We start from the raw sequence: 504657 nt of genomic DNA, 5'->3' as shown, positions 1-504657 counted from the left end.
CGGATCAGTTTTCAATTGCACCATATTGTCTCAGTGAAAAACGGATCCGTCCCCATTGACTTACATTGTAAGTCTAGACAGATCCGTTAGGCTCCGCATAGTCAGGCGGACACCAAAACGATGCAAGCTGCGTTTTAGTGACAGACTAAAAAACTTAAAGGAGACCAAACGCAGCCAAATTGATGCATTCTAAACGGATCCTTACCCATTCAGAATGCATTGGGGCTGAATTGATCCGTTTTGGGTCGCTTGTGAGAGCCCTGGAACGGATCTCACAAGCGGACCCAGAAACGCCAGTGTGAAAGTAGCCTTAGGTGTGTTCGTTGGCTATACAGGCAGTAGGCTAGGGGGAACACCTAAGGCTACTTTCACACTAGCGTTGTTTGAATCTGACGTGCAATTCCATCACCAGAACTGCCCGCCGAATCCGGAAAAACTTGTGAAAACGCATTTGAATCCTGATCAGGATTTTGATCACAATGAAAAAACGCATTGGAAAAAACGGATCCGCCATTTAACGACTAACTTTTTTTTCACATTTTTCGGGTTTAACATGCAAAAGCCGGATCCAGTTTGATGGAACACACGGAGCCGTATCTGGCATTAATGCAAGTCAATGGGAAAGGCGAGGTCCGGCGTTCAGTCAAAGTGTTCCAGATTTTTGGCCGGAGGTAAAAATACAACATGCTACGGTTTTCTGAAAAGCCTGATCAGTCAAAAAGACTGAACTGAAGACATCCTGAACGGATTACTCTCCATTCAGAACGCATTAGGATAAAACTTTTCAGTTCTTTTCCGGATTTGCGCCTTTAGGACGGAACTCCGCGCCAGAAAAGAAAAACGCTAGTGTGAAAGTACCCTTAAAATGGTACTACAAGGCTGGGTCCATAAATTACAGAAGTAAATCATAGCCAAGTCCTGATGCGCAAGGGTGTCAGGTTGTGTCAGAAGGGCATGGTGGGGGTTGTAGTTCTACAACAGCTGGAGGGCCGCAGGTTTAGCATCCCTGCTCTAGGTGCTTCAACAACGCCCTCATAGCACCTAGAGGCTCATTAGCATATTATAAACATCTTTATCTTAAGAGAACGGCGGCAGGCAGGGAGCTATAAAGCATACTGTTATGTACTGCTGACATTAGCACATCGCTACATAACGATTTTTCCCATGACAGAAACCCTTTAATCATATTCAAGTGCATGGGGCTGTGCTGCAATACTAGACCAAGCCAGTGGATGGTGCTGCTAATGGAACAAAAAAAAAAAAGAAAACACACCCTTTTTCAAATCACAAGCACCACTTATAAATTTATGGTATCACATTAAAGGGGTTGTGCCACAAAATCAATTCTAAATTTTTCAAACCAGCACATAGATATTAATACTTTTGTAATACATGTAGGGCTGCAGCTAACGATTATTTGAATATCGATTAGTTGTCGATAATTTAATCGATTAATTGGGAAAAAACACTAAAATTACAAAACAAAGCGGTTTATACGATTTTACTTGAAAAATTATGTTCAAAGGTTGTTCATATTAAAACAAATTGTGGATGGCACTGTTATGGGGGGGGGGGGAATCTGTGGATGGCGCTGTTATGGGGAGGGGGGGGGATCTGTGTATGGAACTGTTATGGGGAGGGGGGGGGATCTGTGTATGGAACTGTTATGGGGAGGGGGGATCTATAGATGACACTATATAGCATCTTATGCTATATGTGTCATGCACAGATCCCCCTCCCCATAACAGTTCCATACACAGATCCCCCTCCCCATAACAGTTCCATACACAGATCCCCCCTCCCCATAACAGCACCATACACAGATCTCCATCCCCATAACAGCACCATACACAGATCTCCATCCCCATAACAGCACCATACACAGATCTCCATCCCCATAACAGCACCATACACAGATCTCCCTCCCCATAACAGCACCATACACAGATCTCCCTCCCCATAACAGCACCATACACAGATCTCCCTCCCCATAACAGCACCATACACAGATCCCCCCTCCCCATAACAGCACCATACACAGATCTCCATCCCCATAACAGCACCATACACAGATCCCCCCTCCCCATAACAGCACCTTACACAGATCCCCCCTCCCCATAACAGCACCATACACAGATCTCCATCCCCATAACAGCACCATACACAGATCTCCCTCCCCATAACAGCACCATACACAGATCCCCCATCCCCATAACAGCACCATACACAGATCTCCCTCCCCATAACAGCCCCGGCCCCGCCGCTCACAGCAGACTATTCTGGCAGTAACTTTTACTCAGCACATCTTTATTACCTTACAATGAAGCTCAGGTAACAGGCAGAGCAGGCGGTGGCGTAACGTCACTTACTCACGTGACGCACCTGCTCCGCCCACTTTATGAATGAAGGAGGTGGAGCAGGCACGTCACGTAAGTGACGTTATGCCGCCGTTCGTTCTGCCTGTAACCTGAGCTTCATTGTAAGGTAATAAAGATGCGCTGAGTAAAAGTAAACCGCCCGCATAGCAACGAATCGGCGATTATTCGATAACTGGATTAGTCGACAACGAATCCAGTTATTGAATATTATCGATAGTCAATTAATCGTTGCAGCCCTAAAAAAAAAATGTAATTAAAAATTTTGTCTAGCTAGTGAGTTAATCAATAAAATTTATCGGTATAGTGCCACCTGCTGTTTGTCGTTTTCCTTATTTACTGGTCCACCTTGGTGAGGTGGTTGCATGTGTTCAGTTTAAATGTTCAACTGCCACCAGCCATATGTTCTGTTAGAGGCTGTGGCACTTAGAGGTCAAGTGTAACAGCAGAAAGGACACGCCCGTGAGCTGCCGGGCTGAAGAAGAGCATTCAGCAGAGCAGTTGAATGGTGAGATCTCTGAATCCAGAGACCCGTACAGGGCTGGCTCTTGCTTTGTTATATATATGTACTATATGATGTCTGATTTTCATTTTTTACATTAATCACATGATTACCCCTTTAAGGGGTTGTCTCACTTCAGCAAATGGCATTTATCATGTAGAGAAGGTTAAAGAGGTTTTGCCATCACATATAATGGGGGCATATCGCTAGGACATGCCCCCATTACCAACCAAACAAGGTGGTTGTGACCATGGAAAAGAAAAGTGTGTAAATATGATGGAAAAATTTGTCTAGCCAGTACAGGAGGCAATATGGACAATCACTATACACTAGTAAGAGCCTTGTATTAAAGGGGTATTCACATACAATGGGGGGGGAATTATCGCTAGGATATGCCCCCACTGTCTGATAGGTGCGGGTCCCTCTCCTAAAAGGAGAATAGAGCGGGGAGAGCTGTGGCTGGAGGACCCCCGAAGTGAATGGGAGTGCACCGCGCACGCATGGCCCCTGCTCCCATTCATTTCTATGGGGCAGACGGAAATAGCAGTCTGCCCCATAGAATATTTTCGGCAACCACGTTGAAATGAATGGAGGGCGGCTGTGCATGCGCAGTGCGTCCTCCATTCATTTCTCTGCTCCGTTCTTGTTGACCCGCACCTATCAGACAATGGGGGCATGTCCTAGCGATATGCCCCCATTGTATGTGATGGGAATAACCCTTTAATACAAGGCTCTTACTAGTGTATAGTGATTGTCCATATTGCCTCCTGTACTGGCTAGACTCATTTTTCCATCACATTTATACACTTCTCGTTTCCATGGTGACAACCACATTGTAATCCCGCAGCGGTGGCCGTGCTTAAAGTGCCAGCCTCTCTGGTGGCTGGGACCATACAGTTCTTTTTCCTATAGTGCACAAGCACGGCCACCAAGGCTGGATTGCAGGGTGGTCGTAAGCATTGCATAATGTGATGGAAAAATGAATCCAGCCAGGAAAGGAGGCAATATGGATAACAACAATACATTAGTAAGTGTCCTGTATTAACTTTCTCTACATGATAAATGACACTTGCTGAAGTGACACAACCCCTTTACCTACTATAGCCATGAGAGAAATTAAACTGAACAATGCATGAAATGACAAACCTTCTCCCCCACAGCCATTTCTGTTTAGAGACCACGGTGTGCGGTTGTGTTTCCCATGAATAGTACTGTGTTCTCAGTTATATATAGCAGATACGAGTACTAGGGGATGACCGAGAGATAAACCCCCTGACACTGGCGAGGATATTCATAGTAGTGACGCAATGTACACAGTGAAATCATACACCAGCACTTATTATAGGGCTTCATACACATTTATGCCAGAGGGGCTTTGAAACATTTTAGGTATACACCAAGTAAGAGGATCTCCTTCACACCAGACTGGAGGAGAGAAAAGAAGGTCGCGTCATGTTCATTTGGGGTTTTACGAGACTTTTACACGGATGACCTATCCTCAGGGTAGGTCATCAGTATCTGATCAGTGGGGGTCCGAGTCTGACACATGGGACACCCGCTGATCTAGCCTCGCTCGCAGTCGCTCCACAGCTTTTCCTAGACCAGTGACAACATGTCTAGAGAAGTGAATGGGGCTGAGCGCCATACCAAGCACAGTCGCTATACAATGTACGGCACTGTGCTTGGCGAGCACGGAGAAGGGCGTACCACTCACAGGAGTGCCAGTGCCTTCTCAAACAGCTGATCAGCAGGGTCCCGGGTGTCTGACCCCCACCGATCAGAGGATAGGTCATCAGTTATAACATCTCAGAAAACCCTTTTAAACACCGACTTATGGGAGTCCAAACCCTGAAATCCACCAGTCAGTACAATGAAGGGGAAGCCGCACTCACTGGTCTCCTTCAGGGTATACACGCCCTAGTATAGGTCTCAGGCACATGACTGCATCCGTTTTGTGGATCTCCTGGCTGTGTGCATGCCACCATTTTAGTTTTTTTTTCCAACTCTTGTAGAAATGTCCTAGCCTGGTCTGCAAAATGGACAAGAATCGGACATGTTCTATCTTTTTTGCAGGGCCGACGAACAAACAAACGGATGCCGACAGTGTGCTGTCTGCATCTTTTACAGCTCCACTGATGTGAATAGGTCCACATCTGATCCGCAAAAAAAAAAAAAATGCGAATTGGGCGAGAACCAAACATACGATCATGTTCAGGAGCAGCCAAGTAAATGAGATACTCCAAGTCTCATGTACACGGTACAGAATATGGCCTGTGGTGCAGGTACGGAGGTCTACAGCAGGGCCATTGTTCGTGTGGATTTTCAGTGCAGATGTCGCACTTTACAAAGCTGAGGATCTGGTGCAAATCCGTAAGAAAATGTACTAGTAACACATGCAGACTGTGTGGAGAAACAGCAAAAACCGCACGAAAACACAGAAAATCCAAATAAAGTACACTTCCGGGCTTTGCATTTCTGGGGCCCCCAAGCAAAGTTTGGGGTACCAGAAAATGACGATTTCCGACACCCACCCCAAATATGGAGGTTATTTTCAAGACACTAAGGGGGTCATTTACTATATTGAAATACGCAAAGTCTAAAATTGTGGGCGTGGCGTGGGCAGGGAAGGGGGCGGGACAGCTGACCCTGTTCAGTCATCATTCTCTACGCCTGTTTTAGGAGTAGAACATGGTCCAAATATAAAACTGCTAGGAAGCAGTCTTACACCAAAGTTATGGAGAGGCCGGCGCCCCTTCATAACTCTGGTGGTACCACCGCCAGTTATGGACCTTTATTAAGACCGGCGTCTAAAACGCAAGTCTTAATAAATGTGCCCCTAAATACCTGAGATTTTTATTTTTTGTAATCTCATCCACTTTGCTGGCACGTCAGGGGCTGTGACAGGTCCACTTTAAGTGAAGGACATACAGGCTTTATTGTCGTGGTGTTTTTTTCCACCTTGAAGGGGAATTTTTTAATGGCAATATGCTTTGGGTATGGTGGGGTTTTTCCCCCCCCAGAAGGAAAAAAAAAAAAAAAAAAAAAACGGCAGCACCCTAAGGCTACATTCACATGTGAAAAAAATGGCCATGAAAACAGATGGGTTTTTTTTATGACCTTTTTTCAAATATTTTTACCTCCATTTTCGGGCCGTCTGGCTGTTCTTTATAGCTGTTTTGCACCAGTTTTTAATCGGCATCATAAATGGCCATTAAAAATTTATGATTTTCTTTGTTTGTTTTTTTTATTCCCAACCCCTGCAGTATACCTAGTGTCCACCTACAGTAGCCCCAGCATGGGCGCAGCATCTGTCTGCATCAAGAGAGGAGATGCTGCCTTTGCGTGTGCAAGTGGATGAGGTTTTTTTCATTATTTTTATTTTTTTTAACCCTAATAAGGCACCTTTCACACTAGCGTGACGGATTGGCTCCGGATGCGTTCAGGATGCATTCGGTAAAACTCACACCATTTTGCAAGCAAGTTCAGTCAGTTTTGTCTGCGATTGTGTTCAGTTGTTTCCACGCGAGAGCAATGCATTTGATGCGTTTTTCACGCGCATGATAAAAAAACGGAAGGTTTACAAACATTTAGCAACCATCAGTGAAAAACACATTGCATCCGCACTTGCTTCCGGATGCAATGAGTTTTTCACTGAAGCCCCTTTCACTTCTATGGGGCCAGGATTGCGTGAAAAACGCAGAATATACAACATGCTGCGTTTTTCACACAACGCAGAACTGATGCGTGAAAAAAATATAAATAAAATACACGCTCATGTACACTGACCCATTGAAATGAATAGGTCGAGATTCAGTGCGGGTGCTATGCGTTCACGTAACGCATTTCACCCATGCAGAAAACTCGCTCGTGTGAAAGGGGCCTAAAAGAGGTTTAGTCCATCTCAGATCACGCCTGATCTACACAACTGTACAGAAAAAACTATTGTTTCATACACTTACAGCTGATGGAAACTAAGTGCATCTTATCCTTCTTAAGAGCAAAATAATTGCTGAAAGAACTAAGGCCTCATGCACACGACCGTTGTGTGCATCCGTGGCCGTTGTGCCGTTTTCCCTTTTTTTATTTCGCGAACCCATTGACTTTCAATGGGTCCGTGGAAAAATCGGAAAATGCACAGTTTTGCAGCCGAGACCGTGGTCCGTGTATCCTGTCCATCTAAAAAATAGGACCTGTCCTATTTTTTTGACGGACAACAGTTCACGGACCCATTCAAGTCAATGGGTCCGTGAAAGAACACGGATGCACACAAGATTGGCATCCGTGTCAGTGATCCGTAGGTTACTTTTATACAGACGGATCCGAAGATCCGTCTGCATAAAAGCTTTTTCAGAGCCGAGTTTTCACTTCGTGGCCACCACTTCGTGAAAACTCAGAACCGACAGTATATTCTAACACAGAGGCGTTCCCATGGTGATGGGGACGCTTCAGGTTAGAATATACTAAAATAACTGTGTACATGACTGCCCCCTGCTGCCTGGCAGGTGCTGCCAGGCAGCAGGGGGCAGCCCCCCCCCCCCCCTGTAGTTAACTCGTTGGTGGCCAGTGCAGCCGGCCCCCCTCCCTCCCCTGTAGTTAACTCGTTGGTGGCCAGTGCAGCCGGCCCCCCTCCCTCCCCTGTAGTTAACTCGTTGGTGGCCAGTGGGCCCTCTCCCCTCCTAATTAAAATCTCCCCCCCATCATTGGTGGCAGCGGAGAGTACCGATCGGAGTCCCAGTTTAATCGCTGGGGCTCCGATCGGTAACCATGGCAACCATGACGCTACTGCAGTCCTGGTTGCCATGGTTACTTAGCAATTTGTAGAAGCATTATACTTACCTGCGAGCTCCGATGTCTGCGTCCGGCCAGGAGCTCCTCCTACTGGTAAGTGACAGGTCATTAAGCAATGCGCCGCACAGACCTGTCACTTACCAGTAGGAGGAGCTCCCGGCCGGACGCAGACATCGGAGCTCGCAGGTAAGTATAATGCTTCTACAAATTGCTAAGTAACCATGGCAACCGGGACTGCAGTAGCGTCCTGGTTACCGATCGGAGCCCCAGCGATTAAACTGGGACTCCGATCGGTACTCTCCGCTGCCACCAATGATAGGAGGGGAGATTTTAATTAGGAGGGGGAGGGAGGGGAGAGGGCCCACTGGCCACCAATGTGTTAACTACAGGGGGGGGGGGGCTGCCCCCTGCTGCCTGGCAGCACCTACCAGGCAGCAGGGGGCAGTCATGTACACAGTTCTTTTAGTGTATTCTAACCTGAAGCGTCCCCATCACCATGGGAACGCCTCTGTGTTAGAATATACTGTCGGATTTGAGTTTCAGATCTAACTCATATCCGACAGTATATTCTAACGTAGAGGCGTTCCCATGGTGATGGGGACGCTTCAAGTTAAAATATACCATCGGATTGGAGAAAACTCCGATCCGATGGTATATTAACTCCTGACTTTACATTGAAAGTCAATGGGGGACGGATCCGTTTGAAATTGCACCATATTGTGTCAACGTCAAACGGATCCGTCCCCATTGACTTGCATTGTAATTCAGGACGGATCCGTTTGGCTCCGCACGGCCAGGCGGACACCAAAACAATTTTTTCTTTCATGTCCGTGGATCCTCCAAAAATCAAGGAAGACCCACGGACGAAAAAACGGTCACGGATCACGGAAAAACGGAACCCGTTTTTGCGGACCGCAAAAAAATACAGTCGTGTGCATGAGGCCTAAGTCCTTTAAAAGTGAATCTGTTAACAGTTCTATGCTGCTCCGTGCCAACAGCTCCAGCCCATGCCAACCAGTCCTTATATACATGAGCTTCGGGTTTTCTCTGCCCCCCTTACTCTGACAGTTTTTACCCCCCAACTTCCCCCAGTTCATTAGGTCATCCTGTCGGTACCCAAAAAAATATCATTTTTTTCCCCAATTGTGCTGCTTCCCAGAAACAATTTATATCTACTTGACGTATACTACTGCAAAATGCTCAGACTACATGAATTGACTCTTAGGCCTCATGACTGTGCCGTTTTTTGTGGACCGTAAAAAACGGAAGCCGCCCGTGTGCTTTCCGCAATTCGCAGAACAGAACGGGAGGCCGTCAATATAATGCCTATTCTTGTCCGCAAAGCCTGGACAAGAATAGGACAGGTTATATTTTTTCTAGCGGGGCCGCGTAACGGAGCAATGGATGCGGACAACACACGGAGTGCTGTCCGCATCTTTAGCAGCCCCATTGAAGTGAATGGGTCCGCATCCGAGCCGCCAAAACCGCGGCTAGGATGCGGACCCAAACAACGGTCGTGTGCGTGAGGCCTTACACTGACAAGCAGTTTTTAAAGGTAGGTTCACACATGACTGAAATGCTGCAGATTTGCAATCGTGGAATTTCAAGCTGCAAATCCACAGCGTTGGACAGAACAAGCAAAGCTGAGGAGAAATCTCAACCGCACGTTGCCTAAAAAAAAAAAAAACAAAAAAAAAAAACGCTGTCTAAATTGACCTGCGGTGCGGATTTCAAATCTGCACCATGTCAATTTATGCTGTGGATTTCACCCTTTGCAATGGAGAATGAAACCTGCCAATTCTGTGGCAAAAAAAATGCGGCAAAAAAATATATTTTGATTCGGTTTTTGATGTGGAACCATGACAGAAACCACAGCACCACTAGCAGCTGAATATTCAGGCACATGTGGCAGTACCATAAGGCTTGTCTTAGGCAGGACCTAACTGATTCAAGATCTGTGGACCCTGCAGGGGTTAATCGTCTAGGACCGGCGGTCTCTATACACAACAGTGTTAGAAAGGGTTAAGGACAGGCTATCAATGGTACGGTATTGCAACACGGTCAGATCTGTCAGGCGCTGGTCCTGTGGCACTGAAGCCTACAGCAATTCCACAGTGACAGCCACACAGGTGCGAACAAGCCTTTTAGGAGAAAGTGAATGAACAGCCTGGAGTCAAGTCAAGTGTGGAAAGGCAAATGCAGATTTTACTAAATGATCAAAACCTATGGAGCTTTTCACGTGAGAAGACATGACGTGCTCTACAGTCAATTGGCAGCAATAAAAGACAGGTCCAAGGCATGCGGGGAGCAGCAAAAAGATAGAGAATCCACTTGGCATTAAGGAATCTTCTTTTGTATTAATGGGGCTTCTTGCCTCACAAATAGCATGAAAGATTCAACAACTTTCCACAATATATTCACTGCTGGCAGTGGATGAACACACATGTTTATATCCTGAGGACTGAACTCTAGTGTTGAGAGAACCTGTGTTTTCAAGTTCAGCGTACAAGGTTCGGGTTATCTAAGAATTCAGCTATGAACTCCGCTACCACGGACCATAAGTTATGTTCTGTGGTAGCAGAATCCATAACGGAAGTCTTAGATAACCTGAACCTTGTACTCCGAACTTGAAAACACAAGTTCACTCATCCCTACTGAAATCCTATATGGGCCTAGTCCTCCTCACAGTTGATAAGTGGATACAACAGGACCCAGTGGAGGCACTGCTCTGAGCTAAAGGCCCTCTCCAGTCCCAGCAGTGTAATCCACTCGCCCCCTGTCCTGGACCAAAATTAGATCACCATAGCAGGGTACATGCTTCGGTTCCTCCAGGTCTGCATTTCATCAGTTACTGGTAGGACATGTTTGTGTAGACAATTTCATCTTGAACTCACCAAAAGCCAAGCTGCATTACAAAACAGCAGACCTGAATGTGGTCCTACTCTAGTGACAGAGCACCCTGACCCTACAAGCCAGCTTCTATTTCGATCCACTGGTGCCCGATGCAGACGACAGACAGATTATACATTACGCTGACCTTATGGCATGTCCTAGAGCATTCCTCTACCAACAGCAATTCTTGTCTAGGACGGAGCTTGGCTGCTGAAATCCTATACATGAGGAATGCATTCAGAAACCTCTGCATCCTGTAACTTGACCTCTATTTAAATATTAAGTCAGGTCTGGAAAGTGATCTGGCACTCAGGGAGATGGGGAAGGATATTAGCGAAACACTGGACATGTACATAGCATGACCTAAAGTGGTGCCTCTATGTATATAAAAAGGGTCAGTTGGAAAGGGTGCTGTAAATTTGTCATCAATGCTTTACTGTGCACTATTTCTATTCAGAAAGTAAAGTCGGTCATGGACTAATTTCACACAAGTGTGTCCAGCCTGGGAAACGTGCTCCGTGTGATGGCTAGATTTCGTGGACTGAACACTGGTCCTCTAACCTAAACTAACAGCCTCCTAAATGAGCTAAGATACAGTGAGTTTGTGCCCATCTACTGTACCCACATAATGCCATGAGTACAGTATAGTAGAGCCATGGTCAGACAGGAACTCACAACATCTTAAGTCATTATAAGGGTCCATTCACACGTCCGTTTTTTCTTTCCTGATCTGTTCCGTTTTTTCAGGAACAGATCTGGACCAGATCTGGACCCATTCATTTTCAATGGGTCCTGGAAAAAAAACGGACAGCTCAATGTCTGATTTTTTTCAGGACCCATTGAAAATGAATGGGTCCAGATCTGGTCCAGATCTGTTCCTGAAAAAACGGAACAGATCAGGAAAGAAAAAACGGACGTGTGAATGGACCCTGACACAAAGTTCGGGTTAGAGGAGCAGTGTTCAGTGAAGAAAAGGAAGCCATCACACGGAGAGCGTTTCCCAAACTGAACACGCTCGAGTGAAATTAGCCAAACAAGATTTTTCTAATCAGGACCCTTCATGTGTGTGTGTGTAGACAAACCAACAGTTTCCAAGATCTCGTTCCCGAGAAAGAAACTAAAAAAAAATAAAAAAAATTAAAAAAAAGTGTGGTCAGTACTGATGTCCTTCAGCGCGGGGGTCCTGGGTTCACATCTGGTCCTGGGGCATCCATGCAATGGCCAGGATCAGAGTTATCTCCAATCCTGACCATTTAACCCCTTAGACTATGTCAACAGTGGCCATCGAATCTGTGCGGTTTGATAGAGGGAGGGGGTCACTGTTCATCAGCTCAACACGATCCCAGGATACTAATGTTGCCATGGCAGTCAGGAGGTCTAGCAAATGCTCTCAGGCCTGCAGTGAATGTATGTATTAGGCTAAGGCGAAAGTAAGGTTTTATTGAAAAGCATTATTGAAGCAATCAAATAACTATTGTGAAGTCCCCCAGTGGGACTAAAAAAAAAACAAAAAAAAAACATTCACATAAAAAGTGGTTTTAATTTAGTAAAAAGTGTAAAATGAAAAACACATACAGAACATATACGTATAGAAGTTAACATGTTCGTTAAACCACACAGTGAAAATAATGAAACATTCCACAAATGTAATAAAAGCTAATCAATACAGTATATTGCCCTCATTAAGCTATGCCCATGGATAAAGAAACACAGTCTACTTTCATACTAGTGTTTTGGCTTTCCGTTTCTGAGATTCATCATGGCCTCACAAGCGGTCCAAAAAGGAATAGTTTTGCCCTAATGCATTCTGAAAGGAAAAGGATCCGCTCAGAATGCATCAGTTTGCCTCCGATCAGTCTCCATTCCGCTCTGGAGGTGGACACCAAAACGCTAACTGCAGCATTTTGCTGTCCGCTTGATGAAACCGAGCCAAATGGATCCGTCCTGGCACACAATGTAAGTCAACGGGGACGGATCAGTTTTCTCTTACACAATCTGGCACAAAAGAAAATGGATCCGTCTCCCTTTGACTTTCAATGGAGTTCATGACGGATCAGTCTTGGCTATGTTACAGATTAGGGATCGACCGATTATCAGTTTGGCCGATATTGAGGATTTTGAACGTTATCGCCATCTATTTTGCCGATATACCGATAACGTATTGGGAACACAGAACGCGCTGCTCTCAGCGCGTTCTGTGTTCCCTCCGCAGCACAGGGGAGAAGGAAGCAGTGTCTCCTCCCCCTGTGATGCTGCTGCCGCTGCCTCCAATGACAGGACGGAAGACAAGAGGAGGGGAGGGGCTGTGGCCGCTGCGCCACCAATGAAGATGAGTCTTTCATTAATTCATATACAGGAGGCGGGAGCTGGCTGCAGAATCACATAGCCGGCTGCCGACCTCTATGAACGGCAGCTGCGGTCCGCGGTAGTTAACCTCTTAGGTGCCGCGGATCGCAGCTACCGCTCATAGAGGTCGGGAGCCGGCTATGTGATTCTGCAGCCAGCTCCCGCCTCCTGTATGTGAAAGAGAGGTATCTTCATTGGTGGCGCAGTGCGCCCCCCCCCCCCTCAAGCAGTGCGCCCCCCACCTTAATAGTAAAAACATTGGTGGCGCAGTGCGCCCCCCCCCCCCCCTCAAGCCCCCTAGTATTAGTCATTGGTGGCGCAGTGCGCCCCCCACCCCCAACCCAATAGTAAAAACATTGGTGGCGCAGTGCGCGCCCCCCCCCCCCCCCAGTTCTAATCATTGGTGGCAGTGGCCACAGGATCCCCTCACCCTGCTCCTCCGATCGGAGCCCCAGCAGTGTAAGCCTGGGGCTCCGATCGGTTACCATGGCAGCCAGGACGCTATTGAAGCCCTGGCTGCCATAGTCAGCTCCATGCTGCTGTGTGCACAGAGCACAGGGCAGCAGGGAGAGTGCGAGATCCTATTCACTCTGATAGAGATCTATCAGGGTGAATGGGACAAGGGTTCTAGTCCCTAAGGGGGCTAAAAGTTAGTAAAAAAAAAACAAAAAAAAAAACACAAAAATATTAAAGGGTTTCTATCACTTGGTATGACATAATTAGCTGTCAGACACTAGCGATCTGCTAGTGTCTGCTCTGGCCAACCATCCTACTATAATCACTTGTGGGGCAGCGGTTTTGCTAAAAAACTAACTTTTATAAATATGCTAATGAGCCTCTAGGTGCTATGTGGGCGTCATTAGCACCTAGAGGCTCCGTCTACCTTCATACACAGCCGCCGCCCAGCGCGTCCCTCCAGCCCGCCCATGTCCTCCTCCGTGTGACGCAGCGGACGAGTTCTCGCGCATGCGCCTTGCGCGGCTGTATTCGGCGCATTTGAGATGTCTGAGCTCGGAGCGGTCAGACATTCAATGCGCATGCGCGGCTGTATTCGGCGCATGCGCATTGAATGTCTGACCGCTCCGAGCTCAGACATCTCAAATGCGCCGAATACAGCCGCGCAAGGCGCATGCGCGAGAACTCGTCCACTGCGTCACACGGAGGAGGACATGGGCGGGCTGGAGGGACGCACTGGGCGGCGGCTGTGTATGAAGGTAGACGGAGCCTCTAGGTGCTAATGACGCCCACATAGCACCTAGAGGCTCATTAGCATATTTATAAAAGTTTGTTTTTTAGCAAAACCGCTGCCCCACAAGTGATTATAGTAGGATGGTTGGCCAGAGCAGACACTAGCAGATCGCTAGTGTCTGACAGCTAATTATGTCATACCAAGTGATAGAAACCCTTTAAGTATAAATGAAAAAGATTTACAAAAAAAATAAAATAATAATACACGTTAATAATAAACATTAATTTTCAGCAGATTTGTGTAGGAAATTTATTTTTTTTTCCTCAAAAATAAAAATACCCAGAATATCGGTATAAATTATCGGCTATCGGCCTGAAAGTTGACAAATTATCGGTATCGGTCCTAAAAAATCAATATCGGTCGATCCCTATTACAGATAATACAAACGGATCCGTTCATGACGGATGCATGCCGTTGTATTATTGTAACAGAGCCGTTTTTGCAGAACCACGACGGATCCGCCTAAAACGCGAGTGTGAAAGTAGCCTTATGGCTCTCAGATGGTGGGATGAAAAAAAAATATATAAAATACGTAGAGCCAGCGAGATACGATATAGTCACTGGTTACCAAGGTGTGACATTAAGCCGTCCCTGAGGAGCAGATAAGGTCAGCTTGGTACAGGGTTCACCCGACTCCTGTCTGCACAGGCACATAGAGGCAACAAGCTGAGAGAGCCTTTTCACTGCCCCAGTAAAACAGCGCGTCCTCAGCCCAGGAAGGCTGCCACCAGCTTCTCATTTGATATAAGCCCAGTCCGCTAACGGGATTATATAGGGTGAGAAACCAACCCGCAGTAGCGTAGAACTAGGCCGAAACACGGATGTGGGGGATTCGTGATCGAGATACAAGATAGCACAAAATGAAATTATATATTGAATCGCCTTAAGGGCTCACTAGAAATAACACTATACACAAAAAGAACATACAGTGGTCTGAGGTTGCAAATACAGGTAGTATGGTACAAACCGGATTAAACAGAGAAAAAACTGTTTAACAGAGGGATGAGTCCTTTGGGTTGTGATGAGTTCTTAGCTGTAGTCACATGGGAGGCAGTGATGTCAGCAGTTTGCACTGTAGTCACATGGCACGATGTGACCCCCTTCAGAGAAAAAGACACGCCAACTTGCTGGCACAAGCCTTCTGACCTGTAGCCGGCCCCTCCCGGCCTCTGGGAGCAGTCCACTCTACCTCGTCTGAGGCTGGCAGAAAATGAGCCACAAAACCAATTAGGGATCATGGCTCCAGACCATAGTGTCGCAGGGAGGTTGTTCTGGGACCAATGGATCCGCCTGGGTTCCGGCTAACAGTAGAGTCCAAGCATGGTACCGTTATTTGGTTTCTGTGGGGAGATATGTATATCTCCCTTCCCTGGCATCCCACCACCAAGCTATGACCACGGGCCTGTTCACCACAGGTACACAAATATTTATCTGGTTTAGGTCTGTGATGGACAGGCAAGTCATAATTCCTTATGAATCGCCGGTTCCATGAGGTCTGATAATGTTCACTGAACTGGGGAATGGCCTAGATCCCCTGCAGGGAAGCTTTTCTGCAAGATACGTGGGGTCTGAATGGAGGTGTAAGATGTAAACAAAAAGGTACTCCACAGGAGGTCCTGGCTTTCTTTGACCTCCGCTATCTGGCTGTGCTTTGAAGACCTCCGCTATCTGGAGCTTGATTTCCTCTGCCCACTCCTGGAGCATATGGCAGTAATGAAAAAAAATAAATATAATATACGTATATACACACATACATACACACACACACACACTGCTCAAAAAAATAAAGGGAAAACTTAAACACAATGTAACTCCAAGTCAATCACACTTCTGTGAAATCAAACTGTCCACTTAGGAAGCAACACTGAGTGACAATCAATTTCACATGCTGTTGTGCAAATGGGATAGACAACAGGTGGAAATTATAGGCAACTAGCAAGACACCTCCAATAAAAGAGTGGTTCTGCAGGTGGTAACCACAGACCACTTCTCAATTCCTATGCTTCCTGGCTGATGTTTTGGTCACTTTTGAATGCTGGCGGCGCTTTCACTCTAGTGGTAGTATGAGACGGAGTCTACAACCCACACAAGTGGCTCAGGTAGTGCAGCTTATCCAGGATGGCACATCAATGCGAGCTGTGGCAAGAAGGTTTGCTGTGTCTGTCAGCGTAGTGGCCAGAGCATGGAGGCGCTACCAGGAGACAGGCCAGTACATCAGGAGACGTGGAGGAGGCCGTAGGAGGGCAACAAGCCAGCAGCAGGACCGCTACCTCCGCCTTTGTGCAAGGAGGAACAGGAGGAGCACTGCCAGAGCCCTGCAAAATTACCTCCAGCAGGCCACAAATGTGCATGTGTCTGCTCAAACTGTCAGAAACAGACTCCATGAGGGTGATATGAGGGCCCGACGTCCACAGGTGGGGGTTGCGCTTACAACCCAACACCGTGCAGGACATTTGGCATTTGCCAGAGAACACCAAGATTGGCAAATTCTCTACTGGCGCCCTGTGCTCTTCACATGTGACAGATGTGACAGAGTCTGGAGACGCCGTGGAGAACGTTCTGCTGCCTGCAACATCCTCCAGCATGACCGGTTTGGCATTGGGTCAGTAATGGTGTGGGGTGGCATTTCTTTGGAGGGCCGCACAGCCCTCCATGTGCTCGCCAGAGGTAGCCTGACTGCCATTAGGTACAGAGATGAGATCCTCAGACCCCTTGTGAGACCATATGCTGGTGCGGTTGGCCCTGGGTTCCTCCTAATGCAAGACAATGCTAGACCTCATGTGGCTGGAGTGTGTCAGCAGTTCCTGCAAGACGAAGGCATTGATGCTATGGACTAGCCCGCCCGTTCCCCAGACCTGAATCCAATTGAGCACATCTGGGACATCATGTCTCGCTATATCCACCGTCACGTTGCACCACAGACTGTCCAGGAGTTGGCAGATGCTTTAGTCCAGGTCTGGGAGGAGATCCCTCAGGAGACCGACCGCCACCTCATCAGGAGCATGCACAGGCGTTGTAGGGAGGTCATACATGCACGTGGAGGCCACACACACTACTGAGCCTCATTTTGACTTGTTTTAAGGACATTACATCAAAGTTGGATCAGCCTGTAGTGTGTTTTTCCAGTTTAAATTTTGAGTGTGACTCCAAATCCAGACCTCCATGGGTTGAAAAATTTGATTTCCATTTTTAAATTTGTGTGTGATTTTGTTGTCAGCACATTCAACTATGTAAAGAACAAAGTATTTCAGAAGAATATTTAATTAATTCAGATCTAGGATGTGTTATTTTTGTGTTCCCTTTATTTTTTTGAGCAGTGTATATACATACATACATACATACATACATACACACCCCTCTACAGAAACTATCTAGGGTCAGAAATTAACCGGGTGCTGTCATAGGCTCAAAGAAAACCGATTACTGGTAAATGTAATCCAATCAATCATTCTCTCTCGCCTATGACAGCACCCCGGGAGAATGGGCAAGAGATTTTTTTTATAATTTTTTTTTAGGGTGGGACCACAGCCTGAAGTACTTTACAACCAAATGAAAGACCTTCATTAGAAGGTATTTTTAGTCTATAATGCCTAAAAAAAAAAAAATTAAAAGGATTTGGAGAGCTCCAAGTAGCTGCCTTACAAATCTGCTCTATAGAGGCTGAAGACCTTTCTGCCCATGATGTGGAGACTGATCTCGTAGAATGAGCCCCAACCACGAGGGCAGAATAACTCCCTTAGAAGAGTAGGCTAAGGAAATGGCCTGTCTAATCCACCTAGCAATAGTCTGAGAGGAGGCTGCCAATCCTTTCCTTGCTCCCTGAAACAAAATTAACAGACATGAGGAGGATCTCCAAGGCTGAGTGCCCTGTAGATATTGTAAGATACACCTCCTAACATCCAAACAGTGGTATTCAGACTAATTCTTTGGGGAAGCACAGAAGGAAGGTAACACCATCCCCCGAGAACGATGAAAACGTGAAGAGACTTTTGGAAAAGAAGGATCAGGCAAAATCACTACCTGATCCTCCAGGATAACCAAATAGGGAGGGTCAACCGAGAGGACAGCAATCTCACTGACCCTTCTAGCCGAGCAACTTCGGGGAGATTTTATCGATAGGCTCGAAAGGGTCAGAAGAGCAGAAAGGACCAAGTTTAAATCCCAGGGGAGAACTTTTTACATACCGGAGATAATTTAGACACTGCTGTTACAAATTCAGGGGTGATCTGCCAACTTAAATTCAAACAAGGTGCAAATCTTGACCTTCAAAGTGCTAGGCCTAAGTTTTTTCTTCCACCCCTCTTGTAGGAAATCTAACACAAGCAGGATGTCAGGTGTTTCTAGCACATCCACAGGTTTTTGGGCAAATCTGAAAAGAGGACCTCCAAACCCTACGAGGTAGATCTTGGAAGTGACCCTTTTCGGACAGGCCAACAGAGTGTCCACTACTTCTTCAGAGACCCCTTTTCTTTAATAATTTCCCTTTCAATAACCAGGCAGTCAGGTGCAAATTTCTCACCTCTGGGTGAAAAACTGGGCCCTGAGATAGAAGCTTCCGGGATTCTGGAAGTACTCAAGGTGTTGCCATTGACATTTTGCGGAGCCAGGAAAACCACACCCTTCTCGGCCAAAAGGGAGCTATCACTATTACCGTGGCCTCCTCCTCTCTGATCTTCTTGAGGACCTTTGGAAGGAGCTTTAGTGGGGGAAAAGCATACAAAACACCCTGGCTCCAAGACTAGGCCAGAGCCTCCACGGCTTTCGGATTTTCCTCTGGATAAAGAGAAAAGAAGACCTACTTTTCTGTTTAACCTGGTGGCAAAGAGATCCATCTCCGGAGTACCCCACAAAGCTGCTATGTTGAAAATCCCCCGATCTAGTCTGCTTTCACATTGTCTGAACCTTTTAGATGAACTGCAGAAAGAGATAATAGAGAAGCTTCTGCTAGGCTGAAAATATGATGAGCGAGACATTAAGCCCTGAGCTCTCGTCCCTGCCTGTTGGTTGATATAGGCCACTGCTGTCGTGTTGTCCGAATAAACCTTTACGTTTCTGCCCCTGATGACCGGAAGACTCTATCAAGGCTATCCTGATTGCATCCAACTCCATGAAATTATGCGACTGGGAAAGATCCATCTGGATATCGTAGGTTTGCTAGCCCCGCGACCTTTGTTGGGCCCTTGGTACTGTAGGAACAGTTGGTCCGAGTGCCTGAAGGATGAGGTTCTGTTGAGGTAGCAGATTACAATCCTTCTTACATACAGGTTGTGATATTTCTTCTCTTTTTCCTAAGTTGGTTAAGGACAGAACGAGGGCAGCGATACTTCTTGTTCGCAGTGAAATCTAGACACTACCTTAGGTAGGAAGGCTGGGCAATGTTTTTGAATTATGTGGTCATCAAGGATAGTCAGATAAGGAGGTTTATATGAAAAAGCTTGGATCTCCCCAACTCTTCTGGCAGTTGTAATGGCCGTAAGGAACACAGTCTTCAACGTGAGAAGTCTCAAGGATATTTCTTCTATTGGCTCAAATGAAGGAGACATTAAGACAGACAGCACTAAGTTAAAGGTCCAAGGGAGCAACAGTAGGGCAGGCTACAGGGGTCTTTCTCACAGCACCTTTAAGAAAACGCTTTACTAGAGGACTCTTACAACTTGATGTCCAAAAACACACTTAGGGCAGACACCTGCACTCTAAGGGTTGCTGGTCTGAGGCCTTTGTCAAGTCCAGCTTGAAGGAACTGCAGAATTTGAGGAATGTCTGGCAGAATTACGTCACCCGTGAATTTCTGAAAAGCTTTCCAGGTCCGCAGATAAATTCTGGATGTTATGGGTTTTCGGCTGAGAATAAGAGTGGAGATAACTGAATCCGAGAGTCCCTTCTTTTTTAAAGGTGCTGCGTTCAGTCTCCAGGCCGTCAAGTTCAAGTGTTTGACGTTTGGGTGATTTACTTGGCCTTGATGAAGGAGATCCGGTATGGATGGGAGAATCCAGGATTCCCCTGCCGAAAGATGAAGTAGCAGGGGGAACCAGGATCTTCTCGGCCAGTGAGGGGCTATAAAAATTACCTAGGCCTTTTCTTCCTGCACCTTTATCAGAGTCTTTGATATTAGGCTGAAGGGAGGGAAGGCGGAAAGAAGACAGTTTGGCCATGGTCGGGATAGGGTATCTATCCATAGTGGCTGGTCCCTTTGGGAGAGGGAACAGAACCGTTTGGTCTGTTTGTTGGTCTTTGTCGCAAACAGATCTACTTTTGGAGTCCCCCACTTGAGACACAACTGATGAAATATTTGAGGATTTAGGGACCACTCTCCCTCTTTCAGAGTCTGACGGCTGAGGAAGTCGGCCAAAGAATTTTCTTCTCCTCTGACATGTAAGGCTGTAAGGGAAATTAGGTTGCTCTCTGCCCAGGAGAAGATCTTGTCGCTTACAGCTGCTAGGGAGCGACTCCTGGTTCCTCCCTGTTTGTTTAAATAGGTGAACGTAGTAGTATTGTCTGAGAAAACTTTTATACTTTTTGGTGATGTAGGTGTAAAGAGAGCGACCATGGCGTTGTATACCGCTGAGAGTTCCCTTAAGTTGGAGAAGGCTTGTAGCAGATCTGTTCCCCAAATGCCTTGGACCACTCTTCCGTCTGAGTGACCTCCCCAGCCGATGCTGCTGGCATCTGTGGTTATGATCATTTGATCTCCTTGTCTCCAGGAAACTCCCGTCTGAAGGCGTCTTCTGATTCTCCACCACTTAAGAGATATTTTTACCGACCTCAGGATCATCACTCGCTTTTCCAGGGCCGAAGAGGTGCCATCCCAGGAGGATCGGAGGAACACCTGAAGCGGTCTTGTGTGGTATTGGGCCCACCTTACTGACTGGATCGTTGACGTATGGATACCTAGAATGGTCATGAGGTTTCTTACAGTTGTAAATTTTTGACTGCAGAATAGCGAGACTTTTTCCTGGAGCTCGATCTGTTTGTTCTGTGGAAGAAAGAACATTAATTGATGGGAATCTAATGTTACCCCCAAAGAGGTCTTCCTTTGTGCCGGATTTAAGTATGATTTTTTGAAATTTATGATCCACCCTAGAGTGGTAAAAAAATTCCTGAACGTCTGCTAGGTGGGACAGAAGGGTCTCTGCACAGGGAGCGACTACCAGAAAATCGTCCAGGTAAGGTATAATTTGAATGCCTCTTAGGTGAAGGGCTTTGACGACCTCTGCCATGATCTTTGAAAATACCCTTGGGGATGAGGAGAGCCAGAAGGGAGGGCTGTGAATTGAAAGTGACAGAGCCGTTTTTTTTATAAAGACAGCAATTCTTAAGTACTTTTGATGGGTCATAACAATTGAGACGTGGTAATAGGCGTCCTGAAGGTCCATGGTCGCCATGAAGCAGTTTTGAGGCAGGACAGTTATGGCGGATCTCACTGACTCCATCTTGAAGCACTTGTAAACGATAAACTTGTTTAGGCCTTTTAAATTTATAAAAAGTCGATAGGTTCTGTTGGGTTTCTGGATTAAGAAGACAGGGGAGTTAAACCCCTTGCCCTGTTCTTCCCCAGGAACCTGACGAATTACGCCTTTCTTAATCAGAGACATAACTGACTCTAGGCAAGATTGTTTCTCTCGATGAGGCAGAATTTTGTTGATCATGAAACGATCTGTTGGTACTGAAAGAAACTCTAAACTTAGGCCTTGCCTTAAGGTGTCTACCATTAGTCTGCCCCCCCACTTGACCTCTGAAGCATTTTCGGGGTTAAAGAGAAACATCTTCAAACTCTCTTTTTACTTAGGATCCCCTTTGGGCTTTCTTTGATTTTGAAAGGCACACCTCTGATGAAAATAGCAGTTCTCCATAGGGAAGCCCTTCTTTTTGTCCGCAGCTTTGTCTAGAATATCATCTAAAGTGGAACCAAATCATCTATCGCCTTCACACGGGATGGAGCAGAGGCGGTTCTTTGAGCTCGAGTCCCCTGACCAGGTGCGGAGCCAGACAGCTCTTCTTGTGGCATTTGAGAAGGCTGCTGATCTGGCAGAGAGTTTCACTAAGTCCGCTGATGCATCAGCAAGAAAATTAGACGCTTTCTTGAAAGTTGGTAGGGAAGCCAGGATTTCTTCTCGTGGGGTACCAGCCGCCAAGTGATTTTCTAGCTGGTTCAGCCAAACTGGGAGTGTTCTTGCAGTACAGGTAGAAGCTATACTTGGCCGCAGCATAGCTGTGTTAGTCTCCCATGATTTCTTTAAAAGGCTTTCGCACTATTTGTCCATGGGGTCCCTGAGGAGGCCAGTATCCTCAAAAGGTAGCGAGGTTCTTTTAGAGATCCGGGCTACTGGTGCATCTACCTTTGGGTTTTTTTCCCACAAGTTTGAGTCAGTCTTCAAAGGGGTATTTGCGTTTAAAGGCGCCTGATATAGCAACCCTTTTTTCTGGATCTTTCCACTCCCTAGCAATAAGATACTTGACACTATTTCTTTTCTTCCTTTCCCCTAACCCTTGGTACATCTGGTCTTGTACGGAATGAGCCTCCTTCACCTCCTCAATATTCATAGTTGCTCTGATGATTTTTAAGAGCCCATCTGTCTCTTCCGGCTGAAAGAGGGGTTTCCCCGAGCCATCTTCACAAGAGGAGGAGTCTGACCCGGAAAAGACTTCCCCTTCATCCAAATCAAACCCAGCGTCAGAGGTTAGAGATCTTTGAGAGGTGGATGGTCTTGGGGATGACGGCATTCTTAGGTCTACTGCCGCATTAACTTCTTTAATTATTGACGTCAGACTCGAGAAGGGACGGAGATTCCTTTGATACAATTTTTTCTGTGCACTTGGGGCACAGATGTTTTTTTTATTTGGAGGAGAGTGCTTTGCGACAAAAGGCACATTTTTTCTGTGCCAGATCTCCAGCAGGCGGTTTCCGGGTCGCGGTCTCTCTGGCATAAGATCAACACAGAAAAAACACAATGGGGAGCACATTTAGAGACCAGCAAAAAAACTATTTGAGAGGCCAGACCCTTCAACGGTGGTGGAAAGCAGCAGGCACCAAGTGCACAATATAAGGTATAGTACAGTATAGCATAAATAGCTTTAAGCATATCTCTCCTCTTGCGAGGAGGCTTACCGGGCAGAGGGATCCACGGGCTTTCTTGCGGTGTCCATGTCTCCAGGGCCCAGCATGGTCAAGCGTAGCACGAGGACGCAGTACTGCTTGAGAGGAACTTGTAAATTCCCCGCCGCTGGAGCTCCGCCTTCACGCGAGATCCTCTTGCCCAAGGAGAATCTCACCCGCTGACGTCAGATCCCACGATAGTTCCCGGAAACTATTGCACGTGCGCCCGGGGATGCCTGCAAGCAGGACTTACTCCCAGCAACAGGAAGGGAGGCCAGGCGTCCCCGAGGACCCGTTCCCTGCTCCAGCCCTCCCACATAATTGTGGGGAAGGACCCCAGGAACCAAGGTGAGGCTGGGCGGAAAAAGAGAGTTTCTCCTGGACTCCAGGAGCGGCTTCCACATACGTCCGCCGGACAGGAAACAACGACTGACTAGGTAAGGGGGAGGAGGCTCTTAAATCTTCTGCTTCTACGTCGTTGTCTCCTGTCCAGGGCGGGGGCATCCCTCCTGTAAGTGCCGTTGTGGAGGCGTTAGTGAAAAAGATTGTTCACTACAGATTTGATAGACTCCATACGAAATCTCTCGTACTGCAAAAACTGGTTTAAACACTTCAAGTTTATTATGGCCCAAAACAAGCTATTTTTATTTATTTTTTACCAGAAAAAGTTGAATAAAACCCCTCTGTCAAGTCCTGCTCTGGGACTCTTACTAGCACCTTTTTCTCTATCAGGTAAAAAACCTCTGATACAATGGCAGAATGTTTTGCGGTATCTGACCGGAAATCTGTAATTATAAAATTTTCCTACTGGAACACTTTGGAATTTTAGTTTTAGGCCCTCTCCTATCACTGACTTTATCCAGGGGCTGTTGGAGATCCTCTGCCATTGATGTACAAAGAGAGAAAGACGACCCCCAACCGATGCCCTGGCGTCATTGGGACTGCTTTTTTGAGGCATCCGACCCATAAAAAAAAGAAAACCCTTATTCTTCTTGCTCGGACCTGTAAACTGTCTTGCTCTTTCTTTCCCCTTAAAGGACCCTTTGTTAAATCTGGGACGGAAAGATCTTTTGGGTGGCTGACTATCAGAGGGAAAGCCCTTCTTGTCGGAGGCCTTTTCTAATAAATCATCAAGAACAGGCTCAAACAAGAATTCTCCATGGAGAAGGAGCAGACAATTCCTCCTCGAACGGATACTTCCCCTTCACTGAAGAGGGAACGAAGAATTTTCTATCCGGTCTTTTCCGTTCTCTGGCAATAACCTCTTGAATGTTCTTATGACATCAAACACCTTCCTCTTCTTGGAGCCTAACCCTTCAAACATTGAATCCTAGACTGAATGCTGTAGCTTCTGATCCTCCAACCCCATCGTAGCCCTAAAAGTGGTCTCCCTGCGGCCTCGTCTTCAGAAAAATCGTGTGATGACCTCCACTCTCCTTCCTCCAGACCCGAAAGTATCCGACTGTCACTGGAGGGGGAAGTCCTTAGCAGCAGCAGAAGTACTGGGACGGTGCTTTATCAAACCGCTAACCGACTCTCTGACTTATTCACGTATCATTTGTTTAATGCTACCTATTAAAGATGGAGTTACCTCCTCCATTAACTTGCTGATACATGCTTGACATAGGGGTTTTGCCCAGGCAGAACGGAGCCTCTTCGTAAATATACCACATCCCCGTTACTTTACTCTGGAGGTCTTCCTAGAAAACTCCTATAATACCTATAATACCTAAGCAACAAAAATGACCCCATGAGCATATAAATAAATTATATTCATGCTGGGGTAAAACCCCTCTTACTCCACCCCCCCTGGTACCGATGTATCATTGGTGGTCTCAGTGGGTTCTGCGCGCTGAGCCTGCTCCATGTATCAAACAGCCAACACAGCCTGAATGGAGGTACTGCACACGCTCTTCTCACCCAGCGTGTCAGTGAGCTGGCTGGGCTTTTCTCCTCGGTGCGCACAGCCGGCATTCCTCCCCTTCCGGTCCAAAGCATAGCTTCCTCCCACCACCGAAACCCGGAAGTAAAGGCTGAAGCACCTGCCAGTGAACGGGCGTGCCAGCAGCCGAACACAGCCGCAGAGCTTCGCAGGAGCCCAGGAACCGGGAAGAAGGACGGAAGGGGAAAGGATAGAGAAGGGGAAAGGATAGAGAAGGGAGCCTAGACTTCTGCAGCGGCTCCCGGAGGAAAACTTATGGCGCACAGGGTAAACCTCCACACACTTTTTCAGTAGCTGGGGCCCCAGCAGCTCTCGCTGTTAACTCTTCTTCCAGTGGATCCGAATCCCTCCTGCCCCTTATGACAAGAAAAGGCAGTTCTGGTTCCCGTTTCCTGTCCTGAGGAGGCAGTTTCTCCAGAAATTTGAGGCATTTCTCACAGAAAAGTATTGCAGTAAGGGTACAGTACTTTTTTACACTTGCAGCAGGATGGATCCGACAGGCTGTTCACCCTGTCGGATCCGTCCTGCCGCTAGTGTGAAAGTAGCCTTACACATGTTTTGCTATACACATGTTTATTCCCTTTGTGTGTATTGGAACAAAGCCAAAAAAAGGGAGGAAAAAAAGCAAATTGGAAATAATGTCACACCAAACTCCAAAAATGGGCTGGACAAAATTATTGGCACCCTTTCAAAATTGTGGATAAATAAGATTTATCACCTGGGGCAAGTAACAGGTGTGGGCAATATAAAAATCACACATGAAAGCAGATAAAAAGGAAAGAAGTTCACTTAGTCTTTGCACCGTCCAGGATGGCGACTACCCAGACACACAATTCGGCGTGCATTCATCCAGGAGTGGCATCATCACTGCAAAACCATACTTATACAGATCTTCACCAGTCCTTAAAGGGGATGTCTCACTTCAGCAAATAGCATTTATTATGTAGAGAAAGGCACTTACTAATGTATTGCGATTGCCCATATCACCTCCTTTGCTGGCTGGATTCATTTTGCCACCACATTATCCTTTGACCGTTCCCATGGTTACGACCACCTTGCAATCCAGCAGCGGTGGCTATGCTTGCACATTATAGGAAAAAGCATACAGCCTATGTGCACTCCCACAGTCCGGGCCACCAGAGACGCCGACACTTTTTCCTTTAGTGTGCAAGCACGAGTACCACTGCTGGATTACAGGGTGGTCATAACCATGGAAACAAGCAGTGAATAATATGATGGAAAAAATGAATAAAGCCAGCAAAGGAAGCAATATGGATAAATCACAATACATTAGTAAGTGCCTTTGTATTAACTTTCTCTAAAGGATAGATGCCATTAGCTGAAGTGAAACAACAACCTTAAGAGACAAATAATTTGCCCATTAAAGGCCATCTGTCAGCAGAGTTGTACCTATGACACTGGCTGACCTGTTACACGTGCTCTTGGCAGCTGAAGACATCTGTGTTAGTCCCATGTTCATTGCTGAGAAAAATGAAGTTTTATTGTATGGAAATCAGCCTCTAGGAGCAACGGGGGCGTTACCATTACATAGGTACAAATCTGCTAAGTCCACAACTGACTGCGGTGGCAAGGGGTTAATTGAACCTCCTATCAGGGGTCAGCAACCTCTGGCACTCCAGCTGTTGTGAAACTACAACTCCCAGCATACTCCATTCTCTTCTATGGGAGTTCTGAGAACAACCAAGCAAGTGTGCATGCTGGGAGTCGTAGTTTTACCACAGCTGGAGTGCCAAAGGTTGCCGATCCCTGTCCTATATAGATAGGTAATCCGGTCAGTTTACTGCTGCTGTGAGAGGAAAATCCTCGTGATAATAGATGTACAACTGGGATAACAGCATGACCACGCTATTGTTCTCTTGATAGGCCTACATAAAGATGCTCACAGAACAGCATTGATGCAGGATGCCCAACCTGCGGCCCTCTAGCTATTGCAAAACTAAAACCCCCAGCAGGCCCAGAAAAGCCTATAGCTACAGCCGAGCCTTATGGGAGTTGTAGTTTAACAACAGCTGGAGGGCCGCAGGTTGAGCAGCCCTAGATTAAGGTAATGCTCTAATTTAGTCACCACAGGGTCCTCTCTCTGGTCACAGTGATGGCCTGACTGAGAACGTTGAAGGGGTTCTTCAGGATTTACATATTGATGACCCATCCCCAGGATAGGATTTCAAGCTGTATGAAGAGGCTGCGGGGCTCCATGAGCGCAAAGGCCGCTTCACAGGCAACGACGGGAATGAGCCTCCCGAGCATCGCGGGTGACGCTAGGGAGCCTTGTTCCAGTCACTGCCTGCTATTGGCTGGAGCCGCCACCCGACGTTTTCATCCATGCGACGGGGAGAAGCGGCCGTGTGGGCATCAAAATCGACACGGGTGCCGGGGAGCAAGGTAGGAACATTTTGTGTGAGGAGGCCCAGGACCCCTTTAATATCTCAGAAAACCCATTTTAAAAGGGATAGTTTCTTAAGAGTGCTCAAGGTCTAGAAAAATATGTCTGCTTTCTACCAAATACAGCATCACACTTGTCCACAGCTTGTGTGGGATATTCCAGTTCATTTCACTTAAATGGAGCTGCAGTACCAAACAATTCACGGACAGGTATGAATACGGATGTAAACAGTCCAGCATACGGATGTCATCATGAACATGACCTATTCTTGTCCGTTCTGCAGACTAGAAAAGTAATTTCTAAGGTCTCAGGCAAATGACCGTTTTTCACTGAAGCCCCTTCACTTCTATGGGGCCAGGGCTGCGTGAAAAACACAGAATATAGAACATGCTGCGTTTTTCACACGGCTCATGTACACAGACCCATTAAAATGGATGCGTCAGGATTCAGTGCGGGTGCTATGCGTTCACGTCACACATTGCACCCACGCGAAAAACTCGCTCATGTGAAAGAGGCTTAAAAGTCAGGTAGTCTATAGAAAGCGTCTTTTCTATACACTACGCCTATATCACGGTAACCTCGACCACATACTATATTTCCTATGTAATCTTACCTTTTTCCAGACATCATGTCTTCCCCTGTCACCCAGCGGACAAAGGTCAAACCCCGGAGCACGGCGCATGCCGTGTCCACATACCCCGGAGCACGGTCAGCGGTAATCATTTACTGCAGCATATGTCAAATTACAATAGAATACCAACAAGTCAGTGATACCGTTATAATGGTGCCAACTGCCAGCTACCCAAAACAGGGAAAACATCTGCAACACTGAAGCCAATAGGTATTCCTAATAAAGCAGAATCCAGACATATGTACAGTCACCAGTAGCATATGTCCCTGTTCACACAGCAGCCACTGAACGCAGGGACACCCCCACTGTCTCCAGTGCAGCATGTGCCATACAGGGTCCTGATTGGGGGATCATTAGGAGTGACTGCAGCACAATGCACACTATCTGCAGATGTGTCACACGCACAACACCCCCTCCATACACCACAGGGGGGTCTCTCGCTGCACCTGCCTGCTCCTGGCGTCCCCGGGGGATCCCGACCACTCACACGTGTGTAGTGCTGACCTCAGCTTCCTGCCGCCCCGCTCCCTGCAGAGGAGAAGACGTCCTTTAAATCACTTCTCCCGCTGCTGCTGCTCTGTCGCCTCCTGCCGGCCGCGCGGAGGAAGACAGCCTGAGCACGGGAATGCTGAGATGACGGAGCTGCTCTCACAGATCACTGAAGTAATAAACGATCGGTGAATGTGGGCTGGGATCATCTCTGGTGTGCTGCCCTTGTCAGATTGCCAAATACATATCCTAGAGTGCATCACAGGTTGTCTCTGCAGGTGATTTACATCCATTGTGATGATCCCCCAGAGCACAAGCGATCAGTAGTGCAAGGGTCACTTACTGGGGAGGAAAACTTCATAAAAGAGTCATCGTCACACCATATCGTACCATGACTCCCAAGTAGCCCTCTTTTTGACCCAAGTCCCTCTGTCTCTCTCTGATCCTTAAAGGGGTTGTCTCATCTCAGACAATGGGGGCCTATCGCTAGGATATGCCCCCATTGTCTTATAGGTGCGGGTCCCAGGCACCTATATCGAGAACGCAGCCCTGAAAGTGAAGGAGAGCACACTGCGCAGCCGCGGCACACTCCCATTCACTTCTATAGGAGAGGCGAGGATTAGCGCTTGGTGGTGGACTTACCTCGGGAAATCTGGGGTCCTCCAGCCACAGCGATCCCCGCTCCGTTCTCGATATAGGTGCAGGTCCCAGCGGTGGGACCCGCACCTATCAGACAATGGGGGCATATCCTAGCGATATGCCCCCATTGTCTAAGATGGGAATACCCATTTAAATGTCCCTCATTGACCCTTGACCTGGGGAATTAATGCATAAATGGGCATTTATAAATGTACTAAATAACTCCTTACTAAACTATCTGTATGGTTCCTACCTGTATATCAGACTATAACTCCATTGTTTGGGATTTAAAATATCTGATGATTTATGTGGTAATATTTAGGCCTCATGCTCACAAACGTATTTTGTTTCCATGTCCGTTCAGTTTTTTTTGCGGATAGGATGCAGACTCAATCTCAATGGGTCCTGTCCGCATCAGTATGTCCGTTCTGTAGCCCCGCCCAAAAAATATAACGTCCTATTCTTGTCCGTTTTAGGCATTGTTACAATGGATCCGCAAAAAAAAAACGGATGTCATACGGATGGCATCCGTTTTTTTTTTTTTGGCAGACCGCAAAACACATACAGTCGTGTGCATGTAGCCTTAAACCACCAGATTTTGAGATTTTTTTTTTCTACCACCAGATTGTGAGATTTTTCGCTGACTGACACTAGCGATCTGCTAGTGTCTGCTGGACCTAACCATGTTCATGTATTACCTTTGTCTGGAGCGGTTAAGCATAAAAACGTAGTTTTATTGATATGCAAATGCGCCTCTAGGTGCTATGGGGGCGTCTTTTCAGCACCTAGAGGCTCCGTCTACTCACTATTTCATCCGCCCACCGCGTCCCTCCAGCCCGCCCCGCTCCTCTTGATTGACAGCCAACCTCGCTCAATCTCGAATTCCAGCACCTGCGCCATGCGCTTCTGTATTCGCAGATCGCTAGTGTCAGTCAGCGAAAAATCTCAAAATCTGGTGGTAGAAACCCTTTAAATGGATAGTGAAGTGCAAGAAAAAAAAATTGTCCCAGGGGCTCCACATGCTTTAGAAAAATAAAGGAGCTTCCACTGACCTAACCTTCAGAACTGCAGCAGCTGGGGATCGGAGTCAGTAATTATACTGGAGTTAGCGGTGTGACCAAATATGAAAAAAATTGCCGCGATGCGTGTCGACTTATATTGTCCCTCTTTGCAATTTTCAAAAGTTGGGAGGTATGTAGTACTACTGGACGATGCACTACTCCATGCACCGTGGCGCCCTCTACTGTACCCACATATGGGGGATATTTATGCCAGTAAACTGCTGTCAAAAAGTTGCAAAGTTTGGCACATGCTCTGCTTGCGCAACATTTGGCAACTTTTTGGAGGTTTTGCACCCCCGCTTACCAGCTTCCTTGCTGGCATGGGTTTCCCAAGGACCTGGCTTGTAATAATTGTGGCACATCTGATGTCAGCGGGCAATAGATGTTTAATACTGATGGTCTATCCTCAGGATGGGTCACCAATATCTGATTGGTGGGATCTGACTTTTGGCACCATGCTGATCATCTGTTTGAAGAGACTGTGGCGCTCCATTTATCCCCGCGGCTTCTTCCTAGGACATTCATCAGTCACATGGCCTAGGCACAGCTCAGTCCTATTCAAGTGAGGAATAGCCTGCTGGAGTTCGCCATGTACAGCATACCCGGATAGGGCCGAGCACCGCCAGGTCCCCATTGATTACAATTGAATGCATCCACTTTCCGGCATAAATACTGTCTTTCTGCCAGACAAAAAGTCATGCATCAACAACTTTTTGCATGTTTTTTTAAAATTTTTTATTCAGAAACCAAAAAAAATATTCCTGGACGTCCTACAGCAGTATACAATGGGTTAATTTGTTAGCCCCTCCCCATCTTACTTAAAAACAGAACACATGTTAATAGCAATAGCAATTATGCACATCAACAGTAATGACATCCTGGCCCCATAAAAGCACTAAATGAGAATTGCACATGTATTTCTTTTTCTACTACTAAGGCTACTTTCACACTTGCGGCAGGCGATTCCGGCAGGCAGTTGAAATGCCAGATCCGTCTCTCCGGTGTCATCTGGAAAAATGGATCCGGGATAAAAAAAAATAGTATTTTTTGCCGGATTCATTTTCCCGGAACACTTAATGACAGATCCGGCACTAATACACTTCAATGTAAATTAATGACGGATCCGGCATTCCGGCAAGTGTTCAGTCTTTTTGGCCGGAGAGAAAACCGTAGCATGCTGCGGTATTTTCTCTGTCCTGAAATGGGAAAAAGACTGAACTCAAGACATCCTGATGCATCCTGAACAGATTGCTCTCCATTCAGAATGCATTAGGATAAAACTGATCAGTTCTTTTCCGGTATTGAGCCCCTAGGACGGAACTCAATACCGGAAAAGAATAACGCTAGTGTGAAAGTAGCCTAAACTGAAGGCTCCTCCATTTTTAAATTTTTCGAGTGCTAGTATACCTGGGGTGTCCTGGTCCCTCACGGCATCTAGTGTTTCTTTGTTCCTCAACCCCTATTATATCTGCCTCCATATGTCCCTTGTTTTGGGACTCTGTATACCCTGGGTCCCTCGCGTGTCCATTCCCATGTACCTGTGCACATTGGGGACATTTACTAAACACTTTGCTCCAGAATTATGTAATAAAATGCACTAAAAAAAAAGATGTTTTAATTTGCACCAAATATATCAACAGTTTTCTCCAGAATTTTCACCATAAAGAATGCATTGCGCCATAAATGAGTTATAAATGTCAAAGTGGGTGGGGCTATTATCGGCAGAAATTGAGGACAATTAAGGCTAGTTTCACACTAGCGGCAAGGAACTCTGGCAGGCTGTTCCGGCGGGTGAACAGCCTGTCGGATCCATGCTGCCGCTAGTGCACGCGTTTCCCCGGACTACCACTCCAGCCCCATTGACTATAATGGGGCGGGCCGGAGTTACAGCGGCGCCGAGAGGCGGTCGGAATAAAACTACGACATGTCACTAGCGGCAGCAAGGATCCGACAGGCTTACATGGTGGTGTTATGTGTAAAAAGCCACATTTATGGCAGAAAGATGCCACATTTTGTCAAAAAGTGTCATTTATGAAAATACTGTAAAAACCAACTTGTGGGAACAAGAGACAGGTAAGTAATAAAACTGGAGGCATTTTTCATCCAATATAAATGAGCTAAACAGCAGGGTTCTGTCAGTAAATTGTCATTCAACAAAAAGAAAACAATGACAACAGCGTCCCAAGTCTGAGACAAAAGCAGCAATTTAAGAATATTCACTAATATTCTTCAAAAGTCACAAATATGTTTCAAAAGTCGTAAGTGCGGTCTGGCAGGGTTGACTAAAATGACGTATTTCAGTTTATAAAGGTCTCATTTTAGTTCTATTAGTGTTAAAATGTCGCGAATCGAGAAAAATAGGCGGATAATCAAGTTTACATGAAAAAAAAGTCATATGTTACAAGTGGCGTGAACAGGGGCGTAGCTAAAGGCTCATGGGCCCTGGTGCAAGAGTTCAGCTTGGGCCCTCCCCCCCCCCCCCCCCCCCCTTCACTCAGCGCTGGTGCACCTAGCTTTTCTGCTGCCCGAGGCAAAAATTGAAACGCCCCCCCCATGCCAAATTCTCAACCAAACCCCTTCCTTCCAGTCGTAGGTCATCAATATCAGATCGGCAGGGTCTCCCAGCACCCCCCACGATCAGCTGTTTGAAGAGAGGGCAGCGCTCATACGAGAGCTGCTTTCTCTGCTCTGTTCACCTGCCCGCCATAGCATTTGCAGTGATGAGCAGGTAAACAGAGCAGAGAAGGCAGCGCTCATACAAAAAAAAAGCGGACAACACCTTTAAAGACATACTTGGAAAACATTACATACAGCGCTACAGAACATACAGGGTAACACAGCGCCACATATGTACCTCTTACATCCAGTGACTTCTCTTCTCTGATGTAGATATTCTCTTTCCTCTTCTTCTCCTGTCAGACCAGACCGCCATGGTGACTTCTTTCAGCCGCGCCTCATCTCTGCAGAGTTTAACAAACAGACATCTTACTTTCCTACTTTACCATCATCCTCCTCACCTTCTCAACACCCCATCCTGCCACCTCCAATACTGTGTCCACTGTGCTCCCCAATACTTTCCTGCAGAAACAGTCCCCCTGAAAATACTGGTACCACACAGAGCATTAGTACAAAAACACCCCTTTATATTGTGAGCCAGTACAAAAAATACCCCTTTCAGATCAGACCCCCATATAAAACCCTAAATGAGACCCCCCATCTCAGACCAAACCCCCTTTAGACTTCTATGTCAGACCCCAGTTTTAGACCTCAGATCAGACCCCCCCCATTAGACCTCCATGTAAGACCCCGACCCAATATCAGACCTCAGATAAGACCCCCATTAGACCTCTAGAACCCCATTAGACCTCCAGACCCCCAATCAGACATCTATACCCCCATTAGACCTCTCCAGACCCCCAGTCAGACCTCCAGACCCCCTATTAGACCTCTCCAGACCCCCAATCAGATGTCTATACCCCCATTAGACCTCTCTAGACCCCCAGTCAGACCTCCAGACCCCCCATTAGACCTCTCCAGACCCCCAGTCAGACCTCCAGACCCCCCAGTGAGACCACTCCAGACCCCCAATGAGACCTCCAGAACCCCCATTAGACCTCTCCAGATCCCCAGTCAGACCACTTCAGACCCCCAGTAAGACCTCCAGACTCCCCATTAAACCTCTCTAGACCCCCAATAAGACCTTCATATCAGACTTCAAATCAGACTGTAAAATAATAAAATAACTAACCTCTCCTGTCTCCTGCTGTCACTCTCCCTGTCCTGGTTCTCTTCTCAGGTCCCGCGCTGTCACCTGACCTCCTGCAGCGTCAGGTCAGAGTGCGCTCTGTACGTCCTGACGCTGCAGGCAGCCAGGACACAGCAGCGTGGGCCCTGAGAAGAGTAAGCAGGAGGAGGGGTAAGTACAGCACTCAAAGCTCTTCACCCCACCTCCTCCTCCTGCATACTAATGAGCGCTTCCATTATGGAAGCGTTTACTAGTATTCCATTTATAAGATGCACTGCATCTTATAAAGGGAAAAGTACAGTACAACTGGCTTAGGGGACCGGTTGCAACTGCGACCGTTGCGACCCTGATAGCTACGCCACTGGGCGTGCACCTTGTGTTATATGCGGTGAAACAAATCACTCCTTTTGATTTGTAATGTTAGTATTTTTTTGGCGCAAATTAGGCCATTATTGATAAATGTCCCCCAAGGAGCGTTTCCTTGTCCCTCAGGATGCTGCCACTTCTGTGTCCGCATGGTGTTGTGCGAGGTAGATGGGCTGTACTCATGTTAAGTGACAGGAAAATGCACTGGCATCGGTTTCGGTGGGAACGCTCCCACTAGATGCTATTGCATTAGCAGCATCCTGCCTATAGGGCTGATGCAGGAGCCTGACGTGTTCATGTGAGGTCTGCGCCGCTCCTGGTTAGCGCTCTCTCAGCAGTTGAGTATATAAAGGATTCAGTGTAGGAGCATGTTGTACCCCTGCTGGACAGCTGAACCCTCTGTGTTTTCTGTGGGGTTGTTTGTGTGGCAGGCGCAGCACTATGAAGTGCCTTTTGCGCTGTGGCATTAGAAGAATTTTAATATCTCTGACTTTTAGTCTAACCAGACTGTCTATTACTCTGTAATACCTCTAGTGCCATTCTATGGAAACAGTAGATTTAAAGAGCACACCAAATGCTTCAAATAACTTCTTTATTAACTTTTCTTCATATATAACACTGCCGCCTCCGCAGAAGATAGTCCATGTACAAAACACGTGTTCAAGTGTCATGCCTTGCCCTGTGAATGTGCGGAGGTCTGTCAGACTGGCTGCACATGTCTGACTTCTCTGTTTGTTTTGGTTTGGGTTTGAGCTGGATCCACCTTCCCTCAGGTGTACTGGGTTTGGTTGTTAGTGAGGCTATTTATCCCTCCTTCCCCCCAGTGGCCTGTGCGGGTTATAGTACTTTCCTGTGAGCTCTGGATGTGTGGTGGATTGTCTGCTCCAGCTCTGCTCTAAGATAAGTCCTCTCCGTTATTTCCCATTGTGTGTTTTATCTAGGCCTCTAGGGAGATGCTTGCTTCCTCCTGGTTTGAAGAAGCAGGTTGCCTCTTCCCTTTTCCCTACAGCTTAGGGTTTGCCCAGGGTGTATAGGTTTAGGCACAAGGGCATGAGTATATGTAAAAAGACACCCCAAAACACATTGCCCAACTTCTCCTGAATACGGCGATACCACATGTGTGACACTTTTTTGCAGCCTAGGTGGGCAAAGGGGCCCACATTCCAAAGAGCACCTTTCGGATTTCACCGGCCATTTTTTACAGATTTTGATTTCAAACTACTTACCACACATTAGGGCCCCTAGAATCCCAGGGCAGTATAACTACCCCACAAGTGACCCCATTTTGGAAAGCAGACACCCCAAGGTATTCGCTGATGGGCATAGTGAGTTCATGGAAGTTTTTATTTTTTGTCACAAGTTAGTGGAATATGAGACTTTGTAAGAAAAAAATCATCATTTTCCGCTAACTTGTGACAAAAAATAAAAAATACTAGGAACTTGCCATGCCCCTCACAGAATACCTTGGGGTGTCTTCTTTCCAAAATGGGGTCACTTGTGGGGTAGTTATACTGCCCTGGCATTCTAGGGGCCCAAATGTGTGGGAAGTATTTTGAAATCAAAATGTGTAAAAAATGGCCGGTGAAATCCGAAAGGTGCTCTTTGGAATGTGGGCCCCTTTGCCCACGTAGGCTGCAAAAAAGTGTCACACATGTGGTATCTCCGTACTCAGGAGAAGTTGGGCAATGTGTTTTGGGGTGTCATTTTCCATATACCCATGCTGGGTGAGATAAATATCTTGCTCAAATGCCAACTTTGTATAAAAAAATTGGAAAAGTTGTCTTTTGCCAAGATATTTCTCTCACCCAGCATGGGTATATGTAAAATGACACGCCAAAACACATTGCCCAACTTCTCCTGAGTACGGAGATACCACATGTGTGACACTTTTTTGCAGCCTAGGTGGGCAAAGGGGCCCACATTCCAAAGAGCACCTTTCGGATTTCACCGGCCATTTTTTACAGATTTTGATTTCAAACTACTTACCACACATTTGGGCCCCTAGAATGCCAGGGCAGTATAACTACCCAAAAAGTGACCCCATTTTGGAAAGAAGACACCCCAAGGTATTTGCTGATGGGCATAGTGAGTTCATAGAAGTTTTTATTTTTTGTCACAAGTTAGTGGAATATGAGACTTTGTAAGAAAAAATAAAATAAAATAAAAAATCATCATTTTCCGCTAACTTGTGACAAAAAATTAAAAGTTCTATGAACTCACTATGCCCATCAGCGAATACCTTAGGGTGTCTACTTTCCGAAATGGGGTCATTTGTGGGGTGTTTGTACTGTCTGGGCATTGTAGAACCTCAGGAAACATGACAGGTGCTCAGAAAGTCAGAGCTGCTTCAAAAAGCGGAAATTCACATTTTTGTACCATAGTTTGTAAACGCTATAACTTTTACCCAAACCATTTTTTTTTTTATCCAAACATTTTTTTTTTATCAAAGACATGTAGAACAATAAATTTAGAGCAAAATTTATATATGGATGTCGTTTTTTTTGCAAAATTTTACAACTGAAAGTGAAAGATTTCATTTTTTTGCAAAAAAATCGTTAAATTTCGATTAATTACAAAAAAAGTAAAAATGTCAGCAGCAATGAAATACCACCAAATGAAAGCTCTATTAGTGAGAAGAAAAGGAGCTAAAATTCATTTGGGTGGTAAGTTGCATGACCGAGCAATAAACGGTTAAAGTAGTGTAGGTCAGAAGTGTAAAAAGTGGCCTGGTCATTAAGGGTGTTTAAGCTAAGGGGGCTGAGGTGGCTAAAGGGGAAGCCACACCAGCCACAACGTTGCCACCGGCAACAGCATGCATGGCAACCATGTCACGGCGCACACAGCCAAAGCCGAGACACTGCCACCACCAGGGCTGGGACAAGGCCATTTGGTGCCCAGGGCGAAGATGGCAAACTGCGCCCCCCCCCCCCCCCGTTTTTAAGAAAGAATCAATGTTGTTTCAAAACAAGAATATACTTAAAGCAATAGAACAAAGGACTGTGGGACTTTGAAAGTCACAGACACTATAAAGTTCCCCCCCATCATAATGTGCCAGTATAAAGTCCCCCCCATCATCATGTGCCAGTTTTGTAATAAGCCCCCCCAATGTGCCAGTAACACTATTGTAAAAAAAAACAAAAAAAAAACACTTATACTTACCTAAGTGTCAGCGATGCGATGCAGCCTCTTCCTGTGTCCCACGCTGTAATGTAAGGCTCAGGCGGCACGATGACGTCATTGCGCCGGCCTCTGATAGGCTGCCGGCCTAGTGCCTGCAGCCAGGGGCGTACATAAAAATCACTGGGCCCCATAGCAGGAATCTAAATTGGGCCCCCATTCCCCTTTTATAGCCCCTCCCTTTGTTCCATGAACTATTCTTGCTGCTGCGTTTTATAATTTATGCCTTTAGGGCCGGAATGGGATTACAAAACAGCCCTGGCACACAAAAGAGGTATAATAGATGCAGATGTATATTATATACAGCAGTGTACAGTTATGTGAGGTACGCGGTATAATAGATGCAGTGTGTACAGGTATATAGTATATTCCCTAGTGTTCTGATATGTGAGGTACAGGGTATAATAGATGCAGTGTGTACAGGTATATAGTATATACAGCAGTGTACTGATAAGGTATATAGTATATACAGCAGTGTACTGATATGTGAGGTACGGGGTATAATATATGCAGTGTATACAGTATATACAGTAGTGTAATATGTGAGGTACGAGGTATAATAGATGCAGTGTGTACAGGTATATAGTAAATACAGCAGTGTATTGACACCTCGTACCTCACATATCAGTACACTGCTGTATATACTATATATCTGTACACACTGCATCTATTATACCTCGTACCTCACATATATAGTATATACAGAAGTGTACTGATATCTGTACACACAGCATCTATTATACCTCATACCTCACATATCAGTGCACTGCGGTATATACTATATATCTGTACATATTGCATGTATAATACTGTGTAATATATGCAGTGTGTGTGCATGTATGTGTGTGTATATATATATATATATATACAGAGCAGTGTATTGATGTGACACATAGAAGGTATAATACTGTAGATGCAGTGTTTATAGAAATATGTGGTCAGTTATGCATTATAGTCACTGTGAGGTACATGAGGTAGTGGTAACTGTCTGAAGTAGTATACATGAGTGAGCAATGAGTAAAAACAGGGCATGGAGGGGGGGGGGGGGTAAATGATGAAAAGTGGAGGACCTCCTCTTACCTCTCCATTCCAGTCTGTATGGATCAATACAGAGCTGCTTGTGAACTTTTAATACTTGCTGTTAGGGGTTGAAGGACCTGTGATGATGTCATCACAGGTCCTGGCAGATGTACCTTTGAAACCTAGGAACTACACCATTTTTGGTGCAGTTCCTTTGCTAGATTCTGCAGGACCTGTGATGTTGAAGATGATGTCATCACAGGTCCTGGCAGATGCACTGTTCTAACCTGGGAACTACACTTTACACTGTGCAGTTCCCTTACAGGACCTGTGATGACATCATCAAAGGTCCTTTAGCTTTAGAAAGGTAAACAGGAGTAATTAGGGGGCGGGGCCTCTCCTCCACTTCGGTGCCTGCCTGCAGCCTATCAGAGGAAAGGGAAGGGACACGCCTCTCCCTCCCCTGCACCTCCGCTGGCACAGACAGTTTACAATGGAGATGAGCGCAATGGAAGCGCTCATCTCCCTGTGCCCGGCGGCGGCTGCTCACTTGGGGGGGGGGGGTCATTTTAGTTGGGGGGGCACAGCATGATGTAGGGGGGGCCGTGGCCCCCTCTGGCCCCCCCCTGGCGACGCCACTGCTGCTGGCACTTCACCTGCGCCCCCCTCCTGTCCGCAAATGGTAGCGCCCAGGGCACCCGCTCCTTCGGCCCCTGCCTTGTACCGGCCCTGGCCACCACATGCCATAACAGCAACACGTTGCCACTGGCAACAGCATGCGTGGCAACCATCTCACGGCGCACACAGCCAAAGCCGAGACACTGCCACCACATACCATAACAGCAACACATTGCCACCGGCAACCGCAAGCATGGCACAAGTGTCACGGCGCACACAGCAAAGGCCGTGACAGGTCCTCTTTAATATTTATTGCTTTCCATGTCCCATTGTGTGCCACTGTAGTACGCCCAAGAAAGAATAAAATATCTTTACCTGAAGTTTTCATTTCCTGGAGTCCTTAGGCAGCACAAATTTCCCACACTTAATAAACGTTTGTATTACTGCATTATACAGATGTAGCAGCGTTAACAGTCACAGTCATAATGCGTTAACTAAATGCGATAACTCTCCAAGTGTGTATTAACTCTGCTACATCTGTGTACATGGTGTGATTCTCATTTAGCACTTTTACGGCGCCACAATGTCATAATTGTTGATTTATATAATTGGCATTGCTTGTTAACATGTCTTCTGTTCTAAGTAGGATGGCTAACAATTTAACCCATTTTGTGCTGCCTATGGGCTGCAGGAAATTAAAATCTCAGGTAAGCAAATGTTATTCTTTTTTTCTTGTCTGTTAAGAAAGCAGATGGCCAAAACATCTTTGATGTTGCTTAGCCACAGACGATGCTGGCAACTGGTAATATGACTGAATCTCCATGATCTACTGTGTAGAGAACCAGAAGTATCACTCACTACCATGAATAATGGTCGTTGGTAAAAAAAAATGAACCATGGAAGAAGAGAAATTAAGGTGGTGGTCCTCAACCAATCCTCTTGTCTTCTGAGTATGGGGTCTGCAAAAGAGCAAGGGAGATGCAGTAGCAGACTTCATGCAAACAATATAACCTGTAGTTTACCATATCCATTCATGAGAACATTGAGAGTATGAAGGCATTTACAGGTTACCTGTCTTTGTCCAGAACCGGGACAACTTCTATATGTTCCATAATATACTTGGACAATTCACATTCCGAGTGTTTGTAAGGTTTCGAAGACTTATTGGTCATGTGTTTCAATTAGTTCATCCTTTGTCAAATGTTCTCATGGCAGGAAGGATACTCTAAAGGGTATTGTATGTTATTTCCCTTAAAGAGGTTGTCCGGGTTCAGAGCTGAACCCGGACATAACCTCATTTTCACCCAGGCAGACCCCCCGATGTTGTCATCGGAGCATCTCGTGCTCCGATGCGCTCCCTTGCCCTGTGCTAGATAGCGCAGAGCACGGACCCTTTTGTTTACAATAACACACTGCCGGGCGGAAGCTTCCTCCCAGCAGTGTGTTCGGTGACGTCACCGGCTCTGATGGATGTGCTTTAGCGCTGCCCTAGCTGTTTTACTGGCTAGGGCAGCGCTAAAGCCCGCCCATTAGAGCCGGTGACGTCACCGGGCTTCCTGGCATCCCCATGGAGAGTCCAGTACGTCACCGCAACTCTTGAAAATGCCTTTTCCCTGCCCGATTTAGCGCAGGGCAAAGGAGAGCATCGGAGCATTAACTGCTCCGATGCTAAGGTCAGGGGGGGCTGCCTGGGTGAAAATGGAGGTATGTCCGGGTTCAGCTCTGAACCCGGACAACCCCTTTAAAGTGTCTGGTCTTGTATGCTTGTTTTTCTTAATTTTTATTCTATATATTTATCTGCAAGTGTGGTTTCCTTCTTCAGAGTGACAGCTGCCCTATCTTACAGGAACAGTCCAAGATCCTTCTGATTTACTATAAACTCTTCTTAAAGAGGTTGTCCCACAATGAATGTACTCGATAGGTTTCAGACATCATATACAGTTGCAAGAAAAAGTATGAGAACCCTTTGGAATGATATGGATTTCTGCACAAATTGGTCATAAAATGTGATCTGATCTTCATCTAAGTCACAACAATAGACAATCACAGTCTGCTTAAACTAATAACACACAAAGAATTAAATGTTACCATGTTTTATTGAACACACCAGGTAAACATTCACAATGCAGGTGGAAAAAGTATGTGAACCCTTGGATTTAGTAACTGGTTGAACCTCCTTTGGCAGCAATAACTTCAACCAAACGTCTCCTGTAGTTGCAGATTAGAGGTGCACAACGGTCAGGAGTAATTCTTGACCATTCCTCTTTACAGAACTGTTTCAGTTCAGCAATATTCTTGGGATGTCTGGTGTGAATCGCTTTCTTGAGGTCATGCCACAGCATCTCAATCGGGTTGAGGTCAGGACTCTGACTGGACCACTCCAGAAGGTGTATTTTCTTCTGTTTAAGCCATTCTGTTGTTGATTTACTTCTATGCTTTGGGTCGTTGTCCTGTTGCAACACCCATCTTCTGTTGAGCTTCAGATGGTGGACAGATGGCCTTAAGTTCTCCTGGAAAATGTCTTGATAAACTTGGGAATTCATTTTTTCTTTGATGATAGCAATCCGTCCAGGCCCTGACGCAGCAAAGCAGTCCCAAACCATGATGCCCCCACCACCATACTTCACAGTTGGGATGAGGTTTTGATGTTGGTGTGCTGTGCCTCTTTTTCTCCATACACAGTGTTGTGTGTTCTTCCAAACTCAACTTTGGTTTCATCTGTCCACACAATATTTTGCCAGCACTGCTGTGGAACATCCAGGTGCTCTTGTGCAAACTATAAACGTGCAGCAATGTTTTTTTTGGACAGCAGTGGCTTCCTCTGTGGTATCCTCCCATGAAATCCATTCTTGTTTAGTGTTTTACGTATCGTAGATTCGTTAACAGGGATGTTAGCATATGCCAGAGACTTTTGTAAGTCTTTAGCTGACACTCTAGGATTCTTCTTCACCTCAATGAGCAGTCTGCGCTGTGCTCTTGCAGTCATCTTTACAGGACGGCCACTCCTAGGGAGCGTAGCAGCAGTGCTGAACTTTCTCCATTTATAGACAATTTGTCTTACCGTGGACTGATGAACAGCAAGGCTTTTGGAGATACTTTTATAACCCTTTCCAGCTTTATGCAAGTCAACAATTCTTAATCGTAGGTCTTCTGAGAGCTCTTTTTTGCGAGGCATCATTCACATCAGGCAATGCTTCTTGTGAAAAGCAAACCCAGAACTGGTGTGTGTTTTTTATAAGGCAGGGCAGCTCATCTCATTGACTGGACTCCAGTTGGCTGACACCTCACTCCAATTAGCTCTTGGAGATGTCATTAGTCTAGGGGTTCACATACTTTTTCCACCTGCACTGTGAATGTTTACATGGGTTGTTCAATAAAAACATGGTAACATTTAATTCTTTGTGTGTTATTAGTTTAAGCAGACTGTGACTGTCTATTATTGTGACTTAGATGAAGATCAGATCACATTTTGTGACCAATTTGTGCAGAAATCCATATCATTCCAAAGGGTTCACATACTTTTTCTTGCAACTGTAGTATGTAGTGTCCCACTAGGTAAATGTGGGCACTACACAGGGGTTAATATGACATTTGTGTTGATATGATGTTTTATGCATATTTTCCTGTTTATCTGTGTATCAGGCCTGTTAGGGTGTAGTTCCTCCTCTTAGACATTAGAGGGAGCTAGGGAACCCCTAATATATATAGTTAGGCCCAGACAGGAAAGGGTAGTGTAATCCAGGAGTCTAGTGAGTGCAGACTAGCCAGCCTGAGTATGTTGAGCCAGAGTTAGCTCAGAAGATTGTCACCAGGGGAAGAGTTGCCTCCTGAGAAACCAAGTTCCCATAAGCAGAGCAGAGCCAGTATTCCAGCTAGACAAGTAAGCTGAAGGGCAGAAGTATTATACCTAAAGCAAGGATATATACCTGAGGAAGTTTGCTACCAAGGATAAAGCCAGCATTAGGGCATACAGGCATTGGGATAAAGACAGCCAGGAGTTCTGAGGAATAGTGCACAGGATTTCTGAGGAATAGTGCAGCCTGGTCTGTAAGTGTTGTTTTTACCCTCTGAGTATCTTGCAAAGAACACTGCACCTGCCATTTATGTGAAAGCCTGCTTGTTACTGCTACATTACCTGGAACTTACAAAAGACCGTATAAAGTTAACTGTTTCCAGTCAAGGAAGTTTTGGTTCACCATAACAGCGTGTTCCTCATTTATTACCACTATCAATCTGTGTGCCACCGTTACAGGCACTGGCGTCACAAACCTTAAAGGGACCTTGCCCTAGGCACATTAAACATCTGCAACACACAGGGCACCTCATCTACCATCAGGCCTGGTCACTATATACAGAGAGTGCTCAGAGGACTACTGTGCCAGCCTCTCCATCACTGCTGTACACCTGCCCAGGGTCTTCCTACAAACTGTGAGTAACCCATAGCAACCCTCGTTTGCCTAATTCACCGTGACCTCACATCGCAATACCCTGCGGGGCTGCGTACTGCAAGTACATGACAGTCTCTTTCTAAAAAAGTAACAATCAGCCCTGTACCTCACATGGATCCATAGGTCTCCTCATTACTTGGTCCAATTGCTCTTCTAGATACTCTTCAAGATTAGTAGCTCAGGGGGAGTATCCTTTCTCAGAGGGCATGTCCTTTATGCTATTTTATTTTATAGGACAACCCCTTTAATGCACAAACAATAATGACTAAGCTCAATAAATACTAAGGTTTACATGCTGGAGTATTAGCAAATCCAAATGTATTGACAGTGGATTTTGCTGTGGATATGCTGACAATACAATTGGCAAAATCCCTGCAGAAATCTAGAAGGAAACTATAGCCATTAGGTCTTGTTACGGCATACTCTAATAAAAGGACTAAAGAGGTTGCCTACTCAGGACCACTTCTGTCTATATGAATTATTAAGATGAGCAGGTCTGTAAATCATATATACATCGCTCTTCTGTTGACTTTGACTGGATGGGTCACCAGCCTATTGCAGACATAGTTCAAGTGATTGTCTAGGTAATAAACCCCATATGTATTCTCTTGTAGATTTCTAAGTATTATAAAGGGGAGCCCCCCATTGAGGACCCAGCTGTTACTTACACAGGGCTATTTTCACACTGCTCAGGGACCCATGTTAAAATGACTTATACCGCTCCTTTGTATGGAATAACGAAGTCTGCTGCACCATTCTATAAAACACAAAACCCTATAAACCCCAACTTAACTTATACCACCTAAAGAGAAGCCAAAATGACGCTCTTTTGGCCTCTGTGAATGGGGATCTATGAATTGATTTAACTCATACGGCACAATCTTTCCTTGCATATAGGTTAAATGTACAGTCGTGGCCAAAAGTTTTGAGAATTACATAAATATTGGAAATTGGAAAAGTTGCTGCTTAAGTTTTTATAATAGCAATTTGCATATACTCCAGAATGTTATGAAGAGTGGTCAGATGAATTGCATAGTCCTTCTTTGCCATGAAAATTAACTTAATCCCAAAAAAAACCTTTCCACTGCATTTCATTGCTGTCATTAAAGGACCTGCTGAGATCATTTCAGTAATCGTTTGTTAACTCAGGTGAGAATGTTGACGAGCACAAGGCTGGAGATCATTATGTCAGGCTGATTGGGTTAAAATGGCAGACTTGACATGTTAAAAGGAGGGTGATGCTTGAAATCATTGTTCTTTCATTGTTAACCATGGTGACTTGCAAAGAAACGCGTGCAGCCATCATTGCGTTGCATAAAAATGGCTTCACAGGCAAGGATATTGTGGCTACTAAGATTGCACTTCAATCAACAATTTATAGGATCATCAAGAACTTCAAGGAAAGAGGTTCAATTCTTGTTAAGAAGGCTTCAGGGTGTCCAAGAAAGTCCAGCAAGTGCCAGGATCGTCTCCTAAAGAGTATTCAGCTGCGGGATCGGAGTGCCACCAGTGCAGAGCTTGCTCAGGAATGGCAGCAGGCAGGTGTGAGCGCATCTGCACGCACAGTGAGGCAAAGACTTTTGGAAGATGGCCTGGTGTCAAGAAGGGCAGCAAAGAAGCCACTTCTCTCCAAAAAAAACATCAGGAACAGATTGATCTTCTGCAGAAAGTTTGGTGAATGGACTGCTGAGGACTGGGGCAAAGTCATATTCTCCGATGAAGCCTCTTTCCGATTGTTTGGGGCATCTGGAAAAAGGTTTGTCCAGAGAAGAAAAGGTGAGCGCTACCATCAGTCCTGTGTCATGCCAACAGTAAAGCATCCTGAGACCATTCATGTGTGGGGTTGCTTCTCATCCAAGGGAGTGGGCTCACTCACAATTTTGCCCCAAAACACAGCCATGAATAAAGAATGGTACCAAAACACCCTCCAACAGCAACTTCTTTCAACAATCCAACAACAGATTGGTGAAGAACAATGCATTTTCCAGCACGATGGAGCACCGTGCCATAAGGCAAAAGTGATAACTAAGTGACTCGGGGACCAAAACGTTGACATTTTGGGTCCATGGCCTGGAAACTCCCCAGATCTTAATCCCATTGCCCTGTCGAATTGCAGAGGTCCTGAAAAAGAAGGGCCAACACTGCAAATACTGACTCTTTGCATAAATGTCATGTAATTGTCTATAAAAGCCTTTGAAACGTATGAAGTGCGTGTAATTATATTTCACTACATCACAGAAACAACTGAAACAAAGATCTAAAAGCAGTTTAGCAGCAAACTTTGTAAAAACTAATATTTTTGTCATTCTCAAAACTTTTGGCCACGACTGTACACCGCAATGCAGTGTGTAAAAAGCCTTACACTTTCAGCCCATGGATTTCAATGGACACCATGTCATTCATTCTCCCTTGAAACAGCATAATAGGGAAACTAAGGAGGATTTCAGGGGTGTCCTAGGGGTCTCAGGAGAAGAAAGCTGTGTGATCCATTCATGTGAACTTTTTCATGACCAGCTCCTCCTTTAGGGGACAAAGAATTTAGGAAGTATCTCAGCTCACATCACCCAAAGATGGTATCTCCTGATATGTCTCCATGACATGTGATAACATAGGATAAAGAATTCCCTCTGTGTCATTTATTAACCCTGGGGGTTCCCTAGAACGACTGCATTACTGAGCCAAGCATTGAAAGATCGTGTTGAATAGCTTTTCCTTCTCCATGGTATGGTATGCCATGGTATGTATGGTAAGCATGGTATGGTATGCTTGGTATCCTTGTAAGACACCTGTAAGTGTCACGGAGGAGAGTGGGGGAAACCCCCCACCGTGCGGTATCAAAGGGATAACGGGTAGCTGCTAGGCCAGGACGCCGGGATCAGGGAGCAGGTCACCTCCTAATGAGTCCCTAATTCTGACCCTGACTCCTAACCATATGAGCCAACCCAGATGGTAGGAGGGCTCATACTCCGGAACCTCTGTGCCCTACTAACCCTCAGGAAATCCCTGGACTAGGAGCAGGGTAAGACGACCTGTTCCTCCACAACACGGACGAACAGGAGTCTCCACTGGCCAAGCTGCAAGGAGGGGAACACATACAGCTATAGAGATGGCAGGTAAGCGAGACTAGTAACACACTTACCTGCCACAGACACACTGACTGGAACCCGTGCCCAAGTGCTGGTGTCCACACCAACATTAAAAAGACACAGCACACACCACAACCACACAGGAACCCAGGACACCCATAGCTGCAAAAAAAGTGAGACACCATAAAAACATCATCTTAACATCTTCTATGACCACAAGGGTGGCCCTCACTGGACAGATGGAATATGCCAGGAAGATAGCTCCAGCATACACCATGGCTGGAGTACCCCCCAGCTTCAGGAATCCAGCAGAGGCTAAATAGCCCAAGCAGCCACACCCACACACACATAAACCCAGTGTTAAAACACTAGGAAGGGAGTTAACCCTTCTAACACCAGACAAAGGGAGGAAGCCACTTAAAGGGGAAGTGCACACACAAGCATGGAAAGTTACACGTTGCCGCAGGCAACAACATGCGTGGCAACCATGTCACAGCAATCACCCAGAAGGCTGAGACACTGCCACCGCATGCACACACAGCAACACGTTGCCGCGGGCAACTGCAAGTGTAGCAACAGTGTCACAACGCACACCATAGGCCGTGACAGTAAGATTCCAGATAGATCCAGAAATTTCTCTGGAGCACGAGTTCATCAAACAGTGATGGTGCTGATAAAATTACAGTGTGTACATCCTGAAAGTCAACACAGTCCCAGATCTAAACTTTTAAAGGCTATGTACACCTTTTGGTGCATTTTTTTATTATATCATTATACTCATTTTGAGCTAACAATCATTTTTTCAACTGGTCTTTATTAAACATTTTGAGCCTCTTTCAATGTGCAACCTTGAGATTCTCTAGTAGGAGTTTCTGAATTTTTACTGTGTTTCATCAGGCAGCTCATCTGATGGCTCCTTATCTCTGATCTTATAAACACTCATTAAAGCTCAATTCTTATCTTACTGAAAAGAATGTGGCTTAAATAACTGTTTATTATCTTTTAGTAATTTAGAGATAAGGTTTATTAGACGACCAGCACAAAATAAAAATACCAGTCACACAACTAGACAAACAATTAACCCTTTGTGACAGAATATCTCAATATTTTTAATGAAGACCAATTGAAGAAATGTACAGTATATTGTATGCTATGCTTTTTTTTTTAGAAAGGTTTTATGCTCTTCTGGGAGGCCTCAAATGCGGCATTGCTTCTGCCCAAGATCAGCTTTTGATTGGAAGTGTGACTTGCTGTGTAAGTGTTAAGGCTGGCCGCAGGCTAGCCTGGATTTGTGGGAGGGGCCGGTACCTGTCTTAAGCAGTCTGGCTCTCCCAGGCAGCCTGGATTTGTGGGAGGGGCCGGTACCTGTCTTAAGCAGTCTGGCTCTCCCAGGCAGCACGTCGGCATTCGGACGTCTGCTACTTCCGGGTGTGACGTCATCAGCAAGCGTCCTGCACGAGTCGGATCTCAGAGAAGCCGGGTGTACCTTTCACTTCAGTCTGCAAGCTGTTCAGGTCGTTTTCCATGATAACTGCTTTGTTTGGGGAGCGTGGCAACGTGGAGGAGGGTAGGAGGGTGTGTAGAGAGGGGGAAGTGTGCCGGAGGATCGCTTCTCCTCACTGCGTTCAGGCACATGCAATTCAAGTTTTGGCACCAATGGGCAGCATTGTCACATAGTTGGAGCTCATTGCCTGTCTCAGCATAACCTGTATCTAAGTTCATACAGGGGCTGCGAGTCATCTGGGCTCAGCAGGTTAAACTCTGGCAGCTGGGTGCTGGTGCCATTACTGAGTTGATTACTTACAAGGTTGCTGCTTGTGCACATGTTTGACACTCATCACATACACTACATACATACCTTAGACACATAGTTCGCACATCAGGCAGTTTGACGAAAAAAAAAAAAAAAAAAAAAGGGTACAAGTGGATTGTTAAATAAAGTAAAAAAAAAAAAAAAAAAAAAAAAAGTGGGTTGTTCAAATAAAAAAAAAAAAAAAAAAGAAAAAAAAAAAAAAAAAACTTTATCCACCAAGCTGCATCCATACACCTCTAGCACAGGTTCATCCGCCAATACAGCTACACGCTCGCACGACATACACACCCCGTTTCATCTCGTAGACTAGTGTCATACGTCATACGGTCTGTTTTCCACAAATCCTATACTTACATACATCACCTACCACGTCTGTAGGTTCTTTAGCCCGCAGTATTCGTTTTTAATTAATCTGCCACGTCACAGATTCACACAAACTCGGGCTCGCTTCATACGTCAGTGGAAACGACTATCATACTCCCTGTCAGCCTCGAAGGCTTTTCGTTCAATCGTTTCACGCTGCTGGGGGGGGGGGGGGGAGGGGCTTAGATTCCGTCAGCTGGGTCCTGGTGCCATTACTGAGTTGATTACTTACAAGGTTGCTGCTTGTGCACATGTTTGACACTCATCATACACTACATACATACCTTAGACACATAGTTCGCACATCAGGCAGTTTGACGAAAAAAAAAAAAAAAAAAAAGGGTACAAGTGGATTGTTAAATAAAGTAAAAAAAAAAAAAAAAAGTGGGTTGTTCAAATAAAGAAAAAAAAAAAAAAAAAACTTTATCCACCAAGTTTCATCCATACACCTCTAGCACAGGTTCATCCGCCAATACAGCTACACGCTCGCACGACATACACACCCCGTTTCATCTCGTAGACTAGTGTCATACGTCATACGGTCTGTTTTCCACAAATCCTATACTTACATACATCACCTACCACGTCTGTAGGTTCTTTAGCCCGCAGTATTCGTTTTTAATTAATCTGCCACGTCACAGATTCACACAAACTCGGGCTCGCTTCATACGTCAGTGGAAACGACTATCATACTCCCTGTCAGCCTCGAAGGCTTTTCGTTCAATCGTTTCACGCTGCTGGGGGGGGGAAGGGGAGGGGCTTAGATTCCGTCATCTTGTTTGTCAGCTTACGGGCAGCAGGTCGTAGGGTTAACAGGTTGTTTTTTTTAAGGTCCTAGAATTAAGATCATTAACACAGTACGATCATGATGCCTGTGTAGCCGACAGCCTGACACCCGGGGCAGTAGCTGGCAGGGCTCAGGAGGCAGCTGCCTTGGGCCCCCCCAGGAGCAACTGGGCCCGGGGCGGCTGCCCCTTTTGCCCCTTGGTAAAGACGGCCCTGGCGGCAACGCTGCTAAATGACGGTTGGGAAGTTGGCTGGTGGGTTCACTGGGCAGGCGGGCCCCCAGGCAAGTGGGGCCCCCGGGCAACTGCCCAGCGTGCCCATTCGAAAAGACGGCCCTGGTGGTGCAGGGAAAATATTCCAATAAATTTCGTTTGATTTATGATTTGTCTGCTCCACATTCTTCCCACGTTCCTAGTCTCAACTCGTTGATTCCGTCCGAGGAATTTTCCTTGAAGTATACTTCCGTAGACCAGGCTATCCAGGTCATTCTTCAAGACAGGCATGGGGCTTGGCTGTCCAAAGCAGATGTCTCTGATGCGTTCAAACTGCTGCCCATTAGCCCATATCTCTGGCAGTGGCATGGCATCAAATGGAGAGATGCGTACTATTTCACCACCAAGTTGACGTTTGGTTCCTAGAGCAGCCCCAGTCTGTTTGACAGGTTAGCGCAGGCACTGGAATGGATTTTGTTGGAACAGGGTTGCCAGAGTGTCATTCACTACCTGGATGATTTTCTGTTGATCGAAGAACCCTCTCAGGCACCTGTTGACTTGCAGGTTCTCTTGCAGGTCTTCAAGGAGTTAAACATTCCAGTGGCCGAACACAAAACAGAAGGGCCTGCGCAGGTTGTCACGTTCTTGGGGATCTCTCTGGATTCACGTGCCATGTCAGCCAGTCTGCCACAAGTCAAACGCGACAGAATCAAATCAGGTGTCCGTTCCTTGCTCATGTCTCAGGTTTGCACCAAGAGAGAATTGCAGTCTCTGTTGGGCATGTTATACTTTGCCATGAGGATCATTCCTCAGGGTAGATCATTCATTTCAAGATTGCTAGTCTATTACAACAGACCAGTGATTTGGACGCATCAGTGCATCTTAATGCTAACGCCCGAGAAGATCGGTTCATGTGGGACAGATTTCTCAGTGGGTGGAACGGCATTTCCATGTTTATTCCGAGGGCCACTTCTGATTCTCCACACGTATTTTCAGACGCAGCTGCCTCGGTAGGTTTCGCGGCCATATCTGCTCACATTGGTTCGCCGGCTCATGGGCCACACACGTGCTACAGTTGCCGGGGTTTTCTCAGATGTCGGCATTGTTCGAGATCTATCCTATCGTAGCAGCTGCTATAGTCTGGGGGCATAGGTGGTCGGGTCACACGGTGGTTTCCACACTGACAACATGGCGACCGCAGAGATCATTAACAAGGGCAGATCTAAATCGTTACTTATCATGTCTTTCATGCGTAGATTGACCTGGATAGCTCTGGAACGGGGGTTTCATTTTCATGCCCGGTTTTTGGACGGGGTCAGCAACGTTGCAGCTGATGCTTTATCTCGTTTTGATTTTTCTCGCTTTTTCTTACAGAACCCAGAAGCAGACTCAGTGGGCACCCCGGTACCGGACTGGCGGCTGCTGGTCTTGGATTAGACTCTCTGATGGTGGTCGCCAGTTCACTCATTACCAAGTCTTTGTCGGCCAGTACGTTGCGGTCGTACCGCCGAGCGTGGGTGTTTTTTTTTTTTTCCGAACTTTAAGTTGGCATATCCTAGAGGTGACACAGGTCAGGTCAAGTATATGGTGGCTTTCGTGCCTTATTGTCATTCGGTATTGGCTTTATCCTGCAACACCATTAGGCTATATTTGGCTGGGGTGCTGCATTTTTTGGCACTTCAAGAGCCAGACAGACCCTCTATATTTTCAGCTCACCCGATCAAGGCCATCCTCAGAGGCATTCAAAAGAGCCAGGTCACGGTCAAGTCGGTCCGTCGACCTATTAAGGGGGACACGTTTCTTAGCCTGTCGGAAGTTCTCACATTCTCACCATTCAGAGTCCTTCCCAGCCTGGTGATCAAGGCGGCGATGTACTTGGCGTTTTACGGGTTTTAAGACCAGGTGAAGTGACACAGGCCAGACAAGGGGCGGTGGCTCTCCGCAAGGGAGATTTAGTCAGGATGGGCAGTAACTCATTGCAGTTGCCTCACAACAAAACAAGGCAGGTAGGTCCCGGCCATGTAGTTAAGTTCTTCCAGACCACAAACGCATGGTGTCCAGTGACAGTCTTGGACAACCTCTTGCTGGCCCTTAGTCTTCACAGCCCCACCGACCCATTACTTCCATTCCCTGTTGGTCCACTGACGTCCAGCCAGTTCATCAAACATATTCGCATCCTGTTGACCAGTGTAGGATTGAATCCGGCTCAATTCTCGGGGCATTCTTTCCGCATCGGTGCGGCATCCGCAGCGTCCAAGCATGCAGTCCTTGTGCATATCATTAAACACTTGGGGCGCTGGCGCTCGGGGTGCTTTGTACGGTATATCCCGGAGCCACAAGCGGAGCTGGTCCAAGCATTCAGCACCTAGCACCTCAGGCCTATCCTTCCCTCACTGGTGGGTTTTGCCCCCTTTTTCAGGCATACCGACCTAGTGAGGCCAAGGCACACCTCAGGCCAATTAGGTAGGGGGGTGGTGGTTGGGCATCTTCCACTCGTTTAGGTCCTGACCACAAGTGTTAAGGCTGGCCTCAGGCTAGCCTGGATTTGTGGGAGGGGCCGGTACCTGTCTTAAGCAGTCTGGCTCTCCCAGGCAGCCTGGATTTGTGGGAGGGGCCGGTACCTGTCTTAAGCAGTCTGGCTCTCCCAGGCAGCACGTCGGCATTCGGACGTCCCCTGCCCACCCATTCCCATTCTTCATTCAGTCATTCAACCATCACATTCAGGGTATGCCCCCTTTTTCAGGCATACCGACCTAGTGAGGCCAAGGCACACCTCAGGCCAATTAGGTAGGGGGGTGGTGGTTGGGCATCTTCCACTCGTTTAGGTCCTGACCACAAACACACATAACCATTGATTGGCCAGTAGTGATGACATTGTCAGGGACTGCGGCTCTACACAATACTCTTTGAAACAATGTTTTAAAAAATGTTTTGTCTGTTTCAGGCAGAGAGCAGAGAGAGTGACACAGGCAGAAGCAGCGTGCTGTCCATGTAAGGCTACTTTCACACTAGCGTTTACATTTTCCGGTATTGAGATCTGGCAGAGGATCTCAATACCGGAGAAAAACGCTTCCGTTTTGTCCCCATTCATTGTCAATGGGGACAAAACGTAACAGAACAGAACAGAATGCTCCAAAATGCATTCTGTTCTGTTCTCATACCGGAGAGCAAACCGCAGCATGCTGCAGTTTTCTTTCCGTCATGGGATGTGGAGCAAGACAGATCCGTCATGACCCACAATGCAAGTCAACGGGGACAGATCTGTTTTCGCAGACACAATAGAAAACGGTTCCGTCCCCCATTGACTTTCAATGGTGTTCATGATGGATCCGCCTTGGGTATATTACAGATAATACAACCGGATCTGTTCATAACGGATGCAGATGGTTGTATTATCAGTAACGGAAGCATTTTTGCTGATCCCTGCCAGATCAGGCAAAAACGCAAGTGTGAAAGTAGCCTAAGTCAGAAGCAGCAGGCCAGCCAGCTATTGTCACATCTGTGACAGGTCTCAGAAGGTCTGAAAGATTATCTACGCATTAGTGATCTGACAGCCTCTTTCGGTTTCACTTTGTCTGTGTGTTGCTGGTATGTCCACACCTCCTGTTCAGGTGTGGATCATGTGACCTTTACCTCGCCCTATTTAGTCTGACTTTTCCTATCACTCCTTGCTTGGGATAGCTTCATTTGGTCTTGCAAGAGCTGGAGTGTGGTTTGTGTTGAAGTCCTGTTCATCCATCATCCTCTGAAGTTAAGTGCTCCACTTGTTGTGTTTTGTATCCCCCCCTTCCCCCCGGTTGTTTACTAGGCCTTAGTGAGACGCTAGTTCCTTCACCAGGGAAGGAACGGGTGGTCTCTGCCCTGTCATTATCTTTAGGGCATCTGAGGGTCACCAGGGTTTTCTAGGTTCCTGTGTATGGGTATCTCTACCATCGAGAGGTGCCCATACGGATAGGAGTTAGGGCCAGGAGCAGGGTTTTATAGGTGGTGACCCTTTTCCTTCCCTAGCGGTGAGGCCTAGTGTCTTTCCCCTTCCTTCTTGTTGTCTTTTGGTGTTCTCCCCTACTACATCCGTGACAGCTATATACAGGAGTTACATAGACTCCACAGCGGCAAAATGGTAGGACATTTTTACATTTAAGGCAGTTTAGAAATTAGTTTAATTTTGCATTTACAAAGCAAATTACCAATAAATAATTACATTGAGGGCAAAGGTGTCCATAGCCTTTAAGAAGGATCTGACGGCAGCATAAACTGGTGACAGAGACACTGACTGAAATCCGTATGTAAATGAGCAGCTAAGTGCAGCAAGGGTGGACTGAAGCCACTCTGTGCACCCTTGCTCCTCCTGTTTCCTCTACTAGCCCCTACCTCTCCTTATTGATTGACAGGGTCAGGCGAGATGACTACACAGGAGCAAGGGTGCATAGAGTGACTTTGGCCCGCCTTTAGTGCACTTAATTCATTTATATATGGATTAAAAGTACATTTTCTCCAGAATGAGGCAACGGATCACTAAGGGAAAGGTATTACATTCAGCTGAGCTAGCCCTACAAGGCATTGTGCCTGGTGACATTTCCTGGTGACAGATTCCCTATAATGTACCGCAAATAGCAGTCCGCAATATACGGGTAAAGGCCGTGTGCACTCCGTTCCTCACATGAGGGGCCAATGACTTGAATGGCTCTGCGATCCACAAAATCTGGCAAAAGATAAGACATGGAAGCGTTTGGAGTGTTTCTGTGGGCTTCCGATCCATGCCTCTGTCTTATCTTTCGCCAAATCTTGCAGATCATGGACCCATTCAATGGGTTCACATCCGCATGCACAGAGTGCACATGGCCAGTACCCGTATATTGCTAATCCGCTGTTTGCGGTCCACAATACGGGCACAAAGCCCTTACGTTTATCTGAATGAGGCCTTATACAAATGCAGCAGAGCTGTAGTAGGATTACCATCAATAAAACCCACAAATTTATGATATAATGAGACATAAGTATTAATATATTGCATACTCAATATTGTTACATCTGCATTGTGTATGGCGATTGAAAAAGCCACCATTAAAAACCTGGTCACAAATGGGTCCAGTGCTCATAACAATGTGAAGTGGGTTCTCAGAATATTTATTTAATCTATGATTTCAGGTCCCCACTTTTAGACATTGAAGTTACTGTATTTGGCTACCAACGGGGAAGTGTGCCAGTTTTGGTATTCTGATGAGCTTGGTTGATATTATAGAATTGCTTTCTGCAGTTAAATTTATATCTCCCTAAGTTAAGTTATAAATTGTAGCAGGCTGTAATCTTCCAGAAGCAGAACATGAGCAGATGGCTTCACAGCTTCCTGTTGGTTGTTGTAAAAATGACTAATGTGGAGTGGAACATTGTGGGAATCACAAGGGTCTTCACAATCATGATGCAAAATTTAAGTGTTTTTATTAGAACTATAGATGGAACCAAGGCTGATAATTAATAGTCTCATACCTATTTTAAGTTCATATAATTTTGGACAAAAAAATAGACAAAATTCCTGCTATTCTATCATCATCAGTAACAGTTTTGCAGTCCATAAGACTGAGGTGTGTTCAGGCTCTGTTTTGTACAGTGTTATAATAGGGCTGCAGCAGATGTCTTAGCCCCTCTACTGTGCCTAAGTAGTCCTCTGATTTCATACATGGCATGTTCCCTTAGACTCCATATGTACAAAGGTATTCTTCCACAGAAACCCTGCTTCTAGGGATAAATATATCTGTATGCAAGGATCCGATGGAGGCTGCATAGAGTCTCTAGGAGCAATGGGCGCGTTACCGTTACATTTAGAGGCTCAGCTCTCTCTGCAACTACTGCACCCCCCGAACTTTGATTGTCAGGACCAAGCGTGGTGATGTTTGCGCACTGCTTGGCCCTGTCAATCAAAGTGGAGAGGGTGCGGCATTTGCAGAGTTAGCAGAGCCTCTAGGTGTAATGACAACGCCCCCATTGCTCCTAGAGGTTTATTTGCATATATTAAAGCTTTATTTTTCTCCACAGTGCATGCACATATGAACATGGGACCAACACAGATGCCTTCAGCTGCCAAGTGCACATGTAACAGGTCAGCCAGTGTGATAGGTACAAATCTGCTGATAGATGCCCTTTAAATGGTAAAGGTACTTTCTTTCTCTTGTGCATTGTAAATCCCAAATAGTTGTTATAAAGACATCAAATAATTAAAAATAGCAGTCTTAGTGCAGTTGCCTGGGTGATGGGCTGGTACCCGCCCCCCCCCCCCCCCCTCCCCACACACACACAGACTTAGATAGGCTTTGCTGAGCATTCCTAGAGGAAGGGCATGTTTGCACATGCTGCCGAGAACTAGGCCTAGTCCAGGGAATCTTCATCTCTCAGACTGAGGCCTGACAGAAAAGCAACTGAACTGAAGACTACTCACAGACGAAAGTGTTAATGAGAACGGAATTGCACACTTAGGAAGATCTCAACTTGTAGAAAGAGAGAGACTCAGGGAGGATTACTACCATCTTTGCTCTGCCTACACATGGCTATTGGGAAAAGACTACTCTGTGATATACCTCATAACTGTCCTTATTGCTGCTATATGTACCGCAACTCCCATTATCTGCTCAGTAAATAGGGAGAATTCATTTATTACAATCAAATGGGCCTTGTCATTGACTTCACCTTCCATCAACTGGCCCCTATCGTCCTGCTCTCCTGCATTGCACCTCAAAAGCCATCTACACCGAGGGCACCCGATCTAACACCAGGCAGGAACCCCAAAGCCAGTGAGTGCCCCTGAACAAAGAAAAGCTGCCCCCTTCCCAATCAATTTTCTATCCTTATAAAATAAGTAGCACACTACCACAGAAAATAGCAGGATTACTTACTAAAGCAGCACTGTGCTTTGCTTCTCTTCAACAGTCCCATTAAGATGGATGGAGTAGCAGCAGCTTGCGTGATCATCACGCCTTGGGATCCTGTTCTCACGATTGGTGGCACTCTCAGCAGTCAGACCCCCACTGATCAGATACATATCACATATCCACAGTTCTTATAGTAGGACACATTTAATTAGCATTGATTCAGGTTGACTTTAGATGTTCAGGTTTTTGATGCTGGTTTTGAAGCCAAATCCAAGAGTGGATCATAGATGGAGGACACATATAAAGGAAGGACTGTGTTGTATTCTGTTTTTGAATCCCTTCATGGTTTTGGCTCCTAACACTGCATCAAAAACTTGATTTTAAGTTAGAACTACACCTAGACTTTGCTGAAGCATGTATGGGCAGCATTAGAGGCAAACATAGTAATAAAAAACATGGGACCAGAGCACCATCTAGTGAATCATTAACAGCTCACTAGTATTTACAAAGCAATTACGCTTTCATGTAAAGATAGAAAGTGACTTCTTTTTTTATCATCTGAAATGGAAGGTGACCTCTATTTATCATGTGCTTAAAGGGGTTTTGGCTCTGGCTCGGCTATTTCCGTCTGCCCCATAGAAATGTATGTATTCACTTGTATGGGTCCTCCAGCCACAGCTTTCCCCGCTCCGTTCTCCTTGTAGGTGCGGGTCCCAGAGGTGGAACCCGTACCTATCAGACAATGGGGGCATATCCTAGCGATATGCCCCCATTGTATGTGATAGGAATAACCCTTTAACAGCTTCCAGGTGTCTTAAAACTAACTCAAAAAAGTGACCTATATCATAGACACTGTATAGACCATCTTCTGCCTTGTACTAGGAGATAACAGCTGTAACCTAGTAATTGGGTGTGATTAATTGTTTTTTGTTATGCTCTAGTTTCATATATACTGTAAGTCCAATTGTCTGCACAAAGCCAGTTGTACTCTTGCCCGTTTTTTTGTGTGACCCTTCAGTGTGCTTTATAGAGAGTGAAAGACCAAAATAGTAAAATAAAATAAATCGTAAGAATATAATTATTTCACCGATTCTGCCATTGTCCTACATACCATGCAGCACCATGCTGTGTCTTGTATCCTTCCCTGGATGATGATGTATGGTCCATTGTAAGAATACTTCAGGCTGCCAATCCCACTAGCTATAGAACATCACCACAGCAAATAGCTTCCATGTTCTCTTGATTTATAACATGTAGGACACAATAAACATAAGGTGACAGAGGACACTAGTGTTTGAAGACCAGGAAGAAATTGGCATGGTATGTACAATGGTGCTTGAAAGTTTGTGAAGCCTTCAGAATTTTCTATATTTCTGCATGCATTTGACCTAAAACTACATCATAATTTCACACACGTTAAAAAAGTAGCTAAAAATATTTGAATCCATAATCATTTATTTATTGAGGAAACTGATCCAATTTTATATGTCTCTAAGTAGCAAAATTATGTGAAGCTTTGCTGTCACTATCCGGTGTTGCAACGTGCCGGTCTGCAGGGGAGAACACGTGATGTTCCTGGTGGGCTGAGAGTTACAACAGTTCATCGGTTACTCCCGGTTAGCAGATGCCTCCCTGGGCCAGCAGTGCAGTGAAGGGGAGAACAGCACTAGATTCTCCGGGGCACACTCTATTAGAGGGCACACCGGCCAGGTGGTGATCGAGGTGTCCTTGATGGTGATTGGGTTTCTGAGTGCTTGTGCGGCTGGGCCCCTGACTTAAGTGATGTCGTGATGCCAGCACCTTGATGTTGCAAGATGATGGGAGTAGTGGTGGTATGGAGATAGAAGAATGAGGCTGGTTTGAATCCAACTGAGAACTTTATTGTAACTTGGTTCTTGATAACAGTTTACATCCAGTTATAAAACTTTCTCTTATGAACATGCAGGTTGGATGTGGTAAATCCCAGTAACAGGCTGTACATGTAGTTATGTCTCAGACTATAGTAGGTAGTTGTGTACTCACTGATATTCAGCTCTTTGCCTTGCCTTGCTTCAGTCTCAGTGGAGGTAGTTCAAGTCTTTATCTTCTACACACAAGTGATGCAACAGAAATCCTATCTGTCCTTAAAATAACGGTGAGGCTGCCGGAAGCTAATAAATCCTTCACCTAGATACAAAGACGCCTAGAGGCTAGAATAATGGCTTTGTCCTTCATTTGTCTTCTCCACAATAAACTTGGCAAAATCCACTTGCTACTCCGGAAGAGTGAATGGTAGAATACAGACTTCACCTCTGCCTATTTTATATTGTGTCTATATAGTGTCTATTATAGCTTGACACTGAGATACAAGTTGGCTCCTCTGGGCCGTGGAGCCCAAGAGAGAGCTGAGAGGAGAGGGGACCTCTCCTTCCCCCTTGCTCCTCACTCCATCTCCTTCTGCTCACTCTCACCAACCCCCAACTGACTAACTAGGCCTGAACTGTGCTATATATACTGTGGTGCTATCCCCATCTAGTGGTGGTATGTGTGTAGTGCACCTGACAGCCTGGTAACAGGGATTTCACATAAGAATGAAATACAGCATGACATTACATATGACAAAACAAGCTTTCTGCAGTGCCCACGTACACTAGTGGGACGCTGTAGTGTGACCCCCTTGTGAAGAAAATTGTATAAAACGGGCAGTAGTAAAACATTACTTTTATTCTAAAATTGAAAGCCCACAGTTCTGTTCATAGACACCACTACCATTGGGCAAGTTTAACCAGTGGTCCCTACCATCAAGGTTTATTCCTTACAGATGGAGGGAGAAAAAAGAGGGTAAACTAACATGGAGACGCAACGCTTCTTACCAGATAGTCTACACAGGTGGTGACTTGCTTCAAATATTGCACACCTTAAGGTTGTTTTCCTTCCCCAAAAACGGGGAAACTGCTGTATTCCACTGACCAGAACCACGCTGCTGTATCACCGTCTGGTCCGGGTATGTGTATATAGCCAAGAGAGACAACCAACACCAGACACAGGGTAGGTTCTACCACTAATAATGAAGGGTGCAAGAAAACCTATATAAGTGCTCAAGTAGATAGCTAATGATAGATGTATGTAACTCTATGCGTTTCATCTAGTTTATAGCCCCAGAATCGTCAGGGGATACGGGGCTGACACTACATCAATATGGGCAGATTTGTCCTCAATGTGGCCATCCAGGGCTGTGTATGGTCCCACCTCCGGATTCCCTTGTGAAGCAATAATAAGAACTTTAGCTCATTCCTCTGTACAAAGCAGCTTCAACTCTGTTATGTTGGTGGTTTTCCTCCAATAAACTGCTTCAGGTCCACCCACAACTTTTGACAACATTTGTATTTGATTAAAGAGGTTCTCCAGAAATTAAGAAAATGAAAATACCTAAATATTACTTTATTATAAATATATTCCCAAATGCCTTTCATTATTTATAATGTCTGGGGAGCAATCATTAAGAGAAATATAATGGCCACCCTCCTATTAGTACACACAAAACCTGTCCTAAACAACCAGGACAATTTATGTCATGCCGGTGACAGGTTTGAGAAGGTCTGAAAGAATATCTGCACATTAGTTATCTGACAGCCTTTTTTGGTTTCACTTTGTCTGTGTGTTGCTGGTATGTCCACACCCCCTGTTCAGGTGTGGATCATGTGACCTTCACCTCCCCCTATTTAGTCTGACTTTACCCATCACTCCTTGCTCTGGATAGCTTCATTTGTTTTTTTGGAAGAGCTGGAGGGTGGTTCATGGTGAAGTCCTGTTCGTCCATCATCCATCAGCCTCAGAAGTTAAGTGTTCTGCTTGTTGTGTTTTGTATTCCCCCCCCCACCTTTGTTGTTTACTAGGCCTCAGCGAGACGCTGGTTCCTTCACCAGGGAAGGAGCGGGTTGTCTCTTCCCGGTCATTACTATTAGGGCAACTGAGGGCCACTAGGGTTTTCTAGGTTCCTGTGTATGGGCATCCCTACCATCGAGAGGTGCCCATATGTAGTGTCCCACTAGGTAAATGTGGGCACTACACAAGGGTCAATTGGGCCACGTGGTACTCTTACTCCTGAGGGACAGTGGCAGTGTATTTCACAGTACATTTTAATGCATTTTAATATGTATTTTATGTGTATTTTCCCTGTGATATGTGCAACAGGCCTATTATGGTGTAGTTTAACATCCTAGACACTAGAGGGAGCTAGAGAGCCCCTAGTATATATATTCAGACCCAGACAGGGAGGAGTTAGTCTGTGTAGTCAGGAATCTGTGGAGAGACAAGCTGAAGGCCTCCTCCTGACATGCAGCTAGACAGCCCAGGCTTCTAGTTGCCACCAGGAGGCTAGTGAAGGATTATAGCCTGCCTGAAGTTCCTGAGCCTCTGTTAGCTCAGAAGATTCACCCCAAGAGAAGAGTTTACCTCCTGGGAGAAACCTGCAGTTCCCTAACCAGAGCAGAGCAGAGCCAGTGTTCCAGCTAGTCAAGTAAGCTGAAGGGCATAGGGATCATTAAACTAAAGCAAGGGATATATACCTGAGGAGGATTGCTACCAAGGATAAAAGCCAGCATTAGCTCATACGGGCCTTGGGATGCAGACAGCCAGGATATCTGAGGAATATGTGTAGCCTGGTCTGTGAGTGTTGATTTTACCCTCTGAGTATCTTGCAAAGAACATTACCTGCCATTGATGTAAAGCCTGCTATTGATCACTGCTGCAAAGTGGAACTGAATTCAAATTATATAAAGTTGAACTGTTTCCAGTAAAGAAAGTTTGGTTCACCCCAACAACGTGTTCCTCACTTATTATTACTACCAATCGTTGTGCCACCGTTACAGGCACTGGCGTCACGAACCTTAAAGGGACCTTGCCCTAGGTACATTAAACATCTGCAACATCCAGGGCACATCACCCACCATCAGGCCTGGTCCCCATATACAGAGAGTGCCCCAGAGGACTTCTGTGCCAGCCTCTCCATCACTGCTGTACACTGCCCAGGGTCATCCTACAAAACTGTGAGTAACCCATAGCAACGCTCGTTTGCCTAAGTAACCGTGACCTCACATCGCAATACCCTGCAGGTCTGCGTACTGCACATATGGATAGGAGTTAGGGCCAGGAGCAGGGATTTATAGGTGGTGACCCTTTTCCTTCCCTAGCGGTGAGGCCTAGTGTCTTTTCCCTTCCTTCTTGTTGTCCTTTGGTGTTCTCCCCTACAACATCCGTGACAATTTACTACAGAGCAGTGAGCTAAAGATCTACCTCATCCTCCCCTCTGCTCTGCTTGTCAGGAATTATGACAATTAACAGTTTAATATGATCTATGATGAATGATGAATGTCTGTAGGAATGGAGTTCATGAGGAGACGGGAAGTACAGAGGATGGGCAGGACAGACTGTGGTAATGTGGGGCTGTGGTAATGAGGACTGCATAAAAGTGCTGCTGCTCATTACCCCAACCCTTGTCTCTGTACTTCATGTCTCCTCTTGAACTCCATTCCTACAGACATTTAGCTGAAGATCTTATCAGCTGTATTTAAGATCATAATCTCTGACAAATAGAGCAGAGAGGAGTATGAGGCAGCACTATAGCTCAGTGTTGTGAAGTAACTTGTCCTCCTGTGTGATTAGGACAGGTTTTGTGTGTACTAATAGGTCGGCTGCCATTTTATTTCTCCTGGTGATTGCTCAAGCGACTAAACAAGCCATTATAACTAGTGAAAGGTATTTGGGAATATATATATATATATATATATATATATATATATATATATATATACAGTACAGACCAAAAGTTTGGACACACCTTCTCATTCAAAGAGTTTTCTTTATTTTCATGACTATGAAGGCATCAAAACTATGAATTAACACATGTGAAATTATATACATAACAAACAAGTGTGAAACAACTGAAAATATGTCATATTCTAGGTTCTTCAAAGTAGCCACCTTTTGCTTTGATTACTGCTTTGCACACTCTTGGCATTCTCTTGATGAGCTTCAAGAGGTAGTCCCCTGAAATGGTCTTCCAACAGTCTTGAAGGAGTTCCCAGAGATGCTTAGCACTTGTTGGCCCTTTTGCCTTCACTCTGCGGTCCAGCTCACCCCAAACCATCTCGATTGGGTTCAGGTCCGGTGACTGTGGAGGCCAGGTCATCTGGCGCAGCACCCCATCACTCTCCTTCATGGTCAAATAGCCCTTACTTTCAAAGTTTTCCCAATTTTTCGGCTGACTGACTGACCTTCATTTCTTAAAGTAATGATGGCCACTCGTTTTTCTTTACTTAGCTGCTTTTTTCTTGCCATAATACAAATTCTAGCAGTCTATTCAGTAGGACTATCAGCTGTGTATCCACCTGACTTCTCCTCAACGCAACTGATCGTCCCAACCCCATTTATAAGGCAAGAAATCCCACTTATTAAACCTGACAGGACATACCTGTGAAGTGAAAACCATTTCAGGGGACTACTTCTTGACATCAACAGAAAGCCAAGAGTATGCAAAGCAGTAATCAAAGCAAAAGGTGGCTACTTTGAAGAACCTAGAATATGACATATTTTCAGTTGTTTCACACTTGTTTTTTAGGTATATAATTCCACTTGTGTTAATTCATAGTTTTGATGCCTTCAGTGTGAATCTACAATTTTCATAGTCACGAAAATACAGGCGCCTGCTCCTTCCACTAGGCGGCGCAGGCGCAGGTATGTCAGTGAGTGAGCACCGCCCACACTGCCTGGAGGCTGGAGCTGACTAGCTGAGTGAGACTAGAGAGAGACTCTCTGACTGAGTAAGACTAGGTCACTATCACTATGAGCAAATTAAGTTAAAGTTACTAGGATTACAGTTTAAAATAATGTACTGTACAGTTGTACACACCTGTGAGTGGAGGGGAGGGGGATCTGTGGTGGATGGCACTGTTATGGGGAGGGCTGGGGGATCTGTGGATGGCACAGTTATGGGGAGGGAGGGGGATCTGTGGATGGCACAGTTATTGGGAGAGAGGGGGATCTGTGGATGGCACAGTTGTGGGGAGGGAGGGGGATCTGTGGAGGGCACAGTTATGGGGAGGGGGATCTGTGGATGACACTGTTATGGGGAGGGGGATCTGTGGATGACACTGTTATGGGGAGGGGGATCTGTGGATGGCACTGTTATGGGGAGGGGGATCTGTGGATGGCATTGTTATGGGGAGGGGGATCTGTGGATGGCACTGTTATGGAGAGGGGGATCTGTGGATGACATTGTTATGGGGAGGGGGATCTGTGGATGGCACTGTTATGGGGAGGGGGAACTGTGGATGGCACTGTTATGGGGAGGGGGATCTGTGGATGGCACTGTTATGGGGAGGGGGATCTGTGGATGGCACTGTTATGGGGAGGGGGATCTGTGGATGGCACTGTTATGGGGAGGGGGATCTGTGGATGGAACTGTTATGGATGATCTGTGGGGTTGCCCAGACGGCTAGGCCCTTCACTGTAGTTATTAACCCCATTCAGCAGTCCCCCATTCACTGAAGGGGGGACTGCTGAAAGGGGTTAATAACTACTGTGAAGGCCCCTCCCCTTTTTGGTGGTGATGTGGGTGTGGCTTCATGGGATGGGGGTGTGACTTCATGGGATGGGGGCGTGGTTTGTTTCACGTGGGCTCCACCATCTATTATTTTAGTCACCCAATCAAAAAAATCTATAAGATTAGTTTGACATGATCTCCCTGAAGTAAACCCATGCTGCTTTTCATCTTTCAATCCATGGGATTTTAGATGTTCCACAATCCTCTCCTTGAGTATGGTTTCCATTAATTTCCCCACTATTGATGTCAGGCTTACTGGCCTATAGTTGCCCGATTCCTCCTTACTACCTTTCTTGTGAATGGGCACAACATTTGCTAATTTCCAATCTTCTGGAACGACTCCTGTTACCAGTGATTGGTTAAATAAATCTGTTAATGGTTTTGCTAGTTCACCGCTGAGCTCTTTTAATAGCTTTGGGTGTATCCCATCAGGCCCCTGTGACTTATATGTATTAATTTTAGACAGCTGACTTAGACCCTCTTCCTCTGTAAAGACACATGCATCAAAAGATTTATTAGTCTTCCTTCCTAACTGAGGTCCTTTCCCTTCATTTTCCTTTGTAAAAACTGAACAGAAGTATTCATTGAGGCAGTCAGCTAGTTCTTTATCTTCTTCCATATACCTTCCTTCTTTTGTTTTTAATTTGGTAATTCCTTGTTTTAGTTTCCTTTTTTCATTTATGTATCTGAAGAATGTCTAATTGCCTTTTTTCACTAACTGAGCCAATTTCTCTTCTGCCTGCGCTTTGGAAGCTCTTATAACTTGTTTGGCCTCTCTCTGCCTAATCTTATAAATTTGCCTGTCATCCTCGTTTTTTGTTTTTTTTAAATTACTAAATGCTATCTTTTTGTTTTTAATCATTTTGGCCACTTCTGCTGAGTACCACAGTGGTCTCTTCCTTTTTTTGCTTTTACTGACAAGCCTAATGCAATTTTCTGTTGCCTTCAATAGTGCCACTTTTAAGTAGTCCCATTTCTCCTGGACTCCACTGAAACTGTTCCAATCTGATAGGGACTCGTATACCACTAATCTAATTTTAGAAAAGTCAGTTTTTCTAAAATCTAAAACTTTTGTTTTTGTGTGGTGTAAATCAGTCACTGTACTTATAGTAAACCACACTGACTGGTGATCACTAGATCCCAAGCTTTATCCTACAGTAATATCAGATACCACCCCTCCCCCCTTCTTGCCTTCTCTGTCTTTCCTATATAGAGAGAACCCTGGTATTGTTATATCCCAGTAATTACTCCCATTGAACCACGTCTCAGTAACAGCCACTAAATCTATATTCTCAGATGCCATTATAGCCTCAAGTGCATTGATCTTATTCCCTAAACTACGAGCATTTGTACACAAGACTCTGAGCTTGTCATTTCTTAACCTATGTGCTACTGGCATCTTCTGGCATTGTTCTGGGGGGCAGTTGGACTGCTGGATTATCACTCTTTTGCCCCCCTTTCCTAGTTTAAATGCTCCTTAGCAAATACTTTGAACTGTTCACTGAGGACATTCGTTCCCTTGAGAGAAAGATGCAAACCATCTTTCTTGTACAGTTCTTTTCCATTCCAACGAGAGCTAACATGAGACACAAAGCCAAACCCTTGGTTCAGACACCATTCACCAAGCCATATATTGAATTCCTTAATGCGCATCTTCCTGTCATGCTGAAGGTTATGCACAGGCAAAACTGCAGAGAATGAAACAGTTGATACAACCTCTCGTATATCATTTCCAAGTGTGTGAAAAGCTTCCTTCACCTTTGAAACCTCATTGCAAGCCAGATCATTTGTCCCAAGATGGACAATGACATCTACCTCCCTTTCCTTCTTTGCTTGCCTGACAATATTAAGGATACGTCGTCTATCCCTGCTAGCAGTAGCACCAGGAAGACATCTCACAACACCATTTTCCTCAAACTTCACACCTCTTATGATGGAATTGCCCACCAACAGCTGCTTACTATCAGTCCTCACCTTCTCCTTTTTGTCTTTGGCTGCAGTCTTGCATACTTTAGGCATGAGAGATGATTGTTTCTCACTGTGCCTGAGCCATCCTCCATGTTGCTCTTGCGCTCTGAAAGTGCTGCAAATGAATTATGGAGAGCCACAGACTGTGGGACATGTCTTCTATCAACAACTCTCAGTCTACCAGAACCTGCAGTAACCCATCTTCCATTTCTAGGGGGCCTCTGTGGCAGTGGCATTGCAACGTTCTCAGCCTGAGTTTGTTTAACGGTTAATTTACAAATCTCAGATTTCAAAAATGATATTTCCTGCTGCATTATGGAGAGCTGTCTACAGATCAGACAGCATCCAAACCTCTGAAGAGTGGAACCTGAAATAAAAGCACAACAATTCCTGCACAGAACCAGGTCTGCCATTTTAAAGATGGGAAAGATTTTAAACAAACAAATCTTACTTTTTTTAGATTGTATCCACCTCCAGGTTACCTCCTGAGTATCTCCAATGCACTTATAAAAAGCAGCACGCTATAATTAGGCAAGCTAATACTATGTGGCTATATATACACACACTCCCACAAAAGCTCCTCCCCCCAACAACAAATTTAACACCTTAATCACCTATGCTCATTTGCAATCAGACAATAGTGATAACCTGTCTAACACATTCCTTATCTGTTTTGAAACACAGTGTCTGAGTATCCACCAGAACTACAGCTGAAGTTCTGCTACAGTGGAAAATCTCTAAGTTAGTCTAAGTTAGTCTCCTGAATATCTCCAATGCACTTATAAAAAGCAGCACTTGAAAATGCAGCAAGCTTCAATGCCCTTGCTGACGAAAGAAGGTTTTCACTCAAAATTTCACAATACATGGCCCCATTCATTCCTTCCTTTACACGGATCAGTCGTCCTGGCCCCTTTGCAGAAAAACAGCCCCAAAGCATGATGTTTCCACCCCCATGCTTCACAGTAGGTATGGTGTTCTTTGGATGCAACTCAGCATTCTTTCTCCTCCAAACACGACAAGTTGAGTTTTTACCAAAAAGTTCTACTTTGTTTTTTTCTGACAATATAACATTCTCCCAATCCTCTTCTGGATCATCCAAATGCTCTCTAGCAAACTTCAGATGGGTCCGGACATGTACTGGCTTAAGCAGGGGGACACGTCTGGCACTGTTGGATTTGAGTCCCTGGCGGCGTAGTGTGTTACTTTGTTACTTTGGTCCCAGCTCTCTGCAGGTCATTTACTAGGTCTCCCCATGTGGTTCTGCGATTTTTGCTCACCGTTCTTGTGATCATTTTGACCCCCACGATCTTGCGTGGAGCCCCAGATCGAAGGAGATTATCAGTAGTCTTTTATGTCTTCCATTTTCTAATAATTGCTCCCACAATTGATTTCTTCACACCAAGCTGCCTGCCTATTGCAGATTCAGTCTTCCCAGCCTGGTGCAGGCCTACATTTTTGTTTCTGGTGTCCTTCAACAGCTCTTCGGTCTTGGCCATAGTGGAGTTTGGAGTGTAACTGTTTGAGGTTGTGGACAGGTGTCTTTTATACTGATAACAAGTTCAAACAGGTGCCATTAATACAGGTAACGAGTGGAGGACAGAGGAGCCTCTTAAAGAAGAAGTTACAGGTCTGTGAGAGCCAGAAATCTTGCTTGTTTGTAGGTGACTAAATACTTATTTTACCGAGAAATTTACCAAATAATTCATTAGAAACCCTACAATGTGATGTCCTGTATTCTTTCCCCCCATTCTGTCTCTCATAGTTGAAGTGTACCTATGATGAAAATTACAGGCCTCTCTCATCTTTTTTAAGTGGAAGAACTTGCACAATTGGTGGCTGACTAAATACTTTTTTGCCCCACTGTATATAATAAAGTAATATTTAAGTATTTTCATTTTCTTAATTCCCAGAGAACCCCTTTAAGGTCAGGACTTTGACTTGGTCATTCCAAAACTTTAACTTTATTCTTCTTTAGCCATTCTTTGAAGGAATGACTTGTGTGCTTGGGGTCATTGTCTTGCTGCATGACCCACTTTCTCCTGAGATTCAGCTCACAGACAGATGTCCTGACTAGAGTTGAGCGAACACCTGGATGTTCGGGTTCGAGAAGTTCAGCCGAACTTCCCGGAAATGTTCGGGTTCGGGATCCGAATCCGAACCGAACTTCGTCCCGAACCCGAACCCCATTGAAGTCAATGGGGACCCGAACTTTTGGGCACTAAAAAGGCTGTAAAACAGCCCAGGAAAGAGCTAGAGGGCTGCAAAAGGCAGCAACATGTAGGTAAATCCCCTGCAAACAAATGTGGATAGGGAAATGAATTAAAATAAAAATTAAAAAAATAAAAATTACCCAATATCAATTGGACAGAGGTCCCATAGCAGAGAATCTGGCTTCACGTCAGCAGAGAATCAGTCTCTTCATGCCATAGCAAAGAATCTGGCTTCATGTCAGCAGAGAATCAGTCTCTTCATGCCATAGCAGAGAATCTGGCTTCATGTCACCCACCACTGGAACAGGCCACTGTCACATATTTAGGCCCCGGCACCCAGACAGAGGAGAGAGGTCCCGTAACAGAGAATCTGGCCTTATGTCAGCACAGAATCTGTCTTCATGTCATAGCAGAGAATCAGGCTTCACGTCACCCACCACTGGAACAGGCCACTGTCACACATTTAGGCCCAGGCACCCAGGCAGAGGAGAGAGGTCCCGTAACAGAGAATCTGGCCTTATGTCAGCGCAGAATCAGTCTTCATGTCATAGCAGAGAATCAGGCTTCACGTCACCCACCACTGGAACAGGCCACTGTCACACATTTAGGCCCAGGCACCCAGGCAGAGGAGAGAGGTCCCGTAACAGAGAATCTGGCCTTATGTCAGCACAGAATCTGTCTTCATGTCATAGCAGAGAATCAGGCTTCACGTCACCCACCACTGGAACAGGCCACTGTCACACATTTAGGCCCAGGCACCCAGGCAGAGGAGAGAGGTCCCGTAACAGAGAATCTGGCCTTATGTCAGCACAGAATCTGTCTTCATGTCATAGCAGAGAATCAGGCTTCACGTCACCCACCACTGGAACAGGCCACTGTCACACATTTAGGCCCAGGCACCAAGGCAGAGGAGAGAGGTCCCGTAACAGAGAATCTGGCCTTATGTCAGCGCAGAATCAGTCTTCATGTCATAGCAGAGAATCAGGCTTCACGTCACCCACCACTGGAACAGGCCACTGTCACACATTTAGGCCCAGGCACCCAGGCAGAGGAGAGAGGTCCCGTAACAGAGAATCTGGTCTTATTTCAGCACAGAATCTGTCTTCATGTCATAGCAGAGAATCAGGCTTTACGTCACCCACCACTGGAACAGGCCACTGTCACATATTTAGGCCCCGGCACCCAGGCAGAGGAGAGAGGTCCCGTAACAGAGAATCTGGCCTTATGTCAGCGCAGAATCAGTCTTCATGTCATAGCAGAGAATCAGGCTTCACGTCACCCACCACTGGAACAGGCCACTGTCACACATTTAGGCCCAGGCACCCAGGCAGAGGAGAGAGGTCCCGTAACAGAGAATCTGGCCTTATGTCAGCGCAGAATCTGTCTTCATGTCATAGCAGAGAATCAGGCTTCACGTCACCCACCACTGGAACAGGCCACTGTCACACATTTAGGCCCAGGCACCCAGGCAGAGGAGAGAGGTCCCGTAACAGAGAATCTGGCCTTATGTCAGCACAGAATCTGTCTTCATGTCATAACAGAGAATCAGGCTTCACGTCACCCACCACTGGAACAGGCCACTGTCACACATTTAGGCCCAGGCACCCAGGCAGAGGAGAGAGGTCCCGTAACAGAGAATCTGGCCTTATGTCAGCGCAGAATCAGTCTTCATGTCATAGCAGAGAATCAGGCTTCACGTCACCCACCACTGGAACAGGCCACTGTCACACATTTAGGCCCAGGCACCCAGGCAGAGGAGAGAGGTCCCGTAACAGAGAATCTGGCCTTATGTCAGCGCAGAATCAGTCTTCATGTCATAGCAGAGAATCAGGCTTCACGTCACCCACCACTGGAACAGGCCACTGTCACACATTTAGGCCCAGGCACCCAGGCAGAGGAGAGAGGTCCCGTAACAGAGAATCTGGCCTTATGTCAGCGCAGAATCAGTCTTCATGTCATAGCAGAGAATCAGGCTTCACGTCACCCACCACTGGAACAGGCCACTGTCACACATTTAGGCCCAGGCACCCAGGCAGAGGAGAGAGGTCCCGTAACAGAGAATCTGGCCTTATGTCAGCGCAGAATCTGTCTTCATGTCATAGCAGAGAATCAGGCTTCACGTCACCCACCACTGGAACAGGCCACTGTCACACATTTAGGCCCAGGCACCCAGGCAGAGGAGAGAGGTCCCGTAACAGAGAATCTGGCCTTATGTCAGCACAGAATCTGTCTTCATGTCATAGCAGAGAATCAGGCTTCACGTCACCCACCACTGGAACAGGCCACTGTCACACATTTAGGCCCAGGCACCCAGGCAGAGGAGAGAGGTCCCGTAACAGAGAATCTGGCCTTATGTCAGCGCAGAATCAGTCTTCATGTCATAGCAGAGAATCAGGCTTCACGTCACCCACCACTGGAACAGGCCACTGTCACACATTTAGGCCCCGGCACCCAGACAGAGGAGAGGTTCATTCAACTTTGGGTTGCCCCGCAATATAATGGTAAAATGAAATTAAAAATAGTATTGAATGAGGAAGTGCCCTGGAGTAGAATAATATATTGTTAAGGGGAGGTAGTTAATATCTAATCTGCACAAGGGATAGACAGGTCCTGTGGGATCCATGCCTGGTTCATTTTTATGAATGTCAGCTTGTCCACATTGGCTGTAGACAGGCGGCTGCGTTTGTCTGTAATGACGCCCCCTGCCGTGCTGAATACACGTTCAGACAAAACGCTGGCCGCCGGGCAGGCCAGCACCTCCAAGGCATAAAAGGCTAGCTCTGGCCACGTGGACAATTTGGAGACCCAGAAGTTGAATGGGGCCGAACCATCAGTCAGTACGTGGAGGGGTGTGCACAGGTACTGTTCCACCATGTTAGTGAAATGTTGCCTCCTGCTAACACGTTCCGTATCAGGTGGTGGTGCAGTTAGCTGTGGCGTGGTGACAAAACTTTTCCACATCTCTGCCATGCTAACCCTGCCCTCAGAGGAGCTGGCCGTGACACAGCTGCGTTGGCGACCTCTTGCTCTTCCTCTGCCTTCGCCTTGGGCTTCCACTGGTTCCCCTGTGACATTTGGGAATGCTCTCAGTAGCGCGTCTACCAACGTGCGCTTGTACTCGCGCATCTTCCTATCACGCTCCAGTGTAGGAAGTAAGGTGGGCACATTGTCTTTGTACTGGGGATCCAGCAGGGTGGCAACCCAGTAGTCCTCACACGTTAAAATGTGGGCAACTCTGCTGTCGTTGCACAGGCACTGCAGCATGTAGTCGCTCATGTGTGCCAGGCTGCCCAGAGGTAAGGACAAGCTGTCCTCTGTGGGAGGCGTATCGTCATCGTCCTGTGTTTCCCCCCAGCCACGCACCAGTGATGGGCCCGAGCTGCTTTGGGTGCCACCCCTCTGTGAACATGCTTCATCCTCATCCTCCTCCACCTCCTCCTCATCCTCGTCCTCCTCGTCCTCCAGTAGTGGGCCCTGTCTTGCCACATTTGTACCTGGCCTCTGGTGTTGCAAAAAACCTCCCTCTGAGTCACTTCGAAGAGACTGGCCTGAAAGTGCTAAAAATGACCCCTCTTCCTCCTCTTCCTCCTGGGCCACCTCCTCTTCCATCATCGCCCTAAGTGTTTTCTCAAGGAGACATAGAAGTGGTATTGTAACGCTGATAACGGCGTCATCGCCACTGGCCATGTTGGTGGAGTACTCGAAACAACGCAACAGGGCACACAGGTCTCGCATGGAGGCCCAGTCATTGGTGGTGAAGTGTGTCTGATCCGCAGTGCGACTGACCCGTGCGTGCTGCAGCTGAAACTCCACTATGGCCTGCTGCTGCTCGCACAGTCTGTCCAGCATATGCAAGGTGGAGTTCCACCTGGTGGGTACGTCGCATATGAGGCGGTGAGCGGGAAGGCTAAAGTTACGCTGTAGCGCAGACAGGCGAGCAGCGGCAGGGTGTGAACGCCGGAAGCGCGAACAGACGGCCCGCACTTTATGCAGCAGCTCTGACATGTCGGGGTAGTTGCGAATGAACTTCTGCACCACCAAATTCAGCACATGCTCCAGGCAAGGGATGTGCGTCAAACCGGCTAGTCCCAGAGCTGCAACGAGATTTCGCCCATTATCGCACACCACCAGGCCGGGCTTGAGGCTCACCGGCAGCAACCACTCGTCGGTCTGTTGTTCTATACCCCGCCACAACTCCTGTGCGGTGTGGGGCCTGTCCCCCAAACATATGAGTTTCAGAATGGCCTGCTGACGTTTACCCCGGGCTGTGCTGAAGTTGGTGGTGAAGGTGTGTGGCTGACTGGATGAGCAGGTGGAAGAAGAGGAGGAGGAAGCTGAGTAGGAGGAGACAGGAGGCAAAGAATGTTGCCCTGCGATCCTTGGCGGCGGAAGGACGTGCGCCAAACAGCTCTCCGCCTGGGGCCCAGCCGCCACTACATTTACCCAGTGTGCAGTTAGGGAGATATAGCGTCCCTGGCCGTGCTTACTGGTCCACGTATCTGTGGTTAGGTGGACCTTGCCACAGATGGCGTTGCGCAGTGCACACTTGATTTTATCGGACACTTGTTTGTGCAGGGAAGGCACGGCTCTCTTGGAGAAGTAGTGGCGGCTGGGAACAACATACTGTGGGACAGCAAGTGACATGAGCTGTTTGAAGCTGTGTGTGTCCACCAGCCTAAATGACAGCATTTCATAGGCCAGTAGTTTAGAAATGCTAGCATTCAGGTCCAGGGATCGAGGGTGGCTAGGTGGGAATTTACGCTTTCTCTCAAATGTTTGTGAGATGGAGAGCTGAACGCTGCCGTGTGACATGGTTGAGATGCTTGGTGACGCAGGTGGTGGTGTTGGTGGTACATCCCATGTTTGCTGGGCGGCAGGTGCCAACGTTCCTCCAGAGGCGGAGGAAGAGGCCGAGGCGACGGCAGCAGCAGCAGCAGAAGAGGCCGAGGCGGCGGCAGCAGCAGAAGAGGCCGAGGCGGCAGCAGCAGAAGAGGTAGCAGGGGGAGCCTGAGTGACTTACTTGTTTTTAAGGTGTTTACTCCACTGCAGTTCATGCTTTGCATGCAGGTGCCTGGTCATGCAGGTTGTGCTAAGGTTCAGAACGTTAATGCCTCGCTTCAGGCTCTGATGGCACAGCGTGCAAACCACTCGGGTCTTGTCGTCAGCACATTGTTTGAAGAAGTGCCATGCCAGGGAACTCCTTGAAGCTGCCTTTGGGGTGCTCGGTCCCAGATGGCGGCGGTCAGTAGCAGGCGGAGTCTCTTGGCGGCGGGTGTTCTGATTTTGCCCACTGCTCCCTCTTTTGCTACGCTGTTGGCTCGGTCTCACCACTGCCTCTTCCTCCGAACTCTGAAAGTCAGTGGCACGACCTTCATTCCATGTAGGGTCTAGGACCTCATCGTCCCCTGCATCGTCTTCCACCCAGTCTTGATCCCTGACCTCCTGTTCAGTCTGCACACTGCAGAAAGACGCAGCAGTTGGCACCTGTGTTTCGTCATCATCAGAGACGTGCTGAGGTGGTATTCCCATGTCCTCATCATCAGGAAACATAAGTGGTTGTGCGTTAGTGCATTCTATCTCTTCCACCCCTGGGGAAGGGCTAGGTGGATGCCCTTGGGAAACCCTGGCAGCAGAGTCTTCAAACAGCATAAGAGACTGCTGCATAACTTGAGGCTCAGACAGTTTCCCTGATATGCATGGGGGTGATGTGACAGACTGATGGGCTTGGTTTTCATGCGCCATCTGTGCGCTTTCTGCAGAAGACTGGGTGGGAGATTGTCATGGTCTTACCTGCTTGCTGCTCTCCTTCGTTTGACATGTGCTGGCGGCCATCTTGGTTTCTGGGTTTCTTGTAGCCTTCCACCCTGTGGCTCCTCCTTCCCCTGGGAGGAGCTGGATGCCTAGCTCATATATATAGGAGGTCTGTGGCTTCAGTTCCTTGCTTGGTCCTCTTGTGTTCACATGCTTCTAAGACTGCTGCTGCTTCTGGTTCCTGATCCTGGCTTCGTCTGACTACCCTGCTGGTTCCTGATCCTGGCTTCGTCTGACTACCCTGCTGGTTCCTGATCCTGGCTTCGTCTGACTACCCTGCTGGTTCCTGATCCTGGCTTCGTCTGACTACCCTTCTGGTTCCTGACCTCTGGCTTCGCAAAGACTCTGCTCGGTTTCACCATCCGTTTGGACTTTTGCTTTACAGCTTTATTTTCAATAAAGCCTTCTTATTTTCATTTATCTCTTGTTGTACGTCTGGTTCATGGTTCCGTGACATTAGGACCAAGCCATGAATTCTGACGGTACAGGGCCATCCTCGCTACCCACGCTGGTTGCCAGACTTGATCAGCAGGATCACCTGTTGGGTCGGTTCGCTGTGGCGTTGCAAACCCTGCTTGAACGCACGGCTCATTTCGCTCCCGTTGCCGATGGGTCGGTTGTCGCTCCTGGGCTCGCTCCTACTGCCGCTCCGGTTGTTGCGCCAGAGTCTACCCCGACACCTGTTGTTGCGCCTGCGGTGTTTCGGGGTATGACCGGTTCTGCCCCTCTTCCACAGCGCTTTGGGGGAGAGCCAACTCAGTGCCGAGGTTTCCTTAACCAGGTGGGCATTTATTTCGAGTTGCTGCCACATGCCTTTCCTACTGAGAGATCAAAGGTGGGCTTCTTGATCTCGCTGCTCTCGGACAAGGCCTTGGCCTGGGCCAGCCCTTTATGGGAGAACAACAATCCGGTGGTTGCCGAGTTTTCCGGTTTTGTTGCTTCTCTTCGGAAGGTATTCGATGTGCCGGCTCGTGCTGCCTCTGCTGCGAAGCTCCTTATGTCCATCAGACAGGGTTCACGATCCGTAGCTGAATACGCCATTGAGTTTCGTACCCTGGCAGCAGAGGTGGGCTGGAATAATGAGGCTCTGGTCGCTGCTTTCTCTCATGGTCTCTCGGATGCCTTGAAGGATGACGTTGCAGCTAAGGACCTACCAGTTGAGCTCGAGTCTCTTATTTCTTTCCTGATTTTGATTGACACCAGACTCAGGGAGAGACCTTCCTTTAAGGAGAACCTGCGGAGGTCTTCTAACAGATTGGTGCCTACGTTTGCTGTCCCACCCGTGCCTCCCTCTCCTCCCACGCCTCCTGGGGATGACTTGTCTGGGGGTGAACCCATGCAGCTGGGGTTTGCTCGCCTGTCCGAGGGGGAGAGGGCACTCCGGAGACGCGAGGGCCGATGCATGTACTGTGGTCTCGGTGGGCATTTTCGGTTGGCATGTCCGAACCGTCCGGGAAACGCTCGTACCCTGAGATCCTGTCGGGGGCAGATCTTGGGTGGAGTCTCCTCGTCCCCGGTTTCCCGTGTTGACAAACCACTGATCACTGTTGTCCTCTCCTGGGTCGGGGGCTCGGTGACGACCCAGGCGTTGGTGGACTCTGGTGCTGGTGGTTTGTTCATTGATAGTGTGTTCGCTGCCGCCAATTCCATTCCTCTGCAGGCTCGAGGTTCCCCACTGGCTCTTGAGGCGATCGACGGCAGACCCCTTCTGCCGCCACACGTGACTCATGAGACCCTTCCAGTGGGGATAGCCATTGGTGCCGTTCACAGAGAGTCGGTCTGCCTCCAGGTTATTTCGTCTCCACACTACTCGGTGGTCTTGGGGTACCCCTGGCTCCAGAAGCATAATCCGACTTTCGATTGGAGATCGGTCGAGATCCTCTCGTGGTCACCGCAGTGTGGGGCTAGTTGCATCCATGGGTCTGTCAAGTTGCTGTGTACTTCCTCGGACTCTCTGTTGCCTCCTGAATATGAGGAGTACCGGGATGTATTCGATAAGGTGCGCGCGGTTGCCCTACCTCCGCACCGCCCATACGATTGTGCCATAGAGTTACAATCTGGTGCCGTTCCTCCTCGTGGCAAAGTCTATCCACTGTCGGTAGCGGAGAATGAGGCCATGGAGGAGTACGTGAGGGAGGCGCTTTCACGCGGACACATTCGCAAATCTTCGTCCCCGGCAGGGGCTGGATTTTTCTTTGTGAAAAAGAAGGGCGGTGAGTTGAGGCCTTGCATCGATTACAGGGGTCTCAATCGCATCACGATCAAGAACGCTTACCCGATACCCTTGATTTCCGAGCTGTTCGATCGCCTTAAAGGGGCCACGGTCTTTACCAAACTCGACCTGAGGGCGGCATATAACCTGGTAAGGATCAAGGCGGGCGATGAGTGGAAGACCGCGTTTAACACCAAAACCGGTCATTACGAATCCTTGGTTATGCCCTTTGGGTTGTGCAATGCGCCCGCAGTCTTTCAGGAATTCATCAACGATGTTTTCCGTGACCTGTTGCAGCAGTGTGTGGTAGTCTATTTGGATGACATCTTGGTATATTCTGAATCCATGGAGGCCCACATTCTGGATGTCAGACGAGTGTTGCAACGGTTACGAGAGAACAAGCTGTTCGGTAAGCTTGAGAAATGCGAATTTCACCGATCCCAGGTAACCTTCTTAGGTTACATCATTTCCGCTGAGGGGTTCTCCATGGATCCTGAGAAGGTTTCGGCTGTCTTACAGTGGCCCCAGCCCAGTGGTCTTCGTTCCCTGCAGCGCTTTTTGGGCTTCGCCAATTATTATCGGAAGTTCATCAGGGACTTTTCCATGCTGGCCAAGCCTCTCACGGATCTGACCAGGAAGGGCAGTAATTCCCAGGTCTGGCCGCTCGAGGCCATCCGAGCTTTTGAGGCCCTAAAGTCCGCCTTTGTGTCGGCTCCGATTCTGTCGCATCCCAACCCTGGGTTGCCCTTTGTCCTCGAGGTGGACGTGTCTGAGACGGGAGTAGGCGCCCTTCTGTCTCAGCGTAGAACACCAGAGGGTCCTCTGCTTCCTTGTGGGTTTTACTCCCGGAAACTGTCTTCCGCGGAGTGCAACTATCAGATTGGTGACAGGGAGTTATTGGCCATCGTGCAGGCCCTTAAAGAATGGAGGCACTTGCTCGAGGGTTCGGTGGTTCCGGTTCTCATCCTGACGGACCACAAGAATCTGACCTACCTTTCTGAGGCCAAGAGATTGACACCACGTCAGGCCAGATGGGCTCTGTTCTTGTCACGTTTTAATTACGTGGTCTCCTACCTACCCGGTTCCAAGAACATCAGGGCGGATGCCTTATCACGGCAGTACTCCGAGCTGTCCAGGGAGGAGTCGATTCCGACTTCGGTCATACCTCCGAATCAGATCCTGGCCGCCATTCGCACCAGCCTGACCTCTCCCCTGGGTGAGCAGATTTTGGCGGCTCAATCTGGTGCTCCCTCTGGGAGACCCAACGGCAGATGTTTTGTGCCTGAGGAGTTGCGCACTCGGTTGTTGCGAACCTACCATAACTCCAAGACCGCGGGGCATCCTGGAAAGAATCAGCTGTCCTGGGCTGTTTCACGTCTGTTCTGGTGGCCTTCCCTACGTTCCGACATCGCCGCATATGTAGCGGCATGCTCCGTTTGTGCCCAGAGTAAGTCCCCTCGGCACCTTCCGTTGGGCCTTCTGCAACCCATAGCCACCGGGGAGCGCCCATGGTCACACCTGGGGATGGATTTCATTGTGGACCTCCCTGCATCCCGAGGCCATACGGTCATTCTCATGATTGTGGATCGGTTTTCCAAAATGTGCCACTGTGTTCCTCTCAAGAAGTTACCCTCTGCACAAGAGTTGGCCACGATTTTTGCCAGGGAGGTCTTCCAGTTGCACGGTTTGCCTAAGGAGATTGTGTCGGATCGGGGGAGTCAGTTTGTGTCCAGGTTCTGGCGCGCCTTTTGCTCCCAGTTGGGGATTCATCTCTCCTTCTCCTCGGCCTACCACCCTCAGTCCAATGGGGCCGCAGAACGATCCAATCAGGCCTTGGAGCAATTCCTTCGTTGCTATGTCTCCGATCACCAAGACAATTGGGTTGACCTCCTGCCTTGGGCTGAGTTTGCCAGGAACACGGCGGTGAACTCTTCCTCTGGGACGTCTCCCTTCATGGCCAATTATGGGTTCCAACCTGCCGTGTTACCGGAGGTATTCTCTCCCCAGGATATTCCGGCTGTGGAGGATCACCTTTCCGTCCTACGTGCTTCTTGGGTACAGATCCAGAAGTCCCTTGAGGTCTCTGCGCCGCGCCAGAGACTCCAGGCTGATCGCAGACGAGCGCCTGCTCCTTCCTACCAGGTCGGAGACCGTGTATGGTTGTCCACCCGCAACCTCAACCTTCGAGTGCCCACTCCCAAGCTGGCGCCTCGCTTTGTTGGTCCCTTCCGAGTGCTTCGCAGGGTAAACCCGGTAGCCTATGCCCTTGCGCTTCCTCCTGGCATGCGGATCTCCAACGTGTTTCATGTCTCCCTGTTGAAGCCACTGGTGTGTAATCGTTTCACTTCCTCGGTTCCTCGGCCTCGTCCGGTCCAAGTGGGCAATCGTGAGGAATATGAGGTGAGCAATATCCTGGACTCACGCCTGGTCCGCGGTCGGTTGCAGTTTTTGGTCCATTGGCGTGGTTATGGTCCAGAGGAGCGTTCCTGGGTTCCCTCCGCAGATGTCCATGCTCCTGCCTTGCTCCGAGCCTTCCACGCACGCTTCCCTCAGAAACCGTTTTGTGCTCCGCGGAGGAGGGGCCCTTGAGGGGGAGGTACTGTCATGGTCTTACCTGCTTGCTGCTCTCCTTCGTTTGACATGTGCTGGCGGCCATCTTGGTTTCTGGGTTTCTTGTAGCCTTCCACCCTGCGGCTCCTCCTTCCCCTGGGAGGAGCTGGATGCCTAGCTCATATATATAGGAGGTCTGTGGCTTCAGTTCCTTGCTTGGTCCTCTTGTGTTCACATGCTTCTAAGACTGCTGCTGCTTCTGGTTCCTGATCCTGGCTTCGTCTGACTACCCTGCTGGTTCCTGATCCTGGCTTCGTCTGACTACCCTGCTGGTTCCTGATCCTGGCTTCGTCTGACTACCCTGCTGGTTCCTGATCCTGGCTTCGTCTGACTACCCTTCTGGTTCCTGACCTCTGGCTTCGCAAAGACTCTGCTCGGTTTCACCATCCGTTTGGACTTTTGCTTTACAGCTTTATTTTCAATAAAGCTTTCTTATTTTCATTTATCTCTTGTTGTACGTCTGGTTCATGGTTCCGTGACAGAGATAATGTGAACGTGCTGGATCCACTGTCGGCCACCCAATTGACTAATGCCTGTACCTGCTCAGGCCTTACCATCCTTAGAACGGCATTGGGCCCCACAAAATATCGCTGTAAATTCTGCTGGCTACTGGGACCTGAGGTAGTTGGTTCACTAGGACGTGTGGCTGTGGCAGAACGGCCACGTCCTCTCCCAGCACCAGAGGGTCCACTAACACCACCACGACCATGTCCACGTCCGCGTCCCTTATTAGATGTTTTCCTCATTGTTCCCGTTCACCACAATTTTGAGAATGGCAAATTTGGGAATAGTTTTTCAACCCAGAACAAAAAGTGTGCTTTTACGGTCACTACAAATAACTTGACCAGCTAAAACAGTACAGATTTGGTTGAATAGAAATGTGAGGCCTGTTTTTTTTTGCGCTGTGTGACAGGTATAGGTTTAATCACAGAATCAGACTTCTATCTGCACGGTAGCGTGTGTCTTAGGTTTTTCTGAATGACACTATCAGCACCTTCAATGTAAGATATCCTTTTTGGGATAGATTTCAAGTTGGCCTCATATAGCAGAAACTAGTTATTTTGAGAATGGCAAATTTGGGAATAGTTTTTCAACCCAGAACAAAAAGTGTGCTTTTACGGTCACTACAAATAACTTGACCAGCTAAAACAGTACAGATTTGGTTGAATAGAAATGTGAGGCCTGTTTTTTTTTGCGCTGTGTGACAGGTATAGGTTTAATCACAGAATCAGACTTCTATCTGCACGGTAGCGTGTGTCTTAGGTTTTTCTGAATGACACTATCAGCACCTTCAATGTAAGATATCCTTTTTGGGATAGATTTCAAGTTGGCCTCATATAGCAGAAACTAGTTATTTTGAGAATGGCAAATTTGGGAATAGTTTTTCAACCCAGAACAAAAAATGTGCTTTTACGGTCACTACAAATAACTTGACCAGCTAAAACAGTACAGATTTTGTTGAATAGAAATGTCAGGTCTATTTTTTAGGCGCTGGGTGACAGGCTCAACTTGCCCCTGATGTAGTATATGGCCAAAAAATAACCACACTATTGATGGTTAAATGCACTTGGGTGACACAGGCTCAGCCTGCACCAGATTTAGAATATGGCCAAAAAATAACAGTAGGCAAGGCTGTGATGGCCTCTTGGGGCAAGTAGTATGACGCTTGTTGATTGGCTGCTTTGCAGCCTTTCAAAAAGCGCCAAGAAAGCGCCGAACACCGAACCCGAACCCGGACTTTTACGAAAATGTGTCTGCAGCGATCCGGAAGGCAGGGACACCTGGGCACTGTCCCTGCCTTGTCTTAGGGTTGCCCTGCTGTCACTGACAGCGGGCAACCCGATCAGCAGCTGCATGATTAGCGTGCAACTGCTATATCTGAAAGGACGTTCTGGAACGTCCATTCAGAAATAGACGTCCACCCATAGGACGTTTATATCCTATGGGCGGACGTAAAGCGGTTAAATAAAAAGTTATAGTTTGGTCCTATTTGTAGACAAAGCATTGTCCTAATAGTCATGTGTTATCTATGCAGAGGTGTTACTTGATATTGTTATTCTGCTTGTGATGATAACGACATAGCTACTGAAATGTTACCAGTACAGAACAGGAAATCATGACCTATTACAAGGCCTAGTGGCCAGTATGAAAATTGCAGGATTATATACTTCTTTTGAAAATAGATAGATAGTGACATGAATTATAAAACAAAAACACCAAAAATGTCTTAAAGGGGCTCTGTCACCTGGTGCAAGCATACCCTACTTGGCATATAGCCAGGTAGGGCTGATAACGCTGACAAAAAGCATACCTTTCTTTTTCTTCTATTAGGTCTGGTTTGGCAGGAAAATCAACTTTTAAAAATATGCTAATGCCTTCCGAGTACTGCTTCTGCGACGCCCATGTAATTATATGCCGTCCTTATTCTAATAATCACGCCCCCAATCCCTGTGACTGACAGCTCTAGACCCACCGGTCTAGCGCTGAGATTCCGCGCCTGCGCACTCGCATCTCTGATGGAGCGTGCGCACTAGAGGAATAAATTAGCCAAGAGGAACGGGAAAAGGCCAGTGCGCACGCGTCGTCATAGATGCGAGTGTGCAGGCGAGAGATCTGGTGTTTTTTTTTTTATATTCCATGTCACTATCTATATTTTAAAAGAAGTATATAATCCTGCAATTTTCATACTGGCCCCTAGGCCTTATAATAGGTCATGATTTCCTGTTCGGTACTGGTAACTTTTTAGTAGCTATGTCGTTATCATCACAAGCAGAATAACAATGTCAAGTAACACCTGTGTATAGATAACACATGATCCACCACTCACAATTGGTGATATCACAGCTTATATCTGCACAGGTCACAAGGCATGCCTAGAAAACTCTCCTATAGAAGTCAATGTGGTCCCTTTTTTCCCACTGTGTCTATGTAGCTGCTCTCAAAAGACAGGAAGTCTTAACATATTTTAGGCCTGCAGGATTTTAGTATTTTTTTAAAAATTATATATAAATTACTAGCAGAATGACCTGGCTTCGTGTGAGATAAAAAAAATATCCACAGTATCCTCCACAACAGTTACCTCCACAGCGTCCCTCCCCCTTAACATTGACCTCTACAGCCAGCCCACTTCCTTAAATGTGACCTCCACAGCACCCCACTGCATGTTTATGGCAGAGAAAGACTTTGCTTAAGAGCCCATTCACACGACTGTTTATTTGTGTCTGTATCTGCTCCGCAATTTTGCGGATAGGATACGGACCCATTCATTTCAATCTCTGCATCTGTACTTCCGTACCGTGACCCTGCAAAACATGTCTTACTCTTGTCGCAATTGCAGACAAGAATAGGCATTTCTATCATAGGGTTGGCGGTTCCATTCCGCAAGATGCAGAACGCACACGGCCGGTATCCATGTTTTGTGGATCCGCAATTTGCAGACCGCAAAAACTGATACGTTCACCAGAATGAGCCCTAAGTGAGTGGGACATTGCTAACAAACCCTTCTACACCTTGAGACGGTTTGGCCGTATCTTAATTCTGTACCCCTCAACCCAGTAATTACATATAGTGGGAACCTTAACTGCATGCCTGATGTTCTTCAGAGAGGCTTTAGAAAAAAAAAAAGGAGTACCTCATCCCCCATCATTGCTGCTACTGATGCATTGCTATTGAGGAGGTGCACTGTGATTTGTTTAAAAACTGTGTCTTGATATTGTCGGATGTACTACTACTCCAATCCTGCACTTATTTATTTACTACAACTGGCCTAGGTACTGACTCCTCCACCATATGCCTGCCATTGCACCTACACCTCCTGCCTTGCTCCTCCTGGACTTGTAGTAAATATACATGGCCTGCTTAAAGGGTTTCTGTCACCTGAAAAATGGGTATTAAGCTGGCTGACATTAGACATTAAATCTCGTGCCGTTCAGTATTCGGCGCAGGCGCAGTAAGAAAGCCACCAGCCGCTGAGTGTCCTTCCCTCACTGCACCTGCGCCAAATACTGAACGACGCGAGATTTACACTGCAGACATGACCGGCAGGAGGAGAGCAGCGCTGCCTGGCCCTGTCAATCAAGAGAAGAAGGGCGTGAAAAGAGGTGGGCAAACGTAGCGTCTAGGAGCAGGTGCAACACCCCCCCCCCCCCCCCCGCTCCTAGAGGCTAATTAGCATATTATAAAAGTTTATTTTTCTCAATAAAGGCTTTAGGCAGTGAGATGGCACCATTATAGTTATGTTCAGCTGACATTAGCACATCGCTAATGTCAGCCAGCTTAATACCCATTTTTCAGGTGACAGAAACCCTTTAACAATTCCTTTCTCCTGCAGCTCCCTTGTCTGCTTTGCTGTGTAGACTGGGATAGATTTGCAGGAAATTAGATTTAGCGGCAGATTTATTACACTGCTGGATACGGCAGAATATACACACAGATAAGGCTATGTCTTCCAGGTCACTCCTGGTCTCAGGAGTATTGACTGTACAAAAAAATGCATCTATTCTACAATTAAATCATGACCTAAAGGGGAATCCATTAAACACTCCCTTTACATATGTGGTTTTACAATATCCAGGAGATAAAAAAAAAATACATTTCAAATTGACTCCGTAACCAGAAGATACAAGCTTGGGCAGTGTATCCCCAACACAATGTGTATTATATGTGTTCAGTGGTGTGTACTAGCTTTAGTTCATAGGTTTTGTAGCATAAAACAGTATTACCTTTAACATGAGCGGCAGTGATATTGGATAATAGTGAGATCTAATCCTGTATTTCTCCGATCAATCCCTGAGAATTGTCTCTTTGAGCTGTTTTTAGTGAATCGGGGATTAACATGTAAAAACTGTTCCAGTGCTTGCATATGTTTTCAGTCCCTTTGTTGTCAGAGTTCCTAATTCCTCAGCACAGCCAGTCCTCACAGTTGAGAACATTTGATTCCTGTGCATGTCTGTGCCTGTCAGGAACTGTTAGATCAGACGTGTAAAGCCGGGCACAGCATAAAACACTGGTGTGATTCCAGTGCAGAAGTCTTTTCTTTCCAAGTATTGCTAGGCTATCTAATTAATAAATTAATAAACCTGTGGGAACTTGAGACCTTTCACATGACAACCATTTCTCAGACTTTCTCAGAATTTTCATCTCATTACATCCAATTTAAAAAGGATTTATATTATTAGCCTGTTTTAGTTTAGATAGGAAAACCCTACAGACTGCTTCAGACGACACGTAAATTGATTGTCCAAACTATAAAGGTGCCTTCACGTGCAGCGGATTGAAAATCAGTTCCATCCATAAGAAGGGTGTGGGTTTGGTGGCAAGTACATGGAATTCTGCAGGCCCCGTTGGGATAAAGGGGATAAAATCTGCCACATGTGAAGGCACCCTAAACGGGTTTTCTGGGAGTAGCATATTGATAGTCAATTCTCATGATATGTGATCAATTTCCTATTGGAGGGGTTCAAACTCCCAGAACCCCCACCAATCAGCTGTTTGAAGAGGCTGTGCCGCTCCAATGAGAGCCATGACCTCTTCCTAGGTACGTTCAGTGTTCACATGGCCTGAGCACAGCTTAGTCTCATTCAAGTTAATGGGCCTGGGCTGCAAAAACCAGCACGGCTAGTAGTATGTTGTAATAAGGATAGAGAGGCCTCTTCAAACAGCTGATCATCGGGGGTGCTGGACGTCAGACCTCACCAAACAGATATTGATGACTTATCCTGACAACAGGCCATCAATATGGAACTCCCAGGAACCACTTTAACAATATGGCCCACATTTACTAAGGTCAAAGCAAATAGATGTTGTTAAATTGTCAAAATGTTGCATATTTTGCATATTTTTTGGCGCAGGTGGCACATTTTGGTCAAATTTGGTGCATCTAGTTTTAGAGAAGTCTTATGTAGCCAGTTTGATACAATTCTGGTGTGAAATTGGGCCACAGACTAATCCAACAAATAGTTGGTATAGAGTTAGACAAAAGTGTCATAGTGATAAATTTGGTGCATGTCCAGACAGCCTGTCTGATTTTACACCATTTACAGGATTAGTATGTTGTTTTTAGGACCAATATTAGGTATAGCATTCAGAGTTCTGATTTTCTGACCCAGAGCTCCAAGCCCCCTGTACAGAAGTTAAAAGATACTATTCTGTCTGTCTGGAGCCACCACTAAGGGGAACTTATTAACTAAACTTTTGTGTACATTTTATTGACAGAACTTCTTGATAAGGTTGTATGCTGTAAGCTCCCTCTTGTGGTTATTACTGCAAGTATCTTTTAACTCTTTGTGATTTGGAGTTCTTTCACTATTTTACACGAGTGATGGATTGTGTCAGGATCTGACCGCGACATAGAAGTTGTTTCCGGCGAGTGAGAGAGCGCATCGAGTCCCCACGCTGCTGTGGTGGGGACTCGATGTGTCAGAAGGCAGCCGATGCCGTGCAGAGGCTGCCCAATGCCTTGCACAGCATCGGGACCTGCCTTCTACGGGTGCCCAGGAGATCCAGCCTCAGGCTGGGTCTCCTAGGCAACCTGTTAGTGTATGACTCAGTGTCATACACTAACAGGCAATGCATTACAATACAGATGTACTGTAAAGCATTGCAGAGGGGATCAGAACCCCAAAAGTTGAAGTCCAAATGGGAAAGAAATAAAGTAAAAAAAAAAAAAAAGTTTAAAAAAATGTTTTGAATAAAATGGAAAATATGCCAAAAAAGTGAAATTATGAAATTTCATCTCCGTTTTCCATTAATTCTTGTGGAACACCTAAAGGGTTAACGTTTGTAAAATTTGTTTTAATACCTTGAGGGGTGTAGTTTCTAAAATGGGGTCATTTTTGGGTGGTTTCTATTATGTAAGTCTCACAAAGTGACTTCAGACCTGAACTGGTCCTTTAAAAAGTGGGTTTTGGAAATTTTCTTAAAAATTTCAAGATTTGCTTCTAAATTTATAAGCCTTCTAACGGCTCCAAAAAATAAAATGGCATTCACAAAATGATCCAAACATGAAGTAGACATATGGAAAATGTAAAGTAATAACTATTATATGAGGTATCACTATCTGTTTTAAAAGCAGATAAATTGAAATTTGGAAAGTTGCGAATTTTTCAAAAATTTTGGTAAACTTGGTATTTTTTTTATAAATAAAAATGAAATATTTTGATTCAAATTTACCACTGTCATGAAGTACAATATGTGACGAGAAAATAATCTCAGAATGGCTTGGATAAGTAAAAGCATTTTAAAGTTATCACCACATAAAGTGACACATGTCAGATTTGCAAAAATCAGTCTGGTCCTTAAGGTGAAAAATGGCCTGGTCCTTAAGGGGTTAATACACCTGTGTTCGGCATGGAAAATGGTCTAAATGTCTACACTGAAGTTATGTAGAGGCCTGCACCACCGCCAGCTATAGGGGTTATTAAGACCAGCGTCTAAAACGCTGGTCATAATTAATGACCTCCAATGTTTTGTGGTAATTCCACCGATTGATGTTCAATCCAGTGCTTTGACATTGGTAAACCATAAGGCCTCTTTCACACGAGTGTGACGGATTAGGTGCGTTCAGTGAAACTCATTTGCAAGCAAGTTCAGTCAGTTTTGTCTGCAATTGCGTTTTTCACGCGTGTGATAAAAAAACGGAAGGTTTACACACAACATCTCCTAGCAATCATCAGTGAAAAACACATTGCATCCGCACTTGCTTCCAGATACAATGCGTTTTTCACTGAAGCCCCTTTCACTGCTATGGGGCCAGGGCTGCGTGAAAAACACAGAATATAGAACATGCTCCCTTTTTCACACAACACAGAACTGATGCGTGAAAAAAAACGCTCATGTACACTGACCCATTGAAATGAATGGGTCAGGATTCAGTGCGGGTGCTATGCGTTCACGTCACACATTGCACCCGCGCGGAAAACTCGCTCATGTGAAAGGGGCCTAAGGCATTGGTGTGTGGGACTTACTAAATGTGGGGCACTGTGATGGTGACCAGCTGTATTGTGTAATTTAGTTTTTCTTTAGGCAGGTGGTTGATTACCTGGTGTATGGGTGCTTTTCTTATCTGACAAAATGTGGCTTCCATGTGAGGTATTTTCAGGTACTGAACTGGATGGACCTACAGTTGTGTTCAAAATTATTCAACCCCCACTGAAATTGAGTGTTTTGGCCAGTTTGACATTGATTTTCATCATTTCAGTCATCTTGTTTACAATTAAATCAAAGAGGCACTTGTAAGTCAGACAAATATAACATAACATTTATAATGAAATAACCACAAATGTCTTTTCTGTGCTCGCATCATTATCAGTTTTATTCAACCCCCAAGTGACATTCAATCTTAGTACTTAGTACAACATCCTTTTCCAGTTATAACAGCTTTTAAACGTGAAGCATAGCTTGACACAAGTGTCTTGCAGTGATCTACGGGTATCTTCGCCCATTCTTCATGGGCAAAAGCCTCCAGTTCAGTCACATTCTTAGGCTTGCGCGCTGCAACTGCTTTCTTTAAGTCCCACCAGAGGTTCTCAATCGGATTTAAGTCTGGTGACTGCGATGGCCACTTCAAAATGTTCCAGCCTTTAATCTGCAACCATGCTCTAGTGGACTTGGAGGTATGCTTGGGATCATTGTCCTGTTGAAAGGTCCAACGTCTCCCAAGCCTCAGGTTTGTGACGGACTGCATCACATTTTCATCCAATATCTCCTGGTACTGAAGAGAATTCATGGTACCTTGCACACGCTGAAGCTTCCCTGTACCTGTAGAAGCAAAACAGCCCCAAAGCATGATTGACCCCCCACCATGCTTCACAGTAGGCAAGGTGTTCTTTTCTTCATAGGCCTTGTTCTTCCTCCTCCAAACATAGCGTTGATCCATGGGCCCAAACAGTTCTAATTTTGTTTCATCAGTCCACAGAACACTATCCCAAAACTTTTGTGGTTTGTCCACATGACTTTTGGCATACTGCAGTCGACTCTTCTTATTCTTTGGAGACAGCAAGGGGGTGCGCCTGGGAGTTCTGGCATGGAGTCCTTCATTACGCAGTGTGCGCCTTATTGTCTGAGCTGAAACTTCAGTACCCACATCTGACAAATCCTTTTTCAGTTCCTCAGCAGTCACACGGGGACTTTTCTCCACTTTGCGCTTCAGGTAGCGCACAGCAGTCGAAGTCAGCATCTTCTTTCTGCCACGACCAGGTAGCGTTTCAACAGTGCCCTTTGCCTTGAATTTGCGAATGATGCTTCCTATGGTGTCTCTTGGTATGTTTAACATCTTTGCAATCTTCTTATAGCCATTGCCCTTCCTGTGAAGAGAAATCACCTCTTCTCTTGTCTTCCTGGACCATTCTCTTGACTTCACCATGTTTGTAAACACACCAGTAAATGTCTAGAAGGAGCTGAGTATCACAGTCCTTTTAAATCTGCCTAATTGGTGCTTATTAAGTTTGATTGCTGCTCCTTGACATCCACAGGTGTTTTCAATACCTGATCAAAAACACTTGAATGAACCTCTGTTCTTAAGAGTGGTAGTCTTTAAGGGGTTGAATAATTGTGTCAATGAAGAAATCACAAAAAAAACATTTAATACTGTATTACAAAAACAATTGATGTCATTTTAGTTGCATTTGGTTCTTTAAAAAGTCCTTGTAAGATTTCATTCTGAACACAATTACAAATGTACACTAAATTCCCTAAAACCCTTTACAGCATTGGGGGTTGAATAATTTTGAACACAACTGTATGTTATGAAATGTGGTTTCCATCAGTAGGAAGAAAGCTTCCCGTGTTATTTGACACACATATACTTCCAACTTTGAATGGCAGACTCACAGGAGAAGTGATGGTGTGGCGAAGTGCAAAGCAGCGCCAGTGTGGATTTTCTCCTCATATAGTCACACTTTTTTGTGATGCGCCACACTGCTTCCTGTGACATGTCATGCCCTCTTCAGAGTAGGTATGGGTACAAGGCCTGCAGCATTCCAGCACCGCTTCTAGTTAGCTCACATGGAGGGCTGCTTTCTGGACGACTTGCCAGCATTTGCTTCCCTTTTTCTGGGACATATGGGAGTGTTGATAAGTATGATGGCCCTCATGCTAATAATTATAATTGGGCATACACAGGTTTGGTAAAAAGCCACTGAAGTGGCAAATGATGCTTGTCACTGGCCATCGGACACTGAGCTGCACAGTAGCTGGCATCCCGTTGCCAGGCTGGCACATGTGCTCCGCTTGTTGCTGCTTCACCAGAATCTTGGTCCCATTGTATTGTGGCGGCAGGCGCGCACCATTGTGGGCTGCGCTGCCACCTTCCTGTTTCTTGGTAACTGGCTGGGCTTTATGAGCTGGAGCGCTGACCAATCAGGGAGAAGGTGAGGATACAATCATTGATGTCGCAGGTTACGTAGGTGGATGTGCAATGTGATCTAGGGAGCGCTGTATTTAGACAGGCAACTGCTGGTCACAGTTGCCTGTGATTAAGGTTTTCCCATCATATACCCTCCTATATTGATTTTTTTGACCTCTGGATTTTTGGACATTGGCATGTTCTGTATACTACCCTTTTGCCCATTGATTTGTAACTGATGAGACTTCCTGGTTTTGACTTCTTGCCTTGATATGTTTCTATTTTCCAGTTTCTGATTTGGCTTTAGACTAGATTCTCCTGGTGTTGACTTTGGTTTGTACCACTCTGCTGTATTCCATTTATCTCTGTTCTGGTTTTCAGACCCATCCAGACAGTTATATGCTCTGTGTATCTGTCAGGATATTTGTTATTTTGTCCCTGCATCTTTCCCTGTAGGCCCATGCACTTAGTAAGGAAGGGACTGACGTCCAGTTGTGGGCCGTCATCTAAGGCAGCTCGTCCAAGCAAGTAGGGATAGTGGTACAGGCAAAGTTCAGGGCCTCACTGATCCCTATCATGACAATGCTGGTGTAATTAACAGAGTAGATAACATTTATGACTTTGATTCTGTGATGAGTAGTGGTGCATACTTCATTCTTCCTGCCATGGGGCACAAATGCAAATGCTATGGGACCTGGGAGTTAGACAACCAGAAATGAACTGTCCCTCCCCGCTGAGGGTATCACTCGCACCCAGATAGCATAATGCCCCATCTTCCCTTCACCACTTTCTAAAACAACATAACAGATAAAGACATTTAACAATCCAAATCCATACTGGTCATAAATTTGGCGCAAACTAAATATGACGCAGGCATCTTAATATATCTGCCCCGAAGTATTTTTCTGTTACAGATATGGGACCAGCTGGGCACTGCTCTATGAAACTATGGGACGTCTTTGTACAGGTGATAATATGTTTGCACACAGCTCAATATTTCCACAGATATCTTCTGATCAGATGCACAGGATGGCTTTAAAGAGGACCTCTCATCTCTCCTGACATGTTTGTTTTAGTAGCTATTTGCATTTCCTGTGTAACAACAATGCTGTAGCCTCTATTCTCATGACCCTTTGTTGTAGCATCCCTGTATTATTTCTACTATAAGTTATGAATTAATTACTAGCAGTTTGCAATGAGGGTCCAGATATCTGTTACCAGTTGGGGATGTATCACTGCTCAGTCTGACATTATCCAATGAGTGCTGCCAGTGTCAAGCTTTGAAGGACACATCACTAACTGGTATCACCCAGCTGGACCCTTATTGGAATCTTATAACTTTTAGAAGGAACAAAAAATGAATGGTAAAACATATACTTCTAAGAATAGATGCTTCAGAATTGTTATTACATGGAGAATGCAAGTAATTTCTAAAACAGACATGTCAGGAGAGGTGACAGGTCTAAGTGTTGCCTGTTTCGCAGAGCTTCTTCCATCCTCCCATGTAGTTTTCAGTCTGCATAGAACTTGGCTTCTGAAGGTCGACATGGGCGCACAAAGATCTATGTAAGAGTGGTTAAAGCTGTGGCTGTCTTTTCTGTGTGGGTTATTACAAATTATATCAGTCCGTGGTGGAAATCTTATTTTAACCTCAGTGCTGACATAGCTTTTTGTTTGAAAGGGGCGCAAACGCAGCCTGTAGCAGGTCACATATTGTCTGGCTGGCAGCAGTTAAAGGGGTTCTCCGGGCTTTTAATAATGATGACCTATCCTCAGGACCCCTGCTGATCTGATATTGATGACCTATCTTGAGGATAGGTCATCGATTTGTAAAAGTCCGGAGAACCTCTTTAAGCACGTCAACCCATTTGTAGAATGGGATGAGAAGAATTTGTATGTAGCATTAGGCGTAGGTTCCTGTCCTAAAGAAGTCGCCTTGCTGGGGCGGACAGGCACAAAAGATTTTGTACAGAATGTAGTTGCTGAGAATCTCACATTTACATGATCAGCATGGCGTAGCACTAGTATATTTTCTAGAGTGAGTATGGCAGTATTTTATCATTTTTGTTGGTTGTGTTTGCAGAGTGCTGTTGCATTGTGTTTGTTTTTGATTTAATCCTCTCTTCGCCTAAGAGCCTGAACTGACCAAAATGAAGTATAGAAAGAAAAATGTATAATAGGGTTAGGTGTATAATTAAAATAATGTATGGTTTATTACTCATATTGTAGGTGCCTCACAAGTCTTTCACACCTTTTACACCTTCACACCTTCATACTCTTTAACACCCTCACAGTGTCTAGGCATTTGTGCATGAAGCCTAATTGGTGCAGTGTGTGACTAATATGTCACTGGTTTAAATGGTTGCACATAATTTGTGTGTTTTTGTTTCAATTCATTTTTCAAACTGTATATCCCACTTTTAACTTTTTCCTTTTACTAGTATTAACTTTGCATTTTGGGGAAACAAGGGTGGCATGCTGTAATTAATGGGGTTCTCTGGGCTACAGGAATTGATGAGGTCATAAATATCAGATCTGGGGGTGCCTGACACCCGCAATGATCAACTGTTTCGGGCTGCCGTTGCGCCAGAAACTATACAGTGTATGTAGCTGGAGGCAGACAGCTCTGTGCACTGTGTAGTGTCTGCATCAGGGTACTGCAGCTCACCTCCTATTCTGCTTCTGCTCTGTACACTGCTAGGTTAGATTCAGATGGGTTTCAGCAGGAATTCGGTGCCAAAAAATGAGACAAATCCGCACTGAAACCTCCTCCCATTGTTTTCAATGGGAGATAGTGCCGCAGTGCATTGTCACGTTCGGGTGGGGGAGGGAAACACCACACCGAACATAGGAGGGAAAGGGGTGAGGAAATAAGGCCTGTAAACTAGGGAAAGGAGAGGACACCTCCTAGTAAAACCCTAATCAAAGTCCTGACTAACTACAAGTATGAACAGACCCCAGAGGTAGGTGAGTTCATACACACGAATACCTAGTGTCCTAACTCACCCTATAGGACCCTGGTACTAATGTCAGGACTGAAACAACCTGTTTCTCCAAAAGGAAGGACGAACAGGAGTCTCCCTCAGGTTTTAATACAAATGACAGGGAAATGGAACACACAAAATAACTCAAACAAAATACAAAAGGGAAAGAAAACACTTAACTTCAAGTGGCTTCGGCAGCACGAGGAACTCAGCCGAGATCCACACACCAGCAATCCAGAACTCAAACTGAAGCTATAAACCGCATAGCATAGTGGGCGAAACAACAATAAATAGAGAAGGTTAAATGACCATAATAGCCACACCTGGGGAAAGAAGGTGCAGCAAGCACCAGAAACAACACAGACATCATTTGATCTAAATGGAAAACATGTCAGATCAAACTACGTGTTGCCAGTCTCACTGATCTCCTGCCACCTCTCACGAGAACGTCATGCAGCGATTTTCAAGACCATGCAAAGAATGTACAGGTCCATTCATGGCAGGTTACCGTGCAGACCACTTACAAAGCCTCAGTTGGAACCTGCTCGGTGTTTAGCTCAATTCAATGAAGCTAAACCTAGAGCAGGTCCACATGAACAGTCATGGCAGAAACCCACCACAGCAGTTTCTGCTGTGGGATACGTAGAGGATTTTGTAGCGGACAGTTTCTGGCGCCACAGCCTGAAACAGCTGATTGGTGGGGGTGCTGGATGTGAGACCCCCACTGATCTGATATTGATGACCTATAAATATCTAAAGTCTGGGAAACATGCTGCTTCTATACACATAACAATGTTGATGGATACTGATAATACGAATTGTATCTGTTTATTTAATAATGAATGCTATATAGGGAAATATACACTGTATCTTATTTTCTGATTGTAGATTTTTTTTTACTCATTTTCCTATATATGATTATATGGGCAACCTGCTTATCTGAAAAGCTGTAGTGAGCTGTGAATAGCTGCTCAGAAATTTGCATTACAGCAGCCACATGGACATAAAAACCTCATTCAGAAAGCAACGTATTAACTTCTATGGTAGAGTGTTGTGAGCATGCTTTGTGACCAGGGCAGAGGACATTCTGCAAGGAGTAACCTATATTTATTATCTATTGCCAGCAGTTTGTATGTCTCTAGCTTTATAACAGAGGTGTTACCTTTCATTGTAATTCTGCCTGTGATGAAAATGAGGTGACTGCTGAAAAGTAAGCTGTACAAATCAGAAAATATCTCTATTGTGTGGCTCACTGGCAAGATTTGCAAAACTGCAATATTTCAGTCTTTTTAAAGTACAGTTTGTATACTGACTCAAAATTAAAAAAAACAACACCAAAATGTTTAAAATATGTTTAATATAAAAGTAATTTTCTGATGACGCATTCCCTTTAAATATGCAGGATCAGCCAACATGTATCTGTGTGTGTGTGTGGCCCGGTCTGGAGACATACCAAAAGTAGTTGAAATTAGAGGCACATATTAATGAGCTTTGAAAAACAATGGCCAGATCCATGGTAACGGAATGTGTAAATCTCTACAAAACTTACATGAAAATAATAGTTAAAGAAACAATTTATACAAGGTTTGGCTCAAAGTGTACGGATCTAATCTTCATAGCGACATATTTCAGGGAATACCACCATCCGTGCCATGTGTACCAAATAATCCCATCATCTGTGTTAGATGTGTAAGGACCCTTGTAGTACAAGCCGTTTAGGTTGGTAGAGTGACACCTGGTGGTAGAATCACAGATGTAATAAAATGCAGTAACAATGGATACAGTCAATGCTATATACCACCTTTGGGCTTCATAAGCAGAGCTTTTATGTTACATGTTAAAGGGGTTGTTCAAGATCAATAAAAATCTCAGACAAACCCTGCAGTAGCCTAAAATAAAAAAATTATAGAGTCACCTCTTTCTCCAGCGCTCCTCTTTAGTGATGAGGGCAATATTAGAATTTGCGATATTTCGAGAATATTTTGTAAAACATTCGTCATATATTCGCAAATTTGAGAATTCACAATTATATTCTTGATTGCGAAACTCAGCAATGTAATATTCGCGTAATGCGCGCAAAATACAGGCGTGGGTCACTTATGCTTCATTTTTCAAGCTGGTATAAGTTTCCTGAGACTGGAGAAAATGGTTGGCACGGCAGAACATTAGAATAGCTTTATATGCAGATACAGTGCTCCAATATATTTGCGCTTGCGAATTTTCGGCAATTAATGATGCGCATATTTTTTCGCTATACATGCAACTTGTGACATCACAGCATTATGTCTGTAGCATGTATGTATGGACAGCAGAACCTATCAGCTACACTATAGATCAATCTAACCTACACTGACTATCTCCCACTAACTCTCTGAATTATATATAAGTTAACTGTCTAATGTAATACAACAAAGCACAGAGCACAGCAATGTCACTGCTGTCTCTATCATAACTGCAATAGACTTTAGAAAATAGCTGCTGGGGAGTTTCTTATATAGTAAGGAGTAGGCAACTTTCCTATTGGTTGCTAGGGATGATGCTAAGCTCGGACAAAGACATTGCTGCTCATTGGCCCACAAGCAAGGAGAAGGAAGGGATCATGGGTTCAGATGAAAAAACATCTAGAATATTCATAAATACGAATATATAGCACTATTCTAAATCTTTGTGAATTCTCGAAGTTGCAATATTCGCGATTCGAATATTCGCGCCCAACACTACCAGTGCTCTTTGCAGTGCTGGTTATGTCCTCTTACTGCTGCTTGTTTACTGCAGCCAGGATGTGCCAGCATACGGTATGTTACCACTGCTACCACTTACTGTCCTCAGCAGTCTAACGCCTTTCACATAGTCAGTGTTTAGTCAGTATTCGATCAGTGATTGTGCCAAAACCAGGAGTAGAGGCTACACAGATATAAGGTATAATGGAAAAATCTGCACCTATTATGTGTTTTGGACCTACACCTGGTTTTGGCACACAATCACTGACCAAACACTGACTGTGTGAAAGAATCCTATCACAGAGGACAGTGATTGGCTGCAGCAGTCACACAGTGTATACCGCCACATCTCCGCTGCAGTTTGTAAACGAGCAACGGAAGGAGGACTAGACTAGCACCACAGGGAATGTATGAGAAGATTTTTATTTTCGGCTATTACCATTAGAACAGATTGTTAATTATCTCGAACAACTCCATTAATGTAGCCACTATATAAATGGTTTGTACTTTGTAGTAAATGTTTATTGATTGGTACGTAATGTAAAAGAGGTTGGCCCATCTCGCACATTGGTGGCATATCTCTAGGATATGTCTAGGATATGCCACCAATGTCAGTTAGGTGCAGGTACCACCTCTGGGACCTGCACCTATCTCTAGCATGGGTCCCCAAAAGTGAACGGGGGCGTACCGTGCAAGCACAGCCACCCCCCATTCTATTCTATGGGAGTACCAAAAATAGCTGAGCGCCATCTCGGCTATTTCCGTAACTCCTATAAAGGTGAATGGACATGTGGCCGCTCTTCAGCAGTGCACTCTCCATTCATTTCTATGGGAGTTCTAGAATTGTTTTCAGAACTGCCATAGAAGTGAATGAAGAGCACGCTGCGCATGCGCTGTGCGCTGTCCGTCACTTTGGGGGCCACGTTTTAGAGATACTGTACCTCTGGGACCCGCACCTATGTGACATAGGTGTCATATCTTAGCAATATACCACCAATGTGTGAGATAGGCCAATCCCTTTAAAGAATACGTCATCTGCCATATTTATATTCTACTTTCCATGTTATCTTACCACGAATTTCCCAGTAAATGAAGATAATATACAGTATACTTCCCCAGTGTGTGCTTATCTTTGGATAGTAATTAGAGATGAGTGAATTTCTTAAAATTTTATCCGATTCGGCTGAATGGCCTGACTGATTCCATTCGGGCCGAAATAAAATTGGCGTGAATCGAAAGTGCTCTTGCCTGGAAAAGTGTTTCTCTCTCATTGATTCTCCCAAATCACATAACATTGCAATAGGAACTTTTTCAAAAATTAAGGTTGAATTTCCAAATTTTAGGCAATCAATTCGCTCATCTGTAGGAATGATATTGAATAATAATTCAGGAATCCTTGGTATACATTACCTTTTCATTCTAGTAACATGGCCCCAAACGAAGGAGGTAGCACTAGCACTTTGAGAAGGCTTGTACAGATTACGGCAGGGCACCAGGAGGACCAGCAAAGGTTAATAAAGTATATGATGGCATTCAGTAAGCAAGATTCTTCCAGGATTTTATAGTTTGTAGAAACTTGAGTTACACTTTTACTGGTAAGAACCTATAACTCTATAACTACACTGAACCAGTCAGTGCAGCCTATAGGGATTTAATGTAGAGAGTTCATAAAGGTTGAACAGGCAATTTGAGGTTGTAAGACAGGGATGGATTCTGCAGCGCCTAGAAATAAAGCTGAACCCAAAGTACATGGAGGTGGTGCCAAAACCTAGCATGTACACCAAAAGGCTCCTGCCTATCTCCTGCCATTATCAGCGGTCTGCACTGATGGCTGAACCCTTGGTATTGAGAATGGAATGTATCATCATTATGTGTCAGTAATAAAACTCTTTTATTCAGCACACAGATGTTACCTGTTATACCACCATCCACCTTTGTCCTCCTCCGCACAATTCTCTTCGTAGTTGTCATTGTCCCGATCCCTTGTGCTGAACTTCATACCATTGTGGTTTGCCCACCACTTAACTTCTGGGTTAAAGCCTCCCGTCAGAGAGTCGCCAGCAGTACCCGAGTACTCCCCACAACTTATCTGGTATGCACTCTAGGGTTGATAAAAAGAGGATTCACAGAGGAGACAAGCATTCGTGATAATTCAATTCTTCCATAATCTTCTAATGAATATCTCCGACAGCTAGAACCCTACGAAATGTGCCTTATGGCCCCACAATTTTCCTCCCAGATATAGATATATCTGTGCAACAAATTTTTTTATTTTTTCCACTAGCATGTATGTAAATTTATTACTGTTATGTATTGTGCTGGTGCCATGGGATAGACCCTAAAATATTGTAAATCAAAATTGGTGGTAGATGGGCAGCATGGTGGCTCAGTGGTTAGCACTGGGGTCCTAGGTTCAAATCTGACCAAGGACAACATCTGCATGGAGTTTGTTCTTCCCATGTAAGAGGAGTAAAAATACATGTGTTACTAGAACCTTTACAGACGGCTTTTACGTGTTGTTTGTCGGATGCATATTCTGCCACTAAAATCAAAGAGACAAAAAAGGCACACAAACAACATAAAGGGTTTTAAAAATAATGCAGTATAGCCAGAAACAACTGAAAGTTCCAGCTTTAGTATATAAATAGGATTTTGGAAGTGCTATTCATTCATATAAAATATGGTAGTATTTTACAGCAGTGAAAACAAAATGTGTTAAGGCTACTTTCACACTTGCGGCAGAGGATCCGGCAATCCAGACGCAAACGGATGCATTTGTGAGACGATCCGGATGCGGATCCGTCTGACAAATAGTAACATAGTACTGTATATAAGGCCGAAAAAATACATTTGTCCATCCAGTTCGGCCTTTTATCCTGCAAGTTGATCCAGAGGAAGGCAAAAAAAAAAAAAAAACTGTAAGGTAGAAGCCAATTTTCCCCACTTTAGGGGAATAAAAAATTCCTTCCCGACTTCAATCAGGCAATCAGAATAACTCCCTGAATCAACGACCCATCTCTAGAAGCTATAGCCTGTAAATGTATTGCAATACCGGATCTGTCTATCCGGTTGTCATCCGGAAAAACTAATCTGGTATTTATTTTTTTCACATTTTTAAAGGCCTGCGCATGGAAATAAATGCCGGATCCGGCATTCCGGCAAGTGTTCAGGATTTTTGGCCGGAGAGAAAAATGCAGCATGTTTCTCTGGTAAAAAAAACGTAAGAGGGACTGAACTGATGCATCCTGATGCATACTGAACGGAATGCTCTCCATTCAGAATGCATTAGGATAAAACTGATTAGTTTTTCCCAGTATTGAGCTCCTATGACGGAACTCAATACCGGAAAATAAAAACGCTAGTGTAAAAGTACCCTAACTTGGGTGCAAGAACTTGTTTCTCAGTAGGCCCCTGTATTACCTCTTCATCCCCAATCCTGAAGCTTTTATAATCAGCATACCGTCTTTGTCCTTCAAAATCCAAAAGGTCTATTCTTAGTATGTAGTCATCTGATAGGGTAAAGAAAAAGAAAAAAAAATTGATATTTTATATTTCTGTTCTATATTATAGTTTTTATTTAGTGCTACCATTTCGAGATGAGTGAATTTCCCAAAATTTGTTTGGGGTGTGATTTGGGTGAATTGGCCATCAGATTTTATTGGTCCCAAAAATCAGGTCCAAATCAAAAGTACCCTAATTCATACTTACCAATTTTGTTATTGATAAATTGGGGGCATGTAAGCCCTGCGGCAGGAATGCCCCAAATTTACACACGACTGGCCATTTTTGGCCTGTCTCTGAAACTTAGGGTACTTTCACACAAGCGTCAGAGGAATCCGGCAGGCAGTTCCGGCAACGGAACTGCCTGCCGCATCCGGAAATCAGTGTGCAAACGGATACCATTTGTTTCCGGATCCGTCTCACAAATACATTGAAATACCGGCTCTGTCTCTCCGGTGTCATCTGGAAAAACGGATCCGGTATTTTTTTTTTTACATTCTTAAAGGTCTGGTATCGGATTCGGCAATCATACATTTCAATGGAAATTAAAGCTGGATCCGGCAATCAGGCAAGTGTTCTGGAATTTTGGCCGGAGAAAATACCACAGAATGTTGCTGTATTTTCTCCGGCCAAATACCGTAAAAGTGACTGAACTGAAGACATCCTTTCCATTCAGAATGCATTGGGATAAAACTGAAGTGTTTTTTTCCGTTATTGAGCCCATAGGACGGAACTCAATACCGGAAAACTTTAACGCTAGTGTGAAAGTACCCTTACGGGCAGTTTCTGCAAATTTGGGACTTTTGACAACTATGACCAGTTGCCCTGAAAATTCGTGTTTGGCCTCTTTCACAGGCCAGTATTTGCTCAGTATTTTTGCATCAATATTTGTAATCCAAAACCAGAAGTAACTCCAAAACACAGAAGAGGCACAAATATTTCTATTATACATTTTCTCTGTAGGTTCCAGTCCTGGTTTTGTCTTATAACTACTGACCAAATACTGATGTAAAATACTGACCAAATACTCACCGTGTGAAACAGGCCTATGGGTAGCTTTTTAATGCCAAGCATTGGTAATGTCAAAGTGACAGTGATGTATATGGCTATAGGTAAGCGGATGGTAGAAGTTGGTAATAAACAGCCTGTTTGAAAACACAATGCACTGTCAGTTCTTTTTAATTAAAAAACTGTTCAAGAATATCCCTTTTTGGTTGCAGATGCCTTCTTCTCTGACTTCTGGACTGTAAAATGGTGTCTGCCTTTTTGAGCAGCTCATGTGGGACTGTTTGGCATTCGCTGAACTTAGAATCTTTTGGGAAATTTGCAAGAAATTCGATTCATGTAGAATTGACTCACTCATCTCTACTGCCATTGTTATTTTTTGTACTTATTTTTATTTCCAGTGTTAGCACAAAAACAATACACATAAGTAAAGTTATTGAACACCATATTTTGTCATAGAATTCTTATAATGTGTACAAAAACCACAATCACAGATGCAAAAATTCTCCTTTTCCCTCCCCTTTCCTTCCTGTCATGGACACTGAAGACTAGATCTAGATCTTATCCCTGTGAACATCACTGAATATCTAATGAATTATTGGTCTTATTTTTTGATCTAGTGAAGAGATGACAAATAAAGGTTCTTCAACTCCTAACATCCTATATATATTGGTAAACCATATGCATTTTTTTTTTTTGCTGGATTCTGCAGGATGGAAAAGCCCTTTTTCCTGATATATTTGTTAAACATGAGACAAAAATATGCAGATAGAGATAAGCAAAGCTTTTGAAATTCATTTTGTGTTCAATATGTCCCTTTAAAAGAAAAATTTGATTTGTGTTTGAATGGATTCTACGCAAATCAAAAGTGCTCCCATTGCCCTGAACATTGGTATATGTCACTCTGAGATCTCCTAGGACTCATATTTTTCTGTCTTTATCTCTGACAGACAGAATAAAAAAAGAAAATTCAGGAAATCACATTGTATGATTTTTAAAGAATTTATTTGTCTTGCACTGCTGAACATAAGTATTTGAACACCTGAGAAACAGCAAGAATTCTGGCTCTCAAAGGCCTGTTACTGTGCCTTTAACCCCTTAAGGACTGAGCCCTATTTCACCTTGAGGACTTGGCCATTTTTTGCAAATCTGACCAGTGTCACTTTATGTGCTGATAACTTTTAAACGCTTTGACTTACCCAGGCCGTTCTGAGATAGTTTTTTCGTCACATATTGTACTTCATGACACTGCTAAAATTGGGTCAAAAAAGTTAATTTTTTTGCATAAAAAAATACCAAATTTACCCAAAATTTGGACAAATTTGCAAATTTCAAAGTTTCAGTTTCTCTACTTCTGTAATACATACTGTAGTAATACCCCCAAAAATTGTGATGACTTTACATTCCCCATATATCTACTTCATGTTTGTATCATTTTGGGAATGCCATTTTATTTTTTGAGGATGTTACATAGCTTAGAAGTTTCGAAGCAAATTTTGAAATTTTTCATACATTTTTTAAATCCCACTTTTTATGGACCAGTCCAGGTCTGAAGTCACTTTGTGAGGCTTACGTAATAGAAACCACCCAAAAATGACCCCATTTTAGAAACTACACCCCTCAAGGTATTCAAAACTGATTTTACAAACTTTGTGTAATGCAAGGCACCAACAAACAGACCAGTGATGAAAGCAAAAAGGTGTTTATTCACCAGAAACATAAACGTCCAGGACACTTGCTGGTAACAAGGAATAATAACAAAAACCAGGCAAGGAGATTCCAGGAATAGTCCCAACCTGTGCTGAATGATGCTGTGCACTTGGCAGTCGAGTCACTCCAGATCTTGGGTCCGTTGCAAAGGACAAAGTTCCTGGCAGTCTTCAGTCACTAGCAGTTGTGACCTATACCTGGTTGAGGGAAAATAACAGTGGGCACTGATCACCCTGAGAGACCTCCTTTTAAATGCCTGCTGACCAATCCCAGGGTGCCAAGTGTCCACTACCATAGGTGAACAAATTGCCCTGCACCTGAGTACATGGCCTAAGGCAATCACAAGTTGATTAACCCATGGCTGGCTCCCTAATCCACTTTGCTCTTGTGAGTCAGTATATTATGCGCCACTGGTCGACGAAGCGCATAAGAAGCGCGTACTCGCGACCGTGTATCCCTTTGCGAACCTGCCCTCGTGCGTACGCACGGACGCATGATTGACTCAGCGCGAGTATGCGAGCGCGTGGACCCAGATGCGGAAACGGAAGTCGCAGGAGACACCGGAGACAACCCTGGCAGCGGCGTCTTGTCACTCGCCTGGCCACTCTGTCCCCGGGACTCCGACGGTCCTCCCCTCCGATGTCCATGCGAACGCATCCCCGCACTGGTTCGCAAAGGGGTCAGCGCTGGTGCATCAGAGACACGCATAACCTGTCCCGCAACTCCACGAGGACCCCTCTTGGTTCCCCTGGAGTGCAAAGCAGGTGAGGATCTTACACTTTGTTAACCCTTTAGGTCTTCCACAAGACTTCATGGCAAATGGACATAAAATTAAAGAATTTCGATTTTTGGGAAAATCTTCCAATATAATCCATTTTTTCCAGGAACAAAGCAAGGGTTAACTGCCAAACAAAACTCAATATGGGTTGCCCTGATTCTGTAGTTTGCAAAAACACCCCATATGTGGTCCTAAACTACTGTTGGGCCAAACGGGAGGACATAGAAGTAGGGGAACGCCATATGGTTTTTGCAAGGCAGATTTTTCAGGACTGGTTTTGTTTATACCATGTCCCATTTCAAGCCCCCGTTGCACCCCTAGAATAGAAATTCCAAAAAAGTGACTCCATCTAAGAAAGTACATCCCTCAAAGTATTCAAAACTGGGTTTACAAACTTTGTTAACCCTTTAGGTGTTCCACAAGAGTTAATGGCAGATGGAGAAACAATTTTAGAATTTCGATTTTTTTGGGAAAATTTTCCATTTTAACCCATTTTTTCCAGTAATAAAGTAAGGGTTAACTGCCAAACAAAACTCAATATGGGTTGCCCTGATTCGGTAGTTTGCAAAAACACCCCATATGTGGTCCTAAACTACTGTTTGGCCAAACGGGAGGACATAGAAGGAGGGGAACGCCATATGGGTTTTGGAAGGCAGATTTTGCAGGACTGGTTTTGTTTATACCATGTCCCATTTTAAGCCCCCCATTGCACCCCTAGAATAGAAATTCCAAAAAAGTGACTCCATCTAAGAAAGTACACCCCTCAAGGTATTCTAAACTAGGTTTTACAAACTTTGTTAACCCTTTAGGTGTTCCACAAGAGTTAATGGCAGATGGAGAAACAATTTTGGAATATCAATTTTTGGGAAAATTTTCCATTTTAACCCTTACTTTATTACTGGAAAAAATGGGTTAACAGCCAAAGAAAACTTAATATGAGTTTCCCTGATTCTGTAGTTTGCAGAAGCACCCCATATGTGGTCGTAAACTACTATTTGGCTAAACGGCAGGACATAGAAGAAGGGGAACGCCATATGGTTTTTGGAAGGCAGATTTTGCTGGACTGGTTTATTTACACTATGTACCCTTTCAAGCCCCCTGATGCACCCCTAGAGTAGAAACTCCATAAAAGTGACCCCATCTAGGAAACTACGGGATAAGGTGGTTGTTGTTTTGGGACTATTTTAGGGTAAATATGATTTTTGGTTGCTCTATATTACACTTTTTTGAGGCAAGGTAGCAAAAAATTTAAATTCTAAAATTGTTTCTACATTCGCTATTAAGTTTTGTGGAACACCTAAAGGGTTAACAAAGTTTGTAAAGTAACTTTTGAATACCTTGAGGGGTGTAGATTCTTAGATGGGGTCACTTTTTTGGAGTTTCTAGTCTAGGCTACATCAGGGGGGCTTCTAATGGGACATGGTGTAAATAAACCAGTCTAATGTAGGGGCTAATTTTTTGCGGGATGAGATGGAGGTTTTATTGGCACTAATTGGGGGTGCATATGACATTTTGATCACTCGCTATTACACTTTTTGTGATGTTAGGTGACCAAAAATGGCCTTTTTTTTACACTTTTTTAAAATTTTTAAACGCTGTTTATCCGGGGGGTTGGGTTAAATGTTATTTTTATAGAGAAGATTTTTACGGACGCGGCGATGCCCAATATGTATGGCTCTCAGACTTTGGAGACACTAAGCAGGCATCCTCAAACTGCGGCCCTCCAGATGTTGTAAAACTACAATTCCCACCATGCCCTGCTGATAGCTGTAGGTTGTCTGGGCATGCTGGGAGTTATAGTTTTACAACATCTGGAGGGCCGCAGTTTGAGGATGCCTGCACTAAAACTAATATTTTTTGGGGAAAAAATTGTTTCCGTATCTCCAAAGTCTGAGAGCCATAGTTTTTTATGTTCTCTAGGGGACTGTTGGGGATTATAAAAATTTTGTACTCCATGGAAGTGTGATACTCCCTGAAGCAATCGATAACGCAGAGGCCCGGATGATCGGGGCACGTGTCACATTGAGTGGTGGTGTCCTTCCGTATCCCCCTCCTGTGACACACTCTGCACTTTTTTGGGGTTTGTCCCTTCTTTTTAGTATGGGGGCCACACCTGGAAAATGTTGGCCAGGGACGATCCGGGCGCCTCCAATTCCCGAGGTACTCCGGCCTGAAAAGGTCCTTGAGGACTGCCTCATAGAATTGGAGGAATGTCCCTGTGTTGCCAGCGCTTCGGGATAGTACAAAAGCGTTGTACATGGCAACCTGTACCAAGTAGACCGCAACTTTTTTGTACCATGCCCGGGTTTTGCGCATGGCATTATATGGCTTGAGGACTTAATCAGAGAGATCAACTCCTCCCATATACCGATTGTAGTCGACGATAGAATCGGGCTTGAGGACCGTTGCCACGGTACCTCGCACAGGGACAGGGGTGATGCTGTTACCGTGGATTGTGGACAGTATAAGGACATCCCTCTTGTCCTTATACCTGACCAGCAACAGGTTTCCACTGGTAAGGGAAAGGGTCTCACCCCTGGGGATAGGTACCTGGAGGGGGTAGGTAGGGAGGCCGCATTGATTTTTCTGCACGGTCCCACAAGCGGACGTGGATCTGGCGGCAAGGGACCTGAACAAGGGGATACTAGTATAAAAGGTATTCACGTATAGGTGGTAACCCTTATCTAGCAGTGGGTGCATAAGGTCCCACATGAATGGGGGGACATTCTGTGGGTTCAATACGGGAATTTCGCCCCTCGTACACACAAAATTTGTAAGTGTACCCTGAGGTACTCTCACAAATTTTCTACCTTTTAACGCCATACCTCGCCCGCTTAGTGGGAATGTATTGGTGGAAACTGAGTCTCCCCTTGAACGCAACGAGAGACTCATCAACCGCGACCTCCCTTCCAGGTACGTAGGCCTGTGCAAATTTGGGGGCTGGGGGGGGCAAGTGGCAGGGGTGGGTCTAGGGTCTCACAGCTAAGTGCTGTGGACCCCAACCACCAGAAACAATAAATCAGATAAAGTTTTTTTAGTTTTTTTCCCCTAACTAACTTTTCCCTTCTATCCCTGCCTAATGGTGCCTCTCCCTCACTGACCCTAACCTACCTGGAGGGTGATGGGTGCAGGAGGGTGATGGGTGCCGACAGGGGGATCACAGGAGCTGGTGAGGACGGTGCTCGTTGGTGCAGGTGCAGCAGCAGGAAGAGGAGGGGAGAGAGGAGCGCCGGGAGTTTGAATCTCCCGCCTCTCTCCAGGACCAATCAGCACCATGAACAGCAGCCATCAGCACCACGGCCAGCACCGCCTCCCCCAAATGCTCGGACTGTGATTGGTGGTGTGTAATCACACCACCGATCACCGTCCTTTTCCGGTTCATCGGGTCACCGGAGACCCGAATGGACCGGAAACGCAGCAAACCGCAGGTCTGAATTGACCTGCGGTTTGCTGCAATCGCCGATGCGGGGGGGGTCCCCTTCCCGGCGTTGTGACAGGATGCCCGCTGAATGATTTCAGCGGACATCCTGTTCTGATTAACCCCCGCCGCGCCGCAATCACGTTTTAAAGTTAGGACGTACCGGTACGTCCTGAGTCCTTAAGGACTCGGCAAACGTGGCGTACCGGTACGTCCTAAGTCCCTAAGGGGTTAAAAAGTCCACCTCTACTCCACTCATTATTCTAACTTAGTAGCACCTGTCTGAGTTTTTTAAAGACACCTGTCCACCCCACAGTCAGTCAGACGTCAACTACTACCATGGGCAAGACCAAAGAGCTGTCAAAAGACACCAGAGACAAAATCGTGGACCTCCACAAGGCTGGAAAGGGCTACGGGGCAATTGCCAAGCAGCTTGGTGAAAATAGAGCAACTGTTGGATCAATTGTTAGAAAATGGAAGAGGATAAAGACGACTGTCAGTCTCCCTTGGACTGGGGCTCCATGCAAGATCTCACCTTGTGGGGATCACTGATGATAAGAAAGGTGAGGAATCACTGTTGGTAGAACACTACACCGTCATGGTTTTAAATCATGCATTACACGGAAGGTTCCCCTGCTCAAGTCATCACATGTCCAGACCCATCTGAAGTTTGCCAATGACCATCTGGACGATCCAGAGAAGGCATGGAAGAAAGTCATGTGGTCAGATGAGATCAAAGTAGAACTTTTTGGTCTAAACTTCACTCGTCATGTTTGGAGGACAAAAAAGGATGAGTTGCATCCCAAAAACACCATCCCTACTGTGAAGCATGAGGGTGGTAACATCATGCTTTGGGGGTGCTTTTCTGCGAAGGGGACAGGACGACTGCACTGTATTAAGGAGAGGATGAATGGGGCCATTAATTGTGAGATTTTGAGCAACTACCTCCTTCCCTCAGTCAGAGCATTGAAGATGGGTCGTGGCTGGGTCTTCCAACATGACAATGACCTGAAGCACACAGCCAGGATAACCAAGGAGTGGCTCCGTAAGAAGCATATCAAGGTTCTGGAGTGGCCTAGCCAGTCTCCAGACCTTAATCCAATAGAACATCTTTGGAGGGAGCTGAAACTCCGTATTGCTCAGCGACAGCCCCGAAACCTGACAGATCTAGAGGAGATCTGTGTGGAGAAGTGGGACAAAATCCCTGTTGCAGTGTGTGCAAACCTGGTCAATAACTACAGGAAACGTTTGACCTCTGTAATTGCAAACAAAGGTTTCTGTACCAAATATTAACACTGATTTTCTAAGGTGTTCAAATACTTATGTTCAGCAGTGCAAGATAAATAAACTCTTTAAAAATCATACAATGTGATTTCCTGATTTATTTATTTTTATTCTGTTTCTGAGAGTGGGAATTCACCTACAATTTGAATTTCAGACCCCTCCATTATTTCTAAGTGGGAGAACTTGCAAAATCGCAGGGTGTTCAAATACTTCTGTTCCTCACTGTATTCATCTGCCTCAGCTGGAGGTGTGGTCAAATCCTCACTGATCCATGCCTTGTTCCTTTTGACAAATTTGATGTTTTGTACACTGGTGGAGGACAACTTTGCCTGTTTGGGTATGATGACGCCACCTGCCGTGTTGAAAACCCTCTCTGAAGTGACACTGTACAAGACGGTCCAGCCACTGTTTCAATCTGCCTGCCCAGAAGTCCATGGGGTCAGAGAATGGGGTATGTGCCGGGAAAAGGCTACAGTAATATAGAAAACAAGATACCTTTAAACAATTTAAAAGAATAGACAGCTGGGCAGAAGTACGAATATCCTACAGCAGAATAAAATTTGGGTAAAGGCAAGAACTGCGCCATATTTCTATAATGACAAGACAACTTTTACAGACACTTGACGAGTCCATCTCATGGTATAGAGAAGAATTAAACTTTTGAGAAGAATTAAAATTTGTTGAAGGCGCATAACTGCACCACTATGGACACGTGGCCAAAACTCCAACTGATGGCATAGTATAGAGAAGAATTCTAGTTTTGAGAAGCATTCAATGTGGTTGAAGGCATGGAATTGTGCCACAATTACCTCAACTACAGTAAGTGTTACAGCAGCAACTGCACCATCAACAACTTGGACAGGTGGGAATTTAGCTTGCACACAAGCTAATTGCTGGTTGCGATTAGCTTTCTCATGGCCACACATTCTGTTATGGATGTTTCACGATGTTTCACAATGAAGCGGAGGATGAGGAGGAATCTGAGCAAGAGAAGAAACAGCTGATGATGACAAAGTCACTGTACTGCCTGGGGATATGGCCAGGATGTGACGAAGAAGACTAGGAGACAGAGGACACACTTGTTCTGATTCAGAATGCTGGCTATTTCTATTTTCGCACAGGATCCAGTCATGCCAACTCATGTTCTGCAATAGAGCCCTGGTACCTATTTTTGTGTTCGAATGCCTATGGCTTATTTTATTCCTGCACATCTTGCACACGGCAGTGGTTTTTTTTGTGCTGGCCTTGAGCAGAAAAAACGCCATACGGGAGATACTCTCACAGTGCTAGCGGCAGCCAAGCTTGGCCCAGGTCTGGCACTTTTTGAGCCTGCACCCTCAGTATCAGCGACATCACTGATTCCTGAGCCGATGACAATGGAAGCAGATCTGGCCCTGCAAATTATTTTGGAGGTTTTGACAATACATTGGCTCCTCTGCTGTCTCCTCCTCCTCTTCAGCATCCCGATCTGGCTCTCCGGTCCTGTCCAACATACAATCATTGTTATGGTCCTCACCTTCCTCAATACTTTTATCTGTCTGTGATAAATCATTGTGGGCTCCTTGGCTCCTCTCCCAAAAGCCTGCTCTATTTTTGCCCCAACTGCATTGCTACCGCTGCCCCCACCAACCCTACCACCATGGCTACAAGTGCCACTACCACCAACACAACTATGCATGGAATAGCCCACCTCACCCTGACCCCCCTCCTAATGGCAGTCCAAACGCTGACTGTTCACACATAAGTCATCGATAGGGACACTCTCTTCAATGTCTTCCATAGTGCATGATGTTTTGTTGCCTCTTCTTAGAAAAAAAAAGAAGGGTCACTCTAGGAGGGGCAGTGAAGACCTAGATGATGCAACTAATAGGCTTTTCTGGGGCTGCAAGGAGGAGGAGTGGGAAGAATCTTGTGAGCCCTGGTTCCAAGGCACGGTGTCAGACTCAGAAATGACCTCAACATCATCCTGCTGTGACTAAGAGGAGGAGTGAGCCATTCAGTCCACAATCTCATCCTCTTTCTTCTCAATAATAATGTGGCACTTATCAGAAGTCAGGGAGATCTGTGGCCTGCTACTACTTGCCCGACTATTGTACCTCTTTAGTGCCCCACTGGCCTCCATTATGTTCAAGGAATGCAGGTTCTACGTGTATACTGAGCCCAACCTATATTCCACCATTATTATGTGTGTTTGCAGAGTGCTGTTGCGTTGTTTGTTTTTTGCTTTTGTGCTTCCAGCTATGGCGACATGCATCTGCGCACTGGGATGTACTGACTGACCCCCAATTTCTTTTTTCTTTGCAGTCTGTTTTGGAGGTGTGGCTGTCTCCATTGGTTGTTCACTCTTGATTAACCTGTCTGTATCATAGGCTGATTTTAATTAGCACAAGTATAAAGCTGTATTCCGCTCTCCCTGTATTTATTGGAGGCCATCTGGCACAAGGAAAGCTGTAATACAGAGTGGGCTCAGTATACACGTGGAACCTGCATTCCCTCAACATAATGGAGGCCAGTGTGGCACCAAAAAGGTACGATATAGTAAGTAAACCTTTTTGCAAGAAAATTAGCATTGCACAAAATGAATAAACAGAAAGAGAGAGACTGTCGAGTGCAAAAAGAAAAAGAAGATGCGGCCCTAGCTGTCCTGGAATCCCTTGATTGTGAGAATGCAAACCCATGTCAAAGTTTACACCTCCGTTCTCCCAGTATGGTAACATCGAGACTTTTGTCAATTTGGTGACTAAGGATCTTAAGGCTATTAAGACACCTAGGTCCGCTGTTAACAACAATCTTGACCCAGGTGAAATATCAGCTCTTTCAGAACTAAGGGATAATCGGGAGCTAGTCATCATGGAGAGACAAATGTACGAGGATATGGTGATGACTCCATTGAGGGACACGCAGACGTATAAGAAATTAGACACTAATCCCACATCGCGTTTCCTTGAGGAACTCAGAGTCATTCTGTTGGCAGCAAAGAGGGATAATTTAATCTCGAAAGATGAATATAAATTCTTGTGCAATTCTTGTCCAACTATTGCAACACTATATGCAATATCTAAGATTCAAAAAACATCAGTCAATATGTAGACGTATTCATTTCTCCATTTGTTCCTTCCCTGCTGTCTTACATTAGAGACACCAAAGATGCGGTCACCAGGTTACAGGAGATTCAAGTCAGAGACCACACTTATCTTGCTAGTTTGGATATTGAGGCACTGTACACCAATATTAAGCACGACTTGGGAATAAAGGCAGTAAGTTCTTTTCTATACACAAAGGGCACCCAATTTCACGCTCACAACGAGCTAGTACTCACATTATTACTCACATTATTCCTCCTTACACACAATAATTTTTTATTTAATGGCAATTTTTTTTACAGCAAATTGGTACAGCAATGGGTAGTAAATGTGCAACAAATTACGCAAATCTTTTTTTAGGGTGGTGGGAAAACACTTCTATTTACGGAGCACTTTCAAAAGCACATCAAGCACGTTTTGTTTTGGGGGCATTTTATAGATGATGTTTTGATTTTATGGGATGGCACCATGGCACTATTTCATGAATTTGTGAAGAGTCTCAACAATAATGATATAGGTATGAAATTTACCTCAGAGATACATCAAAATACCCTTACCCACCAGTGTCCATTGACACTGGTGGCAGCATGAATACGGAAGTCTACCGTAAACCTACATCCACAAATAACCTGCTACATTGGCAGAGCCATCATTCTCTGCCTCTGAGAAGAGGAATACCCATTGGACAGTACATAAGGGAACGTCGTAACTGCTCAAGTGACTCTGCGTTCCTCAGGGAATGTGATACGCTGTTTGGAAGATTCCATCAAAGAGAATATCCGAAAAAGACCTTACATAAAGCCTTTTATAGATCAAAAAATACCCATCGTCCTGACTTACTGAGTAAAAATGAGAAAATTGATACCCCTGCTACTATTAGGTGCATCGGCACCTTTGATGTTCAGCACTGCAGGGTTTTTCAAATTCTGCAAAAGCACTGGCATGTCTTACAAACTGACAATGACCTGAGCGAGGTTCTATTGACCAAACCGAGTGTTACCTATCATAGAGGTAAAAACCTCAAAGACCATCTTGTGCACAGTTTTCACAGTAAGGATCCCCCAAAAACAATGTGATTGAGATCTAATGTAGTGGGTAGTTACCCATGTGGGAGATGTAGTTTCTGTCCCTACATTAAAAAGATAAAAGAATTTATAAATCCTGTGGATGGCAACAAATATGAAATTAGGCAATTCATTAATTGTCAAACAATGGGCATAGTGTATGTGGCCCAGTGCCCTTTCTAAAATTGTATGTTGGTAAAACATCACAAGAGTTTCGACAGCGGATTTGCAAACACAGAAGCAGTATCAATATTAAATCTGACACCACAATATCTAGGCATGTTAGGACTTTCCACAAGGGAGATCCTGGCTGTCTAAATTTTTGGGGCTTGTGTATAAAGACACTTGGTGCACGTAGAGGAAATTTGGATAGAGTTCTTCTTTAAGAAGAAACAAGATGGATTTACCGTCTTGATAGCCTCATCCCAAAAGGCCTCAATGAAGGCTTCACTTTTTCTTCCTTTTTAGAATAATTATCTGCATTTTTCAATCAAACATGATCGATATTTATTAATTTGTGAGCAGGCGTAGACGCTGTTATGATTATCTATATTTACTACTATAAATATGTTACGTTTAGCGAGATCACATTTTTTATGCCCACTGTGCTATAGATATGATACCATTTCGGGTGAGATACGATTTAAAAGTATGATCTCATCCCAATGAGTGTAAATCTAGCTATGGTGCTCCCTTGTATCATCTAGGGCTCACATAGCCGAAACACAGCAGAGATGGCGATAATACCTGTTAAGCTGCAGCGCCGTGAGACTAAGTCAGCGCGCAGCCTCAGTGATGAAGAGAAACGAACTCTGAGACGAAGTGTACGCGCAGGCGCAGTAAGGCAGAGCGATGCGCCTGAAGACTAAGTGTACGCGCAGGCGCACTATGAGAAGAGGCGCTTCGGGTACATTTAAGTTCTGGCGCAGGTACTGGATGCGCATCTTACTCACCTGAACGCTCCCACCGGGATAACGGTGGTGCAGTGTCATCGTTACTTGCAGGTCGCCTATTGATGATAGGGCCTGATACTCACCCACTCGCATCCTCCATACCTATTGGCCCTTTTAGTCTGCTCCCAAGGTGGAGACAGCATTTATAAGGTCCTTAAACAGCGTCTTTATTCAATTCTGTCCGTTACCCCTGATGAAGCCAGATTAGCTGGTGAAACATGTTGCGGGACAGTTTAATGTTTTAGACTCTGTGATCCATGTCAGTTCCAGCCACAAGTATTAATAGCAGAGCCTATCCTAGTTTGAATAGTGTTTGCACATAGAATTTTCTATACAGATAGGACGGTGCTGTATAGGTCTGCTAATACAGTATTAAAGTGTGTGAAGGCACGGGGAGTGCACCCCCGGCTCACATTGTAGCTAGGATTCACATGCTGCAGTACTGACAGGGCATCAGATAGTTTTAACTCTTTCCGTAGCTCACTTTCTTTTCACTGAAAAACTCTTAGCAGATTTAATAAAAGTTAAAGGGAACCTGTCATGTGGATATTTGATTATAATCTAACTAATTATATACAATCATTAACTACTAAAAAGTGCCTTAGATGTATTCACTTACTGGTGTGACAGATGGTTACCTCATAATATACACACAAAGATGCCACATGCCGCATGCTAATGAGCTGATTTGAGTCCAGCGTATATTTAATTCAGAGCTATAGCCACTCCCCTGCCCACCTGCTGCTGATTCATATGGAAAACGTCAATCAGCAGCAGGTAGGCGGGGAGAGTCAGGAGCTCATGAATATTCAGGACTCATCATTATCAGCTGTAGCTTTTCAATACAAGATGTTGGCAGATTGACTGGGTCAATTAAAGAAAGTGACCCAGCATTTTGCTAAGAGAATCAGTCACTTATTTATGTTGCCCTTAATTAGGACACCATAAAACTGGTGACAGGTTCCCTTTAAGTTTTAATATCTGGGACAAGAGAGGTTAATAGCCTAAACAGGCTTTATTTGTTGATTACTAATAAACCCTTCCTAGATAGGGTCTAGTATTTTGTTAGCAATTTAGTATGGGCTCAGCGTGCATGTGGAACCTGCATTCCTTGAATTTATTGGAGTATTTAGTGTTAGGTTCCTGTCCTAAAGAGATCACCTTGACGTTGGTGGACAGGCACAAATTATTTTGTACAAAATGTATTTGCCAAGAATCTCACATTTGTTACGTAGCATTAGCATTTTACATTTGGCACTGTTGCATTTACTTTATTATTTGTGTTTGCAGAGTGCTGTTGCATTGTTTGTTTTTTGCTTTAGTGCTATAAACACCCAGATATATAGTATATTCAATACATATTCAGCTCCTACAATGACAAATAGCACAGTCCCCAAATCACAGAACGGCCACCACTTGCCCCCCTTCATTCCTCACACCAAGAATAAACTTCACTCTGCTGGAGAGTGATACTGCCATCTGCTGGCTGCAGCTGATGAAACAACTGGAGATCTTTTTGTCTCTCATAGGTGCTCTCTGGTGTCAGAGAAAATGGTAATATTGGAAGAGATGGTAATATTGAAGAGATAATATAGTCCATCCCATATTGCTCTTTTCATTTTCTGAGTATTGTCAGCAGATATCTAAAAAGGCATATTTTATGTTCATAGAGAAGATGCAGGATGAACAGTACACAATTATACACGATGCTGACTCTGGCAGATCATCTGTCATCCATGCACCAACAGAGGTCACAATCAAGGACCTTCTTATCTGTAAAGCTGGTAAAACACATGCATTTTGAAGATATATACAACTGCATCTAATATTGTAGTAGGAGGTTTTAACCTCCATGTATGAAAGAGAAAACCTGGGCTGCATCTAGTAAGCAAAGTAAATTTCAGAAAGACATGGCTATTTTATTACAATCCTGAAATCCTGAATTATTCATGTGTGAGAATGAACATTCCCTATCTACTTCCAGACATTACTTTAGATTTATCTTCCAATTCAAATTTCACAGCAGAGGATTGGAAATAAAAGGGAATCTCCTTAATTGAAATTAACTGAGTTTCACGCTCTATAGATGTTAGCAATAATACTGTAGCTAAATATTCAGCCGCCACGACTGAACGGTTTAACCCTTTAAGGACCGGGCTCATTTTCACCTTCAGGACCAGGTCATTTTTAGCAAATCTGACCAGTGTCACTTTATGTGGTGATAACTTTAAAATGCTTTGACTTATCCAGGCCATTCTGAGATTGTTTTTTCGTCACATATTGTACTTCATGACACTGGTAAAATGGAGTCCAAAAAATTCATTTTTATTTATAAAAAAAATACCAAATTTGCCAAAAATTTGGAAATATTTGCAAACTTCCAAGTTTCAATTTCTCTACTTCTATAATACATATTAATACCTACAAAAATAGTTATTGCTTTACATTTCCCATATGTCTACTTCATGTTAGGATCATTTTGGGAATGACATTTTATTTTTGGGGGACGTTACAAGGCTTAGAAGTTTAGAAGTAAATCTTGAAATTTCTCAGAAATTTTCAAAAACCAACTTTTTAAGGACCAGTTCAGGTCTGAAGTCACTTTGTGAAGCTCACATAATAGAAACCACCCAAAAATTACCCCATCTAAGAAACTACAAACTACAAACTTCAAAACGGATTTTACAAACGTTGTTTACCCTTTAGGTGTTCCACAAGAATTAATGGAAAATAGAGATACAATTTCAAAATTTCACTTTTTTGGCAGATTTTTCATTTTAATATTTTTTTTCCAGTTACAAAGCAAGGGTTAACAGCCAAACAAAACTCAATATTTATGGCCCTGATTCTGTAGTTTACAGAAACACCCCATATGTAGTCGTAAACTGCTGTATGGGCACACGGCAGGGTGCAGAAGGAAAGGAATGCCATACGGTTTTTGGAAGGCAGGTTTTGCTGGACTGGTTTTTTTGACACCATGTCCCATTTGAAGCCCCCTGATGCACCCCTAGAGTAGAAACTCCAAAAAAGTGACCCCATTTTAGAAACTACGGGATAGGGTGGAAGTTTTGTTGGTACTAGTTTAGGGTACATATGATTTTTGGTTGCTCTATATTACACTTTTTGTGAGGCAAGGTAACAAGAAATAGCTGTTTTGTCACCTTTTTTTTTGTTATTTACAACATTCATCTGACAGGTTAGATCATGTGGTATTTTTATAGAGCAGGTTGTCACGGACGCGGCGATACCTAATATGTATACTTTTTGTTATTTATGTAAGTTTTACACAATGATTTCATTTTTTAAACAAAAAAAAAATCATGTTTTAGTGTCTCCATAGTCTGAGAGCCATAGTTTTTTCAGTTTTTGGGCTATTATCTTAGGTAAGGTCTCATTTTTTGAGGGATGAGATGACAGTTTGATTGGCACTATTTTGGGGTGCATATGACTTTTGATCGCTTGCTATTACACTTTTTGTGATGTAAGGTGACAAAAAATTGTTTATTTAGCACAGTTTTTATTTTTTATTTTTTACGGCGCTCATCTGGCAGTTGGGGTATGGGACTTAGCCTTCATGCACACGACCATATGTATTTTGCGGTCCGCAATAAATGGATCCGCAAAAAATACAGATGACGTCCGTGTGCATTCTGTATTTTGCGGAATGGAACAGTCCTATCCTTGTCCGTAATGAGGACAATAATAAAACATGTTCTTTTTTTTACGGAACGGAAATACGGACATAAGGAAATGGAATGCACAGGGAGTACCTTACGTTTTTTTTTGCGGAAATGAATTTTGAAATTAATAGTTCCGCATACGGTCCGCAAAAAAACCAGAACAGACACGGAAAGAAAATACGTTTGTGTGCATGAGGCCTTAAAGGGTATGTGACATGAAACACATTCTACATTTTTTCAAACCAGCACCTGGATCTGCATACTTTTGTAATTTTGTGTAATGTTAGCATTGCCACTGAGTTCTTAAATAAAATGTATCTGAATAGCGCCATCTGCTGTTTGTTCTTTTCCTTATTTCTTGTCCACCTCACTGAGCTGGTCGCACATGCTCAGTTTCAATCTTCAACAGCCACCAGCCATATTTACTGTTAGAAGCTGTAGCAGTTACAGGGAAAGAGCTACAGCAGAAAGGGCACATCCACTAAGAAAGGCCAGACCCCTGAGCTGCCAGCCTGAAAGAAATCTAGCAGAACAATTGGAGCAATGAATGGGGAGATCTCTGGATCCATGTGAGTTACAGGGCTGGTTCTAACTTTGTTAGAAAAGCATTGCTACTGTATGTCCTATATGATGTCTACGGTAATTTTCATGTTTTACATCAACCATGACATAACCCCTTTCAATGTGTCATATTTTACTTTTTACATGTTCATAGGCTACTAAATGTGTGATGGAACATGCCACCATTTTCTTCCCTTTACACAAAATCTTTAAACTCTGAATTACCCTGAAATTCAAGGTATGTGTAGACAGGCAGGACCCCATAAGAAATCTATGGGTGCTGCACTACAGACAACACAAGCCAGAAGTCATAAAGAGCTGTAGTATGATGAAGTGTGTGAGCGCATAGATGAATACAACACAGGGTATGCCAAATGTAGCTGACATATGCAGTGTATTACAATGAAATACATGTACCTTGTAATGTCAGGTAATGCAGGTTGTCATTCCCAAGCCAGTATTCTCCCATTGCTTTGCTGAAATCTCCAAAACCTTGTTTGTAGTCAGTCCAGTTCCTCAAAGAAAAGAATTATTAAAGAAAATAGTCTAAATTACTAAAAAATTTTATGGCATTGCCAGGGGCGGACTGGGAACTAAAAGTGGCCCTGGAAAAAGTACTAAAAGTGGCCTTGTTTTGTAGTCAGTCCAAATTGATGGAAGGCAGGGCCGGCAATACCATATTGTGGCATATTATACCACCCCAACAGAGCCAAATACCACAGTCCATCACAAAATACTGCCAGCAGCACATAATACATCCCCAAAAACTTCCACCGGTTGGCCGTGATTAGGACCCAGACAGCTCCCTGGGCATCAGCCCCTCCCCCCCCCCCCCCCGGGAAATTTGCCAGTAAGGTCTATGGCCAGTCCGCCCCTGGTCATTGTTAGGGGCGGACTGGCTATAAACTGTATAGGGATGCCCAGGGGGCCGTCTGAGCCCACCTCACTGCAGCTGGCCAGGTACATAATGATCTGACGCTCTCAGCACTAATTCATGTAGGAGCTTTAGGTATTCCTGCACCTGGCCAGCGGCAGCAGGAGCCCTCCTGAATTCAACTGTATACCCATCCTCAGTCTGGTGATGGGGCGGTATATTATGCTGCAATGTGGTGTATGGTTTTGCTTGGACGATAATTTGTGCTGTACTATGGTATTACTGGCCCCGCCTACTTCTGTTGTCCCCGCCTACTTCTGTTGTCCCCGCCTACTTCTGTTGTCCCTGCCTTCTTGTGGCTTGTGTTGGCCCCGCCTACTTGCTTTGCCTCGCCTTCTTACAATTTGAACTCGCCTACATCACGGGGACACATCTAGTTTTTTTTCCAGGGCCGCTTTAAGTTCTCAGTCTGCCCCTGGTCATCGGATATATTTCATTTAATTAGATAAAATGAAATCTAACCATTCTGACTGCAAACATCTTACATAATGTCAAAAGACAGAAGAGAAAAGGTAACAATTACCTATAAAAGTTCTGACTTCCATCAGAGCGTCTCTGGAAGACCGTCCACCCCCCTCCCTCAGACATGTCACAGAATGCAGAGAATGAGGTGTTGCTCTGCAGGGGTTTCATTTTATAGAATCCACTTTGTTTGTGTCCATCGTTGTAGATCTCGCCACAGTCTGTTCAAAAAGCAGCACATAAGCAATCATTGTAATTAACCCCTCCAGAACCAGGCCAGTTTTCGGGTTTTTTCCTCTCTGCATTTTAGGGCTATAACCTTGTTACTTTTTCCGTTCACATAGCCACATGAGGGCTTGTTTTTTTAGTTTGTTTTTTGCAAAAATTATATTTTGGTATCATTCCAAAAAAATCTTTCTGGGGTGAAATTGAAAAAAAAACCCACCTGCAATTCTAAAACAATTATTTATTTATTTTTATTTATTTATTTGGGGGGGTGGGTGGGTGTTTTTACAGCATTCACTATAAGCTAAAAATGACATGATGACATTATTCTGTGGGTCAGCACAATTACAGTGATTCCACATTTACCGTATATAGTCTTTCTTATGTTTTATTTCTTTTGAAAAATAAAAACCTCTAAAAAAAATGTCTTTGCACCTATTTTTTTTGGGGTGGTTCAACCTCTAGTTTTAGTGGTACCATTTTGGGGTAGAAACTAGTTTTTGATCACTTTTTATAAAATTTTTGTGGAGGGGTCAGTGAGGTGAAAAAACAGAAAATCAGCCATTTAGGCCCCTTTCACACGGGCGAAATTTCCGCGCGGGTGCGGATGCGGTACGATTTTCACGCACGGTTGCTAGGTGACGATCGGGGTGGGGACCCGATCATTATTATTTTCCCTTATAACATGGTTATAAGGGAAAATAATAGCATTCTGAATACAGAATGCTAAGTAAAAAGGGCTGGAGGGGTTAAAAAAAATTAAAAAATAATTTAACTCACCTTAATCCACTTGTTCGCGCAGCCGGCATCTCTTCTGTCTTCATCTGTGAGGAAAAGGACCTTTGATGACGTCCCTACGCTCATCACATGATCTATCACCATGGTGATGGATAATGTGAATGACCATGTGATGAGCGTAGTGACGTCATCAAAGGTCCTTTTCCTCACAGATGAAGACAGAAGAGATGCCGGCTGCGCGAACAAGTGGATTAAGGTGAGTTAAATAATATATATTTTTTTTTAACCCCTCCAGCCCTATTGTACTATGCATTCTGTATTCAGAATGCTATTATTTTCCCTTATAACCATGTTATAAGGGGAAATAATACAATCTACACAACCTTGAACCCAAACCTGAACTTCTGTGAAGAAGTTCGGGTCTGGGTACCACATTCAGTTTTTTATCACGCGCGTGCAAAACACATTGCACCGCGCGATAAAAACTGAACAACGGAACGTAATCGCAGTCAAAACTAACTGCAATTGTGTACCTACTCGCGCGGGTTTGCCGCAGTGCACCGGGACGCATCCGGACCTAATCCGGACACGCTCGTGTGAAAATTTTTAGATGCAACAAATATACTTTTATCATTTTAATATGTAAAATTGGGAAGGAGTTGACTTGAATTTTTAGTTGTATTTTTCATATTTTGAGAATTATTTTTAGTCCCCTTAGGGGACTTGAATCTGCGATCAACTGACTATAGACTGCAATAGAATACTACAGCAGTTTATGACATTTTGACAGGCTTCCTATTAAGCTCTGTCACAGGCCTAGGCTGCAATAGTAACTGATTGAAATACCGCAATTTCACCTCATGGGCACCAATCGGAGGACAGAGGGAGCCCCCTCTGTCTAACCGCTCAGATGTCATTAGTCAATAGCATCTGAGGGGTTAAATGAGCAGGATTGGAGTAATTTCTGATCCTGGTCATTGCTGGTGGATGTCATGTATTACACGGCTAATGGCACCTGATACGTAAGGAGTGGGATCACCTCATGAGCCTGCTCCATACATGTCTCCCACACCTTGGATGTTCCATTACTGAACATCCAAGAGTACTGGGGTAGACTTATCTAAAGCTATTCAAGTAAAACATGGAGTACTTGTCCATAGCAAGAATCCAGCTCTCATTGCTCACAGGCCCTTTGAGTATTGAAAATCATGAACTGATTGGTAACTGTGCTCCATACAGTACTCCACTTTTCCTTTTCACTAGCTGAATGTCCTTCTCCATGTGTATATGATATGCTTATTCCATATCAATGTTGTCGTCATATTTTATTTCTAAGCACATTTCTAAGATCAGAGTGCTTATGGGTGAAGTCCATAGGAACAGCACATAGCTACTGACCCTGAAAGAAGTTTTCTAGTACTGTTATATTGATGGCTTATCCTCTGGGTAGGCCAACAATGTCTTACCAGCGGGAGTCCAACATGCTGCACCCCCACTGATCAGCTGTTTTGCAGTAGCTCCGGTCCCAGAAGTTGGCGCTGGTACTACACAGCTTTGTCTATGGCGTGATGGCTTCAGCTGGACATTGCAGAGCTGCTCACATTCATTTCAATGGGAATAGGCTTGAAGTAACCGGTAATGTCCACTACACAGTGGGTGGAGCTGTGTAGTTTTGGTGCCACAGCTACTGCAGAACAGCTGATCAGTGAGGGTACGGGTTGTCACACTCCTGCTGATCAGATATTGATGGCCTGACGACAGGCCATCAGTATAAAAATTCCAGAAAATCCCTTGACAGGGCGAGTACAGTTTATTTTATTTTTTATTTTAGTGCATTGGCTGTTTTTTGTTTTAATTCTTGGACAACTCTTAAATAACCAGTGGATAGAAAAATGTTTAGGTGATATTATTCAATCATAAGGAAGTGCAGCTTTAAGGGATTGATGCAAATAGACAGTCCTTTTTATATTGTATAGTTATATATAATATAAGTCTGACCTGCATATGTTCTTTTCTCTCCTAGGTCGATAACTACCATCTCATCTCCTCGGTCCATGAACTGAAGCTCCTTTTCTTGCAGTAGATTCTCAATTTTTATTTGTTGCAATTTTGTTTGGTGCTCGAGAAGTCTCACTTGGGCCTTCAACCTTAATTGTTCTTGAAGACACTCTTCCAAGGCCTTAAAAATCAGAAAAGGGGAACCTGTGTATGTTTATGTGAGAAGTACATGAAAAAAACAGTAATTCAATAATTTTAACACTTGTAGGGTAGTTTTGCTTTAAATGGATTATCCAATGAATTAAATAACACTACTCTCCAGTGTACTTTCACCCTCTTTAGCTTCTTCATTCACCTAACTGCAGCTCTGGTGTCTTCACTTTTTGTGGGCAGGCAGCAGTTCCTTGCATGCCCCCATCTCCTCTGCTTCTGGTCCCCACTGGCATCTACACACATGTCACCACTGCCGGCCAATCAATGATCTCAGCTTTGGCAGTGGTTACGTGCCATTGGTTGGCAGGCAGACGTGTGTAGACAGAATGTTACATTTCCATTCCAGAGGGGACAGGAAGCAGAGGAGAAGTAAACTCAACACGGAAACCAAAGTTCTGGTGACAGGTGACATTTTTTTAAAGACTACTTTAGGCATACCTGTATTAACAACAAAAAGTCTATATGACCTAAATGTCTTAAGAAAAGTGTGTGATTTAGACTGTTCATGATTGAAACCAGACTGCACAAAATATTAAAATTTTTGAAACAAGCTACTTTAAACCAGAAGTTCTCGGGAACACATAGCAGATGTGCTCATGGTCTAAAGCCAAAAACTGAAGGACAGGGAATGAGGTAGTACTCGCTGTGCCAACAAATTATTTTGTACATGTTGGGGTTGTTCAGCTCATCTTTTTTTTTTTTGAAGGCTGAGTTGCATAATAAAGTAAAAAAAGTCATACTTACCTCCATCATACCACCCTCCACTGATGGAATAAATATTAAGAGCATGAGAAGAAGGTTGCTATTAACTTCTTCTATTAACTGTAATGTGTAATGAAAATTTCTGATTGTTGGAAGTTTATCCAGACCTCCCAAGTGTCCCTCTTTTTGAGGCACAGTCCCTCTTTTTGACACAAGTCCCTCTGTCTCTCTTTGCTCCTTAAATGTCCCTCTTTTTTAATATAGATTTGCATTATTACATTTACAATATTGATCCAGAAAATGCTTGTCTGGTTCCTCTGTACATTAAAGCCCGCCTTGTATAATATTTCATTATTAAATGAAATTTGTGTTTTAGAGATTTCTATATTCAGATATTTTTGTGCTATTGTTTAAAAGAAAACTATTGAAGTGAATACATATGCAGGGAAAATGGATCTTTCACACAGTGAACCAAAATTGTCCCTCTTTGACCTTCCAAAAAGTTAGGAGGTATGGTTTATCTATTGGCTGAAACAGAAGGGGTGAAAGAAATCGCTTGTGCAGCAGGTTCCCAAAATATCCCTATCATTGGAGATATCTTTCAATGTATGGTGCTTTAATGATCAGCATACCAGTTTAAAACATTTGGACTGCTAGCCTGGATCAGGCTCACACTAAGGCCTCTTTCAGACGGGCGTTGCGGGAAAAGGGGCGGGTACGTTGCGGGAACATGCACGATTTTTCAGCGCGAGTGCAAAACATTGTAATGCGTTTTGCGCTCGCGTGAGAATAATCGCGCATGTTTGGCACCCAAACCCGAACTTCTTCACAGACGTTCGGGCTTGGGATCGGTGTTCTGTAGATTGTATTATTTTTCCTTATAACATGGTTATAAGGGAAAATAATAGCATTCTGAATACAGAATGCATAGTAAAATAGCGTCACCTAGCAACCGTGCGTGAAAATCGCTCTGCATCCGCACTTGCTTGCGGATGCTTGCGATTTTCACGCAACCCCATTCATTTCTATGGGGCCTGTGTTATGTGAAAAACGCACAAAATAGAGCAGGCTGCGATTTTCAGGCAATGCACAAGTGATGCGTGAAAATCACAGCTCATGTGAACAGCCCCATAGAAATGAATGGGTCGGGATTCAGTGCGGGTGCAATGCGTTCACCTCACCGCCTAAGGGCTCAATTCACATGACCGTATCCTTTTTTGTGGACCACAAATTGCGGATCCGCAAAACAGGAATACTGTTCATTCCACATTATGCGGATCAGAGCGTCCTTCCCTATGATAGAAATGCCTATTCTTGTCCGCAAAAACAGACTAGAGTAGGACATGTTCTTTTTTTTTTTTTTTGCGGGGCTACGGAACGTATCTTTTGCTGCCCCATTGAAATGATCTGCAAAATTGTGGAATGGATGCAGACAGAAAAATACGATCGTGTGAATGGGCCCTAAGGTCAATGCACACGACCATATTTTGCATCCGCATCCAATCTGCATTTTTTGCAGGTAGCATACAGAGCCATGTATTTCTATAAATCAGAAAAAAATTTAGAGCACACAGATGTCATCTATGTGTTGTCCGCATCCATATGTCCTTTCCGTGAATTTTAGAACATGCTCTATTCATGTCTGCATCGCGGACAAGAATAGCCATTTTTATTGATGGGAGTAAGAAAAACAAGTTATGCAAACGGAAGGTATCTTTATTTTGCGGATCCATGGTTCGCAATCCAAAATACAGACACGGTTGTAATAAGAGGCCTGAACCTTGTATGGCCAGCTTATAGGGGTTATCCCACAAAAAGTATAACTATGCAATGAAAAGGTTATTTCAAAAGAACTATTATTACTAATAATTTAATAAACATGCAATAAAAGTATTGTTGTTGTTGTTTTTTTTATGTACAATATACACTGCGTGCAGAATTATTAGGCAAATGAGTATTTTGACCACATCATCCTCTTTATGCATGTTGTCTTACTCCAAGCTGTATAGGCTCGAAACCTACTACCAATTAAGCATATTAGGTGATGTGCATCTCTGTAATGAAAAGGGGTGTGGTCTAATGACATCAACACCCTATATTAGGTGTGCATAATTATTAGGCAACTTCCTTTCCTTTGGCAAAATGGGTCAAAAGAAGGACTTGACAGGCTCAGAAAAGTCAAAAATAGTGAGATATCTTGCAGAGGGATGCAGCACTCTTAAAATTGCAAAGCTTCTGAAGCGTGATCATCGAACAATCAAGCGTTTCATTCAAAATAGTCAACAGGGTCGCAAGAAGCGTGTGGAAAAACCAAGGCGCAAAATAACTGCCCATGAACTGAGAAAAGTCAAGCGTGCAGCTGCCAAGATGCCACTTGCCACCAGTTTGGCCATATTTCAGAGCTGCAACATCACTGGAGTGCCCAAAAGCACAAGGTGTGCAATACTCACAGACATGGCCAAGGTAATAAAGGCTGAAAGACGACCACCACTGAACAAGACACACAAGCTGAAACGTCAAGACTGGGCCAAGAAATATCTCAAGACTGATTTTTCTAAGGTTTTATGGACTGATGAAATGAGAGTGAGTCTTGATGGGCCCGTGGCTGGATTGGTAAAGGGCAGAGAGCTCCAGTCCGACTCAGACGCCAGCAAGGTGGAGGTGGAGTACTGGTTTGGGCTGGTATCATCAAAGATGAGCTTGTGGGGCCTTTTCTTTTTTTTTTTTTTTTTTTTTTTTTTTTTTTTTTTTTTTTTTTTTTTTTTTTTTTTTTTTTTTTTTTTTTTTTTTTTTTTTTTTTTTTTTTTTTTTTTTTTTTTTTTTTTTTTTTTTTTTTTTTTTTTTTTTTTTTTTTTTTTTTTTTTTTTTTTTTTTTTTTTTTTTTTTTTTTTTTTTTTTTTTTTTTTTTTTTTTTTTTTTTTTTTTTTTTTTTTTTTTTTTTTTTTTTTTTTTTTTTTTTTTTTTTTTTTTTTTTTTTTTTTTTTTTTTTTTTTTTTTTTTTTTTTTTTTTTTTTTTTTTTTTTTTTTTTTTTTTTTTTTTTTTTTTTTTTTTTTTTTTTTTTTTTTTTTTTTTTTTTTTTTTTTTTTTTTTTTTTTTTTTTTTTTTTTTTTTTTTTTTTTTTTTTTTTTTTTTTTTTTTTTTTTTTTTTTTTTTTTTTTTTTTTTTTTTTTTTTTTTTTTTTTTTTTTTTTTTTTTTTTTTTTGAGGATGGAGTCAAGCTCAACTTCCAGTCCTACTGCCAGTTTCTGGAAGACACCTTCTTCAAGCAGTGGTACAGGAAGAAGTCTGCATCCTTCAAGAAAAACATGATTTTCATGCAGGACAATGCTCCATCACACGCGTCCAAGTACTCCACAGCGTGGCTGGCAAGAAAGGGTATAAAAGAAGAAAATCTAATGACATGGCCTCCTTGTTCACCTGATCTGAACCCCATTGAGAACCTGTGGTCCATCATCAAATGTGAGATTCACAAGGAGGGAAAACAGTACACCTCTCTGAACAGTGTCTGGGAGGCTGTGGTTGCTGCTGCACGCAATGTTGATGGTGAACAGATCAAAACACTGACAGAATCCATGGATGGCAGGCTTTTGAGTGTCCTTGCAAAGAAAGGTGGCTATATTGGTCACTGATTTGTTTTTGTTTTGTTTTTGAATGTCAGAAATGTATATTTGTGAATGTTGAGATGTTATATTGGTTTCACTGGTAAAAATAAATAATTGAAATGGGTATATATTTGTTTTTTGTTAAGTTGCCTAATAATTATGCACAGTAATAGTCACCTGCACACACAGATATCCCCCTAAAATAGCTAAAACTAAAAACAAACTAAAAACTACTTCCAAAAATATTCAGCTTTGATATTAATGAGTTTTTTGGGTTCATTGAGAACATGGTTGTTGTTCAATAATAAAATTAATCCTCAAAAATACAACTTGCCTAATAATTCTGCACTCCCTGTATTATCCTCTCCGTTAGCACTCCTTCTCGTTCCGGTCCACCTTCTGCTACATTCAGTGCTGGACTGACATGCTCTAAGGCCCCTTTCACACGAGCCAGTTTTCCGCGCGGGTGCAATGCGTGACATGAACGCATAGCACCCGCACTGAATCCTGACCCATTCATTTCAATGGGTCTGTGTACATGAGCGTTGTTTTTCACGCATCAGTTCTGCGTTGCGTGAAAATCGCAGCATGTTCTATATTCTGCGTTTTTCACGCAGCCCTGGCCCCATAGAAGTGAATGGGGCTGCATGAAAAACGCACTGCATCCGCAAGCAAGTGCGGGTGCGATGCGTTTTTCACTGATGGTTGCTAGGAGATGTTTGTAAACCTTCAGTTTTTTATCACGCGCGTGAAAAACGCATCAAAACGCATCAAAACGCATTGCACCCGCGCGGAAAAAACTGAACTGAACGCATTTGCAGACAAAACTGACTGAACTTGCTTGCAAAATAGTGCGAGTTTCACTGAACGCACCCGGACCTAATCCGTCACGCTCGTGTGAAAGGGGTCTATAGCTTCCCTGCTCCCTCCGTTCCCCCTCAGTGTCGGTGTAGTGATCTTATAAAGATGTAGGTAAAGCATCTGGTGTTACAAGTTCTGGCAGGATGTTCCAGCAGATGAACAGCCTGTCGGATCCGTAACTTCCGTGTACAGCCATGAGCATAACACTGGAGAGCAGCAAGTTTACTTTACTTCAGTATAGGTAAAATGATGGGTTTATTTTTCATAACGTTCATGAAATAAGATGTGCCTACAAGATGTCCTTCAAAAGATAGACAAACTAACCCTAAGCAATAATGAATACCAGTGTCAACAACAATGCCTTAATGTCCCCCACCCCACCCCACCCAACTTACCACTGTTGGAAGAACAAGGAGTGTGATGATTAATACAACTCTATAAGAGAAACAGGACATTTCCATTTTGCCAAATCTAGAAAGATAACAAAACACCTGTAAGTGTATTAGTAATATAATATTAATGTAAAGCGTTCAAGGAATTGTCTGGCAGATTACAATAACATGAAAAAAGTTTAACGTGGTGAAAAGTATATAATAAGGTTATAATAAGTAATGCTTGAAATCCCCTGCGGCTCCAGTTCAGTCGCTCCCTGGTCCACCACAGGAAACGTGACCTCTCAGGCAATCACTGGCTGCCAATAATTGCCCTAAAGTGTAGCTGTCATTCCAGTTTACTACAGGTATCATTTAGTTTTTTTACTAGTAATGAGGTTCTAAAGAGTCTTGCAATGAGTGTTGCAAAGGAGAATCTGTCTTCAGCGTTTTACTGAGTGCTGAAGATACCTGTGTGTAACAAGTCAGATAGTCAGGTGTGTAGTACCCCAGAGTGGGCACTACCATCTTTATACCCAGCTTCTATCTCTACTGGTTAACAATGCATGCCATCTTTGTATTCTTTTCCAGGTCCTCTCATACTGTGCCTTAATAACGTATTTATGCAATGTTATGTGACATGTAATGTGCCTGGTTTTCCAGCAGGTGGCATATGTTCTGGCAGATTCCAAAGTTTAGCTAGAATGGAACTAACCATTCTATTCTTATCCCCCTTGGAGCAGAAGTGGGATAGTCCTGCTTCCTACCAAGGGAGGGGTTGCGGAGGAAGGAGTGAGTGGAAGTTTAGAGTCCAAAGGGACAAGACATGGTGCAGTGAGGGGACCGTTCACCCCTCCTGCTGCAGGAGCCTCTGGGAGCAGCTTGCAGAGCACCCGCTTCTTGCATTATCCTGTCCTATTCTTGTCCGTTTTAGGCATTGTTACAATGGATCCGCCAAAAAAAAAAGGATGACATACGGAGGTAAAACACATGCGGTCGTGTGCATGTAGCCTTATTCAAGAAAAACACGACTGAAACGTTCCCAACTCTGGACTCTCTCTCACTTTATTCTTCAACTCGATCTCTGCAACGGAGACTGAACCCCGGGAAGCAACAGTCTGAAGGTAGGAGTACCATGACACAAACATTGGGCCACAGTATACCACTCGCATCCTAAACTCCCGGTCTCCTATAAACACTATCTTTAATATTTACCTCAGTCTTTAAACCCCTTTTAAGAAACTAGAATCCAAAAAGACAAAAAGAATTCATGATGGAAATAAATAACCAAGCACAGGTTACGTGATATTATTATTCAAACAGTTGTGCAATGTACTGATTATTATGGATTATTTTTCATGCCCAAGGCAAAACTCTGGAGTTGTTGTTTACAGTTCAGAGCAAGTTGAATGCACCAATAATCAAGCATTTTTAGTTAAAATACACTAGCTCCAGATGTTGCATGGACGTCTATGGGAATTATTAAACACAGGACAAGCAGGCATCTTAGTGGTGTTTTTTTTACCCTTGAGGTGCATTTTTATATAATTTTTTATTTTATTTTTTCACAGCATGGTCTGGTTCTGGCATGTTTTCCTCATTGCCTGTCATTTTTGTCTAATACACATCTATTGGTGTTTTTTTTGCCACATAGATAGGTCCCTATATGTGATGTAGACATATAATACAAATCGGGCATCCAAAACCAACGTGGGGGATGGATTGCCCCACTGCATGTATGAACACCGAATGAAGGTCATTATAGGTATCATAGACACCCCAATTGGTGATCAGAAAATGTACATTTATTTTATTTTAATTTAATACAGTGGACTCATCTTTCTCATTACTCTTAGAGGAGGCAACTGGGCAGCTACCAATAATCAACGAGATGACCTGGTCTCCTCGATGTAGCAACCAGGGTGGATATTCGAATTAAGGACCTCACAACCAAATGGCCTCAATTAGCAACTTTCCTTTGGTTGCTACATCGAGGAGACCAGGTCATCTCGTTGATTATTGGTAGCTGCCCAGTTGTTCATACATGCAGTGGGGCAATCCATCCCCCATGTTGGTTTTGGATGCCCGATTTGTATTATATGTCTACATCACATATAGGGACCTATCTATGTGTCTTGCTTTTGTAATGGGGCTAAATTGTGTCCCCTTTGATCTCCTGTCAATAGGTTTGATCTGCCGCACCAGGTACCATTGGTAAAATATAACTATATACCTGTTCATCTAATTTCTTCAATCTAACCTGTCCAGTGAACCTGCTATTTAAATACCTTGGTAGCTCCTTCTATGACTCTATAGGAGTGACGCACCCTACTTGGCTATTTATGCCACTATGTATGGTCGATTGGGGCAGTTGAGCTAGCCCATCTCTCAAACCCCTTACCTCCATACCCCCGCCCCTCTATGCTGTCCGACTTACCGCCCCCTAATGAAGGGGACGGACATTGGGCTACACTGATACACCTTCAGTGTGTGTCCCGATCATGTGACTTCTCTCCGTGACGCGGGGTACTCGTGACCATTGATGTCACGGCCCGCGTGATCGGAGCATGTGATCTTGGGGGTGGATCTTTTCAGGCCCGCGCTGGTTTAAAAGAATGCCAGCACGGGCACTCACTGCCATCACTGCCATACGCAGGAGGGGGCGGACCATGAACTGGTGCACATGGAAAATCTAAGTATTAGTTCTACTTACAATACTGCTTTTTTCCTGACTGGCCCCAACATACTTGGAAGCGCCGTGGACTGGATGCTTTTCCACTGTGCACATGTGTGTATCTTGTTGTGTATATGGGTCCCCTGATGACCTGGCTGACTGCCAGTGAAACGCGTCGGGACTGTTTCTATTGCTATATGATCTGTATGTTCTCTGATGAGTGATACCTTTGTATTCCGACGAAGCTGGGCAGTCACTGTTATTGCTTGCAAGGGACACCAAGGGACATACAGAGAGGGCTTTATCTTGAGTTAGAACCTAGGGGTATATCAGGGGAAGAGACCCAGTATCTGTCTCCCTCTTTATCTGTATCCCTATGTTTCGTAAACTCACCCTCTCAGCAAGTGTTTATACCTCACACTTGCCTCTCTTCTCTACCATCTCATATCATTTGGTGGTGTATGACTACTAATGCATGTAGTCTCTAATCAAACTATTGGGCCTACTATTTTAATTATTGACTAGTAAAAGTTATTTTTTAAGGTAACCCCATTTATCAATAATTATACTTCTAATATTTATGGGTGCCATATTTATGTTTACTGGTTTGACTGGTTACAACTCCAGTTAAGTTATCTATCTGAAAGGGGGGCTGATTATTTTTTTAAAACTTTTTTTAAATATTTTTAAAAACATTTTTTTACATGTTTTTCTCCCATAGGGACGAACTATAACAAGCAATCATCAGATTAGCATTGCATTAGCATTGGAGTCTATGAGAATTTCACTGTGTTTGTATGGGCTCCATAGGAGCTTATGTGCAGCTGCCTTGTATCACGCAGGAATACAGAGGCTGCTGCACACACACTCGGCTCCGCTGATCCTAGCTAGGCTCGCAGATGCCTTGGTCACGTTTGACCATGGCATCTGAGGGGTTAAAAGTATGCAATCGACGTTAAAACAGTAGGCATCCGGCAGCTATGGTACCCACTGCCCCCATGAGTGGACGCCACCTTTAAAGTTCCACCCAGGTCATTGTACGGGTAGGATTGTTCCGGAAAAACGGTTCAGAATTTTTCAAACCTGCACCTGGATCTGAATACTTTTGTAATTACAATTAAATAAAATGTATCTGCATAGTGCCACCTGCTGTTTGTTCTATTCCTTATTTCTCCAACTGCCTTGGTAACATTGCTGAGGTGGTCACACATGCACAAGTCCACTACTCAACTGCCACCAGCTATATCTACTGTTAGAAACTAAAGCTGCGAGAGTCGCAAGGAGAGAACTGCAGCAGGAAGGACACACACCCTGAGAAATCGCACGCCCCTGAGCTGAGAGCTTAAAATAAATCTAGCAGAACAATCGGAGCAATGAATGGGGAGATCTCTGGATCCATGTGAGGTACAGGGCTGGTTCTGACTTTGTTAGAAAGAGATTGCCATGTACTATATGATGTCTGATTTTCATATTTTACATTAATTAGGGGATTTACAATACGTCTAATGGTAGGGAACTATACAGTGTGACCTGTCATTAAAGTTAGGACTGTAGATATATGTCCTATCGGCAAGGAGCATTGTTTGACAGGACATGCATTTACAGCTTAGTAGTGGCAAGGGGTTAAATATATGCACTAATAGTTGAAAAACTGCAGGTCCCTTGCATAATGTTACATTTGAGATCGGAACCATTCAGTGTGACTAATGAGCAATTAAAAGGGGCATCTAAATCACTCCTTAGAAATTGTGTCACATACACTACACATTCCTCCCTCGCCCTTGAGAGATGATTGCTATGTTGGTCTGGTATCCATCAGAGGAACAGCAGCACCTGGACCCAATCATGAGGGTGTGGTTCTATCCAAACACATACGATTCCTATTTAAGTTCATTTTGGAATAGTCAAGTGTCAGACGTCATTGCTAGACCACAGCTTGTTTCTTTTATATGGTTTCTGTTCCCTTAGACCTCAAGCGGCCAACATGTGCTCTGAGGTAAGACTCTAACTTCACCAAGAAAAAGGGAGATTGCTAAATGGAGAGTTTCCATAAAACTCTGAATAATGGTTGATCAGGTGTCAGCATGTATTTGAGTTCATTAAAATAAGTAATCTGCTTATAAATATTTTTTTGTTAAAATTTTTTTATCCAATCTTATTGCAGAGAATCTCTCGATATTATTGAATTAAAGGGGTTGTCTCACTTCAGTAAGTGGCATTTATCATGTAGAGAAAGTTAATACAAGCCACTTACTAATGTATTGTGATTGTCCATATTGCCTCCTTTGCTGGCTAGATTCATTTTTCTTTGCTGGCTGGATTGATCACATTATACACTGCTCGTATCTATAGTTATGACCACCCTGCAATCCAGCAGCGGTGGTCGTGCTTGCACACTATTGGAAAAAGCACTGGCCTCTCTGGTGGCCGGGACCGTGGAAGCGCACATAGGCTAATGCTTTTTCCTATAGTGTACAAGCACGACCATCACTGATGGATCGCAGGGTGGTCGTAACCATGGAAACGAGCAGTGTATAATGTGATGGAAAAATTTATCCAGCTAGCAAAGAAAGCAGTATGGATAATAACAATACATTAGTAAGTGGCTTGTATTAACTTCCTCTACATAATAAATGTTATTTGCTGAAGTGAGACAATCCCTTTAAGGCAAGAAAACTGTATATTATATATACAATATTTCCAGGAATAATTATGATATCTTGTCCCTGCTTTAATTTTAACTAAGAAATGTGTAAGCCTCTTAGGCTTGGTTTCCATGTTCGGGTTTTTTAATGCAATATTTGAGACCAAAGCCAGGAGAAGAGGAGGAGACCCTCAAAAAGAGGAGAAGACCCAATCTTTCTTTTATTCATGTCCTTAGTATATGATTAATTCCTGGCTTTGGCTTCAAAAATGGCATCAAAAAAACTAAAATCCAGCCCCAGCTGAAAAAGGTTCCCCCCGGCTAATTTCATAGAAGTCATACTAACCTTACCGATCCACCGATGATCCCATTCTGATGCTTCCTGGTCAACCACTGGTCTCAAGAGTAATTTCCTATGTGTTGTAAGGAATCCGGAAGTGTATACCCATGGGGGACTTGGAAGTGTCAGAACAGAAGCGTTGGAGGGGTGGTGGTGGTAAGGAGAATATGACTTATTTTATTATTTTACACAGTTCTGAATTTTTTTTTAAACTGTAATTGGCCAGACAACCCTTTTAAGGGTGCCCATGCATGTTGTGGTATGGTTTACCACAAATTGCTGTACTACATATTGAAAAACCAAGGCAATTCGCAGTAAAGCTGTATTTCCTGTGGTTTTGACCAGGCACTCAATTAATTACATTCCTAGTTATGTGAATGGCTCATATACTTGACTTTGGAAAGAAGTAGATCCTTGAGTGGCATCTAATTGATTCGCCAAGAAGAATATGACTCCTTTTTTTTATTTTACACAGTTCTGAAGTAGATCCTTCTGTGGCATCTAATTGACTTTCTATATTTTAAAGTCAACCACTACAAAAGCAGTATTCCATATTTCTGTAGAGAGCCTGCAGGTCACAACCCTCTAGTTTACCTCTTAGACAACACTCAGAAGGCACAAGACTGAGTAGGAGAATAGCTAGTTCGATCCGGGCCGTTCAACCTCTTTGATGTCATGGTCAATAGCAAGTGGTTTACAGGGGAAGGGGCTGCCTCTCTACTCCACTGGGCCCCTTGCCTTGCAATTGTAGGGTCCGATTATTGCTATGGCTGTCATAGGCCTTACAATGGCTTCTGGGTTTGCCATCTAGGGAAGCCTATTAGGCTCCTCCAGAGTGTAAACTGACAGATAAAATTCAATGCAGTAGTTAACATTATTTAACCTAAAAAAAATCTAATAAAAAACTATACAAAATGCTTTTTGATCCTAAAAAAACACTACAGCCTGTTCAGCAAAACAAAAGAAAAGCAGCTGTCACACAGCCCAGTCAAAAAAATAAAAATAAATTATAATTAAAGAAAAATCCACGTTCCAAAATGGTGCTCCTTCCCTTCTGTGTCCTGCCTTGGTATTTGCTGCTGTTAAAGGGGTTCTCCAGAAATTAAGAAAATGAAAATAATTAAATATTACTTTATTATAAATATATTCCCAAATACCTTTCATTACTTATAATGGCTCATTTTTGTCAAGAGAGCAATCATTAGAAGAAATAAAATGGCCACCGTCCTATTATTACACACAAAACCTGTCCTATTCACATAGCAGGACCAGGGACGTCTTTAATATTGATTGGACCCTGGGCAAAAGGGGGAGAACACAAGTGCCGCTGCTGCACTCATGGGTCCATACTTTATTAACTAAGTAGCAGGACATGTAGGGCATACATAAGGGATCTCCCTGCACTTACTATTTTTTCTGGGCGCCGCTCCGTTGCACCGCTGTGGCCCCCGTTACATTCTCCTGCGCTGTATGCTAAGTAACAGCATCGAAACACCAGGCAGAAGACATCAGCTTTTCTCTGTGGGCGTTACTTCTCCCTTCTCACCTTCTCCCTGGATGTGACGTTGGACAGCGCTACAGCCAGGGAGAAGGAACGCCCAGGGAGAAAAGCTGATGTCTCCTCCCTGGTGTTCCGATGCTGTTACTTAGCATACAGTGTGGGAGAATGTAACGGGGAACAGCGGCGCAACGGAGCAGCGCCCAGAAATAATAGTAAGTGCAGGGACATCCCCCATGTATGCCCTACATGTCCTGCTACTTAGTTAATAAAGTATGGACCCATGAAACAGCTGCCTTGGGCCACCCAGGAGCAACTGGGCCCGGGGCAGCTGTCATTTTTGCCCCGCGTGCAGGGCCGTCTTTACCAAGGGGCAAAAGGGGCAGCTGCCCCGGGCCCTGTTGCTCCTGGGGGGCCCAAGGCAGCTGCCTCTTGAGCCCTGCTAGCTACTGCCCCGGGTGTCAAGCTGTCAGCTACACAGGCATCGTACTGTGTTAAAGTTGTGATCAAGGACCTTAATGACATCATCACCATGTGACCAGTAACCTAGCAATTTCTGGTCACATGGCTATGAGGTCATCACAGGTCCTAGCAGGAATTAACTGTGGAGCTTTTTTGTGTGAAGATTTCATCAGAAAAAGGTGACAGGGGCTGTTATGTTAATATACTGTAAACTACTGTATAGTGGGGTGCTGTATACTGTGTGGGGGCCTGTATACTGTGGGGGGCTGTATATTGTGTGGGACTGTATACTGTGTGGTGGGCTGTATACTGTGTGGTGGGCTGTATACTGTGTGGTGGGCTGTATTCTGTGTGGTGGGCTGTATTCTGTGGTGGGCTGTATACTGTGTGGTGGGCTGTATTCTGTGTGGTGGGCTGTATTCTGTGGTGGGCTGTATACTGTGGGGGGCCTGTATACTGTGGGGGGCCTGTATACTGTGTGGGACTGTATACTGTGGGGGGCTGTATACTGTGTGGGGGGCTGTAAACTGTGTGGGGGCCTGTATAGTGTGGGGTGGGCTGTATACTGTGGGGGGCCTGTATACTGTGTGCTGGGCTGTATACTGTGTGCTGGGCTGTATACTGTGGTGGGCTGTATACTGTGGGGGGATGTATACTGTGTGGGGGCCTGTATACTGTGTGGGACTGTATACTGTGTGGGGGCCTGTATACTGTGGTGGGCTGTATACTGTGGTGGGCTGTATACTGTGGGAGGCTGCATACTGTGTGGGGGGCCTGTATACTGTGTGGGGGGCCTGTATACTGTGTGTGGGGCCTGTATACTGTGTGGGGGCCTGTATACTGTGTGGGGGGCTGTATACTGTGTGGGGGGCTGTATACTGTGGGGGTCTGTATACTGTGGGTGCGGTATAGTTTGGAGTGCTATACTGCTGTACTGTATAGTGTGGGGGGCTGTATCGTGTATATTTTGGGGTGTTGTATACAGTGAGGTGTATACTGTGAGGTGTTGTATACTGTGGGCTGCTATACTTCTCTACTGTATACTGTGAGGTGTTGTATACTGTGGGGTGCTGTATACTGTGGGCTGCTATACTGCTCTACTATATACTGTGGGGTACTGTATAGTGTGGGGTGCTATACTGTATACTGTGTGGTGCTGTATACTATAGGGTGCTATACTGCATACTGTGGGGTGCTGGGGTGCACTGTAACACTAGAGTGAGCCGAGCCCTGATCTCCTTCCTGCAGAGCGGTGCCCACTTCCAAACTGAGCCCAGCTGCCCAGAGCACTGATCCTGAGCCGCTGGAGTCTTCAGAACTGGAAGTATTTACAGTCATTCACTGGACTCTACCAGGTGTGTGGATTTTTTATGTGTGTGTTGTGGTGGAGGGCGTGATTGCCTGCTAAGGTGTGGGAAGGCAGGATCCAGGGGGCCCAAGTAAATTTTTGCCCAGGGTCCAATCAATATTAAAGACGGCCCTGCCCGCGTGTCACGGCTGAGGATGGGGAAAACCCTCAGCCGTGCGATGCCACGAGATGTTAGTCGCTGCTCGGCCAGGACAACAGAATAAGAGAGCAGGTCACCTCCTAACGCATCCCTAATCTGACCCTGACTCCTAGCTGCATGAGCCGACCTTGAAGGTAGGAGGGCTCATGCTCAGGAACCTCGGATCCCTACTGACCCTCCGCCGATCCCTGAACTAGGAGCTGGGTAGACCACCTGTTCCTCCTGGATGCGGAGAAACAGGAGTCTAAACTGGCCGAGCTGCAAGGGGATATAAACATAAACAGACTATGGATATGCCAGGAGAGTGAAAGACTTCCACCCCTACCTGCCACAGACACACTGACTGGAATTCTGGACACAAGTGCTGGAGTCCACACACAGACATAAAAGGACACAGCACACATAAACACACAGGAAGCCAGAACCAGAGCTGCACTAATAACAGACATCACATAAACATAAACTTAACATCACATAACAACATTTATGACCACAAGGGTGGCCCTCACTGGCAGATAGTATAAAGTAGGAGGATGACTCCAGCAGACCATGGCTGAAGTACCCCTCTGACTACTGTTCTCAGCAGAGACTATATAGGCCCAAGTATCCACACCCACACAGACACACCCAGTGCTCACATACACAGAAGGGAGTTAACCCTTCCTAGACCAGGCAAGGGAAAACAGCCACATACAGGGGAAGTGTACAAACCCTTATCACACTGCAGCTGTTACCGCAGGCAATGACATGCGTGGCAACCGTGTCCTGGGAGTCAGCCAGAAGGCCGAGACACTGCCACCACATGTACACAATACAACACGTTGCCTCGGGCAGCCACAAGTGAAGGGAAACTATCACAGTGCACACACCCAAACTTCGTGCACACCAAACATATAAAAGGGCACACCTACAAAGACAGGTTGCCAGGTGTAACCGCATGCAGATTGCAGCAAGCTGCCAAGCACAAACATGTTGCCAGCGGCAGCCACATGTGAGGCAACAATTCAGCCGCCCTCACCATGTGATTGACCAAAACCAAACCGCAGGCAACAGCATGCGGATCAGGAGTCACGACCATAACCATGGTCGTGACACCGCGTTAAAGACGGCCCTGAACTAATAACTCACAATGTAAGGGGTTTTAATTCCCCTAGGAAAAGGAAAACTGCCTTTGCAACTTACCTTAAACATGCGCCTGACATCATCTGTCTCCAAGAGACGCATTTCACACCAGCGTCACACCCGAGATATTTCCACCCACAATATTCTAACTTTCACTCTTCCTCCTTTACATCAAAATGTAGGGGGGTAATCACTTTACTGAGAAACTCGTTTTCTTTTACTGTGACTCAGACTTGTATTGACCCCAACGGGAGGTATGTTATTTTAGTTGGAACTCACCAAGAAGAATCCTACTGTATTGTCAATTCATATGCACCCACAGATGACCCTATCCGCTTCTTTGAAACTGTAGGCAGGGTAATTGAGACACTTACATTTCAAAAATTGATATGGTGTGGGGATTTTAATTTCACACTACATCCAGTATTGGACCGTTCTGTTCCCCCCGCTGCTCCTCGCCCGGCAGCTAAAGTGAAGTTGATTGACCAGGTCATGCACTCATTATCCTTGGCGGACACGTGGAGGGAACACAATGGCTCACAGAGGGGATATACATACTACTCACCTGCCCATCAGCTATATACTCGGATCGACATGATATTAGCATCCACCTCCATTTTACCATACATGTCTTATTCTAGGCACGTTGTATCATCATGGTCAGATCACGATCTAGTTATATCTGAATTTATGACGTCATGTCAAATGAAGGCCCCCTTCCAATGGAGGTTGAATGAATCCATCCTTACTAATCCTACCATATTCTCCCAGCTACAGGAGGATATTGTAAATTTCTTTACTGAAAACAATACTCCTGATATTAATCCTATGACACTTTGGCTGACTCACAAAGCTTTTATGAGGGGAAGGTTAATAAGAGTCGCCTCCAAGAGAAAGAAGGATAGGTCCCAGGCTCAGTTAGGGTTAGAGGCCAAATTGAATAGGTTGGTCTGGGCCCACCAAAGATCCCCTACGTTATACCTGCTCAAAGCAATAAAAGATGTGAAACAACAACTGAATATGGTACTCTCGAACAATACTGAAAAAGCCCTTAGATGGACTAACTCCTTTTACTATAAATATTCGAATAAGCCGGACAAACTACTTGCACGCCAACTTAAGTCTAAACAGAGGATCAACCAGGTTTTTCAGATTCGTACCAGGCCAGGACAGATTACCTCTAACCCAGACACCATTCATGCAATCTTCCATGATTATTATAAATCCCTTTACTCAGCCCCGGAGAGTAGCTCCAGTACACACATTAACAGCTTCCTATCATCTATTCGACTTCCTTCGATAACACCGGAAGCTCAATCTGAATTAAATAGCCCTATCACGGCAGAAGAAGTGACCTATACCATTAATTCCTTAAAACTAGGTAAAGCCCCAGGACCAGACGGGTATTCTGCATTATATTATAAGAAATTTAGCCACCATCTTATCCCCCATATAACAAATTACTGTAATCTACTGCTGCAAGGCTCCACTCCCCCTGAAGAGTTTTTAAAAGCGTCAATCACAGTTATTCCCAAGCCCAATAGAGACCCACTACTCCCATCCAATTATAGACCAATATCCCTTTTAAACATCGACAATAAAATTTTCACCTCTATATTAGCCAATAGACTTAAAAATTTTCTCCCATCTCTTGTGCATAAGGACCAAGTTGGGTTTATACCAGGAAGGGAGGCCCCTGATAATATCAGGAAGATCCTGAATGTCATACACTCATCCAACAAGAATAAAGCCCCTTTAGCTCTCCTAGCACTTGATATTGAAAAGGCTTTCGATACTGTAGCCTGGTCCTACCTTTATGAAGTTCTCTCAAGAATGGGAGTTAGTGGTCACTTTCTGGCTGCTATACAGGCCATCTATTCTAATCCGGAGGCCTACCTTAAGCTTCCCTCCACTAGGTCTTTTCCCATACGCATTAACAGAGGTACGAGACAGGGATGCCCTCTTTCCCCAGCTTTATTCGCCCTAGCCATAGAACCCCTGGCCATTCATATTAGATCACATCCTGACATAAAGGGTTACTCAACAGGGGGGTCAGAATATAAACTTAGTCTGTTTGCAGACGACCTACTACTAACTATTACTAACCCCATAGTTACTTTCCCCTCCCTCTTAAAATTACTGGAATCCTTTACTAAAGCATCAGGTCTGACTATTAATCACACCAAGTCCGAATTACTCCTATGCAATACCCCTGACTCTACTAGGGTAGCGTTGATCCATAATTTTCCCTTTCAATACGGACCCCAGCACCTTACTTACCTAGGGACCCAGATGCCAAGTAGTCTGGACTCTGTCTATAAAATTAATTACCTGCCTATCTACCGCAAGATACGACAAGACATGCTGGCATGGCAAACCATGCAAATATCTTGGATAGGTAGAATAAATATAATCAAAATGGTGATCCTACCTAGGCTGCTATATCTATTTAGGACCTTACCAATACCAGTCCCTATAAAGGACCTTGAGTCCTTACAGAGGGACGTGATGAGATTTGTCTGGGCAAATAAACGGCAGCGCATATCTAGAGTAACGATATGTAGGCATAGATCTCAAGGAGGCTTGTCAGTACCTGATTTTGCGAAATATTATAGGGCTGCGAGATTGGCCCAGATGTTTCTGGCCCTTCTTGACCCGCGAGAACATCCTATCTGGATTGGGCTGGAACTTAACAGTTTTAAACCCTACACTTGGAGGGCCTTAATCTGGTCAACCTCTCCCATTCCTCAGGTTCTGCAGGCTAACTCTATATTGTCTTACTATTCTATTCTGCTTTGGAGGTTGGTCCGATTTAAGTTCACATTGCAGGCCAATCCTTCATCATTAGAATACCTATTGGGAAATCCTGCATTCCTACCAGGTACTCAACCCCAAACACTGGACTGGTGGGTAAACAATAACTTGTGTTCTTTACTCAAGTTTCTGAATAAAGGCAAGCTGATCTCTATTTCAGATTTTAAAGAGAAGTTCTCTCCCCCCACTAGAGAACACCATGCCATGTGCCAAATTTTCTCCTTTTTCAGATCAATTTTACCATCGGACCGCCCTGTTGAACTAACATCATTTGAACGTTCAATCAATTTCTCTCTATACAGACAGGGGTTATTATCCAGAATGTATGCAGCACTAAATGCAGTTCCAGCAGGCCATAAGATGCCATACATGAGGGCTTGGGAAGAGGATTTAAACCGAGAATTTTCACCCTCCAAGTGGTCGGAGCGTTCAATAATTCTTACGAAGGGCTCTTGGCAGGTCACTTTGGCCGAATCCTCGGTAAAGGTGCTTCATAGGATTTATATGGTCCCAGCCCGCCTGCATTGTATATACCCAGAGGTTTCCCCAATATGTTTTAGAGGGTGCGGTGAAGTGGGATCTATGCTACACACGTGGTGGTCATGCCGAATAACTAGGAGGTTTTGGAACAAGGTGACTAACTTAATTTCATCAGTTTTGGATTACCCCTATCCCACGACAGTAGCCTTCTGTTTGCTGGGAGATAAACCTCAAAGACTTTCCTTTGCCAGATTCAAACTCGCCCAATTCATACTTATGGCAGCTAGGATACACATTGCCTTTAAATGGCGATCAAACTCTCTATCCTTTCAAGCTGTTCTAGACAGGGTCAATAAAATATTATTGTTTGAAAAACTCTCAGCCATTCGCACTGACACATACGCCACCTTTGAGAAAGTGTGGGATCCTTGGATAACTTCCCCCCAGTCTCCAGACATCCGATACACTATCTCGCTCTGATTTTGTGTGATATCAAAAAGGCTTTTGTTAATGTTGTCCTTATTCTCTCCACTTGTATTTATGATTATACTGTCTAAAAATTCATGGCTTACTGCGATACATGTCTTGTATAACTCCAAGAAACTTTTTTGTTCTATGTTCTTTGCTGTATCAACTACCTATGTAATTTTATTCAATAACCCAATAAATGATCTTTGAAACTAAAGATGGCCCTGAGCAGGACAAGTTTCTTCAAAACACTGAGATACCTCATACTCCTCTCTGCTCTGCTTGTTAGGGATCATGATCCTGAATACAGAAGATAAGAACTTCAGCTGAATCTCTGTAGGAATGTACTTCATGTCTCCTCATGAACGCCATTCCTACAGAGATTCAGCTGAAAAAAAGTAATCAGTTTGGCTTTGGGCTAAATCCTAAGGGTGTTAGTCTGCAACTGCCCTGGTATTCACCCTTGAAGCTCTGTACAAGCATCTGGCTTTCACTGCAGGGAAGCAACCAGACCACTAGCTCATGGGATAGTCCCTGTGTAGTTGGCAATTGACCCACAGGGGACAGGGACTCTGGTGCAAGTGCAAACACAAACAATAAAACGGCACTCTGCAAACACAAATAACAAAGTAAATGCGATTGTGCCATACTCACTATATAAATGTACTAATGCTACTTTATAAATGTGAGATTCTTGGCAAATACATTTTGTACAAAATTGTGCCTGTCCTGCCACTGGCAAGGCTATCTTTTTAGGATAGGAATCTACCTACCTCTGCTTGTGCCATGCCGGCCTCCATTAAATTCAGAGAATGCAGGTTCCACATGCATGCTGAGCCCACTCTGTATTTTACCTCTCCTGGTGCCAAATGGCCTCCAATAAATGCAGTAAGAGCAGGCTACAGCTTTATACTTGCATTAATTAAAATCGGCCTATGGGACAGACAGGTTAGTTAGGAGTGGCATACTTACCTGCTTCCTGTCGCTGGTTCCTGACATCTTTGCTCTCCGGCCTTGGCTGCTCTGCAGGGCTCCCTGGATGTTAACTTCCCATTTGACGCCTCCGCGGGCAAATATTGGCTGCAGTGGTGACCTACTTCCCCTATGTCATTGTGACGGACCCCCAGTACTCAGGACGAGTATGTCCACCTCTGTATTCTTCCTTACTCAGGAAGGAGATATTGCAAACCGCTGGTCTTTAGCTCCCAGTTTTCCCCAGTCACTGGTCGAGACTCAGTGTAGGCGAAATAAAGTCTGCTTTATTGAGCAACTGCACAAATTTATATACAGAAAGTGATCAGATGAAACTGTAATCCCATCACATTCCCCTTCCCAGACATTCTGTCTGTACCACACCACAGGGGTCCACCTGCTAAAATAGCTCCAGACAGTCCTAGCAGGAGCCTGGCCAAAATGTCATTGTCCTGAGCTCTTTCAGATTACAATGGGAGATAACAAAGGGGGGGGTGTGTGTGCTGACAGTCTTTTGATAACAAGTTACACAGTATAACATAATTACACATACAGCACCAATACACATTTAACTCAAACTGATGACCATGTCGTCACATAGCTCCCCCAAGTTAAAGGATGGCAGACCCGGTGAAACCCTCTACGGGTCCACTTGGGGATGTCCATGTTAGTCACCCTTCCAGTTCTGTTTGGCGAGATAGTCCATCAGCATTCGCATTGTGTTTCCCAGGCTCTTAGATTATGAAAGTGAACGGCTGTAGGGACCGGCTCCACTGCAGCAGCCGTCCATGTGTCCCGGACACTCGGGTGAACCAAACAAGGGGGATCTCCAAAATCTTAGGTCTGTAGTCACTAGGAAGGAGGCTGGCCCTCAGGCTTCTCTCAGGCTTCTCCAGCAACCCCAGTGACGGTTCAGTCTGTCACATTTCTCCCCTCCCAACAGTAGACTAACCAGGTACCAGACCCCCAACTGGTCTGGACCTGTGTTAGTCGGTGAAGATAAATCCAAAACCTCTTCCAAATGGTCCGCTTGACTCTGCTGCAGGAGAGTGATGCCACCCACATCATCTCCTGGGTAAACACACTGCCGCTGGGGAGAGAGGGCAGCTACCACTTCTCCCTGGTTCTCCATCTGCCGCTGGGGGTAGAGGTCGGCTACCTCTTCTCCCTGGAACACCCTCTGCCGCTGGGGAGAGAGGTCAGCTACCTCTTCTCCCTGGGTCTCCATCTGCCGCTGGGGAGAGAAGTCAGCTACCTCTTCTCCCTGGGTCTCCATCTGCCGATGGGGGGAGAGGTCGGCTAACTCTTCTCCCTGGGTCTCCATCTGCCACTGGGGAGAAAGGTCAGCTACCTCTTCTCCCTGGAACGGCCTCTACCACTGGGGGGAGAGGTTGGCTAGCTCTTCTCCCTGGGTCTCTATCTGCTGCTAGGGAGAGAGGTCAACTACCTCTTCTCCCTGGGTCTCCGTGTTGCTCTTTGGCTGGGAGTGGAGGTTGCTTTGTGGGCAGAGATCAGCTGTACTCTGCCTTGGTGCCAGCGCTTCAGCTGGGCAAACTGGTGTGCAGTCCTGCCCTGTAACAAAGGGACAGGTAGGGCAAGGGCCAGCGGCACTCTGCCCAGATACCAGCTCTTTTGCTGGGATGTGGTCAGGGAATCCTACCCCGAGGACCTGGTTTCAGGTATGCTGTGGAGAGGAGGGATCACTTACCTCCTCCTCCTGGCATTCCTGCGGGGTTGGTTGGGGATCTGTACTGGCCATCCAGCATCCCTGTAGGTCTGGTGCAGAGACCGCAGTCCCATCCGCACCATCAGAGTTTGGTGTGCTGTCCCCCTGTGGTTGGGGAGAGAGACCGGTTGTGTCCTCTTCCTGCAAGGTACACTGCCGCTGGGAAAGGGAGACAATGCTCTCCTCTCCCTGCATGGTACACTGCTGCTGGGGAAGGGAGACGATGCTCGCCTCTCCCTGCAAGGTACACTGCTGCTGAGGAGAGAGACCGGTTGTCTCCTCTCCTTGCAAAACATACTGCCACTGGGGAGCAGGACCGACTGTCCCTACTCCCTGAACCTCTGGCTGCCATTGGGGATCTGGGCCGACCCCCCAGCATCCCTGTAGGGCCAGTGGAGAGATCTCGGTCCCATCTCCACCTGCCATATGGAGTTCCCCCCAGCACCCGCCTATCAGGTCCCCTACCTCTGTAGCTGGTAACTAGGAAATGGGGTTGGCCGCCATCTCTCCCAGAAGCTTCAGAGGGGCTATGGGTGCGGGGCAGAGGCTAACAGCACTCTGCACTGTTGCCAGCTCTTCTGCTGGGAAGTAAACTGCCAGTTTGGTGGCCTTGCAGAGAGTCTCCAAGGTCACTGGTCGTTGTAGGCCAAGGCCTGTGGAGCTTTGCCCTGATGACAACTCTTCAGCTGGGGCTAGTAGTTCCTCTGCATTGGCCTGCAGTCCGGAAGAGGGGCTGCCTGCCCTGGCTGCCGGGAGTTTCAGATGGTGCATTGGGTGCTAGGCAGAGGTCAGCAGTGCCCTTCCCTGATGCCAGCTCTTCATCTGGGACTAGTAGTTCCATGACATCTGTGGTTGCTGGAGCATGCTGTTGAGCAATGTCGAACAGTCTTTGGTATGCCTGTTCCAGCTCCCATTCCTGTGTAACTAAAAAGTCCAAATCAGTCCTCAATCCGAGCTCACTGGGGAGTTCCAACTTCCTAAAATCACATATGTCCTCCCTTCTCTACTCCTGTGCACTCCCAAATTGTGGATCCTCCTGGAGTGCCTCAAATATAAGTCCTGGGCCGCCGAAGTCATAGCCTTCTGTGGGATCATTGTTCTCCAGCCATGGACACAATTGGGTGACATACCACTGCAGCACCCAATACCCATTATCCAGCATTAGTTCCGTTTGGAGCAGCTCATCCATCTCCGACAGCCATTCCTCCCAGGGCTGCTCTCCCAGGAAAGGAACACGCAAGTCCCATTGTTGCCAGTATCGTTCCTCAGATGCAGGGAGGACCTTGCCACGATAGTGCTTCTGCAATTGAAGAGTCTCCCTCCAGATCTCCCGGCGCAAAGCGTCTCTCCTTTTGGGCAGAACAAGGATTCTGGAGCTGGGCTAGCGCTTCCATCGCCATAGGCAACTGTGGCTCTTCTCCTATGTCAGCAGAAAACTTGGTCCCGGTGGTGGTTTGAATCTCTCCTTAGGCAAGGAAGAGCATCCTACTGCTGCCACTAATGTGACGGACCCCCAGTACTCAGGAATAGTATGTCTGTCTCTGTGTTCTTCCTTACTCTGGAGATATTGAAAACCGCTGGTCTTTAGCTCCCAGTTTTCCTCAGTCACTGGTCGAGACAGTGTAGGTGAAATAAAGTCTGCTTTATTGAGCAACTGCACAAACTTATATACAGAAAGTGATCAGATGAAACTGTAATCCCATCACATCCCCCTTCCCCTCCCCAGACATTCTGTCTGTACCACACCACAGGGGTCCACCTGCTGACAGTGTTTTGTTAGCAAGTTGCACAGTATAACATAATTACACATATCCAACACCAATACACATTCAACAAACTGATGACCATGTCGTCACAGTCATCACAAATGGTTACGTGACACAAGGGGAGCAGATCACTGCTGCGGCCAGTGATTAGCTGAGGCGGAGTCAAACAGGAAGTTTACATTCAGGGAGTCCAGCAAAGCAGCCAAAGCCAGGGAGCAAAGATTCCAGGAGCCAATGCCGGGAAGTAGGTAAGTATGCTTCCTTCCCTTTGCAGGTCTGACATGGGAAGGGCGGTGTCAAAAACACCCCAAAGGTGAACAACCCCTTCAAGGCCTCTGCAAACCTGAAATAGTGCTTTAAAAACATCCTAAAAAATGGAGGGAGCAAAATCTACAAGGTGCTCCTTTATTTCTGAGGCTGGTATTTGAGTCAAGTAGCACTTTAGGACCACATATGGGATATTTCTAAAAACAGCACAAACAGTGTGATAAATATGGGGCCAGATTTATCATTCCTCTGACAGCTCACTCCACTTTAACATATGGCTAAAGTCAGTTTTAGCCAAGTCAGATTTATGATCGGCCCTTTAAGACTGTAATAAATGTGGTTTGACGGTAGCAGTTTATCCGTCAGTAAGCAGCTTTACAAAAGTCGCACATCTTAACGAAAAAGTCGCACGTTTTTATGAAAAAGTCGCATGTTCTATTAAAAAGTCTCAAAAGATAAGCATGGTCCTCGCTGGAGTGAAATTGGGACTTTTTTGCGACTTTTTTGCGACTTTTTTAAAAAGTCGCAATAGTAAATTTGTCTTGCCAATCATTTGCATAAGCCAAAACGCCCATTTACTCAAAACTGGAGTGCTTAGCGCTTGCCTTGAAATAGTCGCAAAAAAGTCGCAAAATTTTGATTTGCGCATTTTTTTGCGACTATTTGACTCCACAAAAGTGACTTAGCCTAATGATATATCTGGCCCATGGTGTTTTATTTCTTTTTTATGACCAACTGCATTCCAAAAATTGATTGGAATTGAAAATCTGCAAAAAAAAAAAAAAAAGTTTATAAATTTCACTTTCAGTTTATGCTGCTTTCTGTGAGGGATAACAAACTTTGTAAACGCCAATTTGAATATTTTTAGGGGTACAGGTTTTTAAAGTGGTTATTTATGGGGGGGGGGGGTTCTAGTATATAGGCCCCTCAGAGTCACTTTAGGACTGAATTGGTGTTATAAGCCGTATAAGCCTTTGAATGGCTCCAAAAATAAAAGTAAAAAAAAATTCAAGTAATAAAAGTACGTTTGAAAAACGATGCCAACATAAAGTGAATGTATAAAAAACATTAGTTATTAACTATTTTGTGAGGTGGGACTATGTGCCTTAAAGGGTTTCTATCACTTCGTTTTACATATTTAGGTGTCAGACACTAGCGATCCGCTAGTGTCTGCTCTAACAAACCATCCTAATATGATAGGTTTTGGGGCAGCCGTTTTGCTAAAAAAAGAACTTTTATTAATATGCTAATGAGCCTCTAGGTGCTATGGGGGCGTCATTAGCACCTAGAGGCTCCGTCTACCTTCACAAACTGCCGCCGCCCAGCGCGTCCCTCCAGCCCGCCCATCTCCTCCTGAATGTGATCCTCCCTGTGAGCGCCTGTATTTGGCGCATGCGCAGTGAATGTCTGACCGCTTCCCTGCTCAGACATCTCCACTGCTCCTGTTCCTCGGAGCACTATGACGTCATCGCGCAGGCGCAGTGGAGATGTCTGAGCAGGGAAGCTGTCAGACATTCACTGTGCATGCGCCGAATACAGGCGCTCACAGGGAGGATCGCATTCAGGAGGAGATGGGCGGGCTGGAGGGACGCGCTGGGCGGCGGCAGTTTGTGAAGGTAGACGGAGCCTCTAGGTGCTAATGACGCCCCCATAGCACCTAGAGGCTCATTAGCATATTAATAAAAGTTCTTTTTTTAGCAAAACGGCTGCCCCAAAAGCTATTATATTAGAATGGTTTGGCAGAGCAGACACTAGCGGATCGCTAGTGTCTGACAGCTAATTATGTGAAACGAAGTGATAGAAACCCTTTAAAAGCAATACAATTCTAATTTGGAAAATTGCTAATTTTTTTTTTATTTTTTATAAGTAAAAAAAATATGTCGACCAAAATTTACCACTAACATAAAGTACAATGTGTTAAAAGAAAATCTCAGAATGGCTTGGATAAGTTGAACCATTCCAAAGATTTACCACATAATGTGACACGTCAGTTTTAAAAAATGGAGCTGCATCCTGAAGGCCAAAATAGGGCTAATTCTTAAAGGGGTTGTCTAGCCATTAATATTGATGACCTATCTTCAGAACAGGTCACCATATCTGATCGGCAGGGGTCCAAAACCCCCATGATCAGCTGTTTGAAGAGGAAGTGCAGTCTAATATGAATGGAGGGAGTGCTTGTAATTGCACTACGCTGCCGCTCCACAAGAGACAGCAGGAATAGTGTGCGGACCAGGAGGCCATGCAAGCGCCGCCTCCTCGTCTCACAGCTGATCGGTGGGGGTGCCGGGCGTCGGACTCCCACCGATCAGATATTAATGACCTATCCTGATGATAGGTTATCATTATTGGCTGGACAACCCCTTTAAGCTAAGGAAATGGATTGTCTTATGTTATCACCTTTTTCTGTACAAAAAAATCATTGCCTGTGAAAGCAGCTTTAGAATGTTGTGTTGAATATTTTCATTGATGAAAATCCGTGAGTGGTGCCTCAGTGGTGCTTTAAAAAGCATCTGTCATCACATACGTGTAACTAAAGCCATCTGCCTCGCTAGATCTGTGCTCGTCACCAGAAGCTGTTTGTTGCTTCTCAATATGTGCCACTGATTCAGAGAAATAAATGTTTTTATGTATTGTGTTATGTAAATTAGCCTCTTGGTGCAACAAGGGTGTTGCTGTTGCCCCTCATTGCACCCAGAGGCTCCATTCAGGTTTTTTTTCCAGCTGCGCCCCCCTCTGTTGGCTGCCTCCACCTCTCTGACTGATAGGACCAGGCAGTCTGTTCTCGCGTCTTGCCATGATGTCTCGCGGCAGCATGTTTGGCGCACCCGCAGTACATGACGTGAGATCGATGGACAAATGCACCTAGTAGACTCATACACAGATGTACAGTAGACCAATGGCTGGGCTGGAACTCACAGCATCATAAGTCACAATGATGTAGTGAGTTCTGTTCAGCTGGGTCGTGGTTAGTCTGGGAAATACGGCCATCACATAGACGATATTTCCTGGACCACTTGAGACCTTCCTCTATTAAAAATGGTAAACCGCAACAGATACAATAGAATATTACATGTAATACCACATTTCTCCAGCAGTGGTCGCTGCAGTTGATGTGTGAGGATGCTAACCGCTTCCCCAATTAAAATAGCTGATTGCCAGACGTTTCATTTGGTTAACCTACAGAGATCAGCTTAACATCAGCTGGTCTCTGTTTAGAAAGGGAGGGGGGGGGGGGGGGAGGCAGATGAGACCAGCTTATAAGGGCAGCAAGGTATGGGAAAAATAAAATAAAATATGAATTAAAAGGTTTGGTATCCCTATGACAATGGTTTGCCAAACTGTGGCTCTCTAGCTATTGAAAAACTACAATTCCCATCATGCCCTGATAGCCTGCAGTTATCATGGCATGATGGGAGCTGTAGTTTTGCAACAGCTGGACATCCTCAGGTTTGGAGATCACTGCTATAGGCAGATATTATGCCGTTTTCTATTAAAGGGAGTCTGTCAACAGTTTTGACCAGACAAAACTGCTGACGGCACTAGGTAGGGGCTGGAGAGAGCAGGGCAATGGTACCTTTTGTGGCTCTTTTATAATCAGGAGTAGTGTGAATATGAACTTTTATTCTGCTAGGCAATTTTCCTGTACCATCCATCCAGGAGACCACTACAGCTGTCACTCAAAACAGAGGAGAGGGGCTGTGAAGCAGCTGCATGCAGAGGGCACTTCGTTGTGAAGCTCCACCTCCTGGGCACTTGCAGGAGCAGCATCTGGCAGAATAAAAGTAGTATTTGCACTGCTCCTGATAGGGAAAGCTCTGCAGAAGGTATATTTATTCTACTCTCTCCTGCCCTTACGTAGCAGGGTCAAAACTGCTGACAAATTCCCTTTAATATTAGTGGTAGTTTGGAATATTACACTTGTAAACTCTTGCATGGCATTCACCGGTATGACATTTATGCATATACAGTATATATTTTTTGTGTAATACACATCCAGACTGATGTAAGTACCTAACCAGCACAACACTACAGAAAGATAAACCCACGGCACGATAATTCCCATGATATAAGCCTTGACTTACAGACCTGTTGGGGGTCTACAGTCCACCCAAATGTACAAGCCAGTGCTGTGACTGAGAAGAGAACATGAGCTTACCCCTCTGCTGGATTTTGACTCCTTTCCTGGGGTGGTTTTTCCAGGTTCTGTTCGATGCGCTGCTCAGTTGAGCAACTGTAACACAGATCTGCTATGAGTCAGGGGCCAAGAATGTTTCGGATTATCCAAATTTACAGAGAACACAATAAAAGCATAAAGTGAGTAGGACGTTCCAAAAGACGCGACAAGAGCAAATAACCGGATCAAATCAAGTAGCAAATCACATGAAAACTATATAAAAAGGAGCAGAGGTGGTGCCACAATCATAATATGATGGGGGGATGTGTAGACAGGCTTTATGGGGTCCTGTTGTTTTAACCCTTTTTGTTCTTATCTTATGCTCCACTCTTTCATGATGGTGACACTTTAAAGAGAATGTGTTTGCTGCAAGATGTTTTTTTTTTTTTTCAGAAACGTATTCATTTATTCCAAATTAAAATACAAAATGCTCAGTATTTTTACTTTCAGGAGTGGCCCCATCACAGTATTATTTTTTGCAGATTACCGTACCCTTGTCTACGACTTGTGCCTGGTCTAGCAGTTTAGCTCCTACCAGTTTCTCTCCAGCGTCATTGGGATGGAAAGACAAAACCCATGAAGCTGATATCAGAAAATCTCAGCACTCACTCATTATACTGATCTATAGCAGAGCACAGAGGACGCGTTTTGGCCTGACACAGGCTGACAGAGGCTTTGGACGAGCCGAAACGCATCTTCTGCCGTGGGTCAATAACAACGGTTTTGAGAGCAGATTGTGAGTGCTAGGATTTTTCGGATATAAACTGTATTGACTCTGGCGCCTCCATTAGGCATATGAATAAGCACTTCACATAGCACTGTGGCAATTAGTCTGTTAAGCAACGTAAGAAAGGCTGCATTTTACGACTTCCTAAAGTGTGCGAAATGCATAATAAATTGGGGCATTCCCCTAAACCATCTTTTTGGTGCAGTTTCTGCTAGTCAATCCCCAGCGGTCTGTGTAGAGCACATCTAATCTATAGTGTCAGGGACCAAGCAAATACAAGAAGTGAAGAAACTGTCCATGTTCTGTTACACACTGCAAAAAAACATACTACACGGGCATGGAATATGATGGAAAGTCAGGTCTACAGTCCATGCCATTTTGGAGAAATCTGAGGTCGGAAATGTAAATAATACCGCCATACTTACATATTACCGCCAGTTACGCACACCTCCAGCGTACCGTTATGATAAAGACATCCGTGCTGTTTACAAGAAAACAGATCCACCAAATGATCTACCCCATAGTAAGGAGATGTAAGGAGCAGTTTAAGGGCTCAGGCATCCTGTTATGCAATAGTCGCCTCCTGCAGCCAAGACAGACGAAATAACAGGATCCAAGATTCATGAGACACTGCTGAGAAGTGAGGCCTCCCAGTGCTGTGAAACATGATCATACAGTGCATAGACTGCTAGAAAGTCAGTGAACGGCGTCACCGTGTGCTAGAAAGTCAGTGAACGGCGTCACCGTGTGCTAGAAAGTCAGTGAACGGCATCAGTGTGTGCTAGAAAGTCAGTGAATGGAGTCAGCGTGTGCTAGAAAGTCAGTGAACGGCATCAGTGTGTGCTAGAAAGTCAGTGAACGGCGTCACCGTGTGCTAGAAAGTCAGTGAACGGCGTCACCGTGTGCTAGAAAGTCAGTGAACGGCATCAGTGTGTGCTAGAAAGTCAGTGAACGGCGTCACCGTGTGCTAGAAAGTCAGTGAACGGCGTCACCGTGTGCTAGAAAGTCAGTGAACGGCGTCACCGTGTGCTAGAAAGTCAGTGAACGGCGTCACCGTGTGCTAGAAAGTCAGTGAACGGCGTCACCGTGTGCTAGAAAGTCAGTGAACGGCGTCACCGTGTGCTAGAAAGTCAGTGAACGGCGTCACCGTGTGCTAGAAAGTCAGTGAACGGCATCAGCGTGTGCTAGAAAGTCAGTGAATGGAGTCAGCGTGTGCTAGAAAGTCAGTGAATGGAGTCAGCGTGTGCTAGAAAGTCAGTGAACGGCGTCAGCGTGTGCTAGAAAGTCAGTGAACGGCGTCACCGTGTGCTAGAAAGTCAGTAAACAGCATCAGAGTGTGCTAGAAAGTCAGTGAACGGCGTCACCGTGTGCTAGAAAGTCAGTGAACGGCGTCACCGTGTGCTAGAAAGTCAGTGAACGGCGTCACCGTGTGCTAGAAAGTCAGTGAACGGCGTCACCGTGTGCTAGAAAGTCAGTGAACGGCGTCACCGTGTGCTAGAAAGTCAGTAAACAGCATCAGAGTGTGCTAGAAAGTCAGTGAACGGCGTCACCGTGTGCTAGAAAGTCAGTGAACGGCATCAGCGTGTGCTAGAAAGTTAGTGAACGGCATCAGTGTGTGCTAGAAAGTCAGTGAATGGAGTCAGCGTGTGCTAGAAAGTCAGTGAATGGAGTCAGCGTGTGCTAGAAAGTCAGTGAATGGAGTCAGCGTGTGCTAGAAAGTCAGTGAATGGAGTCACCGTGCGCTAGAAAGTCAGTGAATGGAGTCAGCGTGTGCTAGAAAGTCAGTGAACGGCATCAGCGTGTGCTAAAAAGTCAGTGAATGGAGTTAGCCTGTGCTAGAAAGTCAGTGAACGGAGTCAGCGTTTGCTAGAAAGTCAGTGAACGGCGTCACCGTGTGCTAGAAAGTCAGTGAACGGCATCAGCGTGTGCTAGAAAGTCAGTGAATGGAGTCAGCGTGTGCTAGAAAGTCAGTGAATGGAGTCAGCGTGTGCTAGAAAGTCAGTGAATGGCGCCAGCGTGTGCTAGAAAGTCAGTGAATGGTGTCACCGTGTGCTAGAAAGTCAGTGAATGGTGTCACCGTGTGCTAGAAAGTCAGTGAATGGAGTCAGCGTGTGCTAGAAAGTCAGTGAACGGCATCACCGTGTCCTAGAAAGTCAGTGAACGGCGTCACCGTGTGCTAGAAAGTCAGTGAACGGCATCACCGTGTGCTAGAAAGTCAGTGAACGGCATCACCGTGTGCTAGAAAGTCAGTGAATGGAGTCAGCGTGTGCTAGAAAGTCAGTGAACGGCATCAGCGTGTGCAAGATAGTCAGTGAATGGAGTCAGTATGTGCTAGAAAGTCAGTGAACGGCATCAGCGTGTGCTAGAAAGTCAGTGAATGGAGTCAGCCTGTGTTAGAAAGTCAGTGAACGGCGTCAGCGTGTGCTAGAAAGTCAGTGAATGGAGTCAGCCTGTGCTAGAAAGTCAGTGAACGGCGTCAGCGTGTGCTAGAAAGTCAGTGAATGGAGTCGATGTGTGCTAGAAAGTCAGTGAACGGCGTCACCGTGTGCTAGAAAGTCAGTGAACGGCGTCACCGTGTGCTAGAAAGTCAGTGAACAGCATCAGAGTGTGCTAGAAAGTCAGTGAACGGCATCACCGTGTGCTAGAAAGTCAGTGAACGGCGTCACCGTGTGCTAGAATGTCAGTGAATGGAGTCAGTATGTGCTAGAAAGTCAGTGAACAGCATCAGTGTGTACTAGAAAGTCAGTGAACGGCGTCACCGTGTGCTAGAAAGTCAGTGAACGGCGTCAGCGTGTGCTAGAAAGTCAGTGAATGGAGTCAGTATGTGCTAGAAAGTCAGTGAACGGCGTCAGTGTGTGCTAGAAAGTCAGTGAACGGCGTCAGTGTGTGCTAGAAAGTCAGTGAATGGAGTCAGCCTGTGCTAGAAAGTCAGTGAATGGAGTCGATGTGTGCTAGAAAGTCAGTTAACGGCGTCACCGTGTGCTAGAAAGTCAGTGAATGGTGTCACCGTGTGCTAGAAAGTCAGTGAATGGAGTCAGCGTGTGCTAGAAAGTCAGTTAATGGAGTAAGCATACGCTAGAATGTCAGTGAATGGAGTCAGCATGGCCTAGAAAATCTGTGAATGGAGTCAATGTTAACTAGAAAGTCAGTGAATGGAGTCAGTATGTGCTAGAAAGTCAGTAAATGGAGTCAGTATGTGCTAGAAAGTCAGTGAATGGAGTCAGTATGTGCTAGAAAGTCAGTGAATGGAGTCAGTATGTGCTAGAAAGTCAGTGAATGGAGTCAGTATGTGCTAGAAAGTCAGCATTTTTGGGGTTTCAAGTACAAGTCTTTTAAGAAGTATTGTAGCCCAACCTGTGATTTTGCTGACTAATCTTTAATCTCCCATTATGTGATCGATATATCTCTTCTTCAGCCCAAAGAGTATATGTAAAGTGCCAGGATGTGACCTTCTTGATTGGACTTTCCCTTCATAGCACCCTATCAGAGACGGGTGACAAGGCTACAGCTGGACATATATATCAGATAAATGCCGGCCAAACTCCTCAATTTCAGAGAAACCAAATGGCCATGTAATGTGAATAGGGACCTTGCAACTCTCCCCCAATGACAGTTGTTTGGGAAGATAGGGATAGGGCATGTTGGATTTGAACTGCCTGAATCGTTTGTTCTCAGGAGCCCCACTGCCAGGAGAGGAGAATGTGTAAATCCGACCTTAGAGTAGGTCAGAGTGCTCATGTCACTTTTCCTGTTGTTCCCAGGTCTGGGCATACAGGTGAGAAGGCCCACTGAAGGTAGTGACACCTACAGAAAAAAGATAGACTCTACAGAAAAAGGAAGATGGCCCCCAAGAGGTATGAGGAGCAGACAATTTGGGAAAGCCCAGGCCTAGAACAAGGTGAAGAGACCACAGTCACCCTTCTGTAATGATTTTCTGAGAGGAAGCCACTGTCTTGACCCCCAATTTCCACCTTCTCCAGTTCTAGCCCACCCCACTATCTCTAAGGCCTCATAAACACAACAGTTTTTTGGATCTGCATTTGATTTATATGCTCTTTCCATTCATTTCTATGGACAGTACATGGATGTCATTTGCGTCCATATGTCCATTCCACAAATTATAGAAATGTCCTATTCTTGGCCGCAAACTGCAGTCCGTGCTCTCATTCAAGTCAAAAATGGCGAATGGCACATGGATTTGCAGAGAGGTTGATTGGAAACGCCAGAGAAATCGCCTTTAAGGCATGAGGAGCCGAGTGACAGAGCCAGGCCTGTGAACAGCAAACTGCCCCGCACAGCTAATTGCATGGTAGACAATCCACAACATGTCTCTCACTGATTCTGAAAATTGATTGTCATGGCTCATGAAGGGCCTGAACTCTGGGATTAGAGCGGACTCTTAGGCCTCCTGCACACGAACGTTGTGTGCACCCGTGGCCGTTGTGCCGTTTTCCGCTTTTTTTCACGGACCCATTGACTTTCAATGGGTCCGTGGAAAAATCGGAAAATGCACCGTTTTGCAGCCGCATCCGTGATCCGTGTTTCCTGGCCGTGAAAAAAATATGACCTGTCCTATTTTTTTCACGGCCAACGGTTCACGGACCCATTCAAGTCAATGGGTCCGTGAAAGAACACGGATGCACACAAGATTGGCATCCGTGTCCGTGATCCGTGGCCGTAGGTTAGTTTTTATACAGACGGATCCGAAGATCCGTCTGTATAAAAGCTTTTTCAAAGCTGAGTTTTCACTTCGTGAAAACTCAGAACCGACAGTATATTCTAACACAGAAGCGTTCCCATGGTGATGGGGACGCTTCTAGTTAGAATACACTACAAACTGTGTACAAGACTGCCCCCTGCTGCCTGGGAGCACCCGATCTCTTACAGGGGGCCGTGATCAGCACAATTAACCCCTTCAGGTGCGGCACCTGAAGGGGTTAATTGTGCTGATCACGGCCCCCTGTAAGAGATCAGGGCTGCCAGGCAGCAGGGGGCAGACCCTCCCCCCCTCCCCAGTTTAAATATCATTGGTGGCCAGTGCGGCCCCCCCCTCCTCCCTCTATTGTAATTATTCGTTGGTGGCACAGTGTGCGCCCCCCCCCCCTCCCTTCCTCTATTGTAATAATTCGTTGGTGGCACAGTGTGCGCCCCCCCCCTCCCTCCCTCTATTGTAATAATTCGTTGGTGGCACAGTGTGCGCCCCCCATCGGCCCCCCCCCCTCCCTCTTTAGCATTAACAACATTGGTGGCCAGTGTGCGGCCTCCCATCTCCCCCCCCCCCCCATCATTGGTGGCAGCGGAGTTCCGATCGGAGTCCCAGTTTAATCGCTGGGGCTCCGATCGGTAACCATGGCAACCAGGACGCTGGTTGCCATGGTTACTTAGCAATAGTACAATAGTAGAAGATTCATACTTACCGGCTGCTGCGATGTTCGTGTCCGGCCGGGAGCTCCACCTACTGGTAAGTGTCATTGCTAAATGAACTGTCACTTACCAGTAGGAGGAGCTCCCGGCCGGAAGCAGACATCGCAGCTCCCAGGTAAGTATGAATCACTACTGCTAGTAACCCGCTGCCACCAATGATGGGGGGGGGGGCTAGATGGGAGGCTGCACACTGGCCACCAATGTTGTTAATGCTATAGAGGGAGGGGGGCCAATGGGGGGCGCACACTGTGCCACCAACGATTACAATAGAGGGAGGAAGGGGGGGGGGGGCGGGGGGGCGCACACTGTGCCACCAAGGAATTATTACAATAGAGGGAGGAAGGGGGGGGGGGGCTGCACTGGCCACCAATGATATTCAAACTGGGGAGGGGGGAGGGGGGGGGGGTCTGCCCCCTGCTGCCTGGCAGCCCTGATCTCTTACAGGGGGAGATGATAGCACAATTAACCCCTTCAGGTGCGGCACCTGAAGGGTTAATTGTGCTGATCACAGCCCCCTGTAAGAGATCGGATGCTGCTAGGCAGCAGGGGGCAGTCATGTACACAGTTTGTAGTATATTCTAACTAGAAGCGTCCCCATCACCATGGGAACGCCTCTGTGTTAGAATATACTGTCGGAAATGAGGTTTCACGATCTAACTCATATCCGACAGTATATTCTAACATAGAGGCGTTCCCATGGTGATGGGGACGCTTCAAGTTAAAATATACCAACGGATTGGAGAAAACTCCGATCCGATGGTATAAAAGGGACTCCAGACTTTACATTGAAAGTCAATGGGGACGGATCCGTTTGAAATGGCACCATATTGTGTCAACGTCAAACGGATCCGTCCCCATTGACTTGCATTGTAATTCAGGACGGATCCGTTTGGCTCCGCACGGCCAGGCGGACACCAAAACGACTTTTTTTTCATGTCCGTGGATCCTCCAAAAATCAAGGAAGACCCACGGACGAAAAAACGGTCACGGATCACGGAAAAACGGGACCCGTTTTTGCGGACCGCAAAAAAATACGTTCGTGTGCAGGAGGCCTTACCAAGACTGCTTCACAAAGGAAGTGACATGGGAGGAGGTTTGTAAAGAGCTGCATTCAGAAATGGGGGTGAGAGTTATAATTTTTATTTTTTATTTTCCGTCTTGCAGTGAAAAAGATGAAAACAAGATGTAATAGTTGCCGGGACCAATTTAATCGGGATCTTAATGAACATGACCAAAGTGGTGGCATCAAAAAGTAGGAATTAGTCCTAGCAGTAACTGGTTTTCCAGGAAAATCCAACATGACATTACTACAGTACAATCACTGGGAGGGAAACTTCCTGATGCTGTTATGCCGGATTCCTGGAAAACCAATCACTGGTAGAACAAATTCCTACTTTGCAGGAAGTCCTCTATAACAGCACCACAGAAGTAATACCAAATCAATACCAGGGAGGGACCACCACCGGAAGGAGTTTCCGTCCAAAGGCAAGATCCACATTGGCTTGAACATAGTAACATAGTACATAAGGCCGAAAAAAGACATTTGTCCATCCAGTTCAGCCTATTATCCTGCAAGTTGATCCAGAGGAAGGCAAAAAACCCCTGTGAGGTAGAAGCCAATTTTCCCCACTTAGGCCTCCTGCACACAACCGTTGTCTGTTATGCGGTCCGCAAACCGCGGATCAGCAAAACACGGATGGCGTCCGTGTGTGTTTCGCAATTTTGTGGAACGGCACGGAAAGCCTTTAATATAACTGCCTAAAGCGCGGACAAAAATAGGACATGTCATTTTTTTCGGGAACACCACGGAACGGAGCAATAGATACGGACAGCATACGGAGTGCTGTCTGCATCTTTTGCGGCCCCATTGAAGTGAATTTGTCCGCATCCGAGCCGCCAAAACTGCGGCTCGGATGCAAACCAAAACAATGGACGTGTGCATGAGGCCTTAAGGGGAAAAAAAATCCTTCCCGATTCCAATCAGGCAATCAGAATAACTCCTTGGATCAATGACCCATCTCTAGTAACTATAACCTGTAATATTATTACACTCCAGAAATACATCCAGGCCCCTCTTGAATGCCTTTATTGTACTCACCATCACCACCTCCTCAGGCAAAGAGTTCCATAGTCTCACTGCTCTTACCCAGGGGCGTACATAAAAATCACTGGGCCCCATAGCAGGAATCTAAATTGGGCCCCCATTCCCCTTTTATAGCCCCTCCCTTTGTTCCATGAACTATTCTTGCTGCTGTGTTTTATAATTTATGCCATCAGGGCCGGATTGGGATTACAAAACAGCCCTGGCACACAAAAGAGGTATAATAGATGCAGTGTGTACAGGTATATAGTATATTCCCTAGTGTTCTGATATGTGAGGTACAGGGTATAATATATGCAGTGTGTACAGGTATATAGTATATACAGCAGTGTACTGATATGTGAGGTACGGGGTATTATATATGCAGTGTATACAGGTATACAGTATATACAGTAGTGTAATATGTGAGGTACGAGGTATAAGAGATGCAGTGTGTACCGGTATATAGTAAATACAGCAGTGTATTGACACCTCGTACCTCAGATATCAGTATACCGCTGTATATACTATATATCTATACACACTGCATCTATTATACCTCGTACCTCACATATATAGTATATACAGAAGTGTACTGATATCTGTACACACAGCATCTATTATACCTTGTACCTCACATATCAGTGCACTGCGGTATATACTATATATCTGTACATATTGCATGTATAATACTGTGTAATATATGCAGTGTGTGTATCTATCTATCTATATATATATATATATATATATATTACACACAGAGCAGTGTATTGATGTGAGACATAGAAGGTATAATACTGCAGATGCAGTGTTTACAGAAATATGTGGTCAGTTATACATTATGGTCACTGTGTGTGAGGTAGTGGTCACTGTAACTGTCTGAAGTATTATACATGAGTGAGCAATGAGTAAAAACAGGGCATTCAGGGGGGGGGGGGGGGGGTAAATGATGAAAAGTGGAGGACCTCATCTTACCACTCCATTCCAGTCTGTATGGATCAATGGAGAGCTGCTTGCGAACTTCTAATACTTGCTGTTAGGGGTTGAAGGACCTGTGATGATGTCATCACAGGTCCTGGCAGATATACCTTTGAAACCTAGGAACTACACCATTTTTGGTGCAGTTCCTTTGCTAGATTCTGCAGGACCTGGGATGTTGAAGATGATGTCATCACAGGTCCTGGCAGATGCACTGTTCTAACCTGGGAACTACACTTTACACTGTGCAGTTCCCTTACAGGACCTCTGATGACATCATCAAAGGTCCTTTAGCTTTAGAAAGATTAGGGGGCGGGGCCTCTCCTCCACTTCGGGCCCCTCTTTCTCATGGGCCCCATAGCAGCTGCGTGGTCTGCCTATATGGTAGGTACGCCACTGCTCTTACCGTAAAGAATCCTTTTCTATGTTTGTGTACAAACCTTCTTTCCTCGAGACGCAGAGGATGTCCCCTCGTCTCAGTCCTGGGGATAAATAGATGATGGGAGTGATCTCTGAACTGACTACAGACGTCCAGTTTGTAGTGTTCAAAAAAAATATGGATGCTGGACCAAGAGTCTGCTTTACAGATCTAGTCTATGGTAGCACTGACTTTTTCTGCCCACCTGAAAAATGAGCCTTGATGTGCGACATGGGTTAAAGATCCTGAACTTTGTAAGATTTTAAAATTGCCTTCAACTATCTTTGAAGCTTTTTTTCCTCTATTTTTCCACGTGAATAGTATGAAAAGTTTACAGTCTTTCCCCCGGGGATTCATGGATATGAGATATTGCAAAACTTCCCGTCTAGGTATGGCACATTTCCTCCTTTTGGTTTTTAGGATTTCGGTAAAAGGATGGCAATACAATCTCATGTTCCCTATGGAATGGGATGACTACCTGTGATCTTGATTAGTAGAAAGTGCTTTCTGATGGACAAGGATTGTATTTCCCCTAACCTCCTGGCAGATGTTATTACTTCTTTTGGCAAATACATTATGTACAAAATCATTTGTGCCTGTCCACCAAGGCAAGGTGATCTCTTTTAGACATTAACCTAATACCTCTTTTGGTGCCAAATGGCTTGCAATAAATTCATGGAAGGTAGTTTCCACATATATGCTAAGCCCACAGCGAGAGCAGGCTACAGCCTTATACTTGATTAAACAGGGACCTTTCATGGTTTTGTATTAATTGAGATAAATACCTTTACTTGCGGGGTAGCCACCCCTGATGCTGCCACCCTGCCTGATTTTTTTAAATATCGCTCCTGCGCCCTGCTGTGCCCCCCTGTATTTTTCGTGCTCAGTGTGCTAATACTGAGCATCGGTACAGGGAGGAGGAGACGCCAGGGTTTCTCAATGGGCATCCCCTTCTCCCTGACTGTGCCGCGATCCAATCACAGCGGAGAGCGTCACAGCCAGGGAGAAGGTGATTTTTTTTTTCTCCCTGGCTGTGACGCTCTCCGCTGTGACTGGATCGTGGCACAGCCAGGGAGAAGGGGATGCCCATTGAGAAACCCTGGCGTCTCCTCCTCCCTGTACCGATGCTCAGTATTAGCATACTGAGCGCAAAAAATAAAGGGGAGTGCAGCGGGGCGCAGGAGCAATATTTTAAAAAAGGCAGGGTGGCCGCATCACCGCGCGGGAGGGGGGGGGGGGGGGGGGGGAGGTGTTCAGCGTCCCACTACGTGTGTGTGGGCACTGCTTAATAGCACTTTTTACTCTAAAAACTGTACTATGCTGTATTATATGACTTTGTACTAATTTATCTGCAAAATCCCAGATTAGGTGTAATTTATATTAATATTCAGCTTGGAGGGAAAGGACAAGGTATAGGACTAAGCACATCAACCGGAATAAGGTACTCCCCAACCACAGCTCAAACCAAAGCCTAAGAAAGCCTGGAAACAGTGGATCTGCAGAATTAACTCTAAGACCAACCAGAGACTGTATTTTGTACTGCTGCAGCCAAAGTCAACACCAGTAAAAGTTGTGAGTTGCACCTTACCACTGTCTACCTCATCATTACTACTATTGGTTGTACCACCATTAACGGTACTGGCGTCACGACAAACAACATCAAGGGACTCAGCTGCAACAAGCACCCTAAGCACCCCTAACATCAAGGGCACCTCAACCACCATCTTGGCTGATGCTTCCCCACCACAGAGCGTGCCCCGAAGGATTTCGTGCTGTCTACCTCAACACTGTGCTGCCGGCCCACAGAGGCTTTCTGCTAACCGTGAGTAAACTGATGAACTGTGTGTTATTAATTGGCCCCTCATCGGTCCACCGTGCACCTCACGTGTTGCTCCTGCGCTACTGGCTGGCTGCAGGGGGTGGTACCCTGCAAGTAAAGGTATTTATTTCAATTAATGCAAAACCATGAAAGGTCCTCTTTAACTAAAACCAGCCTGTGGGAGAGACAGGTTAGTCATGAGGACACAGCCAAAATGGAGACAGCCATATCTCCAAATGGGCCTTCACATTTGTTCACCTTTTCTAGCGCAAGAAACCATAAACAACTGGCATAGGAAAGGATCTTCTTCTTTTATTTTCTTAGTTAAAAAAAAATAAAATACAAATAAAAAACTGTGCGTTTCGGGGATCAGCAGGTCTCCTTAATCGGGTCATGATTGCATACACACCTATTCCAGCACAACCATATAAGTGACCCTTTGCCTGTATTGGTTATCTCCAAATGCAGACTGCGAAGAAAAAACTAAGATAGTCACCACATCCCAATGCGCAGGTGCATGTCGTCATGGCTGAAAATACAAAGACAAACACAATGCAACCGCACTCTGCGAACACAAAAAACAAAATATATAAAATAATGTCATGTTCACTATAGAAAATATACTAGTGCTAATGCTATACTCTTTACATAAATATGAGATTCTTGTCAGATACATTTAGTACACAATCATTTGTGCCTGTCCACCACAGTAAGGTGATCTAATTTGGACAGGAACCTACACTACATGTTACCTCTTTTGGCGCCAACCTTTACTCTGAGAGGTTTTAGCAGGGCTCCAGAGAATCAGGAAGGGAAGGAAAAGTGCCCCTCGATCGGGTCCCAGCCCATTCATAATCGCCGATCTTCGCTCTTGTACTTGTCCTCTGTACTGACAGGATGAACACTGGTGAGTGGATGTAAGAGGGGCTTTTTAACCTCTGTCTTCCTGTTCCTGCAAAGACCTTACATGTACACCCAGCAACTTCAATTTCTAAAAGTGGAAGACCTGTGACCATAAGTATTTTTAACAACTTTATTTTATTTTTAAACATTTTTTTAAAAGGGTTGTCTCATCTCATTGTTATTAAGGCAAGATGTGACTATAAACCTCAATCACCGGGTGGCTGAGAAAAAGCTGAGCGGGCTGGCACTGCGCTCTTTCAGTAGCTCTCATTGTAGTGCAGTCCAAATCAAATCAGTGACAAACAGACCATTTCAGGGGACTACCTCTTGAAGCTCATCAAGAGAATGCCAAGAGTGTGCAAAGCAGTAATCAAAGCAAAAGGTGGCTACTTTGAAGAACCTAGAATATGACATATTTTCAGTTGTTTCACACTTGTTTGTTATGTATATAATTCCACATGTGTTAATTCATAGTTTTGATGCCTTCAGTGTGAATCTACAATTTTCATAGTCATGAAAATAAAGAAAACTTTTTGAATGAGAAGGTGTGTCCAAACTTTTGGTCTGTACTGTATATACCGCTTACTTTCTGTAATAAAGTAGAGATTGCATTGACCATCTATGTGTTAGCGTCTAGTCTCTCAGCCACGCGTGGATATTAACCCCTGGGGGGTACCTTGATTTGGAGCACCAGAGTGTATCTTAAAGGCTTTAATTAAAAGCCGCTTTGTCAACGGCTCTCTCAGGGCTTCTGAAGTAGTCTGCATAGAGTTCCTGCACAGCCAGTCCTAATGCTCTGTAGCAAACTCACCTTTTTGCCAGAGTTTGCCATGAGCTTTTGGAGGGGGCTGTTTGCCCGCCTCTTGCCCTGGGATTATGGTCCCTTAAGTTATTGGGTCTTAAGGCACTTGGGACTGAGCCCTCTGTCCCTGGATTGCATCATTTGCCTTACTTGCTTGGATTTTACTATTCCCATGGTGAGAACAATGGATGAAGCATATGGTGAGAACAATAGATAGCGGCCATTTTAACTCACAGACACTGTTCTGACTTTTCAATACGGTGCTATCTTGCCTGTATTTGGTGCACAGAGACATCATTCAGGGGACACATTTATTAGTGACTATTTTCTGTATAACTTGTATATTTTCGGTGTAACTGGCATAAAACTGTATCTTCCAAACTACTGAACGGATGTGGGTGAATTTTGGATATGTGGTTCACCCAGATCCCCCGGTTCCGAGGATATACTGGTTATGGGGTTATTGCATGTTTTGGGGTTCCTGTGATATGTTTTATAAAACTGTATTTCTCTGTCTTTGATTATTGTGTTCAGTAATCATCACCGACAGAGGGGAGGATTTTGTGTGGGAGTGTCTGTGTGTATTGTACGGATTGATTGGTTGTATTTCAAAACCCTGTGGGCAGTACTATGTTTGTGGATTGTGAATAAAAGAGGCTGTATGCCCCAGGACAGTGAGTTCCTGTTTTAACCCTCAAGGTGAAGTGTCGTCTCATTCTTGGGGGAGGATTTATTGCATGCTGTTCCAGTTTGACTGCTAGGAGCGTAAACCTATTCGTATGGTTTCCTATTCAACTGTCTACAGCATTCATATGCTTGAGAGGATTTATATGCTTCTTCGGTTCGGTGATTGTGGTGTCTGCCAGAGTGCTTGGAAACCCCAGGAAAACGCTAGGAGCAACCGTCAACGGAGGTACTCAGTCGGGGTGCCAGGTGATCCGTTACATGCTCCAATTCATTTATGCAGGGTCTTGTCCAAAGTGACAGTAGAGGTGATTAGGTCCATATAAGCATCCAAGGATGCACTGTGGATCCTGGTGAAGCTGTGTGTAACAGGGAAGTGAGTGTAGACGACTGTGCCAACTAACCGGTTTGACTTTGGGCTAACGCTCAGGGCGTTATGTTAGTGCTCCCCTGGTATTCACCCTTTAAACCCTGTACAGGGATGTGGACTTCACTGTAGGGGAGCAACCAGACCGCTACCCTCTGGGATACTCCTGGTGTATATGGCAGCTGACCCATGGGGGGCTGTGGTGCAAACCTCGGAAACTCAGGATAGCAAAAACGCTGGAAAACCGCAGCAGCAGATTGAACAGGCACTAGGACTTGAAACTGTTTTTTAAAGATCCAGCCAGCACACTGTGAGGTTAGACACAGGATAGGCTTACAGGTAGGGTAGTGGTGGAGGCACAGACAAAGTGGGCAGTCTGGGTACTTGACAGGAGCCCGGAATGGGCAGACAAACTGGGTACTAAACTGTAACATGAATAGAACTGTAGGCACAGGAGCAGACAGGCAGGATGGGTACAGGACTGGAGCATGGTAGGAACAAAAGCTAGAATAACGCAGGATAAATGCAGGCAAATCTCAGAAGCACTAGACTATGAAACACCTTTTTCTGGTCACCAGGGAACCTAAAGCTCAGGCACCTTCTGCCCGGGGGATGGGGGGGGGGGGTGTCCTAAATAACTAGAGCTAAGTGAAAAACTCACATACACTCTGCATAATCAAAATGATAGAAAATTCTTAAAGGGATTCTGTCACCAGATTTAACCCTATTAAGCTAGCTGACATGAGCGATGTGCTAATGTCAGCTAAACCTAAGTAGCCTATTCCTACTTTTATCTACGCCCCCGTTACGCCAGAAATCTAACTTTTATAATATGCTCATTCGCCTCTAGGAGCAGGGGGGCGTTGTTCCTGCTGTTCCTGCTCCTAGAGGCTCTGTTCTCCCACCTTTGTTGCCTCCCTCCAAGTCCTGATTGACAGGGCCAGGCAGCGCTCACATCTGTCTACCAGCCCTGTGCTCTGGTGAAATCTCACGCAGGTGCGGTGAGAAAGCTGGCAGCCTGCGAGCGTGCACTGCTGCATGCTGCTGATATTGAGCATACAGCGATGCGCAGCCTCCGACACTATGATGGCCGTCTCGCTGGATGCTCAATATCAGCAGCGTGCAGCATCCATTATTGTTTGTTTGGTGCTCTTTTCCGCTTATGTCCAGCAGAGAAATGCGTTGACCAGGACGCGAGTTAGGGAATCAGTTTATCTGTGGCCAGCCTCAAAGGAGGGTATAGGGATTGTTAAGCAGGTGGCACCTCTTTGTATAGCACACCTCAAAGCCGGGACCCCGGTGAGCCGTATGTTAGGCTCAGGGGATTACTGAATGCTAATAGCAGTGGTGCTATATCTCAATAAGGTGCACCTGACATCCCCACCCTCCAACAAATGGGGGACATTGTCTCGATATACAGGGTGGGCCATTTATATGGATACACCTTAATAAAATGGGAATGGTTGGTGATATTAACTTCCTGTTTGTGGCACATTAGTATATGTGAGGGGGGAAACTTTTCAAGATGGGTGGTGACCATGGTGGCCATTTTGAAGTCGGCCATTTTGAATCCAACTTTTGTTTTTTCAATAGGAAGAGGGTCATGTGACACATCAAACTTATTGGGAATTTCACACGAAAAACAATGGTGTGCTTGGTTTTAACATAACTTTATTCTTTCATGAGTTATTTACAAGTTTCTCTTTGTTTACAGCCATTGACATGTCGCCGAGGTTAACACGTGAGGAGCGGATAGAAATTGTGTTGATGTCTGGTGAACGCAGTAACTGGGTCATTGCAGCAGATTTCAGTGCAAGACACCCTATGAGACCACCCATATCCCATGCTACAGTTAGCAAACTGCTTGCTAAGTTTCGTGAAACTGGTTCAGTGTTGGATTTGCCAAAATGTGGACGCATGAAATCTGTCTCTAATGAAGAAACATCAGTGGCTGTCCTAGCTTCATTCAGCAAGAGCCCACAGCGTAGCACTCGCCGCATGTCACTGGAGAGTGGCATTAGTCGAACATCCCTTCGGCGGATATTAGCTGCTCACAAATGGCACCCTTACAAACTCCAGCTACTGCAGCATCTCAACGAGGATGACCCAGATCGGCGCACTGAATTTGCAGAATGGGCAAAACAAAAATTGGAACAGGACCCTCAGTTTACACAGAAGATTTTGTTCAGTGATGAGGCAAACTTTTATGTGAATGGTGAAGTTAACAAACAAAACCACCGCTATTGGTCTGACACTAACCCACATTGGATAGATCCCTCCAAGACTGTGGGAACAAAAAAATTGATGGTATAGTGTGGTATATGGGGTACAAAGATAGTGGGGCTATTCTTCATCAATGGAAACCTCAATGCCACTGGATATGCGAAATTGCTACATTATGATGTGTTCCCCTCTTTATGCACTGAAGCTGGCACGTTCCCTGAGTTTTTCCAGCAAGATGGTGCACCACCACATTATGGGTGTCAGGTCTGAGCATTCCTAGATGAACAGTTTCCTGGAAAGTGGATTGGTCGTCGTGGGCCAGTTGAATGGCCCCTAAGGTCTCCCAATCTGACCCCCTTAGACTTTTATCTTTGGGGTCATCTGAAGGCAATTGTCTATGCTGTGAAGATACGAGATGTGCAGCATCTGAAACTACGAATACTGGAAGCCTGTGCTAGCATTTCTCCTGCGGTGTTGCTATCAGTGTGGGAAGAGTGGGAGAAGAGGGTTGCATTGACAATCCAACACATTGGGCAGCACATTGAACACATTTTATAAGTGGTCAGAAACTTGTAAATAACTCATGAAAGAATAAAGTTACGTTAAAACCAAGCACACCATTGTTTTTCTTGTGAAATTCCCAATAAGTTTGATGTATCACATGACCCTCTTCCTATTTAAAAAACAAAAGTTGGATTCAAAATGGCCGACTTCAAAATGGCCGCCATGGTCACCACCCATCTTGAAAAGTTTCCCCCCTCACATATACTAATGTGCAACAAACAGGAAGTTAATATCACCAACCATTCCCATTTTATTAAGGTGTATCCATATAAATGGCCCACCCTGTATATGACTGAGCTATAGCAGCTATAACTGTATGCTGCACAGTATCCATAGCTGGGTGAAAGCCCCCATCTAGATATATTCACTTTTGGCAGCTAGCCGCATTTTAATTAGTATTAGTTAAAAATAATTAAAAAAAGCTCACCTCATCCACTTGATCGCGCAGTCATCATACTCTTTTTTTCTTCTTTCTGCAGGACCTGCGGTGATGTCATTGCGCTCACCACGTGGTGAGCGCGGTGACGTCACCGCAGGTCCTGCTGAATGAAGATAGAAGGACCTTCTATCTTCATTCAGCAGGACCTGCGGTGACGTCATTGCACCACGTGGTGAGCGCGATGACGTCATCGCAGGTCCTTTTGCCGGTCCTGTAGAAAGAAGAGCATGCCGGCTGCACAATCAAGTGGATGAGGGGAGGTTTTTTATTAACCCCTTCAGGGGAGGGGTGATGAAGGGGCCCGCACACCTATCTGAGCAGAGGGAAAGCAGGACCCGGGAAGGAAGACAAGTGGACCGCCTCAATGCCCATGCCTATAACTATAATACAGATGTAGGGGGTTGGGCCTTCCATGCGCTCCGGGCCCCCCCCCCCCTGCCATGGGCCCCATACCAGCTGTGTGCTCTGCCTATATGGGCCTATATGGGCCACTGCCTCCAGGATATTGTTCTTGCATAATTCAGCTGAACAAGACAAGTTGTGACTTTGATAGTTCCTGATAGTTGGTTTATCAACCAAAATTATCAAAACGCAGATATATGGTGATTGTGTGAAGATTTGAAACTCCGACCCAGGATGCAGGTGGAGTGAATTGGCCAATATACCCTGATCAAGTACTGCTGCCATTTGTTCTATTCTCACCTCCTGAGTGAGATCAAATCAGTAAGTAAACAATGTCCGGTCAAGACAAAGGAGGTCCCTCCTTACATCCTTTGACTCACATGTATACATGGATTCCATAGGAGTCTGTAGAAGAGTTTCTAATGAATTTAAAGCTAAAAGTCAGATAGCCACAGGATTTGAGTCATTAATTCCCATGATTAGTAGTAATAAAAAATGTAGTTTGGATTAACATCTCTATTATCATCAGCAGAGATTAGTGAATTACACCTGTGATGCTGCGAAGGGAATGGCGGAACAACTGAGCTCTTTTTTGGTGATGACTCTACAGAACCGACTAGTCCTTGATAGCAGAAAAAAATGAGGGGTCTACAAGATCGTTGTGGGTTCCTGCTGCATCTACATTTCGGACAACACTGCCCCTGATGGAAGGATCACCAAGGATCTGAAGAAACTGATGGACTTTATCAAATGTACTGACGGGAAAAATTCGGAAATCAGTGGCGTACACACAATCCATGGTGCCCCGGTGCGAAATTGATCCATGGGGCCCCCTCCCCATTGCCCCCTCCCCAACATGCCTCTACCCCCCCCCACTACCTCCCCTGCCAGTGGCGTAACTATAGTGTTATGGGCCACAGTGCAAACTTTGGATTGGGGCCCCCCCTCACTTTTACAAAGAGGTGGCAGATTTTCTTACTAAGGGCTCTTTCCGTGCGGTTAATCCGCTGCGTGAATGAGAGCCAAGCCCCATTCCGGACAGCAGAGACACGGAGCAGTAACATGATTGATAATGCTCCGTGCCTCTCCGTGATCTTTTTACTACAAAATCACAATGACAACTTTATCTCATTAATAAAGAAGAAGAGACCGGCACTCGCGATGATGTTGAATGTTGCGTTTATTCAGTCACATATTAAGGACATATAGTGACGCGTTTCAGCGCAACACGTGCTTTCTTCAGACTATACAATAAACTCCTATCACATCTCTTTTATACACAGAGAGAGGGAGGAGTAACAAAACAAAAGGGAAATGACATCATACTATGTAGCTCCACCCACCTCAGGGCTGACACAGGTGAAGTAATGAAAGATGCAATAAACCAAAAAGATCAATGTAAATACATTGATGAAACAATGGAACAGTTGATAACAATTCAGGAATCAAGTCCGCTGAAAGAGACAAATGAAATGTATATTATTACAATCTAAGTTCTTATAATAAGAAAAATATAGTCAAGAACTAAGTGAAACTAGAAATATTGTACTCGCGGTTGAGCCCCCTTGGATCCACAGTTTGTAACCGGTGGATCCAATAAGCCTCACGCTTTAAAAGCAAACTATTCCTATCGCCACCACGGCGAGGTAAAGATACACGCTCAATCACTTGAAACCGCAACTGCGATATCGCATGGCGTTTCTCATGGGAATGATGTGGTAGGGGTAACAACAAATTCTCCCCACCGACTCGTGCACCGCGTCTATTCCAGCAGTGCCGACCCTTTCCCACATAAGATAACTTTATCTCATTGTGATTTTGTAGTAAAAAGATCACACAGAGGCACGGAGCATTATCAGTCATGTTACTGCTCCGTGTCTCTGCTGTCCGGAACGGGGCTTGGCTCTCTTTCACACAGCGGATTACCTGCACAGGATCCGCTCGTTTTAAAGAGCCCTAAGCCCAATGCATGGCTACACTCACCCAGTCCTAATAAAATCTGGTCCTACCTCATTCAGGGTGTCTCTGGCGTCGGCATGATGTGTCCGCTGGATCCAGAACAAGGTCCCTGTGGTGATAATAATCACATAAGGAAGGGATGGTGACTGCCCCTGTGAAATCACCAGCAGGGGGCGCTGTGCTGGCCTGTAAGACTGAGCCATGCCAATGTATAGCAGGGTAATCTAGGACATTTCCCCTAAGTGCAACCACACAGTACTAATGCCCACCTTGTGGCCCCTCACAGTAGTTATGCCCACCTTTGTTCCTGTCACAGTAGTTATACCCAGATTTGTGCCCCCTCACAGTAGTTATGCCAAATATGTGTCCCCTTACAGTAGTTATGCCCAGATATGTGCCTCCCTCACAGTAGTAATGCCAGATTATGTGTCCCCTCACAGTAGTAATGCCCAGTTATGTGCCCCCTCACAGTAGTAATGCCAAATATATGTCCCCTCACAGTAGTAATGCCCAGATTATGTGTCCCCTCACAGTAGTAATGCCAGATTATATGTCCCCTCACAGTAGTAATGACAGATTATGTGCCCCTCACAGTAGTAATGCCAGATTATGTGCCCCTTCACAGTATTTATGCCCGGTTATGTGCCCCCTCAAAGTAGATATGCCCAGATATGTGCCCCCTCAGAGGGGTTATGCCAGAATATGTGCCCCTCACATTAGATATGCCCACATAATTGCCCCCTCATAGTTATGCCTTCATATGTGCCCTCCTCACAGTAGTTATGGCAGATTAGGTGCCCCTCAGTAGAGATGCCCACTTTTGTGCCCCCTCACTCTAGTTGTGCCCATCAAACACCCCACCCCCAGTCTGCAGAGTTAGAAAAAAACAAAACACATACTTACGTTCTTCCCTGATGACAGGCTCCCACACTCATCGCGCTGCTGGCTGTGCTGAAGGCAGATTCCCGGGCTTTCAGCTCTCCTCCCACAGCGCATTGTGGGGCCAGCAGGGGGAGCTCCTGAGCTCTGAAGATCAGTGAAGCATGGAGCAGAGAGGTTTCCCTGCTTCACTATGGAAACGGAACTGCCTGGCCGGGTGTCTGTGAGTGAGTGCGACGCTTCCCCCCTCCCCCCATATTATACATGTATTGGAGGCATGGAGCGCTCAGATGGGGCCAGAAATTACCACTGTACTTCATGCCGGGCCCCATCAGAGTGCTCCATTACATGTAAGTACAGCGGGGCCCCTGCCAGCGGCTTGGGGGGGGGTCCACAGGCGGCCGGGCCCCCTGGAGTGACGGGCCCAGTCGCAACTGCGACCCCTGTATGTACGCCAGTGTCTGAAATTAATCACATCATGGGCAGAACAATGTTTTGGGAACTGGTTCAGCGACTACAATGTTTTTAGCATTTTGGTTTTAACAGGATGTTATATAGTTCTCCATTTTAGGAAAATGATTCTTAAAACAAATGTTTAATACATCCATGCCCACTCTATGTATATGTGCTGTGCCCCTGTCAAAGACAAAGATTATTCCATCCTGAAGTAAATAAAACCTTGTTGATGGTCACGGGGTAAATAGGACAAGGTGAAGGCAAACCCGAAAGGGAGTTGAGGGGACCTGGTGAAGCAATGAGGAAAGTCCAGCTCTTCGCTGTTTAGGGCGTTGGGAGAGTACCTCACTTTGCCTGTTCACCTTTGGTCTATTTCCCGCAAAAGGAGGGATTTGTGAGAGACAGGTTTTATTTCTCTCTCTGTATATGTACTGTTTTACTCTTTTTTGTTCACAAGATGGCAGCAAACCAGATGTGTGAGCCTCATGTGCATTTCTTTGTCTTAAGGTCACTGGGGGAGGGGGAGTTAGGTTGCCATTTTTGAAAGTGCCAATGAAACTCAAGGATAAAATTAGCAAACTACTCCCATTTTGTCAAGAAGCCAATAGTCTTTTCTTGAGGAACACCCCTTTTGTGATGTCATGTCTGCTATTTAAGTAAATGTATCTTGAATAAATCTCGCTTGCTCAGGGGGATGAGAAGATGCTTTCCTGAGACCAACTTGTGTGTCGGGTCTCATTATGCCAGCAGTATGCCACGTGCCTACTTATACTTCTAACTGATTTGGCACCACACAAAGGAGATGAGAATCGCATGAATTGCGATACCACAAGCGCTTGCAGCTCTTCACTCCCTACTCCCGGCACCTAAAGCATACTAGAGAGCGCTTCCACAATTTACCCCCTTTTGCCAATATTACATATCAAGTCTGATAATGCGTGAACTATTAAAATACAAAAATATTTATCCTGTGTGAACGCCGAAGTTAAATAAAGAGAAATGGCCACTTTGCCATTTTTGGTCACCTTGCCCCTCCCCCTCCTTTAAAAAAAAAAGACTAAAAAGTGATCAAAAACACATTCTGGACGTACCCCACAATTCTGTAGATAGAAATATAAAAAAGTTCTGGGTGTCAGAATGTGACTACAAAGAAAACAAAGTATTTTCAAAGGTTTTTATTTTATTAGGGAACAGAATAGGTTGTATATAAATCCGTTATTGCCATAATGGTACTGACAGAGTGAGGTTGTCGTGTCATTTCCGGAGCACAGTGACTGCCGTAAACACAAAACCCAAATAACTCTGGGGGAATTGCAGCTTTTTCCACATTCAATGCACAAAGATGTTTTTCCAGTTTTCTAGTAGATGGTCTGGTAAATTACATGGGATAATACACATAACGCATACCCCCCAAGTGTCCCTCTTTTGGAGGGACAGTCTCTCTTTTTGATCCAAGTCCCTCTGTCCCTCTTTTTCACCTGGAGAATTTAAGGTACTTTCACACTTGTGGCAGAGGATTCCGGCAGGCATGCGTTGAAATACTGGATCCGTCTCTCCGGTGTCATCCGGAAAAATACATCCGGTATTTATTTTATTTTTTGGCATTTTTAAAGGTCTGCGCACGCCGGATCCGTTTTGCCGGCATACTTAATGCTGGATCCGGCACTAATACACTTCAATGTAAATTAAGGCCGGATCCGGCAAGTGTTGAGGATTTTTGACCGGAGAGAAACATACAGCATGCTGCGGTAATTTCTCCGTCCAAAAGCGCAAGAGGGACTGAACTGCTGCATCCTGAACGGATTGCTCTCCATTCAGAATGCATTAGGATAAAACTGATCAGTTCGGAAAAGAATAACGCTAGTGTGAAAGTACCTTAAAGGGGTTCTGCACTTTGTTTTAACTGATGATCTATCCTCTGGATAGATCATCGGCATCTGATCGGCGGGGGTCCGACACCCGGGACCCCCGCCGATCAGCTGTTTGGGAAGGCAGCGGCGCTCCAGCAGCACCACGGCCTTCTCACTGTTTACCGCCGGCCCACTGACGTCACGACTAGTATCAACTGGCCTGGGCGGGGCTAAGCTCTGTTCACTTGAATGGACGGGACCCCCGCCGATCAGAAGCTGAGGATAGATCATCAGTTAAAACAAAGTGCAGAACCCCTTTAATGCATAAACGTGCAATAATAAATTTACTAAATTGCTTCTTACTAAGAACTTAATTATTTGGTGGAATTTGGACCTTAAAATATCTATAATCTGATGATTTATGTGCTAATATTTTTATGGACATTGAAGCGCAAGAAAAAAATTGCCGCAGGTCCGCAGGAGCTCCAGTAATTATGCTTTAGGTGGGGTTAGACGCGCGGCCTAGTATGAAAAAAAATCTACTGTGCGCACACATGGTTCCTCTTTGCAATTTTCCAAAAGAGTATGCATAATGTAGGGGTATTTTATGGCACCGCTTCACATCTCGGTGGGAGAACTGCTTTAACTACTCCCTGCGGGCAGAGGGCGCTAGGCTGCAGAACAAAGCTTTCCTGACGGAGGTCACATGACGCAGCGCGGCGTTTTCCCGCCGTCTCTTCCTTGTCTGGCGCTTCCTCGGTTGCTGGGGTAACCGGCGTGTTTCCGTAACGCGTCAGTTTGCGAAACGGATTCTCAACATGGCGGGCTTGTAGCTGAGAGGAACGTCCGATAACGTCTCCCCAGTGAAAGAGGCCGGAGTACTGAGCACCTGCCAGGGCGGCGCTAGGTGAGTGTGTGTGGAGGAGCTGGGCCCTGGCTGTGAGGAGAGCGGTGGCAGAGCCGCACCGTACTGCAGACGCTGGAGGACCGCCCGTCTACCCCGCAGGTCTGCAGTCTCTGGTCCTCGCCTTGTTGTGGAACTAAAACGTCCAGCATGCCTGCCTATCTAACCCCGGGCGCAGCTTGTAACGTCCACCTGTCAGCAGGATCAACCCTGCCCTAGCAGGCATATAGCGCCTGTCATATGTCTGTCAGTGGTATTGTTGAGGAGAAAAATTAACGTTCAAAATTAGGCAAATGAAGCCTTAGAGCACCAGGAGGCGGGCTTGTGTGCAGCCACGCCCCCTGCCATGAGATTGACAGCACTAGACCGCCCTTGGGTCCAGACCGGCATCTTGGGCTTGATCCTTAGCAGACTGTGTAGTGCAGGTCTTTATGGGAGGTGCATTCACGTCACCGTGTAGATTTCCATTCTGATCTGTCAGGGAAAAAAAAATAATAATAATTTTGCGCGTCCGCTATGCTCGGCTTCAGTTTGTGTCGCTTCCTATTACTTTAGACGAGGAGGACCTTTTCTTCTGTCTAAAATAACGGATCTCAAATGGAACTGACAATAACCGAGGCTCAAAATAACAGATATGGTTTTTAAAAAAGGAATTTCATTATTTTTTTTTGACAGATCAGAAGAACGAAAAATAAATCGGTGATGTGCATTAAACCTGAGTGCTGATGCCAAGTATGTGGAGGGGATTTAGTTTTTTATTTCCATTGAAGAGCTTTTTTTCAATGGGAAAAAGTTAGAGTTTGTAGCCCCACAAGGGGACTGCGAGAGGCGGCCTTTTGATCCCTTCTATAATACACTGTACTGCTTATGCAGTACAGTGTATTATCCTGTCGGGGTGTGCCAGTGAGGCGGAGGCTGTCATTAGGCCCCAGGCTGCCATGTTAGTGAGATTGTGCAGTTGATGGAGACAGAGGGCCCCCTCCCTCGAAACAATGAAGGGCCCTTTACACGGGCCGATTCTCAGCCAGATGATCGCTAATAGGAGCGCTCATCAGCAGTGATCTGCTAGTGTGAAGGCGCCGCTGATCACACTATGAGCAGGCGAAACGCTTGTTCATCTGGTAATTGGGGCGGACATGTAAATCATTGGTTGTCGGCGGCAGATCGTGCAGTATGGGGAGGGGTAATGGCATTAGTGATCACTCCTCCTCATACTGTGGAGGAGTCGAGATCACTGCATGTAATAGCAACGGTCTCCTCCGCTAGTGAGCAGTAGACCGCCGTATCTAAGGGATTAAATGGCCCTGTTGTGTTTTTCTCGAGCAAATCTGCATCAAAAAGCACATAAAAACTTCTCAAAAAATGCCCCCAAAATGTTATAAATAGTGTGGATTTATGTACGTTTTTGTTTTGTTTGGATTTCCTGCACATATATCTGCGCCTTGGGGAGGCCCCCTCAAAAGGGGTAGATTTGTGTGCCGGAAATCCACATTATTTATTGTGCTTTTTTTTGTGCTGTTCCGTTAAAACAGATGAAATCTGTACAACAAAAACGCAACAGTTGACAAGCGGTGGATTTCCGGATCCGCACGGCAGGTCTATTCCCACCCCTAGACGAGGTTTGTGTAATCCCATACACTTTGCTGGTGCTGTACTACCCTGCAGCTTTTCTGCATCGTGTGAATGCACCCTTAGGCCCCCTGCACACGTTGCGGAGTACGTGCTGTTTTTCTACATGTGAAAAAAACCTGCAGTGTAATACAGCACCAGCAAATCTCATATACATTTGTGTGTATGAGGCTTAAGGCATTTACTTTCCGTTTTTTGCGTTCCGTATACGGACCATTCATTTCAATGGATCTGCAAAAAAACAAACGCAAGGTACTCCATATGCCTTCCGTTCCGTTCAAAGATAGAACATGTCCTATTATTGTCTGCATAACGGACAAGGATAGGACTGTTCTATTAGGGGCCAGCTGTTTTGTTCTGCAAAAAACGGAATGCACACTGATGTCAACCGTGTTTTTTGCGGATCTATTTTTTGCGGACCGCAGAATACTTAAGCCATACGGTTGTGTACAAGAGGCCTAAGGCTGCCTTCACACGGTGCAGATTTTGCTGCAGAAATTTTTACGACTGAAAATCCGTTCCATTCACCTGAAGGAGGCTCGCAGAAATCCATGTGCTTTAGGGCTCGTTCACACGAACGTGTGATGCCCGTTGCCGTATTACGGACCGCATTTGCGGATCCGCAATACACGGGCACCGTTCCGTGGCAATTCCGCATCACTAATGCCGACCCGGAGATGCGGAACGGAACACTACGGAGTGCTTTCTGAGGTTCCGTCCTTCCGCACCGCAAAAAGATAGAGCATGTTCTATCTTTTTGCAGAATGGACAGATTGCGTGAATGGTTCTGCGATCCCCATGCGGCTGCCCCATGGACGGTGCCCGTGCTGTGGACCGCAAATTGCAATCCGCAATGCACGGGCACACGTTCGTGTGAACAAGCCCTTATGCCCCCATTTAGATGATCGTTTCTGCAACAAAACCCGCATAGTGTGCACGCGGCCCTTTCTTGTTTGATGTTTTCCAGCTTCCTCATTGACTTGTAAGAAATCCACAATGAAATCCGCCTCCGTGAAATAACGTCACTTCTCAAGCAGTTTTCAACGGAAAATCCCCTATATGTTTTTTTTTTTAACATTAAAGTGGAAAAACTGTTGGTGAGTTTTGAATCTGGATTTGGCATCGGAAACTGTCAGACTTCAGCCTTGTGAACATGCACTTGGCATGCAGCATGTGAATTAGGGCTGCAGCTAACGATTATTTGAATAATCGATTAGTTGTCGATAATTTCATCGATTAATCGGGGAAAAAACACCAAAATGACAAAAAAAGGGGTTTATATGATTTTACTTGAAAAATTATGTTCAAAGGCCATATTAAAACATTGTGGATGGCGCTGTTATGGAGGGGATCTGTGGATGGCGCTGTTATGGGGGGGGGGGGGGCTGTGGATGACACTATATAGCATCTTATGCTATATGTGTCATCCACAGATCCCCCTCCCCATAGCAGTGCCATCCACAGATCCCCCTCCCCATAGCAGTGCCATCCACAGATCCCCCTCCCCATAGCAGTGCCATCCACAGATCCCCCTCCCCATAGCAGTGCCATCCACAGATCCCCCTCCCCATAGCAGTGCCATCCACAGATCCCCCTCCCCATAGCAGTGCCATCCACAGATCCCCCTCCCCATAGCAGTGCCATCCACAGATCCCCCTCCCCATAGCAGTGCCATCCACAGATCCCCCTCCCCATAGCAGTGCCATCCACAGATCCCCCTCCCCATAGCAGTGCCATCCACAGATCCCCCTCCCCATAGCAGTGCCATCCACAGATCCCCCTCCCCATAGCAGTGCCATCCACAGATCCCCCTCCCCATAGCAGTGCCATCCACAGATCCCCCTCCCCATAGCAGTGCCATCCACAGATCCCCCTCCCCATAGCAGTGCCATCCACAGATCCCCCTCCCCATAGCAGTGCCATCCACAGATCCCCCTCCCCATAGCAGTGCCATCCACAGATCCCCCTCCCCATAGCAGTGCCATCCACAGATCCCCCTCCCCATAGCAGTGCCATCCACAGATCCCCCTTCCCATAGCAGTGCCATCCACAGATCCCCCTCCCCATAGCAGTGCCATCCACAGATCCCCCTCCCCATAGCAGTGCCATCCACAGATCCCCCTCCCCATAGCAGTGCCATCCACAGATCCCCCTCCCCATAGCAGTGCCATCCACAGATCCCCCTCCCCATAGCAGTGCCATCCACAGATCCCCCTCCCCATAGCAGTGCCATCCACAGATCCCCCTCCCCATAGCAGTGCCATCCACAGATCCCCCTCCCCATAGCAGTGCCATCCACAGATCCCCCTCCCCATAGCAGTGCCATCCACAGATCCCCCTCCCCATAGCAGTGCCATCCACAGATCCCCCTCCCCATAGCAGTGCCATCCACAGATCCCCCTCCCCATAGCAGTGCCATCCACAGATCCCCCTCCCCATAGCAGTGCCATCCACAGATCCCCTCCCCATAGCAGTGCCATCCACAGATCCCGCCGCTCACAGCAGTATTCCTTAAAGGGATTCTGTCATCAGATTTTACCCCTATAACCTAAAGATATCCTCATGTCCGGACTAATAAGAAGAATCCTAAGCTGGCCTTATTAAACCTCACTGAGGCTCTATTTGTCCAAAAAACAGGTTTTTATAACCTGCCAATCACTTACTTAAGGTGCCCAAGGGGAGGTCCGTTAATACAGGGTGCCCGGCCGCACCCCTCGCCGTCCGCTGCCGAGCGCCGCCTTCCGTCTTCATCGCCGCCTTCCCTGTCTTCATCGCCGCCTTCTACAGCTCAGCGCCGCCTCTGCAATCCTCCCGTCCCTTTGCCAGATCACACGCCTGCGCACTAAGCTCAACCAATCTGCAGGTCATATTAGGGTTGAGCGAAGTGCGCATCAGGCCGGCGCATGCGCACTTCGCTCAATGAAGCCGCTGCCAGGAGTCCGCACGGGCGCATCAGGCCGAGCCTAGTGCGCAGGCGCGGGATCTGGCAAAGGGATGGGAGGATTGCAGAGGCGGCGCTGAGCTGTAGAAGGCGGCGCTGAAGAGAGGGAAGGCGGCGATGAAGGCGGCGCTGGGCACCGGACGGCGAGGGGAGCGGCCGGGCACCCTGTATTAACGGACCTCCCCTTGGGCACCTTAAGTAAGTGATTGGCAGGTTATAAAAACCTGTTTTTTGGACAAATAGAGCCTCAGTGAGGTTTAATAAGGCCAGCTTAGGATTCTTCTTATTAGTCCGGACATGAGGATATCTTTAGGTTATAGGGGTAAAATCTGATGACAGAATCCCTTTAACCGACAGTAACTTTTACTTTAAATCAGCGCATCTTTATTACCTTACAATGAAGCTCCGGTAACAAGGGGAGCGTGCGGCGGCGTAACGTCACTTACTCACGTGACGCGCCTGCTCTGTCCACTGTATGGCGCATCACGTGAGTTGCGTTCCACCGCCGCCCGCTCTGCCTGTTACTGGAGCTTCATTGTAAGGTAATAAAGATGCACTGATTTAAAGTTCAAGGACCCGCAGGCATAACGCCTGACCGCCCGCATAGCAACGAATCGGCCGATTATTCGATAACGTTGATTAATCGTTGTAGCCCTAATGTGAATGGGGTTTTAGAAAACTGCCCAGTCCTTTGTTGCAGCATTTTAGGTGCAGACTACACAGAGATTTCTGTGCCCAGGTATGTAGCAGGGCAGTGACAGAAGCGAAGTCCAACCCTGCGGGATTTCTTGTACCATCGGGCTATGACCCCATCCATTTCTATGGCTGCTCTGCTACCCTGTGATTTCACCATGTAGCCCCAGCCTCCCAGAAATATCTGCACTGAGTGTAGGTGGCATTAACCCCTGTACACCAGAGACTGGCACCAAAAACTGGCAAAGTTTCGTGCATTCCCCGCTTGCACAAAATTCTGTGCCCTGCTTGCCACTTTTCCAAAAAGTAGGCAGGGTGTGGGTGACGTGGGACCAAGCATCGCTGGCTCAATACATTTATTGTATTCTTTGGCAGGAAACTAGTATAGGTTATATGTGCCATCTACACCGAATTCTGCCGCCCAGACCTGTGCCGTTAGGGCTGCCGTCACTTCCTGTCGGGTCGCGGGTCTAATGTACTGTGCAGACATAGTGATGTCAGTGCTTGCAGCGGGTTTTGTCCGTCTCAACTCTGGCGCTCACCGGTGGTGAATTCCGCAGGCTGTAATGTCCTAGATCAGCTAAACTGATGTGTGAACCTACTAAACAGCGCAGGCTTCATTAGTGATCAGCAGCCGGCTGCGGCCTGTTCAGCCACATCACAATCCTGCTGTGTGGTTGTACCCCAACTCTGTGGCCTGACATGTGATGTACTATTACAGCAGAGCGGGCGCCATAGCAACTGTATGAAACAGCGGCTAATGTCCGCGATCGGCGGTAATGACGATCCTGGACATTTAACCTGTGGTCAAACCTCAGACCATGGCATCAGAGGGCCCTAAATACCGGAAGCGTCAACTCCCAGTAATGCTCCGGGTCCCCCATGCGGCGATCGGCTGAGACGGAGCTTGTGTGCGTAGTGAATGACAGGAGGCTGCTGCACCGTGTTTCCTATGGAGCCCGACCACCAGCGTCACTACCTCCCCCACTGGTGTTAACATTACACCTATCACATATCAATAGTGTCACGCTACGACTGTGATGCAAGTCACAAAAAATCCATTTAAGTTGGATTTTTTTTTTTTGCGACTGTCACATGGCAGACCATTGAAGTACATTGCGCGGCAATTGTCACCTTGTCGCTGGACCTGTCTTGTGGTGCGACACACGTCACCGTGCAGCATTATCCTACGGATGAATTACGGATATGTTCCGTATTTTTTGAGCACCCATTGACTTGAATGGGGCCTTGGACCGTTATTTGCGGACAATAATAGGACATGCACTACTTATTTGCGGAATGGAAATGGAATGCACACGGTGTACCTTCCGTTGTTTATGCTGACCCATTGAAATGAATGGTTCCGCATACGGTTCGCTAAAAAACCCAGAACAGAAGCGGAAAGCAAATACGTTTGTGTGCATGAGCCCTAACACTGACATGCTGGCAGCCTCCTTGTACAGGATCGAGGTCTGCATTGTTAATGGTGGCTTCTATACTGTGCTGCCAATACCAATGCAGACTCAGAGCCTCACGACTGTACCCTAACGGTAGGGCGACACTGGTCGTGGCCGCCATCACAGGGTGGTGGTGAGCCCATAGAAATGAATGGGGTCATACCCTGAATTCAGGGGTGGCAGTCGCTGTGCTGGGACCCCATTCAGTCCTATGGGATCACTCCAGCTGCTGGTAAACTACAACTCCCAGCATGCAAACATGTTCGACTGTTCTTCTAACTCCCTTAGAAGTGAATGGAGCATTCTGGGAGTTGTAGTACCAGAACACCTGGAGTGACCCCTGCCATAGGTCAAAGGCGGTAGAGCGGAAACCCTCCAGTCAGTAGGTTGTGGGATCTCCTCCACTGTCCCTGTATTCCTCCAGTATATGGGGCTCCTTTGTCCATTATAAAGCCTTCAGCACACTAGAAGATACAGAAGCCCCTCACCCTGCCTCTTGCACTGTCCAGTTGGTGGTTAGACGTCAGATCGCCCCCTACAGGCAGCACTGTGTACTGGTGTGGTAATGGTAACTGGTGTAACAGCTATACAGCAGTGACTGGCCTGCAGCTATGCCCCTTGTTTACACGGTGCCGATGAGCTGGTAAGAGACACTTCCGTACAGTCACCGCCAGGTTCCGAACCTGCTCCGGCACGGCGGGGGTTATTCCCGCGGGCGCACGCGGCAGGTGCCCGCTGTTTGCAGACTTTGCCGCCGGTCGTAGGCGGGTTTTGTGTGAGTTCAGCGCGGGCTCCTCCCCCTGCCTTTGGCCCCGCCCCTCCCCCCGTGAATTCCTGTACCGCTCGTCCATGTCGCTGCCGAGGCGGCCGGCCAGGTGGGTGAGTGCGGCCGTGGTGGTCGTGCCGTGTGTGAGGGGCGCCGTGCATTGTACCGGACGTGTGCGGGGGAGGGGTGGTTACTGTGGAGACTGTAAACACCTCACCTGGCTCACAGCTGCTTGTGTTGGGCGAGTGTACCTGTGTGTGTATATAGGACGGGGGCCCGAAAGGGTTAAGGGAAGTTCCACATCTCGGGACTGTTGTCTGAAGCTGGTACTTACCTCCTTGAGAGCACCACTTACTGGGGGAGATTTATTACCACTGGTGTAAACGGGCTCTGTTGCCCATAGCAACCAATTAGATACCACCTTTCTCTTTTCAGATCTCCTTTGTAAAATGAAAGGTGGAATCTGATTGGTCCATATGGACAACTAATAAGCCAGTTCTACTTCTAATGTAACAGTTTACTTATTGGGTTATGGTGGGGCGAGTATACAGCTGACAGCAGTAGGGGAGATGCCAGTGCCCCACGTCTCATTCTGACCCTTCCTATATCTCACGGGGTGCGTTCACAGGCTGTGAATCGGTTCCACTTATTGACTGGGGTTGTTTTGGCAGGCGGTGATTTCTACAGGCCCCATTTTGGTGAGTGGAACTGATTTTCAGTCACAGAAAAATCTCTGCGGTGTGTGATGAGGCCGTACTCAGTCAGCCAACTACTATTCTTCACCCCCCCCCCCCATACACATGCACACTCACTTCAGCCGAGCATGCTTGTGTTGAGGGGAGACGGGAATAAATCGCCGTCAGCAAAGGGATCAGGTGCTGAAATTCTGCACGCCGGGCCTTCTTTCTCTGGACATGGGGAGATTTATTAAAACTTGTGGCTTACCTGCCCATAGCAACCAATCAGATTCCTCCTTTCATTTTTCAAAGGAGCTCTGCAAAATAAGCAGTGGAATCTGGTTGGCTGCTATTAGCAACTAAGCCAGTTTTGATAAATCTCAGTGTGTCCTGTGCAGAAAGCGCGGTCCATGTGTGTTCGTGATATTCCATTATGGACGCTGCTGCTTTTACATGAATTATAATGCTGTGTGTCTCTGCAGGACCTTGCATCTACTGGATAGTACTGATGCTGTCAGTGTAATTCTGTAGGAGTAAGGTCGTGCAGAGACGCACAGCATTATATATCAGCATAAGGGCACATTCACACGACCACAGTTTGCGGAACAGAATGGACGGCCCATCATCAAAATGCCTATTCTTGTCCACGATTGCAGGCAAGAATAGGATCAGGACGTGCTCTATATTTTTTGCGGGACCGCGGAATGGAACTACAGATGCGGACAACACACAGTGTGCTGTCCGCATCTTTTGCAGCCCCTTTGAAATGAATGGATCCGCACCATGCGGACGACTTCATATGGTCGTGTGAATGAGCCCTAATGCTGTGCGTTCCTGCAAAACCAGCAGTGTCCATAACAAGAGATCCCGCTCACACAGAGGTAGTCCTGCACAGGACCCGCTCATCTGACGGAGGCCTTCGGCCTGTGTCTTTAAGATCTGTTGTGTTGCCCAGTGCACTGGGTTTTCATTTTACATTTATGTAGATCTGGGAGCTACAAGTAAAAACCCAGTAAATACCTGTTTACACCTTGTGTTATAGAGCATCTGTCAGCATATTTGTACCTATCACACTGGCTGACCTGTTACATGTGCGCTCGGCAGCTGAAGGCATCTGTGTTGGTCCCATGTTCATATGTGTCCGTATTGCTGAGAAAAATGAAGCTTTCATATATGCAAATGAGCCGCTAGGAGCAACAGGGGCGTTGTCATTACACCTAGAGGCTCAGCTCTCTCTGCAACTACTGCGGTCTCTGCACTTTGACAGGGCCAGTCAGTGTAAATGTGATCACGCCTGGCCCTCTCAATCAAAGTGCAGAGACCGCAGCAGTTGCAGAGAGAGCAGAGCCTCTGGGTGTAATGACAACGCCCCCATTGCTCCTAGAGCTCATTTGCATATATTAAAGATTCATTTTTCTCAGCAATGCAGGGACATATGAGCATGGGGCCTTGAGCTGCCGAGCGCACATGCAGCAGGTCAGCCAGTGTCATAGGTACAAATCTGCTGACAGACGCCCCTTTAAGTGTATAGTTTGGACCCCGGTTTACTGTATTAATGGTGCTATTCTCATGGACATAACAGATAAGTACTCATATGCTATTCTCCATCCTGTGAATGCTGCTATATGGAGTAGTATATCAGATTGTGCTATTCCACAGAGCAGATATAACAGGTGTACCACACCGGTGGGGGTCCCATGGATAGGTGTCATATGCAGCAGGTGCAGTGTACATCCCCCTAAAGATTACCACTTTTTCTGGTGCCTATGGTAGGAAGCACTTGTCTGAAGCCATCATTTACTGCCTTCATAATTATGGTTGCAGTTTTCGTGCGCCCCTGACGGGTGACGTCAGAATGTATTGGTGACATGATGACGGTGTGTAGACTGGGCCAGGGTTCACTTTGCTTTATGTTTTGCTTTAGGTTTGTAGTTCTTCTTAGCACATACAAAGAATATTATGGCTACTGGAGGAGGTCCACCTGAAGAAGCCATTACTGAGCACGATCTGCCCAACTGGAGTCACGAATCTCTTGAAGACAGGCTGAACAATATGGTAATTTGTCTTCTATCTAGTTGTGTGTAGGAGAGATGTGGTGTATTGACTGAAATTCTCCTGAGAAACGAAAGGGCTCTTTTCCTTTTGAAACTGGACACCTTCCCACCTTAGGGCTCTTTCACACATGCGTTATTGTCTTCCGGCATAGAGTTCCGTCGTCGGGGCTCTATGCCGGAAGAATCCTGATTAGGATTATCCTAATGCATTCAGAATGGAGAGAAATCCGTTCAGGATGCATCAGGATGTCTTCAGTTCCGGAACGGAACATTTTTTGGCCGGAGAAAATACCGCAGCATGCTGCGCTTTTTGCTCCTGCCAAAAATCCGGAACACTTGCCGCAAGGCCGGATCCGGAATTAATGCCCATTGGAAGGCATTGATCCGGATCCGGCCTTAAGCTAAACGTCGTTTCGGCGCATTGCCGGAGCCGACATTTAGCTTTTTCAGAGTGGTTACCATGGCTGCCGGGACGCTAAAGTCCTGGCAGCCATGGTAAGTGTAGTGGGGAGCGGGGGAGCAGTGTACTTACCGTCCGTGCGGCTCCCCGGGCGCTCCAGAGTGACGTCAGGGCGCCCCAAGCGCATGGATCACGTGATCGCATGGATCACGTCATCCATGCGCATGGGGCGCTCTGACGTCATTCTGGAGCGCCCGGGGAGCCGCACGGACTGTAAGTATACCGCTCCTACTATGGCAACCAGGACTTTAATAGCGTCCTGGGTGCCATAGTAACACTGAAAGCATTTGGAAGACGGTTCCGTCTTCAAATGCTTTCAGTACACTTGCGTTTTTCCGGATCCGGCGGGCACCTCCGGCAACGGAAGTGCATGCCGGATCCCAACAACGCAAGTGTGAAAGAGGCCTTAGTCTACTTTCACACTGGCGTTTTGGTTTCCGTTTGTGAGATCCGTTCAGGGCTCTCACAAGCTGTCCAAAACGGATCAGTTTTGCCCTAATGCATTCTGAATGGAAAAGTATCCGCTCAGAATGCATCAGTTTGCCTCCGTTCAGTCTCCTTTCTGCTCTGGAGGCGGACACCAAAACACTGCCTGCAGAGTTTTGGTGTCCGTCTAACGAAACTGAGCCAAACGGATCCGTCCTGACACACAATGTAAGTCAATGGGGACGGATCGTTTTCTCTGGCACAATAGAAAACTGATCCGTCTCCCATTGACTTTCAATGGTGCTCAAGACGGATCCGTCTTGGTTATGTTACAAATAATACAAACGGATCCGTTCTGAACGGATGCAGACGGTGGTACTATCTGAACGGAATGGATCCGTTTGGCTCAGTTTCGTCACATGGACACCAAAATGCTGCAAGCAGCGTTTTGGTGTCCTCCTCCAGAGCGGAATGGAGACGGAACGGAGGCAAACGGATGCATTCTGAGCGGATCCTTATCCATTCAGAATGCATTAGGGCAAACTGTTCCGTTTTGGACCGCTTATAAGAGCCCTGAACGGATCTCACAAACGGAAACCAAAACGCCAGTGTGAAAGAAGCCTTAAACAGGTTTTCAGTTACTTTGAGTCTAAAACACTGTTTTGATGAACTTTGATAGAAGGAGCCGAGTGTTTGTGTTTTCAAAGGGGAGAGAGGAGAAAGCTGCGGACAGACACTTCTGGTAGAGGCTTAAGTCCCAGGAGCACAAAAGGATCTGGTTTTAAAATTCATTATCAGTCAGGAGCTCTCCCCATATACATTTGACTGCAGGTCGGCCTTAGGGGATTTTCTAGGACTCTGATATTGATGATCTATGCTTGGGGTAGGTCATCAGTATCAGAATATGGGAGTCAACACAACACGTATCAGCTGGCACAGGCTGCTGCTGGCACCGGAATCTATACATTGGGCAGACGGCCTTATTCACTGTGTAGTTTCCAGTGCAGGCGTCCTCAGCTCAGCTCCATGCGCTGCATTGTTTCTGATACTGACTGCTGCCTGAAAGAGGTGATCAGTAGGTGGTGACCCCTCTAATCTGATATAGATGACCTATTTGGAGGATTGGTCATTAGTATCTTAACTATACATCTTAGGTCATGTTTACCCACCATGCAGCCTACTAATCTTAACCTGTCTCAGTATATGTCATTATATCAGATTAGTGGGGTCAGACTCCCAGGACCCCTGCATCAGCTTAGTGAGCGCTCAAGCCTCTTCCTAGACCAGGGACATCACCGTACATAAATATATGTGTAAATTTATAAAAGTAATGGAAGCAAGCTGATAAAAAGCTTTATTATGATATTGTATGTACTGACATACGCCCCAGCAAAAGCATGCACAGCCCCTGATATGCACAGTTTACGTGGTCTCCCATGCAGTGCCAATGGGCAAAGATCATGAAATGGTAAAACCAACTTTTGGTGTTTTTACAAAAAAACTGAGAAGACTAAGTGGCAGTGACATAAATAGGAAGCAGGTGCCGGGCCGTCTGTGTGTCACTGCATATCAATGGGCATATTAGAAATATGTGTCTAACAGGGACCAACAGGAGCTAATATCGAAGAACTAAGGAAGCATACCCATGTCAGATAATCTATTTTCTCTGCATATTATTGGATAAAATGTTGAGGCCGGTAGGTGAACCTGGCCCCATTAAGAAATGTGTGCCACATTGAGGTCTACTTATTTTTTTTCAAGTGACTGAAATAGTTGGACCCCGAACAGGTTCGTTTTGCACGGTTGTATCCACTGTCTTGTAAATTGAGACACCCTTTGACAGTATTAATACATTTCCTTTCTTATGAAGTCTGGAAAGGACATTTTGGGATTTTTCTTCATAGAAGGAGAGTCTTAGATCTGTTTAGTGCTATTAGCTCTGCTGTGTTTTATTGCCTTATTGTATGTTGTCACTTTGATCCTCTTGACATTCTTTTCCCATTTGCTGATCAGGAGTGGAGTGGACAAAAGAAAGCAAACAGATCCTCAGAAAAAAACAAGAAAAAGTTTAGCATGGACTGTGAGTCTCGGCTTACAAACGATATCTCTCCCGGGTCCTCTCCTGGAGTTGGTCGTAGGAGGACAAGAACACCGCATACTTACCCGCATACCAGATATGTGTCACAAATGTCTGTCCCAGAACAGGCAGAACTGGAGAGGCTGAAGCAGAAAATAAATTTTGGAGACTTGGATCAGGTGCTCTTATATGTGTGTGAAACTCTCTGCGTACACCTCTCTGCTTGTTTTCCTGCCTGCATAGCCTTTGTTTCCTCTACCTAGGAATATTACCTTCTTCTAAATGGCTCTCATTGTTTTCCTTTTAGAGGAGCATTGGCAGTGATTCCCAGGGTAGAGCGACCGCAGCAAACAACAAGCGGCAGCTTTCTGAGAACAGAAAGCCGTTCAACTTTCTACCGCTACAGCTGAACACTAACAAAGATAAAGCTGCTTCATCAAGCCCCCCGAAGCGGGAAGTCAGTGTCTCCTCATTACCCAAGAGCTTTCTGGCTTCTCCTCTCTCCCAAGAACTCCTGCAAAATTATCAGGCTTCTTTGGAAGAAGTTGGTCGTGGAGAACCAGCTATTGACAGCAGTCAGGTACTGTACCATTTCTTAACCCAGTTGACCAGACGCTTGTATCGTTTTGCGTATTTTTATTTTTTATTTTTTTAATGGAGCTGCCAAAATAATCAAAAATAGGACTGAAGTGTACAAAATGTTAAAAATAATGCTGTATATTTAATTTATAATTCACATTAAATTAAAGTTTTCGAAAATTCAGCCGCACCTAGGTTGCCAAGGGGTGGGGGAAATGGTCCGGGAATTTAATATTGATGACTAGTGTTGAGCGAACTTGTGTTTTAAGTTCGGCGTCTAAAGTTCGGGTTATCGAAGAATCGCGTTATGGATTCTAAAATCCGTTATGGTCCGTGGTAGCGCGATTCTTCGATAACCCGAACTTTAGACACCGAACTTAAAACACAAGTTCGCTCAACACTATTGATGACCTGTCCTCAGGATAGGTTGTCATTATGAGATAGGCCGGGTCCGACTCCTAGGACCGGCTGTTCCAAAAGGCTGCAGCGCTCGGTGACCCTTTAGGCCTCCTCTTAGCTTCAGTGACGTCGCTGTGCATCAGTCATGTAGCCTAGGCCCAGCTCAGTCCCAAACAAGTGAATAGGGCTGAGGTACAATACCGAGATGCTATACTTTGAATAGTCTCACACAGGGCATGAACATTTAAGACTTAACTTTTAATAATAACCGATTAAGAGGCTCAGTTGTGTTCTTTTTGATGATCAGGTTTGTATGTATTTTTGTTAAATGTTGCTTACAAGGTTATAAAAGACCTCTTGGAAACATTCACATTTATAATTTTTTTAATTTTGCAGTTTTACAATGTAACTGGGGCATACGTAAGGGTCCTCTGTTTCAGAGGACCTTCATTGGCTGTCACAACTAGGGTATAAGGGATAGAGTCGTTGGTATGATTAAAATTCAGATCAGCTTTTAAAGAGGAGCTGTCACCACAAAGTGCAGTCTGCAGGCCGCATGTTACAGAGCAGGAGGAGCTGAGCAGATTGATATATGGTTTTGCGGGTCACTGTTATTTGTACATAGGGGAGGTGTTATCAGTGATGGCATTCTCTGTGTAAGTGTGTATACAGACATAGCTGTCATTCACTGATAGTTGTACATAGGAAGGTGTTATCAGTGATTGATAGCATTCTCTGTGTAAGGGCCCATTCACTCGACCATATGTGTTTTGCAGTCCGCAAATTGAGGATTGGAAAAACACTGATACCAGCCCATGTGCGTTCCGTAATTTGCTGACCGCACATGGTAATCACTAATAGAAAATATATAATAAAATCACTCTTGCTCTAACTTGCTGCCTATAGAGATTTAATTGCATTTCGTAGTGGCAGGTCCTCTTTTACTACCAGGATCAAAGCTTTAGGTGCAAGATTTGGGTGTATAGTACTACTTTGAAGTCGGGAGTGCAGATGAAAAGGGATTTGGGTAGGATGATCTGCAAGAGAGACAACAGAAATAACCTGTTTCTGCCATCTCTCCCTGTACAGCCATGCCGTGACCCAGGGGAGTAGTACATGTACTTCAGTTCGTATTGTCGCCCTCTTACCAGTTGTGCTGGGTTTACACGGCCCGATTATCAGGAATGACTGTTGTGCCCAATGATCAGCCCATCTCAAGGTGCCGCACATCGCTCTTTCATTGGGTGGAACAGTCATTAGTACAGACACCTGAATTATTGTTCCTGGGCAGCAGATCATACCCAGGACTCATCTCAGGTTAATTTGCATATGGATCAAATCGTTTTTTTTTTTTTTTACACAATAAAAGCACACAGAGCTTTGGGGACTGGGTAGGGCGGATGTGCTAGCGGCGATCTAGCAACCCATGTCCTCAGCGCTATACCCAAAATCCCGGTGACAGGTTCCCTTAAATGTAGACATAGGTATAGGTAACGTTTAGGGGTTGTCTACAGCTTGAACTTTTAGTTTCATCCATTGTTATGCATCCAATGCTCTGCTTGCGTCAGACAATCATGAATGTATGCAGGTCATTTATACGTAAAATATACGTATTACAAAGTTACTAGACTTTAAACAAAAATCTTTAGATAAAATGAAGTCAGGAAAAGCAGAGACATAAATGAATAAATTACAGGTTTTACTGAATCCTCCTCCACAAAACTATCCATTTGATCAGCTCCTCCTGCTCTACAACATGCTGCCTGCAAATTGTTACCATTTGTATTTAAGTGGGTGGATGGTTTTCTGGATATACATGGAAAGACTTAAGTCAGACCAGGGCCACAGCTCCCCCATGCTACCCCATCAGTGTGACTGGTCACGGCTTCTCCCCTTACACTAAACGATGATCCTCTGTGAACATTTTCTCCCCTCTCCCCTTGTAAGGACAGTGAAATCATAATTACAGTATTTAATAGCTGAATGTAATATTAAAATCTGTGTTTACCGACACATCTTAAAGGGGTTGTCCAAGTAATTTTTATTAATGACCTATCCTGAGGATTGGCAGGGGTCGGACACCCGGCGCTCCTGCCGATCTGCTGTTTGAAGAGAAGTTGGGCACCGTGCCAGCTCCGCCTCCTTTTTATTGTTTACCTGCTCGCCATTGCATCCGCAGTGGTGTGGAGGTGTAATTACACCTAAGCCGCTATATAGGAACGAGCCATCCCATTGAAATGAATGGGGCGGCTTAGGTGTAAATTACACCTGCTCACCGCTGCGGATGCAACAGCGAGCAGGTAAACAATGAAGAGGAGACGGCGTGCGCCTTCAGCTGATCGGCAGGGGTGCTGGGTGTTGGCTTGGAAGTTCTATACATTCAAATTTAAAGAGGACTTGAGACGTTTGCTGACATGTCTGTTTTAGTAATTACTTGCGTTCCTCATGTAATAACAATTCAGGAGCCTCTATTCCTGTGACACTATGATGTGCTATTCCTTTATTATTCCTGCTTGCAGGAGAAGAGTTTTGAACACTGGGTGAGATTTATCAGAATTGGTGTAAAGGAAAACTGCCTTAGTTGTCCATAGCAACCGATCAGATTCCACTTTTCATTTTCAAAAAGAGCTCTGAAAAATAAAAGGTGGAATCTGATTGGTTGCTGTGGACAAATAAGCCAGTTTTCCTTTGCAACAATTTGAGATTTTCCTAGCTTGTGACGGAAAATATTGATTATATGAAGACAGGAGGCGAGTATCTTATGCAATAATCCTTCTTTATTAAAGCTCACAGCAGAAAGTACTGTTCAATTTTTTTTTGTAAATCAACAGAAAAGAAAAGAAAACTGTAGGGACTACACTTCCCAGCAGCCCTAGGTCGAAGCCACTCCCATCTTGGACTCTATAAAAGGGCTGCCCTCACTCATATCATTCCTCTTTCTTCGTGTAAGTCCCAGATATCGAAACCCAGTCTATCTCTGAACTCTGTCGTTAACTGATAAACTTCTTCGGCCAGCCGGCCTAACATCTCCGTATCTGAAAATGGCTGTGTCGACAGCAACTGGTCCCAACAGGGACCAACCAACAAAACTAATTCGACCATTTGGTCGTCCGGAAGGTTAAGCATCCTTCGATCAACAGGTCGTCTTCATGCCGCCGTCGTGACCAGTTCAATAACCTGAAATAAAAATGTAGAATCGTGAAGAGGGTTGGGTAGGGAGGGAAGATACTCGCCTCCTGTCTTCATATAATCAATATTTTCCGTCACAAGCTAGGAAAATCTCAAATTATATTTCAGACAGGAGGCTCATATCTTATGCAAGTTCAAAGCTTAACACATTAGTACCTTAACAAGGTTATAGCAATAAATAAATGTAATCATCCTAAGACTGACATGGATACATGGTCCTCCGGTCTGAAATAGAAGAGGCGAAAGACTGTCTCGGAAGACCAGTCGGCCGCCATTAAAAGGTCTGTGAGAGAGCCCCCTGTCATGACCACCTTAGTAGCCATGGCACCTCTGGAGGAGTGTGCCCCAAACAGGGTAATGTCTATTCCCGCCATTGCCATGGCTGATCTAACCCACCGCGCCAGAGTGGCGGGGGTGACCGGGTGATGTGGTCTTATGTAGGATATCAGAAGTTGAGACAGCCCTTGTGGTCGTAGCTCCGTAGTGCGAGTCTCGTAGACCTGTAGGCATCTAACCACGCAGAGCCGTGGGTGTGCAGGGAAATAGGGATAGAACACTGACTGTAGGCCTGTCTTGGTTCTACGGACCACCGTGAATTTCACGCCCTGCGGTGAGAACTGGCGTCTGGAAATGTCCAATGCCCTAACGTCCGAGACGCGTTTGATGGATATTAGGCATAGGAGGACTGTTAGCTTAAACGACAATAATTTGAGGGGTAAGGTATCATTGTCCTCCCAGGTTGAGAACATGTCTAAAACCTTGGACACATCCCAGGTAGATTGGTATTTAGGGCGAGGGGGTCGTTTGAATCTAATGCCTCGTAAGAGTGTACAAACCAACGGATGTCTGCCGATTGGGAGAGAATCTACCGGGTAATGGTAAGCTGATATGGCTGACCTGTAGATATTTAGCGAGCTATACGATTTGCCGGATCCGAAAGAATCCGCCAAGTAGTTCACCATGACCGTCACAGGGGCATGTATGGGATCAACCTGCCGTTGATCACACCAACGTACCCAGAGCCTCCAGGCTGATCGATAAGCCGATCGAGTCCCGGGGGACCAGGCCAGGGCGAGGAGCTCTCTAGCCGAGTTTGAAAGGTCATCGTGTGCTCTTGGCACCCCGAAACCAACCACGCCAGGAGGATCAGAGTGCCCTCCTCCACCAGAGGATGTCGGCCCTTGGTCGGATGGGAGAGAATGTGTGGAAGCGAAGGCAGAAGCCTGGGGATATCCAAGGCTAGTTCCAGTAGGAGAGGGAACCATGGTTGCGCTGGCCACCATGGGGTGATCAAAACGACTGTCGCCCTCTGGTTCGCAATCTGCAGCAGTACCTTGGGGATCATGGAGAATGGGGGAAACGCGTAATGCGTTTCCCCGGTCCAGGAGTGTCGGAACGCATCCACCGCTGCTGACCCTGGGTCCGGTCTCCAACTGAAGAATCGGGGTAGTTGGTGATTGAGGCGAGAAGCGAACAGATCTATGCCCAGGGGACCCCAAAGTAAGTTCAGCCTGACGAATATTGGGCGGTTCAAGCGCCAATCGCTGGAGTCGATGAGGTATCGGGAATTCCAGTCTGCTACAGAGTTGGAAATGCCCGGAATGTATTCCGCCATGAGGGTGATGTTGCGAGACAGACAGAAGTGCCATATCTCTGAGGCAATATCTGCTAGAATTTTGGATCTGGTGCCTCCCAAGCGGTTGATGTATTGTACCGCTGCAATATTGTCCATGCGTAATAAGACGCAACAATTGGACCTTTCCGTCAGGAAACTCTGTACAGCAAATAAGGCCGCTGAAAGTTCCAGCGCGTTGATATGTAAAAGGGTTTCGTCCCTGGACCAGGTGCCTCCCGTCGAGGTCTCTCCCAAGCGAGCTCCCCAGCCTCGGCGACTCGCGTCCGATTCTATGATGATGTCCGGACGGGAGTTGAAAATCGTTTTGCCATTCCATTCGACGGCGTGTCGAAGCCACCATTGCAGTTCGACCTTGGCCTCTGTAGAGAGCATTATCACGTCCGCGTATCGGAGACCCTGCCGCAGATGGAGGATCTTCAGTCTCTGGAGGGCTCTGTAATGGAGAGGGGCCGGAAAGATGGCTTGAATGGAGGCCGCTAGCAGGCCTACCAGACGTGCCAGGATGCGTAACGATAAGTGACCCTTGCGTAGTATCGCTCTGATCTCTTTGCGGATCAAAGCCAATTTTGCGCTGGGTAGGCGGAGAACAGCCTGGTTGGTGTCTACCAGGAAGCCTAGGAATTCCATCTCTTGCGCTGGAATAAGAACTGACTTCTCTTGATTGATCAAGAAGCCTAGACTCTGTAATAGATTGATCGTCCAATCCATGTGACGATAAGCTAGAGTTTTGGAGCCTGCTATGACGAGAATATCGTCTAAGTAAATAATCAGCCGTACGCCCCTGCTCCTCAGTGCTGCCACTACTGGTTTCAGGATTTTTGTGAAACACCATGGGGCGGATGATAGGCCGAACGGTAGGCATGCAAATTGCCAAGTGCGCCCCCACCATCTGAAACGGAGTAGGTGTTGAGAGTCCTGATGCATGGGGACGGTGAGGTATGCGTCTTTCAGATCCACCTTTACTAGCCAGTCCCCCGGCTGGAGGAGGTCCCGGAGGCAATGAATCCCCTCCATCTTGAAATGTCGATAAGCGACATGTTGGTTTAAATCCCGCAGATTTATGACGGGGCGGTAGCCCCCTCCCTTCTTCTTGACTAAGAAGAGGTTGCTGGTAAATCCTGGGGAGAAAGGGTCGACTTCGATCACTGCCCGTTTGGATATCAATTCCCGGAGTTCGTTGTCTATCAGGACAACGTTTTCTTCCGCAAATCGAATCGGGGTAGGTAGGATACCTAGGTTTGGTGGTGACATAAGCTCTATGTGGAACCCTGCAACTGTGTTCAATATCCATGTATCTGCCGTAATCGCAGACCAAGCGTGGATAAAAAACATTAGACGGCCCCCAACAGGTATGTGAGGTAGTGGAATGTCTGCGGTACTCACCGGAGTATGGGCGAGAGCGGGGGTATCCTCTGTGGCCGCGTGCCCTCCACGGGGTGGGAAAAAAGGTGCTGGTTGCGCCGTTGTGGTATATGGAGGGGGAGCCTGAGCATATTGTGATTGGGTCGGTCTGTGGAACGGTTTGCCGTTGTTATTGCGGCCGGTAGAACGACCCCTACTTCTACCGGCCCGGGGAAAAACTCTAGAATTTCCGGTTCTCTTAAGAGATGTCTGAGCCTTGTCGAGGCTGTTGAAAAGCCCCACAAACTTGTTTATGTCCTTGACTAGGGACTCCCCAAACAGCATCCCCTCGGCCGTGGGGCCTGGCTCTGTTTCGGCTAAATGTGCTAATTGCGGGTCAAGCCGCATAAGGATGGAACGTCTGCGTTCGATGGAGCAGGCGGTGTTGGCGCTGCCCACCAAGCAGATGGCCCTTTGGGCCCACCCACGTAGTTGGGTTAAGTCGACCGTCTGGTCGTTTGTCACAGCCTGTTCTGACAAGTTGAGGATCTTAGTTAGTGGTCCAAACAGGTCGAGAATCCGATCCTGTATGGACCTAAACGATCGGTCTATCCCCTTTTTGGGGAATTTTCCCGTCTTAATTAGATATTTGGAGAGAATGGGGTCAATGTCAGGTGTCATGACCACCTTCCTTGGGATATGCGGTCGAGGGCATTCCGCCCGTAATTTGTTACGGTTTGACCGCTCAAGGGACCTACGTGCCCAGAATTCTACATACTGGGACACGTGGGGTAACGGGGACCACTCCCCAGAGCGGGGGTGGGAGATGGCATCTGGGTTGAACAGAGGTTCTCCCAGAGCATCAGTTATTTCTTTGCCCTGGTTATCAGGGATGGCGTCGTGTAGGATCGCCAATGCCCCAGCATCCTCTTCTTCATCATATTCAGACTCGGAGATTCCGGAGCCGTCCGACTCGTCGGATGAATTATCGTCTGACTCTAAAACGTAAGAGTCTGGTTTGGCTCGTTTAGCGGAGCCGTGCCTCTTATTTGACTCCCTGAGGCCCAGGGGTTGAAAAGAGTCTGCAGGATGCTTGGGGTGGCAGTCCGAGAGGGGAGCTGCTCTATGCATATTGTTTGCTTCCCCTGCCGGGGAGTCATGAGCCAGCAATGCATGTTTTCTCTTATGCAAGGATTTGCCGCCTTTCATGCGCGGCTCACCGTCTTGTGGCGGCGGTAACGGGGCAGGGGTTGTGGTCTGTTGTGTACCGGTATTTGCGTTAGCTGCAGCCAGTGCCGCTTGCACCGATTTATTTATAATGTCCTGCAATTGGGCAGGGCTCAGAAGTTGAGCTGCGCCCAGAATCATCTCATCATCTTGGGTAATAATGGGGCCCCCTTCTGCCATAGTGATACAGATACTAATGTTCTGGGATTCCTAGTGATAGCTAACTGACTAACTGAAGCAGCACTATCTATCTAATCAGGCTCCTACCTCCGACCACGGCGTTGACTGAGTTGCGGTGGGAGGAGTGAGCTGGACTATTCATTGGCTGTAGGCTGAGAGGGTCGGTCCGGAGGTCCGCCCCTCCGAGCCCTGCTTAGCCCTGATTGGGTTGCGTGTCCGTCTATCAGGGAAAGAGCGCGAAGGGAACGGGAGCGCGCGCGCACGTAGTAGGCGCGGCTCCTGTGAAGAAGAAGAAGCCGCGCCCAGTAAGTAGTCGACTGCCCGGGCGAGATGACGCTTAGCAAGATGGCGTCATCTCGCGAGAAGCGGGCTCCATGAGGGAACAGAAACGGCACCCTGGAGGGAGAAAAACGTCCGCACAGTCCGAGTACCCAAAGGTTAGGACGCTGTGGGGGGGGGGGGGGGGGGGGGGGGGGGGGGGTTGAGCGGTCGCCGGTGACAGCCTAGTAGTAGGTGCTATAGCGATGTCTATTAGAGTATAGTGTAAACCATAGTGTAAAAGATAGGTAGTACTTATCTGTCCCGTGAGCAGAAAGAAAGAGGAAGAGATGAGTGAGGGCAGCCCTTTATAGAGTCCAAGATGGGAGTGGCTTCGACCTAGGGCTGCTGGGAAGTGTAGTCCCTACAGTTTTCTTTTCTTTTCTGTTGATTTACAAAAAAAAATTGAACAGTACTTTCTGCTGTGAGCTTTAATAAAGAAGGATTATTGCATAAGATATGAGCCTCCTATCTGAAATATAATTTTGTTAAGGCTAGGGCTACATGACGACATTTGTCGCACCAATGTTGCGCGACTATTTTTATGATTGTCTATGGTGTCACGCTGCGAGACGACGGTACCAAAATATCCATCCAGGATGGATTTTTCTGCATCTGTCGCAGTGCAACACCATAGACTTTCATTATAAAAATTGTTGTGCGACACATGTCGTGTAGCCCTAGCCTAAATCTCCCCCTATATTTGGAATGACAGGGATGGAGCTGCTCTCCTGGTCCACATTCTGGTTTATCCCTAGTGAAGTGAGGCGTACCGACCCCAGCTTTATCTGCGTACTGGTGTTACATATAAAGGGAAATTACAGGTTCATTAAAAGAAATGGCCACAAGTATTCATGGAAGACAACTATATGGTTTCAGGTTGAATTTTGTATTACAAGTCCTTTACTCGGCTCTTAACAAAGTTTTATCTTTTAAAAGTGCAGTAAAGGTTTTACAAGTTAGTTTTACTGTTTTTGCCTGTTTGTTAGTTGAGCGGTTTTCCCATCTCAGACATTGCAGCATATCGTAGCAATATGCCATCAATGTCAGGTGCAGGGCTTGCTCCTTTCTCCAGAATTTGGCTGTTTTTGTAACTCCCATAGCAGTGAATGGAGGGTGGCTGCGCTCGCGCAGTGTTCTCTCCTTCACTTTGTGGGGACCGTTCCGGTGGTAGGTGTTGGGTCCCTGAGGCCAATGGCACCCCACTAGGATAGGCCATCAATGTCTAAGGATGCTTCAGTCTCAGATCCAACCAGCCAAGGTCACTTCTCTGGTATAATAGCTGGATTAGTTGCTAGTTATCAGCTATTCCTGACTGTTATATGTAAGCAGTTGTGTTATCAGTCTTGGTTATCTGCTTATTTTTCTTAAATCGTAATTTTCTGTTATCTTGGATTAAATATTGGAACTGATTGCTCAAGTTACAATGGTTTTAACATACAGTGGTCGTCTTGGAACCAATTCTTGTTTATTCAGAGTAGTAAAAACAAGGCGTTTCTGGGGAACACAACCCCCTTCATTAGGTTATCACATCGTGGTCCTCTTGTTTTTTGCACCAAAGGCTCCTTTTATTTTAGGCTACTTTCACACTCGCGTTTTGGGCGGATCTGTCTTGGATCTGCAAAAACGGATCTGTTACAATAATGCATCTGTCATGAACGGATCCGTTTGTATTATCTGTAACATAGCCAAGACGGATCCGTCATAAACTCCATTGGAAGTCAATGGCAGACGGATCCGTTTTCTATTATTTGGCTCAGTTTCGTCAAGTGGACGGCAAAACGCTCCAGGCAGCATTTTTGGTGTCCGCCTCCAGAACGGAATTAAGACTGAATGGAGGCAAACTGATGCATTCTGAGCGGATCCTTTACCGTTCAGAATGCATTAGGGTAAAACTGATCCGTTTTGGACGTCTGGTGAGAGCCCTGAACGGATCTCCCAAACGGAAAGCAAAAACGCCTTATCTGAAGTACAATTATAAGCATTCCAGAATTTTTTTTTTTTTTTACTTTTATTGACAAATACATCAAGTTCATGCAAAGACTCAATACATCCAGTGTTAACCCTTCTTTTTCAAGATTTTTGCTATTTGCCCTGGCGTTCTGGATATCTGCTTCTGGGCCAAATCCTGAGTGATGCCTACCTACTCTTACCTAATCCGTGCTTGACGTTTGTCACCATTTCTGTGTTACTGTTTGTCCACTGCTTTTAGAGGATTAACAGGTCATCAATAAGATTGAGATCTGGGAAGATTCCTGGCCATGGACCCAGGATTTCCGCTTGGTTATCACTTTTGCCTTGGGACATGGTGTCTCATCATGCTGGAAAAAGCATTGTTCATTACCAAATTGTTCCTGGATTGTTGGTAGAATTTGGTTTTGGAGGATGTTCTGATACCATTCTTTATTCATGGCAGTGTTTTCAGGCTGAATTGTGAGAGAGCCCTCTCCCTTGGATGAGAAGCAACCCATGCACATACATGGTGTCGGGATGCTTTGCCCCAGTCCTCTGCCGTCCAGTCCCTGTACTCTAAGGCTCCATTCACACGTCCGTGGTGAAGAATTGGACACCACGGACGGACAAGAATTGGACATGTTCTATCTTTTGCAGAGCTGCGGACCTGAAGATCGGGGCCGCGCTCCGCAAATGCGGATGCTGACAGCCCACTGTGTGCTGTCCGCATCCATTCCGTGCCCATAGAAAATGAATGGGTCCTCACCCGTTCCGCAAAATTGCAGAACGAATGCGGACCCATTTGCGGATGTGTGAATGGAGCCTTATGGTGCAGCTTTAAAGCTTGATGATGATCTTATTGGAGAGGCTGAAAGTCACAGTAGTGTTACAGGGAGACTGGTGGCAAAAAACTTACTTTCTCAGTTGTAATAATTGGCAGCTTTTTAAGGTAGTTGCCCATGATCTGACAGTGCTGAATCCATATACCTCTGTAGGGATGGAGTATAGAGCAGAAGTGCCGGTACTATATATTGGTACATGCTACCAGTACTTCCCTAACTGCACACCACCTTTCTCATGGGGGGAAAGTAGTCCATGATGAATTGTTTTCATAGCAGGTGAACGGGAGTCTGGCATGACGGGCGTCTTCCTGGGGAGACGGTCCTAGCAGTTCTCCTCATGGCGTGTGCACTGTCTGTGTTGTGCACAATGTCTGCTTCCTTACTCATTACAGACCATTTATCTCTTCTTGTCGGTTATAGACATCATCACAGCAGGCTTCTCTATGGTTATATATAATTCCTACCTTCTTCTGTAGGTTGTCAGTAGACTTGTACAGATTCGCATCCATATCGCCAAGACCAGCTCCCTGAGAGACGACCTTATCGAGAAAAGCGAAAGGTCTGTGAATGTCGAGCGCTTATCAAACTTAATTCAACGTTTAAAAGACCAGGAAAACTGTTACATAAAATTTCTTCAAAAAATGCTTGTAAGTGCAGATTTTACAGTGTGCTTTGTGTCAGGTCTGTGGATCATATGAGCTGCTGCTTGTCTATTTATGCTAACACAATATTTCAGGCTAGCGAAAATGAGGATGATGCCCGAAGTCTAGATTCAGCAGTGGGATCAGGGGCTGTGGCTGAGAGCACATTACTGAACACTGATGTGCGGTCTGAGGCTTCAGATGCCACGGTAAGAAGCGTTCATCTTAACACTGATAACATATGTTTTAGGGCTCATTCAGATGGCCGTATGAATGAGACTGCATCCTTTCCGCTTGTGCAACAAGGAAGGGAGAGGCGCTCATAGGGTAGTATGTATGGTAAGAAAAAGGAGATTCAGGATGATTAAGCTCACCTTATGTGGTTGTGCAAACGTAAGCACAACCCTAGTGTACACAGGTGGTGGTTGGAGGTCGGTGCTGCTAGTGTCATTTAATCCTCACTAGAACGGTTTGCCAGCCCCTGGGAGGTAAGTAATGATATTGAAAAGGGTGGGACACACGTGGAGATCCACCCTCCATGAAGACACTTTGTCGGCGTAACTGAACGACCAAGAGAATAAGGATGTGAACTTCTGTTTATTCAAGTATGACAACGCGTTTCGGATCATACAAAGCTCCTTTTTAAAGTCTAAAAAACATATATATACACTGCTCAAAAAAAATAAAGGGAACACTTAAACAACACAATGTAACTCATTGTCAATCACACTTCTGTGAAATCAAACTGTCCACTTAGGAAGCAACACTGAGTGACAATCAATTTCCACGGCTACGAGGAGATTGACCTCTGTAGGGGCAGGAACAGAGAGAGGGTTTAAATCCCCCCCCTCCCACCACCAACACCAGTGTTTCCTGTCCCTACAGAGGACAGGGGCAGAGAGAGTCTCCCTGTGGGGAGATGAAGATGGTTCTTTTCCTGGCACCTACTGGTGTTCCCTCTGCCCTCCTGCGGTCGGCGTACTAATGCTGGGCAGGGGTGAAGGAGGGAGGCCTCGCTCAATTATTAGATGTGAGCCTGCTCCCGGCTGCGATCTCCCGCCGAGCCCTTGGGGCGTTCGCCGGGTGCGCACCGAAGCGCTTCTGACGGCGGCCGACGTCACTTTCGGTGGACGAGGGAAGTGACGTCATCCAGGAAGCGTCTCCAGCTTCAAATTTTGGCGCCAGCAAGCGCTGAGTGCCTCCTGTACGGCATACCTGGAGCTGTGTGCGGTCATGTCGGCTGAACCCCGCTCCCCTGGAGACCCTCCTGTGCTGCCTACCTTAAGTCCCCTGTAGGGAAGCGCTTGTTACTCTGCTACTTGTTCTTAAACACTGTACCAGGTTGCCTACTCCACTTCTCAGGCTTGGGGCTTTTTTTCTCCATGGCATTTATTTCATGGCTGATAGGGATTATTTCCCCCAGGTTCCTAAGGAGGCCCAGAAAAAAAAACAGGAAACAGGCCAAATGCGTGTCCTGCCTCAAACGGCTTCCGGACGATTATCGCAAGAAACTCTGCAAGGACTGCATTTCTAGTTGCGGAAGAACAGCCTTCCTTCCTTGAGGAACTGAGGTCTATGATCCATGATGAAGTGAAGACCTCCTTATCCCAAATTTCCCCCCCTCTCAGGGACCTGTCTCCACCGAAAAGGCGAAGGGAACCCTCTCCCTCCTTATCTGACCTGGAGGTAACAGGGGAAGATGCCTCTACATCTAGAGCCTGGGAGGATGAGGAGGTTTTCTCTGATATTGACACTGCTGAGTCAGAGAGGAAATTTTGTTTCTCGCTAGATGAGATGCCAGACCTCTTAAGGGCTGTCCGGGCCACGATGGGGATAGAAGACACCCCAAAAGCCCACTCAATACAAGATGAGATGTTCGGGAGACTCCGGGTTAAGAAAACCCGCGTGTTTCCAATTAACGAAAATATTCGAGACATGGTTCTGGACGAATGGTCCAACCCTGAGAAACGGTTGGGGGTTCCCAAATCCTTCAAGAACCGGCTATTATTTGATTCTAATGAGGTGAAGATCTACAATGAGACTCCCAAAGTGGATATTCAGGTCGCTAAAGTCAATAAAAAGACTGCCTTGCCCTTTGAAGATACCTCACAGTTGCGTGACCCTATGGATAGGAAGGCGGATAGTCTCCTGAAAAAAATCATGGGAAGCGGCCATGTTTAATCTAAAAGCTAACATCGCGGCCACCTTGGTAGCTAGGTCCATGAGGTTGTGGCTTGACGAGTTAGAAAATCACATTAGAGATAATACCCCAAGGGAAGAGCTACTCAGGTCCCTCCCCTTATTGAAGTCCGCCACAGCCTTCATGGCAGACGCCTCGGACGAATCTGTTAGATTCGCCGTGAAGGATGCTGGGCTTTCCAACGCTGCCCGCCGCGCCTTGTGGATGAAGAGCTGGTCGGGCGACAATACTTCAAAAATGAAGCTATGCTCCATCCCGTTTTCGGGGGAATATGTCTTTGGCCCGGTCTTTGACCGTATCCTGGAAAAGGCCGCGGACAAGAAGGGCTTCCCTGAGGAAAGATCCTTTAAAAGGAAATATCCTTTTCGGGCCCCCTCTAGCCAGAATAAACCCTTCAGGGATAAGGGAAAGTCAGGGCGTTGGAGCTATTCTAAAGGGGGTAGGGGTAGAGGTAACCCCTCTTCCTCCCAAAGTAAGTCCTCCGACAAGCAATGACGCCAGCGTGGGGGGGAGATTGAGGAAATTTCTGACTCCGTGGGAGTCCATTACCCCGAATCCTTGGGTCCGGGACATCATAAAATTCGGTTACCGGTTACTTTCCTCATCTCCCCCAAACCGCTTCATCATTACGAATCCAGGCTCCTCCAGCACTCGTTTAAAAATCCTACAGGGAATTCAGAGCCTTCAGGCTATGGACGTGATAGTACTGGTCCCCCTTCTCAACTGGGGCAGGGCTTCTATTCAAGCCTTTTTCTGGTGGAGAAGAAAGAGGGGTCTTTCCGTACAATTATAAACCTGAAAGCCTTGAACAAATTTAGAACTTATCGAAAGTTCAGGATGGAATCCCTAAAATCCCTGATCCCCTCAATAGGGAAGAACGCCCTGATGTGCTCAGTAGATCTTCAGGACGCCTACTACCACGTCCCAATTCATCCGGAATCCCAGAGGCTCCTAAGATTTGCTATCCAGGATCACAGGGGGGTAACCAGCCACTTCCAGTTTACGGCCCTCCCCTTTGGGATATCATCTGCACCCAGAATCTTTACGAAGCTGGTAGTCGAGATGGTAGCCTTCCTGAGACACAAGGGACTAGTGATTGTTTCATACCTGGACGACTTCCTCTTGGTTGGGAACTCAGAGGACGATCTGAGATCAGACTTGCTAACCTTCCTATCTCTCATCCAGGATCTAGGATGGTTGGTGAACCAGAAAAAGTCACATCTTGTACCTTCCAGCACTATCCTGGACTCCCGGGCTCAACGTACCTTCCTTCCACCAGACAAGATCGCTTTGCTAACCATGCAGTAACTCGTGTAGGTGTGATATATAGACCACCTGGTCAAGTTAAAGAACTAGATGATCTACTAGTTGAAGAAATAGCTAAAATGACAATGAAAGGAGAAGTTATCATTATGGGAGATTTCAATCTTCCAGATATAAACTGGAAAACCAAAATAGCAAGTTCTACCAGGAGTACAGATATTCTAAATTCCCTACTGGGGTTATCTCTACAACAAGTGGTTGAGGAGCCAACCCGGAGGGAGGCCATTTTGGATTTGGTATTCACAAACGGGGATTCGGTATATGATGTCATTGTAGGCGAAACCTTGGGATCTAGTGATCACCAGTCATTAAAAATAAAAAGCTAGCATTTCGTAATTATAAAAAAACCCAGAGCAATGAAGATAAGGAAATCTACAAGATTAGGCAGCGAGAGGCCAAGCAAGTTATAAGAACTTCTAAAGCGCAGGCAGAAGAAAAACTAGCTCAGTCTATGAAAAAAGGGGATAAGACATTCTTCAGATATATAAATGAAAAAAGGAAATTAAAACAAGGAATAACTAAATTAAAAACAAAGGACGGAAGGTATGTAGAAGAGAATAAAGGGCTAGCCGACTGCCTTAATGAATACTTCTGTTCAGTTTTTACAAAAGAAAAAGGAGAAGGACCTCCACTAGAAAGGATGACCATTAAATCGTTTGATGCATGTATCTTTACAGAGGAAGATGTTCTAAGTTTGCTGTCTAAGGTGAAGACAGATAAGTCACAGGGGCCTGATGAGAGACACCCAAAATTATTAAAAGAGCTTAGTGGTGAGCTGGCAAAACCGTTAACAGATTTATTTAACCAATCATTAGTAACAGGAGTGGTCCCGGAAGATTGGAAATTGGCAAATGTCGTGCCCATTCACAAGAAAGGTAGTAGGGAGGAATCGAGCAACTATAGACCAGTGAGTCTGACATCAATAGTAGGCAAATTAATGGAAACCCTATTAAAGGATAGGATTGTGGAACATCTAAAATCCCATGGATTGCAAGATGAAAAACAACATGGGTTTACTTCAGGGAGATCATGTCAAACAAATCTTATAGATTTTTTTGACTGGGTGAATAAAATAATAGACGGTGGAGGTGCAGTAGACATCGCATATCTAGATTTTAGTAAGGCTTTTGACACTGTCCCACATAGAAGACTTATCAATAAACTGCAGTCATTGAGCATGGACTCCCATATTGTTGAGTGGATTAGGCAGTGGCTGAGTGACAGACAACAGAGGGTTGTAGTCAATGGAGAACATTCAAAACAAGGTAATGTTACCAGTGGGGTTCCACAGGGATCTGTACTGGGACCGATTTTGTTTAATATCTTCATAAGTGATATTGCAAAAGGCCTCGCTGGTAAGGTTTGTCTTTTTGCTGATGACACAAAGATATGTAACAGGGTTGATGTTCCTGGAGGGAAACGCCAAATGGAAAAGGATTTAGGGAAACTAGAAGAATGGTCAGAACTCTGGAAACTGAAATTTAATGTGGATAAGTGCAAGATAATGCACCTGGGGCGTAAAAACCCAAGGGCAGAATATAGAATATTTGACACAGTCCTGACCTCAGTATCTGAGGAAAGGGATTTAGGAGTAATTATTTCAGAAGACTTAAAGGTGGGAAGACAATGTAATAGAGCAGCACGAAATGCCAGCAGAATGCTTGGATGTATAGGGAGAGGTATAAGCAGTAGAAAGAGTGAAGTGCTTATGCCGCTGTACAGAACACTGGTGAGACCTCACTTGGAGTATTGTGCGCAGTACTGGAGGCCATATCTCCAGAAGGATATAGATACTCTAGAGAGTTCAGAGAAGAGCTACTAAACTAGTACATGGATTGCAGGATAAAACTTACCAGGAAAGGTTAAAGGACCTTAATATGTATAGCTTGGAAGAAAGAAGAGACAGAGGGGATATGATAGAAACTTTTAAATACATAAAGGGAATCAACTCGGTAAAGGAAGAGAGCATATTTAAAAGAAGAAAAACTACCACAAGAGGACACAGTTTTAAATTAGAGGGGCAAAGGTTTAAAAGTAATATAAGGAAGTATTACTTTACTGAGAGAGTAGTGGATGCATGGAATAGCCTTCCTGCAGAAGTGGTAGCTGCAAATACAGTGAAGGGGTTTAAGCATGCATGGGATAGGCATAAGGCCATCCTTTTATATAAGATAGGGCCGGGGGCTATCCATAGTATTCAGTATATTGGGCAGACTAGATGGGCCAAATGGTTCTTATCTGCCGACACATTCTATGTTTCTATGTTTCTAAGATCAAAAGCCTCCAACTGAAGATTCGTCGGTTTCAGAACAGGAGGTTTTGTCCCATAAGAGAAGCCATGAGCCTCCTGGGCCTTCTTTCATCCTGCATCCCGTCCGTTCCCTGGAGCCAGTCCCACTTTCGATCTCTTCAGCTATGGATCCTCAGATCTTGGGACAGACGACAGTCCTCACTGAACCACAAGGTTCTGATCCCCCCTGCGGTGAAGATCTCCCTGAACTGGTGGAAATGTTCAGGCAACCTGTCCTTGCGAGTCGCCTGGGAGAAGCCCCCCTACATCCAAGTTTTAACGGATGCAAGCGAAAAAGGATGGGGTGCGAAAGTGGGAGATCACTTCTTTCAGGGCTCCTGGGTTCCAATAACCCGCTCCCAATCTTCCAACTTCAGGGAGCTGGAAGCGGTCAGGAAAGCTCTGAAGGCAGCAGAAGCCCTCCTTGTGGGTCATCACATAAAAATACTTTCCGACAATACGACGACGGTGGCGTACCTTTCTCATCAGGGAGGCACGAGATCGGAGACGCTGATGTCCATCGCAAGAAAAATCTTCGACTGGGCAGAGTCCCGCGTGAGGTCCATCTCCGCAATTCATTTGAAAGGGATACTAAACGTGGAGGCAGACCATCTCAGTCGTCAGTTGATAGACCATACCGAATGGTCTTTGAATCAGGACGTGGTCCAGACTCTGGTGGAAAAGTGGGGCACTCCGCAGGTGGACCTGTTTGCGTCCAAGAAGAACGCAAAGGTGCCAACGTTTTGTTCATTGAACCCTCGAGACAACCCTTGGGCTCTAGATGCGCTGACGATTCCTTGGGACTGGGATCTCTGCTACGCATTCCCATCCTTGCCTCTGCTTCCCAGGATAATTCAAAAGCTCAACCTAGAAAACTCGACTCTGATCCTAATAGCTCCCTATTGGCCGAAAAGGAGCTGGTTCCCTTCCTTAAAGAACCTATCGATAGAAGACCCGTGGCCTCTTCCCTCCAGGAGGGACCTTCTTCATCAAGGGCCGATACTTCACCCAAACTCGAGTTTCCTCAAGTTATCTGCCTGGATCCTGAAGTCCAGAGGTTGAGATCACAAGGACTTTCTGATCAGGTGATTTCTACCCTAAAAGCAAGTAGGAAGAAAGTTACCTTCTCTATATATCTGAAAATCTGGAAGCGCTTTTGTTCCTGGAGCGGCAGTCCTGCCCCAAATCTAGAGCCACCCAACTTACAGAAGATCTTAGATTTCCTCCAGCAGGGACTTGAATTGGGTCTCAGGCCTTCCACCCTGAAGGTACAGGTCTCGGCCCTAGCCTGTTTTTTTGATCAAGACCTAGCCAATCATCGCTGGATCAGGAGATTTATGAGAGCCGCTTCCCGACTTCGTCCCTCCCTGAAAACTAGGATCCCCAATTGGGACCTCAATACGGTGCTCACAGGCCTGACCCTCGCCCCGTTTGAGCCCTTGGCCAGTTGTTCTATCAAACACCTTTTTCTAAAAACAGCCTTTTTAGTGGCCATCACGTCCGCAAGAAGGTTAGGCGAGATTCAGGCTCTATCCATTCAGGAACCCTATCTCCGCATCACCGATGATCGAATTGTCCTAAGATTAGATCCAGGTTTTCTACCTAAGGTAGTATCAGACTTCCACCGGAACCAGGAGATAGTCTTACCTTCCTTTTTCAGTAATCCCTCTAATGATAGGGAGTCTAGCTTCCATTCTCTGGATGTGAGACGTTCAGTCCTGCGATATCTTGAGGTATCTAAAGATTTCCGTAGATCTAATAACCTATTTTATCCTTTTCTCAGGTAAGAATAAGGGCCTAAAAGCCTCCAGGTCCTCCTTAGCTCGGTGGATCAGGGATTCTATTTCCATTTCCTATGAGTCTCAGGGCCTTCCTTGCCCCACAAATTTGAGAGCCCACTCTACTCGAGCTATGTCCTCCTCCCATGACGAGCGGGCAGGAGCTTCCCTGGATGATATCTGTAAAGCTGCTACCTGGTCTAGCATTCACACCTTCACTAAGCACTATAGGTTAGACCTATCCAGTTCAGACCTATCTTTTGGACGTAAGGTCCTTCAGGCGTTCCCCCCCCCCCCCCCCGCCAAGGCTATAATTTTTTATATCTCCTCGTAGCCGTCGTGGTGATGAGGTGGAAAGCCGGAATTAGACTTACCGGTAATTCAGTTTCCACGAGATCACCACGACGGCACATATTTTCCCTACCCCTTATTAACTTTCCTGGGAGGTTATGAAGTAATACCCTCTTGATTTGTTATGCTTTGTTCTCACCACTTTTTTTTGTCTCTGTAATTTTGGACACACTGGTGTTGGTGGTGGGAGGGGGGAATTTAAACCCTCTCTCTGTTCCTGCCCCTACAGAGGCCAGGGGTCAATCTCCTCGTAGCCGTCGTGGTGATCTCGTGGAAACTGAATTACCGGTAAGTCTAATTCCGGCTTTCACATGCTGTTGTGCAAATGAGATAGACAACAGGTGGAAATTTATAGGCAATTAGCAAGACACCGCCAATAAAGGAGTGGTTCTGCAGGTGATGACCACAGACCACTTCTCAGTTCCTATGCTTCCTGGCTGATGTTTTGGTCACTTTTGAATGCTAGCGGTGCTTTCACTCTAGTGGTAGCATGAGACGGAGTCTACAACCCACAAAAGTGGCTCAGGTAGTGCAGCTTATCCAGGATGGCACATCAATGCGAGCTGTGGCAAGAAGGTTTGCTGTGTCTGTCAGCGTAGTGTCCAGAGCATGGAGGCGCTACCAGGAGACAGGCCAGTACATCAGGAGACGTGGAGGAGGCCGTAGGAGGGCAACAACCCAGCAGCAGGACCGCTACATCCGCCTTTGTGCAAGGAGGAACAGGAGGAGCACTGCCAGAGCCCTGCAAAATGACCTCCAGCAGGCCACAAATGTGCATGTGTCTGCTCAAACGGTCAGAAACAGACTCCATGAGGGTGATATGAGGGCCCGACGTCCACAGGTGGGGGTTGTGCTTACAGCCCAACACCGTGCAGGACGTTTTGGCATTTGCCAGAGAACACCAAGATTGGCAAATTCGCCACTGGCGCCCTGTGCTCTTCACAGATGAAAGCAGGTTCACACTGAGCACATGTGACAGAGTCTGGAGACGCCGTGGAGAACGTTCTGCTGCCTGCAACATCCTCCAGCATGACCGGTTTGGCATTGGGTCAGTAATGGTGTGGGGTAGCATTTCTTTGGAGGGCCGCACAGCTCTCCATGTGCTCGCCAGAGGTAGCCTGACTGCCATTAGGTACCGAGATGAGATCCTCAGACCCCTTGTGAGACCATATGCTGGTGCGGTTGGCCCTGGGTTCTTCCTAATGCAAGACAATGCTAGACCTCATGTGGCTGGAGTGTGTCAGTAGTTCCTGCAAGACGAAGGCATTGATGCTATGGACTGTCCCGCCCGTTCCCCAGACCTGAATCCAATTGAGCACATCTGGGACATCATGTCTCGCTCTATCCACCAACGTCACGTTGCACCACAGACTGTCCAGGAGTTGACAGATGCTTTAGTCCAGGTCTGGGAGGAGATCCCTCGGGAGACCGTCCGCCACCTCATCAGGAGCATGCACAGGCGTTGTAGGGAGGTCATACAGGCACGTGGAGGCCACACACACTACTGAGCCTTATTTTGACTTGTTTTAAGGACATTACATCAAAGTTGGATCAGCCTGTAGTGTGTTTTTCCACTTTAATTTTGAGTGTGACTCCAAATCCAGACCTCCATGGGTTGAAAAATTTGATTTCCATTTTTACATTTTTGTGTGATTTTGTTGTCAGCACATTCAACTATGTAAAGAACAAAGTATTTCAGAAAAATATTTAATTAATTCAGATCTAGGATGTTATTTTTGTGTTCCCTTTATTTTTTTGAGCAGTGTATGTATGTATGTATGTATGTATGTGTATATATATATATATATATATATATATATATATATTTCTAGGGATTTGCTCTGGTAGGCAGGGTAAGCGGACGCAATAGAGGCAAGACCACGGTTGAAAAGAAAAAGTTCAGTGTTTATTCACACAAAAAGGCAGAAAAGAAAATATAAACAGTCACCTTGGTTTAAATCCTGGTATTCCGTTCACACCTTGCTGCAGGTACCGCATAAAGAGTCCCAGACCTGGATGTCGTTCCCTTGTCCTTCCATACAGGTCACAGGCATGCATCCAGCACAAGCCTCACACAGACACAGCCTCAGATCCCAATACAGAGATTCCACAGCTCCACTGTCACCTGGAGGATAATTCCACACCCAGCTGAGCTGCTGGCTGGGTTTTTAAACCCCAGCCCAAAACCTGGCCTGGATGTGGGGAACAGCCACCCACCCTGCGCTCTGGCTGCTCCCAATAAGAACCGGCTTGGATTGGCTTTTCAGCCACACTAAGTAAAACAGTGTCAGCGAGCACTAGCTGCCGCTGACACACAAAATAACCGGTTCCTATCTCACCGAGGCAAGGAACCTCGGTGACCCGTGCCTTCCGTCAATGACAGACCCTTGCGCCTTCCTACAATATATATACATTGTATAATGTCATTTACCACAGTAAAAATAAAATCTGAAGGAAGACCAGGAAATATATGTGGAAATTAAAAGATGATAAAATTGGGGAACAGGTGAACAATATGATGGTGATGGCAAGGAGAGTACCTATATAAATATGGAAAGTGTTGAATAAATACACAATTAGAAACATTAGAATAATTATTTGTGCTGCTTTAGTTTGTCTTGCAAATATATTTCAATCAATAAATAAATTTCGCTGAGATATTAGTGTAAATAAATGAATTCATAAATATATATATATATATATATATATATATATATATATATATATATATATATATATAGCAAATTAATAAATTTTTCAATCGATCGATTATTAATCTGTGATTATTGGTTGGGGGAAGGGTTGCAGAATGGATAAAATATAAATAAATAGATATCTACATGTTCTCATTGATGGGTAGGTACATAGGACGCGCTGTGACACTCAGATAAATGAGTAAAAAGGACCCAGGGGGCGCGAATGTCGGTGATATGCGTATGTAGATTAAATGAGATTGATTAAACGGGAGAAAATTGTTTGATAAATAGGATGTGTGTTGGTGGGGGAAGAAGAGGAAGACCGTGAGGAAACTGTGAATGGACTCAATAACGTGACATGAACCAACAAAGTAGCGCAGCAGATCGCGCGCTGGAAGACAGGAGTGGCGGTATGAGGTGAAGATGCCGACAGCTTGCAGTGACCAGAGGACTGGAGGCTAAGGATGAAAGTGCACGGAGAATCACTGGTAATGAATATATAGCGGGGGAAGGCGGGACGAGTGGCAATGAGATGAGGGTTTTACCTTGGATGGCGGTGACCAGAAGTTGAGGATGCAGGAACGCTTCCTATGATGCTGGGCTCGGACAGAGTGCTAGATAAAGCGCGCCAATTTAAAAGGATGAGATGTGGGCAGTGACCAGGGTTGATTGATGGTGAAGAGGAGGAGGGAAGGAAGCGTGATGGATGGGATGAACTGCAAGTAAGGGCTAGAGATGTTAGAGAGATGTGGATTATGGATGTCCGGTGTATTAATGATTGCAAGTGGATTTGAAAATGTGATATTTGGAATGGGTTAATTATGGAATAGTAAAAAATGGAGATTTGCTAAAAATGGAAATTTGATAAAAAATTGAGTGAGACGGAGGGGAGGAAGACAGCAACTGGGAGGTTGGGTATATGTGAGTGATGGGTGAGAAAAGGCATTAACGTGTGGAGAAAATTGGTGAAATAAAAGATGAACTAAGGAGGAAATATTTGAATTTGGTTGTTGCTGATGGACATAATGAGTTGGCGTGGGGGAAGAATAGGACATAAAAGCAGTTACTTTCCAGGGCTTCATTAGGCCAAGTGGTTCCAGGGTCTGCATTTTGAAGATCCAAAACATCTCTTTCTCGTACTTTTATCCATTGGGGGACACAGACCATGGGTATAGCTTAGAGGTATTAGTAGGAGGGACACTATGCAAATACAAAAGAGCTCCTCCTCCTCGGGCTATACCCCCCGACTCCACCAGGAGAAACTCAGTCTTTACTTAGTGTCCGGTGAAGGAGGTTGACACGCTACACTATCTCTACTCTGCTTTGTTATTTTCTTTCTAGATGGGGACACAGGTCAGCATGGCGCTTTCCTGGTCCCCCATGGAGTGCCCGCCGCCGTCTTTGGGACGTTGCCTGGCTGCCTCCTTTTTCCCCCCAGAAGAAAAGTGGAACCGGGCTCAACCTGTTAGCTCCGGCATCCCACCAGCCCTTGGGTCGCCTATGCTGCCCTCCACCCAGAGCACTGCACTCCTGGAGTCAAACGTCTGAAGAGGTGAACCCTGCTGGTCCTGAATAGAGGGAGAAGACTGCAGGAGCAGATAAGTATGGCAGACATCCTCCTCTGCTTCCCTCCCTCTCCCTGCCCGATATCTATGGGCAGCCTGGGTGAACTACAGAGTGAAGGTCTGGGGGCACTGGAGGCACTATACCAGGGGACCTTAGCCTGGAGCTTGCAGAGCCTGCAGCTAAAACGCTCCCAGAGGGGAATATTCTGTCCAGGGACCCCATCAGAGATATCCCAATTCCCTTAATGCCAGCATTAAGGGAATTGGGATATCTCTGATGGGGTCCCTGGACAGAATATTCCCCTCTGGGAGCGTTTTAGCTGAAAGCTCCAGGCTAAGATGAGCGGCATGCCGCCCCTACCTTTACATATTGGGCAAGGCGCTCGCCAGCTATGGTCCCCCCTCTTCATTAGGGGTCCCATGAACATTTTTCCGCAAATTTAACCCCCGCATTGCCGCACTCGGCACTGAGGGACTTTTGCCTAAAGCAGCCGCTCCTGCCTTACACCTGGGCAGGCGCAGGGTTATTAGCTAAGTCGGACCCCCCTCTTCATTAGGCTCCTTAACCCCCGCTATGCCGCGTTCGGCAACGGGGGACATTTTTTCATAGAGCGCTCATTTCACGCCTTGATGACGTGTCATAGGGGTGGAGCCTCAGCGCTCTCTCTGCCGACTCCTCCTTCCTGTTGGAAGCTCTCGCAGCATGCCTGCACGTTCTATGAGGATTTTTCATGTTGCTGCTGGCCGGGAGAAGCGATTAACCCCTGCGCAGCTGGTAGAATTTTTTTTCTCTTGTCGCTGGTATATGTGTCTCCTGCTCTGCCCCTGGACAGAATTTCTCTTCACTCCCTTCTCTGGAGCATGTCCCTGCGCGGCCTGTGGTACCCGCCTGGGCATCCACCACGTCTAGGGCGGCCACTGATTTGGCCTTATTTGCCATGACAGTCATGTCCATGAAACATATGGCAGATTCCAACCCTGTGGCACCATCCACTCCATCTCCTCTTAGTGGTATCCACAGAGGACGCTTGGCAGTTAAGAGGCAGCGTGAGCGGCAGCACCCCCCCTTGGATGACTTCGTTTCTCCCCCCTTCCCTCTTCCCTCGCCTGCGGGCGCATTCGGACGTCTCTCCCCCCCTCCTCAGGGGAGTGTAAGTCTGAAGGGATATTGTCCCGCTTGGACGAGGTCATGGAGCGGGACCTCCCGCCCAAGCTCTCCACTATGTGGCTGACTTAGTGGCGGCGGTCCGTGATACCTTTTAATCTCCAAAGGGATTCTCCTCACTGGTTAGGAGTTTGCCCCTTTTTTCCGTCCAAAAAGCCGGAGACTGACTGGTTTCCCTTCCCAATAGGGAAATTTCCGAGGTCATATCTGGGACCCTCCCTGCCTCTCTGCAGGATGCCGTGGACAGGCGCCTGGATTATCTGTCTAACTAGCTGACAGACATGTCCCTGCGGCTTCCCTTTGCCTCGGCTTGGGTTGCCAGAGCTCTCTCGGTGTGGTTACAACACCACCACCAGGACCTGGCCGAATAAGATGCGTCCGCTGACACACTGGCCTTGGTTCTCCAAATGTCCTAGGCTAAGATAGGTTCCCTGGTGGCCAGGTTAACCAAAAACATGGCCCTCCCTGTTTTTAGACGGTGCCTCTCTGAGGATGCAGTGGACAGGCGCCTGGATTCTCTCTCCAGATCCATTTTCTCACGGGCGGGCACGTCCCTGTGACCTGCCTTTGCCTTGGCACAGGTTGCCAGAGCCTTCTCGGTGTGATCGCTGACGCCTCCACTAAGACCTGGCGGAACAAGAGACATCTGCGGACATGTTGGATTTGATTTTCCAAATGTCCCAGGCTTCCAAGTTCCCTGCGAAGGCCTCTAGGGACAATGGTTCCTCTGTGCCCGCATTCTAGCCCTCACGATCATCAGCGCAGAAGGGTCTGGCAGAAAGGTGGGGCGCTGACACTGATTCTAAGCGTTCCCTTGCTAACCTCCCCCTTGAGGGTTCCTGCCGCCCGAGGGCACAGGCGGTCTGCCCTTCTGCTCCTAAGCAGGCTTCCGCAGGATAGGATGCCCCCACCTCTCGTGGTGGGGGGTCCGTCTGCTCTCCACTTTTCAAATTTGGAGGGCCCATGTTCAGGACGTTTGGACTCTAGATATGTCAACTTCCAGTTACTAGTTAGAGTTCGCGCCCAGACCGCCGAAACGTTTTTCTCTTCACGCGTTCCGTGGGATCCGGGCAAAGCCTTGGACCTCTTGATGGTCCCTTCTGGGTGTTATTACCCCAGTTCCTTCAGAGGAACAGGGAACAGGTTTCTACTTGATCCTGCTCGTATTCCCAAAATGGGGGGGGGGGGGGGGGTCGGTGCGTCTGATCCTAGACTTGGAGCTGCTCAGCGAGTTAATGAGAGTTTGGAGGTTCCGAATGGGTCCCTCCGCTCCTTTCTTCCTACTCTTCTGCCAGGGTAGCTCCTCGCATGATTCCTGCCCCTCACCATTGGTGGCCGCCACTACCGGCTTGTTGCCCTGCCTTTTGGGTTAGCGACCGCTGGACAGCGGACTTTACCAAGATCCTGGCACCGCTCATGGCGCTTCTTCGGACCAGGGGCATTCCTTTGCTGCCCTATCTGGACGATATTCTGATAAAGGCCCCCTCGCTTCTGCAGGCCGAGGACAGCGCCCGGATCACTGTTCAGACTCTGGAACTGTTCGAATGGCTGATCAATTTCCCAAAGTCCTCTCTCCTCCCGTCCCAGAAGCTCTCCTTCCTGGGGATGATTTTGACACCTCGGACGCCACAATATTCCTGCCAGTCTCCAAGTCCTCCCACAGGGGGCAGTGTCGCATTTGCTGCGCTCCCAGTGCCTCTCCATATGGGAATGCATCCGGGTCCTGGGTCTTATGGTAGACTCTTTCGAAGCCGTTCCATATGCTCAGTTTCACACTCTCTTATTGCAACAGGAGATCCTTTCCCTCTGGGACAAGACCTCTCGGGGTCAGGACGATCGCATCCCTTTGTCTCAGCGGGTTCGAGCAGCTCTCCCTTGGTGGCTGTTCCCGATGAACCTGAGGTCGGGGAGATCCTTTTCTTCCATTCTTTTGGACGATCGTCACCACCGATGCCAGTCTCCTGCATTGGGGCGGCGTTCTCCAGTCTCGCACGTTTCAGGGGGTTTGGTCGGCAACGGAATCTCGCCTTCCGATCACTATTCTGGAGTTGAGGGCGATTTTCCACTCCCTCTCCCATTGGACTCCTCTCCTTGCGGGCCTCACGGTGAGGATTCAGTCGGACAATGCCACGGCTGTGGCTTACATTAACCATCAGGGCGGGACCCGCAGCCGGATGGTGATGCTGGAAGTGATGAGAATTCTGACGTGGGCGGAGTCGCACGTTCCGGTGTTGTCAGCGGTTTACATTCCAGGAGTAGATAACTGGACAGCGGACTTTCTAAGCCGCAACAAGATGGATCCAGGCGAATGGTCTCTGCATTCAGATGTATTCGAAGAAATTTGCCACAGATGGGGCCGTCCGGATGTTGACTTGATTGCGTCCAGGCTCAACAACAAGCTCCCGGTGTTCCTGGCTCGCGTCCGGGATCCGAAGGCGTGCGGAGTGGACGCGCTGGCTTCTCCATGGCAGGACTTCAGCCTTCTCTATGTCTTCCCTCCGCTTCCTCTACTACCAAAGGTTCTACGCAAGATCGAGGCGGAAGGGATTCCGACCGTTCTTATCGCCCCAGGGTGGCCTCACCGCGCGTGGTTCTCAGATGTGGCTCGGATGCTGGCGGACGCCCCATGACCTCTTCCCGACAGAAAGGACCTACTGTCTCAGGGCCCACTCTTCTACCGGAATTTACGGTCTCTTCGTTTCACGGTGTGGCTGTTGAAACCGCCATCCTGAAGAAGAGGGGGTTCTCTGATTGCGTGATTAGAACCATGATTAGTGCGAGGAAGCCAGCTTCCTCCAGGATTTACTATCGTACCTGGAAGGCCTTCCTGACTTTTTGTGAGAACTCGGGGTTCCCTCCCCTTCGCTTTTCCATCTCGACGGTACTGTCTTTTCTTCAGTCCGGACTTGAGATGGGACTGTCGCTGAGTTCCTTGAAAGGTCAGTTTTCTGCGCTGGCCATCTTTTTTCAGAAGCCCCTTGCTCTTATGGGTCTTGTGAAGACTTTCCTTCAGGGGGTGGCTCATTCGGTTACTCTGTATGTGCCTCCTTGGGATCTCAATTTGGTCCTGCGCGCTCTGCAGACGGCCCCCTTCGAACCTCTGAGAGAGGTCTCCCTGACTTTTCTCACCTGGAAAGTAGTCTTCCTTGTGGACGTAACTTCTAATCAGACGGGTGTCAGGAGCCCTTTCTGGTTTTCCACCAGGATAAGGTTGTGCTCTGTCCGGTTCCCTCATTTTTGCCCAAGTTGGTTTCTCCTTTCCATCTTAACGAGGATCTTGTCCTGCCCTCCTTTTTGCCCTTCTCCGGCAAACCCCAAGGAACGCGCTCTACATTCCCTGGATGTCGTCCGGGCCTTAAATGTGTATCTCACGGCTACCTCTTCCGTCTGCCGTTCAGACTCCTCTTTGTGGTTCTCGAGGGGCCTCGTAAGGGTCTGGCGGCCTCCAAGGTCACTGTGACGCGATAGATCCGCTCGGCTATTTCTGCGGCCTATCGCGCTCGTGGTAGGGTTTCCCCGGCTCAGATTACCGCTCGCTCCACTAAGGCGGTGGGGGCTTCCTGGGCAAGACTCAATCGTGCCTAGGCGTCTCAGCTGTGTAAGGCGGCCACCTGGTCGTCCTTACATACTTTTACTACGTTTTATCAGTTGCATTCCCTGGCTTCGGCTGATGCTGTCTTTGGCCGCAGGGTTCTACAGGCTGTGGTTCCTGTTTGACCGTTGGACGTTCCTCCTGGCGGTGCTGATGTTTTCCCACCCCATGGACTGCTTTAGGACGTCCCATGGTCTGTGTACCCCAATGGAAAAAAGTACGAGAAAAGGAAATTTTTTTTTTTTTGTGAAACTCACCTAAAAAGTCGGACATGCAGGACTTTTAGTCCAGCAGCCTTTCTCTGTTCACTGCCGTGCTGCGCCGGAGCTCCGCCCCTGTCCCCATTATAGTCAATGGGAACGGTCCGGCGGCACGGCGAAATAGCGGAAGGACGGATCCGACAGGGTGAACAGCCTGTCGGATCCGTCCTGCCTCAAGTGTGAAAGTAGCCTTATTATGGCAACCTTTGTTAAGGAACCGGCGAGTGAGGATGCGGCTCTGGGTTATGAAGTCTTCATCATTGATGCGTTTGAACTGACTGAACGTTATATTGTTTCTCCACTTTTTGTGATGTGAGCTCTTGTAGTCCAGGTAACTGTTTCCATCAACTTTCTTGAAAAATCATTCTTTAAAGAAGAGTACGAGGTCTAGGTATTCGATACAAGTATTAGTATTTTCCATGCCTGCCTACAACTTTTGCACAGTACTGTATGTGCACGTATCGCAGGAGAGACCACATCCATGTGAGACATTTGTTATGCCCTGTGGATATACTCATGTGTAAGAGGAGAATACCCTTTTTAAAATCTCCATAGTGGCAGATGAGGAATTTTATTTTAAGGACATTACCTCAAAGTTGGATCAGCCTGTAGTGTGTTTTTCCACTTTAATTTTGAGTGTGACTCCAAATCCAGACCTCCATGGGTTGAAAAATTTGATTTTTTTTAATTTTTGTGTGATTTTGTTGTCAGCACATTCAACTATGTAAAGAACAAAGTATTTCAGAAGAATATTTAATTAATTCAGATCTAGGATGTTATTTTTGTGTTCCCTTTTATTTTTTTTGAGCAGTGTATTATGTGTCCTGTTAGCCCAATTTACCAATTCCAAAAAAAAATAAAAAATGTCTATGAATTTTTAACTGGACTGATTAGTGCTGCATGCTCTGCACATGCAGGTTGTAGATAATTTGGTTCCTTAAAAGGGGTTATCTAGGAATTAATATTGAGGACCTATCCTCAGGATAGGTCATAAATATCAGATCGGCAGGACTCTGACTCCTGAGACCTCTGCTGATATTGATGACCAATTCTCAGTATAGGTCATTAATATCCGATTAGTCGGGTCCGGCACCCTGCACCACCACGAATCAGCTGTTCCCTGCATCCTCCTGTGCCAGGACTAGCTCTGGAATGGAACAGGGAGCACCGCTCCTTTACAAGTGTGGTGGCCAGTGAGGGTTACTCTAGCTTAGCTCCTATTGAAGTGAATGGAAGCTGAGCTGCAGTAACCCGGTACGGCCACTACACTTTGAACGGAGCTGTGGTTCCTGTTCAGGGTTTTGTTTGAAGGGTTTGTGAAATAAAGACTACCCCTTTCTTTGATAATGTCTGCCCCCGTGCACTGCTGATAGTGATGGGAGTGTGTCCTGGAAAGCGGAGGATGAACAGGATATGTATTGGGGGCTGGCAGTGTAACCAAGTAGCTCTCCATTTAATACATTGATTAGATGGTTCATAGAGGGGTCCTCAGAGTAGGAGGACCACTCAGTGGTTGTCCATAGTGTTGTCTTGGGCTACTTTCACACTGGCGTTTTGGCTTTCCGTTTGTGAGATCCGTCATGGGCTCTCACAAACGGTCCAAAACGGAACAGTTTTTCCATAATGCATTCTGAATGGAAAAGGATCCGCTCAGTTTGCCTCCGTTCCGCCTCTATTCCGATTTGAAGGCTGACCCCAAAATGCTGCTTGCAGCATTTTAGTGTCCGTCTGACGAAACTGAGCCAAACGGATCCGTTCTGACACACTAAGTAAGTCAATGGGGACGGATCCATATTCTGACACAATATGGCACAATAGAAAACGGATCCGTCCTCCATTGACTTTTAAGTGGTGTTCAAGACAGATCAGTCTTGGCTATATTAAAGATAACACGAACGGATCCGTTCTGAACGGACGTAGATGGTTGTATTATCTGAACGGATCCGTCTGTGCAGATCTATGATGGATCCGCACCAAACGCGAGTGTGAAAGTAGCCTTAAATGTGAAAAATAAGCAATAATGATTGAGCTGGAATGGGATAAATAATCTGTTACAACTTTGTACGTGGGAATGTACCATTACACTGTAACACTTCAAGTCTAACAAACTACCGTATTTTTTGCTTTATAAGACCTACCCGATAAGATGCACCCCAGGTATTAGAGGAGGAAAATAAGAAAAATATATTTTTCATCAGACCTCATATCAGATCCCTCCATGTTAGACCCCCTCAGACCTTATATCAGCCCTTCATCCGACCTCATATCAGCTCTCAATGTGAGACCACCATCAGAACTCAGATCAGCCCTTTATTTCAGACCTCAGATCAGCCCTCAATGTGAGACCCCCCATCAGACCGGGGTCAGGACAGTGCAGCGCCGGCCCCCAGGAATGAAGACCGGGAGGATAAGTATTACAAGCATTTGCAGCTCTTCACTCCCTACTCCTGGCACCTAAAGCATACTAGTGAGCACTTCCATAAAGCGCTCACTAGTATTCGGTTTATAAAGCGAAAAATACGGTAAATTGTTCAATAAAGGAGCTATCTCTTAGTAGACCACGAATTGAGGACACTCTAGGGAACTCTGTTTCACAAAATAAGTGAATAAATGGTCAAACCCTGACATCAATACTTCTCCAAAGTCTAAAAGAGCATCTGAGATTTTCAGAGAGCTGAGGCCAAGTAACACTTGTCTTCTGCAGCCCGGATTACAGTCTAAGGTGTATATACAGTCGTGGCCAAAAGTTTTGAGAATTACATAAATATTGGAAATTGGAAAAGTTGCTGCTTAAGTTTTTATAATAACAATTTGCATATACTCCAGAATGTTATGAAGAGTGATCAGATGAATTGAATAGTCCTTCTTTGCCATGAAAATTAACTTAATCCCAAAAAAAACTTTCCACTGCATTTCATTGCTGTCATTAAAGGACCTGCTGAGATCATTTCAGTAATAGTCTTGTTAACTCAGGTGAGAATGTTGACGAGCACAAGGCTGGAGATCATTATGTCAGGCTGATTGGGTTAAAATGGCAGACTTGACATGTTAAAAGGAGGGTGATGCTTGAAATCATTGTTCTTCCATTGTTAACCATGGTGACCTGCAAAGAAACACGTGCAGCCATCATTGCGTTGCATAAAAATGGCTTCACAGGCAAGGATGTTGTGGCTACTAAGATTGCATCTCAATCAACAATTTATAGGATCATCAAGAACTTCAAGGAAAGAGGTTCAATTCTTGTTAAGAAGGCTTCAGGGCGTCCAAGAAAGTCCAGCAAGCGCCAGGATCGTCTCCTAAAGAGGATTCAGCTGCGGGATCGGAGTGCCACCAGTGCAGAGCTTGCTCAGGAATGGCAGCAGGCAAGTGTGAGCGCATCTGCACGCACAGTGAGGCAAAGACTTTTGGAAGATGGCCTGGTGTCAAGAAGGGCAGCAAAGAAGCCACTTCTCTCCAAAAAAAACCCATCAGGGACAGATTGATCTTCTGCAGAAAGTATGGTGAATGGACTGATGAGGACGGGGGCAAAGTCATATTCTCCGATGAAGCCTCTTTCCGATTGTTTGGGGAATCTGGAAAAAGGCTTGTCCGGAGAAGAAAAGGTGAGCGGTACCATCAGTCCTGTGTCATGCCAACAGTAAAGCATCCTGAGACCATTCATGTGTGGGGTTGCTTCTCATCCAAGGGAGTGGGCTCACTCACAATTTTGCCTAAAAACACAGCCATGAATAAAGAATGGTACCAAAACACCCTCCAAAAGCAACTTCTTCCAACAATCCAACAACAGTTTGGTGAAGAACAATGCATTTTCCAGCACGATGGAGCACTGTGCCATAAGGCAAAAGTGATAACTAAGTGGCTCGGGGACCAAAACGTTGAAATTTTGGGTCCATGGCCTGGAAACTCCCCAGATCTTAATCCTATTGAGAACTTGTGGTCAATTCTCAAGAGGCGGGTGAACAAACAAAAACCCACTAATTCTGACAAACTCCAAGAAGTGATTATGAAAGAATGGGTTGCTATCAGTCAGGAATTGGCCCAGAAGTTGATTGAGAGCATGCCCAGTCGAATTGCAGAGGTCCTGAAAAAGAAGGGCCAACACTGTAAATACTGACTCTTTGCATAAATGTCATGTAATTGTCAATAAAAGCCTTTGAAATGTATGAAGTGCGTGTAATTATATTTCACTACATCACAGAAACAACTGAAACAAAGATCTAAAAGCAGTTTAGCAGCAAACTTTGTGAAAACTAATATTTGTGTCATTCTCAAAACTTTCGGCCACGACTGTACAGTCCTGATCAAAAGTTTAAGACCACTTGAAAAATGGCAAAAAATCATATTTAGCATGGCTGGATCTTAACAAGGTTCCAAGTAGAGCTTCAACATGCAACAAGAAGAAATGGGAGTGAGACAAAACATTTTTTGAGCATTCAATTTCATGAAAACCACAAATAAACTGAAACAGGCTGTTTTTCAGCTGATCAAAAGTTTAGGACCACACCTCCAAAAAAAATAAAAAATAACCCCCCCCAAAACAGAAATCCAACTTCCAAACATGAATTCAGTAATGAGTAGCTCCGCCGTTAGTGTTTATCACTTCAAAAATTTGTTTCGGCATGCTTGATGCAAGCGTTTCCATGAGGTGAGTGGGAACATTTCTCCAAGTGGTGAAGATGGACAGCACAAAGGCTATCTACTGTCTGGAACTGTTGTCCATTTTTGTAAACTTCCCTTGCCATCCACCTCCAAAGGTTCTCAATTGCATTTAGATCAGGGGAACACGCAGGATGGGCCAAAAGAGTGATGTTATTCTCCTGGAAGAAGTCCCTTGTCCTGCGGGCATTGTGTACTGTAGCGTTGTCCTGTTGAAAAACCCAGTTGTTACCACACAGACGAGGGCCCTCAGTCATGAGGAATGCTCTCTGCAACATCTGACATAGCCAGCGGCCGTTTGACGCCCCTGCACTTCCTGAAGCTCCATTGTCCCACTGAAGGAAAAAGCAAGGGTTAACAGTCAAACCAAACTCAATATTTATGGCCCTGATTCTGTAGTTTACAGAAACGCCCCATATGTGGTCGTAAACTACTGTACGGGCACACGGCAGGGCGCAGATGGAAAGGAATGCCATACGGTTTTTGGAAGGCAGATTTTGCTGGACTGATTTTTTTGACACCATGTCCCATTTGAAGCCCCCCTGATGCAACCCTAGAGTAGAAACTCCATAAATGTGACCCCATCTAAGAAACTACGGGATAGGATGGCAGTATTGTTGGTACTAGTTTAGGGTACATATGATTTTTGGTTGCTCTATATTACACTTTTTGTGAGGCAAGATAACAAGAAATAGCTGTTTTGGCACCGTTTTTATTTTTTGTTATTTATAACATTTATCTGACAGGTTAGATCATGTGATATTTTTATAGACCAGGTTGTCACGGATGCGGCGATACCTAATATGTATACTTTTTTAATTTTTTTTATTTATGTAAGTTTTACACTGATTTCTTTTTTAAAGCAAATAAAATCATGTTTTAGTGTTTCCATAGTCTGAGAGCCATATTTTTTTCAATTTTTGGGCGATTTATCTTGGGTAGGGTATGATTTTGGCGGGATGAGATGACTGTTTTATTGGCACTATTTTGGGGTGCGTGTGACTTTGTTAGCTTGCTATCACACTTTTTGTGATGTAAGGTGACAAAAAATTGTTAAGCACAGTTTTTGTTTTTTACGGTGTTCATCTGAGGGGTTAGGTCATGTGATATTTTTATAGAGCCGGTCGATACGAACGTGGAGATACCAAATATGTGGAGATACCAAATATGTATAAGTTTTACACAATAACAGCTTTTTAAAAACAAAAAAATTGATGTTTTAGTGTCTCCATATTCTGAGCCATATTTTATTATTTTTTTTTTTTGGGCGATTGTCTCAGGTAGGGGCTCATTTTTTGATTACTCTTTATCCTTTCCCGGCAGATAACGTGCATCAGTGGTCTTCTCCTCCTAAGGTTGACCCGCCGGTGGCCAGATTGACTAAGAATACGGCAATACCGGTCCTGGACGGATCCTCCCTACAGGACTCCGTTGACAGGCGTTTGGACCCTCTCTTTCCAAAGCCAGATTCTCTCAGATTCATCATCAGGACCTCGCGGTGCAGGATGCCTCTGCTGACACCTTGAACTTCGTCCTCCTGATGTCTCAGGCGACAACATTCCTCTGTGAGCCCTCATTGGACGTTAGCACTCTCTTTGCGCGTGTTTCTGCCCTCTTGTTCACGCAGTGCGGGGAGGTCTGGTTGAAGGTCTGGGACGCCGACGCTTCCTCCAAGCGTTCCCTCACCAGCCTCCCCTTTGCGGGCTCCAGGCTCTTCGGTGCAAGCTGGACGAGATTATCTCTGACGCTATGGGGGGAAAGAGCACCCACCTGCCCAAATCTAGATCCAAGCACGCCTTCAGAGCTCGGCCCTCTGGCCCTAGAAACCAGTCCTTTTCGGCGCTTCTCCTCCTCCGGGTCTGCGACAGCCCCCTCCTCCGGTGCCTCTCAGGACTCCCGCAAGAGGCCTTCCTTTAAGCCCCAACCTTCCTGGCGCCCGCGGGCACAATTCCAAGGGAGTTCTGCCCGCCCCGCGGATCCCAAGCAGTCCTCCGACTGAAGGGGCGCCCCCACCGCCTGCGGTGGGGGGCCGTCTGCTCTCCTTTCAGCGCGTCTGGAGAGCTCACGTTCAAGACGCCTGGGCCCTGGACTGGGTTCCGGTTACAAGATAGAATTCGTTTCTTTCCTTCTCGTGTTTCGGGGTACCTGGCCCGAGCCTCGGCCCTTTTACAAGCGGTCTCTTCCCTTCTGGACCGGGGAGTAGTTGCCCCAGTTCCTCTGGAGGAACAGGGTGCAGGGTTCTACTCAAATCTCTTTTGTAGTACTGAAGAAGGAGGGATCAGTGCGTCCGGTCCTAGACCTGAAGCTATTAAACAAGTCCCTGCGGGTGCGGAGGTTTCGGATGGAATCCCTCCGCTCTGTTATTGCTTCTCTTCTTCCGGGGGAGTTCCTCGCGACGGTGGACATCCGGGACGCCTATCTGCATGTCCCTATCGCAGAATCTCACCACAGATTCCTGCGCTTCGCCCTTCCCTTCGGGCTGACGATAGCCCCGTGGGTATTCACAAAGATCATGGCGCCTCTCCGTACCAGGGGCATATCTCTGTTCCCCTTCCTGGACGACATCCTGACGCTGTCCTCGGCCTGGGGACGAGAGGGAGCCTTTATCAGTTTCATGTTCAGACTCTGCAACAGTTCGGCTGGCTGATCAACTTCCCGAAGTCCTCTCTCCAACCTTCCCAGAGGGTGACCTTCCTGGGGATGATTATGGACACCACTGCAGCCCGGGTATTCCTTCCAGATTACAAGTTCTCACGGATTCGGGAGTTGGTGTCTCGCCTTCTGCATTCCCCGTGTCTCTCCATCCGGGAGTGCATGCAGGTTCTGGGGCTTATGGTGGCCTCCTTCGAGGCACTCCCCTTTGCCCAGTTTCACACTCTGCCTCTGCAGCAGGCGATCCTGTCCTTCTGGGACAGGACATCGAGGGGTCTGGACTCTCGGATCCGCCTACCTCTTCAGGTTCGCATGCAACTCCCGTGGTGGCTGTCCCCTCAGAATCTGACTTTGGGAGGAAGGATCTCCCAGATCTCCTGGACTGTCGTCACCACCGATGCCAGTCTCCTGGGTTGGGGTGGTGTTCTCCGGGCTCGGACGGTTCAGGGGGTGTGTTCAGAGGTGGAAGCCCGCCTTCCGAACAACATACTGGAGCTCAGAGCAATTTTCCTCTGTCTCATTGGACCCCCCTCCTAGCGGGTCTCCCGGTAAGGGTCCAGTCGGACAATGCCACAGCCGTAGCATACATTAATCATCAGGGCGGAACCTGCAGCCGGACGGTTATGCAGGAGGTGAAAAGGATCCTCCAGTGGGCGGAGACTCACGTTCCAATATTGTCTGCAGTGTACATCCCAGGGGTCGAAAACTGGACGGCAGACTTTCTCAGCCGCAACAGGGTGGATCCGGGAGAGAGGTCTCTGTATCAGGACGTATTCGAGGATGTCTGTCGCCGTTAAGGCCGCCCGGACGTGGACTTGATGGCGTCCAGGCTCAAAAACAAGGTTCCCACGTTCCTGGCCAGAGCTCGGGATCCGGAGGCGTACGGGGTGGACGCTCTGGTGTCTCGGTGGCAAGACTTCACGCTCCTCTGTCTTCCCACCACTGCCTCTACTCCCAAAGGTTCTTCGCAGGGTCGCGGCAGAAGGAATCCCGACTATCCTCATCGCCCCCGATTGGACTTTCGAACCTGGAAGGCCTTTCTTGCATTTTGCAAGAAGATAGGCGTTTTTCCCCTTCGTTTCTCCGTTCCGGTGGTCCTGTCTTTTCTCCAGTCGGGCCTTGAGATGGAAATGTCCCTGAGCTCTCTGAAGGGTCAGGTCTCCACTCTGGCCATTTTCTTTCAGCAGTCTCTGGCTCTGCTCGGTCCGGTGAGGACCTTCCTACAGGGGGTGGCGCATTCGGTCCCTCCGTATATCCCTCCCCTGCCCCATGGGATCTGAACCTGGTTCTGTCTTCTCTCCAGGCGGCTCCTTTCGAGCCCCTGAAGGACATTTCCCTGAGTCTTCTCATCTGGAAGGTGGTCTTTTTGGTGGCCATCACCTCTATCAGGAGAGTATCGGAGCTGGCCCCCCTTTCCTCTAAGGAGCCCTTTTTGGTCTTCCACAAGGATAAGGTGGTACTGCGCCCAGTCCCTTCTTTTTTGCCCAAGGTGGTTTCCGCCTTCGACCTTAATGAAGACCTAGTCCTGCCCTCCTTTTGGCCCGCCCCGGCGAACCCCAAGGAGCGCGCTCTCCATTCTCTAGATGTTGTCCGTGCTTTGCGGGTGTACTTTTCTGTTACTGCCCCATTTCGCTGCTCGGACTCCCTTTTTGTGGTTCCTGAGGGGCCTCGTAAGGGTCTGGCGGCCTCCAAGGTTACTGTGGCTCGGTGGATTCGGTCGACTATTGCCATGGCCTATCGGTCCCGGGGTAGGGTTCCCCCAGCGGAGGTTACCGCGCACTCCACCAGGGCGGTGGGGGTCTCCTGGGCTAGGCGCAATCGAGCCCCTACATCACAGCTTTGTAAGGCGGCCACCTGGTCGTCCTTACATCCATTTTCAAAGTTCTACCAGCTGCACTCTCTGGCGTCGGCTGATGCTGCCCTAGGGCGCAAGGTATTGCAGGCTGTGGTTCCTGTTTAACCGTTGGACGTTTTCCTCTGGATGTGCTGGTCTTCCCACCCCATGGACTGCTCTAGGACGTCCCATGGTCTGTGTCCCCCAATGGAATGGGCGAGAAAAGGAGATATTTTTTGTGAAACTCACCTGTAAAATCTTTTTCTCGTCTTTTCCATTGGGGGACACAGCTCCCACCCATTCTTGTCTGTTTCAGGAGGGGTTAGTTCTGTCTATGGGACCTTATGGTTAACGGTCCGATGGCGGTATTCCTCGGTTCTGTTTTTCTTTGTTAATATTTGGTTTGGTATCTTTCTCCTACTGCTTTTGCACGCACTGAGGTCCCCCTGTTGGAGCATGGGGGTATAGCCAGTGGAGGAGGAGCTGTTTTTTCTTATTTGCATAGTGTCTCCTCCTAGTGGTGGCCTAAGCTATACCCATGGTCTGTGTCCCCCAATGGAAAAGACGAGAAAAAGATTTTACAGGTGAGTTTCACAAAAAATCTCCTTATACCTATAATTGATTTTGATACTATCCACATAAAAAATGCCGAAATATTGCTAGAGCAGATCCAACCTGTATGGAGCCATCCTTGTATCATTACATCCGCTGTGTTGTACTGCTAGAATTATAGACGAGGCTGGAGAGTGCCACTACGCATCCATATACTACTCTGCGGCTTTCTTGGCACTCTGTGTAGGCGTCTCCAGTGTCTGTGCCAAAGAGAGCATTTAAAATATGAATATGTACAATGTTTAAAGGGTTTTTTCCTGGACTTGGATATTAATGACCTATTTTCGGGACAGGTCATCAGTATCAGATCGGGGGGGTCTGACACCCGCTGGCCCCAGAAACCAGCAGTCCCGTAGAGATAAATGGAGCTGCATAATGAATAGTAATTTCAGTGGGTTAGACCTTTTTCATATTTATATGCAGTGAAATTGAATAAAACAGACTGACTGCTGGCATTTTATGGAATTGCAGTAGACCTGCTTTCGAACATATGTTTGGCATGTAATTTTTAAAAAATATTAATGGGTTTTGCCAAGTTTAAAAGTTATCGCCTATCCACTGGAAAGGAGATAACTCATCGGTGGGAGTCTGACAGCTGGGTCCCCCACTGATCACAAGTAAGGCGGCCCGGGACCCCCGAAATAAATGGATCAGCATGTCTAGTATGCACACTGCAGCTCCATAAATCACTGTGACTTCTGGAAATGGCTAAGCAGTCCCATAAAGAAGAATGGAGCTGCTTTGCATGTGCTGACCTGCCACTCTATTTTATATCCCTCTCATTCTCATGATTGAAAGGGGTCCCAGCAGTTAATAGGTATCCCTTATCTTTTCAATAAGGGTTAACTTTTGATATAACCAGAATACCCCTTTTTTTAAATCAAATAGTTTTTATTGATTTTATAATATAATCATTTTCTGTAAACACTTATACATTTTGCCATGAAAAATACAAAAATAAAGTACAATAATAAATTGCATCATCAGACAAAATGCCAACTACAGCAGTAAGGAATAAACAATCATGGGTACCTGAAAATGTATACAAGATACATCATTAAAATAAGATATAACCCCAAACACTTTTAATGGCACAAAGCATCCAATTAACGCTCTTTCCCCCCCCCCCCTTCCCACCCTACCCCCTCTTCCCCCCCATGAAAAGGAGTAAGAAAACTTCTGACATAATTTATAACACAATATGAGTATGAGACATCCAATCATTCCACAACTTCTCAAACTTCTGAGGACAACCTCTCAGAATACCCCTTTTAATACATTTTAAAATATATTCCCATCTCAGTAGTCATGTGGACCTGCGCTATATATATATATATATATATATATATATATATATATATATATCTATATCTATATATCGGACAATCTCTTTAACCCCTTGAGGACCGGGCTCATTTTCACCCTAAGGACCAGACCATTTTTTGCTAATCTGACCAGTGTCACTTTAAGTGGTGATAATTTTAAAACTCTTTTACTTATCCAGGCCATTCTGAGATTTTCTCGTCACGTATTGTACTTCATGACAGTGGTAAAATTGAGTCAAAAAAATAAATTTTATTTATAAAAAAATTCTAATTTTACCAAAAATTTAGAAAAATTAGCTAATTTCAATTTCTTTCCTTTTATAATAGATAGTAATACCTCCAAAAATAGTTATTACTTTACATTCCCCATGTGTCTACTTCATGTTTGGATCATTTTGTGAATGGCATTTTATTTTTTGGGGATTGTTAGAAGGCTTAGAATTTTAGAAGCAAATCTTTTAAATGTTTCATTAAATTTCTAAAACCCACTTTTTCAGGACCAGTTCAGGTCTGAAGTCACTTTGTGAGGCTTACATAATAGAAACCACCCAAAAATGACCCCATTTTACAAACTACACCCCTCAAGGTATTCAAAACTGATTTTACAAACTTTGTTAACCCTTTAGGTGTTCCACAAGAATTAATGGAAAATATAGATAAAATTTCACTTTTTTGGCAGATTTTCCATTTTAATATTTTTTTTTCCAGTTACAAAGCAAGGGTTAACAGCCAAACAAAACTCAATATTTATGGCCCTGATTCTGTAGTTTACAGAAACACCCCATATGTGGTCGTAAACTGCTGTACGGGCACACGGCAGGGCGCAGAAGGAAAGGAGCGCCATCCGGTTTTTGGAATGCGAATTTTGCTGGACTGGTTTTTTGACACCATGTCCCATTTGAAGCCCCTCTTATGCACCCCTAGAGTAGAAACTCCAAAAAAGTGACCCCATTTTAGAAACTACGGGATAGGGTGGCAGTTTTGTTGGTACTATTTTAGGGTACATATGATTTTTGGATGCTCTATATTACACTTTTTGTGAGGCAAAGTAACAAGAAATAGCTGTTTTGGCACCGTTTTTATTTTTTGTTATTTACAACATTCATTTGACAGGTTAGATCATGTGGTGTTTTAAAGAGCAGGTTGTCACAGACGCGACAATACCAAATATGACAACTTTTTCGATTTGTTTTACATAACAAAGCATTTAAAAAAATAAAATGATTCTTTAGTGTCTCCACATTCTGAAAGCCATAGTTTTATTTATTTTTTGGGCGACTGTCTTGTGTAGGGGCTAATTTTTTTCGGGATGAGGTGACGGTTTGATTGGCACTATTTTGGGGTGCATATGACTCTTTGATCACTTGCTATTACACATTTTGTGATGTAAGGTGACAAAAAATAATTTTTTTTATGGTATTCACCTGCGGGGTTAGGTCATGTGATATGTTTCTAGAGCCAGTCGATACGGACGCGGCGATACCTAATGTCTACTTTTACTTTTACTTTTTTTTTTTTTACTTTTTTTTTTTGGGGTAAAACTTTGATGTAAAACTATTTTTTCAACTTTTTTTTTAACTTTTTTTTTTGTCCCACTTTGGGACTTCAACTTTTGGGGGTCTGACTTCTGTATTGGAATGCATTGGCTGTATGAGTAATACTGTGTGTATTACTGATACAGCTTCTGGCCTGGCTCTAAACCGGAAGGCATCGCGCTGCCTTCCATGCCATTGGGTCCCCATTACAGCAACACAGGGACCCGATGGCAGCGCCAATCCCCGCCGGAATGACCAGTAAACGCTGCAAACCGCAGGTCTCATTTGACCTGCGGTTTGCAGCGATCACAGATACGGGGGGGTCACAGGACCCCCCTCGGCATTGTCACAGGGTGCCTGCTGCGCAGCGGTAATCGGAAATACACAGGGCGTACAGGTATGCCCTGTGTCCTTAAGTACCGGACTGTGTCCCCAAGAGGTTAAATGGTTTTCTTTGCACGGCAAAAAAAAATTTAAAAATTTTCACAGTAGGAATTAACTTTACCCTGTAATTATAATAACTCAGTAATTGTGTATTTAGCGACTAAATGTAATTCTTTTCTGTATGTTTTCCTTAGGACGGGCTGGTTTTGCAGGAGGTTGCTCTGAGCCTCATCTTTGCACACGGTCATATATTTTCTAATGCGTTTTTACCTTGTCTTTAGGCAATGGATCCACAACAAGAGGCCAAAGTAGAACTAAAAGATATGAAAAAACAGCATGCACTACTGACAAGGATGTTACAGCAGCAAGAACAGCTCAGGGCATTGAAGGGGAGGCAGGCCGCTCTCCTGGCTTTACAACACAAGGCTGAACAGGCAATTGCTGTAATGGATGAATCTGGTAAGTGCCTTTGTTAAGAGAACTTGTGGACCTGTGCTCATCACGTGCCATTGAGGTGAAATATTAAAAACCCTATTGAATGACTGCAAGTAAAAATCTGGAAAATTGCAAGGAATTGACTTGCAAATTTGTATTTGAAAGTGGCTTCAACCACAAAACCCATGTATGTTTTTAGTTCTGTCCACTTTAAATAAAGCTTGATTTGAAATAGATCTAATAAACAGTGTAGTTATTTTATTGTTTTCTTGTCTCAGTTGTCACGGAAACAACAGGAAGTGTGTCTGGACTGAGTTTAACATCTGAACTAAACGAAGAACTAAATGACCTCATTCAGCGCTTCCACAACCAGCTCGACGATGCTCAGGTACTGCATTTATCTGCTTAATCCATTTGATGACTATATCCACTTGGTCTTTGAGAAGTTTGTGAATGGTTTAGGGGCATGTTTTATCACCGACACATCTTTAAAGCTTAGATCCACCATTACAAACAGTTGATTTTAGGTGGGATGAATGGCCATTCATTTAATGCTTGGACGCAGCAAGAAGCCTATAGAGGAGCATGGAAACCTTTCTATAATGTCCATATTCTGTAATAGGGGTAGGGCTTGTTGATGGCACAATCCTTTTAGAAGGGGGGTTGTGTCGGGTTTAAATATTCATTGGATAAGGGGTCACCAGCTGATTGATGTGGTCTGACACCATCACCGATCACAAGAATAGGGTCCCCGTACTCGGGAGATGAATGGAGCGGCAGGTTGAGCATGCAAACTTCCTCAATTTTAATTCTCTGTAGGACAGTGGGAAATAGAGTACAGCTCTCAGCTATTTCCAGCAGTCATATAGAGATAGACGGAGCAGCAATGTTCGTGCTCGACTTTAACATTCCATTCATTTCAGGGTACAGGGCCGCCTATCTTGTGATCTGTGGGGTTCCCAGCGGTCAGATGTCCGCCGATCATTTAGTTATCTCCAAATCTGTGGCAGGGGATAAATTAAAATTGGCGCAACCCCATTAATGTTTTGAAAATGTAACTTGCTAAACATATGTTATAATGCAGGTCTACTGCAATTCCATAAAATGCCAGCAGCCTGTTGTACTACCTATCAATACCAACTCCTCTGAAACTTGTCATTACCATTTTATTGATTGTACTCTATGGTTTCTTTTAGACTCCACCAGTTCCAGATAACAGACGTCAAGCAGAAAGTTTGTCACTTACAAGAGCGATTTCTCAAAGTTTAAACTCCTCCATATCAGAAGCTGCTTCTGAAGAGAGGGCTCCACTTTTCAGTAAAGTGGGAGTGTTGCTGGAAAAGAAACAAAAAATGGACTCTATACTGGGAGAACTCCATACACTACAGGATCAGCATCTGAATAACACTACTGGTAAGTAGATTCCAGTTATTAGGATTGTTGAAGTGTTCACCTTTGAGTACAAATATTACACAGAAATGTCTATAATTTTGGGAATAGAATAATCTTTTACTGATTCTGGGTTACAGCTGGTACTATTGTCTCGTATTACACACAATTTGGCTACTTTCAAAGCTGAAAACTCCCTGCACTTTTTTGGCTTAGTGTCTGTCTTGCACTCTTATGTTCTGCATCCTAGACGAGTCCTCTTTTTACCAGTCACTGTACAGTAATCGGATGCAGAAAAATACGATTTTTTTAATTTTTTTGCTGAAAATCCAATGGCAGAAATTCCATTTTTTTTTTTTTTCATGCTGCTTGAGATTTTTTGCAATCCCCATTTAGATGTATGGGACAGATCTGTCTACAACAAACTTGCAGGCTCTTCATGGAAGAGAGTTGACAACTCTGGGTTATAATATTGGATGTAACTCTGCATTAGTCAAATTTAATGATGCAGTATATACAAAGTTACTTAGTTACTTTTTACACAGATCCTTTTATGTTAGCAGCGTTGTGCAGTACCGGATCACAGCGGGGATAGACAGGGGTGCCAAGAGTTGGACTTCCACTGATCTAATATTGATGGCCATCAGGATAAAAAAAAAAAAAAATATATATATATATATATAACACCACACTGTGTGTAAGGTCTTAACACCTTCAGAACCTTTCCATTTTTCACCTTAAGGACCTGGCAATTTTCTGCAAATTTAATATGTGACACTTTATGAGGTAATAACTTTTAAGCACTTCCAAGCCATCCTGAGATTGTTTTTTTCATGACACATTGGTAAATTTGAGTGAATATGTTTCACCTTTATTTATAAAAAAAAAAATCTAAGATTTACGGAAACCTTTTTTGAAAAATGTGTAATTTTCAAAATGTACGTTTCTCTGGCTTTTAAGACTGATAGTGATACCTCAGAAAATAGTTCTGACTTAACATTCCCCATATGTCTACTTTAGGCTGGCATCATTTTGAAAATGTCATTTTATTTTTAAGAACGTTAGAAGGCTTTGAATTTTACAACACTTTTTAAAGGACCAATTTAGTTTTGTCACTTTGTCAGGCTTATGTAGTAGAAACCACCCATAAATGCTGCCGTTTTAGAAACTGCACCCCTCAAGTTATTCAAAACTGATTTTACAAACTGAGCTAACCCTTTAGGTGTTCCTCAAGAATTAAAAGAAATTAAAGGTAAAATTTTGAAATGTAATTTTCTTTTGGCAAATTTTCCATTAGAAACTATTTTCTTGTAACACAACAGGCGTTTCATAGAAATTAGAAACATATGGCTGTGAAAATTAAAAATTACATTTTTTATCAGAAAATTTCACTTTCGCCCCCAAATGTTTTCGTTTCACAAGGGGTAAAGGAGAATCTGAACCCCCAGAATTTACTGATTTTCTCCTGAATACGGCATCACTATTTTGAGAACAGTACTTGAAACCTGTTTTTATATTTTACTATTATGTTACTTTTTTTTTTTTTTTTTTTTTTTTTACAACAGCGCTTGAAACATCAGCGCAGGAAAGTTTTTTCCTACTCGTGTATGTCTACATGCATGTTTGTGTATATATCTACCTAACCTAAAAATATATGTATGTATGTGTATGTATGTATATATATATATATATATATATATATATATATATATATATATATATATATATATATATATATATATTAGTATACACTCGCAGTGACAGTTTAACTGCAGGGCCAGAATGCTCATCCTAGTGCGTGAAATACCTGCAAGTTAGGATGACCATTCTCGTCCAAGGTCCTGAACGTGTTAAACAAAAAAAAAGAAACCTAAAGGTCCTTGTACATGACATACCGAGGAGATGGGAGGATCTCTGCATGTAAATGCAGGTCACATGAGCTGTCCGTGATCAGCCATAAATCATTTATAAATCCCATTCATTGCCCTGTATGTCGGTCCATGTAGCTGGGCTGTAACTCGCTGAGTTAGTGCTGTTCATATGTCCTTGTTTTATTGTTATCACTGATTTTTCTTTCAGTTGTTGGTTCTTCATGCTCTCCTCAAAGGGTTATGGATCAAAGAAGTATTGGATCCACTTCCTCTGCTAATCAGGTTCCTGACAAAAGGGCATCAAACAGTCCAGCCAGAGCAGCCGAATGTTCTTCAGCTTCCATGAATGGTAGTGAAGATGAGGAAAACCAAAACCCTGCGGAGAAGCTTAAGTATGTCCTATGGCATCACCTACTGATGGAGTAACCAAACTACTGCTATTGCCTGTGATCTGTACACAACACGTGCTGCTCACCTTCACTTGCACACTACTTCTGGCACAGTTCATTAGTACAGCCCAATCTTGTGCTTCTATATTATATACTGTTGTGTGTTACAGTTCTGGTTGCCGCCGTTGCCCACATCTGGTCCCCTGATTCTGTGTTCACAAAATGACCGGCGGTGTCTTACACTCGCTGATAGAGCTGCTCTCAGCAAGGCTACTTTCACACTGGCATTTTGGCTTTCCGTTTGTGAGATCCGTTCAAGGCTCTCACAAGCGGTCCTAAACGGATCAGTTTTGCCCTAATGCATTCTGAATGGAAAAGGATCCGCTCAGAATGCATCAGTTTGCCTCCGTTCCATCTCCATTCCGCTTTGGAGGCGGACACCAAAACGCTACCTGCAGCGTTTTGCTGTCCGTCTGACGAAACTGAGCCAAACGGAGCCGTTCTGACACACAATGTAAGTCAATGGGGGACGGATCCGTTTTCACTGACTCAATATGGCACAATAGAAAACGAATCCGTCCCCCATTGACTTTCAATGGTGTTCAAGACGGATCCGTCTTGGCTATGTTAAAGATAATACAACCGGATCCGTTCTGAACGGATTCATGCGGTTGTATTATCTGAATGGATCCGTCTGTGCAGATCCATGACGGCTCCGCACAAAACGCGAGTGTGAAAGTAGCCTTAGTCTCTGACAGCCGTCTTGTGAAAAGTAAGTCAGGGGATCAGATCTCAGCAACGAATCTGAGAAGAAACACGAAAAATACAAGAAAAGGAGCAGATTTACTAACCCTGTAGACAAGCTGTCTAGAAATGCCCCAAATTTATCTTTATTAGTTAATAAACTTGGTGCTTAGTTAATGCGTCTGACTTCAAACCAATTATTTTATTGGTTGACTTACTTTGTGACCGTTTTAAACCAGAATTGTGACACCGTTTTGGCGCAAAATGTGAATCTTAGGCCATGCTCCTTACCGCACTTAGTTGCCCATAGCAACCTATCATTTCATTTTCCAAAGGAGCTGTCAAAAATGAAAGGTGGAATCTGGTTGCTATAGGCAACTAAGCCAGTTCTACTTTACACCAGTTTGATAAATGACCCCAAGGATCTTTGTGTGCATTACACCTTATGGTTGGATACATTTATTAACTTAACAGTATGGGAGTCGCTGTGGTACCAACAAATATGATATTACTTTGTTAATTAATCAGATGAAAACATAAATATCAAGTAATTTCCCCCATCTACTCTTACTTATTGAATAAGCAGGTAGAACATAGTACGTAATGCTCCCTTCATTCTTTTTATGTAGGAAGTTGAAAGAAGTTCGTAAGCGGCTTAATGAACTGCGGGATTTGGTTCGGTATTATGAGCAAACGTCTGATATGATTACTGATGCTGTAAATGAGAACATTAAAGATGAGGAAGAAGAAACTGAGGATTCATGGATTGAATCTGATCCGGAAGTGAATCAGCCAGTTACTAACATCAGGTAAAATGCTCTTAGAACTGCTCACTCATATCATCTTAGGGTCCTCTTTCCCTGCATGAACTCCCGGCCAGTTATAGGGAACAAGTTTTCACAGGAACGCTCATTCCTGATAATTGGCCCACATAATGGATCAGCACATCTCCCTGTGTAATCAGTGCTGACGATAATAGAACTAAATGAAGGTGGAACAACTGTGATGGCAATCATTCCTCCCACACTCAGTTTGCATCAGACTATGCAGTCGGGTCAGTTCAAACGAGCACCAGTGGATGTATTATCATCCTTCAGCGCTTGCATTACCCGAACAGCATTTCAACCCTTCAAAATAATACACTTTAAAGTAAAATACCGTATGTCATTTACTTGAATATCCATAAGGGAATATATCTTACGTTAAAACTGATTAAACCCCCAAAATTGGTGACAAATGCATTGGTGGTAAATTGATGATCTATCCTCTGGATAAATAATCAGCATCTGATTGGCGGGGGTCTGACACCTGGGACCCCTGCCGATCAGCAGTTTGAGAAGGCAGAGGTGCTGGCAGTAGCGCCACGGCCCAGTGACTTCACGACTAGGATCACCTGGCCTGAGAGCGGCTAAGCTACGTTCACTTGAATGGAGCTTAGCCGCACCCAGGCCATTGATACTAGTCGTGACATCACGGCCTGCGGTAAACGGTGAGAAGGCGGCGGCGTTCCTGCCTTTGCGAACAGTTGATCGGCGGGGATCCCGGGTGTCGGACCCCCGCCGATCAGATGCTGATGATCTATCCAGAGGATGGATCATTAGTTTAAACAAACTGCAGAACCCCTTTAAAGAGGACCTGTCGCCACTCCTGACACGCCTGTTTTTAATAGCTTCATGCATTCCTCATGTAATAACCTTTCTGGTGCATCTATCCTCATGTTGTGCCATCCCTTTATTATTTCTACTAGAAGTTATGAATTAATTACCTGCAGTTAGGATACAGGGAGGTGCTAACCAGTTGGGGCGGTGTACCTGCACAGTCTGAACATGGCAGCACTGATTGGATAGAGTCAGTCTGTGCAGGTACACCCCCAACTGGTTACCTCCCCTCTGTACCCTTACTGAAGGCTAATAACAATTCATGCATAACTTCTAGTAGAAATAATAAAGGATTGGCGCAACATAGTCATAAGAATAGATGGTCCAGAATTTTTAGTACGTTGGTAATGCGTGAACCTATTAAAACAGGAATGTCCGGAGCGGTAAAAGGTCCTCTTCAACGGGTATTAAGTCACAAAGAGAAAGTGAAGTTTAAAGTACATTAAAATGCCATTCTGATCCCCCTGTAAAGGGCATAAAATGCACAGATTTCCTGTGGTTTATTAGTTTACATGTTTATCTTCTTCACACAGAAACCCGCAACGTATGAGTAGCTGGGGACCAGTGAATAGCATCACTAATTCCCAGTGTGGTGTAAATAACAGAGATGAAAGGCCATGTAATACCGACTGCGAAATAAATAACAGGTCCACAGCGAATTTAAGAAGCTTTAATGTATCGTCTGCATTAGGTATGCTTCAGCGAATAATATTGTGAATGCTCGTCCATGTAATCGGATGCTGCTGACCTGGGCCATGGACTCCAGCTATCTTATTTTTTCCTTTGTTAAACCAAATTAGTCACTTCCCTGAAGCCCTGTTAAAGGGTTTGTCTCACTTCAGCAAATAACATTTATTATGTATTATGTAGTTGATACAAGCCCCTTACTAATGTATTGTGATTGTCCATGTTGCTTCCTTTGCTGGCTGGATTAATTTTTCCATCACATTGCACACTGCTCATTTCCATGGTTACGACCACCCTGCAATTCACACAATAGGTAAAAATGCCTGGCCTACAGTGTGCAAGCACGACCAACGCTGCTAGATTACAGGGCGGTTGTAACCATTGAAACAAGCAATGTATTATGTGATGGAAAAATGAATCCAGCAGTATTGCAGTCTTTTATGTCTGTATGCATCCACGTTGAAAACTGTAAGGCTACTTTTACACTAGCGTTTTGGCTTTCTGTTTGTGAGATCCGTTCAGGGCTCTCAGACTCGGTAGGGCAAAACGGATCAGTTTTGCCCTACTGCATTCTGAATGGAAAATCATCCGCTCAAAATGCATCAGTTTGCCTCCGTTCAGTCACCATTCCGCTCTGGAGGCGGACACCAAACCGATGCTTGCCATGTGGTGCAGAGCAAGACGGATCCGTCCTGACACACAATGGAAGTCAGTGGGGACAGATCCGTTTTCTCTGACACAAACGGATCCGTCCCCCATTGACTTTCATTGGTGTTCACGATGGATCCGTCACGGCTATAGAAGGCATAATACAACCGGATCCGTTCATGACGGATGTATGCGGTTGTATTATGGTAACGGAAGCATTTTTGCAGATCCATGACGGAGCCGCAAAAAAACGCTAGTGTGAAAGTAGCTCAAAGTATAACTGTCGTATTTTTTTTTTTTTTTTTTGGAGTATTGGATTGTGGTGATTAATATCTCCTTGGTGGCCCTATTTCAACTTTTCACTGTGTATTCAATTACCCCTTAATTCCACATTTTTGTCCCCTGTACTGCCTGCTTTTACCTGTGCTTAAAATAGGGTTGCTAGGCATGGTCCGTCCTCTGTTGAAGGACGGAGCACGCAGCGTGCAAGGCCAGATTACTGACAGCCAGGGACTGTAAGTAAATGATTAAAGCCAGGTCCTCCCCAGCAGCTGATAACAGTGCCTGGACTGTGTGCACTTCTCCCTGTCCCTGCGCTTGGCAGACGCTCCCTCACTCAGCAGAGCTGGAGAATGCAGAGTGGAAGCAGCGCAGACCAGGGAAAGGAGATCTGCCATCTGCTCAGTGTATAAATGAAAGCAACATGTGGTAAGAGGACCCCTTTGTGCTGCAGGAGATTAACCCTTTAGGGGGGGGAGGGTTCTGGTTACTGACACTTTTGGGCGGCTATTGTTACTGGCTAGTGAGGGCAGGCAGGATTAGCCTCAGGGTGAGGCCAGTGGCGGCCATCTTAACTGAATAGTGAAATTGCAGTTTTATGCAGACTGGTTGCTAAGGGCTGAATATTATTAAATATGGGGTAAGTCAGTCTAATAGTAACGGATTCTGGAATATCATGTTATTAGTAACTACATATATGAAAATTGAAATTCTGGTCTAAATGTGACAGTTATCCTTTAAGTTAGATGCTGTTTTTAACATTGAGCTGTTCATTTCATTTGATGCCTCTGTCTTGTAGAATGCCTTTATAATAGAGATACCAAGGATAGAGAGGATAGAATTGAAAGGCTGGACGATGATGACGTAGATGAAGATCCTGGGAGTGCGGTTTCTCTCTCTAGCCGGAGTAGTGTCACAGAAGATGACCAAAATGATGATGATGATGATGACGATTTTGAAGAAAAATTTAACAGACTTATAGCAGCCAAGCAGAAATTGAGACAACTACAAGATCTTGTTGCAATGGTATAACGTTATGTTATGGGTGCTTACTGGAAAATCTAATACACTGGCCAGTGCTAAGCTAGACAGCATGGATCCTCATGAGTAGTCAGTCAACTAGGAAATTGTTCATACTCTGTCCGATGTTTAGAGCTGATCAGTCTTGATTATTTTATTCCGTCCAGCCGGCTACCTATTATGTTTACTAAATGGCACAAATAAACTGCTGCTTGGATATTAGCTAATAAGAAAGCATGGTCATAGTTATGATTGTTGTATTCATGAACCCCACCTCCCTATGCGTGATTGATGGCCTCATGTACAGTACCGTGCAAATGTTTTGTTGGAAAAATGATGCACACCAAGGCTTGTTTCACACTGCCGGCAGGCTGTTCCAGCATAGAATGCCAGGAATCGGCCAGACAAAAACTGCTGCGTGCAGCCATATTTGTCCGGGCGATTCTCAGCATATTTGCCGCTTCACCCCAGGACCCCATTATAGTTAATGGGGCCAGAGGGCATTCCGATAGCGTTTGGCAATGCCGGATCTGGCAGGCTGCTCTCGGCTGGAACAGCCTGTCTTATCGGCAATCGCAAATGTGAAGCAAGCCTTAGAATGCGTTCAATCATAGAAGTGTTAATAGTTTCTTTTTTAAATTATCAAAATTCAAAGTGAATGTGCAATAGAGAAATCTAAATCACATCAATATTTGGTGCGACCACCCTTTGCCTTCATAACATCATCAGTTCTTCTGGGTACGCTTTTTGATGGAACTCAGCTGAGAGGTTGTTCCAGACATCTTGCAGAAGTAACCACTGATGTTCTGTGGTTGTAGGCTTGCTCAGATCCTTCTGTCTCTTCGTGTAGTCCAGACTCCATGAGGTTGAGATCAGGGCTCTATTGTCCTGCTGCAGAATAAATTTATATTTATACTATTAAAGCTTGTATTTTTGAAATAATTCTTATTTTGCAGCATTTTTCTACATCTGCCTAAAATTTTTGCATAGTACTGTAGGTGTCTGTGTATATATAGGTGGTCTTCATTTATTGTTGAGGAAGGTGGTCTCTTGAAAACAGCAGACATCATAGTTTCTGTTTGCCAGTAGAAATAATAGCTTAGCGGACATGTCTTGATAATAATAGGGCCGCATGTTCTGATCCCAATTAGAACAGCTTGTGAAGGAACATGTCCTGTAAGGCTCCATTCACACGTCCGCATCCGTTCCGCAATTTTGCGGAACGGATGCAGTTCCATTCATTCTCTATGGGGATGGAATGGATGCGGACAGCACACAGTGTGCTATCCGCATTTGCGGAGCGCGGCCCCGATCTTTGGGTCCGCAGCTCCGCAAAAAGATAGAGCATGTCCTATTCTTGTCCGCAGCTGCGGACAAGAATAGGCATTTCTATAGGGGTGCCGGGCGGGTGTGTTGCGGATCCGCAATTTGCGGGTCCGCAACACAGCACGGACGTGTGAATGCAGCCTAACTGCTATCAGGGCTGCACCACCAATAAGGCCAGGTGAGGCGATCAGGCAGCACCAGGTAGGGGCAACAGCTGAAGGGCCATGGGCTGAAGGGAAGGGGGTTAGGTTAAGGAATTGTCATTGGGGGGGGGGGGGGGGGGGGGTGTTCGCAGTTTCAGTTTTTACCTCGGGCAGCAGAAAGGCTAGGTGCACCCGACTGCTATGTTTTCATATCGTCATTACTATTATGTATTGGCAAATTTGTTACACACGATGTCTGATGTAATTGCACCAGAAATTAGCTTGGTGCACTACATTTTAGTGATATTTATGAAGCAAGTAAGCTGAAAAGAATAATTTTGGCACAAAATTCTGTTTCAAAGTAAGCCAACCAATAGATGGTATTTGCTTATTCATCGGTGATCAGCGGCACCTTTTACACAGGGCAGTTATCCGGAACAAGCGCTCCTAGGAATGCTCATTCCAATAATTGCCCTATTATGGACCCGTGTAAAGAGGCTTTTCCTTTACATTACCCATATTTTAGATGGGTTTAGTAAATCTGCCGCAGTGTTAGCTCAGTGAGCAGAATTCAGCATTCTCTTAGTAGCTATTAATTTGCACAGCTCCTAACTCATCAGTACAGGGCAGTATGCATAGTGCATCTTGTCTTATACCAGTCGATATGATTTATCTTTAAAGGGATTGTCCAGTCTTTTTTAAGTGATGGCCTATAAGCCATCACTAGCTGATTAGTGGGGGTCAGACACCCCATACCCCTGCCGATCAGCTGTTAGAGTGTAGCTCCATTGGCAGAAGTCAGAGTTGAAACTGCACTGCATCTTCAACATTGTAGTGGACAGCTCTGGTCTTTGTAGTGCTGCTTACCTGGCTGAAGCCAATGTGAGCAGCGCTGCACTGACTAGTGCTGTCCACTACAATGTTGACTATGCTCTGTAGCTCCAGTGCTGACTTCGTGTCGGAGATGCACAGAACTGCTGATCGCCGCTGGTGCTGGCCTATCCTCAGGAAAGACAATCCCTTAAAAAGGCTGGACAAACCCTTTATTTTTTTATCTTTGAGCGTAAGGAAACATATTTGAGTGATTTGTATTTGATTTTTTATTTTTATTTTTACATTTTAGTATGGTGATGATACAGAGTCAGAAACTGCTGCTGAGAGGCCAACTGGTGGAGCCCATCTTGTACCTGAGGAGGCAAATGCAAATCAGCAGCCCAACAATACCCGTCCCAATGCTTCAAAATTACCAAAAGATGTTGCTCTTAAGGAACAAGCAAGGTAATTTTTATTTTATTCATTTTATCTCATCTGTTCCTATGCTGTAGGTTTCAGATTTGTACAATCGGCTTATCAGTCTCTGTAAGATTTGCTAGATCCTTAGTCACCTTGTAGCACCTTTTACCCATAGGTGTCAACTTAGGCCTCTTTCACACTTGCGTTGTCCGGATCCGGCGTGTACTCCACTTGCCGGAATTACACTCCGGATCCGGAAAAACGCAAGTGTACTGAAAGCATTTGAAGACGGAACCGTCTTCCAAATGCTTTCAGTGTTACTATGGCACCCAGGACGCTATTAAAGTCCTGGTTGCCATAGTAGGAGCGGGGGAGCGGTATACTTACAGTCCGTGCGGCTCCCGGGGCGCTCCAGAATGACGTCAGAGCGCCCCATGCGCATGGATGACGTGATCACATGGATCACGTGATCCATGCGCTTGGGGCGCCCTGACGTCACTCTGGAGCGCCCGGGGAGCCGCACGGACGGTAAGTATGCTGCTCCCCCGCTCCCCACTACACTTACCATGGCTGTCAGGACTTTAGCGTCCCGGCAGCCATGGTAACCACTCTGAAAAAGCTAAATGTCGGCTCCGGCAATGCGCCGAAACGACGGTTAGCTTAAGGCCGGATCCGGATCAATGCCTTCCAATGGGCATTAATTCCGGATCCGGCCTTGCGGCAAGTGTTCCGGATTTTTGGCCGGAGCAAAAAGCGCAGCATGCTGCGGTATTTTCTCCGGCCAACAAACGTTCCGTACCGGAACTGAAGACATCCTGATGCATCCTGAACGGATTACTCTCCATTCAGAATGCATTAGGATAATCCTGATCAGGATTCTTCCGGCATAGAGCCCCGACGACGGAACTCTATGCCGGAAGACAATAACGCAGGTGTGAAAGAGCCCTTAGGGTACTTTCACACTTGCGTTTTTCTTTTCCGGCACTGAGTTCCGTCCTAGGGGCTAAAATCCGGAAAAGAACTGATCAGTTTTATCCCCATGCATTCTGAATGGAGAGCAATCCGTTTAGGATGTATCAGGATGTCTTCAGTTCAGTCTTTTTGACTGATCAGGACAAAGATAAAACCGCAGCATGCTACAGTTTTATCTCCGGCCAAAAAAACTGGAAGACTTGCCTGAATGCTTTTCCCCCCCCATAGGAATGTCTTAGTGCCGGATCCGTCCTTCCTGTCTGCGCATGTGCAGAAAAAAAGGTGAAAAAAAATTAATGCCGGATCCGTTTTTCCAGATGACACGGGAAAGACAGATTCGGCATTTCAATGCATTTTTCTGACTGATCAGGATCCTGATCAGTCTTACTAATGCAATCAGTTGGCATACGTTTTGACGGAACTGCTTGCTGGATCACTGCCGCAAGTGTGAAAGTAGCCTTACTGTAAACATTAATATTACAGAGAAAAATTCTACGAAACTAAGCTACAACAGCAGCAGCAAGAACTGAAGCACTTACAAGAAGAAAGGAAGAAACTTGTTGAAATTCAGGAAAAAATTCAAACTTTGCGGAAAGCGTGTCCTGACCTTCAGGTATAAGAAATTCATACTCTTGTTTTAAAAGTTCATACCTCGTTGATGAAACACCGGGGGGAAAAATGACACATGCCTGGTAAATGCCAAAATGACTTTTTGATCCATAGATTTATTCATTTCACAGGCATTAGCTTGAAAAAGCATAACCTATGGAAGCATTCGCTAATATTTGATCACCTGTTCAGAAGAAAACATGCTGTTAGGGGAGTCCCCTCACAGGTTACATTAAAAAACGAGATCAAATAGCACATGCTACTGTATGTTGTCCAGTGCTGGGCTCCCTGACTGTTAGCTGACAGACTCCATCATAGGCAATGGCATTCGTCAGGTGCCGTTACTGTTATCTGATGGATCTGGCCTCTCTGTACTTGCACTGGAATACATAGCACTGGTATGAACCCAGCTTTACCTGCCTAGTTATACTTGCAAATAGTTTCTAGTTTTTTCCAAAGCTTTGATGGTGCAAACTAATTCTTTAATAGCACTAGAGTCGAAAACAATGTCCATATGCATTATTGAAGCATATGGATGTCGTAGAGGGCCCTCATTTGAAAAAGAAGGGGAAATGAGTAGCCTTACTGATTCCATCAGTGATGACTTCATACTACTAGGTGGGCAGCTGATATCTAAGACTGGATTGTCCAGTCATGAAAGCCTCCGTAAAGCTTATTAATCAAAGCTGTATATGGAGAATACTATTCAGTTTGAGCAGATGTAGATGGGAAGCGATTTGCTGTAACCACTACATAAAACCTTTCTGAGTACGTTTTTTCCCCCCCCTCAGTTATCAACCTCCACTACAGAAACATCAAGGCAAATCCCTACAGCCGCCTCCACTCCAGAGGTTGATGAAATGAGTTCTATGCTTATTCCGGGCATGCCAGACCTTGAAGATTCATCTGCTGATAATGAAGTAAGGAGCTGCAGGAACCCTAAAATCTGGTTGAGAACAGTGTTATTAACAATATATCTGCAACCAACTTTACTAACAATGGTTCTGCTTGTTTTCTGCCCAGACCTCTTCGCCCCTCCAACCTTGTTCTTCTGATCTGACTCTTCTTTCCTCTTTCCATGTAGGGTTCAGAGCCCACCTTACTGATGTCAGACCGTTGTCCCTCCTTTTTTTTATTGTTTTTTCCCCTTGGCATTTGAAAATGTGTTCTTGAGTACTGTATTCAGCTTTACTAGTTCTGCTATAATCTTTAGTTCTCCTTCCCCTCCGGGACAGTCTTCTGTGTCCCCAATGACATGAGCGAGAAAATAGGGTTTTTGTGACTAACCTGTAAAAATCCTTTTTCTAGCTATGTTCTTCAGGGGCTCTGACCCATCTAGAGTTTTCTCTGCTTTTTATGGTTTTCTTCTATTTCTATTGGCTGCTGCTATTCTGCAGGAGGAGTATAGCTGGTGAAAGGAGCTAACACTTTAACGTAGTGTTTCCTCCTAGTGGCAGCAGCTATACCCCACGTTCTTCTGTCCCCCAGTGAACATAGTGAGAAAAGGATTTTACAGATGAATCACAAAATCCTATTATTCACACTAGGTAGATTTTTGCTACCAAAAATCAGTTCCATTTATCTGAATAGGGTTCTTACAGCAGAATGTGCTTTGTTATCCTTATAGTTATCATTCATATAATTAGTATAGTGTGTGAAATTTCTGCAACAAATGTTCCACATGATGGTATAGCCCAATGCAAAACACTTAACAGGGTTTTCTGGGCTCTGGTTTTTGAATACCTAACCTCAGGATAGGTCATCAGTATCTGATCGGTGGAGATCCACAACTGGCAGCCCCACCAATCTGTTCCGTGCAGCCTCCAGCACTGGCTCTAGCACTTTGAATGGAGTCGGAAGCACTGCTCCATTCAAAGTGTAGTGACTTTGCCAGATTGCAGCTCAGCTCCCATTCAGCTACTGGAAACTGCAGGGATCAGCTAATCAGTGGGGGTGCTTTGTCTTGGACCCCTGCCGATTGGATATTGATGACCTATTCTGAAGATGGGTCATCATTATGAGGAGCATGGAAACCCCTTTTATATAAAGTCAATGAAAGGACAATCATATTCTAATTAAAATCAAATCCACTTAAAAGTCGTTGGTATATCAAGATCTGAGTAACAGTGTACACGATTGAAAACTCGTATACAATAGTCCAACATTTACAATTCATGAAGTTAGTTGATTATTTCAGTTGCACTCCCTATAAAGATTACAGCTGTTTATTATTCTTATTCAGGTTTGGTCAGAGATACGCAGGCACCAAATTTTAAGAGAAGATTTGCGGCAAAGAAGGAAACAGCTTGAGTCATTGATGGCTGAGCATCAGAGAAGACAAGGAATCACAGACACTACTTCTGCTGGCTCTTTAAGAAGTGATGACTCTGAAGCTCAGAGTCTTCAGCACCAAAGCAGAACTGAAAAGTGAGTACCATATTTTTCGCCCTATAAGATGCACCTGCCCATAAGACACACCTAGGTTTTAGAGAAGGGGAATAACGAGATTTTTGTATAACTTACCAGTAAAATCTCTTTCTCGCTCTTCATTGGGGGACACAGAGACCGTGGGTATAGCTATGTCCTCTAGGAGGCGTTGACACTAGTAAAAGCTGTTAGCTCCTCCCCTGGCAGCTATACCCCCTCCAGCCTGGAGAGAGAGCTTCAGTTTGTGAGAAGCAGTAGGAGAAGCAAGTAAACCAATGAAAAAACGTGGAACAGCAACAATGCCGAGAACCAAACCAGGTTCTAACCAGCAACAGCCACAACTGTGGCTGAACAATAATACTGGGTGGGTGCTGTGTCCCCCAATGGAGAGCGAGAAAGATTTTACTGGTAAGTTATACAAAAATCTCGTTTTCTCGCCCATATTCATTGGGGGACACAGAGACCGTGGGACGTCCGAGAGCAGTCCACAGGGAGGGAAAACCACAGACACATGGAGCAAGCGCCCCTGCAGGCAACTAAGAACTGCCGCCTGCAAGACCATGCGGCCCAAGGCAGTGCCTGCCGATGCATAAGTATGCACCTGGAAAAAATTTGTGAATGTGCGTAAGGAGGTCAGTAGCCGCCTTGCACAACTGCGTGGCCGAACCTTGAATCCTCTGAGCCCAAGAGCGCCCACCGCTCTGGTGGAGTGAGCCATGACACCAAAGGGCTGAACCCTGCCCCGGGTGCAGTATGCTTCAGCAATTGCAGACGTGCAATTGCCACCCTGTAGGCCGCCAATGCCTTGCGAGGACCCTCCGGGATGACAAAAAAGAGGAGCCCGTACGCCGGAAGGAACTGGAGGCTGGCAAATAAATCGTCAGAGTCCTGACAACGTCCAAATGGTGTAACTTCCGTTCCCTAGGGTGTGAAGGGGAGGGACACGGTGATGAAAGGACAATATCTTAATTGAAATTGAAGACCACCATCGGGGGAAGGAATAAACGGGCCGGAGGATCGCTTATCCCTGTGAAGAACCAGGAAGGTTCCCTGCAAGAGTGCCCCAACCCGGACACCCGTCTGATGGATGTGATAGCCACAAGAAAAAACTACATTCCAGGACCGGAGTCGGAGAGACATCTCCCGCAAGGGTTCAAGGGGGGAATTCCAGAAACAGTAATTGGTCCACCGAAGTCCCTCGAGCCGAAGAGGCTTGTGGGGAGACTGAGAAGCCGGCTGATAAACTACCAAGAAAAAAACGCCTGAATGAGGCGGGTCCAACCGCAAGCCAAGGAATCAATACATTGGATAGGTAGAGGTAGAGACGATATGAGAATCACCGGCTGTGAGGAGTTCCGTCAGCGACCGTGTATTGACAGTGTAGCAATGCTGCCTGACGGAAATTTCGACCACACCAAGAAGAGAGAAAAACTCCTGCCTCAAGGAGGAAGAATAGACTGATTATTCTGTTCCAAACTCCAGCAACGGTGGCGAGTCGCGACAGCACCCCGCTCCGCCTGGCGTGGTGAGTCTCGTAGTCTAGCCACGGAAAGTGCAGTGAAAAGGCATGACTATCATCGGACTGACGTGGCAGTCAGTAGTCAAGTCTTGAGAGGTAGTTATAGATACGGGTAGGATTCACCTGTAGAAGGAGAATATGGAAAAACGTCACAGCCCAACAGGCAGTACGAGACTGGAAGAAAAAAAACACAGAACTAATACCCTGCATCAACGTAGATGAGGGGAAGTAGTAACGTAGGAGCTACCAAGGTTTGCGGAGAGACCGTGAACCCTGAGCTAGAGAAGGGAAAAACGGTAGGAAAAGGGGGCAGGGCGAAGCCCATTCCCCATCTGAGACAGGCGCTACACAGAAGTAGCCACCTGATGAGAGTGGCGACGCCATACTCCGCCTAAGGAGGAGGCCATGCAGCGTACGCCACCAAATTCGGTGTTAGAAGAATCCGTCACCTGACGAAGGAGCCAGAGTATGTAATGGCTACTCCAGGACCCCCGTACTGTAGGAGCCGCAGCGTGCCCCGCCAGCACAAACTGAGGGGGCAGACTAGAGGAATCCAATAGAAGCCATGGTACCATACTGCCTCAGGGAAGGAGAGCTAACCTTAAACACTCCACCTGGGAAGGGCGTCGAACAGGAACAACCGCCAAGCCAGTGTCCGTGTGGAGCCCTTACCCGAGGGGATGCCCCACTGCAGCGACTGCGAACGCTAGTGCCAGCGTAAAAACCACACCAGCGGAGAACACGCTGCAAAGCCAAGCCAGAGTGCCAGCACAACCACTTCCCACATTAGGAATGGTGGATCACATATTGGAACAGTGGAGGACCATGGATATAGGAACGCTAGGACACATTAATGACGCTGGGCAACCCCCTGAAGAGAGGTTGTCATATTTCTGCCCCAAACCGGCACCAAAGGAAAAGGACACAACGTGTAAACAGCCACAGTATCCACTGGCGGCACCGAAATACCATTAGAATAAGAGTACAGGGCACCAGCGTGTAACGATACTTGCTACGCCCCACTTGTAGAAGAAGCTAAGGCATCTATAGCCGTGGTGTAGTTGAAGTGCAACATCCAAGATGTGTACTCATTCCCCACGGTAGTGGATCGCTTGTGGAAGGGCAATGTTGCAATTAGCCCACCAATGAAAGGGGGTAATGCTTGCGGCAAGCACTGCACAGTGGTAGTGCAAGTACACCACCATGAAGTGTGGCAATGCAGTAAGGCATCCAGCAGGAACCGAATCCAAGTAGAGAGAGTACGCCTCTTTTGGAAAGGGCAAGGCATATGGAGAGTCCCGTATCAATACCCCACCTACGTAAGGGGGTAAGACATACAGTAAACACTGAAGCAGGGATAATGCCATAGCGCCGCCTATGGAAGAGGCTAATGCATACAGGAAGTACTGACCCCAGTGGGAATGCAGTTCCGCCACCTATCAAAAGGGGAACGCTTACTTCCGGCACTAAAACAGTTCTAGTGCGGTTAGACCCCAATGGAGGGAGGTAATATCCAAGGGAGTACTGCATCCAGTAGTAGTGCAATACTCCGCCCAAGGAAGGGGGTAATGCATACGACAAGTACTGCTGTCTACCTCGTACGCCATCTTGGAAGATCGCACCGGAATCACGGCAGAGACCGAACCACTGATCCCACCCTTCGGACCGAACCTCTCCAGGGAGAGGAGGGTGCGACTGAGCATGACCCTAGGGAGGAAGGGTGGGGGTGTGGAGGTGACCGAGGAGGAAAATATCCTGCTCTGGCCCATTGTGTGCAGTCTTAACTCTCAGAATCTTGTCCATGGCAGTCGCAGGCTCGCCGGTGGGAGCTATCAACCAAACTAACTACCCGGGGGAGGAATTGGAACTTCTAAAGGTACACTCACCGGATTGCGCAGCCCGTGCTTAACCAACCAAACGACCCAGAGGGAGATTGGGAAGATCCAGAGGTCCACCATTGGATCGTGCAGGTGGAAGATTATATACCAGACGACCCCGAAGGATGGAATGGGAATTTTTAGAGGTTCTGCACCGGATCACACTGATGGCGAATTATCAACCAAACGGCCCCGGAGGACAGATTGGGAATCCAGAGATCCTGTACTGGAGTGCGCTGGAGAATTATCAACCAAACGGCCCCGGAGGACGGATTGGGAATCCAGAGGTCCTGCACTGGAGACTATCAACCACACAACCCAGATGGTGGATTGGGAATACTTCAGCTGTCCTCCCTGGATCTGCGCAGGTGGAGGAATATCAACCAACGACTCAGGAGGGGGATTGGGAACTATGAGATGTCCTCCTTTGTCCGCTATAGTACACGTGCCCAGCCTGATACCCACAGACAGGGTAGTCTTGCGGTGATGAGGCTGAGGGAGCCCGTATGAATGCGCATTATTTTTATTTTTTTTAAACTTGGATGCCCAACATCAAGTGGGCAGAGGGGCAGGAAGCGGTTAATTATATAACTTGGAAGCACCTGTATTGAGATAGAATCCTCAGAATAATCTGGTGCTGGCCCTCAGTGGCTGGCCAGAAAGGGTTAAGGTGTCCTGGGGGGGGGGGAGCTAGTGGCGGGAAGGATTCGCGCCAGAGCTGCAGCAGGGGAGGTCAGGACTATGCATTAGGGACGGCGGTGCGCAGAGGGATCTGAGTGAGAGCGCAGCAGTTGAATGCTCCCGCCCGGCAAGGGACGGGGGTTGCACCCTGTGTGTCTGCCGGTTGGGCCGGGCAAACGCCAGTGCGGGAAAAGAATATCGCAGCCGGAGCACCGAAGCTGTGCCGGCCGAACGTACGCAGTTGACCCCGAAGGGGTCCGCTCCCGAAGGGGGTGGCAATGAGTTAGGTGCCGCAATAGTGGACGGCGCCGGCCCTTATCAATCCAACTCCGGAGGGTGGAGGGGAGCAGAAGCCTCCTGCGCTCGCCTCCCGCGCTCCCCTCCCTGCATGTGCGCTCCGGACGACGTATTAACCCCCCATGTGCCGATGTCCCTTCTCTGACCACAAGAGGAGTGAAGGGAATGACAAAAGGGGTGCTGATGACTTGAGGGGAGCTGGTGATGGCCTCAGGCAGAAGGGTGGTCCTGGAAATGGTTTCAGGGCATAAGTATGCCCCTGATTGTTGAATATTATCACCACCAAGAGTGAGGGAGGGCCAGGAGGGTTAACCCTACGTCAGCTCCCGAAGAGTAGATGCCGCCTGGTAGGGGGAGTGGGAGCCGCGCTCCACTCCCTGCATGTTAATACGGTAATACGGCAGGTCCTAATTCGCGCCAGAATGCATACAGCACACCATTAACCCCCTATGTCCTCCACTCAATCATCAACCAAACGGCCTGTGCCAGAGGTAAATACTTCAGGGGTACTGGAATGGCTGCAGGTGCTGGGCTCTGCTGAAGCCCTGTCTGTTCGCAGACTATTGCCACCACGAGGGAGCGGGGAGACCAACCCAGAGGGTCAAACATGCTCACCTAGTCCCGTCTACTCGCCTCTCTTTTCTGCCGCCATCTTCACCCCTCCTCTGGTCCAGCAGGGTCACCCCTTCAGCTACTGGCACCGTAGTGGCAGGACGCTGGAAAAGGGGGGCTTGGATGGGTGACCCTTTTGGCTGGCGGGATGCGTGTGGGGGAGGCAGCAGTGCGGATGACCGGCACTGGCGCAACTCGACCCCGTGAGAACAGGGAGGCAAGGCGTCCACTGTTTTGCCATCTGAAAAAGAAGGAAAAAAATAAACTAAAATAAAAAATCTTTAGGAGATTCCCTGCATAGCAGGGAGGTCTTGCCTCCTATTGACACTAGAAAAAACTGGAGCTCTCTCTCCAGGCTGGAGGGGGTATAGCTGCCAGGGGAGGAGCTAACAGCTTTTACTAGTGTCAACGCCTCCTAGAGGACATGGTTATACCCACGTTTCCTATGTCCCCCAATGAATTGGGCGAGAAAAGAAAAACAACCAGACTTCCATTCAGACCCCAATGTTAATTAAGACCTCAGATCAGACCCCCGAATGTGAATTAACCACTGACCTCATTACAGACCCCCTTGCTCAGAGTAAATAAATACAAAAATAAAAAACTACTTGCGCCTCCTGCTTTGGGTGTCACCGCCTCCACTCACAGGATCCAGCTCCATATCTTCTTGCTGCACGCTCTGCTGTGACCTGACATGCACAGCTTGAGGTCGCAGAGCGCTGATGTCCTAACGCTGTGCGCAGTCACAGTGCAGCCGATGGCAGAGGACCAGGAAGCTGCAAGTACAGAGCCCACTTTATTCCTTTTGGGCTCCTAGCTTTGGGATCTTGGTTTTGAAATTGTACAGAGGCAACATCTGCATGGAGTTTATATGTTCCACTTGTTCTTGTGTGTGTTTCTGGGTACTCTGGTTTCCTTCCACACTCAAAAACACATTGATGGGTAAATAATAATTAACTGCTAGTGTCATACACAGGATGTCATACACACTGGAGACTTCAGTGTGCCAGAACATGACTTAGTGGAGTTCTTGAGAACTGTATTAGGACTCGCGCTACTCGAGATTGTCCTACAACAGTAGGAAAATGTCCTAACAAAAGCCATTATCAAATCTATTTTACTAATGACGTATAGGTTCATTTATAATATCTATGGTTATTATTATGATTAATTTTTTTTTACTTTTTTGTTAGAACAATGGCAACTTGGGGTGGATCCACACAGTGTGCTCTTGATGATGATGATGATGATGAAGCTGAAGATGCAGATGAAGCCTGCATATCAGATGTAAATCAGGAAGAAGAGGAGGAGGAGGAGGAAGAGGATGAGAAAGAAAACACATTCCGAGAAAATGCCCCATATCCTCCAAGCAGCATAAATCAGAGTGCTTTTAGTGGAAAGACCTATAAACAAGGGTTAGTGGATGCATTTTGTTTTTAGTATAAAATTTCTAATCAAGGACATGTATATGTAATTGGTGGGCACAGATAGTCCTTGGGTATAGCTGCTGCCACTAGGGGGTGGACACAAAGTAGTTAAGTGTTCCCTTCTCCCCTCTATCACTAGCGTTTCCCACTTTTCTCTCTCCTCCGTGAAGTGCGTCGGCTGGGCCACAAATTTGAACTGTGTTGGGGCTTTGGACTGTCGGTCAAATCTAGTCCCTGGTTTAGGCGCAACCTAGGCCACACTTTCAGGGGCGGGTATTTTATTTTAATTGTGGGTATTACATTCTCCTGCCTCCTCTGCGATGTGAAATCTTTAAGCTGTTCCTTTCCTGGCCTCCACTCCAGTACCTCTTAAACACAGGAGGACACCATCTTCTGATCTTCTGCACCTCCTGCTCCGACACTACAGCTCCTGGGAATGCTCAGACAAGGACCATCTGAGCTCCAGCCACCTCTCCTTTTGTTTCTTCATGGATCTGTTTTCTTCTATATTCTTGGGGCCATCACAGACTTGGTAAGATCTTCCCTTGCTGTCCCCCCCATAGTTCGATCAATCGAAACCCCTCTGCACGTCCTATCTCCCTTGCCTTTGGCCGGTGAGCCCAGCTGATGGTCAACTCAAACTGGTTGCATTCCCTTAGTTCCATTACCAAAATGGAGCAGGATGTCTCTTACTGATAATGAGATGCTAGAACGCATTCCCCCTTTTGCAGCCCGTTACCCCCTTAGATTCAGAGGAACCAACGTCCAGGTGACAGCCCAAAAAGCACTCCAAAGCCTCCCTTACAGCTACTCACTGTCTGATGGAGACCACTCAGAGGGGAATTTTCTGATACCAAACATACTATTGTCGACGTTGCTTTTAATTAAAGCATTTAAAATACACTCTGGTGCTCCAAATCAAGGTACCCCCAAGGGGTTAATATCCACGCGTGACAGAGACCTACACTGCCACAAAGGCAGGTCAAAGACAGTCTCTGTTTATTACAATGTGTGAAACAGTATATACTTCAGGGGGGAAGGGTGCCCTTATTTCATTGGTTAAGAAGGAAAAGGAGATAAGAAAAAAGAGAGAACACTCTAGCAGCTAGTGTAAACATCTGTAGGCAGAGGAGACGTGAGGATGTACTCGGCCCTCCATGCCCCCTTCTCTCTCAAGTGTTGTGTAATCAGACCTTCAGGAGGACAGGGGGGAGATGTGGCAGTTTATAGCAACTACATACAAATCTCTAGTTTATACAGTCCTAGAGATACAGAAGATAGAATGATATTCAGACATCTCTATCACTATGAATGAGGTTCAGATGATTGACCATCTCATCTCGCCTGTAATTGACTCTTAAGGTCAAGAAAGTGCTCTTCCACCAAAAGAAGGGTTTTTTGTTTCTCTGTTCCTGGCTGTCCCCAAAATATTTCCTGAACCACACGGTCTTCGATATATCTCTCTGTCCAAGAATAAGATTTTCCAGGCAGGTGTTTCACCACTTCCTCTATCATAGACCAACTGGTTTCCTGACTGGCAAAAGTTACTATTCTGCCCATAGCGGTTGCAGCTTCCTTTCCTGGCTAATAGGATAGGAAACTAGAATCTTTTTCAGAATCCTCACTCGAAGCCCTAGGATTAGCTCTCTGTCCTGTGTTTGCCTCCATTTGAGTAAGGGTCCGTTCACACATCCGCAATTTCGTTCCGCATTTTGAGGAACGGAATTGCGGACCCATTCATTTCTATGGGGCAGCACGATGTGCTGCCCGGATCCGGAATTGCGGATCCGCACTTCCGGCTCCGCAATTCTAAACCCGAAAAAAATAGAACATGTCCTATTCTTGTCCGCAATTGCGGACAAGAATAGGCATTTTCTATTAAGTGCCGGCGATGTGCGGTCCGCAAAATGCGGAACGCACATCGCCGATGTCCGCGTTTTGTGGATCCGCAAAACATGTTGCGGACATGTGAATGGACCCTAAAGGTACGGCTGAATGGGCTTACTGCCTAGTTTTTTGTCACTTAGTTTAAAACCCTTTTCTCTTCCGTTCATTAGAGGACACAGCACCCACCCCGATTTTGGCAACTTTTTTTTTTCTTCTCTCCCATCGGTTGCCTACTTAGGTTATGTTCTGAGTTATCCGACCTGCTCGTTGCAGGTTTGTTCTGCTCTAGGTTCCGGCATCCTGTTTCTCCTGCTACTGCTCTGGAGCACACTGATTTAGCTTAGTCCCAGTAGGAAGGGTATAGCTGATGGGAGGAGTGAACACTTTTAGGCTACTTTCACACTAGCGTTCGGGTGTCCGCTCGTGCGCACCGTTTGAAGGGGCTCACGAGCGGCCCCGAACGCATCCGTCTGGCCCCAATGCATTCTCAGTGGAGGCGGATCCACTGAGAATGCATCCGCCTGCCAGCGTTCAGCCTCCGCTCCGCTCAGTGAGCGGACACCTGAACGCTGCTTGCAGCGTTCGGGTGTCCGCCTGGCCGTGCGGAGGCGAGCGGATCCGTCCAGACTTACAATGTAAGTCAATGGGGACGGATCCGCTTGAAGATGACACAATATGGCTCAATCTTCAAGCGGATCCGTTCCCCATTGACTTTCAATGTAAAGTCTGAACGGATCCGCTCAGACAACTTTCACACTTAGAAAATTTTCTAAGTTTTAATGCAGACGCATCCGTTCTGAACGGATGCGAACGTCTGCATTATCGGAGCGGATCCATCTGATGAAACATCAGACGGATCCGCTCCGAACGCAAGTGTGAAAGTAGCCTTAACTGCGTAGTGTCCGCTGAATTATTGCAGGATAAAAGGGGAAAAAACAAAAAAGAACACCATGGACATGGGATACATAGTCACGTGTAGCATGTACAAGTATAATACTGTACAGAAGGATACAGACTGTCAGGCAGTAGCCTCCAAGGAAATGAGGGAAATGTGAAAAGTCAGTAGCACAATCAGCTGTCACTAAATTACTAAACTGTAGGAGATTTTCAATTCAAGACTGTTGGCATAGTTGATTCATTTTAGGCTACTTTCACACCTGCGTTAGGTGCGGATCCGTCTGGTATCTGCACAGACAGATCCACACCGATAATGCAAACGCTTGTATCTGTTCAGAACGGATCCGTTTGCATTACCATGAACAAAAAAAAAGAATGATAATGCAAATGGATCCGTTTTGACTTACACTGAAAGTCAATGGGAGGCGGATCCGTTTTCAATTGCACCATATTGTGTCGGTGAAAACGGATCCGTCCCCAAGCAGCGTTTTGGTGTCCGCCTCCAGAGCGGAGGCAAACTGATGCATTCTGAACGGATCCTTATCCATTCAGAATGCATTGGGGCTAAACATCCGTTTTGGGCCGCTTGTGAGATCCTTGAATCGGATCTCACAGGCGGACCCAGAAACGCCAGTGTGAAAGTAGCCTCAGATGCATTGCAATAATAAAAATGGTTTTAAAAGTGACAGAAGCTTGATGAAGAGCAGAAATAGTAATATGAAGGTGTTACTTACAATATTATTCTTCCAGGTGGAAAAACCAACGTTCATATTCTGTTGATGGCAATTACCGTCCCTCTCCAAAGACAAGGCAACAGCAGAATATTAGCATGAGGAGACAAGAAAATGTCCAGTGGGTATCTGAACTTTCCCGGGTGGAAGAAAAAGAGCATTGGCAGGAGCAGATAAACCAGCTGAAGAAACAGATCGAGTTCAGCACAAATATATGTCAGACTTTGATGAGAGACCAGCAGGTACTGCAGAAATGATTCACGTGGCCGAGGCAGCTTTTTATATTTTCTCTGTATGCCTCTGTTTGTTGAACCAAGTGCATGCAAACATGTCACATTTCATTTGGTGCCATTTGTGGCGTCTCATAAAGCAAAGGTCTTAAGACTTCACAGCCCAAGCACCTGACATATTACAGTTTGTTGGGAACTGTGTTTTGCCTTCATGGAGCGGAAAATATCTTTCTCGCCCATATTCCTTGGGGGACACAGGAAACCATGGGTATAGCTCTGCTCCCTAGGAGGCGTGACACTAAGTGAAAGCTGTAAGCCCCTCCTCCATCAGCTATACCCTTCAGCCTGGAGAAGAGACTGCCAGTTTTTGCTTAGTGTCCAAGGAGGCAAGACACCCCCTGCTTATGCAGGGTTGTTTTCCTATGATTTTTTATTTTTACGTTATTTGTTGTTTTTAATTCGGTTTTTTTCTACTTACAGGGACAACAGAGGCGCATTAGACCCCTCTGTTTCTCCCGGGGTTGAGTTGCGCCAGTGCCGGTAATTCCGCACTGCCGCCTCCCCCACAGAAGACAAGGTGGACCAGGGCAGCCTCGCTCCCCTGCGTCCCGCCAGCTCAGGGTCGCCCGCACGCCAAGTCCCTCCCCCGGCTTCCTGCCACTGCGGTGCCAGGAGCTGAAGGGGCGACCCCGCTGGATGGATTGAGGGTGAAGACAGCGTATGGTGAGACAGGCTGCTCCAGCCTCCCCTTCCTCCCTCCCACCGCTGCTACAGGCCTCCTGGGCTCCCATGGCCACTGTTACCACATGGCCACTGCTACATCGTGCGCCCACCCCCCCCCCCCCCCCCCCCCCCGATATCGGACCGTTACCGGGCAGGGGAGTTTATCTGGGCAAGTCCTTGGCAGGGACGCTGCCTTCTGCCACATCCAGGCGCGGAGGGGGCCGCTTTCTTGGCGTGAACGGCGCCATTTCAGGCCGGCACTTCATCATCCTTGGGGGTTAAGATCATTTTGCCGCGCGCGCGCGGCTCTGCTTCAGAGCGGCAGGGAGGGGGCGGAGCTTCCTACATGCGCTCCGCTACTTCCGGGTTCATCGCACAGGCTGCGTGGAATCCTCTCTGCAGTGCGATCCGAAGCCGGTGCTGCTGCCTCTCCTCCACAGCCTCCTCAGTCTGTCCCCCTGCATCATCCGGGTCTGGTAGGATTTTTAATCCCCTCCGTGCCACAGTACTGTCGCTTGGGTGTTATCCCCGTTTCTTTCCTTGGGGTCTCCCACTTTAAGTGCAACATCTTTGTTCCACCATGTCAGACCCTTCTGCAGCCGCCAAGCCTTGGTACCATGCCTGTACTGCTTGTAGGGAACCCTTTCCCCGGGGGCAGTCTGATCCGCACTGTACTGCATGTCGGGCTCCACCGCAGCCTCAGTCGCCCGCTGTGTCGCTCCCTGCTGCCTCTGACCCGCCTGACTGGGCTAGATCCCTGTCCCAGGCCGTGGAAAGCCTCACTCATGTCGTGGGCCGCCTAATAGACAGGCCGCCTACCCCGCAGGACGCCACTCTTACTGTCGCGCCCTCCGGGTCCACCGCTTCTGCCGCTGCAGCGGGTTCACTCTCCTTTAGTGACCCCTCCCGAGCTAGGCACTCTCAGAAGCGTATTAGAGTAGAGCGAGCCTCCTCCTCGGATGCCTCCCTCTCCCCGCCACGCGTGCGCACCCAGACGAGCCTCTCCTCTCCAAAGGATTCGCTCTCTGAAGGTGAATTGGCGGTTTCAGATTTGGAAATGGACTCGGCCCTGCCGTCCAAGCTAGCCTCAGCGATGGGTCAACTCATCTCTGATATTCGTGACACCTTTAAGGTGCAGGATGATCCCCCTAGCTCGGACGCAGCTAGCGTCTCATTTATCAGACCCAGGCAGGTCTCAAAAGTCTTCCCAATCCACTCTGATTTCTCCTCTGTGGTGTCTAAGGCTTGGGCTCGACCGGACGCCCGTTTTGTCAACCCCAAGAAGCTGGACATTTGCTATCCTTTTCCAGCAGATGTCGTGGCCACATGGTCTTCCCCACCCAAGGTGGACCCCCCTGTGGCCCGGCTGTCGAAGAACACGGCCATCCCTGTTCCCGACGGGTCCTCTCTTCAGTCAGCGGAGGACCGTCGCATGGAGACCCTTTCTAAGGGCATTTTTGCTGCCTCCGGTTCTGCTCTCAGACCGGTTTTTGCCTCTGCTTGGGCAGGGAAAGCAATCTCTGCTTGGGGTGCGCAGCTGGAACAGGAGTTGGACTCGGACGTCCCTATCCAGGACCTGCGTTCCTTGGCCCAGCTTATTGTTCGGGCCGGGAATTTTGTTTGTGAGGCCTCCCTTGATGCGGGAGCCCTTATTGCACGCTCCTCCGCCCTGGCAGTTTCCGTCAGGAGGGAGCTCTGGCTGAAGGTTTGGAAAGCGGACGCTGCCTCCAAACGTTCCTTGGCGGGGCTACCGTTTGCGGGTTCCCGCCTTTTCGGGGTCCGCCTAGACGAACTTATTTCGGAGGCCACGGGTGGTAAAAGCACCCATCTTCCTCAACCCCAAGCCAGGGGCGCCCCCCGCGGACGCCCTGGTGCGTCTCGTTTTCGGTCCTCCCGCAGGGCCTCTGGGGCTCCCACCACAGCTGCCGCTTCGGCTCCTCCCCAGGATAAGCATAGGAAGCCGTTTTTTCGGGCGCAGCCCTCCTGGCGCAAGCCGCAGGCTGCCCGCACACCCGCAGCAAAGCAATCCTCTGCCTGAAGGCGCGCCCCCACCCACCCGGGTGGGGGGCCGGCTCCTCCTTTTCAGGGACGTCTGGTTGGCTCACGTCTCCGACGCCTGGGCCCTCGAAATTGTGTGCTCCGGATACAAAATCGAATTTGCATCCTTCCCTCCAGATCGGTTCTTTCGCTCCCGCCTGCCACGGGACCCGAAACGCGCGGTTGCGTTCTCCGCGGCCGTTCAAGCCTTACTGGACAGGGGGGTGATTACCCCCGTTCCTCTAGAGGAAAGGTTCCAAGGGTTCTACTCGAACCTCTTTGTAGTTCCCAAGAAGGGAGGTTCCATGCGGCCCATTTTGGACCTCAAAAAGCTCAACCGTTTTCTCCTCCTTCGACGGTTTCGGATGGAGTCCCTCCGTTCCGCGGTGGCTTCCCTGGAGCAGGGAGATTTCATGTCTTCCATCGATATACAGGATGCCTACCTCCATGTTCCGGTAGCCCGGTGTCACCATCGCTTCCTCCGGTTCGCCGTGGGGGACCTCCACTTCCAGTTTGTCGCCCTTCCCTTTGGGCTGGCAACAGCCCCCCGGGTGTTCACCAAGGTCCTGGCCCCGGTTTTGGCCTTACTCCGTTCCAGGGGTGTTTTTCTGCTACCGTACTTGGACGATATCCTCATCAAGGCTCCGTCCCTTTCTCAAGCGGTTGCCAGCGTGGATCTCACTCTAGAGACTCTGACGAGGTTCGGTTGGGTCATCAACTTCCCCAAGTCCTCCCTTCCCCCCTCCAGACAACTGGTCTTCCTGGGAATGCTTTTAGACACGGGAGCGGCGGAAGTACGTCTTCCCTCGGAAAAACGTCTGATCCTCCGTGGGGCGGTTCGGGGTCTCCTTCTCCACCGTCGACCGTCCTTCCGCTTCTGCATGCGGGTCTTGGGGCAGATGGTTGCCTGCTTCGAGGCGATCCCGTTTGCGCAGTTTCACTCCCGCCCTCTCCAACGGGCGATCCTCTCCTCCTGGGACAAATCGCCGCAGTCTCTGGATCATCCCTTCCATCTATCGCCTCCGGTGAGGTCATCTCTCCGCTGGTGGTTACAGTCCCCTCTTCTGGGCAGGTCTTTTCTGCCACTCAACTGGTTGGTGGTTACAACCGATGCCAGTCTCTTGGGCTGGGGAGGCGTGTTTCCTCCCCGATCCGTCCAGGGCATTTGGTCTCCATTGGAGTCCAAACTCTCGATCAATGTCCTGGAGCTGAGAGCGGCCCTTTTGTCTCTACGACACTGGACTCATCTGTTGAAGGGTCATCCAGTTCGTGTACAATCGGACAACGCCACGGCTGTGGCGTACATAAACCACCAGGGGGGCACTCGCAGCGCTGCTGCAATGAGGGAGGTCTCCAGCATTCTCCGTTGGGCGGAAGCCCACGTCCCGGCCCTATCGGCAATTTTTATTCCAGGGGTGGACAATTGGGCGGCGGACTTCCTCAGTCGCACCACTGTCGACCCCGGCGAGTGGTCTCTTCACCCGGAGGTATTCGAGGCCATTTGCCTTCGTTGGGGCATACTGGACGTGGACCTCATGGCCTCCAAGTTCAATCACAAGGTCCCCGCCTATCTGTCCAGGGCCAGGGATCCGGGAGCTTGCGGAGCCGACGCCCTCGTTCTTCCTTGGCGAGGCTTCGCGCGTCCATACATATTCCCTCCCATCCCACTCCTGCCCAAGGTCCTTCGGAAGATCGCGGCGGAAGGCGTCTCGGTGATTCTGGTCGCTCCGGACTGGCCCCGCCGGTCTTGGTATGCCGACCTCATGCTGCTCCTGGCAGACGCGCCCTGGCCGCTGCCCGCCAGGGAAGATCTTCTCTCTCAGGGACCGATCTTCCACCCGCGTTTAAGGTCCCTACGTTTGACGGCGTGGTTGTTGAGACCACCGTCCTGACACGTAGGGGTTTTTCTGCGGACGTCGTCCGCACCATGATCCGCGCCCGTAAGCCGTCCTCTTCTAGGATCTATTATAGGACCTGGAGGACCTATTTGGGGTTCTGTGCCGATCTAGGGATTCCTCCGCTCCGCTTTTCTCTCCCCACCGTTTTGTCCTTCCTGCAGAGCGGACTTGCCCAAGGTCTGGGTCTTAGTTCTTTGAAGGGTCAGGTGTCTGCGCTGTCCATTTTGTTTCAGCGCCCACTGGCCCCCCTTGGTCCTGTCAAGACCTTCCTTCAGGGCGTGGCTCACGCGGTTCCCCCGTACCGGCCTCCGGTACCGCCCTGGGACCTGAACCTGGTTCTCTCAGCGCTCCAGGCTTCTCCTTTCGAGCCTCTGCGGACGGTTTCCTTGCGACTTCTGTCCTGCAAGGTTATTTTCCTTGTAGCCGTCACCTCTCTTCGGAGGGTGTCCGAATTGGCTGCACTCTCCTGTCTGGAACCTTTCCTAGTGTTCCACCAGGACAAGGTAGTTCTTCGTCCGGTCCCTTCCTTCCTTCCTAAGGTGGTCTCCGCCTTTCATCTGAACGAGGACATCGTTCTCCCCTCTTTGTGTCCTTCCCCTTCCCACCCTAGGGAGAGGGAACTTCATCGCCTGGACGTTGTGAGGGCGCTCAAGGCTTACCTGGAGGTAACCAGCTCTTTCAGGCGTACTGACTCGCTCTTTGTGGTTCCGGAGGGGTCGCGCAGAGGGTTGGCGGCATCCAAAGTTGCTATCGCCCGTTTTGTCAAGATGGCTGTTACTGAGGCTTATCTCGCCAAGGGCAAGGTTCCGCCCCTCGGTGTTACCGCTCATTCCACTAGAGCGGTCGGGGCTTCCTGGGCTCAGAGAAATCGGGCTTCTACGGAGCAGATTTGCAAGGCGGCCACTTGGTCCTCCTTGCACACCTTCACCAAGTTCTACAGGGTGCATACTCATGCGTCGGCTGACGCTGCTTTAGGCCGTCTGGTGTTGCAGGCGGCAGTTGATTGATGCCTCCGGTGTTGGTCTAGTTTGTTCTGGTCCCTCCCTTCTGGGACTGCTCTGGAACGTCCCATGGTTTCCTGTGTCCCCCAAGGAATATGGGCGAGAAAAGGAGACTTTTGTATTACTTACCAGTAAAGTCTCTTTCTCGCTCTTCCTTGGGGGACACAGCACCCGCCCTTCATTTGGGTTTACAGTTGTGGTTCCGGCTTGGTTGCCCCCGTTGGGGCTTGACGGTTCCTTTTCCGGTTGGTGGTTATCTTTCACTACTTGGACACGCAACTGGCAGTCTCTTCTCCAGGCTGAAGGGTATAGCTGATGGAGGAGGGGCTTACAGCTTTCACTTAGTGTCACGCCTCCTAGGGAGCAGAGCTATACCCATGGTTTCCTGTGTCCCCCAAGGAAGAGCGAGAAAGAGACTTTACTGGTAAGTAATACAAAAGTCTCCTTTTTGGTGTCTTTTCATTGTTGAGATTGTTAAAGTGAAGTTTCTTATGAGGTTTTACTGACAAGAAGTTCCAGCCACGCACAAACTGCTTAGATACTTGTGCTCCTGATAAAGCGGCTTTTAATTTAAAGCCTTTAAGATACACTCAGGTGCTCCGAATCAAAGTACCCCCCAGGGGTTAATATCCACGCGTGGCTGAGAGACTAATCACACGTGTCTAACACTCCTACACTCTGCTGGGTTGGGCTCCTTTAGCAGTAGAACAATCCACCACAGTCTGCTGACAGTAACTGAAAGTCACAAATGTAAGCAATATATACAACCGTTACCAAAGAGCCCGTCAAATTCTAAGACCGCCATCCTCAAATAAACAGTGTACATGATGCACTAATATTTCCATCCATTCTCCAGGTACAGAATCCCGGTCAGGACTATTATAATGATCTGTATCTTATTTAAGATTTCATACAGTGCATGTTGCAAGATTAGGGCACATGGTATTATATTTAAAGGATTGGAATGGCACAGATTTGCAATCACTGGAGAGCCTACTTATAAGTAATTTTTCTCTCATAGTATTGCAACTTAATCCCATGCACTTGAGCAGCGGTTATGCATACCTGCATGCTTATACAGGGAGGCTTGTCAGTCACTGTGTGAGACCACCTACTGGGCCCCTAAGCATAGAATGACAGAACAGGGATTTTAATCAGTAACTTACAAGTTATATGGAATAGTTAACACAACACTATATATCGGTCTGCTCAGCCCTAGATTGGATCGCCTTTCCATGGTTTCCGTCAAGCCCATGAAGTTCATTTCTAGATGCAAGTGTGTATGTGTGTGTGTATGTATGTATGTGTATGTATATGTATATATATATTAGTTTTTAATTTTTTTTATTTTTTTTCTAGTCCCTTTCTTACCTCTTGCAAAGTATGTTCACAAATCCATACAGTTTGATGCCAAGTAGCGTGGGAACTCCTCAAGTCCACCTTATAATGCACCAGCTGAATCAGTGTTATACTCAGCTTAATTGGCAGCAAAACAATGTTCTCAGGTAGGTGGCTGTTTTGTTAGTTTTAAAAAAACTGCATCAGGAATCCACGGCTGATCCTAAGACTTGCACTGGTGTGGCCTGTGTAACCGAAATTCTGAACAAATTTCCATGCTGATTTCCGCACCGAAAGCTGCATGTGTTACTTGTGGTTTTTGGTGTAGATTTGATGTAGTTTTGCCGCAGATCTCACCCTTGCATTGAAAATGGGTGAAATCCGCACCAAAAATCACACAAATAATTGACATGCTGCAGATTTCTGTATCTGCAAGGCAGGGCAATTTCCTTAAATTTGGTTTAATCTCAAACACTTTGCAGGTACTGTATTATACTGCTGCTGTTAGGAGAAACCTGCGCATATTCTGCAGCATGTGCAGTGAGCCTAGGGCTCCTTGCAGACGAGCATGTCCGGATTATGTCCGGATGCATTCAGTGAAAACTGCGCAATTTCGCAAACCATTCAGAGCCATTCAGTCTTGTTTGCGATCGTGTTCAGTTTTTATTGCGCGGGTTCAATGCGATTTACTGCGTTTTGCACACGCGTGATAAAAAACTTAATGTTTACAAACAACATCTCTTAGCAACCATCCGTGATTTTCACGCAACCCCATTCACTTTTATGGGGCCAGCGTTGTGTGAAAATCGCAGAATATAGAACCTGCTGCGATTTTTCACACAACTCAAAAGTGATGCATGAAAACCACTGCTCATGTACACAGACCCATTTAAATGAATGGGTCCAGATTCTGTGCGGGCGCAATGCGTTCGCATCACACATTGCGCCCACGTGAAATTCTTGCTCGTGTGAAAGGGGCCTAAGGCTTGTTCTTTAGTAAATCATGCAGGCTTTAGAATATCATCTTTATGTTTTTGAATTTAACTGAAAATACTATTCTTGTATGTATTCATGTTTAGTAATGTCTTCCAATAGCGCTCAGTAGGACAGAGCTAATACACGGTTGTGGGCTTTGATATTATCTAGTACAGAGTTAAATGGACAGTGTCATGTATTTCTCGCCCAGTTTCCTTGGGGGACACAGAAGACCTTGGGTATAGCTCATCTCCATAGGAGGCGTGACACTAAGTGAAAGCTGTTAAGCCCCTCCTCCACAGCTATACCCTCAGCCTGGAGAGAAAGGCAGCCAGTTTTTGCTTAGTGTCCAAGGAGGCAAGACACTCCCTGCTCTGCAGGGCTGGTTTCTCCTTGTTTCAATTTTAGATTTTTACTTTTTTCTTTTCTTTTTGTTCCAGATCATCAGGGATAACAGAGTCGCACTAGACCTCTCTGTTCTCCCGGGGTTGAGCTGCGCCAGTGCCGGTCACCCGCACTGCTGCCTCCCCCACAGAAGGCAAGGTGGATCAGGGCAGCCCAGCTCCCCTACATCCCGCCAGCGCAAGGGTCGCCCGCACGCCAAGTCCCTCTTCCAGCGTCCTGCCACTACGGTGCCAGTAGCTGAAGGGGCGACCCTGCTGGAATGGACCGAGGGTGAAGACGGCTGTGGTAAGAAAGAGGCTTCTCCAGCCCTACGTCCCCCACCCTGGTCTCCTGCGTGCCTAACCCCCATACTGGGCCTCTAGTCCCCTGCTGGATCTATGCTGGCCCCTGGGGTGCCGCAGAGCGGCAATTTCCTTCTGCCTTCCCCTGCCTGGCTCCCATAGACATGCAGCCAGTGGCTGTCTCCACAGCCAGCTACAGAAGCGGCAACTAACATGGGTGGAAATCAGCACAGGCATCTCCTACCGGAGTGTTGCTCAAGGCCTGAGGCTCCTGACGGCTGTGGAGTAAGGCCTCGCCTCCGGCCGACATTGGTAGTCCGGTGCGGCCGGGCGCCGCAAAATCTTAGCCAGGCTCCGCGGCCTGCTAGGCCGCCATTCCGGGTCCCTGACTCTTCCGACCGGCGGGGTGGGCTCCCGCGGCCGGCAAGCCGCCATTCCGAGCCCCTGACTCTTCCGGCCGGCGGGGTGGGCTCCCGCGGCCGGCAAGCCGCCATTCCGAGCCCCTGACACTCCGGCCGGCGGGGTGGGCTCCGGCGGCCGGCTTTGGGCTTGACGTCTATGCCCAGCAGGCCCCGGCTGACCGTTGGTGCCGGTCGGTGGGGCTCCGCTAATTTAGCCCAGGTTTCGCGGCCTGCTGGGCCGCAATTCCGACCGGCCCGCGGGGTGGGCACCCGCGGCCGGTTTTGATGCCCCACTCCGCCTCAGGTCCCGGCGGTACATACCGGGCGCCGCAAATTTAGACCCCGGCTTCACGGCCTACTAGGCCGCAAAATTCCGGCCTCTGGTGGAGGGGGCGGGAACTTCTCCAGGCGCGAATTCTTCCCGCCGGGAGGTTCCTCCGCCCCCAGGGGATCGCAGCGCCGCCCTCCAGGCCGGATCCATGTTAACCCTTTGGGTACAGGCCGGCTCCCAATGGGCCTGTATGGCTGGCCCCCCCTTTCCTGACTATCTGTGCCCCTATAGGTGGCCCCCCTTTAGCCTCAGAGAAGCTGTGTTTTTAATTTAAAAAAAAAAAAAAAAAATGAAAATAAATAATAATAATAATAACAGATTCCTATTGGACTGCGCAGGACGCTGCAGCCTCATCAGTAGTGCTGCATGTCTGCATGCCCTCTTTCCACAGGTGGCATAGTGTTGCGCTCCCAACCTGCGTAGGTGCTAGGGCATTTCCCTTTTTAGGTGGTTTTCCTGCCCTCTTCCAGGATACGGCGCTGGCCAAGTGCATGCGGCCCTTCCGTAGGCAGCATTCATCATCTCTCCAGTTATGGTGCCTGCCATGTGCATCCCCCCCCTCCTAGGCAGGATACTGCACTCTCCCTGGCTGCCGGCTGGCCAGGTGCATGACCCCCTTTTAGGCGGAATACTGCACCTTCACCGGATACGGTGCTGGCCATGTGCATGACCCCCTTCCATAGGCGGAATGCTGCACTCTCTATGGATTTGCTGCCGGCCATGTGCGTGACCCCCTTCCATGGGCGGAACGCGGCGTTCTCACTGGATTCGCTGTCGGCCATGTACGTGACCCCCTTCTCTAGGCGGAACGCTGCACTCTCACTGGTTTCACTGCCGGCCATGTGCGTGACCCCCTTCCATGGGCGGAACGCAGCGCTCTCACTGGATTCGCTGTCGGCCATGTGCGTGACCCCCTTCTTAGGCGGAACGCTACACTCTCACTGGATCTGTTGCCGATCATGTGCATGACCCCCCTTTTTAGGCGGAATACTGCACTCTCACCGGATACGGTACTGGCTATGTGCACGACCCCCTTCCATAGGCGGAACGCTGCACTCTCTCTCATGTGCTATGATGTACTTATGTACTATGTTGCTATGCTGCACTCTCACTGGTTTCGCTGCCGGCCATAGGCATGACTCAGGCAGCATACATACATCCCTCCGTCTGTGGTTGTTTTCTCGCAGGTACGTTGCTGGCCATGTGCAGGTACCCCATACATGGCAGGGTGCTTGCACTCTCGCTGGATCCGCCGTCGGCCATATGCATGACCCCTCTTCCGTGGGCGGTGTACGCACTCTCGCTGGATTCGCTGCCTGCCATGGGCATGCCTTCCTTCCTCAGGTGACATACACACATTCTCACTGACTGTGTTTGTCTCTCACCAGTACGATGCTGGCCATGTGTATGACTCCCATATATGGCGGGTGCACGCACTCTCCCTGGATGAGATGCTGGCCATGTACATTACCCCCCCCCTTTTTTTCTGGGCGGCATACTACACTCTCACCGGATACCTTGCTGGCCATGAGCATTGCCCTCTAACATGGGTGGAACGCTTGCACTCCCATTAGATACGGTGCTGGCCTTGTGCGTGGCCACCCCTCATTCCATGGGCAGAATTTGGCACGCTCATGAGATTCACGGCTGTCCTTGTATGACTGTGCTGGACTTGTACATGTCCCCCTTCATTGGCAGAGTAGTTGCACTCTCGCTAAATCAGTGTTGGGTGTATTATTGCACACTCACTTAATGCTAGGATAACCCTGTGCATGTTCCCCTTTCACTAGGTGGACCTCCTGCGTTCCTGCTGGATTATAGGGTATGTCCTGCTTCTCTGAAGTAGGTACGGCCTTAGGCATCACTCCCTTTTGGGACCTGCCTTTGCACTCTTGCCAACTGCAGTTTGCCAGATACAATTTCCCCCCTTTTCGGGGCGGACTGCTTGCGTTCCATCGCATGCTATACTAGGCTTGTGCATAACTCCCTTTCAGGTTGCACTTTGCAATTCCGTACATGCTGTGGCACTCTGTGGCGAGCCCCCCTTTCTCGCTAAATTAACCTTTTGCAGTGAGCGGACGTTCTTGTGCGTTGTTTGGGCCGTGTATGCCTTCTCCTCCTGTAGGTGGGTTGGCCTTCTCACTGCTTACGGGCTGCTCGTACGTATGCCTCATCTACTTCCTGCGGCATACTTTTGTTTTCTTGGGATACGATGCTTGCCACAAACCTTGCACTCGTCTCTAAGGAGTTCATTCTGTCCACCTGACCCGGACGGGCTCTACTTGCTCTCTGCTGCACGGAGCTGGGTGGTACTCATTCATTTAGTTGGCCCTTCATCCCAGGGAATGTTCGTGGTTCCTAGATGCGTGCCCATTCGTCCTTCCGCGGTATTGCTTCCCTGCGCTAGTGGTCACATGGTCGGGAGTGCGGTTGTCTGGAGCGCCCCTCGAATTCTTCGTTGGCTCTGGCAGGACTGCGGTTCCCTTGCCTGCTGCAATTTCCTCCTCTTCGGATGTAGTGTGGTATGAGTCCTTCCTCTTGACGCCTCTACGCTACAGTCTGATCTGCTACCAGGTGCGGGCCGCTTTTTCTCGGGAAGGTCACCCAAATTCTCTTGGGTGCTCGATTACCCAGGTCCGGAGGACCTCCGCCTTGGGTTCTTCAGGGTATTCTCCTTCTGCGAGGCGGTGAACCGGGCATCTCACAGTGTAGCAGGGTTCTGCTTTTGAGCTGTCCTATGGCTTCCCTGTTGCCCACTCCTCCGTTCGGTTGGAGGGTGTTATGCCGGCCTCTGTCTCGACTACCTTATCTCGCCGGCTCTGTTTGGCCCCCGCTCGGTACAGATCACTCTGATGTGGCTTCTGTCCCGCCAGACTTCAGAGGTTGTTCCTTTACTGTCCTCCCCTCTGGGGAGAGCATGGTTGTCATGTGGATGGTTCCGGTGTTCCTTTTGGCCTCGTACTGTCTCCCTTGTTCACACTGGCTGTATTAGCTGTGCCGATTTATCGAGTCTACCGCGTTCTGTCCTCCCGCTGAGTGCAGATTGTGTGGTCCTTTCTAAGACAATGGTCCTGCTGTAGACTTACCTTCTCGGTAACTTGGGGGGACTACCTTTCGATCCAGATTGTCCTTTGATCTCCTACACCGGGACTGTAGAACATGGCTACATCAGCATGGACTATAGCCTGTCTTGTCCTGGCATCTGGCGGATGCTGGGCGGACCCTTTTGGTTCCTTTCCGTCTGTCCTTCTGCTCCCCCACTCGGGTGGATACGGGACAACGTTGCTCGGGGGCCGACGGGACCAGTTTGTCAACTTCTGCCCGTGTTACTGGTCTGCGCCTGATCACATTTGGTTTTTCGCCCGCTTGCCAGGCGACTCCAGCGGGTTCGCTACTGCCCGCTCCTGGCTGTATTTCGTCCAGGATCTGTCGTAAGACTTATGGTTTTTTTATCTGGGGTTCTGTGGGAAGCTGTGCATTCCCCACTCTGACTTTTCTCTCCCCATGGTTCTGTCTTTTTTCCAGTCCGGCCTGGACCTGGGACTGGGATTCCTTTACTTGAGGTATCAGTGTCAGCGCTGTTCTTCCTCTTCCAGCGTTCCCCAGCCCTCTGGGCCTGTCAAGACCTTCTTACTCGAAATGGCTCTTTGGTTCCTCTGTACTGTCCTTCGGTACCGCCCTTGGAACTACATACTGAGTTCTCGGCGCTCCAATCTTGTCCTTTGAGCCGTTACAGAAGTTCTCTCTACCCCTCCTGTCCTGTACGGTTGTGTTTCCGTATCAGTCGTGTCTCTGACGGGTGCCTGAATGGCCCCCTTTTTGTTCTGAGCCTTCTGTCTTTTCCCAGGACAGGGCTGTTCTACATCCCGTTCCTTCCTTCTGAAGGTGGTGTTTGCCTTTCGCTTCAACACTTCACCAATTTGGACGTTGTTTGGGCCTTGCAGTTTTTACCTGGAGATCTCCGACTCTTGTCGACGTTCGGTCTCTTGGGTTTCCTGGAGGTCCGCGCTTAGAGTTGACGGACTCCAGGGTGGTTTTCCTCCGCTTTATCAGATTGGCTATTGCTGAGGTTACCGCACCGAGGGCAGGATTCTGCCTTTACTGTCACCGTTCATTTCACCAGAGCGGTCGGTGCCTCCTGGGCCGGAGGCTTTGGGCTTCGGCCATGCATTTGAGCAAGGCGGCCACAGGTCTTCCTTGCACGCTTTACAGAGTTCTACAGGGTGCATACTCTGGCTTCGGCGTATGCTGCCTTGGTCCGCCTGGGTCTGCAGGCGGCGGTTCCTTGATGCCTTCGGGTGCTTCGCCTTGGAGCTGTGGTCCCTCCCCTTTTGGACTGCTTTTGAACGTCCCAAGGTCTTCTGTGTCCCCCAAGGAAACTGGGCGAGAAAACGAGATTTTTGTATAACTTACCAGTAAAATCTCTTTCTCGCTCTTTCCTTGGGGGACACAGCACCCACCCATTCGTTGTTTTTCTCTACACGGTTTCCGAGTTTGTGTTACCCGTTGGGTAGTTGGCTTGTTGGTTCCTTGTTGGACTTTGCCTTTTCTCACTGCTTGGACACGCAACTGGCTGCCTTTCTCTCCAGGCTGAGGGTATAGCTGTGGAGGAGGGGCTTAACAGCTTTCACTTAGTGTCACGCCTCCTATGGAGATGAGCTATACCCAAGGTCTTCTGTGTCCCCCAAGGAAAGAGCGAGAAAGAGATTTTACTGGTAAGTTATACAAAAATCTCGTTTTTTAGACATTTTGGAGCACATTTATTAAGATCGTCATTTTAGACACTTGTCTTAATAAAGCCCCATATATGGCGCAGGCCTCTTTATAACTTTGGCGCATCCAGTGTCATTTCTGATTGTAGACCTTTTTCTACACTTAAAACATGCGTAGAAAATGATGGAGATGGGCCTTCCGACCCTTCCCCGCCCATGCCACACCCACAATTTTAGACCTGGCGTGAGCGGGGCCAAGTCGCAGATAGTGTATTTCAGCATGGTAAATGACCCCCTTTGTGACTATATTCAGGCCATGCTTTTTTTCTTTATGCCATTTGGAAGATCGTATTTTTTTATATTATTCTTGTATTGTATTTGAAGTTGCGATTCTTTTGTTGTGTTTTATATCTGTATCTTTATCCTTCTGTGCAGGCTGAAGCAGATGCTGAATGATGTGTGTCAGCAGCAGGAACCCTTCCAGCAATGCAGCCAACAAAGACCAGAGAGGAGCAGCAGTGTACCACCTCCTTCCTCCCCAAATCTATTTAATAATTTCAGTTTCCTCCCTCCCCCCATGAATGTGTTTAACATGCCTCCATTTGGAAATTTTCCTAACATGATGCCAGGTAGCTCTAATTAACGTGTGAAGTTTTGCAATTCTGCTGCATGGTTTTATTTCTTTGTGTATGATTGTCATGTAATCCGCTTATCTGATTTTGATGTAGGTGTGAATGTCAATCCAGTCTTTCCACCTGGGATTGGAGACTTCACTAATAATCCTGCACCTCAGCCTGATGTACCACTTCAGCCTCATGATCCAAACACTTCAGGAAAAACTGAGTACATGGCTTTTCCCAAACCTTTCGAAAGTAATTGCTCCAATACAGCAGATAAACAAAGGTACCATTTTTGTTGTTTCCTAAAGCTAGCAGATCTCAACGTTTTCATTGTATTCAGGCATTTATGACTGGCACAACACACAGCAATTTAAACCCATAGCAACCAATCAGATTCCACCTTTCATGTTCTAGAGATCCTTTGGAAAATGAAAGGTGGAATCTGATAGGTTGTTATGAGCTACTAAGCCAGTTTTCCTTTACACAAGTTTTGAGAATTCTCTCCAATAACTTTTTAATGCATATCATCTTTTTAAATTGAACCTGTCATCAACTTAATGTCGACCTCACTGAGGGCAGCATGAAATAGTGACAGAAATGCTGATTTCAGCAGTATGTCACTCATGAGCTAAAAGTAAGTGGTTGCTGAGAACCAGCATCATAATCATTGCAGCCCAGGCCTTGAAAAGAGTCAGATCTACCTGAGAAGAGTCCTGGTTATACATAATCTCCTGATCTCTCACCCGTCTGCTGATGATTGGCAGTTGTCTCCTAGAGAGAAAGGGAGAAAACTAGGTAGAAGACTGTCAGTCATCAGCAGGTGGGCAGGAGAGCAGGAGATTATGAGTAACCATGACTCTTCTCAGGTGGCCGGGACTCTTTTCCAGGCCCAGTCTGCCATGATTGTGATGTTGGTTCTCAGCAACCACTTACTTTTAAATTATAAATGACAGACCTCTGAAATCAACTCGCCTGTCTCTACTTTATTCTGCCGTTAGTATGGGCAGCATAAAGTTGATGACAGGTTTCCTTTAACCACTTCAGCCCCCAGTGCTTAAACACCCTGAAAGACCAGGCCACTTTTTACACTTCTGACCTACACTACTTTCACCGTTTATTGCAACTTTATTGCAACTTACCACCCAAATGAATTTTACCTCCTTTTCTTCTCACTAATAGAGCTTTCATTTGGTGGTATTTCATTGCTGCTGACATTTTTACTTTTTTTGTTATTAATCGAAATTTAACGATTTTTTTGCAAAAAAATGACATTTTTCACTTTCAGTTGTCAAATTTTGCAGAAAAAACGAGATCCATATATAAATTTTGCTCTAAATTTATTGTTCTACATGTCTTTGATAAAAACAAAATGTTTGGGTAAAAAAAAAATGGTTTGGGTAAAAGTTAAAGCGTTTACAAACTATGGTACAAAAATGTGAATTTCCGCTTTTTGAAGCAGCTCTGACTTTCTGAACACCTGTCATGTTTCCTGAGGTTCTACAATGCCCAGACAGTACAAACACCCCACAAATGACCCCATTTCGGAAAGTAGACACCCTAAGGTATTCGCTGATGGGCATAGTGAGTTCATAGAACTTTTTTTATTTTTTGTCACAAGTTAGCGGAAAATGATGATTTTTTTTTATTTTTTCTTACAAAGTCTCATATTCCACTAACTTGTGACAAAAAATAAAAACTTCTATGAACTCACTATGCCCATCACGAAATACCTTGGGGTCTCTTCTTTCCAAAATGGGGTCACTTGTGGGGTAGTTATACTGCCCTGGCATTCTAGGGGCCCAAATGTGTGGTAAGGAGTTTGAAATCAAATTCTGTAAAAAATGACCTGTGAAATCCGAAAGGTGCTCTTTGGAATATGGGCCCCTTTGCCCACCTAGGCTGCAAAAAAGTGTCACACATCTGGTATCTCTGTATTCAGGAGAAGTTGAGGAATGTGTTTTGGGGTGTCTTTTTACATATACCCATGCTGGGTGAGATAAATATCTTGGTCAAATGCCAACTTTGTATAAAAAAAATGGGAAAAGTTGTCTTTTGCCAAGATATTTCTCTCACCCAGCATGGGTATATGTAAAATGACACCCCAAAACACATTCCCCAACTTCTCCTGAGTACGGAGATACCAGATGTGTGACACTTTTTTGCAGCCTAGGTGGGCAAAGGGGCCCATATTCCAAAGAGCACCTTTCGGATTTCACAGGTCATTTTTTACAGAATTTGATTTCAAACTCCTTACCACACATTTGGGCCCCTAGAATGCCAGGGCAGTATAACTACCCCACAAGTGACCCCATTTTGGAAAGAAGACACCCCAAGGTATTCGCTGATGGGCATAGTGAGTTCATGGAAGTTTTTATTTTTTGTCACAAGTTAGTGGAATATGAGACTTTGTATGAAAAAAAAATAAAATAAATAAATAAATCATCATTTTCCACTAACTTGTGACAAAAAATGAAAAATTCTAGGAACTTGCCATGCCCCTCACGGAATACCTTGGGGTGTCTTCTTTCCAAAATGGGGTCACTTGTGGGGTAGTTATACTGCCCTGGCATTTTCCAGGGGCCCTAATGTGTGGTAAGTAGGTAAATGACCTGTGAAATCCGAAAGGTGCTCTTTGGAATGTGGGCCCCTTTGCCCACCTAGGCTGCAAAAAAGTGTCACACATGTGGTATCGCCGTATTCAGGAAAAGTTGGGGAATGTGTTTTGTGGTATCATTTTACATATACCCATGCTGGGTGAGAGAAATATCTTGGCAAAAGACAACTTTTCCCATTTTTTTTATACAAAGTTGGCATTTGACCAAGATATTTATCTCACCCAGCATGGGTATATGTAAAAGGACACCCCAAAACACATTCCCCAACTTCTACTGAATACGGAGATACCACATGTGTGACACTTTTTTGCAGCCTAGGTGGGCAAATGTGCCCAAATTCCTTTTAGGAGGGCATTTTTAGACATTTGGATACCAGACTTCTTCTCACGCTTTGGGGCCCCTAAAATGCCAGGGCAGTATAAATACCCCACATGTGACCCCATTTTGGAAAGAAGACACCCCAAGGTATTTAATGAGGGGCATGGCGAGTTCATAGAAAAAAAAAAATTTGGGCACAAGTTAGCTGAAATTGATTTTTTTGATTTTGTTCTCACAAAGTCTCCCTTTCCGCTAACTTGGGACAAAAATTTCAATCTTTCATGGACTCAATATGCCCCTCAGCGAATACCTTGGGGTGTCTTCTTTCCAAAATGGTGTTATTTGTGGGGTGTTTGTACTGTCCTGGCATTTGAGGTTCTCCGCAATCATTACATGTATGCCCAGCATTAGGAGTTTCTGCTATTCTCCTTATATTGAGCATACAGGTAATGAGATTTTTTTTTTCCGTTCAGCCTCTGGGCTGAAAGAAAAAAATGAACGGCACAGATTTCTTCATTCGCATCGATCAATGTGGATGAAAAAATCTCTGCCAAAAAAAGAAAAAGGAGGGGAAAGGAGTCTGCCAGGACATAGGAGCTCCGCCCAACATCCATACCCACTTAGCTCGTATGCCCTGGCAAACCCGATTTCTCCATTCACATCAATCGATGTGGATGAATAAATCATTGCCGGGATTTTTTTTTTAATATATACAAAGTGTTTGCCAAAGTATATGAACACCGCCACCTCCTCAGCTCATATGCCTCGGCAAACGTATCTTTTACTGCAGAGGAGAAATCTCGTCTTGCAGCGCCGCATACACCGACTTGCGTGTAATCTGACAGCAGCGCAAAGCTTCTGTCCGAATGCACATCAGTGCTGCAGCTAGTCGATCGGTTGGTCCACCTGGAAGGTAAAAAAAACAAAACAAAAAAGAAAAAACCAGGCCGCAAAGCAATAACTTTATTAACTTTAGAACAGAACATATTAACTTTTTTTTAACTTTTTTACTTACCGGTAATTTTTTTTTTGTTTAGTTTTTTTTACCTTTATAGAACAAACCTCTCCTTCCCCATGGGACAATGTGCAAAGCGCAAATCGCCCAAAGATGTGGCGAAGTACGTTATGCACTTTATCCCAGGTGAAAGGAGAGGTTTGCAGAAGCTGTGAGTAAAAGGGCCCTAATAGCCCTGTGTGCCTGTCCTGTGAGATGCAATCCCTATGCTAGGTGTACCTGTGTGTGGTACTTCCGGAAACACTCTCCTAAGCATAGGGCAGGGTGGTCAGGGCAGTCAGGACAGAAATAGCGGGTGTCACGCCTTATTCCACTCCTGCTACAGACACGACATTTTTTTCGGGGTGGCGGTTGGGTTGAGGTACCAGCAACGACACTGGGGAAATGTCGCTTGTGTAGACGGCTAACTACACTGGTGGATGGGGCCACGGAACCTCCTGGGTAAAGGAGGTTCTCGATGATCTCTTCCTGGAATTTGAGGAAGGATCCTGTTCTCCCAGCCTTACTGTAGAGAACAAAACTATTATACAGCGCCAATTGAATTAAATATACAGACACCTTCTTATACCAGCGTCTGGTTCTGCGGGAAACTAAATAGGGAGCCAACATCTGGTCATTGAAGTCCACCCCTCCCATGAGCGCATTATAGTCGTGGACTGAGAGGGGCTTTTCAATGACACGGGTTGCCCTTTCAATTTGGATTGTCGTGTCTGCGTGAATGGAGGAGAGCATGTAAACGTCACGCTTGTCTCTCCATTTCACCGCGAGCAGTTCTTCGTTACACAAGGCAGCCCTCTCCCCCCTTGCAAGACGGGTGGTTACAAGCCGTTGGGGGAAGCCCACGCGACTAGTTCGCGCGGTGCCACAGGCGCAAATCCGTTCTAGAAACAAATGCCTAAAGATGGCCACACTTGTGTAAAAATTGTCCACATAAAGATGGTACCCCTTGCCGAATAAGGGTGACACCAAGTCCCAGACTGTCTTCCCACTGCTCCCCAGGTAGTCAGGGCAACCGACTGGCTCCAGGGTCTGATCTTTTCCCTCATAGATCCAAAATTTGTGGGTATAGCCTGTGGCCCTTTCACAGAGCTTATACAATTTGACCCCATACCGGGCACGCTTGCTTGGGATGTATTGTTTGAAGCCAAGGCGCCCGGTAAAATGTATTAGGGACTCGTCTACGCAGATGTTTTGCTCAGGGGTATACAAATCTGCAAATTTCTGGTTGAAATGGTCTATGAGGGGCCGAATTTTGTGGAGCTGGTCAAAAGCTGGGTGGCCTCTGGGACGGGAGGTGGTGTTGTCGCTAAAATGCAGAAAACGCAGGATGGTCTCAAATCGTGTCCTGGACATAGCAGCAGAGAACATGGGCATGTGATGAATTGGGTTCGTCGACCAATATGACCGCAATTCATGCTTTTTTGTCAGGCCCATGTTGAGGAGAAGGCCCAGAAAAATTTTAAGTTCGGAAACTTGGACTGGTTTCCACTGGAAAGGCTGGGCATAATAGCTTCCCGGGTTTGCGGTTATAAATTGTGTGGCATACCGGTTTGTCTCTGCCACGACTAAGTCCAAGAGCTCCGCAGTCAAGAACAGCTCAAAAAATCCCAGGGCCGAACCGATTTGAGCCGTCTCAACCCGAACTCCAGACTGGGCGGTGAAAGGGGGAACTACTGGTGCGGCTGAAGTTGGTGACTGCCAATCAGGGTTTGCCAGCACCTCAGGGATTCTAGGGGCTCTACGGGCCTGTCTTTGCGGTGGCTGCGACGGGGTAACTAGTGCACGTGCCACCGTTCCAGCTTCAACTGCCCTTCTGGTGCTCGCTACTTCACCAGGTTGTACGGCATTGCTGGTACTAGGTCCAGGAAGGGCTGCGCTGCTGGTGTATGCCTCACCACGTGATCCGGCAGCGACAGCCCCACTCTGCTGCTCTTGAAGCGGATCCTGCGTAACCTGTGGTCTAGCGACACGGGGCCGGGTATGCCTGGTGCTGCCAGGGACCTCAACCTCCTCGTCCGAACTTTGGGTCAGAGAGCCACTGCTTTCCACAGGTTCATGTTCTGACCCGCTAGATTCGTCAGATGAGGGTTCCCATTCCTCATCCGACTGGGTCAGAATCCTGTAGACCTCTTCAGAAGAATACCCCCTGTTTGACATTTTGGACTACTAAATTTAGGGGTATTCCCTGAGACTACCCAAGAAAAAAAGCAAACCTGTCTTACAAAAGGGAGGCTAGCGAAGTACCGGAGGCCGCTGCGGTTGATAAAAAATATCAAAACTAATTTTTTTATCGCCGCAGTGCGTGTAAAGTGAATGTGCAGTGATCAAAAAATAATAATTTTTTTGTCACTGCGGTGGGGCGGGCGTGGGTGAACGCACGTGTGGGCGACCGATCAGGCCTGATCGGGCAAACACTGCGTTTTGGGTGGAGGGCGAGCTAAGGTGACACTAATACTATTATAGATCTGACCGTGATCAGTTTTGATCACTTACAGATAATATAAAAGTACAAATGCTGATTAGCGATACGCAAATCAGCGAATAAAAGTGACTGCGGTGCGGTGGGCTGGGCGCTAACTGACGCTAACTACCTAACCAAGGGGCCTAAACTATCCCTAAAACCTAACAGCCAATACTAGTGAAAAATAAAAGTGACAGTTTACACTGATCACTTTTTGTCTTTCACTAGTGATTGACAGGGGCGATCAAAGGGGTGATCAAAGGGTTAATTGGGGTGCAGGGGGGTGATCTGGGGCTAAGGTGTAGTGTTGGTCCTACTCACAGTTCAGTCTGCTCCTGTGCTGGATCCAACCGACGAAAAGGACCAGCAGAGAAGCAGAGAAGCCATATAACAGATCATATTTACTAATATGATCTGTTATATGGCTTGTGATTCGATTTTTTAAAAATCAGCTACCTGCCAGCGACGATCATTGGCTGGCAGGTTGCTGATGCAATTCTCCTCGAACTTTTGCCGGCCCGCACTGCGCATGCGCGGGCCGGCTGTGACCGAAATCTTGCGTCTCGCGAGAGGACGCGACGGCGCGTCCACTCGGAATGAAACAACCACCTCCAGGACGCGTCTGTGCGTACAGCAGTCCGGAGGTGGTTAAGGCCCCTTGCAGATGACCGAGTGTTCTGCGCGGGTGCAATGCGGGTGCAATGCGTGATGCGAACGCATTGCGCCCGCATAGAATCTGGACCCATTCATTTCAATGGCGCTGTGTACATGAGCAACTAGTTTTATTAAAAGAGAATGACACAAGTATGGCATACATGTAGCAATGTGATGGCCCACGCAGGGGCGCCTCAGAAATACCAAGAGAACAGTGATACATAAAGACATTGACATTTATCAGGACTCTAGCATGTAAAAGGACATGTTTTTAACCCTGACAGCATACAATATTCACAGAATAGACAAATCACACACATAAATGCTCCAACATTAACATCAGTGATAACAGTGCTATAAAGTATCTGAATATTGGTTCGAAAATCAATGTGACCCGTCAGCCGTCGAGTGCAGACGCGATGAGTGTAAGGTGAGAGGAGAGGCACACCAGTCGCCCCAGACTTTATCAAATTTTTGTGGACACCCCCTATGCTTATACACGATGTTCTCCATGGAGACTGCGTGGTTCACAAGAGTGAGCCATTGTCCCTTCGAAGGGGGGGGGGGAGAAATCTCCCATCCATCTTATGGCAATTGCCTTTCTAGCTAGAAATAGTGTTTCCGCTAAGAGGATTCTGTGGTAGTGTGACCACGACTCTTCATCAATGACTCCCAGAATGCACATTTTGGGGCATAACGGCAATGTCACAGGAACCATAGTTGCGAGGACCTCCAGAACTGAAATCCAGAACTGTTGAATGAACTCACAATCCCACATCATATGCCAAAAATTGGCTCCAACAGCATCGCATCTATGGCACCTGGAGTGGCTAATCCTGCCCATCTTTTGAAGTCTGGTGGGCGTGAGATAGCTACAATGAAGGATAAAAAGCTGGATCATCCTATTATTTATAGAGGGTGATACCTTAGTCGGAGCCATTAATGCCTCCTCCCAATCCTCAGAAGACAAAGATGGTATTAGCAACTTCCATCAGTCCTCAACGGCCAACGGGGCCACCAGCAGGCGGCAGTCCAACAAGTGTGTATATAGCGCTGAGACTATGCCTCTCGGGCCTTGTGATTTTAAAACCCCTATGATAGGGTATTTAGAAATACTCCTGTTATCACCTCTGAATTGGGCCTGTAGTGCATGTCTCAATTGGAGGTACCTGAAGAAAAGAGTACGGGACACCTGAAACCTATCCTGAATCTGGGAGAATGATCTAAGCTGCCCGCTCTCATATAGATCGCCCAAAGTGAGTATACCATGTCTCTTCCAATCAGATACACCTTCCAACTTTACCAGATGTGGGAACATACAGTTATCCCATACGGGGACTTCACTTGGCAAATCCTTGTAGGAATTTAACTTAGATGCCTGCCATATCTGATGGGCTAGCTTATGTACTGGGAGAAGACCCTTTTGAATATGGAGAGATCCCTCCAGAACGGGCCACAGCGTGGGAACTTGCAAATATTCGTGCAGGTAGCATTCTGCGTTTGGGCTTGGGGCATCGGTGACCCAATATCTCAGAAATGTAAGTTGACTTGCAATATAATAAAAAAAGAAGTCTGGAAGGGAAGCTCCTCCCTGTAGCCTCGATCTCTGTAAAACGGACAGTGAGAGTTTCCTCCTAGATTTACCCCATACAAAGGAGGCTATAATAGCATGGATACGTTGAAAAAATCCCCTGGGAACTGGCGTACAGGCATGGGACAGCAAGTATAAACCCTTGGGCAAGAGTACCATCTTTACCAGATTCAATCTACCCATAACCGACAAAGGGAGGGTCTCCCATGTTTTAACCTTATCTTGGAATATGGTCTCTAAGGGTTCAATATTCAATACATAGGAGAGTTGGGGCTCTTTAGTGATTATTGCCCCTAAGTATTTAAACCTATCAACTACAGGCAGGTTGTTTCGGCAACTAGGCCAATCATGGTTCCAGAGTGGCATGATGGCAAACTTGCCCCAGTTTATGTGCAGCCCGGAGTATTGCCCAAAGCGTTCTATGATTTCAATAGCTCTTAGTAGAGATACTTCCGGTTCCGACATAAAGAGGATCAAGTCGTCTGCATACAGTCCAATCCTGTCTTCCCTATCTCCCTTGCAGACACCTGCATAAACCTGGTCCTGTCTAAATCTAATGGCCAGATGCTCTATGGCAATTGCAAACAGCAAAGGCGAGAGCGGGCATCCCTGCCTCGTGCCTCTGAGTAAGGGGAACCTATCAGAGTAGGAACCGTTCAGTTGGATGCTAGCAGTGGGTTTTTTATATAATATTTCTATCCATTTAATGAATTTAGGACCGCAGCCAAAGCTGTCAAAAAGGGCCATTCCAATGAGTCGAAAGCCTTGGCCGTGTCCAGTGAGGCCAAAGCCCATCTCTCCTTCTTAGCTACCCGCAACTGCGCAATTACTTGAGCCCTCCTAATGTTGTCTGATGTGGACCTTTCCAGGCATGAAGCCCGACTGATCAGAGTGAATTATTGACGTGATGACCTTATTCAATCTATTGGTTATAATTCTGGTCAGGATTTTATAGTCCAAGTTTAAAAGTGAAATTGGACGATAAGATCCACATTCCAATGGGTCCTTGCCAGGCTTCAAGATCACAACAATGGATGCATCATACATGGAATCTGACAAGGAGCCACGGGAGTGCGCCGCTCGGTACAGGTTCAGTAACTGAGGGTTTAGATTTTCCCCATACTTAGAATATACCTCTACCGGGATGCCATCTGGGCCTGGGGCTTTCCCTGTCGGTAGGTCCTTAATGGCTCTCTCCACTTCCTCTAATGTAATATCCTCCTCTATAAGACCCTTATCTAGGTCCGCTAGCCGAGGATGAGACACTTCAGTGAGGTAGGACTCTAATTCTAGCCCTGAATAAGTAGCTGCTGATTTGTATAGGTCTCTGTAAAAATTATGAAAGCATTTCAATATATCTTGCACCGATTCCATTATGCGGCCGTCAGTCTCCTGTATCCTGAGTACCGGGGGAGACATATTATTAGTGCGTGCTATATGTGCAAGTAACTTCCCTGTCTTTCTGATTGCCTGTTTCAAACGCCTGTTGCTTAAGGAAAAAGAGCTTCCTTTTGCTCTTTTCCTCCAGATGCAGCATGTACATTCTCCCTCTGGATAACCACTCTAATCTGCGCTCTTCAGAGGGGGACTCAGTGAACGCCCTCTCTGCCTCCTTACAGCTGGCATGTAAATCATTTTCCTTACGTTGCTAATCTTTCTTAACGTATGAGATGGAGGATTTGATGCAACCTCTAAGGTACGCTTTCATGGTCTCCCAAAGCAATAGAGCGTCTGTAGACTCGCCCTGTACCTCAAAGAACATCCTCAACTGATCAGGGATTCTGTCATTTAAACCAAACAAGGAAAGCCAGAAAGGGTGTATCTGCATCTTACTGCCAGCGCCGGCATGATCAGTCAGGGCCAACTCCGCCAACAATGGGGCATGGTCGGAAGGGCCCTGTGGTCCGTGTCTAATATTCACCAGGTCAGTATATACTATGGCGTTGCCAAACAAGTAGTCAATTCTGGACAGGGCTCCCCTGGCAGGGGTAAAGCAAGAGTATTCCCTCGTTAGTGGGTTCCTGGCTCTCCACATGTCTACCCATCCCATCTCCTGCGATATTCTGGCCAGAACCGTGCTGTTAACTCCCGTCCCTCCTCTATCTGCCCTGCAGCTGAATCTGTCTAAATCCTCACTGACTACTTGATTAAAGTCTCCCATACATATGAAACGGGCATTGGGATAGTTAGCCACAAAACCCGTGACTGCTTGTAGAAGGGATAAAGATGCAGGAGGGGAATTATACAAATTAACAATCACATAGGGGACACAGTTAATATGAGCATGTATGAAAATGTACTGCCCTCCATGATCTACAGCTGAGTAGTGAATCTCACATCTGAGGCTTCTATGGAACAGCAGGGCCACACCTCTGGAGTGAGAGCTCCCATATGAGTTGAATAAGTGTTGCGCCCAGGGCTTTTTCAACCTGTTCCCTGTTTCCGGGGTGAGGTGGGTTTCTTGAAGGCCCAGAATTTGACGATTAAAGGAGCGTATTTGAGAAAAAAATCGCCATCCTCTTATTAGGGTCTCCCAGTCCCCTCACGTTCCATGACATTACTCTCATGGAGGCCATGGACTCACTAGGTTTGAATCGAGGACAAATACCCACATCCACATTGCATACACTGACAGTTTAGGCATTTGATCAACATAGAGCAGAGACTCCCCTTTTGCTATCATGCATGAGCAATGTTTTTCACGCATCACTTGTGCATTGCGTGAAAATCGCAGCATGTTCTATATTCTGCGATATTTTTTTTTTATGCAACGCTGGCCCCATAGAAGTGAATGTGGCTGCGTGAAAATTGCATCCGCAAGCAAGTGCGGATGCGATGCGATTTTCACGTATGGCTGCTAAGAGATGTTTGTAAAAAATCAGTTTTTCTTCACGCGCGTGCAAAACGCAATAAGTCACAGTGCACCTGCGCGATAAAAACTGAATGCGATCGCAAACAAAACTGAATGTGCTTGCTTCCGAAATCACGCATTTTTCACTGAATGCATCTGGACCTAATACGCACACGCTCGCCTGCAAGTGTGTAGTTTATATTTTTGGTGTATGTCTTTGCTAATGAATTGGGTTATTTTCTACTTGTGTTATGGAACACAATTTACACTGTGGTGTTATCTGCATTGCCTATTCGTTTTAGGGCTTATGCACATGAACGTGGTTTGGTTCTGCATCCGAGCCACATTTTTTGTAGTTTGAATGTAAACGCATTTACTTCTATGGGGCCACAAAAGAAGCAGACAGCACATGGAGTGCTGTCCGCATCTTTTGTGGCCCCATAGAAGTGAATCTGATGCTCCGTTCCGTGAGGCCGCAAAAAAAATATAGAGCATCTCCTATTCTTGTCCATTTTGCTGACAAGAATAGGCATTTCTGTTATGGCCGTCTTGTTCCGCAAAACACGTTGCGGTCGTGTGCATGAGCCCTTAGGCTGTAGGACTGCACATAATTACACAGTGATTTGCTGGATCCTTGTATCTGTAGAGCAAGCTGTGTTATGGATGATATAAATGTTTGTACTGGAAACCAAGAAGGTGTTTCATCCTGTATATTACAAGGGGCTAAATCTGCAGCATTTCCACAAAAAAATGAACATTGTTGTGGTGTACCATGCAGATTCCCCCCCTAAATAAGAATTTAGGTATTAGAAAAACCTGTTTTGCTAGTTTTCTAGTCTACTGCCAACTGTTCAAAGTATTTTAAGATTGGTCCTTAATGCACTGATTGTAACAAATAATTAACTCTGCCAACTAGAGATATAGACAGATATATGTGTGTGTATATATATGTATATGTGTGTGTGTGTGTGTGTGTGTGTATATATATATATATTTATTTATTACACACACACACACAGACACACACACACAGACACACACACACACACACACACACACACACACACTCCCATGCTGTCCTTTCTGTAATCCCCCTCAGAAACTCTCATGAAGGAGAACAAAGTAGAGGTCGTCGATTAGAAGGCCAAAATAAAGACCAGGGTAAAACGTCTCCCTTTATGGATCCTGGACGTGCAGCCATTGGAAATTCCGCCAAGCCATTGAGGCAGTACGATGAGGAGTCTGTGGAGAGTTTGAGCAGTATACCAGATCCAGAAGATCCCACAACTGTTACTAAAACCTTCAAATCCAGAAAAGCATCAGCCCAAGCGAGCCTGGCATCCAAGGACAAAACTCCAAAGGCAAAGAGTAAGAAAAGGAAAATTTTCCATCAGAAAAGTAAAGGACTGAAGAACCATGGTAATTTTTATTTATTATTTATTTATGTTTTTCTTTTTAAATACATTTTTAAATTACTTATATTTTAAGAGTCAATATTAATGTGATAATAATACTGTGTAATTTTGCACAGATCTCCACGCTGCAAGTGTCTTCAGCACTGCTAAACCTAAGGAAAGCAGCAATAAACATGCCCAGACTGAGGAAACGACTGAAGTAAATCCCAGTTGTGATCACATAGAACGACTGAGGAAGGACAATAGAACAGCTGACGTTTCCTCAGGTACCCTCTCTTTATAATATGCTCTAAGTTGCTCAAACTCCAACTATATTTTAATTGTAAAGAATCTTGTTTTTGTAAATCATTCGGCAGTGAGTAGAGATGAACTCTGCCAGGGACTAATTTTATTACATGGAGCGGTTGTTCCCTGTAACTGGGGCAAAGGAGTGACTGTCCTCAGAGGTTTTTTTTTTTATGACTTCATGGATGGCGTATTATGTTAAAAAAATATGTACAAAAAGAATTGAGTTTAAGAAGGTTCCAGCTCAACTGCTGCCATAGCCGTCCTATTTACCCAAGGCTTTACATATACAAGAGGTACTAGTCGGAACCGAATCCAAGTTAGGTTTTAAAGTGGTTTTCCACTTTAAAAATCAACTACCGAAGTTATTCCACGAAGTCACGCTAGACTTTGTGAACAACTAACTTCGGCTCATCGGAGCCCGTACAGTATTATTTCAAAGTTTTAAACAATGCGACTTTGGATGAGGCACCCAAATCTCTCTTCGCTTAACACTAATGACGTGTCACGAGAAAACAGTCTCAGAATCAGTTGGATAAGCAAAAACATTTCAAAGTTATTGCTACATAAAGTGACACATCTGAGCTGAACAAATTTGCTCTGTTGTTGAGGTGAAAACTGGGTTGGTCCTGAAGGGGTTAAAGAATAAACTATACATTTTAAGTAAAACTCAATTAAACTAAAAGAAATAGAAGGGAAAAAAATGCTAAGGTATTAATAAAATGCTGCACAAATTACTTTGGTAGCCCAACAAATAGAAAAGATAGTGCTGCTGAACCACCACGTGTCTGGTCATGTACACAGCGAAGGTAGTGTCTTTCACAAGTTACATTATTTCCTTCTAATCTTTCTCTGCGCGGTGATCCTCTGTATTAAGCTACTTTCACACTTGCGGCAGTGTGATCCGGCAAGCAGTTCCGCCGTCGGAACTGCCCGCCTGAATCGCCGATCTGGATGTGACTGAAAGCATTTGTGAGACGCATCCGGATGCGGATCCGTCTTACAAATGCATTGCAATAACGGATCCGTCTCTCCGCTTGTCATGCGGACAGACAGGCAAGTCTTCATTTTTTTTCCCCTGGAGATAAAACTGTAGCATGCTACGGTTTTCTCTTTTGCCTGATCAGTAAAAATGACTACACTGAAGACATCCTGATGCATCCTGAACAGATTACTCTCCATTCAGAATGCATGGGGATATGCCTGATCAGTTCTTTTCCGGTATAGAGCCCCTGTGACGGAACTCAGTGCCGGAAAAGAAAAGTGTAAAAGTGGCCTTAGCTGCTCTGCGGAGACCTGGCTGTGGGCAGAGGGGACGGAGCGTGAGTGAAAGCTGCAGATAGCGCAGTGGTAGTTCCATACTATGCAAATAGATTTTCTCGCCCAATTTCCTTGGGGGACACAGAAGACCTTGGGTATAGCTCATCTCCCTAGGAGGCGTGACACTAAGTGAAGACTGTTAAGCCCCTCCTCCACAGCTATACCCTCAGCCCGGAGAGAGAGACTGCCAGTTTTTGCTTAGTGTCCAAGGAGGCAAGACACTCCCTGGTTTCTCCTTGTTTCAATTTTAGATTTTTACTTTGTTTTATTTTCTTTTTGTTCCAGATCATCAGGGATAACAGAGACGCACTAGTCCTCTCTGTTCTCCCGGGGTTGAGCTGCGCCAGTGCCGGTCACCCGCACTGCTGCCTCCCCCACAGAAGGCAAGGTGGACCAGGGCAGCCCAGCTCCCCTGCATCCCGCCAGCGCAAGGGTCGCCCGCACGCCAAGTCCCTCCCCCGGCGTCCTGCCACTACGGTGCCAGTAGCTGAAGGGGCGACCCTGCTGGAACGGACCGAGGGTGAAGACGGCTATGGTGAGAGATTGGCTTCTCCAGCCCTACGTCCACCCCCCCCCCCCCCCCCCCCTCGGTCTCCTGCGTGCATGACCCTTACCTGGGCCAATGGACCCTTCTGTCCCTGCTAGACCTAGGCTGGCCCTGGGCTGCCGCAGGGCGACATCTGCTCCCTCTCTCCTGGCCTCCAGGACATTGGCACCCTTGTTCCTACAAGAGGAATGCCTAGGGAGCTGCGGAGGTCCGCACCTAGCTGCCCCTGACGGAGGGGTCATGCAGGCGTCCCACCCTCACAGACCCGGTCTCAGGGTCCCCCTCCCTCTTACCGGCCACTACTTCAGGGCCAGAGGGCCCGCGCCTTGCTGCCACTGACCTTCCCTGCTCTCACGGGCACCGGTCCAGGGGAAAGGTGGTTGTAGCTGCCGACAGGGGTGAAATCATATGGAGCGCTGTTCTAGGCCAGGGGCCCGCTCCAGGGGAAAAATGGCTGCCGGGTGCAGGGTCCTGACTTCCGGACACCTGGGTGGGCACCGCGGCCTGCAAAGGAGCATTTAAACAGCCCCGGCCGACCGTCGGAACCTTCCGGTCGGCCGGGCGCCGAAGTCTTGTGTTCCACTTCAAGATGATCCCGCTCTATCCAGGTCCCCGGCTCGCGGGGTGGGCACCCGCGGCCGGTATGTGCCGCTCCGTAGGCCCGGCTGGTACTTTAAGTACTTGCGGCCCCGGTCAGCCGGGCGCCGCTAAAAATTTAGGCCCCGGCTCTTCCGGCCCGCGGGGTGGGCACCCGCGGCCGGTATGTGCCGTTCCGTAGGCCCGACCGCTACTTTAAATACTGTGCGGCCCCGGTTCGCCGGGCGCCGCTAAAAATTTAGGCCCCAGCTTCACGGCCTACTAGGCCGCAAAAATTCAGGCCTCTGTTGGAGGGGGCTGGAACTTCTCCAGGCGCAAATTTTTCCCGCCTGGAGGTTCCCCCGCCCACAGAGGATGGGCCTGTATGGGTGGATCTGTGCCCTGTAGGTGGCATCTGCCTCAGTGAGGCTGTGTGTTAAAAAAAAAAAATAAAAAAAAAATTATTTATTATATATATGACTTGTGGGCTGCGCAGGACGCTGCAGCCTCATCTCAGAGTGCTGCCTGTATACATGCCCCCCTTCCATAGGCGGCATGGTGTCGCGCTCCCCGGCTGCGGCGCTGCCAGGTTCTTTTTTCCCCTTCTGGGTTTTTTTTTGCCCTCTCCGCGCTACGGCGCTGGTCAAGGTGCATGCCTTTTCTGTAGGCAACATTCGTCACCCTCTCCAGTTATGGTGCCTGCCATGTGCAGGACCCCCCTCCTGGGCGGGATACTGCACTCTCCCTAACTGCGGGTTGGCCTTGTGCATGATCCCCCTTTCTTTGGCGGCCTACTGCAGTTTCTCCGGATACAATGCTGGCCATGTGCACGACCCCCTTACATAGGTGGAACACGGCACTCTCACTGGATTCGCTGCTGGCCATGTGCGTGCCCCCCTTCCATAGGCGGAACGCTACACTCTCACTGGATTTGTTGCCGATCATGTGCATGACCCCCTTTTTTTTAGGCGGAATACTGCACTTTCACCGGATACGGTGCTGGCCATGTGCACGACCCCCTTCCTTAGGCGGAACTCTGCACTCTCACTGGATTAGCTGCCGGCCATGTGCGTGCCCCCCTTCCATCGGCGGAACGCTACACTCTCACTGGATTCGTTGCCGATCATGTGCGTGACCCCCCTTTTTTAGGCGGAATACTGCACTTTCACCGGATACGGTGCTGGCCATGTGCACGACCCCCTTCCTTAGGCGGAACGCTGCACTCTCACTGGATTCACTGCCAGCCATGTGCATGACCACCTTCCATAGGCGATATGATGTACTCTCATTGGATTCACTACCGGCCTTGGGCATGCCTCCTTCCCGGGTGGCGGCATACATACACTCCCTCGGTCGGTGGTTGTTCTCTCGCCTGTACATTGTTGGCCATGTGCATGACCCCTATACATGCACTCTTTCTGGATCCACCGTCGGCCACATCATGACCCCCCCTTCCGTGGGCGGTGTACGCACTCTCACTGGATTCGCTGCCGGCCATGGGCATGCCTCCTTCAGGTGGCATACACACATTCTCACCGACTGCTCGCATTCTCCCTGAATGCGATGCTGGCCTTGTGCATGATTCCCCCCCCCCCTTCCTTTTCTGGGCGGCATACTACGCTCACCAGATACGTTGCTGGCCTTGAGCATGGGCGGAACGCTTGCGCTCCCCTTGGATACGGTGCTGGCCTTGTGCGTGACCACCCCTCATTCCATGGGTGGAATTTTGCACGCTCACAAGATTCAAGGCTGTCCTTGTATGTGCTGTACTGGACTTGCACATGTTCCCCTTCATTGGCGGAGTAGTTACACTCTCACGAAATTTCGGTGTTGGGTGAATTGTTGCACACTCACTTAATGCTAGGATAGCCCTATGCATGTCCCCCTTTTCACTAGGTGGACCTCCCGCGTTTCCGCTGGATACTGTGTGGCCATGTGCATGGCGCCTTTCTGGGCGAAGTATGGTATGCCCTACTTCTCTGACGTAGGTACGGCCTTGGGCATCTCCCCCTTTTTGGGGCAGGCCTTTGCATTCTTGCCCACTGCAGTTTGCCAGGTACATTTCCTCCCTTTCGGGGCGGTCAGTTTGCGTTCCATCGCATTCCATACTAGTCTTGTGCATAACTCCTTTCAGTTTGCACTCCCGTAGATACTGTGGCACTCTGTGGCTGGCCCTCTTCGCGGTGTTATATTTTTGCAGTGAGCGGACGTTCTTGTGCGTTGTTTGGGCCGTGTATGCCTTCTCGTCCTGTAGGTGGGTTGGCCTTCTCACTGCTTACGGGGCTACTCGTACGTAGCCTCCTTCCTCCTGCGACATTCTTTTTCTCTTGGGATACGATGATTGCCGCAAGCCTTGCACTATTCTCTAAGGAGATCATTCTGGTGCAGTGTGGTATGATTCTTTCCGGATTGGCGCCCTCGGTGCTTCAGTCTGATCTGCTACCAGGTTCGGGCCGCTCTTCTTGGGAAGGTCACCCAACTTCTCTTGGGTGCTCGCTTATACAGGTCCGGGGGACCTCCACCTTGGGTTCTTCAGGGTATTCGCCTTCTGCGTGGCGGTGAACCGGGCGTCTCTGTGTAGCGGTGTTCTGCTTTTGAGCTGTCCTATGGCCTCTCTGTTGCCCACTCCCCCTTTTTTTTTTTTTTTGTTGGAGGGTGTTATACCGGCCTCTGTCTCGCCTGCCTTTTCTCGCCGGCTCTGTTTGACTCCCACTCGGTAAAGATCATTCCGATGTGGCGTCTGTTCCGGCCACGCTTCAGAGGCTGTTCCTTCACTGCCCTTCCCTCTGGGGAGAGCATGTTTGTTCATTTGGATGGTTCTGGTGTTCCTTTTCAGTCTCCCTTGTCCACACTGGCTGTACTAGCTGTGTGCCTAGTTACCCGGTCACCCGCACTGCTGCCTCCCCCACAGAAGGCAAGGTGGACCAGGGCAGCCCAGCTCCCCTGCATCCCGCCAGCGCAAGGGTCGCCCGCACGCCAAGTCCCTCCCCCGGCGTCCTGCCACTACGGTGCCAGTAGCTGAAGGGGCGACCCTGCTGGAACGGACCGAGGGTGAAGACGGCTATGGTGAGAGATTGGCTTCTCCAGCCCTACGTCCACCCCCCCCCCCCCCCCCCCCCCCCCCCTCGGTCTCCTGCGTGCATGACCCTTACCTGGGCCAATGGACCCTTCTGTCCCTGCTAGACCTAGGCTGGCCCTGGGCTGCCGCAGGGCGACATCTGCTCCCTCTCTCCTGGCCTCCAGGACATTGGCACCCTTGTTCCTACAAGAGGAATGCCTAGGGAGCTGCGGAGGTCCGCACCTAGCTGCCCCTGACGGAGGGGTCATGCAGGCGTCCCACCCTCACAGACCCGGTCTCAGGGTCCCCCTCCCTCTTACCGGCCACTACTTCAGGGCCAGAGGGCCCGCGCCTTGCTGCCACTGACCTTCCCTGCTCTCACGGGCACCGGTCCAGGGGAAAGGTGGTTGTAGCTGCCGACAGGGGTGAAATCATATGGAGCGCTGTTCTAGGCCAGGGGCCCGCTCCAGGGGAAAAATGGCTGCCGGGTGCAGGGTCCTGACTTCCGGACACCTGGGTGGGCACCGCGGCCTGCAAAGGAGCATTTAAACAGCCCCGGCCGACCGTCGGAACCTTCCGGTCGGCCGGGCGCCGAAGTCTTGTGTTCCACTTCAAGATGATCCCGCTCTATCCAGGTCCCCGGCTCGCGGGGTGGGCACCCGCGGCCGGTATGTGCCGCTCCGTAGGCCCGGCTGGTACTTTAAGTACTTGCGGCCCCGGTCAGCCGGGCGCCGCTAAAAATTTAGGCCCCGGCTCTTCCGGCCCGCGGGGTGGGCACCCGCGGCCGGTATGTGCCGTTCCGTAGGCCCGACCGCTACTTTAAATACTGTGCGGCCCCGGTTCGCCGGGCGCCGCTAAAAATTTAGGCCCCAGCTTCACGGCCTACTAGGCCGCAAAAATTCAGGCCTCTGTTGGAGGGGGCTGGAACTTCTCCAGGCGCAAATTTTTCCCGCCTGGAGGTTCCCCCGCCCACAGAGGATGGGCCTGTATGGGTGGATCTGTGCCCTGTAGGTGGCATCTGCCTCAGTGAGGCTGTGTGTTAAAAAAATAAAATAAAAAAAAAATTATTTATTATATATATGACTTGTGGGCTGCGCAGGACGCTGCAGCCTCATCTCAGAGTGCTGCCTGTATACATGCCCCCCTTCCATAGGCGGCATGGTGTCGCGCTCCCCGGCTGCGGCGCTGCCAGGTTCTTTTTTCCCCTTCTGGGTTTTTTTTTGCCCTCTCCGCGCTACGGCGCTGGTCAAGGTGCATGCCTTTTCTGTAGGCAACATTCGTCACCCTCTCCAGTTATGGTGCCTGCCATGTGCAGGACCCCCCTCCTGGGCGGGATACTGCACTCTCCCTAACTGCGGGTTGGCCTTGTGCATGATCCCCCTTTCTTTGGCGGCCTACTGCAGTTTCTCCGGATACAATGCTGGCCATGTGCACGACCCCCTTACATAGGTGGAACACGGCACTCTCACTGGATTCGCTGCTGGCCATGTGCGTGCCCCCCTTCCATAGGCGGAACGCTACACTCTCACTGGATTTGTTGCCGATCATGTGCATGACCCCCTTTTTTTTAGGCGGAATACTGCACTTTCACCGGATACGGTGCTGGCCATGTGCACGACCCCCTTCCTTAGGCGGAACTCTGCACTCTCACTGGATTAGCTGCCGGCCATGTGCGTGCCCCCCTTCCATCGGCGGAACGCTACACTCTCACTGGATTCGTTGCCGATCATGTGCGTGACCCCCCTTTTTTAGGCGGAATACTGCACTTTCACCGGATACGGTGCTGGCCATGTGCACGACCCCCTTCCTTAGGCGGAACGCTGCACTCTCACTGGATTCACTGCCAGCCATGTGCATGACCACCTTCCATAGGCGATATGATGTACTCTCATTGGATTCACTACCGGCCTTGGGCATGCCTCCTTCCCGGGTGGCGGCATACATACACTCCCTCGGTCGGTGGTTGTTCTCTCGCCTGTACATTGTTGGCCATGTGCATGACCCCTATACATGCACTCTTTCTGGATCCACCGTCGGCCACATCATGACCCCCCCTTCCGTGGGCGGTGTACGCACTCTCACTGGATTCGCTGCCGGCCATGGGCATGCCTCCTTCAGGTGGCATACACACATTCTCACCGACTGCTCGCATTCTCCCTGAATGCGATGCTGGCCTTGTGCATGATTCCCCCCCCCCCCTTCCTTTTCTGGGCGGCATACTACGCTCACCAGATACGTTGCTGGCCTTGAGCATGGGCGGAACGCTTGCGCTCCCCTTGGATACGGTGCTGGCCTTGTGCGTGACCACCCCTCATTCCATGGGTGGAATTTTGCACGCTCACAAGATTCAAGGCTGTCCTTGTATGTGCTGTACTGGACTTGCACATGTTCCCCTTCATTGGCGGAGTAGTTACACTCTCACGAAATTTCGGTGTTGGGTGAATTGTTGCACACTCACTTAATGCTAGGATAGCCCTATGCATGTCCCCCTTTTCACTAGGTGGACCTCCCGCGTTTCCGCTGGATACTGTGTGGCCATGTGCATGGCGCCTTTCTGGGCGAAGTATGGTATGCCCTACTTCTCTGACGTAGGTACGGCCTTGGGCATCTCCCCCTTTTTGGGGCAGGCCTTTGCATTCTTGCCCACTGCAGTTTGCCAGGTACATTTCCTCCCTTTCGGGGCGGTCAGTTTGCGTTCCATCGCATTCCATACTAGTCTTGTGCATAACTCCTTTCAGTTTGCACTCCCGTAGATACTGTGGCACTCTGTGGCTGGCCCTCTTCGCGGTGTTATATTTTTGCAGTGAGCGGACGTTCTTGTGCGTTGTTTGGGCCGTGTATGCCTTCTCGTCCTGTAGGTGGGTTGGCCTTCTCACTGCTTACGGGGCTACTCGTACGTAGCCTCCTTCCTCCTGCGACATTCTTTTTCTCTTGGGATACGATGATTGCCGCAAGCCTTGCACTATTCTCTAAGGAGATCATTCTGGTGCAGTGTGGTATGATTCTTTCCGGATTGGCGCCCTCGGTGCTTCAGTCTGATCTGCTACCAGGTTCGGGCCGCTCTTCTTGGGAAGGTCACCCAACTTCTCTTGGGTGCTCGCTTATACAGGTCCGGGGGACCTCCACCTTGGGTTCTTCAGGGTATTCGCCTTCTGCGTGGCGGTGAACCGGGCGTCTCTGTGTAGCGGTGTTCTGCTTTTGAGCTGTCCTATGGCCTCTCTGTTGCCCACTCCCCCTTTTTTTTTTTTTTTGTTGGAGGGTGTTATACCGGCCTCTGTCTCGCCTGCCTTTTCTCGCCGGCTCTGTTTGACTCCCACTCGGTAAAGATCATTCCGATGTGGCGTCTGTTCCGGCCACGCTTCAGAGGCTGTTCCTTCACTGCCCTTCCCTCTGGGGAGAGCATGTTTGTTCATTTGGATGGTTCTGGTGTTCCTTTTCAGTCTCCCTTGTCCACACTGGCTGTACTAGCTGTGTGCCTAGTTACCCGGTCACCCGCACTGCTGCCTCCCCCACAGAAGGCAAGGTGGACCAGGGCAGCCCAGCTCCCCTGCATCCCGCCAGCGCAAGGGTCGCCCGCACGCCAAGTCCCTCCCCCGGCGTCCTGCCACTACGGTGCCAGTAGCTGAAGGGGCGACCCTGCTGGAACGGACCGAGGGTGAAGACGGCTATGGTGAGAGATTGGCTTCTCCAGCCCTACGTCCACCCCCCCCCCCCCCCCCCCCTCGGTCTCCTGCGTGCATGACCCTTACCTGGGCCAATGGACCCTTCTGTCCCTGCTAGACCTAGGCTGGCCCTGGGCTGCCGCAGGGCGACATCTGCTCCCTCTCTCCTGGCCTCCAGGACATTGGCACCCTTGTTCCTACAAGAGGAATGCCTAGGGAGCTGCGGAGGTCCGCACCTAGCTGCCCCTGACGGAGGGGTCATGCAGGCGTCCCACCCTCACAGACCCGGTCTCAGGGTCCCCCTCCCTCTTACCGGCCACTACTTCAGGGCCAGAGGGCCCGCGCCTTGCTGCCACTGACCTTCCCTGCTCTCACGGGCACCGGTCCAGGGGAAAGGTGGTTGTAGCTGCCGACAGGGGTGAAATCATATGGAGCGCTGTTCTAGGCCAGGGGCCCGCTCCAGGGGAAAAATGGCTGCCGGGTGCAGGGTCCTGACTTCCGGACACCTGGGTGGGCACCGCGGCCTGCAAAGGAGCATTTAAACAGCCCCGGCCGACCGTCGGAACCTTCCGGTCGGCCGGGCGCCGAAGTCTTGTGTTCCACTTCAAGATGATCCCGCTCTATCCAGGTCCCCGGCTCGCGGGGTGGGCACCCGCGGCCGGTATGTGCCGCTCCGTAGGCCCGGCTGGTACTTTAAGTACTTGCGGCCCCGGTCAGCCGGGCGCCGCTAAAAATTTAGGCCCCGGCTCTTCCGGCCCGCGGGGTGGGCACCCGCGGCCGGTATGTGCCGTTCCGTAGGCCCGACCGCTACTTTAAATACTGTGCGGCCCCGGTTCGCCGGGCGCCGCTAAAAATTTAGGCCCCAGCTTCACGGCCTACTAGGCCGCAAAAATTCAGGCCTCTGTTGGAGGGGGCTGGAACTTCTCCAGGCGCAAATTTTTCCCGCCTGGAGGTTCCCCCGCCCACAGAGGATGGGCCTGTATGGGTGGATCTGTGCCCTGTAGGTGGCATCTGCCTCAGTGAGGCTGTGTGTTAAAAAAATAAAATAAAAAAAAAATTATTTATTATATATATGACTTGTGGGCTGCGCAGGACGCTGCAGCCTCATCTCAGAGTGCTGCCTGTATACATGCCCCCCTTCCATAGGCGGCATGGTGTCGCGCTCCCCGGCTGCGGCGCTGCCAGGTTCTTTTTTCCCCTTCTGGGGTTTTTTTTGCCCTCTCCGCGCTACGGCGCTGGTCAAGGTGCATGCCTTTTCTGTAGGCAACATTCGTCACCCTCTCCAGTTATGGTGCCTGCCATGTGCAGGACCCCCCTCCTGGGCGGGATACTGCACTCTCCCTAACTGCGGGTTGGCCTTGTGCATGATCCCCCTTTCTTTGGCGGCCTACTGCAGTTTCTCCGGATACAATGCTGGCCATGTGCACGACCCCCTTACATAGGTGGAACACGGCACTCTCACTGGATTCGCTGCTGGCCATGTGCGTGCCCCCCTTCCATAGGCGGAACGCTACACTCTCACTGGATTTGTTGCCGATCATGTGCATGACCCCCTTTTTTTAGGCGGAATACTGCACTTTCACCGGATACGGTGCTGGCCATGTGCACGACCCCCTTCCTTAGGCGGAACTCTGCACTCTCACTGGATTAGCTGCCGGCCATGTGCGTGCCCCCCTTCCATCGGCGGAACGCTACACTCTCACTGGATTCGTTGCCGATCATGTGCGTGACCCCCCTTTTTTAGGCGGAATACTGCACTTTCACCGGATACGGTGCTGGCCATGTGCACGACCCCCTTCCTTAGGCGGAACGCTGCACTCTCACTGGATTCACTGCCAGCCATGTGCATGACCACCTTCCATAGGCGATATGATGTACTCTCATTGGATTCACTACCGGCCTTGGGCATGCCTCCTTCCCGGGTGGCGGCATACATACACTCCCTCGGTCGGTGGTTGTTCTCTCGCCTGTACATTGTTGGCCATGTGCATGACCCCTATACATGCACTCTTTCTGGATCCACCGTCGGCCACATCATGACCCCCCCTTCCGTGGGCGGTGTACGCACTCTCACTGGATTCGCTGCCGGCCATGGGCATGCCTCCTTCAGGTGGCATACACACATTCTCACCGACTGCTCGCATTCTCCCTGAATGCGATGCTGGCCTTGTGCATGATTCCCCCCCCCCCTTCCTTTTCTGGGCGGCATACTACGCTCACCAGATACGTTGCTGGCCTTGAGCATGGGCGGAACGCTTGCGCTCCCCTTGGATACGGTGCTGGCCTTGTGCGTGACCACCCCTCATTCCATGGGTGGAATTTTGCACGCTCACAAGATTCAAGGCTGTCCTTGTATGTGCTGTACTGGACTTGCACATGTTCCCCTTCATTGGCGGAGTAGTTACACTCTCACGAAATTTCGGTGTTGGGTGAATTGTTGCACACTCACTTAATGCTAGGATAGCCCTATGCATGTCCCCCTTTTCACTAGGTGGACCTCCCGCGTTTCCGCTGGATACTGTGTGGCCATGTGCATGGCGCCTTTCTGGGCGAAGTATGGTATGCCCTACTTCTCTGACGTAGGTACGGCCTTGGGCATCTCCCCCTTTTTGGGGCAGGCCTTTGCATTCTTGCCCACTGCAGTTTGCCAGGTACATTTCCTCCCTTTCGGGGCGGTCAGTTTGCGTTCCATCGCATTCCATACTAGTCTTGTGCATAACTCCTTTCAGTTTGCACTCCCGTAGATACTGTGGCACTCTGTGGCTGGCCCTCTTCGCGGTGTTATATTTTTGCAGTGAGCGGACGTTCTTGTGCGTTGTTTGGGCCGTGTATGCCTTCTCGTCCTGTAGGTGGGTTGGCCTTCTCACTGCTTACGGGGCTACTCGTACGTAGCCTCCTTCCTCCTGCGACATTCTTTTTCTCTTGGGATACGATGATTGCCGCAAGCCTTGCACTATTCTCTAAGGAGATCATTCTGGTGCAGTGTGGTATGATTCTTTCCGGATTGGCGCCCTCGGTGCTTCAGTCTGATCTGCTACCAGGTTCGGGCCGCTCTTCTTGGGAAGGTCACCCAACTTCTCTTGGGTGCTCGCTTATACAGGTCCGGGGGACCTCCACCTTGGGTTCTTCAGGGTATTCGCCTTCTGCGTGGCGGTGAACCGGGCGTCTCTGTGTAGCGGTGTTCTGCTTTTGAGCTGTCCTATGGCCTCTCTGTTGCCCACTCCCCCTTTTTTTTTTTTTTGTTGGAGGGTGTTATACCGGCCTCTGTCTCGCCTGCCTTTTCTCGCCGGCTCTGTTTGACTCCCACTCGGTAAAGATCATTCCGATGTGGCGTCTGTTCCGGCCACGCTTCAGAGGCTGTTCCTTCACTGCCCTTCCCTCTGGGGAGAGCATGTTTGTTCATTTGGATGGTTCTGGTGTTCCTTTTCAGTCTCCCTTGTCCACACTGGCTGTACTAGCTGTGTGCCTAGTTACCCGGTCTACCGCTTTCTGTCCTCCCGCTGGGTGCAGATTGCGTTTTTTCCATTCTAGGCAATGTTTCGGCTTTGGATTCACCTTCTCGGTAACTTGGGAGGACTACCATTTGGTCAGGATTGTCTTTTGATCTCCCACACCGGAACTGTAGTCCGTCTTCCTGTGGTGGCTACATCGGCTTGGGCTTTAGCCTGTCTTGTCCTGGCGGTTGCTGGGCGGACCCTTCGGTTCCTGTCCGTTTGTCCTTCTGCTTCCCCACTCTGGGGGGATACGGGACAACCTTGCTCGGGGGCCGACGGGACCAGTTCTACCGACTGTTCTACCCGTGTTACTGGTCCGCGCCTGATCATTGGGTTTTCACCCGCTTGCCCAGGCGACTCTAGTGGGCTCGCTAGTGTTCGCTTCTAGCCGAGTTTTCGTCCAGGATCTGTGGTAGGACTTAGGGCTTTACCTGGGGTTCTGTGGGAAGCTGGGCGTTCCCCCACTCTGCCTTTCTCCATGGTTCTGTCTTTCTCCAGTCCGGCCTGGACCTGGGGCTGGGACTCTGTTGCTTGAAGTATCAAGTGTCATTCCTGTCCTTCCTCTTTCAGCGTTCCCCGTCCCTCTGGGCCTGTCAGGAACTTCTTCCATGGAGCGGCTCTTGGGTTCCTTTGTACTGCCCTCCGGTACCGTCCTGGGAACTACATACTGGGCTCTTGGCGCTCCAATTTTTCCTTGGAGCCGTTACAGAAGTTCTCTCTACTCCTTCTGTCCTGTACGGTTGGGTTTCTGTAGCCATCGTGTCTCTGACGGGTGCCTGAGTGGTGGCCCTTCTTGTTCCGAGCCTTCTGTCTTCCCCCAGGACAGGACTGTTCTCCATTCCGTCTCTTCCTTCCTTCTGAAGGTGGTATTTGTCCTTCATTTCATTGAGGCAGTCGTCCTCCCTTCCCCCCCCCCACCCCCCCGGGAACGGACACTTCACCGATTTGGACGTTGTTTGGGCCTTGCAGTTCTTACTTGGAGATCTCCGACTCTTGTCGACGTTCGGTCTCTTATGTTTCCAGGAGGTCCGAGCAAAGGGTTGACGGCCTCCAGGGTGGCTTTCTTCCGCTTTCTCAGAGTGGCTCTTGTTGTGGTTGCCGCACCAAGGGCAGGGTTCTGCTTTTGGTGTCACCATTCATTTGGCCAGGGCCGTCGGTTTTTTTCCTGGGCCGGAGGCTTTAGGCTTCGGCCATCCATTTGTGCAAGGCGGTCACTGGTCTTCCTTGCACACCTTACCGAGGGTGCATACTCGGGCTTCGGCGTATGCTGCCTTGGGCCGCCTGGTCTGCAGGCGGCGGTTTTTTTTGATGCCTTCGGGTGCTTCGCCTTGGTGCTGTGGTCCCTCCCCCTTTGGACTGCTTTTGAACGTCCCAAGGTCTTCTGTGTCCCCCAAGGAAATTGGGCGAGAAAACGAGATTTTTGTATAACTTACCAGTAAAATCTCTTTCTCGCTCTTTCCTTGGGGGACACAGCACCCACCCATTCTTTGTTCTTCTCTGACTGTTTCCGAGTTTGTTTTACCCTTAGGGTAGTTGGCTTGTTGGTTCCAATTTTTTGGACTTTGCCTTTTCTCACTACTTGGACACGCAACTGGCAGTCTCTCTCTCCAGGCTGAGGGTATAGCTGTGGAGGAGGGGCTTAACAGTCTTCACTTAGTGTCACGCCTCCTAGGGAGATGAGCTATACCCAAGGTCTTCTGTGTCCCCCAAGGAAAGAGCGAGAAAGAGATTTTACTGGTAAGTTATACAAAAATCTCGTTTTTTGGTAAATGTCAAACATATTTTCTTAGAATTTATAAAATTAATGTGGTATGGAATGGTGGGATAATCCCTTTAAGGGACTTTGCCATGAGAGGCTGGGTTCACGTCACGTTTTTGCCATCTTTTTAACATATACTTGCAAAAGTGTAGCACACCACACTTTTCCATCCTGCACAGTCCGGTTTAAAAAAAAAAAATGTTAGTGTTTAGGTTTGTTTTTAGTGTTTTTTTTTTTTTTTTTTTACATGGGAACTCTATGGTGACAGATGCCACTGTATGGCATCCTTCAGAGGCAACCGTTTAACGTATACGTTTTTTGTATACGTTTAAAAGAATGGCAAAAATGTGAGGTGAACCCAGCGTAAACTAAAACTAACTGAAAAGGAGATTTGCGAGGAGCATTGAAAAGAAAGCCTAGTCTATCATCTGCACCTCACACAGCACTAATCAGAATATCTGCAGCCCAAAAATCCCCAGAAACCACCACACCCCAAACCTTGGGTAAAACCTGCAGAATAAATTGACATGCTGCGGACTAAAAATCAGCAACGCATGCCTGAATGTGGTTGTCATGGACTTCTGGTCCACACAGCAGATGTTATGTGAACTGGCAGGTCTATTTGCCAAATACTTGACCAAACTGCGAATCTGAATAGATGTGGTATTGGATAGAAGATGTGGCAGGGGATTGAGCTCACCATACTGCAGTTCACTTGTATGAACGGGCAAAAGAGTGTTGTTGGAGTGCCACTTTAAGGGCTGGGAGAGCATTTTTAAGCATTTGCATTGGGCATCAAAAGTGCGGATCTTAAGCTCTTTTTTTGAGATTCACTTTAAATTTAAAGAGTAACAAAACTTTTGAAGAACTTTATTAAAAAAATAAAATCAATGTCATAAAATTTTTGTATTTTAGGTTATTTAAATTTTTTCAGGTCTTCTTGAAATTGACATCTGAAGCTCAGAGGTCTTTATTGCTTTGGAATCCGTACACTTGTACACCGCTGACATGTCACGGGGGTGTACAGCTTCCACTGTGCGGCTGCACATCGCTGCTCCTGCCTGTGCCAGCTCCACTTTGCTAAAGCCTGGCGTAGCATATCCATTGTGCTACAATAGGCATTAGTGGAGCCAGAACAGGCAGTAACAGCAGTGTGCTATGCAGAGCTCCTGCCTGCGTTCGCTCCACTCTGCTAAAAGCCTTGCGTAGCACATCCGTACAGGAGCCCCTGTACTAATCTGCCATGCCAGGCTTTAGCAGAGCGGAGCTGGCACAGGGGGCCGAGGGATGTGTGCTCCTGCCTGTACATCGCTCACTGCGGTGGATGATTGTACAGGTTCTATAGACTCCTGAACTTCAAGTGCCTATTTTTTATGGAAAATGTGAAAAAATACATTTAAGAAATCCACCTTATGGCACATAGAATAGATTTTAATTAAGTTCTGCAGAAGTTTAGGTTCACTTTAATTCTGATAACTACCTCTAATCATTTCATATGCTATCTGTACAGCTAATAATCTTATTTTACTTTGCAGAGGCCGGAAGTGACTTTTCTTTGTTTGAAGCATTGCGGGATACCATTTACTCTGAAGTTGCTACGCTGATTTCTCAAAATGAATGCCACCCACGTTTTCTTATTGAGCTCTTCCATGAACTGCAGCTTCTAAATACGGATTATCTGAGACAGAAAGCACTTTTCGCACTACAGGTAACATCATTACTTTGCTGAATGTGTCATTGTGCAATTCTTTGCTGATCAGTAAGAGAGGTGTCTTGGATTAGAAAAAGTTTCCCTCTTGTCCATTTGTTGTATTTCTAGCTCAGCCCCATTCAACTGAATACCAGGCATAGCTCATGATCTAAAGTAGTATCTCCGATGATCACCTTTAGGGTCCATTCACACGTCCGTACCTGTTCCACAAATTGTGCAATGGGTGCTGACCGATTCATTCTCTATGGGGCAGGAATGGATGCTGACAGCACACAGTGTGCTGTCCACATCCGCATTTCCAGAGCGCGCCCCCGATCTTCCGGTCCGCGGCTCCGGTAAAATATATAACATGTCCTATTCTTGTCCGCAATTGCTCATTTCGACATGTTTTTATAGGATATTGTGACCAGACGTGTCACTGAAGCTACAGACAAGAAACATGACAGCACCAACCCTGTGGAATCTATTGGGTGGATGGCATCCAACTCTGAGCTTACCCCCAGTGAAAGCTTGGCCACAACAGATGATGTATGTATTTAAATGTTTCTGCATCTACACTGATCGTGCTATTCTTTACTGTAAAAGGTGTTCATTTTAGTGCCTCTCACTTTTGTAAAGCTGCATTTGAACAGTTAAATTGGTTCTCGACAAATAAAGCTTCGGATGGGTTCACGTTGCATTTTAAGTGCCCTCTTAGACTTTGCATTGGGGGGAATAGGGCTTTTGTGACTTTTTTTTTTTGCACTCTCTTGTGCAAAAATTCGCGACTTTTTACACTCGCGCAAAATTTTCAGACTTTTTGCATTTTTACACCACTCACTCCAGTTTTAGAATATGGATGGGAAAGTGGGTGTGGTTAGATATGTTAATGAGTTGTACTCAATATTTATTATTAAGACTTCTTAAAAAGTCGCAAATAAGTCGCAATCTCACTCCAGGAGGAGGGTGGAGTAGGAAAAGTGGAGGAGCTTCTCTAGACAGAAGTGTTAGGTTTATTAAGGACAAGCCAAATTTATCAATCAACCTGTGACATTTGATACATTTGGCACAAAGTTCTCCAACACAGACTCCAGCAAAACTGACTTCAAATATTCTCCCCATGATATATTCCCCCAATGTGTTTAAACATATTACACTACAATCCAAAACCTAAGGATGCTGGTCTATCAGCCGTTTTGATATAATAAAGGGGGAAGGTGACCTTCTTATTTTTACTAAGAAATAAATAAAATGTAAATTTCAAGATCACAGCGTTGGAATCTTCATTGTTTTCTTCCAGATTGCGTTCTGGTCACGTGATGGACGTAGCAGGTGCATGCACAGAACCGTATTGTATGGCGTCCATCACAGATTTTTATCCTGTCATAAACAATGAAGGTTTCAATTCATTCAAGCTGGGAATTCATACGCAAATTATATTCGAACATGACGTAATAGTTCATTATACAATAGGCTTACTATGTTTAAGATTTTGAACCCATTTAAAGGGAACCTGTCACCTGGATTTTGTGTATAGAGCTGAGGACATGGGTTGCTAGATGTCCGCTAGCACATCTGCAATACCCAGTCCCTATAGCTCTGTGTGCTTTTATTGTGTAAAAAAACCGATTTGATACAGATGCAAATTAACCTGAGAGGAGTCAGAGCTTGAAAATATGACTCTTCTCTGGTCACACAAGTAAGATATGACTTTTATGTTAATTTGCATAAAAGGCGGGAAGTACAAAAATGCATAATACTTATTGAATTCGTCTGCAAATGGAATTAAAAGTGTAATTTATATGTTTAGGGTAACGCAATGAACATTTAGAAATGCTCAGTAAGGGTAGCATAGTAGAGGTGACAGGTTCCCTTTAACCTCCTCAGGACCGCCGTACGCAGGATTGCGTCTTTGCGGCGGCCCTGCTCTTCTGGGTGGACGCGCCGGCGCGTCCTCTCGCGAGACACGAGATTTCCTGTGAGATCGGAAGGTAAGAGAGTGGATCTCCAGCCTGCCAGCGGCGATCGTTCGCTGGCAGGCTGGAGATGTGATTTTTTTTTTAACCCCTAACAGGTATATTAGACGCTGTTTTGATAACAGCATCTAATATACCTGCTACCTGGTCCTCTGGTGGTCCCCTTTGTTTGGATCGACCACCAGAGGACACAGGTAGCTCAGTAAAGTAGCACCAAACACCACTACACTACACTACACCCCCCCCCCCCCCCCCTGTCACTTATTAACCCCTTATCAACCCCTGATCACCCCATATAGACTCCCTGATCACCCCCCTGTCATTGATCACCCCCCTGTAAAGCTCCATTCAGATGTCCGCATGATTTTTACGGATCCACCGATAGATGGATCGGATCCGCAAAACGCATACGGACGTCTGAATGGAGCCTTACAGGGGCGTGATCAATGACTGTGGTGATCACCCCATATAGACTCCCTGATTACCCCCCTGTCATTGATTACCCCCCTGTCATTGATCACCCCCCTGTAAAGCTCCATTCAGATGTCCGCATGATTTTTACGGATCCACTCATAGATGGATCGGATCCGTAAAACGCATACGGACGTCTGAATGGAGCCTTACAGGGGCGTGATCAATGACTGTGGTGATCACCCCATACACTGTGTACAGAATTATTAGGCAAATGAGTATTTTGACCACATCATCCTCTTTATGCATGTTGTCTTACTCCAAGCTGTATAGGCTCGAAAGCCTACTACCAATTAAGCATATTAGGTGATGTGCATCTCTGTAATGAGAAGGGGTGTGGTCTAATGACATCAACACCCTATATTAGGTGTGCATAATTATTAGGCAACTTCCTTTCCTTTGGCAAAATGGGTCAAAAGAAGGACTTGACAGGCTCAGAAAAGTCAAAAATAGTGAGATATCTTGCAGAGGGATGCAGCACTCTTAAAATTGCAAAGCTTCTGAAGCGTGATCATCGAACAATCAAGCGTTTCATTCAAAATAGTCAACAGGGTCGCAAGAAGCGTGTGGAAAAACCAAGGCGCAAAATAAATGCCCATGAACTGAGAAAAGTCAAGCGTGCAGCTGCCAAGATGCCACTTGCCACCAGTTTGGCCATATTTCAGAGCTGCAACATCACTGGAGTGCCCAAAAGCACAAGGTGTGCAATACTCAGAGACATGGCCAAGGTAAGAAAGGCTGAAAGACGACCACCACTGAACAAGACACACAAGCTGAAACGTCAAGACTGGGCCAAGAAATATCTCAAGACTGATTTTTCTAAGGTTTTATGGACTGATGAAATGAGAGTGAGTCTTGATGGGCCAGATGGATGGGCCCGTGGCTGGATTGGTAAAGGGCAGAGAGCTCCAGTCCGACTCAGACGCCAGCAAGGTGGAGGTGGAGTACTGGTTTGGGCTGGTATCATCAAAGATGAGCTTGTGGGGCCTTTTCGGGTTGAGGATGGAGTCAAGCTCAACTCCCAGTCCTACTGCCAGTTTCTGGAAGACACCTTCTTCAAGCAGTGGTACAGGAAGAAGTCTGCATCCTTCAAGAAAAACATGATTTTCATGCAGGACAATGCTCCATCACACGCGTCCAAGTACTCCACAGCGTGGCTGGCAAGAAAGGGTATAAAAGAAGAAAATCTAATGACATGGCCTCCTTGTTCACCTGATCTGAACCCCATTGAGAACCTGTGGTCCATCATCAAATGTGAGATTTACAAGGAGGGAAAACAGTATACCTCTCTGAACAGTGTCTGGGAGGCTGTGGTTGCTGCTGCACACAATGTTGATGGTGAACAGATCAAAACACTGACAGAATCCATGGATGGCAGGCTTTTGAGTGTCCTTGCAAAGAAAGGTGGCTATATTGGTCACTGATTTGTTTTTGTTTTGTTTTTGAATGTCAGAAATGTATATTTGTGAATGTTGAGATGTTATATTGGTTTCACTGGTAAAAATAAATAATTGAAATGGGTATATATTTGTTTTTTGTTAAGTTGCCTAATAATTATGCACAGTAATAGTCACCTGCACACACAGATATCCCCCTAAAATAGCTAAAACTAAAAACAAACTAAAAACTACTTCCAAAAATATTCAGCTTTGATATTAATGAGTTTTTTGGGTTCATTGAGAACATGGTTGTTGTTCAATAATAAAATTAATCCTCAAAAATACAACTTGCCTAATAATTCTGCACTCCCTGTATAGACTCCCTGATCACCCCCCTGTCATTGATTACCCCCCTGTCATTGATCACCCCCCTGTAAAGCTCCATTCAGACGTCCGCATGATTTTTACGGATCCACTGATAGATGGATCGGATCAGCAAAACGCATACGGACGTCTGAATGGAGCCTTACAGGGGCGTGATCAATGACTGTGGTGATCATCCCATATAGACTCCCTGATCACCCCCCTGTCATTGATCACCCCCCCCCCGTCAGGCTGCATTCAGATGTCCGTATGATTTTTACGGATCCACGGATACATGGATCGGATCCGCAAAACACATACGGACGTCTGAATGGAGCCTTATAGGGGGGTGATCAATGACAGGGGGGTGATCACCCCATATAGACTCCGTGATCACCCCCCTGTCATTGATCACTCCTCTGTAAGGCTCCATTCAGACATTTTTTTGGCCCAAGTTAGCGGAAATTATTTATTTTTTTCTTACAAAGTTTCATATTCCACTAACTTGTGTCAAAAAATAAAATCTCACATGAAGTCACCATACCCCTCACGGAATCCAAATGTGTAAAAATTTTTAGACATTTATATTCCAGACTTCTTCTCACGCTTTAGGGCCCCTAGAATGCCAGGGCAGTATAAATACCCCACATGTGACCCCATTTCGGAAAGAAGACACCCCCAGGTATTCCGTGAGGGGCATATTGAGTCCATGAAAGATTGAAATTTTTGTCCCAAGTTAGCGAAAGGGAGACTTTGTGAGAAAAAAATAAATAAAATCAATTTCCGCTAACTTGTGCCAAAAAAAAAAAATTCTATGAACTCGCCATGCCCCTCATTGAATACCTTGGGGTGTCTTCTTTCCAAAATGGGGTCACATGTGGGGTATTTATACTGCCCTGGCATTTTAGGGGCTCTAAAGCGTGAGAAGAAGTCTGGTATCCAAATGTCTAAAAATGCCCTCATAAAAGGAATGTGGGCCCCTTTTCGCATCTAGGCTGCAAAAAAGTGTCACACATCTGGTATCGCCGTACTCAGAAGAAGTTGGGCAATGTGTTTTGGGGTGTCATTTTACATATACCCATGCTGGGTGAGATAAATATCTTGGTCAAATGCCAACTTTGTATAAAAAAAAATGGGAAAAGTTGTCTTTTGCCGAGATATTTCTCTCACCCAGCATGAGTATATGTAAAAAGACACCCCAAAACACATTGCCCAACTTCTCCTGAATACGGCGATACCACATGTGACACTTTTTTGCAGCCTAGGTGGGCAAAGGGGCCCACATTCCAAAGAGCACCTTTAGGATTTCACAGGTCATTTACCTACTTACCACACATTAGGGCCCCTGGAAAATGCCAGGGCAGTATAACTACCCCACAAGTGACCCCATTTTGGAAAGAAGACACCCCAAGGTATTCCGTGAGGGGCATGGCGAGTTCCTAGAATTTTTTATTTTTTGTCACAAGTTAGCGTAAAATGATGATTTATTTTTTATTTATTTTTTTCCTTACAAAGTCTCATATTCCACTAACTTGTGACAAAAAATAAAAACTTCCATGAACTCACTATGCCCATCAGCGAATACCTTGGGGTGTCTTCTTTCCAAAATGGGGTCACTTGTGGGGTAGTTATACTGCCCTGGCATTCTAGGGGCCCAAATGTGTGGTAAGGAGTTTGAAATCAAATTCTGTAAAAAATGGCCGGTGAAATCCGAAAGGTGCTCTTTGGAATGTGGGCCCCTTTGCCCACCTAGGCTGCAAAAAAGTGTCACACATCTGGTATCTCTGTATTCAGGAGAAGTTGGGGAATGTGTTTTGGGGTGTCATTTTACATATACCCATGCTGGGTGAGAGAAATATCTTGGCAAAAGACAACTTTTCCCATTTTTTTTATACAAAGTTGGCATTTGACCAAGATATTTATCTCACCCAGCATGGGTATATGTAAATGACACCCAAAACACATTCCCCAACTTCTCCAGAGTACGGCAATACCACATGTGTGACACTTTTTTGCAGCCTAGGTGGGCAAAGGGGCCCACATTCCAAAGAGCACCTTTCGGATTTCACCGGTCATTTTTTACAGAATTTGATTTCAAACTCCTTACCACACATTTGGGCCCCTAGAATGCCAGGGCAGTATAACTACCCCACAAGTGACCCCATTTTGGAAAGAAGACACCCAAAGGTATTCGCTGATGGGCATAGTGAGTTCATAGAACTTTTTATTTTTTGTCACAAGTTAGTGGAATATGAGACTTTGTAAGAAAAAAAAAAATAAATCATAATTTTCCGCTAACTTGTGACAAAAAATAAAAAGTTCTATGAACTCACTATGCCCATCAGCGAATACTTTAGGGTGTCTACTTTCCGAAATGGGGTCATTTGTGGGGTGTTTTTACTGTCTGGGCATTGTAGAACCTCAGGAAACATGACAGGTGCTCAGAAAGTCAGAGCTGCTTCAAAAAGCGGAAATTCACATTTTTGTACCATAGTTTGTAAACGCTATAACTTTTACCCAAACCATTTTTTTTTTTTACCCAAACATTTTTTTTTTATCAAAGACATGTAGAACAATAAATTTAGAGCAAAATTTATATATGGATGTCGTTTTTTTTGCAAAATTTTACAACTGAAAGTGAAAAATGTCATTTTTTTGCAAAAAAATTGTTAAATTTCGATTAATAACAAAAAAAGTAAAAATGTCAGCAGCAATGAAATACCACCAAATGAAAGCTCTATTAGTGAGAAGAAAAGGAGGTAAAATTCATTTGGGTGGTAAGTTGCATGACCGAGCAATAAACGGTGAAAGTAGTGTAGGTCAGAAGTGTAAAAAGTGGCCTGGTCTTTAAGGGTGTTTAAGCTATAGGGGCTGAGGTGGTTAAGGATGACAACTGTTTAATTAATATACTTGATGCGTCGGCAGCGTGCCACTGACCAAGTACCATAAAGGCTCATGGACCCAAGCTTGATGAAGCACTGTATTTCCCCCCACCCCCCAAAGTAATGCTTCTAGAGGGAATGGATTTTTTTTCTTACAGATTGTGCACATATAAGTGGGAACACACAAGCAAATTATGGTGCGCATAGAAGCCTATGGGAGTCATATTCCGCATCTTTAATATGGACATGTGCATGAAGCCTTAGACATATCAGTTTATTATATTTTTACTGTGACCTTCTAAAGCTCTGAGCTTACATTGCTATTACTAGGTAATGGTGTATGTTCTTGTTTTTAGGTGTATTCCTAAAGACATTGGGACAGATTTACTAACCATTTCAAAGATTTCGACAGTGCAAACATAGACTCGACAGTCTAAACATATACCAGATTTAGAACAGTGACTGATGCTGGATGATTATCTGGCGGGCCTTTTTGAAGCGCGTGTGATACAGCTTGCGGTCCTAATGCATGCACTCAGTTGACTGCAGCTCAGTAGTTAAAATAAAATAGTCGCAGTGTAGCTGAGGCCTTATGTTTAAGGTCCTCTTACATGGATCAATCTTTCAGGCAATTATTGGGAACGAACTAAAGGTTCCTGATAATAGCCTGAACATCAGTGGAGATAAGAGCTGCATATACATGCCCATAGAAGTTCACTGTTTAGACAGTACAATCTGCTGCAGAGGAGCGACGAGTTTTGGTGCTTGCAGAACGACAGGATCACCAGATGAATGAGCTTTTGCTCATTCATTGAGTGATCTCCGGCCATTCTTACACCCTAAGCCAAACTCTTTTGTCGAGCTTGAGGGGAAAAAGGGTCTGAAACCCGTCATAAATGTGGTGGAAGGCACGTGTGCAGAATTCTGCATAGAGATATGTGTGCCTATATCTGCCCCATGATATTCAATATTTTCTTTTCTTTTTCTTTTTTAGGAAATGTTTACAAAAAACTCAGACGGTCCAGCTTGCAATGAAGGTGAACAGAATGATGGGGATAATGTTAGCAATTTATCAACCTCTTCCAATTTCGAGCCCTTTGCTACAGATGATCTTGGTAGGTTTAATCTTTGTGTAAAAGGTTTGCATTGGTTATCTTGGCTACTAGCTGCGCCTTCTGTAGCAGTGCCCGGATTCCCAGCTTGAGTTGTCCATTTATTAACAGGTAACACGGTGATTCACCTAGATCAAGCATTGGCAAGAATGAGAGAATATGAGCGCATGAAACTTGAGAGTGAAAATAATTTAGCAGATGATTCCTGCAATAACCTCAACAATGCTGCCACTAACCTGCAAGGTAAATTCTCAGCTTATGTAAAGAGTTGTCAGAGTTTGCAGACCGTTATATAAACCTACATGGGTAATACAGTACTAACTAATTACTTACCCTAATCCCGGCAAAAGCATACATAACCTATATGTGAAATATTGGTAAGAGTGCATTTTGACTACAAAAAAGTGTATTTTTGGCGACGTGCTGTACTTTTGTAGTTAGCACCTCGAATGATGCAGAATGATGGACAGGTGAGGATGGTGACAAGACGTTAGTGCAGTGATGGTGAACCTTTTAGAGACAGAGTGCCCAAACTGCAACCAAATACCCGCTTATTTATTGCAAAGTGCCAACACAGCAATTTAACCTGAATACCAATATACAGGGTGGGCCATTTATATGGATACACCTTAATAAAATGGGAATGGTTGGTGATATTAACTTCCTGTTTGTTGCACATTAGTATATGTGAGGGGGGGGAACTTTTCAAGATGGGTGGTGACCATGGCGGTCATTTTGAAGTCGGCCATTTTGAATCCAACTTTTGTTTTTTCAATAGGAAGAGGGTCATGTGACACATCAACCTTATTGGGAATTTCACAAGAAAAACAATGGTGTGCTTGGTTTTAACGTAACTTTATTCTTTCATGAGTTATTTACAAGTTTCTGACCACTTATAAAATGTGTTCAATGTGCTGCCCATTGTGTTGGATTGTCAATGCAACCCTCTTCTCCCACTCTTCACACACTGATAGCAACACCGCAGGAGAAATGCTAGCACAGGCTTCCAGTATCCGTAGTTTCAGGTGCTGCACATCTCGTATCTTCACAGCATAGACAATTGCCTTCAGATGACCCCAAAGATAAAAGTCTAAGGGGGTCAGATCGGGAGACCTTGGGGGCCATTGAACTGGCCCACGACGACCAATCCACTTTCCAGGAAACTGTTCATCTAGGAATGCTCGGACCTGACACCCATAATCTGGTGGTGCACCATCTTGCTGGAAAAACTCAGGGAACGTGCCAGCTTCAGTGCATAAAGAGGGGAACACATCATAATGTAGCAATTTCGCATATCCAGTGGCATTGAGGTTTCCATTGATGAAGAATGGCCCCACTATCTTTGTACCCCATACACCACACCATACCATCAATTTTTTTGTTCCCACAGTCTTGGAGGGATCTATCCAATGTGGGTTAGTGTCAGACCAATAGCGGTGGTTTTGTTTGTTAACTTCACCATTCACATAAAAGTTTGCCTCATCACTGAACAAAATCTTCTGCGTAAACTGAGGGTCCTGTTCCAATTTTTGTTTTGCCCATTCTGCAAATTCAGTGCGCCGATCTGGGTCATCCTCGTTGAGATGCTGCAGTAGCTGGAGTTTGTAAGGGTGCCATTTGTGAGTAGCTAATATCCGCCGAAGGGATGTTCGACTAATGCCACTCTCCAGTGACATGCGGCGAGTGCTACGCTGTGGGCTCTTGCTGAATGAAGCTAGGACTGCCACTGATGTTTCTTCATTAGAGACAGATTTCATGCGTCCACATTTTGGCAAATCCAACACTGAACCAGTTTCACGAAACTTAGCAAGCAGTTTGATAACTGTAGCATGGGATATGGGTGGTCTCATAGGGTGTCTTGCATTGAAATCTGCTGCAATGACCCGGTTACTGCGTTCACCAGACATCAACACAATTTCTATCCGCTCCTCACGTGTTAATCTCGGCGACATGTCAATGGCTGTAAACAAAGAGCAACTTGTAAATAACTCATGAAAGAATAAAGTTACGTTAAAACCAAGCACACCATTGTTTTTCGTGTGAAATTCCCAATAAGTTTGATGTGTCACATGACCCTCTTCCTATTGAAAAAACAAAAGTTGGATTCAAAATGGCCGACTTCAAAATGGCCGCCATGGTCACCACCCATCTTGAAAAGTTTCACCCCTAACATATACTAATGTGCAACAAACAGGAAGTTAATATCACCAACCATTCCCATTTTATTAAGGTGTATCCATATAAATGGCCCACCCTGTAGTATATCTTCTATGTACTTTATCATTTAGCTCTAATAGCTTAAAAGCCTACATTCAGTGCTCTGCCTGTGCTGTTCATAGTGCGTCCTGTGCTGATGAACGGCAGGAAAAGTCTAAAGCATATTGGTACGCCATAGACTTTTTTTTTCCAAGGCGCAGGTGCCCACCCGTGCCATAGGTTCGCCATCACTGCCTTAGTGTATAAAGAAAGTACCTTGTTCATCACCAGTTGCCTTGTTGCAGTTCTTTACTGCAGTTAGCTCACACAGAAATGATGTATCAGTTAATTTGGATTTTTTTTTAATGCTTTTTCTGAAGTAGCCTGTTATGAGGATGTAGAATAGCAATGCATTGCATTCCTCAAGTTATTAACTTTAATTTTGCAAAGCTCCCACTGAGGACAAGGCTAGCCACAGCCGATTGTGCAATGAAGACGGATCTGAAGTTCCTTGCCCTCGTCTTGATACGCAACAGCTTGACCGTCAGATTAAGGCGATTATGAAAGAGGTTATCCCATTTCTGAAGGTGAGAATAACTTGCATTTTTTTCCTGTACACATCACTGACAAGGATGCCATGTTTTTTTTTTATAAATTTCAGAAAAAGTTAGATATATAACAGTAGTGTAGGTGTCCGCAGAGTGAGTATTATCTTAGAGTATTGGACTCTTTAAAATATAGCTTTTATTAATTCAAATTAAAAAGAGAGTAAATCACCCTGTGATATCTGGGTGACCTCAAATGTATAAGGACAGGATGTCGCCCAGCTACCACCGTGAAATGGTGAGTTTGATGCCGTATGGGTAGTACAGATTCCACAAGGGCACTTATGACGTTGGCGATGGGTATAAGCTAGGGGAAGGCTAGCTGGGGATAACACTCTCCCTGTACCAGCCCTAGGTTAGCCTTTGCCCAAGGATGATCCCTGATGGTGGTATTTCCCTGTCCCCGTACCTGCCCTGTCTGGCCCTGTAAAACCCTTTATATTGGGAATGATGTCAGTAATATTTTTAACTCTGACGCGTTTCCCCACCAGGGTTCATCAGGGGGTCGGTTAGAAATAGATAATTCATGTAAATAACATCTTAAATCAAAACAGGATACAATGATAAAGACTGTACTATGTCCTGGATGAGACCATGAGGCAGACCATGCTTGGGGCTGGATGTATCACACGGGCTCTCCTGTTAGAGATGTCACCTGGAAATAAATCACAGAAGTGTGTATTTACTTACTGGATCGCAGATGGCTTAGCGGCGCGCCCCATGTATTCTTAACCTTATAACTAGTGATGAGCGAAGCGAGCTTCGGATGCTTCGAAATCGCTTCACTCAAAACTTCGGATTAATGCTGTACAGAAATCTGTTTCCTTTTAGCATTAAAATGTATGGGCTCTGATGAGCCGAAGTTCGTTATTCGCGAAGTCGAGCAAGACTTTGTTGAGTAACTTCGGTAGTTGATTTGTAAAGTGGAAAACCACTTTAAAACTTGGAACCGAACTATGGTTAGCTTCCGAGGTACCAGTCACATAGGTAAATGATAAAAAGGACAGTACATATACATTTGCTAAACTTAAAGTGGCACTGTACTTTCATTAAACTTTTGATATTTTATAGGGGCGTATCAAACGTTTAGATCAGTGGAGGTCTGAGCGCCGAGACCCCCACTGATGTCTAGAATGAAGGAAGAACGTTCTCTCTCCTCACTGCGAGACTGGAAGCCAGGTGGACTCAATAGAAAGTCTATGCAATTCGTCTCGCTCCTATCTCATGCAGCGAAGAGAGAGAGCGCTAAGTGCACAAATCTCTCCCCTTGTTTTAGAGATTGGTGGGGGTCTCAGTGCTCAGACCCCCACTGATCTAAACTTATATCAAAGGTTTGACGAAAGCACATTGCCACTTGAAGCCACTTATGGTAAATTAACTATTTCTCTAATTGTTGGAGATGAATTGCATGACCTGATTTCCGCAGTGTGTCCCGGCTTGTGTTACTTCTACAATGGTATGCTTGTCATCAGTTGGTGCTTGGGAGCAGCTATTTCTGTCTGGGGAGAGACTGACTGTTTTTCAATGGCATCACTCCTGGACAAATCCCAGCCCATAATAGTACAGGGCCAGCAAGAAATCTCCAGGGATGAACTACTACTTTACTGAGGACTATTTTAGGGCATGTTCATACATTGCAGTATGACCTCTGAATATAAATTCACATTGATGATTTTGCAGATTGCGACATGGATTTTACCGCTTTCTGCAATGAAAACCTATGCTATCAAATCCACAAGACATGTTAGTGTGGTTTATAAAATGTACTTTTTAAATTTATTTAAACGTTAGAAGCTCTCACTAGGGGGCGTGGTGAGCTGAACATGTGAGCGGCCGCAAGTCCGTTGAGCTCCTGCATACCCTCTGGCTTTTTATCCTGATAGACCGATTTATATATCCTACCTGGACCCCCTCAAGCTGCTCTAAGGTGTACTGAACCTTCCGGTAGCAAGATCCTGAGGAGCGGCGCGAAAATGACCAGCCGGAGAAGAGCTAAAGGTGCCGACGGGGACCTCCAAGATGGCGCCGGACCCGAGACCCCGGGAACGCACTGGGGAGGTTCAGCGCAAAGCTGCAGCCAAGCTGGGCAGGTGTGCCCGTACTACCACCTCTTCCCCAGCAAAAGATTCCAGCGGCAAGTGCTATAATCCTCCTGCAGTTGATGGCCCTGACTCAGAGGGGGAAGGTGCTGCTGTAGACGCTGCAGCTAAGCATACCTCTACTAAAAGTAACCCCCTGCTGCCCTGTAAGATCAGAGCTGAGCTGGATGCCTTGGATTCAGAGCCAGAGGAACCCACTCTTAAAGATGTCCTGCGAGCCATTACTAAATGCAGTAAGTCCTTAACTGCTCTCACAATGCAAGTGGGTACTATTAAAGAAGACGTATCCATAGTGCGCCATGACTTAAGAAGGCTGGCGGAACGCACCACTGCTTTGGAAGGCCGCATGGGGGATTTGGAGGACGCCATACCACCTCTCAGACGAGAAACAAGTGAACATGCATGTAAGCTGGATGCTATTGTGGCCAAACAGGATGATTTGGAGAACCGTCTGCGTAGAAATAATGTGCGGATTGTGGGAGTGCCGGAGAAAGTGGAGGGACCGAACCCTACTGATTTCTTTGAAAACTGGATTAAGGAGCAATTTGGGACGGAGTCCTTGACCCCACTTTTCGCAATAGAAGGAGCTCACCGGGTCCCGACTCTCCCCTTACCACCAGGGGCTCCACCCAGACCGGTGGTTATGAAAATACTTCACTACAAAGATTGGGACATTATCCTCAGAAAGGCTCGTGAAATGCCCGCAATAGCTATTAACGGCCATAAGGTGTCACTCTTCCCCGACTACTCCTTGGATGTCAAGAAAAGGAGGATGAGATTTCTGGATATAAAGCGTTGACTGCAAGGACTTAATGTGTCTTACTCAATGCTATATCCAGCAAAATTGAGAGTAGTTGCCTTTGGGACTACCGCCTTTTTTGAAGACCCGAGAGAAGCGGTGAGTTGGCTGGATCGACCTGAGCGTCAACTCCGCGCGGCGGAGCCACAGGCGGACGGAGACTGAATCATCTCTGCTCTTGACCGTCACTGAATATTTGAGTATAATGTACTGAGAGCATGCATGAGAATGTGTGCCTGAGTGTGTGTACAGATGTGTACTAGAGTTTCTATTCTGATTGCAATGCTTTCTTTCCTATTAAGAGAAATATGGGGGGTCCGTAGAGGCTGTATAGTGTAGTTAGAATTGAGTTAATATTACAATTACATAGTCCGAAGGAGCAACAGCGGCGGGTGTTAGGACTCTACAGGCCTCAATGATTGTGGAATCTACTTTCATTGTTCCGTGTTATGTTTTAGAGTTTATTTTTGCATTTGACTACCTCGCCCCTCACGGTGTAAGTTAACTTTGGGGCTGGGCCCGGTAGCGCTGACAGGTTTTTGTTATTGAACCCGCGGTCCTGTTATGGGAGCTTTTGCGGGGACCTGTTGGTGCGGCCGGTATCCGTCCTTTGGTTCCAGTTGTTTACACGGGGTGGGAGCATGGGGGGTTCTAGGGATTGCGGTCAGGGAAGATTGGGTTCTTAAGAGGTACACTCTATCTGTTCATTTGCTGATATTTGACTATGGCTAGTGCTGTTAAACTCTTGAGCTGGAATGCGAGAGGGATTAAAGACGCCAATAAAAGAAAAGCGGTTTTGGACAGTGTCTAAAGTCGGCACCAGCCTCTGATCTGTTGTTTGCAGGAAACGCACTTACTCCCCTCTGACGTACACTTGCTCACTCCCTTGTGGGCTGGGCATAGCTTTCATGCTACATACTCGACGTACGCCAGGGGAGTGAGTATTCTTGTTCATAAAAATATTCCGTTTACCTGCATCACCAGACGAATTGATGAGGAAGGGAGGTATATATACCTGCACTGCACTTTGTTTAACGTTGAATGCATTCTTATAGGGATATATATCCCTCCACCCTATTCACCGTTACTGGTGAGGAAGATGTTTTCTTTTATTGCAGATCTGCCACAGATTCCCACCTTTTTGGCGACTTTAATACTGTACCCTGTCAACAATTGGACAAGCTCGGCAGATCCTCTAGTGTGGTCACTGAGGGCGTTACCCTCTTTGGAAGCTTAATACAGGAAATGGCGTTCTTTGATTTCTGGAGAATGAGAAACCCGGATGCACGGCAGTATTCCTGCCACTCTAGTTCGTATGGCTCATTATCCAGAATTGATTTGGTGCTAGGAAATGAAGTTATGGGCGGCTTTATACAGGATATTATATATCTCCCCAGGAGGTTATCTGATCATTCTCCGCTACTGACAGTTGTTACTCTGCATCCGCACATGGCGCAGGGAGATAGGTGCTGGGAATTTAACCCGAGCTGGCTGCATATACTAGTAGATGTAGCGGGTGTTAAAGAGAAACTAACTGAATTTTTTGATTTTAATTTACCTACCGCCTCAAGACTAATAGTTTGGGACGCGTTACAAGCTTTTCTGCGCGGTCTATTAATAGCGAAGGTTAATGGGAGGAAAAAAGAAACTAGAGAAAAAGTGTGGAGACTGACACAAGAAGTAGAGGAGACGGAAGCTGAGTATATATTAAATCCATCTATAGACTATAGAAATCGAAAGGGGCCCAAAGGATGTTAAATGATAGACTACTGCTGAAAGCACAAAATAGGAGATTTTTTCAAAAACAGCGGTATTATGAGGAGGGAGAAAAGGCGGGGAGACTATTGGCTCTTTTAACCAAGGCCCAACATCAGTCCAGCTTTATAGCAGCTCTACGTAACTCAGAAGGGAACATCTGTACTTCCCCGGAACAGGTGGTGGGGATCTTGTATTCCTTTTATTCTGATTTATACTCTTCAAAAATTACTGTTTCAGAAACTCAGATGGAGGACCTTCTCACCCCACTTAGTCTCCCTGCTCTTACTTGAGATCAACAATCCCAGCTGGATACCCCCATTTCCCTTATGGAATTGGAAACGGCATTGTGCGACATGTCCAATAATAAAGCACCCGGGGGGGGGGATGGTCTGCCGGCTGAAATATACAAAACATACGTCTCGGTGCTCCTGCCCCAGTTGTTGGAGGTGTTTAAGGAGGCTCAAATTGGTAATTCCCTCCCAGCTTCTATGAATGAAGCGATTTATTGTGGTTATTCCAAAACCAGGGAAAGATGCTTTAGAGGCAGAATCATATCCACCTATTTCTTTGTTGCAGGTTGACGTCAAACTGCTAGCGAAGGTGTTGGCTAACCGCTTGAACTCTGTGATCACTTCCGTGATACACTCTGATCAAGCCGGATTCATACCTAACATGTCGGCGGCAGTGAATATTAGACAACTGTACCTGGCTATCCAGGTGGGCCAGATCCATGCGTCGGAAGCAGCGGTCGCGTCTCTGGATGCGGCCAAAGCGCTCGATAGTGTAGAATGGCAATACCTCATTATGGTGCTAAAAGCCATGGGATTTGGGTCAGGATTTATTAATTGAATCCGGGTATTGTACGCACGCCCTACAGCTAGACTTCAAGTGAATGGCAGGCTTTTTGACTCCTTTAAATTACACAGGGGGACTAGGCAGGGGTGCCCCCTTTTGCCACTTTTGTTTGCGATCGCAGTGGAACCTTTGGCAGCAGCTCTCAGGAAGGCAGAGGCAGTGAAGGGTATCACTTGTGGGTCGGTAACGGAAAAGGTCGCTCTCTATGCGGATGACCTTTTGCTGTTTCTAGACGATTGGACTTCTTCTCTACCAGCAGCTATGGAGATTATTAATAATTTTGGACATCTTTCTGGCCTGACAATTAATTGGGCAAAGTCGGTACTAATGCCTTTGAGGGGGGTTTCACAGACAGACCACAGATGTACGGCGGGCTTACAGATTGTATCCTCCAAGTATCTAGGTGTTCAGATGTCAACGAATCCTCAGGATTTTATCCGTCTGAATTTATTGCCGTTGATGGATAAGTTCAGACGGAAGTCCCAAGTATGGATTAAGCTCCCTTTGTCGCTTATTGGCCGCACTAATCTGTTGAAGATGATCCTTATGCCACAACTTTTGTATATGTTACATAATGCCCCGACCTGGATCCCGTTACGAATATTTCATACTATCAATGCAATATTTCGAGATCTCATCTGGAAAAAAAAAAGATACCTCGTATAAAGCTTACTGTTTTGTGTAGACCCAAAACTCAAGGGGGGCTGAGCGTCTCTGACCCGCGGATGTATTATATTGCAGCCCAATTGCAACACCTTCGGGGATGGGGAGAGATGGATAAGTTAAATACAGCTAGGAGAGTTGTGCAGCAACTTCTTCACAACAAGAATGTAATAGCGGCACTAGAGGGCGGCACTTTTTATGACAAAGGCAGGCAATATGGTATTTCTCGCCCAATTTCCTTGGGGGACACAGAAGACCTTGGGTATAGCTCATCTCCCTAGGAGGCGTGACACTAAGTGAAGACTGTTAAGCCCCTCCTCCACAGCTATACCCTCAGCCTGGAGAGAGAGACTGCCAGTTTTTTGCTTAGTGTCCAAGGAGGCAAGACACTCCCTGCTCTGCAGGGCTGGTTTCTCCTTGTTTCAATTTTAGATTTTTACTTTGTTTTATATTCTTTTTGTTCCAGATCATCAGGGATAACAGAGACGCACTAGACCTCTCTGTTCTCCCGGGGTTGAGCTGCGCCAGTGCCGGTCACCCGCACTGCTGCCTCCCCCACAGAAGGCAAGGTGGACCAGGGCGGCCCAGCTCCCCTGCATCCCGCCAGCGCAAGGGTCGCCCGCACGCCAAGTCCCTCCCCCGGCGTCCTGCCACTACGGTGCCAGTAGCTGAAGGGGCGACCCTGCTGGAACGGACCGAGGGTGAAGACGGCTATGGTGAGAGATTGGCTTCTCCAGCCCTACGTCCCCCCCCCCCCTCGGTCTCCTGCGTGCCTGACCCTTACCTGGGCCTATGGACCCTTCTGTCCCTGCTAGACCTAGGCTGGCCCTGGGCTGCCGCAGGGCGACATCTGCTCCCTCTCTCCTGGCCTCCAGGACATTGGCACCCTTGTTCCTACAAGAGGAATGCCTAGGGAGCTGCGGAGGTCCGCACCTAGCTGCCCCTGACGGAGGGGTCATGCAGGCGTCCCACCCTCACAGACCCGGTCTCAGGGTCCCCCTCCCTCTTACCGGCCACTACTTCAGGGCCAGAGGGCCCGCGCCTTGCTGCCACTGACCCTCCCTGCTCTCACGGGCACCGGTCCAGGGGAAAGGTGGTTGTAGCTGCCGGCAGGGGTGAAATCATATGGAGCGCTGTTCTAGGCCAGGGGCCTGCTCCAGGGGTAAAATGGCTGCCGGGTGCAGGGTCCTGACTTCCGGACACCTGGGTGGGCACCGCGGCCTGCAAAGGAGCGCTTCAACAGCCCCGGCCGACCGTCAGAACCTTCCGGTCGGCCGGGCGCCGAAGTCTTGTGTTCCACTTCAAGACGATCCCGCTCTATCCGGGTCCCCGGCTCGCGGGGTGGGCACCCGCGGCCGGTATGTGCCGCTCCGTAGGCCCGGCCGCTACTTTAAATACTGTGCTTCGCCGGGCGCCGCTAAAAATTTAGGCCCCAGCTTCACGGCCTACTAGGCCGCAAAAATTCAGGCCTCTGTTGGAGGGGGCTGGAACTTCTCCAGGCGCGAATTTTTCCCGCCTGGAGGTTCCCCCGCCCACAGAGGATGGGCCTGTATGGGTGGATCTGTGCCCTGTAGGTGGCATCTGCCTCAGTGAGGCTGTGTGTTTAAAAAAAAAAATAAAAAAAAATTTATTATATATATGACTTGTGGGCTGCGCAGGACGCTGCAGCCTCATCTCAGAGTGCTGCCTGTATACATGCCCCCCTTCCATAGGCGGCATGGTGTCGCGCTCCCCGGCTGCGGCGCTGCCAGGTTCTTTTTTCCCCTTCTGGGGGTTTTTTGCCCTCTCCGCGCTACGGCGCTGGTCAAGGTGCATGCTTTTTCTGTAGGCAACATTCGTCACCCTCTCCAGTTATGGTGCCTGCCATGTGCAGGACCCCCCTCCTGGGCGGGATACTGCACTCTCCCTAACTGCGGGTTGGCCTTGTGCATGATCCCCCTTTCTTTGGCGGCCTACTGCAGTTTCTCCGGATACAATGCTGGCCATGTGCACGACCCCCTTACATAGGTGGAACACGGCACTCTCACTGGATTCGCTGCTGGCCATGTGCGTGCCCCCCTTCCATAGGCGGAACGCTACACTCTCACTGGATTCGTTGCCGATCATGTGCATGACCCCCTTTTTTAGGCGGAATACTGCACTTTCACCGGATACGGTGCTGGCCATGTGCACGACCCCCTTCCTTAGGCGGAACTCTGCACTCTCACTGGATTAGCTGCCGGCCATGTGTGTGCCCCCCTTCCATAGGCGGAACGCTACACTCTCACTGGATTCGTTGCCGATCATGTGCGTGACCCCCCTTTTTTAGGCGGAATACTGCATTTTCACCGGATACGGTGCTGGCCATGTGCACGACCCCCTTCCTTAGGCGGAACGCTGCACTCTCTCTGGATTCGCTGCCTGCCATAGGCATGACTCCCTTCTGTGGACGGCATTCGGCACTCTCACTGGATTCACTGCCAGCCATGTGCATGACCACCTTCCATAGGCGATATGATGTACTCTCATTGGATTCACTACCGGCCTTGGGCATGCCTCCTTCCCGGGTGGCGGCATACATACACTCCCTCGGTCGGTGGTTGTTCTCTCGCCTGTACATTGTTGGCCATGTGCATGACCCCTATACATGCACTCTCTCTGGATCCACCGTCGGCCACATCATGACCCCCCTTCCGTGGGCGGTGTACGCACTCTCACTGGATTCGCTGCCGGCCATGGGCATGCCTCCTTCAGGTGGCATACACACATTCTCCCCGACTGCTCGCATTCTCGATGAATGCGATGCTGGCCTTGTGCATGATTCCCCCCCCCCCCCCCTTCCTTTTCTGGGCGGCATACTACGCTCACCAGATACGTTGCTGGCCTTGAGCATGGCCTCTAACATGGGCGGAACGCTTGCGCTCCCCTTGGATACGGTGCTGGCCTTGTGCGTGACCACCCCTCATTCCATGGGTGGAATTTTGCACGCTCACAAGATTCAAGGCTGTCCTTGTATGTGCTGTACTGGACTTGCACATGTTCCCCTTCATTGGCGGAGTAGTTACACTCTCACGAAATTTCGGTGTTGGGTGAATTGTTGCACACTCACTTAATGCTAGGATAGCCCTATGCATGTCCCCCTTTTCCCTAGGTGGACCTCCTGCGTTTCCGCTGGATACTGTGTGGCCATGTGCATGGCGCCTTTCTGGGCGAAGTATGGTATGCCCTACTTCTCTGACGTAGGTACGGCCTTGGGCATCTCCCCCTTTTTGGGGCAGGCCTTTGCATTCTTGCCCACTGCAGTTTGCCAGGTACATTTCCTCCCTTTCGGGGCAGTCAGTTTGCGTTCCATCGCATTCCATATTAGTCTTGTGCATAACTCCTTTCAGTTTGCACTCCCGTAGATACTGTGGCACTCTGTGGCTGGCCCTCTTCGCGGTGTTATATTTTTGCAGTGAGCGGACGTTCTTGTGCGTTGTTTGGGCCGTGTATGCCTTCTCGTCCTGTAGGTGGGTTGGCCTTCTCACTGCTTACGGGGCTACTCGTACGTAGCCTCCTTCCTCCTGCGACATTCTTTTTCTCTTGGGATACGATGATTGCCGCAAGCCTTGCACTATTCTCTAAGGAGATCATTCTGGTGCAGTGTGGTATGATTCTTTCCGGATTGGCGCCCTCGGTGCTTCAGTCTGATCTGCTACCAGGTTCGGGCCGCTCTTCTTGGGAAGGTCACCCAACTTCTCTTGGGTGCTCGCTTATACAGGTCCGGGGGACCTCCACCTTGGGTTCTTCAGGGTATTCGCCTTCTGCGTGGCGGTGAACCGGGCGTCTCTGGGTAGCGGTGTTCTGCTTTTGAGCTGTCCTATGGCCTCTCTGTTGCCCACTCCCCTCTTTTTTGGTTGGAGGGTGTTATACCGGCCTCTGTCTCGCCTGCCTTTTCTCGCCGGCTCTGTTTGACTCCCACTCGGTACAGATCATTCCGATGTGGCGTCTGTTCCGGCCACGCTTCAGAGGCTGTTCCTTCACTGCCCTTCCCTCTGGGGAGAGCATGTTTGTTCATTTGGATGGTTATGGTGTTCCTTTTCAGTCTCCCTTGTCCACACTGGCTGTACTAGCTGTGTGCCTAGTTACCGGGTCTACCGCTTTCTGTCCTCCCGCTGGGTGCAGATTGTGTTTTTTCCATTCTAGGCAATGTTTCGGCTTTGGATTCACCTTCTCGGTAACTTGGGAGGACTACCATTTGGTCAGGATTGTCTTTTGATCTCCCACACCGGAACTGTAGTCTGTCTTCCTGTGGTGGCTACATTGGCTTCGGCTTTAGCCTGTCTTGTCCTGGCGGTTGCTGGGCGGACCCTTCGGTTCCTGTCCGTTTGTCCTTCTGCTTCCCCACTCTGGGGGGATACGGGACAACCTTGCTCGGGGGCCGACGGGACCAGTTCTACCGACTGTTCTACCCGTGTTACTGGTCCGCGCCTGATCATTGGGTTTTCACCCGCTTGCCCAGGCGACTCTAGTGGGCTCGCTAGTGTTCGCTTCTAGCCGAGTTTTCGTCCAGGATCTGTGGTAGGACTTAGGGCTTTACCTGGGGTTCTGTGGGAAGCTGGGCGTTCCCCCACTCTGCCTTTCTCCATGGTTCTGTCTTTCTCCAGTCCGGCCTGGACCTGGGGCTGGGACTCTGTTGCTTGAAGTATCAAGTGTCATTCCTGTCCTTCCTCTTTCAGCGTTCCCCGTCCCTCTGGGCCTGTCAGGAACTTCTTCCATGGAGCAGCTCTTGGGTTCCTTTGTACTGCCCTCCGGTACCGTCCTGGGAACTACATACTGGGCTCTTGGCGCTCCAATTTTTCCTTGGAGCCGTTACAGAAGTTCTCTCTACTCCTTCTGTCCTGTACGGTTGGGTTTCTGTAGCCATCGTGTCTCTGACGGGTGCCTGAGTGGCGGCCCTTCTTGTTCCGAGCCTTCTGTCTTCCCCCAGGACAGGACTGTTCTCCATTCCGTCTCTTCCTTCCTTCTGAAGGTGGTATTTGTCCTTCATTTCATTGAGGCAGTCGTCCTCCCCTTCCCCCCCCCCCCCCCCGGGAACGGACACTTCACCGATTTGGACGTTGTTTGGGCCTTGCAGTTTTTACTTGGAGATCTCCGACTCTTGTCGACGTTCGGTCTCTTATGTTTCCAGGAGGTCCGAGCAAAGGGTTGACGGCCTCCAGGGTGGCTTTCTTCCGCTTTCTCAGAGTGGCTCTTGTTGTGGTTGCCGCACCAAGGGCAGGGTCCTGCTTTTGGTGTCACCATTCATTTGGCCAGGGCCGTCGGTTTTTTCCTGGGCCGGAGGCTTTAGGCTTCGGCCATCCATTTGTGCAAGGCGGTCACTGGTCTTCCTTGCACACCTTACCGAGTTCTACAGGGTGCATACGCGGGCTTCGGCGTATGCTGCCTTGGGCCGCCTGGTCTGCAGGCGGCGGGTTTTTTTGATGCCTTCGGGTGCTTCGCCTTGGTGCTGTGGTCCCTCCCCCTTTGGACTGCTTTTGAACGTCCCAAGGTCTTCTGTGTCCCCCAAGGAAATTGGGCGCGAAAACGAGATTTTTGTATAACTTACCAGTAAAATCTCTTTCTCGCTCTTTCCTTGGGGGACACAGCACCCACCCATTCTTTGTTCTTCTCTGACTGTTTCCGAGTTTGTTTTACCCTTAGGGTAGTTGGCTTGTTGGTTCCAATTTTTTGGACTTTGCCTTTTCTCACTACTTGGACACGCAACTGGCAGTCTCTCTCTCCAGGCTGAGGGTATAGCTGTGGAGGAGGGGCTTAACAGTCTTCACTTAGTGTCACGCCTCCTAGGGAGATGAGCTATACCCAAGGTCTTCTGTGTCCCTCAAGGAAAGAGCGAGAAAGAGATTTTACTGGTAAGTTATACAAAAATCTCGTTTTTACGCACAATTCACTCAGTATGGTGGAAAGCTAAAGAGATTGTAGGGATTCAAGGGTATACCCGATTCACCCCAATATGGCCTAACTATATGTATAAGGAGCTAAATATGGTAACTAGTGTTAAAATTTGGGACACCTATGGTCTTAATCGAATGTGTCAGCTGTATGAGAATAATTGTCTTAAGTCCTTCAGTATGCTACAGCTAGAGTTTGGATTGCCTAAAACCTTGTTCTATGTCTACCTTCAGCTACGACATGCTGTGCAGATACAGGACCGTAAGGAGAAAATAGTCTCTGCTGATACGCATTTGATTATCACTCATACAGCCTCCCAGGGAGATACAAGGGGTGTGATCTCCATGTATTACTTGAGCTTACTAGAGGCGTTACATAAGGCCTATCCCCTGCAGCTACACTCTAAATGGCAGCAAGATATCGCTGGCTTGACAACAGAGCAATGGGAGGAGGTTTTGGAAGATTTACCTGTGGTAGCGGTGAGTGAGGCCCATAGAGTCTCACAACTGCTATTACTACAGAGTATATAGAACTCCGGTCTTGTTACACAGGATGGGATACAGGACGGTCGATACTTGCTCTAGATGCGGGGCACACAATGCTGATTTAATCCATTTAATGTGGAACTGCCCGAGGCTGCGGCGATACTGGTCTGATGTCGTGGATCTATTCCGTACAGTGATTGCTATAACTATTGATTTATCTCCTACAGTATGTATATTGGGGTATACTAAAACACTACCTGCTACTCTTGAGCTTAAAATAGCTATTTCGAGAATTCTTTACCAGGCAAGGAGGCTAATTGCATTTCACTGGATTGCCTCTGCTTCTCCGGTCATCCAGGATTTAGTGGATAAAATCAATATGCTGGTGAGGCTAGAGAGTTATGTGTATCAAAAACGAGGGAGCAGTAAGAAATTCGAGAAAATATGGTCTCTGTGGATAGCACACTATAATATTATACACTGCTCAAAAGAATAAAGGGAACACTTAAACAACACAATGTAACTCCAAGTCAATCACACTTCTGTGAAATCAAACTGTCCACTTAGGAAGCAACACTGAGTGACAATCAATTTCACATGCTGTTGTGCAAATGGGATAGACAACAGGTGGAAATTATAGGCAATTAGCAAGACACCCCCAATAAAGGAGTGGTTCTGCAGGTGGTGACCACTTCTCAGTTCCTATGCTTCCTGGCTGATGTTTTGGTCACTTTTGAATGCTGGCGGTGCTTTCACTCTAGTGGTAGCATGAGACTGAGTCTACAACCCACACAAGTGGCTCAGGTAGTGCAGCCTATCCAGGATGGCACATCAATGCGAGCTGTGGCAAGAAGGTTTGCTGTGTCTGTCAGCGTAGTGTCCAGAGCATGGAGGCGCTACCAGGAGACAGACCAGTACATCAGGAGACGTGGAGGAGGCCGTAGGAGGGCAACAACCCAGCAGCAGGACCGCTACCTCCGCCTTTGTGCAAGGAGGAACAGGAGGAGCACTGCCAGAGCCCTGCAAAATGACCTCCAGCAGGTCACAAATGTGCATGTGTCTGCTCAAACGGTCAGAAACAGACTCCATGAGGGTGATATGAGGGCCTGACGTCCACAGGTGGGGGTTGTGCTTACAGCCCTACACCGTGCAGGACGTTTGGCATTTGCCAGAGAACACCAAGATTGGCAAATTCGCCACTGGCGCCCTGTGCTCTTCACAGATGAAAGCAGGTTCACACTGAGCACATGTGACAGACGTGACAGAGTCTGGAGACGCCGTGGAGAACGTTTTGCTGCCTGCAACATCCTCCAGCATGACCGGTTTGGCATTGGGTCAGTAATGGTGTGGGGTGGCATTTCTTTGGAGGGCCGCACAGCCCTCCATGTGCTCGCCAGAGGTAGCCTCACTGCCATTAGGTACCGAAATGAGATCCTCGGACCCCTTGTGAGACCATATGCTGCTGCGGTTGGCCCTGGGTTCCTCCTAATGCAAGACAATGCTAGACCTCATGTGGCTGGAGTGTGTCAGCAGTTCCTGCAAGACAAAGGCATTGATGCTATGGACTGGCCCGCCCGTTCCCCAGACCTGAATCCAATTGAGCACATGTGTTTTCAGGGTGTTTGTAATGCTATTGTTAAAACTTAATAAAAATGATTTGATTAAAAAAAGAAGCTCTCACTAAATGTAGCCAACTTTCACTTCACCCACAATTGTGTTCACTTTTCTTAAAGCAGTATGCCCGTGACAACAACTTATCCTCCATCCACAGGATAGGGCTTAAGTGATGGGTGGGGGTCCGACCAATGGAGACCAGTGTTCCCCATTTGAATTTTACTGCAGAGAGTTTTTTTCCTCCGCCCTCAAGCCCGCGTTCTTATTGGTGTGGGCCCCATCCTGTGGCAAGATTAGTGACTTCTTGCACATCCTTTCTTTTCCTACTTCGTGCTTTAGTGGCATCTGTTGGGATTCAGTCTACTTGGTATTCTTTACTCATTTTCCATCTGTTTCATCCAGCGGTTTATATTGTGTGTTAGATTTGTTAATGTCCTTGAACTATAAAACTCTCTTTTCTACATCAAAATGAGCTACTTTTGAATACTTTCCGCTCAGCATCATAAAGTTTCAGCTCAAATTATTGTCTGTTTCAATTATGTGCAGTTTTTGTGATCCAGCAGTTGCTGAAAACAACCAGGTGGTCATCCATATCACACTGTAGCTCTTATGCTCATATATTATACCTACATCTATTGCCTTTACTACCTTAAAGGGGTTTTGCCACTTTAGCAAATAGCATTTATTATGCAAAGAAAGTTTCTATGGTTACGACCACCCTGCAGTCAATCAGCGGTGGCCGTGCTTATACACTACAGAAAAAAACAACCATCCTATGTGAGCTCCCGCGGTCCCGGCCACCTGAAAGGCCGGCATTTTTTCTTAGTGTGCAAGCACAACCACCACTGATCGGTTGCAGGGTGGTTGTAAACTATGGAAACTATCAGTGTATAATGTGATTGAAAAATGAATCCAGCCAGTAAAGGAGGCAATATGGACAAACGCAAGACATTAGTAAGTGCCTTGTATTAACTTTCTCTACATGATAAATGGATGCGGACAGCGCACACATAACATTCGTGTGCTGTCCCAATTTTTTTTGCAGCCCCATAGAAATGAATGGGTCCGCATTTGATCCGTAAAAAATGCAAACCGAAAATACGTTTGTGTGCATGAGGCACAAGTGTGTATACATATGTACATAGCTGTCAGTCACTGATAGTTGACCAGGGGAGGCCTTAAAGGGTTGTGTCACTTCAGCAAGTGGTATTTATCATGTAGAGAAAGTTAATACAAGCTACTTACTAATGTATTGTTTTGATTGGTGCTGTCCTGATGGGTTGGTAGGGCCCAGTGTCAAGGTGGCTTTGCTGGACAGCGGGGGCGCTGTTTGGCTACTGAGCCCTGCTGGGGCGGTGCTGTGGCGTTGGTGGTTGCCGTGCAGTGCTGCGCCAAATTTAGGTTAGGGTCCCATTCAAAGAGGCAACCTTGTCGCGGTGAGTGGGGCTATGCTTTTTGATCAAATTGCATACTAATGCCTCATGTACAGTATGTAGCATAGGGGTAGGTATACGATATATTGCGCTGAGAAGCGATGTTAATTATGCTGAGAAGCAGTTAGATAAAAGCATAGTATTGAGGATGTGCGATCCAGTTCTTTTTCTTATATTTTATATGTATTGCGATTGTCCATATTGCTTACTTTGCTGGCTTGGTTAATTTTTCCATCACATTATACACTGCTCGTTTCCCATGTTACAACCACCCTGTAATCCATCAGCGGTGCTTGTGCTTGCACACTATAAGAAAAAATGTCGGCCTCTCTGGTGGCCGAGATCGTGGGAGCGCACATAGGCTGATGCTTTTTTCTATAGTGTGCAAGCACAGCCATGCTGCAGGACTGCAGGGTGGCCGTGACCATGGAAACTTTCTCTGCATAATAAATGCTATTTGCTAAAGTGACAAAACCCCTTTTAATGTTTCAATGATCTCTAGCCCCCCTGCATTCTTCCCGGCTATTACTACCCATGGATCCCAAATGCAAAAATTAAATGTGTCCTTAAAGGTGAAGTATGAAGCGACTGGACCCTAGTGAAAAATCTGTGCCTTCACATGCCATTTGTATTCTTGTCAGCTCCTCCTTTGGCAGTGTTGCAAGTCCACATGCAATTGCAACTTCTGCCCTTTGTCCCATGGGTACACGTCTGGGTGTCTTCCCCTTCCAGGCGATACTGCTGTGTCTGCTGATTTAGGCCTTCTAAAATGAAAAATTGTCTGGAAATATGGCAATAGAGTACCATATAATACAGGGGGTGCACAATCTGCCGTCCTCAATATTGTTCTGTAACCATCTGGTAACGGACATGTCTGTCTTTGTCTCAGGGCTGCTGATGTGTTTTTCATGTGTTCTTCCATTAGATGGGAGTCCTGGAAATGTAAGCAGACATTTATAGTATACATGTTCGATATGTATTTCAGTTTGTAATACTGGTTTGAGTTTTATAATCGGCCGTTGGGATTATGACCTCCGACCGGAAAAGTTTGTGCACCCCTGGTATAATATTAATTTAGAAACCATGATGTCAAGTTCATTGTTGGATGCATTTTATTGGGTCTTATAGGTGTGGGCTCCTGTCCCTGCGTACTGTTTGAGATGCATGTCAATCGAGCGCATTTATTAAAAAAATGTACTTATTGTACTAATTTATATAGAGCTAACATATTCCGCAACGCAGTACAGAGATTGCCATTACTGGCCCCATTGGGATTTAAAAAATCTGAATTCCAAATTTACTTATCCGTATGTTTTTTGATTGTGGGTAGCAACTGGTGTGCCTGGAGAAAGTCCACAGAAACACTGGGAAAACATACAAATTCCCCTTTAGTATTAGAACCCAGGACCGCAGCACTGCCAAGGCAACAGTACTCACTACTGATTCACTGTGTTAGAAATATCTGGAGAAGCCACTAATTTATTATTTTCTGTAGCTATTCATAGTTTCACCGAGTTCTGCTGTGATCAATTTATATGTGACTGTTCATGACCATTGTTCTCACGCCTGTTGTTGTTTTGCAGGAACACATGGAGGAAGTGTGCTCTTCTAATCTCCTGACTTCTATCAGGCGAATGGTCTTGACACTAACTCAGCAGAATGATGAGAGCAAAGAATTTGTGAAATTCTTTCACAAACAACTAGGTAGCATTTTACAGGTATGTACGCAGGACATTGTTTTTTTTTTTTATTAGACTGAGGAGGTTAAGCCTCATCCTCCGATACTGGCTTTATGTATGCCGTAGACAAAGCTTTTATGGTCCCTCTTTCATAGAGCTGTGTTAGCTTTTGCCAGTGAAAGATATTTCCACCATTGCTTGAAAAGACAAAAAAAAAAGATCTGCATTGCCATCTTAGACATTTATGACATATCTACTGGATGTCTGATAGATGGCCATTAGGGACGAGCGAATCGACTTTGGATAAAACATCCGAAGTCGATTCGCATAAAACTTCGTTCCAATATTGTACTGAGCAGGAGTTCGGTTCCAAGTGTTACCTTGGAACCGAACCCAAGTTCGGCAAATGGTTTTTTACAGTACAAATTAATTTATGAAGCAAAGTCTCGCAAGACTTCGCAACGCAATAACTTCAGCTCATCGGAGCCAATACATTCTAATACTATATGGAGCTCCTGCTCCGTACAGTATTGGAACAAAGTTTTATGTGAATCGACTTTGGATGTTTCATCCGAAGTCGATTCGCACGTCCCTAATGGCCACGTATGTTTTCTGCTCTTTACGTTTCAAGTCTCATACCTTTAAGACTTCTACATGTCTAAAGTTATCTATTCACATGAAAGTTGGCCAAAATCGTTAAAAAAATTAGAGTGATTGATTGATTGTCCTTTGTGACCATGAGCAGACTTCTGTCTGTAGAAATAGTCATCGTCCTGGTTGGCCTTGTTCGGCCGAAAATACATGTGTATGCCATGATTGGCTGAACTCTGCCAGTCATTTGCAGTATTCCCAAGTACCAAGGGGTCCAATTTCTTAAAACCTAACTTCCTGGTCGGTAAGTTTAGTCTGGCATATAGTACAAGCATACACTTCAAATGCCATGTACATGCACCCTGGGCTGTTTAGCTTACAGCATTGCTTTGACTGGATGCAACTTTTGATTTATGCGCCCATTAAGCGTTGGTTGCATAAACCAGGAAACCCCTTCAACTGCTTGGAGACCACCAAACAACTTTAAATGTCTGGGGGAGTCCGCATGTGAATCTGCAGGGATGTTCCTGAACTCCACATAGAGAAGGCAGACTGTTGACTGCCATTCATGCCTTTCTAATTCTGTATTCTAATACTGTATGCTGCTGAATGAACGCCATGTATACAGTGCAGGAAGTGGCCATGACCCCTTACATGATCTCTGGGTAATTGCTGTGACTGCCTGGTCTTGGCAGACCCAGATCCACCCTCCGTTAAGTCGCCGGAGGCTGTATTCCCCTAGTATATTACTCCCAATTGCAGGAGAAATTGATGTTGAAATGACACCCCCCAAGATTTTGTATGACCTTATGACAATGTGCAAAATAAATAAAAAGCAAAACTAAAAAGGAGGAAAGCAACAAGGAATTCCACCACTAGCTATTTTCTAGCCCCTGTGACTCTTAAGATACTTTCACAATATAGTAAGTACTATAACTTAAAAAAATAAATAAAAGTATTATAGTTGTACTTTATGCTGTTACAGGTGATAGAAAAAGTTTTTTGCTTTATAACACGTATTAAAAAAAACTTAAATGGGGAAAATAGCCTGCTCTCAAACCGGTTAAAGTTCGGAGGCAATTTTTCTGTGAGATTGCATTCTACTCTTATTTGGCAAAAAAAATACATTTCAATTGGCCTTTATTAAAAATATTGAGCCGTTCTGTCGCAAAGGGTTAACTATTTTTCTAGCTGTGCGACTGGTATTTTCACCTTCACTTTGTGCCGGTCATCTAGTAACCCTCATCTCTAAACTGCTGAAAGGTCATAAACACTTATTTAAGCCACATTCTTATCAAATAACTGAGTTATATTGAGTGTTTAGGTGTTCAGATAGCAGAGATAAGGAGTTCGTCAGCTCCCCAACTGACGGAAAAGACAGAAAATTCTAAGGATGCTTCTAGGGCATCCCTGCTATGTACACAAAAAAATAATTCATATTTTTAATACAGAACTATTTATTACAAATAGTACAATGCAATAATAAAAAAAAAAAATTGTTTCCAAAGGTGTACATGGCCTTTAAGTGCAAAATGTGTCATTAAGGGAAGCAGTAATGTTTGTGCATTGATTATCCTTCTTGTGTTTTGTAGGATTCTTTGGCAAAGTTTAGTAATAAAAAGCTTAAGGACTGTGGAGAAGATCTGCTTGTAGAAATTTCAGAAGTGTTGTTCAATGAGTTGGCCTTTTTCAGGCTGATGCAAGACCTGGACAATACTAGCAGCTCAGTGCAGAGCAGAAGCCAAGAAAAGTCTGGTGCTGACGTGGTTTTTTTTCATTCATTATCAAAAGAGGTTAATACGTTTCACGTTTTAATGAATCTTAAGGTTGTGGGACTAATGTGTGAGTGCGTGTGTTTTCATTGTGCAATGTATTGCCACCACAGGTGTCCTATAGTTGGACAGATATGAGTCAACATAAAAAATGAAATGAATTTAAAAAAATACATTTTGTTTGGTGTTTTAATGTTTTAGTGACCAGAGTGTTTCAGTCCTACATGACCAGGCACACTTTAGTTATTTTCTAGTGATTTAATGGCCCTATATTTGCTTGCCTTGCAAAATAGTGTTCTCCATTGGAATGGGTTCTCTATTTTGTAATATGTACTATGAATAGACTTGGTTGAATGGGGCGGCTATAGTGACTGTTTAGGTTGGTGTGGACTGTTTGTGGGTCTGTGTAGAGTAAAGTAAGACTGATTGCAGTAGTTGGCATTATAACAGTGTAAACATGCAAATGTTTTAGCACCCATGAATGCACAGACATTTCATTTTGATATTGTTTCTTAGGCAAAGAAAATGTTTGTGGGTGAAGAAAGCACTGAAACGGGAGAGATTGATGATGAAGACAAGGTATGTATAAGAGCTATTAACCTGTTCCTCCTATAGTGGATACAGATGGTGTATTAAAGTTTTTTTTGGGTTCTTCTGTATTGATTGCATATCCTCGAGATACATGAATATCTGGTCAGACTCCCCCCACTCATCAGCTGCTATGCAGTGGATGGCACTGTGCTTGGTAAGCTGCGTCCTTTTTAAACATCAGATCATGCGGGTGCCAGCAGTCGAACCCCCAAGATTCGATATTAATGACCTATCCTGGGGATTTAATTCTGGCTTTAGTTCTCCTTTAGGGGGTTGTGCCAAGTTTTGAAGTTAGCCAATCCCCCTGTGGATAGGGGATATTTCCAGTGGTCCCATAGAGAGAGCCCAATCTGCAGCTCCATCAGACGGGGTGAACGGGACCCCATTACTGGAATCGAATGGGGTCCCAGCAGTCAAACCCCCACAGATCAGTTAGTTATGCCCTATCCTGTTGATTAAAACATTGCACAACCCCTGACGGACTAATTATTTTAACAGGCACTGTGTAATGCGGAGTATGTTAGCAATTTTAACTATACTAAAATGATGATGGCACTAAGTAGGCGCACGAAGAACAGTGCAAACATAACTTTTATAGAGCTTTTATCTTTAGTAATTGTGAGAATATGAACTTTTATTCTGCCGGATTCTGCTCCTTTTGTGAAGTGGAGGCATAACGTCACTGTGAAGTGCTCTCTGATCTCCTTCACAACTCCTCCATTCTGCTTGGAGTACAGCTGAAGCATCCAACAGAAGACCAGTATATCTGTCAGAGGGGAGAGGCACTTCACAGTGAAGCTCCACCTCCATTGCAGAATCTGACAGAATAAAAGTTTATTCTCGCTACTTCTGATGATAAAAATGCCACAAAAGTTATGTTTGTACTTGTCTCCCCAGTCCCTACCTAGTGCAATCAGCAGTTCGGCACTGTCAAAACGGCTGACAGGTTCCCTTTAATTTCTGCAGGGGAATGAGGACTGGCGGCTTCCACTAGCAGTATCAACCCGTTTTCAGAGTACCTGTCCCTCAAGATAGGGTTGTTCCACCGTTTAAATTTAAATGTGTGACTTTCTGTTTCTTCTCAGGACAAAGATGAAACCGAGACATTGGCAACAGCACAAACTAAACACATTGATGTATCTGAAGCTCACAGCGGAAGATCTGACATTTCAGAGGATGAAGATGGAAATGAAAGCATGCCTTTGTCCATCAGTATGAATATTTTAGTGCTTTACTTTGTTCACGTAATGATCACTTAGGTCATGTTGACACAGGTTTCAAGAATGGTTCTCTGGGGGATTTTCTGATAAAACAAATTCCATTTGCAAGTGTATAGGTCAGAGCTGCAGTGCCTGACACATGCATGTACTGCGTTGGAGCGATAGGCAAACATGGTGCCTGCTCGCACGTGCAGCAGGCGCCATGGACTGTGGGTCTCCGCTGTTTCAGACAGCAGAGACCCGCATCTAATTGCCGCGACCGCCAATAATGCCGATCTCGGTAATTAAAACCTTTTTAGATGCCGTGATCAAGGCTTCCGCTTCTGGGCTTCTTACCAGCATCCTCTGTGGCCAGTATGCTGGTAATTGATTTCAATACACTCAGCCTTGTTTAAACCATTCCCCATTTTGGAATTTTTCTTTACCGCTTCCCACTACATTGTATGCCATAATAAATGGTGGCAATAGAGAGTACAACTTGTCCCGCAAAAAAATAAGCCATCATACAGCTATGTGAGTGGAAAAATAAAAAAGTTATGGCTCAAGGAAGATGGGGAAGAAAAATGAAAACTAAAAAACCTCTGGTATCCTAAGGGTTAAAGGGGTACCCCAGCCACAAACATCATCCGCCTATTTGAAATAATCTTAGAGAGGGGGGGGGGGGTTTAACCAATGGGACATCTACAGATCAGAAGAGCAGTTTCCTCTGGCCCCCTTTAACTGCACACCTAAGCATGCACCATGCAGCTCTGTAAACAGTTACAGAAACAGTCAAGCTCTGATCTCAGAATTTTATTTTATGCCAAGGTGTAACAATATTAAAATCATTAAAGTTGCACTCCTACAAAAATGTTTATTCTCTGACCTGTTAGAAAGGTACATGATGTAAACGGTAGTGAAGGTAATCTTCTTACCAGTGACTGTGTTTGTGAGTTATACCCTCACTTCTGAACCTCAGCTGTGTCATGTGACCAGCACTCAGACTCTCGAAATAACACAGCTTCTTATGTGTGGACAGCAAGCCAGTTTCTCTATATATTCCTATGGAGCCTCAATGTCAGTCTCATAGGAATGAATAGAGAAGGAACTGATCTCCAAATGACACAGGACAAGGAGTCGGAGTGCTGATCAGATGGGAGATTATAACTCAGATACTCTCACTTTTACATCATGTACCTTTCTAACAGGGCAGAGAATAAACATTTTTGTGGAGTGCTTCATTAGTGATTTTTATTTTACGCCAAGGTGGAACAACATTAAATTCTGTGGGAGTCCTACTTTAATATTTTTACATTACAATTGACATGCTGTAAAGTATTAAGAGCTTCTCCTAATTTGATGCATTCTGATATACGTGTTATTCTGAGCACCTAATATCTCTAGGGCAGTGATAGGCAAACTGCGGCTCTCCAGCTGTTGCAGAACTTCAACTCCCAGCATGCAAAGACTGCCTACAGCTTTCAGCCTACAGCAGGGCATGGTGGGAGTTGTAGTTTTGCAACAGCTGGAGAGCCGCAGTTTGCCTATTTCATTGTATGTATTGTTCTCATGCAACAGGTTTATCCAAAGCAGAAACACAGCCGTTAACAAATTATGGCAGCGGTGAAGATGAAAATGAAGAGGAGAATTATGAGTTTGAGGCAGGACCTGTAGACGTACAGACCTCATTAGAAGCCAACACTGATAATACAGAAGAACATGAACAGAAGCCAGTAAGTTTTCTGTATATAGTATATTGTAAATGGTTTTGTGATCATTACACATGCAATGACTTGTTCTAATTTAATATAGGTTTTGAACAATAGTCCAAAGGAAATGGCAAAATGTGAAAATCCTGAGAGGCTGACCAGGCAGGAAACAGGTAATCTGTCTCCATTTTGTAAGCAACCTGTTTTCATTACATCCACTGTACTCGTCCAGCCTTTTTATTACTAGGGAGGGGCGAATCGACTTTGGATTAAACATCCGAAGTTGATTGGCATATAATTTCGTTCTACCGTAATACTGTATTGAGCAGGAGCTCCGTACAGTATTAGAATGTATTGGCTCCGATGAGCTGAAGTTGTTATTTGCAAAGTCTTGTGAGACTTCACGAAGTAATAACTTCGGCTCATCGGAGCCAATACATTCTAATACTGTACGGAGCGCTTGTTTCGTACTGTATTCAAAGTATTTTGAGAATCGACTTCGGGTGCTTCATCCGAAGTCTATTCACTCATCGCTACCTATTACATCACATAGAGAACGTTTAAAGGGGTTGTGTCACTTCAGTAAATGGCATTTATTATGTAGATAAAGTTAATACAACGCACTTACTAATGTACTGTGTTTGCCTCCTTTGCTGACCTGATTCATTTTTCCATCACATTATACACTGCTCGAATCCAGGGTTTATGGCCACCCTGTAATAGAGCAGCGGTGGCCATGCTTACACACTATAGGAAAAAGCATCAGCCTCTCTTGGGGCCGGGACCATGGGAGCACATAATGCGCAGCCGCCTTATATATGCGCTGCAGCGGTGATTGTAACTAGGCTTGAGCGAATTGACCTTCGGATCCTAGTAGTAACTCCTGGATACGAGCAGTGTATAATGTGATGGAAAAGTTAATGAAGTCAGCAAAGGAGGCAATATGGACAATCGCAGTACATTAGTAACTGCCTTGTATTAAGTTTGTGTAAATGATAAATGTTATTTGCTGAAGTGAGACAATCCGCTTTAACTTGTGTTATACTGTAAGAGGCTACTTGTTATTCTATTATTGATAGTGTTACAGTTTAATGATGGTTTTTAAGGGACTCAGATTACATCCTACATGTAGCTCCATGTTTAAATATAGTATTGTAATTTTCATCTTTAGATGACCCGACATTAGAGAAAGACCTGAAAACTTCACCAGCAAGCATCTCCTCAGACAATGTATCTACTCCACTGCTATTAAATAAAGAGGGTGATATGTCTTCATCGGTAGATGCTGACACCAAGTCATCTCTGGCATCAGCGGAAAGCTCTGGACCAGGCAGTCCAGCTACAGATTCCCCTGTGTTAGTTAATGAATATGTAAGTAGTTTTTTCATGTACTTTCATCTCCAAAAACAAACTCCCTGCGCAGGTGCATATCTGATAGCTCTGCTTGCTTGGAGTAAGGGCTTATGCATGCAACCGTTGCTGTTTTACCGGTCTGCAAACTGTGGATCTGTAAAACATGGATACTGCATTTTTTGTAATGGACGTCCTGCCATCTATAGAACTGTCCTATCCTTGTCCCTGCCCCTTTAACAGTGACTTTCACAGCTCCCTGCCCCCAAAAGAGTGTCCTCCACAGCTCCCTGCCCCCTTAACAGTGACCTCCACAGCACCCTGCCCCTTTAACAGTGAACGCCACAGAATGCCTCCGGTCATGTGACCGTGTATGGCAGCTATGATATGAGTGAAGGACTTGTGAGCTCCTATTGGCTTATACATTATTTGGGAATATCTCAAGAACAGTATGTAGAATGGTCATGTTATCTCCTCCACAGCATGAGTTGCTGTTCCCAGAGGCTTTGCACTGTGACTAATGCAGACTATGGAGGACAGTAGACATTGTGTATAAACATATGGTGATGCAGGAATCATATCCGGTTTATCTGCTGTCTTTAGATGCTGTTCTCGTCACTTAAAAAGAAAAGTAAGCAGAGCTAAGTGGAAAAGAATAGTGCCGTACACTTAATATAATATATGCCAGAAAGCTAAAATCTTATCTGGAGCAGGCGTACAGACCTCACAGGTGCAACAAATTTAGGGCTCATGCACATGACCGTATGCCCTGTGTGCGCATTGGGCCACCCGCGGGGCTATTGTCCTGCACTCATATTATCTTATGAGTGCGGGACAATAGTCCCATGGGCGGCCCGATGCCCACAGCATCATAGTAACCTATGATGCTGTAGGCACAATGTATGCCACTCCGGGACACATATCCCGCACGCGGACTGTATGTCTCGGAGGGCATACGGTCCTGTGCAAGGGGCCTTACTAAGAGGCAAGTGCTTCTTAATAATTTGGTTGAATCTTTCACCAGTGGGATTTTTACTGAGACTGGTGTGTGATAAACCAGTCTTTATTAAATGACCCCCCATTGACTAATTTTTTACCATGTCCCCCAGAGATTATTTTTTGGCCTCAAGGTGGGGGTTCATGTTATGTAACAATTATACATGTATATAAGTAAAGAATAGAATGAAAGCCAAAAGTAAAATACACTTCCCACACCAAGCGGAAGATTTTTAATTTATTTTTTACGTTTTGTACACTACCAAAGGGGTAGGAAACAGCCCCACGTGTCACAAAAGAGGGCATAAAAATTATTTTGGTAGCACCGTAAACAAAATGGGATTTGTTAAACAACCACTTGCACAAAATCACAAAAACTGTGTCCTCATTTAGGACCAAAACACATTGTGGGCTTAGGCTACGTCTACACGACAACATTTGTTGCGCGACATTTTGTTGCACTAATGTCTCGCGACAATTTTTATAATGGCAGTCTATTATGTCGCACTGAGACGCAACGGTCGCAGAAAATCCATTCGAGATGGATTTTTCTGCGACTGTTTCGTCGCAGCATGTTGCAGTGCGACACCATAGACTATCATTATAAAAATTGTCGCACGACAAATGTCGTCGTGTAGACGTAGCCTTAATGGTAACAAGTATTAGTCTCTTTAGGAATGGTGCATGAATCTCAAATCATAAAAGTGCATACTGCTTCTTGGCTGCATCAGTTCTGTCTCATTCACATCTCAAATTTTCTGTTTTCAATTCTGTTAAACGTAAGTTGTTTTTTTTTTGTTTTTTTTCTAGCAGGAGACTGGTTCTGGAAATTTGAGTCAGAAATCTGATGAAGATGACTTTGTAAAAGTTGAGGATTTACCTCTCAAACTAATGTTACCAAAGGTATTTATATTTTGAGAAGCAGAAGATAGAATAAAATAAAATTAGTTTATTGTTTAAGCTTAAAGGAATTGTCCACAGATTTTATATTGATGTATTTTCTTAGGCCTCTTTCACATGTCTGCAGTACAGGTCCAAGTGGTACCCTGGAACTGAACCCGAGTTCAGGAAATGTTTTTTTACAGTACAAATTAATTTATGAAGTTATAACCTGAAGTCTCGCAAGACTTTGCAAAGCAATAACTTCGGCTCATCGGAGCCAATATATTCTAATACTGTATGGAGCTCCTGTTTTATGCAAATCGAATTCGGGTGTTTTATCCGAAGTCGATTCGCTCATCCCTATTCACTACAATGGATGAGGTTGTATAGTTCCAGCTCTGGAGCTACTCCTGATCAGCAGGGTCTGACCGATATTGATGGCATATCCTGAGGATAGGCCTTCATTCTAAATGCAGTGAACAACCCTTTTAAGATTTGGATTTCTTGTTTCCAGACAGAACTAATGGCTGAGATGGAGAAGGAGGAGCTGAAAAACAATTTATGTAATGAGATTCTGAATGGACAAGGAAATGGTGCTGAGGAGTTGGCAGGAGATGCATTGTCCCTGAAAGATCCTGGTGAGTCACCTGCAGGTCCTCTCAACAAATATATATTCAGTAAAGTATTCCAACCACAGCTAATTGTGCATATATACTATTTATTTAAACCTTACCCCCCAACAAAACAAATAAAGTTTATAAAGCTTCCAGATGGATTAAAATACCTAAAATACAATCGTGTGGGTGGTGCAATTTCTGGGCTTTCTAGCAGTGGAGCCCACCATTTTTCAAGTTTTAATGGGAGAGCATCTCTTGGGATATATATCTTTCTCGTGCATGGCATTGGGGGACACAGCACCATGGGTATATGCCCAGCTGCCACTAGAAGGCTGACACTAGAAACAAAAAAGTGTTGGCTCCGCCCAGGTGGGCTATACCCCTCTGCAAGAGCAGAGATACACCAGTCTAGTTCTAGTGTCCGTAGGAGGCAGACATGACCTGTTTTGCAGGTCATCCTGCTAATTTTTTTTATTTTATTTTATTCTATTTTTTCTACAGGTTTCTTCCGGACGCAGGGGTGGCTCCATCGTGTTCCACTTTAGTTGCCCCCCTGCGGGCGCGTACTCAGGTACCCGGCAGCCGCCCAGTCCCCACTTATCTGCTTCCGCAGCGGAATTCCGGCGGACCCACGGCTCCCGTGTTGAGTCCGCCGAGGGGGTGGTCATTGCTGCGCCTGAAAACGTCGGAAGGTGAGTATGGCAGTATCCTGTACTCCCCACCCTCACCCCCACCACCAACCACCTCTTGTCCTGGCCCCCTTTTTAGTTTAGGGAGGCTGGTGGCTCTAGGGGGCACTGCACGCTTGCCTGGGCATCCTTTTTGCGGGGGGAAAACTTCCTTTTGGACACCCTCGTTTCTAGGGCCTGGCCCTTTAAGACGGCCGATTCTGTTCTTTCGGCTCCTTCCCGTACCTACGTGTTTCCTCCGGCTTAATACCTGGCCTTCCGGGCCCCCGCACTCCCAGAGAATCGGCGCTGCGTCCCCGCTTCGGCTGCTGCCTCCGGGCATTACCGCGATCGCGGGCGTCCGTTTCCGGCAGCATTTTTCTACTCGAGGCCCCGGCTTTTCTCCAGCCTAGGCCGCAGGTCACGTGGGGCGGAGCTCCGTCTCCGCCTTCTACCTTCCCGGGCTTTTTTCTCCTCCCTCCCCTCTGTGGGCGGTGCCCTGGGAGCCGCGTCTTTTCCTACCAATCCAGCACCAGCGCGGGCTGCTGGTGGGGCGTGTCTTTCTCGACTACCGGCTCCTGTCCTGCCTGCAGCTGTCGCATCTTGCTCTCCTGCGACCCGGCTCTCTGGACGTGCTTCTGTGGGACACAGCACCTTGGGTCTGGTAGGCAGCCTCTGGCTGACTCTTTTTTGCTTTGCAGGCTCCTCCATCGCCCTCATGTCTTCTTCTGGTCGGGCCCCCTCTCCCCCTGCCGCCATTTCCACTCATTACGCCTGTTCCGTGTGTAATAGGAAGTTCCCATGCGGTCAGTCTTCCTCTCTCTGCGTGCAGTGCCTTCGCCCCTGCGGCCCCCTCTTTGTCGGTCCTTCCGGAATGGGCTGCTACCCTGTCCCAGGCCATAGGTAACCTTGCCAGCCTCTCCCAATCCCTAGCGCAGTCCTTGGACCGTCTGCCCGCTCAGATTGCGGCCGCCTCGGGCAGGGACCCCCCCGCCAGGGATGTCCGTTCCCGCTCTGGTACGAGGTCCGGCAAGCGACCTCGCACAGCCTCGGCTGGGTCCCATTCTTCCTCAGCTACCCCGGATCACTCCCCGGTTAGGTCTGAGTCGGGCGAAATTTCTTCTTCAGCCGCTTCCGCCGTTCCTGGGGACTCCTCCGCTTCTGATTCTGAATCAGAGCGGTGCTCGGCGATGTCTGCGGCCATTCAGGACCTCATCAAAGCCGTCCGTGACGCGCTCCATGTGCAGGACGTTCCCTCCTCCTCCTCCCTGGAGTCGGTGTCCTTCCGCCGGGCTAGGCGTTCCACTGTGGTCTTCCCGAATCACGAGGATCTGGACGCACTTCTGGCTAAGGAGTGGCGTCATCCTGATCGGCGCCTTAATCTTACCAAGGCCTCTGACGTCCCCTATCCTTTTTCTGAGGAATCTGTCAATACTTGGACGGTTCCTCCTCAGGTAGACCCTCAGGTTGCTCGCCTGGCAAAGGCTACTACCCTTCCCCTGGCTGACGCGGCTTCCTTGTCAGATCCCGCTGACAAACGGGTCGACTCTTTGGCCAAGTCTGTTTTCATCGCAGCGGGTGCCGCCATCCGTCCTGCGTTTGCCGCCTCCTGGGTGGCTAAGGCCTGCGCTATCTGGGCAAAACAGCTTGTTCGCGCTTTACCCCCAGATTCTGATCAAGGGGAACTGGCAGTGCTTGCCTCTCAAATTTATCAGGCGTCCAAATTTCTTTGCGATGCCTCTATGGAATCGGCCCGCCGATCCAGCCGTGCGGCCGCTAACTCTGTGGCCATTCGCCGCACCATCTGGCTTCGTTCTTGGGCCTCCAAGAAGGCTCTGATTTCCCTTCCCTTTCTCGGCGGGAAGCTCTTTGGGAAGCGTTTGGAGGAGCTCATCTCGGAGGCCACTGGCGGTAAGAGCTCTCTTCTTCCCCAGAACCAGCCTCGCCGCCGTCGCTTTCCTGGGTCGTCCTCTCGGGCGCAGTCCTTTCGGGCCCCCCCTGCCCGATCTGACAAGAAGGCCTCCAGGCCTTCCTTTAAGACCAAGCCCTCCTGGCATGCCAAGCCCAAACCTGCTCGCCCCCAGTCCACTAAAGCTCCTTCCGCATGACTCCGTCAAGGTGGGAGGGCGTCTGCTCGCCTTTCAGGACGTCTGGCAAGCAAGTGTAGAAGACGCTTGGGTTCTGGAGGTAGTCTCCTCCGGATACAGGATCGAATTTTCCGATCTTCCGCCGGGACGGTTCTTCCTGACGTCGCCCCCCAGGCCCCCCTCCGGGGCAGAAGATTTTTTTCAGGCCGTTCGTTCCCTTCGCTCTCTAGGGGTCATCGTTCCGGTTCCAGAGTCAGAACGCTTTCGGGGGTTCTATTCGAATCTGTTCACGGTTCCCAAAAAGGACGGTTCGCTCCGTCCTATACTGGACCTGAAGGCGCTGAACCGCTTTGTCCGGGTCCGTCACTTTCGTATGGAATCCCTCCGGTCGGTGATCGCCTCCTTGGAGTCGGACGAGTTCCTGTCGTCCATCGACATTCAGGACGCCTATCTCCACGTCCCCATTGCCCTCTCCCACCAAAGGTTCCTTCGCTTCGCGGTAGGTTCTCTTCATTTCCAATTCGTAGCCCTGCCCTTCGGCCTGGCCTCTGCTCCGAGGGTCTTCACCAAGGTGTTGGCGCCTCTCATGGCCCTTCTACGTGCCAGGGGGGTCGCCTTGATACCTTACCTGGACGATCTTCTGATTCGGGCCCCGTCGTTGGAGGACAACCTGTCCAGCCTGCACATCACCCTCTCAGCTCTTGCCCAGTTCGGGTGGCTCGTCAACCACTCCAAGTCCTCTCTCGTCCCATGCCAGAGGATGCCCTTTCTGGGCATGATTTTCGACACTCGCCTCGGGCGGGTGTTTCTCCCCTCAGAGAAGATTGCCTCCCTTCAGGCGGGGGTGACGCTTCTCCGCGGCCCGTCCACCCTGACTATCAGGACGTGTATGCGCGTCCTGGGGAGGATGGTGGCTTCCTTCGAAGCCATTCCCAATTCCACTCCCGGGACCTTCAGTTGTTTCTTCTATCCAGGTGGGACAAGTCCCTGGCAGGTCTCGATCGCCTGGTTCGTCTCCCTCTCCAGCTTCGCCAGGACCTTTCCTGGTGGCTGCTTCCTCGGACGGTGTCCCTAGGCCGTTCCTTTCTTCCCCCCAGTTGGCGGGTGGTCACGACGGACGCCAGCCTCTCGCGCTGGGGAGCGGTCCTCGACTCTCTCACAGTCCAGGGTCTTTGGTCTGCTCAGGAGTCCTCCCTGCAGATAAATGTACTCGAGCTCAGGGCAATTTTCCTGGCACTGTCTCACTGGACCCCACGTCTTCGCGGTCTCCCGGTCCGGGTTCAAACAGACAATTCCACCGCCGTGGCTTATCTGAACCACCAAGGGGGCACCAGGAGCGTGATGGCCTTGCAGGAAGCCTCCCATATCCTGCGCTGGGCGGAGAACCACGTTCCCGTCCTCTCCGCGGTGCACATTCCCGGGGTCGACAATTGGGCGGCAGACTTCCTCAGTCGTCAGCTAGTCGACCCGGGCGAATGGTCTCTTCACCCAGAGGTGTTCCTCCAACTTTGTCACCGATGGGGAACTCCGGACGTGGATCTTTTCGCGTCACGTCTCAACCACAGGATCCCGCGCTATGTCGCGCGGTCCAGAGACCCTCAGGCTTTCGCGGTAGACGCCCTAGTTCTGCCTTGGTCTCAGTTCAACCTTCTGTACCTGTTCCCCCCCATTCCCCTCCTGCCCCGAGTGCTCAAGCGTCTCAAGGCAGCCCGGGTTTCGGCAATCCTGGTGGCTCCGGATTGGCCCCGCAGGGCGTGGTACGCAGATCTAGTGTTTCTGCTCGCCGACGCCCCGTGGCGACTTCCTCTGCGCCACGACCTCCTTTCTCAGGGTCCTCTGTACCACCCGAATTTACTTCAGCTTCGTTTGACGGCGTGGCCGTTGAGACCGCGGTCTTGAAGTCCCGTGGCCTCTCGGATTCTGTCATTCAGACGATGCTTCACGCTCGCAAACCCCAGTCAGCCCGTATTTACTACCGGACCTGGAGAGCGTATTTTGCCTGGTGCGAGTCTGGGCGTTTCCGCCCTCTCCTTTTCTCCGTCCCCAACGTTCTGGCCTTCCTTCAGGCCGGTTTTGAGAAGGGTCTTCGCCTGGCTTCTCTTAGAGGACAGATTTCGGCCCTCTCAGTCCTTTTCCAACGTCCCGTGGCCTCGCGGGCTCAGGTTAGGACTTTCCTACAGGGTGTCGCTCGCCGAGCCCCTCCCTTTCGTTTTCCAGTGGAGCCGTGGGACCTGAATCTCGTCCTTGGCGCCCTTCAGTCTTCTCCCTTCGAGCCTTTGGCAGAGATTTCTCTGTCGTTTGTCTCGTTCAAGGTGGCCTTCTTAGTTGCAGTCACCTCCATCCGCCGGGTTTCTGAACTGGCGGCGCTTTCTTGCCGTTCGCCTTTCCTGGTTTTTAATCAGGACAAGGTGGTGTTGCGTCCCGTTCCCTCCTTTCTTCCAAAGGTGGTTTCCTCTTTTCATATCAATGAAGAGATCGTCCTTCCCTCTTTCTGCCCTAATCCTTCTCACCCTAGGGAGAAATCCCTCCATTGCCTTGATGTTGTTCGGGCCCTTCGCCTGTACCTTCGTCTCACGGAACCTTTCCGTCGTTCGGATTCCCTTTTCGTGGTCCCGGCGGGTCCTCGTAGGGGTTTGCCTGCCTCCAAGGCCACCATCTCTCGCTGGGTTCGGTCGGCTGTCAAGGAGGCCTATATCGCAAAGGGCCGTGCTCCCCCTTCCAGGTTGACCTCTCATTCGACTAGGGCAGTTGGGGCTTCCTGGGCGGTGCGTCATCAGGCATCTGCTTCCCAGGTCTGCCGGGCCGCCACCTGGGCATCAGTTCACACTTTCTCTAAGTTTTACCACATTCATTCTCTGGCTTCCGCTGACGCTAGCCTGGGGCGCAAGGTTCTGCAAGCAGCTGTGCTTTAGATTGGCGACATGGCGTTCTTCTTCCCTCCCTCAGGGACTGCTTTGGGACGTCCCATGGTGCTGTGTCCCCCAATGCCATGCACGAGAAAAATGGATTTTTTGTACTCACCGTAAAATCCTTTTCTCGTAGTAGGCATTGGGGGACACAGATCCCTCCCATTTTCTTACTGAGTTTCTTCTTGTTGTGGTCCCGGCGATTGGTGGTCGTTGGGTTTCCCCAGTTGAAGACTTGTTGGCGTTCAGTTTTCTGTTTGTTCAGGTGTATGGCGTTCCTACTGCTTTTGTACCGACTGGTGTATCTCTGCTCTTGCAGAGGGGTATAGCCCACCTGGGCGGAGCCAACACTTTTTTGTTTCTAGTGTCAGCCTCCTAGTGGCAGCTGGGCATATACCCATGGTGCTGTGTCCCCCAATGCCTACTACGAGAAAAGGATTTTACGGTGAGTACAAAAAATCCATTTTTTCCAGTTGTATATTATTCATTTTATTGATATACTCCCTGCAATATGGTGGGACAGCCTATAACCAATGGGGGCACGGGCAATTTTTAGGCTCTAAGTGACAGATGCTGGTCTGTCACTAGGTCTGCAATAAACTCTAAAACGCATGTTAATGGTTCTCTTTGGATCATATCATGTACATTTCTTACAATATCTTTTATACTACACCAAAAAGTGTGTAAATGTGGAAAGCTCAAAACCATGTGAAGGATATCTGCTTGGATCATTGTACACCTAGGAGACAGACAGACGAGCGAGTTCAGTGTGAGAAACTGGCTGCATGTGTCGGTGTGAATTCCTGTTCTGAACTCTGCTCCTCTGACGGGGATCTCTCAGCATTATACTGATCTATAAGGGTGTGTCCCTGCGAGACCTGAAATCTATTGAATTACATTGACATAATGCTGTCAGTGTAATTTAGTAGATTCCAGGTCTAACAGGGACACAACCCTATAAATGATTGCAATGCCGTCCGATACTGTCTGAGTAGCACAGCTCAGAATGATAACTCACACTGCGAGTTTCTCACACTGAACTTGCTCATCTGTGTCTGGCATTAGAATCTACTCAGATGCCAGCTTCAAATAACACTAGTGGTGTTTTATATACCCGAAATATATTTGAGAGGCCTGGCCTCACTTAAAAATGCTAACCCACTATCCTCTACAATTAAACCCATGTACCTTTTGCCATTTGGTTTTCCGCTTTTAATGGGTGCTCCAAATTAAACTTTTGAAATACGTACTTTGCTCTATTTTAATTTGTACTTTCTTTTATTACAGAAAGTTTTGGAGCCCATTCTTCCTGAAATGCATTGATCGGCAAAATTATAACTACGTAAAGCAAATGAAAAATACGCACTATTCCTTCCAAGATGGCAACTTTAATAAACAAATACATGTATGATCATCTCTTTAGGACACAGCCTTTCAGTGGAGTTAATGGAAATACAATTTTTCAGTTCTGGTTGTGTAAGGGACTCTACAATATCGAAGTCTGAGCACTGTTCTTTTTCCATATTCCCGTCTCTTTGTCTTTGTATGGTTTTCTTTTTGTAAATTCGGAATTGTTAGAATGAAGTTCTAAATAAAGTTTTGGCTTATCTGTACGTGTGGTTTTATTGACGTCTGTGACATTAACATTATTTGCCCAGGAGATAAACCATTCCAGCTCATCCTTCGGCACTCCAGCTGTTGTAAAACTACAACTCCCAGGATGCTCCTTTCACTTTCACTTCTGGGAGAACAGACAAACAAGTGTGCATGATGGGAGATGTAGTTTCACAACACCTGGAGTGCCGGAGGTTGCCTACCCCTGTCCTATTAGGTTGGGGTTACACGGCAACATGTATTTTAGAGCTGCGATTTGGCTGTAAAAGCACAACTGAATCACAGAAGAGCTGCAGTTGCATCGGAGATGCTTTATGGACTACGATGGCAAAGTCTCATATGCCTAAAGACCATATAGCAAACAGTGTTGGATTGTCTGATTGTTGAATCATTGTCGCACCGTGACACCATTGGCAATGTTTACATAACATGTCGCTTTGTAGCCCAGCCTTAAAGGCATGCTAAACCTAGAAGTGAACGAAAATTATAGTTGCCCGCAGTTTGTCAGCCTGCGGGATTTTGTGCATGAATGTATATATATATGTATATGTATATATATGTATATGTATATATATATATATGTATATATATATATATATATATATATATATATATATATATACTGCTCAAAAAAATAAAGGGGACACTTAAACAACACAATGTAACTCCAAGTCAATCACACTTCTGTGAAATCAAACTGTCCACTTAGGAAGCAACACTGAGTGGCAATCAATTTCACATGCTGTTGTGCAAATGGGATAGCAACAGGTGGAAATTATAGGCAATTAGCAAGACACCCCCAATAAAGGAGTGGTTCTGCAAGTGGTGACCACAGACCACTTTTCAGTTCCTATGCTTCCTGGCTGATGTTTTGGTCACTTTTGAATGCTGGCGGTGCTTTCACTCTAGTGGTAGCATGAGACGGAGTCTACAACCCACACAAGTGGCTCAGGTAGTGCAGCCTATCCAGGATGGCACATCAATGCGAGCTGTGGCAAGAAGGTTTGCTGTGTCTGTCAGCGTAGTGTCCAGAGCATGGAGGCGCTACCAGGAGACAGGCCAGTACATCAGGAGACGAGGAGGGCAACAACCTAGCAGCAGGACCGCTACCTCCGCCTTTGTGCAAGGAGGAGCACTGCCAGAGCCCTGCAAAGTGACCTCCAGCAGGCCACAAATGTGCATGTGTCTGCTCAAACGGTCAGAAACAGACTCCATGAGGGCCCGACGTCCACAGGTGGGGGTTGTGCTTACAGCCCAACACCTTGCAGGACGTTTGGCATTTGCCAGAGAACACCAAGATTGGCAAATTCGCCACTGGCGCCCTGTGCTCTTCACAGATGAAAGCAGGTTCACACTGAGCACATGTGACAGACGTGACAGAGTCTGGAGATGCCGTGGAGAACGTTCTGCTGCCTGCAACATCCTCCAGCATGACCGGTTTGGCATTGGGTCAGTAATGGTGTGGGGTGGCATTTCTTTGGAGGGCCGCACAGCCCTCCATGTGCTCGCCAGAGGTAGCCTGACTGCCATTAGGTACCGAGCTGAGATCCTCAGACCCCTTGTGAGCCCATATGCTGGTGCGGTTGGCCCTGGGTTCCTCCTAATGCAAGACAATGCTAGACCTCATGTGGCTGGAGTGTGTCAGCAGTTCCTGCAAGACAGGCATTGATGCTATGGACTGGCCCGCCCGTTCCCCAGACCTGAATCCAATTGAGCACATCTGGGACATCATGTCTCGCTCTATCTACCAACGTCACGTTGCACCACAGACTGTCCAGGAGTTGGCAGATGCTTTAGTCCAGGTCTGGGAGGAGATCCCTCAGGAGATCGTTCGCCACCTCATCAAGAGCATGCACAGGCGTTGTAGGGATGTCATACAGGCACGTGGAGGCCACACACACTACTGAGCCTCATTTTGACTTGTTTTAAGGACATTACATTAAAGTTGGATCAGCCTGTAGTGTGTTTTTCCACTTTAATTTTGAGTGTGAATCCAGACCTCCATGGGTTGAAAATTTTGATTTCCATTTTTTTTTTCTTTTGTGTGATTTTGTTGTCAGCACATTCAACTATGTAAAGAACAAAGTATTTCAGAAGAATATTTAATTCAGATCTAGGATGTTATTTTTGTGTTCCCTTTATTTTTTTTGAGCAGTGTATATATACAATACATATAACAGAGATACAATGTGGGTCACAAGAAGCAACCAAACTGAAGTTGGTCTTTCAAGCCATGGGGGTTGGTGGTTTTCAGCTTGAATATCCACCAACACTCCCTCTGGAGGATCCTTTTATCCCAGCCCCCCCCTCTCGTAATGGCTTCTTGATCACTTCTAAACCTACAAATTTGACCCCTGACACACGTCCATCATGGGCCGAATGGACGTGTCTCGCTACCGGAGTATCTCTATTATTACGGATGTCACCCATATGCTCGCCTATACGTATCCGTAGTTTCCTACGGGTCTTGCCCACATACCTGATGCCACACTCGCAGGTAAGGAGGTAAATCACTCCAGTTTATAAAATCACGTATCTGGTGGGTAGAGCCCATAGAGTCAAGTGTCAATGTTTTACTCTGGGTAAGATACTTGCAAAAGCTGCAGCGGCTGCACTTGAAGCATCCGTATACTGGTCTGTCAAGCCATGTCCTCTTTTTGGGGGGATTGTAGTGACTGTGGACAAATAGATCTCTAAGATTGGTCCCTCTCCTTAAGGTCACTGATGGATGGGGACTAACCACATCTACTAGGTTCGGATCTCTTTAATTTGCCTGGCCGCTGAATCAAATGTGCCAATAATTCGTAGGTTCTTTTGTGGCTCAGTTTTGGGACCCCCATGGGATGCAGGAGTGTAGTGCATATCTCCTGTTGTGCTCTCTGATACGCTTTTCTCAGTATATTATCAGGATACCCCCGTGCTCGGAAGCGCCGTCTCAACTCGCGTGCCTGGCGTTTTAAACTCCCGCGGTTCTGAGCAGTTACGCCTGAGTCTCAAATATTGGCCCACGGGAATCCCACGCTTCAGTGGGACGGGGTCCCATCGAAGTAGTGAGTTTGTTGATGTCTCCTTACGAAAAATGGTTGTCTGAAGACCCCCCTTCCTGTCTCTGGATATACAAATGTCCAGAAATGGCAGATTATTGCGTACAATCACAGACGTGAACCTGAGATTGATGGTGTTTTGATTGAGTTCATCCACCAACCTCCCGAACTCGTCTTCTGGCCCGCTCCACAGTATGAATATATCATCTATGAAGCGGGCCCAGAGGACGATGTACTCGGTGTACCAGCTGGGTGCATCACCGAACACCATAGTCTCCTCCCACCAGCCCAGGAGCAGGTTAGCATAGGATGGTGCGCAGGAACTGCCCATTGCGGTGCCCCTGAGCTGGTGGTATATCCGTCCGTCGAAGAGGAAACAATTACTTGTTAGTACGAAGTTCAAGAGTTTGAGAACCAGCTCATTATGTGCAGAGAACTTCAGTCCTCTATATCTCCGGAAATATGCTGTGGCTGAGAGACCCTTGTCATGAGGGATGGAAGAATACAGGGCCTCAACGTCAATCGATGCCATGAACCAGTGTGGTTCTAGATTGAGATTCTCTAACTTGTAGAGTAAATCTCCTGTATCTTTCACATAAGATGGAAGGGATTGCACAAATGGGCCTTATATGCGGTCCACATAGACCCCGCTATTCTGTTGCAAACTGCCTACCCCCGATACAATTGGGCAGCCCTTAAGGGGTAGTGTACCCTTATGTACCTTGAGTAGGTAGTAGAAAGTTGCCATAGTTGGATGTGCTGGAAAGAGAAATTCAAACTCATCGCTGCTGATGAGACCATCCATCTTTGCTTTCGTTAAGATTTCTCTTAATTCCCTCTGGAATCCTGGGGTGGGGTCAGATGGTAGTGTCTCATAGCTTTGTCTATCACTAAGTAATGTGAGACACATATCTCGATAAGTAGAGGTGTCTAAAATGACCACATTTCCCCCTTTATCCGAGGGCTTGATCATGATATTAGTATCTGTGGATAGCGCCTTTATCGCCGGTCTCTCCTTCCAACTGCAGTTAGACCTCGTTGAAGTGGGAATTATCCCGGCTAATTCGGTGGTGGTCTGTTTGAGGAAGACATCAACACACGAGATGTCTCCCACAGGTGGCATTTTGCTACTTTTGTTCCTAAGGTCAGTGAAAGGACCTCTGCCATCAGGGTTATCCGGCATAGTGTCAAGATTAAATATGAGGTGTTCATCGCCCAGGATCTCGGCTTTCTTTTTTGTCCCTAAGCCTGAAGTGTTTATGCCACTTCAGCTTACGGGCGAACAGGTGGAGATCCCTGGTCCAACGGAATAGATCAAATTGGGTGGTGGGAACGAAGGATAAGCCTCGTCCTAATACCCTGGTCTCCACTTCTGTGAGGGGACGTGATGACAAGTTGATTACCAACTTATCCTCCGTAAGTCTTATTGGTTGAGTGGAGGTGCGGTGTTCCTGTTCCGTAATGGGTAATGCATTGTCTGTTCTAAAAAAGATGCAGAGGGTGGCCGCGAGGCAGATGATTGTGGGGCGGGGGGGGGTGCACATTGTGTCTTATTATGTAACTGGTTTGTATAATACCGGCAGCGCCGACGTCTAGGTCTGTAACTACCACTTCCTCGTCCCCTATTCTTGGGGTATCTGTCCCTCTCGGTGTCGGACGCGTCTGTTTCAGAGGTGGAGATGTCAGTTCTTTGAGAAATATCAGGGTTAGTTAAGAACAGATAGGCCTTATTCTCTTTAAAATCCTGGGAGTCCCTGGCAAACTGTCTGTGCTTGCGTTCCTTCAGGTAATACTGGTATTTCTCAATGGTGTTTTGTAGCTGGTTTTCCTTGACACCAAACTCTGCTTCTAGATGGAACTTTTTAGTTATCTCTATTTGATCCAAGAGGCTGCTATCTAGTCTTGCAAGTAGCCCCTTCTCCTCCTCCAGTAATATCTGCATGAATCTAAGCGAACTGTTGGTGGCCTCCCTTTCCCACTTCTTTAAAAGTTCGGAGTTCCTGATACGACTGGCTGGTGTGAGGGATATACGTAGACCACGTGGTACAATCCCCTGTTTTATGTAATTTTCTAGGCCCTGAACCTCCCACCAGGAACTGATGTGCTCTTTATATATGCAGGTCAATTCCGCAAATGCCCCATTCAGGGTGGGGGTATATTTTTTTTGGGTGAAGTTTTGTTCTGAAAAAATAGTCTTGGCTTCAGTGAGCCACGCGTCCCTATCTATTCCCGTGGATAAAAAACCTGCCATGTCCCTTAGAATAGCTAATATAAAAAAAGGGGGTGGTCTCCCCCCCCCCGGATGGACGCCCGGACCGTGTAGTCCAATGCTCAAGGGAAGGAATTCTTTGCACCTGAACGCGTCCTTCAATGGGTTAAGCCTTGATAGCTGAGGGCCACAGGGAAATATCTAACCCTGTTGATGCCCTACTTGGCCTGTTCTGCCCTAAGGTAACCTCCTAACACAGGGTCCTATCCCCGCCTGGAACCTGACCCTGAATAATGCACCCTAGATGACCCTGTAAGGACAGGGGAAGTGGCCCTGTGGGGGGCTTGGGCCATCAGTGTGAATTAAGCTAATATGGGTGGAAAATAAAAAGTCCCTAAGGACTAATATTGATGGATATATTCGTAGTTCCTACGCGTTTCGTTCAGAAATATATCAAACCTTAAGGGAACAAAGTACCTCTACTTCTACAGGACCCCCTAACTCATCAGGGGACAGGGGGGTCACAAGTAGAGGAAAAGGGCCCCCACTCCTATACCAGCTGGATGATAATTACAGATGGAGGAAGGGGGGGGGGGAGAGAGTAAAGGTTGCGCAGGCTCGAATGGACGTATGTAGTCCAAATCAGCCCAAATACCTGTAAGTGGAAAACATAAAGAGAGGGGACCCACTCAGGTACAGTACATAGTTGCAACTCTTACTGATCACATATTAAATTAAATTGATTTATTCACTGTGTATCACATGGAGCGCGTGGCAGGGCAGTCTGGTGTACCGCCTGTCTGTCAGCGCGAAAGTGCGCGCTGTATAGTTTAAATAGACGGTGAGGGCTGGCAAAGCGTCTGCCTGAGGGGCGTGGCCACCGCCCACGTGATTACATGTATATCACATGACACGGTGAGCCATCCCTCCTTGCGCATGCGCACTTGCAGTGAGGGCAGCCGGCACGCCGTGCGGCCTCAGTCACGTCACGGCGCTCATTTGAACGTCATAACCTGGGGCGTGGTCGAGGCGGAGCACTGCGTCGGCTGTCCGATAGAGGCCGCGGGAGTGGGAGGAGTCGCTGGTAAAGCAAGACAACTCCTACTACTACACTCACGCTGGTGCTGGAAATGGTAATAAACATCACCTCCAGTATGGGACCTCAAAGGGGACATTCATTACAAGTTATCCACTGAACCTAGATAGGGTGCCATAACTTTAGAGACTAGTAATAATGTTGTTGTTCGCCGCTCTCCTCAGGCAGTGTGATTGTTACTTAGACTTGCACACATTGGTCACAGATAAGAGCTGAGACTAAAACAAACACAAAACACAGAAAATAGCCACCAGAAGCAAGTGTAAAGATTAACACTTGCTTATTCCAGAGAATGGAAGGCAGTTAACTGATGGAGCTGCACCTCCTAATCAGACATCACAAGGAGACAGAAGAAACCACAGATAGAGGGGGTGAAGCATCCCAGTCATATATATATATATATATATATATATATATATTATAATATAATAATCACAGGTCGGCACTGCTGTATATGGTCACGGTGCACGAGTCTATGGGATGGCGTCCCAATGTAGAATCAATGAAAAAGACCGGCACTCGCTGTTGATAATTCTTTTTCATTGATTATATATATATATATATATATATATATATGGGATATCAGAGATACAATACATATAACAGAGATACAATGTGGGTCACAAGAAGCAACCAAACTGTTGGTCATTCAAGCCATGGGGGGTTGGTGGTTTTCAGCTTGAATATCCGCCAACACTCCCTCTGGAGGATCCTTTTATCCCCAGTCCCCCTCTCGTAATGGCTTCTTGATCACTTCTAAACCTACAAATTTGACCCCTGACACACGTCCATCATGGGCCGAATGGACGTGTCTCGCTACCGGAGTATCTCTATTATTACGGATGTCGCCCATATGCTCGCCTATACGTATCCGTAGTTCCCTACGGGTCTTGCCCACATACCTGATGCCACACTCGCAGGTAAGGATGTAAATCACTCCTGCCGTGCGGCAGTTTATAAAATCACGTATCTGGTGGGTAGAGCCCATACTATATGTGGACACTAGACATGTGAGACGCGTTTAGATCCCACCAGTACATGTGGCTGTACGAAAGGTGCGAAACCACTACTGCATCAGCTAGTGACACAACATGCGTATAAATGCTGGGTAAAAAGTGGTAACCTGAACGTGATAATAGCACCTGTGAAAAAACTACTGTGGCGTGCTCTGATCACAGGCTAACATGTGCTATATCAACAGAAAAAAGGGTTACCAGGTCTAGGACTATATACTGCCAGGGAGAAGGGAACTATCCATCTTTGAATGGGTGACCCTCATTAATTGAACACCAGGGGAACCAATCCTCCCTACATGCCCCTCCATGCAGCAAACACTAGGAGTCCTAACTAATCCAGCAGGCGGCTGTCTGCCCTGAATAAATCACATGTGGATGCGCTATGTCCATACCCTAAACCTAATATTGGAGCTTTAAGTGTGTAGAAATTTTCTTCTGTATGGCCATACAGTATTATCGGAGGCTTTTCAATGCAGGTACATCACTTGTTTCACCATAAGCGTTTCGGGTAGATTCACTCTCGCTTCCTCAGTGGTCGTGAGGAAGGGAGAGTGAATCTACCCGAAATGCGTATGGTGAAACAAGTGATGTACCTGCATTGAAAAGCCTCCGATAATACTGTATGGCCATACAGAAGAAAATTTCTACAGTAAAGGATTAACTATTCTTATCGTCGAAAGCTGCACCGAAGGAAATTGCGGAACAGAGTGGCAACTCCCGCGATCTTTGGAACTCCCGCGAAATTTAAACCAGCTTGCTGTATGGAGCGACTGAATAAGCCGGTGTTAAAGGGGCTATTAATTATTGGTATTTATGTAAATCTCAATAATTAATATTCATAAATAGGCGTGAGCCGTCTTCTGGTAACTCCGCCTATTTATGCCTTACTTAACAACAAAACACTACTGATTGCCCTACGCTACTCACTAAACTAGCTGCATGCGCCTTACTAACTACCGCTAGTAACACAAGTTACACAATAGGTATAAATAACACCGTATTTATTAATTCTTACAGAACATAACACATGTAATACACTGATAATACAGTACACACACTATAACAACACACTAATACGGTTCTGACTACACTAACGCAGCCCCAAGTCCTCCCCAAAATCTAACTACAATTGCAATAATACACATACATACACTTTACCAGCAGCCCACCCAATCCTGACAATATACTATCCCTACGGGGAATGATAAGGGGTTATTACGGATATGTGAGGGATGTACAATCCTGGGGGAACACAGGGGATATTAGGAGAAAAGGGGGACTCAGGGCAGGAGAAGGTAAGGGTAACCAAGGGATCAGGGGGTGAAGGTATATGAATGTAAGGGTATAGAGGGATTAGGGGTAACCAAGGGGATAAGGGGTGTATCAAGGGTCCAGGGTATCAAGGGTCCAGGGGGGGGTACGTTGATGGTAGCAAGGGTTAACAGAAAAGGGTTCGTTGGTGGTAGAGGGGGGAATAAGGGTTTTAAATAGTGTGTATGGGGGGAATAAGGGTTTTAAATAGGGTAGATAGGGTAGATAGTATGGGGGGTATAAGGGTTATAAATAGGATAGATAGTATGGGGAAATAAGGGTTAATATTGTATGGGGGGAGCGAGGGTTAAATATTATAATGATACTTAGGGTCTTATGCTTGTTGTCCAGGGGGGCTCGTTTGTCCAGGGATGATCCTCTCCGGCTGGGCCTCGTATCTAAAAAGTGCCTCAGCCTAGCGCCGCCGGACTATTTAAGTTTGGCGGCGCTCGCTTCCGAGGCAGCACGTCCTGAGGTGCACGAGCGCGCCGCCGGCCAGAACACGTGGGCCGGCGCGGTGATATGACGTCACCTCGCCGGCCCGCGCATCCCGGAGCGCGCTTCCAGGCGGAGGGTTCCTTTGATCCTCCGCCTGTAGCGCATCTGCATACCATGCGGTGCGATAATTATCGCGCCAGAGGTGTGCAGATAACAGAGGGAGGGACGTTTGTTTCCCTCTCTCTGTTATGTTAACTATCCCCAACAGCTGGGGATAGTTAAATACCAAAAGGCATCGGATCTCTATTGATCCTATGCCTTTTGAGGTCACCAGAGGCTGGACATAATTGTCCAGCCATCTGGTGACCTTCTCATCCCCCGCAGGGATGCAGGAGGAGGGGGGGGGGCACACCTTGTTCTTATATTATATGTGTATGGATGCTTGGGGCACATCCATACACACACATTATATATATATATATATATATTACACATATAGATATATTTAGAAGTATATGCATATTCATGGATGCTTGGGGCACATCCATAAATATACATACACAAGCCCATCCATATATACATAGAGATGTATGCCTGTCAAGGGGGCCTACATACATCTCCATGTATATCCACCGATCCCACCTGGACGGGCCCACAGCCAAGGGCCAATATACATGTATATATGTCAGGGCATATATACATATATATTTAAATATAACACTTCCCTCAACAGCCGGCAAATATTTAAAGCTCCATTGAAGCAATAGGGAGACAGCAGACGCTAGACGGTAAGCCAAATATTGATTTAAAGTTTTCTTCGATTCAAAGCTCATATCGACCTTAAAAGGATATGCTATAAGAGACTTTTCACATTATCAGGATTCCTGTGGACACTTTATGAACATATTGCACTCCCAGTGAATACACCTACAACATTTTCAGTGACATTCAGTTTCCCAAATTGGGATAGAGCGCTAGAAGATAATACCCCCTCTTTCCCAAATAACAGCATATACTTGAAGTTTTTTGGTGTGATATATATTATTGAATTTATCGACACTATTGAGTGGTATCGAATATTCTATCGAATATTTCAACATTGAATTTTCTATCGAATATATTTTTATCGAATATAGTATCGATCATATCTACCACAATATATGTGACTGTAATGTTGTATATTATTGCTACATTGTTCTTATAAATTTTATTACTTGTATTTTATGGGGATTTAATAAATATTTTCTGCATATGTCAATTTGGTTGCCAAGTGTATGAGTGCTCGCTCATTATTCTATTACTACATTTGCCTTTTAAGAGAGGTTGGGGTGATTCCCTCTATATGAGCTTGCAGCACCATACCTTAAAGGGTTTCTATCACTTCGTATGACATAATTAGCTGTCAGACACTAGCGATCCGCTAGTGTCTGCTCTGGCCAACCATCCTAATATAACAGCTTTTGGGGCAGCCGTTTTGCTAAAAAAAGAACTTTTATAAATATGCTAACGAGCCTCTAGGTGCTATGTGGGCGTCATTAGCACCTAGAGGCTCCGTCTACCTTCATAAACAGCCGCCGCCCAGCGCGTCCCTCCAGCCCGCCCATCTCCTGTTGAATGCGATCCTCCGTGTGACGCAGCGGACGAATTCTCGCGCATGCGCCGTTCGCGGCTGTATTCGGCGCATGCGCAGTGAATGTCTGACCGCTTCCCTGCTCAGACATCTCCACTGCGCCTGCGCCGATGACGTCATAGTGCTCCAAGGAACAGTGAGAAGTGATAGAAACCCTTTAACTACTTGCTAGTGAGCCACCACAACCTACCACTAGTAATTGACTTGCAGGCTCTGCCGCGTCTGCCACCGGTTAGGTGTGTCCTCTATAGCGACACAGTACGACTTGTAGGCTCTGCTGTGTACGCCAACGGGCTAGGCCTGTCCCTCGGACAGGGACGGTGACTGTGGGCCTGGGGTATTACTTATACTGTTTGTACTTGTGTTAATAGTAATACTGTTTCCAAAGTAAAGTTTATATTCTTGCATATAAAGCTGGTGTCAGTGTCGCTTTCCTTGTCTGTGACTTCGCTGTATTCTGGGGAGCCCACCCCGGTACACGGCTTACACTGGTAAAGCTATGCCCCCGTTGGATCGCCTCACAGGCGACGCAACCACTACAGCGAAAGGTCCCCCTAGGTTCCCGATCAAGCCACGTTACTGGCTGTGGGGTTTGTAAAAAGCTATGGACCAGCCTATCCTTCAAATTCCGGCCACAGCAGAATGTGATAGTGGGAGTAGTCCCCACCAGATGTTCCACATCTGGGTATGATTTCAAAATACCCCAGAACTGAGCGAGAACATCTCAAACACTTTTTTTTTTTTAAACTTGTTTTATTGAAGTTTAACAAGTAAGGCAAGTTACATCAGGATAAAGCAGGGGTAAATCCCACGCAGGGGATACATTGACATCATAATATAACTCAAGATTCTTGCATCGGGCCTGAAGAGGAATCCATTCTCGGTCAGAGATAAGAGAACAGCGGAAATAATGAGGCATTAATCTAGAGCCCGGAATCCACACATTATCATACAGCAGGCGTATGGACGATATCGGCCACAGAATACATACATGCATTGTGTAATGTTAAAGAAGATGAACACCACTCTCCCCATACCTTGTGAAACTTTTGTGGGCATTTTCTGTGAATAAATACAATTTTTTCCATACTCACAACGTGATTGACCAGTGATTTCCATTGACCTAATGTGGGTGCTCTATCAGCCATCCACCTCAGAGCAATGGCTTTTCTAGTAAAGAATACAGTCTCACTCAAGAATACCCTATGGTAATGCCCCCAGATTTCTTCATCTAGTATACCCAAAACACAGACTTTAGGGCAGAGCGGCACTGCAGTGGGAACCATAGTTGTCAACACCTCTGTTACTACTCTCCAGAAGCCTTTTAAGTACATGCAATCCCACATGAGGTGCCAAAAATCAGCATTATCCTGCGAGCATCTATTGCATCTATTGTGTGATATCCTGCCCATTTTGTGTAGTCTAGTGGGCGTAAGGTAACTTCTGTGCAAAATAAACAGTTGAATCAGCCTGTTATTAATTGATGGAGAGACCCTTGCTGGAGCCATCAGGGCTTCATTCCAGTCATCAGCCGTTAGAGAGGGTATTGAGTTTCTCCACTTTCCCTCAACAGCAAGAGGGTTCATCAGCATTCGGTTATTGAGCAGGTGCGTATAAAGCACAGAGATAATGCCCCTTGGACCTTGCAATCTTAGAACACCTATTAAAGGGTATTTTGACATTTTCCGGTCTCCTACCCCGAATTGAACCGTTAACGCGTGCCTCAGCTGCAGATATCTAAAGAAGAAGTTGCGAGGTAACTCGAATTTCTCCTGCATCTGCGAGAAGGAGCATAGAGTGCCCCCAACATATAGGTCTCTCAGGGTAAGAACCCCGTGAGACTTTTACAGATTCACTCCCTCTAATTCTTTCAGATGGGCAAACATGGGATTATCCCATATTGGTATATCATCCGGGAGATCCTTAAATGATTGCATCTTGGCAGCACTCCATACCTGGTGAGCCAATCTGTGTATAGGGAGCAAGCGCGTAGGGACAGAACGTGATCCTTCCAGCACTGGCCACAGGGAGGACATGTTTAAATATTTCCTGAGATAATATTCCGCATTAGGCAATTCTGACGTTAGGATCCAGGGGGTTAAGAATTTCAACTGACCAGCTAGATAGTATAGGAAGAAATCAGGCAGGGCAGCTCCACCCTCTAGCTTAGATCTCTGCAGAACATTAAGGGAAAGTTTCCGTCTAGACTCCCCCCAAATGAAGTTAGCTACTAATGAATGAATGCGACCAAAGAATCCCTGTGATACCGGTGTGCATGCATGCGCCAGGAGGTATAGCCCTTTAGGTAAGAGAATCATTTGGACCAGATTTAATCTTCCCATGGTTGATAATGGCAGGGACTTCCAGGTTCTGAATTTATCGGTGAACAGGGGTTCCAGGGGTGCTATATTTAAGGAATACGCCAATTGGGGATCCCTGGTGAACAGAATTCCCAGATACTTGAAGTGATCTACAACCGGCAAGTTACAGTATTGCAAGGGCCACGTATGTGTCCATAGGGGCATAATTGCTGATTTCATCCAATTTATGTGTAAACCCGAGTATTCCCCGAACCTTTCTATTATGTCAATCGCTCTACGGAGCATAGTTTCAGGTTCATCCATAAAAAGAAGGAGATCATCCGCGTATAATCCAACTTTATCTGTTCTATCTCCCATGCACACCCCTTTAAAGACCTGGTTCTGCCTGATTCTTAGGGCAAGATGTTCTATCGCTATGGCGAACAGTAGCGGCGACAGGGGGCATCCTTGCCTAGTGCCTCTGTGGAGTTTAAAGGACTCTGAAAGAGTATGTTAGCTTTGGGAAGCTGGTATAGTATTTCCACTCACTTGGTGAACTTAGGGCCAAAATTCAAAGCACTGTAACACTTCTATTAAGTAAATCCACTCCACTGAGTCAAAAGCTTTGGCTGTGTCCAACGATGCCAGGGCCCAGTGCTTATCTCTTGCCACACCTATCTGCGCAATGGCCTGCGCTCTCCTAATAAAAAAAGGGGGTTAGTCAGCACCTCCCAGTTCACAGGTGCACGCTGCCATGGCAAAAACCTAGAGGAAAAAAAAGACAATGCAGCAGCACCCTGCAAATCAGATAAAAGTACAACAATGCCATAGTCACAAAAAAAATGATTATAAAAATTAGGGTGCTCATACTACACTTATTTATAAAGTGAGATGCTTGGCCAATGCATTTTGTACAAAACCATCTGAGCCCGTCTGCCGAACGTCAAGGCGATCTCTGTTAGACGGGTCCTAACACTAAATACTACCTGTTATGCGCCATAATGACTCCCTGAATTTTATTAGCGGTCATTATGGCGCATAACAGGTAGTATTTAGTGTTAGGACCCGTCTAACAGATCGCCTTGACGTTCGGCAGACGGGCTCAGATGGTTTTGTACAAAATGCATTGGCCAAGCATCTCACTTTATAAATAAGTGTAGTATTAGCACCATAATTTTTATAATCATTATTTTTGTGACTATGGCATTGTTGTACTTTATCTGATTTGCAGGGTGCTGCTGAATTGTCTCTTTTTTTTCCCTGCACTCTCCTAATGTTATCAGATGTCGACCTACCTGGTATAAATCCTGACTGATCTTTATGTACTATAGTGGTGATTACCTTGTTTAATCTAGTAGCCAGCAGTCTTGTGAGTATTTTATAATCTAGGTTCAGGAGTGAGATCGGTCTGTAAGACCCACACTCCAAAGGGTCTTTGTCTGGCTTCAGGATCACCACTATAGTAGTATCATACTGTTGTGCATTTTCCTACGTGTACAATATTATCTAATGACATTATAATCAAAATGAATGCTCATCTCATTGCCTTTAAGAATAAGATCAGCCTTGACCAAAGTTATATTATGTGGCTGAGGAAACCAAGATGAGTTCATGGCAAGTTCAGTTTATATAAAAAAATAATTGTGAACATAAACGGACATTGTATTTAAAAGTTAGTGCTAAAGATATGAGACCATCTGTTAAGGAGTAAGTCAACTCCCTAAGACATATTTGTCTGGAGGAAACAAGGTTACTTTAAAGGAACTCATATCCTTGAGGCACACCTGCTGTATGAGGTTCAATTTATATATTCATAATTATATTATATATATATATATATATATATATATATATATATATATATATATCTCTGCATGGTATATTTAGTTTACAACATATGTTAATCAATAATTCATATAATGTGTTATCTATGTGTAACAATGTATCGATTTATATATACAGTCATGTGAAAAAATTAGGACACCCTTTGAAAGCATGTGGTTTTTTGTAACATTTTTAATAAATGGTTATTTCATCTCCGTTTCAACAATACAGAGAGATTAAAGTAATCCGACTAAACAAAGAAAACTGAAGAAAAGTCTTTTCAAGATCTTCTGTAAATGTCATTCTACAAAAATGCCTATTCTAACTGAGGAAAAAGATAGGACACCCTTGCCCCTAATAGCGAGTGTTACCTCCTTTGGCTGAAATAACTGCAGTGAGACGGTTCTTGTAGCCATCTACCAGTCTTCGACATCGGTCTGAGGAAATTTTACCCCACTCCTCAATGCAGAACTTTTTCAGCTGTGAGATGTTTGAGGGGTTTCTTGCACGTACAGCCCTTTTCAAGTCACCCCACAGCATCTCAATGGGATTCAAATCTGGACTTTGACTTGGCCATTCCAGGACTCTCCATTTCTTCTTTTTCAGCCAATCTTTGGTTGATTTACTAGTATGTTTTGGGTCATTGTCATGTTGCATGGTCCAGTTCCGCTTCAGCTTTAATTTTCTAACTGATGGTCTCACATGTTCTTCAAGCACCTTCTGATACACAGTAGAATTCATCGTGGATTCTATGATGGTGAGCTGACCAGGTCCTGCTGCAGCAAAGCAGCCCCAAACCATGACACTTCCACCTCCATGCTTCACAGTTGGTATGAGGTTCTTTTCTTGGAATGCTGTGTTTGGTTTACGCCAAACATGTCCTCTGCTGTTGTGTCCAAATAATTCAATTTTGGACTCATCTGTCCAAAGAACATTATTCCAGAAGTCCTGGTCTTTGTCAACTTTATCGCTGGCAAATGTCAGTCTGGCCTCGATGTTTCTCTTGGAAAGCAAAGGTTTCCTCCTTGCACACCTCCCATGCAAGTTAAACTTGTACAGTCTCTTTCTGATTGTAGAGGCATGTACTTCTACATCAACAGTAGCCAGAGCCTGCTGTAGTTCTCGAGATGACACTTTAGGGTTTTTGGATACCTCTTTTAGCATCTTGCGGTCTGCTCTTGGGGTGAACTTGCTGGGGCGACCAGTCCTGGGCATGTTGGCAGTTGTTTTGAAAGCCCTCCACTTGTAGACTATCTTCCGGACAGTGGAATGGCTGATTTCAAAATCTTTTGAGATCTTTTTAAATCCCTTCCCAGACTCATAGGCTGCTACAATCTTTTTTCTGAAGTCCTCTGACAGCTCTTTTGCTCTCACCATGGTGCTCACTCTCACTTCAACAGTCAGGAGCACACCAAACTAAATGTCTGAGGTTTAAATAGGGCAAGCCTCATTCAACATGCAGAGTAACGATCTACTAATTATGTGCACCTGGTGTGATATACCTGTGTGAGATCTGAGCCAATTTAAGAGGGAATACATGTGAGGGTGTCCTATCTTTTTCCTCAGTTAGAATAGGCATTTTTGTAGAATGACATTTACAGAAGATCTTGAAAAGACTTTTCTTCAGTTTTCTTTGTTTAGTTGGATTACTTTAATCTCTCTGTATTGTTGAAACGGAGATGAAATAACCATTTATTAAAAATGTTACAAAAAACCACATGCTTTCAAAGGGTGTCCTAATTTTTTCACATGACTGTATATGTCTTACCATGTATTTACCATTTAGAAGGTATTGTAGAAGGTATAGAAACAAGTAAGTTTATGTTAATTGGGTTTCTGGGAAAAGTAAATGCCATTTCGAAACAATAGTTATTCATGGACGTAGATAAGTGAAATGTACAAGTTCCGATGCCAAACATCAAAGCCGCTATATAAAATTTTCATCAAGTCAACCTATATTTCAAAAAGATAGGAGAAGACAGTCAACTCCAACAAGTCCAGGATATAGGTAATTAAAAGTGTCAGGAAAAGACCTTCCTTAATGATTTATGGTAAGAAAGGTCAACGAGTTCATGTGAACATATTATTAGATATTTAATTTTAATGCTTAAAAGTTATGTTCATCTACAATACCGCAGTGCCATCTGGAGGCAGACGGACAATATTATCTTATTTCATTATTTGTTCTATACCATATTAGGAGTTTGATATGACATCATGATGTTATTAGCATGCGAATACACCCACCCTACCTGATTGGGAATCCCTAATCTAAAGGTGATGATTCTTAGATAAGGGGGGGAATAATTACTCATGTGCGGAGTAGCATAGGAAGCTAGCAAGAGAAAAAAAAGGCGAGAGCTGGAGATTAAAAAAGGAAAAGAGAGAAGTGGAGCTCTCTAGAGGGGTTTATCAAGATGAAAGCCATAATGAGATGCGCTATGATGGACCACCCAGCTTTCCTAGGAGCAGAAGTGAGATTCCTACTAGGACTTGGTAAGAGACACAGAAAATGATATTTCATTTTTTTAAGACAAATTTGATAGTGTGGGTGAAATTATACCATCTAGATTGGCGAATAAATAAATGATTAAATAAATTGATCATCTCCATATTGAGATGTAGTCTTAGGATATTGTGAGGCTTCATTCTACCTGCAGAAGAATCTAGACTCATAATCTAGCAAAGTATTAAATAATTGCTTTTATATATATATAAAAATATATATATATATATATATATATATATATATATATATATATATATATATATATTGATAGAACATTCTTCGCCAAGCTAAGTGATGGATTCCCACAGGAAAGACTTGTTTCAAATCCTTTCCATTTAAGATCCTAGATCCCTGTTATTTGTCTTAATAGTCTTACCAAAGTTATATATGTGAAAATAGTCCAGGATGGGGTGGAAGGATACAGTTGTCTCTTCTAAGTTATATCCTTGAATGGATTTGCCCATCTTGAAGTCATGTGGTGTGTATTAGGTTAGGGGGGGCATAATGTATTTAGCATTCTATAATGATGTCTAGGATTAGACATGCCCATCTTGATATCATCAGGTTTTCTCTGAACAGAAGTAATATATATATAACTTATGTTCATATTTTGATATCCTAACCTAATAGCTTTGTTATAATGTGACAAGTTATTTCCACTCACATGTATTGTTAAGCTTGTAATGCTTTATATTAACGATATATATATTCATTTGCATGTATCATTGTGTTTATTTACTTATATATGTTTATAACCTTGTAACCAATAAATCTGCATATTTTTATAATACCTGTGTATTATTGTATAATGCAGAACTACATTTTATCATTAACGTCATCTCACGTCAAAAATAACTTATTTATCTGAGAAAATGACACAAATGTAATGGCACTCTGCAACCAGCATTCTGCCCTGCCTCTATGCTGGATGAGGCATTGGTGTGCATTTTGGCCAAAGCGTAATAAGCCACTCACCACGTCAAGGTCGCCTCTATGGAGTGGTCCCTAACACTAGTTCCTACCTGTTTATGGGCCATGACAGCCACACAAAGTCCAGGGAATGCAGGTGCAGCATGCACGCCAAGCACACTCTGCTTTTAACCCCGTCTGGTGCCATTACAGCTTTCATCGGATCCAGGGATGCAAGTACCAACATGCATGCTGAGCCCACTATATACTTCTCCTGGAGCCAAATGGCTACTGGTAGGTGCTATATATGCAGACTCAGTTTTATACTGACTTTAAAACCAGCCTCCAGGACAGATTGACTGGTCAGGTGTGCATGACTGCATGGAGATCGCCACGCCTCCAATATATACTACAAAGAAAAAATGTGGGGGATTCAATCAGCACAACCCTATATGTAGGTGCACATTGCTATGGCGAAATACATATACAAAGAAAAAGACACAAATGCAATGGCACTCTGCAACCAGCATTCTGCCCTGCCTCTATGCTGGATGAGGCATTGGTGTACATTTTGGCCAAAGCGTAATAAGCCACTCACCACGTCAAGGTCGCCTCTATGGAGTGGTCCCTAACACTAGTTCGTACCTGTTTGTGGGCCATGACAGCCACACAAAGTCCAGGGAATGCAGGTGCAGCATGCACGCCAAGCACACTCTGATTTTAACCCCGTCCGGTGCCATTACAGCTTTCATCGGATCCAGGGATGCAAGTACCAACATGCATGCTGAGCCCACTATATACTTCTCCTGGAGCCAAATGGCTACTGGTAGGTGCTATATATGCAGACTCAGTTTTATACTGACTTTAAAACCAGCCTCCAGGACAGATTGACTGGTCAGGTGTGCATGACTGCATGGAGAGTGCCATTGCATTTGTGTCTTTTTCTTTGTATATGTATTTCGCCATAGCAATGTGCACCTACATATAGGGTTGTGCTGATTGAATCCCCCACATTTTATCTGAGAAAATAGTCGGACTCAGATGTGAATTGTATCAATTAGGTTGTCTACAATTCACCAGGTCATGATTTTAAGAATTTATGACAAATTTAATAAATTTTATTTTTTTATGGTTAATTATTTTTATGACCATAATTAATAATTCTTAATTGAATTATTACCCCCCGACAATACATAGATTCTGATAGCCGATGTCTTTGCTGAGTAGCAAGATATAGTTTAACCGCCTCCGGACCGCCTAACGCAGGATCGCGTTCCGGAGGCGGCAGCCCTGCGCAGAGTCACGCATATATGCGTCATCTCGCGAGACGCGAGATTTCCTGTGAACGCGCGCACACAGGCGCGCGCGTTCACAGGATCGGAAGGTAAGCGAGTGGATCTCCAGTCTGCCAGAGGCGATCGTTCGCTGGCAGGCTGGAGATGTGATTTTTTTAACCCCTAACAGGTATATTAGACGCTGTTTTGATAACCGCGTCTAATATACCTGCTACCTGGTCCTCTGGTGGTCCCTTTTGTTTGGATCGACCACCAGAGGACACAGGTAGCTCAGTAAAGTAGCACCAAACACCACTACACTACACTACACCCCCCCTGTCACTTATTAACCCCTTATGAACCCCATATCACCCCATATAGACTCCCTGATCACCCCCCTGTCATTGATCACCCCCCTGTAAGGCTCCATTCAGATGTCCGTATGATTTTTACGGATCCACTGATACATGGATCGGATCCGCAAAACGCATACGGACGTCTGAATGGAGCCTTACAGGGGGGTGATCAATGACGGGGGTGATCACCCCATATAGACTCCCTGATCACCCCCCTGTCATTGATCACCCCCCTGTAAGGTTGCATTCAGATGTCCGTATGATTTTTACGGATCCACTGATACATGGATCGGATCCACTGATACATGGATCGGATCCGCAAAACACATACGGACATCTGAATGGAGCCTTACAGGGGGGTGATCACCCCATATAGACTCCCTGATCACCCCCCTGTCATTGATCACCCCCTTGTCATTGATCACCCCCCTGTCAGGCTGCATTCAGATGTCCGTATGATTTTTACGGATCCACTGATACATGGATCAGAACCGCAAAACACATACGGACATCTGAATGGAGCCTTACAGGGGGGTGATCACCCCATATAGACTCCCTGATCACCTCCCTGTCATTGATCACCCCCCTGTCATTGATCACCCCCCTGTAAGGCTGCATTCAGATGTCCGTATGATTTTTACGGATCCACTGATACATGGATCAGAACCGCAAAACACATACGGACATCTGAATGGAGCCTTACAGGGGGGTGATCACCCCATATAGACTCCCTGATCACCCCCCTGTCATTGATCACCCCCCTGTAAGGCTGCATTCAGATGTCCGTATGTTTTTTACGGATCCACGGATACATGGATCGGATCCGCAAAACACATACGGACATCTGAATGGAGCCTTATAGGGGGGTGATCAATGACAGGGGGGTGATCACCCCATATAGACTCCCTGATCACCCCCCTGTCATTGATCACCCCCTTGTCATTGATCACCCCCCTGTAAGGCTCCATTCAGACATTTTTTTGGCCCAGGTTAGCGGAATTTTTTTTTTTTTTCTTACAAAGTCTCATATTCCACTAACTTGTGTCAAAAAATAAAATCTCACATGAACTCACCATACCCCTCACGGAATCCAAATGCGTAAAATTTTTTAGACATTTATATTCCAGATTTCTTCTCACGCTTTAGGGCCCCTAGAATGCCAGGGCAGTATAAATACCCCACATGTGACCCCATTTCGGAAAGAAGACACCCCAAGGTATTCAGTGAGGGGCATATTGAGTCCATAAAAGATTGAAATTTTTGTCCCAAGTTAGCGGAAAGGGAGACTTTGTGAGAAAAAAATAATAAAAATCAATTTCCGCTAACTTGTGCCAAAAAAAAAAAAATTCTATGAACTCGCCATGCCCCTCATTGAATACCTTGGGGTGTCTTCTTTCCAAAATGGGGTCACATGTGGGGTATTTATACTGCCCTGGCATTCTAGGGGCCCTAAAGCGTGAGAAGAAGTCTGGGATCCAAATATCTAAAAATGCCCACATAAAAGGAATGTGGGCCCCTTTGCGCATCTAGGCTGCAAAAAAGTGTCACGCATCTGGTATCGCCGTACTCAGGAGAAGTTGGGCAATGTGTTTTGGGGTGTCATTTTACATATACCCATGCTGGGTGAGATAAATATCTTGGTCAAATGCCAACTTTGTATAAAAAAAATGGGAAAAGTGGTCTTTTGCCGAGATATTTCTCTCACCCAGCATGAGTATATGTAAAAAGACACCCCAAAACACATTGCCCAACTTCTCCTGAGTACGGAGATACCACATGTGTGACACTTTTTTGCAGCCTAGGTGGGCAAAGGGGCCCACATTCCAAAGAGCACCTTTAGGATTTCACCGGCCATTTTTTACAGATTTTGATTTCAAACTACTTACCACACATTTGGGCCCCTAGAATGCCACGGCAGTATAACTACCCCACAAGTGACCCCATTTTTGAAAGAAGACACCCCAAGGTATTCGCTGATGGGCATAGTGAGTTCATAGAAGTTTTTATTTTTTGTCAAAAGTTAGTGGAATATGAGACTTTGTAAAAAAAAAAAAAAAAAAAAATCATCATTTTCCGCTAACTTGTGACAAAAAATAAAAAGTTCTAGGAACTCGCCATGCCCCTCACGAAATACCTTGGGGTGTCTTCTTTCCAAAATGGGGTCACTTGTGGGGTAGTTATACTGCCCTGGCATTCTAGGGGCCCAAATGTGTGGTAAGTAGTTTGAAATCAAAATCTGTAAAAAATGGCCGGTGAAATCCAAAAGGTGCTCTTTGGAATGTGGGCCCCTTTGCCCACCTAGGCTGCAAAAAAGTGTCACACATGTGGTATCGCTGTACTCAGGAGAAGTTGGGCAATGTGTTTTGGGGTGTCATTTTACATATACCCATGCTGGGTGAGAGAAATATCTTGGCAAAAGACAACTTTTCCCATTTTTTTTATACAAAGTTGGCATTTGACCAAGATATTTATCTTACCCAGCATGGGTATATGTAAAATGACACCCCAAAACACATTGCCCAACTTCTCCTGAGTACGGAGATACCACATGTGTGACACTTTTTTGCAGCCTAGGTGGGCAAAGGGGCCCACATTCCAAAGAGCACCTTTAGGATTTCACCGGCCATTTTTTACAGATTTTGATTTCAAACTTCTTACCACACATTTGGGCCCCTAGAATGCCAGGGCAGTATAACTACCCCATAAGTGACCCTATTTTGGAAAGAAGACACCCCAAGGTATTCGCTGATGGGCATAGTAAGTTCATAGAATTTTTTATTTTTTGTCACAAGTTAGTGGAATATGAGACTTTGTAAGAAAAAAAAAAAAGAAAAATCATCATTTTCCACTAACTTGTGACACAAAATAAAAAGTTCTATGAACTCACTATGCCCATCAGCGATTACCTTAGGGTGTCTACTTTCCGAAATGGGGTCATTTGTGGGGTGTTTGTACTGTGTGGCCATTTTAGAACCTCAGGAAACATGACAGGTGCTCAGAAAGTCAGAGCTGCTTCAAAAAGCGGAAATTCACATTTTTGTACCATAGTTTGTAAACGCTATAACTTTTACCCAAACCATTTTTTTTTTACCCAAATATTTTTTTTTTTTATCAAAGACATGTAGAACAATAAATTTAGAGAAAAATTTATATATGGATGTCGTTTTTTTTTGCTAAATTTTACAACTGAAAGTGAAAAATGTCATTTTTTTGCAAAAAAATCGTTAAATTTCGATTAATAACAAAAAAAGTAAAAATGTCAGCAGCAATGAAATACCACCAAATGAAAGCTCTATTAGTGAGAAGAAAAGGAGGTAAAATTCATTTGGGTGGTAAGTTGCATGACCGAGCAATAAACGGTGAAAGTAGTGTAGTGCAGAAGTGTAAAAAGTGGCCTGGTCATTAAGGGTGTTTAAGCTAGGGGGGCTGAGGTGGTTAAGAAGTTCGGGCCCCAATACATCAGCATATTTAGTGTACACTTCCACCAGAATCCCGTCCGGGCCAGGTGCTTTGCCTGCTGGCAGCTCCTTTATTGCCATTTGAATTTCGTCTATTGAGATGTCAGCCTCTAGTAGGCTCCTGTCCTAATCACTAAGCTGGGGATGTGCTACCTGCGCTAAATAGAGCCCCAACTCTTGAGTTGTGTAGTGATCCGCAGACTTATAAAGATCTTGGTAGAACCCCTTAAAGCATTCCAGTATATCGCCGACTGATTCTACCACCGCGCCCTCAGAGTTCTTTATTCTAATGACATACTATTACTACGTACAATGTGAGCAAGCAGTTTACCCGCCTGATTAGGCTACTTTCACACTAGCATTCGGGGCTCCGCTTGTGAGTTCCGTTTGAAGGCTCTCACAAGCGGCCCCGAACGGATCCGTCCAGCCCTAATGCATTCTGAGTGGATGCGGATCCGCTCAGAATGCATCAGTTTGGCACCGTTTGTCCTTCGCTCCACTCAGCAGGCGGACACCTGAACGCAGCTTGCAGCATTCGGGTGTCCGCCTGGCCGTGCGGAGGCAAACGGATCCGTCCAGACTTAAATGTAACCCGACTCAAAGGATTGCTGCTTTAAAAAGAATAACTCATGCTCACTCTTTTCCCTGAGATGCATCATATAAAGCCTTCCTTTAAGCATCCAATCCTGCCTATTCACCTCAGATGGACTAGACCTGAACAAATTTTCTGAGGCAAGCGGATCCGTCCAGACTTACAATGTAAGTCAATGGGGACGGATCCGTTTGAAGATGACACCATATGGCTCAATCTTCAAACGGATCCGCCCCCATTAAATTTCAATGTAAAGTCTGGACGGTTCTGTTCAGGCTACTTTCACACTTAGAAATTTTTCTAAGTTATAATGCAGACGGATCAGTTCTGAACGGATACAAACGTCTGCATTATAGGAGCGGGTCCGTCTGATGAAACATCAGACGGACCCGCTCTGAACGCTAGTGTGAAAGTAGCCTAAGTTGAGCAAAAACCTGTGCATGGTCCGAGGGTCCCTGTGATCCATATCTAATATCTTTGAGGTCTGTATATACTGTAGCACTGCCAAGAAGATAATCAATTCTGGACAGTGCGCCCCTGGCTGGAGTGAAGCAGGAGTAATCCCTCTGAAGTGGATGTCGCAGTCTCCACATATCTAGCCATCCAAATTCTTTAATCATTCTAGAAAGGTTAGTGGCATGCTGAGTGTGGCCACCCTCTCTCCCCACTGAGTGAAATCTATCCATGTCTTCATGCATCACTAAATGAAAATCCCCCATGCAAAGAAGTTTAGCATTGGAGTATTGCGCAGCGAAGCTCATCACCACCTGGAATATGGTTATAGTGGTGGGGGGGATTATATATATTGACCACAACATATGTAGCACAATTGATGAATGCATACACAAGGATATACTGCCCTTCAGGATCCACCACCGATTGCTGGACTTCCCATCTAATGGTCTTGTGGACAAGTATAGCTACACCTCTGGAGTGCGTTGATCCGTACGCATTCAGAGACCACTGAACCCATGTCGTCTTAATTCTATTCCCTGTTTCTGGCACCAGGTGGGTCTCCTGCAGCCCCAAAATGTGGGGATTGTAGTGTCGGAGATGAGAGAATACAGCAATCCTTTTCCTAGGGCTGCCCAATCCTCTTACATTCCAAGAGACAACATTTAAATCTGCCATCTGTATTTCAGCAACTTATTCTCCAGACAGAAGATAAGGACCCTCTTCCTTAGACCCTCTCTCACATGCCCTCTGCGCTGAAATATTATGATTAGTGTACCATGCCTTTAACAGAATAAACAGTATATAACTTAACTGTAGAGTAACAGATAATTGAATGAACCAGTGAATGAGGACATCACTGCCATTCTGTAATATGGCTGATTTACCGGAGACCTGCATAGTGTAATATGATGTTAAACCTATGCAGGTGTCTGCTCGGCCCCGTAACAATGGGATAATACTGCATAATGCATGCACATATAACGATTAGAGAAAGAATCGGAGAAGGAAAGAAATAAAGGAGGGAGGAGGGATGAGACAGTGAGGGGAAGGATAAAAGAAAAAGAAAAGGGGGTAATGGCGTCTCCACCAACATAGCAAAGTGAAGTGCTGCGAGCTCAATCACATTGCCAGTATAAGATGAGGGAATTCCTCCCTAGTCCTGGACAATGATGTTAAAAGTCAACGGAACGCATCTATCAGGCAAATGTATCATACTTGCGGCATCTGCGGTGACAAAAGTATCACCGAGGCCCTGGACGACTTGGCCTCTTGGAAATCCATTCTTTCGCCTCCTTAGGATCAACAAAGAAGACCGTCTTCTCTCCATCTATCACCCGGAGACATGCCGGATAAGCCGTGGAGTATTGCAGATTTAAATCACGGAGCTGACGCTTGACAGAGATGAAGGTGGCTCTTTTCTTTTGCAGTTCAGCTGAAAAATCAGGAAACAGCTATATGTTCGCACTTTCATGTTTGATGTCCCGCTTATTCCGTGCTTGACTCAGGATGAGGTCTCTATCTTTCCAATTAAGCATTCGCGCCAGTAGGGGCCTTGGGGGAGCTCCTGGAGGGGGAGGCCCAACAGGAACCCGGTGCGCTCTTTCAACGGCATAGGCGCCAGAAAATGGCGCTTCAGGAAATTGTGCCATGAACCAAAGTTTCAGAAAAGTAGCCGGATCCGAGCCCTCCGCTCTCTCTGGTAGCCTCAGGATCCTGACGTTGTTACGTCTGGCTCTGTTCTCAAGGTCATCGCATTTTTACTGCCATAAACTCAGACCTCTCCACATCATGCACTCTGCTTGCAAATGGCCTAGTAAGATCTTCTAGAGCCGAGACCCTGTCTTCTGTATGACGCACTCGCTCCCTGAGCTGCTGCACATCTTGCCTCAGCAGGCCCAAATCCACCTTCACTTCCTCTATTTTGCAGGTAAGCGATGTCTGGCAAATGGAAATTGCTGTCAGGAGCTGGTGGGAGGTCCAGACGCCCTCACTTAATATGGTGGTTGCGGTGCGCCCGACGGTCTGCGCATGCGCCGGGCTCGGGCCCCGCCCGCAGCTCCTGAATGGCGATTGTCGCGCAGAAATTGCGTAACTCTCCTCCTCCGGACCGACTGGGCGTGGTTGCGAGCGCGGCATTCATGGCAGAGTGTCGGGCACCATATAGTGAGCATTCACCATTAGATATAATCCAGGTGAGTTGAAACGGATGGATGATTGGCTAGCCAATAACATCAGGAAGGCAATTAATGTTAACCTATCAGCAAACACGGTATAGCTACTCCACCTATTTAAGAGACCATCCTCACCACACTAGCCAGTACCCCTTGAAAAAGTTAAACGCGAAACGTGCGTTGGGGAGTGGACCGGTGGTGCTTCTGTGTGTTATACTAGGTTGGTTGGTCAGTATTGTCTATGTGCCTATTACATTTGTAGCTACCCTATTGCCTCAGTGAGTCTTTGTGGTGTGTATCTTCACCCCCAATTTTGGTATCTGTTGTACAAATATGCATATGGGTTCTATTGTATCATGTAGTTTGGAGCCGTAGTGGTTTGGTGCAATATACCTCTCTACTAATGACCAATCAAGATTATTGCACTTAGATATATATATATATATATATATATATATATCTATCTATCAGCAGTCCACCATCGGTCCTCTTGGTTTTTAATACTTTTATGTATTGTGACCTGTATTATGTGTTTTTTTGTGATTTGTGCCAATTATGTCTTGTTGTGATTTTCAAATAAAATTATGTTACTTTTTGATTACCTCAGTATTATAAGGGTTTTGTACTTAATTGACCCACTCCTTTTGGTTGGTTTTCATGATATAGCTAGGGGTGGGCCCTGGACTTTACTTTAGGCTACATATAGGTTCCTTATCAGGAGCTGGTGGGAGACAGTTTTTAGGGTTACCTCTGGCTCCCCCGAGCCCTCCGCCTCTGTCTGCTGCGCTGCTTGACCTCGCGTGACTGCCGCTCGCGGTGTAGTAGGAGCGGCGGTGCCATTTTGGGGCCTCTTGCCTCACATATTCTTTCAGCTTTTCAGCCGCTGATTGCGCCTTGCTGGGGCCCATCATCGACCTCCCAGGTCTTCTCCTCCTCTTCTGCACTTGCCACTCGATGTTTGGAGCGGCCAGTATGTCAGGATGCTGCAGGATTCAGTACGGGGTACGGAGCAGACTTCAAGTGCGTGCGCTCATGCAGTTAGCCACGCCCCCCCATCTCAAACACTTTTATGTGCTTTATAAAACGTGGCAATGATACGGATTTGATTTGACTCATCCTCTCTGGCCCGTGGTTTCAATAGTGCATTCCCATTAACCGCCAACGAATGCTGATATGCACTTTTAAGTACCTGTCGTGGGTATCCCCTCTTTACAAAACGACCTTGGAGGTCCCTTGCTGCCACCTGATAGTCAGTAAGCCTAGAGCAATTTCTGCGTAACCTCAAATATTGCCCTTTTGGTATACCTTTTTTCAAGGCCCGAGGGTGGCAGCTATCCCATTGGAGGAGGCTGTTTGTGGCCGTAGTTTTACGATGACTGGTACGGCCTGAACTGGTGGCACCACAAGATTTATTAACCGAGAGATTCCTTACGGTCTCTGGGATAGGAGGAGTAGAACCGGCGCTACCTGTCGCCAAGGTCTATTTGGACTGGGGTGCCGGTCGAGGAGTAAGGGAGGTGGGGGTATCCTCTAATATCCCTGCCAGTGTTTTGCTGGGGATAGACTTGGGGCGGCTTGTGTCTAAGTACGTGGCCGCTAACACCCCAAGGTGCAATCCCCCAGAATGTGATGCCATGTCCACCACTGTTGGTACCAATAATGTTCATAACATGCCTGTTGATGGGGATGTGGGGGATGTAATGTGTGCCTCTCCCCTCAGTGGGGAGGGGGTCATTCACACCAGCTGTGCTGAGGCCCCAGGGTGTGGCCATCAAGCATGCTGGAACCTGTTGTCCTCGGGTGTGGCTACTGAGGGGACAAGCAGGGGGCAAACAGCTGCGGAGGAGGAGGATGCAAATGAGGTCAGAGCTGTCCCAGGAGAAGTAGAGCTCCCAGGTAAAGCCTCAGTGCAGGTTTCCTCAACAACCGGGATGTCAGAGGGCCAGGTTAGTCCGTCTGGACTGGTCCCTTGGTCGGAAGCAGAGTGGAAGCAGGCAATACCAGCGGTGGCAGAGGCCATAGCTGCTGTCACACGCAGTGGGAGTGCTGGGACCCCAGGGGCACCTCAGGGGTCTGATGGTCCGAAGGGGGAAGGCCAAGTGGCTTCCGAGTCAGACGGAGGCCAGGAGACAGGTCCCAGGGACCTGACAGAGGATGTGGCAGTCTAGTCTATTCTGGCTATGTCCGGTCAGGGGTTTTAGGCGGGAATAGCGGCTGACGCCAGCCTGAACTCTCGCAAGGAGCAGGCGGCACAGCCTCCCTCGGACTCAGACCTCGAGCAGGTGGCCTGGGACCAAGGACGGCTGTACCCGGTCACGGTCCAGCAGGGCTCACCGGAGGCGTGGCCTAGGGAGCGTTCCGGGCAAAGTTTTTGCGGGTTGCGCACGAGATTCCAATGGCCGGACACCTAGGGGTCACTAAGACAAAGTTGCGGATGTCCATGGCTACATTTATACAGTCACAGAAAATAATGCACTGTAATAATACAGTCCTGATCAAACGTTTAAGACCACTTGAAAAATGGCAAAAAATCATATTTTACATTGTTGGATCTTAACAAGGGTCCAAGTAGAGCTTCAACATGCAACAAGAAGAAATGAGAGTGAGACAAAACATTTTTTGAGCATTCAATTAATTTAAAATAACGATTAAACTGAAACAGGCTGTTTTTCAGCTGATCCAAATTTTAGGACCACATGCTTTTAAAAGGCCAAATCTGTGCAAAGATTTGATTCATTGTCATTTTCTGTCAGGTAGTCACACGTTGTGATGGCAAAGGCAAATAAACTCTCCCTTTCTGAACGTGGTCGGGTTGTTGAACTGCATAAGCAGGGTCTCTCACAGCGCGCCATCACTGCTGAGGTGGGACGCAGTAAGACAGTCATTTGGAATTTCTTAAATGATCCCGAGGGTTATGGAACAAAAAAGTCAAGTGGAATACCCAAAAAAATTTCATCAGCACTGAGCCGGAGGATCCAAATGGCTGTCCGTCAAGACACTGGACGATCCTCGACCCAAATTAAGGCCCTTACTGATGCTGACTGCAGCCCCATAACCATCAGACGGTATCTGAGACCGAAAGGCTTCAAAAACAAAAAAACGTCTTCAAAGACCTCTCCTCCTTGAACGCTACAGAACTGCTCGTTTGGACTTTGCAAGAGAGCACCAAACATGGGACATTCAAAAGGTAGAAGAAAGTTTTATTCTCTGATGAGAAAAAATTTAACCTTGATGGTCCTGATGGTTTTCAATGTTACTGGCATGACAAGCAGATCCCACCTGAGATGTTTTCTACGCGCCACAGTGAAGGGGGCGCCATGATGGTCTGGGGTGCTTTTTCCTTCAGTGGAACAATGGAGCTTCAGGAAGTGCAGGGGCGTCAAACGGCCGCTGGCTATGTCCAGATGTTGCAGAGAGCATTCCTCATGACTGAGGGCCCTCGTCTGTGTGGTAACAACTGGGTTTTTCAACAGGACAACGCTACAGTACACACTGCCCGCAGGGCAAGGGACTTCTTCCAGGAGAATAACATCACTCTTTTGGCCCATCCTGCGTGTTCCCCTGATCTAAATCCAATTGAGAACCTTTGGGGATGGATGGCAAGGGAAGTTTACAAAAATGGACAACAGTTCCAGACAGTAGATGGCCTTCGTGCGGCCGTCTTCACCACTTGGAGAAATGTTCCCACTCACCTCATGGAAACACTTGCATCAAGCATGCCGAAACGAATTTTTGAAATGATAAACAATAATGGCGGAGCTACTCATGTTTGGAAGTTGGATTTTTGTTTTGGGGGGGGTTTAGTTTTTTTTTGGAGGTGTGGTCCTAAACTTTTGATCAGCTGAAAAACAGCCTGTTTCAGTTTATTCGTTGTTTTCATTAAATTGAATGCTCAAAAAATGTTTTGTCTCACTCCCATTTCTTCTTGTTGCATGTTGAAGCTCTACTTGGAACCTTGTTAAGATCCAGCCATGCTAAATATAATTTTTTGCCATTTTTCAAGTGATCTTAAACTTTTGATCAGGACTGTAGATGCAAGCATAACATATGGACTAAGCCCTCACTATTGATAAAATCTGACACTTTGTCAATACATTTTGATCAAAACACATCTAAGTCCACCTACTGAGACCTGAGACCACCTTGTCGTTTGGTAGGTGGGCTTAGATGTGTTTTGATCAAAATGTATTGACAAAGTGTCTCAGATTTTATCAATAGTGAGGGCTTAGTCCATATGCTATGCATGCATCTATTATTATAGTGCCTTATTTTCTGTGACTGTATAAATGTAGCCATGTACATCCGCAACATTCATTATCATATTGTGCAGGATGTTTATATTTTTTTTTTTCCCGTGATTTGTTTAACTTGTCTTGAAGGAGTGGCACCTTCATTTATGAATACGCTCATATCTTGGGAGTAGTATTCATGTGCACTTTTGCCCCACCTATCTAATAGGCGACCTTGATTAAGGTGGTACATATAGTTGTGTGTGCTCCTCCTCCCACCGATTGCTGCTGTACATGGAGGTAACTAGGAGCAACACATTATATGTGCGGGGTCTGCGCTCCTGAACATAAATGCATAATGGCATAGGCAGGTTTAGCGTAGGACCCACCTGAACTGAGACCATCTTGTCGCTTGGTAGGTGGGCTTAGATGTGTTTTGATCAAAATGTATTGACCAAGTGTCTCAGATTTTATCAATAGAGTGAGGGCTTAGTCCATATGTTATGCTTGCCTCTATTATTATAGTGCATTATTTTCTGTGACTGTCACTAAGACAAAGGCCAGATTAGCTCAACATTTCTACTGGCCAAAGATGGGGGCCGATGTGGCTGCCTACTGCCGTTCATGTGACACCTGCCAGTGGGTGGGCAAGGCGGGGCTGCGCCCCAAAGCCCCGCTGGTAACGCTGCCCATAATTGAAGAGCCTTTCAGGAGGGTGGCTGTGGATCCGATTGGACCGATGTCCATTTCCAGCAGCTTCGGGAAACGCTTCATATTGACGGTAGTAGATTATGCCACCCGGTACCCGGAAGCGGTAGCGTTGTCATCCATCCGGGCCGACAAGGTGGCCACCGCCTTGCTGGATATTTTCTCCAGAGTGGGCTTTCCCCAGGAAATGCTCACCGACCGGGGGACCCAGTTCATGTCGCAATTGATGAAGTCCCTCTGTAGGCAGTCGCAGGGGTAACATCTGGTGACCAGCCCTTACCACCCACAAACAAACGGCCTGTGCGAACGGTTTAATGCCACCTTAAAGCAGATGCTTAAGATGTCGGTCGACTCCCACGGGCGTGACTGGGAGCAGTACCTCCCACACCTGCTATTCTCCTACCAGGAGGTCCCACAGGCCTCCACAGGGTTCTCCCTCTTCGAGCTCCTGTACGGGTGACGTGTGTGGGGGCCACTGGCTCTGGTGAAAGAGGCCTGGGGTGTCAGTCCTCGAGTAGGTCGAGTGTGCTTCCGGGACAAGATGCAGGCCTTGTCGCAGCTGGTGCACGATAATATGGAGCAAGCCCAGGCCGACCAGAAGCGCGATGGTACGACCAGAACGCTTGTGAGAGGACCTACCAGGTGGGTCAAAAGGTATGGGTACTGGTCCCCGTACCTCAGGACAAGCTTCAGGCGGCCTGGGAAGGCCCGTACCTTGTGCATCAGCGCCTCAACGTACATGGTCACCCTGGACCACGCCCAGAGAAGGCGGAAGGCCTTCCACATGAACATGATGAAGGCACATCATGAGAGGGAGGCATGTGCCCTCCCTGTATGCAAGCTTCCAGAAGAGGGGGAGGAGGAGACCCTCCTGGATATGCTCGCCCAGGTTAAGGCAGGTGGGTCCATTGAGGATGTGGAGGTAGGCCAACAGCTCTTGAAGGGCCAACGGTCCCAGCTGTGGGCCACCCTTCACTCCTTCCGGGAATTGTTCAGCAACAAGCCCGGAAGGACAGCGTTGGCCATCCATCGCGTGGACACCGGGGATCACCCCCCAATCCGGTGTTCAGCATATTGGATTTCCTTGGAGGTGCAGGAGCACATGCGCCAAGAGATCGATGAGATGCTGAATCTGGGGCTTATCCAGGCATCCAACAGCGCTTGGGCCTCACCTGTGGTCCTCGTCCCAAAGAAGGACCGGACCACCCGGTTCTGTGTGGACTACAGAGGACTCAACAATGTCACAGTCACCGATGCCACGCATCGATGACCTGCTCGATCAGTTGGCTGGGGCCCAGTACCTGACTATGATGGATCTGAGCCGGGGTATGATCAGATTACACTGACCTGTGAGGCGCGGGAACGTTCTGCCTTTATCACCCACTTTAGATTGTACAAGTCCACTATGATGCCATTTGGCATGAAGAATGCCCCTGCTACCTTTCGGATGGTCAACATGCTGATTAAGGGACTTGAAGGGTACGCAGCCGTGTACCTGGATGACACTGCCATCTTCAGTCCCACATGGGAGGATCACCTAGAGCACCTGACGCAGGTGCTCGGGCGAATCCACCAGGCAAGCTTGACCATAAAGCTGGAAAAGTGCCAGCTGGGCATGAGCGAGGTCCACTACCTGGGGCACTGGGTAGGCGGGGGGACCATGAAGCCAGAGCCAGGGAAAGTGGATGCCATCACATCCTGGCCCACCCCCAGGACCAAGAAACAGGTGATGTCCTTCCTGGGCACTGCGGGGTACTATAGGAGGTTCGTCCCCCACTATAGTAGCCTGGCAAAGCCCTTGACGGACCTCACCAAGAAGAATCTGCCCTCCGCAGTCGATTGGACAAACGACTGCGAGATGGCCTTCCGGGCGCTGAAGGCTGCCCTCTCGAGCTTCCCAGTACTACAAGCAGCCGACTTCACGCGGCCGTTTATAGTACAGACCGACACCAGTGATTTTTGGCCTCTGTGCTGTGCAGGTCGACACTACGGGCCAGGCCTACTCCACGATGGAGAAGGAGTGCCTGGCAATTGTCTGGGAAAGCAACGGTTGCAGCCGTACTTATACGGGCGCCGCTTTACTGTGGAGATGGACCAAGACCCCGTTTCAGGAACGAATGGGAGGCTGCTACGCTGGAGCCTCGCTCTCCAGCAGTACCACTTTACCATTCACCACAGGAAGTGCCGTGACCATGGGAACGCCGATGGGTTATCCCGGCAAGGAGAGAGTGCTGATGGGTGCACGGGGGAACACAGCAATGTGCTGCCCCCTGGCGCCCTCTAAACGGGGGAGGTGTGAGGAATATGGAGTTATGGTTTCATCCATGCCATTTGCTCCAGGAGTGGGCAGAGGAAATCAAACTCCACAGGTGGGCCCTGCTTCAAAGCGCAACCAGATAGCAGAGGGACAAAAACTCTGCAGGGGTCCTGTCTGCTAGCAGGCCACACTTGTTTACATTTCACCCCTCAACTCCCACAGAACGAATCCTGCAGGAAAAGTTCACTGCAGGGGTCTCAGCTAGTATCCAGTTCAATCAGATCCCTCAGACATCATGGAACCGGCGATTCATAAGGAATTATGAATCGCCCATCCATCACAGGCATAAGTAAGTTATATATCTGCGACCCCGGGGCCAAGACTGACTTTTCCCTGGTCGTAGGGTACCTGTCACGGCGGACGTGCACAGTTTAACAGATAACACACCAACCAGGCTCTGGACGAGAGACAGGGGAAGGGTCACCTCCTAGTTTATCCCTGACCTCTTTCCCTGCAATGCTCAGCCCACAGACAAACCTTGAAGGTAGATTTGCTGTGTCCTCCAGCCTATACTAACAGAACCCTGAACTCCCTGAGATGGTGAAGTGGGGAGAAAGGAGCAGCCTGCTCGCACAGAACCTGGATGAGATAGATGACATAAAAAACCAAACAAGAAAAGACACTTATCTGCTGAGAGCAGGAACAAACAGCCAACCTTCCCTTCTAAACTTCCCAGACCATAATGAACAGTATAATCCGCTCAGAGCACTTAGCTGGAGACCATTTAAACTAATGACTCCACCCAGTGCACCTGATGCGAGGCGGATCCAGCACAGCATCAAAACAAATACTAGACTCGTGCTGCAATCCTGGCTGACCTCCGCACATCGTCAGAGTGGGGCATGACAGTACCAGAAAGGGGAGATGCACTGATCTCCCCACAGAAACCTAGTAATAGCACCATGTTTGGGCTTTACCTGTAGTCGTAACCCAGGCAGATCCGTTGGTCCCAGAACCATCTCCCAGTGACCTTCTGGTCTGGAGCTTTTGGCCCTAATGGGTTTTGTGGGTCGTTTGGCTGCCAGGGCCAGGAGGGAGGGAGGACCGCTCCCAGAGGCAGGGAGGGGCATGGCCGACTACAGATGAAAAGACCCATGCAGGCAGAGTCCAACGTCTTTCTCTGGAGGGGGGGGGGGGGGGTCACGTCATGTAACGTGTTTGGAGGGACCTGGAAACTGCTGACATCACTGCTTCCCATGTGACTACAGCCAAGCCTTACAGCAACCCATTATTCCTCACCACCCAAAGGACTCATCCATCTGGTAAACTGACTTTTGTTCTGCTTAATCCTGTTTGTACTACGGCATCTGTATTTACACCTCAGACCACTGTATATACAGTTGCAAGAAAAAGTATGTGAACCCTTTGGAATGATATGGATTTCTGCACAAATTGATCATAAAGTGTGATCTGATCATCTTCTAAGTCACAATAATAGACAATCACAGTCTGCTTAAACTAATAACACACAAAGAATTAAATGTTACCATGTTTTTATTGAACACACCATGTAAATATTCACAGTGCAGATAGAAAAAGTATGTGAACCCTTGGATTTAATAACTGGTGGAACCTCTTTTGGCAGCAATAACTTCAACCAAACGTTTCCTGTAATTGCAGATCAGACGTGCACAACGGTCAGGAGTAATTCTTGACTATTCCTCTTTACAGAACTGTTTCAGTTCAGCAATATTCTTGGAATGTCTGGTGTGAATCGCTTTCTTGAGGTCATGCCACAGCATCTCAATCGGGTTGAGGTCAGGACTCTGACTGGGCCACTCCAGAAGGCGTATTTTCTTCTGTTTAAGCCATTCTGTTGTTGATTTACTTCTATGCTTTGGGTCGTTGTCCTGTTGTAACACCCATCTTCTGTTGAGCTTCAGCTGGTGGACAGATGGCCTTAAGTTCTCCTGCAAAATGTCTTGATAAACTTGGGAATTTATTTTTCCTTCGATGATAGCAATCCGCCCAGGTCCTGCCGCAGCAAAGCAGCCCCAAACCATGATGCCCCCACCACCATACTTCACAGTTGGGATGAGGTTTTGATGTTGGTGTGCTGTGCCTCTTTTTCTCCACACATAGCATTGTGTGTTTCTTCCAAACAACTCAACTTTGGTTTCATAGAATATTTTGCAAGTACTGCTGTGGAACATCCAGGTGCTCTTGTGCAAACTGTAAACATGGAGCAATGTTTTTTTTTGGACAGCAGTGGCTTCCTCTGTGGTATCCTCCCATGAAATTCATTCTTGTTTAGGGTTTTACATATCGTAGATTCGCTAACAGGGATGATAGCATATGCCAGAGACATTTGTAAGTCTTTAGCTGACACACTAAGACTCTTCTTCACCTCATTGAGCAGTCTGCACTGTACTCGTGCAGTCATCTTTACAGGACGGCCACTCCTAGGGAGAGTATCAGCACTGCTGAACTTTCTCCATTTATAGATAATTTGTCTTACCGTGGACTGATGAACAGCAAGGCTTTTGGAGATACCTTTATAACCCTTTCCAGCTTTATGCAAGTCAACAATTCTTAATCGTAGGTCTTCTGAGAGCTCTTTTGTGCGGGGCATCAATCACATCAGGCAATGCTTCTTGTGAAAAGCAGACCCAGAACTGGGGTGTGTGTTTTTTATAGGGCAGCTGTAACCAACACCTCCAATCTCATCTCATTGATTGGACTCCAGTTGGCTGACACCTCACTCCAATTAGCTCTTGGAGATGTCATTAGTCTAGGGGTTCACATACTTTTTCCACCTGCACTGTGAATGTTTACATGGTGTGTTCAATAAAAACATGGTAACATTTAATTCTTTGTGTGTTATTAGTTTAAGCAGACTGTGATTGTCTATTGTTGTGACTTAGATGAAGATCAGATCACATTTTATGACCAATTTGTGCAGAAATCCATGTCATTCCAAAGGGTTCACATACTTTTTCTTGCAACTGTATTCTCTGTGTATATCGTGTTACGTCTAGTGCGTCCTTAAGGCAATTAAATATATAATTTAATCTTTTGCTGTCCTTGTATCTCAATCACGAATCCCCAGGTCCGTGTTTCGGCATAGTTATACGCTACTGCGGGTTGGTTTCTCACCCTATATAATCCCATTAGCAGACCGGGCTTATATCAAATGAGAAACTGGTGGCAGTCTACCCAGGCTGAGAAAGCGCTGTTTCACTGGAGCAGTGAAAAGGCTCTCTCAGCTTGTTACCTCTCTGTGCCCGCGTGGACAGGAGGTGTCTGTGTAAACTGTATCAAGCTGACTTTACACGCTCCTAAGGAGAGCGCAACGTCACATCTTGGTAACCAGTGACTATACCGTATCTCGAGAGCTCGGCGTAGTTGACGTCCGGCGGGCAGCGAGGTGCGGTATTCGTCGCACCTCCTCTAAAACCTTATCAAGCGAAAAATATAGTAGTTTTCCATAGAAAGTTTTTACATATATTGCACTGACATATCTATAGACCAATACATTAGCTTGCATGTTAATTAGTACAGAGGTGGTTGTTACAGTATTCCCAAGTATGGACTGCAATGCCTTCAATGAACCCTGGGCTGTCATCCCATACAAAGGTATAGGCTCTGATTGCATCACAGGGATGGACAAGGGGTCTCCCCCCTCAGATTATATATACAGTCGGGTCCATCAATATTGGGACATCAACACAATTCTAACATTTTTGGCTCTATACACCACCACAACGGATTTGAAATGAAACTCACAAGATGTGCTTTAACTGCAGACTGTCAGCTTTAATTTGAAGGTATTTACATCCAAATCAGGTGAACGGTGTAGGAATTACAACAGTTTGCATATGTGCCTCCCACTTGTTAAGGAACCAAAAGTAATGGGACAGAATAATCATCATAAATCAAACTTTCACTTTTTAATACTTGGTTGCAAATCCTTTGCAGTCAATTACAGCCTGAAGTCTGGAACGCATAGACATCACCAGACGTTGGGTTTCATCCGTGGTGATGCTCTGCCAGGCCTCTACTGCAACTGTCTTCAGTTCCTGCTTGTTCTTGGGGCATTTTCCCTTCAGTTTTGTCTTCAGCAAGTGAAATGCATGCTCAATTGGATTTAGGTCAGGTGATTGACTTGGCCATTGCATAACATTCCACTTCTTTCCCTTAAAAAACTCTTTGGTTGCTTTTTCAGTATGCTTTGGGTCATTGGTCCATCTGCACTGTGAAGCGCCGTCCAATGAGTTCTGAAGCATTTGTCTGAATATGAGCAGATAATATTGCCCGAAACACTTCAGAATTCATCCTCCTGCTTTTGTCAGCAGTCACATCATCAATAAATACAAGAGAACCAGTTCCATTGGCAGATATACATGCCCACGCCATGACACTACCACCACCATGCTTCACTGATGAGGTGGTATGCTTAGGATCATGAGCAGTTCCTTTCCTTCTCCATACTCTTCTCTTCCCATCACTCTGGGACAAGTTGATCTTGGTCTCATCTGTCCATAGGATGTTTGTTCCAGAACTGTGAAGGCTTTTTTAGATGTCGTTTGGCAAACTCTAATCTGGCTTTCCTGTTTTTGAGGCTCACCAATGTTTTACATCTTGTGGTGAACCCTCCGTATTCACTCTGGTGAAGTCTTCTCTTGATTGTTGACTTTGACACACATACACCTACCTCCTGGAGAGTGTTCTTGATCTGGCCAACTGTTGTGAACGGTGTTTTCTTCACCAGGGAAAGAATTCTTCGGTTATCCACCACAGTTGTTTTCCATGGTCTTCCGGGTCTTTTGGCGTTTCTGAGCTCACCGATGCGTTCCTTCTTTTAAGAATGTTCCAAACGTTTTTGCCATCTCTCTGATGGGGTTGTTTTGTTTATTTCAGCCTAATGATGGCTTGCTTCACTGATAGTGACAGCTCTTTGGATCTCATCTTGAGAGTCGACAGCAACAGATTCCAAATGCAAATAGCACTTTTGAAATGAACTCTGGACCTTTTATCTGCTCATTGTAATTGGGATAATGAGGGAATAACACACACCTGACCATGGAACAGCTGAGAAGCCATTTGTCCCATTACTTTTGGTTCCTTACCAAGTGGGAGGCACATATGCAAACTGTTGTAATTCCTACACCGTTCACTTTATTTGGATGTAAATACCCTCAAATTAAAGCCGACAGTCTGCAGTTAAAGCACATCTTGTTCATTTCATATCCATTGTGGTGGGGTATAGAGCCAAAAATGTTAGAATTGTGTTGATGTCCCAATATTTATGGACCTGACTGTAGATGCCGTGGCAGGCGTTCCTTGCGGCATTCTAAGAGCGTGGCTACATGTAGCAGGTCCACTGTGTTGCACAGGGTGAAATCTGGGGCAGAAATATGCAAAAAATAATAATTTGATATTCTGAGAATTTAAAACCCACCTACTCAGATGTCGAGCTATGTGCGGATTTTATTGCAGACTTGTTAATATCTCAACCACTTCACTGCTACTGTAAACTATGCTATGTCCTCTCACACACACACACTAAGCCTGCCCCATGACATGAAGAATTCACAACTTGAATTGCTGATGACCCAATCTGTTATCTTTTTAACCTTTTACATCTCTTGCCTGAGCACATTACAGTCATGGAGCAGTGTAAACAAATCTAGTTTTATTGTGTGTTGCATGAAATGTATTATGTAGTGGGCACCATTTTCACCTATCCTGCTCCAGCACAATGAGTAGTGTGCCAGTGCAGCCATGCCATTACCTCTACCTTGTTAGACAATCACAGGCCACATCTTCTAGTGCAAGTATCAGCAACCCTCGGCACTCCAGCTGCTGTGAAACTACAACTCCCAGCATGCAAACTTACTCTGTTGTGCTTGTAAGGCCTGTTTCACACTTTAGTTGTGGTGTTCCGGTTTTGAGATCCGGCAGAGGAACTCAACAAATCTGTTTTGGCCCGGTTTTGTGTTCCCATTCAATGGGGACAAAACTGATCAGGATGCATTCTGTTCTGCTTTGTTTAGTTTTTTTGACCGGACATAAAACTGCTGCAAGCTGCAGTTTTGTGTCCAGTCTGCAAAACAGAAAAAAACTGATCTAGCATGAGAATCAATGGTGTCGGATCTATTTTTTTTAGCGAAAAAACTTACAATGATTTTCATACCGGATTTGGTTTGTTCTGTTTAGATTTAATACAACTGGCTTTGGCCAAAACGGATACAACTGGATGTATGAAACGGCACAGATCTGTTTAATTCTGGTTTTGAGATCCTCTGCTGGATCTCAAAACCGGAAAGCCACAACGCAAGTGTGAAACAGGCCTAACTCCCACTGAAGTAAAAAGGAGGATTCTGCGAGTTGTAGTCTCAGAACAGCTGGTGTGCTGGAGGCTGCTGATCCCTGTTCTAGTGCATTGTACATGGGAAGTTTTACAAACCATTCACCGTTCTGCTCTGTAACCCAACCTAAGACATACATCTTTAGTGCTGGCATCGCCCAAGTGCAATTCATGTTTCTTATGAGGAAACTGGGAAGATCACATTGGGTCTCCCGTCTTAGGTCTCTTTCAGAAGGCAGCACAGTGAACACAGATCGAGTCTATGTGCTGTCCGTTTTTCCTGCAGACCCATTCATTTGAATGGTTGTCCATCTTTCCTGCAAGACTCAAAGTTTGGTTCGTATAGATTGCGTGGGTGGGTTTTCAGTGCAAGTTGTTGACCGTTCTAAACTCTAACTGCCCAGGCGGAAACATTGCCTGTGTGAAATAAGCCTTACTGGAAGCCTGTGCTTGCTAACCAGTCTTGGAGCCATTTTTGACATGTTTCTATATACAAATGGAAAGTAATTCATATATACTGTAACCATAAGATGTGACATTTGTAACATAGTAACATAAGGCTGAAAAAATACATTTGTCTATCCAGTTCGGCCTGTTATCCTGCAAGTTGATCCAGAGGAAGGCAAAAAAAAAAACCCTGTGAGGTAGAAGCCAATTTTCCCCACTTTAGGGGAATAAAAAATTCCTTCCAGACTCCAATCAGGCAATCAGAATAACTCCCTGGATCAACGACCCCTCTCTAGTAGCTATAGCCTGTAATATTATTACACTCCAGAAATGCATCCAGGCCCCTCTTGAATTTCCTTATTGTACTCACCATCACCACCTCCTCAGGCAGAGAGTTCCATAGTCTAACTGCTCTTACCGTAAAGAATCCTTTTCTATGTTTGTGTACAAACCTTCTTTCCTCCAGACGCAGAGGATGTCCCCTCGTCACAGTCCTGGGGATAAATAGATGATGGGATAGATCTCTATACTGACCCCTGATATATTTATACATATTAATTAGATCTCCCCTCAGTCGTCTTTTTTCTAAAGTGAATAACCCTAATTTTGATAATCTCTCCGGGTACTGTAGTCCCCCCATTACAGTTATTACTTTAGTTGCCCTCCTCTGGACCCTCTCCAGCTCTGCTATGTCTGCCTTGTTCACAGGAGCCCAGAAATGTACACAGTACTCCATGTGTGGTCTGACTAGCGATTTGTAAAGTGGTAGGACTATGTTCTTATCACGGGCATCTATACCCCTTCTGATGCAACCAATTATCTTATTGGCCTTGGCAGCAGCTGCCTGACACTGGTTTTTGCAGCTTAGTTTGCTGTTTATTAAAATTCCTAGATCCTTTTCCATGTCAGTGTTACCGAGTGTTTTATCATTTAGTATGTACGGGTGACTTGCATTATTCCTTCCCATGTGCATAACTTTACATTTGTCAGTGTTAAACCTCATCTGCCACTTATCTGCCCAAGCCTCCAATCTATCCAGATCCAGCTGTAGTAGTATACTGTCCTCTTCAGTGTAAATTACTTTACACAGTTTAGTGTCATCTGCGAAAATTTATACTTTACTATGCAAGCCTTCTACAAGATCATTAATAAATATATTGAAGAGAATAGGGCCCAATACGGACCCCGGAGGTACCCTACTAGTGACAGTGACCCAATCTGAGTGTGTACCGTTAATAACCACCCTCTGTTTTCTATCATTGAGCCAGTTACTTACCCACATACAGACGTTTTCTCCCAGTCCGAGCATTCTCATTTTATATACTAACCTTTTATGTGGTACAGTGTCAAATGCTTTAGAGAAGTCCAGATATACAACATCCATTGATTCGCCGCTGTCAAGTCTAGAACTTACCTCCTCACTCCTCATAGAAACTGATTAAATTAGTTTGGCATGACCGATCCCTCACGAAGCCATGCTGATATGGCGTTATTTGCTTATTTCCGTTGAGATGCTCTAAGATAGCATCTCTCAGAAAACCTTCAAACAGTTTACCCACAACAAATGTTAAACTTACCGGCCTATAGTTTCCAGGCTCTGTTTTTGGACCCTTTTTGAATATTGGCACCACATTTGCCATGCGCCAATCCTGAGGAACATTCCCTGTCAGTATAGAGTCCGCAAATATCAGAAATAAGGGTCTGGCTATGACATTACTTAATTCCCTTAGGATACGGAGGTGTATGCCATCCGGTCCTGGCGATTTGTTTATATTAATCTTTTTAAGTCGCTGATGTACTTCTTCCTGGGTCAGACAGGACACTTTTAATGGGGAATTTATTTTTACATTCTGCATGTCATGTGACTACACTGGAGAAAAAAAAAAATAAACAGTTTTGCTTTCTCCTCGTCGCTCTCTGCGACTCCCCCCTCATTACTCTTTAAAGGGCCGACACCAGATTTATACTTTTTAACATTTATATAATTGAAGAACATTTTAGGGTTAGTTTTACTCTTTTTGGCAATTAATCTCTCGGTCTCTAGTTTGACCGCTTTTATTTGTTTTTTACATGTTCTATTTTTTTCCCTTATAGTTTTTAGTGATTTATATGCTTTCTTTTTGTCATTTATTGCTTTCTTTACAGTTCTATTTATCCACATTGTTTTTTTTTTGTTACTTAACCTTTTATTCCCATACAGTATGTACCTCTCACAATGAGATTTTAGGATGTTTTTAAAGATATCCCATTTTGTGGCTGTATTTTTATTTGAGGACTTTGTCCCAGTTAGTTAGGCCTATGGCCTCTCTTAGTTGGCTAAATTTAGCTTTTTTGAAGTTTGGTATTTTTGTTCCTCCCTGTAGAAACGCTCTTTTGAATGAAAATTGGAAGGTTATTACTTTATGGTCACTATTTCCCAGGTGTCCACCAACCTGCACGTCTGTTGTTCTGTCAGGCCTATTGGTTAATACTAAGTCCAGTATGGCCGTCCCTCTAGTCGGGTCCTGAACCAGTTGGGAGAGGTAATTGTCTTTGGTTATTGCCAAGAACCTGTTTCCCTTATGAGATATACAAGTTTCAGTTTCCCAGTCTATATCTGGGTAGTTGAAGTCCCCCATAATAACCACCTCATTATGATTTGCCGCCTTGTCTATCTCGTTTAGTAGTAGATTTTCTGTGGACTCTGGTATATTAGGTGGTTTATAGTAAACTCCTAATAGTAATTTATTGTTGTTTTTAGCTCCATGTATCTCTACCCACAGTGATTCCACATGTTCATGTCCCTCACTTATATCTTCACGGAGTGTGGGCTTTAGACAAGACTTTACATAAAGGCAAACCCCTTCCCCTCTCCGGTTTTGACGATCCTTTCTAAACAGACTGTAACCTTGTACATTAACTGCCCAGTCATAGCTATCATCCAGCCATGTCTCAGTTATTCCCACTATGTCATAGTCCTCCTCACACATCACTAATTCCAGCTCCCCAGTTTTATTAGTCAGGCTTCTGGCATTAGTATACATACATTTGAGAGGTTTATGTATATTTTCTACCCTACACCTTTCCTTCTGAACTGTTCTAGTCCCTCCTTCCATTCCTCCCCCAGTCCCACTACCTTGCCCCCGGTCTCTATCTGCACTATCTTCCCCTCCTATAGTGTAATTTCCCTCCCCCCCAGTCCCTAGTTTAAACACTCCTCCAACCTTCTAGCCATCTTTCTCCCCAGCACAGCTGCCCCTTCCCCATTGAGGTGCAGCCCGTCCCTACGATAGAGCCTGTAGCCGATAGAGAAGTCGGCCCAGTTCTCCAGGAACCCAAACCCCTCCTTCCTACACCAGTTCTTGAGCCACTTGTTAATCTCCCTAATCTCCCACTGCCTTTCTTGTGTGGCCCGTGGTACAGGCAGTATTTCGGAAAATACAATCTTTTGAGGTCCTTGCCCTAAGCTTTTGACCCAAATCCCTGAAATCATTTTTAAGGACTCTCCACCTACCTCTAACTTTGTCATTGGTTCCGATATGGACCATGACAGCTGGATCTTCTCCAGCCCCTCCCAGTAATCTGTCAACCCGATCCGCGATGTGTCGAACTCTAGCGCCAGGAAGACAGCACACTGTTCGGTGATCACGGTCTTTGTGACAGATTTCCCTATCTGTTCCCCTAATAATGGAGTCTCCCACTTCCAGCACCTGTCTGGCCTGCCCTGCTCTCCTGGTTCCCTGCTTACTGGAGCTGACATTCCCCTGACTGGCAGAGGAAGTGTCCGGCTGCGGCAGTGCCGTCCCTGGACTGACATCCCCCTCATCTGCCAAACGTGCAAACTTGTTGGGGTGTGTCAGATCAGGGCTAGCCTCCCTGGCGCTCTTCCCTCTACCCCGCTTTCTAACTGTTACCCAGCTAGCTACCTCACTTTCCTCAGCCTCCTCTCTCATTTTCCAATTTGTGGTTTGATTAGTTTACTACTCAAATAAAGAAATGTTCTTGTAGAAGAAAACATAAGATTCGATTCCATGCTGCGTGAGTTATTTATTTACACATTATTACTGCTGTATAGAACACACATGCAAAACAAAAAGAAAAAAAATTAAGCAAGTTGACAGATATTTTCTGGTGTGTTTTGGTATGAAAGATACCATACGTATGTCACTCATACACAGACTGGAACATTTGTTGTCCTATTTTAATGTATGCTTCTCTCTCCTCATCAGTCATGAATGACACTAGACCTGGATTTTGACTGACCTCACTGTAAATATGGGGCTGGCCACCAACCATGACCACTGGGTCATCATTTTCAGCCTCTTCCTCCAGCCCTGCGCTGCTCGTGGATTTTCCCTCAGCCAGCTTTGTGTGTTTTTTCTCTTCGTCAGACTCACTGGTATCACTTTCGGAATCACTTTTGGCAATCTTGGTGACAGTTGGAAGAGATCCGGATTTCATCTCGTGGATTAAGAGAGTCCTTATCACTTCATTGTCATTACCCCTGTCTTTATTGGCATTTTCATCCACAGTCTCTGGTTCTTCAAATGCTTTGGAAACAGGAGCAGAGAAAAATTGTATTTGATTTACAGAAAAGGATATTAAGAAAGTTATTAACAAAGAAGAGGATGTTATTTTGATGGGAGAACCAATCCTACCTCTGCTTTTATAGTCTAAGATTTACATGGAGGTGAAGTCAAGTGGGCCTAGGGAGACGGAGGCTGGATTGACCCATCCTGCCCACACATTATGTATATAAACTGAATGCAACATCCAGAAACAATTTAACACAGTCTATTCTAATGCCATCAGTGGGGTAGATAACCAAGAACATGAGGACTTCATAAGTAGATATTGATTTCCTAGTAGTGAAAGAAAATGTACTTAAAGAAGGAATGTATCGCCAAAAAAATGTAAACTTAAAACCAGATCGCTGGACATATCATATCCTTTTTTTCTAATCAGTTTTTATTTTCTGATTACATGATTATGGGGGCTGCCATCTTGCCTGAGCTGTTCTTCACAGCATTTAGAGATATGCTTTACAGTAGCCACATGGGCCATAGACACAATGGTCAGGAGCTGACTCACTGACTTCTATGGGAGAGTTTTCTAGGCATGCTCTGTGACCTGTGCAAAGGTCAAGAGGGAGAAGATACGCTTTGACAATCATCTATGGTGAATGGTGGAGCCAGTGTAATTCTGCCTTTTTTAGATATTGACATAGAAAATTAAAAATAACCACCAAAAAATCTTTAAAATGATTTAAAGAAAAGATCTTTTTCTGATGACACATTCCCTTTAAGCAAGTTGAGCTTAGATATATTGTCCTAATGACTAATCCCAGAACCATCACCATGTTTATATTGAGCAGGGGTCAGCAACTTCCTACATTCCAGTTGTTAATAAATTACAAATCCCAGCATCCACCACTCACTTCTATGGGAGTTTTGAGAACAGCTGAGGAAGTGTACATGCTGGGAATTTCACAACAGCTCTAATGCCGAAGGTTGCTGGCCCCTGAAATAGGGGCACCAGTGACTTCAGGTGTATCTCACAATACTCACGGAGATCAGCTTTGATTTCTGCAGGCTGGTCTTCAGTCACAGACACAGTACTTTCCTTCATCCAGACTGGCTGCTCCTTCCCCTTCTTTTCTTTTACCTTTCTAACCTCAGTCTCACGGACATTAATGGTCACATTCTGGACATACATATTGTCCCCAGATGAAGTTCTGTTTGCCCATCTCCCCTGGAGCCCTTGCATATCAACCATCGGCACATCAGAACTCTGTTCACAGCTAAAGTAAATAGGCTTGAGTTATGAGGAGCAGCCACCAGAATTTGGTTAAAATGTAAAAGTTTTAGTTGGGTCATGATAAGGCTACTTTCACACCTGCGTTAGGTGCGGATCCGTCTGCTATCTGCACAGACGGATCCGCACCTATAAAATGCAAACAATGGTATCCGTTCAGTACGGATCAGTCTGCATACACTTAGTCAAAAAAAGTCTAAGTGTAAGTCAAACGGATTTGTCCTGACTTTACATTGAAAGTCAATGGGGGACGGATCAGTTTACAATTGCACCAATATTGTGTCAATGTAGACGGATCCGTCCCCATTGACTTACATTGTAAGTCAGGACGGATCCCTATGGCTCCGCACCGCCAGGCGGACACCAAAACACTGCAAGCAGCGTTTTGGTGTCCGCCTCCAGAGCGGAATGGAGGCGGAACGGAGCCAAACTGATGCATTCTGAATGGATCCGCATTCATTTAGAATGCACTGGGGCTAAACTGATCCAACAGAAGAATATACTTTACATGTTTAAAGCATTCACATTATCCATTCCTCAAATGTAACATTTTTTATTTTTTTATTTAAAGTGAATGGGGCTGAGCTGCGATACTAAGCACAGCCGTTATACTATGTACGGTGCTCTGCTTTGTGAGCTGAGAGAAGGCCGCGGCACTATTCTAGTACCAGTGCTTTCTCAAACAGCTGATCAGCAGGAATCCCGGGTGTCAGACCCCCACAGATCATCAGTTACAAAACTGTGGAAAAACTAAATATTTAACTAAAAATAAAAAAACTTTGGAAAACACAAGTTTTTCTTTGCATCACCATATTCTGACCTGCATAACTGTAATATATACACATAGTGGATATAAAAAGTCTACACACCCCTGTTAAAATGTCAGGTTTCTGTGATGTAAAAAAATGAGACAAAGATAAATAATTTCAGAACTTTTTCCACCTTTAATGTGACCTATAAACTGTACCATTTAATTGAAAAACAAACTGAAATCTTTTAGGTGGAGGGAAGAAAACAAAAAAATGGTTGCATAAGTGTGCACACCCTTTTATAACTGGGGATGTAGCCGTGTTCAGAATTAAGCAATCACATTCACAAATCATGTTAAAAAGGATAACTGTCACATTTAGACCCCAATTTCAATTTTCATATATGTAGTTACTAATAACATGATATTCCAGAATCAGTTACTATTAGACTGACTTGCCCCATATTTAACAAGATTCAGCCCTTAGCAACCAGTCTGCATAAAACTGCAATTTCACTATTCAGTTAACATAGAAACATAGAATGTGTCGGCAGATAAGAACCATTTGGCCCATCTAGTCTGCCCAATATACTGAATACTATGGATAGCCCCCGGCCCTATCTTATATGAAGGATAGCCTTATGCCTATCCCATGCATGCTTAAACCCCTTCACTGTATTTGCAGCTACCACTTCTGCAGGAAGGCTATTCCATGCATCCACTACTCTCTCAGTAAAGTAATACTTCCATATTACTTTTAAACCTTTGCCCCTCTAATTTAAAACTGTGTCCTCTTGTGGTAGTTTTTCTTCTTTTAAATATGCTCTCTTCCTTTACCGAGTTGATTCCCTTTATGTATTTAAAAGTTTCTATCATATCCCCTCTGTCTCTTCTTTCTTCCAAGCTATACATATTAAGGTCCTTTAACCTTTCCTGGTAAGTTTTATCCTGCAATCCATGTACTAGTTTAGTAGCTCTTCTCTGAACTCTCTCTAGAGTATCTATATCCTTCTGGAGATATGGCCTCCAGTACTGCGCACAATACTCCAAGTGGGGTCTCACCAGTGTTCTGTACAGCGGCATAAGCACTTCACTCTTTCTACTGCTTATACCTCTCCCTATACATCCAAGCATTCTGCTGGCATTTCGTGCTGCTCTATTACATTGTCTTTCCACCTTTAAGTCTTCTGAAATAATTACTCCTAAATCCCTTTCCTCAGATACTGAGGTCAGGACTATGTCAAATATTCTATATTCTGCCCTTGGGTTTTTACGCCCCAGGTGCATTATCTTGCACTTATCCACATTAAATTTCAGTTTCCAGAGTTCTGACCATTCTTCTAGTTTTCCTAAATCCTTTTCCATTTGGCGTTTCCCTCCAGGAACATCAACCCTGTTACATATCTTTGTGTCATCAGCAAAAAGACAAACCTTACCAGCGAGGCCTTTTGCAATATCACTTATGAAAATATTAAACAAAATCGGTCCCAGTACAGATCCCTGTGGAACCCCACTGGTAACATTACCTTGTTTTGAATGTTCTCCATTGACTACAACCCTCTGTTGTCTGTCACTCAGCCACTGCCTAATCCACTCAACAATATGGGAGTCCATGCTCAATGACTGCAGTTTATTGATAAGTCTTCTATGTGGGACAGTGTCAAAAGCCTTACTAAAATCTAGATATGAGATGTCTACTGCACCTCCACCGTCTATTATTTTAGTCACCCAGTCAAAAAAATCTATAAGATTTGTTTGACATGATCTCCCTGAAGTAAACCCATGTTGTTTTTCATCTTGCAATCCATGGGATTTTAGATGTTCCACAATCCTATCCTTTAATAGGGTTTCCATTAATTTGCCTACTATTGATGTCAGACTCACTGGTCTATAGTTGCTCGATTCCTCCCTACTACCTTTCTTGTGAATGGGCACGACATTTGCCAATTTCCAATCTTCCGGGACGACTCCTGTTACTAATGATTGGTTAAATAAATCTGTTAACGGTTTTGCCAGCTCACCACGAAGCTCTTTTAATAATTTTGGGTGTATCTCATCAGGCCCCTGTGACTTATTTGTCTTCACCTTAGACAGCAAACTTAGAACATCTTCCTCTGTAAAGATACATGCATCAAACGATTTAATAGTCATTCTTTCTAGTGGAGGTCCTTCTCCTTTTTCTTTTGTAAAAACTGAACAGAAGTATTCATTAAGGCAGTCGGCTAGCCCTTTATTCTCTTCTACATACCTTCCGTCCTTTGTTTTTAATTTAGTTATTCCTTGTTTTAATTTCCTTTTTTCATTTATATATCTGAAGAATGTCTTATCCCCTTTTTTCATAGACTGAGCTAGTTATCCACATTAATGAAATTTAAGATGGCCGCTACTGCCCTCACCCTGAGGCTAATCCCGCCTGCCCTCACTAGCCAGTAACAATAGCCCCCCAAAAGTGTCAGTAACCAGAGCCCTCCCCCTAAAGGGTTAATCTCCTTCAGCACAAAGGGGTCCTCTTACCACATGTTGCTTTCATTTATACACTGAGCAGATGGCAGATCTCCCTTCCCTGGTCTGTGCTGCTTCAACTCTGCATTCTCCAGCTCTGCTGAGTGAGGGAGCGTCTGCCAAGCGCAGGGACAGGGAGAAGTGCACACAGCCCAGGCACTGTTATCAGCTGCTGGGGATGACCTGGCTTTAATCATTTACTTACAGTCCCTGGCTGTCAGTAATGTGACCCTGCACGCTGCGTGCTCAGCCCTTTAACAGATAGACGGACCATGCCTAGCAACCCTATTTTAAGCACAGGTAAAAGTAGGCAGTACAGGGAACAAAAATGTGGAATTAAGGGGTAATTGAATACACAGTGAAAAGTTGAAATAGGGCCACCAAGGAGATATTAATCACTACAATCCAATACTCCAAAAAAAAAAATTTATATATATATATATTATAGTTATACTTTAAATAGGAGTCAGCATACACCTGCCATCATTTAAAGTGCCTCTGATTAACCCCAAATAAGTTCAGCTGCTCTAGTTGGTCTTTTCTGAAATTTTCTTAGGGTACTTTCACACTAGCGTTTTTCTTTTCTGGCATAGAGTTCCGTCACAGGGGCTCTATACCTAAAAGAACTGATCAGGCATATCCCCATGCGCAGACCTTAAAAAATGAGAAAAAAATTAAATACCAGATTCATTTTGCCTGATGACACCGGAAAAACGGATCCGGTATTGCAATGCATTTTTCTGACTGATCAGGCATTTTTCAGACTTATCAGGATCCTTATCAGTCTGAAAAATGCCTGATCAGTCAGAAAAAAATGACATGCGTTTGCAAACAGTTTGCCTGAGGCAGGCAGTTCAGGCAACGGAACTGCCTGCCGGAATCAAACAACGCAAGTGTGAAAGTACCCTTAGTCGCATCCCACAGCAAAAGCCATGTTCCACAGAGAGCTCCCAAAGCATCAGAGGGATCTCATTGTTAAAAGGTATCAGTCAGGAGAACGGTACAAAAGAATTTCCAAGGCACTAGATATACAATGGAACACAGTGAAGACAGTCATCATCAAGTGGAGAAAATATGGCACAACAGTGACATTACCAAGAACTGGACGTCCCTCCAAAATTGATGAAAAGACGATAGGAAAACTGGTCTGGGAGGCTACCAAGAGGCCTACAGCAACATTAAAGGAGCTGCAGGAATATCTGGCAAGTACTGGCTGTGTGGTACACGTGACAACAATCTCCCGTATTCTTCATATGTCTGGGCTATGGGGTAGAGTGGCAAGACGAAAGCCTTTTCTTACGAAGAAAAACATCCAAGCCAGGCTACATTTTGCAAAAACACATCTGAAGTCTCCCAAAAGCATGTGGGAAAAGGTGTTATGGTCTGATGAAACCAAGGTTGAACTTTTTGGCCATAATTCCAAAAAATATGTTTGGCGCAAAAACAACACTGCACATCACCAAAAGAACACCATACCCACAGTGAAGCATGGTAGTGGCAGCATTATGCTTTGGGGCAGTTTTTCTTCAGCTGGAACTGGGGCCTTAGTTAAGCTAGAGGGAATTATGAACATTTCCATATACCAGTCAATATTGGCACAATACCTTCAGGCTTCTGCTAGAAAGCTGAACATGAAGAGGAACTTCATTTTTCAGCATTACAACGACCCAAAGCATACATCCAATTCAACAAAGGAATGGCTTCACCAGAAGAAGATTAAAGTTTTGGGATGGCCCAGCCAGAGCCAAGACCTGAATCAGATTGAAAATCTGTGGGGTGATCTGAAGAGGGTTGGGCACAGGAGATGCCCTCACAATCTGACAGATTTGGAGTGTTTTTGCAAAGAAGAGTGGGCAAATCTTGGCACGTCAAAATGTGCCATGCTGATAGACTCATACCCAAAAAGACTGAGTGCTGTAATAAAATCAAAAAGGTGCTTCAACAAAGTATTCGTTTAAGGGTGTGCACACTTATGCAACCATATTATTTAATTTTTTTATATTTTTTCTTCCCTCTACCTAAAAGATTTCAGTTTGTTTTTCAATTGAGTTTGTACAGTTTACAGGTCACATTAAAGGTGGAAAAGGTTCTGAAATGATTTATCTTAGTCTCATTTTTTTACATCACAGAAACCTGATATTTTAACAGTGGTGTGTAGACTTTTTATATCGTGTGTGTGTGCGTATATATATATATATATATGTGTATACACACACACACACACACACACACACACACACACACACAATATATATGAAAATATATTGTGTAAAAGATTTTTTTGCGGGGTTATCTAATTGATACCCTTTTAGGTTCTAATTGATACCCTTTTAGGGTATGTATGACTTGTTGATCACTTTTTATTCAATTATTTTGGGAGGTAAAAAGGGACCAAAAACAGCGAATCGGACATTTAGATTTTTTTCTCTGTTATGCTGTTCACAATACGGGATAAATATCATATATTAATAGTATAGGTGTTTTGGGACACAGTAAAACTAGTGATCTTTAGCTTTTGGTTTATTTTTAAAATGATTACTTTTTTTTTTCTTCTTAAAAATGTTTGAACGTTGAAAACGTTTTTTAAAAATAGAATATCATCTGATCACTTTTCCCATAGACTGCAATGATTTAACATTCCAGCCTATTGTAAATTCAGTGCACTCCTATTGAACCCTGCAATAGGCAGGGCCTGATAGGAACTTCATTAGGACAGGCCTCAGAACCTTCAGGAGGCCTGATGCCTCCATAGCAACCAGAATGCACCCTCAATCTTCGTGCGTCAGAGGCTCTGTCCCCAGAAGCGTAGCACTCCTGTGAAGAGACCACTCGGATGCCATAGTCTCAATTAACTACAGCATCTGATGGGTTAAACTTCTGTGATAGGTCATCACCATTCATAGACCGTCTCTGGTGTCTGCTGTGTAAAACAACAGGCACCCAGTGACTATGGGGCCCGCTCAGCTCCTGAGTAGGTGCAATTCTTAAAATCCTGACTTGCATAGTGTACGGCACAAGTTATTAGGTCACTTCAGCAAATAACTTTCTCTTCAAGATAAATGTTAATACAAGGCAGGTGCTAATGTATTGTGATTGTCCATATTGCCTCCTTTGCTGGCTTCATTCATTTTCCCATCACATTATACACTGCTTATTTCCATGGTTACGACTACCCAGCAGCAGTGGCTGTGTGTGAGATGGGGAAACAGCTTTCATTTTGTGAACATTGTATTTGTATAAATGAAGTTAAATTATGTGAACTGACATTCTGCTGTTTGGCCACAAGAGGCCGCTGTTTCCTAAGTACAGCTAACAGACTGCATATTTCTATATTTGAGATTTAAAACTCTCAAAGGTGGAGTTACAAAGCCTGAAGAGGAAGTGACACTGCAGCCATCTTAGATTGAGCCTGGGAGAAGCATACAGGAGCTGTGTGAGGAGAATCCCTCGACATCCAGGCGTGAGAGCATCCTTCAGGGACCAGAGCTGCAGCCAAGGGTAGCGGATAGTGTCCATGACCCTGATTTTGTTCAGAGGGAGGGGAACTGCTGCCAGGAATGCAGATGAGAGCGGAGGAGTGAAGCCACAGACCCTGCAGTACCGCACGCTGGTTGGAGAAACCATTGTTCCGTCCACAGTCACCAGCTTATACAGAGCAGACCCGGGTCGGTAAGACAAATCGTGCACGCACTACATCATAGTTTTGGTGCCTAGGATCCTAGAGACTGAGACCAGGCCTGTAGTCAGTTAGTTAGGTTTCCTGTTTGTGTCAGGCCACAAGTATTGTTAACTACTCATAACAAGCACTTCACGTTTAAAGTGCCAGTTCACACCAGAGAATTCAAGTCAGGCTGGTGTATTCAGGAGAGACACTATAGGAACGTGCTGTTTAACCAGTTGTTGGGGGAGGGAATTATTATAGCATGTCATAAGATTGTAGGCTGTTGTGCTGTACTGCAGGCTAACCAACATCACATACCCAAATAATTATTCCTGATTCTAGGGTAATAACAGGTAAGGTGTAGCTGGTCTATTTGAGCCTGCCAGTAGGTAAATTTACCGCTCATACCTCAGCATCCACCCGAGGGCGCCACACAGCACAAAGGTCTCAGCCTCCTGGTTGGGTGTATGCAAATGTATTTGTGTTTATCCATCATTTGTGGTCGCATTAATTACCACGTTTAAGTAAAATACGGTTTTGGCAAAACTGGTGTTTGAGATAATTTCCTCGTTTGTGACTTTGCTGTATCCGGGAGACCACCACGGTACATGGCTTACACATGCTTGCACACCAGAAAAATTAATAATTAATTTGCTGGACTGTGCACACTCCCATGGTCCAGACCACCAGAGAGCCCAGTGCTTTTTACTTTAGTGTGCAAGCATGACCACCGCTGATGGATTGCTGGGTGGTCATAACCATGGAAACGAGCAGTGTATAATGTGATGGAAAAATGAATCCAGCCAGCAAAGGAAGCAATATGGACAATCACAATACAATAGTAAGCGCCTTGTATTAACTTTCTCTACATTGTAAATGCCATTTTCTGAAGTGAGCACAGCGCCATACATTGTATAATGGCTGTGCTTGGAATCGCAGCTGAGCCCCATTCACTGCAATGGGGCTGAGCTACGCCTAGGCCATGTAACCAATGAACATGATGTCACATGCCCTAGGGAAAGCTCAGACAAGGCCGCAGCTCTACTGCAAGTGCAGCTGTCTTCTCAAACAGCTGATCGGTGATGGCCTATTCAGAGGCTAGGTCATGAGTATAAAAGTCTCGTCCATGTGATTAATGGCACCATCTTCAAGTAGGGTGGTACATACAATAAACACAGGACCCAGCCTCTTATATATGCATGATGGCTAATATGACATGGGCACGGTTATGTCAGACTAATGTTATTTTAAAAGCATTATGGTTGATGCACTGAGACTTATGTTATTATACAGTAAAAAAATGGCTGATGTGAACAGATAAGCAATATAGCTGATGCATTATATATGGTGTTGGAGGGGTTACTATGGCAGGGGAAATGGTGGTGTTCACTGGTCAACAACATCAGGCACTTACCTGTTTGCAAGCTCTGGAATATACGTTGGCGGCGGTTCCAGCAACTCACATGGAAGCACAATGTCTTCTGTCTCTTGGAGAAGCACAAAAATTGGTGCAATCTGCTCATTGAATTTAGCAAGTAATGTCCTCGCATCTCTTTTGGGCATTGATGAGAAGTCTTCTTCTACTTCAGCATAGCAGTAAGTACAGCGAAAGAGCTCTGCATAAGAAAACAGAATGAATGGATTACAAATGATCTGCTGCAATATCAGAAGGACAAAGAACCAAGAACCGACATGTGTGGCCTTGATGTAGAGCCCCAGAATATCTCATCAAATGCTGCACAGTGCTAATGTACTGCACAGGGAGTTGCAAGGTCATAAGGGACGTGTTGGTTATGCTTGTACATACAAGTGTGGCCATCATTACCTCCAATATGATCTGCATTTCTGCCCGCTATTGTCTTCTACAACTTAAAGAGGACCTTTCACCGATTATTACACTATGAACTAACTATACAGACATGTAGAGCGGCGCCCGGGGATCTCACTGCACTTACTGTTATCTCCGGGCGCCGCTCCGTTCTCCCGCTATGCCCTCCGGTATCTCCGCTCACTAAGTTATAGTAGGCGGAGATTCCAGTCACTAAGTTATGGTAGGCGGAGTCTGCCCTTGTTCTGCTCTAGCGCTGGCCAATCACAGAGCAGAGCTCACAGCCGGGGAGGTTATTTTCTCCCAGGCTGTGAGCTCTGCAATGCGATTGGCCAGCGCTACAGAAGAACAAGGGCAGACTCCGCCTACCATAACTTAGTGAACGGAGATACCGGACGGCATAGCGGGAGAACGGAGCGGCGCCCGGGGATAATAGTAAGTGCAGTGAGATCCCCGGGTGCCCCTCTACATGTCTGTATAGTGAGTTCATAGTGTAATAATCGGTGAAAGGTCCTCTTTAAAAGGGGTTTTCCAGGTGTAATATTAAACACAGCAACAGTTATAAGGCTTAAAAAAAAAAAAAAAACCTGTGAGGTAGAAGTTAATTTTCCTCACTTTAGGGGGGAAAAATTCTTCCCGACTCCAATGAGAATAACTCCTTGGATCAACGACCCATCTCTAGTAACTATAACATGTAATATTATTACACTCCAGAAATACATCCAGGTCCCTCTTGAACTCTTTTAGTGAACTCACCATCACCACCTCCTCAGGCAGAGAGTTCCATAGTCTCACTGCTCTTACCATAAAGAATCCTCTTCTACGTTTGTGTACAAACCTTCTTTCCTCCAGACGCAGAGGATGTCCCCTCGTCACAGTCACAGTCCTGGGGATAAATAGATGATGGGAGACATCTCTGTACTGACCCCGATATATTTATACATATGGGGTCATTTATCAAACTGGTGTAAAGTAGAACTGGCTTATTTGTCCATAGCAACCAATCAGATTCCACCTTTCATTTTTGACAGCTCCTTTGGAAAATGAAAGGTGGAATCTAATTGGTTGCTATGGGCAACTAGGCCAGTTCTACTTTACACCAGTTTGATAACTGACCCCAATAGTTTTTAGATCTCCTCTCAGTATTTAAAGAAAATATATAAATAACCCTAATTTTGATAATCTTTCAGGGTACTGTAGTCCACCCATTCCAGTTATTAGTTTAGTTGCCCTTCTCTGAACCCTCTCCAGCTCTGCTATGTCTGCTTTGTTCACAGGAGCCCAGAACTGTACTCCATGTGTGGTCTGACTAGCGATTTGTAAAGTGGCAGGACTATGTTCTCATCACGGGCATCTATGCCCCTTTTGATGCAACCCATTATCTCTTTGGTCTTGGCAGAAACTGCCTGACACTGGTTTCTACAGCTTAGTTTGCTGTCCACTAAAAGTCCTAGGTCCTTTCCCATGTCAGTGTTACCCAGTGTTTTACCATTTAGTATGTACGGGTGACTTGCATTATTCCTTCCCATGTGCATAACCTTACATTTGTCAGTGTTAAACCTCATCTGCCACTTCTCTGCCCAAGCCTTCAATCTATCCAGATCCATCTGTAGCAGTATACTGTCTTCTTATACAGTTTAGGGTCATCTGCAAAAATATATATTTTACTATGCAAGCCTTCTACAAGATAATTATTAAATATGTTCAAGAGAATAGGGCCCAATACTGACCCCTGAGGTACCCCATTAGTGACAGCGACCCAATCTGAGTGTGTACCGTTAATTACCACCCTCTGTTTTCTATCACTGAGCCAGTTACTTACCCACATACTGCCATTTTTCCCCAGTTCAAGCATTCTGTAACTGCATCTGCTGTGAGCTGCTGTTCCCCTGCTTATCGCTGTGGTCTCGGGCACAGTGTTCAATGCTGATCTGCTGCCAGAGTTTCCTTATAGCCCTGGCCACAGCATGCTTGTTTCCTGCAGCATTTCCTTAAATATCGGCGCGTCACTTCTTATGCTTTATGGGTTGGATCATGTGACCTCGCTGACAAATCCTAGCCCTCCTGCAACAAGCGTCTCAGCCCCCTTCCCAGATGCCTCAGTGTCAAGGTACTTGTGTCCTGCTAAGGTTCCTGATCTCTGCTTGTGTTCCTGACTCATAATTGTATTCCTGGACTCTGCTACCTGTTTGATCCCTGCCTGCTTGCCTTTACTCTCCTGTTGCCGACCCAGGTTGCCTGACCTGTGCCGCCTGCCCTGACCTGTTTGACTTCGCCTCATCCTTCGGTACTGCACTGTTGCTCCTGGTTACGACTCCACCTGCTGACAACGCCTGCACCTCTGGCATCTTGCTCAGGTACCTCCTGGTCTGCCTGGACTAGGTGCCTCGTGTGCCAATACTCCTCAAGAGGTAGCGACCTGGTGTTCCCCTCAGGAAAGTCTATCCCCACTGATGGGCTATAAGTAACTCCATTTTGTCCTTTCAGCAACGTGTATTACATTTGGCCAGTGCACTTCCAATGTCTCCCTACCCCCTACCCCCTTTTGGAATGTGAGAAACTTCCTGTGCGGTTTCAAGATACCCATAAATTCCTTAGTTTGTAAGTTTGAACAGTCTTCTTACCATATAGGGTCATCTTGGCTCAAGTGCCTGCTGGCCTATGTGTCTATACCTGATTGGTCAAATGCTGTTACTATGAGTCATCTATTATGTTAATGCAGAGCTCATGTGTGATCATACTATAGGTCAAACAAATGCTAACATATGATTGGATGTCAAGGAAGCTCAACCCCCTCTATTATAACTGTTTGCCAACTGTGAAATATACCAGAATGGATTGGAACTAGACACATGTTCAGTGTTCATCTGATTCATTCTCCCGATACCGGATAAGATTTAATTCAAGCTGATCACCGAAATCATGTGTCAGGGACACGTTAGGCATAAGAGTCTATATTGCCTTACAGTTTTGGGGGCTCAGTCTCGGGATTGAGAGGGTCATCTCTTCAGGTCTACAGTGAAAGACATCAATTCTTGTCCTCCTTGGACCTGGGGCACTGACCAAAACTCATTCAAGTAAGTCGAACCATCTATTTATGATTTCGGTGGATTGCGGTGTCCGGGACATGCAAAAGCTCAGGGAGCTTTAAAAGTTGATTGTAAGAGGCTCAGGGAGTCCATATCATTCGATATAGATATAGTGCACTATATGAATAAATCTGTTCAGGGAACAGAAGGTTACAAGCTTGGATTAACTCTTATGTATATATAGTATAAGTATTTTAGAAGTATTAAGATTATCTGTCTGTGTGAGATGTTGACCGGGTGGTAAGTGTACGGTCACATCCCACTGTGAAATCATTCTGTTTCCATCACTGCCAATATGTAAACTTTATGTTGCACGGTCTAGTCCCACAAATTACTTCCTAGTTAACACATGGATAGACAATTTGGCAGGATGTGAGAATTGACAGTTAAAATGTGAAACAGAATGTTATGCCCGGCTGGCAACAGGGATGAAAAGCTGTAAGAATCTGTGAAGTTATAAGCTTACAGACTGTGTACATCAGAACTCCTGTGATGGTGAAGGGGGAACTTTGGTGAGTGAGAAAGCAGAGCAGTGTCAGGAAGTTCATTGATGGCAAGGGAAAAAGTGCCCCAGTGTCTGCAATCAGAAAGGGCTTGTGTTAAACGTTCAGAAATGAACTGGTTAAGTTTTGTTGCCCTAATGATATGTGTGTGTTTAAATAGGGACGATCTATAGCCCTAGAATTAGAGAATTAGAGATTACAGCACTAAAAGATGGTCAGTTAATGCATAAGTGTATTGATAATTGAAAAGAGAAGTTGTTGAAGGATAATAATAGGCTGGTGTATACTGAGTTATGGTTTAAAGTGTCCATGGAAGTGATTCAGAGAAATTGGAAGTGTCCAATCCTATCAATCTAAGGTTGCACCCATTCTAAGTCCTTATTCAGATATGAGTAAAAGTTTGAGGAACATTTGGGACAGTTGAACGTCCTGTGATTGATTGCTTTACTTCCCCTGCCTGAACATTCCTGAAATAAGAGACGCAAGGCAAAGGAAATGGGGGAAGGGGAATTATATAGAATAAGTGGCGATGTGTGTAACACTAAACTAAAACCACATGGCATATAAGATGATTTGAATTTTAACAAAATGACTGTATGATTATAACATGTATATTGTTTTACAGCGACAGACCATCAGCAATTCTGGGTGTGGTGTGGCTATCTGTTTCCAGGAAAGCTGTGTTTGTCTGTGCTGCAAATTTTGGAATGTAACAAAGAAATTGTGTGATTGGGTGAAAGATACATGATTCAGTGGAATGTGAATGGGTGTGGCTCTGAGTTGTAAGTGGAATTGAAAATGTACGAAGACTGAGATGTTAGCTGTGTGTGCAATTCAGTTTTTATGTGTAAGGGCGTGGTTATGAGTTGTTTGTGAAAATGGGTACATGAAAATGTGAATAATATGCGCATTGAGAATTTAATTTTATTCTTCTTGGAAGTTTTTGGTTTTTATTGGTACCAACAGCATTGATCAAGCTGTCAATGAAAAGTTTTATGGGCCCTTTGTGTGTTCATGCCTGTATTGTCAAATCTGTTCGTTTCAATGTTTGCAGTTACATGTTACGTGTTGTGCTTAACATCAGAGCTCTGTTCTTATGGACAGCTAGGATACTAATGATTGACAGAAGAAGAACCACAGCGTCCGACTAAAAGGGGTGGACTTAGATGACTCAGAGTAGGAGGAAGGAAGTGTGAGCCTTCTATGTGAATTAATGGGGTTTTAAAAAAACAAACAAAAAAAAAACAACAACTTTCAAAACTGACTCACTACCACTCGAGACCATGGACAGGAAATACATCACAGATCATGTATTTAGCATTATACTAGATTGCCCAGTCAGTCTATTAGGGAGAGATTTGTTCATTAAGCTTGACTTGCAGGTATCAGCGAAGAATCAGGACATAAGAGTACACTCAGATCTCATTCCAGTCTCTACACCAGTGCCACTGATTCTTGCAGACATACAGGACCACCCAGAACTTAATAACATTAACCCTGCATTATGGTCTTCAAATGAATATGACACATGATTCATAGATTGCACACTTTACACAGCTACTGTGAAACCAGGTGTCATCTCAGTGTTCCAGAAACAATACCCGTTGTCAAAAGAGAAACTTGATGGACTTAGACCAATGATAGAAGAATTCCTACAAAAGGGAATCCTGGAAGAGGTGATTTCACTCTACAGCACGCCCGTGAATCCAGTGACAAAGGCAGATGGTACTACCCGCTTTGTACAGGATTTAGGGGCCCATCAACAACCTCATTGTGCCTATAGCCCCTGTTGTACCTGATGTCACTCAATTATTATCTGCCATTCCAGCGGACGCTGTCTGGTTCAGTGTGATAGATCTGAAAAATATATTCTTTTCTATCCCAGTTGATAAGATAACCAGACTACTTTTTGCTTTTTCCTTTGACAGACGTCAACTGACCTGGTGCAGAAATGCCCCAGGGATATGCTGATTCACCTGTAGTGTACAGCATAGTCCTCCAAGCGATGTTAGAACCAAGGTACCCCCCCCCCCCCCCAAGGTTCTGTGCTGCTGCAATATGTCGATGATTTGTTACTGTGTAGCATGTCAGCGGAGGCCAGCATTCAGGATGGTTTATCACTGTTATAATGATTGTCAGGAGGTGGTCACAAAGTGACACTTAAGAAAATGCAATGGTGTAAAATGCAGGTTGAATACTTGGGCTTTGTCCTCACAAAAGGTGAAAGGAGAATCAGCGCAGAAAGAGTCCAGTCTATTGCGGGTTTGGTCGCCCCGCACACCAAGAAAGAAGTGTTATCTTTCCTTGGTATGATAAACTACTGTAGACAATGGATTCCTGATTGCGCCTATTATGACAATGTTTTGAGGCAAGCCACTCTGGAAGAAAATCCAGATTTGATTAAATGGTCTTCCAAAATGTACAATGCATTTGATTATCTGAAATGTTCACTCATGTCGAGTCCAGGGCTGGGCCTCCCTGACTATAATATGCCCTCCCTGACTATAATATGCCCTTCCACATGTTTGCATGCCAAAATTGTAAAACCATGGCGGGTGTACTGACAAGAAAACGGAGGCAAGTTGCCGGCATGTCTGTGTTCTCTTGCAGCCTGTGCTATGATGGTAAGAGTTGACAAATTCTTTCACAATGTGACATTACACCATTTTGCACACCACTCTTGATGTTGTAGGCCTACTCAAGGACATCCACACTGAACACAGTAGGCAGCTGAGCTCATTGCACTCACTAGGACATGTATTCAACATACTGATAGACCTGTCACCATTTATACTGAGAGTAGGTACACACATGGGGTAGTGTGGGACCATGGTATGATCTGGCAGAGGAGAGGATTCACGGCAGCAGATGGTAAGGATCATGTCTCACAGGGCAATGCACTGGCAGATAAGGTGGCGAAATGAGTGGCCAAATGCAACCTCACAGGTTTGTGTAACCATTGGGAGATGCCACGTTTGGCACCTCCAACCCCTGAGATGTTGCAAATGCTTACTGATCTTCGGTGGTATGCCACTGAACAGGAACAGTAAGACTGGTGTTATTCAGTATTGCAGAAAAATCCTGAGATAGGATTAGTCTGCAAAGAGGGGAAGTTGTGCATTCCCCAACACAGTGCTTCCATCTTAATAGCACATTTCCACGGAGTAGGACATAAACAGCATTGAGATACTCATGGGTAGGCCTTTCCCCACACCATGGGCTAGACGCCCCCTGGTAGTGCAGGAAGGGGACTTGGACGTGATCAGAGAGGAGTATGTTACTAATCTGATCAAGGTCCTTAGTAAAACTGAAGAATAAGCTGCTTGTAAGTCTCCTTCTCTTTCACAGAAACCAACCCATCCATTCCGGGTAGGCGACCAGGTGATGATCAAGATCTTAAAGAAGGTAAAGGAACCAGGAAGCTTCACCTATGGACCACCTACCGAGGTAGTCGCGATCACCAGAACAGCAGTCCTCACTGAACAATCGCCCACGTGGATCCACGCCACAAGGATTAAGTTGGTAAAGAAAAGAGAGGTACTAACGGAGGCAGACAGCCCTGACCTCGAAGAAGATACAGAAGGGGTACTAACGGAGGCAGACAGCCTTGACCCCCAACGAGATGACGCAGTCGGGAAATTCCTCGAGATGGCTGAAATGTAGTGCCTTGATAATTGCAGTTTTGTGTCTCCTATTCATTGTCCCATGGCTGTGAAACAGACAGATATACTTGAAAACAGAATGCAGAGGGGAAGACAGTCCATGGAAGACAAAGGAGAACTTATGGCTGTACCTGGCCAAAACTCTGAACTTAACTGACTTTTGTCTCCGAACCACTTTATCTGCATCCAACATTTTGGAGACATGTCTGGTAGCAGTCCCCACCCCAGTAGATATATGGACGGGGCTCCTACGTTCCCAATGGAATGACACAGACTTGGAGGATCATGATGTTAAATATGGATATGTAAATCCTTATCATGCTTGTTATGACTGTCCTACATATGAGACTCTGCAAAGTAATATGATAGAAATAATTACAGGTCTTGTTACAGCCACAGAAATATGTTACAAGTTCTCCTGCAATGAGGAACTATTGCCTCCCTGCATACAAGCAAAAATGCAGAATAGGACTAAACCAAATATTTGCGATAGAGATCTAGATAGTTGTAAAAAGATAGTATCACTGCTTGAAAAATATCCCATTGAGTGGATCGAAACGTCGCGTGTCTGGTGAATAAAGCCGTCTTTTTACTTTTTACAACTTGGATGTGCTGTGGATTTTTCAACTTATAGTATCAGGAAAGAATATGCAATGTAATATTATAAAAACAATACCATCCCTAGACAAACATGTACCTCTACCAACAGGATGGGTATTGGCCTATGGGAATATTAGTTACACATACATACCGGCCAATATTACAGAGGGACCCTGTACAATAGCTAGGTTGACATTAGCAATGATACCACTATTCCCAGCAATGCAGACACGACACACGAGAGACACTTCCCTACAGTTACCAGAAAATTGTGATTATAATGTGAATCTCCTCTCTAGATAAGAATATATGAGTTTAGGGATGTCTTTGATAGGAGTACTAGGTTTGGCCATATATAACCACAGGACAATATCAAAACTTGCCTGTTTTATGGTAAAACAGATAAATGTCACTAGTGCAGTTCTGCAAGATATGCTGCTGGATATACAATCATATAAAAAGGCTATCTTGCAGAATAGGGCAACTATTGACTATTTATTGCTCCAACATGGTGTAGGATGCTCAGCGTTCGCAGGGATCTGTTGTTTCAATTTATCAGATCACTCCCGTGGAATAAAAGATAAAATAGGCCAATTAGAAGAGATGAGAAAACATATAAAACAAGATGTTGACCAAGATTGGTGGGACTGGCTTTTTGGCTGGATACCTGACTTTGGTCAAATAAGATATGTTTTAGGAGTGGTACTCGTCGTGATCGCTGCAATAGTGTGTCTCTGCTGTTGTCTACAGTGTGTGCCCTCCCTTCTGGCCGTATGTAACAATGTGGCCGAAAGAAGGGTACACTCAACATTCCTCTATACTCCGGTAGAGGTAGAAGAGGCAAACACAACCTCAACAAAGCCTGAGGATTATACTCCTGAAGGGTATATGGAATACCTAAAGGCTTATAAGCAAACAAAGGAAGAGCAGAGAAAGAACCATATAGTATAAGGTATATATATATATATATATATATATATATATATATATATATATGGTTCTAAGAGGGGATTGATGGGCTATAAGTAACTCCATTTTGTCCTTTCAGCAACGTGTATTACATTTGGCCAGTGCACTTCCAATGTCTCCCTACCCCCTACCCCCTTTTGGAATGTGAGAAACTTCCTGTGCGGTTTCAAGATACCCATACATTCCTTAGTTTGTAAGTTTGAAAGTATGGTCTTCTTACCATATAGGGTCATCTTGGCTCAAGTGCCTGCTGGCCTATGTGTCTATACCTGATTGGTCAAATGCTGTTACTATGAGTCATCTATTATGTTAATGCAGAGCTCATGTGTGATCATACTATAGGTCAAACAAATGCTAACATATGATTGGATGTCAAGGAAGCTCAACCCCCTCTATTATAACTGTTTGCCAACTGTGAAATAAACCAGAATGGATTGGAACTAGACACGTGTTCAGTGTTCATCTGATTGATTCTCCCAGTACCGGATAAGATTTAATTCAAGCTGATCACCGAAATCATGTGTCAGGGACACGTTAGGCATAAGAGTCTATATTGCCTTACACCCACCATCAGGGGTACTGTGAAGATCGAGGGGTTCACTTAGACAACGTTCTTAGAGGAGGTAGGACACATGGCACAGTAGGTTCACACCCGCTGGTTCGTAACAGTACACTGAGGCCATGGGCCCTGCTGGTCACCCCAAGGCTGTCATTCGGGAATTGTTACATGAAGTGAGGTGTCAGAGCAAACGTCAGGATGCAGTTCATGCAAAATGTTGCTGCTCGTCTGGATGCCATCTCTTCTCCAGCTACTGAAGGATCACCAGTCGCTGCTACCCCTGCAATACCCACACCGGTGAATCCAGATTTGGGTGCCGCTGGTGTGCAGTTCCCTCTGTCATCCTGCCATGGTGTTCTGGGAGTGCCTTTCTGACCGGATTAAGGATGAATTAGCTGGTCGGCACTGTCAGTCTACTCTGAATGACCTGCTCACCTTCGCCGCAAGGATAGATATGAGTTTCAAGGAACGTTCTAAGGCAGTCGCATGCACCAGAAGACCACCTCGTTTGGCTCCATCCTTCCAGAGGCCGGTTCTCTGTCTAGTGTCCATCCCGTCTGAAGAGCCCATGCAAATAGAGCGCCTTCGATTGTCTGACCAGGAACGTGTGCGATGCAAAGTAGAGAACCTGTGTCTGTATTGTGGAGGCAAGGCCCACTTTGTGCGTAATTGTCCACAGAAGCTGGGAAACGCCAGTGTCTAGGATCAGTTGGAGACGTGGTCCTAGACAAGAAGTCCTCTCCGAAACTTTCAGTTCCAGTGACTCTCTCTCTCACAAGGGAGTGACACTGTCTGTGCTTACATTCTTGGACTCTGGGTCAGCCGGTAACTTCATTCAGTAAGCTCTGGTCCATCAGTACCGGCTCCCTACCATCCATCTAGAAAGGCCTCTGTCTGTGGCTTCCGAAAATGGACTGCCACTTCCTGAACCTGTGCTTTCTGTTACTATGCCCCTTAAGTTGCAAATAGGGGTTCTGCATTCAGAGATGATCTCCTATGTGCTGCCAGAATCAGTGAATCCGGTTATCCTTGGTCTTCCCTGGCTGCGTCAGCACACTCCTTTGGACTGGCACTCCGGTCAGATTCTGCGTTGGGAGGGGGGGGGGGTCGGTCATCCTGTCAGTATACCTGCTTATCTGATGTCCGACCTGCTTCCTCGCCTACAGTACCTGTAGATTTGCCTGGACTTCCACAGCAGTGGATGTCTTCAGTAAGAAAGACATAGGATTGTCCGATTGACCTTTTGCCTGGTGCCACTCCTCCTCGTGGTCGAGTCTAACCACTCTCACTTCCCAAGACCCAAGCGATGTCTGATTACGTGAAGGAGAATCTTGAGAGGCGGTTAAGGCTAGTTTCACACTAACGGCAGGGGACTCCGGCAAGCTGTTTAGTAAGTGCCGGACAGGCAAGACATTTCTTTTGTTGCTTTATTTTATTTATGCAACCTGCTCAATAAACCTGGCTCCAGGCTAGCTGAAAACTTATACCTTGGTGGCTGGTTGGAATTGTGTGAAACAGACAAGTGTCCTTTGACCCCAGCAAAGGCGATCCCGAGCTTATCCCCCCACAATATATAAAAGTCGAAAAACGGGAAGCACTCCATGAAATAAAAAATAGAAGACTTTATTCACCCAGACAGGACATGCAACGTTTCAGCTCTATGCTGGAGCCTTCCTCAAGCAGTGTATACAGACAAAGTGCTCAGTATATATAGCAAACCAAGTTAATGTGCCAATTCACAATAATCGCAGACAATCATGTAATCGCATAATAAATAAAAAAAATGGATAAAAGTGAACTGTGACAATTACTTAATGTATCCTATGATGACATCATAGATAGAGTGATTACAGTGCATACAAAAATTCATCTCATGTGAAAAAATACATTATATTATATATATATATATATATATATATATATATATATATATTACACACACACACATTAATATAAATAGCATTATTAGTGCCATGTGCAAACGTTAATTTAAAGTGCTAAGTGCTTACTGGATGATGTAGCTGACGAAGCGTGAAGGAGGAGCGATGAGGAAAATGGCAGCCGTCAGCTGCTTGGCGTGTATTTTGGCGTGCCTACAGTGCAATTGCGCATGTCAGGATGACGTATATTCTTTACTTCCAAATGCGACTGCCCTCATTTCTGTGCGGTTGCGCACTACGACTTAGAAGCGAAGTCAGACATTTTAGGTGAGGGAATAGCACATAGAAGATCTGGCGCATGCGTATTCATGACGAATAGGCACGCCGGAATACACGCCAAGCAGCGACTGCTGCCATGCTCCTCATCGCTCCTCCTTCACGCTTCGTCAGCTACATCATCCAGTAAGCACTTAGCACTTTAAATTAACGTTTGCACATGGCACCAATAATGCTATTTATATTATGTATATATATGTATTTTTTCACACGAGATGAATTTTTGTATGCATTGTAATCACTCTGATGTCTATGATGTCATCATAGGATACATTAACCCCTTAGGGACGCATGACGTACCGGTACGGCATGTTTCCCGAGTCCTTAAGGACCCATGACGTACCGGTACGTCATGAGTTTAAAATGAGATTGCGGCTCTGCGGGTGTTAATCCGAACAGGATGCCGGCTGAAATCATTCAGCCGGCATCCTGTCACAACGCCGGGAGGGGTCATATGACCCCCCGTATCGGCGATCGCAGCAAACCGCAGGTCAATTCAGACCTGCGGTTTGCTGCGCTTTCTGCCGATTCTGATCCCTGCGGACCCTGACCGCGAGGATCAAACTTTAAAATGCCCCATATAAAGTTTTTTTCACCCCCTCTGCACCCCTGAATGCTTTTATGGCGGCGGGTGGTGCAGGGGGGGTGTTGCGGGCGGTGCGGCAGGCGGGATCGCGATCCCCCGCCCTCCTCCTATGGAATAATCGTTGGTGGCCAGTGGGTATACCAGGGTGTCAGCACATTGCTGACACTCTGGTATAAAGGGCCGACATCTGTGATGTGATGTCAGCTGTTTACCCTTTCCATACCGCGGTCCGTACGGACGGCTGTAAGGAAAAAGTTAACAGTAAGTTAACAGTAAGAGGGAGCTCCCTCCCTCTCCCGTCGGGGGGCTGCCGTGCCTTTGCAGCCCCCCGACAGGATGGGGGTCACAGAGGTAGGGAGCCCCCCTCCTTACCCTTCCCCGTCTGCGCAGTTGTGGCCACAACTGAGCAGACTGGGAAGGTTCCCATGGCAACAGGACGCCTTCTCAGGCATCCTGCTGTCCATGGTGCTGAACAGATCTGTGCTAAAGGCATAGATCTGTTCAGACAAAGTATAAGTAAAATACAGTACACTATATATTGTACTGTACTGTATTATACAGACATCAGACCCACTGGATCTTCAAGAACCAAATGGGTCTGGGTAAAAAAAAAAGTAAAAAAAAAAACAAAAAAAACATTCATCACTGAATAAAAATGTCAAAAATAAAATACACTACACATATTAGGTATCGCCGCGTCCGTAACGACCTGATCTATAAAATGGTCATGTTACTTTCCCTGCACGGTGAACGCCATGAAAATAAAAAAAATAAAAACTATGAGGAAATTAAAATTTTGCCCACCTTACTTCCCAAAAAAGGTAATAAAAGTTTTCAAAAAAGTTGCATGTACGCCAAAATAGTACCAAATCAAACCGTCATTTCATCCCGCAAAAATCATACCCTACCCAAGATAATCGCCCAAAAACTGAAAAAACTATGGCTCTTAGACTATGGAAACACTAAAACATGATTTTTTTTGTTTCAAAAATGAAATCATTGTGTAAAACTTACATAAATAAAAAAAATTGGATACATATTAGGTATCGCCGCGTCCGTGACAACCTGCTCTATAAAAATACTACATGATCTAACCTGTCAGATGAATGTTGTAAATAAAAAAAAAACGGTGCCAAAAAAGCAATTTCTTGTTACCTTGCCTCACAAAAAGTGTAATATAGAGCAACCAAAAATCATATGTACCCTAAACTAGTACAAACAAAACTTCCACCCTATCCTGTAGTTTCTAAAATGGGGTCACCTTTTTGGAGTTTCTACTCTAGGGGTGCATCAGGGGGCCTTCAAATGGGACATGGTGTACAAAAAAAAAAAAAAAACAGTCTAGCAAAATCTGCCTTCCAAAAACCGTATGGCATTCCTTTCCTTCTGCGCCCTGCCGTGTGCCCGTACAGCAGTTTACGACCACATATGGGGTGTTTCTGTAAACTACAGAATCAGGGCCATAAATAATGAGTTTTGTTTGGCTGTTAACCCTTGCTTTGTAACTGGAAAAAAAAATATTAAAAATGGAAAATCTGCCAAAAAAGTGAAATTTTGAAATTGTATCTCTATTTTCCATTAAATCTTGTGCAACACCTAAAGGTTTAAAAAAAGTTTGTAAAATCAGTTTTGAATACCTTGAGGGGTGTAGTTTCTTAGATGGGGTCAGTTTTATGGAGTTTCTACTCTAGGGGTGCATCAGGGGGGCTTCAAATGAGACATGGTGTCAAAAAAACCAGTCCAGCAAAATCTGCCTTCCAAAAACCATACGACGCACCTTGCCCTCTACGGCTACGCCCTACTGTGTGCCCGTACAGTAGATTACAGCCACATATGGAGTGTTTCTGAAAACTACAGAATCGGGGCAATAAATATAGCATTTTTTTTTGGCTGTTAACCCTTGCTTTGTTACTGGAAAAAAATTGATTAATATGGAAAATTTGCCAAAATTCTCAAATTTCATCTCCATTTGCCAATAACTCTTGTGCAACAACTAAAGGGTTAACAAAGTTTGTAAAATCAGTTTTGAATACCTTGAGGGGTGTAGTTTGTGACTTCAGACCTGAACTGGTCCCTAAAAAGTGGGTTTTTGAAAATTTCTGAAAAATTTCAAAGATTTTCTTCTAAACTTGTAACATCCCCCAAAACATGAATTAGACATATGGGGAAATGTAAAGTAATAACTATTTTTGGAGGTATTACTATGTATTAAAAGTAGAGAAATTGAAACTTGGAAATTTGCATTTTTTTTTACAAATTTTGGGGAAATTTGGTATTTTTTTTATAAATAAAAATGTTTTTTTTTTTTTTACTTCATTTTAGCAGTGTCATGATGTACAATATGTGACGAAAAAACTATCTCAGAATGGCCTGGATAAGTCAAAGCGTTTTAAAGTTATCACCACTTAAAATGACACTGGTCAGATTTGCAAAAAATGGCCAAGTCCTAAACCACTTCAGCCCCCCTAGCTTAAACACCCTTAATGACCAGGCCACTTTTTACACTTCTGACCTACACTACTTTCACCGTTTATTGCTCCGTCATGCAACTTACCACCCAAATGAATTTTTTTACCTCCTTTTCTTCTCACTAACACTAAGTTCACACCTGAGCGTTTTACAGCGCGTTCCTACGCGGTGTAAAACGCACAACAAGGAGAAACCAATGCTTCCCTATGGGAATGGTTCTCACCTGGGCGTTTTACAGCGCGTACGATCGCGCTGTAAAACTCCCGACGCTCAAACAAGTACTTGAGCTTCTTTGGGGCGTTTTGTTGCGCGTTCCCGTACATAGACTTTCAGGAACGCGCGACAATGGGCGTTCGCTTGTCTCTGTATGCACGCTTGTAAACGCCCGTACAATCGCGCATACAGAGCGCTCCTTTCAGAACGCTCAGGTGTGAACCCAGGGTAATAGAGCTTTCATTTGGTGGTATTTCATTGCTGCTGACATTTTTCCTTTTTTTTTTTTTATCAAAATTTAACGATTTTTTTGCAAAAAAAATGACATTTTTCACTTTCAGTTGTAAAATTTTGCAAAAAAAAAACGACATCCATATATAAATTTTTCTCTAAATTTATTGTTCTACATGTCTTTGATTAAAAAAAAATGTTTGGGTAAAAAAAAAAAAAAATGGTTTGGGTAAATGTTATAGCGTTTACAAAACTATGGGAATTTCCGCTTTTTGAAGCAGCTCTGACTTTCTGAGCACCTGTCAAGTTTCCTGAGGTTCTACAATGGCCAGACAGTACAAACACCCCACAAATGACCCCATTTCGGAAAGTAGACACCCTAAGGTATTCGCTGATGGGCATAGTGAGTTCATAGAACTTTTTATTTTTTGTCACAAGTTAGCGGAAAAAGTTTTTTTTTTTTTTTTCTTATAAAGTCTCATATTCCACTAACTTGTGACAAAAAATAAAAACTTCCATGAACTCACTATGCCCATCACGAAATACCTTGGGGTGTCTTTCCAAAATGGGGTCACTTGTGGGGTAGTTATACTGCCCTGGCATTTTAGGGGCCCAAATGCGTGCAAAGTAGTTTGAAATCAAAATCTGTAAAAAATGGCCGGTGAAATCCGAAAGGCGCTCTTTGGAATGTGGGCCCCTTTGCCCACCTAGGCTGCAAAAAAGTGTCACACATGTGGTATTGCCGTACTCAGGAGAAGTTGGGCAATGTGTTTTGGGGTGTCATTTTACATATACCCATGCTGGGTGAGATAAATATCTTGGTCAAATGCCAACTTTGTATAAAAAAAAAAAAAAAAAAAAAAAAAAAAAAAAAAGGGAAAAGTCGTCTTTTGCCAAGATATTTCTCTCACCCAGCATGGGTATATGTAAAATGACACCCCAAAACACATTGCCCAACTTCTCCTGAGTACGGCAATACCACATGTGTGACACTTTTTTGCAGCCTAGATGCGCAAAGGGGCCCACATTCCTTTTAGGAGGGCATTTTTAGACATTTGGATCCCAGACTTCTCACGCTTTAGGGCCCCTAAAATGCCAGGGCAGTATAAATACCCCACATGTGACCTCATTTTGGAAAGAAGACACCCCAAGGTATTCAATGAGGGGCATGGCGAGTTCATAGAATTTATTTATTTTTTGCACAAGTTAGCGGAAATTTTTTTTTGTTTGTTTTTTCTCACAAAGTCTCCCTTTCCGCTAACTTGGGACAAAAATTTCAATCTATTATGGACTCAATATGCCCCTCAGTGAATACCTTGGGGTGTCTTCTTTCCAAAATGGGGTCATTTGTGGGGTGTTTGTACTGCCCTGGCATTTGAGGGTCTCCGCAATCATTACATATATGGCCAGCATTAGGAGATTCTGCTATTCTCCTTATATTGAGCATACGGGTAATTAGATTTTTTTTTTTCGTTCAGCCTCTGGGCTGAAAGAAAAAATGAACGACACAGATTTCTTCATTCGCATCGATCAATGTGGATGAAAATACTTCAATTACTCTTACCGGTAATATGTTTTCCATGAGCCCATGACAGCACCTGTGAGAGATCCTCCTCCTTCCGGACAGGAAACAGGAACTTCCCAGATCTTTAAATTGGTCCCATGCCTTCCACCTTCAGTATTTGACAATATTCCTGGGACCAGCAACGCACCTATATATAGTAAAAACTAACATAGGCGAGAAAACATAATAGAAAAAACTCTGCACCAAATATATGCCAGGCATATCTCTTCTTTGGCACCATACTAAAGAGTAAATTTCTCTCTTTTTTTTTTTTTTTCCATCATCATTCTTTATAAATAAAAGTCTTATTATTATTATATTTTTATTTTATTTTTTTAAATAAGGGAGGGAATTATGTAGGTGCTGTCATGGGCTCATGGAAAACATATTACCGGTAAGAGTAATTGAAGTATTTCCATTACGCCCCATGACAGCACCTGTGAGAGACTAGACTAGATAATTATTAGGGAGGGACTACAGCCTGCAGCACCTTTCTCCCAAAAGACATATCCTGCACAGATGAAAGGTCCAACCTGTAGTGCTTGTAAAACGTAGAGGGAGAACTCCACGTTGCAGCCCTACAGATCTGTTCTATAGTAGCACACCCTTTTTCTGCCCAGGAAGAGGCTACTGCCCTGGTAGAATGGGCAGAAAAATCTGAAGGGACCTGACACTCTGATAGTGAATATGCCAAACCTATCGCTACTTTGGGCAGGAATGCAGGGTCTGGTTTGAAAACAATTCTATCCTCCAGAATCTGAGTATATGGTGGGGAAGAGGACAAGGCGGACAGCTCTCCTACTCGTCTGGCAGATGTAATGGCCACTAAAAATACGGTCTTATAGGACAACATCTTTAAGGGGATGTCCCCCAGAGGCTCAAACGGAGCCTTGGTAAGAGCAGAAAGAACCAGGTTAAGGTCCCAGGGGGCTGACTTAGATCTAACCATAGGACATAGTCTAGAGGACCCCCTAATGAACCTTTTGACCCAAGGATGAGTAGCCAATCGAAAGTCAAACAGGACACTCAGAGCTGAGACCTGCACCTTGAGAGTGCTGGGTTTAAGCTTTTTGTTAAGGCCTTCCTGCAAAAAGTTCAAAATTAACGGGATGTTGGGTGAGCTCAAGTCTAAGCCTGGACCTGCAGACCGAAGGAAGGTTTTCCATACTCTCAGATAGATTTCGGAGGTGACTTTTTTCCTACTAGCTAGGAGAGTCCCGATGACCTGTTCTGATAGGCCTCTAGACCTGAAGAATGTCCTCTCAAAATCCAAGCCGTCAGGTGGAGGTTCTTGACTTCCGGATGATGTAGAGGGCCCTGATATAATAGGTCCTGTCTTTCTGGAAGCACCCAAGGATCGGCTATTGATAGTCTCCTCAACCAAGCAAACCAGACTCTTCTTGGCCAGAATGGTGCTATTAGTATCACCGTCGCCTGCTCCCCTCTGATCTTCTGGATCACTCTGGGCAATAGACTGATGGGAGGAAACGCATAGACTAGGCCTTTCCCCCACGACTGTGAGAGCGCATCTGTGCCTATCGACTGATGCTCCCTGCTGAGAGAAAATAACTTTTTGCACTTTTTGTTTTCCACTGAGGCGAATAGATCTATTGTAGGGGATCCCCATAGGGACTGTATTTGGTGAAACACTTCCTGATTCAGACACCAATTCGACTGACTGAATCTGTGTCTGCTGAGAAAGTCCGCCTGGTGATTCTCTGAGCCTTTCAGGTGCACCGCTGAGAGGGACAGAACTTTCCTCTGTATCAACAAGAAAATCCTGGATGCCAGCTCCATTAGTTGATAGGATCTTGTCCCCCCTTGTTTGTTTATATAAGCCACCACCGAGGCGTTGTCTGATAGGATCCTGACATGCTTTTGGGACAAAAAAGGGAGACTTTTCTCTAGTGCGCACAGGACTGCTCTTAATTCCCTGGCATTTTGGGACTGAGCACTCTGGTCTCTTGACCAAGGACCTTGGAAAAACCCAAAAACTGAATGGGCCCCCCATCCCCAAGGGCTTGCGTCGGTGGTAATTATCAAGGGATCGTGTCTCACCCACTCTACCCCCCGACCGAGGTTCGAAGCCTTTAGCCACCAAGCTAGGGACCGGGTTACTGAACCCGGGACCACAATCTTGTGATTCAGGGATAGCGACCTCCCATCCCATTTGGATAGAATGAGCCGTTGCAGTATTCTGGACCTGAATTGGGCCTACCTCACAGCCGGAATACAAGCAGTCATCAGACCCAGAATAGACATAGCTTTTCTTAAGGGGACTTCCTTGACCTTGCTGAAAGACCTGATCTTCTGCTGAATCCCCTCCTTTTTGTCTGCTGGAAGATAAGATTTCTGAGTCTGAGAGTCTAACAGGATGCCGAGGAAAACGCATCTGGATGTTGGAATCAGGGATGATTTGTCCCAATTTATTAACCAGCCCAGGCTCATCAGGATCCCCAGGACCTTCTGTATGTGAGATTTCAACTGCTCTGGGGACTGCCCTACCAGGAAAAGGTCGTCCAGGTATGAGACTATAATGATGTCCGACCTCCTTACTTCCGCCATTACCTCCGCCATCAGCTTTGTGAAGAGCCTCGGCGCCTGTGATACCCCAAAAGGAAGTGCTCTGAACTGTAAATGGACGATTGATTCCCCCATCTTCACTGCCACCCTCAGGTATTTTTGGGACGAGGGATGGATGGGCACGTGGTAGTAGGCGTCCTTTATGTCTATTGAGGCCATCACGCAGTTGGGAAACAGATGGAGGACCGTGGAGGAGATGGACTCCATCCTGAACTTCTGGTAGGACAGATACTGGTTGAGACCTTTTAAATTTATAATCAGTCTGAACGTACCGTTGGGCTTGGGGACTAGAAATAGGGTTGAATAGAAACCCTCTCCTTGTTCGTCCATGGGGACTGGGACAAGGACTGCCTTTCCCAGGAGGTTGTTTATTTCCTCCGAAAGTGCCACCTGTTTTGGAGAATTTTGATTTAAAGAAGTAACTTTGAATGTCCTGGGTGATAGTCTCTTGAAGTCTAGGCGATAGCCTTCCTTTATAATATCCTTTACCCAGGCGCTTGCGGTAATATTTCGCCAGGCTGGAAAAAACAAAGAAAGACGACCGCCCACCTGGGGTCTGGCGTCATTGTTGAGTGGAACCTGATGTTTGAGGTCTGGGTTTAAACAGGACACTTGATTTATCAGATCTCCACTCCCTCCTTTTCTTTGGATGCCCAAAAGCCTTCCTTCTTTCATTATTCCGAAATGGCTTCCCCTGTTTAGGAAAGGACGGTGCTGGAAATCCTTTCTTTTTATCGGATGACTTATCTAAAATGTCATCTAAGGCTGATCCAAATAAAAAATCTCCTTGGCAAGGTAAGGCGCCAAGCTTAGATTTTGAAGCTACGTCGCCCCTCCACCCTTTCAACCATAAGGACCTTCTGGCTGAATTGGATAGAGCAGCCGTCCTAGCGGAAAGCCTCAATGCATCAGCAGAGGCATCAGAAATAAAGTCCACTGCCCTGGACATAGTTGGTATTGCCTCAAGCAGCTGATCCCTAGGAGTCTTATTCTCTATATGAGACTCTAATTCCTCCAACCAGAGCTTTAATGACCTAGCCACCGAGGTAGTTGCTATATTTGGCTTAAAGGCAGAGGTAGAAGCTTCCCAATTCTTCCTTAAGTATGCGTCAGCCCTTTTGTCCATGGGATCCTTAAGGGACCCTAGATCCTCAAACGGAAGGGCTGACTTCTTATTTATTTTAGCTACAGGAGCGTCTACCCTTGGTACCTCCTGGCAAGCTGAGACCTCCTGATCATCAAAGGGGTACTTTCTCTTGACCGCTCTAGGGATAAAGAATTTTTTATCGGGCTTCTCCCATTCACGTTTAATCAGGTCCTTGATACAGTCCTGAATGGGGAAAACGCTAGACCTTTTGGGCTTAAGGCTCTCAAACATCAGCTCTGGTCTAGACCTGGACTCCTTTTCCTCCCCCAGCTCCATCGTGGATCTAACCGCCTTCAATAATAGGTCCGTATCTTCAGCTCTAAACAACGGCTTCCCTGTCAAATCCTCGGAAGAGCGCCCTCCTCAGACTCTGAGTCCGTAGTATCCTCCGCTACCGCCTGGGCCTTCTTATGCCTGGATGAGCTAGGCAGGGATTTTCTAAGCTCCTCTACGGACGAATGGACTTCATTTTTTACTAAATTCTGGATACTCTGTAATAAAGATGGCGACTCCTCTGCCACTAACTTATCCAGACATGGCTGACAACATGTCTTGGAGTAAGATGAATCCAACTTCCTCTTGCAGATTCCACACTCCTTAGCTCTTTTGTGGGAAGCTTTCCTTGGGGCCTCTTTAGCCTGCATTTAATAAAACATCCCATCAGTTTAACCTGACCAAAATAATAACTCCCCAAAGGGAGATGGTGGGGGTTAACCCCTCTTACCCCCAGGAGTACCATGCTGGGTTCCAAAAGCTGCTCCTGTCTGTCGGTGCGCTGTTGTACATCCCCTTCTTCCTGCATCATCATGCTGTGTAAAGGGGGGCAATCGAGGGCTGTAGGTGCCGCTTGTGCCAGTCGATCCTGCTGCTACTCCCTCGACGCTGGCTGGCCGGCGTTCCCTTTTTCAAATGGGCCGCGCAGCGCCCGCCATGTTTTAGCTCCTCCCCTTCCGGCCGGTGGAACGCACGCGTCACTTTTGGCGCGACGCGCGCGTCCAGCACAGCCAGCCTCAATGAGAGGGAAGACGCAGCTCCCCCCTCATGCCGCGACTTTGCCGGCAGGCAGGGACACGAGGCAGCCCAGGCATCCCCCCATGGCTCCGAAGAAGGGAAGAAAATGCAGACGCCGGGCTTCTCAGCGGCTCCTAGTGGAGACTTACGCCGACAGGTACCTCCACTAGGTTTCGTCTTAACCCTAGAGGTCCTGCAGCCACAAAATAGACCTGGAAAGAAATCCTCCTGTCCCTGGACAGGAAACAGGAAAGAACTGAAGGTGGAGAGCATGGGACCAATTTAAAGATCTGGGAAGTTCCTGTTTCCTGTCCGGAAGGAGGAGGATCTCTCACAGGTGCTGTCATGGGGCGTAATGGAAAAATCTCTGCAAAAAAAAAAAAAAAAAAAAAAAAAAGGGGGAAAGGCGTCTGCCAGGACATAGGAGCTCCGCCCAACATCCATACCCACTTAGCCCGTATGCCCTGGCAAACCAGATTTCTCCATTCACATCAATCGATGTGGATGAATAAATCATTGCTGGGATTTTTATTTATTTTTTATATATACAAAGTGTTTGCCAAAGCATATGAACACCGCCGCCTCCTCAGCTCATATGCCTCGGCAAACGTATCTTTTACTGCAGAGGAGAAATCTCGTCTTGCAGCGCCGCATACACCGACTTGTGTGTAATCTGACAGCAGCGCAATGCTTCTGTCAGAATGCACATCAGTGCTGCAGCTAGTCGATCGGTTGGTCCACCTAGAAGATAAAAAAAAAAATATAAAAAAAAAAAAAAACAAACCAGGCCGCAACGCAATAAGTTTTATTAACTTTATAATAACTTTTGAACAGAACATAAACTTTTTTTTTAACTTTTTTAACTGAAAGTTAACTTTTTTGCTTACTGGTGTTTTTTTTTTACCTTTTATAGGACAAACCTCTCCTTCCCCATGGGACAATGTGCAAAGCGCAAATCGCCCAAAGATGTGGCGAAGTACATTATGCACTTTATCCCAGGTGAAAGGAGAGGTTTGCAGCAGCTGTGAGAGAAAGGGCCCTAATAGCCCTATGTGCCTGTCCTGTGAGATGCAATCCCTATGCTAAGTGTACCTGTGTGTGGTACTTCCGGAAACACTCTCCAAAGCATAGGGCAGGGTGGTCAGGGCAGAAATAGCGGGTGTCACGCCTTATTCCACTCCTGCTACAGACATTTTTTTCAGGGTGGCGGTCGGTTTGAGGTACCAGCAACGACACTGGGGAAATGTCGCTTGTGTAGACGTCTCACTACACTGGGGGTTGGGGCCACGGAACCCTGGATACAGGAGGTTCGCGATGATCTCTTCCTGAAATTTGAGGAAGGATCCTGTTCTCCCAGCCTTACTGTAGAGAACAAAACTATTATATGCAGCTAATTGAATCAAATATACAGACACCTTCTTATACCAGCGTCTGGTGCGTCGGGAAACTAAATAGGGAGCCAACATCTGGTCATTGAAGTCCACCCCTCCCATGAGCGCATTATAGTCGTGTACTGAGAGGGGCTTTTCAATGACACGGGTTGCCCGTTCAATTTGGATTGTCGTGTCTGCGTGAATGGAGGAGAGCATGTAAACGTCATGCTTGTCTCTCCATTTCAACACGAGCAGTTCTTCGTTACACAAGGCAGCCCTCTCCCCCCTTGCAAGACGGGTGGTAACGAGCCGTTGGGGGAAGCCCTGGCGACTAGGTCGCACAGTGCCACAGCAGCCAATCTGTTCTAGGAACAAATGCCTGAAGAGGGGCACACTTGTGTAAAAATTGTCCACATGAAGATGGTACCCCTTGCCAAATAAGGGTGACACCAAGTCCCAGACTGTCTTCCCACTGCTCCCCAGGTAGTCAGGGCAACCGACCGGCTCCAGGGTCTGATCTTTTCCCTCATAGATCCGAAATTTGTGGGTATAGCCTGTGGCCCTTTCACAGAGCTTATACAATTTGACCCCATACCGGGCGCGCTTGCTTGGGATGTATTGTTTGAAGCCAAGGCGCCCGGTAAAATGTATTAGGGACTCGTCTACGCAGATGTTTTGCTCAGGGGTATACAAATCTGAAAATTTCTGGGGGGCCGAATTTTGTGGAGCCGGTCAAAAGCTGGGTGGCATCTGGGACGGGAGGTGGTGTTATCGCTAAAGTGCAGGAAACGCAGGATGGTCTCAAAACGTGTCCTGGACATAGCAGCAGAGAACATGGGCAATTCATGCTTTTTGGTTAGACCCATGTTCAGGAGAAGGCCCAGAAAAATTTTAAATTCGGAAACTTGGACTGGTTTCCACCGGAAAGACTGGGCATAAGAGCTTCCCGGCTTGGCGGCTATAAATTGAGTGGCATACCGATTTGTTTCTGCCACGACTAAGTCCAAGAGCTCCGCAGTCAAGAACAGCTCAAAAAAATCCCAGGGCCGAACCGATCTGAGCTGTCTCAACCCGAACTCCAGACTGGGCGGTGAAAGGGGGAACTACAGGAGCGGCTGAAGTTGGTGACTGCCAATCAGGGTTTGCCAGCACCTCAGGGGTTCTAGGGGCTCTATGGGCCTGTCTTTGCGGTAGCTGCGACGGGGTAACTATTGCACGTGCCACTGTACCAGCTTCAACTGCCCTTCTGGTGCTCGCCACTTCACCATGTTGTACGGCAGTGCTGGTACTAGGTCCAGGATGGGCTGCGCTGCTGGTGTATGCCTCACCACGTAATACGACAGCGCCAGCCCCACTCTGCTGCCCTTGAAACGGATCCTGCGCAACCTGTGGTCTAGCAACAAGGGGCCGGGTACGCCTGGTGCTATCAGGGACCTCAACCTCCTCGTCCGAACTTTGGGTCAGACTGCCACTGCTTTCTACAAGTTCATATTCTGACCCGCTAGATTCGTCAGATGAGGGTTCCCATTCCTCATCCGACTGGGTCAGAATCCTGTAGGCCTCTTCAGAAGAAGAATACCCCCTGTTTGACATTTGGACTACTAAATTTAGGGGTATTCCCTGAGACTACCCAAGAAAAAAAAAGCAAGCCTGTCTTACAAAAGGGGAGGCTAGCGAAGTACCGGAGGCCGCTGCGATCGATAAAAAATATCAAAACTGATTTTTTTATCGCCGCAGCGCTTGTAAAGTGATTGTGCAGTGATCAAAAAACGAAAAAATTTTTGGTCACTGCGGCGGGGCGGGCGTAGGTGAACGCACGTGTAGGCGACCGGTCAGGCCTGATCGGGCAAACACTGCGTTTTGGGTGGAGGGCGAGCTAAGGTGACACTAATACAATTATAGATCTGACTGTGATCAGCTTTGATCACTTACAGATACTATAAAAGTACAAATGCTGATTAGCGATACGCAAACAGCGAATAAGGGACTGCGGTGCGGTGGGCTGGGCGCTAACCGATGCTAACTACCTAACCAAGGGACCTAAACTATCCTAAAACTATAAATCAATACCAGTGGAAAAAAAAAAAGTGACAGTTTATACTGATCACTTTTTTCCCCTTTCACTAGGTGATTGACAGGGGCGATCAAGAGGTTAATTGGGGTGATGGAGGGTGATCTGGGCGCTAAGTGTGGTGTTGGTGGGTACTCACAGTGATGTGTGCTCCTCTGCTGGAACCAACCGACGAAAAGGACCAGCAGAGGAGCACAGAAGCCATTTAACACATTATATTTATAAATATAAATGTGTTAGATGGCTTCTGATTCGATTTTTTTTAAAAATCATCAACCTGCCAGCGACGATCATTGGCTGGCAGGTTGATGACAAACTTGTCTTTTAAATTTTGCCGGCCTGCGATGCGCATGCGCGGGTCGGCTTTGCCCGAAATCTTGCGTCTCGCGAGAGGACGCACCGGCGCGTCCACCCAGAGTAACAGGACCGCCGCAAAGACGCAATCCTGCGTACGGCGGTCCTGAGCAGGTTAAGGTGAAATAGAGTCCTTAAGGGGTTAAGTAATTGTCACAGTTCACTTTTATCCATTTTTTTTATTATGCTATTACATGATTGTCTGTGATTATTGTGAATTGGCACATTAACTTGGTTTGCTATATATACTGAACACTTTGTATACAGTCGTGGCCAAAAGTTTTGAGAATTACATAAATATTGGAAATTGGAAAAGTTGCTGCTTAAGTTTTTATAATAGCAATTTGCATATACTCCAGAATGTCATGAAGAGTGATCAGATGAATTGCATAGTCCTTCTTTGCCATGAAAATTAACTTAATCCCAAAAAAAACTTTCCACTGCATTTCATTGCGGTCATTAAAGGACCTGCTGAGATCATTTCAGTAATAGTCTTGTTAACTCAGGTGAGAATGTTGACGAGCACAAGGCTGGAGATCATTATGTCAGGCTGATTGGGTTAAAATGGCAGACTTGACATGTTAAAAGGAGGGTGATGCTTGAAATCATTGTTCTTCCATTGTTAACCATGGTGACCTGCAAAGAAACACGTGCAGCCATCATTGCATTGCATAAAAATGGCTTCACAGGCAAGGATATTGTGGCTACTAAGATTGAGGTACAATCAGCAATTTATAGGATCATCAAGAACTTCAAGGAAAGAGGTTCAATTCTTGTTAAGAAGGCTTCAGGGCGTCCAAGAAAGTCCAGCAAGCGCCAGGATCGTCTCCTAAAGAGGATTCAGCTGCGGGATTGGATTGCCACCAGTGCAGAGCTTGCTCAGGAATGGCAGCAGGCAGGTGTGAGCTCATCTGCACGCACAGTGAGGCGAAGACTTTTGGAAGATGGCCTGGTGTCAAGAAGGGCAGCAAAGAAGCCACTTCTCTCCAAAAAAAAAACATCAGGGACAGATTGATCTTCTGCAGAAAGTATGGTGAATGGACTGCTGAGGACTGGGGCAAAGTCATATTCTCCGATGAAGCCTCTTTCCGATTGTTTGGGGCATCTGGAAAAAGGCTTGTCCGGAGAAGAAAAGGTGAGCGCTACCATCAGTCCTGTTTCATGCCAACAGTAAAGCATCCTGAGACCATTCATGTGTGGGGTTGCTTCTCATCCAAGGGAGTGGGCTCACTCACAATTTTGCCCAAAAACACAGCCATGAATAAAGAATGGTACCAAAACACCCTCCAACAGCAACTTCTTCCAACAATCCAACAACAGTTTGGTGAAGAACAATGCATTTTCCAGCACGATGGAGCACCGTGCCATAAGGCAAAAGTGATAACTAAGTGGCTCGGGGACCAAAACATTGACATTTTGGGTCCATGGCCTGGAAACTCCCCCAGATCTTAATCCCATTGAGAACTTGTGGTGAATCCTCAAGAGGCGGGTGGACAAACAAAAACCCACTAATTCTGACAAACTCCAAGAAGTGATTATGAAAGAATGGGTTGCCATCAGTCAGGAATTGGCCCAGAAGTTGATTGAGAGCATGCCCAGTCGAATTGCAGAGGTCCTGAAAAAGAAGGGCCAACACTGCAAATACTGACTCTTTGCATAAATGTCATGTAATTGTCGATAAAAGCCTTTGAAACGCATGAAGTGCGTGTAATTATATTTCAGTACATCACAGAAACAACTGAAACAAAGATCTAAAAGCAGTTTAGCAGCAAACTTTGTGAAAACTAATATTTGTGTCATTCTCAAAACTTTTGGCCACGACTGTACACTGCTTGAGGAAGGCTCCAGCATAGAGCCGAAACGTTGCATGTCCTGTCTGGGTGAATAAAGTTTTCTATTTTTTATTTCATGGAGTGCTGCCCGTTTTTCGACTTTTATATATTGGGTTTGCTTAATCCCAACTGGACCAGCTGCACCCCCTTGTCTTTTCAATAGACTGTGCTGCCACTTTTTTCTATATATAGCATATGTGGTTTTTGTGCACGCCATTCTGCTTTTTACCTTTTTCATGTCGTCTACTGATGAACAAGCTACACCCGGATGCTTCACATATACACAGGAGGCGGCTGATCGAATCCTGCGTGGAATAGAGGGAGATGCCACTTTCCTCAACACTCCAACGGCTAAGGAGCTGAAAAGGAAGTTTGAATTCCTATCCAAAAGATCCATTTCTCTTCGTTTACACATGACCACCCTGGGAGAATATTACAAGGTACAATGTATCCCGAGAGGCATGAGATCTAATCTACGTCCAAATCTGTTTGCCGGTTGCCAGTCCTTTTGCAAGAGGTTTGAGAACCTATCAAATAGATATGCATTGGACTTCATACTCTTAAATGTGGAATATTTACAAAGTGAACTATCAAGTGTGATATCAGAGCTGGCGGCTGTAGAGCAACAATTGTCTGATCCATTATCCACTGATGATTGTGGCAAATTCCATGACACATTTTCCACCCAATTGCAAAGTTTTCGGACTGACATGGAGGAGGGCAAACGTTTTAAGTGGAATCGTGATTTAGGGGACTATAGAAAAGGCAGTGTATATTCATGGCAATTTGAAGATAAAAATATTCAGAGCAACAAAGATACATGGAAAAAAAAAAAAGAGGGAAAAGAGCCATTCAAGCTACTACACCTATTGAACAGTCTTTTTTAGGTAGGAAGTAACTGTTGGAAACAACTTATCAGGCGTGGAGGCCGTAGACACAGAAGGAATGAAAAAGCTGCGCAACAAGACATGACCCCCTGTGAGCAGGACTTTGCCATCCAGAAAGAAATGACCGTAATCAATCTTTCATCAAAAGGAACTGTCTGATCCACAAGTGAGTGTGCTCAGTAAGGGACTTTCTTTTTGCCCAAAAAACTACTGCTAATTGGTTTGAACTTGAGTTTGATTTATATGCTTTATTTCGTGCTATTAAATTGAAAGTATGGTTTCACAATAGGGAACGGACTGACCATGCTAAGATGAGTGAACTTTCTCTTGACATGCTCAATCTCTTCCCTAAAAGTAATTTTAACTAGGGATCGACAGATTATTGGTTTTACCGATATTATCGGCCGATATTGAGGATTTTGACAGTTATCGGTATCGGCATCTATTTTGCCGATATACCGATAACGTATTGGGAACACAGAACGCGCTGCTCTCAGCGCTCTCTGTGTTTCCTCCGCAGCACAGGGGAGAAGGAAGCAGTGTCTCCCTCCCCCTGTGCTGCTGCTGCTGCCACCAATGAGAGGAGAGAAGACAAGAGGAGGGGAGGGGCTGTGGCCACCGCTCCACCAATGAAGATAAGTCTTTCATCAATTCATATACAGGAGGCGGGAGCTGGCTGCAGAATCACATAGCCGGCTCCCAACCTCTATGAGCAATAGCTGTGATCTGCGGTAGTTAACCCCTTAGGTGCCGCGAATCGCAGCTACCGCTCATAGAGGTCGGGAGCCGGCTATGTGATTCTGCAGCCAGCTCCCGCCTCCTGTATATGAATGATTGAGAGACTTATCTTCATTGGTGGCGCAGTGCGCCCCCCCCCCCCCCCAAGCCCCCCAGTATTAATCATTGGTGGCGCAGTGCGCCCCCCCCCAGTATTAATCATTGGTGGCAGTGGCCACAGGATCTCCTCTCCCCTGCTCCTCCGATCGGAGCCCCAGCTGTGTAATCCTGGGGCTCCGATTGGTTACCATGGCAGCCAGGACGCTATTGAAGCCCTGGCTGCCATGTTCAGCTCCATGCTGCTGTGTGCACAGAGCACAGAGCAGCAGGGACAGTGTGAGCTCCTATTCACCCTGATAGAGATCTATCAGGGTGAATAGGACAAGGGTTCTAGTCCCTAAGGGGGCTAAAAGTTAGTAAAAAAAAAAAAAAAAAAAAAAAAAAAAAAAAAAACACACACGTTAACAATAAAACATTAATTTTCAGCAGATGTGTAAGAATTTTTTTTTCATCAAAAATAAAAAATACCCAGAATATCGGTATAAATTATCAGCCTGAAAGTTCACAAATTATCAGTATCGGTATCGGCCCTAAAAAATCAATATCGGTCGATCCCTAATTTTAACCCTGTAATTAATGAACCTGCAATTGAGGCATATATGGCTGCTGTGAGGTCTGACATGGAGACACTCAGATCAACACACTCTGAGCGACCGTTTGGTCATCCCAATGTGACTGTTGAGGAGATGGCGGCTCTAAATGAATTAAAACAGGACCCGGAGCTTACTGTTAAAGCTGCCGATAAGGGCGGTGCGGTGGTCGTGTTAGATACTGAGCGATACCACCATCTACAGTCACATTGACTCTGATCCAAAATTCAAGATAGCCGGGTTAATTCAGGATGTGCTGTCTGGGGCGTTGCGGGGTGGTGTCATTGATGAGGGACTTGTGGATTTTCTTACAGTGACGCATCCGATCACCCCTGTGATCTATGTGTTACCTAAGATCCACAACTCTCTCATTGACCCGCCCGGACGTCCCATCGTATCTGGCTCCGATTAGATCTTTAGCCACATTGCCATTTTTCTTGATAAATTACTGCGTAGTTTTGCATGTGGCGGCAGTTCGTTTATACAGGACACAACTGATTTTTTGCTCAAATTGCAGAAAATCGATTTGGAAGGGACCCAGGGGGCGATATTGGCGTTGTTTGACGTCACCTCCCTTTACACTTCTATTGATCATCAAAGGGGGCTACATGATGTTTTTTGCATGTTGGAGAAATCGTCCCTTACATTAGAAGCCCAACAATTTGTATTATCTCTTTTGGAGATTGTTTTGAGGTTTAATTACTTCTTATTTCAGGATTCCTGCTACAGGAAAAAACAGGGAGTGGCCATGGGGTCCAATGTGGCCCCAACTTACGCCAATATTTTTATGCGTCAATTTGAGGAGGATGTCGTCTATGGAAGCCACCATTTCCGACATGTCAGGCCATGGTGGCGGTACATAGACGACATCTTCCTCATCTGGACGGGCACTTTGGAACAACTATGTAACTTTCATGTGTTTCTCAATGGGATTGACAGTGCGCTTCAATTCACATTGGTGCATTCTTACACTGAGATGCAATTCTTGGATACTAACGTGACCTTGGTGGAAGGCAGGTTGCATACTGATTTGTTCACCAAGCCTACCGACAGGAACACGTTGTTGACATATAGTAGCAACCATCCTAGACCAATGGTCAGATCCTTACCTTTTTCACCGTTTTTGAGGGCCAGATGCATAGTCTCAGATCCCAACACATTTGACAAAATTTTAAACACAATAGTCAACAAATTCCGCAATCGGGGGTATCCAACCAAACTATTGCAACAAAAAAAAGGATAGGAACGATGCTCTTTTAACCCCTTCACGACCGCAATCTGTATATATACGTGATAGCTGCACATACCCCGTGCAGCTACCACGTGTATAGACGTCAAGCCAGCTCTTTAATCCAAGCGCTGCAAAGCACTTGGATTAAAGCTTCTGCCTCTGCCCTGGTACTGTCACGGACAGCATACAGTGCAGTAATGCTGGCAAGGGACCAATCAGAGTGGCCCCTTGCCGGCAATCGATCCGATTTGTTAGTCTGTGCAGACTAACCAATCGGATCGAGGCAGTGTTAAAATGCCGGTTTCAGGCTCTGATCTGCGCTCTGCAGATCAGAGCCTGAAATCGGTAACGTGTCCTGAAGCCCCCGATCTGTGCCCCCTTCTTGTTCTTGTCATTCTTATCCTGCCCCCGATGCGGTCCGCCCCCTCCTGCCCCGATCTGTGCCCCCTTCTTGTCCTTCTTATCCTGCCCTCGATGCGGTCCGCCCCCTCCTGCCCCGATCTGTAATAAGTAAAATGCTGTCCCCCCCTTTCCAGCGCTGCCCCCTGCCCCCGATGCGGTCCCCCTTCTGTGTGTGATGGCGGCGGCTCCATTCCTGAGCCGCCGCCATCAGCAGCGTGTGCCAGCTCTATGCAGTAGCGGCATCCATGGGGTTAATAGAGGGAGGGTCTCCCTCTCTCAATCATCAGGGCTGCTGCCATGGCATAGGAGTCCGGTGCTGCCACATACAGGCATCTGATTGTATTATACTTTGCAATGCAAAAGTATTGCAAAGTATAGTACAACCATCAGCCCCACTGGATCTTCAAGATCCAAGAGGGAACTGAAAAAAATAAAAATTGAAAATAATAAAAGTAAAAATAAATAAATATGTAAAAAATAAAATTTCCTTTTCCTATAAAAAAACAAAACAAAAACCACACATATTAGGTGTCACCGCGTCCGTAGCGACCATCTCTATAAATATATCACATCATCAACCCCGTCCAATAAACACCATAAAAAATAAAAACGGTGTAAGAAAATAAGCCATTTTTGTCACCTTACATCACAAAAAGTGCAACACCAAGCGATCAAAAAAGGCGTATATACCCCAAAATAGTACCAATCAAACCGTCCAAAAAATAAAAAAGCTATGGCTCTCAGACTATGGAGACACTAAAACATCATTTTTTTGGTTTCAGAAATGCTATTATTGTGTAAAACTTAAATAAATAAGAAAAAGTATACATATTGGGTATTGCCACATCCGTAACGATCTGCTCTATAAAACTGTCACATGACCTAACCCCTCAGATGAACGCTGTAAAAAAAAAAAAAAAAAAAGGTTCCAAAACAGCCAATTTTTTGGCCACCTTGTCCCATAAAGTGTAATAAAGAATGATCAAAAAATCCTATGCACCCAAAAATGGTACCAATAAAAACCTCAACTCTTTCTGCAAAGAATGACCCCTTGCACAAGACGATCGGTAGAAAAATAAAAAACATATGGCGTTCAGAAAACCAATCCAGCAAAATCTGCCTTCTAAAAACCATACGGTGTTCCTTTCCTTCTGCGCCCTTACATCAGTTTACGACCACATGTGGGGTGTTTCTGTAAACCGCAGAATCAGAGTAATAAATATTGAGTTTTGTTTGGCTGTTAACCCTTAACCACCTAACGCAGGATCGCGTTCCGGAGGCGGCAGCCCTGCGCACAGTCACGCATATATGCGTCATCTCGCGAGACGCGAGATTTCCTGTGAACGCACACGCACACAGGCGCGCGCTCACAGGATCGGAAGGTAAGCGAGTGGATCTTCAGCCTGCCAGCGGCGATCGTTCGCTGGCAGGCTGGAGATGTGATTTTTTTTTTAACCCCTAACAGGTATATTAGACGCTGTTTTGATAACAGCGTCTAATATACCTGCTACCTGGTCCTCTGGTGGTCCCCTTTGTTTGGATCGACCACCAGAGGACACAGGTAGCTCAGTAAAGTAGCACCAAACACCACTACACTACACTACACCCCCCCTGTCACTTATTAACCCCTTATGAACCCCTGATTACCCCATATAGACTCCCTGATCACCCCCCTGTCATTGATCACCCCCCTGTCAGGCTCTATTCAGATGTCCGTATGATTTTTACGGATCCACTGATACATGGATCGGATCCGCAAAACGCATACGGACGTCTGAATGGAGCCTTACAGGGGGGTGATCACCCCATATAGACTCTCTGATCACCCCCTGTCATTGTTCACCCCCCGGTCATTGATCACCACCCTGTAAGGCTGCATTCAGATGTCCGTATGATTTTTACGGATCCACTGATACATGGATCGGATCCGCAAAACACATACGGACATCTGAATGGAGCCTTATAGGGGGGTGATCAATGACAGGGGGGTGATCACCCCATATAGACTCCCTGATCACCCCCCTGTCATTGATCACCCCCCTGTAAGGCTCCATTCAGACATTTTTTTGGTCTAAGTTAGCGGAAATTATTATTTTTTTTCTTACAAAGTCTTATATTCCACTAACTTGTGTCAAAAAATAAAATCTCACATGAACTCACCATACCCCTCACGGAATCCAAATGCGTAAAATTTTTTAGACATTTATATTCCCGACTTCTTCTCACGCTTTAGGGCCCCTAGAATGCCAGGGCAGTATAAATACCCCACATGTGACCCCATTTCGGAAAGAAGACACCCCAAGGTATTCCGTGATGGGCATATGGAGTCCATGAAAGATTGAAATTTTTGTCCCAAGTTAGCGGAAAGGGAGACTTTGAGAAAAAAAATATATATATCAATTTCCTCTAACTTGTGCCCAAATTTTTTTTTTTTCTATGAACTCGCCATGCCCCTCATTGAATACCTTGGGGTGTCTTCTTTCCAAAATGGGGTCACATGTGGGGTATTTATACTGCCCTGGCATTCTAGGGGCCCTAAAGCGTGAGAAGAAGTCTGGGATCCAAATGTCTAAAAATGCCCTCATAAAAGGAATGTGGGCCCCTTTGCGCATCTAGGCTGCAATAAAGTGTCACACATGTGGTATCTCCGTACTCAGGAGAAGTTGGGCAATGTGTTTTGGGGTGTCATTTTACATATACCCATGCTGGGTGAGAGAAATATCTTTGGTCAAATGCCAACTTTGTATAAAAAAAAAATAGGAAAAGTTGTCTTTTGCCGAGATATTTCTCTCACCCAGCATGAGTATATGTAAAAAGACACCCCAAAACACATTGCCCAACTTCTCCTGAATACGGCGATACCACACGTGTGACACTTTTTTGCAGCCTAGGTGGGCAAAGGGGCCCACATTCCAAAGAGCACCTTTAGGATTTCACAGGTCATTTACCTACTTACCACACATTAGGGCCCCTGGAAAATGCCAGGGCAGTATAAATACCCCACAAGGGACCCCATTTTGGAAAGAAGACACCCCAAGGTATTCGCTGATGGGCATAGTGAGTTCATGGAAGTTTTTATTTTTTGTCACAAGTTAGTGGAATATGAGACTTTGTAAGGAAAAAAAAAAAAAAAATAATAATAATAAATAACTTCATTTTCCACTAACTTGTGACAAAAAATAAAAAAAGTTCTATGAACTCACTATGCCCATCAGCGAATACCTTAGGGTGTCTACTTTCTGAAATGGGGTCATTTGTGGGGTGTTTGTACTGTCTGGCCATTGTAGAACCTCAGGAAACATGACAGGTGCTCAGAAAGTCAGAGCTGCTTCAATAAGCGGAAATTCACATTTTTGTACCATAGTTTGTAAACGCTATAAACTTTTACCCAAACATTTTTTTTTTTATCAGAGACATGTAGAACAATAAATTTAGAGAAAAATTTATATATGGATGTCGTTTTTTTTTTGCAAAATTTTACAACTGAAAGTGAAAAATGTCATTTTTTTGCAAAAAAATCGTTAAATTTCGATTAATAACAAAAAAAGTTAAAATGTCAGCAGCAATGAAATACCTCCAAATGAAAGCTCTATTAGTGAGAAGAAAAGGAGGTAAAATTCATTTGGGTGGTAAGTTGCATGACCGAGCAATAAACGGTGAAAGTAGGGTAGGTCAGAAGTGTAAAAAGTGGCCTGGTCTTTAAGGGTGCTATAGGGGCTGAGGTGGTTAATGTGTTAAAGAAAAAAAAATGTAATAAAATAGAAAATCTGCTAAAAAAGTGAAATTTAGAAATTTCCTCTCCATTTTCCTTTAATTCTTGTGGAACACCTAAAGGGTTAATAACATTTGTAAAATTGGTTTTAAGTAACTTTAGGGGTCTAGTTTCTACAATGGGGTCATTTATGGGGGTATCTACTATATAGGCCCCACAAAGTGACTTCAGACCTGAACTAGTCCTTAAAAAGTGGGTTTTTGAAATTTTCTTAAAAATTTTAAGAATTGCTTCTAAACTTCTAAGCCTTGTAACGTCCTAAAAAAAAAAAAAAAACAACATTTCCAAAATGATGCCAACATAAAAGTAGACATATGAGGAATGTTATGTAATAAATATTTTATGAGGTATCACTTTTTGTTTTAGAAGCAGAGAAATTGAAATTTAGAAAATTGCAAATTTTTTTTTTTTTTGGGTAAATTTGGGTTTTTATAAATAAAGGTGATATATATTGACTCAAATTTATGACTGTCATGAAGTACAATGTGTCACGAGAAAACAATCTCAGAATGGCGCGGATAAGTAAAAAAAGTGTTCCAAAGCTATTACCACTTAAAGTGCCGCATGTCAGATTTGTAAATTTTGACCTGGACACTGGGGCATCAATGACCTTTGGTCATGAAAGGGTTAAGTAAGGTATCACACCCTAAATCAGTCACGATTCCTTTCATCTCTACTTATTCTGAACAGAGTGTGGATATAGGTAATATCATTTGACGCCATTGGAATATATTGGGAGGTTGCCATAATACATTTGAAGAATTCCATTCTCCTCCTCTAATGTCATACCGCAGATCCAAGAGCATACAGGATCAGTTAGTCAAGACTGATGTGGGTACACTGAAAACAAACAGGCAGACAACACTAACTACAACTAGTGTAGGATGCTTTCCCTGCTTAGCATGTGTTAACTGCAAGCATATCATGAAAGGTAAAACCTTTGTACATCCTAAGACTGGCATCGTATATCAGAGACGACATTATCTGACTTGCGATTCCAGTTATGTTATTTACGTGCTCTTATGCCCATGCAATTTTTCTGTACGTCGGTGAGACGACTACCGATTTCAAGATGCGTTTCAACAATCATCGATAAACTATTAGAAAAAAAACGACTTGATTTGCCGGTTTAAAAGCACTTTACGGATTTTAAAACATACAGAAAGGGATATAAAATGTTGATTCATCGATTCTGTACCAATGCCCAGGAAAGGTGGTAACAGAACCAGCCTTTTAAAGAAAAGGGAGTTGCAGTGGATACACACACTGAACTCTATAAAACCGCATGGTCTGAATGTTGACTATAAAATTGGAGTAGTGACATAGGATTGTGGCTTGCCTTGGTTCCATCTTGATTTGTAACGCTGTTTCTGTGCATTTCTGCGATTTTTTGTATCGGACAAAGTATATGTTCTTTAGGAATTTTCACTTTTTAACATTATTTTTTCTTAGGTCTATATTTATGTATTACAGATGATGTGTCACGGAGTGTGGAGAGAGGAAGAATGAGGTGATGTCAAGTGATGGCGTTTTAGTTATTACCACAACTTGTATATGATGCCTGTAATTGAGGTTTATTATCATACACTGTTGCACACATGGAGACCCCTCCGAAGGGTTGGTGAAAAGTGGGCTAGGGTCATGGATGCAGTGTGACCCCGCATTGACGTGCGGGATTACATTTGGGCCGTGATCCCGGGTGATGGCTCCATGTCCAGCTGGCTGTGGTTGCCCCCATCTGGTCCCCCATAGCCATCTGCTTTCATTTGTTGCACTGAATTGTGCATTAGGATTCCCATCCTGTGTGAATCAGGTAACTTAGTCATGAATACGCATGCGCCGGATCTTCTATGTGCTATTCCCTCACCTAAAATGTCTGACTTTGCTTCTAAGTCGTAATTGTGAATTAATTGTGAATTGGCACATTAACTTGGTTTGCTATATATACTGAGCACTTTGTCTGTATACACTGCTTGAGGAAGGCTCCAGCATAGAGCCAAAATGTTGCATGTCCTGTCTGGGTGAATAAAGTTTTCTATTTTTTATTTCATGGAGTGCTGCCCGTTTTTCGACTTTTATATATTGGATTTGCTTAATCCCAACTGGGCCAGCTGCACCCCCTTGTCTTTTTAATAGACGGTGCTGCCACTTTTTTACTTTATGGCCCCTGGGACACTATTTAGGCATATTGGATTTCAAAAGGCTCCGTTTCTGCCCTGTGGACTTTTTGCTGGAACTACTTGGGGCATGTGACCATGTGCACTGTGGGGCAAAAATAAGACTTCAAGGAAATTCCTGAAACAATCTGGGTGATTTTTGGATAGGTTGTTCACCCAGATCGAGGCTATCAAGGGATGTAACTTTTATGGGTATATGTGGTGTTTTGGGGTGTTTTCTGTGGTTGGGAAAAATGTGTATTTTATGCCTGTGAGTAATTAAGTCCATTGTGTTTGTTAAATATGTCACAGGCATTGCCATTGTGTTGTTAATTGCGTCACAGGCAATGCCATAGTGTTTGTTGAATGTATAGTTTTTGTGTTTAAACTGTAAAGGATTGACTGCTATGTTATGTCCTCAGTTCCCAACCAGGTCCACAGGGGTGGTACCCTTGTTGGAAAATGTGTATAAAAAGCAATGCTTGTGGTCAATAAAGAGTTTCTGTTTTGGCATTCAACATAGAGCCTCGTCTGATGTGTGTGGGGATTGCTATACGCTGTATACTCCCCTGGCTATAACCCCTAGCTCTTGTAAGAGATGTTCCTGTTCCTTGTTCCTATGCTGGTTACGGTGTCGAGCGGAGTGCTTGGAGCCCTCAGGAAGCACTAGGAGCATCCATCAATGGAGGTACCCAGTCAGGGTGCCAGGAGATTCGAGATATATATATATTTTTTTATTATAGAGAGGATTAGGCATCCTCTTTGGAACTTAGCACTCCCCGCCCATCCCCCACCCCTTGGTGTTTTTAATCAGAGAAACAATGGAGCTGGACATTCCGTGTTAGAGTAGGTCCCACCTGATAAGAAGCTACCCTGTCGTCTGGTAGGTGGGCTCGACATATTTTTGATCAATAATATGCGCTAAGAGCTTCTTCACTGCTTTGCACTAACTATATGGCGTCATGTATTTGACCCTGTTCACACACACATATATAAAAATAAATAAATAAATAAATAAATAAATATAGCAGAGCAGCAGTGCTGCTCTGCTTTACAGTTTTGTATTTTGGGTAAGCTTTTCCCCTTGGAGCTAGCACCCATCTCCAATACAGGTTGGTGCTGCCATATTTTACATTTTTATTAGAGGATAGAGATATATATACACACACATACAGTTAGGTCCATAAATATTGGGACAGCGACACAATTGTAACATTTTTGGCTCTATACACTACCACAATGGATTTGAAATGAACAAGATGTGCTTTAGGCCTCTTTCACACTACCGTATGGCTATTAGTGTTTTGCGGTCTGTTTTTTACGGATCCGTTGTTCCGTTTCCATTTTGGTTCCGTTTTTCCATATACAGTAATTACATAGAACAAATTGGGCTGGGCATAACATTTTCAATAGATGGTTCCGCAGAAAACGGAAACGGAAGACATACGGATGCATTCCATTTTTTGCAGACCCATTGACTTTAATGGAGCCACGGAACGTGATTTGCGGCCAAATATAGGACATGTTCTATCTTTGCACGGAACGGAGATATGGAAACACGGAAACGGAATACATACGGAGTACATGCAGTTTTTTTTGCGGAACCATTGAAATGAATGGTACTGTATACGGAACGCAAAAAACGGCCCGCAAAACGCTAAAAAAAAAAAACGGTAGTGTGAAAGAAGCCTTAACTGCAGACAGTCAGCTTTAATTTGAGGGTATTTACATCCAAATCAGGTGAACGGTGTAGGAATTACAACAGTTTGCATATGTGCCTCAGCTGTTCCATGGCCAGGTGTGTGTTATTCCCTCATTATCCAAATTACAATGAGCAGATATAAGGTCCAGAGTTCATTTCAAGTGTGCTATTTGCATTTGGAATCTGTTAACTCTCAAGATGAGATCCAAAGAGCTGTCACTATCAGTGTAGCAAGCCATCATTAGGCTGAAAAAAAACAAAACAAACCCATCATAGAGATAGCAAAAACATTAGGCGTGGCCAAAACAACTGTTTGGAACATTCTTAAAAAGAAGGAATGCACCGGTGAGCTCAGCAACACCAAAAGACCCGGAAGACCACAGAAAACAACTTTGGTGGATGACCGAAGAATTCTTTCCCTGGTGAAGAAAACACTCTTCACAAGAGTTGGCCAGATCAAGAACACTCTCCAGGAGGTAGGTGTATGTGTGTCAAAGTCAACAATCAAGAGAAGACTTCACCAGAGTGAATACAGAGGGTTCACCACAAGATGTAAACCATTGGTGAGCCTCAAAAACAGGAAGGCCAGATTAGAGTTTGCCAAACGACATCTAAAAAAAAGCCTTCACAGTTCTGGAACAAAATCCTATGGACAGATGAGACCAAGATCAACTTGTAGCAGAGGGATGGGAAGAGAAGAGTATGGAGAAGGAAAGGACCTGCTCATGATCCTAAGCATACCACCTCATCAGTGAAGCATGGTGGTGGTAGTGTCATGGCGTGGGCATGTATGGCTGCCAATGGAACTGGTTCTCTTGTATTTATTGATGATGTGACTGCTGACAAAAGCAGGAGGATGAATTCTGAAGTGTTTCGGGCAATATTATCTGCTCATATTCAGCCAAATGCTTCAGAACTCATTGGACGGTGCTTCACAGTGCTGATGGACAGTGACCCAAAGCATACAGCAAAAGCAACCAAAGAGTTTTTAAAGGGAAAGAAGTGGAATGTTACGCAATGGCCAAGTCAATCACCTGACCTGAATCCGATTGAGCATGCATTTCACTTGCTGAAGACAAAACTGAAGGGAAAATGCCCCAAGAACAAGCAGGAACTGAAGACAGTTGCAGTAGAGGCCTGGCAGAGCATCACCACGGATGAAACCCAGCGTCTGGTGATGTCTATGCGTTCCAGACTTCAGGCTGTAATTGACTGCAAAGGATTTTCAACAAAGTATTAAAAAGTGAAAGTTTGATTTATGATTATTATTCGGTCCCATTACTTTTGGTCCCTGAACAAGTAGGAGACACATATGCAAACGGTTGTAATTCCTACACCGTTCACCTATTTGGATGTAAATACCCTCAAATTAAAGCTGACAGTCTGCAGTTAAAGCACATCTTGTTTATTTCATTTCAAATCCGTTGTGGTGGTGTATAGAGCCAGAAATGTTAGAATTGTGTTGATGTCCCAATATTTATGGACCTGATTGTGTATATATATTTTATATTTAGAATTCAGGCAGGTGCAAATATGCATATATACATATGTGCAAACGCATATAGAGGGACACACACCTGTATTCACACTTATAGATTTTAATATTTGAGGCAAACCATGTTAGGCATGATACACAGATGATACCTCATTGCAAGGATTACAAATTACTGATATGCTGCTGTGGATAGACGGGTTCGGAGGAGGAGGTGACTTGGATTGACAGCCTGGGGAAGCAGCCGTATGATGGATGAAGGAGTGTGAGAGCGGAGGATTCGCAGCGCTCAAGAGGAAGGTATCAGATCGCTGATGCCTGGTTATAAGAGGAGAGCTTGTTGTGATGTTAGCTTACTGATGTAAGGTTGTATTGGAGCATGACATGGAGAAGTGATATTGCGGTGAAGGGGAGAAGAGTTATGAATTGATGGACTGTTGATATATACAGTAGATGCATTGGGGAAGGATAGTGAATTAACTAGATGGATGGAGACTGTTGCTGTGAATAGCGATGAAATAGGGTGGTTGATGTAGATAAATGAAACTGGTATTAGGAAAATGGGATAGAGATAAATATTGGAAGGATGAGCATTTGATGAAATTAAAGTATCAGGTCGCTGATGTTTGATGTAGGGGGGGGGGGAAGGTATATGGCATTATTGGTGCTGGTTTGTAGCAAGGAAAGGATATGGTAAAAGGCAAGGACTTTATAAAAGTGGGTAATAGTATGGTATAGAATGGAAAATGAGGGAGATGTATGAATGGAAAATAAGTGGTGAATGAATTTGGATGGCTCATGTAAATATATGAATTAATAAATAGAGAGGAATGTTGAACTAATGGGCTGTTGATATATTGTAAGTGTGCATTATATTATATTAATAATATATTTACATTAGTCTAAATGTGAACTTAACATCAAAAACAGTGTTAACCTTATTGTAGGGGGTCATGGGGGCTACCCCTGGACTCCTAGGGGTGCTTGTGTCAATGAGATGAGTATGAACAGATGAACTCCTGCACTTGCGTCTGCTGAAGGGACAACTCGGTGGGGCCACATCTGCATAATCAACAAAAGGAGTACTTCATTTATACAAGCAGGGTCGGCGAAACCATATAGGCGAACTAGGCGTTCACCTAGGGCGCCGGCCTGCTGGGGGTGCCCTAGTGGGCTCCCCCTGACTGGGGCTGCAGCCCTGGGCGACAGGGCAAGAGGCTCTTGAGCCCCCCCCAGCGCCGTTACAGGAGGGCCAGGAGGTGGAGGTCCTTCTTAAATATGGCAGAGCAGGCATCTGCTTAACCTGATGGCAGGTGCCTGCTCTGCCAGTAAATTAACGGAGGAGAGGAGGCGGGCGGCAAGGGAGGCTGTTCTAGCAGCTCCTCACTCCTCCCTCCGCGCCCTCTGTGATGCCGGAATATGACGTCATTCCGGCCCCGGCATACTAAACGGCGCACTGGAGGACTGAGGAGCTGCACCACACTGGACCCCAGGGAGGTGAGTGTTTAAGTGAATGTCTGCCTGCCTGTCAGGGAGCATCCGTTTGTCTGCCTGCCTGTCAGGGAGCGTCTGCCTGCCTGTCAGGGAGCGTCTGCCTGCCTGTCAGGGAGCGTCTGCCTGCCTGTCAGGGAGCGTCTGCCTGCCTGTGTAATGACAGACGTCACGCACAGGGAAAGCCCTGCCCAAGGGAGAGGGAAAGGTGGTGACCCCTAACTCACCTTGCGGCTGGCACCTGACTGCCCTGACGTCCCTAGACAGGTTCCTCACCCGTGCGGCGATCACGTGCCTAAACCCTGGCTTTCCCTAATATGAGCCCTAGATAGTGAACAGGCCGGTGGGATCGCTAGTCCGCACCACTATCACTAAGAGGGAAACACCAGGGAGAGGACAGACAAAACAGACAAACACATACACCCAGGTGGGCGACCACAATAGACAAAAAAGGTCCAACAGGGATCCGGATGGTAGCGTTCTGGACCAACTACCAGAGAACGCAGCAACACAGCTCCAGAAGGTCAGAATAGATGTCCAGGCAGGAAGCTCTATCTCTGGCAACCAGAGAAGTGTGAGAGAGGAATATAAGGAGGTCTGGGAGTGCTGGACAAGGAACAGCTGAGGAGAAGGGGCTACGGATCCCTGAGTGAGCCAAAAGGATTTGCAAAGCAAACCCAGAAAGCTACAATAAGGAAAACCGCCCTATCTTAAATCGAGCGTGCAGCCAACCGCTGCGACTTCCTGACCCCGGGTATAACGGAGTCAGGCGTGGTTCTCGATACCCTCGAGACAGTCTGGGAGTGTCTGGTCTCGGCTGAGACCTGATCATATTCCCAGTCTGAGCCTCTTCAGCCTCAGCTGTATGAAAAGAAGCAGACAATCTCCAGAGCTCCAGGAAGAAAGCATCCCCTGAGAATCTGTGAGTAAGTCCAGAGTCCTAGAAGAAGCCATCCCTCCTCAGCTAGTCTGTCCCCATACAGTAGAAGCTACAGAAAAGTTCAGAAGATTAATTTCTGCCACAATTAGAGAGCTATCAAGCAGACGTCCTATCCTGCAAGCTCCCCACATATCAAGCAGAAGCATTTATTCCGGCCAATTATTGCCAAAACCTGCTGGGACCAGAGACCAAAGCTGTATACTGCTTGGATACAAGTTATCTTCAGTAAAGAAACGTTTGAACTTCATCTAAAGGTCTGGACATTATTTCTGCTGCAAAATTCCTCTATTACTCCTACTATCACTACACTCAAATTTATTGCAAGTGACCCAGGAGTCCAGCCGTACCCAGGTAGGAAACACCGTTGACACTATAGGCCATTACACCACTTTGGCATTCCTAATCTGGGACGTGCGTTATAACACCTTGGAAGGGCCCTGTGATAGTACCCTGCGCACGCTGCAATTGGCATCACGACAAATACAGAACATCATCAACCCGTACCTAGTCACTGCAGATATAACTAGAAACCCGCTTGTCATAGAAATATACTTTTTTAGGGTTGCCATTTGTCCTGACGACAGACACTCCCTGACAGACAGACAGACAGACACTCCCTCCCTGACACAGACATTCACTCAAACACTTAAACACTCACCTCCCTGGGGTCCAGTGTGGTGCAGCTCCTCAGTCCTCCAGTGCGCCGTTTAGTATGCCGGGGCCGGAATGACGTCATATTCCGGCATCACAGAGGGCGCGGAGGGAGGAGTGAGGAGCTGCTAGAACAGCCTCCCTTGCCGCCCGCCTCCTCTCCTCCGGTAATTTACTGGCAGAGCAGGCACCTGCCATCAGGTTAAGCAGATGCCTGCTCTGCCATATTTAAGAAGGACCTCCACCTCCTGGCCCTCCTGTAACGGTGCTGGGGGCGGCTGATAAATATATCTGTGTCACTGAAGCAACAACAGGATTTGGATCAAATTGTGAGAAATGGGGATTTGTAGGATGGAACACAGGAGTAAGCTGGGGGGTACGCACCATACATAGCCCAAAATAAAATAAGGTAGGGTCGCAATTTGTTTTATAGAATGACCATAGTAAAAGGTTCAGTTCCCCCAGGGTGTAACAAATATGAATGTAATCCTATAATAACAACTATAAAGGACCCTGGGGAGATAGATATGGGAGCATATGTGATGGGAGCATAAATCCCTGAAACCGATCCCGTGGTGAAATTGGTATTAAAAGCCTTAAAAAATGACGGCACCTCCTCTGAGACTAAAGAGATTAGCAATCCTGATAAAGAATCTAGCCCAGGAGTACGAGGCTTATCCAATTTAGCCTATGAGGATAAACTTGCATTAGAAACAGGATATAGTGATAAAAATGAATGGTTAACCTGGATGAGATACACTGCGATACAGAAAGAGGCCTCCTGCACACGACCGTATGGCTTTTTCAGTGTTTTGCGGTCTGTTTTTCACGGATCCGTTGTTCCGTTTTTTTGTTTCCGTTCGGCATATACAGTAATTACATAGATAAAATTGGTCTGGGCATAACATTTTCAATAGATGGTTCCGCAAAAAACGGAACGGAAAACGGAATACATACGGATGCATTTCCGTATGTGTTCTGTTTTTTTGCGGACCCATTAACATGAATGGAGCCATGGAACGTGATTTGCGGGCAATAATAGGACATGTTCTATCTTTAAACGGAATGGAAATACGGAAACGGAATGCATACGGAGTACATTCCGTTTTTTTTGCGGAACCATTGAAATTAATGGTTCCGTATACGGAACGCAAAAAACGGCCAGTAAACGGGGAAAAAAAACGGTCGTGTGCAGGAGGCCTAAAGGGCATAGCAGACCAACTGAGGCCTTCTCTGAAGGCATGGCAGAACAGGGTGGTCCTAGATATGTTACTAGCTGAGAGAGGAGGTGTCTGTAAAATGTTTGGTACTTTCATTCCCAATAATACAGCTCCTGATGGCAGCATTACACAAAGCATTGGAAGCACTCACATCCCTGTCTGAGGAATTGGCGGAGAACTCAGGGATGGATGATGTTTTTTTGAATTGGCTTGAAGGATGGTTCGGGAAGTGGAGCACCCTTATATCCAGTTTATTGATGTCTCTGACAACAGTGGCGGCCATGTTGAGGACTTTGTTGTATTCCCTGTATAAGAGGACTGATTCAAAGACTTATTGACACTTCTATTACTAAAACTATGTATCAAGAAATTTAAAGGGTTTCTATCACTTTGTTTCACCTATTTAGCTTTCAGACACTAGCGATCCGCTAGTGTCTGCTTTATCTAACCATCCTAATATAAGAGCTTATTGTCCTGCCGTTTAGCTAAAAAAATAACTTATATAGATATGCAAATGAGCCTCTAGGTGCTATGGGGGCGTGATTAGCACCTAGAGGCTCCGTCTACCTTAACAAACTGCCGCCGCCCAGCGCGTCCCTCCAGCCCGCCCATCTCCAGCTGAAGCGATCCTCTCCGTGCGCGTCTCTGTTCTGCGCATGCGCAGTGAATGTCTGATCGCTTCCCTGCTCAGACATCTCCACTGCGCCTGTTCCTCGGAGCACTATGACGTCATCGGCGCAGGCGCAGTGGAGATGTCTGAGCAGGGAAGCGATCAGACATTCACTGCGCATGCGCCGAATACGAGGAGCATCGCATTCCGGAGGAGATGGGCGGGCTGGAGGGACGCGCTGGGCGGCGGCAGTTTGTTAAGGTAGACGGAGCCTCTAGGTGCTAATCACGCCCCCATAGCACCTAGAGGCTCATTTGCATATCTATATAAGTTATTTTTTTAGCTAAACGGCAGGACAATAAGCTCTTATATTAGGATGGTTAGATAAAGCAGACACTAGCGGATCGCTAGTGTCTGAAAGCTAAATAGGTGAAACGAAGTGATAGAAACCCTTTAAGTTGAATTCATCAAAACAACCATCCTGCTTCTCTCACGGATTCGCATCTTCTCAATCTCAGTCTGTCATTTGGACAGAATGTCTGAGTGCATTGTAGAGGTATGTCTAGCAGTCAATGATCTCTCACCAAGAGGTTCAGTATACTACCCAAAAGTAGCCTCAAAATCTTCTTATAGGGCAGCTGGAAGGGGGGGGGGGGGGGCACTTTTATGACCTCTTGTGGAAAGGCCCAGTGTTTTTTCATTTGTCTGCTTTGCTGCCAATATAAATTCTGCACCACTTACTCTAAGTGTTGCTGTACCCCAATGGTCTTAAAAAAATAAATAAAAAATTTGAAAACTACCAGTGCAAATAAGACAAATACCTGTAACTGGGTCAAACAGTTGGTTCACTTCCAGGTCAGAGTAGGTGCTGTGACACCCAGGACACTTAAAGGAAGCTCTCGTGGTGGATTCTCTCTCATCCGACTCAATCTTGCGCCGAACATGATCCAGTTTATACTTGACCACATCTACTAGCACTTTGTAATTGATGTAATAATAGTTGTGTTTGGTGCTCTTTCCATTGGAGCCAGTTTCTACACGAATGCGACACTTGATGAATTTATCAGCCCTTAAGGTGTTGAGGATTCCTCGCAGCTGCTTCTTTTCAAACTTGAGGAGCATAGCAATGTCATCCTCCTTGACACAAGGATACCTGATGAGCACATCAAGGGTCAATGAATGCTCTAGTCCGAAAAATCCACGAACCATGTACTTGGCCAGTCGTTTCAGTGCGGCAGGGACCTCCGTCATTGCGTCTTCATTTCCCATCGTGAAAGGACAGGCATCAACTGCCTATAACCACAACAGAGAGGACACAGCGTTATACAGTGGAATGATGGAGTATGGCTTGATGTAGAGGATTCTCTATATAACATGCAGTGTGAAGTACCATGGGAAATCAGGAAGATGAACAGAGTGACTTTCTGATTTCATATGTGAGCAATGGAACATTAGCCGGTCTGCTGTGTATTATCTTCAAGCTAAATTCCCAGATGGTTCTTCTGTCAAAAGCTACCTGCAATCACCTGAACGGAACTCTGGAGTGTACACGGCATTATGATTTCAGCCTTTTGCATCATTCGCTAAAGTCTGTGTTACATCAATGTCAGATCTAGGTTTGGCAGTGTAGTCTGGGAATCTTACCGAGGTTCTGGTGATAGATGTATAGAGCATGCCACTATGTACACCATGTAAAACTTATGGGATCGATTTAGGCCTCATGCACACGACCGTTGTGTGCATCCGCTGCCGTTGTTCCATTTTCCGGTTTTTTTCGCGGACCCATTGACTTTCAATGGGTCCGTGGAAAAATCGGAAAATGCACCGTTTGGCTTCCTCGTCCGTGATCCGTTTTTCCAGTCCGTGAAATAAAATATGACCTGTCCTATTTTTTTCACGGACAACGGTTCACAGACCCATTCAAGTCAATGGGTCCGTGAAAAATCACGGATGCACACAAGATAGTCATCCGCGTCCGTGATCCGTGTCCGTTTTTCCTATCATTTTCAATGCAAACTTGACTTATTTTTTTTTTTTTCACTTTTCATGTCCGTGGATCCTCCAAAAATCAAGGAAGACCCACGGATGAAAAAACGGACACGGATCACAGAACAACGGAAACAGTTTTTGCGGACCGCAAACAAAAACGGTCGTGTGCATGAGGCCTTATCCAAACTGATGCAAAGGAAAACTGGATTCCACCTTTCACTTTTCACAGCTCCTTTTGAATGGCTGCTCTGGGTAACTAGGCCAGTTTTCCTCCACACCAGTTTGATAACTCTCCCCCTAGGAGCCCATAGAATTCAGTGCTCCTGAATCTGGCTGTGTGCATGAGGCTTGAAGGGGTTGTGTCACTTCAGCAAATGACATTTAGGGCTCATGCCTAGTGAGGAGCGAACTTGTGTTTTCCGTATGGAAGTCTATAGCCAGCCTCTTATAGGCTTCCGTGGTGCATGCCGTCATAGGATTCGGATATGGTCCGTGGTAGCGGAATCCATAACAGGATTCTCAGATAACCCGGACCTGTACGCCGAACTTGAAAACACAAGTTCGCTCAGTGCTGCCTGTTCCGTGCATTGGGGACCGCAATGCACGAGCATCATCCGTGTGGCTGCCGCAGACCCATTCAACTTGAATGGGTCCGTGATCCGTTCGCACCGCAAAACAAAAACCATGTTCTATTTTTTTGCAGTGCGGAGGCACGTACAGAAAACCACGGAAACACACTGTTCCGTGCCTTCATTCCGCACTACACCTTCCGCACCCATTCAAGTGAATGGGTCTGCATCCGTGCCACGGTTTGCACACGGCCGGTACCGGTATATTGCGGACCTGCTGTTTGCGGGCCCGGCCAGCACACGTTCTCTACATGATAAGGGCTCATGCACAAGAAAGTTAATACAAGGCACTTATTCATGTATTGGGATTGTCCATATTGCTTCCTTTGCTGGCTTGATTCATTTTTCCATCACATTATACACTGCTCGTTTCCATGGTTATGACCACCCTGCAATCCATCAGCGGTGGCCGTGCTTGCACACTATAGGAATAAGCACTGGGCTCTCTGGTGGCCAGGACCATGGATGTGAGCAAAGACCAGCGCTTTTTCCTATAGTGTGCATACACGACCACCACTGCTGGATTGCAGGGTGGTCGTAACCATGGAAACAAGCAGTGAATAATATGATGGTTAGTTTTCTGATCAGTCAGAACAACAGAAAAACAAACAAACAAAAAATGAATAAAACGGATCCTTTATTTTAAAGAGGACCTTTCATCGGTCCAAACATTGTGAACTAAGTATCCTGACACATACAGCTGCGCCCGGGGATCTCACTGCACTTACTATTATGCCTGGGCGCCGCTCCGTTCTCCGGTATGTTCAGGGACTTGGTTATAGTAGGCGGAGACTTAGGGGACTTGGTTATAGTAGGCGGAGTCTGCCCTTGTTCTGCTGGGCGTCTCCTTCTCCTAGGCTGTAGCGCTGGCCAATCGCAGCGCAGAGCTTTTCTCCCAGGCTGTGAGCTCTGCGCTGCGATTGGCCAGCGCTACAGCCTAGGAGAAGGAGACGCCCAGCAGAACAAGGTCAGACTCCGCCTACTATAACTAAGTCTCCGCCTACTATAACCAAGTCCCCGAACATACCGGAGGACATAACGGGAGAACGGAGCGGCGCCCAGGGATAATAGTAAGTGCAGTGAGATCCCTGGGCGCCGCTGTATGTGTCATGATACTTAGTTCACAATGTTTGGACCGATGAAAGGTCCTCTTTAAGCATCTGTTATGCTCATTTTGTATCCATTTTTGTCAGTTCCGTCTGAGATCCGTTATTTTAGACAGAGAAAAAGTCCTGTAAGGAGGAAATGTTCTCCTGTCAAAAATAATGGATTTCTCATGGAACTGACAAAAACGGATACAAATTGAGCGTAACTGATGCTCAAAATAAAGGATCCATTTTAGTTTTTTAGTTTTCTCAGGGATCAGAAAACTAAACAGTGATGTCCACCCGGCCTTGTTACAGTTTCTATAATATGTATCAAAGTACGGTACAGTACAAGATAAGCGAGGCACCTGCGACAGAAAATAAACTGCACGGATATTAGGGATTGCGGGTAGTGTTGAGAGAATTTGAAGTCCACGAAGTGGATTCCGATCTGAATTTCAGGGAGAATTCGATTCGCTGCAAAGCTGAATTTACTTGTGCTTTGTGGTAGTGATCAGCTATGAACCCGGCATCTGAGGGATACAATGACGGGGAGCGGCCCAATTCCTGCACCCGCTACTTACAAAGAAATGCGCTTCATGACGAAGTAATTAGTCACAAAGCAAATTGTTTTGTAAAATTCAGTGAAGCAGCCGAATTTTATTTTTGAATACTTCCCATCTCTATTTGTGGGTTTTCAGTAGATTTACAGGCAAGAGGAGATATAAAATTATCCGCTGACGAGACAAAGTGCCCGGTGCCAGGTTGTTGATGGGAGTTATGCTTAGATACTCGCCGATACTCTACATTTTAAACTAATGTACATGATTTGGGCTCTAGCTTCGATTTCAGCTTACGTTAAATATGTCGTAAATTTGCAGGCTGCCTGCTTAAGCGATATGGGATGAGTTGGATCTGATAAAAACGGATGGCTTTGCTCACAAGTGTAATCAGCTTTGTCTGCAATTGCATTCAATTGGGGTCATTTACAAAGAGCAGCTTTTCACGCCGCGGCAGTCCGTGCGTCTGAAATGAAAACTACTCCAGCCTCTGATTGGAGTAGTTTTAGCTCCTCTTTTACATCTATTTTCAGATTAAAACACCTGTGCGACAAAATATTGCACGGGTGTTTAAAAAGTCACAAAAGGTGTCCTGAGACTATTGCTACACCAAAAACTTGAGTAATGTTTGTAAATGACCCCCCAATGTTTCAGTTTTTTCCCTACATTTTCCCCACATGGATGCAATCAGTTTTTGATGCATTTTTCACACGTGTGAAAAAAAAAAAAAAAAAAAAGAAGGCCTATTGCACACAACTATATAGCTTTCAGTATTTTGCAGTCCGCAAAAATCGTATCCGCAAAAAATACGGATGACATCCGTGTGCATTCCACTTGTTTGCAGAATGAAACAGCTGGCCCCTGATAGAACAGTACTATGCTTGTCCGTTATGCGGACAATAATAGGACATGTTCTATCTTTGAACAGAACGGAAATACAGAAACAGAAGGCATACACTCCTTTTTTTACGGATCAATTGAAATGAATGGTTCCGTTAACGGACCATAAAAACGGAACGTAAACAGAAAAAAAAAAAAAAAAAAAAAAAAAAAACTTTCATGTATATGGAGGCCCAATAATCATCCCCAAAAACCATTAGTAAAAAAAATGCATTGCGTCCGGATGCCTTCCGTTATTCACACAAGCACCATTCGCGTCTATGAAGCCAGAGCTGTGAGGAAAAACCGCACAATATAGAACATGCTGAGATTTTTCCTGGACGCAGAGATAATCGGTGATAAATAGGGATGAGCGAACTTGTCTTTTCAAGTTCGGAGTACAAGGTTCAGGTTATCTAAGACTTCCGTTATGGATTTCGCTACCACGGAACATAACTTATGGTCGAGGGAGTTGAATCCATAACTGAATTGTTAGATTACCTGAACCTTGTACGCCAAACTTGAAAACACAACACTAGTGATAAACTACGCTCATGCACAGATCCACTGACATAAACGGGACAGGATTCAGTTCACATGATGTCTGTTTGCAACACACATCACATCCAGATGGAAGACTCGCTTGTTGGTTCCTTACCTTACTGGTTTTTAGATCAGTTTGTTCCAACCTCTACAGCTTGGCTCACTGGTTAATGAGAAGTACCGCCCTACACCTTCATTATAAGAAACCTTAATCAGCTGTGATCATTCAGACAATTAGGCCTCATGCACACCACCGTATGTATTTTGCAAAAAATACGGATGACGTCCGTGTGCATTCCGTATTTTGCGGAACAGAACAGCTGGTCCCCAATAGGACAGTACTGTACTTGTCCGTAATGCGGACAATAACAGAACATGTTCTATTTTTTTGCGGAACGGAAATACGGACATACGGAAACAGAATGCACACGGAGTACCTTCCGTTTTTTTTTGCAAATCCATTGAAATAAATGGTTCCGTATACGGTCCGCAAAAAAAAACTGACCGGACACGGAAAGAAAATACGTCTGTGTGCAAGAAGCCTCAGGGCTATATGGCGACATATAGGGTACAACTACACTGCAACACGTGTTGTGCGAAATATTTTGTAATGCTAGTCTATGGTGTTGCACTGCGACATGCTGCGACTGTGACACAGCAGATTATTTGCGACTCTTGTGTCGCAGTCGCAGCATGTTGCAGTGCGACACCATAGACTAGCATTACAAAATATGTCACGCAACATTGTCGTCGTGTAGCCCTAGCCTTAAGGGGTAATTCACATGTGCAGGTTTTGATCAGGTTTTTTAATGCAGGTTTTAAAGTTAAAGTCAGAATTCGATTGTAAAAGGAAATGGCAGATTATACTTCTCTCTTTTTTAATCCACTCTTGTTTATGGCTTCATAGACTGATCGAACTTGTGTGTGTGAACAGTGATGGCCAGTTCGCCCGCGAACACATGCGAGCTGCCATCTTTACTGACAAGTCTGACAAGTCCGGGAGCAGGCAGTTGCGAGAACAGCCTCCGGGGGCCTTCATCGGGCTGTTCTGGGAACTGCCTGCACCCGGAGACTGCATTTCATTTCAGACCGGCTCGCGCACAGGTAAGGCTACTTTCACACTTGCGTTCGGAGCGGATCCGTCTGATGTTTCATCAGACGGATCCGCTCCGATAATGCAGACGTTCGCATCCGTTCAGAACGGATGCGTCTGCATTAAAACTTAGAAAATTTTCTAAGTGTGAAAGTTGTCTGAGCGGATCCGTTCAGACTTTACATTGTAAGTCAATGGGGAACGGATCCGCTTGAAGATTGAGCCATATTGTGTCATCTTCAAGCGGATCCGTCCCCATTGACTTACATTGTAAGTCTGGACGGATCCGCTCGCCTCCGCACGGCCAGGCGGACACCCGAACGCTGCAAGCAGCGTTCAGGTGTCCGCTCACTGAGCGGAGGCTGAACGCTGGCAGGCGGATGCATTCTCAGTGGATCCGCCTCCACTGAGAATGCATTGGGGCCAGACGGATGCGTTCGGGGCCGCTCGTGAGCCCCTTCAAACGGTGCGCACGAGCGGACACCCGAACGCTAGTGTGAAAGTAGCCTAAGGACCTACCTGTGCCTCGCCGGACTTGTCAGTAAAGATGGAAAAGATGGCAGCTCGCATGTGTTCGCGTGCGAACACGGCGAACTGGCCATCACTGTGTGTGAATATGCCTGAAGGAAAGGGACATTAATCATTTCATGATTGGGCCTTTTATCAATTTTTCTGACCAGATGGATTTTCTGTTTTTATTGGAGCATGGAGAAATACCTTTTTTTAATGTTCAGTTATGTAAATCGTTTTTTTCACCTTTTTTTTTTTTAGTAATACATTTTTATGAATTATTTTAGTTTTTAGTTTTTTTTTTTCATACCTGGGAAACGGTTTAAAAAGGGAAAAACTGTTGGGTTTTTGCATTTCATGTTCTTTCTCCATAATGGTCATTTTGACATAGGGTATGTATGGGTTATAGATGGTGGGGGCAGGGCTGGAAGCTGCGGTGTGGCGTGTGGTAGTGTTTCTTTTAATCAATTTTATTTTTGTCTTCAAAAAAAGTTTTCTAACTTTTGCACCTATTTTCCAACCTATTTATGTAGGTGCGGATTACTTTGCACCTGATTTAGTTGTAAAAACTGTCCAATCTCTGGTCCACTCTAGGACTGGCGTACTTTTCTGCGTCTGTTTTGGTGGTGAATTGCACCACATTTTGGCCACTTTCATGAAGATGTATGCCTAATTTAAACTCGACTGCGTCAGGTTTTGTCCATACTGTCATAATGTCCATACTGATTAGAACAGTCTTAGTGAATATGAACCTGTCATACTGATAAAGAACCACTAGAGGTCAGACTAATGCCAGTAAGCCTAGTCTTATTTATGAAATGCTTGATAAATAGCCAGCAAAACGTGTGTCGGACCCTCGCCGATCTGATATTGATGACCTATCTTGAGGATAGGTCATCAATATTAAAAGCACGGAGAGCCTCTTTAATGACTGTTTATAGTTGTAGTAATCTGGGTCAGTTTTCTGTTCCTCATGTGTCAGTGTGTTAGTATGTTGTTCTTCACTGTATTGCATCTTGTTGATATGTCTTCTAGATCAGTGGTTCTCAATCTTTTCATGCCAAGTACTTCCTAGGTACAAGAACTTTGAGCTGAGTACCCCCAACAAACCAAACAGTGGTAAATTCTAGGCCTCTTGCACACGACCGTATGGTTTTGCGGTCCGTTTTAAACGGATTAGTTTTTTTGTTTCAGTAGTGTTTCCGTTCCGTTTTTCCGTTTGGTTTCCGTTTGTGATCTTTTTTTGCGGATCGCAAACGGAAACGGAAGCATACAATAATGTTTAAACAGTAAGTACATAAAAAAAATTGGGCTGGGCATAACATTTACAATAGATGGTTGCCATCCGTATGCATTCCGTTTTTTTGCGGAACCATTGACTTGAAAGGAGCCACGGAACGTGATTTGCGGGCAATAATAGGACATGTTCTATCTTTGAACAGAAATACGGAAACGGAATGCATACGGAGTACCTTTTTTTTGCAGAACCATTGAAATGAATGGTTGCGCATACAGACCGCAAACGGAAACTGCAAAAATGGAACGGCAACGGAATGAAAATACGGCCGTGTGCAAGAGGCCTAAATCAAATAAGACTATTCTCACATGGCTATCATAGGCTTGAACGCTAATCTTCCTGTCAAAATAACAGACACCACATTGGGACCCATGATGGATGACTATTACTATTTTCATTACATTCAACACTACCAAACATATAGGAGAATACAGCACCACATACCTCTTACATCCAGTGACATCTCCTCTGATACAGATGTTTCTTTCCTCATTTTTTCCATTCAGACCAGACCGCCATGATTGCTTCTTTCAGCCAAGTCTTGTCTCTTCAGAGTTTGTCACAGAGATATCTTAGATTCCTACTTTTCCATCCTCCTCCTCACCTTCTCAACAACCCCATCCTACCACCCCAAATACTGTGCCCGCTATGCTCCCCAATATTATACTGCAGAAACAAAATGTCCCTCTGAAAATACTAGTAACACACAGATAGAGCCTCTTTCAAGAATTATCACCACACAGTGCCCTCCAAAGTAATTGTGCTCAGCAAATAGTGCACCTGATGGTAATAATGCTATAAACATAGTGTTCCCCAAAAATAATTGTGTTAAGCTGTGCCAGGGTACCCCCACAGTAATTGTGCTACCAAAAGTCCCACCAAGAGAAATAATTCTCTCCCAGAGTGCCATTAGTAGTAGTAGTGCCCCTATTGTAAATGACCCCCATTGTGCCACAGAAGTAATAATGCCCCCATAGTGCCCATAGAAGTAATCATGTTCCTCATAGTCCCCCAGTAATCAAACAGCTCGACATAATGTCTGCCAATAATGCTCACTTTGAAAAGCTGAGTACCCATCTTGTTTGAAGAAAACAAACCGAAGTACCTGTGGCGATCATGAAGACACCACCGCATGATCGCGCTGGCCACACATACTGACATCAACGCGCGTGGCCAGTGTGATCACTTGTTGAGTCTTCACGCTCGCCTCAGGTCCTTTTGTGGGTGGATTTGATGAGTATAATTTTTTTATTTTCAGCCACCATTTTAGGAAAAATTGATTCGTTAACACGAAATGCGAGGAAATTCGGATTTGTGGTGAATCAATTTTTCCTAAACTTTGGACAAAATTCCACTTCGGATGTTTCTATTTGCTCAACACTAGTCACAATATAATCTTGGAATCAGTGGGGAATATTTACAAAAGTCTTTGCGCCTGTTTTTAGTCTAGAAAATGCTGTTTTAGGAAGTCTTAATATTTTAGTAGCATTTACTACTGAAATTGCACCTGTTTTGGAGGCTTTTTTGCCTCGTTTGGCTATTTAGAAATTTTAGACTAATTCAGAAGTACTATTCTTGGTTTTCAGTGGCGCAGTGCGACTTTGTTTGCAGTAAGGCCTCTTTCACACGGGCGAGTTTTCCGCGCGGGTGCAATGCGTGAGGTGAACGCATTGCACCCGTACTGAATACCGACCCATTCATTTCTATGGGGCTGTGCACACGAGCGGTGATTTTCACGCATCACTTGTGCGTTGCGTGAAAATCGCAGCATGTTCTATTTTCTGTGTTTATCACGCAACGCAGGCCCCATAGAAGTGAATGGGGCTGCGTGAAAATCACAAGCATCCGCAAGCAAGTGCGGATGCGGTGCAATTTTCACGCATGGTTTGCGTGAGAAAAATTGGCATGTTTGGTACCCAGACCCGAACTTCTTCACAGAAGTTCGGGTTTGGGTTAGGTGTTGTGTAGATTTTATTATTTTCCCTTATAACATGGTTATAAGGGAAAATAATTGTATTCTTAATACAGGGCTGGAGGGGTTAAAAAAAATAATAAAAATTTAACTCACCTTAATCCACTTGTTCGCGCAGCCGGCATCTCTTCTGTCTTCTTCTTTGAGGAATAGGACCTTTGATGACGTCACTGCGCTCATCACATGATCTTTTACCCACGGTGATGGATCATGTGACGGACCATGTGATGAGCGCAGTGACATCATCAAAGGTCCTTTTCCTGCGCACAGCAAAGAAGAAGACAGAAGAGAAGCCGGGCTGCGCGATCAAGTGGATTAAGGTGAGTTATATTATTTTTATTAATTTTTTTAACCCCTCCAGCCCTATTGTACTATGCATTCTGTATTCAGAATGCTATCATTTTCCCTTATAACCATGTTATAAGGGAAAATAATAATGATTGGGTCCCCATCCCGATCGTCTCCTAGCAACCGTGCGTGAAAATCGCACCGCATCCGCACTTGCTTGCCCCATTCAATTCTATGGGGCCTGCGTTGCGTGAAAAACACAGAATATAGAACATGCTGCGATTTTCACGCAACGCACAAGTGATGCGTGAAAATCACCGCTTATGTGCACAGCCCCATAGAAATGAATGGGTCCGGATTCAGTGCGGGTGCAATGCGTTCACCTCACGCATTGCACCTGCGCGGAATACTCGCCCGTGTGAAAGGGGCCTAAGTGAATATGAACCTGTCCAACTGAAAAAACAACCACCAGAGGTCTGACTTATAAAAGTACGCCTAGTCTAATTCATCATCTGCTATGCGACTTTTAATAAATGCTCAGCAAAAGAAAGACAGCCTAATGAAATATGCCTGTCTAATTTTACGCCTAAAAATAGGCGATGAATGTGCCCCAATACGTGGAAACAATCTTGTGCCACACAGTGTACGGCATACCATGAGGCAGGTCACACAGCTATTACAAAACACAGAAGTTCCCCAAAAGAGGAACTTTAATTTAGCTCTGAACATTAGTGCGAATGGAGAAGCACGAACAAGGTCAAAAACCACGGTGGTAACTGGCTGCTGAGGTTTTAATACAGATTGTGTGATCTCTGCACTTCAATGGGACTGCAGAACAGCTGCTTGCCAGGGGTGCAGGGTGTAGGACCCCCACTGGTGACATAGTACCGGCCTATCTTGAGGATCAGTGATGGCCAGTTTGCCCGCGAACACATGCGGTCTGCCATCTTAACTCACAAGTCCGGCGATGCACAGGTAAGCCCTTACCTGTGCCCGTGTTTGGGAGCCGGTCTGAAACAAATGCGGTCAACGGGAGCAGGCAGTTCCGAGAACAGCCCGATGAAGGCCCCCGGCAGCTGTTCTCAGAACTGCCTGCTCCCGGTGAGACCGGCTTGCGCACAGGCACAGGTAAGGACTTACCTGTGCATCGCCGGACTTGCGAGTTAAGATGGCAGCCCGCATGTGTTCGTCGGCGAACTGGATAGAATATCACTCATAAAGTCCTGGACAACTCCTTGAATGGCTGTCTGGTTTTGTAGGTGAACCTGCTGTTTACCTGCAAGGCCATCTTACAATCAGTTTAAAACCCCACGGTGGCCGAGGACTGCTGCATTTATTGGCCATAATCATGTCGCCCCATGTAGCCTTATCCTTTTAAAGGGTTTTCCTTCTCTGTTTGTGGGTACTCTCTGGATGTCACTATGTATGGGGGCAATCTCTGTCACTATGTAGGGGACAGTCTCTGGATGTCACTGCGTATGGGGGCAGTCTCTGGATGTCACTGCGTATGGGGGCAGTCTCTGGATGTCACTGCGTATGGGGGCACTCTCTGGATGTCACTGCGTATGGGGGCACTCTCTGGATGTCACTGCGTATGGGGGCAGTCTCTGGATGTCACTGCGTATGGGGGCAGTCTCTGGATGTCACTATGTAAGAGGAGTCTCTGGATGTCACTATGTATGGGGGCACTCTCTGGATGTCACTATGTATGGGGACACTCTCTGGATGTCACTATGTATGGGGGCACTCTCTGGATGTCACTATGTATGGGGGCACTCTCTGGATGTCACTATGTATGGGGGCACTCTCTGGATGTCACTATGTATGGGGGCACTCTCTGGATGTCACTATGTATGGGGGCACTCTCTGGATGTCACTATGTATGGGGGCACTCTCTGGATGTCACTATGTATGGGGGCACTCTCTGGATGTCACTGCGTATGGGGGCACTCTCTGGATGGCACTATGTATGGGGGCACTCTCTGGATGTCACTGCGTATGGGGGCACTCTCTGGATGTCACTATGTATGGGGGCACTCTCTGGATGTCACTATGTATGGGGGCACTCTCTGGATGTCACTGCGTATGGGGGCACTCTCTGGATGGCACTATGTATGGGGGCACTCTCTTGATGTCACTATCTATGGGGCAGCTTCTGGTTGTCACTATTAGAGATGAGCAAATCGAAGATGACGAAGTGGAATTTGATCCAAATTTCAGGAACTTGATGCAGGGAGGTGTTTGTTGATAACATTGTGAAATTACACGGCATTTCCTCTGATGTGGTGTCTGATAGGGGGACGCAATTTGTTTCCAGGTTTTGGAAGGCGTTTTATTCTCGTCTGGGAATTCAGTTGTTTCTCTTTTCGGCTTTCCATCCTCAGTCGAATGGACAAACTGAGCGCACCAACCAGAACCTGGAGACTTATTTGAGGTGTTTTGTCGCCAAGAATCAGGAAGAGTGGTCTTTTTTTGTCCTTGGCTGAGTTTGCCTTAAATAACCGTAAACAGGAGTCCACTGATAAGTCACCATATTTTGGCGCATATGGTTTTCACCCTCAGTTTGATGACAAGAGACGTATGACTGGTTCGGAGTCTGGACCTGTGTGTGGGTGATTTGGTGTGGTTTTCCACTAAGAACATTAAAGGGTTTCTATCACTTCGTTTCACATATTTAGGTGTCAAACACTAGCGATCCGCTAGTGTCCGCTCTAACAAACCATCCTAATATGATAGGTTTTGGGGCAGCCGTTTCGCTAAAAAAAGAACTTATATATATATATATGCTAATGCGCCTCTAGGTGCTATGGGGGCGTCATTAGCACCTAGAGGCTCCGTCTACCTTCACAAAATACCGCCGCCCAGCGTGTCCCTCCAGCCCGCCCATCTCCTGCTGTCCCTCCTGCCGCTTACCTGCACAGACATCTCCACTGCGCCTGTTCCTCGGAGCACTATGATGTCATCGGCGCAGTGGAGATGTCTGTGCAGGGAAGCGGTCAGACATTCACTGCGCATGCGCAGAATAGAGACGCGCACGGGGAGGATCGCATTCCGGAGGAGATGGGCGGGCTGGAGGGACACGCTGGGCGGCGGTATTTTGTAAAGGTAGACCGAGCCTCTAGGTGCTAATGACGCCCCCATAGCACCTAGAGGCTCATTAGCATATATATATATAAGTTCTTTTTTTAGCGAAACGGCTGCCCCAAAACCTATCATATTAGGATGGTTTGTTAGAGCAGACACTAGCGGATCGCTAGTGTCTGACACCTAAATATGTAAAACAAAGTGATAGAAACCCTTTAAGTTGAAAGTACCTTCTTGGAAGTTGGGCCCAAGATTTATTGGTCCTTACAAAATCTCGGCCATTGTTAATCCGGTTGCGTTTGGTCTAAAACTTCCGCTGGCCTGAAAGATCCATAATGTGTTTCACAAGTCTTTGTTGAAGAAGTATGTTGAACCTGCTGAATCATCTCCTTTGCCACTTCCTCCTGTCTTGATAGATGGTAATCTGGAGTTTCAGATCTCCAAAATACTCAACTCGCGTGTTCTTCGTGGCTCCTTTTAGTACCTTGTGCATTGGAGAGGATACGGCCCTGAAGAAAAAATGTGGGTTCCGGCTACCGATGTCAATGCTAGTCGCCTTGTGAAGGCCTTTCACAGGGCACACCCGGATAAGGTTGGTCCTGGGTGCCCGAGGTCAACCGTAAAGAGGCCTGAGAAGATATGACAGACTTGCTACACGTGAGTCTGACAGATTGTTCTGTTTCTCTTTGTTGTGGTTTTGGGCAGGATCCCACCTCCTCACAGGTTCTGCTCATTAGCTACTTAGTGGTGCTATTTATACCAGCCTCTCACTATAGCCCTTGCGGTTTATATTTGCTTCTGGAGTTCTCAGCTGGTGTTTGGTGCATCTCCTGCTCCCCGTCCGTCTTAAACTAAGTCCTACTCCTTCCTTTTTGTTGTGTGTTCTGGCTAGGCCTCAGGAAGACGCTGGTTCCTGCACCTTGCGCTAGGAACCGGTTGTCTTGTCTTCAGCTCCCTAGCTGAGGGTTTGTTTCAGCTAAACTTAGGTTCCAGCGCATGAGCACTTCCACCCTAAGGATTTGCTCATGTTGTCAGCAGTGAGGGAAAGGCTCAGGGATTGTCAGGTGGTGACCTTTCCCTGTTCCCTAGGTTTGGGGCCTAGACTGGTGTTTTGTTGCATTTGGTTTGCTTCCCTTCCCTCACCTACTGTGCCACACACTTCATGAATGGGCCACTATTTTGCCTTTCGGCCTGACTAACTTCATCATTTAATTGACCTTTCTTCTGATCTGTCAGAAGGAAGGAAAAATGAGACGCACAACGGATCCTGTCTGTGTAGCAGCTGTAAGGCCTGTATGGTTCCATCAGAATTGGATTATGATTTGGTAGCCAAAAGCAGGAGTGGGTACAAAACACAGAAGACATGCAAATATTCCATTCACGTTTCATCTCTGTTTTAGATCCACTCCTGTTTTTTGGGCATTAGCAATACTGATGGATTACTGACCAAATGCTGACTGAGTGAAGGCGTATGCTCCACAGACAGGATCTGTTTTTTTGGGGGTTATCATTCTGACGGATCAAAGGAAGGGCAAAATAATCAGTGACGTCAACACACACTTACTGCTGACACCCGCTCCACTGTCAGGGAGGCTCTACTTGTATAAGTGTTTAATAGAACAGGTTCTGTAGACATCTATGTGGAATCAGCTGACGAGGGTGTAAAAGGAGTGCTCTTCTTCTTGGCGCTAACATCGACCTGTAAGGCTGAGTTCACACTTAGTTATTTGGTCAGTTTTGGCTCCATGACTGCCCAAATAAGTGAAGTGTGCAGTGATTCTAAGAGCGACACCTGTCATCTGCATGTCATACTGACTCACAATATTGCCGCTATTCGCCGCAAATAAATTCGGATCGAACCAAATTTTTTCAAAAAATTGGGCGAATTGGGCAAATCGAATTTTTGAAAAATTTGCTCATCTCTAGTCACTATGTATGGAGGCACTCTCGTGTTCTCACTATGTATGGGGGCACTCTCGTGTTCTCACTATGTATGGGGGCAGTCTCGTGTTCTCACTATGTATGGGGGCAGTCTCTGGATGTCGCTGTGTATGGGGGCACTCTCCGGTTGTTGCTATGTATGGGGGCACTCTCCGGTTGTCGCTATGTATGGGGGCACTCTCCGGTTGTCGCTGTGTATGGGGGCACTCTCCCGTTGTCGCTATGTATGGGGGCACTCTCCGGTTGTCGCTGTGTATGGGGGCACTCTCCGGTTGTCGCTGTGTATGGGGGCACTCTCCGGTAGTCGCTATGTATGGGGGCACTCTCCGGTTGTCGCTATGTATGGGGGCACTCTCCGGTAGTCGCTATGTATGGGGGCACTCTCCGGTTGTCGCTGTGTATGGGGGCACTCTCCGGTTGTCGCTGTGTATGGGGGCACTCTCCGGTTGTCGCTATGTATGGGGGCACTCTCCGGTTGTCGCTATGTATGGGGGCACTCTCCGGTTGTCGCTATGTATGGGGGCACTCTCCGGTTGTCGCTGTGTATGGGGGCACTCTCCGGTTGTCGCTGTGTATGGGGGCACTCTCCGGTTGTCGCTGTGTATGGGGGCACTCTCCGGTTGTCGCTGTGTATGGGGGCACTCTCCGGTTGTCGCTGTGTATGGGGGCACTCTCCGGTTGTCGCTGTGTATGGGGGCACTCTCCGGTAGTCGCTATGTATGGGGGCACTCTCCGGTTGTCGCTGTGTATGGGGGCACTCTCCGGTTGTCGCTGTGTATGGGGGCACTCTCCGGTTGTCGCTATGTATGGGGGCACTCTCCGGTTGTCGCTATGTATGGGGGCACTCTCCGGTTGTTGCTATGTATGGGGGCACTCTCCGGTTGTCGCTATGTATGGGGGCACTCTCCGGTTGTCGCTATGTATGGGGGCACTCTCCGGTTGTCGCTGTGTATGGGGGCACTCTCCGGTTGTCGCTGTGTATGGGGGCACTCTCCGGTTGTCGCTATGTATGGGGGCAGTCTCGTGTTCTCACTATGTATGGGGGCAGTCTCTGGATGTCGCTGTGTATGGGGGCACTCTCCGGTTGTCGCTGTGTATGGGGGCACTCTCCGGTTGTCGCTATGTATGGGGGCACTCTCCGGTTGTCGCTGTGTATGGGGGCACTCTCCGGTTGTCGCTGTGTATGGGGGCACTCTCCGGTTGTCGCTATGTATGGGGGCACTCTCCGGTAGTCGCTATGTATGGGGGCACTCTCCGGTTGTCGCTGTGTATGGGGGCACTCTCCGGTTGTCGCTGTGTATGGGGGCACTCTCCGGTTGTCGCTATGTATGGGGGCACTCTCCGGTTGTCGCTGTGTATGGGGGCACTCTCCGGTTGTCGCTGTGTATGGGGGCACTCTCCGGTTGTCGCTGTGTATGGGGGCACTCTCCGGTTGTCGCTGTGTATGGGGGCACTCTCCGGTTGTCGCTGTGTATGGGGGCACTCTCCGGTTGTCGCTGTGTATGGGGGCACTCTCCGGTTGTCGCTGTGTATGGGGGCACTCTCCGGTTGTCGCTGTGTATGGGGGCACTCTCCGGTAGTCGCTATGTATGGGGGCACTCTCCGGTTGTCGCTGTGTATGGGGGCACTCTCCGGTTGTCGCTATGTATGGGGGCACTCTCCGGTTGTCGCTATGTATGGGGGCACTCTCCGGTTGTCGCTATGTATGGGGGCACTCTCCGGTTGTCGCTATGTATGGGGGCACTCTCCGGTTGTCGCTATGTATGGGGGCACTCTCCGGTTGTCGCTGTGTATGGGGGCACTCTCCGGTTGTCGCTGTGTATGGGGGCACTCTCCGGTTGTCGCTATGTATGGGGGCAGTCTCGTGTTCTCACTATGTATGGGGGCAGTCTCTGGATGTCGCTGTGTATGGGGGCACTCTCCGGTTGTCGCTGTGTATGGGGGCACTCTCCGGTTGTCGCTATGTATGGGGGCACTCTCCGGTTGTCGCTATGTATGGGGGCACTCTCCGGTTGTCGCTGTGTATGGGGGCACTCTCCGGTTGTCGCTGTGTATGGGGGCACTCTCTGGTTGTCGCTATGTATGGGGGCACTCTCCGGTTGTCGCTATGTATGGGGGCACTCTCTGGTTGTCGCTATGTATGGGGGCACTCTCCGGTTGTCGCTATGTATGGGGGCACTCTCCGGTTGTCGCTATGTATGGGGGCACTCTCCGGTTGTCGCTATGTATGGGGGCACTCTCCGGTTGTCGCTATGTATGGGGGCACTCTCCGGTTGTCGCTATGTATGGGGGCACTCTCCGGTTGTCGCTATGTATGGGGCACTCTCCGGTTGTCGCTATGTATGGGGGCACTCTCCGGTTGTCGCTATGTATGGGGGCACTCTCCGGTTGTCGCTATGTATGGGGGCACTCTCCGGTTGTCGCTATGTATGGGGGCACTCTCCGGTTGTCGCTATATATGGGGCACTCTCCGGTTGTCGCTATGTATGGGGGCACTCTCCGCACTGTATATTACCCGGAGGGCACTGTCCAGCTTGTTGCCAGTCTCAGCAGGCGGGCGCACCCATGTCACACGGACAGTGCGGCTACGGAGACATGTGACAGACGTCGTCTCCCCGCCCCCGAGCTGATATAGATGGTACAGCCCATGTGCGGTCATGTAACAGCAGCACGATCCGGGAAGTAGCTGCTGTCCTCTCTGGAGATGTGGGCAGCAATGCTGTGGTGTCTGCTGCTGGCGTTGTCCGGGCTCAGCCTGGCCCAGGACCTGCCCCCGGTGAGTAGCAGCGGCAGGCGGCTTGCCACTGGAGACTGCGGGGACTTGTAGCTCCACCAGCTTCAGGTTATGAGGGGAGCGGCTGCGGCGAATGGGATTGACACCGTAGCGTAGTGACTAGAATGTATGGGCTCCCGAGAGGCTTAGGTCATGTGACTGTAAGCTAGGTGGCGGCGAGAAGTAGCTTTTCGGAGCTGTGGCCTCATCTAGACGTTCCTGGTGTGTGTGAGGGCAGGGTTTACGGCATTACAAATTACTAAAATATAGGAACTAGGTCCTGGTGGGCTAAAGGACCTGTGATCATGTGATTATCATGTGATGTTATGTGGGCGGAGTCAGACTCCACGCTGCCCGAGGAGATTCATGTAGTTGTTTGGGTGTGACCATGTCCTCTGCTCTGTGTGCACCACGCAGGCGCACTGCTCTGTACTGAAAATACCTGCAGTGTTACTGGTTATAGCCGTCAATCCGGAATACCTGAGAGAATCACCTTCCCTGCCCCGGGCTGTCCCTACAGGCTTTATTATAGAAGAGCATTTAACCCATTACAGATGCATACATTATTGTGGCTTCCTTTATGAATCATTGTATAGTGTCATTTAGACATTCTTTACTATGCATTACTGCTGTAACCAAGCAGATCTTGCCCTTAGGGCCTCATACAAAGGACGGTGCCGTGTTTTGCGGTCTGCAAGTGTAGTCCGCATCTTTTGTGGCCCCCATTGAAGTGAATGGGTCGCATCCGAGCCGCAGAAAATGTGTCCATGAGGCCTTACAAAGAGTCTATGGCCTTTATAGGGCTTATCTCATAACTAATGTAAACAAAAATTAAATTAGACTTCATATAGTACATAACAAAGCTAGAACCAGCCCTGTACCTTGCATGGATCCAGAGATCTCCTCAATCATTGCTCGGCTAGATTTATATCAAGCTGACAGCTCAAGGGGAGTGTCTTCTCTGCTGCAGCTCAGGGGGCGTGTCCATGCTCTCCCTATTACAGCTCAGGGGCGCGTCCATGCTCTCCCTATCACAGCTCAGGGGGCTGGTCCATGCTCTCCCTATCACAGCTCAAGGGGAGTGTCTTCTCTGCTGCAGCTCAGGGGGCATGTCAATGCTCTCCCTATCACGGCTCAGGGGCGTGTCCATGCTCTCCCTATCACAGCTCAGGGGGCGTGTCCATGCTCTCCCTATCACAGCTCAAGGGGAGTGTCTTCTCTGCTGCAGCTCAGGGGGCATGTCAATGCTCTCCCTATCACGGCTCAGGGGGCGTGTCCATGCTCTCCGTATCACAGCTCAGGGGGCGTGTCCATGCTCTCCCTATCACAGCTCAGGAGGCAGATGAAGGATAAAACGGAGCATGTGCGGCCTTCTCAGTGAGCAGGACAACGAAATAAGTGAATAACTAACTGGCTATACAAAATGTTTAATTACATTCAATTACAAAAGAATTCAGATCCAGGTGCTGGTTTGAAAACTGTAGAATATTTTTCATGGGACAACCCCTTTAATTACTGCAGAATTGGTAAAGGAAATTTGACCTTTGCACTAAGCATGAGTGTATATCATTGTAGTGAGCGTCTGCACAGCTTCTCTGCTATAGACAAAAAGGGGCAGTGCTCCTTGGTGAGTTAAAAGGTTAACAGAATGCATGAAATGTCCGGAGGTCATGTCTGGTCTTGACATCGGACAATTTAAAAAGATTTCCAATGTAATGCTTCAAGTAACCCTTTCATTACCTCCACAGTCTGCAGACAGTATGCAGTCTTACCAGGGACAGAGAGCACTTCATGTGGGTACGTTCCATCCCAGGGTGGTCTTTGGATGTTTCTTCACTCCGTTCCCCCACATTGCATGCTGATATACGCCACCCCCCGCAGACTTGCACTCGGACGCTGTGTATATGGAGTTACATACAGGCATCAGTCTCCTCAGCTTCTCAGGAGCTTGTACCCTCGGAGGCCTGTAAGTAACTTATTCGGGAAACTTTCCCAACCCAATTGGGAAGCTTATTCACTGCATGTATAACCTTACACCACAAAACTAATATTTTCCCAATATAAACCCGTCCTGCTTCTGGGATTGAGGCACTTGGACAGCTCCTATGATGTCCTGCAGTCTCCTGTAATCACTAGTGTGGACCCATGTTGGTCTTCCTTCCACCTTGCAGTGGATGTCCTCAGCTACACTTGATCAGGACTGTTAAATCTGTGCTTCAAGGTTTTTCCACCTCCCCAAAGGTACTAGCAGGAGGATACCCCACCTGCCAAGGACCAGTGGAGACTAGTAATTTAAAAAGCCCCCTCCACTTTACCTGCTCTTGTTTTTCCCTTTCATCCTCCATGACTGCATACCATGAGAGATGACCCGCCTCCAACCAGGTAGGGACAGGAAGTATAAATTTGACCCTCCTTCGGCTCTTCCTCAGTGTCTTCCTGTCCCTCCAGGTGGGAGATGGATCATCCTCATGGCATTGCTATGAGCCCGTTTCTGTTCTGAGGCAGTAAGAAGAAAAGGAATGCCATATACACATGAGGAAAGCAGGCAGCAGCACCTGTGCCCTAGTTGGGTATTGAGGTGCTGGGGAGCCCTTCAAGATCCCTGCTCCTTACCTCCCGCTCAGCGTGTTGGGCGTGGAGGTCCATGTGTGACCGAACACTCAGGGAGTACCACCGGTTCTTTGGTAAGCTTCTCATCACGATCCGATACTTCTGACACTCACAGTGACGCCACCGGAAGTCGTATGCGGCTCACGTGCGTTCCAGTAGGTACTTCCGGTCCGTGGAACGAAATTGGCGCGCAGGATCATGGCGGAATCGCCCGCTGATCTGAGGTCTACATGTAAGAGTATTTAAAGGGGATTAAAGGTGGTACAGTAAAAAAGGTCTGAGACGGGTTCTGGTCACATGGAAACTTTGCAGGGACCATCTACTTTAAAGGGTTATTCTCATCATGCTGTTTCATACTTACCTGCTCCCGGCGCGCTGTCCACTTCCTGGTTTCGGCAGGGGGCGGGCTCCATCTTGATTGAAGTCTTCTACCGGCCGGGCCGCGCGCTGGACTGCACGCCGCCGCGCATGCGCCCTGGTGACTTCTTCCTGGCAAGTATACTATACTGGCCAGGAAGAAATCACCATAGCGCATGCGCGGCCTCGGCGTGCGCTTTCGTGACTGCGCGCGGCCGGGAGAAAAGAAGAAGTCGTCTGCGCAAGCGCGGCCGCCGTGATTCCAGAGAAGAGCGGTGGCCGTAACCAGGGGAGACGGAAGACAACAGTCAGGTAAGTATATGTTCATTTTCTTCTAAGGGGTGGGAATTAGTTAATTAAATATATTTAGAAAAATGATCACTGTTAAATCATTAACAGATTTAACAGTGATCATTAAGATGGGAGTACCCCTTTAAGTAAGATAGTCTCTGTGGGGGAATGCTGGTTATGTTACTTATGCTAACCCCCTTATACCTCTGTCTCCCTCTTTTCCTGTATGTGTGCAGAGTGAGAAGGATGGGGCTTAGAAAGCTAAAGCTAGTCCAAAAACTAAAGTGTGTTGGCGTTAAGTACTGTATTTGAAGAAAAAATTGCGGATCACCCATGGGTTATCCGTTTCTTGAAAGGAGCAGACAGGTTAAGACCATATCCCCTTGGGACCTCAATTTAGTGCTATCAGGTCTGACAAATGCTCCCTTCGAGCCCCTGTCAGAAGACTCTGAGGCAGGGGTGGCCAACCTTACAGACACAAAGAGCCAGAAAAAAAAATCGTATGACTGCCAGGAGCCACAAGCTATCCGTTTACACAAATATGTGTGCACACGACAGTATTACTGCAATTGAGTTATCAAACATTTAAAAGTGCATTTAAACCACCTTTCCTACCTGTAGTGTAGACGGCTTTAGTGAGACTTCTGGAAATCTTTGTTTTTCACAATGTGTTTCAAGATTTCTCAGATGACACCCTCATGCACAGATGACCTTTGACATAGGGGAGATGTGAGCATGGGGTGTCTGATTTTTGGTGTCTTATGTGAGCACTGGGAGGCTTATTTTGTGGGTCTGATGAGGATTTGGGGGTCTTATCTGAGCTCATACTACCCTCATGTCAGATAAGACCCCCATGATCAGTACTTTAATAAAATAAAACTGTGTAGGAGGCTTACCCTACCTCTGCTGCCACTGCTCTGAAGACTGTGGCGCCCTCTCCACAGTGACCTGACGTGCACAGCGTCAGGTCAGAGCGCGGGCCTGCGCGTATTAAGGGGGGAGGGGTGCACTGTGCCACCAATGACAATTAACCTTTAATACAGATACAGGAGGCGGGTGCTGGCAGAATCACATAGCCGACACATGGCCTCTATGACGGCGCTGCGATCCCCGGCAGTTAACCCCTGAGGTGCGGCACCTAAGGGGTTAACTGCTGCGGATCTCAGCTACTTCTCATAGAGGTCGGGTGCGGGCTATATGATTCTGCAGCCAGCACCCGCATCCTCTTCCCCTCTGCATTCTTATTGGTGGCAGCAGCATAGGGGGAGGGGGGACTGCTTTCTTCTTCCTTCTCCCCTGTGCTAATATTTCGATACCTGCGACATCCCTGGCCTGCATATGTAGAGGAGAGCCGCGTATGTAGAGGAAAGCGCGCTCCTCTGAGAGCCGCAAGTGAAGGTGCGAGGAGCCGCGGGTTGGCCACCTCTGCTCTGAGGTGTTTGTCACTAAAGACCTTTTTTCTGGTGGCAATTACCTCAGCACGTAGAGTAAGTGAAATTCAAGCTTTAAAAATAATGGAACCCTTCTGCATCTTGTTTTCAAACAGAATTGTTTTCAGATTGGATCATTTCCTTTCTTCCCAAAGTTCTATCAAATTTCCACAGACCAGAAGAAATTATTGTCCCATCATTTTGTTCGAAACACAAAAACTGAAGGGGAAGAGAAGTTCCACAGGTTAGATGTGCGTAGGGCTGTTTTAGTCTATCTAGAAACCACAAAAACGTTCAGAAAGACAGACTACTTATTCGTCCAGTTCGGTGGAGCACATAAGGGACATAAAGCCACAAAGAACTCATTGTCTAGATGGATAAAAATGGCCATCTCAGAATCATACAAATCTTTAGGAAATTCTCCACCAAAATCCTTTTACAGCACATTCCACAAGATCTGTTTCAGCATCCTGGGCTGAGGGGGCGAGCGCTTCATTAGAACAAATATGCAGGACGGCAACGTGGTCAAGCCCTCATACGTTTATTAAACATTATAGAGTGGATACTAGGGCTAGTCGGGAGCTCGCCTTTGGTAGAAAGGTGCTTCAGGCCATAGTCCCTCACTAAACAAGAAAAAAAAATGTAATCTGGTATATCTCATGGTATGCCATCATGGAGGATGAAAGGGAAAATCCAAATTACTTATCGGTAATTCCCTTTTCATGAATCCTCCATGACGGCATGGATCCCCTCCCCCGGCCCAAAAAATAAAATTAAAATATAAATATATATAATATAGACATATAGGTCTGTAGATGGGTGGAGGGGTGTGTTGGTGTGAATGCAAAAAAATAAAAATCTATATAATCCTTTTATATATGAGGAAAGACTCTCTAGGCTGTCGGTCCAGAAAGACACTGAAAAAGAGCCCAAGGAGGGTCAAATTTATACTTCCTGTCCCTACCTGGTTGGTTTTCTGTCCCATGGAGAACCATGATGGCGGCTCACCTGTTTGTTTTCACACAGCCGTTAGATTTGTTCTCCCTGACTAAAACTTAGGAGGGCTATTGCAGTTGATCAGGACCCTGGGATGGCGGTTGCAGTCCTTCCCGGGGCTTTGGCAAAAGTCCAGCATATGTAGGTGGCCCCGGGTTAAAGCACGTTGCTCTTTTATAGACTTATCCCACCTATCCTGTGACGCTGATGTCTGTCAGAACAGAGCGGCTTCTAATAAATATTCATGTGCAATTGACAACCTGAATGTCAGAGTAATTTATTAAGCAGGTAATGAGACAGACTGGCTCCCTTTCTCATAATCTGGTTATTTGCTTAAAGTGAACTTGTCATGTTGAACATGGTGTATGAGGTGCAGATGCATGGGCTGTGAAGTCCAGGAGGTGGTCCTATCAGTGATTGACAGCCCTCCCCCTATGACTGTGTATACCTGTTTTATTTGATGTGCAATTTGTGGGTTGGCAGCCATCTTAATTCTTTCTTCCCTTAGATATGGCTTTCCTAATGAATCCTACATTTCCCATCATACCTTGCTTTGCAGAGACAGAGGAGGATGGAGTAAGGGCTACCATGACAGATCGGTGACACAGGGCTGCTGTCTCCTCACAGTGCATACTCTATATATTCCTATGTGATACAGCTTGAGCCTGTCTGCCCTCTGTCTTGTCATCTCTCTCTCCCCTGTCAGCTCTTACATGTAGGAGGCAGGGAGAGCAGTGTGAAGCTACATCTCATAGAACTGCACTGGAGAGTCCGCACACACAGATAGTACAGACAGGCAGTGTGAGTAAGGAGGTTTTATATAAGAGCAGCTAATGAATGTATACACTTACCTACTATATATCTGCGCTCCTTTAGGTAAGAAAAGTTGTGACTGGTGATGTCATCCTGTAGTTCAGATGAAGTCAGCCACAGGGGAGAAACAGAGTTCCTGTCTATATATATGAGCAGGCATGCTTAACCTGCGGCCCTCCAACTGTTGCAAAACTACAACTCCCAGCATGCCTGAACAGCCTACAGCAGAGTATGGTGGGAGTTGTAGTTTTACAACAGCTGGAGGGCCGCAGGTTGAGCATCCCTGCATTAGAGCAAGGTGTCAGACTTGAGGTCACATGACCAGGCTTCCATAATGAAAAGGTTCAAAATGTATGGATGCAATAAGTTGGGCTGTAACAAACTACACTGGTAGAATACTGATGGTGAGTTAGTAATATATGTAAAAAAAAGTGCTTCTTTATAGGGGTTGTCCCAGCTTTCCAATATTGATGACCTATCCTTGGGATGGGGCATTAATATCAGATCAGTTGGGTTCCTACTCCCAGTACCCTACTGAAGGGGGGTGTATCAAGTGAATGGAACGGAGCACTTGAAATTACTCTGCACCCCTGCTACAATGTCGGCGGCTTAAAGTCTGAGTAAGCGTAGCATGATAGTGAAAACATGGATTTATCATCTTCTGCCACCATAGTTAACATGATATCTGGCTTCCATATGCCATTTAAGGGGTATTTCAGTTCCGAGAACATATTCCGAGGATAGAGGATAACTGTAACATCGTGCGGGTCCTACTGCAGAATGATCACAAGAATGGGGGCCCTGCACCCCTTGGGGCCTACCAAAATGAATGGAGCGGTGAGTCAGGCATCCATTCATCTCTATGGGAGTCCCGGAAATAGCTTAATGCTGTACTCAGGGATTCTCATTCCGGGATTGGTGGGGGTCCCAGCAGTTATCTTGTGCTTAGGGGATTGCTTCTCAGAACTGGAGTACCCCTTAAATAGCGAATGGAAGCCAGATATCATACTGGATATGGTTGCGGAAGCTGATGAATCCTTCACTATCATTCAGACACAGCAGATTAGCCCCTGCCCATCTATTTCACTTTGTTAGAAGGTGCTAATTTCTATTTTATTAGGGCGTTTTGTGTTTAAGTGAAAGTGTATTATATATTCATATTATAACACTGGAAAATGTCTCGTTTCAGTACACAGAAGATTGCAGAAGTGGAACCTACCCTCCCAGTGGACCTACGTAAGTTACAGTAGTTTCCATAGGTTAATAAGTTATTCAGGAGGCGGTTGTGAGCTCGGACCTGCCCTGTTCAGCTATGTTATCTCTATGGAAGGAGATAAGCAGCTGACAGACATTTCAAACATGTCCAATCATATAGACACCAACAAAAATCACCTCTTTGGCCAGCATCAAAGGGCTTTTCCCATATCAACATTTGTGGCATATTGCTAAGATACACCACAAGTGTCAGAGATATGCAGGTCTCAGAACAAGGCCTACAAAGTGCAGGAGACCCCACTGCGCATGCGCTGCTTGCTGTCCATTCACTGCTGTGATACTTCCAAAAATAGCTGAGCGAGCATGGCCACCTCTAGTCACCTCTGGCTACTTCCAGCAGTCCCATAGCATTGAATGGAGGGTGGCTGCCCATGCACGGCTGTTCTCCCTTTGCTTCTGGGGGCCCTGTTTTGGAGATAGGAGCAGGTTGGTACCTCCAGGTATCTGACATTTGTGACCTAACCTAGTTATCTGCAACAAATATTGAGATGGGAATACCCATTTCAGGTGGCTGTACACACTAGAGAGAAGTAGGTTGTTGATGGTGAGCGATCATTTGGCAGCCATTTTAGCCCATATTGGCTGTTACAGTTGTTCATACTGGGCATATGTGTTCAAACAAACCTGGCGATGGATGAAAGATCTTTCTGGGAAAATTCCTTCATTCGTGCGAACATTTCTGACCTTGTAAATAGAGTTTAAAGGGGTATTCCCATCACATACAATGGGGGCATATCGCTAGGATATGCCCCCATTGTCTGATAGGTGCGGGTGCGGCACCCGCACCTACAAGGAGAACGGCTGGAGGACTCTGGGTTTCCTGGAGTCCGTCCACCACCAAGCGCTGCTCCCATACAAGTGAATAGGAGCGCACCGCGCATGTGCGGCCCCTGCTCCCATTAATTTCTATGGGGCAGACGGAAATGGCCGAGCCACTGCTCGGCTATTTTCGGTGGCCCCATTGAAATGAATGGAGGGTGGCTGCGCATGCGCAGTGCGCCCTCCATTCATTTCCCCGCTCCGTTCTTGTTGTAGGTGCGGGTCCCAGACAATGGGGACATGTCCTAGTGATTTGTCTCCATTGTATGTGATGGTAAAACCCCTTTAAGCACTTGCTTGGGGCTAGAACTGTGCTAGAAAACACTATATACCTGGCACTCCTATAGGGGTAATGTGGCTGGCACAGTTATTGGTAGCACTATGAGGCTGACGCTGTTATCCGGGGTACTCTGTGGTTGGCACTCTTAAGTGAATTACTATGGGGGCGGTATGAGACACTGTGCGGCTTACTTTAGGAAGCTTGAGGAGCCCGGGCAGAACTATTACTGTATTACAGACGCAGACCATGACTGGTATTCTCTTGGGTGCTGTTTTTTTTTTTATACCTGTGCCATGGCCACCCTCTTGCGCTCCAGGTTGATCCTTAAAGGATAACTGTCATATTTTCACTCAAAATTAAATTTTCATATATGTTGTTGCTGCTGTGGTGATAATCCATAATCACTAATTATTCACATACCACTTGTTTAATAAGATTCCGTCCATAGCAACCGCTCCTCACAAGACTTCTTTCTGACCATCTTCTCAAGATGGCCGCTGATGCCCTTACCCTGAGGCTAAGACCTCCCAACCTAACTACCCAGAATTCATTTGGCTCATCTCGGGAACGCGCAGCCTCACCCCAACCAATCGGCTTTCTCCAGACTTAAACACGCCCTCTTCCTCCTCAGTAGTTGATCGCAAATTTTCTAATAGCAAATTTTTATTGCGAATATCGGCACTATCCCAGTCCGACGGGAGCGCACACGCAGCGTTCGGGACTGCCCACTACTACGTCCTCCATCTTCTGTATATAGAAGATAGGAGACAGAGGACACCAAGCAACGCTGTTTTAGCCGCACCACTGAAATGCCTGGGGGAGAAAAGAACATGCTGCAATTACTAGGGAACTCAATACCGATACAAAGGTACTAACTAGGGAACTAAGGTAAACTTAGTCAGACCAATCCAATTACATAAAGAAAACATGACAGTTACCCTTTAAACGAACAATATAAAACATGTTGATTTTTAAGATTTCCCCTTAAAATAGTAAAAAGCCGTTCGTGACCTTATGTCTCTTGTGTATATTGCGATCATTGGTTTCTGATAAATGTGAGAGGCCACCATTATTGCCCATAGGGGCATGGACCTGCTTGACCTTATAAAGAGATACAGTACTTCTATATTAGCGCACAATGGGTTCCCTAAATGATGCATTGTCATCTTCTAGAACAGGGATGCTCAACTTGTGGCCCTCCAGCTGTTGCAAAATTACAACTCCCAGCATGCCCTGAAAGCTGTAGGTTGTCCATGCATGGTGGGAGTTGTAGTTTTGCAACAGCTGGAGGGCCGCAGGTTGAGCGTCCCTGTTCTAGAACATCATAAATAGGCAGATTTGCTCTGCATTCACACGACAGGGAAAAAAATGACTATTTTTTTATGGCCAGTTTTTCTGCCATTTTTGCATCCATTTTCTGTCTGTCTTTTAGTTTTTAACGGCCAGTAAAAATGGATTACTTAAATTGTTTTTTTTAAATCCCAACCTCTGCAGTGCTCTGTGTGCTTAATGCCCCACCATAGTGCCTCAAATGATTAGTGCCCCCTAGTATTAATTAATGCCCCCCTTAGTGCCCACTGTATTATTATTGCCCTATCAGTTGCCTGCAGTATGATTAATGTCCCATTAGGGCCCCCCTTCATTATTTCATTATTAATGCCCCTATTAGAGGTTCCAAGTATGATTACTGGCCCCCAGTATTAATAATGCTCCCATTAGTGGTTCTTAGCATAAAGAATGTTCCCATTAGTGGCAGTATGAGGAATGCTCCCATTCCCATTGTGTGTGTGTAAAAAATATATATATATATATTAAAAAAAAATCCTCCTCATTGAATGCAACCCATCCCAGTGTGATGATTTTTTTTTTTTAACCCCCTATTTTTACCTAGTCCGCCCATTTTTAACAGCTGTTAGACCGCTGCACTGCTTTCTAAACAGCCATAAAATGGGTCCATTGATTTCAATGAGGACTGTGTGTCTCTGTGTTGACTGGCGTTGTTCACTGGTCATACAAAATGTCCTTGTGAACGGCCCCATTGACATCAAATGGTTCTAAAAATGGCTGTGTGACAGCTATAACTTAAACGACTGTCATGCGGCCATTTTTCTTGTTTTGTGAATTGAGCCTTATGGTGATATATTGATGCTGCACTTCCTTTTCAATCCCCATTCAAAATATTATATGCCACAACTCATTGTCCTGGTGAATATGTTACGGGCCGGGCAACCATGGCGTAAGTGGCACTTACTGTATGTTTTTAGTGTGACCGAAACCATTTTACCCCTCATAAACATTGCTGCCGTTACAGGTTCCGAGGAGATGTCTCATGGTACACAGTGAATCTGGACCAACCACCGAGTGATCGATGGAGGAAGATAATAAGTGATAGGAAACAGCCAGTGAGTATGTGACAGTCTGCATTTTTACTGAGCTGCCAGAGACTTGGACAGAAAGTTATATAGCGCATGTAAAATACATCTCCTTAGTGTCTCCCTGCTGCCAAGGTGATAACTGCGCATGCGCCAATGATAGAATATATGGAGCATGCACTGTATTACAGGGCCAGTCTAGAGGAGGAGCTGGGGTGCAATGAGGGGCTAGGGCCGGCCCTCGGTGCACTGAAACCCCAACTTGTATGGAATGAAACCATTCCTCGTATTCTCTCCTGCCTTTGTATAAATGTACAGTCATCGGCAATGTTTGGTAGATTACGTTACGCGTAATTTATTATTTTCTCCCCATAGCTAACGGCAATGATGCAACATATTAAGGACCTGACGAAATATATCTTTCATAGTGAGAAACTTATCGACTTGGTGGATACGAAGCTGGTAAGTTGATTACAGCGATCTCATGGATGTACAGTATGTGCCGTAAGCGGTCATTATCATTCCTGCCCACATTTCAGATAGATACCATGATTGTAGATGGATATGTAAACGTGAGCGAAGTGGCTGCAGGACGGCCCCCTGTGGTGCCAGATGGACCCCATCGATTTCGTGCAGCAAGTTGTACTCTCCTGTCAAAAGCTGCAGAATCTGTGATGGAGGCTATTAATGGAGCCCCCGACCCATGTACGAATAAAACCTTAGTCAAAGCCAAAAAGGAGTTTTTTTTTTTCTTATTGTTTTTTATATAAAAGGAAGCTCCTTCCATTATTGATTTGTGCTGGGTGAATAGGAGTACGACAGCGTGTGTCATGCAACATTTCGTATGATGTATTTCAGTGGGATTGTGCTGTGACATGCTGCAATTGTGATTTATTTTTTTATTATTTTTTATTTTTTTTGTGACTGTCAAGTTGCAATTGTAGCATATTGCATATCGCCAGTTATTCTGGGTTCATCAGGGGTGTTGAAAATTGCTGTTGAAGTCAGGATAACTGGCGATGTGCGTCGGGTGCATTACAGCTAATTGGCTTTTTGTATGGCATTTACATGATATTTGTATCCAGCTTTTGGTATAGTCCTGTGGGTACCTGGAGGTGTCATTCTTCTTTGACTCGGGGATGGTGTGTGGATGGGTGCCTCATATGACAGCACTCCTGTGTGTCAGCTTGTTTTTAACAGTTTTTATGCTTCTTTGTACATAGTTTGGTTTCTTGTGACTTAGTAAAAGATTTAGTATTATATGCAAGGTGTGCTCACTGCCATACCACCTTTTTTGTCCTTCTTGTTAGTAACTTCCATCTGTATTTGTAAGCCAAAACATGGATAATGTGTATGGTCGGCCTTAAATGGGTGCTGCACTTTCATTTAACTGATGATCTATCCTCTGGATAGATCATCAGCTTCTGATCGGCGGGGGTCCGACACCCGGGACCCCCGCTGATCAGCTGTTTGAGAAGACAGCGGCGCTCCAGTAACACCGCGGCCTTCTCAGTGTTTACTGCAGGCCCAGTGACGTCACGACTAGTATCAACTAGCGTGGGTGGGGCTAAGCTCCATTCAAGTAAACAGAGCTTAGCCCCGCCCACGCTAGTTGATACTAGTCGTGACGTCAGTAGGCCGGCAGTAAACACTGAGAAGGCCGCGGCGCTGCTGGAGCGCCGCTGCCTTCTCAAACAGCTGATCAGCGGGGGTCCCGGGTGTCGGACCCCCGCCGATCAGAAGCTGATGATCTATCCAGAGGATAGATCATTGGTTAAATGAAAGTGCAGAACCCCTTTAAGGTGTCCATATACCTTCAATAACTGTTGACTAAATGTTCATTCGGCCAACAGTGACCTCTCACATCTCCCCCATAGATATACACACATGACTGAATGAGTATATGTTTTAGTGTGAGTAGAGGAGTAATCTCTGGCAGTGGCGGCCTATCTACAGGCAGAACTAAGGGATCGGGCATTGAAAATCAACGTGCCCAATCCTTATCACTCCTGACATCATCTGGACTGTTGACCGCTAAGGCTACTTTCACACTTGTGCTTTGCCTTTCCGCTATTGGGATCTATCATAGGATCTCAATAGCTGGGGAAAACGCTTCCGTTTTGTCCCCATTCATTGTCAATAGGAAAAAATCTGAACTGAACGAAGTGCAATGCTCCAGAATGCATTCCGTTCCGTTTGGTTGCGTCCCCATCACAGACCGAATAACGCTGCCTGTCTGCGATGTGGTGCGGAGCAAGACAGATCCGTCCTGACACACAATGTAAGTTAATGGGGACGGATCCGTTTTCTCTGACACAATAGAAAACGGATCCGTCTCCCATTGACTTTCAATGGTGTTCATGACGGATCGGTCTTGGCTATGTTAAAGATAATACAACCGGATCCATTCATAACGGAGGCAGGCGGTTGTATTATCATGCCGGAGGTGTTTTTGCTGAACCCTGCCGGATACAGTAAAAACGCTGGTGTGAAAGTAGCCTAATCCGAAAATAGTCTCATGTGTCATGGGGGCCTGGTGTTCAGCCTCTAAATGCAAAGAAGGCTGTATTATTATGGGTCGTGTTTTTTTATGGTAGAAGTTGAGGATTGTGAGCAGCTGCTTGCCGATAGCTGAGAATTCTGGCTTGAATGCGTTACAAGAACCATGAGCGGATCCATTGTGGTCAGGGTTTTACAAGATTTAGAATTTCATATCTTGGAAATATTCTGCTCCTCTACATTTTTGAACATTAGCTGAAATTGACGATAATGCAAAATGGTGCGTATTTAATTATATCTAACTGGATAATATTTACTGCCCGAAACTCTTTTATAAATGGACTTGAAGAAAGTATCCGGTAAATTGTTTTAAATGAAATGATATGCTAGACGAGGCAGTATGCATGGCAGCTAAAGCTTCAGCCCTGGGTATTGTCTCTTGGGCCGCTTTCTCAGGATCTGTAGCTGTAATACGCTGCAGAAAATGGGTCCTTATTCCACTTGTGTGAAGGAGAGGTCAGGCCATAACTTGCAGTTTATGAAATATCCTCATCATTGTAGTAGATACACTGATAGTCGTGCATAGTTTTTGAAAACTTATCAGAATAGAGAAGACCTAATGCTTTAATATGTTTGCTTTGCAGCCAGCTCTTGTTGGAAAGCTTCCACCGCCATTTGATGAAGAAATTAAAGGAATTGCAGATGAATCTGGATTGCCATTAGGTATCTGTGGGATGTAACATAGACACAATAGACAAAAATATCCTAAATTCTTGAGTTACCGCTGATCAGCAACGTGTTATGTCATAGAACTATACTCCATGTAAAGGACACTACTACAGTCCTGATCAAAAGTTTAAGACCACTTGAAAAATGGCAAAAAATCATATTTAGCATGGCTGGATCTTAACAAGGTTCCAAGTAGAGCTTCAACAACAAGAAGAAATGAGAGTGAGACAAACTTTTTTTGAGCATTCAATTTAATGAAAACCACGAATAAACTGAAATCAGCTGATCAAAAGTTTAGGACCATATGCCTTTAAAAGGCCAAATCTGTGCAAAGATGTGGATCCATTGTCATTTTCTGTCAGGTAGTCACACGTTGTGATGGCAAAGGCAAAAAAACTCCCTTTTTGAACTTGGTCGGGTTGTTGAACTGCATAAGCAGGGTCTCTCACAGCGCGCCATCGCTGCTGAGGTGGGAGGTAGTCAGACATTTGCAATTTCTTAAATGATCCTGAGGGTTATGGAACAAAAAAGTCAAGTGGAAGACCCAAAAAGATTTCATCAGCACTGAGCCGGAGGATCCAATTGGCTGTCCGTCAAGACACTGGACGATCCTCGACCCAAATTAAGGCCACTAGGCTGGGTTCACACGAGCGTGTCCGGATTAGGTCCGGATGCGTCCCGGTGTGTTGCGGCAAACCCGCGCGAGTAGGTACGCAATTGCAGTCAGTTTTGACTGCGATTGCGTTCCGATGTTCAGTTTTTATCGCGCGGGTGCAATGTGTTTTGCACGCTCGTGATAAAAAACCGACTGTGGTACCCAGACCCGAACTTCTTCACAGAAGTTCAGGTTTGGGTTAGTTGTAGTGCAGATTGTATTATTTTCCCTTATAACATGGTTATAAGGGAAAATAATAGCATTCTGAATACAGAATGCTTAGTAAAATAGCACTGGAGGGGTTAAAAAAAATAAAAAAATTAACTCGCCTTCTCCTCTTGATCGCGAAGTTCCCGGTATGATGAGTTGTGGGCTAAAGGACCTTTGGTGACGTCAGATCACATGCTCCAATCACATGGTACATCACCACGGTGATGGACCATGTGATTGGAGCATGTGATCTGCCGTCACCAAAGGTCCTTTAGCCCACAACTCATCATTAAAGAAGTAAAGAAGAGACCGGGAACTTCGCGATCAAGAGGAGAAGGTGAGTTAATTTGCTAATTTTTTTTAACCCTTCCAGCGCTATTTTACTAAGCATTCTGTCACCTAGCAACCATGCGTGAAAATCGCACCGCATCCGCACTTGCTTGCGGATGCTTGCGATTTTCACGCAACCCCATTCACTTCTATGGGGCCTGCGTTGCGTGAAAAACGCTGAATATAGAGCATGCTGCGATTTTCATGCAACGCACAAGTGATGCGTGAAAATCATCGCTCATCTGAACAGCCCCATAGAAATGAATGGGTCCGGATTCAGTGCGGGTGCAATGCGTTCACCTACCGCATTGCACCCGAGCGGAAATCTCGCCCGTGTGAACGCAGCCTTACTGGTGCTGACTGCAGCCCCATAACCATCAGACCTCATCTGAGACTGTAGGGATTCAAAAACAAAAAACGTCTTCAAAGACCTCGTCTCCTTGAACACCACAGAACTGCTCGTTTGGACTTTGCAAGAGAGCACCAAACATGGGACATTCAAAGGTGGAAGAAAGTTTTATTCTCTGATGAGAATTTTTTTGACCTTGATGGTTTCCAATATTACTGGCATGACAAGCAGATCCCACCTGAGATGTTTTCTACGCGCCACAGTGGAGGGGGCGCCATAATGGTCTGGGGTGCTTTTTCCTTCAGTGGAACAATGGATCTTCAGGAAGTGCAGGGGCGTCAAACGGCCGCTGGCTATGTCCAGATGTTGCAGAGAGCATTTCTCATGACTGAGGGCCCTCGTCTGTGTGGTAACAACTGGGTTTTTCAACAGGACAACGCTACAGTACACAATGCCCGCAGGACAAAGGACTTCTTCCAGGAGAAGATCATGGGAACATCCTGCGTGTTCCTATGATCTAAATCCAATTGAGAACCTTTGGGGATGGATGGCAAGGGAAGTTTACAAAAATGGACAACAGTTCCAGACAGTAGATGGCCTTCGTGCAGCCGTCTTCACCACTTGGAGAAATGTTCCCACTCACCTCATGGAAACGCTTGCATCAAGCATGCCGAAACAAATTTTTGAAGTGATAAACAATAACGGCGGAGCTACTCATTACTGAGATCATGTTTGGAAGTTCGATTTCTGTTTTGGGGGGGGGGGGGGGTTTAGTTTTTTTTTTGGAGGTGTGGTCCTAAACTTTTGATCAGCTGAAAAACAGACTGTTTCAGTTTATTCGTTGTTTTCATTAAATTGAATGCTCAAAAAATGTTGTCTCACTCCCATTTCTTCTTGTTGCATGTTGAAGCTCTACTTGGAACCTTGTTAAGATCCAGCCATGATAAATAGGATTTTTTGCCATTTTTCAAGTGGTCTTAAACGTTTGATCAGGACTGTACATCAATCTCCACCCTCATCCACTTATATCCCATATTGCAGTATTTTATATGTGCCCTAAGAGGTGGCCATCTTGTCTCCTCACTCCAATAGGTTTGGTAAACGGGTCAAAGCTGAGACTACTTTGCTCAGGAGGAGGCCGCTTATGTATGCAGAAACCCCTTTCGCTGCTCTTTCTGAATTGGGGTCTAGGCAAGCTCAGGCAAACTGTAGAGCTGGAAGTCTTGTAAACATAGCGAAGCGTTTTCTTCCTTTGTCTCATTCATTTGTATGTTTGGTAATAATCGATATACAGTGCTTTGACAAAGTATTCATACACTTTGAATTTTACACCTCTTTTTCACGTTATACTCACAAACTTAAATGTAATTTATTGGGATTTTATGTGATGGACCAACACAAAGTAGCAAGTATGTGTGAAGTGAAAAGAAAATGATACATGGTTTTCAAAATTTTCAATGAATAAAAATCTGGAAAGTGTGACGCACATTTGTATTCAGCCCCTCTGAGTCAGTACTTTGTAGGAACACCTTTTGCTGCTATTACAGCTGCAAGTCTTTTGGATTATGTCTCTACCAGCTTTGCACATGTAGAGGCTGACATATTTTTTCCCATTCTTATTTGCAAAATAGCTGAAGCTCAGTCAGATTGGATGGAGGGTGTCTGTGGACAGGAATATTTTAAGTCTTGCCACAGATTCTCAATGGGATTTAGGTCTGGACTTTGACTGGGCCATTCTAACACATAAATATGCTTTGATCTAAAGCATTCCGTTGTAGCTCTTGCTGTATGTTTAAGGTCTTTGTCTTGCCGGAAGGTGAACCTCCGCCCCGATCTCATTCCATCTTTCCATCAACTCTGACCTGCTTCCCTGTGCCTGCTGAAGAAATGCATCCCCACAGCCTGATGCTGCCACCACCTCCATGTTTCATAATGGGGATGGTGTGTTCAGGGTGATGTGCAGTGTTAGTTTTGCATTGAGGCCAGAAAGTTCTTTCTGTGGTCTAATCTGACCAGAGCACCTTTTTCCACATGTTTGCTGTGTCCCCTATATGCTTTGTGGCAAACTGAATACACCAATAATAGTTGTCCCTTGGACAGATTCTCCCACCTGAGTTTGGATCGTGTGCAGCTCCTCCAGAGTAACGATGGCCCTCTTGGCTCTTCTCTAATTAGTGTTCTCCTTGCCTGGTCTGTCCGTTTAGGTGGACGACCATGTGTTGGTAGGTTTGCAGTTGTGCCATACTCCTTCCATTTTTGGATGATGGATTGAACAGTGCTTCGTGAGATCTTCAGAGCTTGGGATATTGTTTTTATAACCTAACCCTGCTTTACACTTCTCCACAACTTTATCCCTGACCTGTCTGATGTGTTCCTTGGTTTTCATGATACTGTTTGATCACTAATGTTCCCTAATAAACCTCTGAGGCCTTCACAGAACAGCTGTAGTTATACTGAGAATAAATGACACACAGGTGGACTCTATTTACTAATTAGGTGACTTTTGAAGGCAGTTGGACACACTGGATTTTATTTAGGGGTATCGGAGTACAGAGGGCTGAATACAAATGCACACCACATTTTCTAGATTTTCATTTATTAAAATTTTAGAAAATCCTATATCATTTTCTTTTCACTTTACGCATACCGTATTTTTCGCTTTATAAGACGCACCCCCCCACCAAAAAAAGTGGGGGGGGGGGAATGGCAGTGCGTCTTATAAAGCGAACACTGCCATGTTTACTTTGATGACGCTGATACATTGCGGCCTGCGATGTATCAGAGGGGTGGGGGGAGGGGACAGAGGCTGGCAACACTCGCGGCGGGGCCCCGATGCAGTCACTGTACTGTAATACATCGGGCCCCGCTCACAGCAATTTTCATATGTAAAGTCTGCAATCTTCAAGCAGTGTCTCTGCTTTAAACTGGGGCAATCCTCTGTAGTAGTACAACTCACTATGAAAGCGGCAGGCAGGGCGGCAGCGTAACCTCGCGATGCTCACTCATTCATGCTCCTCCCACTTCCTTCATGAATGAAGTGGGAGGAGCGTGAATGAGTAAGAATCGCGAGGTTACGCTGCCGCCCTGCCTGCCGCTTTCATAGTGAGTTGTACTACTACAGAGGATTGCCCCAGTTTAAAGCAGAGACACTGCTTGAAGATTGTAGACTTTACATATGAAAACTGCTCCATAACACTCTGCTTTCTTCTATAACAGTACTTACTATGAAAGCAGCGGTCCAGCCGGAACGTGACGTCACTCACTCGGTCATGCTCCTCCCACTTCATTAATAAAGCTGGCAGGAGCGTGACTGACTGACTGACTGAGTGACGTCACGTGCCGGCTGGACCGCTGCTTTCATAGTAAGTACTGTTATAGAAGAAAGCAGAGCCATTAAAAGATTTTACATATAAAGTCTACTGTGTGCCCTGTGGTGTCACTATTCGCACAGGGACAATATACTGTGACACATATGATACTGTGACCAGCATAAGATCATCAAGTGAATAGTGACCCCCACTACATAAGATGCTATATGTGTGTCATCCACACATCCCCCGTAGTAGTGTATCATCCACACATCCCCCCTCATAAAAGTGCGTCATCCACAGATCCCCCATGAAAGTGCATCATCCACAGAGCCCCCATAAAAGTGCGTCATGTACAGGTCCCCCCCATAACAGTGTCATCCACAGGTCCCCCCCATAACAGTGTCATCCACAGGTCCCCCCATAACAGTGCGTCATCCACAGGTCCCCCATAACAGTGCATCATCCACAGGTCCCCCCATAACAGTGCGTCATCCACCATTAGTTCAAAACCCACCAAAAGCACACCTTTTGGTTCAAAATATATTTTTTCTAATTTTCCTCCTTAAAAATCTAGGTGCGTCTTATCATCAGGTCTGTCTTATAAAGCGAAAAATACGGTACTTGCTACTTTGTGTTGGTCTGTCACAGAAAATCCCAGTAAGATACATTTAAGTTTGTGAGTGTAAGGCTACTTTCACACTAGCGTTCGGGGCTCCGCTTGTGAGTTCCGTTTGAAGGCTCTCACAAGCGGCCCCGAACGGATCCGTCCAGTCCTAATGCATTCTGAGTGGAGGCGGATCCGCTCAGAATGCATCAGTCTGGCACCGTTTGTCCTCCGCTCCGCTCAGCAGGCGGACAACTGAACGCTGCTTGCAGCGTTCGGGTGTCCGCCTGGCCGTGCGGAGGCAAACGGATCCGTCCAGACTTACAATGTAAGTCAATGGGGACGGATCCGTTTGAAGTTGACACAGTACGGTATGAATATCTTTTCAAGACATTGTATATTGCTCTCCCTAGGAATACTGAATCTCTTTTGTTTTTCATTTCATAATAGGAGAAGTCATGTTATTCAATATCTTCTATGAAATCTTCACCGTGTGCACGTCTGTCGTGGCAGAGGATACATCTGGTAATCTTCTCTTCTTGAATTTTTACAGCTTAAGTGAATGATTTCTGTCTTGTTTTAATATTATACTATTTATTATAAAGGCAAGTTATTACATGCCAGAAACATGGACTTCGGGTTATTGCTTGGGTGAGTGCTCTCATTTCTTATAGTTTTATTCATTTCCACATGACTGTACACAGAATTTATTTTATGTATTTATATAGAGCCTACATATTTGCAGCACTGTACACAGATTATCATCCCTGACATTGGTCCCTGTCTGTCTGGGGATCACAATCTAAATTCCAAATTGCAGATCCGTAAAACACGGATACCGCCCGTGTGCCTTCCGCAATTTGCGGAACGGAACAGGAGGCCCATTATAGAAATGCCTAATCTTGTCTACAAAACGGACAAGAATAGGACATGACTCATAATTTTTGCGGGGCCACGGAACGGAGCAATGGATGCGGACAGCACACGGAGTGCTGTCCGCATCTTTTGCGGCCCCAATGAAGTGAATTGGTCCGCACACGAGCCGCAAAAAATGCAGCTCGGATGCGGACCAAAACCACAGTCGTGTGAATGAGCCCTTATTAAAAGTCCTCCTCAGTGTATATAGGACTACCTAGCCAGTTACTGTACCGAAATGTCCTTCTCTGCAATATCTTACATAATGTGTATTCATGTAATTGTACCGTACTATGATATTAAAAACAGGGGGCCATTGTTGGAGCTTGTATGAAGGCACCATGAACCTTTTGAACAACAATGATCCCCTTATTGTGGGATGTAATAAAAAAAAATCCTGCAGTCATGTAAGTATGTGATTATCTTCCAGCCACACTATCCACTTGTGGGTGATGGAGGTTCAGATCTTAGCACGTAGAGCTTTCAGCTATTGTGACTACTGTGATATTTTATGATGTTCTGTCAATTCTCTGAAGGAAAACACCTTGCATGATGTTAGCCGGTAGATGAAGAAGGTAAAATGTGAGAGTCCGCAGTAGATGGCTTTTATTGGCTAGCTAAGATGACGACCTGGTTGAGATGTTGTGTTTATACCATGCCCATACTTTGAAACCTAAGTTGTCTTAGAATCTTGGTATGGTTTGTTATGGTTTTCATTGAGCCATTAACCCTTTCACTACTTATTTCGTTTTTGCGTTTTCACTTTTCTTCCCCATCTTCCTTGAGCCATAACTTTTTATATTTCCGTTCACATAGCTGTATGAGAGCTTATTTTTTTTTGCGGGACAAGTTGTACTTTCTAATGCCACCATTAATTATGGCATACAATGTAGTGGGAAGCGGTAAAACCTTTCCAAATGGGGTGGAATTGGAAAAAAAACACAATTCCTCCACTGTTTTACGGGTTTTGTTCCCACAGCGTTTCGTTTATGGCAAAACTGACCCATGCTCTTCATTCTCTGGATCAGTAAAATTACAACGATACCATATATATATATATATATTTTTTTTTTTATGTCTAAATAGTGTAAAAATAAATTTTTAAACTTTAAAAAAAGAAATTCATTTTTTTATAGCTACAGTCTTGTGAAAAAATTAGGACACCCTTTGAAAGCATGTGGTTTTTTGTAACATTTTTAATAAATGGTTATTTCATCTCCGTTTCAACAATACAGAGAGATTAAAGTAATCCGACTAAACAAAGAAAACTGAAGAAAAGTCTTTTCAAGATCTTCTGTAAATGTCATTCTACAAAAATGCCTATTCTAACTGAGGAAAAAGATAGGACACCCTTGCCCCTAATAGCGAGTGTTACCTCCTTTGGCTGAAATAACTGCAGTGAGACGGTTCTTGTAGCCATCTACCAGTCTTCGACATCGGTCTGAGGAAATTTTACCCCACTCCTCAATGCAGAACTTTTTCAGCTGTGAGATGTTTGAGGGGTTTCTTGCACGTACAGCCCTTTTCAAGTCACCCCACAGCATCTCAATGGGATTCAAATCTGGACTTTGACTTGGCCATTCCAGGACTCTCCATTTCTTCTTTTTCAGCCAATCTTTGGTTGATTTACTAGTATGTTTTGGGTCATTGTCATGTTGCATGGTCCAGTTCCGCTTCAGCTTTAATTTTCTAACTGATGGTCTCACATGTTCTTCAAGCACCTTCTGATACACAGTAGAATTCATCGTGGATTCTATGATGGTGAGTTGACCAGGTCCTGCTGCAGCAAAGCAGCCCCAAACCATGACACTTCCACCTCCATGCTTCACAGTTGGTATGAGGTTCTTTTCTTGGAATGCTGTGTTTGGTTTACGCCAAACATGTCCTCTGCTGTTGTGTCCAAATAATTCAATTTTGGACTCATCTGTCCAAAGAACATTATTCCAGAAGTCCTGGTCTTTGTCAACTTTATCGCTGGCAAATGTCAGTCTGGCCTCGATGTTTCTCTTGGAAAGCAAAGGTTTCCTCCTTGCACACCTCCCATGCAAGTTAAACTTGTACAGTCTCTTTCTGATTGTAGAGGCATGTACTTCTACATCAACAGTAGCCAGAGCCTGCTGTAGTTCTCGAGATGACACTTTAGGGTTTTTGGATACCTCTTTTAGCATCTTGCGGTCTGCTCTTGGGGTGAACTTGCTGGGGCGACCAGTCCTGGGCATGTTGGCAGTTGTTTTGAAAGCCCTCCACTTGTAGACTATCTTCCGGACAGTGGAATGGCTGATTTCAAAATCTTTTGAGATCTTTTTAAATCCCTTCCCAGACTCATAGGCTGCTACAATCTTTTTTCTGAAGTCCTCTGACAGCTCTTTTGCTCTCACCATGGTGCTCACTCTCACTTCAACAGTCAGGAGCACACCAAACTAAATGTCTGAGGTTTAAATAGGGCAAGCCTCATTCAACATGCAGAGTAACGATCTACTAATTATGTGCACCTGGTGTGATATACCTGTGTGAGATCTGAGCCAATTTAAGAGGGAATACATGTGAGGGTGTCCTATCTTTTTCCTCAGTTAGAATAGGCATTTTTGTAGAATGACATTTACAGAAGATCTTGAAAAGACTTTTCTTCAGTTTTCTTTGTTTAGTTGGATTACTTTAATCTCTCTGTATTGTTGAAACGGAGATGAAATAACCATTTATTAAAAATGTTACAAAAAACCACATGCTTTCAAAGGGTGTCCTAATTTTTTCACATGACTGTATATCTACTGAGCTGTGTGGGGGCTCATTTTTTGTCGTTTTTATTGATGCTGTTTCTGAGTGTGTGTGACTTTTTGATCACATTTTATTACATTTTTTGGGGTAAGAGAAGCAATGAAAAAATGGCAAATTGGCCATTTTGACCCTTTTTTTCCATTACGCCATTAATAGTTCGGGCGTTTAGATATTTATTTTTTATTATACCGTAAGGGGGAAACTTATTTTTTTTTTTTTTATTTTTTTTTATATATATATATTTTTTGTAATGATTTTGAAGCTCATATGAGCCTATCTGATTCCTAATTTTGAACAATCATGCATTTTTAAAATGAGTTTATTGCTGTCTGTTGCTAATTTCTTATATTGGCCTGGCATCTGATGGCCAAAATAAAAATTCCAGCATGAATGCTCTGGGTCTCGTCAGCGAGACTCGGAGCATTCAAAGCAATTACTGACATCCCCATTGGTCGCATGGGGATGTCGGTAGGATGCCCGGAAGTGCGAGCTTCCTGGTTTTTGACACTTTAGATGCCGCATTCTCACTTGATCACAGCATCTAAAGCCATTAATTACTGCGATATGCATTATTGCTGGTCACGGTAATAAGCGGTATGTCTCTGCTGTTTGAAACATCAGAGACCTGCCAGCCATGACGCCCGCTGCTCGTGCGAGTGGGCGCCATGTTTGCTGGTAGCGAAAGGGTTAAAAGGTACCAACCTCTCATTTAAAAAAATCTTCTCTGTTCTCTATACATGGTTGTAGTGATTTACTTCTCTTATTCCTTGTCATTCAGATGGGATGTGAAGAATAATACATGGGAGATCTCTGAGCTGCTCAAACCTTTGGTTGTCAATGTAAACTTCCAACAAAACAATAAGACCGTTTTTGTGTCTACGGGCTTTGCTGGATATGTTGGAATGGTAACTGGAATGAAACCAGTAAGTTGTTTTATGCAGGTACCAGTGTGTGTTCTAAGTCCACATGTTTCCTTTCTTGGCTTAATCACTAGGCGAGACCATCTAAGGCCTCTTTCACACTTGTGCTATTGATTTCCATCCTACTTCTTTATAGAAAATCAGGTAAAAGTATTTATATATGTACCTACAACCTCTTCAGCCAATGGCATTTATCTTGTAGAGAAAGCTAATACAAGACACTTACTAATGTATTGTGATTGTCCATATTGCCTCCTTTGCTGGCTTGATTCATGTTTCCATCACATTATACACTGTTCATTTCCATGGTTATGACCACCCTGCAATCCTGCAGCAGTGGTCGTACTTGCACACTATAGGAAAAAGTGTCGGCCTCTCTGGTGGCTGGGACCGTGGGAGCACACATGGGCACATACAGTACGCGCAGTGGATCCTGTCCATACCACCTCTCGGAGAACAAAGTTATTATTATTTATTATTCATTCCATAGCGCTGTACATATGAGAAGAGGTATACATACATAATACAGACAATTGCACTAAGCATAAACAAGACTGGTTACAAACTGGTACAGAAGGAGAGAGGGCCCTGCCCGTGAGGGCTCACAATCTACGTGGTATGGGAGAAGGACACAGTAGGTGCGGGTGAAGTTGTTCATGGCGGTATAGAGGCAGCAGGGTCACTGGTTGTAGGCTTGTCTGAAGAGGTGGGTTTTTAGGTTTCTTTTGAAGGATTCCACTGTAGGTGAGAGTCTGATATGTTGGGGTAGCGAGGGGTAGCGAGTTCCAGAGTGTGGGGGATGCACGGGAGAAAGGCGGTCTTGTGAGGATCAGAGTGTGTGTGGGGATGTAACGGGAAAGTAGCTCAGAGATGTAGGGAGGGGACAGGTTGTGGACAGCCTTGTATGTATTTGTTAGTACTTTGAAGTGAATTCGCTGGGCAATGGGGAGCCAGTGAAGGGATTGGCAGAGGGGAGAGGCAGAGAAGTAACAGGGTGAAAGGTGGATTAGTCGGGCAGCAGAGTTGAGGATAGATTAGAGGGGTGCGAGAGTGCTAGATGGAAGGCCACAGAGAAGAATGTTGCAGTAGTCTAGGCGGGAGATGATGAGGGTGTGTACAAGCATTTTCACAGACTCAAAGTTGAGGAAAGCCCGGATGCGGGAGATGTTTTTAAGTTAGAGGCGGCAGGTGGTGGAAAGGGCTTGGATGTGCGGTCTGAAGGAGAGGGCAGAATTCAAGGTCACCCCAAGGCAGCGGACTTGGTTGACCGGAGAGAGTGTGCAGCCATTGATCGTGATAGGTCTGTTGGGGGGGGGGTTGAGCAAGATGGGGGAAAGATGCTGAATTCTGTTTTGTCCATGTTAAGTTTTAGAAAGCGAGAGGCGAAGGAGGATATAGAAGATAGACATTGTGGGATTCTGGATAGTAAGGTGGTGAGGTCTGGACCAGAGAGGTAGATTTGTATGTCGTCAGCATAAAAGTGATACTGAAAGCCATGGGACTCTGAGCTGTCCCAGGCCGAAAGTGTAGATAGAGAAGCAGGGGTCCTAGGACAGAGAGTTGTGGGACACCAACAGAGAGGGAATGAGACGCTAAATGTCCGCTCTGTGAGGTATGATGTGATCCAAGAGATGAGTTTGTAACAGAAGGGAGTCATCGACAGTGTCAGAGGCAGAGGACAGGTCAAGGAGAAGGAGGACCGAGTAATGTTTTTTGGTTTTGGCTGTTGGGTCATTGGTGACTTTAGTGAGGGCAGTCTCAGTTGAGTGCTGGGTTTGAAAGCCAGATTGTAGCCGGTCAAAGAGAGAGCAGGAGGAGAGATGAGAGGACAGTTCAGAATGGACATGTTGACAAGTTAGACAAGTTGTGACTGACTTGCAACCTGTGACCACAAAGACAACAGTGCTGGATTTTCTGCTGTTGTCGTGTTGCTCTGGGACACCATTGACTGTCATTAGATGCAGTGTCACCATGTAGCCTCAGCCTTCCAAACAGCTGACAATGGTATAAAATAAAAGGAGTAGTGCTTACCTTAGCAATCCCCTGCTGCCCTTTGTATACTTGCCTCCAGCAGTAAAGTGTCATGTCAGATGGCAGTGACGTTTCGGCACCAGTAATTGGCTACAGAGGTCACATGTCAGGGCTATACAACACCGCTGGAGCCAGGTAGACAGTAGCCTGTGCACAGGCATGGGATTCAGCCAGTTCCCTCCAGTTCTCCAAATCCAGTTGTTAAAATTACAACTGGATCGAAGAACCGTGTTATTGGCTGAGTCCCGATCCGGTGCTCTGGAGGCGGCAAGGCAGCTGGAGATGTTCACTTCCATTGTTTCGCGCTCCGCTGATAGTTTAGCTCCTTAGTTGGGTGGTATATGTGTGTAGCATATATATGTTGTATTTGTGTGTGTTGCATATATATGGTGTATGTATATGTAAACATGTGTTGTGACGCTGCGTGTCCGCCGTTGAGTAGGGTACCTGTTTTTAAAAATTTGAATCCCACCCCTGCCTGTGCAGGACCAAGGAGTAGTCTGCACAGGAGCGGCAGGGGATTGGTAAGGTGAAGGCTGTGATACATTCAGAACTAGCAGCTCTTTAATGTCGTGCTGCTTTTTGGACTTTTTTTCAACATTTAAAAAGGACTTAGATGGAGATGGTTCTAGAAAACAATAATGAGCAAGCAGAAAATGTCAGGCCTGTTCCTATCATTTAAATGTCATGGATAGGAAATGGCTTAACTTTGGGATCAGTCGGGGGCTGACCTCTGCTTTCTCTGCCATTCTTTTGACTTCTCTCTCCTGGCTACCCTCAGTGAAAGATATTAGAACATAGGTCCATTTACGTGAATAAGGCGGTTTGGTAAAACTGGGGGTTTGATGTGTAAGACCTCCCACTTAGACACGGGAATGCGCGTTTGCAGGTCATGTAAATGCATAGAAATAGGACCTTGTATACTATATCTAATCAGACGGAGACACCGTAACACTGGCAGTAAGTGCCAGATCCGTACTCTGTGAAAGAGGACCTGTCACCTCTCCTGACATGTCTGTTTTAGTAACTGCTTGCGTTCTCCATGTAATAATTCTGGAGCATCTCTTCTCATGACTCTGCTGTGCCATTCCTGTATTATTCCAGCTAGAAGCTTACAAATAAAGGTACTGCTGGGTGTTACCAATGGATTGTGTGTCTCACTCTGTCTAATGAGTGCTGACAGTCTCAGGCCTCATGCACATGTGCGATCCGTTTCTGTATGTTCATATTTCCGTTCCGCAAAAAAATAGAACATGTCCTATTATTGTCCGCATTACGAACAAGTATAGTGCTGTTCTATCAGGGGCCAGCTGTTCCGTTCCACAAAATACGGAATGCACACGGACGTCATCTGTATGTTTTGCGGACCGCAAAATGCATACGGTCGTGTGCATGAGGCCTCAGATTGTGCAGTGACTTACCCGCAACTGGTAACACCCGTCTGTACCTTCACTGAAAGCTGCTGACAATTCATTCATAACTTCTAGTAGAAATAACAGGGGAACGGCACAATATAGAGCAATAAGAATAGATATTTCAGAATTTATTACATGGGGAATACAAGTACAGACCTGTCAGGAGAGGTGACATAGCATGTAGCCTCATAGCCGAACCTGTTCTGTGACTTTGTAGGGTTTTGCCCATCATCAAACAAATCTTGCACTTATTTTTCCGTGTACAGTCTGTTTGCAGCAGCTAGATGTGAAATTGTATTGAAGGGGATATTGCAAATTCCTGTTCAGTCAAAAATCCATGACTGCATTTTATCTCCGAGATTTCATAGGAGTTTCAGGAACATTTTCTAGAACATCTGATTACTGCCTAAGTAAAGGATGGCTGCTGATTTACTCCCTCACCACAGCAGCAGATATGTATTATTGCCAGCCTGGTTTAGTGGTGCCAGTTTCTGCCTTACCACTGTCCATCTTTTCTTTGCAGGGAATACTGACTCTCACCATGAACGAGCGATTCAGTCTTGATGGTGGCTATATTGGTGAGTCTTTTCTTGCTACTATAACAGCAGAGCATCAAATACATACATCCTAAACATGGTTTATGACACGCCTATACTTTAGAGTATATTGCATTGTGCTCCATTTTCTCCCATGCCTTCAAGCCCTTATCTTGCTTCGGCCCTTGCATCTCCTACATGTTGGGACAACTTGGATAAGACGGTTGGCACACATCAAGAAGCCACTCCAACACAGTAGATTCTGGGTACAAGCTGGCCAGAACAAGCTTTATTCTTCACCTGTGGTCACATCATGGGGCACACTCCAAAACACATGGTCACATCTCACATGATACACAAACAGCAATCCTCGGCCTTCTGGCCACTAACTACACAGTACCTTTTTTCGTTACCAGGACCTGGGTCTACCACACTGTTACTCACCTATCACATCACAATTCACACCATACGTATGGGCCTGCAACTCCCACAGGCCTCTTCACTACTTCTTCACAGAGTGGGAGCCTAGCCCTTATTTATATGAGCTGACTGCTAGTGAAGCCATTAAATGCCCAGTTGTCTGAGGATCAGGGGGAAAGTCCCAATTTTCCCAAACTTTTATTTTCCTCTCCTGGTGATATTCACACTTTTCAAGGCAGCCTATCACCTCCAAATCAGTTAAAAAGTAAGCATACTGCAACTTACGGTAGGTTCCTCTGAAACATAACCATATGTTTGTGAAACTCCACTCCTCTAATCCTGAAAAATGCTTATTTTTTATTTTTATGCAAATACGGCTTTTAGTGCACCCTGGGTGTGCCCTCTGTTTGGTGCACAATCTCTTCACCAGTAATCCTTATTTGCAGAAAAATAAAAAGATGCATTTCCTAGGATGAGAGAACCAGATGTTCATAGGAAGGATGCAGCTTCTACCCTACATGCTTACGCCTTTGGAGGCGACAGACTCCCTTTCAGCTCTCTTGACATTTGCTGCTCTTGTGACAGGACATCTATACACTTGGATAGGTACACACCAGTAGATGCTCATTCCTTACATGTTGAGAGCTGCTTCTCTCTGTATGTTGTCTTGACACCATTTTTATTGTAGCTATAATGATGCTTCTCTACCGTCGTACAACATCTCTGCAGTTGTATTCGTAACCTCTCACTCATGGTTATGCTTTGCTATGTGCATCTGCAGGTGTCCTTGAATGGATCCTGGGAATAAGGCAAGGGGCTTGGATGAGCTTTCTCACCAGAAGCGTGCTGGAGAATGCTACAAGGTAGGCTTCTCTGCTGTCAGGTACCAGACATACGTATTAAATACAAACCTCTTATGCATTGTTTCATGCAGAGCGGATTTGGTTTTTGCATGCATGTGTTTTTTTTTATTGTAATCACTATTGCCATCACTCGTCCCCATACAGAATCATTGTTTGCCGGCAACAGTGCTGTTTAGATGTCATGATCTGCTGCCGGCAAATGGTAATTTAGCTGTCTGCATGAATGATCCTTCTACTGTTGAGTGTTTTATGCTAATCAGCCCCTGGGTGCAAAGAGGGCGGTGCTGCTGCACCCAAAGCTCTGCTCCTCTTCATTCCCGGCCATGCCCACACCACATTGATTGACAGACAATAAAGACCTACTCGCGCCTGGCCCTGGAGTCTTGTGGCAGCATGTTCAGCGCACACACTGTACATGGCTAGAGATTGCAGGGCGCTCCATTGGCCTCAGCAATGGACATAGCTGATAGACATCCTGGGATTCTGGAGGGAAGGGAAGTAACATCTGGGCCAGAGAGGTAGATTTGAGTGTCATCACCATAAAGGTTGTATTGGAAGCCATGGGACTCTTTGAGCTGTCTCAGACCGATTGTATAGATGGAGAAAAGTAGAGGACCCAGGACAAAGTCTTGAGGGACACCAACAGAGAGGGGGCATGAGGAGGAAGTGGTGTATGATTGGGAAGCCTGAAGGTCCTGTTGGTAAGGTACAAGGAGATACAGGAGAGGGCCAGATCTCAGATGCAGAGAGATAAGAGGGTTTGTAACGGGAGAGAGTGGTCCATTGTGTCAAAGGCAGAGGACAGGTCAAGGAGGAGCATAGAATAATCAGCTAGCATATGGTTGGTGACTTTGGTTAGGGCGGTTTCAGTGGAGTAGTTGGGACGAAAGCCGGATTGTAGCAGATTAAAAAGAGTAGGATCAGAGGAGAGGACAGTTCAAGATGGACATGTTCATTAGCCTCTCCATTGAATAACGTTACACATGGCACTGTGCTTGCACCAACCCCTTTGATGGCAAGAATGCCTGCATACTGAAGGGACTAGATGTATCCATGTCTATCTGTAGTGCCGCCGCTTGTAATTTCACAATTGACTGCATTGGTTCCCAATGATGTATAATCTGTATTCTCATATTCACAGTTGTGTTCTTTAGGAAGACGCTTCTTCCTGTAATTTACAGTCTAAGTATTTGACTTCATGTTTATTAATCTACCTGTCTTGCACCACACAGTTATGAGGAAGCCAAAACCCTTTTGTCAAAAACAGTATTGCTAGCTCCTGCTTACTTCATACTGGGTGGCAACCGATCCGGGGAAGGCTGTGTGATCACACGCTCCAGACAGTCCTGCCTTGACATTTGGGAGTAAGTATTTGGTCAGTGAAGAACCTCATTTCCATTTTTTTTAATTGTAGAAATACTGACCCTGTCTCTCTGAAATTTTAGGCTCGATATTCAGAAAGGGAAGTGGTATGTCCTTGAAACAAACTATGACCACTGGAAGTCGCCCTTACCCATTGATAACAGAAGGGATCCAGCAATGAAGTGCATGAATAGGACTACCCAGAAGGTAATTTTGAGTCAATGATCATACAGTCTTGAAGGTTTTTATTATTATTGTTTATTGCATAGTATATTATGTGAGGAGGAAAACCTTAAAGGGGGATTCCAGTTCGAACAAGTTATCCTCCCTCCTCTGCATAGGGGGTGAGAGATCTGTTGGAGTCTGACCACTGGTAACGCCACCTATGTATTATGAGAATGGGGGGTCCTGTGGTATTGAGCATGCGCACTGCTGCTCTTTTCATCTCTAAGGACTTCAGTAATTGCCAACTACAGTACATGACCTGGCAGTCCCACAGACTTTTGAATTGAGTGGTGGTAGGCATGGCCGACCATCGCTTCATTCCATTTTCTTGTGACCGGTGAGGTCCCAGCAGTTGAGGCCCCCTATTCTAACAAGATTAGCTGACAGAATGTAAGACGACAGCACATCTGCATTGTCTTCATGTCAGTGCAGGGTGGAAGCAATCTGTCATGATACAGATTTTGAAGATGCAAAGGGGGGACGGCGGTAAGTCTCCAACTGCGGCTTTCTATGGTGAGGCAGGGGGGACTTGGCAGATGGTAAGTTAAAATGTAACTGTCATTTTTTATTTATTTTTTGCTAATGTGTAGGGACAGTGATAGGAAAGAGTTTTTCTAATATACTTTATTTAGGGAAAACCTTTATTTATAGGAGAAAACTAGGGCGGAAATGTCCCTTAGCAGGGATCTTTTTCATAGCTGTTGCCCTGGAACATCCGTCTTCCTTACAGCACAGGGCTGTATTAGGGAGACAGGCAGTGCTGGGAGCTGGCGGGCGTTTGCCTGCACTGCTTCCTCGTATAGTAGTGGGGCAATACAGTTATTACAGATTAAATATGTATTAACATAGAAATAAATATCTTTACTTTCTTCCTGCTTACTGATCAGCATGCTCTCCCACAGCCAGGAGCGTGATCAGCGCTGTCAGTGAGCTCCCCTGTACTCCTGGTGCTGTGTGATTAACCACCCGCCTGGAGCAATGCCCATGTGAGTGGTAAGTGCTCACTACAGGCAATGCAGGGAGGCAGGGGGACCGTAATAATATATAGCTGTCCCTATATGCAGTAAAATAGCCGCTCTGCATTGAGCACTTACCACTCACACAGGCATTGCTCCCGGCGGGTGGTTAATCACACAGCACCAGGCGTACAGGGGGAGCTCACTGACAGCGCGGGCCACGCTGATTACTAAGCACGAAGAAAGTAAAGAGATTTATTTCTAGCAACTGCTCTGAAAAAGATTGCTGCCAATGGACATTTTAGCCTTAGTTTACTCCTGTAAATAAAGGTTTTCCCCAAATAAAGTATATTAGAAAAATCTTCCGTATCACTGTCCCTACACATTAGCAAAAAAAAAAAAAAAAAAGGCAATTACACTTTAAAGATCCTTAACCTAAGCTATCCAGGGGCCCCATAAGGTGAGAAATAAGGTGAGAAATCCTCAAAATGGCAAATCTGCGAGACGTTCTCTATCCAAGAATGAACTTCAGTGAGTAATTAAATAATTTAGCAGCGGAGATAAGCAAATTGGGAAGACTGTAACTGGAAGGACAGGGCTGAGGAGTGGGCTTTCAAAGAGTCACCAGTTCAGGTGTTAAAATAATGGGCGTAGAGCATATTTATGTTAATCTGTTCTATGGACCAGTAGTAGGTTAATGCAAGGGCACACCTACCAGATAAATTATAGAATAGTTTAATCAGTATTATTTGTAACCTTTTTTCTTTGTATTTTAGATTTTGCAGCAGTAATAATAATTGGTTGCCCGTAGCCGTTACCCATTGTTGTGTTGCCAACTGTGAGAATTGTATAAGAAAATCTTGATTTCTGTGTTGTCTGACATACAGCCCTGTGTCATTGTCTTTTTTTTCTAGAATATTTCAATTGCCACAATCTATGATATGCTGTCAACAAAACCTGTCCTGAACAAGGTATGCGTTTTTATTATCTGCGTATATCTCCTTATATCACACACTGCGCTTAGCGGCATTTTACCTGAGTGTAATCTGCGGCGGGTGGCTAAAACACAGGGGCCAGATGTTAGTTGAAAGTCTGTAGTAGGATGAGAATGTCTATATACTTGGCTCTAGACATGGCGTTGTTCTCCATATGCTGTACAAAATGATGGTCACGGCAGTGTTAAAGGTATATTTACATGTGGCAAATTTGGTGTACACATTTCTGCTACTGAAAATCCTTGCATGTGAATGGGGTTGTTTTGGTGGCAAGCATATAGATTTCTGCAAGGCCCATTGAGATGAATGAGACAGTCACAGAAATCTCTGCTGCCTGTGAATTAGGGATCGACCGATTATTGGTTTTACCATTATTATCGGCCAATATTCAGGATTTTGAACGGTATCGGCATCTATTTTGCCGATATACCGATAACGCTGCTGTTAGCGCTCTCCGTGTTCCCTCAGCAGCACAGGGGAGAAGGAAGCAGTGTCTCCCTCCCCCTGTGCCGCTGCTGGTGCTGCCACCAATGAGAGGAGGGAGGACAAGAGGAGGGGAGGGGCTGTGGCCGCTGCGCCACCAATGAAGATAACGCTCTCATTCATTCAAATTCAACAGGAGGCGGGAGCTGGCTGCAGAATCGCATAACCTGCTCCCGACCTCTATGACAAGTAGCTGCGATCTGCGGTAGTTAACCCCCCCCCCCAAACCCCAGTATTAATCATTGGTGGCGCAGTGCGTCCCCCCACCCAAGCCCCCCAGTATTAATCATTGGTGGCAGTGGCCACAGGGTCCCCTCTCCCCTCCTCCTCACTGGCAGTTCTGATCGGAGCCCCAGCAGTGTAATGCTGGGGCTCCGATCTGTTACCATGGCAGCCAGGACGCTATTGAAGCCCGGGCTGTCAGAGCACAGAGCAGCAGGGACAGTGTGAGGTCCTATTCACCCTGATAGAGATCTATCAGGGGATATAGGACAAGGGTTCTAGTCCCTAAGGGGGCTAATAGTTAGTAAAAAAAAAAAAACACACCAAAATATTAATTATAAATGAAAAATAAAGATTTACAAAAAAAATAATAATTCACGTTAACAATAAACATTCATTTTCAGCAGATTTGTGTAGGAATTATTATTTTTTCAAAAATGAAAATTCACAGAATATCTATATAAATTATCGGCCTAAAAGTTCACAGATTATCGGTATCTGCCCTAAAAGTCAATATCGGTCGATCCCTACTGTGAATATTCCCTAAAACCCCCACTTATTCTTCTCATCTGGGTACACTGCATGCATTGAACTACAGATGTACACATTCTGTTAAATTGTTTTCTTGTAGTCCCTCTCTATTGTGTTCTTCAGGATGTGAGACTTAGACTTTCTGTCTGGGTGGCCACCACTCCCATTTACAGAAATGCTGTACAATATGCTGGCTCTCCGTGCTCCACAGACTTGTGTAGGTCCTTTCAGCTCCAGCTTTAGGAGCATGAGGAGATTGTATTAGAAATCAGGTAGCTTCATGATGAAAGCACTTGCCATCTGTGTACTGAGAAGGCTTGGGGTGACAGTAACCTTTGTTTTTGCGTCTTCCCTGCAGCTTACGACATATACAACAGTGATGTCTGTATCTGAGAACAAGCTTGAAGGCTACCTCCGGGACTGCCCAGACCCCTGCATGCCTTGGTGAGGCGAACCCATACAAAGGAACCAGGCACCCTAAGGCCTTTGTGCTATATACAGAGGGTCAGAAGAAATACGACACGCTGCCTTCTAAACTGGCCAGAGTAACGCTCAATACTAAACCGCTGCTATTGTAATTCTCTTTGAAGCCAAATGCAATAGGAGGGATTTTTAATTATTCAGATCCTGTCATAGTTTTTTAATCTACAGTACATTGGACCTACTGATTAATTTTATTCATAGAGTCAAGCTTGGTCACCTACAGCAATGTTGACCTTCCATAGTTCAGACCTTTGTGTCAGGGAAGACTAGTGAAGTGATGTCACTCTCTGAGTACGGTTTTGGCATTTGTGCCCATTTCCCCTCTTTATAATCCTGTCTGTATAATCCTGAAGTATATATAAGTATCAAAATCTCAGAAAAGCCCTTGAAGGGCTGTGGAGTTTGTGGGGCAAAGTTGGAGATTAGAGAATTTTCCCAGAATTTGTTTCTGGTCTGATTTTGATTCCATTTGAATAAATTTGGTTTGACTCAAAAGTACCCCTATTCCTCTGAAAAGTCATGTACACTCTGGATAACTGTATCCAATAATCCAACCCCTTTCAATCTGTTTAACGCTGGACACAACATTAGTAATGTCAAAATGACATATATGCCTCTGGGTAAACTGATCAGTAACACGTAGCTTGTCTAAGGACACACTGCGTATGTCTCGGAGGGCATGAGCCCTTATAGTGACTCCTGATTGACTACCTGCAAGGCACTATGCTGTGGCCCATCCGGCCAACGCCCAAGGTCCTGTGATCCTCCTTCTCTGTCTTTTGATCTGTAAAATGGTGGACGTCATTTTGAGAGATTCATACGGGACCAATCCCAAAAGTTTAAGGTTTGATGAAATGTGAAACTTTTGGGAAATTTTTAACACATCAAATTCGTGCTGAATTGATTTGCTAAGATCCAGTCAGATTTAAATAAAGCGACGACACTAACCATTACCTTTTGGCCCATGTTCACAAATGACTGTAGTCAGACAATCACATAGCATTAAAGGATTGGTAAGGCATGACACAAATGACCTCTTCTTGTCGGTTTTATGGCATTTCCCCATAAGGTAGGTAATCTGCATGTAATCACCAGGGTTCCAGGAACTACTACTGTACTAATAGAAAAAATATTACTGCTGAAAGTCCTGGTAATAGTACACACTGTTCATTTTTAGTGCATAGCGATGTGCCTTCCTGCCCCAGCACTGCTTGTGTGTGAACCTGACCTTATAATATCCCACTTTTTCATGTTTTATTTCCCTGTTGTGTGCTCCATGATACATTGGGTGTTGGGGAGATGCAGCTGTTTCACAATGTTGGGGTGCATTCACACAAGCGTGACTGCTGTGCCTGTGTTTTGCCGTGCTGGCATTGTGGTGCGGACCCAATGACTTCAATTAGTCCATGATCTGCAAGATGCAGCAAAAGATAGGATATGTCCTATCTCTTGCAGCAGAGACACAGACCTGGAAGCACACAGAAACACAAGAAGGCCCTTACGTTTGCTTTGGTTCCATGCCTCCACGCCACAAAAGATAGGACATGTCCTATCTTTTGCCACATCTTGTGGATTGCGGACTCCTTGAAGTCAGTGGGTCCACAATGCGATGTGAGGTGCACGCGGCCGGTGCCTGTGTCTTGCGGATCCACAGTTATCGGTCCGCAACACAGGCGCGCCCATCACATGTTGAACGCACTTTTTGCGAGTCTCTGGCCATAATTATCTAGACAGTCTTCCTGACACGCGCATAGGTAAAATGTCAGTCCTGTTCAACGCTGTCAAGGCTGGGGCTACACAGGTTCTTGTAACAGCATCTTGCAACAAAGTCTAGGCCTGGTTAAAGGTGATCTCTAGGAATTTTTTAAAACTGCTGCAAGCTAGAATGTGAATAGGGTGGGTTATGTCCACTTGCACTGCACTTGATGTTGCACTACACACTGCTTTTACTTTACATTGCAGAGCTTTCCAGGATCGAATTATTACAGTAGATCAGGAACCCTGCTCTGCAATAGATAGTCACAAAGACGTCCTGTGTGTGATATGCCGACATGGCTGAGCAGCCTGAACGTTTCTAAGAAGAATATTAGAAGATCAGAATTCCTGCTCTACAATAGCAATGATGCGATCCTGCGATGTAAAGTGAAGCTAGTGTGTAGAGTGGCCCTACCCACATCACTCTGTCCTAGTCACATTGTAGGATGGTTTGCTTGCGGAGATTTTAAATAACTTCTGGGGAACCCCCTTTAATTAAATCTTGCCACTTGTCTGTACTTTTAGGTTTGTTTTATACAATGTGTGACAGATTCATTTCCTGAGCCGACCGCTGTTTGTTTGACTACAGTAAAGCCGCGGTCAGGCAGGAACCCACGGCATCGTCAATCACTATAATCCAGTCCAGGAAATGCAGCAGTCACACAAACTGTGTTTCTTGGACTGAACATGTCTGTGAAACTGTCTAATTTCCATAAAATTCTGTTGCTTGACAGTAACAAGAAAGTGCCATTAACTAGTTGTTACTCTGTGATAGGAAAGCGATGCAATCTTTACATATACAGGTAAATCTTAAATTGTAAGGAATGGGGACATATACATAAAGCTATTGCTAGCTCGTATCTTCTTTCTCGTCACCATTAATTGTTCTCATCTCATGTGCAGTTTTTATAACCTATATTATATTTTATTGTGACTCAAATCTGCTTCTTTCTTTTGATAAATTGAAATACAACGGTACTTGAAATTCTTGTGCTGTCTTTATTCAAAGCTTAGTAAACCTCAAAATTAATAGGGTTTTCCAAAATGAGTAAAGGACTGTTTGTTCCAAAAACCTGGAAATCTATGTTTTGTTGATTTTTTTCCCATACCAAAAAATTGCAAAACCCAGATTTTAGACTTTTTAAATGCCATTGCACTTAAATCTAGACCAAAGTAGTGTTTCCACACTGCCCTCAAAAGGGGCATAGTGTGGGTGGAGCCATGGTTTCTGGCAAATTTATTATCAGTTACGAAAATTTTCTGATGTAAATGATGACTCAAATCTGCAAATTTCTGTTTCCTGGACTAGGCCTCTGCCTGGTCATAAATTAAAGGGGGTTATCTGGGAATTATTTAAAATGGCTACAAGCAACCTGTCCTAGAATGTGATCTAGACTGGTTGCCTTCTCTTGCAGAGATGCTTAGGAAGGTTGAGGGGTCAGTGTCTCACTACACACTACACTCTGGTACTTCCATATACTACACATTGGTGAGCGTTCCTGTCAGGTTGCTCAGCCATGATGGCATATCCTAGGCAGGATCAAATCATTACCATTTATTGTAGAGCAGTTTAGCGAGACCACTCCTCCTCCTAAGCAGCTCTGCAAGTGGCAACCAGTCCTGCTCACATTTTAGGACAGGCTACTGGTGTCCATTTTAAATAGTTCTTGGAGAATACCTTTAAGTGCAGAGGATATCAAACATGGGCGTAAAACACCGGTGTTTGATACATTGCCCCAGTGTGTTTTACCACTAACATTTTCTGCCAGTGCCAAAAAAAAAATCGCTTGCATTTGTTTTAGATTTCCCATCAACCTTCAGTAAACATCTGGAGCTGGTGGGGGAAAAAAAAACCAAACATATGTGACACCACCCTAAAACTCTGCTGGAGGTTGAGAAATGGTTATTAGCAGTATGAGGTGAGCAGTTCTGGGATGATGAGTCACCTGGACCTCATTTACTTAGGCATTCCCGCTGAGAAAACCCGATCAATGCTCTTCATGACGTCCCTACAAAGGCCGGGTTCACATCACCTGGCATCAGAGAACGGATTGTGCAGTCCGTTCTGAGGCGAATACCAGTACAGGGATGGAAGACTGGGCAGGCGCTTACGCCAGGAGTACAGGTGCTCGGGTCGATTCCTCTGTGTGACATTGGGGGAGCTACGAGAGGGGACTTTGTGATGCGTTGCTGGGCTCCTTCAGAATGGGCGTGGCTGGGCCCCAGAGACATTAGGAACAGCCCCTTAGGCTCTTTTCAGAGGTAGTTTGCATACTGATAAAAATCTATTTTCTGAATAAACTAAAGCAATCATCTCTATGGCAAAAGTATGTTACGAACATGCTATAGGACGCTGGTGGCGAACCTATGGAACGGGTGCCAGAGGCGGCACTCAGAGCCCTCTCTATGGGCCCCCCGCACCCTGGAAAAAGTCTATGGCGTACCAATATGCCTTAGACTTTTCCTGCCATTCATCAGAGCAGGGCGCACTATGAACAGCACAAGCAGAGCACTGAATGTAGGCAGGATATTCTAGCTAAATGATAAAGTACATGGAAGATATACTATATTGGTATTCCGGTTACATTGCCATGTTGGCACTTTGCGATAAATAAGTGGGTTTTGGGTTCCAGTTTGGGCACTCAGTCTCTAAAAGGTTCTCAATTACTACTATAGGAGATCTGGCATACCCTATAATCTGCTCTATATGCAAATTTTTTCCTCGGTTCCCTCAAAAGACTTCCAAGTTGACAAAAGATTTTTTTTTTTTCTTACTTCTTTAAGATCTTCTGCCGTTGGTAGCTACGGTATTCAGTCAGTCCCTCAAGAGGAACACTTTTTCATACGCCTCCCCAACGGCACTAAACAGGAGGTTACCCCGCCTCCCAGGGACAGGAAACAACGTGGAGAGTAAAAGGTTAAAAGCCCCATCCCCTTTACCTTGTCAAGTTGTTTCCTGTCCCTTGGGAATAAAGTGGTGAAGTGGCAGGGTTCCCTCCTGCCTAGTTTCTGCTCAGTCTTATGGTAAGTTGAGGGCTGATGCAGAGCGACTGATTCCGGGGCGGGTTACAGGTCTGTCCGTCAGCTTTGGTGTAAGCCCTGTGGTGGCAGGCAACACCAGCATTTCTGCTCCTCTCAGTAGGCAGCGGTGGGAGAACAGCGTCCGGCAGTTGCGATTCTCCAGGAGGGCCGGAGTCTCCTGAGATCGGAAGTTCGGGCTGTAAAAGGCCGGCATGTGCGGTGGTATGGGGTTCCTCAGTCGGAACACAGCCTGTCCAGGAAAGGTGTCATGTCCCTTCCAGCGGAGACGTCTGCCAATCCTCCTAAAGCCCTCAGCCCCGTAAGCCTCCTCCTGGGTGAAATTCCTTATGTAGCACCTTTTTTTTTTTTTTGTGTGGGGGTGTTGAGTGTATTTTCACCTTTGTTCATGGTGGAAGTTCCAATGTTTAAACAAAAGCTCCCTTTTCAAATTTCAGGGCAGAGATGCCAGGGGAACCAACACTAAAGAAGAAATGTGCTATTTTCACGAAGCAGTTAGCCACCTATATTAAAAAGCCTCTTTGTACAGACAAAGTCATGTCAGATGAAGCTCCATCTTTGTTTGAGAGTCTGAAATCCATCATAAAAGAGGAAGTAAGCTCTATTGACCACAGATGGCTTTAATTCCGCAAAAACCATCTTCATCAAGATCGAATCCCAAAACTAAGGTTGATATGGATTTTGATTTAGACGAGGGTGAAGTTTCATCTAATTCTGACTCTGCCTCATCTGATGATGATTCTGGAAGGCCTTTGTGTTCTATAGAAGAGACTGATTCGTTGCTCAAAACAATCAGAGCTACTATAAATATACAGGCGTTTAAAGAGCCACACTCTATACAAGACCAAATGTTTAAAGGTCTGGGGGATAAAAAGAGGCAAGTTTTTCCTGTCCATGAAAACATAAAAAAGCTAATTTCTGTGGAATGGAAGGTTCCAGAATAGAGATCGGGCATTTAAAAAATCTTTAAAAGAAGGTATCCATTTAATGAATCCGATTCGGCTCACTGGGATAAAACTCCCAGAGTGGATGCCCCTATAGCCAGGATCTCTAAGAAATCATCCTTACGCTTTCAGGATGTTGGGCTCCTTCGATATGCCATGGATAAAAAATATGTGAATCAGTTTTTAAAAGATCCTGGGAAACCTGTACGTCCATGCTAAGACCCAGTATTGCGGCCACTTATACTGCTAGGACCCTTTCATTGTGGTTATCTTAGCTTGAGGAACACAATCTCTGGTACTGCAAGAGAGGATATCTTGTCCTCCATGCTAGTTTTGAAACAGGCTTGCAATTTCTTGGTGGACGCATCAGTGGATCTGGTAGAACTCTCCGCTAGAGCGGCAGCTCTAATACTGCCAGAAGATCTGTCTGGTTGAGGTCTTGGTCTAAAAGTAGGTTATGTGGTATCCCCTGTGAAGTGGACAGACTCTTCGGATCGGCACTGGATGATATACTTGATAAAGCATCTGATAGAAAAAAGGGGTTCCCGACAGAGTCCAAAATTTTCCATCAACGCCGCTCCTTTCGTAATAAAAAAACTAGTAAACCTGTTCAAAAGAAGAAAGATGGTTCAGGTTCCTGGCTGCCCATGAGATGCAGAGGTAGGGGTTTCCTGTTCAACCCTGATAAGTCTGCTAAACAATCTGGATTATGACGCCAGAGACCCAGTGGGGGGGGGGAGATTACAAAGGTTCATCTCCACTTGGGAATTTATTTCAACATCCCCCTGGATTCTAG

At 46.0% G+C, this 504657-nt stretch overlaps 4 protein-coding genes and 1 long non-coding RNA gene across 11 annotated transcripts; 3 read left to right on the top strand and 2 right to left on the bottom strand.

Moving 5' to 3' along the window:
* The first annotated feature begins 81675 nt into the window (after positions 1-81675).
* Positions 81676-102253, top strand: LOC120990172. Its single transcript, XR_005776379.1, has 3 exons — positions 81676-81885; positions 95480-95484; positions 102242-102253. It is a non-coding gene; the product is annotated as an uncharacterized LOC120990172 (long non-coding RNA).
* Positions 93967-150730, bottom strand: FGL1 (fibrinogen like 1). Of its 4 annotated transcripts, none has more exons than XM_040418778.1 (9): positions 150559-150730; positions 149389-149479; positions 126516-126591; positions 120743-120923; positions 117843-118002; positions 116803-116900; positions 98769-98857; positions 97262-97449; positions 93967-94363 (listed from the first exon to the last, which is right to left on the bottom strand). In XM_040418778.1, exons 3-9 carry the CDS (start codon positions 126579-126581, stop codon positions 94204-94206), a joined length of 942 nt encoding a protein of 313 aa, XP_040274712.1. In that variant the 5' UTR covers positions 126582-126591; positions 149389-149479; positions 150559-150730; the 3' UTR covers positions 93967-94203. The 4 variants fall into 4 exon arrangements, with proteins under 4 accessions (XP_040274712.1, XP_040274713.1, XP_040274711.1 ...); XM_040418779.1 differs by having other exon boundaries at positions 149389-149476; XM_040418777.1 differs by having other exon boundaries at positions 149389-149463.
* Positions 150731-173112: 22382 nt separating this feature from the next.
* Positions 173113-344264, top strand: PCM1 (pericentriolar material 1). 4 transcript variants are annotated; one of them, XM_040418773.1, is made up of 39 exons: positions 173113-173287; positions 183372-183502; positions 186401-186643; positions 186772-187044; positions 198605-198775; positions 198865-198978; positions 229269-229446; positions 229701-229810; positions 230619-230835; positions 232891-233074; positions 234445-234624; positions 236007-236164; positions 237887-238113; positions 240700-240854; positions 242265-242394; positions 243182-243310; positions 244633-244817; positions 250997-251218; positions 254765-254987; positions 261994-262139; positions 269513-269706; positions 269806-269980; positions 282302-282621; positions 282734-282883; positions 298854-299026; positions 299426-299557; positions 307074-307194; positions 307303-307434; positions 309838-309974; positions 327192-327326; positions 329471-329671; positions 330167-330229; positions 331327-331453; positions 333019-333173; positions 333253-333322; positions 334321-334520; positions 336309-336398; positions 336892-337015; positions 343943-344264. In XM_040418773.1, exons 2-39 carry the CDS (start codon positions 183407-183409, stop codon positions 343966-343968), a joined length of 6066 nt encoding a protein of 2021 aa, XP_040274707.1. In that variant the 5' UTR covers positions 173113-173287; positions 183372-183406; the 3' UTR covers positions 343969-344264. The 4 variants fall into 4 exon arrangements, with proteins under 4 accessions (XP_040274707.1, XP_040274706.1, XP_040274709.1 ...); XM_040418772.1 differs by having other exon boundaries at positions 173114-173287; positions 336306-336398; XM_040418775.1 differs by lacking the exons at positions 198605-198775; positions 198865-198978 and having other exon boundaries at positions 173115-173287.
* A 44752-nt stretch (positions 344265-389016) lies between these two features.
* LOC120991766 (general transcription factor IIE subunit 1-like) lies at positions 389017-445703 on the bottom strand. The gene is made up of 4 exons (XM_040420543.1): positions 445240-445703; positions 398992-399193; positions 390420-390652; positions 389017-389402 (listed from the first exon to the last, which is right to left on the bottom strand). Exons 1-4 carry the CDS (start codon positions 445685-445687, stop codon positions 389017-389019), a joined length of 1269 nt encoding a protein of 422 aa, XP_040276477.1. The 5' UTR covers positions 445688-445703.
* A 17205-nt stretch (positions 445704-462908) lies between these two features.
* On the top strand, positions 462909-500856 carry ASAH1 (N-acylsphingosine amidohydrolase 1). Its single transcript, XM_040418771.1, has 14 exons — positions 462909-463064; positions 470748-470794; positions 474244-474334; positions 474680-474766; positions 477448-477526; positions 483442-483516; positions 483597-483642; positions 487460-487604; positions 491571-491625; positions 492785-492866; positions 494099-494230; positions 494312-494435; positions 496324-496380; positions 497999-500856. The coding sequence occupies exons 1-14, from the start codon at positions 462993-462995 to the stop codon at positions 498086-498088; spliced, it is 1182 nt and encodes a 393-aa protein (XP_040274705.1). The 5' UTR covers positions 462909-462992; the 3' UTR covers positions 498089-500856.
* The last annotated feature ends 3801 nt before the right edge of the window (positions 500857-504657 follow it).

The sequence above is a fragment of the Bufo bufo genome, chromosome 2 (assembly GCF_905171765.1).
Source record: "Bufo bufo chromosome 2, aBufBuf1.1, whole genome shotgun sequence".
Classification (NCBI taxonomy): domain Eukaryota; kingdom Metazoa; phylum Chordata; class Amphibia; order Anura; family Bufonidae; genus Bufo; species Bufo bufo.
Note: the sequence above shows the minus strand (reverse complement) of the source record. Positions and strands in the feature narration are given on the sequence as shown.

What these genes read in the sequence shown, in the direction of transcription:
- FGL1 (XM_040418778.1), bottom strand. Translation starts at nt 126,581, where the DNA reads ATGGAAATGTCCTGTTTCTCTTATAGAGTTGTATTAATCATCACACTC. An exon ending in TCCTTGTTCTTCCAACAGTG is followed by an intron (nt 120,924 to 126,515) that starts GTAAGTTGGGTG and finishes CTGATTTTTAAG; the next exon opens with GCCTTGGAAGAGTGTCTTCA. An exon ending in GCATTACCTGACATTACAAG is followed by an intron (nt 98,858 to 116,802) that starts GTACATGTATTT and finishes TTACCCTATCAG; the next exon opens with ATGACTACATACTAAGAATA.
- ASAH1 (XM_040418771.1), top strand. Translation starts at nt 462,993, where the DNA reads ATGTGGGCAGCAATGCTGTGGTGTCTGCTGCTGGCGTTGTCCGGGCTC. An exon ending in TAAGTGATAGGAAACAGCCA is followed by an intron (nt 474,335 to 474,679) that starts GTGAGTATGTGA and finishes TTCTCCCCATAG; the next exon opens with CTAACGGCAATGATGCAACA. An exon ending in TCTTGATGGTGGCTATATTG is followed by an intron (nt 491,626 to 492,784) that starts GTGAGTCTTTTC and finishes GTGCATCTGCAG; the next exon opens with GTGTCCTTGAATGGATCCTG.
- LOC120991766 (XM_040420543.1), bottom strand. Translation starts at nt 445,687, where the DNA reads ATGGGAAATGAAGACGCAATGACGGAGGTCCCTGCCGCACTGAAACGA. An exon ending in ATTCCAGAGCTTGCAAACAG is followed by an intron (nt 390,653 to 398,991) that starts GTAAGTGCCTGA and finishes TATTTACTTTAG; the next exon opens with CTGTGAACAGAGTTCTGATG. An exon ending in AGAAATCAAAGCTGATCTCC is followed by an intron (nt 389,403 to 390,419) that starts GTGAGTATTGTG and finishes CTGTTTCCAAAG; the next exon opens with CATTTGAAGAACCAGAGACT.
- PCM1 (XM_040418772.1), top strand. Translation starts at nt 183,407, where the DNA reads ATGGCTACTGGAGGAGGTCCACCTGAAGAAGCCATTACTGAGCACGAT. An exon ending in TTTTCCTAACATGATGCCAG is followed by an intron (nt 269,707 to 269,805) that starts GTAGCTCTAATT and finishes ATTTTGATGTAG; the next exon opens with GTGTGAATGTCAATCCAGTC. An exon ending in CTTTGCTACAGATGATCTTG is followed by an intron (nt 307,195 to 307,302) that starts GTAGGTTTAATC and finishes ATTTATTAACAG; the next exon opens with GTAACACGGTGATTCACCTA.